This window comes from Micropterus salmoides, unplaced genomic scaffold (assembly GCF_014851395.1).
Source record: "Micropterus salmoides isolate LMB-PRFRI ecotype aquatic unplaced genomic scaffold, ASM1485139v1 Ms_hic_scaffold_4, whole genome shotgun sequence".
Lineage (NCBI taxonomy): Eukaryota > Metazoa > Chordata > Actinopteri > Centrarchiformes > Centrarchidae > Micropterus > Micropterus salmoides.
The window spans coordinates 23,120,015-23,628,648 of NW_024043372.1; the positions used below are offsets into that span (position 1 = coordinate 23,120,015).

General features: G+C 40.1%; 35 protein-coding genes and 3 long non-coding RNA genes across 58 annotated transcripts; 15 read left to right on the plus strand and 23 right to left on the minus strand.

The window, feature by feature from the left end:
* The first annotated feature begins 6,471 nt into the window (after positions 1–6,471).
* Positions 6,472–11,064, plus strand: si:ch211-157b11.8 (fibroleukin). Its single transcript, XM_038695528.1, has 6 exons — positions 6,472–7,050; positions 7,775–7,970; positions 8,327–8,404; positions 8,490–8,602; positions 8,742–9,004; positions 10,342–11,064. The coding sequence occupies exons 1-6, from the start codon at positions 6,772–6,774 to the stop codon at positions 10,682–10,684; spliced, it is 1,272 nt and encodes a 423-aa protein (XP_038551456.1). The 5' UTR covers positions 6,472–6,771; the 3' UTR covers positions 10,685–11,064.
* A 12,810-nt stretch (positions 11,065–23,874) lies between these two features.
* Positions 23,875–33,419, plus strand: gata2b (GATA binding protein 2b). The gene is made up of 6 exons (XM_038697800.1): positions 23,875–24,035; positions 24,279–24,702; positions 25,278–25,865; positions 27,340–27,485; positions 30,000–30,125; positions 31,563–33,419. The coding sequence occupies exons 2-6, from the start codon at positions 24,477–24,479 to the stop codon at positions 31,845–31,847; spliced, it is 1,371 nt and encodes a 456-aa protein (XP_038553728.1). The 5' UTR covers positions 23,875–24,035; positions 24,279–24,476; the 3' UTR covers positions 31,848–33,419.
* A 52,754-nt stretch (positions 33,420–86,173) lies between these two features.
* eefsec (eukaryotic elongation factor, selenocysteine-tRNA-specific) lies at positions 86,174–99,452 on the minus strand. 2 transcript variants are annotated; one of them, XM_038695647.1, is made up of 7 exons: positions 98,877–99,451; positions 96,824–97,031; positions 96,450–96,546; positions 95,269–95,433; positions 92,631–93,275; positions 91,002–91,158; positions 86,174–87,060 (listed from the first exon to the last, which is right to left on the minus strand). In XM_038695647.1, exons 1-7 carry the CDS (start codon positions 99,178–99,180, stop codon positions 86,879–86,881), a joined length of 1,758 nt encoding a protein of 585 aa, XP_038551575.1. In that variant the 5' UTR covers positions 99,181–99,451; the 3' UTR covers positions 86,174–86,878. The 2 variants fall into 2 exon arrangements, with proteins under 2 accessions (XP_038551575.1, XP_038551576.1); XM_038695648.1 differs by lacking the exon at positions 86,174–87,060 and adding an exon at positions 87,126–87,405 and having other exon boundaries at positions 98,877–99,452.
* A 520-nt stretch (positions 99,453–99,972) lies between these two features.
* ruvbl1 (RuvB-like AAA ATPase 1) lies at positions 99,973–109,600 on the plus strand. The gene is made up of 11 exons (XM_038695651.1): positions 99,973–100,113; positions 103,624–103,710; positions 103,824–103,956; positions 105,042–105,193; positions 105,618–105,707; positions 106,398–106,547; positions 106,663–106,726; positions 108,160–108,358; positions 108,458–108,560; positions 108,641–108,732; positions 109,421–109,600. Exons 1-11 carry the CDS (start codon positions 99,973–99,975, stop codon positions 109,578–109,580), a joined length of 1,371 nt encoding a protein of 456 aa, XP_038551579.1. The 3' UTR covers positions 109,581–109,600.
* Positions 109,601–109,829: 229 nt separating this feature from the next.
* Positions 109,830–111,345, minus strand: mustn1a (musculoskeletal, embryonic nuclear protein 1a). Its single transcript, XM_038695653.1, has 3 exons — positions 110,947–111,345; positions 110,711–110,840; positions 109,830–110,344 (listed from the first exon to the last, which is right to left on the minus strand). Exons 1-3 carry the CDS (start codon positions 111,043–111,045, stop codon positions 110,247–110,249), a joined length of 327 nt encoding a protein of 108 aa, XP_038551581.1. The 5' UTR covers positions 111,046–111,345; the 3' UTR covers positions 109,830–110,246.
* Positions 111,346–111,974: 629 nt separating this feature from the next.
* Positions 111,975–115,127, minus strand: rft1 (RFT1 homolog). Of its 2 annotated transcripts, XM_038695650.1 has the most exons (11): positions 115,072–115,090; positions 114,845–114,970; positions 114,639–114,724; positions 114,418–114,540; positions 114,034–114,325; positions 113,814–113,948; positions 113,467–113,727; positions 113,234–113,378; positions 113,036–113,141; positions 112,678–112,927; positions 111,975–112,525 (listed from the first exon to the last, which is right to left on the minus strand). In XM_038695650.1, exons 2-11 carry the CDS (start codon positions 114,905–114,907, stop codon positions 112,361–112,363), a joined length of 1,626 nt encoding a protein of 541 aa, XP_038551578.1. In that variant the 5' UTR covers positions 114,908–114,970; positions 115,072–115,090; the 3' UTR covers positions 111,975–112,360. The 2 variants fall into 2 exon arrangements, with proteins under 2 accessions (XP_038551578.1, XP_038551577.1); XM_038695649.1 differs by having other exon boundaries at positions 114,845–115,127.
* A 1,439-nt stretch (positions 115,128–116,566) lies between these two features.
* prkcda (protein kinase C, delta a) lies at positions 116,567–130,975 on the minus strand. The gene is made up of 18 exons (XM_038697119.1): positions 130,822–130,975; positions 127,668–127,840; positions 127,316–127,515; positions 127,166–127,232; positions 125,400–125,556; positions 124,876–124,907; positions 124,630–124,715; positions 123,948–124,077; positions 123,763–123,863; positions 122,521–122,617; positions 122,224–122,354; positions 121,745–121,918; positions 121,549–121,640; positions 119,345–119,407; positions 118,268–118,406; positions 117,983–118,171; positions 117,632–117,760; positions 116,567–117,523 (listed from the first exon to the last, which is right to left on the minus strand). Exons 2-18 carry the CDS (start codon positions 127,774–127,776, stop codon positions 117,365–117,367), a joined length of 2,055 nt encoding a protein of 684 aa, XP_038553047.1. The 5' UTR covers positions 127,777–127,840; positions 130,822–130,975; the 3' UTR covers positions 116,567–117,364.
* Positions 130,976–136,129: 5,154 nt separating this feature from the next.
* LOC119886374 (FYVE, RhoGEF and PH domain-containing protein 5-like) lies at positions 136,130–159,508 on the minus strand. Of its 3 annotated transcripts, none has more exons than XM_038697068.1 (21): positions 159,284–159,508; positions 155,713–158,251; positions 150,948–151,095; positions 150,358–150,416; positions 150,212–150,242; positions 148,276–148,427; positions 147,963–148,119; positions 145,362–145,452; positions 145,208–145,258; positions 144,695–144,753; positions 143,648–143,719; positions 143,360–143,428; positions 141,582–141,665; positions 141,277–141,356; positions 141,031–141,127; positions 140,721–140,858; positions 140,512–140,614; positions 138,836–138,972; positions 138,579–138,677; positions 138,212–138,366; positions 136,130–137,649 (listed from the first exon to the last, which is right to left on the minus strand). In XM_038697068.1, the coding sequence occupies exons 1-21, from the start codon at positions 159,291–159,293 to the stop codon at positions 137,613–137,615; spliced, it is 4,368 nt and encodes a 1,455-aa protein (XP_038552996.1). In that variant the 5' UTR covers positions 159,294–159,508; the 3' UTR covers positions 136,130–137,612. The 3 variants fall into 3 exon arrangements, with proteins under 3 accessions (XP_038552996.1, XP_038552994.1, XP_038552995.1); XM_038697066.1 differs by having other exon boundaries at positions 138,552–138,677; XM_038697067.1 differs by having other exon boundaries at positions 138,552–138,677; positions 145,362–145,449; positions 159,284–159,507.
* Positions 159,509–180,102: 20,594 nt separating this feature from the next.
* On the minus strand, positions 180,103–183,946 carry ccdc174 (coiled-coil domain containing 174). The gene is made up of 11 exons (XM_038697604.1): positions 183,806–183,946; positions 183,469–183,576; positions 183,270–183,370; positions 183,124–183,182; positions 182,875–183,022; positions 182,487–182,582; positions 182,256–182,392; positions 182,059–182,153; positions 181,524–181,671; positions 181,217–181,369; positions 180,103–180,861 (listed from the first exon to the last, which is right to left on the minus strand). Exons 1-11 carry the CDS (start codon positions 183,845–183,847, stop codon positions 180,275–180,277), a joined length of 1,674 nt encoding a protein of 557 aa, XP_038553532.1. The 5' UTR covers positions 183,848–183,946; the 3' UTR covers positions 180,103–180,274.
* Positions 183,947–185,848: 1,902 nt separating this feature from the next.
* ghrl (ghrelin/obestatin prepropeptide) lies at positions 185,849–187,127 on the plus strand. The gene is made up of 4 exons (XM_038697559.1): positions 185,849–186,172; positions 186,656–186,733; positions 186,822–186,933; positions 187,013–187,127. Exons 1-4 carry the CDS (start codon positions 186,059–186,061, stop codon positions 187,030–187,032), a joined length of 324 nt encoding a protein of 107 aa, XP_038553487.1. The 5' UTR covers positions 185,849–186,058; the 3' UTR covers positions 187,033–187,127.
* A 1,397-nt stretch (positions 187,128–188,524) lies between these two features.
* tatdn2 (TatD DNase domain containing 2) lies at positions 188,525–195,540 on the minus strand. The gene is made up of 7 exons (XM_038697560.1): positions 195,352–195,540; positions 193,082–193,379; positions 192,513–192,941; positions 191,232–192,221; positions 190,986–191,113; positions 190,424–190,607; positions 188,525–189,129 (listed from the first exon to the last, which is right to left on the minus strand). Exons 2-7 carry the CDS (start codon positions 193,367–193,369, stop codon positions 188,989–188,991), a joined length of 2,160 nt encoding a protein of 719 aa, XP_038553488.1. The 5' UTR covers positions 193,370–193,379; positions 195,352–195,540; the 3' UTR covers positions 188,525–188,988.
* A 4,917-nt stretch (positions 195,541–200,457) lies between these two features.
* On the minus strand, positions 200,458–204,132 carry vhl (von Hippel-Lindau tumor suppressor). The gene is made up of 3 exons (XM_038697344.1): positions 203,664–204,132; positions 203,154–203,276; positions 200,458–202,296 (listed from the first exon to the last, which is right to left on the minus strand). The coding sequence occupies exons 1-3, from the start codon at positions 203,848–203,850 to the stop codon at positions 202,103–202,105; spliced, it is 504 nt and encodes a 167-aa protein (XP_038553272.1). The 5' UTR covers positions 203,851–204,132; the 3' UTR covers positions 200,458–202,102.
* A 545-nt stretch (positions 204,133–204,677) lies between these two features.
* Positions 204,678–208,057, plus strand: LOC119886130 (vasopressin V2 receptor-like). Of its 2 annotated transcripts, XM_038696665.1 has the most exons (3): positions 204,678–206,219; positions 206,445–206,573; positions 206,779–208,054. In XM_038696665.1, exons 1-3 carry the CDS (start codon positions 205,376–205,378, stop codon positions 206,829–206,831), a joined length of 1,026 nt encoding a protein of 341 aa, XP_038552593.1. In that variant the 5' UTR covers positions 204,678–205,375; the 3' UTR covers positions 206,832–208,054. The 2 variants fall into 2 exon arrangements, with proteins under 2 accessions (XP_038552593.1, XP_038552592.1); XM_038696664.1 differs by having other exon boundaries at positions 206,445–208,057.
* A 2,274-nt stretch (positions 208,058–210,331) lies between these two features.
* Positions 210,332–226,373, minus strand: crbn (cereblon). The gene is made up of 11 exons (XM_038696663.1): positions 226,248–226,373; positions 225,884–225,996; positions 225,488–225,690; positions 224,741–224,890; positions 222,863–223,025; positions 220,986–221,048; positions 220,794–220,878; positions 220,544–220,659; positions 217,587–217,651; positions 215,782–215,913; positions 210,332–214,207 (listed from the first exon to the last, which is right to left on the minus strand). The coding sequence occupies exons 1-11, from the start codon at positions 226,318–226,320 to the stop codon at positions 214,024–214,026; spliced, it is 1,347 nt and encodes a 448-aa protein (XP_038552591.1). The 5' UTR covers positions 226,321–226,373; the 3' UTR covers positions 210,332–214,023.
* A 2,177-nt stretch (positions 226,374–228,550) lies between these two features.
* Positions 228,551–230,515, minus strand: LOC119886656. Its single transcript, XR_005441527.1, has 4 exons — positions 230,448–230,515; positions 230,322–230,348; positions 229,812–229,834; positions 228,551–228,875 (listed from the first exon to the last, which is right to left on the minus strand). It is a non-coding gene; the product is annotated as an uncharacterized LOC119886656 (long non-coding RNA).
* A 1,891-nt stretch (positions 230,516–232,406) lies between these two features.
* On the minus strand, positions 232,407–240,385 carry pa2g4a (proliferation-associated 2G4, a). Its single transcript, XM_038696979.1, has 13 exons — positions 240,219–240,385; positions 237,741–237,869; positions 237,338–237,443; positions 236,396–236,465; positions 236,207–236,299; positions 235,881–235,944; positions 235,598–235,676; positions 234,919–234,997; positions 234,690–234,823; positions 234,473–234,567; positions 234,240–234,367; positions 234,077–234,130; positions 232,407–233,907 (listed from the first exon to the last, which is right to left on the minus strand). Exons 1-13 carry the CDS (start codon positions 240,298–240,300, stop codon positions 233,845–233,847), a joined length of 1,176 nt encoding a protein of 391 aa, XP_038552907.1. The 5' UTR covers positions 240,301–240,385; the 3' UTR covers positions 232,407–233,844.
* A 6,214-nt stretch (positions 240,386–246,599) lies between these two features.
* On the minus strand, positions 246,600–267,373 carry erbb3a (erb-b2 receptor tyrosine kinase 3a). Its single transcript, XM_038697759.1, has 29 exons — positions 266,958–267,373; positions 259,449–259,606; positions 258,841–259,027; positions 258,342–258,467; positions 258,150–258,215; positions 257,349–257,467; positions 256,914–257,055; positions 256,670–256,783; positions 255,768–255,885; positions 255,545–255,618; positions 255,368–255,458; positions 255,156–255,173; positions 253,978–254,195; positions 253,757–253,889; positions 253,502–253,595; positions 253,200–253,354; positions 253,056–253,109; positions 252,811–252,952; positions 252,610–252,729; positions 252,417–252,515; positions 251,710–251,895; positions 251,438–251,593; positions 251,222–251,297; positions 250,939–251,085; positions 250,143–250,240; positions 249,818–250,012; positions 249,606–249,674; positions 249,182–249,443; positions 246,600–248,080 (listed from the first exon to the last, which is right to left on the minus strand). Exons 1-29 carry the CDS (start codon positions 267,043–267,045, stop codon positions 247,329–247,331), a joined length of 4,257 nt encoding a protein of 1,418 aa, XP_038553687.1. The 5' UTR covers positions 267,046–267,373; the 3' UTR covers positions 246,600–247,328.
* Positions 267,374–272,196: 4,823 nt separating this feature from the next.
* LOC119886812 (ADP-ribosylation factor 3) lies at positions 272,197–278,037 on the minus strand. 3 transcript variants are annotated; one of them, XM_038697765.1, is made up of 5 exons: positions 277,970–278,037; positions 276,228–276,471; positions 276,024–276,134; positions 275,807–275,931; positions 272,197–274,340 (listed from the first exon to the last, which is right to left on the minus strand). In XM_038697765.1, exons 2-5 carry the CDS (start codon positions 276,373–276,375, stop codon positions 274,179–274,181), a joined length of 546 nt encoding a protein of 181 aa, XP_038553693.1. In that variant the 5' UTR covers positions 276,376–276,471; positions 277,970–278,037; the 3' UTR covers positions 272,197–274,178. The 3 variants fall into 3 exon arrangements, with proteins under 3 accessions (XP_038553693.1, XP_038553694.1, XP_038553695.1); XM_038697766.1 differs by lacking the exon at positions 277,970–278,037 and adding an exon at positions 277,922–277,942; XM_038697767.1 differs by lacking the exons at positions 272,197–274,340; positions 275,807–275,931 and having other exon boundaries at positions 276,010–276,134.
* Positions 278,038–286,869: 8,832 nt separating this feature from the next.
* On the plus strand, positions 286,870–291,228 carry fkbp11 (FKBP prolyl isomerase 11). 2 transcript variants are annotated; one of them, XM_038697763.1, is made up of 6 exons: positions 286,870–286,995; positions 287,125–287,187; positions 289,426–289,513; positions 289,658–289,691; positions 289,874–289,944; positions 290,356–291,228. In XM_038697763.1, the coding sequence occupies exons 1-6, from the start codon at positions 286,870–286,872 to the stop codon at positions 290,562–290,564; spliced, it is 591 nt and encodes a 196-aa protein (XP_038553691.1). In that variant the 3' UTR covers positions 290,565–291,228. The 2 variants fall into 2 exon arrangements, with proteins under 2 accessions (XP_038553691.1, XP_038553692.1); XM_038697764.1 differs by lacking the exons at positions 286,870–286,995; positions 287,125–287,187 and adding an exon at positions 288,409–288,472.
* A 2,416-nt stretch (positions 291,229–293,644) lies between these two features.
* LOC119886813 (40S ribosomal protein S26) lies at positions 293,645–294,413 on the plus strand (the record flags this gene model as incomplete). The annotated part of the gene is made up of 3 exons (XM_038697768.1): positions 293,645–293,825; positions 293,907–294,037; positions 294,321–294,413. Coding segments are annotated over 3 exons (348 nt in total), but the record flags the coding sequence as incomplete, so codon positions are not given.
* Positions 294,414–297,350: 2,937 nt separating this feature from the next.
* LOC119886810 (zinc finger protein Eos-like) lies at positions 297,351–304,033 on the minus strand. Of its 2 annotated transcripts, none has more exons than XM_038697760.1 (8): positions 303,932–304,033; positions 302,744–302,801; positions 302,541–302,645; positions 302,061–302,315; positions 300,543–300,710; positions 300,307–300,456; positions 299,858–299,989; positions 297,351–299,147 (listed from the first exon to the last, which is right to left on the minus strand). In XM_038697760.1, exons 2-8 carry the CDS (start codon positions 302,781–302,783, stop codon positions 298,261–298,263), a joined length of 1,737 nt encoding a protein of 578 aa, XP_038553688.1. In that variant the 5' UTR covers positions 302,784–302,801; positions 303,932–304,033; the 3' UTR covers positions 297,351–298,260. The 2 variants fall into 2 exon arrangements, with proteins under 2 accessions (XP_038553688.1, XP_038553690.1); XM_038697762.1 differs by lacking the exon at positions 303,932–304,033 and having other exon boundaries at positions 297,351–298,886; positions 299,007–299,147; positions 302,744–303,904.
* Positions 304,034–307,067: 3,034 nt separating this feature from the next.
* On the plus strand, positions 307,068–313,402 carry rhebl1 (Ras homolog, mTORC1 binding like 1). The gene is made up of 8 exons (XM_038696992.1): positions 307,068–307,491; positions 308,967–309,038; positions 309,146–309,213; positions 309,467–309,549; positions 310,509–310,565; positions 310,663–310,710; positions 311,507–311,588; positions 311,670–313,402. The coding sequence occupies exons 1-8, from the start codon at positions 307,440–307,442 to the stop codon at positions 311,760–311,762; spliced, it is 555 nt and encodes a 184-aa protein (XP_038552920.1). The 5' UTR covers positions 307,068–307,439; the 3' UTR covers positions 311,763–313,402.
* Positions 313,403–313,624: 222 nt separating this feature from the next.
* Positions 313,625–321,474, plus strand: prkag1 (protein kinase, AMP-activated, gamma 1 non-catalytic subunit). The gene is made up of 13 exons (XM_038695897.1): positions 313,625–313,753; positions 314,868–314,934; positions 315,029–315,129; positions 315,210–315,291; positions 315,386–315,444; positions 315,645–315,690; positions 315,791–315,845; positions 316,385–316,511; positions 316,724–316,889; positions 316,997–317,034; positions 319,178–319,324; positions 319,593–319,692; positions 319,804–321,474. The coding sequence occupies exons 1-13, from the start codon at positions 313,745–313,747 to the stop codon at positions 319,806–319,808; spliced, it is 1,002 nt and encodes a 333-aa protein (XP_038551825.1). The 5' UTR covers positions 313,625–313,744; the 3' UTR covers positions 319,809–321,474.
* A 664-nt stretch (positions 321,475–322,138) lies between these two features.
* LOC119885701 (activin receptor type-1B-like) lies at positions 322,139–331,756 on the minus strand. Its single transcript, XM_038695896.1, has 9 exons — positions 331,576–331,756; positions 328,825–329,070; positions 327,400–327,666; positions 327,060–327,290; positions 326,723–326,890; positions 325,535–325,691; positions 325,281–325,405; positions 325,043–325,173; positions 322,139–324,607 (listed from the first exon to the last, which is right to left on the minus strand). Exons 1-9 carry the CDS (start codon positions 331,640–331,642, stop codon positions 324,482–324,484), a joined length of 1,518 nt encoding a protein of 505 aa, XP_038551824.1. The 5' UTR covers positions 331,643–331,756; the 3' UTR covers positions 322,139–324,481.
* ankrd33ab (ankyrin repeat domain 33Ab) lies at positions 331,744–337,697 on the minus strand. Its single transcript, XM_038696195.1, has 4 exons — positions 337,559–337,697; positions 337,095–337,235; positions 335,113–335,830; positions 331,744–331,774 (listed from the first exon to the last, which is right to left on the minus strand). Exons 1-4 carry the CDS (start codon positions 337,677–337,679, stop codon positions 331,744–331,746), a joined length of 1,011 nt encoding a protein of 336 aa, XP_038552123.1. The 5' UTR covers positions 337,680–337,697.
* arhgef25b (Rho guanine nucleotide exchange factor (GEF) 25b) lies at positions 337,624–365,796 on the plus strand. 5 transcript variants are annotated; one of them, XM_038697151.1, is made up of 19 exons: positions 337,624–337,703; positions 338,133–338,370; positions 341,445–341,561; positions 342,407–342,512; positions 354,375–354,697; positions 354,794–354,898; positions 358,814–358,941; positions 359,594–359,660; positions 359,871–359,974; positions 360,173–360,242; positions 361,074–361,163; positions 361,243–361,335; positions 361,482–361,532; positions 361,785–361,862; positions 361,953–362,144; positions 362,230–362,410; positions 362,498–362,697; positions 362,795–362,935; positions 364,947–365,796. In XM_038697151.1, exons 2-19 carry the CDS (start codon positions 338,215–338,217, stop codon positions 365,046–365,048), a joined length of 2,304 nt encoding a protein of 767 aa, XP_038553079.1. In that variant the 5' UTR covers positions 337,624–337,703; positions 338,133–338,214; the 3' UTR covers positions 365,049–365,796. The 5 variants fall into 5 exon arrangements, with proteins under 5 accessions (XP_038553079.1, XP_038553080.1, XP_038553084.1 ...); XM_038697152.1 differs by lacking the exon at positions 341,445–341,561 and having other exon boundaries at positions 338,133–338,364; XM_038697156.1 differs by lacking the exons at positions 337,624–337,703; positions 341,445–341,561 and adding an exon at positions 340,030–340,070 and having other exon boundaries at positions 338,342–338,873.
* Positions 365,797–367,909: 2,113 nt separating this feature from the next.
* b4galnt1b (beta-1,4-N-acetyl-galactosaminyl transferase 1b) lies at positions 367,910–387,189 on the minus strand. 3 transcript variants are annotated; one of them, XM_038696692.1, is made up of 13 exons: positions 386,807–387,189; positions 386,372–386,417; positions 385,145–385,246; positions 381,664–381,886; positions 381,383–381,559; positions 380,807–380,913; positions 380,437–380,474; positions 380,167–380,347; positions 378,582–378,674; positions 378,280–378,467; positions 378,056–378,196; positions 377,726–377,963; positions 367,910–369,140 (listed from the first exon to the last, which is right to left on the minus strand). In XM_038696692.1, exons 4-13 carry the CDS (start codon positions 381,876–381,878, stop codon positions 368,923–368,925), a joined length of 1,596 nt encoding a protein of 531 aa, XP_038552620.1. In that variant the 5' UTR covers positions 381,879–381,886; positions 385,145–385,246; positions 386,372–386,417; positions 386,807–387,189; the 3' UTR covers positions 367,910–368,922. The 3 variants fall into 3 exon arrangements, with proteins under 3 accessions (XP_038552620.1, XP_038552619.1, XP_038552618.1); XM_038696691.1 differs by having other exon boundaries at positions 386,319–386,417; XM_038696690.1 differs by lacking the exon at positions 386,372–386,417.
* LOC119886163 lies at positions 371,319–379,110 on the plus strand. Its single transcript, XR_005441456.1, has 3 exons — positions 371,319–371,453; positions 377,730–377,918; positions 378,059–379,110. It is a non-coding gene; the product is annotated as an uncharacterized LOC119886163 (long non-coding RNA).
* Positions 387,190–387,773: 584 nt separating the features above from the next.
* Positions 387,774–404,928, plus strand: os9 (OS9 endoplasmic reticulum lectin). The gene is made up of 15 exons (XM_038696689.1): positions 387,774–387,975; positions 388,395–388,577; positions 390,604–390,667; positions 390,750–390,826; positions 391,200–391,298; positions 391,467–391,668; positions 391,955–392,110; positions 392,235–392,350; positions 399,453–399,513; positions 399,655–399,737; positions 399,861–400,064; positions 400,216–400,417; positions 400,886–401,053; positions 402,175–402,284; positions 403,032–404,928. Exons 1-15 carry the CDS (start codon positions 387,808–387,810, stop codon positions 403,167–403,169), a joined length of 2,031 nt encoding a protein of 676 aa, XP_038552617.1. The 5' UTR covers positions 387,774–387,807; the 3' UTR covers positions 403,170–404,928.
* A 738-nt stretch (positions 404,929–405,666) lies between these two features.
* On the plus strand, positions 405,667–412,448 carry c1galt1b (core 1 synthase, glycoprotein-N-acetylgalactosamine 3-beta-galactosyltransferase, 1b). The gene is made up of 3 exons (XM_038696704.1): positions 405,667–406,598; positions 408,823–409,487; positions 409,783–412,448. The coding sequence occupies exons 1-3, from the start codon at positions 406,379–406,381 to the stop codon at positions 410,089–410,091; spliced, it is 1,194 nt and encodes a 397-aa protein (XP_038552632.1). The 5' UTR covers positions 405,667–406,378; the 3' UTR covers positions 410,092–412,448.
* A 44-nt stretch (positions 412,449–412,492) lies between these two features.
* tac3b (tachykinin precursor 3b) lies at positions 412,493–415,019 on the minus strand. Its single transcript, XM_038696713.1, has 5 exons — positions 414,848–415,019; positions 414,141–414,258; positions 413,877–413,921; positions 413,103–413,177; positions 412,493–412,695 (listed from the first exon to the last, which is right to left on the minus strand). Exons 1-4 carry the CDS (start codon positions 414,959–414,961, stop codon positions 413,122–413,124), a joined length of 333 nt encoding a protein of 110 aa, XP_038552641.1. The 5' UTR covers positions 414,962–415,019; the 3' UTR covers positions 412,493–412,695; positions 413,103–413,121.
* A 12,814-nt stretch (positions 415,020–427,833) lies between these two features.
* Positions 427,834–430,598, plus strand: apof (apolipoprotein F). The gene is made up of 2 exons (XM_038696699.1): positions 427,834–428,010; positions 428,505–430,598. The coding sequence occupies exon 2, from the start codon at positions 428,539–428,541 to the stop codon at positions 429,829–429,831; it is 1,293 nt and encodes a 430-aa protein (XP_038552627.1). The 5' UTR covers positions 427,834–428,010; positions 428,505–428,538; the 3' UTR covers positions 429,832–430,598.
* Positions 430,599–437,560: 6,962 nt separating this feature from the next.
* LOC119886164 lies at positions 437,561–440,538 on the minus strand. 2 transcript variants are annotated; one of them, XR_005441458.1, is made up of 3 exons: positions 440,041–440,538; positions 438,284–438,452; positions 437,561–438,199 (listed from the first exon to the last, which is right to left on the minus strand). It is a non-coding gene; the product is annotated as an uncharacterized LOC119886164 (long non-coding RNA). The 2 variants fall into 2 exon arrangements; XR_005441457.1 differs by having other exon boundaries at positions 437,561–438,196; positions 440,041–440,358.
* A 57-nt stretch (positions 440,539–440,595) lies between these two features.
* On the plus strand, positions 440,596–450,933 carry stat2 (signal transducer and activator of transcription 2). 5 transcript variants are annotated; one of them, XM_038696682.1, is made up of 24 exons: positions 440,596–440,835; positions 441,128–441,288; positions 441,426–441,570; positions 441,835–441,930; positions 442,476–442,568; positions 442,665–442,743; positions 442,900–442,979; positions 443,084–443,235; positions 443,454–443,612; positions 443,707–443,796; positions 444,159–444,218; positions 444,311–444,331; positions 444,447–444,540; positions 444,822–444,869; positions 445,006–445,089; positions 445,256–445,354; positions 445,472–445,607; positions 446,127–446,179; positions 446,587–446,672; positions 446,789–446,925; positions 447,033–447,227; positions 447,382–447,436; positions 447,644–447,735; positions 449,424–450,933. In XM_038696682.1, exons 2-24 carry the CDS (start codon positions 441,158–441,160, stop codon positions 449,651–449,653), a joined length of 2,415 nt encoding a protein of 804 aa, XP_038552610.1. In that variant the 5' UTR covers positions 440,596–440,835; positions 441,128–441,157; the 3' UTR covers positions 449,654–450,933. The 5 variants fall into 5 exon arrangements, with proteins under 5 accessions (XP_038552610.1, XP_038552611.1, XP_038552613.1 ...); XM_038696683.1 differs by having other exon boundaries at positions 441,157–441,288; XM_038696685.1 differs by lacking the exon at positions 447,644–447,735 and having other exon boundaries at positions 449,424–449,620.
* Positions 450,934–452,504: 1,571 nt separating this feature from the next.
* LOC119886153 (G-protein coupled receptor 84-like) lies at positions 452,505–455,318 on the minus strand. The gene is made up of 2 exons (XM_038696702.1): positions 455,164–455,318; positions 452,505–454,117 (listed from the first exon to the last, which is right to left on the minus strand). Exon 2 carries the CDS (start codon positions 454,107–454,109, stop codon positions 452,883–452,885), a length of 1,227 nt encoding a protein of 408 aa, XP_038552630.1. The 5' UTR covers positions 454,110–454,117; positions 455,164–455,318; the 3' UTR covers positions 452,505–452,882.
* A 1,734-nt stretch (positions 455,319–457,052) lies between these two features.
* On the minus strand, positions 457,053–460,273 carry LOC119886154 (G-protein coupled receptor 84-like). The gene is made up of 2 exons (XM_038696703.1): positions 460,179–460,273; positions 457,053–458,636 (listed from the first exon to the last, which is right to left on the minus strand). The coding sequence occupies exon 2, from the start codon at positions 458,480–458,482 to the stop codon at positions 457,256–457,258; it is 1,227 nt and encodes a 408-aa protein (XP_038552631.1). The 5' UTR covers positions 458,483–458,636; positions 460,179–460,273; the 3' UTR covers positions 457,053–457,255.
* Positions 460,274–460,592: 319 nt separating this feature from the next.
* LOC119886152 (zinc finger protein 385A-like) lies at positions 460,593–490,759 on the minus strand. Its single transcript, XM_038696701.1, has 8 exons — positions 490,320–490,759; positions 475,710–475,855; positions 472,077–472,187; positions 464,284–464,458; positions 463,472–463,792; positions 462,923–463,110; positions 462,740–462,826; positions 460,593–462,610 (listed from the first exon to the last, which is right to left on the minus strand). Exons 1-8 carry the CDS (start codon positions 490,327–490,329, stop codon positions 462,383–462,385), a joined length of 1,266 nt encoding a protein of 421 aa, XP_038552629.1. The 5' UTR covers positions 490,330–490,759; the 3' UTR covers positions 460,593–462,382.
* Positions 490,760–502,743: 11,984 nt separating this feature from the next.
* Positions 502,744–504,248, minus strand: LOC119886157 (neurogenic differentiation factor 4-like). Its single transcript, XM_038696706.1, has one exon. It carries the CDS (start codon positions 504,175–504,177, stop codon positions 503,167–503,169), a length of 1,011 nt encoding a protein of 336 aa, XP_038552634.1. The 5' UTR covers positions 504,178–504,248; the 3' UTR covers positions 502,744–503,166.
* Positions 504,249–508,634: the final 4,386 nt, after the last annotated feature.

A 508,634-nucleotide genomic window follows, 5' to 3' on the forward strand; every position in this document is an offset into this window, starting at 1 on the left:
TAAGCTGCGCATGTAGCCATGCATTTATACTTGTGTGTTGGTGTCAGCATTGTTCTGCAATTACACCGCCAAAACAGTAGTTAGCGGTAGCACTACAGCGTCAACTGTGTTGCCTTTTGCTGGCCGAACAAGCTAATTTCCTGTTTAGCTCTCCGCTAACTTGAATAGGGGTAAAATGATATACAGCACATGTGGCTCTGATAGACCTTTCAAATGGTATTGACCAAATGGTTCCAATTCTGATAGTAAACCTAGTCTGTGCGGGTTATGACGCTCAAATATATTGATCCAATGTGTTACAGCCGCTGGTTTGGCTGCTAGTAAAATTTATTTCAAAGCACAGAGCACTTCCTCTTGGCTCAGAGGCAATGCCAGGCTACCCAGCCGACCAATCACAGTTCTTGCGGTACATATTGCCGTGATGTGTAGTTACATTTTTGGGGAGGCGCACCTCAGGCTACAGCGGAGGGTACAGCCTAGGGTACGGAGCTACGATAAATGCATAAGTATAAATCAAGCTTTACAGAGGCTGAGATCCAGCTTGTTCATGCAAAAGACAGGGACTGTAACCAATCATATGTAGTGATACAATGCCAACTGGATCCGCCCACTTACAGCAAAAAAGATAAACAGCTCGCGAGCAATCATGTTAAAATTTTGTGAGCATCAGAGCAAGTACTTGTACTTCGGATTCTGCGCTCAAAGCATAGCTTTCTCCTCACGGGTTACAATAATGCTCCCACAAGCAGAGACGTGTGTCCCCTACATCCTGGCGCGGATCACATTTGCGCTCGAGCGGCTCTCATGTACAGTTTTTGGCAGTGATATGCCACCATAGCTTGCACTTGCTTGGACCACATTTTCTCATTTGGCTGGAAAATGCCTTCAAATTCAACCTCCCCTGTCCCTGTGCTCCCCTTTATTTTGTCATTGCAGTGTGCTCTTTAGCAGTCAGAGATCGATCATGATTTTTTCCTATACCAGACAGGTTTTCGGCATCCATACATCAGTAGGTTCATGATGGAGCCTCATCACCTCTCTGATTTCCCTCCTAATGTCTTGTGTGTGTGGATACTACAGCACCGATCTGAGGGGGCCATCTTACTTTAATCAGTCCCCCCACCAGTGATGCCCTTTCATCTTTATATGATCAACATAACATGTTAAAGATGTGATGTTTCAGTGTCATTAATTGTAGTGAATCATAGTCAAAATGGAGAGCAATGATTATTCACCACCAGGGGACAGTGTCAACTCATTTTGAATGAATGAACCAAATAAACTGGTTGTCCCAGACATTAGCACATAGTTTTGTTCTGCACCTCTGTAGAGCGATGTAGCACACTCTGGTGTTGACATTCTGCTGTGTAAAGGTATAAGACGGGTTAGTGATCTGCTTCTGTGATACATGAATGACCGACTTTGTCCTCTGAACACTAAAACACAGTGTTGCAGAAACATACATCCTTTACAACCTGTCTGCTGCAGACTGTTAGTCCATGAGATAAAATGTATTTTTGCTGTTGTGTGTGTGTTTGTGTGTGTGTGTGTGTGTGTGTGTGTGTGTGTGTGTGTGTAGTTGGTGGGAGGGGTAGGAGAGCTTTAATATCTTAAAAATGCATTTCTGACAGAGACAGTTCCGTCTAATGAAAACACATTTGGATTTAAATATATGAGAACACGGAGTAGATATCATAACTCTTTACAGAAAAACTTTATATTAATATATGTAACATTGTATTGATAGCAAGTGTGTGCTATTGATATAATAACCTCTTATTATGTGGCTATAGTATGATATGAAAGAAATAGAAATAATGCCACTTAAATATTACTGTAAACTCATAGCTGAGTACCACAAACACACTTTGCTGTAAATAAGTTGTTAAAGAAATGTGATTTCTGGTTAGTGAGAGACACACACTTTTCTGTCAACAGCCGAACTGTGTCACAACCTATATTAAGAAATCCTCTACCTTAATACATTTCCAACTCTTCAGATACAGCTTCATTAAAGTGAACTGAGTTGTATCACAATAGTCACATATGTTTTTTTTCCATGGTCTTACTGTGCATCATTTATTGGAGAATGTGTAACATTAATATCCTGTGCATTATATTTCTTACATTGGTATATTCACTTTATAAGAAATTCTGTTTTATTCTATTTTTGGGTACCTTTTTAACATCAAGCCAGAGATGACAGGTGAAAATTAATTAATGCAGGTAAAAGAAATATAAAATTGTTGATAGAGAAATTCTGAACTGTAGAGATCTTATTATTTTAACACAAGGGCGTCTTTTTTTGTTAAAAAGTGGTGGGGATAAAAGGGCCCATATTAGGGGCATGATGATGCACTTGGGTCACAAGACGTGACGATGCACGAGAACAAGACGAGAAGATTTTTAACACTATTTTGAAGAAATATGAAGAGCTGAAATATATGAGCAGGGGGGTCTTGGGGTCCTCTCCCAGAAAATTGGAGCATTAAACACTTAATTTCCTGCATTCTGGAGATATTTTCTGCCCAAATTTACGTTGGAAATGTCTTTAAATCTATAAAGGGAAACAAAAAATTCATCTGGCAGGGGACAAATAATAAATATAAAAATATAACAGAATATAATGCAATAATCAGCAGCTTGTTTTTTTTAAAAACTTTTTTTGGACAATGCACATTTGATTTTTCATATTCACATTCAATTGCATGTTTACTTATTAGGCAAATAAACATTTCTCAAAGCATTTTCATTTGTTAGTTAACATTTTTTACAAATTCTTTCAAAAGGTGATGGAGACAAAATCAACAATTTCAAAATGTGGTGGGGACATCCCCAGTGTAAATAATAATAATAATAATAATCTTTATTTGTAGAGCGCTTTTCAAAAACAAGTTACAAAGTGCTTTAACAAGTGTAAAGACAATAATACCCAAGAGACAATAATACAAAAACAATACAAGATAAAAGCATGAAAACATTGAAAAGACTAAAATAAACGTTTAAGATGAATATAAAATTAGTAAAATAGAATAAATAAAAGGGATAAAATAAAGTCAAATAAGATCGGGAAAGGCTCTCCTATCAAAGTATGTTTTAAGAAGGGACTTAAAAGAGTTCACTGACTCAGCTGACCTAATTTCCTCGGGCAGACTGTTCCAGAGCCTCGGGGCCCTGACAGCAAACGCTCTGTCCCCTTTAGTTTTCAGTCAAGACTCTGGAACAGACAACAGACCTCTGCCCGAGGATCTCAAGGTACGTGCTGGTGTGTATGGGACTAAAAGTTCAGAAATATAACAAGGCGAGAGGCCATGAAGAGCTTTAAAAGTGATCAATAGAATTTTAAAGTCAATTCTAAAACACACTGGGAGCCAGTGTAATGAAGCTAAAATAGGAGTAATGTGGTCATATTTCTTTATTCTGGTTAAAAGCCTGGCAGCTGAGTTTTGGACAGTCTGGAGTCGATCAATAGATTTTTGGGTTAAACAGGTGAAAAGGCTGTTGCAATAATCCAGGCGTGATGAGATGAAGGCGTGTAAAATGGTCTCGGTGTCCTTAAAAGTTAACATAGATCGAATTTTTGCTATATTTCTAAGTTGATAAAAAACACGATTGAACAAGCTTTGTGGTGTGCTGCTCGAAATTTAAATTACTATCAAACCAAACACCAAGGTTCTTTGCCACAGGCTTAATGTGATTTAATAGGGAACCAGCCATCTGCCATCTGCTGGGACCCAATGACCAGGATTTCTATTTTGTCTGAATTCAGTTGGAGGAAATTATTTGACATCCATTTTTTAACTTCACAAAGGCAGTTGTTAAGTGAACTCAGCATTCCAGGGTCTGTGGGTCTGAAGGGCAAGTATATTTGTGTGTCATCTGCATAAATATGAAAAGAAATGGCATGTCTATGGATAATATGTCCAAGGGGAAGCAGATACAAGGAAAACAAAATGGGTCCTAAGATCGACCCCTGAGGCACACCATATTTAACTGGACAGAACAAAGAGACATAGTTGTTTACAGACACGCAAAACTTCCTATTTGACAGGTAGGATGAAAACCATTCTAGGGCTGTACCAGAGATCCCCACCCAGTGCCTCAGTCTGTCTAACATGATGTTGTGATCAATGGTGTCAAAAGCAGCGCTAAGGTCCAGGAGTACCAGGACTGAGCACATGCCTTCATCAACAGACATTAAAAGGTCATTGGTGACTTTAAGCAGTGCAGTCTCAGTGCTGTGGTACTTCCTGAAACCAGATTGAAACTTTTCAAATATTTTGTTATTTTCCAGTACAGTGAGCAGCTGTTTGGACACAATTCTTTCTAGAATCTTTGCAATAAAAGGCAGTTTTGAAATTGGTCTAAAATTATGTGGGAGGGAGGGATCTAAACCAGGTTTCTTTAAAAGTGGGTTCACGCAAGCCGTTTTAAAATAATCAGGGACACAACCAGTAGATAGGGAGCTGTTGAAAACAGAGATCAAATGGGGCCCAACAGAATCCATTACTTTCAGTAAAAACTTTGTAGGTATTACATCAAGTGGGCTGGAGGACACTCTCATTTGTGATACTGTTTTTAAAAGCTCAGTCTAGTCGATGGGATAAAACTGGTTAAAACTCTCTTGTTGCTGGTGAGGAACCTCTGAGTAAGAGGCCGCGGGGGTAATAGAGGCTCTGATTGACACCACCTTATTGGTAAAATAAGATAAAAACAAGTCACAGTCATCATTACTTCCAGCTGAGGCACAAGGAGGGGTTGGGTTTACCAACTGATCCACAGTCTTAAACAGAAACCTGGGATTGTGTTTATGTGTAGTAATGAGTTCAGAAAAATAGTGTGTTCTCGCATCCTTAACCAAGTTATTGTAGTTAATTAATAAATCCTTCAGACTGAGGTAATGGACTTGGAGACTGGATTTTTTCCATCTGCGCTCTGCTTTCCTGCATTCCCTTTTTAGGCTGCAAATGCTGTCATTTATCCAGGGTTGCTTACTAGCATTAGACGTAGGCCTAACCTTTAGAGGAGCAGTAATATTTAGTGACGACAAGCAGATATGATTGAAGTGATTGACCAAATTGTTGGTGTTGGAATCAGACAGGTGTTGGCTTTGGCTCTGAAAGAATGCGCAAAACTTTGAAACACTTTGTTCATTAAAGATGCGAGAACACACGGAGCTTGGTGAGGCGGCATGAGTAACAGGCGAATCGCAGCTAAAAACAATACATCTGTGGTCAGATATGGTCATGTCCACTAATTCCACAGAGGAAATGCTGACACCCAGGGTAAAAACCAAGTCCAGTGTATGACCACGGTTATGGGTTTGCCCTTTGACATGTTGTTTGAAGTTAAAAGAAGTGGCCATATTTAAAAAGTCAGTTGCATTAAATGACACCTGTGTTTTACCATATTCTTAGCGTTCCATTGATTATATCTACAGAATACAGATACAGAATCTTTCAATAATTATGTACCAAGAGAAAATTATCAATGATTACTTCATGTACATAAAATAAGCATTAACATAAAATCAGGATTCACTGTCTTTTGAGTCTTCTTTAACAAATTCATTTAAACTCTCCTTAAGGCTCCTTAAAGAACACAGAGCTGCCATTGGCTCAGCAGTTTCACATTATGATTATTTTCCAGACAGACCGTAACAGATATCTCACCTTGATTTAGTTCTGCTCCATGTGTTTGTGCTCCTTGTTAGGGGGAGTGTGCCTCTGCAGAATCCTGATGACTGATGTTTACAGAGGAATTCCTGCCTTCTCGCTCCTATTGAATAGAGAGTCTTTATGGCCTCTTTGGAACTCAGTTTGTAAACACAAACACTGCGACACAAAAGGATGTGAGTGACAAAATGGCACACAGGAGGGAAGAGGCCACATACTTTGAGCATCTGCTGCATTTTCATCTCTACAAACATTTGCCACATATGCACGTTGATGGATAAGACTAAGAGGAGGTGGAAGTCTGTTCAGAATGAGTATGGGGTTCTTGAGAGGAACATACAGCATGTGAGACAGGTATGATCACAGAGGCAGGTGAAGAAACTCATCCACAGCATTAAAAAAGGACAATTAATCTATGGTTTAGACATGCTTTATGTTACATTGCACATGTGTTATGTGTTCAAGACAGAGCAGGATGTCTATTCACATTGCGTGTGTGTGTGTGTGTGTGTGTGTGTGTGTGTGTGTGTGTGTGTGTGTGTGTGTGTAAACATGCACCTCTATGTGTGCCTGTGTGGGAGTCTGAGAGAGAGAGAGAATGAGATGAGTTAAGGAGATGGACAGATTGTGTGTTTGTGTGTGTGTGTGTGTGTGTGTGTGTGTGTGTGTGTGTGTGTGTGTGTGTGTGTGTGTATCAGGGGGCGGGTGCATTAGTCCATGTCAGACAGCAAAGAGTGCCGCAGTTATCTAGGAATCTGAGCCAAAGCAACCTCACTAACAGAGAGAGTAGGAGAAAGAGGAGGTCCGGGAGATGAACTGAGGGGGGAAAAGGAAAGAAGAAGGGCATGAAAGAAGCACAAAGAGTAGGAAACAAGACAAACAAGAACAACAATAGAAGGATCTAAACAAAAAGGACAGGTCAGCAAACAACTTCCACCTGAAAAGGCTGTTACTGAGGTATAAAGTAAAGGGAAAGTTTGCTGAGAATCAACAACAACAAAGGGACAAACAACTTACAGCTACAAGAAGGAAGCTTTCCTCCCGGAGGAAAAATTGGACCACCTGCCAGAGTTAAAGAGAAAAGGTCAAGCTTGCCATGATTCTATTCGGCTCTCTTGGTTTGCTCCCTCTGCTGTCACTTTATGTGGCAGTACTGCAGACTTCAGATGCATCTCTGGCCTGCACACATCCTCCCTGCAGGGACAGTCTTGTGGCTGCACCTATCCAGCCTGGGACAGGAGCAGGAGTGGGTAGCGGGGCCTGTGATGGTCTAACTGGGACAACAGCCTGCAGGTTGGGGGTTTCACTTCCAGCCATCTCAGATGTTCCTCAGAGGGTGGAGCACAGGCACAATCTCCCCCAGGTTCAGCCTAAAGTAAGTGACATCACATGCAGTGTAGTGGGAGGTTGCGTGATGTACTTTTCCGAATGAGAAAATCTTAGAGAAATCTAAAAATGTTTTTCTAAGAAAAGCCAGACTGTGCAACTTTTAATCAGCCATGTAACAGTGACATGGTTCTGAAACAATGATAGACAAGTTGAAGCAGAGTCAACCCCAAGTCTATTCACGCACGTCTGACACTGAGACTGAGCAGTGTTCTTATCAGACACAGGCCAGCAGGTCCTTTCTCACAGGACAGTTGGCACACTAAACTTGGCACCACCTTACAGCCACTGAGCTATGACGGTCAGCAATCAAAGAAGGGATAAAATTAGGTCTGCTTTAAAAATGTCCTCATCATATGGTTGTGCTGAGCTCATGCAGCAACAGGTGTGTGAGGGACGTGGTTACAATGGCCAATGTAGTGTAAGAGACAGATTGAGCTTTACTGATGCAAAACTGAGCAGATTGAGCTTTACTGAAGCTGAGCTGTGAGATTTGTGTGTCGATTAACCTTTGAGATCTCCCAAACTTTAAGATGCATTATTATGCACATGCAAAGCATCATTTTATTTAGCACGATTTCACTCAACATTTGTTCAAATAAATTTCCTTAAAGAATAAAGAGGATTTGGCAGTGTTTCCTCATGATTAATTGCTGACTTAATGTGTAGCACAATGTCTTTTCAAGAAGTACCTTTGAGCGCTGTCTTTGCAGACTGGAGGTGTCAAAGAGCGTCTTGTTCAGCTGCAGCGCTGCATGCGCTCTCTCCAGGAAACAGGGGGGCCCAGGAGTCACGGGGGCCAGGAGAGCAACTCTCTAGGTGCCATCCTTGCACTAATGGCAGCTGTACTGACAGAGTGTGACCTCCACTGTCACAGCCAGGCCCTTGGGGCGATGGCCAAACGACTGGGTGGGTAGTACACATTTATATCCCCCAAACCTCTGCAACAAGCAGACAAATGCACGCGCACACACACACCCACATACAAAAGCCAGCGCAGTCACTCCCCCACTCATGGTAAACAGAACTTGAATAGGGCCTGCTAAGTGTCGGTCATAGGTGAGTGCATTGGAATTTAACTGCAATGAGAAGGATGAGAAAAACTTGGTGTACATGCACACACAGACACACATACTGTACAGCTCATGACAAGAAGAAGCTTTAATGAGTAAGCACATTAAACTGGAACCCCTGTAGAATACAAAGACAGAGCACAACAGTGCGATGTGTCTTACTGATAACCTAATCTTTCTCTGGGGTGACAGAGAGTGCAGCTGTGGGAAGAGAGGGGGAGAAAGACCTGCTGCTTTTCCTGAAGAGCATCACACAATATCCACCCACAGGTAAGAGCTTGAGGAGTGATCACATGATACAATTGTTGTTGATTAATAATAAGCTGAACAAAAATGTACTGTGTGTGGTTCTCAGTTGCTCCCTTGGAGAGGTTACATCCTCAGGATTGTGCAGAGATTTACAGGCTCGGCATCAAAGAGAACGGGATCTACACCATCCAACCTGACCTACACAGGCCGGCATTGGAGGTATTTAAGATTCACCACACTCGTAAAACACACAGACGGACCCCCCACCCTAGTCCTCTTCTTTTTTACAGATGCGTATGCTATCTGTGGATCACTAAAATCTAGGCGTTATAATATCAAAGTCTTTGTTTTGGCTCAGGCTAAATGTGACATGGAGACGGCGGGTGGTGGGTGGATGGTGATTCAGAATCGGCAGGACGGCTCACTGGACTTTAACAGGACATGGCAGGAATACCGGGAGGGCTTTGGCAGTCCGCAGGGAGAGCACTGGCTGGGGAACGCAGCGCTGTATGCCCTCACCTCCACTGGCCAACACCAGCTCCACATCGAGCTGGAGGACTGGTACCAGCAGAAGCGCCATGCTATCTACAACAACTTTAAAGTGGCCTCAGAGGCACAAAGGTGAAACACACTACAGGGTCACAAATACATACTTTCTGCAATAGCTATTTAATATTTTAAAGTGTTAAGTATCTTTCTCTAGACCAGTGTAACTTTTTATTTTCAACCAGCTTTGTATCAAATACAATGCCCACATTGTAATCATAAACAATGGTTAACTTCTCTCCATGGTGCTTGCACCCATAGCTCTCTGTTCATTTGCCGGCAAATGTATGAGCGTCTTGTTCAAACTACAGATTGTACTTCCGCATTTTACTCCTGCCTTCATGGACAGTCTGATCGAGAAAGGGGCGTCTCCTCGCCGCTTTAAAATCAAAACATTGGGTCCAAAATCACCTGGCTAAAACAACCATTGGAAGACCATGACAGAAGGCAATGTTCTTGTAGATATGAAAGAAAATGATGCCAGGGATAACTAGTGGTGCCGCTGCAGTAAATGTGTACCAATAGAAACAGAAGATCGCTGTGCGTTACACCAATGCTTTGGGCCACATGCGGACAGAGGAGGTCAACAGACTTGCCAACCCTACCGATTTTCACGGGAGATGCCCAGTTTTCATTGCCCTCTCTCAGTTTCCTCCCAGGATCGCAATTCTCCCCCATTTCTTCAGATTTTTGACAAATTCTGACACTTTCCCCCCCTTTTTCATTATCAAAACCTGTTCCTGGCAATGTAACTTTATAGCTTGCAAAAGGAGAGCAGCTCATGCCTCGTCCTCCTCAGTGAGTGAGAGATGGAGATAGAAATGGAGATTACTAAGAGAAAGAAATATTCAAGCAAATTTCAATGCCCTTGTGGACAGACTAACCAAGACAGTTTCGGTGCATTTAATTTTGTTAAGTTTGAATGAAGTGTGTTTTATGATACAAGGTAATTTGTTTGGTGAAAGAGAGAATTTTGATGAGGAAAATAAGTGTAGGAATATTTATTTGACATTTTGTTAGTTTACTTGTGTACTTGTGTATGAGCTTGTGTCACATTGCAAGTTCGCTGCTTGCACACATCTTCCAGCTGAAACTAGGCCTGAGCTATTGGATTATCACCTCTTTAGGTACAAAGTGGTATTTCGAGACAGCATGGAGTGGGGCTAACTGGTTAGCATGCTAACTTCAGCAGGTATTTCTGCAACACAATACATAGACATGTTTGACATGACGTCAGAGCTGTTAATTCTTCCCAGTCTGTTGATATTGGTAATTTTTGAATGTTTTAAACTCTTAAATTCTTACATATTGCACCTTTAACTCTCAAAATGTGCTCCATCGTGGTTGTAGTTTAATAGGGCTTGATTGACAGTGCAGCAAACAACGGCCATTACACTTTCTCTTTCCTCCAGGTATCGTCTGACAGCGCGGGAGTACTCTGGTGATGCAGGCAATGCATTGAGCTACAGCAAACGTTATAACCATGATGGCAGATCCTTCAGCACAGCAGACAGAGACCACGACCGTTATGCAGCTGGAAACTGTGGTCAGTACTATGGTGCAGGCTGGTGGTTTGATGCATGCCTGGCAGCTAACCTCAATGGACGGTATTACCGTGGGCGCTACAGTGGGGTGACCAACGGTATCTACTGGGGGACATGGTACATCCTGACAGACGGACGAACCGGAGAACGCTACTCTTTCAAGAGGGTGGAGATGAAGACAAGACCCAGGAACTTTATAGGAACATCCTAAAGATCATGATGACAGTTCTCACAGGAACATGTGCTAGACTACAACAATAATCATGTCAACCAGTTTTGCATTGGCTTTCTATGTGTTGGATGTTTAAGTCACTGTGTTGACATCACTCATAGTGCAGCTTTCATGTCACTTTTCAGCTACATACAAATGGCAGCTAATAGATTAAAGAAAAAAATTATGTCTAAACATTCACTTGCACATCATATTATAATATTCTTTTTTTAAGGGGCTTCTCTCTTGCAAATCCACATTTATACATTTACGCCTTAATAGTGAAACAAATGCATAGATATTGAAAATACTGCTTGTAAATGTTGTTTTAATAAATTTCCTGAATCTTTATCGTACATTAAAAATAACATTCTGTGGTACTTAAATTAATTACTAGGATGCCTGAGGAGGCATGAGTCTACATCTAACCATTGTTACATGTAAAGGATGATTTTATGGAAAATCAAATATTGCCAAACATTCACAAACAACATGATAAAGATGAAACTGATCTAACAAGAATGCATGTGTTCACCAAACCTGTCTAAACTCCGCAAACCATTAAAATACAAGATGTCTGCAGTTGCTTACATGTGATGTCATGAGAGAAAATAACCTAAGAGGTCATCTTTACCCTGCTAGAGGCTCTAACAGTTGGGTGATACACAACTGACACTTCATCACCACATCATTCATGCAACAGAGAGCTGATGTGGATTTTTAAAAACCATTTCTGTCTACCCACAGTTCTCGTGTATTAAATATAGAGCCAACCCCAAAGCTCACGGTTTGACACAAAACAGACAGAAGCCCAGTTTTGGAGAAGCATTTTTCTCACCTTTCCTTATTCATACTTTCCCAGGTCTGAGCCTGGCACACTGATGCTGACCGTTAGAAGCTTTACCCTGTCGTCATACCACAAAACCACCCTCTGCCCACTACTATCAAGTCAAACACACACAGAAACACACACAATCAGCCTCACCTGCTTTTTGGAGCTGGCGTCAGGCGGGCGGCTCTGGCTCTCTGGTTGTGCTTCACAAAGGCTTTTCTGGGAGTTTAGAGTTGGTGTGTGAGCTCTGTGTTTGGCCGTGCACATGTGACGCTTGTCTGTGTGTGTGTGTGTGTGTGGAGGTTGTGTGGGGATGGTCAGTGAGTGTATGCCTCACTGTGTGTGTAAATGGCTGCATCTATTTTAGCAGTGTTCACGATGAGCTGTCAGTCTCTCCGACAAGCAGGGTGTCTAATATTAACCAATGAAAGGGTTGAGGGCCTGAGAGGGTCAGCGGGTACTGATCCAAACACACAGACACACCGCGGGCAGACTACCGACCAGCCACGGTATTTCACACACGCTACTTATACACACACTGGGATATGCCTGCATTTATGTGCGCACTTTTACACACACGGGTGGCTCAGTGGTTCTCTCAGCAGATCAAGAGAAGGATGATGTGCTTGACTTCATTAAAACAAGTGCATGGTAGATTCAAAATGGCATCCACTGAAGATGGTTTGATCATGCCACCTTAATTACTGTTATGCAGCAACAAGCCGCTTTTCCCCTTTTCTGTATTTTACTCATCATGTTTGCACACACACACACACACACACACACACACACACACACACACACACACACACACACACACAGAGTTAACCATCAGTAATTAAGATCAATCACCCATAGAAGCCATTATACATATCAGCTTTCTCATTTTACTTTGTCTCTGTGTCTCTGTGTATGTGTTGTTGAGAAAACACTACAAGGTTGAAAGGTGAAAGGCACCATGTTCTGCCCCCTGGTGGCTCCGGAGAGTCAGAGAAAAGCTTTATTTTAGCTGAAGATAACTTGTAAAAATCTGTGTCTGTTTAGGTTCTAAATAAAGTTTCCATCTTAAATGTAAATAAAGTATTCTTAAAAGATGCTGGATAACAATGCACCTCTCAATTCTAAATCTCTCTCATGCAGCTCAGTTAAAAAAAAGATTATTATTGATATTAAAATAGATCACTTGTACCTACTGTGTCGTTTTCTACTAATTTTCACCTTCCTTTGTTTCTTTCATTCTTTCCCTCATGATCAATTCATCTCCCCAAAAAATTTGAATTCTTCAAACTCTGAGCTGCAGTTACTTTAAATATCAATGAGTCCCCTTGTCCTCTTCTTTTCTCCTCTCCTCTTCATCCATCAGTCTTGTTGACAAGGGAGGAACAGAGGCCCAGGGTTGTGTCACCACAGTATCCTGGCACAGTGTCTGGGGTGGGTGATAGTGGTGGTGCTGCAGAGTGTGCGGGGTACCGGCAGGCTCTGCCACCCCAGGGCCGGAAGCCCAGCCTGGGCAGCGGTTAGCCAGCACATCCCTCTGAGAAACACTGCGCTCCTCTGAGGGAAGTTCCCCTGTGACCTGTGTCATTCATTACTGTGAGCCACAAGACAACATCAGATTGAAAACAGAAGCCCAACTCATCTTTAAACTAGCTTGTTGACCCCCAATAGAGTATGCTGAAAGCACTCTATACTAATAAAGGGGCAAACATTCACAAGATGTCTTATTATTTGATGCACAAGTTGATTCATGATTGTCACAGAAACTTAAGAGATAATATGAACAAAGACCAAGTCCCCAATGTTTCTTTGTCAAATCATCTATTTATCCAGGTGATCCATCAATCCACTCAACTTTTATGATGATCAACTTTACTGATCATCCAGTAATCAGTAGATAGAGACCGTATCAGGGGTAAAGGCAGAGTCTGACTTCACTATAAACTTTACAATTTCACATTAGTAAAATGTCTGTCTCAGATTTAGTTCAGTCATATAAAAGGGCCTGCATAGACCAAAAAGAACCTGTATTTCTTACAGAGCAAGAACATCCAGCTTTTATAGATCAACTGGTGGAAGCCGAGCAGCTCTCCTCTCGACTACTTTTCTGGCTGCATAAGCAAATCAGTCTGTCACCGTTTAACACCAGGTGGCAATGTTGCTTAGTAAAAAGGAGGTTTGGAAAGTGATTTTGCCTCCATCTCACTGGCATTTTCACATGAGAAACTGCAACTCTCTCATAAACACAAAGAGGCTGGCACATTCTCTGCATAGAAAGTACAAAACAATAGATATTATGCTCTATATGAAAAAAAACAGTAAAAAAACTGGGTCAAACACAATATGTTTGTGTGAAAACTGAAGGGTGAGAGTCTAAATGATGTCATATGTATGTATGTATTAAAGCTATATATTGAAGTAAAGTGTGATTTATTTAAGTGGTTCTGATGTCTCATACTGATATGTGTGCCAGCCAACACGTACCATTGCATTTTGACTTACAAAATGTTAAAATACAGTTGATTATTTTAGGTTTGAAGTTCAAATCAAAAACTCTTTGCAGTGTATCTTTTCAACACTAGGGGCATCATAATTGAGGTTGGAGGTCAAAGGACAAATCCAGACTACAGTAGAGTTTGAGAAATGTAAAGACTTTGTATATAACTTCACAATACAGTTTCAATGTGAAATATGTAGGTTATTTCCTGTACAGGCTCCACATCTGTGTGTCTGAGGTAGAAAATGACTCAGTGATGTGACAGTGTGAAAGAGATGAAGGGGTGTGATGAACTTTGTGGCCTGCAGTGGAAGGAACCTTTCATTCTTTAAAACTGCTCTAATTGTGATAAGGGTGTGCATGTGGGCTGTCATGGGTGAGGAGGGGAGGAAGGCTCAGGGGGAGGAAGCAGGAGCAGGTGAAGTTTTCGAATTTGTGTGAGTGTAGTAGGCCGTTAGAGCCTCCCCCTCCCTGACCACAGGGCCACTGAGAGACAGTATGTGCTTGCTCTTAATACTGGTCCTGCAGAAAACCAGAGAAAGGCAGCGTTCCGTTTGAAACCGGAATTCACCAGAACAAGTGTATCCTGATGTGGTGAGGAGCTGGGGTGAGGAGGGAGGGGAGGACACAGAGGGCGCCATGTGGCAGGCCTCACTCCATCTCCCATCATTACTAGATCTGTGCAAGAAAGTGGAGGCAAAACGCTTTTTCAGGGAGGGTGAGAGACCCGAGAGGGTGTGCTGTGTGTGAAATAACACAGAGTAACTCCAATATTTATGTAAAGAACTGCTTGTTGTTTCCCTGATGCTGATATACTAATTTTCCCCACATGATTTGTAAATGCCGGCTGTCACACACTCACGTGACACTGCAGAGGCAAAGCTGGATTTTTGAATGATCAGTGCTTTGACACCGGGCTGATGAGAATCCAGTCAAAATAAAATAACAAGATTACGGCAATGTATTGTAGGCCCTCACTCATGACAGTGAACTACAAACCACATGTGCAGAAAGTGCAGGTGACATAAATAAATGTTTTTCTTTTCCAGTTATTCTAGCTGGCTTTTCCTTGAGCTGTATACACTGACTTGAGTCAAGATAACAAAAGTTTAAACCATCGTCTTTGCATATTTCACGTGCTACCATTTCAAATATGATCATTTTTTACACTTTTTAAAACAACACATATGTTGATTATCTAATTAAATCATTTATGTGTCATATAATAGTTCTAATGGTTTTGTTAAAAGCACGACAAAGTTTGATCGACTTTTGACTCCTGATGAGTTCTACTATAATAAGAGAGCGTCTACTCGATTTATTAGTTTAAAGATTCTTAAAATGAGCTATAATTAATATTTTATCACAAATGGATCAAATGCCTACTTGTTTGTTAAAGAGGTTGCTCATAATGATTAACCCACAGATAATTATCACCTGACTGCAGCTCCCTTCAGGTTTACAGCATCTTTCAGCTCAGCGTTTAGCTGTCCGGCCTGATTTGGTCAATCTCTCGCCACTCTCATCAGCCTTGTTTCAAGCAGGCAGCTGTTTTCAGAGAAAGAGCTCTAGATATCCACGGTACATTGGACACCAACACGACTCCAAATTAAAGCTTATGTTGCTCTGTGTCTGCCCGATGTAAATAGCCATAAATGTATTTATATAGTTGTCAAAAACTCAGTTATTGTAGGTTTAAGGTAAATCTTTTGTTCACTAAGAGGGAAGCCGATCAGGATGGTTTATCATACACACAGTGTCGGGGTTTATTTTCCATGTGTAAGTAAAAAAAAAAAGCTTTAATAGTGATTAAAATATTTTTGTGACTATTTTTTATATAAGAAAAATATACATGTTTGTTTCCAGGAATACTGACTAAAGCCTTGATGCCCAAGTCAATGTCTGGCACTAATGCTTTACATCAGTTTCCCTCTTTAGTCCTCCTTTGTATCAGAGTCTCTGGTGTTGACTGTTTCCATAATCCACCAAACTGTCACTCTGTTATTGGGAAGAGAGTGGAAAGGTGAAGAGATGGAGAATGCTGATCAGGCAGACTTCTTCTTCTCCTTTGATTTCAGATTTCTGAAATCAAAGGATTATCTAATCTGATAATGCCGACTGACACAAACACACACATGAAAGGAAACCACCGGGAGGTCAGAAGGAGCTCATTTCATAATCCACATGAAATACCAGGAAAACCTCTGAATAATTACTAAACCAACAAACATGCACATTGTGCTTGTCAGAAATTCTGAAACATGAACAGTGCGTGTGTGTGCATGTGCTAGGGAAGAAGTAAAAGTACAGAATAAAGGATGTGGTAAAGCAGTCTAATGGTCAGCTGTGTTTCTCTTCTTCTCTCCGTCACTTTCTCTCTTGCACCTGCAGAGAGTCATGGCATGACTTCAGTATCCTCACTGTGAACAGCAGCAAAGGGCAGAGTGAATTCCTCTAAATGCTTTGAGATTTTGAAAATGACTGAAGTTACATCCCTTTTCATACAGACGAGAGACAGACGCACACAGAGCAGTGGAAGAGATGGATCACATCTTGTTTATTCGCTGTCTTTCTGTGTGTGTGTGTGTGTGTGTGTGTGTGTGTGTGTGTGACAGGCAGGACGGGTTAGCTCTGGAGAATCAGCTTAAGCAAAGCGGCAGACATTTCTTCACAGAAGGAGGAGGAAAGTCAGGGGATTTATAGGCTTGCAATCATTGAGGATCAGACACAAAATGAGCAGAGAGGTGCACACAGAAACATAAAAACAATGCATGCACACACACAGTGAATGATGGGAGTCGGCTCCCGTCTGAGGGACGATTTTCCTGTGAAAAAAGAAAGTATGACAATGAACAAATTACACTTACACTTTTGCAATTACTTTTACTGATTAAATACACATATATATATAATATACAAAATTTCCATTAGCTACTACTAACTATTCCGGTTTTATTAGTAACAATTTATTAGACACTAGTACTTGATCTTAAGTTACTAGTAATTAATTGTAGATTATTGCCATTGATAACAATGGAGCTCTGCAGTTCAAATATCACACATCATAACTATTTCCATTTTACTAGTATCTATATTTTACATGCAAATGCTCCATATTTGTATAGTGCCTTTCTAGTCTTTTTCGACCACTCAAAGCGTTTTTACACTACCTCGCATTCACTATTCACACACATTCATACACTGAGCCTAAGTGCTCAAACAGAAACTAACATTCACACACATTCATACACTGGCGGAACAGCCAAACAGGGGCAATTAGGTTCAGTATCTTGCCCGCTCTACCTCCTGAGCCACAGCTGCCCTAATACTTGTACCTATTCATTAGTTACTAGTACTTATTCAAATAGTTAGCCTACTAGTAACTAATGGAATAGTCACTAGTAACAAAGAATTAAGTACTATTATCTAATAAATTGTTACTAGTAAAATGGGAAATGTTACTAGTAGCTAAAAATGAAGTACTAGTAGCTTTTAAATACCGACTAGTAAGTTTTAACGAATAAATGTTCAGAACAGTAAATAACTTTGCACCTCTATAACGAGAGACAGGTGAGTCAAAGGTAGCAAAGAAAAACTCCCGCGCACTGTCTAACTTGCAAAATGTGTGCAGGTGTTTTTCTTTGCTAAAGAATAAATGTTAAAATGGCTTGCCATATGATTCCATGAAGGCAGTCGTAGTTTCTATCACTACTGCACAGTCCGCATTACACACATTATTACACACCTGTGAACATGCACACTTGTGCTCACCAGCACACAGACAAGACTCCCGCAGGAACTGGATTCACGTAAAGACAAAATAAAGTCACAATGTCTGAAACTGATGAACACTCACGGGTTGAGAAAAAAAAGGTGTTTTGAATTCTACTATTCCCTGGACAGCTCCAGTGAAACCGAGTTTGATTGACAGGTTGTTCGTGACAAGGTGTTGTAAACTTTCACATCCTGCTGCTCTCTGGGCAGGAAGTTAAGCAGTGAACCTCTGACCTCTAATGACTTAGTAAAGATCCTTCTCAAGACTACACACAGTGAAGAATAAGAGATAAAGTAGGGACATTCAGAATATACTAGAGATACTGGACACAGTCTTTTAAACTTTAAGTGAGATGTGTGTAAACCAACTGTGACAGGACAGTATACTGAGTATCTAGTTCAGAAGAAAGTACTAATACTGTATAATTTAACCTTTCATAGTATGAAACAAGTTTATAATGAAGGGAAAGATGGAGTTATCGTTGTCGTTGAGTAAACATGGCATTTTTAATACAGTTGTGGACCAGTCTCTCCATCTAACCGGACTCAAAATAAATCCTAACAATTTTCGTGCAGTAAAGGTACTCAGACCTTTTACTTAAGTAAAAGTAGCAACACCACACAGTGTAGAAATACTTACTTACAAGTAAAAGTCATGCACTAAAAATATACCTAAGTAAAGTATAAAACTGTTAGCATCAAAATACACTTAAAGTACCAAAAGTAAAAGTATTCACCATGCAGAATGGCCCATTTCAGAATAATGTATATTATATTATTGGATTATAATTAGCTAAGCATTTCTTGTCGTTGCTCCATGTTGTCATCTTTACGATCAAAACTACTAGCATTTCAAACACAAACAACAACAGACGGCAGCCCAAGTAAACCAATCAGTACCTAAAGTATTCTATCCTGCTCATTAGGTGTTTTGATGATGGTGGTGGAGAGCGCAATGAATATATAGCCTCCAAGTCTCACATAATGGCAAGACGTAGACTTGCATAAATCAAAGATGGTTTATTTGCAGGCAAATCACCTTTATAGGTTATAGATGAAACCCTTCAGGATAAATAAAGTGAGGAGGCAGCTGCATCATCCATGTTAGTGATGGAGGATAAAGAGACCAACTGCTCTCCCCTAGGTGTCGCTGTCCGCCTGATTATTCCAACAGGCCACAGAGTCACAAAGTGTCTTTTCTAACCATTAGGGGTCCTCCTGAATGGGGCTAAAAGTTCCCAGAGTTTCCCTTTAAAAGCTTTTCACAAAGCTCCTGAAAGCAACTTTTACTGAGAGACTGAGAAAACTCCTATGCTAAGAGGAGGGGGCTGTCCCCTTTGACATCATGTTTCTAAGTGAATTTACTCATTATATTCAAAGTTAATGAAATAAAAAAACTAAATAATTGAAATGAATGATGAAATGAACTCAAATAAAAATGACAAGAAATCAAATTACATCTAAACAAAACAATTTAATATATTGAATATATTTTTTAAATTTACTAAAATCTTTAATCAAATTTAATTTTGATTAAAATAAAATAGAGTATCTTTTTGACTGAACAAATCTTTCTCCTTTGGTGGGGTAATTCTACATTTACTTTACAGGAAATCTGTGGATGGCCGTGAAATGTGTTTTATTTATTCAGTGTACGCTTTGAAGTGCAATAAGTTGTCAGACAAATGTTGTTTTGGTTTGTCCCACAGACAGCTGAGATATTTCAAGTTCATCAGCCATGCAAACTTGATTTGTTGGTAAGCTAAACATGCTTTTAAAAGTATATTTTTAAAACACTGATGCAATGAGGCACATTACTGACTGGGATTAGGTCTTAGCGATCAAGGATTCTAACTTCTCTCAGACTGAGGCGCTACTTTTAGAGCTAAAATGCCAAGTGAATTACTCTTAGACCAAAAAATTACAGTTTAGGAGTCTTTAAGTTAGGACTGACTGTGCCAGAGATGTTTTGTGAACATGGCCCCTGAACTATTAGTCTGCTACTTCAGATATTCTTAAATCTTTGGAAGGATTTAGCTACTGCAAATCCCTGCATGCCATTGATGAGGTCTTATATCATCTAATCTTTTTTGTCTCTTGAGTCAAGAGAAAGCACTGTTTGGATCACAGTGACTAAAAGAGGCGAAGGTACGATTTTAGATGCATAAGTGTACGAGAATATTATAATTATAGTGTACAGTGAAGGTTAACTGAAAGAAAGAAAAAAAGAAAATCAGTGTTCACCACAAACACGTTGAGAGAATATTAAAGGAAAATTCAGGGATGTTTGTTGTCTGCTGTGGGAGGTGGGCATCTATCAAAGCATGTCAGCAAAGGTCATCACACTGGTTATAGATAATGGGAAAAATGGGAAATGCTCTGTCACTATATAGGGGGAAGACGAAGGAGGAGGAGGAGGAGAGGAGCACTCCTGTTTGGCTTGACTTTATGTTTGACCTTTTCGGGAAGGAGAACTAATCCTTGAATATAATAGACTGTAAGATATGGAAAATGACTGTGTGGTTATCTCTGTTACCCTGGAGACCATCAGCAGCACCCAGGGCTGCTGCAGCTGCCAAGTTATTAAGCATCCAGTTTGTATATAATGGAAAAATACCTTTTCTGCCACAACTGGTCACTCCCCACACACTCATGCACAATGCTTTAACACTGTAATAAATAGGTTCCTCTTCATTCTTTGTGCCTAAAAGGACACTGATTTCATTTATTTTTTAAAAAGCGTGCAACTACAGCTTTTGTGTTGGAAAAAGGGGGATTTTATCAACAGTATGTTCATTTTATTCATAAAGTGTTTTTCATTTTTAATGTTTGTCTTTGTGTCTTAATTCAAGACAAACAGGAAACAATTGAACAGTTTTCTTTTCCTGTTTTCCTTCCTTGAAATTTGGTTTATAGATGATTGGAGGAAATTATTAAATTGTTTTGTCAAAAAAGAGATAGCCTTTTATAATAAGACTTTGGACAATGGCCTAATTAAATCAAGTTCACTGTTTAAAGAAACGCTTCAGGATTTCAAATAAATAACCACATAAAGTGCTGATTAACATCATGATAAAAAAAATAGAGTAAAATAAATAAATAAATAAAAACTCATGGAATCTAAGTTTCAAATATAAAGTAAATCTAACATGGCCTGTTTGTAACCAAACACTTTTAAACCCTTGTGTTAAAACCGCATGCTGGAGTTTTTTATTTGCTAAATTTCCAACACATGAAAACATTATTCAAATATATTTTTCTCCCTGTGTGGAAGCGGCTGCGTCTGTTTAACTCTTATCCAGTAAAATCCTACATGAAAGAAATAAGATACCACAACAAAGCACCGGAACCTCAGATGGCTCCCGCAGATAACCTAAAAAATAATGGAAAAGCGAGCTGTATTTATGCTGTCTAAATACACCGAATAAAGACTTTGCACATGCAGGACATTAAAGTTGTAAATAATAGCCAAAGCCATGCAGCCCCCTTCTTTTATCTATCTATCTATCATTTACACAGATCTGGTCCAGTAAATGATGCATTCCCTGCATTAGATGTATTTGTTGAGCGAGTTTGAAAAGGCGGCGATAATCTGGGAGGGAGAGATAAGAAATGCCATTTATTCCGCGGCACTTTGGAGCCTATTTCCCGGGCCGATCAGCCCCATTCTCCCCGACACCTCCAGCAGCTCGCTGATAACGATTAAGCTATTTATTATCTTCACAAAGAACAAAGATTAGCCAGCACCGATGAAAAATTACCCCGGGATGGGTTATAATCAGTGGGACCCAAGGATCTTACCAGCATTGGATTTCTCTTTCTCTCTTTTAATCTAAACACAGACACAGGCGAGCGCGCACACGTCAATGTAACGAGCTCTTAGAAAGAGAAAATAATTATTTTGATTCACTATGGCGACGTGAGTGTTAAAAACAAAAAATACAACTAAAGGTGGCCTACCACTAGGCTACTACTAGGTCTAATATTAATAATAACAATCGTACAAATAATAATTGGGCCTTTAATTAAGATTAATACTAAACGTCTGTATTAGCTACTTATCTACTGTCGTTTTTGCATAATATAGCGGACTACAGTGACATTTCATTTTATCTTTATTATGAGGTAAAACCACTTCCTTTCAATGGTAGGCCTATAATGAGATTCTCTGAGCTGAATCGAGCTGCGACCTCTTTCTCCGGGGCTCGTGTGAGAAAAAGAGCAGTTTAAAAAAAGGGGCGGATTGAATTAATGTCAAATCCTAAAATGGAAGTGGATGTTCTCCGCCGATAAGGTTTTATCGCCACGCCAGATCAAAAGGGCTCACACTCAAAGCATGTGTATTTCCACATTATCATGCTGATGAGCTCTAATACTGCCACACTTGTCCCTCCGGTATGTTCTGCTTTCTTCAATCCATACGGTGGATAGATTCATCTTAATGCTGCCTGAAAAGAATCGTCCTCTCTGGTTAAATAACGATAGCCTATATTCAGATCTTTAAATTTTTCTAAAGGTGCTCTTCATCGTGGACCTGTTAAGGGCAATAATTATTTTACAAAATGTTTAAACAACAAACAGATTGGAGGAAAGGATAGATAGATAGATAGATAGATAGATAGATAGATAGATAGATAGATAGATAGTAGGCTCAGATTTAATTTTTGTCTGTGTGTGGCCTCATGGATGTATTGTGTGTTTTTGCATTTAGCAAATTGTGGGCATCATTGCTGACCATCATATTAGGGTGACAGTAGGCCTATTAATAATTATTAATATTGCTAATCAGGATATAGCCTAGGTTTCGGCCATGTGAGTGATTTTGCCAAAATGCAACAAGATGGAGAACTGAACTGAATCAATCAGAACTTAATCACATTACTGGACCTGTTGGATTTCCAACTAAAAGGTTTCGCACGCACGTGGACAGCAAGCTCCTTCTTTTCATTTTGTCCAGACTGCTTTAGACTGAGAGATAACCGAGTCGCTTTGAGGCACCGCTTTTTCTGGACAGTTCACAGCGATGTGAACAAACGAAATTTCTAGGTGTGTTTCTGCAACAAAAAAAGAATTTCCTCAGTCTGGATATTTGAGATTACTAATCTCAATCTAATCTAATCTGTAGTCCACCTTGGCGATAGTTTGCCACGCATTGCTTGTGGTCTGTTCTTCAAAATCACAGCGGGGTCAGGAGGATGTACTTGATGTATTATTAATGCCACAGTGTAAATATCAGTTGCAGTGTCCTTCCTCGAGTTCATCCGCTGGAACTGCAGCAGACTCGGGGCAACCCCGGCTCTCTCTCTCTCTCTCTCTCTCTCTCTCTCTCTCTCTCGGTCGGTCCCTCTGTGTTAGAAAAGTTCATGTCCTGATTGTGTTGTTTTTTTCTTCACTAAGATGCACTGACGTCGGGAAACGGCGTCAAGCAGGCGGCAGTGTCGGGCTGCCGGGGCTGCACGCGCTCCCTCTCCAATTATAGTCTGTCAATCATGCGCGAGGCCGGCAGAGAGAGAGACAGAGTGTGTGTGTGTGTGTGTGTGTGAGAGAGAGAGAGGGAGAGAGAGAGAGAGAGAGAGCACACACACACACACACACACACACAAGTTTTCTAGGCATGACATTAACTGGAGAGTAAGAGGCACTGACTGTGCTGTTAATGTCGCTATACCAAAAAGAAGCAGTACACTAAAGGAGGTGGACATGTCGACATGCAGTTCTAGCTCTTCTTCTTCTACTGCTGTGTGACACTGAGATTTTTATTTAAAATCCAATGTTACCAGATATAATCACTATTCATCATTTGTCTGTGGCTGCCATGCTGTGTGTCCTCGTGAAGGAGTTCCATGCAATGTTTTGTTTCAGGGAATATTACACTGGACATGAAACACTGAATTCCATAAAGTACAACAAATTCATATAGGCCTGCCCCCCAAGCAGCCAGACTCTGTCTCTCCATGTGAATATTAGAGATTTTCTGGTCTGGGGAGCCGCCTCTGGGGTTTTGTAATGCTGCGGTGCAATTGGCTAAGTCAAAGCTTTAATGGAGACTCCGCCCATGAGCTTGACAAGCCTGGCCCCGCGCTGTCAGCTACAGTTATACGTGTTGCTCTAAGTCCCAGTGGACGGAGTTTACTCTGACAAACACCAGCCGAAAACTGAAGAGGACCTGCAGCAGCAAACAGGGACAGGGAACAGTTTTCCAAAGAGGCGTGAGCCGTTCCGACTCTGTGGATAAGATAACGCTGGCAAAGGTATGACATGTTTATGTTGTCACGTTGAGTAAAGCACATTATTGAGTGTTATTAGTGAAAAGGGCTCTGGGAGAGTGTAAGGGGAGTGATGTGGTAGTAGCCTATGATGGACGGGAGATGTTTTTTTATTTTAAAGTTGCATCTGGAGCCCTGCGTTTAGAGAACTGATGCTTACAAACAGGCACCAGGGTGCACAACACTCTTGCCTTTAAAATATTAACATCTGATGTTTGCTTGTTGCAGGTTTCCAGTGTCAAACTAGACTCGGTCTCCAGGACAAGTGAGGGATTTAAGTCATTGGAACGCAAACAACGCGTTATTCCTCTACTGTAAATGAAATCAGTGAAGATATTGTAAAGGAAAAATATTTTAGACTCGTCCCGCGCCCTCTTCCTGGATATTCCTTGGCTCTTTTAAGCGCGCTTACAAAAAGCCACAGAGATGGATGTGGCGGCTGATCAGCCCCGCTGGATGCATCACCATGCCGTGCTGAATGGACAACACCCGGACTCTCACCACCCCGGTCTGGGGCACAACTACATGGAGCCCACGGCGCAGCTCCTGCCTCCGGATGAGGTGGATGTTTTCTTTAATCACCTGGACTCACAAGGAAACCCGTACTACCACAACTCTGCCAGGGCCAGAGTGTCCTACAGCCAAGCGCACGGTAAGATGGAGCCACTGCAGAGCAACTTTAACCAACACATAGGCTACAGGCTACAGGACAGAAACTCAGAGTTGGCTTTACAAAAGTATTTTTCTTTTCTGAAAATAACTGCCTACATGATTTAGTTGCTGTTGCCTTATGATAGTATTCAGTTCCTTTTATCTAGCCTATTTTAACACAAACGTGCTGTTTTCTAATTAAAAGGAAAATATTTTATGGCCTTATGCGTATGAGTCTGATCTGAACTGGTTTGTTGCCTTACATTTAAATTTGATATAGCCTAAGACATTAACCCAAGTAAAACATACATTAAAATTAAAATGGTTAGAAAACTAACTAGCGCATTTGCAATCAGGAACTGGATATCTTTTAAATGCGTATTTTAGTTCAGGAACGGGTTGCACTTGTCTATTCTTGTGGATTGAGGCTACTTTGTTTAGCTGTTAAATTCAAGCCAATGTGTCCAGCGAATCAACAAGTCTCCGTTATAATTTGCATCGAAAACCTGTTCCACTAACTGCTGAATCAGCCTGTCAACATCTCAATAATAATTTTCTTTTTTTGTAATTTCACAGCTCGTCTGACCGGGACTCAGGTCTGCCGGCCTCATCTTATTCACAGCCCGGGGATTTCATGGCTCGACGGGGGGAAAGCAGCCCTGTCGGCTCATCACCACAACGCCTGGGCCGTCAGCCCCTTCAGCAAACCCAGCCTGCACCACCCAGGCTCCGCGTCCCCCGGCGGCCTCTCTGCCGTATACCCGTGCAGCAGCAACTCAAACACGGTCTCCGCGTCTTCGTTAACGCCGCCGTCCCACTCCAGCCCCCATCTTTACACTTTCCCCCCTACACCACCAAAGGACGTATCGCCAGACCCCGGGGCCGCGTCTCCCTCCGCCACTAGAATGGACGAGAAGGAATCTATCAAATACCAAGTGTCATTAGCGGAGGGGATGAAGATGGAGGGCTGCAGCCCGCTGAGGAGCAGCCTGGCCTCCATGAGCGCTCAGACCCCCTCGACGCACCATCCCATTCCGACGTACCCCACCTACTCCCTCCCGGCTGCACACGAGTACGGCAGCAGTTTGTTTCACCCAGGCAGCCTGCTGGGAGCATCATCCTGCTTCACCCCCAAGAACAAAGGCAAGACACGGTCCTGTACCGGTGAGTCCCCTGGAAATACACCAGAGACCTGCCCCCAAATAAAATAAAATATAAAAATAAATAAATATTCAGGCATATTTGCGCGTATGAAGGCTATATAACAATCTTAGGTTTGCTGTGTAGCGACTCAGTGCACTCTGTGGATGATATTTGCGTATCTGTGGTACCAAGATTAGTTTACTGACCTTATAGTGCAGCTTTGCTCGTTTTGCAGTATAATTATTAGACATAATAATTATAAGGGAACAACATTTACCAATAAAAACAAAAACCTTAATGAGAAATGTTTGTCAAGAAGAAAACTCTCCTGTAACATTAATCCATTTAATGTTAAAATTAAAACAGCATGTGAAAGACATTAAATATATTGTAAATGTAAACAGATTAATTTCTTTTGATTTATTCTGTATTTATTCTGTAGTATGTGCAAGCTTTGATTTGAGCATCACCAAGTTTCTTTATCATTTTGAAAATTGTATTAGAAATATAATATTTAATAGCCTAATGATGATTAAAAAAATAAAGAGGACAAAAATTAGATAAATGCTTTCAGAGGCCTAAGCCTGCACTCCACAGTCCTCCAACACAGAGTGACTTTGATAATCCTCTTTTGTTAACCATGACTCTGTAATTACGCCTGAGCTGGCTGCAGCAGCACAGTGAACTGGATCCAGCCCAGAGGTGTGAAAGGAAGATCCGCAGGCGCACAGAGCCAAAACCTCAGTATTTAGGCTATGAGTTGCTTCTCAGTTACATAAGACATTAATACATTGTCCTGATTGTTATTTGATTACAGAGCAGGAGACTCTCAGTTTAAGCCTGATTGTGTTTAGCCAGTTTATTAACAGGGATATAGTGCACGGTAACCTAACCTCACTTTGAATAACTTGTTTATTAAATAAGAGCTGGCACCTTAATAGGTTAAATTATTATTGCTTGGAGCTTGGAGCTTAAAAGGTTAAAGGGCATCGTTTGTGTTAAACTGATGTCTCAGAAATGTGCCAGAGGCTGACAGCACAGAGGGAATTATATTTACTTTTTGTACAGCAAATTGTTTGTTTTGTTTTTTGCTTATGCTAATGCACAAATATAATATGCCACTTTATATCCCAGTATATGCAGACACTGTTTCTTTCTATTTACTCTCAAACAAAGAGTCAATGGATATGAAATTAATAATAGAACGTGTACTTTAATCTAAAATGAAAGGTGTTGTTATAGCTTTATAGAAATAAAATCTGATGTGTCCTCACTTATGCATGTGCATGCACACATAATTAATTCAGAAAAGTACTGGTATATGTTACAAAACCCCCCATTCCTGTTAGAAAAGATGATAAAGTGTATTTCTTTGTAGTTTGATGACACAATCATCTTATTTAACAAAGTTCCTGAAAGCTGCATCAAAAAGTTGGAATTTGTATTCCAGCAATGAAATGTGATTTTAAAAATGCCACTGTGTGTTCTTCATCAGAGGGTCGCGAGTGTGTAAACTGTGGAGCCACCTCTACACCTCTGTGGAGACGTGACAGCACCGGACACTACCTGTGCAACGCCTGCGGGCTGTACCACAAGATGAATGGCCAGAACAGGCCGCTCATCAAACCCAAACGCAGACTGGTGAGTCCTATCAATGTGTAACAGAGAGGGGTAGTGAAGGTGTGTGTGTGTGTGTGTGGTGGCAGTAAATAAAACAAGTGGAGGGAGAGGCGGGAGGAGGTACAATCCCAGGAAAGTTATATTTTCCTAATCAGTTTCCAGGAATTGTGTTTCTGGCTCACCTCTTGCTCCTTCAGCTCAGGCTGTTAGCAGAGAGGGACTATCTGTGTGTTATGTTATCATTATTACTGCTACTTCTGATACTGTAACTGATAGCAGGGCCAGAACGCCATCCATCAAAACAACACGGGGCCCTGCTGACAGTTTATGGCTCATAATGCAGCTGGGTTTTTTTGTTGTTGTTTGTTTTTTTGTAATGTGTAGGGGAGGTGATTAAGTATGGGTTTGTTTTTATTTTGACATTTGGGCCGCAGAGCCCTGCTGTCCAGATAAAACCACATGTATCCAAAGGAGCTAATTTTTCAAATAAACTGAAGGATTAAGTGTTCATTTTGGGGTTGAGAAAAATGAGCCATTAAAAAGCAATTTGATTATGTGAAAAATGCACTGTCACAGGGCTGTTTTTATATAGCTCATGAGAAGCTGGTATTCATGAGATATGTGGTTTTCAAAGGGCAGCAAGTGTCTGTTTCAGAGTAAAGGGATACAGCAACTTTGGGGATGGTTAAAGTCAGAAATTTCCCATCATGACCTGCTTTAAACATCAGTGTTAGTGGAGTCAATATTTTAAAGGATGACATCTAACTTTAATTAAATACTTTAATGCAAAGCATCAAGTATGCTATAGGCTAGACGCTTTAATTTAACTCATTTTGACATTTTCAGGACTTCTGACTGCTAAAATAATAATTTACATAAAATAGTTATCCTTACTTTTTGATCATTCTCCTAATATTAACCACTATATTTGCAGCCTCACTGTATTCATGTAACCCTGTGCACCAGGAGGCAGCTATGAAATGATGACAACAGTGCAGAGTCAATAGAAACACAGCTTATTAAATAGCCTAATTAAAAGTTAACAAATTTTTTAAATTGTTTTATTTTGAAGTGACCCTGGAGGAATGCGACGGGACTAATTGGAAAAAAGCAATGAAGAAGTATTATTTAGACAAAAGTGTGTAACTTCGCACTCACTAAATTATTTAGACTAAGCGACAAAAGACATTATTTATTGCGATTATAATATTGAGTCAAACATAAAGACTAGTTCCAGATAAATGGCCTGTTTTACATGAGCAGTCTGTTGGCGCATGCGGGTTAATGGGAGACTACATCGCTAAGACAAACGGGTCTAAATCTATCCGATGCTGACCTGCGGACCACGTCTGCAAACAGCGGTCTGCTTCATACAAAATATACGAGCATTTATTTCAGCGTCTTTTCGCTTCATAATAGCACACGCAGCCATATATCAGGCCTGGTTTCCGTGTGGCTCGCCGGAGCTCGCAGGGCTCCCGAGCGTTTTGTGTTCAGTGGCAGCAGAAGCCTTCCAGTTGTTTCCTATCCGGATATCTGACCGGTCCAGATAAAGCAGCGGGACCAGCGCCTGTTTCCTCCCGCGGCCTCCTAACTATAGGCTCAGGCCTCATTTCACAGTGGTCAAGCTCTCCGCCCATGACAGAGAAAGTAGTAGGCTACAGCAAAGTGAACATAAAAGAAAAAGTGGGTTGGGAAAGTTGGAGGCTGACGGCTTTACAGGGCACCAAGCATGATCACGGTTGATTTTAACAGAAAAAAACCCCCAAAACACATAATGTTTTTTTTTAACGCAGTTATTGCATGTTTTGTCAGATAATACACTTATTAAAACATCTGGTGCAGCTGATTATATTAATTTCCTGTGGAAACAGAGGTAACATCGGTTGAGAAGAATCCATCAGGACTGACATGAGACTCTGGCTGACAGGGCTCCTCAATCATCATTTTAAACGTGTTAAGTATCGGGCTCTGTGCATTGAGCATGTGGAATAACAAATATACATTATCATTATCATCATAACCATCCCCCATGTGACATAATGTTATATATTTTCATTTGAAATATGCTGTCAAAACATTGAGCTAGCACAAACTGAATGTCAACAAATATGTCACCTAGAGTGGCAACAATTAGGCTAGTTTATTAATCCAGAAAATAAATCGCCAAAAGTTGTGCTAATCAATTATATACTGGTTCCAGCCTCTAAAATGTGAACCTTTGCTGGGTTTTCTTTGTCTTCTGTGATGGTATACTGAATATCACAGAGTTTTGGACTGTTGAGCTGACAAAACAAGACATTTGAAAATGTCACTGTCAGGGAACTTGTGATGGGCATTTTTCACATATTAATTGAGAAAATAATCGGTAGATTAATTGATAATGAAAATAATTGTTAGTTGTGGCCCTCATGAAACTGCAGAAAGTTCAACATTACATTGTATAAACTGATAGGCCTATGTATCCTTTTTCTTAAACTGACCCGTGCTGTGTCTGCTTGTGCTAATCAAAGCTTCATCTATATTTTTCCACAGTCTGCTGCCAGACGAGCAGGCACCTGTTGTGCTAACTGTCAGACGACCACCACCACGCTCTGGCGGCGCAACGCAAATGGAGATCCGGTGTGCAATGCCTGTGGCCTCTACTATAAACTGCATAACGTAAGTCTTTGACTGCTGATCGCCAAGTTGGGCCCATACAAAGCCAGCAGGGTCAAGTAGACGGGAAGTAGGCAGGCAGGTTACAGTGATTGTTGAGGGATAAGAGAGGCAGAAAAGAGAGAGAGGGAGAGAGGGTTGTTTTACTCTCAGACACTGTGTTTTCTTTCTTTGTGCTTTATTGTTTCCATGGTAGGCATAATCCCCTTGAGAGTCACAATGGTGGGACTGTTGTTGAGTGGGACGGCCATAAGACCAGTCTCCATATCAATAGCATTAAGACTGGAGGCATCAAAATAGATAATTGTAGCCTGTCCTCACCAGAAAAACAGCTGTATAGGTTGATTATGCAGCAGCTTATCATGACCCGTATTTACGTTTATTGTTAGGCTGCAACCTCTAGTGGCCGTATGACAGTAGCAAAGGAAGAAGTCAAGTGAAGAGTGACAAGGAGGCAGTTGGGGTGGAAGGATGGGTCAAACAAACATAGGACTTTCAATCAGGATACAGACGGTAGAGTCCTGTCAAGTAAAAGTTAACTAAAAGTTTAAGTTAAATAACGTTACATAGGTGACTTATGTCACGTGAGTTAAGTCACATGACTTACATTATTTATGTTACGTGATGTAATGTACTCACTTTAACACAAACGACGGTCATTTCCAAAACCTAAACAAGTAGTTTTGTTGCCTAAACCTCACCAAACTATGTCCATTTCACAATGTTAACCCTGTGTTTGACGTCAGGTGACGGGTGTTTGGGAACAATTGACAATCTACCTATTTTGTTGTTTAGGCATGAGGACATGTTGGGTAACTGGTAGGCCTATAGGATGTATAATTTTACATGATGAATTTGATAATGTTATATATTTATGAAAACCAATAATGGATTGATCCTACCAACAAATATTGTCTGTGTATCCAAAGCCTGACATAGCTCATTCCTCTGTGCCATAAATTTCCACTGTTGTCCAAAAACACACAATTCTGGTGCCAGAATTACGGATTGAACCAAATGTGTATTAATCTGCAGCTTAAAAAAGTCCCCAAAGAATGCGCTATTTACTCTTCTTTGAGTAGAGTTTGCTACAAACTACAGTGTCCAGCAGTTTTAGGAAATTACTTTGCATTTAAAAAAATTAAAATATATACTTGCACAAATTCTCAGTAGGAACCAATAGGCTTGGGTCTGAGTGCCACAGACAGGATGGGTAAGTAGGAAAGTACTGAGCAATGGATTAATGCATAGTTGGTTTGAGTCTCTTCATAATAACAAAAATATAGAACATTACCAGCTTTATCGTTTAAGGACTTCTCAAATTTAACAAAAGCACTCACATGTAAAAATGTATGGATGTTTCATAAAATTGACATGTTTGAACTTTCACTCCAAACTTTAGAGATCACAAATCACTCATCTCCTCCCTTTTCTACACAGGTGAACCGACCTATGACCATGAAAAAGGAAGGAATACAGACACGCAACCGAAAAATGTCCAACAAATCGAAAAAGAGCAAGCGGTGCAACGATAGCTACGAGGAGTTTTCCAAAAGTCTGAACGACAAGAGCTCGCCCTTCAGCGCAGCCTCTCTGGCCGGACACATGTCCATGGGCCACTTGCCACCTTTCAGCCATGCCGGACACATGCTTCCCACGCCCACCCCAATACACCCTTCTTTTGGGCACCCACACCACTCTAACATGGTGACGGCCATGGGATGAGAGGGTGAGGAGAGGGGTTAACATATAAGAACACTGGGGAACTTGGGATGGTTGTGTGCACGGGGATGAGGGTCTCACTAGAGGACTGTGTGTACAATGTTACAGACATGCATTTTGTGTGTCTTTGTCTTTGATTGTCTCTTGATTGATTATGCCAACGGTATGTTGGAGGAGCAATGTATCGTGGGAGGAAAGGACCTTTTTACTCCTTATCTATAGGTACATATTTTGATGGTGGAAGACAGAGAGAGATATTCTGCTTCCTGATGGCCAGGCACACATGTAAACACAAAAATGTCATTGCACCTCATAATTTTATCCCCACTGACGGCCTGACGGACTGCAGTGTGGTTCAGTACGTGCCGAACAGGTTCATAGTAACTGTGAATATTGTAAATGTGTGAGACCGTAGGGGACGTCCCAGACAGAGCTATCCCCTTCACAACATTAAATGAAAATATGCTGGATTTTTTTTTGCTTATGGACAATTTTAAAGGAATTTTCACAAAAGAAACAAGCAAACAAAAAAAAGTTTATGAATCCTAATTTGACACTGTTTATTAAAATAATTGTTATTATAATTATTATTGTTATTCAGATAATTTATTTTCATTGCCTTTTTTTCTTTTACTATATCACCTGTATCATAATATGGATATTGTTATCCCAGTTATGAATATATTTTTAGCTGAAGCGCTTTCTCTGAGCTGGTCAACATTTATACGCGTAAGAAATAAAGAAATCAAGTTTGTTATCCCATCTGCTCCTTCTGTTCAATATCCAGTATCTAATATTTAAGTATTCATAATAAGAACAGATATAGATATTCATGTGGTTATTTGCGCTGCTCTCTGGGATCCTGGGACACAGAACCACTTTGAACTTGAGAAACACAGGAGTGCATGTCTTACAGATACAGATGTCCGTCTTCATTAACTCACTATTAGACGTTTCATTAATTTAAAGCTACAATGTCAGTCACACCTATTTGTTTCTTTGTTATAATAACTGTATTAGGTTTATCTTCTGTGCATCGAATGATCTGTAGCTTTCTATGCATCCTTGTTTATCTCTGGAGTGACAGATTAAAGGAATAGTTCAACATTTTTGGAGACAAGCTAATGCGCTTCAGGTCTAGAAACAGGGGACAGCTAGCCTGTTTCTGTTACAAAATCCAACAACCTTTCACTTGTAACGTTCCACTAACTTCCTGGAATCCCAGAAGTTACTGTGCCAGGCCAAGAAGTGACTGAATAGAGTAACATATAAAACCCTATAAAACCATTTTTTGAATGGATTAAACAGACAAGCTTTAGAGGTATTGATGGGCAGAGTTTGTTATCACCTGACTAGAAAATTCTAGTCTTTGTGATAAGCTAAGCTAACCCCCTGATATGAGAGTGGTATTATTCTTTTCATCTAAATCTTTCAAATTTCAAATTTCTCAAAATGTCAAACTATTCCTTTAAATAATTTTTTGGGGGGTTATCAGCCACTGTACCTGCTCCACAGGTGGTGCTAATGTCACCATGTGAGGAACATCTTATAATAAAGATATTATGTATAGCACAACCTTCTGTTAGCCTCTGTATCATGACTTTTGATCAACACCATCCTGCCAGAGTCAGAGAAGCCATGCTTACTATTTCCTACCTGTCACAAATACTGAAAATCTGGTGGCCGTTACATATTGTTGATAATAAAGAAACTATATAAACCTAGCAGTGATGACTGAGAAAACTTATTTCCCTTCTGGAAATGATCCTACAAACTTAAACTTTACCAAAAAATTGTTTTTATTGTCTGACCAGGACAAGGTGGGGCTTTTGTAACACTCATCAGACCTCCTTGGCTGGATAATAAGCCATCCCTACGTTCTACCTTCAGCACAACCTTTGCACCAGTTATCAACAGTACAGTATCAGAGCATTCAAGGGACCCTTCTAACCCTTGTTGACATGAGCCACCACTTTCTAATGAACATGTTACTTCACTGAGCACTGAAGATTAGTACTGTTGACAGAAATTGAACAGGTTGAGCCATATGTTCCCACAATTACTTAACCAGTTGCATCTGCTCATTGGATAATACTCTTATGAAATTGGCCTTCTCTCTCATCAGCCTGGTACATGCACATGCACATGCACATGCACACTAGCCTTACAGTGATATAAGACATTTCCTTTTAAACAACCCTTTTATTATAGATAATGTACATTTTTCATCCATGTTGCATATGTTTTAGATTTTGAAATTTTGATTTTACTTCTTTACAGTTACTGAGTGTCAGTCATTGCTCTGCGTTATGAAAATGAACCTAAAAACTAGACTTGAAATATGTAATTAATCACAGTGAACATCACATCTGCTTTAGGGGTAAAAGAAATGTCATCATTGTGTTGTAGTGCTGTGCAAAGCCTTTTAAATCATGTCACATTTTAACTCCATTACCACACAAGAATAACTGTAACTCTGACACAAATAAAATACATTCACTGTGATATGTTACCTATCCAAAGCAGGTTTAAAGCCATGCAAAAGCGTGAAAAAGTGTTTCAGTCTCGTCTTGTGATACAGATTTGAGCTCCTTAGAAAGCAGAAGGCTGTCTCTGCCCCGAGGCTACAGCAGTGAGCCTCGAGATGCGTTAAGGGTCAACTCAAGTGCAGCAGCATGCAGCCTCCTCTCAAGACTTCCCTGACCTCTCACCCTGGAAGCACTTACTCTGTCATTCTTCCTGGCCCTCCCACACTGCACACAGACCCTTTTAAAATGTCACATCTTCACCAAAAATATGAGCGAAACAACGAGACTTTCCCCATAAAGAGGAGATAAAAAGCAGCCAAGTGGGAAGAGTAAAGTCTTTTCGACGTGAACCTCCCTGAGGACCTTTGTCGAGCAGGAGTTTTGGGACTGGGTGGACATCGTAAATCAGCTCACCAGTGAGATTTATAGCTCCCATCTTTGCACAAGTGCCCCCTCCGTAGACCATTTGTTTTTCTACCAAACTCAATTAATGGAATCAAAAACAAGGCCAGAAGTGACTTCAGATGAGTGAGTTAGCAGGGAGATGATGATAAAGGGGATGAAAGGGGAGAGAAGCAGAGTTTCATTCAATTCAGAGCCCTAAAATGATGAAGGGGGGTTAGGGTCTACCAAAAGTAGGAGAAAACAGCTCCTCCACATTGTGTCTGGATCCTCAGAGTCAGATAATGAAGTTAAGGTTGCATACGTCAAAAGAGCTTCTACTGAACTAACTGACCAGAAAAGAGCTTCTACTGAACTAATTGACCAGAAGTGGTGAACACCGGATTAAACACAAGTTAAGAAACTTACATTTAGCATATAGCATTATTTTGGATACTCTGGCAGGTCTAAGTTGTAGAAAACCTTTAACGTAGAAAATCAGATCCCTGAAAACATCCAAAATATATAGATCCTTGTTTGTCCACAACCCTGTTTGTCCACATCACACATGTAAAAGTGTTGCTATCTAAATATTTCCTTGATGGCTATGTAATAAAGGCCTCACTCTGTTAAGAGTGTGAAATAATACTAAATAAGTTTTAACAAACTGTTGTGTTAATCATGATTTTAAAACCAGTGACTGAGCCATGACAGAGGTTTTGGGAGGGCAGTGATGTGTAACTGAGTTTAGGCATTTATAAATTTTTACTGACACAGAGACAATGGCTGTGAAATACACCTGAGAGATAAGTTACAAACTAGCCACTGTCGAGCACAAAGGTGACCAATAGGAGAGTTTTAAGAAATTAGGTTTGATGATAAAGATGAAAAATTTTAGTTCAGTCTCCTACTGTAATCTTAAAAGAAGTGTAATATAGAGCACTGATGAAACAGTTAATTATACAATAATACTTGTATTAAATGCCTTCATTCACAGGGTTTCTTTACTGCTGCGGGTGGTCCAGGACCCCCAGGCCTCGCTCAGTTCAAACACTGTTTACTGTACCAGTACAGTATTGTGATGATCACTCAATCGCTTAGACTGTTGTCCCCAAAATCTTCTGCAAAAATGTAGTGACAAGTAGAACTGTCATTTCCATATTAAACTGAAGGGGCTCTTTGCATTTACGTGCAGCTAATTATACATTTCACAACTGTTAGTAAGTCTGTCAGACAATGTATACACACTGTAATATCCATCGCGAGCAGTCTGGGGTGCATGCTGGTATCATCAGCTGACTCAGTACTGGCAGGGTGCATGCTGACGTTTTGGATACTGTATGATATATCTGCAACTCGAAACCATTCACTGTAAACGTGAATAAAGAGAACAAACTTGCTGACTGGATGCACGGTGCCAAAAAGTCAAACTGGAAATGTAAATTGTTTTTGTGAGTCACTTCTACTTCAGGGAACATTGCACCGTCTAGATGACTGCGTGACCCTGAGTCCTAAAACAAAATTCACAGTCTCTACACACTTGTCACCTGGGCCACCAAGAGACAAATAAAACTGTAAAGCAGCCATTTAATTTCCAACCACATGGTCCCACGCTGCACCCTTGGAAGACCAGATGGATGGGACATGTGTCCAGTCTGCACCAGTGGGACTCAATCTAGTTACAGTGAGATCTGGGCCTGACACACTAAGGTGTTGTCTCTGCTGGGATCTCAAGAGGACTGAAACGGAATAAAAATGGAGGGCTATGCAGCAGAGTTTTAGTTTCCACCAGGGTACAGAGACTCTTACGAAACACCTTAATATACAATATCATAACTTAGAGAAATAATGCTTACAAGCAAAACACGAAAAAGAAAGGCTTACAGGAAACAGTTATATGATAAATTACAACAAAAGGGGTGATCTGGGTGCATGTATCCCCATGTCACAATGCTGGAGCAGGGATGCACACCACAGACACACACAGATGTGCACACTAACACACTCATAATGCACATACTGTACAGGCACACACACTGTGACTGTAGACCAGGCTCTCAAGAAAAGGTACAACATGCTGACACACAGCGCACTCTCTCAGAAAAGTGGGACACCCTCCAACCACCCGATCCACAACCACTGACAAGTCCCTTTCAAACTGCTTTTCTTCTCTTGTCTGAGGCAGACAAATTCATCCCTCTTGTCTCCAAACAATCACCTCTTTTCTTCTGCCGGTTGCACCAATGAAAGAAGGAGGGAGGGTCCAGGAGTGAGGGAGGAATACATCTGCCCCACAGAGCTACACTGTAGGCACTAGGCTAATGTCCTGTGTGTTAGGGCCCCTGGGACTGGGCGTCTGGGCCCCACTATCTTATGACAAAGTTGACAAAAAGCCCAGGGCTCAGCCCTCAGGAAATCTGAGAGGCGGGGTATCTAGGCCGGGAGGGCAGGACAGAGGGAAGGAGGGACAAAACATCTCAGGTACATTGCATTTACGCCGGCCCATGTATGTCTAATTGCCGGGGTTTGCTTGAAATGACATATATGACATGTCATGGGACCACGTTGGAAGGCAAACTTGTGTGAACCTTCTCCAAATGGCCACACTTGAAGGCGGGGCTAAAAGCCTGCTGCCAAAAGTCAACGTTCCATCCAAATCGAGTGTGAACTTTAACCAAATTTTCACAACACTGGTAAAAGAAAATGGGAATAAATGCACGTTTTCATCCACTATTCTTATGTCAATATTAGGAGGCTGCAAGGAGATAAACAGCTGGTGATGCTAATTCTCCCGTTGGGTGCCATTAAACCCCTGCAGAAGAAGATATATTGCATTTAACTTCATTGGACATTTAAGTCATGTGTGAAGATTTTTCACTGCAACAGTTTCCATTGCACTTTGTTACATTTTGCTTTTATCAATAGACCAACTTTCCCATCTTAGCCAAGCCTAAAAACTGTTTTGCAAAATTCTAAATTTAGTTTTTAATTTCAGGTGTTTCCACTTGAGTTTTTTTTGCACAAATTGAACAGCTGGAGTTTAACGCACTTGCAGAGAGGGGCAAAGTACAATGAACCAAACAAATGGAGATAACAGCGACCATTTTCAGACAGACTCTCCTCATAATCATTCATGGAGTTGCATTCTGCTAACATCCTGACACTTAGCAGCTAGAATGTTCACCACGTTCACCATTAGTTTTGCAGTTTTTTATCGGATCATAAATATCTCCAATAGTTCAAAGCTGAAACAAGTAGTCTATGAATCAATTAGTACATTGATAGAAAACTAAGCTGTAACAGTTTTGATAATTAATTGTTTAGGGTTAGGGTTTTTAAGCAAAACTTACCTCTCAATTATGAAGATTTTCTGATTTTCTTTTTCTTCTGTGATATAAAATTGGATTTTAGAATGTTGGTCAGACCAAACATACAATTAGAGGATATCACTTTGGGCTTTATTTATAATAGAAATTGTGATGGGCATCTGTTAACCATTTTACAGACCAAATGATTAATCAATTAACCAAGAAAATAATGTGCACATTACATTGTTACTTGTCGCCCTACAATTATTGTTGAGACATTTCACTAAAATACAAAATGGCAACCTTACGTCAGCACTAGAGGCAAAGTTAGGGGACCACCACAGTACAAGAGCTGTGTAAAATGGGTATTATTCTCAGATTGTCAATTTTGGGACGTTACAAAAAAACGTTGGACATCGTCCATCCAAATCCTGCATTTACAAAGTGTGTGGAAAGAGAGGGGGTTTCAGACAATGACTTCATTTTAAGACATAAATTCTGTATATCTGTCAGATGTGTTGGCTGAGTGGTAAATGTGTGCGGAACTTTGCCTCCTAAAATTTATTGGAGGAAGAGTTTTTTTACTGTATATATTTTTTTCCATTTTATGTATATGTTTTTTTGTTTCCCATACCAATAAAGCCCCATTGAAGTGAACTGAGTAATGTGACAATCTTGTGGATATCAGGATAAGGTACTGATCAGAACTTTGGCAGGCGGGTGTTCAGTCTTTTGCTTTGGGACACTTCAGCAGTGAGGAATCTGTGCGTCACTGCACACATGTAGACACACATACCAACAATGCACTCACTGTAGACTTTGCTAATCTCCCTCATTGTGTTTCATGTGTGTGTGAGGAGATGCAACAGATAGACAACAATATGACACTGGCACACACACATACACCTGAAGGCCTCTGGGCACCATGTTTTCCTCCATGGAACTGAAATGTTTAATTTAGCTGCTTCTTTACATCATCTTTCTCTTGTGCATACCCTTTCACTATTACTCACTATTTTACAGTTATCTTTCACTTTCACTCCAGTGCCACGTCTCACCAGTTGGCAGCATCCAACAGAAAGGTCTTCCTGTCAGCCCCAATTTCAGTTTAGTGCTTTGTACCTCGAACAAATCGCAGTGTCCTGTGATGGCTGTGAGCAGGAGTTCTTGAGAAAGTGGAGACAATCATTACAAGGGGTTTATGCTGGAGGCCAAGTGTCTCTGCTTTTAATGCTGCCTCTCAGCTGACCTTCCAGTGACCTGCACAGCAGAGGCCCATTCTTTGCCTGGGGACCAATTAATGTAGAGAACAAGACGAAAAGAGAAACATGTACTGAGTTGTTGTGGCGCAAAATAATAATACAACAGTCAGACATGATGAAAGAAGAAATGGAAGCTGTGACAGGAATAAAAGCGAGTTTGTAAAAAAAGGAAGAGTGTGTTGAGGCTTCCATCCATCCATCCATCGTCAACCGTTTATCCTGCGCACAGGGTCGCGGGGGTGTTGAGGCTTGTGTTTGTTTATTTAAGTGATCAGGTTGTCTTGGGCAGAGCTGAACAGCATTAGTGGTTACTGCTTTGAACCCAGCCACAGTGTACAGCTCATATGTTACAACTGACTGAAATGACTGCAGTCAAAACTGATAATGAGCTAAATATGCAAAATCGGACATGCATGCACCCACACACACACACATCCATGAAGCTTTGATTCCTCCTCATAAGACTTTGATCGCAAAAGTATCCTGATGTGACATGTGTGGTGCTGTCTCTTTCTTGTTCCTCACATCTCTCTTTCAGCTGACTTTTTTTTATTTTGAGCTGATTGCCTTTTTGACAAGCGCACCTCCTATCACCCTCCACCATCAAGCTGCTATTCATTTCCTCTCCAATTTTATTGCTTTTCTCTTCTTCTTTTTTTTTTTTTTTGTGGTTTGCCTCTTTAACCCTTCCACCACCCTGCTGAGCAGCGGTGTGTCTGACATGGATGGACTCATCTATCCCGCTCATTCTTTACACTTACATACAGAATTGTAAAAGTCCATAAAAAGAAGGTTTTTTCTTGCTGCACATTTTGTCCTCAAAAACATACAAGCGATCTCATATTGCTTCACCAGAACAACAAGGCTTTCTGTTGAAGAGGAGATGCCACCGCAAAAACAACTTTCACACACTTAGGTGGGGTCGGGGATGGAAATCGGGCCAAGAGAAACTGGAGACATGGATGTGAGTGCTGAGTGAAAAAGAGGCACTGAAAAAAGAAAAGAAAGTGACAGACATGGACCCGCCTCAACTGTAGCTTCTGCTGCTACTATTTGAACGAGCAGATCTCCCCCCTCCTCCTGCACTATTCCACCACATGCCTCTGTAACCATTTCCACACGGCTTCCAACAGCTTCTTCACACATCTTTAATTTCACTACTTTTGTTACGGTGACCACAACACCCTCTTGTATTGTATTTTATACAGCCCCAGTTAATGAGGCTGTTTTGTATCACTGCAGGCATCTGCAGCTGCTACAACTCAACGAGCCAGTAGACAATGTGTGTTTCCTAAACAATTTAACCCCATTAACTTGTCACTCGCTCATTTGTACGCCTACACACAAACACAAACACATAGACATAATGCAGGGGTTCATAACAATCCCTTTCTTGATAACTCATTTAGTTATTGGGACTTGTGGAGCACAGTGCAAACACAAAGAATAATTCAATTTGAGAAAACACATATCTCCTTTGTGCGCAGTAAAAATATTTGTGTCTTTGCTATTATCCATAGAACTGAAATAAAATTAGAGAGATAGATCTCAGCTACGGAAACATACAAATATGAAGAAGCTTCACCCTTTCCTCCTCAATCTATCAAGCTCACAGTGGAACTGAAGCATTTTCACATTCCTCTCCATTCAAGTCCTTCTTCGGGTCTGTTCTCCTGACCCGCTGATGAGCCAGTTAGATAGCATCCGAGGAGCCTCCCTCCAAGATGACCACCACACCATGACCAGAGACGGGTGGCGGTTAGGAGACTGGTTTTAGTACAATGTTTTCACTGTGTAGCGGGCAGACCTCGGCCATTGTGAGGGTCGCGGAGTCAATGTGGGCCTCTTACATCAGACTTTGACCTTTATAATTATAGACAATCACACGCACTACATCCAATGTCAAACACTAATAGAACAATATACCATTAAGAAATCTCTGTTGTATATACAGAGGCACTGTCGTGAATTTCAGCCACACATGTGAACACAAATATTCATTCTGAGATTTTCACACAGTCATCCTGCCTGTACCCAAGTGCACAGAGTGTAAGGAAATCCACCTGCCTCCTCTAAACGGGAGCTTTTGTCAAATAAACATAAACGTGATCAAACTGCTCACTTACACCTTCTTATTGTGCTTTTTATTGTTATTTAAGAAAATACTTCCTTCATGAACCATTGCCCTGGGCCACATATGAGGACAAAGCCGCTCAGATTGCTGTGACAACGCAGCCAAGGAGCTACAGTACAATCGCTGTGGATTGAGTGACGCTGTGAGTATTAGTCTGTGTTCAGAAACCTTACCCTACTCGCCTTCTCGGCTCATCTCTGCCTGTAAAAATCCACCTTGTACTGTGCCGTACTCCTGTTACAGCTGCATGACGATGAGTGCCTCGTATACCCTGTAAACCAGTGCTACTGTAATTGGACAACCTGAAATACAGAACACGTGTCCCCAAAACTATTCTCATGTAGTCGTATGTTTTTGGTGGTGTCCCCAGGAGTCAAAGGTAAATAATTACGGCGGAATGCTTACTGTAGTTCTGTAGTTGTGTCATGTCCTTCAGATACTGAATCTGCATTTCATCTTCTATTTAAGGATTATTGTACACTGTACAATATTTCTGAAAGGGCAAAATGAGGATTTTCCATTTAACTTTGATATATCAATCTCTTCTTCCTCATAAGAAAGTTTCCAATAAAACTTCAGTGACCGTCACATAATTGTTAGTAGCTTTTGAAACACCTACATTTGTACTTTGTACTTCAAAAGTGTGCAACACAAATAACGTCACTTACACTTAATAATATTTAAAGCATTTCTGACCATTGTATCAAGCTGTAACAACACAACACAACATCTGACATATTATCAACTGGCAAAGTTGACACAGCAAGCTTTTCATCACAAACAGTTGCTTATTTACACATCCAGCAAACAAAGAGCAACGTGAACATTTATTTGATGTTTCTGGTCACCTGAGGAATGCAAGTCTGATATTCACTCTCCTTTTTGGTCTGGTTTTGGTCCCCACAAAAATCTGGAGGGAAATATCTGGCTTGTTAGTTAGCTGTCTGCTGCTTGGTACTGGCAGGGTGAGAATGAAGCAAAACAATGAGCTGAAAGACACAACAACGTAAAGCTAAGAGGAACTGCAGAGTTGGGTGATAATTATTGTGGGTTCATCATTATGAATATAAAAATATTGATTAGCGCAGCTTTAATGGAAATGCCAGGATAATACATTTAGCTAACGCTTTTATCTAAAGCAACTTACAATTGCTATATATGTCAGAGGTCACACACCTCTGGAGCAACGAGGGGTTAAGTGTCTTGCTCAGGGACACAATGGTGGATGGGTCACAGTGGGGACTGAACCCGGGTCTCTCACACCAAAGGCATATTCAAATCCATTGAGCCACCGCCACCTTATTATTGCATTCTTTTCCACCCTTGACTTTAATTTACCTTGTGTGTTACTGTCAGGCCTACGACAATTGTTTACTTCTTAAGTTTTGACATTTACATGTTCATAAATCAAACATTTTCAAAATTTGTGTCGTGTTACATTACAATATTCTTTCTGTTATGGCAAAATCTTTGAGAACTTTATGAACGTGCGTGTCATGACATTATACCACGCATTCACCTTTCATTCTCCATTTTGGCCAGCCTTGTTTTTTTTTGCATGAGGACTCTATTGTGTGAGCAAGCAGCACACATACAGTATATAACATTCACAGACACACTCACCTACAGATGGCTGCAAGGCTGCGTGTGTGCGTGTGGGGGGGACGTGGTTCCGCGAATTTCTATAACAGGAAGCCGGGCTGGAGTCAGCCCACACACCAAGGATGCTGGGAGGCTGGAGGCCCTGGGCCCCAACCGTGGGAGAGACAGGAGAGGTAAGAGGAAGTCGGCTTCAGCTCGCTCAGCTAACCTTATATTAACTTACATCAGCGAGTCAGGCAAATAATTGCAATGCTGCAGAGGGCTTTTATTCCAGTTAGGTGAAAAGAATGAGTGACAGGACTGACAGAAGGCACACGTCTTCTATTTACACAAAACCCAGCTCCACCTTAGGCCACCTCATCTGTCTCTAACCCCTCTAATCCCTTAATGACAAACCAGTGAGAGAGAGAGTCAGCAGATAGGAGGAAAGAGAAAAGAGTGAAGACAGGGGTATGAAAAAAAACTGTTATGAAGAGTCCACGGTTATAAAAAAAAAAGTAGGCAGCAATCAGATATCAGGACAGATCGGGATGTGGAGGAACCATTAAATAAAGACTATGCATGAAGATGATTATAGAAAACTGCATGTCAAATATGGATTATTCTCCATATTGTTACAGCTGACCAGCATTCATCACACACTGCACTTGGAGACAAAGTAATCGTTTATTTGTGTGTGTGATATTTTTGTTGTTCTGCAAAATATGTGTGACTGTTTTTGAGTTGTGTGTGTGTGTATTCAGTATGTGTTGTTCAGATTAATACTCCATTGTGAATGGAAAGGGAGGGCAGCGGGGGATCATGTGACAAGAGTCAGACTGAACCCCGGCGCCTACACGCTTCTCAGGGGTCACATAAGGGTCGTCATGTGGCTACTGTGCCCACTGCCAAATATACAAACACACACACACACACACACACACACACAAAGCATGAGTGTACACAGAGACACAAAAGCACTTAAGCACATACAGTACACTAACAGTTAACAGACATACACAAACCAAGAAGACAAACGGGACAACAGAACAACCCATGGCTAATTTTCTTATGACTGTGAGAACATGATTTTTACACAAGACACATGTCCTTTTACATGTATCACATGTATTTTCCCCACTAGTCTTTATTCAATACAATTATTTTTAATAATTCCTCCCCTTACGGACAACGCATGTACACACTAATATGCACTTCCTTCTCTCTAATGTCTATGTCTTACTTCTATGCTCTCTCTCATCTTTTTTACAGGTCATGTAACTTGAGATTCCCATGTCCTGTCCTGTCCTGCATAGCATGCCAAGCCATTAGTGACATCAGCTCAGTCCAGACATGGGCACAAGGAGATCAGGGGAAGGGGACACTAGGGAAATGACAGAGAACAAGTAATACGGAAGAATTTTTTTTTTTTTTGCAGAGTAAAGAGAGACATTATTAAGAGAAAGAGAGAGCAGGAGAGAGGTGGTAGATCAGGTTTCAGTGTGTTTTCATGTTCTCTCCCTATTACAATAATGTGCCGGGGCCACTTAACTAATGCATAAAAGCACTGTGATACCCACAATAAACAGCATTACACAATGAATTAAGAGTATGAGAGGCAGAGAGAGCCACTGAAAAATGTGGACTGTACATACTTAACCCCCCCTTCCTCTCTCTAAACACACACAGTAAGATGACTAACTTCATTACCCTCCCCATTCCTCTTAGTGAGTGCAGCGAATTGAAACCTAATTACCACACCAGAGCCAAATTAAAAGCTTTTCCTCTCAATGGCTGCAATCCATCTCCTGACAAATGAACAGTGCCACTTCCACTGTGTTAATGCTCACTTTCTCCCTCCCTGCATTCAAACATCTTCATTCATGCCAGCACACTTCCTTTCAAACCACACTGAAGCAACAGCTTTGATACCAGCAGCACACTATCTCACTTATACTAATATCAATCACATTTTCGAGACATAATATTGGGAATAAAAACCAAATCTGCGAGGTCACGTTTGTTACCCCACAGACTTGGTGTTATCATTGGTAAAACTTCATCCCAACACCTCAATGACAGATTATATCCATTCATAAAGCAGCTGTCATGCTGATATTTTCCTTTTATCTCCCTACTTCTGTTTTCTTCTGTCTCTGTCGCTGCCCATCTCCTCTCCCGCATATATCTGGCACTCATACAGCTACTCAACTTTTTGTATAGACTGACAGCATCAATATAGAAGCAACTGAGCAATCCTGCAGATAAAAAAATTTGCAAAAATAGTTCTTATGCTTTTTATATTAGGACAAGTATCAAAAATGCAGAACTGTACAGATAAAGAAGTGTACATATCAAAACAACAAGCTTATCCCACTCTACTCTAAATCAGTGGTTCTCAAACTTTTTCTGCAGCAAAAGTGTTTTTCATTTTTAAATGTAAACAAAATATTCAGGTTAGCAATATAGCCCTGCTAGCATCAGAGATCAGAGATGACACTTTTGCTTGTTTATGTCATTAAATGCATCATATTCATGCAATTTTAAGTCTGCTCAACATCCACGCCCCCTGCAGTGGCTCTATGCCCCCCCAGTGGGTCCATCCCCCACTTTGAGAACCATTGCTTTAAACAATAATTGATATTTGATGTTTGGATCATCCTTCAATGTTATTATTTTTAACCATGCTAGCAGCTTGTTTGTGTTGGTCACTGACTTTTCCTTTGCGCGTGAAAGTGAAAACTTGAACTGTACAGCCTCAGCTGTACTTTGTGTTTAGTGCTAATTAGCAAATGGCATGCTATGTAAACACACTAAACAAAGATTGTGAACATGGTAACTATTATACCCGCTAAATTGAATCAGCGTGTTAGCGTTCACTGTGAGCATTGCTTATGCTAAAGGTACCACTCTACCAGTACAGCCTCACAGAGCCGCTAGCATGGCTGATGCTTACTCTCGATTTAAATTTATCTAGTCATACATTTAGTTATTTCATTAACTTTTTATTTTCCTTTTTCCTTAATACCTTCCCTCCCAGCAAAATATGACTTGGATTATAAGTACATTTGTTGATGACATCTGCTGCACGTATGAGTTTTGATCCCACTTGGTTTGAATACATTGGTTGACCATGCAGACAACACTGAGTGGAATTATTCCTCTTAAACTCTTTTAAAGTTTTTAAATGTAGCTGTTTTATCTTCTCTATTATTCATTTTCTTTCTGTTTTTATCCTTATGTGTTTTATCTTGTGTATTACATTTTTACTCTTTTGTATTTGTTCCTGTGTTAGAAAGTGTGTTGGGACCATTCTGCATGGTGATTTTGAACTGTAAATAAAATATGATATGATTATTGAGGAAAAAAAACTCAACTCAACTCGCACCCCCACTATGTCACCCAAAATCCACATGCAATTAATAACTGCCACAGTCATCAAATCGTCCATGAATGTCCATCACAGCAATCAAACTCACAGACAGAAGTGCATGAAAAGTATGTGCACACAGTCCACTGCCATTTCCAAAATAATCCTTTGAAAAGCACAAGATTATCTAAAAATGTAAAGAGGTGCAGGTTACTGTAAGACTTTAAAATGTGTCTGGGATGCCGTTTTACCATCTGTTCAGCTGTAATTGCACTTAGTAATTAATAATGGCATGTATCAGTTAGAGATCAGATGTTTTGGGTTGTGGGAGGGTATGCTTAATCCAATGATGTCTTATTTTAACAGATAGTGCAGGCTCCCAGACAGCAAGGTTATCAGACTGGCTCTCTACTCACTGCCACTTACTGGAGATGGCAGGAGATTGCGGCTCACAAATTCACTATTACCATTACATTCTGCTATCTTTTCTTGTCTCTGGTATTTGTACTTTTTACAGAGGGGATTTCTGGCTGACTTCTAGGAAATAGCCACCATCACCGATTATTCTGGGAACAAAGATGCAAAGCACGCTCCTCGCTGAACACATTCCAGTCAGTCAGTCACTTCTTATTGTGCTGCTCCAAACAAAGATGGTCAATGGAAAGCTGGTTTACAACGAGATTCCATCTGATTGATTTACAATGACCCAAACCTTTAAAATCAACCAATGCCAATACATGTAAAGTGTACTCTTTCTGTTAGATTGTGAATGCCCCATCCTAAAATGTATGGTTATCACATGGAGGGCAAAGTGCTCTTCATTTTAAAGTCTTTATCACTAGTCAATCATGGCAGAATGGGTTTGGATTGACGTCTGATCACTAGTGCTCAGTCTGCAGGTACTAATGGCATTATTTTCCTGCTGGTTCCATCTCTCTCTGTCCATCCTAATCCAGTTATACACAATGAAACAGACCCAGAGGGGCACAGCAGAGGACCCATCCAAAACACATTACTACACTTGCCCTCATCCATGTCACCAAAACCTGTTCTGTTTCTTAATGGCATGTGCTAAGTAGGCATTGTATTGTTTAAAAAAATAAAAACTGATTGTGCCATCCAACATTTTCTGCATAGCTTGTTGCTGATTGACACAGAATTATTATCTTCCACTGCCCGTGTGCATCACAATACTCCCCCTTCCTGCTGAATCCTGCATTCCTGTCTGTGCACTCCCCTGGGAGCTGCTTGTAACGGCACTTTGTAGCATCTGTCACATGGTGAATGAGTGATGGTGGCTGCATTTAAAATACTCCGACGACCTTAAACAGGCCCCAAGATAGTGTTTTGTTAACTTGTTGTACCACTAAATACAACAGACTCTTCATAACAACTTAGGTAACAACTCACTAACGAAAAGGAAGAAAGACACCAAACAGTGCCAAGCGAGAGACTACGTGAAGCCTCGGGAAAAAGCTGATAAATGGACCTTGAGTTGAGATTATTTTGTCAAATGTCTATTTTCAAGGTCGAGAATGAATTTTCAAGCTTAAAACCAGATGTGTTCACAGTCAGTGTTTCTCACCGAAACCTATTGTGTGAATCTTTGAGGTCTGACAAATGTTCGCATGGCAATTGAATAGAATATTTTGAAACCTGCATTATCCACATCCATATTAAAGGTATAGTTTGACATTTGGAAAATGCACTTATTAATGTTCTTGCAGCTGGTTAGCTTTGCATAAAGATTGGAAACGAAGAAACAGCTTGCCTGTCCAACGGTAATAAAATCTGACCTCTAAAGCGCACTAACGTGTTATATAAAGTGTTATCTAGTTTGTTAAATGCGTACAAAAATCAAAGTTTAGAAACTACACATCATGGTTTTTCAGAGAGTTATGTGCCAAAGTTTAAGGCAAGTTTCTAGCTTCATATTTACTGTATCAGTGTTTTCATCTAACTCCTGGCAAAAAAGCTTCATTGTGTTTTGATAACACACTGATATATTTTTGGCCACCAATCAGTAGTTTAGCTCAAATCTTAGGAATGAATTTTGGCCTGGGTTCACTGCTCAGCTGCTTCACCGTCATCTTTCAGCCATCACTCATCTTATTTTATTTTTCCTGAAGTTTTCCTGCAGTAACATATCAAAATGTATTCTATAAAACAAAAAAAACCTGTTGGCAGGATTGTGTATTGTGTCATCTTCATTGTGTCCTAACGTATGTGCCAGCTGAGCGTAACATCCAAACTAATAAGGGACCCCCTTTGTGAGATATTCCTCTATAGCGCCACTAGCGGTCAAAAGACGGACACTGCATACTCTGCTGTGCTGAGACAAACAACCTCCTCTCTGAGAGGATTGAAGAGATGGTGGAGGAGAGGATAGGTGATGAGAGATGAAAGGCAGTTATATTTCAGCTTTATGAGTTGGTACACGCGGGGAGATCAGACACCAGCAGAGGTCCAGGTCTTATATGGAAATGCAGTTATCATCTCCCCCTGCGCTGACTCACCAGCCCAAAACACCAAACTGCTCTCCCTCCAGCCTTCTATCTCCTCTCCTCACTGTAACCTTCTTTCACTTTGAGATGATCACTATGAGTAATCTCGTGCTTTCTTTTTTCATCATTCATTTCCATCTCTCCATCTCTTCATACACCTTGCTCCCCCACTGAGAACTGCACAGCTCCAGCTCCAACGCCCTTAAGCACTCCCGCTTTCACTGCAACAGCAAAGATGCCTGAGTCAGAGGCCAACCTCGGCCGTGCCGCTCACTGTAGAGCGGTAAACAGTAAACACTCAAAAGTGAGGGAAAAGTGCATAGAGGGTGTGTGAATTAGGTCTTTGTCCCTGGCTATAGACAGAGGTGTAAAAGGAGGAGGGATCAGCATGGCTTTGTCCTGGCAACATGATACAGCAAGCGCAGTAAAAAAGAAAGAGAAATTTATACCGTCTAGTATGTATGTGCCAAGGCCGTGACGGAGGATTTCATGACAGAAATCATTTCATTTGAAACTATCAGCAATTGTTTTTGAGGCTGTATAAGTGGAAGCAAAAGCACAATGAAGAGAGAGAAACTGTAGACTCTGGTTTTGTGTTTATCAAGAGAGCACCTCTGATCAGCTGTTGTTAAAAGCCCAGGTGGAGGGCTGAGGTTCCCCTTCATGAATGCCCACCAGAGACGCCTGACAGAGGAGCTTTCACACTGCAAAAAACATTTTACCCAGTGATTTTAATCACTTGAATTTAACGCCTGTTTACTCCCAAGAGTGACACAAATAAAACACTGAAACTGTTAACTCTTTTACCTAAATCATTTAATTAACTGCCATTATGGTTACAGTTTGCTTTTGTTTATTCCTTTGTTGATTACAGCATTTATGTTAAAGGAATTTGTAGACATGTCGACAAGTTCAGATTATTTGTGTTTAATGAACCAGTTGCATTACTGTTACATAACTTTGAACTAGATAAAAAATGTCTTAAGGTAAGGTGTTCAGATGACATGTGTATGTCTGTTCGACTAGCATCTGCTTTACTCTGTATTGCTATAGCCAGGGGCTCAATAGCTACATCAAAAGGGGGACAAAGTGCACCCATGTCCGGTACCTAAGTAGAGGGGAAAATAATTAGAAACAACTTTATTCACAACTGTGAACCAAAAAAGTTATGTGTTCAACAAAATATGTTCTTATCACTTAAAGAAATTAAAAAGTAGAAGACAAAAGAGAGGTTATAATAAACAGAAGTATATAACAAATTGTTTCTCATTTTGCTAAATGTTACACATTTAACCTTAATCTAAACCCCCACTTTCTGTTTATACTCTTTTGATCAGGCTTTGGTTTAGTTATTAAAAAAACAAATTAGACAGTTAAACACTTGAGTCAGCTCATAAGTGTGCACTATTTAATTTCTACTGATAAGCTGGTAAGCAGAAGCAGTGGATGGTGCAGTCATACCAAAAATATAATTGTTTATTTATCTAAATTGAGAAACCAAAAGCTGTGATTAAACAGACAAATTAAACATATGAATTTATTTCTTTAATAGTTAAAAAGAAATCAAATCTTGTGTTGTGGCTGCTGATGCTACAAACATTAATCATAGATTTTATTTTATTTTACTCTGCGATCCAGTTTGGCTGCATATTTTGTGCTTAAGAGTTGGGCTCATTTTTAACAGTGCACTTCACCTCGTCTCGGTTAACCACACACGATCTGGAACAAATCCTCACCGCACACACAACACTTAACACTTGACCTCTGACTCGGCGAGCAGTACCACACACTATGAGTCACAGGCTATTAGAGACGGATAGAAATGGTGAGAGGCAAAAGTGGAAAGGAGAGAAAGAATCAAGGCATGAGAGTACCGCATATGTCTTTCCACTTAATTCCTCTCACATTTAATCAGAGCTCTCTCTCCATTATCACACTATGGTAATTGACTGTGATTATGTGTCAAAGACTGTACCTGTCTTTGTTTTCTCCATTCACATGTGCAAACTGTGTGCACGTTACCATTTACAGACGTTCTGAATCAGATCATAAATTGGCATTAGTGCCTAAGAAGCCCCACTAGAGGAAACATGAAAGCCTCTTCCACTCTTCCTTGTGCTCTCATTCGGGCTCTGTCTTTGTCAAGTGATGACCCAACTCCATTCATAGAGCTGCGACCTCTCTGCTCTGCTCTCTGCGGTGCGACAGAGGAGTAACAAGTTTTCAATACAAATGAACTGAGAGGGGGGGGGGGGGGGGGGGGAGCAATTACAATCTCCTTTTAATCCCATGCAGTTCTAAAAGTCAAAGATTTAGCCCGTCTTTGCTCACCTCACCTCCTCAGTGTGTGTGTGTGTGTGTGTGTGCAGGTCCTTATCAGGATGTAGCGAACAGCGATCAGGTGTCTCTTTCACTGATCAGGATAACATGTCTAATTAATCCAATCTCTGGCTCTTGAATCTCCATTCAAACTATAGGTGAGAAAGATGAACCTTTGAAAAGCCCTGATTATTTTTTTTAAAAAGGGGACAAAACAGGTAGAATGATTCAGCTGGTGTGAGGCGGAGGTGGTGAACGAATGTGGGGAGCGACAGGAGTGGAAGGTGGTGGTGGTGGAGGGCAGGTCTGGATTAGTTTCTACCTATTCCCCACCTTCAGTCAGAGGAATTAGACAGGGGGGACGGGGAAGGAGGCTGATAGTTTTAACAGTCTGAAAGGAGCCCAGATAAGGAGCAGAGAGAGGCTGGGCGTGGAGGGGGTCGAGATGGGAGGGAGAAGTTAATTACCTGAGCAGAGGGCATGGAGGGAGAGGTGATTGGAATGAGGGAGAGAGAGATATCTCACATGGCTACCCCTCCAGAGTCCCTGATGCATACTGAAACAGATTTAAGGGGGAGGAGTGGGAAGAGGGGCTTGTTTAAGTGGCATCATGGTCCTTCCAAGACCACAGACGCCATTGGAATATTAAACAGGAATCAAAGGGAGACACTCATCTTTAGGCTATCTCCCACAGAGCCAAGGACCTGCAGCCCTGCAGCAAGAAAAAGCATGAAGGAATGTTTTAAGTAAAGGTTGTTAAGGCTTGCTGTGGGGCCCTAATGCAAAATAGATGCACCTGAATAGGCTTTTCCTATAACTAGAAATATATAAAATTTTTCTCACACACATATGTTATGGGCGTATGGACCTCTATATAAACAGTGTGATCCTGCAGTTGGAAGAACAAGAGAGCTTCACCAGACATAAAGTGGAATGCAGGGACGGCGAGAATTAAAGGATATGAGAGGAAAAAGGAAAAGCAGAGTCCCATTAATAGAGCGAACTTCAGAGCCAAATTACTGAGGCGCCACAAAGATAGTGATCAGAGCGAGGCCGTGCACCCTGGGTCTCTTAGCACTCAGTGCATTTACATCACCATCATTACCGTCCTTATCATTAACATCGTTCAAACCTACAGACAAAGCACATATAAAAGCCATAATGGAGTACATTAGTTCACGTTGTGAGAGGTGAGCTCTTGGTCATCTCGCAGAAAGGGGGAATACAAAAAAGTCAGCATTTTGGAGCCAGCAGTTCCCTTTTCTTCTTTCAAAGGAGGAAGTGGTAGAGCCGAGGCCTTCTACGATTGGTCCCTGCAGACCAGCCCCGCGGCTCATTCGCTGGCTGGACCGTAATTTTGTTAAGGGCACGGGTTGCTTCCTGTGCTGGCTAAACATATCTGTGTAAATGAGGTTTGGGATGCCTGAGGGGATCAGGATTGGGGGGGGGGGGGGGGTCCCAGTTATGGAGCCAATTGAACAGAGCACAACAGGGAGGCAGAAGGGAGGGGGGGTTAAGGAGGGAAGAAGGGGACGTGGAATGAGGAAGCAAGGCCCAGGTAATGGAGGTTAAATGAAGTGGAGATAGAGGGAGAAATACAGCTGCATCAAACTCGCTTTAGCTTTGATTAACAGGCCTGGTTTGAGTTACCGCTCTAACATTTTCAGACGTCAAACAAAGTTGACCCAGCAAGCTGAGAGCTGTGTTCTCGTTGACCTCCCGGGTCACTACCAGCCTAATGTCTCTTACAATGCAGAACAAAAACAAACATGGCTCGCAGTCCTCAACGGCTGAAACTGAAAGTGGTGTTACATGTCCTTTAGCATTTTTACTTCTCGTTCTTAAATGGAAATCCTCCATGCAGTGCTGCTCAGCTGCGGGTGGGAATAATCTCGGAATAATCGTTCTAACAGTTTAAGAGAGACAAAGGAAGACTCAGCCCTGAGCTGAGCAGCTGTTTTATGTTTGCTAATAAAGACTGATCAGATCACATGTGATGCTCAAGTCTGGATGGCAGGGGCAACGGTGCCCCATGGTCCATTACAAATGCAATTACTGACAAACAGTGACAGTTCAGCGGCCCAAGAGCCAGGTACCCTCCACTCCCCTGTCCCCTGAGGCCGACACACCCCTTTCTCCATCCCATCCGTCCCTCCCTGGGCTCCATTGAGTCCCTTGCAGGCCCATAATTGGATTGGTCAGCAGTTAACTGCATTACAGCCGAGCAGTCAGGCACTTGATATTTCCAAGTTGTTGGCAGTAATTTGCTCCTATTAGCAGCTTTTACTGAGAATAAGACTCACCGCGCAAACAATCAACTAAGTAGGGTTTCAGTGTCCAGTTTATGTGTTTGTGTGTATGCTCATGTGCATAAAAAGGGTGTTTGTTTCAGAGGGAGATCCAATTTGCGGAGTCAAATCTAATCAGAGGACACAGAGGTCTTACAGGACAGAGTGTGTTGAAGTGGGTGTCAGAGGGGCTTGGATGGCTCTGGTTACCCCAGAAGTGATGCAGTAATGGGACCGGGAGGCTGACGGCTGGTACACTGTACTGTAATCAGGCTGAGGAAGTAGAGGAGGATGTAGACATGGGATATCTGTGTGTGCAACTGTGTGTAGGAAAAATTTTAACCACAATGCAAATATGCTCAAATGGTTAAAGCAATATTTCATAGGTGAAATGAGGGGCTTATGTTCAAATTAAATATGACAAATGCATACAGAAATTGTTTAAGGAATATATATTTATAACATTCACTGATTTTTATTTTAATGACTAAAATTTATCTTTATTTTAGTTTAACCAGGCTGCCATAATCACAGGTTGTGTTATATGGCTCAGAAGTTGGTCAGCCTGTAAACTTTATGTCCAATTTAAACAGGAATCTAAAATTGGAAAAGCAGGTATAGTATTGCATAAAAGCAGAAATTGCGGAGAAACAAATTCTAACTTGAAACTATAATACTCAAAGTTACTAGAAAATATTAATGGCCAGCATAGTGAAAGATTGGGAAAATTGCTCACCAAAGACCATCTATGCTGAAGCTAATTTTGTTACTACAGCTGGAAAATTAAAAATATAGATGCTGTCTTTAAGAATGTTCTACCTTCATTAAAGCTTTTTACAGTAAAATAAATGATTCCCCTCCTTTGGAAGTTTGTTCATGTTTTATTTTCTTGCAAGTTTGAACCTATTCTTTTCTATTAAATTGATTTAATGGGTCTTTTTTTGACTCATAAAAATGGAAACAGATGACAACAAAGCGATTAATTCCAAATATAAAATACTCATCCCTTTTCTCATGACACATCTAAATCCTTACCGGAGCAACCACTTAATTTTAGAAGTCACTTAATTGGTTAAATGGAGATCACCTGTGTACTATTAATACAGCTGTATCTGGAGGGTGCCATTATCGAGGCAAAACCTTCACCAAAAAGAGAAAAAACAAATGCTCCAAGCAAAGGGAGGTTTACGAGTCAGGGGAGAGATTCAAGAACATTTCTGAGTAAGCTGTTCTTTGACATCAAAGGGACCTTTTCTGTTGATCAATGTCAAAATACCAACATTAAATCTTCTTTGATTGAACATTGTAAAACAATAAAACATCCACAACCTCCAAGGGCTTGAATCTTTTTTATAGGCACGGTATGTTGCATTTCATTCCTGTCATGTGTTGTTTGTGCTAAGCACCATGTTAACATGGTACTGAGATAATATAATCTGAATCTGATATCGCCAGGCCACCATGAAATCCTTAATTACATTTTCAATGGAAACAAAACAGCAGCAAAATGTATGGAGCCAGGACCACACAACATAAAGTAAGAAAACGTAAAAAGAAGTTTAAGAGGGGAATGGTTAACAGAGAGAGAGAGAATAAGAAAAATTACAATATATTTACTTGCACTTTCACATAGTGTAGGCATGTCTCTAGAAGTAGCCATCAGCTGTTAGAATACTGTGTATACTGGATCTTTTTCGCTGGATTGTCATAATTTGGCTTTATGCTTCATTTAGGAACATAAGGAACATAAAACTGAGAGCAGAAGCAGCTCCAGGTCTCTACAGGAAGCAATAATCTAACTGATGATAACAATCTGAGTGAAGGAAAGAGGGTGGATGGGGGATGAGGGAAGCTGACAGTAGAAGGGTTTTTTTCAGTTTTATCCAGCTCTACTTCAGGCAGGTTATTTCTCCACTTTAACCTGGAGAAATACCCGTCTAACTTCTCGCTGAGTTAGATTCAGTGAACCAGTGGTGGAAACGAGAGTTCTCTATGTGTGGATAGCGGCGTCCAAACCCAATCAATCAGACATAGGAAGAAAATTGCCAAGAGGAAAACATGAATAAATAAAAGGAAATGTCTGAACTCTTGTTCTCATATTTTCTCCAGTTTGTCTCCTCTGTTCACCATGTGCAGAGAGAAAAGAGGAGAGCGGCTTCCTGACATTCATTCTTCAGACACAGAATAAGGGGAAAGAGCTTGAAAGAGGTTGTAGTATGGAGGTAGAGAGACTGGTTGAGCGAGAGAAACAGACGGGTGGGGGGGTCTGGGTGTCTGTCTCTGAGGAGGACCTCTCCACCTGTCTGAGCCCACATTCCTGCACATTCCAGGGATCCCACAGACAAAGCGTGGTGAGAGGGCCAGGAACTGACCTTGGCTCTGCCTGTCAACAGCAGATCTCTGATAGAAACTGCAAGGGACCCACGTGTGCATGATACAAGAAGACACAAGAAAAACACACGTATTACCAGGCGAGTGTACATATACACACACACACACATTTATACAAAAACTACACACTACTGTTCCACTTTTGAATTTAATTAGATTTTTGGATCTTTTCTGAGGAGAATGACGAGATGTCACTTTTGTGCTTAAAGGAATAGTTTGACGTTTTGGCAAACGCGCTTATTCACTTATTCACTCAATTGCAGGGAGCAAGTTTTCTAAACATCAATACGGCTCTAATGTCTGTACAGTAGATACAAAGCTTCAGCCAGCGACTGCTTAGCTTAGCTTAGCATAAAGACTGAAAACAGGGGGACACAGCTAGCCTGGCTCTGTCAGAAGGTAAATAAGGTGTCCTTTTCACACTTCGGTTTTTGTACAGATTAAACACACAAGATGTAACTTGTTAATTAGAGAGATTTAGAGGTGCTGGTAGGCGTATTTCTTAGCCATGGACCGAACAAGACTGTTTTCCCCCTTTTCTATTCTTTAGGCTAAGCTAAGCTACATCCATCCATCCATCCATCGTCAACCGCTTATCCTGAGTAAAGGGTTGCGGGGGCTAAACTACATATTTACTGTAAAAACATGAGAGCAAATCAATTGTTTCATCTCTTTCTCTGCACGAAAATTTCAGAAAATGTCATACTAGTGCTTTAAAATATGAGTTCTGTGGCTGTATAAATTGATGATTGAGATTTCCAATCATTAAGCAAGACTGACAAATGGTCCTAGAGGTTCAATGTGAGCAAAAGAATTATATACAGTTTTCTTTAGTGCTGAGTCAATTTTGATAATCAGTGTTATCAGTGTGAATAATACAAAAATTATAATCAATTAATCATGTGTTATTTTATTAAGCAAAAATGACAAATATTTACTTTTTTACTAGCTTCTCAAATGTAAGGACTTGTTACTTTTTATTTGTGTTATATTATAGTTAACTCAATATTGCAAAAAAAGCAATTTGAAGATTGCTGGGCTCAGGGAATTTGTGAGGAGAACTATTTTGTGATGTTTTATAAACCAAACAAATAATAGATTTATTGAGAAAAGTAATCAGCAGTTTAAAAACATTGCAGCTCCAATATGTTTACAGTAACTAACCAGGGTGGGACCAGAGATGGTCATATCGTTACACAGAACAGAATATTCAAATCAGAAGAGCAGGAAACTAAAGCCACAACATCCTGCAGCTCCACACAGATGGAGAATATCCTGAGGCTGTCTATCATATTGCTGTCTGTCCACCTCAGTTTCATACCACTATGAGCCCTGAGCAGTGTAGCATTTCAGCTGTTAACAGAGCAGAGGGATAGCAGTGAGAGGTGGGGCCAGGAGTGTGGAGGGTGCATCAGCTTATGAATGGAGTTCATTCTCCCTCAGAGGACTTCAAACAGGCCTGCATCAATCAGCCAGGTGAAGCAACGGTGGCTGAGCCATGCCCGCCGCCCGTCAGCCCAGAGGTTTCAGATGCACCGAGCATGCCCTCTCACACGACAGACTGACTGACACTGACCAGCAGTGAGCCAACTGGACTGCAGTCACACGCAAACACAGCAGAGGCTCCAACACACACACACACACACACACACACACACACACACACACACCACCACCACCAAAAACCTTGGGTCCTGTCCTCTGGGACCTTGGCACCAAGCACTAGCTTGGAAGTGCCAAGGATGGCTCAATGTCAACTCCACTGCAAGGCGCACACACACAGACACACACAGACACACACACACACACACGAGACACAAATCTCTTGTCTCAACTTGTATGTTTTACCCAACCCTATTGCCATACGATTTGACATACGTTATGTTCAATGACAAAAAAAAAACTTGCTTTCTTCAATATTTGATCATGGCAAGTATGGTATGGTGGTATGTGGTTTGGTATTTAAAGGTCATAATTATGGCAAATAAGTTATGGTTTAGGCATTATTTGAGTATTTAAACACTTGGTCCAGGTTAGGCAAAGACTGCGGTTACACTTAACACAGAGCTGAGCCCTTCTTGCAGGTCTGTGATGGAAGTCAAACTTCTGCATGAATCACAGGTATGCTATACACCCATCCAACAAACCCTTACTTTCCACCTCACTCCATAAAGAGCACACTACTTCCAGTGTAAAGGGTAAGTTTTTCCTCCTAAAAATATCCTCCTATAGCAATTCTAGTAAAAGTGATGTGGAACAAAGTCCAGTCTTCAATCAGTGCAAATATACATTCTTAAATTCAGCTGAAATTTATATGAGGCAGTTTGAGAAAGACTAGTCAGGTGGGTATCTTTTAGGTTTGCGATTTCCTCTTTGTGCTCTCACGGTTAGTGTTTTCTTGCTTGGGGAACTTACATTAAAATCACTTTCAGAAGGGAATTTTTTCCTCTATGGCAGCAGGAACCATAATAGCGACCAATTACTGTTTCAGTGTACATATGGGCATGTCAGTATTGTTGTTGTAAAAAAAAAGGTGGACCTCTCCTTTAATGTTACCCACCATATCCTCCCTTCCTTCCCCTCCCTTCAGTGGTGCCTGCATGAGCGACGACAATCCTTTATCTCTGCTTCTCTTATCTGTGGGTGTTTTAACAAGCAGGAATCTTTATCCAGCCTTAAAAAATACAAGGAAAAAGGAGTAAGTATTTTCTTGTTATATTTTTTACTTCTTTTACTAGTAAGCTACATAAAGCAACAAACTTTCCTCAAAAGGCCCTAAAACCTCCACATCAGTTCAAAACAGTAAACACACCATAGTCAGAGCTTGACTATCTATCTATTTATCAATCTATCTATCCATCCATTCTTTTGTACCTCCCAACAGGTATCTGTGCTTCCTTCTTCCTATTATGGAAAACAATGCCACAACTTCCTTCGCCTGCAGGCTTTAACCAGTCAACAATAGATAATAGATCAAACAAACAAAGTGGACAGACAAACTACTGTACAGCTTCTCGAAGGTTGAACCGGCACCACGGCTGGGCCTCTCAGTGGGCTCGTCTTTGTGTTTGTGCTGCAATTATGCGCGCTCTCTCTTCTCCCCTTGTGACCCCTGGGCAAAGGTCAACATCCAAGACGTCCTTTCCAACATACACAATGGACCTCCATTCACAAGCCAGGAGAGGACAGAGAGGAGGAGGAGAAGAACGTTCTCTCAGACTTCAGACTCCCTATCACTGCATCTCGCCATCATTTCCCCTCATCTGTCTGAGCAGAGCGGGCTATGCAGACTCTGCCCACATCCTCCTACAGCTACAAGACCCCCTGTCTGCCTCCCTTCTCTCAAACAAACCCACCCAGCCCATATCCCCCTGCTCTAAAACACCATGTTGTATACTGTGTGTGAACTGGTGCCAAAGCACACTGGGAACAGACTACATCGCAAACCTGGTCGAAAAAACTCCACCATGTCTGCTTGCGTTGTAAAAACACACAATCTGTCTTTTTTCCTGAATAGCGTCTGATTCCAAAGCATCCATGTGTCACCTGCTGCCCTGTGTGAATTCAGCCTGATGCCACCATCACAGTCAGACTGGGGGTGAGGGAAGGGAGAGTGGACCCTCAGGGTCGAGTGAGAAGGAGGGGAGAGGAGGATGGCAGTGGAGGGTGGTGGTGGGTGTAAAGGGCTGGTGTTGATGTGTGGGCGGGGAGGCAGCGAGGATTTAAATGGAGATTGACGCCCAAGGGGTAACCTGGCAACAGGCAGGAGCTGCTGTCAGATTAGGATCTGAAAGAGAGAGATAACCACTTTGCTGCCCCCTGGACTGAGGAGAGCTGGAGGGCTGCAGTGTGTGTGTCTGTCTGTCTGTGTGTGTGTGCGTGTTTAACCAGCAGTGCCATGTAGCATGAGGCAGCTGCAGAGTTGTTTCTAAAGACCTGGTTAAAATGCCAGACAGCAAAGCACATCCATCCGTCACTGACTGCATCACTTCAACCTCTGAGACATAGTGTAAAGAGGACACACACAATATAAACACATGGAAATATCTAATTAGATTACTTAGTTAGAGCAAGAGTGTCTACTTCTGATATGTCACATACACAGTTTAACATGTAAGAACACAAACTTCAATTAATACAATCTCAGTCCAGAATTTGAATTTCAACGTAAACAAAAGACCACCAGCAGCCTGTATTTACATGACAATAGTCTGTCAGCATTGGTTTTATAACGTCCTAACAACAGAAAAGACAAACAGCAACCTTTTTACGTAATGTGAAAGTGCAAAGGTCATGCATGAAAAGCCTGTTGAAACCTGTTGAAAGAAAACAGTTTTTTGAATAGAGACAAGCCTCTGATATGAATAATATATGCAGTTGTGTAAATGATGAAAAGAATCAGACCTCGGGTATCATGTCTTTGGACCAACGCTGCTGGTAAAGCCATGCTATCTGTCGGTCCACCACTTTGGTCCTGACTGAAATATCTCAGCTATTAGATAGAAATCCAATAAATGTTATACAGACATTCATGGTCCCCAGAGGACAAATCCTACTGAATTTGGTATCCACTGACTCTTTCTCTACCACCACCGTTTGTGGTTTAACATATATAGGTTTTCTTTATAAATATAGCAACAATCATTGGATGGATTGCAATGAAAATTGGTTTAGACATTCATGTTCCCCTTAGGATGGATTATAATATTTTTTGTAATACCCTTTTCCTCTAGTGCCATAACCTAATTTAGGTAGTAGATGCTAGTCTTCGGTGGAAACTTTTTTTAACTAAAAAAGCAAATAAGATGGAAGACTGGTCCACAAGATAGACATATTGATTAATGAAGATTGACAAACTGATCAGACAGAGGATTGATGAATGCAACAAGCTGGCTCAAAACAAACTTGTATCTGATGTCCAATACATTAACTAGCTCTGTAAGTTAATCAATCGAGTGTGTGACTCTGTTTATCCTTTTAAAAGCAGAAATGTGGATCATCTTGATCCAGAGGACACACTGCATTGAAATAAACATAAATAATAACTGGATAAGCTATTAAGACAAGCTGAAATAGACACAACATTCATGGAGCATGACGGACCCACACATGCATATGCACAGCCCATAAAACACACACACACACTCCAAAACTGAGGACAGTTTCAAAGACACACACAGGCCCACTCGGGGCCGGCTGGCTGGCGGATTGAGAGGGATTTGTTGGACGGCACGCGACTGTGTCATGGCAGCGCCTCCACCTCCTGTCAGCTGTGTTTGTGCAGGGACGGGGTGGGGGCGGGGGTCTACAGAGGAGGACAGTCTCTGCATAAAAGAGCCAGAAAAAAAGAGCATGTAAATCTTCTTGACAAGGAAGAGGGCTGGGGAGAGAGAAAAGAGTGGGGCACGGGAGAAAGTTGAAACAATCACTTTTTCTATTATGCAGGTGTTTTTGTGTGTGCACGTGTGTAAAAGAGAGAGAGAGAAAAAACGCTGTGTGGAGGGTGAATGACACCGTCAGACTTAATGGCATTAAACAAATAAGCTGAGTTCAGATCTGCTTTCTCCTTTGGTTTAACTTTCTGATGATTTGCATTTGCTCTTTAGCGACTGCAAACGCTGAATATATTTGTGTGAGTATGTGTGTGACTGTCTGTGTGTAAAGCAGAGAGAAGACATACATCTTTTATGGACTCATTTCATTCAAGTAAGTTGTTTAGGTTTAAAGTTTTAAGGCCTTTGATCGTATAATGTGATGTTATATCATGATACAAACCACAGCTTAGCTTGATGACATTTACCTTTAATATGTAGCATATTTTGTCATGTAATAACTATTTGATAAAATGAGGCTGCCATAAAACCATCTTAGTTAAAAACACTCACATGAACCCAGAAAACTCAGAGCCATTTCTTCCATTACAGCCAAAAACCAGATGAAGACCAATAAACCAGCCGGGGATCCTCTGTACATCTAAATGAACAAGATTGTTTTATTGTGGAGCTATAAAACCTAATTTATATTTTGACAATAAACCTAATCCACCATTGCAGCAATGAGTGTGGCCCGAGAATCTTCAAAGTAAATTTAACGGTAGTGAGTTATTTCAGTGTGTGGCTGTGTGCCCTGTTGCCATGTAATGTTGTAACCCATCAAGCTTTCATTTACAAAGGTATATGTTAAAATGTGTATTCTACAACAGGACGTTCCATCCAGGCAATACAAGTAGTCAACAATGTGTTTGAGTCTAAAAAGACACAAACTTTTAATTGGATATGTTGCTAAATATAGTTTGAAATTATACTTTGTGCTTTGGGAGCAATACAAAAGCCTGCAGTTAAGGATGGATTATACCTGTGATAACAGTGAATAATGAACACTAGGTGGTATTATTGCTGTAATCAAACATACTGTGAAAAACGTACAGGTAAAGAAAACAGCTGTGCACATTTACTGGCACTGCAGCTGATTTGCCTGTAACAGATGTAGTTTTGACCACAGATAGATTTGCATTGATAAATGATAATAGATAACGCATCATCATATAGAAAATCTTTTGTTTCAACTTGAGTCTTTGTTTCTGCGTGCAGATAAATGAACACAAAAAACTATTTAATCAACTCAATGCAAAATATGATGTAAAATACAATTCATTTTAATAAAGTAAAACTGCTGCGCCTGCTCAGCGCCCAAAATTGAACAAGTGAAAGAAGAAAACAGAAAGGATTCAGCAAACAAAGTTGTCACAGTAAGTAATGAGTATAGCATTCAGTTGTTTGATTATCAATATTAAACATAAAGCAGGGATGGAATGAGAGAGCTGTAAAGATGAGGGGATAAAAGAAAGAGAGGTCTCTCTGGTTCTCATTTCCAGTCTGTGGACATTACCGCTTCATTAGCAGGCAGCATGTGCTAAATATTATTCTGACTCTGATGGCTATCACACTCCTATGTAATGAGATACAGGCCCTGTGAACACACACATTTTAGACGTTTTCTCTTCCCCTCCAACACCTCCTGACCCTCCTTTTACCTCTGAGCAAGTGTGTATGTTAATGTGTCTGTGTGAGGACATGAACATACAGTACACCCGTGAAGGCTGCAGTGCAAACACCAGAGAAACATAAGCGGAGGGAGAAGGAAAAAAGGAGTGAAAAAAGGGGAGAGAAGAAGAACAACACAGATTCCTAAACTCTAATCCATATCATAGGCTACTACTTGTCCCTCCCTGCGATACCCAGATCTCATTTCAGTTCCAGGACTTCAGGACCTCGCACTTCACTCTCATATCTCCCTCTGGCCGATTTAGGAGAATTATTCAAATGGAGAAACTTTGTCCGATAAAAACCCTCAGATGTTCTTTTAAGGACCTTTGAAGGTTGCAGATGGAAAAGGAATTCCTCTAGAGTCGCTCCCTCATTAAGAATGATAATTGAGATCTGGATGTGTTTGATATACACCATTAAACTAAAGGTCTGAGCTGGTTACTCAGGGACAGAATAGTCGAGATCAGAGCAAAGGGAAATTTTCCACAGTAAAAAAAAAAACCTCATGAGCATTTGAAATGATTTGTCATACAGTTCGGTTCAACATTTGCTACACACAAGAAGACAATTTAGGTTTGTAATATTTAATGAATTCTCTAAAAAATATGATTAAATGCAAATATCAAAACAGATGTGACCGGTCTGGTGTGTAATCACTTATTAGTGAATTAATTATAATGCACAGCTGTGTAATGTTTTGTAGCTGTGTAAAATTCACAAATAGGACTAAGGACACATTTAATTCTAATTAAGTCCTTAGAAACAGTCAAATAAACACAAGGACATTTCAGGCACTGCCTTTGTCAGTAAAGAAGAACGTTTCTGAGTGCTATGTGAATCATAAAGGGAATATGAAACTGCTGCTATGGTGGAAGAACTGTTCACCTAGTGTGGTAGCAATACCACACTATATAAATACTCTATTATTATTATAAAACAAAAGTACATACATATTGACAACAACATGTACTTCAGTAGATTCATTATACACAATTACCCCTGTCGCTGTAGTATTTTTATATTATTGAATCATTATTGTTGACACTGCTGTTGGAGGTGAAGCTAATTGTAACGCCTTTATGTACTTTTGTGGTAGTCAAAATCTGTTCATCTTATTTCATAAACTGATTTTATGTCAAATCAGACCTTAAAAAAGTAATAAAACCATAGCTGTGAAATAAATGTAGTGTACTGTTCAATAGTGCTTCTGAAATGTAGTGGACTAAAAGCATAACACAGCATAAAACAGAAATACTGCTTAAGTACAAGACATGAGTAAATGTATTTATTTACATCATGTACTTAGTTACTTTCCACCACTGCTGGCTGTATCTTAAAGGATTTCAAGAGACTTAATATAAAGGCAACGAGCAGAGCTTGTTCCTTCCTTTGTTTTGTTTTAGCTCAATATTACTTTTTACCAAGAGTACTTTTTTAAGTATTTACAGTATCTAAATTTTGTATGAAAAGAAACAAATTAGAACTAAAGCATTTATAGCACCTGAACTTTCAGAGAAGCATTTGGAGATTAAGAGTAGCAATGAATGCATCGATGATCCTCTGAAAATATTTAGCTGTCTTTCTTTTCCTCATTTACTTCTTCTGTTTATATTTTCTCTCTATTCAGAAAAGCACACACACACACCACACACACACACACACACACACACACACACACACACACACACACACACACACACACACTAATCAGTCATACCCATTCTTGATTACTACTACCCCCTAGAGGTATATATTTCAGGACAGGAATATCTTGAAGACAAAAAGGAGGAGCTGCTGAAGTTAATTTTAAGTGGTGACAAAGAACAATATTTCACAGAGAAGGGGAAGTAAACAACAAGTTGATTTCAAAAAACAGCTAAAATGGTTTCAGACCAGGAAAAAAATTGGTGGGTTGGGATTTACAGTGAAATGTGTGTTCTGTTTGGCTATAATACAATAAGGCTAATACATAAATCTAACCAATTCTGGCAAGACGGCAACTGGAAATGAAAGAATAAATTGAATTTAGTATACCTCATATCAGGTGTCTTACTTGGCCCCACCAAAAACCCAGTGACTGAATAAGAGTATAAATATAAAAAATTGGAAAAGTTAAATGTAACAATCTCAGCATGTATTACCAGTGGAGGAGGAAGTAATCAGATCCTTTTCTAAAGTAAAGTTCTGCAACATAAAAAGTAAATGTCCTGCAAGGAAAATGTCACTTGTTGTAGTGAGTTGTAGTGAGTAGTGAGCAGTTATAGTTTCTTGTGGTGGAGCTAATTTTAATTATAATTTTTATCTGAACGCATCATAATGTAAAAGCTCATCATATGTAAAATCTCTGTAAATTGACCAAAGCTGTCCATTTCCATCTGAAATGCAGAGAGAGAATGCAGAGGATAAAGTACAATGAAATGACTATATTGCTCTTTATTTAAATCCACATTCAGTTTATATCCTGAATGTCCGCTCATTAAATCACACGTTATATAACATTGAAAACGAGGTGGGACTGTGTACGGACGGAGAGGGCGAGGATCTGGTGGAAACAGGATGATGGTCAGGATATAGTATTATCAGTGTGTTGGTGCTGAACTTAGGTATCAGTGGGTTATCAGGCTATTTATGCAACATTGCAGTAAGGCGTTATGACCTCTCAATCAGAGCTCAGAGGGCTGATAAAAGCCAACCTGCAGGTGATGAGCTCCGGCCACAGAGCCACGCAAACCACAATGCAAATGCACACACACACACACACACACACACACACACGTATATACACACACTAGTGTAGCATAAGCATTTTTTCTACTGTGCATAGTACACATATAGCTGAAGTTTGTATTTAATATCTTAATATATCTAGGTCTCAGGCTGTTTGCCTTCTTCTTCAATCAAAAATGGTTAAAAAAAATATAAAAGTTGGTCCTATGAGAACATACTTCCATACTTACAGTAAAATACAGTACAAAATTAATTTGTTTTTACAATACTAAACATGCTAAGACACATTGTGAAATTATTGCTGTAAAAGCTTGAATTATTTCATTCATAATTAGTAATTGGGAAACTTAACAATTCCCAAGTTATAAAAGGTCACTTAATGTCATGTCTTGATGCCCTTAGCGTCAAATAGATGTGTAAGTGTTAGTAGCTAAATAAATAAAACACAGATTTTCTCTTTGAATTGAGATTTAATAAATGTTTAAACACTGTTGTATCTTTAAGGCAGTGTAGTGTCAAAACATAGCTCACGCTTAAATCATGACTTACATATCTCATACATTTTGCATGCCACAGCCTCACGCCAGTACAAACTTACAGCAAAGCATGTTTTCTTTGGAAAGCTTTGAGACTTTATATATACTGTATATTCAGTATCTCAAATATACCCCCACATACAATCCTGATTCACTGTTTGGTTGGTTGCTCATTATGTTAGTGTTCTCTTGACTAAGGACCTGATTTTCTTTTCAAGTATCTGAAGGGGTTGAAGGGTGACAACAGGGGGGAGGAGAACATTTGAAAGACCTTCAAAAAAATGAACGCTCGACCAGAAGGAGATCACAGACTGCAATTACAACAGCGTGCTGCAGTGATGGAGGTGATAACGTGCGCTCTGGGGCGAACAGAAAGCTGGCCCTCTGAACCTCGGCTCACCCCGTCTTCCTTCACCTCCAGCCCAAAGCAGCCGAGCAGAAGTCCTTGACTTCTTTCAAAGGGGTCTCCCAGAGGTCAGGCAAAGGTTGCGTACAGGAAGGCGCTGGGAAGTGCACGACGCAATCAGAACTTCACATCTTATAGTAAGCCCGCCTCAGTTTTTTGTGTTGTTTTTTTGATTTTTGTCTTTTCCATTTTAGTTGATTGTTCTGAATTTTTTGTGGCTGAGAAGTTTTGGCAGTGGTTTTCCACGTCAGCGTGTTCTGCACAGTGAGTCATCGATGTTAAAAAGAAAACTTTAATTGTGAGGACAACATCTGTTGCTTAAAAGTGCTGTCAACGTGGAGTAAAATCGAGCTGTTGCAGAACTATTTAAAACTCTTCTTTGGAAAATGTACAATGTGCTCACATTAAAAGGGCTCTAAATGTCTGTGTGTGTGTGTGTGTGTAAAAAGTTAAAAACACAAATTTAAAAAAGGATGAGAGGAAGCAGACGGTCCACTCTGCTGCTATGGCAACATCCTCTAGGGAGTGTTCTTGTAAACAAAGTTATGTTTATTTTCAGTGTTACTCATTGTGTGTATCCTTGAGGCCTGACAAACATGCTGAATGCATTTCCTTGCTCAAAGAACATTTGCAAAGACGATTTTTTGGAACTTCTACATTATTCACGTCCATGTTTACTAGCTAGCAGTCCTCTTCTACACTCCTTTGTTAGCGCCTTGCTACATCTCTTTACATGTTACCACCGCCAACTATCAATCAGCAGAATATCGTGAAACCGTCTATCCCTTGTATATGAAAAGGGTACCTTTAAATACTGCATCTCAACCTGTACATGAAAAAACATACTATAGGCTATATACCTTATGCCTACATGTGCACACACACATGCACTCAAACCCATGTGCACGCACTCACAATTCACCTCCCTCTCACCCCTCTTCCCTGGGTGGGAGTCCATTTCCGTCTCCTGATACATAAATAAATAAAGGGGTATATAGTGCCCCAGGACTGGGGTGGAAGAGACAGAGTGTTAAAGCAAGAGAGAGAAAGAAAAGAATAGTGGTGGACAGACGGTGGAGAAATCAAGAGGAGGAGGAGGAGGAGGTGGAGTGGGGGAGTTGTAATTGTTTCCCAGCTCGGGGAAGTTCAGTCCCGATGCGACCGGGCCGTGTCTCCCCGCGGAGCACACCTCCCCTCTCTCCCAGACACAAGAGGGAGGCCTCAATCAAACATATGAGCCACAGAATATGACCTGGCAAGTTCAGTAGAAAAGAGGGGAGGAGGAGAGGGTTAGTGTGAATTGCTTGAATTACACTCGGCCAAAAACATCATGTGTGGGGCTAAAAGTGGAGAGACTGACAGGCTGCGATTAATAACAACTCTATACACTGATTAAGACTGTTGTTACCACTGCCTATTTAACATTAAAGCTACACTATTACCATCATAGTACCAGTATCACAGCCAGTTATACATATTTGTGTGTGTGCTGGATGGAGTCTTCTAGAAATAGAGAGTCAGGGATTATGGAGGAATAAGGTTAATTGAGTTTGTTTAGTTTGGAGCCAATCTAATGACGGGTGAAAGAAATAAAGTTATGCCTACCGGGGGACTAAAGAAGAGACACAGAAAAAGTGAAAAAAAAGGGGAGATTTTGAATCAAATACATCTGTATTTGTCTTCTAGGGATCAAATATCCTTTTCCCTTTCCCTAATCTCATCCCTCACTTTCCTATGGAGGAGAATAATAGCTCAAAGCACCAAAAATAATTAAGCTTCCAAATTTATTCATCTAATTTAAAATGGCCGTCCGCAAAGAAGCATTGTACATGGTAGAAAGGGGGATTCCTTACGCTAATTCTTGCTTTAAGTGTTGTTTATTGTCACATCGCTCACAGTCATATCAGTGTGGGCAACAGAAGCAAACTTCACCTGCCAATCATAAGCAACCCGTCAGCTGAATTACTAATTATTAATTATCCATGACACAAGCTACATTTGTGGAATACAGTAACTGCATCCACGTCAACACAAAGGATGCATTAGAGTACATCTACAGTCTAATATGCACAAATGAGTCGAACTAAAATTAAAATTCATGTTAGTTAGGAATCAGTATATATAACCTTCATGTTTTGTTTGGACTTTATATTATTACTAGTATATTTATTTGGTGAAAATGATCCAAAACATGAAATTTAAATTATTTTTCTTCCTGTGTTGTGTCTCCAGGCAGCATGAATTTACTTTACTCCGTGTCCTGATACGAGTCACAGGGTAACAAACGGAGTGCTGGGGTTACAAGACCACTTGTTGCTGTGTTTTGACAGTCTGGTCCCACAACCGGACCCATGTTAGAGAGGTAACGCTAGCTAGACCCCCTTCTTTGTATGGTGCAGCACGAATGTAACACTGAGTGTGCAGGAGCTTGACAGCAGCATGCAGCAGGGGATGAAATAACATCCATGAAAAGTAACATCTAGTGGAATCAGTGCTGACAGTAGCAAGCTAGGCTAACTTATTACAGCACAATGGGTCAATCGGGTGGCTTAAATCTAGCTAACGGTACATAAAGCAGATCTGTAAAAGGGGGAAAAACTGCCTTGTGTCACTATTCACATGATGTGCTCCGGTCAGTAGTGCATCATAGACGTTGACAGTGGATCTCTGCCGATGCAAAGCTGACAATGAAATGTCAGTCACCCGCTGCCAAAAACGCCCACGTTAGCTTAGACACTGTTTCCAAAAAATAGGTCTGAAAAGAGTTTGAAATATACAATTCAAAATTCAGTTCAACCGGTCAGGCCAGTTCTGATAATGGAACAGCCAACACACTGAGATGCAAACATGTTGCATTTGCTTACATTTGCATGGGTCTTACTTTTGGACTGCGACATCCAGACCACATGAAGCCTCCATTGTTCATAACTGCTGCACTAAACACCTCAGGGCTGCCGTAAAAACACAAACTTCCCTTGGGCGTTTTCCACAGAACAGAATAGAAATAATCATGTGCAGTCTCACTTACCAATGAAAGGACTAACTTGATCACAGAGTGTTAAATCTCCAGTATGGAGCAACATTAGTGACAGCGTGCACCAGCCTTGTCAAAAACTGGGCCATACAAATAGTTTTTGTCCTGTGAGATTCTAGAAAATCTAGCGTAGCCGTCATCTCCAAATCTCCAGCATCAGTGGGATATTGGGGTTTGAATGTAATTACTCTATGACCACTTAGTTCAGGCTGTCACTGCTAAGGTCACATGAATAAGCCTCCACATTTGTCTCTAATCGAGCCACTAATCTGAAAGATCTAAGAGCCTGAATCAATCCTCCATTCTGCCTCTATTGATCTCATCTCCTCCGTCTACCAGTTTCACTCCGGCTTTTTCCGTCTCTGTCCTCCCCAGCATGCTCTTTGCAGTAATGGATACTGAAGATGTCAGGCAGATCTAGCATTTATTGCTTATTTAAAATGGCCTCTGACCCACACACAATACCCTCCACCACATCCCTGCAGACAGGCCTAAAAAAGAGAAAGCAGTGCGTCTCAGTGGGTGCAGTTAACATTAAGGGGCTGTCACTCTTATTGTTGCAGTATGCATGAAATGATCGAGCTTGGCTAATGGCTGCCTTATCTCTGCAGCAGGCTTAATAATGGCTGTTCAAAGCCTGCTTCTCCAGGTGGGAGTTATGACATTAAGCCTCAATATTACACTTAGACTAACCACAATAACCATATGGTCTGTGCTCAGAGCGAGATACTGAAAGTTTTTCAAAGCCTGGAGGCCTGGACCAATGGATCAAAGTCGGGAAACCTGATTGTAAATGTCTACATGTGTCCGCTCCTCCTGTGTTAGTAATTATGTGCATGCCTATTTATGTGTGTGTACAGTCAGTTTCGCTCACGTCGCTTCATACTTTGCCTGCAGTGTTTTCACAGGCAGCTGACGTGAGGGAAAATACCTTCCTTTTTGCAACTTGTTCTAATTAATCAAATTGTACACGTCCAAACTGCGGTGCTTCATTCATATTTATACAAAAAAAACATTTAAAAACCCTGTGGGAGGAAATCATCCGTGCCACACAGTAGGACAGTGAACCAAGTCTCAGGCCACAGAATCAGTAACGCAGTCCAAGCCTAAACCACAGGGCAGGGGATGCCAGGGATAAGAATTTATGTTAAAGAGTGTTTGAGCAGGAGAACAGGATGAACAGAGGAAGATAGAGAATGAACGTGGACGGATTACACTATTTTAAGTCTTTGATTCTCTCTTTTTACTTGTAAGCTTTTCTTTTTAAACATATTGTTTGAGCACTGATTGAGAGAGCCTCAGAAGTAGCAATTTCATTGCCAGTGACTGCTTCAGTGTAACTGTTGTGCACATGACAGTAAAGAACTTGAACTTGAACTGTATAATGGCAGAGAGCTCTGTTTGTTATTCAGAGCTGTGTCATCAGTAAGTAAACAGCATGGACTCCTCTTTCATCCTTCAATCCAACCTGGAGGAAGAGGACAGGAGCAGAAGCACAAAAAGCTGTGTGTGTGTGTGTGTGTGTGTGTGTGTGTTTGGTGGGGGAAACTGAACTTACATTGCATCCCCTCGGTAATATATTGTCTCTCAGCAATATAAACACTGGCATTAGAATACATGAACAGGGCAGACTAACTCTCAGCAGTGATTTAAGTCTGCTGCACACATGCACACACACATACATACACAGTATCGTGTGTATTGTAGTGTGCAAGATGAGTGATGGGGAATGTACAGGAATATAAAAATTACCAGACAACAAAGCTAAACAAGGATAAGCAGACAAATGTAGTTATTATTTACAGGCAAGAGGAAATATATACAGTGTTGTGATATGGTTAGTACTGTAGTGTGAAGTGTGCAGCTGGTGTAAATAATATATATAACTCTACTGTATGTACAGAGTTGGTTTATGTGTTTATGTTTATTGTAATTATCACTATCCAGTGGCTGCCATGTGTCTTTAAACAGCATGTAACCAACACACATACATAGTGCCTTTAGAATTAATCTGACCAAAGCAAGGGTTAGAAAGAAAACTAGGCTACATTTTACTACATAGTTGACAGAATCTAAAAAAAATAATGGTACATTGTTGAACATTTGAGTTTCATCATCTGATAATTAAGAATCAGCTCTGCACTATCAAAATAAAGTGCTGCTAAATAAGAAGGAGGAGGGAGAGTTGAGCAACGCCTCCACAGACAGAAGGCAAAAGATGAGAAAATGCGTGTGTGAAAACAGTTCAATAGGATGAAGAAGAAGGACAAGATTAGCAAAAGGAAGAAAATGAATGAGAGAACCAAGATGTGTCAGAACCAGTCAAAACCACATCCAGATGAGTGAGCCAGTCAGATAACCCTCTCCATGTGAAATGATCCTCTAAGTTCAAATCAACAGCACATTTTGTTAAACAGACACTTGGATTATGGAGATTAATACACAGAGGGAAGGGTGAGGCAGAGCGATCAGACCAGACAATGATCATCATGGTTGTGGTGAGAGTGGTTATTTACATGAACTCGGGGCAATCCAAATCGCTGCTGCAAAAACATACACTGCAAAACAAAAACATACAGTACTGCGGGGCTAAATATAAACGTGTCAACTTCTTGTCTCTGAAATGGTGGACGTGGGACATACTTCGGCGTTTCACTGCTGGTGTTCACAGAACAAAAGTTGCGTACAGTTTGTATTCATCACGTCAGCAACCTGAGATGGAGGTTTGTCAGATCCTTCAAGTGACAGTTCTCTCTTTTTCATACATTGTCACTACCTAATGTCTCTGATCATTTTAAAATCACAAACTCTATCAAATATATACAACAGCTGCAACTGACAGCTACTGATTATTTTCTATATTCTGTGTTGTCTCTTTTAGTTATGTCCAAAACCAAAAAACAGATCCCAAAGATATTGAATTTATAAAATATATAAAGAGAGAAAAAAGCTGAAAATCCACCCATTTGAAAACCTGAAACCAGACAATCTGTTTTTTATTAGATACATTATTACTGATGTTTAATAGATTCCAAACATAGTTGCGGATTGATTAATTAATTATATATCCCTTTGATTGACAAGTTGAGGGTGTGCAAAAGTAGTGTAGAAGCATGCTGATAAATGTGCAGTAAAACAAACTGTTTTCCCCAAACAGACAGGGAAAACGTCCTCTCTTTCTAGATATTCTGCAGCTATGAATGTAGAACAGATTAGTTTGTTGTGGGATGAGTTTGTTTTGGTGTTCCCGTGCTGCTCATCTGTATCTAAATGAGGCCTCCTCTCTTCATCGCCCCTCATCGTTGCTGTGTGATAGCTCACCTCCTTGCTGTCTGCATCGCAACTCACATCAAAGGTCTGCTCAGCGCACCAATCCTGGACCGGCCTCGTGCTGGCTGATAAAGCAACACCTCATCCGTAACTTCAACCACAGCCCTCAATCTTCCAACCTGCTTGAAACTAGCCTGGACTTGTGCGGATGGGGCTTATTTTCAAAAACACTGAAAAACAAAACAGCAGTAAAGTGCTGGAAGGTGGAAAACTACAGCAGAAAAGAGAAGGCCAGTGAAAGAGTGCACACTTAACGTTACTCCAGTGTCTGTCTGTGACAAGAAGAGATCCAGTTACATGCTTTAACTACTGTCTGGGCAAATCGGAAGCATTCAAGACACCCAACCCCCTCCCAGATATTGCTGATTAAATAACAAAGCCATGATAATCGAGCAGCATTCCCATTTATGAAATCTAACTCACAGGCTGGTCAACCACATGGTGCTGTCGGCCTGTCCACCCAAATCACTCCCAAACAGTCTGCCTGACTTCTGCACCCTATGCAAAATGCAGAAAAGGAAAAGGGGAAGGAGAAAAATAAATAAATCCTCAATTTTAATGGCTCATTTCCGTGGGACACTACCCTGAAGCCTCTGGCCTGACATTAGTAAAGAGACAACCCCTTCAACCCCAATCCTCTATTAAATCTTCCCATCCACACACACGCTGAGCATGCATAGGAGTCGGAAGTATGTCCAATCTGATTTTTCAGTTTTGTCCTCCTCTCCAGAGAGCAGCACGTGAAACTACCGGCCCAAACAAGCTGAATACAGTTATTTACATTGCTTGCTCGTGTTTGTTTGTTTGTTTGTTTGTTTTTTGGGGTAAATTAACTCTGAAAGTATACAAACTGAATTTTTTGAATCATACAGAAGAGATAAGAAGTAGCAGTGATGGTTCATTAGTAAAAGCAGTCATTCTGAACTTTAAATTTCAGTACAACTCAAACCCCAATTATACTGCAGGTGTACATTTTGCATGTTTGTTTGTTAACTGATCATAATTGAAGTTACAGATAAAAAAAATAGAAGAGCAAAGGAATGCGGAGGGGCAGCAGACTTTTGTTATTGCTGTGTTTACATATTTAGGAGAACATGTGAGGTGATTACATTCCATGGAGCATTTTTTAACATATCTGTGTCATTTTGTGGGAAAAGATAAGAAATGCAAAAAAAAAAAACATGATCCTGTTTTCTCCAAAACTTTAAGATAACTGGTGAAAAACGCTGAGGAGATTACTGTACTGAACAAACACCCCAGACAATTTGATAATGATTTGACAGATTGTGTGATGCATTTTTTGTTTGAAGTTTATCACTCAAAATATCTGCAGAAGATGACTTGGTTTGGAAACTGTTGCTGATGTTTAAATTCCACTGAGACATTGTTCATGTGATACTGGACTGTACAAACAAACCTGACTTGACATGACCTTTAAAAAAAACATAGTCATTATTAATTTACTTGAACACCACTATGTGTCATTAATAAGCAGTACATTTTAAATGGTTTATAACACACAAGAGGGTAGTTGAAAGCAGCGATAAGGACATTTTGATAGTGCTCATAAAAACAAATTATGAAGCATCCATAACTGTACATAAAATGTATTTATTGTATGTAATTGTATTTATTAATTAAATGATTATTTTTGATATTATGGTATTTATTCTTCACTCGGCGTGACAACTGAGCAAACACCATCTGCTGATGATAAAAATTTAACTACTATTTCCAATATCAATAACCTTCAAGTTCTACATCTCTTCATGAGTATTTAACACATTTATATACAGTTTTAAACCTGCCTGTGAATGATAAAATTACAGTGTTGCCCAATAATCAATCATCAGAAAAGTGGATAGGTACATATTTTAAAATGCAAAATGTGTGTGTTTCATATAACTTGTGTGTGCGTCCAGACTGAGCAGCATTGATACGTCATATAAAGATTTGATGGTTCAAGACGCAGATGTGGAATCAGATGAAGAAATAATAGAAGGGGATATTTCGTTCTGTGCTATCGGTCACTGTATCTGCCGTTCAGTGTCACCCATGAATGGCCTCTACTCCTCTGTTGTCTCCACACCGCCATGTGCCTCCTCGCAATGACGTTATGTACACACACCTGATGATTAATATGCAGCAATGAAGCAGTGAAAAGAGGGGCGAGGGGTAGAAGAGAAACATAGGGGAGAAAGGCCTGATGGCAATCTTTTCGAGACAGTAAACACTGCATGAATTAACCTAGCAGAGTGCTAACAACATGGGACGTGACCAGAAAACAAATGAGGAGAGGGAGAGAGGAGAAATAATATATAATAGTATATATACCAATTATATACTGTCCATAAACGCAGGACCAGAGACCATAGAGCTTTTGGGAGTGTGTATATGTTTGTCTAAAAATATCCTGCATTAGTTTAACTTCAGGTGATTCATTGCTAGTAGTATTTATATTACACAAGTCAGAGGTATATTACATTGTTTTACAGAATGCTTATGTACGCATGTGTGTATAAGTGTGTATAGTGTGTACTCAATGTCAATCAAGACAGTTTCTAATTAAGAGTTGCTGTGCAAGGTTAGTGATTGTTGCCAGGGAAGGAAATCACTATCAGCCTCCCATTTTCATATGAATGAGCTCTTTTAATTAGACTGAACAGCTAATGAGAGCCTATATCAAAATAATAGAATGTTTTACCAGCTATGTAAGAAGTGAACAAAAAAACCCCTCAGATGATGACATATAGGACGAAAAGGAGCTGAGGAGAGAAACAAAATGGAGTGAAAAGCAGGGAGATTAACCGCTTCTGAGCAGAAAACAGATATCTGTTGTCTTTGAACCTGTAATGTTATTTCTGCACTGACAGAAGTTCAAAGAATCCGGAGGCCGAGACTGAGTTAGACTTTGGTGCACAAAAGGAACAAGCAGGAGAATGAGGAAGAAGAAATGTCGACTTGCATGTTGTAAGTCTGGTAAGCGTGTGTGTGTGTGTCTGAGAGAGAAAGAAGCAGGAAGAGAGATCTCAGATGAAAAGCAGAAAAAAACCCCTCTCTTCCATTGTTGGAGTCTGTGTGTTTGCGTGCACGTGTGTTTGTGTGTGTGTGTATGGTTGTCAAGCGCGCATGCATACTGGTGTGCCTGCTATAATTTCTCCATTTGAAGGTTAATTAACGCTTGAAGTAAAAGCTACAGGACTGCAAATCAAAGACAGTAAACAGTCTTCCAGCTGCCTGGGGGGATTATTAGAAAAATAAATGAAAGCTGCATAAAACAATTAAAATATTTGAAATGTGAACTTTGAGAAGCAGTTTTCCCTCCGCTTTCCTTTGATAACACTAAAATGATCAAGGACAAGTGAAATAAACTTAGAGCAAAAGTGTGTGTGAGCACAACACTGTACAAAACCATACCCAATGTGGAAGCTGTCACTGCAATGCATTTATAGGAACCAAACAATGTATAGAGCATTAAAACAAAGGGTTTTGAGGGGTTTACATGCAGAACCCGTATATTTATCTCTGTAAAATACAGTAAATTTGTAAACTTAATTTCAAATAGCAAATTACAATATTATACTGTGCATAAACTGTGAGCTTCTCCCTCTGCTTCTGCCACTTAAATCCAAAAACAACAGATAATTGCAGCAGCCACTGGGCTAGCAACAAAAAAAAAAAAAATGAAAATGCAATTTAGGCTCCTTGAAAGAAGTAAAAGAAGAAAGTGAGTGTGCGTGATGTTAGTGGTTGGGAGGGCAGTATATATATTTGATTTGGGGCTGTGCCGTGTGCGTGTCAACACCCTCAATCTGGAAAACCAGAGGGATATGAGCTAATTAAGGAGGAAGACAACCAAAGGGGCAAAACAGAGAGGAGAAATCAAATTAAAGGCAGGGGGGATTAGTCAGAGAAGCAAAGTACTTTCTACTTTTTCTAGAGTTCAGCTAAAACATTTGGAAAGAGGACAAGATAAAGTGGGGTGGTGAAAAAGGAATAAAGAGTTAGAGAGACAGATGAAGAGGGCTTTTACTAGAACTGATCTGGAAGTTATTTCAGACCATGTTTGCATCAAATTAACCTCCCTGCTCTGTTTTTTATACGTTCCGTTTGTCTTACTGTCCATTTTACTTGTCATTTTCTCTGTCTTTTTCTGTCTTTCTGTCTCCTTTTAGTTCTCTCAGAGGAGCTGTCTCTGTCCCAGCCCCAGAGGTTGTATCTGATGGGCAGCGGGCCACTGTTTTCATAAACACAGTTTTTGGAGGGCTAGCATACATACATAAACAGCAGCACCACAGGCTGCAGTGTCAGATCTCCTCTAAACCTCCGTCACTCACTCTGCTCTTCTAAAAGCCCCATCAGGCAGTGTTTGGGCCAGCCTGACAGTGCTGGGCTTTCAGACAGGTCCCAGACAGAACCAGAGCCATGTTTGGGTCCCCCTGCAGACACTGAACCCCCCCGGCCCAGTCCGAACCCCACTGTCCCTGCCTGTCAGTCCAGGATTAACTCTGTATACACACTTGGCCATTACAGCACACACAGCGTAGACCTCAGGGCACAATAAATATTCTTTAATCTGATAACCTTGTGTTTGCTTAAAGCAGAAAGTTATTCAGAAGTTTTGGGGGTCTAAATGGTATGTTAGCATATTACTCTATGAACCTCTAGATCTGCAGTTTTTCTCTGATAATTAAATAACCTTTTGTGGTTTCCTAAAGCTGAGATCCTGAGGTTTTTCAGAGTGCTTTTGGTTTTCTATGCCACCAAAACATCTGCATGGCAGTGCAGCAGCTGTCCCATGAGGAAAACATCTTAAAAAATCTATCAAATAGCCAAGCCAATAACAATAGTAGCCCAGAAACTCAGTCCCTATTGAGGAACAGTCAATGTGGGATTTTCTCCTAATAAACACTATTTTAAAAATAATACTATTATCAATATATTTATTATCACATTAGTAAGGATGGACCCACAGATGATTTTCACTCAAGTTCCCCTCAGCTTTATGGAGCATTTCACTCCTTTTCAGCTTGGATTTTCCAGCCCTCAGCTTCACTGTTTTGGTTCATTTTCACAGCTACTGCTATATCAGTATTGTTTCAGCAGAAGCAGCAGTTTCAAACCCACTACACACTACCTGCTCAGCAAAAAAACAGTGTGGAGCATTTATAAAAAGCTAAAAAGCCAGATATTTAGTTGGTGGAGACCAAAACAGAGGTAAAAGAAGGCTCCAAATGAATGATAATGTTGCTCTGTGTCTGCTTGGTGTGCAAACAACTTTTTGCCTGCATGTTCTCCACACCAAGTCAAAAGGCAATAAAATGTAAGTGTTGCAGGTTTAAATTGTTTTAAAAGGTTGAAGGTAAAATTGTCTTAAATATAGGCAGCAGGATGTGGGATGCCCGTAATCGATTACTAAAATTTCTATCCATTAACAATAACTTTTACAACTACAGTACCGTACATAAGTGCAAATTTTAGGTAAATTTTATACTACTTTATACTTCAACTCTACTACATTTTGATGGGAAATATTGTACTTCTTACTTCAGTACATTTATTTTACAGTTACTTGTTACTTACTTACAATTTACATAACAAAACATTACATTTTAAAATATAAAGCACTGTTATAAACCAAACTACCCAACAGTATTTAAAGTAATTAAAATAACCTTCAGCAAAACCAGCTTCATCTGTAAAATGCTGCTTATGAATGCATTAATAATGATAATCTAATTGGAAAATAAAAGTTTTTAACTATACAAGTCACATGGAGAATTTTTCCACATTGAGTTCTTTTAGTTATATTTGAACACTTTGTTAATAATATGCATGTACTTTTAGTTAAGTAACCTTTTCAACAAAAGATTTCTACTTGTAATGGATTAATTTTACAGCATGGTACCACGACTTTTACTTAAGTAAATAAATACTTGCTCCACTGAACAATTGATAATGATAATATGTTGGCTATGTTTATTTCGAATATATGTAAAAACATCTGACAAGAAAATTAAATCAATAAACAAATCAAACTGATTAGAATAGCACAACAATAAATTAATTAACAATAGTTACAGCCAAAGACTTTTTAACTCTTGTCAATGTCCATTACATATTCAAAAAGGAGTGGGAAGAAAAAAAAAACATATTTAATCCCACCCCCTATCCAGTAATCGACCCGCTTTCCAAATATTTACACATCTACTTTGTTATACCCAAAAGCAATTCAAAATGTACATCAATTATTTAAACAAGAAAATAAAAAAATATAATAGGAAAGAATACAATGAAACTGAAGATAATTACTAGCCCCAGAAACACTTGTTAATTATTCACCCCCTTCTTCATCCCTGTAACCCTTGAAAACCATATCTTTATACATGATTTTAAACTGATTTATGTTCGGACATTGCTTTAGTTCCTCATTGAGACTGTTCCATGTCTTTACTCCAGAGCTGGAAATGCAAAAACATTTCCTGGTTGTCCGTATCCTATTTGTTTTGAAGTTGTGTTTCCCCCTTAAATTATAACCTCCCTCTCTCTCCCTAAATAATATTTGAATATTTCTCGGCAATAGGTTATTTTTGGCTTTAAATAGTATTTGGGCTGATTGATATTTCACAAGATCTGTGAATTTTTGGAGAACAGATAGTGAATGTAATGAACTTTTGTAGTTGTGTTCCCAAATCTCAGCACAGTAAATGAAATTTGGCAAAAACTAGTTAACAGTACAAAATGTGGAGTGATTTTTGCTGCAGAATCTGCTTTGCTTTATTTAATACTGCAATTGATATTGATAGTTTAGATTGTACATGATTAATGTGTGATTTCCAATTACATGCCATTGGCCATTTTAGTGATGAATTTGAACTCAAGTGCCTTAATTCACTACAGTTTCATGTTAGACACATTGAAATGATACTGTTTGAGTTACTCAAATAAATCAAATAAGTCCCTAAACATATTCAGAGGATTCAGAAACCTAATGTCACAGACTGTGTGACTCATATGGAGTGAGTTAGGACAGGACGATCGTGTTTGGTGACTAATCTAAACACAACAAACTACCTCTGGGTTGCAGTGGACCAAATGGACTCCCCAAGGCTCCTTGTAGACATTTCATTAGATTGTATAACAAGCATGAAAATCCAAGAATAGTTGACATGTCTTTGACATCTTTTACAAGGTTATCCAGAGTGGAAGTGACTTTTCACATGACCCTACACATCACATGACCCCACCAGCAGCAAATTTAGTTGAGCAGGACCCCCAGTTTTAAACACTTCTCCCTGCAGCTACTTCAGCAGTAACACAACACTCAAAAGGGAACAGCTTCAGGCCTTTCCTTTCATTACTATGTTGGTTTAATATAATTATTGGGAACATTTTTATGCCTGCACAGGACCCCAAACCAAAATCCAGTAGTTTAATAACAGTTACGTTGGAAAATAGTTGGGAAAAAACTATTTTTGATCCACTTAAATTATGTCAGTAGGTGATAAATAGCAGTGTGGCTTATAATATGTTGTCAGGGGATTTAATTTTATGCTTATTTTGCTTTTATATCGTTTTAGTCCTTATAGATCGTGATAATAAAATCCTGATTAAAGCCTGACTGACACCGATTTTTATATAAAACACAACAATACAACAAAACAACCTTTGAGAAATCTGATATTGACAAATTGACATATAGTTGTTTTTTGCCATAAATACATAACACAACCAAACACTTGATAAGGATTGCTTAAATTTGTTTTTTCAAAGAATTGTGACCAAGATAGCTATTATTTACTACTACTATTTTGAAAAATACATTTGTGAGTGCTCTCTGGTGTACAAACTTTGTAATGACGGCACTATGGTATCTACGATACCATAAGGATATTTTTGGCAATTTTGTACTGCAGTTACTTGTCATCCAGTACTAATATATCTGTAATCAGCTCATGTTGGCCAATTTATTGATTAGGAGCTCATTCTGAACTTATCTCGAACATGAAACCACATAATACATGGTATAATGTCTTTTTTAAAGTTATAGCATATGAGAACAGCATCATTTAAACATTTGGCTTCCTTTCTTTGCTGAAGTGCAGCAGTAGTTTGTTCAGCTGTATGGGATTAGAAACGTGAATTACTGACAGGATATTTACGTGATTAACATGTGTGCAAGGAAGATGAATAATGAAGGGAAGCTGTGGAAGATATGTCCTCCATCTTGTTGATCTTTTTTCCTGAATCATCTCAGCCTCTTTGCTGCTTTCGTTCGTCACCTCAATCTCTGAGTCACAACTGCAAGTTGAGATTGTGTTTGATATATCCCTGCCTCCCGCTCTCCTTTACAAGCGAAGGTGAGTGATAGGCAACGTGACATCGGCAGGCGCACAGAATACTGGCTGGCATTTTTCAAGGTGATGCTGCAGGTGACCTCTGACCTGGACGACTGGACTCTGCTGAGCTCAGCTGCAATGATCGACTGTTATTCTTCGGCCCTCAGCCTCTGCCTTTCACTGACCACCCCCTCTCACTGAGGTGATGAGAGGATGACAGCGGCAGTAAAAACAGACAATTATTTGTGTTGTGTGTGTTGTGTGTGTGTGTCAGGGTAAGCAGTATATCAATGCACTGCTTTATTGTGCCAGCACTCATTTGCATTTGTGTTTTTGCTGTCTGTGTAAATGAGACAGGAAAAGATACGCAAACAACTCAACGTGATGGGAGAACAATGGTGGTCTTAAGGGCAGTTTTGTCATGACGGCGTACTGCTTACCCTTTGCGACAATTTTGTGGACACATCAGCTAATGATCCTCTTTATTAATATGCAAAGGAAACAGAGTTTTTGGTTTCAGAAGCTGATTTTCCACTCTTTTCTGAAAACTACAGACTGCAAGTGTCTGGTCTGCACATCAATCCTAAATACGTTCTTTAAAAAATGTTGACTACCACCATCCTGAAATTAATTTCTGATTAAAAATGAAATCAACACATCTTATCACTAACTGAGACAGGTGATCCTGAATGGAGCACGACCATAAAGATGCTCACTGGCCTCTTCTTCTATTTTCATCATTTTATGATACCCAGTCCATTAGGTTCATTCTTTAACTCCTTTTCAGCCTATTTATGCAACTTGCATTAACAGTAGTTTAATCTGCTTGTTTAACTTGTTTAGGGTTTTGCGAGAGCTGACATTTTATGTACTCTATATACGCCCCATCACAAAAGCTGACAAAAAAGTCCATAAATCAAATGCTCTGACACCAAAATGAAAACAAAAAAAACAGTAACTGTCGATGTCCCAGGACTGTAATAAGCTGGTCCAAATGAAATGATTGGCAGTCCTACCGGTCTGTCTACATACCTACTCTGTGTTTTGGCAGAGTGGCTTTGGAAGGAGAATTTTTTTCAGTTGGATACTTTTAAAATCCAGCTGTCTTGCTGGTTTCTCCAACATTGCCTACCCCAGCTTTAAGGCAAGACACTCCAAGCAAAAACAAGTTCATCAACAACTGTTGTTTGTTGATGAACTTTTGATGATGATGATTTTGAGCTATTTTGTCTTCATGTCTTCTTTTAGACTAGTGGAAAGAAACAACATGTACTCATACCTAAATGACAAAATAGGTCTCCCACAAGACACGTGACGTAAGTCACATAAATCAGTAACGCTATTTAAGTTAAAACTCTACATTCAACTCAACATTTACTTGGATTCACATGGGACTCAAACACCGCTCTTCTGTATGAAAGTCCTGCATTTAACCCGCCCACCACCGTACATGGTCTTTATAATACGCCAGTTTCTCTTTTGAACTGTCATACGGCCAGAGGTTGCAGCCACATTAAACGTAAATATGGGTCGTAATAAGCTGCTTTAACAAACAACCTATATAGTTGTTTTTCTGGTGAGGACAGGCTTGAAAGAGAAAGCCCAAAATACACATTATGTGTTTATTTTACTACACTTTGTCTATTTGCATCTACATATTTCTGTTAAATTCACTGAATTATGTATTTCTGCAGGTTAACCTACCCAGCTTTCTATAGGAGTAAGATTAAGCACCACCTGGACTATCTTCTGTATTAAAATACTGCTTACAGCAATGCATCAATAATGAGTATTATAATTTAACGTAATTTAGCAGCAACTACTTGTTAAACAAACAAGTTTTGACTTATTTTTATTAATAAGTAAAACACAAAAAACAACCCTATAAGACCTCCACAGCTGATAGGGGGATGGGAGATAAGCGGCACCGGAAATGGAGACGTCGACTGAAAGAGGCTGCGGTGGTATTAATTAAACAATGCCCATTTTAATCATAGCTAATTATATTTGCAGGCGAGGGTTGAGAGGAGTGAGGGAGCTGAGGGTGATTCTATCTGTGTCCCTGTTCATCAGTACGGTGGAGCTGTCTCATACAGCTCCTGTCATCAAATAATCAGCAATAAACAACCTCTCTATCAGAGGAGAGGGATACTGTTAAAACAGCGATTATACAGAACAGGTTGGAAAAGACTAACACCAGAATAGATCTGTATCAACCACAGAGAAATGTGGGGAGAAAGGTGCTTCTGGAGCTGTTTTTGAGCAAAGAAAACACACCATCAGACAAAAAAGAAGAGAATATAATAGCCTGGAGTAAGCTAGGAATATATTTGAGCAAGAGAGCCTAACCACCTCCCCACTGGTTACATTGTTAATTAATGTGGCACCCATTTATCAGTCATATGACTGCTAATTAGTCTTTTCAATCTCCTCTGCCTTGAACCACATTTTAAACTCTTTGCCGTGTCAATACTCCAGCCACCATTCCCTTCCTTCTGTTTCTTACTCCTACACAGCGGCTTGTTATCTCTGCTCATCAATCCATCAATCCATAAACATTCAGGAGGTCAGACGATGACCCTCGACTCCTGGCTGACCTGGAGGTCGCTAGCATAAAAGGACAGGGATATTGGAGGGTAATAATCATGGCTGGTGTCTTATCTCCATGGAGTAAGAGGAGAGATTTAAAAGGAGAGAAATACAGGGAGTCCTACGGGAAATTGAATATTAGCACTGGGCCCCAGACACTGGTCAAAATGAACAGGAAGACAGAACAGTAGGTGTGATCACTCTCCCATGTCAGGTCTCTATCTCTTGGCCCTGCCATCGTAACAGAGTATGTGTGTGTGCGCGTGTGTGTGTGTGATGAGCTGAGGTGAGAACGCACTCCCAGCTGCAGTCCCATAACCTCCCTGTCTGTTACCTCCTGCCACAATCAGCTACAGCTCTAAAAGCGGATTATAAACCACCCAAACCTCCTCACCTAAGCTCGGGAGGGACTGTAGTGTGTCTCTCTCACACACACACATACACACACACACAACAGGATTAGCATGCATGTTAAAAGGTAGTGGGGGGAACCAGGGTGCACCCACACTCCAGCGTCTGTATTAATGAAATGCAAGAGGATCTTTATCAAGACAAGGAGGATGAAAATAATCATCTTCTGACAAGACGCACTGGCAAATTGATTTAGTGTTTACAATCATATTAGGGCATAATGCATTTTATCAATGACGTTGTAATGCAAGACAACAATCGCTTTCAGCTAATTTATATATTAGTGTACCTGCTTTTCTTTTGTTTAAAGATGGATAACATGCAGATAAAGATACAGATTAGATATTAGGTATGGATTTGACTAATTTTAACACTAGTATTTAGATTTTAAAAAAATACTCTCTCGTTCATCTCCACCTGACTATACTGCTGTGAGCGCACAAACGTGCGTCGTCATGGTCTGCCTGTGAAATGATGAGAAATTAAGGGCAATATTTAGGATCCTAAAAGATGATTTCCATTACGGTCTCATGATGAGACATCAGACCAGTAATGGAGAGAGAAAAGGGTTTCCAATAAAAACTATAATGGATGGAGAATGAAAGAGGGGGTGGAGCGAGGAGGAGAAGGAGAAATTAGAGAGACACAGGAGTAAAAAGCGACAGATTTTTTTTTTCTCCCGTCTGGTTTTCTATAAGAGGAACGAGAGGAGATAAGACTAAAAGGACTGTCACTCAGAGGAACAATCCTTCCAGTGTCCCCTCTTGCTCTTGCTGCTCCTCCCTCTCTCTCTCCAATTTCCACAGATTCCTGCTGAGATAGAGTCACTGTTCACAGGGACAGTTTGCTGACATCATCCGCTACATACTGAGTGTCCCACACTCTCACTTGCCACGCCACGCAACACTCCCGTGACAGGATGGACACACACATATTCACAAACACCCAGACAAACATCGTTTCCACCCTGTACAGCGCTCAGTGACTGGTAATTGCAGAGCATTATGCTCAGTAATTGCACCATCAATCATCTACAATATGAATGATCACTGTTAATATTTTTCCAATTAGTTCCTATTTGCTTTTTCATTGTTCACTCATTCAAACATTTTACATTGAAAGAGAAAGAATTTAAAACATATGCAGAATAAGGTCTGTGTGCAGACACTGTCCAAATTATCTAAATAATCCAGTATATGATTAATTTATAGCTTTTTCAATTAAAAAAGCTCATTTAAAACATCTTAAAACCATTAAAAATAATGAACATCAAAGTACTAAGTTAGCTAAAGATCCCTTTTCTAACTCTCTAAATCTTATGGCATGTATTGATAATGCTTTTGCAGACCGGTCTAATACGATTCAGTAAAAACTGTTACAGTAGGAGGTACACTTGTTATGGATCTCAGTTACAGCTGGGATTGTATATGTATCGAGTTGGTTCTGGACAGAGTGTGACACCGGGAAAATGTATGTAGGAAATTACAAGGAAAAATGTGGTCATTACGCTGTACAGTACGGATGGCAGCAGAACAAACCAACCACAGAGAACCGCAGGTTTGACAGACATTAAAGTTTACAGTTCAGTGTGTTTTAAGTGTGCAGGAATTGTAAACGAATATGTGGATACACTAGTGCACACATGCAGCAGTAGGTACTGCACATACAAACTGCAGCCAGCATGGCGACTGCTTCATATTGTGCTTATGTAAAAATGTTTTTATACATAATTATGGTTGAAATACTGAATTCTACAAATAGAGTTTGGGACACAACTATTTCATCCATTTTTATTAGATTGCTATTGCATGCAATGGGGGGCATTACCAAAGATTACACAGAAAATAGAGTTGCAGCATAGGTTTGTTTTATTTGTCTTTCTGGTCAGGATTCAATTCAACTCAAGCAATCTCTGGTATAACTGATATTCTGGGTAATATGTGGCTCTGCAAACTGCTATGAAAGTAAATTAAATGAAATAGAAAAATACTGAAATATGAATATCACTATCATCATCAATATCTGAAATCACACAGCAACAGCCACTTACTCCAAACCTGAAACATGATATGACCTTTATCCCAGCTAGAGAGCAAGACGCAGACAGTGACTACAGAGATCTGTGGAAATCTACAAGTTCAGTATTTCTATAACGCTAGCTAATGTGTTTACGCCAATTATGCTGAGCTGAATTAGAAACATACTGCAAGAAAGTTTGCTGCAAGTCAAAATAATTGATTCAGACTCATAAAAGGGGAACAAAAGCATAGATTTTTTTAAACTTAAAGAGCAGCTTCCTCGTGATAGAGCAAACTGGATTAAGTTCATCTCCATAAAGGGAGATAAAACAATCATTGTTCCACATGCTTTCAGCATTCCACAATCATTGCATTTCAGCAGACTCCATCCCCACAAAAAGAAGCTGATATAAGAAAGTCTTCATACTCCTGATATAGAGGCCACTATTCCCTCTACAAGGCCTCTGAAACTGCCCTCTGCCTGTCTGAAGCACTGTGACACAGGGTTAGGCTGAAGTGCCCGCAACAAATGTCAAGACTGAACCATCTTTTTATGGGGATCAAAGACGTACCGCTTGAAATGCAAGTGAATGCTAACAGGCTGAGAATCCGTTTTGGGCTCCTCTTCATTTGCAGGACCACCTTTGCTTCCACCCTTCCCTTTCTTCTTAGAGGTGGATGATAACAACTGCTTGGTTTCTGGGCAAAGACCCTCTGAAGAAAACACAAACAGGCATGTCATGTAAAAGGGTTGATTATTAAACATCACATAAACAAATCCCCTTATATAATAAATCTAGGTCACTACTAGCCTACACTAGGTGCAATACTTGGGTCAACTTAATCATCTAATTGGAGGTATATCTGATGCTTGACAGAGATAATGTCTCCCCAGTTATGTGTGTAGTAAGTGCTGTATCAGTGCTGGAGCACTGTGTGCTGACCTCGAGATCACCTGATGCTTTCTTCCTCCTGATGTAACTGATGAAAATGGGCCATGAGAACCAGGTCTGCGTTAGTCTGGCTCATCCTGAAACTCCAGGATTGTGTCTCCTCTATCTGCTTAGACACACACTCATCACTCTTCCTTCACTTAGGCCTAGTTCTAACACATAATGAGCTGTGCAATCATCACTCTTCCTTCACTTAGGCCTCGTTCCCAGCCATACTCAGCTGTTTCCCATGGACGGAGTTGCTATTCGATGCTCCTCATGCATGCACAACAAATTCTTCAATGCCACCACATCTACCCCCTTGTCATTCTGTGTGTTTCACAGATGAAAATTGGCTGCTTGTTTGCTGTTTTTTCACATAGAAGGTAAGAAATGTTCTGGGTTCATTGCTTTGCACGACGACTGTCTGACCTCACGTACAAAACGGCGCCAGCATTCTTCTTGTTATCGTTATGCCAGTGTGAGGGTTGTTATGGTTGCAGCGCAGCCAGAAATCTCTTTATGTTATCTATGATCAGCTTGAAACGCCCGTTTACCACCACAAAACACACTCACACACCCAAACTTTAATTATTTGTGTTCACATACAAGTGACACAAGTGTTCAGGAATTGCACTTTTACAAGTTAGTCCTCAAATAAATTTCTCTGTATTGGTGTGTAGAAAACATTTTTTAAAAACCATCTACATAGAAAATAGTGCACGGACTTAAAAGGAAAAGGTTATCACTGAAGCCCAAGAATCAAGATGGGTGCATGTGAAACATTGAGGATATGACTTGTGGCAAACTTATCAGACAGCGTCCAAAATTAATACCCCATAAGCACCAAATATGGGTATCAGTAGCATGTTGGCAGCAAATGCATTTTTGGAGGAGCAACACCAAGTTTAACCCACTGTTTTTTGTGCATAAGGCAGGTAAGAGTATGAATGATAATCTTGTTGTTCCCCTTAGTTTATTGACACACTCATTCAAGCTTCTTATAAATGTAGATTTGCTGCTTTTCTTTGTATGTTATAGTAAAATAAATATTTTAGGGGTTCGGACTGTCAAACAAAACAAGGAATTTGATGGTGTCACCCATTAGGCTTTAGAGCATTTTACGGACAAACAATTAACTGAATAATAGAAAAGAACAGATGGCAGATAAAAATAATCATTAGTTGCAGCCCTAGAAATAATGCAGGTATAAGCAGTAGGTATGAAACAACAGAAAAGCATTGACCAGTGAAGCCAGCATGAAAGCAGGTACTCGTCCACGTTTTCATTTGTTCTTTGTATGTGTCCGATATGTGAGAGACAATGAAAGAGAAAATATGTGGTGCAACAGGCAGTCTCACAATACTGACAAATAGCAACAAGTTATGTATTATCTATCAAATCAATGTCTTTATCAAGAGGAAGCACCTGTACAATTAAACTATTTCAGAGTTGCAACATACAACATGGACATTTGTGCCATCAGGCAAATGTACAGTTTGCAAAAAGCTTAAAAGGTGAGGAATGCAATTTTGGAGAAATCCAATTCCATGACAAATATCATGATATAAAGCGAACAACGACACAGCAAGTAATGTATGTAACGTTAGCTAGGTTGTGGGTTAGCAAACAGTCGCTACAATTGCTGGTGCGATGCTAACATGCAGAGAGGACGAGACGGTCCCAGTGCCAGCACACCAGCTCCAGACCGCAATACTCAAAACTCTCCTGCTACTATAGCAACAACAGCATATGTTGGTCAACTAGAAAGTAAGCTCAATGTCCATGGGCAAGTAATTTAACGCTACCTCACACAATAATGGCTGGAATAGTGTTGTGTGGCTACTTTGTTTGTTTCCCATTTACATTTATTCATTTAGCTGACGCTTTTATCCAAAGCGATTTACAATTGCTATACATGTCAGAGGTCGCACACCTAGGGGTTAAGTATCTTGCTCAGGGACACATTGGTAGATGGGTCACAGTGGGGAATTGAACCCCGGTCTCTCACACCAAAGGCATGTGTCTGTCATGTATCCATTGCGCCATCACCACCCTATTTACGGAGCCAGGGCTGTGTATTAGGGATTAAACGATTACCGGTTTAACAGTAAACTATGGTAAAATTCCCGATGGTTATTATTACCGTACACATTTTAATTACCATGATAACCGGGTACAGTTAACCGCACTATTATAAACTCACGGCAAACACTGTCTAGCGTCTCCCAGAAGCAGGCACGCCTGTGTAGAATGCAACGTGGGTTTTGTTTGGGTCAATGACAACATGGCGGAAGACAACGCTGCAGTGATTTTTCAGTCACTCTGAAGTCTGGTCGTATTTTAGTTTTTATGAGAGTGCTGAGGGAAACTTGACTGAAGAAAATGACCTTATAGTGAACGCAGGGTGAGTTAACTTTTAGCTTTGGTTTGTCTCTCTGACTTGCTAACGTGTAAACTGAAGCTCTCAGTATTGCTGCTCTTGTAAAACGCTACACATTGTTCTGTTGCTGTGTGCGTTGTGTGTCGGCATCTAGAAACGCTCCAGACTCCTCTGTATTTATGTCAGTTTTTGGGTTCATTGCAGTTACTATCACTGTCTTCTAAAGACTTATTTGTTTTCATGTAATTGTCCACAGGGTTACTGTGTTACCTATATAATATAAAATATAAAATCTTGATAATACACACTTAGATGATTTTCATATGTTTACAAAAGCTATTTGCTGTTATTTTATTGTTTATGCAAACAAAATGGCAATTGTATTTGTAGTTTTCAATATAAAATTTGTTGAAATGGTTTCAGTGTGTGTATCAGTACATTTTAATCTTTTTCAGCACATTTTTACAATACTGTGATAATACTGAGAGCTGTGATAGCTTTGGTCACTAATATCGTGATATGAAATTTTCATACCGCTTCATCCCTACTGTGTACAAACAGACCCTTAGGACATAATGATTTTGACAAAAAGATGTATATTGGATTAGAATCACAAACCCCACCTTTAACGGAGTTAAAATGACAGCATTAAAGGATGATTACACCTAAACCTAACATGACATCGATACTTGTGTATTGATAAAGTATTGTAGGAGACTGTACTCAGATATATTGCCATATGAATTGTTTGACCTACCCCTTAGTATCGGCAGAACAGTGCCATCTTTGCCCCACTGACCGCTGGGAGTCTCACACGAACACTACTGAATGTCTACATTATGTGCGCACGTGAAGGATGTGTGTGTCAGTATGTCTGAGACTTTTGAGTATGCAAGTGTGAGGCAGTGAAGAGGATGTAGGTGAGGTTCTCTTTCTAAATGTTTTTGTTTTCCCTTCCCTCCCGGTGTGGAGCATTGGGTTCGGAGCAACAGAAGGTAAAATAAACACAGCACAGACTTCCCCCGGAACACATGCGATCCCCAGAGGAATCCTGGGAATGTGGCTCAGGATGTCAGGCCTACCACTCTTACCGCATCCTGAAAACTGTCTGCAGAGCCCCAAAATCCGAGGAAAGATGGAGAAAGTGCTCTGGGTGTGTGTACTGATGAAGGAGGAGACGTGTCTACGGCGTCCAACATCAAACTAAGCAACACTATCAAAGGCCACAATGACTTTGATATGTGTGCCTCCATTAAGCAGCGTCAGTGGTCTGAGTACTGGTTGGCAGAGGTGATAATCTCTAAAAGAGATAACAACGCCTCACTTCAGGTAATCCTTACCTTGTATCCGAATCTTGAACTTCCCGCTCTGTCCGAACCCACCCTCGATAACGCCAGTCTCGCCTGTCGACAGTGTGACCTTCAACCCCACAAAGAGCTGAAGGTTGGTCTCCTTCTTGAACAGGCTGCGGCCAATCACAGTATAATCGTCAGTCACCTGAGCACGAGAGATTGAGAAAGAGCCTTTTGAGCTGCAGCACTTGTGACAGACATGAAAGCACTACAAGTGACAAACGTGATCAGAAACACTTGTTTAATGGTGTGCAAGCATGCGGTGTTATTATGACTGGGAACATTTTAGTTTGCTCTCCTGTTTCCTTCCTCTGATGTCTAAATCCTGTAGGTCGCCGTGATTTAACTGTGTCGTCATGGCACGGAGAGGAGCTGATCTTCGGCCCTCATCAACTGCACCACTCGCCGTCAGCCACATTCTTCGAGGCTCGCCGCCTGACTGTCTCGCACTCTCTCTTTCATCCTCCTGCACATTTTATGCTATATTTGTTTGTATTTCTTTCTTATCATCCATCACTAAGTCACTCTAACCCGCCACTAATCTGATAACAGGAGGGCACCGCTCTGTCTCCAACTCACCCCCCACCGCCAGCTCTTCCTCTCTCTTCTGCCTAACCCTTATTCATTCTTGAACATTTGACCCTGACGTCCCTCAAGCGTGACTGATGCGCTGATAAAAAAAAATGTAAAAAAGACAAATACATTTGCTGTACATGTCTGACAGAATGTATGAATTGTGACTGGACGAGGTTGTCATATCTCAACAATGCGAGTAATGTGTTCTTCTACAGAAAAGGAATTCTCAAGTCTTGAAACATAACTGCCTCTTTCTGGGAGAACGGCAAATGTAGAAACACATGACCATGGTCTGACCTCTCGCAAGTGCTGTTCTACTCATGAGTCAGTGACTGAAACTGTCAACGGCCTGAGGTGCGAACAGCAGGAAACTAGTTCATACACTTGACCCCTGACCTGAGCGTGACCCTGCACATGGCTGCACACAGACAGACACTGTAACTGTACAGCGCAGAATGTCAAGAGCTACAACATCTTCAGTTCGCCCACAGATGAAAATACAAACTGTGAGAAGTCGGTCTTGACTTTTTGAAAAATTGTTGTTGATTGGTATGAACTGGAGAGAGAGACGGCATGTGTGTGAGAGAGAGAGAGTGTGTGTGAGAGAGATATGCTGAGCCAGAGAGTAGTGAGGAAGTCGTGTAGGTATTCCTGTGCCACTCAGGTGTGTCCAAACAGTCCCCGCGTCTGACAGCTAGACAGGGCTAGTGGCGTCAGGCGGCCACCCACGCACATCTCTGTGTCACAGCACATGCCAAGGCATGCGTACCCACCCATGTCTCAAACACTGCTCACCAGGGCTGTGTATGCATGCTTGTTTGTGTGTCCGTGTCTGTTTGTGAATATACAATAGGGGCTCTGTCCGGGAGCCACGCTCGAGCGCCACCAGCAATGAGAAACATCCAAGAAGAATCGCAGGCAGGAGAGAAGAGTACAAGGTGATAGAGAGGGCAGATGGGAAAGGACAACTCTCAAGGCTAATCAGAGCAGATGACAGTCAGAGAAAGACCATTTTAAATAAACTGCTGAGCGTCCACTCACCCTTTCCACCTGTCCCTCCTTCTGTTTCGTCTTGTAGATGCACAGACGTGGCAGGTCAGTCTCAGCATAGTCTTTACCTTCAAACCCTTGTAGCAGACAGCCTTGGAAGGCCAACCGGCATGCATTGGCATGGATGTCTGTATCCAGCTTGGAACCAATCACCAGGCAGAGTGAGGGACATGTGACTGGCCGCTCAAACTCCAACAAGGCCCATTGCTCTGGGTCAGGGCCTGATCCCGCCTCTCCCTGACCGGTGATATATTCGTCCTGGTAGAAGTACTCCCTGTCGAAGGTGAAGGGTGTTTTCAGTGAGCAGGGCTGCGATGGAGGTGGCTTAGTGTCTGACAGGGGCTGTGAGGCACCCACAGGGGGCAGGCCAAAAAAGGTAACCCTCGCCATGACTGTCTCATGACCCACGGTGATGTGGAACTTGGCACGGGTGGCAAGAGAGCCCTTGAAGTAGCCTATCTTCCTCACAGAGATGACAGCTGCATAGAGGGTGCGCAGGGACCCTGGGGTGCACACTACTCCCCGCTCCAACAGCTTAGGGTCGAACTGCGTCACACACACACCCACACGATCCCCCTGCATGGCCTTGGACACTGGCTTCCGAAACATCTGCACCGACTTTATCTTCTTGGTCACCTGATACAATAAAGAACACAAATTTATAACATCAGTTATACCCAATTAATTTAAAAATAAAATAATTTAACATCAGTAGAACAGATTAGTAGAACGGAGTAGTACATAAACCCACAGTATGTTAAATTATTGGTGCTAAAACAACAAAGCTGACAATGATTCAACAAGCATGTTTAAATGGGTATTTTTTTTTTTTTTTTTTGCATTTTCAAATACTTCCTCAAGTCCAACTTTTATTTAAGATTCAAAACCTAAAAACTAAACACAGAATGCAGCATGAGATTAAATACAGAAAACACACACATCAGTTATTATCTTCACACTACAGGCATGTTTTGTAAATTTTTAAAGGAAAAGGCCCTATAGTGGTCTTAGGTTTTTAATGTCAATAAAATATGCACATATCTAAATAACAAGATCAATAATTATTCACAATTAGCAGATTAATCTTTTTTCTTTAAAAGATAATCATCTATGTTGATGATTATTATATTTAATTTGATAATTGCCATTAATGGGAAAAGCAATATTGTGTATATATATATATATCTCAGGGCTCGACAACGTAACGTCGGGACAGTTGAACTAGCAACTAAAAACCGGTAAAAACATTAATATTTAAAAAAAAAAAAATTTAACTCAACATCCTGCAGTTGTTTTGCAGCTCTTGGCGCGCACCGATGTCCAATCCAGAGTTGTAGTTACGTGAGGTTGTCAAATGTTATTTCTCTAATCTTAATCATGCGGCAACCTCTGGGTCAAAAGTGAAACCATGCAGACGGAACTTAAAGCTGCATTCTCTCCAACGGCCAGCAGGGGGCGAGTCCCATTAGAAATAATGGTAAAATGTTCAGAATCAGAAGGAGCTTTATTGCCAATTAGTGTTTTACACATACAAGGAATTTGCTGTGGTGATAAGGTGCTACACGTAGACAAACATACAGTCAACATAAATAAATAAATGTTGCTACTTCTCAGCTGATTTATTACCACAGTTAACACTTTTAAATGAGTTTATAGTCTCAGTCGCTAGTTTTAGTCTTCTTCAACACAACATGCTGTTCATTTAGTATATTATGGTCCTATTTAGGGGAAAATAGACGATAATACAGCATATACTTTTGGACGGATTACCTTGTGATTGACAGGTCGCTACCATGGCAACCTGTTCATCAGGATAGGGAGGACTGGTGTCTGCTGCTCTGTGTACATTTTTCCATAAATGGCTGTCAGCAGGAAAGCATGTCATGTTTGAGTCTGTTAGTATGTTTTGTTTTAAAAGTAAATTGTTTTGTTAACCTTTTCATTTTTTATAATTTTAACTGTGATTAGTTTTTTTTTTAGTTTTTTTTTATATCCAGGATGTATTTAATAAACGATTAAACACTTTTGGAAGGAGGGACAGTAAAAATTGTCTTCGGACCAGTAAGTTTCAAACCCAATGGCCTGGTGGGGCCAGTTGCAAAAAAGTTTAACATTGATCCCGAAGACACACACACCGAAGAGCATTATATGTGTTGTATGCGTCCATCTACCCATCTGTGATTGTGGGATCTAGCATACCAAAATGTTTCTGTGGAGGGTTTTTGTTGTCTATTGCCATACACTGACCAAATCAACAGAAGTGGCCCAGATCAACACTCCATAATAAAAGACATTCGTTGAAGTTCATTTAGCCATTTGCTGCCACCAAGAGGAGAATATGAAAACTGCAGACAAAACTGCTGAGCCTGGCTGAAAGTGCGCATCTGGTCTGAATTACCCAACTGCTGTGCTGCCAGTCCACCGCCCCAGTCGCCTCATCCTTCCCTCACATTAAACTGACACATCCTCTGAACCCGCTCGGCCATCCCACCCTCTGTCTGCCCACTTCCAGTTAACTTCTCAACTTCCGAAACTCTGTGGTCTCAGTGAAAGAATTTCCAGCACTATGGTATGTTGCTTGCTTGTAAATGTCAGAGTTTGGAATTCATGCCCACTTTTTAGAGCGTACCTTTAGTGCTGGGATTTCCACAGTGTCATTGATGGCCAACGACCCCTGCAGTATGGTTCCAGTCATGACTGTTCCCTGACCACGGATGGAGAAGCAATGGTCCACAGCCATCAGGAGGTCACCTTTAGGGTCTCTCTGAGGGAGGTACGCCTGTTTCTTCAAAAGCTGAGACAGACAAATGAGAGGGCAAAGACACCTTTATTTAAAAATAAAAGATAACTGCTGTCATAATGTTGCAAGGTCATATACACAAATTTGAAATCAGATAAAAGAGAGGGACAGGTTCTAAGTAGATCCATATTCAGCTAGTGCTAAGGCTTAAACACTGGATGCTTGTGTTATAAGTGCTGATCGGACCCTGACGTGTGCCTTATTCTGCGGTTTTTCACACTCCATACTGTGTCAGGTACCACCACAACTCTATTTATATGCTCATTATTTTCTCAGTTTGTTGTATTTGACAGAGCTTGACAAGACTACAGCCTGAAAAATCAACCAGGCCAATATTAGCTCATTGCAGACCTACTGGTAGCGGTGTATATGTCAGCTAATAACTAAGAAATTGCAGTACAGAAATTCCAAAGATATGTTGGAGGTAATTTCAGAAGCATCCACTTTGCTTCCATGGCATAGTTTGTCCATCAGAGAGCAGTGACAAATTTATTTTTCAACTGAGTCCATGTCTTTAATACAATTTAAAAAAATAATAATAATAATTTTAAGTTATCCATAACATCCGAAGGCCTCAAAATACAATATCGGTCAGGCCAAAGAGAACAGTTGACAACAGTGACTTAAATTTGTTTGAATCTTTTAAACAAATGCTTCTCCTTGATTATTTGAATCATTGCCTGCCATGAGATAAATCAATTTCAATGTCTGTAGCACATCTAATAAGTCATGTAAACAATTAACACCAAGTTCCTTTTTTGTTTGCCAGTAAGCAGTGTCAATTTTTAAGTACAAAACATACTGTGCTAAGCATATACTTTGACTGAACAAACAAAGGATTCCATTGTAAGTTTCAATTGTACGGTAAGTAAACACAGCAGAGGATTTGCTTTACTACCACTTTAACTATGTCAACTGAATAACGGCACTTGTTCATAAGTGAGATCTTATGCGTTCTTTTGAGCTAAATTAGTAACAATGGAGTGAACAAGTGTGTTTCCGGACTTTACCTCGATTAAGTCTGGCACTCCATGTGGTTCCTCTGTGTCAGGAGCCTCCGGGCCCCCAGGCTTCGCTGCCACAGCAATCACTGGACATTCCTTAAAGCTGGCCAACAGAAAAACAGTCATCTTACTTCATGCTTTGATGTTAAAAGAGATGATTAAAGCTATTTCAAATAAAAAACAAGTGGGCCTGACAGACAGACCTCTGGAATGCAGAGATGGAGACAGAATATGTAATGAGTGAGGAAGTTTGACAAGAGATTCAACACTGGGCCACTGGGAGAACACTGTATGCCCTAACCCACTTAGCTGTCTGGGCCCACATTTCACAGCCACCACCTCTACATATATCCTGATTAATTATTTTAACTGGATTAAACCTTGTGCTCTCCAGTGTTTTATGCAGTCTCTTGGTCATTTTCTCAATGGCACTCTGTCTCTTGTTGGGTGGCAGCAGGTCAGTTTTGTTCAGGACGACGACCATGCGGGGGCAGGTTAGCTCTCCTATCAGCAGACACTCTGCAGTCTGAGTCTGCACCCCTTTCACCACATCCACCACCAGCATCATCAGGTCAATGATCTGGGCACCTAGAGAAGGAAGAAAATAGAAACAATAATCAGATATTACAGACATGGGAGAAAAGCAGTAAGCTGAAGCAAAAGTAGTTTGCTGTTTGAGACATTCCAGCTTTCCTGTTGTGCATCTATAAAAAGATGTAAAAACTATGAGTAGAGACTATGAAGCCGACAACAGCAATACAAACAGGAACGGACACATATACCCAAAAATAGCAGTAGAACAAGAAGGGAAATTAGGGGAGGGGTGCACAAAGGCAAAGAGAGAGTAAAAGGCTAGAGGGTTGAAACTAGAGCTGCAGCTCACTTGGTTGTCTTTCCTTTCCCTCTTTTATTCCAGAATTTGGCAGTCTCTCTTTCCTGTGTTCCCCTCTTTTCTCTCCTTCTACTTGGCTCCCTCTCTTTCCTGTGCTCTACCCACTTGGGACGGGAGGGGAAGTTTAATACATACCCCGATTCCCATACTTTCCTTCCTCCCTAATCTACAGCATGTGCCACCCCACTGGCTCATAGGTTTCATTTAGTATGTATCTTACACGACACAACAGTACAACAGTATCCAGTGTTTGAGTGCCTCTAAACTGCTTTATTTCCAGGACCATTACTTTTAGGTCTGCTTGTGTCACACTCTTCTAAGCTTATAAAAAAAAAAATAAAGCGCAATTTCGGTTGACAAACGATAAGGACTAAAAAAGAAAGCAGGTAATAAAGCCAGTGTCCCTCTGAGCGAGTGTCCTCATTATGTGCTCCGAACAGACTGTAGTTATTTCTCCTCATACCCCCAACCAACCAAGTCAACAAAACATGATGAACCCTGCAGAGAAAATACGCCCTCTGCTGGAGAGGTCAAATAATGGTGAAGATGGAGTGTAAGCAACATCCCGCTGTGTAGAACAGAGAGTGGGACATATATAGTGTATCATTTCATGTTCTGTTGTGATGTGTTATTTAAACAGTGGTACTAATATCCCAATACATTCTCTTTTGATACAGTTATTGGTATATACAGTGACTCCAAGTAGTATCAGTGTTTGTGTTAATTGTGGGCATTGCATAGCAATTTCCAATTTTTATATTCATTTATTGTTGTGGAATTTTTTGTTAGATTTATTTTGCACTGAATGAAAAAGACTGAAGCTATATAATGTTAATATATAGTTTTATGCTGTCTACTTCAAGCACTTCAATATTGAACAGCATGAACATAGACTTTTTCTTTGTGCCTTCAGATTAAGAATCAGAGGCTCAACTGACTTTGTAAGCTGTTTTCCAGTTTATGGCTGGTTTATATTTGGATGATGGTGTACCTTTTATTAGTAACACCCCTGCTCTCTCTGCTATAAGGAGTAAGAATGCATTTTAAGAGATTTTATCTTCAGTTGTAAGTACACTCAGTTGGCAGATTGTTAGCTACACCTGTCTCAAATTCAACAGCCCTGCAGTAAATCCTACCTTTATCTAGGATATAATGTTCAGAATAGTGAGAGGTGTTTCTACTATTTAGTCAACCCTCATTGATGTAAATGGGGTGGACACCTCTCAGTATAACGCAATACAATTCAACACTCAAACTACAGCCTCCAAAATGACCACAAATGTGAATCCACAGCTTTCTAAAAACAGTTCTGAAATTAACATGATAACCTTCATAAAGGTCAAATATATTTCCGGGTTGTTTTGTTGGACTGCATGCGTGTACCTGGAAACAAGGTGCAGTTAGTGAGTTATATTTTCTGTCGACTCAGCTTGTGTAGTGGTCTACGTATCCTGACTGTAACCTCTATATATTTACCTTCCATGTACTGACATCGGAGTGAGATCTAGCACCAAAACGTCCAGAGAATTTAGAGAGCTCACCCCCAATGATAGTCCGAATAAGAGAGGCGTGTCCCGGACAGTCCACCAGGGTGAACTGCAGGCTGTCATACTGCTGCTGGCCTCCGCTGTCCCGCAGGTGATCGGGAAGATCCACCGTGAAGGAGGAGAAGCCGAGGTCCAGCGTGATGCCTCTCTCCCGGGACTGCGGGTTCTTGTCGAAGGCAGCCGTGGAGGCGGTGCTGCTCAGCGCCCTGGCAAGCGACGTCTTCCCGCTGTCGACATGTCCGAGCACCCCGACGTTGAAATTTAGCGTTTTTGTGTGACTGTCAGCAGACTCTGACATTTTGACCGCAGTCTGATGTAATGTTATTGGTATTTGTGCTTTTCCTTACTGTGAGCTGGACCTTGAACTCCAAAGGAAACATCAAACAGCGTTATGAACTTTCAGCAATCTTTTCGCTCGCTGGCACACCAGAAACCCATTCAACCACAAGCTGCTTTAATTAGTTTGGGGCTTAAAAATCATATATAATTAAAAACTAAAACTTTAACGTTACTTCAGCGTGTAAACAGCTTCCTCAGTGTCACTGCACACCATCCTCATGACAACATGCTAAAGCGGAACGTTTGTTTTCTTTTTTTAGCTAACAAAAGGAAAATCACCTACCCGACTGGCTCTTTCATTAAAACATAACCGGTAACCCATGAGGCAATTAAAGCCCTCTATTGTTTTAGTTCTGCATTAATTTCAAACTCTTATTCACATTTTACGCACATTTTTAAGTTTCTATCAGTTTCTACTACGACAAAGTAACTGAAACACAAACGGAAATGACGACTGTCATGGACTGGGCTTTGGTTGATGGAAATGATTGACAGTGACTTTAGCCAATGAACGTGTCGTATCATTCGACAAGTTCCAATTGTTTTTCTAGATAGTCCAAATGGGCGGTACTTCAGGGTATCACTTCCGTTGATTTTCCCTAGTAACCCACATGGAAACCGATTTCCCTGTGTTTTGAGTTTCGGCGCCGTTTGCGGCGGTGAAAAATAATCTGAGGCACAGGAGACATTTTCTTTACCGTAAACCTGCTTTGCCGTTTTTACATCTGATATCTGTGAAGTATAAGCAACTATGAAGATCGAGGAGGTAAAAAGCACAACGAAAACTCAGCGGATCGCCACTCACAGTCACGTCAAAGGACTCGGGCTAGACGAGGCCGGGAATGCTAAACAGTCAGCATGCGGTCTGGTGGGCCAGGAGGCTGCCAGGGAGGTAATGTTTATGTTTCACTAACGTTACCCCTTCGTTATTCTTGTATTGTTTGGAGCAATAACTTCAAGGTGATGGTTTCTTGCAAGGATAATTTCACTCCTTGCAGGCGGTAAGGTGCACCAAAAAGCTAACTGAATCCCGTTAGCTGTGTGGTGTCGCTGTTTCATACTCAGGTCAGAGGTGAGCTAAACGGAAAGTCCACCCAAAATATAGGTCACATTCATTTATATTCTTATGGGGTTTTTTTCAATATACTATACCCAGTTGATTCGTAACATTTTAGACGAGAGGGTAAATCTGTTGATGAATATAGAAACAAATCGATCTGCTTTATAGACAAACACCAACTGTGATTTTATTGAAATATGATATTTTCTCAGTCAAGTGGAGGACTTCCATGCATATCAAATGAATCAAGATTTAATCTCAAACGGTGTCCACAGTCTGTCACCAATCCAGTGAAAAAGACCAGCTTTAAAATTGTCAACAGATACAGACATCAAGTGGCCGGTTTCTCAAATCTATTTTAGACTGGTCTATAAGTGTTAACGTTAGACTAGTTTAAAATTTGCTCACAGACTAGTCTAATGCAAGTCAGACTGTTTCACAAAAATAGATTGACTAAGTTTAGACCCAAAAAATTAGACACCTTACCCCCAGGCTAACTTGGCTCTAAGATGCTATGTTACCTTGGTAACCATCAGTAGCAATCAGTTACATTACAAACAGCCAAAAAAGGGGAAAATGGCTCATGATTTGTGGTTTGCTACTGATATTATGGAGAGAGCTATGAGAAGGGAAAGAGTTTTTAGGGAAGGCAGTAACCTACTAGAAAAAAACAACAATGAGGACTTCAGCGGTAGGTTTTGTTTACCCAAGGAAGCTATCCTGAGTCTGACACATGAATTAACTGAAGTACTTAGCCCTGCCTCCTCCCGTTTTAGGATATTTCCTCTTCTGTATATCCCTTTTAAAGAAACCTGGTTTAGATCCCTCCCTCCCATAAAATTTTAGACCAATTTCAAAACTGCCTTTTATTGCAAAGATTCTAGAAAGAATTGTGTCCAAACAGCTGCTCACTGTACTGGAAAATAACAAAATATTTGAAAAGTTTCAATCTGGTTTCAGGAAGTACCACAGCACTGAGACTGCCCTGCTTAAAGTCACCAGTGACCTTTTAATGTCTGCTGATGAAGGCGTGTGCTCAGTCCTGGTACTCCTGGACCTTAGCGCTGCTTTTGACACCATTGATCACAACATCATGTTAGACAGACTGAGGCACTGGGTGGGGATCTCTGGTACAGCCCTAGAATGGTTTTCATCCTACCTGTCAAATAGGAAGTTTTGCGTGCCTGTAAACAACTATGTCTCTTCGTTCTGTCCAGTTAAATATGGTGTGCCTCATGGGTCGGTCTTAGGACCCATTTTGTTTTCCTTGTATCTGCTTCCCCTTGGACATATTATCCATAAACATGGCATTTCTTTTCATATTTATGCTGATGACAAACAAATATACTTGCCCTTCAGACCCACAGACCCTGGAATGCTGAGTTCACTTAACAACTGCCTTTGTGAAGTTAAAAAATGGATGTCAAATAATTTCCTCCAACTGAATTCAGACAAAATAGAAATCCTGGTCATTGGGTCCCAGCAGATGGCAGATGGCTGGTTCCCTATTAAATCACATTAAGCCTGTGGCAAAGAACCTTGGTGTTTGGTTTGATAGTAATTTAAATTTCGAGCAGCACACCACAAAGCTTGTTCAATCATGTTTTTTATCAACTTAGAAATATAGCAAAAATTCGATCTATGTTAACTTTTAAGGACACCGAGACCATTTTACACGCCTTCATCTCATCACGCCTGGATTATTGCAACAGCCTTTTCACCTGTTTAACCCAAAAATCTATTGATCGACTCCAGACTGTCCAGAACTCAGCTGCCAGGCTTTTAACCAGAACAAAGAAATATGACCACATTACTCCTATTTTAGCTTCATTACACTGGCTCCCAGTGTGTTTTAGAATTGACTTTAAAATTCTATTGATCACTTTTAAAGCTCTTCATGGCCTCTCACCTTGTTATATTTCTGAACTTTTAGTCCCATACACACCAGCACGTACCTTGAGATCCTCGGGCAGAGGTCTGTTGTCTGTTCCAGAGTCTCGACTGAAAACTAAAGGGGACAGAGCGTTTGCTGTCAGGGCCCCGAGGCTCTGGAACAGCCTGCCCGAGGAAATCAGGTCAGCTGAGTCAGTCCCTTCTTAAAACATACTTTTATAGGAGAGCCTTTCTCGATCTTATTTGACTTTATTTTATCCCTTTTATTCTATTTTACTAATATATATTTATCTTAAACGTGTATTTTAGTCTTTTCTTTATTTTGTATTGTTTTTGTATTATTGTTTTTTGGGTATTATTGTCTTTACACTTGTTAAAGCACTTTGTAACTTGTTTTTGAAAAGTGCTCTTCAAATAAAGATTATTATTATTATTATTATTATTATCTTTGATGCTCTGTTCAACGGTAGAGTTAACGCTGTTTACTGTTGTCGCAGTTTTTTCCCCCCAAATCAATCTTTTTGTTACCACACTCTCCACTAAATTTTCCAAGTAAAATGTCAATATAACTATTATACTGCTTCATTAATCACATGTTTTCCGCTGGGGTAAAGTGCACTGAGTGGTTGGAATGCGCCTACACAATCTGCCATTTTTGTTGTTTTGAAAAGTGTCTTATTTTACCCAGAAATCATTAAAGTGTAGTCCTACTTAAGATACTCATTCTTCAGTGCTTTGTGCAACGGTCTGATTTAGATGTCTATCTGAAATCTGAGTATCTACTATACCTAAGCCATAGTCAGATCTATCTTTGTGAAACCGGCCCAGGTCTTGACGTGCTGATTTCCAGGCTAAGGAGACACCTGACTGTTTGTAGGGATACTTGACTGTCTAAAGTCACCGGGGCAGTATTGCTGTCAGTTTGCCTGTTTCACAACTGCAAAGATTTTAGATGCAAGAGAGCAGATTTTTGTATTTGCACAATGCCAATATAGTAGCACACGTAGATATTGACCTGGGGTTAAAATGTACAATGGGTATATGGCAGAGATTGGAAATTGCTGGAGCTACAGCAGGTACTACTGCCATTGCTTGATTTCAGTATGTAAGTATAAACTTAGTGTGAAATGCACAACCTCAAGTGCACTGGTTCTCTTGAATTAACTTTAATGGCAAGGACAAAAATCACAGGCGTAACCTCGCAGTTTACATTTCTTGCAGTCATGGAGTATGACTCCAACCATGGCAAATGTGTTGACTAACGTGTTTTTACATTAGTCCAGCACACCTGGGGATATTTTAACTAAAAAACTTCAAAAACACCCACTTTAAAGTCAATTCTTACAACACAGAGCTCAACTCAGGGGTATTCGCGTTGCAGTTAAGTCTTGTGGGCACTGTATCATTGTATGTCTATATAATGGTACTATATATTTTTTCACTCTCCAGGCTTGTGGGATCATTGTCGAGCTGATCCGCTCAAAGAAGATGGCAGGAAGGGCAGTATTACTGGCAGGGCCACCTGGCACAGGGAAGGTAAGTGTGCAGTTTTCATTCACTAGCAGCAGTAAATCGTAATTCACTGTGGCTTCTGTTGTTCCTGCAAACTGTTGCTCTTAAATTCCCTTTCTTACCTCTCCTTCCATCAGACTGCCCTCGCCTTGGCTGTAGCACAGGAGTTGGGAAACAAGGTACCTTTTTGCCCCATGGTTGGCAGTGAGGTCTACTCATCTGAGATTAAAAAAACAGAAGTACTGATGGAGAATTTCAGAAGGGCCATTGGTGAGTGTCACTTAAATATTATTTGGCGCATTAGCCATTATACAATTCACTGTGAACGAGGTTGGTGTATGAGATAGCAGTTGTGAACATTTCATGATTGGTTACACACAAGTGCATTAAATATATAGTTTATTTTGTGTCCCTTCTTTATGGTTGCGTTTATATTACTGTATATTGTGTGCTGTGTGGCAGAAGGTGGTTACAAACTAAATTTCACTTTGCAGCCTGTTGTAATGTGGCAAATAAACGTACGGCTACTGGCAAACAGTTTATTGAAAACGAAAGTCACAACAAGAGTAAGAAAATGTTAAAATAAAGAAATGCAGATTTTAAAAGTCATGTAATTGCTCAGACTTTGGACTGGGATGCTCTACTGAAAAGTGTGTGTGTGTGTGTGTGTCTCAAAAAAAAGCTGTTTCAAAACCTCGCTAAATGAGAAAAATATCCCTTAGTGTAAAATGACCGTATATGTTCAACTCATTCCCTCAGTGAGGAGTCCTTGAGCAGAAAGGGCACGGTGTCCTGCACACACTGATCTCATGAGCTGAAAGGCAAAACAGCGGATTTGTGAGACTGGTGTTGAGAAGGAAGTAAGGCTGGAGAGGGGGAAGGGGTCTGCATGACTGCTGATGGTACCTGTCGCAGGGAAGGAAATGGAGCTTAGGTAGAGGGAGAGGTGGTCATCAGCACCTTTGCTCCTCCCCTAGAACAGGATCCACAGAGGGGTAGGGGGTTTCATTTTGAAGTTGTCATCACTCCATCAATAACCATGCCGTGACACACCTGTCTTAAGCATTGCTTTCTGACCCTCACCACAACGGATCAGCCACCTGTGTGCTGCTCATACTCAGTGCCACGGGCTGCATGAAAGAGAAACAAGAGTGTGGTCATGTTACACTAGATGATGCCCAGACATTTCATGTGCACAGGCACACATGAGCTCTATCTCTCTCTGTAATAAAATGTATTGTTTGGTAGACTGAAGGATGTGGCAGCTTGGTTCAGTCAGGATTATAAAGGCCTGATTGAGTTCTCACTCTGTACTGTGCGTGCGTGTGCATGACTGTGATGTCGCCCACATTCAGGACTGCGTATCAAAGAAACAAAGGAGGTGTATGAAGGGGAGGTGACAGAGCTGACCCCCTGTGAGACTGAGAATCCCATGGGTGGCTACGGGAAAACCATCAGCCACGTCATCATCGGTCTGAAGACGGGAAAAGGCACGAAGCAGCTCAAGGTCAGACTTAGATCTATAATCTTTCTTTCTTTTTTCAATCGTCTTTCATTTGAAATTCTCAAGGTACTTCACATTTGGTTAAAAACTTATATGGTTATATCTTTACACCTAGCAATAACCGGTATCCTGCATCCAGGTTTGGTCTAAGTCTGATTTGTTTTATCTGTTTCTGTTGCAAAACTCATACCTGAACATTGATAAGAAAACTACATTTTCTTCCTCCCCATGAGTATCCTGGCAAACTGTATTTTATTGTTTGTTACATTTTTTTAAATATCTTTTTAAAATGTCACTGAACAATTGTGGAGATGGCTTTATAATCAGATGTAATATCCCTTGGAAATTTCAAGTATAACGTGCTGTAATAACACTGATGAACAAGGTATAGCACAGTGTCTTATTTAAAAATCTCTTGTTTCCTTAGCTGGACCCCAGTATTTATGAGAGTCTTCAGAAAGAGCGTGTGGAAGTGGGAGATGTCATCTACATTGAAGCCAACAGTGGAGCTGTCAAGGTATTGCTATATTACTTTCATGTGTTACTCCTTCACATCTTAAAGTAGCAAGAGATGTGCATAATGCACTTATAATTCACTGAATTGCTTCACAAGCACACAAATGAAACATTTCAAATACAAATTGTAAGAAATATTTGGTTAAATCAAAGTTGGGTGTTTTCTGTCTTGCATGTCCTCTTCAGTCCTTCATGGTGGCATTTTTTCATCCCTTTCAGCTCTGCTGCATTTCTGCTGCACTCTGGAATGAGCCTCTCTCATTCCTGCAGCTCTTCATGCTCCCTCTTATCTCTACATCTCCCACAATACCTCTTTTCCAGCAGCGGGGCTTGTGGGCTGTGTTGACAGGCTGCGATGATGGCTCCTTTTAATCGGTGCAGGTGGGCCGGGGGGAGCATAGGCCGGCTCAAGTCAGAGGCCAAAGGAGGAGGGCTGGACGACACATTTGTTACTGTTGACAGCCGTATCATGACCTGCCCTCTGAAAGTCTTTCATCCCTCAGCCACATGCCCTCCTCTCTGATATGGGCTGGCGCTGGGTTCAGTCACACACCTGCTCTCCCTCCTCCCCTGTGCTGTCTTTTGTTTCACTGTTGGCCGGAGCAACATGAGACCTTAATTTTTGTTAAACGGTGGGTAGATTTTAAAATGTATTATATTAACACATTTTGGTGTTGCTGTGTCTTTGCAGAGACAAGGTCGCTGTGACACTTTTGCTACAGAGTTTGACCTGGAGGCTGAGGAGTATGTGCCGCTGCCCAAGGGGGATGTCCACAAAAAGAAGGAGATAGTTCAAGATGTCACACTGCACGACCTGGACATTGCAAATGCCAGACCCCAGGTATGTAACTGCAAATGTCCTGTAAGTTATAGCTGTTAATAGCTGTTGTTTACGTCCTCCAAAATAGAGTTAACCCCTATGTTTTTGAACATAATTGTTCATTATTGGATTGCAGGGAGGCCAGGACATTCTCTCCATGATGGGACAACTGATGAAACCCAAAAAGACAGAAATCACAGGTAGAGAAAACCTGAGAACTTCCCAGCTCACATCACCTGGGCCCTGTTTCAGAAAGCAGATTTAGTGAAAACTCTGAGTATGTTAAGCCCAAATGAGGGAAACTGGGTTTTTGGTTTCAGAGACCGAGATCAGATAAAGTCTAGATCAGTAACTTATGCTGTGAACCTAATCTTGAGAGGAGGTTTACTTCAACAAACACTGAGTTTATCTCTGACACCTCCCCTCCTGCGGAGCCTGAAGCGGCAGTCTGACATTTCCTCATTCATACTGTTGATATCAAAGCACATATTGGAACGCAATTACGTCTTTAGAAATATCGATATCACGGTTAGATAGGCTATTAGTTTTTTGAACATGACCGATTTTATGATCAATCTGTCATCGATGTATGGACAGAGAGTCATCTTTGGACATCATGGATTTATCCTCAGCACAGAATAAAATCCATAAGCTAGACTGTCCTTTATAACACAGTGACTCCGTGGATATTAAGGCAGCTGTCAGGTTGGCAACAGTTGCACAGAAACACTTACCGTGAGCCACATTGCTGCAGTAATCACTGTTTAAACTAATCTGTACAAAACTGATCAATGAACAGTAACCTTTCATTTTGTAGTCGCACTGATTGGAACATTCCTATCGTAGTTATCATACTGGAGATAATGTGACTATTTCTGAGTGAGGATGACTGTGGTGCAGCTGAAACAAATAAATGTAGTTTAAAAGTGAGTATTTCATTACTAGCTGCATAGTCGATGTGTTTTTATAGCATTTCATAAAATATGAAATGATTTTATTAATGTAAAATAGACATCTAAAGCACACAGTCAGTTTGAACCTTGATACATTTTCCACTGCAAAAAAAAACATTGATAAGCTAACCTACTGAGTCGGACTGTGGCTTTACAATCACAGGTTCATGAGTATGCTATAGCCTAAACTGTTCGACTAATATTTTCATCTTCAGTTAACCTATTGCCACTGGCATTTTATTCTGTTAGGTTACAGCTGAATAAATGGCCCTGTAGCCTATTTAAAATGAATGTAATGGGCAATATGAGAATTCCAGCACTTTATCTTAAGGAAATCCCAGTGTGGTAAATGATGAATGTGCAATGCTGTATAAAATGTACCTAATATTATTAACCTATTGATCCTTCCTCTACTATAGTGTCGGATGTCCATTGATGAAGGCTTTTTTTCATTCCCACGCACGCGCTTCTGTCAGGTTCAGCATACTCAGAGTTGACTGAACTTATTCTGATTGGCTTTTCTGAAACCGAAAACTGAGTTTCACATCTCAGGTTTAGTCAACTCAGAGCTCAGGGTTAAACTCAGTTTGTTAAACCTGGTTTCTGAAACGGGGACCAGCTGGCTTCACCACTATTTGACTTTTATTGTTTACCCATTCCCATTTTCTCTCCTATTTTAGATAAGCTGCGTGCTGAGATCAACAAGGTGGTGAACCGCTACATTGACCAAGGCGTAGCCGAGCTCGTTCCTGGTGTGCTGTTTGTGGACGAGGTGCACATGCTGGACATCGAATGCTTCACATACCTGCATCGGGCACTCGAGAGCACCATCGCCCCCATCGTTGTGTTCGCCTCCAACAGGGGAAACTGTTTAATTAGGTTGGAGTGAAACCCAATCCTCAAAATTCAACAGAAAAGAGTGTTTTTCTCGCTGTGATGTCAGAGTTGTAGTATTAACAGTCACTTGTCGCTCACCAGGGGGACAGAGGACATCAGCTCCCCACATGGGATTCCCCTGGACTTGCTGGACAGAGTCATGATAATCCGCACCATGTTGTACACGCCACAGGAGATGAAGCAGGTGAGTCTTGAGTGTTAAAGTGCCTGCATGTATGACGTATGCGTCTGTGCGCATATCGCTAATGACGGTGTGGTTCGTAGATCATCAAAATCCGCGCGCAGACTGAGGGGATCACTGTCAGCGAGGAAGCTCTTTCACACCTGGCAGAGATCGGCACCAAGACCACCCTCAGGTAAGGATATACACTGAGTCACTGAGTAGAGTGAAGACATGAGCAGCCTTATGTTGAGCGTCCACAGTGGTTCAGGTTTTCCATAGAAAGCTTTTTTAACATCTGAAACGATTATCACCCTGGCACGCTCTTCATAGCAACAGCTGATGAGGCTCATAGGTACCACAATATTTAGTAATATATTAATATATTAAATTCAACAAATCCCTGTGAATTCAGCACAACTTGCAATTTTGACCAATCACCGCCATTTCCTGCAAAACATTGTCATATGTCAGTCAGTTTGCTTTCGTGTTTACAAGACGCAGCAAACATGTGTGTTACCAACGTCTCACATTTGCCTGCAAAAATAACAGCAAAGGGCTGTGAAAAACAGGATTCAGATCTTCTTTACGAATGTTGAGGTCCGAGATGAGACAAATCACTGTGACACAGGCTGTTGCATCCCGGTCGATTGCAAGTGCTAAAAGAATCATGGTAATAAACCGTATAAACATAACCGTATATTATTGTTATACACAAGTAATATCGAGGTTGAAACTTAAGTTTCAAAAGAAAATGTTCAAAGTAGAAAAATACTTTTAGGACCTGCAACTCCTCTTACTCTCCTCTGTTTCATAAACTGGCATACACTGTAAATGTAGAGGATATATGTCAGTAAACTGAGTGGCTGTCATTTCCCTCTCAGGTACGCCGTACAGCTGCTGACACCAGCCAGCTTGCTGGGCCGTGTTCAGGGGAAAGAGTCCGTGGAGAGGGAGCAGGTAGAGGAGATCAACGAGCTGTTCTACGACGCCAAGTCCTCCGCCAAAATCCTCCAAGACCAGCATCACAAGTTCATGAAATAAAACTGGATTCACAACTCCCAGGGCTGGTGTTCTCAGCGCTGTCATTACCTGGTTGACTTGGTTCACTGACTCTCCATCCTTTTACCATGCTTTGTTTCTTTGCATTTTTCCATCTTTACTCCCTTCACCATGGCTCACTCTCTGCCCCATTTACTGTAGTAGTTTTGTTATAATACATTTTAAGTTTTATTCATTCAGTTTGTTGATTAAAATAATTTTTTGAATATAAAGGAAAACACAAATTGGCTCTTTTTGTTCTATTTTATAATTATGGATTTGTTTATTACATTTTTCCTGACATTTACTACATTACTGGCACTTACTACTGAGAAACACATGATGGATGAGACAATATTTGCATAATTCCAAGATATTTTTTCATTCATGTGTTCCTTCATTATTATACCTTCTCTCTAAAACTGGGGGTCAATACTTGTTTCAAAAACAGTAAAAACAAAATTCTCAAAAGTTAATAATCAGCTGTATATATGTGCAATCATGAAACATTAAACTGCAACAAGTGTGACTTACGAAGAACAAAAAGCTTAAAATAAAAAATAAAGGTTATCTTGAAACAAGATTTTTTTTAAACAGGCACATCTGGAAACTGATCTTGAAACCCCTAACACAGAACAGGTGTTCCAATAATGGTCAGAAGGTCTCCTGCTACTTCCTGATTGGTCGAGCTGAGCGCGTGTTCAAAACAGTCTCCGCTCCTGACCTCACTCCACTGAACACAGATGGAGCAGCTTTACCCATTTTCTCTGTGAAGGAAGAGAATCAACATTAATCAGAATATTTCAGTGTTAATGAGACACTAAGAAGGCTTATGTAACACTGTGGCTATGCTCTATATATAAACACACACACTTTATTCCACTGGGTGAGAGAAAACACTGTTTGACAGGAATCCCCCATCATTACAACCCTGCTTTTCTGTCTGTACATGGAGTGGAAACTTGAGCACCATGAGAACCGCCCCCCACACAAACTCACTGCCATAATGTGATCTTAGCTTAACCAGATCCAGAAAACAAGACCATTTCCTTTCAGTTTCATCTGTAAGACTAGTGTCAAATCATCAATTAATTTAGGCGTGTGTGTGTGTGTGTGTGTGTGTCCGTCCTCACCGCACTCCTCCATTACTTCTAATGTCTTGCTCTTTGCTGGCCCACTCGTACCCAGTTTGGACTTTGCTTCAGTCAGGTCTTCTTCTCTCACCTCAGGACGCTGCATTTGTTCATCTTCTTCCTGACCTGGCTGAAGAGCAGTAAAAAAAGAACAAGCACAACAACAAACACCTGTGATTTCTGGCTCTTCATGTCAGCAGACATTCGACAATATGAGAGAAAACCAGTGGTCTTACTTGAGACATGTTGGTTGAGCAGCTGAAGATATGCTGTAGGAAACTCTCCTCTCTGTCTGCTGTTTCTCTTTTTGTCTCCAGCCCAACACACACTCGCATATATATATACAACCTCGCAGTGATTCTCCAGTGGACAATAAATCTGTTCTTGAGACTAATAAATGACGCAATGAGTGTAAAGGCTCCTCCTCTTTTCTATCTCCCTGCCTCTGGTTTTTCTCATGTTCCCTGCTGTCCTTTCTGCTGCTTCATTAGGCGATGATGAGATCACTGCTACAACTTGTGGCATGACATTTCTCCAAATAAATCCAAGATGTGCAAGAATATGACAAATCTGAAGTCTGCGTGTCCTCCCCCTCTGTCCTGCAGCCAAACCACTTTCCGACACTGGTAATAAGCAACCCCAGCACACTGGACAAAGTTCAAAAGGTATGACTCATCAAACCTCCCAACAAACTTTATACCTTGCCTGACTCGCATATAATGATATATTTTACTTTTTTTTAAAGGAGCAGAGAGGAGAATAAGTATTGCTCTGCTTCAAAAGAATGCTGTTCCCACCCCTTCCTGCTCATTTTCCATAATTACATCATTATTCAGCCCTTAGGGACCCTAAATTCAGCGGGGATTAGTTCAGAGGAACAGATCAAACAAATAACTATAAATTGTTTCCAAGCAAGACGTCAAATGATCACTAGACTCAAACCTACTTAGCATAAAGTAAAATATGACAAACCCATCGAACCCTCTAGAAAGAGACATCTGTAGCAACTAAACTGTCACCAAACATTTTTAAGCTTTAAAAAATTTCCAGTGGAAATGGATTTGCTCCCTGCTTCTTTGCCTCGTCAAAAAAAGGTTTATGTGAACTAACATTTTATGAGGTGTGAGATAAGAAAAAGTTATTATTATTATTATAAGTCATGTCATGTTATCAAGTACAACTGTACATCCAGTGTCACTTAAAATAGGCTTAAGAACAGATCCTCCTGGTGAAAAGCTGACAACATTCAGACACACACAAAAGATCCTTTGGGCTGCTTACAGTTTATAAATTCACATTTCTTCATTACATTGATTATAACACACAACTGTGAATCAGGTTGCCTTTTTTACTGTGCATGACAATGTATTTCTGTAAGCAATGTCAACTGTTTTCTTAAAATACTTTCATTAAAAAAAACAAAAATTAGATCCCAAAACAGTAATGACGTGTTTGTTCACCCTTCTATGTGCCAACATAGGAACGCTCCTGTAAAAACATGCCAGCATTATATACACACACATTCACATACACACATATCAAGTCTATTTTAAAAAGATGTTCCCTCGTTGTTTTCACTAACTGTCAGTCAGTAGCTCCGGTTTGTAGCGAAACTTTGTTCCAGTCCAGCACACCCACTTCAGGTCTGATTCAAGTTTGTTTCTTTGTGTATCGGGGCAAGAGCTGAGTCTTCACAAACTGAATAAGCTGAGTCTCCGTGAGAAGAACAGCTACAAACACACAGAGCAGACACGCGGCACCTATGGCGATGTGGACCAACCTTAGCAACCAGCCGCTCTCGCAGCAGAACACACGCTGAAACCACAGAATAAAGAAGCTCAAGTTAGGGCCACTGACTCGTACAAGACTCAGTACAGACTATATGGGGGAAAAAATTTGCAATGTAATGGTTAAATATTTATAGATAAAAAGGAAATAATAAATGAAGTGACATGACTGTCTTGTACCTCAGACAGCACTGTGACAAAGGCACTGACAGCAAGGGCCAATAGTAGGAGCGGGGAAGGCAACAGGCCTCGCAGAGGTTTCCACTGACTGGACTGGAAGTAACGGTGTATGTAAAGCAGGCTGTGCAAAATGCGGAGGCCCATGTTAAGGCAGTTTGCCAGTATGAAGCCCACAGCGCCGGCCCACCATGTCAGCACGTATGACAGTAACAGGAAAGACACAGAGAGAGCCAGCATCACCAAGTTATACCTGAGGACAAAACACAAACACAAACACAAACACAGTGTTAACTGGCAGGTTACATGATTTGTAATAACTGAATGTACACATCTGTGTATACATTATCTGCATTCTTACTTGTCAACCTCTTCTTGGCTCATGGCAGCAAATACGAAGCACTCTGTTACACCATTTACAGCGAGCAGGAGAACATAGCAGCTGTAGCAGCGCAGCAAGGTGGGACCTTTAACAAAGGAACTAAGAATGAGCTGTGACAACCACAACAGAATCTGTCACAAATATCCAAAACAATCAGTGGGTTTGTAGCTCACTTACCTGCCCCACTGCTCAGTAGAGAGCCGCCATAAATGTCCAGAGCCAAGTGAGAGTAGGCGTACCCAAACACTGTGATGATCAGACCAATCACAAGCACCAGTTTCAGCAGACACTCCAGGACCTCTGCTGCAATGGCAACTTCTTCCTGTAGAAAAAACCCACAGCGATGAAGTAAAACCAACAGCAATTGCTTCCCAGACGTTCACAAAGACGTGTTTGTGTTTGTCTCACACCTGTTTCTGACTTTTGACATCACGTCCTCGTTCCACCACTTTGCCAAAGAAGATGTAGAAGCTCTCCTCGATGGGCAAGAAGATGAAGCGAGCCACCATGGAGCCCAGATTATTGACAATGTCATAAACTCCCTGGTCTCCGAAGCTGAGGACGTTCAAGAAGGTCATGACATAACGCTCACCCTCTGTCAGGATCTGCTTCAGGAAGGATTGCTTGAAGAAGCTCCATGTGAGCCGGGCCAGAGTCCAATCAACCAGAGGCTATAAACAGAACAGATGAAGATCTTGTAACTCATCAGTTTCATTTTGTGAAGATAGATCATAAATATATTGTCCTGCCCTACTACCTCTCCATCAGCTCTACAGGGCAAGAGATCTCCAACACGGTGCAGAGGAAAACTCTTCTTGGCTGCTTCTTTAGAGCCCAAGAAACGAATGAAGTAAACAGCATAGCACAGCACCAGGAATCCTGTGTACATCAACTAAGAAAAGCCTACATCTTAAACTCGTTACATACAGAGGAAGCAATTACATAAATAATGCAGAAGACTTAAGCTTATTTCTTACATGAGCTGCAGAGAAGATGTAAAGGCCCCATTCACGGGCAAACACCACCAGCACCACTGTGATGCTGCACTTAGCGATCATTGCTAAGCTCTCAGCGACAACCTTCAGTCGGACAAACATGTGAGCTTGAGCCAGGACCCAGAGGGGCTCAGCCAGGAGTTCCTGCACTCCTGACAAGGCAAACAACACCACAGCAGGGCCGTAGTAAGGGACGGTCTCGGTGTCCGGGACCTCCAGGAGCCATAGCCACACACACACCAGCAAGGCTGCCCATAACACACCCAGAGGCAACCTGAGAGGTAAGAAAGGCAAAGATAAGAACATCCGAGCAGAAAAGATGAAACGCACATCCCATACCTTATTCATTTTGTAAAACCAACTCACGTCAGCCATAGCAGGTTTATAACTTGTCTCCAGCTGTGGTTTTCCCCAGAAACCCCACTCAGGCAGGCTCTCCGGAAAGCTTCTCTGGATAAAAATACTAATGTGGAGTACAGTAGGGTGAGCCTGCATAATAAAGACACAGACACATAGAAAACTTACAGCAGCTGGTGCAGTGAAATGTGGTGGCACTGTTCTCCCATCTCAGCACCTGTCATCTTTACCTGACATTGACAACCCCAATCAGCTCTTTGGACACAAACCGCAGAGTGAATGCATTCAGCAAGAAGGTGAGGACACGGAACATCACCTGAAAAAACAGCAATACATGTTATTAAACGTTTAACAACAAAACACAATAATTACTGAACTTTAAAACGCTGGACTGATACAGTGTTAAGTTATAGCTCAACTGTGTGTGTTCATGCACCTGTAGCAAAACATTATAAGATGCTAGTGTTGACGCATTCCTCAGTGCGTCCCGTGAACTCATTTTGGACTTCCTCTGGATCGCTTTGTCAAACGTGAATTTAACAATCAAGCTATCCCCTGCTTTCTACGAAGGAAAATCATTAAATGCTGTGAAAACCGCCAGTGTGGCTGCCTGAAAACTGATAACACAAACGCCTAATTCCAAATGAAGAAGTGTGAGATTACATTTGTTGAACAGCGGTAGACCAGAGCCACACATCCATGGGTAGAAGAGGCAGTAGCAACACTTCCGTACACACAATACGAAAGCACGTTACGCGGTGACGTCACATCACGTTGTGCCCACCGTGGTGTCGCTAGAGGGCGTCACAATCCCTCTGATAGTCTATGGGCGGTGGCTGGCACATCAACAATGCGTATGTCCCTTTCATTGTAAATTCCCACATCAATGTAATGACCAAATATCCGTTACCAACATAATGACTATTTTGTAAATTGTACAATCACAAAATGAGCTCTGCTGAGAAAAAGCCCACGTATGAATTATTTTGTCCCACAGATCTCAAAATCCTTCCTTTCTTTTGGTTTTTTTGTCATTATGTATTTTTACAAAAAATAATGTCCTATAGTTACCTGAAAAACTGTCTATTACTTAATTTTACTCTCCTGAAATGTCATACCAATTAAAAGCATTTTTGCATCACTGTAAGAACATTTGGTTAATATGTATTTATTGTAAGTGTATTGGAGATGGAAAAGGTCCCTAAGCAGGCAACAAAGTATGTCCTGACCAAACAAGTACAAAACTATCTTCTGTTGATTTTATTGGCCCACCAAAGATTTATTTTATTAAAGTTATTTGATTTATGTATGCATCCACAAAACCTAGGGAATCCAAGAGATAACATGTTAAAGGCAAGGCAAGTTTATTTTAATAGCACATTTCAACAAGGCAATTCAAAGTGCTTTAGATAAAACATAAAAGCAACATAAGGGAATATAAAAAGACATTTAAAAACAACTAACAATAGTTAAATAGAAAATAAAAACAAGAAGAACAGGAGAGTAAATGTTATAGTGCAGTGTATGATATTAATCAACGGGCTCAAATATGATAAAGGGAAGTGGCAAACAAGTCTTCAGCTTTGATTTAAAAGAACGGCATTTCAGCAAACCTGCAGTTGAGAGTCCTGAGAGGACTGACTGCTTAATAACTTAACAGCAAATCATTCAGTGATTTATAAACCAACAGTAATATTTGACAGACAGGAAGCCAGTGTAAATACTTCAGAACTGCAGTCATTTGATCCACTTTTTTGGTGTTAGTGAGGTTTCAAGCAGCAGCGCTCTGAATGTTTCAGAGAGACCTGTGAAGACACCATATAGTTGTAGTCGAGTCAACTGAAGATAAATGCATGGACAAATTTTTCCAGAGTGAGAAGTTATTTCCAACATGGTCCCAAGATGTTAAAAACCAAGATAGACAGAACATATAAAAGTACACAACATCTTCAAAATACATTACTGCAAACAAATGCCAAAATTAACATACATATCGTAATACTAAAATACCACCTTCATTAGTTACCCGTCATCTGCATTATAGATAAGCCCTGATCTGACCAAACCCTCTAAAATGTCCTCGTTTTTGAGAACTTAATCTTTCATAGCACAAGGACAATGTAAACTCTACCAGCTTTAAAAATATCACACAATGCCAGGGAGTTGATGGTTTTTTAATCAGATGTATAAGATGGAGACAGTAAAAAAAGTACATCCTTAGTGAACCAATATACATGTCATAACAATTTACATATACCTCATCTATATACAGCATTTCAAGGATTTTTCACTCACTGTTTACAGTCCTGTACCTTTACTGAACTTTCTGCACCCGTGACTGCAACCACAAGTTCAACACAGCTGAGGCCAGCTGTTACTGTTTGCATTTGTTCTTTACATGGCACCGCTGAGTCAATCAGACAATCACAAATCCTTCTTTGTCAGCAAGACAATGATTTATCCAGTCAAAGGCAAGGATTCAGATGATTCAAAGACAAACAATATTCATTATTAATATATATTTAAAGATGGGAAGATTTTTGTTGATCTGACATTTCTATACATGCAGTCACTCATTCACACAATCTACATTTGCATTCTACAGTATAATTTATTCCTATAGGTTTCTTTCCCTTTTCAGTTTTTTTAAACCCCCAGTTTGGTTGAATTGAGTGTGGAACACAAAATGGCTGCAGTGACGTCAAGTGAAATGTAAAGATTTTCAACCTCATCTGGGCCTTCGCAATCTAGACAAATAAGCATGCACACAAACACAATAACATCAGTATATACAGTACAATGACCCATTTCTATGCTTATCATTTCTACACGTACCCAAGGAAAGAATAGTTTGTTCTTAACATAAGGTCACACAAATACTGACTGTTGCAATGTGACAGAAGAACTGTCCGGAAACAGTAGGGATGTAACCCATGTCTGACTGGCATTAGAACAGTCAGTTTTCTAAAAGGTGCTCCATGTTGGGATTGATGAATGAAAAGCCAGAGAACGCCGTCTGATCCATGGAATCGATGAAGTTCTTGTCGCTGTAGGAGAGGCGAGGCTTCTCGCTGAGGAACTCCCGATCAAAGTTGCTGCAGTCGTTGGGTGCTTTCTGTAATGGGTAACAAACGTATATCAGCAGCTTATAGATGTGTAAACATGGCAGATGAGCCATATTTCTTCATCATTTAATCCTCTGTGACTTGCGTGTGGGACATACCACTTTGGGTTTGAAGGGGGGTTCAATCTCTCTCCTCTCCAGGGCCTGCCAGTCAATGTTCTTGAAGAAGGGGTGTAAACGGATATTGCCCACAATTCCTAGCCTGCGAGTGGGGTCTCTCTCGAACAACTGCAGGGAAACAAAGTCAGTAAGGGAAAGTAAGGAATGTGTACCATTACATCTCATAAAACAGATAATTTTCAGCTGCATACATTTATGTTGTTTAATTTCATTTAAATAGATTTCATCAAACACAGAACTGTCGAATTCTCTCATCCGTGAAATAATCAAACATGAATATACCAGACTTTCCCTGAAGCAAATATTTTGTATAGAAGGTATGATACAGACCAGCTCAAGCAGGTCCTTGGCCTCCTTGTTGATCCAGCGAGGATAGTGGGGAGTATCCATGCGGATGGACTCAAACAACTCATCCTCATCATCTCCATGGAAAGGAGACTGACCAACCAGCATTTCATACAGCAGCACCCCAAATGACCACCAGTCAACAGAGAAGGAGTATTTCTGTCCCAGCAGGATCTGTGTTGTAATAAGATATTGTAAATTTGAGACACCCATTTGCATGATTAAAAAATTTCAGAACAAGACAGCATCTCTAAGTATTAAACACCATACCTCCGGGGCGATATAGTCAGGAGTGCCGCAGAAAGTTGTCGCACGATTCTCGCCAAACACGTTCTCCTTGCACATGCCAAAGTCGGCGATCTTTATGTGTCCCTCGTAATCCAGCATCACGTTGTCTAACTTAAGATCTCTGGAAACAAAGCAATCACGGAAGGATTGGAAATACACACAAGTGATTTTGAAGATAAGATTGTAGATTGTGAGTTTGAAATTGTAAGATTTAATCTGACGATTTTGTGTTAATCAGAATTATGTTAGAATGCCACTTAATGCTTGCTTGTTTTGAATTTACTTTTAGAGGATTAGGAAGTGATTAAAAAAGTGTGAGAACATTTTTTTTTTGCCAGCTGGACTGTGAAACCTCAAATGCCCTCGAACAAAACTCAAGCGAGAAAGAACCTTAAAACCCAGGACTTGCAAAATGTTTTTCAGAACCAAACAAGTGGGTTTGCATGTTTTGTGCATTGCTGTCACATTGCTACCACTTTGCACTTAAGAACACCTTAAGTTTTAATTTTTATTTCCATGCAGCCACTGGTTTTAGGTCATTTCACTATGATTTGAAAAATGCAAATCTTGCAGAGATCTGAAACTTGCCTGAAACAGCTAATCCATTCAGGTCCATCAAAGAAAAAAATCCACTGTTTATGTGTTAATTTACAAGACATTTTATAGAAGTTATATTATTCTTATTTCCCAATTGCAAGCAGTTACACTATTCCTGAGATTTTAGTCAAAATCCTTGTTTCATTGTTTTTCTTCTGCATTTGATTGTGTAGACTGCACCCACAGATACAGTTTCCTAAATACTCCCTGATCACAACAGCATTACAACACAATGAGTGTTAAAATGAGTGGGATTACCTAACCATGCAAGTTTTGGTCTCTGCAAGTTCTTTTTCACATCACACCTGCAACTAAACTGAAATCAACGTTCTTGTGGAAGATGGGAAAATAATACAAAATGGTCAGCTGATGTAAAGAAAATAGTATTTTACATTTCTGAACGAAAACATGATATATGACCAGTGTGGTACATCCACATGTAATACACAGTTTTGCTCTGACCTGTAGATGATCCCTTTGGAATGTAAGAACTGAAGACCACAAATGATCTCAGCAGAGTAGAACCTGGGAAGACAAACATGGCACAGACAGACAGATATCAGCTACTCATCTCTGGGGACAGCTACAGGTCTCACTACTGAGTTGGCAGCTGAACACCGGTGTCACTGCAGACTCATTTCAGTGTACAGCTGAATTATTGAGGAGGACATCTGTATGGAGCAGGAGACAGGTGAATAACACTCTCATAATGTGAAACCTGAGAGCGGCCATGGGCTGAAAGATTAGCCTATCTCTGACCTTCTTCTCTTGTCGTCTGTGTCAGGTGAAACGATTGGGTCTTGAGAGAAGAAAGAGTAGCCTCCGCTATTATCCAATAACTGGTCATTGATTATAAATGACTAACTGACAAGGACAGAATAGGCTGTCAGGTTTTTTCTGTTGAGCTTCTCTCACTGAACACTTTTTAAGCTAACACGTTAGAAAGTGTACACGCACATCTAAACCTGCTCTAGAAACAACACTAGAATCAAACACATAACGGAATGTAAAATGCAGTCTACATATAGTATGTGAAAGTAGGCGTAAGTAAGTTGGGCTCTGCTATGTGAAGAATGTTGAGATACTGGACTAGACTCTCTACACCACCACGTCAACAAATTAGCACTAGCCCCTGGGAGAACAGGGCCTTTGTTGCTGGTAAAGAGGTCACTGGAAACTCTGAAGTTCGTTTACTGCTTATGGAAACATTTTGCATAATCAAATCCAGGAGACCATTCAGTTCCACTGTGACAACTTGTGCAGCAACACGCAAGCTTATTTACTCTTTTATATTTTAACGTGTGTAAATAAACACACAGACGCTAAATATTAATGCACTGTGAGATAACGAAAACAGCCCACTCTCTTTTTTCTTCACTCACTGATGGTAAATTATCCATCCTGGCTGAATGCGGTTACTGAGTGAGGAGGATTTCAGCAGACGCCAACACAAGATAAGGTGTAGAGTGGAAAATTACTCCTGTCATCTCGTGGGGGGCCAGATTGAGCGACCGGTTTAACTACAGGAAATGTAACGGCAGAACTCATTTTAATGAAATTCTTTCATAATGTGAGACCTGCTATTTAAGCCTACATTAGTATGTTCAAAAAGAATACTAGTATATAAGAAATATATTAGTAAATGCATTCATAGTCTTGACATTCTTCAAAACAAATGTACAAATTATCTGTGAGATAACTGTTGTGATTTGGCGCTATATAAATAAAATTGAATTGAAATTGAAAAACATAACACTGCATGCACTGAAGTCTACAAATCCTACCTGGAATTAAACCAAACTAGCTTTGCTTCACCTTTAAGGTACATTTCTGCTCTGAGTTTGTATGTTTTTGCTCCCACGTTAGTGAACATAACATCCTAAAAGACCCTCACTCTTATCCTTATTTGTCAAAATAATGAACATTTGAATGTCTACAATTCCTCGACTGGGCAAAGGCCTTCTACTGAGGAAGTTTCTGTGATACAATTGAAAAAACTCCAGAAATGCCACTAATGGTCCTTTCTGTGTCCTATTTCAGAAGGGGAAATCAATAAACGTGTCACCATTAATCGGTGGGGGGGAAATCATAAAAGAAGGCACTTCCAGTTTTTTGTATATCATAATAACATAATCATTTTATTTTGTATTTATTGTATCCAAGCTTGGTTTGAGTGTCTAACAGCATCTGCGATTAAATGTTTTACTTCTACTTTCATCTATGTTTGTAAATGAGACTTGTTAAAACTTTAGTTGGCTTTCAGTGACTTCATAACACTCTCTTTTATCAGTGTGCCATTTTTTCTATTGTTTTTTCTACAGGCTTTCCCACTGAGAGGTGAGTAGAGAGGTGGGTGGTACTGCACCATACAAACAACACACAGCGGCTTACTCCTTACAAGGCCAGCTTGCAAGTGAGCAGCAGCTAGCGGATGACAGCCCAGAACCAGCCTATCAGGGTTCAGAATATCATGTAAAAGAAAAAAAAAACAAAAACATAATGGAGACAAAGAGAGTGACATAGGGAAAGTTAACACAGGCTCTTCTGCTTCAGCTCATTGATCCTGTGTGAGTCTGTACAGCTACAGGAGCACGACAGTAATGATGACAGGGAGTGTGTCTTACATCACGTCTGTGTGTTATGTCTGTGTGACAGGTGTGACTCACATGGTTCTGAAGAGGTCAAAGCGCCCTTTCTCCTGAATATGAAACATCAAGTCTCCTCCGTTCAGATACTCCATCACAAAGAACAGATGCTCCTGTTGACAAGCGGCACTTTCAGTATTGAGGACACAATTCCAACCACTGACGTAGAGTAGGAAAAGAAAGTGATCAAAACACCACTGAGGTGGAAAGGGACTACCTTGGTCTGGAAGGTGGAGTACAGGTGTGTGAGAAAGGGGTTATCCCAGGCTAAAGCCAAGACTCTCTTCTCTACCATAGTGCACTCCACATCGTCATCCATCAGCACTACATCTTTCTTCAGAGCCTTCACTGCAAAGTACTCTCCACGACCCTTCAGCTCTGCCAGGAGAACCTGACAAGTGAAGAGAAGAAGAAAAAAGAGAAGGGAAGAAGAAATTAGAAGTACGGAGAGGAGAAGAGGAATTAATATTGGTACTTTGTTGTGTTTTCTGTGTTAAGAGAAATCAGATTGAAATGTCAAGTTAAGTGTTAAATGTAAATATCCTGTCTACAACTCATTTATGTCATAATATCTATATGTAGCCTGAAGTTGCCAGTGTGTCCATGACATATAACAGGTGTTGACTGGAGGATGCTTACCCTCTCACTCACTCTTAGTCTCATAGTTTAATTCACACTGACATGGTTGCATTGTACCTTGCCAAAGCTGCCTTTTCCCAAGACCTTGTGGAAGATGAAGTTGTCCACGTTGATGCGGGTCAGATGGGTAATACGAGACTGAGGACGTGGGCTGGACCCCTCCCACAGTCTGCCATAGGCAGATCCATCTAATGGACAAGCAAATAACCACACATAGAAATGACTTTTTCATATAATTATTTTAAATAGTGAACACTGAGTATTACTAAGTATTATTATCAGTACTGTCCGTATACTGCTCAAATGAATGCGCGCAAATATAGTACATGCACATGTAGGAAAACACTCACTGACCATTGACTTCTAGTGCAGCAAGCTTGTTCACTTCATCGTAGATTCCAATATCCGGCAGATTAGGCATGTTTGGATCTGAACGGCGGGTCGACGATTTCTGATGGATGGGAAAATAAGGATGAAACAGTCAGCCAAATAGTTTCCCAGCAATCGTTACCCATCTAGCTGTGGTATAACCCAATGTGAACACATTTTGTCTGATTCTTCTCTTAAACAACGATTGTGTTCTATGACTGTCCCCTAAACTACAGACTATTGGATGCCTGTAAAAAGAGAACAAGAGAACTGGGGGATCCACAGGGTGCCAGTCCTTAAACGTTGAGGTCAGGTGTCAAATTCTCAACAATTCATCAACACACACTGAGGACCAGGAGTTTCACATTTAAGTGACACTCACATTCGTTAATAATCAATTTACTATCAAGGAATCATAATGTGTCAATAAACACAGCTAGAATAGGGGTCAGTCTAAGATCATGGTTGACAACAATAATACTTTGTTTTGTAAAAGCTTTCTTCGGATGTCACCTGTCACAAACTTCTGCCAAAGCTGCGTGCCACATGACAAGCGGTAATTTTAATACTTCAATAGTTAAAATTTTTTCATGATCTTTTAGCAGATCATATGAGGCAGACAAGTAGTTCTCTGGATGTTTTGGTGGTAGTTTAAAATATATTATCGGCTTTTTCCACTCAACATCACTTTATCAATAAGAAGGTGAAATTATTGTGATATTATCTTTGTTACAAGACAGTTCAGTAACACCCTTGGACTTGTACAACATCCAAATTAAGTAACATTTAATTGGGATGTTGTCCAAGTCCAAGCTCCCTTCAGACTCGCCTCCTAACAACTAACAACTCCTGAAAAGAACTCAACGCCATTTTTGTAATTATAAATGTGTATAAATGTTTGTGGAAAAACAAACTCTTATTACAAGTGTAAAAAATCTTATTTACTGGGGCAGGGCATTAAAATGTATCAAGTGCTTGTCTACAATGCTTTTTCTTAACTTCACCAAGTTACAATTTGATTTTTAAACCCACTTCAGTAAAGTATGGAGAAAAGATAATGTACTCAGATATCTGCAATGTCTGACAGAAAATAATTTAATTAGATAGTATGATACTTGAGTCAGCTTTGTCCTTCACTTTCTTAAGACGTAACTTCGACTATGCGTCAACTCTTGTAGGCACTTGATTTGACCTTGCATTGAAGGTCTTGTGTCTCCTTGAACTCACCTGGCTGACTTGTGTAAGCGCTTCAGCTAGAAGTTTCTGGTTGATACCACAAAGGTTGGCTACTTTATCTTGACACTTGTGATGGACATTCATGGCACAATCTACAAACAGAACAGAAAAAAACTCTGCTAAAGACAAAAGTACACTTACACCCGAACAATTAGTCAATCACAGCTGCATTGTACCTTCACACTTGAGGCCTTGTTTAACTAGACCCCACAGCAGACTTCCACAGTGGTCGCAGAAGGTGGGACTCATGTAGTTGTTGGTCTTGAAACGATGCGGCATGTCAATTTTAAAGCGCTCCTTCTGGAACTGCGGGGACAAAAGCGATTCATCATCTCCATGAAAAATCGGTGGCAAAGGAATCCTAATCAGTGGCCTGTGACACGTCACAGCTCTGCGCACCTCATCCTTTTCTTTTTGCCCTGTCTTCTGCTTCCATCTCTGAGCTTATACTGTCAGAAGTGACCACACTGCTGGATAAAAAGTTCATGTTTTTTCCCCAGGTGTGCCTCGCTGAGACCACACCCCATCTATTATTCACTTCATGGGTAAGTATACTTGATCATTTCCATGCAACCATTATCTAGGTCAGCTGGTCTTTGATCCTCTTTATCTACCAATATTGATGATCACTGAAAAGAGGATCTTACTGGATGTGGATCCTGACTGGTGTATTAAACTCTGACAGAGCAACACCTGCCAGTTCAATTGTATTACTCTCATTGTTCATACTGTTAAGGAAGGATACTTTACTACAACAGCAAAGACCAGAGTGAGAAATGCCCACAATAAACTGAAACTTTTGGACATATGGAGAACACTCACAGTACACGCTGTACTGAACAAATATGTGATACGTACCACGGTATCCCGACTGTTGGCAGCAGTACCGGTACATCTGCCGATGATTTTGTCTATGCATTTTTTGTGGATGGCTGCATTGCATTCTGATAAAAAAAGAAATTTGTATTCTTTGTACACTGGCCACAAAGTAATGCTTACAAAATGGCGTTCAAGTACACATTTTTTAATATATGCCATCTATGCAGCGGCCTGCTATTTCAAGTATTTCACAGCACAGGAGGTTTTAAACTGTTGTACACTTACGTCTGCATTTGTAGCCTTGCTTGTTGAGTCCCCTGTGGGAGACAAAGTGACAAAAATGGGTCAGTTTGTATTATGGTTGGATCATGTGAATGGTTTGCTGATTAATCACTTGTTAGTCTTAATGAACAGCTAGAGTACACCCATGCTGATTTGTGTATCAGGGTTTCCTTTTTCTACACACTTTGTCTCCAATGAGACCAAATTGGGCTTCAGAGTAGATCAGTGGAATTAGTAGCCATCAAAGGATGACAAAGATTATCACTGTCACAGATGTTACAACTTAAAAGGAAGGTTGTCCTTACTGGTTTTATCAATAACATCATAAGCAAACAGGTTGCTTAACTCATTTTGAGATAAATCAGCCAACACAAAGAGTTGCTGCCAAATATCAGGAAGTTCCTCAATACTGTTTTATCTAGCCATGTCCTTCTGCCTGTTTTATTTTATCTAATCGGTGGTTTATGAGTTCCCCTTTAGCTGCCTTGAAGGTTTGTTTATAGGCCTAAGGTGTCGGCCACACTGACCAGACAAATTCTCTGCACACGGAGCAGAAAGTGGGCTGTCTGAAGAACGTGGCGATGAACTCGTGGTTCTTTATGAAGTGGATCTTGGCCTGCTTGATGGCCCCTCGTCTACGGTTCAGGGTAGGAGCCTCTTCCTCCTTTACAGCCTGCTTACTCTCTTCCAGACAGATAGAGAAACACAGATAAGTCATCCCACAACAAATGGTCATTTTGTCACAAATGTAGTGATAATCTATGAAATGCTCGTGTGAATGATAACATCATTAACAAGGAAAAACATTGGCAAATAGCTGGGCAGCCTGTGTAACCAAACATGGTATTTAAGTACTTGATGAATGCTAAAGATAAGAGACAGTCTTCCCCATTTTCATACTATACACCCACTTTCCAACTCTACTCCTTGCTAGAGCCTTGCAAGCCATTCCAGAGTCTAGGCTGAAAACGAAAGGAGACAGGGCCTTTGCTGTCAGGGCCCCTACAATCTGGAACAATCCGCCATAGGAGATCATGCTAGCAGAGTCTGTTCCTTGTTTTATCTCACTTATTTTTTTGGTTTTATTATTACAGATCTAGGAGACGGACCTTGAAGAGAACATAGACACTAAAACGTGGGCACCAATTTGGCAGAAAATACATAGAATGCCAAACTTGCCAAATAACAAAATAATAAATTTTAAAGTTTATCAACATATAGCAATGAAAAGTGTTGCCACTGAAATAAGGAGAAAGACTTTTTCTTTCATATGATATGGAAATGCCCAAACTTCAAATATATTGGAAGAAAATTGTGTACGTTTTATCTAAGATTATTAAAGAGAATATCGAGATTGGATTTATGAGTGCAAAAAGTGTTAGCGCTATTAACTGGAAGATAATTAATAATACAATTATTAAGTTTAGAACAAATGTCTAATTCCTTATATACACCATAAAATGAAACTGGAATCAAATTATTGCTCAGATTTACAACATCATTACCGTGCCCTGACTAAGCAAATGTAAAGATTAACTTTACTATTTGTTCCTTCTTTTTATATAAGCCTTGAAGCAGGCTATTACTTAAATCAATCTAAGTATGTAGAAACCTGAAACGCAACTTTCAGTACAATACATACACAGGCACCAACGCTGAATACATGCTGTTAGTTTATATGTTTGGATGTGTGCAGATATGTGGAATGGTGTGAACATATCCATAACCATGCAAGTGTATCCTTTTGTGGAGGTTTGTGTGTGTGTGTGTGTGTGTGTGTGTGTGTGTACCCATAGGCATATTTTTTTATTTATTTAACCGTTATTTAACCAGGTAGGCCGATCTGTATGTTGTAATTGTATATGCATGATTTTTGTCTCTTTTCTGGTTTAGTGTGTGGGTCTAAGTTTGAAAAATACTGTGGAGGAGAATGAAATTATAAATAGTCAATTTGTTTTTGTTTCTATTTAAGCTCCAAATAAAAGGTTATGACTGGCGACCTGTCCAGCGTGTACCCCGCCTTTCGCCCGATGTAAGCTGAGATTGGCTCCAGCCCCCCGCGACCCTGTACGTGGGATAAGCGGCTGATGATGGATGGATGGATAAAAAGTTATTTTAAACCATTAATGGAATTTACAGAACACTTATTGTATCGCAATACCGTTACCGTAATCTTAAATGACATGGGTCATGATAGAAGAAAACAAAGCAACCATTCAATTATATAGATTACAAGGAAAAAAGGGCAGAGAAAAGAGGAAAGTAGAGAATGTTTCCATTTTATTTCCTATACCTGCATCCACTCCCTCCAGAAAATACTGCACAGCCATCATCACTTTCCCTGAAGGGTGGAGATCCACCTGAACACACAAACACAGTTAGACACACAGACATTTACTCACAGACAGCCTGAGAAATTGCTCACATGGACAGAGGACTGTACCCAGAACTCAGCGCGCCCGTTGGCTTTCTTGCAGCGCTCAGCAAGGACGGACACTCCAACAGTGACCTCAGCCAGAGGCTCCTCCGCTGTCTTCATCAGCAGTACCTCGAGCACACGGCCCTCATAGATGTGTGCATCAAAACTGGCCTTCCAAGCTGGATACATGGTGGGTTTGCGCTGAACCAGGGTCTTACCTCGTTCTAGGAAAAGGAAGATGTACGGAAAGAGAACAGACAAAAACATCTTTTCGTGTTTTCAAGCGCTGGAAGTTAGAAGGAAGTAAATGCTTTTTTACAGAGGTGACCACTTCTGTAAAAGACAGGGTAGTGTACACTATCAAAGAGTTTCTCACCAGTTGTCAAGGCCTCCTTCATCTTGATTGCACAGAAGGGAGCGTCGGCCAGAGGAGGCAGGACACCCAGGTCATAGGAGTTAAAGGCAATCCTCAAGAAAGGAGCCATGGTGATGAGTACCAAGGTACCCTTGTTCTCAGAGACAGACAATCACAGTGTTGGTGGCATTTACCTATAATGACACACACAGCTACAGTTCAATATCATATCCACTTATGATATGGCATACATAAACACAGCTTCACATTCTTGTGCAGCAATGCTCCTGGCTCACATTTAAGCATTAAGATAAATGCTACAGGTTAAACTACATAATCTTTATGTGCATTGTGAGACCAAACAATATCAGAAAAAGGAGAGAGGATAATACTCCTTTTAACATCTGAGAAATAAACTTCAAACACATTCCTGACACCTCCCTGTCAGACACCTGCACACAAAAACAGTAGACGGCTGTGTCAGCGAGGACAGAACAACTACTGTTGAACCACACGTTTTCACAGAAACAGTTTTTTGTCCCTGGTTCCAAATATGGTTCTTGGAATTAAAAGAAAAATAAAATAAAAATCATATGACATGTATTTTGTATTCCCGCGACCCTGTACGCAGGATAAGCAGTTGACGATGGATGGATGTATTTTGTATTTATTTCACATATATTTTTTATCACAATTGCTATATCTGACTTTTTTTGGGGGGGGAGTAGACTTGTGCTGGTAAATTGAAAACTTTGCTACATCATTTCGGGATCTTGTGATGGGCATGTTTTTAATAGAGATTTGATAGATCTAACAATTAAAATCAATATATTAAAAGATGATGAAAACTAGTTGCATCCCTTGTGCATTAGAGGTGAAATACATTCTGATAGTGACATGTTGGTGAGAGATCAATGCTGGGCAACAACTGCTGCATGCACGATTTGCTGCTTGCATAAGTTTACATGTACTACAGATGGAGCGACCACTTTTTCTATAACATCCTATGCACCACCGGTTTCTGTTTGTATGGTGCAAAAGGTGTCTCCCATCAACGTCATATTCTGGCCCGGCACTTTAGTCACACCCTTGCCCTCATACATGCCTAGACTGTTAATTCCACACCTCTACAAATACAACCACAGTGTCAAATGTGCTTGTATCATTTGCACATCTGCTACTGGTTTGGTTCCCTGTCACTGTGTTATCTTGACTGTTTAGTTTCTGAAAGGTAGCAGCTGCAACAGTGGAGGTGTTCGCCAATGCTACAAAGGCAGAGCGAGCCTCAGCATGTCACTAATCCAAATACAGGCATGCAGCGCACCACAGTAGGCCTGGCTGGTATTCACAATCCTAAACCTATAACCACCTACTCTAAGGCCAGAAAAGTAAGACACAGAAAAAAGGTACAGGGAAGAAAGAAGTGTGTGTGTGTGTGTGTGTGTGGGGGGGGGGGGGGGGGGGGATGATGATGAATGACCATGTTCATTCACTGACTTGCTGCTGTGAGCTGTGATGTCAATAGCAAGCACACTGTGTGACTGAGGGTGGTAGAGATTGATTACCTAGCAAACTGTTCATGTGCAGTTTCGATTTGTCCCCTCTGTGAAATTCCGTAGTTATGCCACATGTACCAGCATACTGTAACATTTTTTACATATGTTTCCTGATACCTGCATTAATGACTAACTCAAAAGTGTTTGTTACCAGAAGAAGCAAGAACTTTTACAAAGGCTACATTATGTTATTATATTATTACACCCAGAGAGTAATCACACTAAAAAAAAACTTTGTGTATGTTTGCTTGTATTTGAACACCATATCTTAAAATATAGGATAAGCACCTATAATACAGGTATTGGATGCCTGGTGTATAATACAGTTGTAGTAGTGGCATTAGTAGTCAAGCGTGAGTGCTGGAGACTGAACCCTATAGTAATATTACTATCAAGTTACTTGAAATAATAAAATAATAAGTGAAGATGGGGGCGGGGGCACCCTTCATCCACTGTGACAGGGAAAAAAAGAGTGAAGTAAAATACAGAAAAAGAGAGGGAGCTGCTATATATCTGGGTGTAAATGCACCCTGCCTGTCTGCCTTAAACTACAGTCTTTCTACTGGTGATGGGAACAAGTCCTCACAGGTCTCTGAGTCTTACACACACACACTCACACACACACGTTGTGAAATTGTAACAGCTATGAACATCAGGTAGGCCTAACTAGTTTTGAATCCTGCACACTATGTTCAAAGACTATACCATTGTACAAAACACTATGGTGGTCACAAAGAAACGTGTTGCTGCTGTTACAAATGAGGGCAGTTAAGAGAATCAGCATCGACCGAAGAATCTGTCAGAGCACCTGATTTTCTTTTTACAACATTTCGGTCTCCGATCAGGATGTGGTTGGTTGTCAGTTGACTGAACACAGATGTCACCACGCATGAGTCAGATAATAGTTTGCAACCAGATTAATTTTTTGTGACATATGCATGTAACTGTTATCGGTTTATTTCAAATAACACTCCCGTTTCTTTGCTGTTCAGACCTGCCCACATTCCTCCTCACGGTGTTACAACGCATTCCGTGACCCGTGAGATTCTGTGGCCCGGACTAGCGAACGGTGTTACTGCTGTTAAAGTGATCCCGTTGTATTTGGATAGTTTCACACGTTGTTGAGAGCTGTCTTAGCATAAAGTGATGTCCAGTTTGCAGAGTCGTAACACTTCACCAGTCAATGTTTAATCAAGCAGTCTTTTCCCCCAGGTCACAGATTCCGTCGCACCATTTCTGTTCTAATTGCCGTTAAAAAAAACGAAGCAACACTATTCTAAAAAAAAAAAAAAAGTTAGTCTTTATTATTTAAATCAGAACAGCTAGTTGGCTAAGTAATGTTAATGTAAGTAGGCTTACTATGTTTTTAATGGCTATAGAAAAGGCGTAGACAAAAGCGTAATGTTACCAACATTAAGGTACTGTAAAGGAGTAAGTAGCTAACGTTAACGTTAGCGGTCAAGGTTAAACGATTTAACGCAACATTGTTTCCCCACACATGAAAGAAGAAAAATAAGAAGAGGGGATCCGTATCTTTTGCTTTAGGTTGTTTTTTGTCTTTGCGCAACTTTCTTTAAACTCCAAACCTAAAAAACAATTTAAAAAAACCGCAGCCTCACCTCGTCTTGTAAACTCGGTGCTTGTTCTCCGCAGCACGACGGAAAGTTGCTTTTTCTCTTCTTCTCGTTTTGTAGCTCTGTGATTCAGTCGATTGAGGAAGTGTGGCGCGCGCGCTCCCTAGCATAGGCTGTCTCGGCGAGCTGTGACGTTTGCCTGCACACAGTAGGCTATACACACACAGCACACATACACAGTCCACAGACAATAGCATACACACACACACACACACACACAGCCCTATTTCTTTGAATAAATGTCCTGTCAGTTATTATAAAGCATTTTTCCACATGAGTCGGATTGTTCACTTGTCCCACACACACACACGCACCCACATTTCAGATACATTTTACTACGCCCCCCTGGATTAGAAACATAATGGTGTGGGTTCATCACTGCAGACCTGTTGATCACCTCAGCTAAAAAAAAAACTGCCCATGCAACTGTAGATAAAGATCTGCATTGGTGAAGGGTGCCCTAGAAATCTTTAGCAAGAAGAGATGCATCCCCCTGCTATAGTGTTTGTGTGGCAGGGGATGAGGTCACGTGGCTGGTATACCGTAGGCTGCGGGGGTAGTTTTGAGGTTTGAGCAAGGTTTTTGCTGGTGAGGAGGTGGCAATTTGGCTCCTGCAGCCAAATGATCTTTTCTTGTTCTAAACACAACACAAGGTCTCCAAAATCATCCTTCATTTATTTCTTGCCTGCATTCGCCGCTCACACACACACACACACACACACCTAAATATACAGGTAGCCCATGTGTGTGCAAATGAACAAGGGAAGCTGTTCTCATCTGATGACGCTAAAGAAATATTGGCGACCTAAATGAGGAAAAATGATAGGTATATTCCCGCAGAGTGACTCATAATTAAATGTTTAGGTGCAGTTTGAACTGTTTGAATTGTGCTGCCAAGTGAATGTAACGTGACACCTGCAAGGAGCAGGCTGAGGCACAGGTGTGTCAGTGTTCCCCTCTCTCCTCTGAGGCCTTACATAACAGACAGATTGTGACTCATGGTAGATACAGGAAGTCCACGGTGATGTGTGCGCTATAGTCTCCATTGCTCAGCTGCTCTTCTCTGATTCTGACAGATGTACATTCAAAGCTCAAGGAACCCTCTCCTTCTGTTCTCCCTGTAGCAAATGCACTCACATCCACACATACCCTGTGCCATGATCCATCTGCAGGATGAACAGGCTGTGAAACAGGCGGATGTTAAATTTAGCATACAGAGCTTAAAGAGACCCACATAGAAACGCTTTGTTTAGGGACACATACAGCTATATGGCACTGCTGGGTTAACAGTCAGGAGAAAATATGCAGTGGTGGAAAGTAACCAAGTACTGAAATAGCCCACCTACTTAGATTTTTGAGGTTCCATTTTATGCTACTTTATACTTGTACTCCACTCTACAAATTATGATTTTACATTAAAAAACTACATATGATGAGTTTATAAAATACAGTTTGTTAAAGATGAAACCAGTGCCAACTGTCCTGTCTCAGATCTCTGAGTTGTTGATGGGACATTTCTCCTGTAAACTTTACAGATGGTTTCATTTAAAAACTGTTCAAGCAAATAATAATAAGCAAATAACAAATCAAAGAGTGGATAAAAGTCCAAAATATTAATAGAAATTTGTGGATCAGATCTTTGTTTTTCCTTCTTTTTCCCCATGACTCCAGTTTTTTCCCCTGTGTGTTTTGTCTTTCTCTGTGTGTCTGTGTACTGTGGGCGTGGCAGTGACTCATTCTCCCACCTGGCTCTGGTTACCTGCTGATTACACACACCTGCCTCTCATCAGCTGATAGGGCCAGCAGTATATCTACCACGGTTCTTCAATCATTCCTTGCCTGATTATTCAGTCAGCTGCTGTGGCAGTAACTCTCAGGGTATCCTGTTTTTTTTTTTAGTAGCTACCCTGTTGTAGCCTTTATTATTTACCATGAAACTTCAATTACTATCCTGGGCTTTTATGTGTTACATAACTGAACTCACCCTGCCTATATTTGGGACAGGCGACTATATAGGACAGGCCTTTAATTCCTTTTCCATGCTGTTAAATCTGAATAAATAATACTTTGGTACTCATTGTTTCCATAAAATAAAATAAACAATTGAAATATGAAGTCTAAGCAGTTTAGAAGTAGCTCAAGCAGGCGACACAGTGGGCTTCAAGAGGTTTTATATATCCAAAGAATTTCTATAAAACCCAGACCATGTGTCTAATTAAAACCTTAGTTTATTTGTCAAAATGTGCAGCCACACCATGCCAGTAAAAGGGACAGGCGTCTAATTGGGACTAGGCTTTTAACTGAAGTTTTACGGTTATCCTGTTTCTCCTTGTACTTGTACCATGCTTACCTATCAGCCAGCTATGTCAAACCAACACCAGCCAACCACGCCATTCTCCTTCATTCATCCAGCCTGCTCCGCTCTCTCTCCGCCACTGCTCAGCACCCTCTGCTCTCTGCCTTCTCTAGCAACATCGCCACTATCTCCATCTCCATTCCCTGCTCCACTTTTTTAATTACTACATCACTACATTATTTTTATTGTCCTTGTACTGCCTGTGTCTGAGTCTGCTTCTGGGTCCAACATCTACAATCTGTAACAATTTCCCTTTCCAATTATCATTTCACAACCCCTTAGATTTAAATTGCCCCTCTGTAAAAGGGCCCGACTCCTATGTTGAGAGCGATTGGACTAAATTAACAAACTTTAGTGTATGAACTGTTAAACATAGCTCCACTGACTGCTACTTGCACATTGATTCATCAGTATTAATACTCTTATAATGTAAAATATAATTTACAGAACACGTACTTTTACTTTTAACACTGCACATTTTGATAATACTTTCACTTAAAATTTTAAATGAACTACTTCTAGTTTTAATGGAGTAATTATACATCGTGATGTATGACTTATTTTTACTTAAGTAAAAGATCTGAGTACTTCTTCCACCACTAAATATATAAATAGGTTGTGATTTTTGAGGGGCTCAATATTATAAGAAGTCCTAAGATAAATAGCAGTTGTCACGAGATGATTAAAATGATTCAATGACCCTAAAATAATTTAAGGAACTTTCATATTCAAGTACACTAGGCAGCAGCTGTGTCAGTATCTCTCTGACGATGATGCTACAGCACTACTGACCACAGTTTATATATATTTATATTTTTATGATACAGTGTTATTTTTAATCATAAGACTGTAGAAAATGTCCTGCAGTAAGAAAAAAAATGTCCTCTTAGAGAAATTATTTTTTGACATTTTGGTAAATACATTGATTCGCTTTCCTGCAGAGAGTAAGATGAGAAGATTGATACCACTCTCTTATCTATCTGTTAAATATGAGGCTACAGCGTAGCTTAGCATAAAGACAGGAAACAAGAGCAAATAGCTGCCTGCCTCTGTCCAAATGTCACAAAATCCATCTACCAGCAAATATAACGCTCATTAACAAACACGTTATATGGAGACATAACATGTTAATCAGTGAGCTTAGAAGTCTTGAAGAAGACTAGCTTTGTTGCAGTGTATACAGTGTTTATGCTAAGCTAAGCTACCTGGCTGTTGGCATTAGCTTCATATTGAACAGACAGAAATGAGAGTGGTGTCATTCTTATCATCTAAGTCTAAATCATAGCAGCAAAGCTATGAAGCACAATTCCCAAAACGTTCAACTATTTCTTTAAATATAAAAGAAATAGCACCTTGATATCTGAAGGGTTACAGCTCATGCCCACATGGGTGCAATCATTGCTGGTTCGATTCCACCTCGGGACCTTTGTTGCATGATGTACCCCCCTCCCTGTTTCTTGTCTGTCTCTACATGTCACTCTCTAATAAAGGCAAAATAGCACAACACCCTGACTATCTCTGCCTTGGCTCAAATACACCAGACAGATTTGATATCCCTCAGATGACAGCTGCCTGCCATGCTGACATGTGTTTACATCTCTCTCTGCAGATAGTTGCTGATGACAGAATTGTCACAAGAGAATAGAAAGCACAATACAGGCTCCATGTTTAGGCAAAATGGATAATAACTGTTCAGTCGGAGGTGCAGTGTGCTGAAGGCTGGGTGTTTTTCTTTGTTTGTCCTGTTGAGGGAGAGTGGGCTATTTAAAGCGTTAGGGGAGGTGGAATAGGTGTAACATTGACTTGGCAGTGTAGGCTGCAAAGAGTTTGCAAAGTGGGACATAAGAGTGCGTCCCTCTATTCTTCTACCCTCTCCACATCTTTTTTTCTCTCTATGAAGGGTGCCTAGAAAAACAAGACAAGGTGCAAACCCAGAAATGTCAAGCCAATGTCAAGTGGACATGTTAAATTTCTTAAGTCTTTTTATTTAGATCTCCAGCTATTATGTAATAGAAATCTTTCCTTTTCCCCTGAGGATCTGCTGCCCACACAACACTATGAAAGATGAGAAGGCATGCTGCTGTAACTCACGACATCAACACAAACACGGCATTGCCTTCTCAGACTAAAACAGAAAATGGCCAGGATGTTTGTCAGTGTGAACAGTTCACAGAACTCTGCCATCCGAGCATCGTAGGTAAAAAGGCCATAGATGATCAAGTCCAGCTCAAAAAATTATTTCAGCTGTTTAGGCACCAGTTGATAATGATTCCTGAGGCTGAGCACATTTAACAGAGCTGAATGCATCCGACCTTATTGAGTAGGCTGTGTGTGTGTGTGTGTGTGTGATTGATTATTTGCTTCTCTCCACATTGCTCCTGCCTGCAGCGATATGGAAGTAAGCCTGGATTATGACACTGTTGCTGCCCCGCTGTGAAGAAAAAAGGCTACCTTTTCGACCGTCAGCCCCACATAAAAGCTTTCATCACTTTTTTTTTTTTTTTTTATTAGTTAGCACATCCAAGATCATCCAGTTCAACCGGACATTCCAATTTTAGTCTTGTTTACTCTTCAACCAGCTCAAGTCAATAATTTCCTGTTTCTTGCTGCTTTGCTGTGACCACAAAAACATAAGCAGAAGTATGAAGGCTCTGTTTTACATATAGAATACTATACTTAGAAAAACGTTCCCTACAAATTTGAAAGGAGATAAGCTACAGAAGAGGGAGAAAACAGAATTGGGGCTAGAGAGGGTGATGAATGATCTGTCCTCTATATAGGACGAGGTGTCTGCAAGTTTTCAGGAGCCCCAGAAAGCAAACTTCTGCTTGATATTATTCTGGGTCAGGACGCCTCAGGGGGAGACAAAAAAGCAGAGCAGGCCTGGCCTTTCTTTGGCCGAACAGCACACTGGTCTACGTGTTACTCAGTCCCCTGTGTCTCCCCCAGCAGCTTGGTGTTTCATCAGAACGGGCCACACATGGGCTACATGTCGGTGCAGACATAAAGACGATACCACAAATGGAGTGCAAACCGTTATGCAAAGTGGCTAATGTCCATTTTTTTATGTATTTACTGAGCTCCATCAGCAAGGTCATAGTGACAGGAAGTCAATGACAGCCTGTGGTACTTTGATGTTTTGTCAACTTGCCATTAAGAGGACAGAAAGGGGAAAGAGAAAGCACACAGACCGTTTCCATCGTTATGGCCTCCTTTATGGTGTTAGCAAATTTAAACTTAATAAATCATGAAGTACAGTAAAAAGTCTAAGAGTATGCAGATCACTGAAATCAGTGATTTGTGGTTCATTCCAAACAAATGTGTGCACAACTGGATGTGAAGTCTTTATACAAATAAGAATTTACATTATACTTATTTTAGGGCTTTTAAAACAATAAAGCAACATACTTAGCAACATTTCCAATAAAAAAGCTTGTTATGTCAATTAAGGACATCAGTAGCTGAAGCTTTGGCCTCTATGATGAAGGTACACTCATGTTTCTTTTTCAGGTTCATTCCTTTTCTTATATCAGTGCAAAAAAAAGCATAGAAACTATTCATTCACTGGCAGGACCATCTCCAACAATACAGTACATGGCAAAGCTACAGACACTTCTATAAAATTACTCATTCTTTGATACAGCCTGTGCTTCAAAGTATTAGTCATAGAGATGCAGTTAATCCAGCAGAAGAACACATGTTGAAATGAAGTCATAACCAATTCATTTTTAACACTGAAGATCAGGTCATCCCAGATGTGGTTGGTTGAAAGGTTGAAATTTGTTGCTATATTTTTTCAGCCTCCATGGAAATGACTATTAAATGACCATCCAAAGAAGGTTAAAGTCAAGGGCAACTGGACTTGGTTGAAGATACTAGAAAGAAGATACTAGTATCTTCAACCAAGTCCAGTTGCCCTTGACTTTAACCTTCTTTAGATGGTCATTTAAACTTTCTTTGGATAACTATGACCTGGATGAATTGTAAATGAAAGATTTAAATGACTGTTTGTTTGATCAGCTATTGAAATGATTTACGTTGTTTTGATATATTTGATATGTTGGATCATTCTTTTCCAAAACACATCTACAATTTCCCCATGATTTGGAGGAATGTCTCTGATCAGCTGCTGTGAGAAATATAGGTCACGTCAATATAATGTTCTCTTTGGAGCTCTTGTGGCTCTCAGCATCACACCTGCTGTAACAGCAGGCAGAGGACACCAGAGGTTGACAAAGTAGGTAATCGTGTCCCCTCTCCAAGAACACAGTGTCTTCTTTTATTCGGTCCAGCCAGGAAAGTTACAACTTGCAGGCATAATCAAATGTTTTTTATTCCCTATATTCCCCTATTGGTCTGTTTGTAGCAGAAGAAAGGCAGCAGACTTCTTTTTTCGGCAACTCATCCAGAGTAGCTGATCCTATAAAACTGTAGCTTCCTCCATGGCATTTACCCACCTGTATAAGGAGAGGATTTCACATTAGGGAAAAAATGCATGAACTGCAGTTATGCTAAAAGAGTAATTTCAGCCTGCCTCACCTAAAAACTACAATTTATGTGCCAGACAGCAGGACATATAGCTACATTATTAACGGAGCTAATTTTATGATCCTGATTTAGAAAAAAACATAGCACTATGTCCTAGTGGAGTATGTTTTACTAACTTTCCTGTTTCTATAAATTCAGTCCACACATTGCTGCTGTTCAGAGAAAATGTTGAAACTACAAATTTGGTGTTGCTCATGTTTCCACTCCAGACATGGTCGCCATGGTGTGTCAAGGATAAAAATCCAATCCTGAGCCCCGAATGAGTAATCTGAAAGTTAAAAACTTAAAAACCTGTGAGTCATTCACATTGGCAAACATCGTGGTTTCAGCTTATGGTGAGTCTTTTTTAGCCTCCAACAGCAGGACAGACATCCATACTCCAATAATGGTCCTAATGTCAGCACAGTGTTTCAAAAGGACAGACTAATATCTACCTGAATTGCCAATCTCTAAACATCAAGTGCTGCTCACCTCTGAGCTGTGTAGTTGTCTGAAGCTTTAAAGGTGTAATACAAAGTGTTTTTGTGGTAAAGCTGGAAGATGTTGGCCTCCTCTTCTCCCTCCTGCTTGTCAGGTAGCTTCACTGTGAAACCCAGCAGAGGTAAACTCTCTGACGCTACTTTCTCCTGCAGACAGAAAAGCCCATCAGTGGAACAGAAAAAGATTTTAAGACACAGTGATCAACTTTGGGCGTTTCAGCACTTTTAGTCATTTTCAGACAGCTGATGGCTATAGACCTCACTGTGTAAGGTCTGTTCAAGTGTGAATTATGTGCTGTTCAGGTTAAAGGGGAGTGCTTGTTTCCCCTCACCTCTTGGGCTCGGTAGGTGTAAAGCACCTTGTCTTTTAGGAGGAACCACAGTCTCTTCCAGCTCCTCTTGCTCTTCTTGCTGCGCTGTAGACTGCCACTAATGGATCCTTCCTCTGACAATGTTACCTGCATAACACAGGAGCAGGGAGGGACTGATAACTAGCGATGTTCCTCACAAAACAAGGCATAGCTTTCATCCACATCAGCAACTACTCAGTAATCTGCACTGTGCAGCCAATGTGGCACTCTCTGCAGAGAGAGAAAGGCACATGTTGCAGGCGTACCTGGGTGAAGGAGGCAGTGCCTTTCCGATGTCTCCAGATGCTGGGAGGATGAATGTTTTGGAACATGGCAGAGAGAGGACGACTGGAGCGGTTTGGACGAGGGCTACTCTTACCTGACTGTGCAGACGCATCTCCCCCTGCATAAATGCAGAAATGTTGTTTAACCACAGCAGTGAGCAGGAGCAAGACTATAACACTCACACTAACTACTTAACGTGGCAGGTTCAGTGTGCAAGCTTGTCTGAACTATACACAAGGGCGTCACTTTGTGTTGAAAAGTGGTAGGGACATAGGGGCTAAGATTAATGTGATACTTTATTGTCACATACACATACATGTATGCGAAATTCATCCTCTGCATTTAAGCCATCCCTCTAGCGAGCAGTGGGCAGCCGCGGTACAGCGCCTAGGGACCAATTCCAGATCTTTACCAATGTCTGGTCAATAACACTGACAGAAGAACCTAACATGTTTTGATGGTGGGGGAAACCGGAGCACCCTGACAGAACCCACGAAGACACTGGGAACTCCACATGCAAACTCCACACAGAAAGGCCAGTGCAACCGGGGTTTGGGGGGACCTGCCCGGGAAATTTTGATCATTAAAAACTTCAATTCCTGCATTCTGGTAAAAGTTTCTGCACAATTTATAGTGGAAATGTTTTATTTATGTAAAAGGAAATTCAGGTAGCACATTAGCTCTCAGGCATTGCTTTTCAGATCTGTTTCTCTTGTAGATCAACACATAAGTTGCCATGATTTAGTCTTCCCTCCTCTTTTGTCATGTTCAAAGGGAGAGAACGGAAAACCTGGCCAAAAAGAAACTGTGTCAAGAAGTTGTTAAAGTTATTGATTGCTGCATGCAGGTCTTTGGGTAATTTTATAATCACTAGACTGTTGTTGTTTTTTTTAGCTTAAGTTACTTTTCTTGGACAATGCACATTTGTTTCTTGTTTCTTTTTTTTTGTTGCATGTTTTCTTAGTGTGCAAATAAACCTTTCATTTGTTATTAAACTACAGGCTATATTTAACAAATTATGCTTTAAAAAAAATGGTGGGGACAAAATCAGCCATTTCAAAAAGTGGTGGGGACATGTCCCCAGCGTCCACTGTGTAAATGACAGCTACAGTATGACTATATGGCAGCAGAGGCCACAACTTTCTTTGTTGAATTATAGTGAAGAAGAAACAATAGGAACTATAAAGTTGGACAAATCTGAATTCAAACTATTTCTTACAATTACAAAACTCAGTTTTGCCATTTTCTGTATATTACATGCATTTTACACAAACTGGAGTGTAATCTCACTACCCACGTGTGCAACACACTGATTTTATTTATGTATATTTTTGTGGGGGCTACTTTCAGACATTTTACATCCTCATCCTACACTCAATGTCCCTCAAAACTGTATCAGATAACTATCATGTTGCAAGTAATGGTAGCCCATGACTTCATTTTCCAAATGCACTTTTAATGACTGCATTTCATTTAAAATAAACAGATAGACTGATGCTGTGTGCACTGATAATGATTAGTTGTGTAGTTTATTAGTTAGGGGTAAACATATTGCTCCTACTGGTTACAAGAAGATTTGCAACACTAAAACGTTTGGGCTGATAGACAGTCAAATTGATTGGTGAATCCTTAAATATGTATCTAAGAGTTTTCTCACCTCTCTTCTTTAGCTCGTTGTAACAGTGATCACATACTTTGGCCATGCGGTCTTTCATGTATTTCAGTGGATATCTGTTCCTCGAACAGCTCCGACAAACAATCTGTGTCAAACAATAAGAAACAGTAAGTGGATTCACTAAACACTCTGATCAAAGGCAGGATATTAAAGTATAATAGAGAGCTGTGTTTTATTTGTGTGTGACTCACTCTTCCGCAGCCATGGCAGTGGTGTCTACGAAGAGTGAGGCTGAAATCTGAGGTGCAGTTCATGCACATCATCACTTGTGACACTGGAACAAGTGTAGGGGCCTTCTCTCCTAGAGACAGCCGCAGACGATCTCTGGCCTGGAGCAAACACACAGAAACAAAGAAAAACATAATTTATCACACTGCAGAGATCCACGACGATAACTTGTAATATCAGTATCAGTCTGGGTGAGGATAAGCATGACTGAACAAAAATCTTATTAAGTAATGACTTAATATAAATGAATACAGAGGAGCAGAGTTTGCTCACCTCTCCTGAGCAGCTGTTGAATGCTCCAGATCCCCTGGCATTTTCAGTCACAGTCCGGCTCAGAGAGTAAAACCAGTCCTCCCTTTCAATAAAGGAACTGCAAAAAATACACACAAAATCACTACACTATTACTGCCAAATTATCACCAAATATGAAAAACATCAGCTGCAGTAGTAAACATTTTGAATATTTTAGGTTTTAATCGCTGCCATTTTCCAAACAGGACACAGTGAAGTGTGACTGACCTTGCAGACAAAGTGATGGAGATGTCCGTTCCATCGATCCTCAGTGCATTTTGGACATTTTCTATGATGGGTTTACTGACCTGAGAAATCGGTAAATCACAAATCAAACACCAGACAGCGAGAGAAGTAAAGCACAAAAATTTTCATTAAAAAGCCATATATTATATTATTTAAATGGCTGATGTGTGTTGGGAAAGGAACTTCTAGATTTAGTTGCATATCAACTCCTGGGAGATTTAGATGGGAAAAATGCTAGAAATCAATATGATGTTATGACATTAGGCGATTTAATGAATGACTCTGACCTTCAACCCAGTGAGTGGCAGAGTATTCTTCAGTCTGTATTTCCCATCCTGCTGAGGGTAGGTGTACAGCAGCACATCATTCATCTAACAACAGACAGAAATAACAGTCATTACAGTAAAAACGCAGAACAGACAAGTAAATGCAGATCACTGGACATGTTAAAGGGAATAATATATATAATATATATCTCATTCACGTATGTGCAGCAACTCTCCAGTAGGTGGCACTAGAAGCTAATACAAAATACTTGACTTCTTTGAGTTCCACACACAAACACACACACACACACACACACACACACACAGCTCCCCCTAAACCACAGTGTCCACTCCATACAGTACAGATCTCTACTGGTTAATTTAGATGTCAAATGTACAAATAAATAAAATCTACTGAAGAGGACAGTTTCTCTGAGCTCACCTTAAATCTGAGTTCAAGAGGAGGCCTACAAGCATGAACTTGTGACATTACAACTAGCTTGGGAGCCAATCACAGTGAAGTATAAGACTTACAGTGTGATGTGCAACGTTAACCCTCCAGCACAAATACACTGAGAATGGACTTTTCAGTGATGTGAGAGAAATTCTGTGTATTAAACAGTTAAACCTTTTGAAAAATAAAAAAATATTTTCATAGTTATCAGCTTTATTAATTTTTCACTGACAGAGAAGCAGATGTAATTTAAGGAATTTTAAACTGGTTAACTGATCTTTTTTGTACAAAAAACAGAAACTAGGCAGAGTATTTATGTATGTCTAAAAATGTACTGTATGTCTGGGGGGAGCATCTACAAATTAAACATTTTTATGATCATACATAAATGAAATACTTCAGTAAATAGATTTCAAAGTTGATATAAAACTGGATCATTAACCTCTGTCCCTGTGTGTTTTAATACTTTTTGTAATAAGAGTGGCATCTCTCTGGCAGACTTGTTTTATCATCCGGTCTCAAACATTAATAATATCTGATAACACATGATCATAAACTGGCAGGATAAAAGTTACGCAGCTATGATTACCGACATTCCTCCAGAAGAGACATTTACGAGCTTTTTTAGTGTTGAGCCCAGACCACGAATCTTGAAAACACCACTGGAGGGAAAAGCAGTGCGCTTTGATGATGCTCTAGGGAAAATTTGCAAAGGCGTTTAATTTTCTAATCTCTCTTGATTATAACATTTCAGGGCTATCTCTATGTTGTGTTTTTTATAAACTTATCTAGTACAGTGTGTTCACTGCCTCTCTGAAATACTCTTTTTGAACTGTCTCTGTCAGGCCATAAATAAGGTTTTGTTAGTGTGGTTGTGATAGGTACTGAAAAATTATGGTTACTAATTTTACACTCCCAACTTTATCAATTAGATCCTTCTCCTTCCTTTACATCCTTCTCCCTGTTTACGTTAGCATCATCTTATCCATCTGAAACCGCTGTCTACATTAAAGGTGCACATCGGATTAATATTTAGCTGGCAGAATTAAAGTCATAATTGTTGAGGTCCTTCAGCTTATAAGGAGCTGGTTGACCTTCCCTGTGCTGTCAGTAAAGAACTGGCTCAGGAAGTCAGCATTCAGAAACATCCTGCCAGGAAACCCTGCTCTTTATAGCTCCGTCTGGACATAGAAACAGACCAGAAAATGCCTGCCTCTACATTTTACAGAGATGTCTTGAGAACTTACTGTAGTTACATAATGAAGCAAATTATTAAAATAAAACATAGTATGGACAAAGTACAACATAGTTAAGTTATATACTACAAAAAGGAAGCAGCGTTCACCAAAAACAGATGGCGGGGCTGGCGACTCTTCCTGCTGACCTTCATCAGGGTGCCTTCCTTCACAAAGACCTGATTAAAAAAGGCATATATGCATAAAATTAACAAGTCATCTGATCATGACACCACACAGACGGCGTCTGCAAAAATTAATGTTGTTTTTAAAATCAGGCCGGCTGGGGTTTCCCAGCTAAATAATTGTGTAAAGGGCAACACAGGGGTGGTGCAGGGCAGACAGGGCGGGCTTTGCAGGCAGAACAGACAGAAACAATGCTGTTATCAGACTCATACCCTGCCAGGCTGCAGCAGGTCCCGCAGGCCACGAACACTGTACTCTATGTTGACCAGACGCAACAAGTTCTTCTGAGATACAAAGGGAGACAAGAACAGAAAGACACGTCAAAATAAGAGAAACGGTGAAAGAGCATTGCCAGACGTTTGTAGACAGTTATCACCTGGATCAGTCGGGCATGTCATACTTTGTTCTCTTTAGAAAGAGCCAGACTGTTGAGAAATGTCATCATTTGGCATGTGACTCTACTAGAACTACTATACTGAGTCTACAGCCACGCTAGCAGCTCTTTGAGGCTGTGTTTAGAGACAGCAGTGCTTTGAACTTAAATGCTATGTCAGCTTAGCTAAAATACTGATGTTTAGCTGGTATAATCACAACTCAGTTCAGTGTGTTTGCATTTTCACATTTGTTAATTAGCACTGACAACAAAGCAGAGCTATGGCCGATATGGGAATAATGTCATTAGGTTTTTGGTCATAAATTAAAGTATTGGGAACATGAATGTGTGCACCACATTTATGGTAGTCCATCTAGTCATTGTTGAGACATTTAACTCAAAGCCACAAATATGTACCTCATGGTGTTGCTAAAGGAAAAGTCTGGGTATTACCAATGTCATTACAGGTTTAATGAATCTCATTTTGATAATTTGTTAGGTGAAAATGCTCTCATATTTCTTCCTCTGTGTACATTTAGTCAGAGCTGTACTGTGAAAAGTGACGCTACATTTACTCAGGAGGCAGTTAACTTTCCTCCTTGAATAATCTGTTTAGGACCTAAACCTAAACTAAGTGGATGACTGGGCAGGGAATATCTTATAGTTAGAAGGGGTCCGGTTTTCATTAATTTACAGAATTACCAAAGCAGATACTTTTGACGGACACAAGCAAATCCTGTTGGAATGACTAAATTGAGGGATTGTACAGACATGTGTTTTGATGTCTGTGTTCAGTACCGACCAACAATTAGGTTGAAAATAAGATGTGAAATTCATGTTTGTTTGTTGGGTTCAGTAGTTACACATGCATACACATAACACTTACCCCATGTTTTAAGCTGTCGTTTGCCTGATCTGCAATGTCAGACACTACCACCACAGCAGCTAAGATAAACAAGGACAGAAGAATCATGAAAGACACTACATGAAGTGAACACATTCACAATGAATATTCACAGCTGATGAGATGCTTCTTTTTTTTCTTGTGTAGAAAATCACCAAACATAAAACTCAAAATGAGTCAGGAGCCCGGACGTGTCTACAAGCCCAGACTGGGTTGGCTCCCTTATCTGAGATAAGAGATAGCGTAGCCTTCTCATGAATTACACATAACAGTCTTGACACAGAAGAGAGCTGATATGAGTGCCTGGTGGGTTACCACCACAAACAAAGAAAATCTAAATTGGCTCTCTCATGGCTGTCTCCATGCCAAATGTGTGCAAAGCATTTGCTTGTAAACACAGCCACAAACACAGGCCTGAAGGGTCTCCTGTGAGTAACAGAGCGCAGAGTGAGCAGCCTCTGTCCACACTGGGTGTGCTGTTTGTTTACAGTATACCTTGCGTGTCTTCATATTCCTTGGAGTCAGGGGAGAGGTTGTTCAGGTAATCTTTAGGAGGAATGAAAGAAAAATGAATGCAATGACCATGAGTGAAATGTTTTATATTCAGAAAAGATACGCTGCCCTAAATCTTGTCCTACGTGAGACTCACCAGTGAGGAGCATGCGGTACTGAGCCACACGCACAATGACCTGCAGGAGCTGATGTTTCAGAGACACTTTTTCCCCAGCTGGACTCTGCTGCTGGGACAGATACAACAGATACAGAGTCAACATTTTACTGTTTCATTGCTGCTCATCAGGGCCGGACTGTCATGTCAGATTAATGAAAAGGGTCAAGGGATCTCACGGAATGTGTTAACTTTGGCAAAGAAAATTAAACTTGTACTAAGAAGCAAATTATACAACAAAACTGGACCCTTGAGTAGGACCTCCAGTCATATTTTAAGTGAGAACAAGGGCCAATAACACAGACTGCTGGTCAGCACAGTATGTGCAAAGACCGCAATGCTGCACGCCTCTATGTATCAACACCCTCTTTCTCAAAAATCACTTTATTAATAATGAATAATTCTCTCTCTCTGACACACACTATTCGGTCAGCAGTTCCCTATTCAAAAACTCAAAATAATAACCTCAAAATCAATGAAACTCATAATGAGGAAAGGCAAACAGAGAAAAGAGTTTACTGCGCTGACATTGCTTAGGGTGCTCTTAAATCAGACAGAGAAAACTGCTCTGCAAAGACTTGCTGCCAAGTCTTCTCCTGTGTGGTCTATAAACTGGAAGGGAAAATATTGAAAACTCCTTTGTCTATAGCTGGATATGTACAGTGCCTTGCGAAAGTATTCGGCCCCCTTGAACTTTGACCTTTTGCCACATTGCAGGCTTAAAACAAAGATATAAAACTGTATTTTTTTGTGAAGAACCAACAACAAGTGGGACACAATCATGAAGTGGAATGAAATTTATTGGATATTTCAAACTTTTTTAACAAATAAAAAACTGAAAAATTGGGCGTGCAAAATTATTCAGCCCCCTTAAGTTAATACTTTGTAGCGCCACCTTTTGCTGCGATTACAGCTCTAAGTCGCTTGGGGTACGTCTCTATCAGTTTTGCACATAGAGAGACTGAAATTTTTGCCCATTCCTCCTTGCAAAACAGCTCGAGCTCAGTGAAGTTGGATGGAGAGCATTTGTGAACAGCAGTTTTCAGTTCTTTCCACAGATTCTCGATTGGATTCAGGTCTGGACTTTGACTTGGCCATTCTAACACCTGGATAGGTTTATTTGTGAACCATTCCAGTGTAGATTTTGCTTTATGTTTTGGATCATTGTCTTGTTGGAAGACAAGTCTCAGGTCTTTTGCAGACTCCATCAGGTTTTCTTCCAGAATGGTCCTGTATTTGGCTCCATCCATCTTCCCATCAATTTTAACCATCTTCCCTGTCCCTGCTGAAGAAAAGCAGGCCCAAACCATGATGCTGCCACCACCATGTTTGACAGTGGGGATGGTGTGTTCAGGGTGATGAGCTGTGTTGCCTTTACGCCAAACATAACGTTTTGCATTGTTGCCAAACAGTTTGATTTTGGTTTCATCTGACCAGAGCACCTTCTTCCACATGTTTGGTGTGTCTCCCAGGTGGCTTGTGGCAAACTTTAAACAAGACTTTTTATGGATATCTTTAAGAAATGAAAGAATGTTTATGTTTGAAGCCTGAAATGTGGCAAAAGGTCGAAAAGTTCAAGGGGGCCGAATACTTTCGCAAGGCACTGTAAATGTAAATTAAATAATGGACGGTGAATACATGCTGCAATCTCCATGTTGAACTGTTAAGCATACTATCATATATTTTTTTAACATGTTTTACATTTTCAACTTATCAATTTAAAAAGCTTCTCTGGCTTTAAAAAACACTGTCCTGTGTCTGTTCATTTAATTGAGGCTAATTATAACTCCTCACTAAAGTGCATTGTTTGGATATGTTATGCAGCTCAAAAAAAGCTTTTGGGAAATGAGACTTACATACATTTTAAGAGTCTGCTGTTTTTAAAGAGACGTTCAGTGTTTAATCGTCGTTCTGAGTGGCTCATCTCAAACGTATAAAATCTAAAAACATGGAGTATATTTTTCCTTTGGGTGTCATGAAAGGTTCTTTTAACAGCCAAGAAAACTTTGTTAAATTCCTACTTTTATTCACATAGCGGCCTTTTGTTTGAACCTTTTAAGGGTTTGCATCTTTTGATTTTAATCGCTCTCACACAGACACATGCTCACAGGCCCATATCACACACTTAGCCATGGCCATCTCTGCTACCTCTTTTCATGCTTGTCATTGCACACAAGACAGACACACACACCCACACACACAAACCCACACTGCACTGACATCTGCTGATAACAGATAATGTGCAGAGATAAGTGGGACTCTTGTTAACCATCAAATATGTGATGTTGAAACCAAAGTTTCACTGTTATTTTTACATCTGCCTCTGTCTTCACCACCTCAAAGTGTTTCCTATTCCAGTATAATTAAAGAAATTTATCACAGTTGTGTGCTTTCCCTTGAGCTCATGAGAGGGCATTTAATTCTCAGAAAGATCCATTCATTTCATGTTTTTTGTGTATAATTGTGATTTTAAATTATAATTTTGAGAAGGTTTTAAATGTAGATTTTTTTTTTTTATGGATTCCATTTTGTGTTGCATTATGCGTTTGATATTTAGAGTTAGAGAAGCGCCGTAGGTCTAACCTCAAACTGATGAACAATGGCTGCGAAGGCAGGTGAAGTTCGGCAGCTGTCCTCCAGCAGGCTCATGCTTCGGTCGTAGTGGCCGATATAAGTGGTAAAAACCAAGAACTCTGCTTTTCTGGACAGGAAGATGTCTGCAATCCTTTGGCTCTCCTCCCTGAATGGAGAAACAGAGGTGAGAGGATAGAGGAGAAGCAGCGTGCACCAGTCCTCAGGTTACATGTCAAGCTTTCTGAGCTGCATTGTGGAGGGTAATTCCTTTTTTAGTTATAGCATGTAGTATTAACAGCATTGGGCGGTATACGCGTCTCACCAGTGTCGGATTCGATTCTCCAGCTCGTTGAGGATTTTGCGGTGCAGGGTGTAAACATCGGGCAGTTCATTGAGAATCTCTCGAAGCCTCTCTTCATCCAACACAGAATCCCCTTCGTCCCCAACTGCTGCCCCAACAGCTTCCCGAAAGTCCTGGCACATGGGCAAGTGTGAAGAAACAATTACTTTTTTGTAGTATATGTTCAAAATCTCACTAAACTTACAATTTCACTGAAGTCTGCACTGTTTTTCCTCTTTTCTCCACTTCTTCTGCAAAAGTACAACAAGATAATATCTGACAGCAGGGAGTACATGAGCTATTAGATCAGGAAACCTCATCATAGATAAGAACACTAGAGCAGCTGTGATTTGGTCACTAGTTTAATCCCCACACCAGAGGGATAAATCTAGTTAGGGAAGTGAAAGGGAAGCACTTGTTCCTCCCTCTTTATCCCTGCTGAGGTGCCTTTGAGCCAGTGAAGCCGCTCAGAGGCCAACAGATCAGACTGTTTGTAGTGTGCAGCTTTTACGTGTGAATGTGAATGAATGTTGAGAAAATGTTGAGTATTCGTGCACACAGAACAGAAACACAACATTAACAGCATTTCATAAAAGTTCATATATAACGATGGAATTAAAGTAAATATAGTGTGCATCTGCTAAAAAAAAACATATATACATGACACATAACATGTCATTTTTGACAGGATTAGATTGCTCAAGACAGGCAAGTAGACAAAGATGTTTACATTTCTTTAATACATTAAATTACACTTCTTTAAAAAGAGATAAAATGTGTCACAATCCTGCCCTGAGCTTGTCTGTGTTATACTATTTTGGCCATGCCTTCTCGGTGTTTTGATTTTGGTTTCTCTGTGTCTGGGTTTCAGTCCTGTCTGTCTGTGGTCTTGTATCCAGTCTTCTGCTTGTTCTGTGTGGTGGTTCTGATCTGTCCCGTCCTGTATCTCGGTGTCTGCCTTAGTACTTTAGTTCTGTTCCTGTCCCTCACGTGTTAGTTTCCCACCACCATGCTTGGGTTCCGTCTGTTGGTTAGGTGTCATTTATGTTCTCTGCCAGTTTTATTAATCTGATTTTGTTCATTCTGCTTTAGTCTCTGTGTAGACTTTATTATTGCATTCATCCGCATCTGTAAGTTACTTCATATGTGTCGGGTCTTGTATCTTAGTTCCTAGGTTGTGTCTTTAGTTCTTAGTCCTGTGCCTTAGTTCATGTCTTAAGTGTTTACTCCTGGTCTGTGTACTTCTGTGTTTTGCCCATGTCTGTCCTGAGTTCTGTTCAAGTCTTAGCTTTGGTCTGTGTTGCTTGTTTAGTTGTGATCTGGATTAGTTTGTTATTTTCATTATTCTGATCTGTTTCTTTGTTTAGTGTTCAGTACTTGTGTGATGTCTGCTCACCTCCAGTAATCTGCCTGCCATCCAGTCACTCTGTTTTTCCCTTCTGTCTCTCTGCCTCGTTAACCCTGATCCCAGTCACCTGTGTTGCTCCCGCCCTGCTCATTAGTCCCTGTGTATAAATGTCTGGTGTTTCTGTTCATTCCCTGTCTGGCCATTGTTGCATGTCAGTCCTGTTGGATGCTGTGTTTCTACTTGTTGCTACCTTTTGGATGTACTAGTTCCTGTACTTGTGAGTTCTATTCATGCCTGTTTGTTGTGCTTGGGATAAATAAACCCCAGAACTCAACCTCAGCTCACAGTGTCTTGCATTTGGGCTCACTCCTGCTTTACGCACCCACCAACCGTGACAAAATGTATACTTGAGCTAAAGAACATTAATTCTTTAACATGTAAGTCTGCAACTACCCCTTCACAGAGCTCAGACAGCCTGTAGTAGCCTGTAGCCACTGAGAATATCTAGATATGTACATGAGAATTATATTGCAATTGCATATTTATAGAGAATAGAGATACATCACTTACTTCCTGGAGGAGCTTGAGGGCTTTCACGTGTCTGTGGTGAGAGAAATAAATATACAATTAAACAGGAAAGTGAAGGGAACCTGATTAGTTCAGACCGATAAGTGATGAGAGAGAGATGTTTGATATGGGAAATTAGTGTGACTTACAATCTCTCCGTATCCACAAGCTCTTTTGCGATGTAAAAGGCTCTGGATCGGCCATCAGGCTGTAAACAATCATGTTATTTACTTGTAATAAGCCCAGGGTTAGGAAGAGCTGAAGCATTTTGGCACCAGTTCAACAAATATAGCTGGCTCCCCTCTCCACATCGTCTCCAAGCGGCAATCAAATTCTAAATAATGAGGGTGGCGTTGTAGTAGCCCATTAACCTCCATTAACCCACATTAAAATCCTGGCTTGTGAGGGCAATTTTGCAATTGCCCAAGGTGAAAAACAGCTCACTTTGTTTTATTTTGTTCTGTTAGGTCGTCATTTCTACCTACCATTTGAGAAAAGGCAACAACACAAATAAAATCCCTTTTAAAAGGACAGCAGGTAGCAATCCTATGGTGAAAACAGTTGAAAATAGGAAAATAAGACTGAACGTTATCAGCTGATTAACAGATTTTACATTTTAAGTCTGAACTTTCACAATAGGAATCTAAAATTCCAAAACATGCATCCGCCACACAGCCACTACACAAACTTAACACACACTTGTCAGAACTAACCATAGACTGTACACAAAGGAACTAACCTGTCTGTCGTAATTGCTGCCTCCTTCTTCCTCCTCTGAGGTGCGTCCTTGGTCCTCCTCAGCCACCGTCTCTCTCCCGGCATCACCCTCTGAAAAAGTCTGCGGAGCGGCAGCCACCAAACAAACGTTGTAGGCTTCTGTATAGGCACTGGTGAGAAAGAAGGGGTACCATGGTGAAATAAACTATACATTTGCACAGGCTACAGTTAATGATATGGCACAGGCACAGGCACAGACACAGACACACACAGGCATCTTACATGCGCTGATACTTTTTGTTGTTTTTTTTTTAATTGACACTAAAAATGACACAGTAACTAAACAGGTAGCTAATTATAATAGCTGATGGCCAAGCAACAAACAACTCAACAATTTGAACAATTCACCACTGACTCCTGACAAACAAAGTCAAAATGGTTTCTTAAACTTAATATAATATCTGGTCTAGTCCAGTGGTTCCCACCCATTATTGCTCGTGACCCCCTAAAATGAAGGAATGCCGCCTAATCACAAGTTATGGCCTTGGCGGACAATACTGATGAGCGGCTCAACCACAGATACACATGTTATATCTGGGTTGGCTGGGCACACTAACTTCCTTGCATCTCCGATAGCTACGCGGCAACAGCTACCTGCTAAGAAATAGTTTGGTATATAGCCTAACCCCCATGAAACTTCTAACTTTTACACTTTGGCTTTTGTGCTAAATAAACAAAAGAGATAACATTAAGTGAGCTTAATGCTGCTGGCAGGCAGATTTTGATACCTTTGGATAGAGCCAGGCTAGCTGTTCCCTCCTGTTTATGCTAAGCTAAGCCTACAGGCTGCTGGCTATAGCTTCATATTTACTGTAGCCCCCCCCCCCCCCACACACACACACGCACACACACACACGATGTGATTCAGATCTTCTCATCTAATTCTGTGCCAGAAAGCAAAGAAATGTATTTCCCTAAAGTTACAGCCACTCCTTTAATGATGTTTAAGATCCCCAATATATATATATGTTATATAATATGTACTGTGTTCTGTCCTCAAATCTTCATTCACGTGAGAATAAATCAGATGAATTTAATTTAACCATCCAAGCCATCTTTATGGTCCTTTATGGTAGTCTACATTGAAATATCACTATAATAAACATATTCAACGTTAGAAGTGTGAATAGTTAAAACATTGCAGGTTTAGAAAAACCAATAAACTGATCTTGAAAGGCCTGCGGTGACAACTGTACCCAACCAGGGACGCATGTCGGTATTTTATGCTGTGAGATTCTCTTCTGCAGGAACCCAAATGAAAATGCTAATTTGCTGCGGCTCAGCGGGGAGTGTAAGCTATGCAAATAAAAACACGTTCTTAAGTTACAGTAGTGATGCAGTTGTCCTCTACATGACCAATTGCCTTGCCAATGTTCCTGCCGTGTTTTCAGCATTTAACCCCACTGAGATGCAAATCAGCTACATATGAACAACATATGTCAGCAGTTCAGATCTCTGCATCACACATATTAGAGCTGCATGGCCAATTACAGCATGCTGGATCAAACTTTGGATGAGATACCAGGGGGTGCTTGAACCACAAGCTACATGCACAGTTTCTTTATTCGGCTTTTATATCACTGCCTCTGTCACTGTAGTCCTGCTAAGGTGTGTGACGGCTCAGGGCGAAATCTATGGAGATAAATTACAGAAAGAGATAAATTACTTGTACATGTTCTTTTTCCCTCAGGTTCATTGGTGAGCCTATTTGTTCCAGTGATAGCTATGATGGGCAAAGACTCTGATGATTTCCAAACTATGATCTGCTAATATTGCCCCTTCAGGCTGCTTTAAAAGTAACAGCCTCAACCACTAACTCTGCTGTCGGCCGGGATATTGCTTTGCTGTGATTACAGGCGCTTTGTTCACTCAAAGTGAGAAAAATGATAACCACACCACTGTCTTTCTTTAGTACCAGCACAGAACGTTTAGGTTCATACACTGATGCGTTTAACTTTTGCAACTTCTGTGTTTTTTTGTGATGGAAAAGCAATATTATAAAAAAGATTTTAGATAAACTCAGCGCTAAATGTGGCATCCAGTGTTTTGTTGAACTTTGAAGTGCTAATTTGCATTAACAGTAGTATGAAGAAGCCATGGTTGCATGCTATGGTGTGCAAATGGTCAGTGACAAAACATGGTAGGAATGAAGTGCAACTTCAACAAAAGAAGAACATTCTTCAACTTTACAAATAAGTTTTGGCTCATTTGGCTCAATTGTTTTTAGCAGACATTAATAATTCAGAGGACCTGACATCACTGTCAGGTCCTCTCACAGTTAGGGCTGCAACTAATCATGATTTTCATTATCAATTATTCTCAGTCCATATTCATATCTATACTGTATGACTGTATCACTTACGTATGGCCTAACTTTATGGCCTAAATAAAAAAAATCATATAATTTTCCAACAGTGGATTATTGATGTTTACAAACAAAAATAAATTGTTTTAAAACTGTTACTAATCACTCTGTCTCGTCTCAGAGCGCAAGACTCCGGGAACATTAGATGACGTGTGTTTATATTGATGTTGCTTGGTGCTCAAGATGGACTCTGTTTCCCAAATGTGAGACTTTTATGCGAAGATGACAGCCGTATTATCATCTTGTTGCTTTTGTTTACATTCTACCCAGACGCAAATTCAAAAAATGCACTGCTGAATGTTCTGGGTGTATATGTGTATATATATGTTTATAAATAACCGTATATTGTTTTTTAAAAATATGTTATCATATTTTTATATACATTTACTTATAAGCCTATATTAAGTCCTGTGTGTTTAGCAGAAAGGGACTACAAACAACTACTTGTCAAACAACCTTATTGATAAATAAACTACTTTGATCCTTGATTTGAGAAAAAGACTTATAGGGGACCTTTGTGCTGTTGTTGTGACTGAAGCCACAGGATTGAGGCACCAGCAGAGTGAAGCAGTGGATAGAATGAAGATTGTAAATTTACTTGTAATTTTTTACCGTATGTGTATTGTAGCCATTTGAGTACTTAAGGAAATACAAAAGTTTAAGTTTTTATATCAAACCAAAGTTTTGTATTCCATTTCAAAAAAAAAATTTGTATTTTAGAGCCTGTACATTTTTTCTTGCACACATAACCACAATGGTAAACACGATGAGAGGCAAACACTGCAGTGAACAACTGCTGACTACAGAACATACTGAGATTGTATCTCAGCCCGTTGTTCCTGACTGGCTCGAGAAGAGCAATGACTCCAAAATGCTCGGACAATTAATCATCATGAGTGGCCCGTATGATATGGGCACAGCCTACAGGAATGCAGGGGGATGGGTTAATGTCAGCACAGCACGGCTGATCATACCAACAAATAACAACACAGCAGGGAGACAAGAGGCTCTACCTACAGCATCAACACAGGAGCCTGTTTCTGCTCCTAAAAAGATGATTTATGAATGAAACCGGCCTGTTTCACTTAGATCTAAAGAGACCACCACCACCTCCAGCGTTTCCTACCACCTACCATGCCCCAACAGCACACAGACACATCAAAGCTGGGGCTTAGTACGTCTCACTGCATAGCAAGAGGGTAGCTTCTGCACCGTCCTCCCTACAACTGATCACCACATCCGTGTCTGCTGTGTGATCACAGCATCAGGGGACTCAACATAATAAATAGATATAAATCTCCCTCCCCACGGGCATTATTAAACCATCACAGTGGCCAAGCAGCAATAAAAAAAGACTTGTGCTCAGTGTAAAACATGACAAAGATCACTAATATTATGTCCAGCACAATGTACATGAACAAACCCCAGCACACAGACACAAGTTTTAGCCACGCTAGTAGCATGGCTCTGGACGGCAATGTTGGCCGGTGTTCTGTCGTTTTATGCTACCTATCGGGATGTGCTACTTAGCGGTTCTGCGCATGCGTATGACCCACAAGCGTGGTCTGTTTCCACGTCCATAAATCTGTGCAACCTTGCTGTTGGGAATGCCGTCAAGAAAGTGGCTGATCAGTCAATATCTGTCAGTAATATAAAAGAACAACAACATTATTAGTCTATGAGAATACGCTACCCATGATATCTTAAATAAAGATGACATAATATAGTATTTCAACATGCTCCCCATCTCCTTACAGTACACATGGAGTGAGTAGTGGTGCGATATAAAATGATTCTGTAGTGGGAGCATTATTTGATAGGGGATATTAGTCTATCAGAATATGCTGCCCCTGAAATGATGTTATAATATAATCAAAAACCAGAAGATGTCATAATACTGTGAGAGTTATAACTTTATGGGATTGGAAAAAGGAACACATAAGGTAGCATTTTTCGATAGGGCAGAGAGACTTAATAGTCTCTACTGTCGATTTGCGCTACGGTAGCATTTTTCGACAAGGCAGCATAGATCGTCAGAACACCAGTCAGTCAGTAAACCAGACCCCCACTTTGAAAAACTTCAACAATTGGATGGATTGCCATAAAATTGTGTACAGGCGTTCATGGTCCTCAAAGGATGAATCCTACTGAATTTTGTAATCCTCTGACTTTTTCTATAGCACCATCATCAGGTAGAACAAATGTCTGCGCTACTTTAGTTGATGACCAAAAATCTGCAAAACTAATGACATTCTGCCTCAACTGCACTTTGAGTTTACAGCTAAATGCTACCACACTAAAATAAATACTAAACATAAGCATGTTGATAGCATGGCTGTAACTCATAGTCTTGATTGGATACCTTTCGGTTTCCTGTTCAGGTGGCTGAGTTTTACTCTTGAACCCAGGGAGGCTGCTCATGTCGACATAACCATCAGTCTCATTGGCAGAGGACAGCACCCGACTTGGACGGTCAAAGAAGTCTGTGAATGGTGCCTGGCGGACGGGCCTCCGCTGTGGGACCTGAAGGTTCTCATAATCCGAGCTGATGGCAGGAACATTCTCGTAGTCTGAGGTATCTGTGTTGGGAAAGGAAATGGAGCGAGGCTTGGTCAGGGGAAGAGGTGTGAAAGGCACTCGGGAGCGGTCCTCAAAGGACTCCACCCGGATGACGCTACGATTGAGAAAGGCCACAGAGCTCCCTTTTCTTTTGCCATCCTTGTAAAACAAGAAGGTGGAGGCCGGCTCAGGGGAAACATGAGGTTTACTCGCAGAGCGTGAGTTGAGCTGTGGAGAGCTACTTATGCTGTGTCTATCGAAATCCAGCAGTCTGCTGGGCGTGTGGTGTCTGGTCTCTGCTGAGGAGGACGGGTTGACATCCACCACAGGCTTGCTCTGTGTTTTCCGCCTAAATTTAAGCATCAGGAAACGCTTAATGGAGGATTTTTTTTTCCTGTTTTTCTCAGATGAGTCTCCTTCCATGAAAAGCGAGGGGGAACTCTTCGTGATGGGCCTCTTTGTGATGTAGGCCAGATTAAACGGAGGAGGAATGTCCACTACTGATGTTGGAGTGGACATGCCACTGGACGACAGAGGTGAGTCCCGGGAGAAGCTTCCAGATGAACAAATGGCACCTCCCTGTCTTGAGGATACTTCCCTGTAGCTGTAGACACCCAGAGACGTGTCCTGTCCCTCCATGGAGATAGAGCGGGGGTACAGGGACAAATAGTGGGGTTTGGCGTAGCTCTTGTGCAGCATTGAGCCTAACATGGGGCTGCTGCTCAGCGCAGGTTGTCCAAATCCACTCATGTAGGTCCTCTGAACGAAATGCACTCCCACCTCAGCCACATTATTATTAACGCGGTGTGACAGTGAGCGGGAGCGCATCTCTGTTGTCCTCTTATCAAAAGAGAAAACATTTTCATCCTCTGAGCTTTGCCTTGGCTCCTCATAGACATGCTCATCACTGATGTCCTGCTCCGTTTCAGTAGTGTCATCCATAAACGGCACTATGTGACCCTCCAGGTCTTCCTCATCTCTAAAGACATCAGAGTCACTCGGCGAAAGCAGCTGGCTTTCTGAGAGAGAGGATGTCAGCGAGGTGTCAGTGTCTGTTGGCACTAAGGGGGGTATCAGCCTGAACATTGACTGGCCGTCCGAATGATTCAGCAGGGCTTGCTCTGTCTGAGCTCTGGGTTCTTCAGTACTTTTCTGATATGTTTTTGCCTCGGTTCCATTACTGTTGTGGCTGCCGTACTCATGACTGTTACCAATCTCCACATAATCATCAGTGGACACACAGTCGTTTTGTCCATTTTCTGCTGTTTCTGCACATTTCCTGGCTGATATTTTCTGTGATGTGAGTGGACTCTCTGGGAGTCCACGACCTTTGTTATTCCTTGGCATCAGCTCTCTGTTAATGATGTCCTCTGAAGAGACGTAATAAGGCTCATGAGTTGGATCATCCCCTACGTCAATATGTGTCTTAGTTGTATCACAGAACTGTTTCTGGTCTGTGGGAATAAAGTCATAAAAACAAATGTTCTGTATGTTTCCACCCTTTTCCTTCATTTCATGGCCACATCTAAACTTCCGTTTGCTACATGTGATGCCACAATCAGGAGCAGATTCCTCTTCTCTCTCCTCCCCATCTTCTAGGAGAACTTGTGTGTCGGTGTCCTTCATGTTGTCATTGATGAGGAGACCCGGTTCGTCCGTGAGAGACTCAGTTAGATCATCTGCTGTGCAGTCACCTGTTCCATCCTGTCTCTCCTTCATGTGTTGATTTTCAGCTGAATAGCATCTTGCCTCCTCTTCAATGCTATTAACAGAGATGTCTCCCACTGAGAGGCCATCTGTGTCAGCCAGCGCCTCGCCTGCGTCACAACCCTCCATGTCCTCCGTCATGTCTGTGTCAATCATCTCCACCGCCTCCTCAGAGTCAGCCGTGAGTCCAGCATCACTGACCCAAAGTGTTTCCAGGGAGTCCACCTCCTCTGTTAGAGCACTGTCAGTTAACCTCCAGTCCTCATCCATTTTTTGAATCATGTCTTCTTCCTCTCCCTCCTCTGTAGCCTCACCGTCCTCTGCCACATTTTGTACATCTTTTTGTGGTAATTTGAGGATGTAGGCGTTAAACTGTTTCTCTGCTGGCAACCTGTCAGCAACCGCTTTGTTTAGACCATTCTCCATCTCATGCTCCTCATCAACCTCACCATCTGAAGTTAGCAAGCTGCCATTAATGCATTCTCCCTGGTTGCCATTAAGCTCTGGTGTGACTTTAGGTTTCGGAGCAATAGAGGGTTTGGGACCCCTGGCTGTAGACATGAGAGGGGATGGCAGCTTCAAGTTGGCGTGACAAACTAATCTTGGCTTTGGAGCAACAGAAGGCTTGGTGCAGTCTGCAAGCACAACAGGAAAAGGAAACTGTAAGATTATGTGCTTTAAAATAGCTTACAGGTCATTTGTATTGTGTCCCTGTGACCTAAAACTGCTCAAAGATTCTAGATATTATCATGTGCTCGCACTTTGACCATTTTATTACATGCTAAAGAACTAATCGGGCAAACTATTAAGTGTATGTCAGTGTGTTCCTCATACTTTTCAGAAAGAGCTACCTAAACTTAAAACTGGGCGCTAAAAGGATATAATAAGAGACTTGAAATTAGTAATGTTTGCTTTTACATCCTTGAGAAAGAGTAGGAAAAATATCTAAGGGATTTCCCTGACTTACTTCCTGTGATTCAAGTGAGAGAAACCCCTCTCAGGCTGCCTTTACTGCTTTCAGAAAGATACTCTATGCAGCAAAGGAGAGTGACAATAAAGCTATGTATGTAATTTATGCATATATTATATATTTAACTTGTGTTAAACATATGATCAAAGAAAATTAAGCTTTTCTTGAAAATAACAATGAACTCAAGAATGTCTAACTCCCCCTCCCCAAAAAACAGAAAAAGACAAATGCCTCTTTGAAAATATAGGCATTAGACCTTTGAATAACAGTAAGGCTGGATTCAGAAACGTTGAGTTTTTCACCAAAAGGAGCTCCGTTGAAATCTCTTTATTCTGTCAGAACAGGTATAAAGTGAATCATTTTACCAACAATACACTGCCCTCCGCTCTGAAATCAAGAAACACTGCGTTAGACACACTTTGGTTTGCTTCATGTCCTGTTGCCACCGCTGGGCACATGATCTATTCATAGGAATGCACCAAAAAAAAAGTAAAATAAAAAAAGAAATGGTGAAAACTAAAACTCTATTTTCTGTCTCTCCACCCAGCTCTACATGGTTTATACTCGCTTGCTCAAAATATACACAACATATCCAACACACAGTGAAATATAGGGTGAGCTCTGACAACCAGCGGTTCAAAACCACTCTCCTCCTATTTATCTCCTATTTATTGTTCTTTACAATAAATCTTCTCACCTGTGTTCATTTTGGCGAAGCGACCGTCTCCAGCATCTTGTCCACAAGAGCAGCTTCGATACACACGATGTTAAATAACACGTGTAAACGGAGCCAAACTCGGCTGAACTATCCAAGCAGAGTGTGAGTGAGTGAGGGAGTCCGTCTGAACACAGCTCCGTCTATATGCTTCTGAGGGAGAGACGCTGCTCAGCTGATCGTCTGTGCGTCCTACAGCGCGCAGGACGCGACTGGAAACCAAATGGAGAGAAAGCTCGATCCCTCAGTAGCAGCAGGTGCTGTAAAGTATTGAAAATGTTAACACCAGGTACACCCTGATTAGTATTTTAATACTAGTCATTACAGAAAAAAGGGGAAATGTCGAGGTAAGGGTCATATAGCTACATTAACCCGTCAATAAGAACTTTATCGATCACACACCAAACCAACCATACAAACAACTACCTTTTTTAAAATAATAGAAAATAATATAAATAGTGCTACCACTTTCTAATAAGGCACTAAATGCTTTATTACTGGAAGATAAGTCGTTTACTATATTGATTGGTCATAAGCCTTTAACAACAACTTGTGTGTTGCCAGGCTGTAAAAAAGTGTTGTGAAGAGTGTTGACCATCAACATTTATAATAACAGACTCGATGGATTAAAAGTATTTTATTAATACCTTATTAACAGTTGAACAGCAATGGCTCATTAGAAAGCAAGAAGCCTTGGAAGGAGCATTTACTAACGAATGAACAACATTTATAACTGCATTTTTAGCAACCAACTACCAGCCAATGGGATTTCACAACCTGGCAATCCCAAAGTTGTTCTTATTAATGGATGAAAACTAATCTATGAAGTAATTTATTTATTAACCATTAACAAAGCTATTAGTCACAACTTAGAAGTCTTTTTTTTCCACTTTAAGACACTAAACTCCCATTAAATAAAAGTTTCCCTTCATACTTTCCACAATTTCTTTTGTTCATTTGGTTAATTTTCAGAAGTTTAGATTAAGTTATAATTAGGTGAAAATAATGCATTTTCAGATCCCATTTGTTTATCATAAAGCCATACTTCTCAGTATTACTGATCCTGTCTCATTTAAAAAGTGCCTGAGATCTTGATCATTGATAAGCCAGCTTTGTGTCCCTGCACACCACCTTACTGTCTGATTGGTGTACAACAGGCTCTTTTCTACATAACAGGAAACTGCACTCCCTGTTTCCTGCACAGCCCAACTTCACATCCTTCGCAGCTTATGGACATCATGCTCACATTTAACGCCTCGGTGAATGAACTGTGACTCACTGGGGTGAAGTAAGAGAAAGCTATTTTTACTCTTGTGGTCAGCTGGTAACGATTTATTTTACTAAAAAAAATATATGTGCTTCACATCACAGATTCAGTAGCAGCAAACAGGAGCATACACATGGGGAGTGGCTCTGAGGTGGATCCAAACCCAACAAACAGCAACACATGAATCAATTTTCTATCTGGTGCCATTGGCTTTGGTAATTGGACTGACCTCACACCTAAACATTAACCCTTTCTCAGGCCATGAATCACGAGCGTGATTAGATGTAATCCCAGTGTTAGATACAGAATGTTGCAAATTGCTCTATAAGAGGCTAATCCAGACCAAACAGCACAGTCCCCCTGGGAAACTGAAGCTGTCTCAGGCTATGTTGAGGGGTCTGTACTACACAATCATGAATCTCTCCTTATATTCTCCTGCATCACACTTTAAGTTAAAAAAAAAAAAATCAATCCACAGCCAAACCTGAGACAACGCAAGAAACAAATTTTAACAGCAAGGTACAAGAATAATTCTTTTAATGTGCTGCTCTTGAGACTATAAACAGTACTGTCACTAACAGAGTGTTTGGCTCATTGAAAAACATTATGTGGCTGCACCTTTGACCACCTTTTTGTTGGTGCAATAATTGTGTTTTTATATTGAGTCAATAAATGGGAAGGGGCAGTGGTGCAGTCCGCAGCACGAAAGAATGATGACAGATCTTCTGACAAACATGGACAAAATGAAAACGTGTTTTGGGATAGAAATGGTTACGGTTTATGCGATGACTGATTGGCTTAAAATAAACTACAGAGCCCGTGTTCATCGTAATGAAGGAATATGTCACCTGGTGCAACCGTGTGGCTCATTGATAAAATATAAAATAAAATATTTTTTGGACAATAGCACATGGGACTGAGGGATAAGACCATTCTTTTGTTTACTAATACATGTTTGGATGAATGTGTTACTGGTTTTGGTCTTATTAATGGAATCTCCAGACTTAGCCTTTAATGTTTTGAGCATTTCCATTTAATACAAAAGTGTGAGCTGCTCCATACAACCTGCTTCACTACAGTGCAATGGATTGTGCCCTTCTTCATATCAAAATAAATGTGTGTATTTATCTACTGCGTTCAACACCTAATCAATACATTGTCTTTTATGTACATTATGTCGCTCTGTCTCATAAGGGTTGGGATGTAGGAGATTTAGGTCAAACACATATACAGCCATGATATATTGACTGTTTACAGTCAGTATTGAACAAGCTTGGTAGGCTTTCAGCAATTAAGAAAACTATTTGAGCCATGTGCAGTCTGAACCCTGTGGTCCATCTCTCTCTGTGTGTGTCTCCTGTTTGCGTCAGGCGAGGAAAGAGTGCGTGTCCTCCTCTCTCCTACTCTGAGGTGAAACAATAAGGCTGGGGCTTAAAAAAGGAACTCCATCTTGATATACTCCTTCCTGTGACTGTTTTCAAGTCTTTCAGCAAAACTACAGCACGGAGGGCGTAGTCCCCAAACTTAAAGGATAGTTCCAGTTATTTTCAACCTGGGCCCCATTGTCCTACTTTTTGACATCATCGCAGACTCGTTCTTGGTTTCCTTTCAATCACTTTATTTTTACTTGTATCATATCAGGTCCATAAACACAAGAAGTTCGGACTTCTTTTAGGACTCCCTGTGTATTTATTTAATCTTCACCTTAATGACTGATGTAAACTATTTAAAATTAGCTGCAAATAAAAACAAGTTTGGATGTTTTCTGTAATGCGGCTTAAAACATGTCAGTATTTCTTTTTATCAGTCGAGCATATTCAAATTACTTTTTCATAAAACTAAAGGACCCAATAGATGCATTATTTGGTGTTAAAACAATTTCTACTTTCATAAAATACATAAGCAAAAAGAAAACACAGGTGCACATTTGTGTATCCTTGGAAAGTATTGTTGACTTGTGTTGTCTTTGGCAACACTCAAAACTGTAAACTGTGAAGTATTTGAACCAATAGGACGCAGGAACAAACTGTCTAATTTTAGTTTCACATCATGACGAGGAAGAAAACACAGCTGGAGGGTTGTTTTTGTTCTTCTGTGAGAACTTTCTGACAAGCGTACAATGGGATAAGCTCCACAAAGGAAAGCAGTAAAAAATAAAAACGTATGATGAAAAGAAATTTGTGAGAAAATGTTTAATTTGTCCACATATCTATCGATCTATTATAATGTCATGGTTTGGAGACTTTTTTGTCTTAATGTGTTTTTATTTTTCTCAAACTTGTGTATAACAGCTTTTTAACTTGAACTAATAGCAAAGAGCTTTATTTGAATAATAATCATTAAAAGTACTTTAGCAATTTAGCATTGTACTCCTCCAGCTCACAATGGACAGTTTAAAAATGGATAAAAATTAATGAAGCAGATATCATCTTTTTTTTTTCCTGCATTCTTCTTGCTTCTCAAAACCTGGCGCTTCCATTACCCACAATGCATATTTATCAACAACAGTTCAGTTTGAGATCCTGGTGTGTTATGCTAGTAGTGGCTAATGTAGCCTTGAGTCGCTAGCCTCAAGCAGAGTGTATCATTCCAATTAGTCACAGAGGTGCTGCAATGTAGGCGTCCTTAACTGATATATGCCACAGGTATCGGCTGTGTAACGCACGGTCCAATTACAATGTCCAGATGTTTGTCTTTGCTTCTTCATTTATTGTTTGCAGATTTTTGAAAGTGTTTTTGAATCCAGGCAGCACATCAATCACACAGTGATTTTGAACTTCATCCAGAGTGGGATTAAACAGTTGACACAGAGGCAGGGAGGTTGATTTGCAAACTTTATCTAGTAGTTGGAATGAGGGTACCAATATGTATGTAGGTGTGTTTTTTATAGCATCAACAGTATAGAATTTCTGAATCATGGGTAAAACTATCAACAATAAATGACAAGCAAAAGGAACTAAGAGAAAGAGTCCTCTAGATTGCTCTAATATTCTCATCTTGCACATTAAAATATCCAATTTCACTTAACAGGTGGAAACAAACATTTATATTCTCTACTCTTCTCTTTGGACAATAGAATGTATGCATAAAGACACAGCGTTACTTTCACCACAAACCAAATCACTGCACAGTAGGTTATCTTAATAAACCATGAGGTCTAAGAACAAAATCAAGCGGATATAAAACATCACGTAAGGAAATGTTGGAGGGTTTTATTTGAAACCTATGGAGGGAATTCAGTGCAGCTTTGACTCACCAAATAAACAAAAGGACAATATGATTAAGAAATTTGTGCTTTAAGGAACTATTTAACTGAATATGAGGCAATAGTGTCTGCATTATATTTTAATCCTGATTAGCAATGCTTCATATGCTCATTCACATTGTCAGTAAACATATCTGTCTGTGCTGTGAGTATTAGTACACGATAGCATAATGCCTATTAAAACACTTGCTGAGATTAATTCATTTGACTTCCAGCTAATTAATCATTGTTGATTGAAGTGACAGCTATTAACAGAACACGAACAATACATCCATCAGGTTAGTTGTCATCGGAAGCAATAAATTTAATGACCATATTCATGTGAGAGTCTGATAAAGCAGATCACACATCTGCATAAAACCACACTGGATTAACCTGAAATGACCCTCTGTCATGAGTGTCATGTGTGTCCTCAATCATGTTTGTGTGCAGTAGACAAGCCAGGATAACTTTTTACAGTGATGGAAATGAAAGCAAATACAAGAATGTAAAATAAAAATAAAAAACAGCTCAGTAAAATCCTGTCCAGCAAACCTACAACAGAGATTAAACTGAGCTTTTAGGATTTCCAGCCCTGACAGAATAATGTCTACAAATTATTTCACCATATATCAGGAAGTCACCTGTTTTCTATCTTTAACAATACATTTATTTATCTGACTTTGTCACTTCCAGTAACAAGATGAACCTACTATTTCATCCTGATGTGGACTAAATTCCAAGTGTGTTTCTTCATGTATATGTAAATGCAATATGTGTAAATGTTCATTAATTAGATAATCATCTTTGTAAGGAATAGTTTTGGAAACACACTTATTTGCTTTACTGCTGAGGGTAAGATGAAAAGATTGATACCACTCTGTAGTATTTGTGCGGCTAATGTGAAGCTACACCTCGCAGCCAGTTAGCTTATCTTAGCATGAGGATGGAAAGAGGTAGCCTGGCTTGGCATCTAACACCATCACTCTTATTAGCCACTTTGATAGGGCTGCTCCCTAAAAGTTTTGATTCGAAGACCCCGAGTCAACTAACATTCCGTCAGTGAAATCAGTGCTCTTTTGTTTAAAACATGACTTACAGGTAAAACATGAGACTCATGTAGGCTGATGAAAGAAAAAAAAGGAACAAATATTCGAATTTGAATCTTCATATTGAACAGCCATATATTTGGACAGAGCCAGGATGTTTCCTGTCTTTGTGCTCAGCTAAGGTAACTGTCTGCTGGCTGTAGCTTCATATCTACCGTACAGTCATGACAGTGGTATTTATCTTCTTGTCTAACTCTCGAGTGTTAGAGTTTATTTTTGTTAAGTGTATTTCCAAAAATGTCAGATTATTCCTTTAATGTAAACATTAACACCTACAGTGTAAATTCCTTGAATCTTGTTTTTGTTAATGTTGGTGTTTGTGGCAGAGCTGCGGTGTGTTTAAAATCTGATGTTTACACTGGTTTGGCAAACAGGCATTTAAGTTTCATTAATAATGAAGAGAAATGCAGAGGGTATATATTCTGTGTTTTTTTTTTTTTTTTTTTTTTTAGAGGCAACATTAATCTTCTACTGAAGGACACATTGAGATGCAAGAAGCCCCTTAACAGCCCCTGGATCTATCAATCAATACTGGCCATGTGATACTGGAGCAAACAAGAGTGACATCGGTGCTGCCAAGAAACATTGCTCCCTTTAAAGCATCTAATCTAGGAAAAGTCACTGACAGTCACATTTCACTATTAAATTTAATTTAGTGATCTCATCTGACAACACTGAGCATATTTTAAACTCTTTTTTAATATCACTTTATCATTTTTCAAATATGACATACAGAAACCGTGATCAAGAACCATAAACACCCAAAACATTTTAAACTCTTACTTATATTAAGCCTTTCCTCTTCCTCACGTGTGGGTCACAAGACTCCCAAAATATAGTTTTACTCATTGGTGAAGATCTTGTACTCGCAATTTCCCGTTATAGCAAGTTGTAATTTGAAATAGGGATAAAACAAAAGATTCACTGATATTTAACATGTATAAGAGTTGGGTTACTCCAGAAAGTGACAGACGTATTGCTCCAGATTTGCTGAAGGGTTCCTTTAAAAAAACAAAAACAAAGATGTGTCAGTGAGCGCACACCACTTTAGTAGTTTGTTTTTTTAACTGGACCTGGTATGAATCAAACAACCAGTCAATCACAGTGACTTTCTTTAAACAAGGGTTATCTGGGATCTAAGTTTCTTGGTTCCTCCTTTCCAGAGCCATACAGAGAGGTAAATTACTAAATAAACAAATTTAAAGTATTGGGGGGGGGAAAAAAAACAAACATAGTAATTATTTCATAAACTCAGATCAGATTTGCTGTAACTGAAATCACGTTGACATTTGTAATAATCCTAATACCCAGTTAAATTATCCAATACAAATCCAGATCTCAAACAGAGCATTACTCAACAGTATGTCATGTTGCTCACTTCATCTTCACTTAACCCTTACCCTCTAGATATGTATCTTTTATATATATATAAAAAAAATTGTTTAGTACTATCTGGTTTTTAGCGGCCTGTAAAAGAACACCATTTCCCATAAGATCTCGACCACTACCGGTTAAACATGTTCATGTTCTCAAAAAATAAAAATAAAAAAAAAAAAGATCCAGTTTTCCCCAAATCAGTGAAGTTAAGTGAGCAAAGTTGTGTTTGTGTAAAGTAATCAGTGAGGCTCCACCCCAGAAACAAGAGTGGGAAAAGGATTTTGAAGAAGTCCAGTTGCCCTGGATTTTAACCCACCTTGGGTAACCTTGACCCAGATGACTGAGAATCTTCAAACATTTTGAGGAATACAAAGATATTGATTTTTCTGTATTATTTTGTATGTGTTATGTTGTTAAATAGGTGCACAATGTAACCTGGGATGTGATCTAACAGGGTTAAAAAGGCATTTCTCATTTAATCTGGACTTTAAACACCAATAAATGTGGCTACCTGTGTATTTTATTTTCTGTAGCCTGTTCAGTGATTTTTTGTTCAAGTGACTATGTCTGCTGCTTAACCCCCTCACACAGAACAACCAGTTTCTAGCTCCACTTATAAAAAAGGTAGGAGGTGGTGACATTGTCACATGATTTATATGAAATTACTTAGGGTAACATGTCACCTTGTCCATAACATTACACTCATGTAATGTGTTGTTATTTTAATTTTAAGAATTTTTTGAAATTGCAAACAGTGTGTGTAAAAGCTTCAGTAATTTTGTGAATCTGTGCTTTACGAAGAAGTTACTTTACTAAGTAACCACAATATGAAGCAGCCCCAGATCTGAAGTGTAAACACGAATGTCAAATGCTGCCTGTTGGACTATTTGGTGCATCTGTCAACCAAGGTAGGGAGCATGTTGGGTGTTTTCGAGCAGGCAAAGAGTGAGAGTGGACTGCCAATGAGTCCACAGTCCATTCCCTTCCTTTTTCCCCCTTTCACGCCAGCAGAATTTATGAGGCTATTACGAGCGTGCATGCAGTGTCAACAGTGCCCAGCTAATATCTTTATCCAGCACCGTGAGGAGCAGGGGGGCCTGTCAGACAACACAACCCCCACCCAGGAGACAAAATGCCCTCCCAGCTCACTGTTCAGCTGAACACACACACACACACACACACACACGTAAAAAACACTTAAGACATTTGACATGCATCAGCTGCTCAAACAGAATAGATGGCTTCTTTAAGGTAGCCAGCAACTTAAATAAGGAATTCAGCCCTCTCTTATAATGAAGAATTCTGTTCATTTAAGGAGGAAGATGAAACCTGGTCAAATGCCCAGAGTATTAAAATCAGTATAGTGCACATTGTAACACACCTACATATAGAAATACATTGAGGTACAGTGGATAGAAAAAGTCTACACACCCCTGTTAAAATGCCAGGTTCTTAAGATGTAAAACACTGAGACAAAGATAAATCATGTCAGAACTTTTTCCACCTTTAATGTGACCTATAATGTTTATAACAATTCAATAGAAAAACAAATTGAAATATTTGACGGGGGACAATAAAAACCTTACAATAACCTGGTTGTGTAAGTGTGCACACCCTTAGACTAATACTTTGTTGAAGCACCTTTTCATTTTATTACAGCAGTCATTCTTTTTGGGTAGGAGTCTATTAGCATGGCACATCTTGACGTGGCAATATTTGCCCACTCTTTGCAAAAGCACTCCAAATCTGTCAGATTGCGAGGACATTGCCTGTGCACAGCCTTCTTCAGATCACCCCACAGATGTTCAATTGGATTCAGGTCTGGGCTCTGGCTGGGCCATTCCAAAACATTAATCTTCTTCTGGTGAAGCCATGCTTTTGTGGATTTGGATGTGTGCTTTAGGTCGTTGTCGTGCTGAAAGGTGAACCTCCTCTTCATCTTCAGCTTTCTAACCGACGCCTGAAGGTTTTGTGCCAAAATTGCCTGGTATTTGGAAATGTTCATAATTCCCTCCACCCTGACTAAGGCCCCGGTTCCAGCTGAAGAAAAACAGCCCCAAAGCATCATGCTGCCACCACCATGCTTCACTGTGGGTATGCTGTTCCTTGGGTGATGTGCAGTGTTGTTTTTGCGCCAAACATACCTTTTGGAATTATGGCCAAAAAGTTTTACCTTGGTTTCATCAGACCATAACACATTTTCCCACATGCTTTTGGGGGACTTGATGTTTGTTTGTGCTTGGATGTTTTTCTTTGTAAGAAAAGGCTTCCGTCTTGCCACCCTACCCCATAGCCCATTCATATGAAGAATATAGGAGATAGTTGTCACATGTACCACACAGCTAGTACTTACCAGAAATTCCTGCAGTTCCTTTAATGTTGCTGTAGGTCTCTTGGAAGCCTCCCTGACCAGTTTTCTTTTCGTCTTTTCATCAATTTTGGAGGGACGTCCAGTTCTTGGTAAGGTCACAGTTGTGCCATATTTTCTCCACTTGATGATGACTGTGTTCCATGGAAATTCTTTTCTCCTGACTTATGTCTTTCAACAATGAGATCTCTCTGATGCTTTGAAAGCTCTCTGCGGACCATGACTTTTGCTCGGAGATGCAACTAAGAAAATATCAGGAAAATCCTACTAGAACAGCTGATCTTTATTTGTGATTGATCAGAGTCACTTTAAATGATGGCAGGTGTGTAATGACTTCTAGTTAACCTGAGTTTGAATGTGATTGGTTTATTCTGAACACAGCCACATCCCCAGTTATAAGAGGGTGGGCACACTTATGCAAACAGGTTATTTGAGGGTTTTTATTTGTAATTTTTCCCCCTCGAAGATTTCAGTTTGTTTTTCTATTGAATTGTTCACATTATAGGTCACATTCATGGTGGAAAAAAGGTTCTGACATGATTTATATCTGTCTCATTATTTTACATCATAAGAACCTGGCATTTTAACAGGGGTGTGTACACTTTTTCTATCCACTGTATACGCTAACTAATACTGGTGTCTTTTAGTACTAACCAAAATGTGTATGTAGCATAGAGCATTAAAAACTGTCAAATACTGAAAGCATCAAATATCTGAACAGATATCTAATCTTGTTTACTCTTTTGATCAGATATTTCCAGGTTTTAATCAAATTATTTGCCAATTGTAGGGCCCGATCAGACAAAATGTGAGGTGCACTGCCTTTTTTGAATCCTACATCTAAAAAGAAAAGGCAGTGGGGTGCTTTTATATACAATATATAACATACAGTACATATATACTGTATATATACATAGCTGGGAACAGGGAAACGGATACATGTGGGTACAATCTGCTGTCAATCGTTGGGCCTCACAGAAATTCCAACTAACAACATGGAGCCCATTTCCTTTCTGAGTAGCTGAGCATTTGTGCATTTGTTTGTGGTAGGTTATGTTTGTTTTAACGTCAATGCTATATTTTGCATTTAGGTTTAAACCTTACAATGATAATACTGGTGAATGTGAGCAAATGTTAGCTTAACACAAACCACAAATTGTATGCTACCAGTTAAGTAATAGTACAGTTTAAATGAATGAAAACATCTTCCCCGAAATCTCAAGTACCGCACTAATTTGCCTCCCGGCCAGCTGGTTTCCGTTCAAATCATGGTAACAGCAGTTGGTAAAATCATCTAGCTCTAGGTATCCAGCCACAGCCACCACTAGTTTGTCCATCACTACTGTCATCTGATTGAATAAAGGGGAAAAAAGGAAATGAAAAACACAAGGTGCTCCGAGCATCTTAAATGCAAGGCATCCACGGCGCATTAGATTCGTTATTTAAATAATCAGTCTGGGATTATTTTATAGAAATTGTTATTGTCAGCAAATCCAATGAAAAGACCAAAAAGAAAAATGCATTAGATCACTCATACTTTCTGACTTCCCTGTCCCGCCTGTGGCTATCAGCCTTATGCCTGTTGATTACAGAAAAGAATAAATCACAAATATATAGTTGTATTATTAGAAGGGCTGAATAATTCCCTAAAAGAGCTGGGCACTGCAGTTTTTAATAAACATTACTCAAACAGGAGTAAACTGTGTATTAGTTGGGGGCTATTTCTGGTGGGGAGTTATGCAGATTTTGTGATCTAGTGCATATTCACAGCACAAGGGATTGACTAAAAACTACAGTGTCCATGTTAATCGTAATAAAGAAACAGACAGCATGGTGGAAAGTAACTAAGTAGGCTACAGTTCCTCAAATACTGTACTCAAGTACAAATTTGAGGTACTTGTACTTTACTTTACTTGTATTTCCATTTTATGCAACTTTATACTTCTGCTTCACTACATTTCAGAGGAAAATATTGCACTTTATACTCCACTATATTTATCTGACAGCTGAAATTACTAATTATGTTTCATGTTAACATTTTATTTTTTAAAAGTGTTTAAAAGGGTTATAAAATTGCATTGTTAAAGATTAAACCAGTTTAAACATTTTAAAAGCAATGCCTGGCTAGGGCCTTTTGTCACATTTCAGATTTAGCAGTTCCTCCAAAGAGACATTTTTCCTCTAAAACTCACAGATGGTTTCATTTAAATAACTGTTGGATTTAACTTAACTTTTACTTAATTATAGGTTCTACATACTTCGTCAGGCAATGCAATAGTGTTACTCATTGACCCATTGTGCTTTTAATAGTTTTTGGACAACAATGGAGGTCTATGGCACAAAGGAATAAGGTAGGCTATATCAGGCTTCGGCTACACAGGGAATCCTTAATAGTTTCAATTCATTGTTGGTTTTGGTCTTTTCATGAGATTTATTGACAATAGGAACTATAGCATATTGACAATCTTATCCTTTAAAGGAGCTGTATGTGACATTCACCACCAAATAAATGTTGCACTAGAGAACTAGCATCTAAGTCCAAAACAACTGGGTGCTGCTGCCAACCAGACTCCTTGACCTTGCAGCTCATCATTAAAACTGGACAGAACAAAATAAAACTCACCAAAACCATCGTTGTTAGTCTTTCTACTGTTCCAACAATCACCAACTCTGGATTGGTCTAAATAAATTCTTAATTCACGACATTATATAAGAAAGGAAACAGCAGTTGTATCGCTCTTCTCTAAGGCAACAGCTTCACAGGTTTTTGGTTTTGTGTTCTTCCTGTTATGTTGTTGTGTCTCATTCTCATTTTGCCATTTCCATGTTTACTAGTTGTTGATTCACTTCCTGCCTCTGTGTTCTAGTTCTGCGTTCTCGTTTAGGTTTTGTCTGATAGTTATACATGCGTTCCATTTTATTCTGTTACCCATTCACACCAGTATTGGGAGTAAAGCGTTACAGAAGTAACGCAATTACAGTAATGTATTGCTTTTTGCTGTAACGCCGTAATATAACAAAAATGGTAATATTATACCCGTTACAATCTCATTAACACGCGTTACCCGATGTTAACTTGAAATTATGGTGTTTTGTTTTTTTAATAATTCAACAACACCATGAAACATTTCAGCACCAGAAAAACAAATCCAAGAGTGAAAGAGTAACGTTATTTCCTGTTACGGGAATCCGATGGTCGCAATTTTTGGCAGGGTGCAAACTACAGAGGATCTTGGCTCCACTTAACAAGACGGTAGCTCCCATGATGGATCATGCGTAAACAGATTTCTATATGCTGTGTTTGTGCTTTAACAAATTATTTTCATGATTAGAGGCTGCAGTCAGTTCATCCCGACTGATCCTTTTGGAGTGTCGTGAGATTCAAATAATCTAGTTTTGCTTCCCATTGTCCTAATTACTTGTGTCTCACCTGTTGACTCCTTCCCTGCCTGTTTGCCCCAGTATTTAAGCCCATGCACTAAGATGCATGTGCGGCCAGACCGGCTTCCAACACATACTGAGGGTTTGTGATGCCATTCTCTACTCAAGACGCCATCACTCTACTATATCTTTACATAGCAAATACTTTTTTGCTGCTATATTAATGCTCAGAATCTCGCAATATTTGAGAGTATAGGTTTATTTTGTTAAATGAAAAAAGGTATTGTATCAGGACCAAAACTCGGGTGTTGTACCAGCATCAGAGTTGAAAATCCTAAAATGATACCCAGCCCCAATGTTAACTATAAGTGGTCAACAGAGAGCAAAGGTGTTATTTACAACATCAATTCAGCCACCCCATGTTGTGAGCTGAACTGCAGCCAAATGTTGTCATTAAAGACTCCACAGGGCCGTTGTCCCTCTTTCTGTGATCCATCTGCTGCAGGGGAGACACTGCGGCAGGCCTGCCATCTAGCTCACTGGCACCAGTCTGTTTTACATGTGGCTGTTTGACACATCACAGCAGGAGTGGCATTATGGCCTGGTGGCAAGAGGGGCTCAATAGCTGTGGCAGCATTAGCTCTCACATTACGCGCACACCAACTCATTACAGCTCACCGTGGGGTGATGCTGACTGAGGGACGTGGGACTCCGTCTGAAGCGCATCGTCTCATACTGTGGAGGTGGTGATACACGCCAGTGGAAGACTATTCACTGATGGACCATTAAAGAAGCCTGCAACAGCAAAGCAGTGGTCTCTTTGAGCAGTGTGGGATGTTGAAGCAATAATGTGTTTTAATTGTCTGCCCTATGGGCACTCTCTGATTTGGAAGCATGTGGTCAAATAAGTCTGTCTGATTTTTTTGTGCATTGTTTTCTTTCTATTATGTGCAAATTTTATCCTCCAAATTATGAAAAATGTATTTCCAAAGACTGACTTTTAAGTTGGGATTTTAGACATTACATGATTATTTTCGATTAAGTTTTAGTGGTAGCAGCATGAGCTTTGCTCGCAATGTTTTACTGATTACTGTAATAATTGTAACAGAAAGTAACTGTAGTAAACAAAGGGAAGAAACAGGCTCAGAAATCCTTACTGGCATCCATCTTTATATTTCAGGTTCCCCCCTGCTTTTCAATTAGTTTATATCATGTGGCATTTCTATGAGGACTCTGACAACAGATAACAAGTTAAACTCCTGCAGCGCTCCACAGCTGAGATAAGCACACAGAAGAACAACTTGAATCCCAAAGTGAGAATCACATCATGTAGAAAGGAAATGAAAACAACCAGCTGTCCAGTTCAAGTGGTACAGTACAGATGGTGAAATTAATTTAGGTGGATAAACCTGCTTACGTATCAGGAATGAAATGTAATAAGGACTAAATGAATTAGATTTTCCACTTGTCTCTCTGTCAGTCATGTTGGACCTGACCAAAAGGCCCCCTGACTCCACTAAAAAAACTCATCTCAAAGTTACTTTACTACGTGTCTAGCAGTTCTCTATAAATACTCTCTTATGTGTCTTTCTTTTACCTGAATTTTGCATTTTTTAAAAATGTTTATATTATTTAAAAGTCAGAATCTCATGTTTTAAATTGTTAAAATTGAAATCAAAGTGCTGTTTTAAATGTCATTTTTTGATTATTTCCATACCTTCTATCCTGAACAAATTCTTATAACACGTCACATCCTGCTTTTGAGAAACCTGCCTGCTGTAATTTCTACTGAATACAAAAATAACTCTTTTGTGTTTGTGATCAGGGCTCGTAAATGTGCATGTAAGAAAAACTTGACCTGAAACGAACCAGTCTTCCTTTAAGACTGTATTATTTGTTCATTTTTTATAAACCTCTCATTATCGTGTAGTCATTTTCTAAATTTGTTTGTTGGCTCAATATGGTAGATTTTACTGATCGAGTCTTAATGGCCTATTATCTTTAATGGAGCCAGTAGTATTTCCGTTATCCCCTTCACTTGTTTTTATGTTAATGTCGGTAATTTAAAGAAGAATCCTTAACTGATCCTAAAAGCTCATAATCCTGCCTCTTGTCGGCTATTTTTGTCTCTTTTGTTGCAGTGTAAAACTGTACTGCTCTTTTGTTCCTCTTAATATAGAAAGATTCATCCAGCTCAGTGAACTAGTGGTTGTAGCATCTGCCCTGGGATTGACAATGTTTGAGTTTGATTCCCTCTCCCAGTTTGTGAGTTCAGTTCCCAGTTAGCTCATTGAAACCCTGCATCATAAAACTGCACAGAGAATTACAAACCTCTTGTAGACGAAAATCTGAGCTTGTACCGCATCTGGGCCTCATTGGAGTTCCGCCGGCGATAAACTGTGTGCAGATGCTGGGAAAGACCTGTGTGATGTTACACTAGCAAAGAGACTCCAGGAAGTTACTGCTCACAGCCGACAAATACTCAAGTGATCGATTTTACGTATTTTTGTTTTTGTACGTATTAAACAAACGAGATGTAACTTTTATAAAATATATAATTAGAGAGCTAAATGGTGCTGTTAGGTTGATTTTCATTTATCTTCAGACAGAGCTAGTTGTCTCCCTCTGTTTCCAGGCTTTATACTATACTAAGCTAACTGGGTGTAGCTTTATTTTTGACTAACAAATTGTGCGTTCCATTTGACATGCAAAGTCGAAATTTTCGAGTTCCAAGTCGGAAATTTCTACAGGAAGGCCCCTTTAAGTCGGATTTCCAACTCGGAAAGTCGGGAGAACCTCACCAACCGCAACCTCAAAATCCTAGCTGTAATATATTTTTTATTGCACTTCTGTCTTATTTGTGTATCATTAAATCAATCATACACACAGTCCTTTCCAGCTTATATCTGTCGACATGTTGCTACGGTTGAACAGTTGATTTTGGTAACAATGGTCAGAGGCATCAATCTTGGTTTTCCAACTTAAATCTGTTGTTCTACTGGAACACCGTCAACTCAGCTGTGGGTTTCATTCCCAGCTCCAATCTCCAACTTCCGAGGTAAATGCACCAATATATGGGAGTGGTGTCAATCTTCTCATCCACCTCTCTGCTAGAAAGCAAATATGTGTATTTTTTCCAAAATGTCAAAAATAAAACTGCATTTCATTTGAGTTACTTAAAAGACTCCACAAAGCCAAAATAACACTTGTAATTAAGGTTCAGTAATTATATCTGCGTATTATATGGATTTTTTGACTTGTTTATAGCCTTACTGTGGTACTAAATGTTTGAATGTTTCTATATTGTATTATACAAATAGTGAAATGTACTGTATGTATGTTACTTGAGGTGTTTTAGGCAGCATTGCTAGTATTTTATTTTAATCATTTTAATCCATTGCTGGTGTTTTATTTTTATCCTTTTTTTGTAACTGGTTATATGTTACCCTAAATAAAATTTTCAGCTTGTTAGTCCAGAGACTGTCTTTCAGTAATAATATCTGCCAGATTTAACATCTTTCTGCTGCTGCTCCTGTCCCTGGCTTTTAAATTTTTTGTTGGATGGAGCCGTCACAGATGAGGATCAATAGAGACACAACCTAAGGCAGATCCAGACTAATAACACAAAAACTCAGCACAAATCCTCTACACTACTCTAGTGTACATAAATATGAATATATCTTAATATCTACCAGGTCTGTGAGGGATGTATTTGATTTTACCATGTCTGAGATTTTATTTTGCTAGTAGAGGGGGTAAACATCCCAGCTTATTGTCCTGGCCATTCTTTGGTTGCCTTTTATCCCAGTAATACTGCATTAACAAGGGACATGCCCCTCCCTCCCCCCCTCTCTGGATCAAGGGCAAGCAGTGCCATAAAGATAACATTGATTGCCCGCACAGGTCTAGAGGACATAAGACAGGATTACTGAGGAACAAGTGTCAGACACCATCTTCACCTCATAACCTTTGTCATAACGGCTCCATTAGCTCCTGTGCTACAGTAGTTTTATAGCTGCACTGTAAGAAATGTCAACAGTAAACTGTGTGTAGGTGTCAATGCGTGACAGTACATCTTAACCATAAGTGCCTGCTGGTTAAACAGATACTACTATAAAATATCATACTAAACTAATTTATTACATTAAATCTGAAGCTTTTTCCACATGCTGAAGGTCATTTATTTTCTGTGAACAGCAGAGTGCCATTTTGCTCAGCCACAGCAGGATTAAACTGCCACAACTAAATGCAGAGATCATTTCTCAGTGCAGCTGGTCCCTGAGAGAAGGGCAGATCTGTCGATGAGACACGCCTTCCCGTCCCTAATAAGTGATTAGACTTATCAAAGTGGTGAGTCAGCAAGTCAAATTAAGCTGAGAAGATGCAAATTTGTCTAAGGTTGTGTTAGTTAGGCAATTTGTGCTGTGGTGGTTTTACACGAAGAAGCGTCAGGTCACACAGCCCCTGTTTGTTCTATAGTGTACAGCCATGCTAGCATCTCTGCAGCGCTTTGAGCTAAATGCTAACGTCACACTGCAAACATGCTCACAATGACAACACTAACATGCTGACAACCATGTTCACCATCTTAGTTTAGCATTAGCATTTAGCATAGCAAGATTCTTGCTTTGAGTTTGCACATCCGCAGCTGGTTGGCGCTGTTAGTTTGACTTTGCTTGTGACAGAATGTAACGTACATGTTTATGAATAGATTTGAAGTGACATAACATTTTAATTTTACTGCTTTTGATTAACTTTATGGTTAAAGGGAAAATAAGCACGAGAGATTAGTTTTACTGATGGTACGTTCCAGACATCTCGCAACTCGAAAATTTCTCCAACTAGAAAAAGTACAAAAGAATGCTGCTTAGAGTTCCTACAACTCAGAGCAAGTTCATCTACCCAGACACTTCATTAAAGTTGTCTGACACCACACTGGCAGCATCTATGGAAGTGCACACTGTAGTAAACCATCAACTAAAACCCCTATGACTAAAACACAACATAAAGTATATTTGTCTGTATTTACTTAAAATAACACATACTACCATACAGTAAAACCTGTTCTGCATTTAAATTGATGTCAACATTTGTCACCAGTGTTATTTTGTTGCCGGTTAAGGTAAATAATCTCTGAAAATCATCTTCTCTGCAAAAAATATGCTCCATCACTCTGTGTACATGTATGCATGTATGTGTATGTGTACCTGTATATCATATCCACCTTCAACATGTACATAATGAGAATAGTTTACTCTTGCATCCTTTGCACTCTGATTACTGCACTATTTGTCAATATGTCTATATTGTTTTGTTCATAGTGTGCATATTAGTGTTGTCTATTCTGTAGTTTGTGTCTGATTTTATTTTATTATTATTATATTATTATTTTATTATTGTATAAGTAAGCACATCGTGAGCAATGTACAGTCCTGAGTCAAATTCCTCGTATGTGTACACATACCTGGCAATAAAACTGATTCTGAAGTTATTCAAGAAAATGTTAGCAGATTAGACTGGAACACAGTTAACGAGTAACGTTAAGGTTATTTATGTCACTCTTTTCCATTAAAACGGCTCTTTTTAATTAACACCAAGGGCCCTGCTGAGGGTTCAACTGTGTTTACACTTGACAAAGAAACATCAGTTTGTCATGGCCAGCCATGCTTTTTGTTTATATTTGGCGTCATGTTCCTGTAACGCTGTGACGTCTGACCGATCGCAGCCATCGCAGCATGACAGTCTACATGCTAGCAGCTCTGTGAGGCAGTCGGTACTCAGGCACAGTGATGCTTTCAGCTAAATGCTAACGTCAGCAAGCTAACATGCTTTCACTGACAAAGCTGCTACAACAGCATGGTAATGTTTAGCAGGTATAATGTTAACTATATTCACCTTTTTAGTTTAGCCTGTGAGCATGCTATGTGTAGCTGAGGCTGATGGGAATGCCATCGGTTCTGCAGGTATTTGGTCATTGGAACAATTAAAAAATGACCAGATGGTGGCGCAAGAGGAAAATTAAGGGATTACCAAAGTTCACAATTAATCCTGTAGGGGAAATTAATGTCTGAACCAAATTGCATTTCAAAACTACAAATGTCACCTCATGGCAGCGCTACCTTTTTATATACAGTCTATGAGCACTACACGAAAAGTCACAGGATCACTAAAGTCATAAGAATTCATCCTCTGTGAACCATGAACACCCTGTACAAAAATTCATAGTGATCCATCTAATAGATGTTGTGATGTTTTTGTCTGGACCAAACTGGTGCTAAAAAAAACGCCTAACCACAATCAGAATGAGGCTGCAGCTATGTGCTCTTATTAGTGCTAAATTATTCTGTTGTAAACCTCATTAAACAGAACTTCTCTTTCTTGTTATGAGTATTGCAATGTGTACTGCATTATGTATGCCTGCAGAAACATATTTAAATCCCTAAATTACTCTGTGAGGTCTTGTCACTGTCTCAGCATCATCTCACCTCCTAGGCAGCAAATTTATTCAGGCAGCAAATTGGCTTCAACAATTCAGTCAAAAGTATAAGTTCACTAACAGACACGCTTACTGTATATATGAACACACACACTTACCAGTGGGACAGTGCTGAAGCTGTCAGTGTGTCTTTCCCATTCTGCTTGGACTAGTCTAACTTCAGGACGCAGGAACAAATAGGGGAAAAAACACAGTGATTAAGGTTACAGTGGGGTCAACAATCCACCACACCAGGAAGAGAACCGCCTCTTCTTAGAGGAGATACACCAAATTGACAAAGTGCCAGACTACCTATTTTCCTGCCTGAGAGAGGAAACAAGTGAGCCAGAAATCAAGCCAAATATCTAATTAAGAGGGCAATGGGGTGATCTGGTCTTTGATCTGTGGTCAAGCTGTTGTTCCAGCTCCTATTAATCAAACTACTGGCAACTATCAACTCCTCTGAATAGTTCCCCTCTTGTTTCCTGACATGTTTCAGGTCTCACATGGTTCCTGCTGTGACCGGTTCATTACAACCCCTTACATTATTCTAATGCCACTCTGATTACTGTGAGCCTGTGTGATGTAGGAACACAAATAATTCAAACTGCATAGAAAATATTCATCTCTTCCCTGGACTTGAGAACTGAAAGTGTTGAAGACTCACCAACCTGTATATACACAGGGACTGAAATTGGTACTGATGTATTGGAGGACAGAGGGAGGAGGTGATGCAGAATACCAGGATGTGTCCGGGCACCAGGGAGCAGCAACAAAGAGGTTCAGTTCAGGTTACTGACAGCTCTCAGCAGTACAGTAAAATCACTGAAAAAGACATATCTGAAACTAAATGCACTCACCCTCACAGCTTCACTTGCTGCCTTTTCCCAGCTGCCATCACTCAACACAGTTTGAGAAATAAAAGGCAATTTATATATGATTTTTACATTAGTTTAAAAAAAAAAAGTCTTTTTCTAACAGGTATAAATAGAATTACTTACATCTTTAGTGGCAACCTTTTATAGTGATCGCTATAAGCAGACGTATATAACCCAGATATAGTTATCATGCAGATTACCATCTAACTGATCATTTGTATATTTATTACATGAATATATAGTATTGAAACAGATGGCTTCGCTATTTACTGATTTTTATAAACTGCTTCTAACAAATTTCTAATTTCTGTGCTGTGTATAATTTAAAATCACTATACAGTACTTCAATAAAATATAGCTTACTGTAGTTCAAATTATAATTAGGTTATAGCCTAAAAACAGATCCCTGTAACCATGATCACTATCAGCGGTTTCCGCTGTCGTCTTGGAAAACAGTGATGGACACTTTTCACCCTTTTACAAAATTTTACAGACAACAATTAATCATATAATGGGGAAAATGATCAGCAGATTAATTGATTGTAGCACAATGATGTCCTTTATCAGTTGAGACAGATCACTGCTGTACACAACTTTTCAACATGAAGGCATACAGTACCATCTGGTGGATATTCTCATACTGAAACTCTGTCTCCTTATTTCGTGTCCTCTTGCCGCCATTAAACAAATGCTTTATGAGACAAAAAAAAAAAAAAAACGTCAGACCACTGTCCAGTTAAATTCTTGATATTTATTAAATGCTAAAACTCCAACGAGCTGAGACGTTGTGTTCTGTTGTTTCTATGATTTCCTCAACAGTATTTACACTCAACATTATGAACCAACTGCACAGCCAATGTGATCTTTTATTTGATCAAAAAGAGTTCCTGTAGAAGGACAGCATGTCGTCTAGACTCTGTGCAGGCTGGTGGGCCTGGCTGAGTTCTGCAGGCTGGGGGGGCTGAGACTGGCTCTGTGGCTGAGGGGGATATTGGTTCGGATACTGTGGAGGATACTGGGGTGGGTACTGGTTCGGGTACTGTGGGGGAAAGGGAGGAAACAGGTGAGGTGGTCCAGCAAACTGAGGAGGAGGAAACACGGGATAAAATGGAGGAGGTGGGTACTGGGGATTTAAAGGGGGAGCTGACACAGGAGCTGAGTCTGCTGGATGATCTGAAGGTGATGACTGCGATGAGGTCTGTGCTTGTAACGGAGGTGGAAGATTTTGTTGAGGTTGAGGAGGTGAAGGAGCAGTTTTAGGCTGAGATGGTGGTTCCTCCTGGCTCTCAGAGATTCCTCCTGGGCCTTTGGTCCACTTAAAGGACATCTTGGATTTATTCTCCTGAGTTTTATTCTTCCCTGTTTTTTGTCTCTTTCCCTCAGCAAAGTACGCAGAAGGAGGTGCAAATTCTGATTCTCGCTCTTCACGACGCCGAGTTTTCCACTCATTAAACATAAACTCTGGAAGTGAAAAGTAAAAAAGTGGTATTAAAGAAGTTGATTATTTGACAAAGTACAGAAGGAGTAACTCCAGTCTTGCCATAGGAACATGGAAAATTATCTGTGGTATACATACTTCAGTTTAAATTCTTGTTTCATCCATGAAACATTTCATTTTAGATATTCAAACATAGCTCCACAGTAAAATACCACAAAAAAGGGCAGTGAGAGATGAAGATCTATAGCTACAACTGTATAACCTATAACATGGTGACCTGCCAAAGAGAGTGAAGAGGCGGCACACACATGTATTGCAGAAATTATGCATGACACCTAAACAGTACTACAGCCTATAGTAGAGAATAACAAGGCTTACCTTTGCCTCTGTCCCATTCTCTGACATGAGGAACTCCTGGTTTGGTGTCCTTCCTTTCTTGGATCTCCACTTCCACTTTCTTCACTGTGCTGACCTCTGGGGAGTCCTCTGGCGGAGGCGAGGGTCCTATTAATTCAACTTCCCCCTCCTCTCCTAGGAAAAACAATTCACAACAATCCCCTCATTGAAATTCATGTGATTGTTGAGCTGCAAACAGGCTTTTTACACAAGCAGCTCCACTTATATAATATCAAACAGAGCAACAGCTCATAGCTGCATTTGATACGAGGTGGGTGTGGATTCTAACCTTCAGGCTCCTCCTCTTTCTGCTCGTCCTCAGTCCCATCCAACTTGGCCTTCTTCATCTTCCTCTGCCTCAACTTGGCCAGTCGGGCCTGCAGGATGGCCTGCCTCTTCTCCTTCAGTTGTTCCCTCTTAGTGCGCTGCTCTGTTGTCTGAAGGACAGGACAGATGTAAAGAGAAACATAGTCTGAGCAAAAACTAAAAAAGGACATTAATCATCATCATCATCCAAACTGGCTTTTATTCATCAAATATCACAGGTGCACAAGGACTTTAAGTGTGTAGCAGCATTGCCAAAGCTGTGAACAGTGGTGATGTACTCAGTGACACTCAAGACTTAACAAAGACGCATATGAACAACATATGTCCATCAGTCCAGCGCAGTGTGGTTGTATGTTTAATGTAGAAACATGTGAGAGTATGTTTGTTGTGTGGGGCTACTGGTTATAAAGGGAATCAATATTTTGAAATGCACACACTTATAAATATAATAAGTATTTCTGTGTTTATATCTGTCCATTAATGGATCAGCAGCTCACCTGGTCTCTGAGCATGTCCAGAGTTTCTCTCTGCTTTCTGCGCTGTTCTTCATCCTGAGAGAATGCAAAGTAACCCACGCCGAGCTCCCGAGCCTCTGAGACGAACAAACAGACCAAATGCTTTCTAGAGAACAAGATTTAAAAACCAAATCCTTTCATTTCAAATGTGTGCAGAAATGTTTTACAGTAACAATAACCTTGTCCCCTGATGTCCTCGTAGTGGAGAGGTCCAACGGGCCTCTTCATAGCCTCCTCTTCCTCCTTCTCCCACTCCTGCCTCTGAAGCTCTCGACGCATGTCCTCTGAGAGTAAGGTCTTGTCAGCTGAGGCTCTTCTACAGGAGAAGTCATATCCAACAGAGTTGTAGTTCTCAGCATGACACCAAGAAACCATCACATGCAATGAGTTCTTATTTGTTGAATATTTACCCCTTTCCTTTAAGCTCTTGGTCCATTTTCTTAAAATCTGGCAGGTCTTTCTTCATGCATCTCCGAGATCGGCCCAAAGCGTCCACATAATCCACCCTACAGAGAAACAGTGCAGTAGGAGAACCAGCAAGTTTTGTAATTGTTTAAAACCTCAGGCATTATTAGAACTATGTAAAGGATACATTTTCACATTTATTAATTGTACTGTCATTATTATAACTATAATTTTTTAGCAGTGGTGGTGGTATTAGTTAAAAATAGATCACTGGGAGTCGTCAGTGTTTTTTTTATTAGCTATATATTTAACGTATATACTTTACATACATATACAACCAACAAACCAAACTACCATTTCCAAACCCTTGAAAATGAATGAATCAGACGTTACCATTCCTCATCTGGATTTTGAGGAGGAAGGTTAGAAGACGAGCTGTCTCTGTCCTTATCGTCTTTTTCCATTTGTGCAAGCGTTCCTCTCTTTTTGTCGATAATCTTCTGGGTGAAGTCAACCAGGTACAGCCCCTCTGTCTCTTCATCTGACGTCAAGTTGATTACAAAGTAAATCCATTTAACATACAACTCAATATCAGGAAAATATAATTTACATATCAAATATCATTTATAATTGTACACCAACCTGGAAAGTCTCCTTTTGTCATTTGCTCATAGAGTTTGGCCTTCTCCTCCAACTTGCGTCTGTTAAAAGAGGATAAATGAGGAGTTATAGGTTTTGGTCACATTGTATTGTGACAATAAATTTCCTGTATGCTGCCTTGAACTCACCTTGATGTATCAATGCTGCTCTGCTCCTCAGCCAGCTGCTCTGCATCTTTCTCAGCTCTTGCTGAAACACCAGTATTTTGTTTGCTCCAAACATTAGGTTTCTACACAGGCGCGTGAATAAATGACATCCTGGTTAGTGATGTCAATCTGTAATCATACAAGCAGGTGAAAATAAGTCCCAAAATAACACATACTCTACCTTGACTTTGGATTTTGACGTGAATCCAGCACCAGCACTTTCTTGCCCAAGTTTTTCCTGTTTGAATTGTTCCTGCTTTCTGTACAGTTCAGCTTTAAGGTCCACTAGCTGTAAGAAAAAACCGGCAAAATAAGTACTGAACAAACTGTAAATGTTTAAAGCTGCTAATGTATAGCGGCTAAGTAAAACAACAGTTAACTGTATCTGCCAGCAATTTAGCATGACTACAAGGTAACATTAAGCTAACGATAGCTGCTATTATCCTTTCATTAAACGTCACACAGCCGCGCAGGTTATCAATAAAAAAAATGTAAAGCTGCTTCTTAACTCAACTCACCGATGAAGCAGTCACATTGAAGGGTTTCTTCTTTTTATCCATGTTTACTAATTGTTTTCTACGCCATAATATTCAAACCAATGTTATGTGCTAGCTGTACCGACGTCTTCGTCGGTGGTTCTCTTTCGTTGGAAAAATGTCGGCTTACCGCCCACTAGTGGCGGTTTTTGATGCAAAATATCTCAAACTCTCTCAATCTGCTCAGCTCTATTCGTGCCTTTCAGATAATAAAATAAAAAAATAAACTACACTTAACTGTTACTTAATTCACTCAATGTACAGAGAGAAGGGACGTGGGAAGAAGTGTGCTGCAAATAGCGACATAGTACCACTATAGTGTTTCCTGTAGTATTAGTATGTTTTTTCAAAACAATACTGAAGTTATACTATTTTGTATATTATTATATTGTTTTTTATATATTTTTTGGACGCTCTATAGAAAGTTACTATTGTACAATATACTATAATACTATAAATTTACTATAACGTCATCATAGTATTACTGTAGGAATGTTCTATAGTGTGTTCAAAAAACAACTACAGAAACACTACTACACTATAGTTATATATAGGAATACTACAAAGATCTACAGTAGATACATAGTATTACTAATGAAATATTATGGCTACTAGCTAATAAAATAGCACTACAGAAAAACTATAGTAATAGCTGGTGATACTATAGAACACTACAAACTTAGGCTACTATATAAAATTTTTATAGTATACAATAGTAATACTATGGTTCATTTTCATAAGGGTGGGGTTGTTGGTACACTTTTCATTGTGGTTTAATATTCTAACAAACGGCAAATGAAAGGTTATGGTGTCAGCTATAATTAAATAGGTTTATGTACACAAATGTTTCATAAAATTAGGTAATTCACATCATGTTGTGTGTTTGTGCACACAATTATTTTGTATTCCTTTAAAGGTCAACAAACATTTTGCTTTTTTAATGTAATTGTTTCAGTTTTTAATTAAGGGAATTGATTGGATTTTTTATATGTTGTGCTGTCAATGATGCTGAAATTGCAAATACTGCATTTAAGTTGAAGTCTGAATATATATTAATGCAAACCAACTTCTCTTCAATCCTCACTTTTCTATCAAGTTTTCATGACTTGGGTAATTTCTGTCTCATAAGCAAATTTGTCTTGAAAGTAACTATTAACTCAACTGAGGATTGCCTACAACATAGAAAAGGATTATGTGGTAGTTAAAAGGTTAAAAGGTTGTGCAATGTACCTGTCAACATCTTCATTCTAGGAGAAAACTGCAACACAAACCAAGCAAGATACAAAAAAGACTAACCAAATGTGGACACTTCCATAACAACTGACCTGCACTCATATAGTATGAATGAAGCTTGAGCATTTTGTACTAAAGGATTGTAAGAGGTTTTAAATATTAGATCATTACATCACAAATTCAGAACAATGATTTACAAAGGAGGGCTTTTATTTGCCATACTATCATGTGACAGTACTTAAAGAAAACCCTTGAATAAACATAACGTATATCCAAGTCACATGTGGATATGTTCCACAGAAAGACATCTCAAAAGGCAATTCATGCTATACTACTACTATTACTACTACTACTACTACTAATAATAATAATAATAATATGATAATGATAATGATAATGATAATAATTGTATAAGGAAGACTGGGTCAGTCAGAATGCCCTGCTGAAACAATACAATCTTATCAAATAATTATTTTGTATCACAGATGGTCAAATTCCTCAGTTTTATTCACTATTTGTAATTATTTTTATGTCTATTGCATGTGTCCTGGGAATAATAGGTCAATATTGATATGTTGATATAGTCGTACATAATAGGCTCAATCAGTCCCATTTATCTCTATGACATCGATATGGTTCCTCCATCACCCCCCTGCATAGATAAGATGATCAGCAGGCCTGCTGTCAGGTTACAACAGAGAAATGCCTATTTCGTTATCAATTTAAACATTTGAACAGTACAATGAAACCAAGACACGAAAGCACAAGCATTTGTTACTATTATCTTTAATGCAATTTTAAACCAAAATGAAAGAGGATGAAAGGTATATAATGAAGCCAGAGGATCTCTAACAAAGTCCTCCATTTCAGGGGAAAGATAACTAAGGTGGGAGTCAGCATCAGATTCAGATTAGCAGATCAATATTTTTAACCTTTACTAAGGCAGTTTGTTTCTTGATATTGACTGCAGTAGAGCAAGCACTTTTAGATTTTTATTCCACCATGTTTCTGAAAAGAAACACCTGTTTGCTGGTCTTTCTGTTTTGTTCTCTGACCTTGTGGTGCAAGTCAACCAATGCCGGTTCAAGCTTTCTCAGCCCTTCTCAAAAACCTCAGGTAAGGTGATTCCTATATGGTAGTCATTTAACGCATTTTAACCATAGACTGTATATAAAGATTTGAACCAATTCTTCAGCTCTTTCTTAAAATGCACAAATTGAAAACTCAGTTTCCTCTAGATGCTACTGCTCTGACTATGAAGTCACTTTCAACTTAATATAACTCCTCCTCAACAATGACCTGGCTGTGAGTTCATTTTGTTGTGTGACTAATAGTCTTGAAAAACCTTTTGTAATGCTGTCATATGCAATACCAAAACCCTGTATCAATATTTTACACTTAATCCTGGGTCTTTGTCTTCATCCTTAGCAGACAAACAAGCCCCATGTTCAATTTAAGATGTTAGTTATGTTGAAGACAGTCTATTGACTTTTCCCACACTTCACACTCTTTTGGATATTTGATAATTGGATCCTCTGTGTCATCTGAATGGCCGCTGAATTGGTTATATTCATGAGATTTTTTCTGGGTCCACCACAGAGCAGGGGGAAGCCGTCCAGAGCCGGCCGCCAAGTCATGGAGGAGCCTAATCAACCCACTGAGGACAATCACATCACAGTGAGTGGAAATAACACTCGTGGCTACAGCACAGCACCTAAAAAAGCATCCCTTTATCCCATTTATTGTCTTCCTCTTCTCTGAGTAGATAAGTGCCCCGTTTGAAATTGGCATCACTATGAGTGGAGAGGACTTTGAGGAGTACGGTGTCCTGCTGCAGGAGATCATTCAGCGTCTGCTGGGAAACACAGAGACAGCAGGTTGTACTGTATACTGTTGTAAAATAAACCTGCAATTACTTTTATGTAAATTTTAACATAATGTGTTGTCTTGTTTCAGAAAGACCAGCACAACCTTGAAGATCATGGACAAGATTTTCAAATTTTCTGTCCCAATGTCTTCTAATTTCAACTTCATTAGATAGTGATCATTAAAATGCTGAAAGCAATTAGCCTGCAGACATGCTGGTGTCATTTCTTTCAAAGCTTGATGCATTGTTGTAGCGTAGGGCTGTTAAAACACTGTTACCCAGACTGTGGCTAATTAAGTTTCAGACTGTACCACTAAAAGTTAGAGAATTGACTGTGTCCAAGTCATTACAACCTAAAACATGAAACTGTTCAGCAGGTGTGAAATTTAGCAAAATACTCTTTGCTCAAAATCTTTTTGGAGCTTTCAGCCACATAAAAGGGTATTCATCTGTAATTCAGTTGTAATTCAGTTGGTTCACCTGTCATCACATGACCTTATTATGGAGCTTAACTGCTGTAAATAAAGACGGTAAATTTAATATAATCTAGGAGATGAATGATTTAAATCCAAACCACTTTTCTCAAGGTAAATATCAGTGTGGAGTGAAACGTCTCATAGATATTCATTAGGTAGTGTTGTTTTTTAAATCTATTTTTAAAACCCTCTATGTCGCTCATATTCATACCTGTGTAATGATCTACTATTATTCAGCATAAATCACCCCATATATAACAGTACAGTATGTACTGTCCAACAAGACCCTATTTTTGTTTTCAGAGACCCACACATGCCTATAAAACTAAAAGCATCAATTAACCTTGTCTAATCTTTGACATGCATTAAATCTTTAATTAGGTGAAACAAGTGAGAATGGTTTCTAGGCTTTATTTTTGTGATAAACCTCTGTATTGCACTTGCATTTGAAAAAACATTAATAGTAAGGACCATCCCCTCTAATCCTAAATTAACTGCACCTTAAAATAAAAACTGTCCACAATAACAACCATCACAGGCCATGTTGTTTTATTCGTGGTGCAAACATCCAATGAACAAATCCCAGAAAAAGGTTGCAACACTTCCTGTTCAAATCTCAAGAATTAGGTCACACACAGTAAAAAAACACATCCTTTTTGATGGTTGCGTATGTCCTGTTCCAGCTTGTAGCTTTTAATAAGCACAGACACACAACGATGAACATAGTGTGCTCTGGCCCACGTTCTTTGAAACAAGGCTTTCATTAGAACCTGGACAAGTCAGGAAAGTATGCATTTTATCCCTCTCCATCTCGTCAAGAGACTTATCCACCCATCTACTATTAATCTTATCCTTGAGTGGCATACTCCAACCACCAGAAAATGCCACAAGTAGGGCAAGCTAAATCATTCTCAAGATAAAAAGCACTCAAGCCAAATGTGTGTGGCGGACACGGTGGTCTCAAGGCAAGCTAATGGACTAGTCTCATGACCACTTCCTTTCTTCAATAAGGAATCAGCTTTGCTCATCGCAAACATGTTGTATTACAGGCGATATTCTTTTTTGCTTCATGTGCAATTACATGAATTATCAGGTAATTCAACAAACCATACTAGTACAACAACATAGGCAGGATTCTTTTTTAATACGTCTCCACTGTAAAAACCAAACAAAACACCACAGTGGTTGGACAACAAAAACATTTAGACAAATTAGAACAAGGCAAGAGATCTCAAATTATGGCAACACAGCAAAAACAACACAACATATAAACAAAAATGCTTAGGAATTAATGATGAACGATGATAAAATATAATCAGCTCAACAATGATATACAGTTTCTATCAGACAAAAGTCACTGCTTTGTTTGTTTTTTTTTCTTTTCCTCTGAGTGACTTATTTGTGTGAATTTTATTAACATCAAGTCTTTCTGGCTGTTTAAAATGAGACTGCTCCTCCTTCTTTCTGACATCTCTACGTAGAAGAGTAATAAATCTAAAACAAAAAGATACATAAAATGTTCACCCAGCTCCAAAAATGCTGATTCTGTCTTGCTAGTTTTTCTCTTTTTAATCCATCATTTCTGAAGATCATATGCTGTAGAGCTGAGAGGTGTTGTTTCGGATGGTGGCGAGCACCGTGGTCATGTCTTCCCCCTTCAGAAGGCTCAGCTCCTGCAGAGTATGGATGCCCATTCCAGGATGTGAAAACCGGCAGACATCTTTTCTCACCTGTTGAAAGTGAGACACACTTATCGTATGTGTGTAGTCAAAATGTACTCCCTGTTTGTGTAAGTGCACCAGTATGGCAAGTCATTTTAACATTTACTCCTTAAAACTAGTTGCTATTTAAAAGCTACTAGTACTTATTTTATAGTTAGTAGTAACTATTCCACTCTTACTAGTAAGAATTAAAATGTTAGTATCAACAAGCCATTTAAAAAACATTTTCTAGGACGAATGAAAATGTTTCTAGTATCTTTTAGAATAGTTAGTAGTGACTAATGAATACATGTATCTAAATAATAGATACTAGTAAAATGGAAATGAATACATGATATCTGAACTGCAGAGCCCCATAGATTTCTAAGTAAAAAATTCCTAGTAACTAATGAAATAGTTACTAATAACTATTAATGAAGTACAAGTATCTAATCAATTGTTATTAGTAAAATGGGAATAGTTATTAGTTACTAATAAATAAGTACTAGTAGCTTTTAAATAGAGACTACTAAGTTTTAAGGAATAAATGTTAAGCTTGCCATAGTACCAGTGCTGTTATATTTGAATGCGCACCTCAAATCTAACAAAAAAGGGTTTTGTGCAAAGGTTTGACGAATATAGGTTTTTGAAAATCACTATCAATAGTTTTAGACCAAAGTGGACAATAATTGATATTTTGTACCAATTATCAATTTTAGTTTCTTTGTCCATTATTGGCATTGTGAACATTCTTCAGACAGCTAAAACCAGGACTAATACACAAGTCCTACATTTGGGCCTACCTGAGCAGTGTGTGTACAAGTTCAAATTTATTTACATAGCACATTTAAAATCCTAGTTGACAAAAGTGCTTTCCAAATTCAGGATACACAACAAATATACATCACAAAAGAGAGTAGAAAAGGTCCAAAATGTCAAAACTGAACTCTTTTAGCTGGGCAAGGACTAGAAAATTTCAGCAGTCCGAGCAGTTCTTATTTGAACAGATAAAATATTCCAAAGATCAGGAGCAGCCACTGAATAGGCTCTGTCACCTTAACTGGAAGGAGCAACTGATTGGATGACTTCAGTGCTTTGACAGGAGTGTGAACATGTAAAAGTTCTGATAAATAAGAAGGTGCCGACCCATTTAAAATCTTAAAAAATAAAAATATAAAAAACTAAAGTGGCGCCCATGTTAACAGGTAGCCGTCACGCACAGATAGAGGTAGGCAGTGTGGCCCAAGCATTAGTTGCAATGCCACCCCCCAACAAGGCCAAAATGGGTCTAACCAAAAAATGTACAGTTTTAATTTAAACGAACCTGTCTGGGCAGGAAATATGGAGCGTCTGTCTCCAACACAATGCGGTTGAGAGGGATCTGGCGGACAGCATCTCGGGCCTCGGTGGCCCTGGGGTAGGTGATCAGGGCTGTGAAGCCCACATACAGATTGGGGAACTCCGTCAGGAACGGCTCAATCACTGGATAACTGTTTGTGAAACAGTGCCTGGAAAACACACAAGTAATTAAGAAAGAAAATTCACAGATAAAAAGCATGCCAGTTTACACTTTGATGGTCTTTAATAATAATAATAATAATAATAATAATAATAATAATAATAATCCTCAAGATTCAAGTACAAATAAACTAATCTGCTAACACAAATGACCACAAGGATAAATTTATGAATGACTGCCATCAGCGCTAACAACGGTAACAAATACCTACATTCAAACATAGCATATAAATTGGGGTTTGATTTCATGAATAATTTATGGATTATAAACTTACAACCAGAACAGAGTTGCTAACTTTTTACATATTTTTCATGTTAATAATAAAAATGATGTAAAATCAGTCAGATGATTTCACACACACACACACCTGTGAATTTTGTATTCCCTAGGGACACACTTCTTCATGATTGGCAGCAGGTCATCATCTGCATCCCTACAGTGGATCACCAGAGGCTTTTGCATGGCCACGGCTAAACGCAGCTGGCGCTCAAACACCTTCGCAGAGAAGCACAGACACAAAACACGGCCCACAGCATTCATTTTTACGTTACAACATTATCCTTGTACACAGTCTATTTTTGACCACCTTAAACCACATCAGACCAGACCGTACCTCTTTTTGCCTGGAGGTGTCAGTGGAGTTTTTGTGGGAGTAGTCCAGGCCCATCTCACCAAATGCCACAGCTTTCGGATGCCGCATGGCCATCAGTATATTGCGTTCATGGACACTTGAGTAGTCTTTGGCAAAGTGTGGGTGGCACCCAAATGCCCCCCATACCATGTCTTCAGCCAGCAAACCTTCCCACAGGGCCTCCTTCATCATGATACCTGGGTTGCAGAAGTCAGCAATACAGCCTCTAAACTCTGGAGGAAAGCTGCTTTGGTACAGCCTACGGAAACTGCTGAATGTCTGACAGTAGCCAAGTTTTCCATAGAGCATGTCTAGATGGCAGTGTGTGTCTATGAAACCAACTGGATTGTCCAGATAAGGGTAACTGGTCCAAATAGGTTCTGCCCCCAAGGATAATCTTTTAGGAGCACCACCACGTGTAAAGGAGTAGGGGGGGTTACCCACGGAAGATCCAGCATCTGACCGCCTGCGGGTGGAGTTCAAGTAAGGGTTAATTTCTCCTCTATTTGAGTGTAGCGGAAGAGCAAAGGGATCCAATAAATGTGCCATAATGTTGGAGGAGTGCAAATTTAAGGTCTCAGCTCTGGATTCCTTTGAAGGGCCCGTGTTTGGTGGGTTGTGCTGCTTGAATGAGACAAAAACCGTCCTCTGTGACAGCGAGAAAGGCATCTGTACGTCCTCGGCCGCTGCCTGGACTGCCCCAGTCATTTCATTAGTGGATGAAAGGGTGAAAGAGGAAGCTGTAGCTCTCTGGGTATTCACTGAAGGACTTTGCCACTGTTGGCTGTCAGAAGAGCCTTTTCGATGAGTCGTGAAACAAGTCACGGAATCTGGGATATACTCCAGAGCAGGGAGGGGCGAGTCACAGTTGTCATCTTCTGATTCATTTTCTGTTTCAAATAACTTCTCTTGAGAAGTTGAGTCCAGAGCAACAAACCTCCTGGGTGAATCTTCTCCTTTTAACACAACACTCTGAGAAACAAAAAAAATTTATTAAAATGAATTCCAAAAAACACCGCTTTTGCTTTGAATTTTAATGGCAATGATGATTATTCTGCGGTCACAATATTGTCAAGGATGTCTATTTCCTGGCTTCTGTCTAAATATTAAGATTTGATTTTCAAGAAATTTAAAACATTAGCTAAATGAACAAAAAAATAAATAAAATCAGTAACAGCCCCAAAATTTACAGATTATATGCGACTAAAACATTTTAAATTATATATAAATTTGTGGTAGATTGCTGTGTGTCACTTGACTTACCCGTTCATCTGTTTTGGGCTTGGAGCTGTTGCGTTGGGCTTCTGTGTCCTCAAACACCTGAATGGGGGACCACTGATCTTCTGTGAGTGTGTCGGTGTCCTCAGATTTATTCTCAGGTTTGATCGGGGAACAGTAAATATTCACAACCGCTCTGTCAAGTGACGTTGGACTGGACACTTCAGTCTTCACTGGTGAAGACACAAATGGCAAAGGTGGGCTGTTAGCGTCAGTCCAGGGGATATTTGAAGGGCTGCACCTTGTCTTTGTGCTGTCAATAGCTGCAGTCAATGCCATCCTGTAGATAGCCTTTGATGCCTCCTCGGATGTCCTCGTTTTCTTTTTTGAGACGAACGAGTGAGACGGGGGTGGTGATACTTGCTGGCTCTCTGTGGATTCCAGCTCCTTGAAAGAGTTGTCCATAGGTTTTTCCTGATAATTACAGTGCAAAAGGAAAAAATAATTAAGTAAGTAATTCCTTTAAAATAACTTAATATAATGCATGAGGTAGCACTACTTTTGATAAAAACAATTCAGATGTGCCATTAAAAGATGGGTGCAGTAATATTTACCTTTGAAGTTGTGAAAAAGTTTTTCCTGGAAAGCTTCCTCAGCTTAACTTTGCCTACAGATGGCATTCTTTCACAGAGCACCTCTGCTTTTCTCTTGGGAGTGTCCAGACTCAGTGCTCCAAGGCAGACAGGTCCTGGAGAGTCACTGAGGAGCAAAGCGTTTGAATCTTCATTCGGTGACATATTCCAACGAGAGGGTGTGCCAGCATTTCCCCCCTGAGGACGTGCAGGTGAGGTGATTGCAGTCCGTAGCCACTTAAACTTCAACTTCTTTCTGCTGCTGTCCATGTCTGAGATCCTAATTCAATATATAGTTAGAAAAGGAATGAACAGATGTGTATGATCATGTAGTACATCGTGTGAGCAACAGGGTAAAAAACATTAAAGCATCACGGATTAAAAATAAATAAAATAAAAAGTCATTTGTACTACAAGAAGAGGAAATGCCCATCTTATGATCAATATAGTTAGTTGATGAAGACAAACAATGGCCACAATCATCGAATACTTTCCTATAGGCTAAGCCTGTCTAAATCTAAATTTGCAGCCATTTTATATTAAACATCAGCTAAAAACTAAAACTGACTTGGATTATTTACATCTCCTACAGGGAATCTGAAAGTACGTCATACCTTTTTTACATGTTGGGACAGGGGCTCAATCTTGTGAGGTACAAGTTCTGTTTACCTGTGAGCCTTCCAGTTGCTATGGTGGTTACCCGATTACCTTTTGTTTAGTTTGGCCACAAAATTGTTTAAAATCGGTAAAATCTTAACGAGAAGGGAAAAGAAAAACAAAAGGTACCCTACCAGGAGAAATTGAATGTCTCTGCCAAGGAATGGTATTTGGACAAACAAAAAACCATACATATGGTTTACAGACCCAGACGCACTACCTCCACTCCAAAGCCTGGACATTGTCAATTACCTTGTTTTTGGACTGAGTGCGTACACTTTTAAAAGTTAGAAATCACTAGAAGCTCATGAACAGTTTTGCAGTGGCTGGGTGCAAGACCTGCTCATCACAAGCCAGCAAACTGCGAGAGCACAGTCACATTCGCTAAGGTGAGATGGCACTCCTCTTTTTGGCCCAATTATTAAACCAAGCATAATGCAAAACTTTCAAAAACATTCAGCTGTTCATTTAATAGTTTGGATATGTCAAGTAAAAATTAATGGATTTATGATTATACAGGTTATTGCGTAAAAAGAAGGTAGCGTTATCCACAAATGTTATTCAACGCACCGTGACGTCAATTACCGTCTTGTGTCCTTTGTTAAAGCACTTTGTAACCATGTTAAGAAATGTGCTATTAAAATAAAGTTATTATTTTAAGTACTCAAATCATTCAGCTCCAAGGCTGAGCTACCAACTGGGTAATAAAGGTGACTGCTGCAGGGGCCCCATTTACCAGTTTGGTTTGTTGTTATTTAATGAGTTGCAATGCTGTATGAGCATATGGGAAAAAGCATCTTACTAAAGCACAACATCAAAATCTAGTTTTTCACATAGGTTTCTTACAAGTTGCATATGTAAAACTACCATACAGCAAACCTGGGACCAGGTAGTACCCCAAGGATAATAGACCCCAAGAAGAGTTGCTGTTGCCAAAGTAAGATTGGGGATGCAAATTTAAAATTATGTATAAAAATAAATTTTTTAAAAGTCCAGTGGCTCCTTTTTGCCCCAAGCAAGTTAATCTGGCCATGGTTGACTTACCTCCACTACCTCTAGCCATAAAAAAAGATATCAGTAGTTCAATTAACGGGCCAGACTTAACGTATACTTTATTCTTCAAGTTCAAAATGGCACACTTTTGAAATTACAGAAAAATGAAACATCATGGTGCAACACACAATAAGATATGTTCATTAATTCAGTTGCGGAAATGTTTGCAGACATTAAAAGTAAAGCCACAGTTAACCATGGTGCCGTGGTGTGGTACCACCATCTACAACAGCGTTTTGGTAATTTAACTTTGTGCTGCTGTCAATTAGTCGGTAGAAAAGAAGCTGGACTGCCATTGACGAGGTTTTGTTATTAATTAGTCTGTTAGCTAGCGCCGTCACTTTAGCCAATTAACGCTAACTTGTAAGAGCTAAGATGACTTATTTTCACTTGTTGATTCAAACTGCAACCCAAAAAAGTAGTTATGTTTTACTGTTATTTTTCATGACTTCACACTTATTTATTACAGACATGATTTAGCTATTTTTACTACTGCTAAATGTATTTATCTGGCTAGCTAATGTGTTGTGAAGTTAACGTACCTTCTCTCCGCGCCGTAGAGGAGGCTGCTGGTGTCACTTTATCCGCGCTGCTTCAGTCACCCAGCTGCTGCTAACAGCGTGTCCGAACAAACACGAAACATGCAAAGATTTCATAGGCATGTTTAATATTGGATTTATTTAAAAAGTTTGTTTAAATTAACCGCTAGATGGTGGTAAAGTTCTGCTTTCGACCGTTTGAACGCAACTAAGCGACCACATTAGTCTTATATCGCGAGATCAACTCCAACAACGAGATTTGGCTAATGAGGTGGTGGTGCATCTGCTGGGAGGACAAAGTAGATCAAATCATATGTACGGAACACAATTAAGATACAGTGGCAGAGTTTATGGGATAAAGGAAGACATTTATACAAGATACAGCAGAAAGTGGGGGAGGAAAAGTCATTGGGGAAGAGCAGGAGAGAACAGAGTCAATTTAGCAGAATTAGACTAGGTCACACAAAGTTAAATGCATCTCTGCACCTTATTGGAAAACATCCATCTGGAAATTATGAGACATGCAGTCAACTGGAAACTGTGGAACATGTGCTGTTTGTGTGCACTATATACTCAAATCAAAGACTGTCTTTAAGGAATGGACTGCAACATGAAGGAATTAAACAACTGGACATTACAACTAAACACAATCCCAGGTTTCTGTTTAAGACTGTAGATCAGCTGGTAAACCCAACCCCTCCTTGTGCCTCAGCTGGAAGTAATGATGACTGTGAATTGTTTTTATCTGATTTTACCAATAAGGTGGTGTCAATCAGAGCCTCTATTACCCCCGCGGCCTCTTACTCAGAGGTTCCTCACCAGCAACAAGAGAGTTTTAACCAGTTTTATCCCATCGACTTGTCTGAGCTTTTAAAAACAGTATCACAAATGAGAGTGTCCTCCAGCCCACTTGATGTAATACCTACAAAGTTTTTACTGAAAGTAATGGATTCTGTTGGGCCCCATTTGATCTCTATTTTCAAAAGCTCCCTATCTACTGGTTGTGTCCCTGATTATTTTAAAACGGCTTGCGTGAACCCACTTTTAAAGAAACCTGGTTTAGATCCCTCCCTCCCACATAATTTTAGACCAATTTCAAAACTGCCTTTTATTGCAAAGATTCTAGAAAGAATTGTGTCCAAACAGCTGCTCACTGTACTGGAAAATAACAAAATATTTAAAAAGTTTCAATCTGGTTTCAGGAAGTACCACAGCACTGAGACTGCCCTGCTTAAAGTCCCCAATGACGTTTTAATGTCTGCTGATGAAGGCATGTGCTCAGTCCTGGAACTCCTGGTACTGCCCTAGAATGGTTTTCATCCTAACTGTCAAATAGGAAGTTTTGCGTGTCTGTAAACAACTATGTCTCTTCGTTCTGTCCAGTTAAATATGGTGTGCCTCAGGGGTCGGTCTTAGGACCCATTTTGTTTTCCTTGTATCTGCTTCCACTTGGACATATTATCCATAAACATGGCATTTCTTTTCATATTTATGCTGATGACACACAAATATACTTGCCCGTCAAATCCACAGACCCTGGAATGTTCACTTAACAACTGCCTTTGTGAAGTTAAAAAATGGATGTCAAATAATTTCCTCCAACTGAACTAAGACAAAACAGAAATCCTGGTCATTGGGTCCCAGCAGATGGCAAAACAACAAGGCCTCTCGTCTTGTTATATTTCTGAACTTTTAGTCCCATACACACCAGCACGTACCTTGAGATCCTCGGGCAGAGGTCTGCTGTCTGTTCCAGAGTCTCGACTGAAAACTAAAGGCGACAGAGCGTTTACTGTCAGGGCCCGAGGCTCTGGAACAGCCTGCCCGAGGAAATCAGGTCGGCTGAGTCAGTGAACTCTCTTAAGTCCCTTCTTAAAACATACTTTTATAGGAGAGCCTTTCCCGATCTTATTTGACTTTATTTTATCCCTTTTATTTTATTGTATTTTACTAATTTTATATTTATCTTAAATGTGTATTTTAGTCTTTTCAATGTTTTCTTGCTTTTATCTTGTTTTGTTTTTGTATTATTGTCTCTTGGGTATTATTGTCTTTACACTTGTTAAAGCACTTTGTAACTTGTTTTTGAAAAATGCTCTACAAATAAAGATTATTATTATTATTATAACTATTTTCTCAAAAAAACTCCGGAAATATGGTGTTTAAACACATCTCATCTTTTCTACAACAAACTGGACTGAACACGAGGATTTAAGCATATGTAATTAGGGTACAGTAGGTGGCGATAATGCTCCATCTGGTTGCAAGTCGCCAGTAAAAAGAAAAAGAAGAAGAAGAAGAACTGCTGGGAGGCTGACGAAATTTACCCAGCATTAATGCTTGGTGGTCAACTCACTGGAGCAAAGTATGGATGTAGGCTGTAGCTGCTGAGCCATTCATTCCCGCAAATGTTCGGTGCGCAGAACAATGGACTTAAAACCCAGCAGTACAAGACAAATTTATTTATATGCCATGCATTCATTGAATACATATACACTTTAAAATAAATCAGATATTTTTATTTATTTATTTATGGTTATTTGGTAGGGACAAAAACATGTGTAATAGGAACTACAGAACACTAGTTGTGAGAGTAGCCTTCAAGTTTGTGGCTGAATCAACCAGGACTTGACATCTCTCTTAAAGGTGGTGAAGTCTGCAGCAATTTTCAAGTGTTTAGGTAGCGAGTTCCAAGACTTTGCTCCTTTTACAGAAAAGGCAAACAAGACAAACATTTAGAAGGCAGCAGAGAATATATGATTTAAATCCTGTTTTTAAAGGGGGTCAGAGGTGGGACAAGCATTGTAGCCTATTGGTATTTAATGCTGAACAGTGATATTCAGATTTTAATTTCCTTACTAGTTATGTACACACTAACAACATATAATACAAAGTGGTTGTAGTACCATATGACAAAATATTTTTTCCCCCCTTCTTGCTCAGAGTGGAGCGTCAGATAACAGCTTCCCTTGAAATGTTCATAGTTTCTTTTTTTAGTGAGCATACCATAGTTAGGTAATGTATTTTACACATTATACTAACCACATTATTGCAGTCACTACTTATTTTTAAATTCCCAAGTTTAATACTTCACATTAACAGTATTTCCACTGAAAGGAAAGTCAGTGTGTGGACACACTCTAAGGTGATATAAGATTAATTATACTTAATACCATATCAGTGAAATCATGTGGTTTTGGCTTAAATTTGGAAACAGGGTTAAAACAAATCTTAGTGACCGTTTTTGTTAGATTTTTGGTAATCCCAGGGAGGTCTTGTAGGCACCAAAGCTGTATCCTTTACCTGTGAGGAAGGAATGACGATGCATCAGTCTTCTGACCATTGTGTAAACCAATCATAATGTAAAGTAACTAAAATACAAGACACAACATTGTCCCTCTTACAAACGCTGCTTGTGATAGACATTGAGAAGTGTTTATATTCCTTTTATGAAATGATGCTGAATGATAATTCACAATATACCAACACAAAATGATATGTGCAGACTAGAAGGTCTGTGAAGGACAAATGAGGATTAGGATATGACCTGCTGTCCACAACAATGCACCAAAATCAGTCAGTAGGAAAGGGCAGAGGGATTTCTGTGATCTGTAACCTTCAAAATAGTGTACAGTGGCTGGGCAGCGGCATCAGCAATAAAGAAGATTAAGAGTATGGATCTCACTCCTCCCAGCCACATGTGCATGTTAATGTCACACCAAGCTGATATTTCTACTGTATAGGTGACACTTCGCTGCTGTCAGGGCTCAGATCAGTACTTACATGTTGAGGCCTGCTTTTCAATGAGCCAGTAGCAGAAGCCCCTCCTGGCACGGTCATGGAACACGTTGCTGTACTGGGGCATGTTTTGAGGTGAGGTTTTTGGTGTGTTTGGATGCCTGCCTAAAGAAAAACATATACATATACGGCAGGGAAACAAATAATAAAAAACGTTTAAAAAACTCCTGTTAATGTGGGACCTACTGTATCCTTGCACCATGGAGGGAACAGGATCATTAACTGCAGTTTCATCCCGAGTCAGAGGAGGTAACGGGCTGCTGCTGCTGGTACTGCGGCTTAGAGCACCTTTATGGGATTCATCCACTAGGATGTGTAATAAAGCCAAATTAGAGACACATTTTTCTTTGTAATGTGTAGAGAACATTACCCTCTCTCGACTGTACAAAGTGTTCTCCTTGTTGCCTCCCAACTTGATATTATATGTGAAGTAGGGTAATTTTCACAAACCTCTGTCTTTCAACAAGGCAGCTGGAACTGATGCAAAATAAACTGGAACCTAGGTGGGAATAACTGTGCATAGGATCACAAGAATACAAAGTAATTTATGTTTGTTATTGATCAGTGTTAGAGTGTCATAAGTTTATATATCAGTGTCTTAGTGGAAGAGGGGTTAGTTTCATTTCATCTTACCGTTGTTTTCATTTTGCTCCAGTGGTCTGTCCGGAGATGTGGAAACATGACTGGGTGACTCCTTGGCCAAAATGTCATGCTGGTGACGAAAATCGAAGGATCATGAATATTAGTTACTGTCTATTCCTTCAGTTCTACAAAGCCGCAGCACTGGATCCCAGCCTCAGAACAAATACTGTACGTGTGTGAGACACAGAAAGCTGCCGACAGCGGCCGAGTACTTACCTCTCTCGTCTGAAGCGACTCGAGTCCCATGTTTTTTTCTTTCCCTCTGCCTGCATGTTCCTGATATTACTGCACCCGGCTCACACACACACAAAGATGGGTTGTGTTACTTTGTCGCATAGCAACGCCTTTGGCAACAGCACCCATGCTGTGCTAAAATGGTGCTGGTTATAATTTCAGCACTTGACAGATCGGATTGAACGTCCTTGTGTCTGTCTGTGAGTTTATCCAGTCAGGCTTGTACAAGTGTTAAATATGTGAAGTTATTGAGCGTGTGTCAAGCTTGATCTATAACAGATGAAACTTTTCACCACACTTGCACAATTACAAATAATGACATTGCTTTAAAAAAAAATTTAAAAGCTGCTCAATTATATGTTATTAATAATTTTACTTTGTTTCAGACATTTTAAGTACATATGATAGATAAATCACCAAAAAGGAGAAAAAAAATAAGAAGATACTATTATTCTTTATTATTCAGATGATCAGAGTGAAATGCCACTTCTTTTACTTAGACAGCCTTGAGTATTAATTCCTAAATCATAATGCGTCAGTCACATTCATTAAATACACCCATAAACACAAACAACTATACAGTTGTAATTAATAGTATATTGTGTGTGGTCGCAACAGATACTGTTGGGTGTGTACTTTCTTTGTACTCAAAATGTTTTGTAATTAGAATATAACTTATATTTTCCTTACAAAATAAACAGAATACTTTCTCAATGTGAAACTGTAGCTGTATTTTGTGACCTCATGTTTTAGAGGCTGAGCAAATCATTAAAATAACAATACTCTTCATAGTAACATTCAACCAGTAGAAATATATCTTTTTTTATTATTTACTACACATATAAAAAATGGAAATATTTGTGACACAGTAGCAATATATGAATTTCCAACAGGGTTACGTGAGACAAAATAGGCAAAGAATTACAAAGTAGGCAAAAACAAAAGCATACGCTCCTCAGTCAGTGTTTCACAGCCTGATCTTTCCCTACAGGAAATCACATGCAAGACAAACTTTTAGAAGAGACTTTGCCCATTTATGGTGGTCGGTATATTTGGAAGTCCACATTTACCAGAATAGGACAACTTGGAAAATGTACCCATAACCACTCCATCTTTCTCCAGACTGAAAGTGCCAAAGTAAACGCTTGCTGATGATTGTTGAATAATTCAGCCTTAAACTGCTGAGCTGAACAGCTGGAATAACAATGACGGATGTTTTCTGATGGGAGATGTGCAGTAAACTGGATTAGTTAATATAACCTTATCTCAGGCACTCCCATTAAGAAAATTTAACATATATCTCTCAGAAATTTAAAGTGATCATTGGTATATACTTTTTATTTAGTGACCTTTATAAATTGTGATACTTAGGACACTGTATCCATGACAACAACATACTTGTAAGTTCAGTCTTAAGTTGATTATACACGGGGCAACTTTTTGAGCAATGTTGCTGGTCAATCTTGTTAGTGGCAAGTCCGACTATGTTTTGAACAGATAGCGGCGGTGCGGGGTGGGTGGCGGAGTGGTGGGGGAAGGGGATTACGGCAGTAATCTTTACTCATTACCATTGACGACAACGTTGCCTTGCACGATTGCTCTAAAAGTTGCTCTGTGTATCATCAGCTTTAATGATCGATTTGGATTTTTTTGAGGAAGTTTACCTTTGGCAGAACCTGGCTATATGGCAAAATAAAGTAAAGAAAAACAGAATCATATAAGCATCAAAGGCTAAAGTTACCTAATTTCTCTAGATGAAATCCTCAAATAACATTTTAGAGAAAAAAAAAACTATTTTCATTGAAGTTCACATAATATAAAATCTCCTCTTACTAAAAGGCAAAAGCAACATACAGTTTTTTTCTGCTGAGGGAGACATTTGCTAAAGCCATTGAGTGAATATAACTGAGGAAATGTGAGATATCTGGCATAGTCTGCTGCTCATTCACCCAAGAAAAAACTCACAACATTTTATCTAATATATATATATTTTTTTTCAGTTCTGGTTTCTTTGCTTTCTAGTAGTGCAGAATACAAAACTGCAGTCCTTAAGTTAGTGTTAACCATCCACTTTCATGCCTCATTCCTCCTGGCCTTGAATCCTCTGCAGGAGATGTTGTTCTACTCGCTGATTCATGCGATGCAGATCTTTCAACACACTGGGCTGATCTTCCAGCTCCTCATGGAGACACCGTGCTATTTCCAACCTCCTGTAGTCTTCTGGCCGTACCAGACACCTAATAACCTGAAGAGCGCGATCCTTGAGGCTGTACACTGTATAAACCAAACGAGCGTTTGTCAACTGTTGAGAAAATATTAAGCAGAGAACACTTTCCCAATAGTTTTGTAACACGCATTTTCATACGAATGGCAGGCTTGCAACCAAAATGAACAGCTGTGTTTGGTTTCAGTCACACACAATGCACATAGACTGAACAACACAAGTTACAGGCACCATCAACACTGCTACTGGACTTGCTTTATATTTATGTGTACTTAAAAAATCCAATCCACACATACACATAGATAATTGAAGAACTGTATTTTATATGAAACATTATTTTTTTGTGTTTGTCAAAAATAATATTTGATAATTGAAAATGCAGGCCTGTGTTACTGCTGTATTTACAAATATTTCTGATGAAAAAAAATGACTCCAAACGATTAATAATGTAGTCCTCGATTTAAAACATCTGTCACTCAAAACTTTAGAAAATTAGAAAATCGCAGTTTAGGGACTCCCAGTTAAAACCAACCAACCAACCAACAGCAAGATCTGTGGATGATCCTGTGTAACCTGTGTGCTACTGGGAAAGACTTCAGGAGGTTTCTTTATGTAATTGTGTGATGCTTTGAGCACCACAAGCCAAGCGCCATTCGCCTTTGTTGTATCGCAGTGTGGTAGAATCCTTAGGAAAAGAGATCTAGTACTATTTTTTAAAATTATTTGTCCCTTTAAACCATCAGAATGGAAACTGTTCACAGTGCTGTAATCAACAGTTGATCGACAGCCTTTCAAAACACACAAATATGATTTAAGCTGGAATTTACTCTTGGTTGTATGTCTGTGAGTAGCAATGAATTAAATTTGGTGAAAATGGCTAATATGTTGATCATTTGGCTAATCTTACCTGGTAAAGTGATATTAGCAAATGTAGCATTTCCACCCTCTGCTGGTTTAGGCAGAAACAGTTCTTTGCTGTTCACCCTCAGTGGCTCATCAGTCTCTGCGTCTCTGAACATCCATGGGTGTCCTGGGAAAACCACACACAAACAGAATGTATTACACTGTCCAAAAGTGATACCATTCCCCTTTGAACTAACACATGGTCTGGCTAAATTGTAAATCAGCACATCAAGACTAAATGCCATCAGTCGGTGACGATGACCAACTTTGTGGTTCATAATGTTCTTGTCTAAGATGCTTCTTAGTGCGGTAAAAATATTATAGAAATAACAAAACAGGCTTCTATTACATTTTGGCTGGGTTTTGTTTTGCCAAATACCAACAGTGTGCTGTCCTGAGATGGCCTCTCTTTATGTGAAACGTAGATCTAACGTGGGACAAAGTTGCAGCACGTGTTGTAAACCTTTTTTGTGCATACGTAAGTTAGCTTATGGTTTTGGAAATGCTACCTTACCGACGAAGGTGTTCATTTTTCGCCCCGTCCCAGGCTGTAAGTCATTGTACGCCTGAGGTTTCCCCAGGTAATCTATCCACAGTGGTCGTACGACACGGGGAGTTAGGTTACAAAACACCGCATTAATGGGTATTAAACTGTTCAGGGAGCGAACCAGGGGAAGAGACTGCTCTCCCTCTTGAGGCATTGGTGCTGGTTGCTAATTAGCACTAAGTTGTTAGCGCAGTTAGATTAGCCGTTTAGCTAGCAGCTAGCAGGCAGGATATCCATGCATGTATGTTGGCTGTTGTCGACACACGGGGATCGTCGTATCAATAAAAGCTTAATCACTTAATCGGTCGAAATAGATTACATCGTTTATAAAACGAACTACAAGCAACTGTATCAGTATAGCAGAGGGAGAACGGTCGCTTCGTCTCAAGCTAAACTATTTTGTTTACATTCACTCTTCCGGTTGAAAGTCCTGGGACGTCAACCTCTTCATTGGTCGACAGCCATGATGACGTCTCGGTCGTTGCGTTTCATCCGGGATGGGATGCGTGGCCTGGCCGTGTTCGGTTTCATCATGCATAGACTGTATACAACTAGAAAGTAAATACATCGTTATCTTAAAATAAATGAACACAGGAGCTCTAGTTATAGTGTGTAGCACTATAAGAGTTGGATGTCAGCAGTAGCATTTACAATATAATGTAAACTGCCCAACAGGATAAAATGTGTTCAAATGTATCTCCACTTCGACCAGCTACGGCTTTTAAATGCCAGTTACACGTTTATGCATCAGTAATACTCATCGAATATGCTACTAAAATGTGTAACAATAAGATACTGACAGTGCTCGTTCACTGCACAATGAAGGCTCATTTTACATGGATGCAGTAGGCTACTTGTAATTAAGTATTTTACACAGTGGCATGTAGGCCTAGTATTATTTAGGATTTAGGATTTTTTTTTGTATATATACACTGTTACTCAGCATATTAAAAGCCATTACACACAATTTTTCTTAGGCTATAATAATTATCTCGTAATCTCGAGAATTCCTGTAATAGTCCTATTAGGCTATTGTATCAAGCAACCCTGGTTGTATTTAAGGGTAGAAAGTCTTACTAAACTTGACAAAGCCACTGAAAAACAGTCACCTCAACGTCTATGTAGGCCGATTAGCCTATCTATTACAGCTCACACCTGTATAATAATTCCATGAGCACATATTTCACAGGCTTTATTTGTCCACCTGTAAAGAATAATAAAACTAATTTGCCAGGAAATCACAGTACTGAATGAATCTAAGCTCCACCCAATTTCATCGTGGCATAAAACACAGGGGCACAGCTGTAGAGACCTTCCCGAGAAAGACCACCCTCATCTCTGGAGATTATTCCCAACCTTAACACGGGCCACAACAGCAGAGCTTCAATTTACCGTCGGCACTATTTTAAATAATATATAAAGGTAGGTAGGAATTGCCTAGGCTATTTGCTATAAAATAGTTTAGACGTGCGGCCTCATTTAATAGAGAGAATGAAAAGTGTAAAGGGCTCAATATAACGGTGTTGGTTCTTGACATAGCTACAGTAGGCCTATGATACCAAAAGTTTTAGGGTATTTTTTAATGACGAGTTTAAATATAGGCTAACTAGTCTACTTGTTCTATTATTCCCCAACAGTCTTTTGTCCGTAAGTCTGAACTCTTTCACGACTCAAACGCAATGCGTCCTCTGAATGACAGTGACTTTGTGGATGCGGAGGACGTGGCGAGAGACGAGATTCTGGCCAAGGTAGAGATCGCGCTGCTCAGTGTCATCTTCGTCAGCGCCGCCATCCTCAACACAGCCCTGCTGCTCGTCCTCTGGAGACAACGCAAACAAATGTCCAGGATGCGCGTCTTCGTCTTCCACCTGTGCTTGGCGGATCTGGTGGTCGCTTTCTTCCAGGTGTGCCCGCAACTCATATGGGACATCACAGACCGATTCGTCGGACCAGACCTGGTGTGCCGCCTGGTGAAGTACCTGCAAGTTCTCGGCATGTTTTCATCGACTTACATGATCGTGGTGATGACAGTTGACAGATACCAGGCTGTCTGCAACCCGATGGTGAAGTTCCAGCGGAGACGCACAAGACTGAACGTCCCCGTGTGCGTCGCCTGGGGGTTTTCTCTGCTGGGCAGCTTGCCACAGGTTTTTATTTTCTCACAGGTCGAGGTCGCACCCGGTGTTTTTGACTGCTGGGCTATATTTATCCAACCATGGGGGCTGCAGACTTACATAACCTGGACCACGCTGGTCATTTTTGTTTTACCTGTTATTACAGTTGTTGTTTGTCAAGTGCGCATCTGCCGAGCCATCCAGACGAACCTGTACCAAAAGCTTCAACAGCAGGGCAGCGTGGGTCTCCCACTGCCATCCAGAGCCAGCGGTGTGGCCGGCATGTCCAAGGCCAGGGTGAAGACGCTGAAGATGACAGTGGTTATCGTGCTGGGTTATATTGTCTGCTGGGCTCCCTTCTTCACTGTCCAGCTCTGGTCCGCCTGGGACACAAATGCTCCGAAAGAAAGTAAGCCATTAAGTATGTCTAGCTGCTGCTCAGTTTGATTTTTATTATTTTATGGTGTATTTAATTTGTTTTTCTCTCTAAATATATGGAAGCAGTAATTACTTGGGTCTCGATGCGCTATCCGAGATGTGCGTATTTACGCACAAAAACCACAACATATTAAAAGGTGGTAAATGACACTTCTTTGCAAACACATGACGCTTTGTACTTCTCCTGTCATTCCAGCTGCGACTTTCACTATCCTGATGTTGCTGGCCAGTCTGAACAGCTGCGTGAACCCCTGCATTTACCTTCTTTTCAGCAGTCAGTTTCCCAAGAGGCTGGTGACATTCCTGTGCCAGAGGCACAGAAACGGTAAGGATTCAATGCATGACGAGGCGACGCTGGTCAGCACATTGTACATGAGCTTCAAAAATGTTTCAGAGTCCAAATGAGGGCAACGCGCTATAATCTGTAAACAGGGAAAGCCTGCATGGGAAGAAAGCGCGCCAAGCTGGTGCGCCTCGCGAAGCTGCCTCTGAGCTCTATCTGCATTTGAACGATTGTTTCTTCTGAACAGGGATTATGGAGATAAGACATACCTATCTGAGCCTGACGGAAAATATCTCATAGAAGCATTCATCAAAAGCAAACCTGAAATGGGTGGCCAGGAGTGAGAACTGCGCTCCAGATGTTGTTGGATGTTGACGATGGTGTTTTGTTGGGCTGTTGGGATACTAAATAATCTGTATGTGGTGGGGATCATGTTATCACATTGTTATGACAGCTTTGATGTGATAGAAAAACATTCCTTACAGTTAATAGAAGCTGGATTTAAACACTTTTGTCTTTTCAGATAGATTGAATAATTGAAGATACTGCTGTTAAGCATAATAACCTAAGAAATACATTTATGCTGTGGATCGGAAAAATGTTATTTTGTGGAATTTTTACCAAAATACCAGTAATTGTACTACAGCAGCCTATGTGAAATAATACCACAGTCCTTTGATTTGAGCTCAGAGACCTTAAGTGACAAGATATATAGCATACGCTGTAGCTTTATTTTCCAAAGAGACACCTGTATCACGAGTGAAACCAAGAACAACTGTGTTTTAATGAATATACCAGAGAAGAAATACAGTCACATTGTTAAAATCATGAAATAAAATATGTGCCTGCATCCAAAAAATCAAGTACTGCATTCAAATATTGTGAAATACATTGTCACTTCTATAAATGTTCTCTGTGGTGAATAACTGTTTTAAAATCACACATTGAGTGACTGTATTCGTAAAGTGTTGTTCAGGCTTAACGAACTATAGAAAGCAAGTGCAGAATAAAGTCATATTCTCACAACTGCTTTGTTTATTTTATTTGTATATAAATACATATTTGAAAATCCACTAATAACAAAGTTTAATATTCAAAGACACCTGAGGTAAATCTTTAGGATCAAATTGTAGACACTGTGAATGCATTTTTCCAGTGACATTACATTTGACAGTAACAAAGACCTGGTGTGTGTCATACATGGCTTGTGCATGATCAGCTGGTCAACACAGCAACTCAGGATGAAGGATTTTCACACTGAAGGAGCAGCATACCAAAGGCAGACACCGCCTGAAAGATATTACACATGCACAGAGTACACATGCTTGTATGTGTGTCTCACACTCATACAAGTCAGGATAAAGATGCTTTCATCAAGGTAAAATGATTCCTGATTAGGACTTTTGGTCGAACCTGAAAATTTGTCACTGTCCAAAATCTTTTTCAGCCCTCATTTTGGACAATTAGGAAACAAATGCTGTATCAACAGACCAGACTGACGACAGGCCATTAGTGTCTGTTGCCTGTGTGATATTGGGAATATGTGGAACAGTGGATCCCAACAGAGCAGTCATTATCTAAACTGTAGAAAGGTTTTTGTCAGCATCACTATGGCAGCTGTAACAGTGTCCATTTTGTCTGAGAATGTTAGTATGGCCAGAGACGTTTTATGGAGCCTATAGCCTATAAGGACTTTGGTATGTCTCAATACTTTGACCTATAATATCTGAAGTTTGTGGACAGCTTTGGCTCCACAGAATCCAGCAATTATCTATTCTCATTGTATTTGGTGTTATTTTGTCATTGTTGTTATGTGTCTCCTTTCGTGCTACTTAGGATTATTATAAACCAAATGAATAAATAAATATGTGAGGAATTCGGGTGGTTCTCTCTCCACAGGCAAGTCAGAGCTCCTGGTTGCTTTTAGCCCTGGAGAGGTAAAGATGGGTAAACCAGTAAAGAAACTGAGTTGCTCAAGGACACTTCAGCAGGGCAGATATTTTTCAACACACAATATCGTGCTGTTAGAGAGCAACACACTAACGCATTCAGAATCTTGCTTAAGCTCCCAAGATGGATAAGTGCAAGTCATATGTTTGTGACTAATGTTCCTACTCTCCATGCTGTATTGCAGAATTTCATGCATAAATTTATAAGTCAGCTGATAGATTTTTAAAAAATGTCATCACAATAGCTTTATCTGAGCCCAAACAAAGTGACACAAGGTGTTCCTCTTGCTTTTGGAAAAACTGGAACAAATGTCTGTATGTGTTTTAATTATAGTGGAATGTGAAATGTCATGATCTTGTTCAGAATTCTGTACTGCGTGTCTTTGTATTGTGTCTCTTTATTTTATTTTTATTTTACTGATATGGACCTATGTGTCTGAAATAAAAGTTGATTTAGTGAGTGACTGATAAGAACACCTCTGATTATAATGCACCCCAGTACAATACCACAACTAAGCTAACTATGACCTCAATAATAAAACTGAACATTATATAAAATAATATACATTGTATTGGATTGCATTGGACTACAGGTGTTCCTAATAAATTGGCCACTGAGTATTTGTACAGATTAATGTTGGGCCAACCTAAATGCCAAGTTCCTTCAAAATCTATTTCCAAATGTTCTCAGAATAATTGATGCTGTTTTGAAGGCAAACGGTGGTCCCACCAAATATTGATTTGATATAGATTTTTCTTCTGTTCCCTCACTGTTTACGGTCTTCAGCAACCTCATCTTGTAGTCTGGCTGTTTCTCACCCTCTTGTATTCCTTCTGTACAGCTGTTTCTGTTTCAGTTAATGATTGTGTTTCAACCTACATATTGACTTTATGATCATTAGCACCTGTTTGGTATAATTGTTTATTTCATACATCAGATATTCCTACAAAATCCCTGACTTTGTGCAAGTGTACCTAAAAGAACTAAAGCTGTTTTGAAGGTAAAGGACGGTCATACCAAAAATTGATTTGATTTAGATTTTTCTTCTGTCCACTTACTTTGTATTTTGTTAATTGATCAATATATTACCATGTCTATTTTTGACAGCATTTTTCTATAAACATACCGTACATTAATATATGTCCCTTTACAACTTTAAACAACTGGGACAGCTTTGATGTTAAGTTCATGTTGACTGCGTTCGGTGGCAAAGCAATCATACATCTCCGGTAATATCTCCACTCAGCCTCATTCACTCTCTGCTGTTTTCACTGTAAGAAGCCTGCAGGGATATTACTCAGGAAATGTATTCAATGGAAAAATTTACCTAAAGGAAATATTTCTAACATTAATTGGGAAAAGTGGATCATTTACATGAAAGTAATTTTAATGATGAAATAATTGGAAAATGATTATACATATGTGATTAGTTAAATGTTATACAGTATTTGTGCTTGTGTTGTTGTCTCCAAGTAAATACCCAATACAAATGTAAGTATAAATATAATTAATAATTTAATTAAAACAATTTCAATAACAGATTAATTGTTTATGTAATTTATCAAGCTAAAATCCCAAACACTGACTGGTTCCAGCTTATCAAGTGTGAAAATTTGCTGCTTTTTAATGGACTATACTTCAGATCAAAGAAAATTAGTAATTTGAAGACATCACTTTGGGTTTTGGGAACTTTCTGACATTTCTACACTAAACATAAATCTAAAAACAACTGCTTTTCACAGTAAGGTTGTTTGACAACCGGATCAAATGAACAGAATAATTGTGAGTGAATAACAGTTCAATAAAGAGCCTGTGCCACAAGCAACAGCAAAAACACATTACAAAACAAATTCATAGTCAAGAAACTTTACTAGATAGAAGCAGAGACACACAACAACTGCTAAAGCCACAAAACAAGTCAGGAGTATTTCAGATGTCAAGCTGAAGTGGTGAGATATGAGAAATCACATGCTGCATGTCTCAAACCCTGTCAACATCATTATTTTAAATGTTCTTCTCTGAGGGACCCTCATGTGGTCGACACGGCCCCTTACAGAGATTCATTAGACCCTCACTGTGCTGGCATACAAATAATCCTGTCCACATCTTGCAGATAAATGCATATTGATGAGTTGGTATACCATCTCATCAATATGTGAAGATTTACAAATTATAGGAGGACATCACATTACCGTTTACCTGCTTGTTAAAGCTCAATTCATCACCTCAACACACACACACACGTTTTCAGAATGTCAAATTGCCTCTTGACACACTGCATCGATTGCCCTGCTGAAACATGTAATTCAGCAGAGTCACAGGATAACTGCCTGTTTATTTTACTTTGTTGTACACTGGATGTCACAGAAAAACAAGTAAAGGCCTTCTTTTGAACCAGGCCATTGACTTTATTATATTTTATTGTTTGGGGGTGAATGAAAGGCTGACAGCCTGGCAAACACTGAATCAATGACATGAGACAAAATATAATCAAGAGGCATAACACTGGATTTTAGATTTTACATATTATTCTCACGGTGAAAACCTCTCATTTATGAAACATAAGATGGGATGATATGATATGAAACTATAGGAGGTCCAACAGACAATACTAAGTAAAATATTTCAAATGTGAATTTGATATACAGTCACATTTCTGAGGAAGTTCACATTTTCTGATTCTTTAAGGGAAACCTCACAAATTTGCAACATCAAGGTCTGTTTAAAGGTGTTGGTGGAGTACTACACTCTAGTGCTTATGTGGGAAAAAAAGTTGTATAAAGCTTTTTGTGCCACAAGAAGGCTGAGAAATTAAAATAAAATGATCTGAAGAAGAGCACTCACCAGGCCTCTGTAGCCCACTCGTCACCTCTGCTCGAGGCTAGCGGCTTGAGGCTACATTATCTGCTACTAGCATAACACATTCAAATGTCAGACTAAAATGTTACACGCAGGTTTTGACAAGGAAGAAGAATGAATGGAATAAAAACAATAACATCTCTGGTTCTGCCGCATCAATTTTTATACTTAAAAAAACAAAAAAACAAAAAAACTAGAGTCCGCTGATGTTATAGAAGTGCAATGTTAAATCAGTGGAATACTCTTTTATGGGAAACCCCCAAAAATATTAAGATAGAGAAATGAAAGGTTCATTCAACACATGAAACCACAAAGTCAAAGTATTTTCTCACTGAGTGTCGATACAACTCAGACCTGTACACCCATGACATCGTGCTTAGGCCATAAGAATAACACCTAAGATTTAAAGATATTTTTAATGTAAAGGTATAATAAAAGGTAAATATGAAGCTACCTAAGCAGCCAGTTAGCTTAGCTTAGCATAAAGAGCAGAAAAGAGTGAACATCTATCCTGGTTTTGTCCATTGAAAAAACAAACAAACAATCACAAACTTGAAAAGCTAATGCTAATGAAGAGGTTTGCTTGATCTTTCCAAAAACCAAAGAGAAAAAACTGGAAGGGAAAATGTTGTGGAGTCCCTGTCCAGGAAATAGCCAGGTGCAAAACCAATGTAAACAAATAAGATATAAGGTGTTGATTAGGGAGCTCCAGAGGTGCTGGTAGGCGGATTTTGTTACCTGCAGAAAAAGCCAGGCTAGCTGTTTCACCCCAGTTTCACGTCTTTACGCTAAGCTAAGCTAAGCTAATTACCTGCTGGTGGGAGCTTAAAGGACCAGCGTGTAGCATTTAGGGGCAGCTAGTGGTGAGGCTACAGATTCCAACCTACTGATAACCCTCCTGTTCCAAGCATGTAAGAGAACCTACACTGGCCGCTAAACCTACGAAAAATACCAAAGGCCCTCTCTAGAGCCAGACTCCGGTTTGTCCATTCTGGGCTACTGCAGAAACATGGTGGTACAACATGGTCTTCTCTGTGGAAGAGGACCTGCTCCCTCTGTAGATACAAAAGGCCTTCTTCTAAGGGAACAAAAACACAACAATTATTTTCAGGTGATTATACACTAATGAAAACATACTTCTGAATATTATCTTAAGTTTCTGCCAATATCCCTCTAAATCTTACACACTGGTCCTTTAATATTTATCCTGCAGACCTGAGAGTATTTCCCAAAATGTCAAACTATTCCTTAAAGAAAACATCCAAAAAGACTTCATTAGACAGAATAATACAGGTTCACATCTGAGATGATTTCTTATTGCGATCAAATACTTTGCTTACTGATGAAAAGATTATATCCTAAAAACTTTGTGTAACATGAAAAGAAATGAGAAATTATATTATTGATAAGAGTCACCAGTTATATTACACAACATGTTATAACTGCGTCTTATTTACAGTTAAATTTATACAAACGTGAGGCAGCCCCTTTTGCAACAAAATTGCAAGTAAAATCCTCAAAACTGTGAGACTTCAACCCAAAGAGAACCCTACAAATATCTAATCATCCCATCGCCATTTATAATCTTTGATTCATGTCTTCGGTTCATTGATTCATCAAACCTATCAAAAGACACCGAGCTGGGGCGTAGGCACAACATTTTAACATACCACACAACATGAAAACACTGAATGAAGAAGGGTGAACGCTCCTCTCGCTCTCTGTGTTAAATAAAAAAAACAGTCTGCTATTAGGCACCAGGACATTTCTAATTTTCACTTGTGCAACCAGAGACAACGTTTGTTTCTTGAAGCGCATTTTCTGACAATGAGCCTTTGTTGAAAGCAAAACAGACACTGATTATATCAAGCATATTACACATTATCGTTCTTGTCACCTCAGTTTTTTGTTTATTACATAACAAACTGGCCTGATAATAGATAGCACGTCTCCACACATGAATATGTTAAATTACTTTCCAATCTTCTTGCATAAAAAAAAATACATCCAATCTAAGATTCAAAATATCGCCAATATTGACAGATCTACACATACATGAGTGCACGTTCATTCAAACGGTTTCCTCCACTGAAGTGTGGCAGCTCAAATTACATCAGAAAAAATATCTGAGAAACCCACAAAGGATCTGAATGCTAAGTGAATTTATTTTAACTGGATGGTTTCACAGCAGATAAAGTGGCTAACTCAGCCTGCTCGCCCACAATATCTATCTCACCTGCACACTCTCCATCATACAGAGGAAAGGAGTTGAAGGGAAATTATGCATTAAGCATAGCTTTTGTGTTTGTGTGTGTCTGCAAACACCAAGCAATCAGCTGGACAGGGGTGCAGATCAGGGAGCTACATGCGAATTGTTACCACTTGTCATGGAATCAATCTGTTCAACACGTTATTCTCAATTTCTAATCACAGTGCGCCGAGTCGTCTCACTGCTGCCTCCACATTTCAAGAACCTTTAAGAACAATTACTTTGCTCTCAGAGTGCCATTTAAAGGCCGAATGACCTTTCTGCTAATATGATGGATTTGCTGCCAGGGGTGACAGGCGCTGTGTGATGCACTGATTACTAAAAGTAATCACAGCCAGAGAGTGCCTTAAGATCCAGGTGTGAGAGGTTTGCAGGGTTTTTTTTTTTTTAGCAAGGGGAAATGATGGTCCCACATCACAGGCAGAAGAGACGAGAGCCCTCTCTGCCCTCCTCCCCATCGCCCTGGGGGATACGGGGGAGCAAAGCTGAACGAGTCAGACCCCAGAAACGAGGTGGAGACAAGTCCTTCTTGGTGGCTGTGAACTTCCAACCCATGTGAGACCCGCAGTTCCGGCACTGAGCAATTGTCCAGGCGTACCTGACAGAAAAGGAAGAGGTTAAAGTTAAACTACTGGACAGAAGATATATCCAAAAAAGTCTTCTGTCAGTGTGTGTACTCTGGAGGTTTCCCTTGTTACACTTTTTTAAGGTGCATACTGAACCAGATGGGTTTCCAATAGGGCAGGGCTATATGGCCAAAAACGTTATCACAATAAAAACAAAATCATATCAGTCGATATCGGTAATTATGATAAATGTCAAATCATTATTTCTTTCAACTTTAAAGGCTGATTTTTGCTCCTGGGTGAAAGTTGAAGGAACCAGACAGTTTATTGTGGTTTTAAACTATTCGTTATGGTCAGAACATGACAAACCTTTAACAAACAGTGGATCATTTCACAAATCTGAGTTTTTCAACAAATGTGCATGAATAAATTTAAGTAAAATCTTTTTTTCAGTCCTTCATCCTCAACAAAATAAATATTTTAATAGCAAAGTGCTAATTCGTTTGTGATTCAAATTAATTATATCATTTGTTATATTTAAATTGAGGAAAATTATATCACTATAATTATAATCATTTTATTGCCCAGCTCTAGCTTCCAAACTAGTTGTGATGTCACAAAGTCATGTTTAACGTGCCCCTCAGCAGACGAATGCGAAAACAGCCTTCTTATGTGGTCAAACTCTGTACATACATCAATCTGCACAGTGAAGGTCAAATATTAAAGTAGGGCAGCAGTACGCAAAACACATTTTTGAGTGGAGGGGGAATTTAAAATGAAAGCTTTCTGTCTTTAAAGGGCTAAAACACAAGGTCAGATCGAGGTCGGATCACTTTTCACCCCAAACAAACGGCTCCTGAAATTATTTGTGACCGGGCCGAGACCACTTTCTCTAAAGGGTCTCGGTCGGGTGGTTTTGGTCAGCAACAGATTAGCAATGCACTAAGGGAAAATAAAGTCGATCCAGCCGGAGGTTTTAAAATGCCCTTCAGCTGCTGTCCTCCATGAAGGAGCAGCCTCACATGCCTGGAGTATTTAATACTAAAAACATAGATTTTCAGTGAAATATCCCTTCAAAGCAAGTATTTTCAATAATAACATGTAACCCATAACTCCCAGCTCATACTTGCACTTACAGTGTGTCATTCAGAACATTTACAGCATATTCAGAGAGCTTCCACTAGTGAGAGAATAGTAAACTTCACTTTTGAACAAAATTAAGTGCCATGTTATTAGACGAGCAGTCTGACTTAACACAGAGGGTCTCGAAGAGGTAAAACCTCCCTGCTGCTCTCTACCGAACCCTGGTGTCACACAAAGATCCCAGACCTCTGGAGAGCCCAATTGATATAAAACAAAGAAAGACTATTGATTATGACGCCACACAGTATGGGCAAATGCTTCTAATTCCAAGCAATGGATTATAGCTAGACCAAATATGGTATTAAAGCATGTTTAAGACCTCTGGTGCAATGATTCAGAGGTACATCTCACATTTATTTAAAAAGATACATTGATGAAGTCACAGTGGACTAAGTCACTCTGTGTGTGTTGTATTATCCAGTAGTGCCATGGAGGAGTGTGAGCTAAATGCCATGCTAGGTACCCTGGAAACCAGCTGTGCAGTGTGGACGGCCTGCCAACCAGATTGAGGTTGTTGGCTTTGTAGACAGTCAGGGTTTCATGGACGTAACCATGTGGGTTGACGTATGCAGCCATGGGACCATACAGAGACAGGCTGCAGGGAAAGGAGAGGCAGGTGGAATATGTCATTAGCAGTAATTTTGATTTCAATAAACTGTTCAGCCAAAAACAAAACATCCAAATGTTCTTTGGAAAGAAGATTAAAACAGCCAGAGACTGACTAGAGCTTCCATAAAAAGGTATAAATCCTGCCAAACTGCCTTAAACATGCCTAAATCGTACATTTAAATTCTGCAACCTCTCTGAACTTAGCTGTGAGTTCATCACAACTATGGGATTATTGTCCTATCTTTATTCAAGAGTATGGTCTTTCAATTTGACAGCATGACTCATTGACTTCACGTTCAGATGCCGTAATGCTTTCCCTCAAAACCCTGCCCTTGCACTCAAAGGCTTGCGCTTTGATTTGCTCTGCTTCTGCTCAAATTGCGTGCTTGCACTCAGATATATTGACTCAGAGGCCCTTCTTCTCCCACTGCTTCTGTGCATTCGTGAAACATTTGCTCTCAGATTTCTGCTCGGCTTTCAGATCTTTTTGTGCAACAATCCTGTCAAAATCCCCCAACCAATAGAATGCCAGGTGTAGCATTGAAATGATCCCTGCCTCGTAGTGGGCGGGTTTGCTTTACAGCTTAGAGGGTCCTATATGGGTGGGCTGCTAGACTCCTGCTTCTGTGTCATGAATGTCTCACAGAAGGGAGGCCAGCGTGGGTATTATAGTAAAAGACAAAGAATGGATGCTGGTATATATAATAAATGTACATTTATTCCAAAAGTCTATAAGAAAGAAATGGAAGTACATATAAAAAAAGTCTTGGTGGGCAAGAGCAGATGAACCCAGTTAAAGAGTAACCACCTGTACAGGACGCTCTAAGCAGTAAAGAAATGTGGAAGCTACGTATGTAGTTTTGTTAGTCAGAGGAAGTGTACTTTAAAGGATTAGCAACTTCTGAATGTCTAACTTCAAAAATCAGATTAAACACATAATCACGCACTCAGATTATCTGGATGTGCTCAGACAGATCTGTTAATGCACTTTTCATATAAACGTACAGTGAGGGTCTGGAGAGTTTCATTGGTGTTAGGGGATTTGTGTGTCAGTCTTTGGCACACAGATTAAACATCACACATCATAGACAGTTAGAGAATTACATTACATAACAGTGTGTGAGTGTTTGTGCAGGTTCATTATATAACTGCAGACTGAACACAACTTGAGCACAGACGGTCAGTATCGACTTCGACGTGTTAATAATTACAGCAATTACAGTGACAAAAGGTAAAACACACAAAAGGTACCATCGTCAGTTTAAATGAGGTTATTTTTACATTATCCCCAGCTACTACAGGGATGACTCAATAGTAAAATGCAGCCTGACATGTAATGTTTCTGTCTGTCAGTAAAATAAAAAGATATGCAGCCTATTAATAGCATTCACAGTGATATTTTTGATATCTGAACTGAATAAAATGACTCCCAGTGATGTAAAAAGGGTTATTAGTGCTGCTGGTTGGACTGTGTGCGGCTTTCAGACATTTTCAGCTTCTTGTTTTGGCTTCCTGCCAGACAGGTGAAGAAAGTGTAATATTCACATGATGAATTATCTCCCTTCAAACAAGACTCTTAACATGTGTTTTAACACACTGTGCTGAAAAGCATTTGTAATAACCCAACGGCAACATGCAAAAGCGCTGATGTGTCCTCACCTGAAGATCTCATTTTTGGTGGTGATTTCTGTGTCCTGGCACTGCTTACAGCAGAGTGACGTGCACTGAGGAGGACAGACAATAAAGTGTTAAAAAGATGATTACATTCTCATTACACTTTACACTCTCAATGCAACATATTCTCCTTGCGGAGGCCCATTGAAGGTGCTGTTAAAACCCACCCCATCCTTTATGCTTCCACAAGAGCCCACAGCTGGAGGACACGAGTTCAGGTCTTCAGTATGAACAGTAAGACACTTTAAGGAGGATTATTATCCTCAATCAGGCGGGAGAATAAAAGCAGATAATAGGCAGGCACACTGTAGAAGCACTTCACACATCCAGTGACAGCTTCGCTTTGTGGTGTTGTAAAAGTAGTACTACACGCTAAGAGCTTTGTGTGTGTGTGTGTGTGTGTGTTTTCAACTAAATGTCTGTGATAAGGTGTGCGACGCAGGAATAGCTCTAATTTATGTCATTATAACATTCAAATGCAAATGTTACGGAATTTCGTTGATCAATGAAAGCTATTGATAACTGCCAAAATGTTGTCATTAAGGGAAATCCATCATAGCGCACCAAAAAGAACCAATAAGAATAATTTTTCACCCACATTCAGATCACATGAGACCAAAATATCAAGTGTGTGATCCCAATTCAGTGTTTAGATTGTTAATGCATTTAGATGAAACCCCAAATAAATAATATGGTTGAATATTTTAACATACTAGCTAAGTTAAAAGGTTCAGTGTGTAATATTTAGGAGGATCTATTGACAGAAATGTAATACAACATCCTTAACTATGTTTTCAGTGGTGTACATAATGAACCGTTATGATTTTATTACCTTAAAGAGCCATTTCTATCTACATACACCGCGGGTCCTCTAACATGGACGTCACTATGTTGCGCCGCCATGTTTCCACACTAGCCCAAATGGACAAACTGCTCTACAGAGCGCGTTTCGTCACTACGTTTACTTAAGAAGAAGAAGAAGTAATGTTAGTAGCAGAAGTAGAAGTCAACTGGTTTGTTAGAAGTATGAAAAGAAATGAAATTTGAACAAATGGCTCACACGTTTTATTTAGCACAAGAGCTGACTGTAGCTTCTCCTGCTCGCTTGGAAAGGGAGGGGTACATTCATGTGGTGACGGAATAATCAAAATATTTTTTCCCTCCTTACATGTTTATAGCAAAAAGAGAAATAAAGTGTATGGGATTTGTGCAAAATCACATATTGCATATACATATTTTGCAAACATGTAATTTGTAATATGGTTATAACGGTTAGTTTGCTGTCCAAGTAGAGTGAACTAGATGTCTGCATGTTGTTTATACACTCTGATAATGCTAATCCAACACATCTTTGTAGTAGTGTCGATGTTGATTCCACATTCCGACTTAAGAGCACTAGAACACACCTGAAGTCGGAAGAACGACTTCACAATTCGGGATGTGGGATCATCCGAGGAGCACGTGAATGCACCGCGAGCTGCTGATTGCAATTCGCAACCCTCACCAATAGATGCCACTAAAACTTACACACTGAACCTTTAGATGAACAGTTATGGTCTCTACTTGTCTGACCATCACATATACATTACTAGGAATTACCTAGAACTGCATCAATATAGCACCACAATTAAAAACATTAAGAACAAGAAGGCAATCAAGACTAACTTTGTGTTTGACAAATTTCTTTTGGACAGTTGATATATTATTTTGAATCCACGTTACCTATTTTATTTATTTTGCTATGTCCTTCCTTTGTTATTATTTATGTATTTTCACTTCTTATACAGCTACCCCTGATTGTTGTTGTGTCTATAATTTGAATAAATATCTGAAGAAAAAAAACTAGGAATTTCCTGTCAGTATTGCCATGAGTGTAAATATTTGCAGAAAGCATCATTAGTCCCGAAAATATAGTCACATTATTAACAGAGGTATTTTACACAGCTCTATTTTGTCATTTCAGGGGGCTTGAAATACATTGACCATACTTGCAAATTTCAAGGTCCATGTATTAGTTTAGTTGTCATGCACAAGGTATTTTACCATCTTAAGCACAAAAGAGAGGAAGTCAACACACACAATACTGAATGCTGCAACATTTCTTTTGTCACGGTATTCATCGGGCATCCCGGCCCTGCCTTGTTGTCCAGTTGCATTTGTAGTTTAGTTGCTATGATGATGATGACTGGGAGTAGATGGTGCTAAAAATGGCATCTGTGGCAGAATACCCTACCCAATAAAGGAAGATATGTATAATTCCATCACCTATTGATATGGTGGTAGGACAATCTGTGTACGATTCGTTCTTTGATTATTTCGTTTCAGAACTGAATCGGAAAAAACAAAAAAACAGACATCGTTTTGGTTTTTCCGTTTTGGTTTTAAAACAGAAAAAACAAAAAACAACTTGTTTTTCCATTTGGTTTTGAAACGAAATAACCAAAGAACGAACCTTACACTGATTTAGGACAAATGCAAGTCTTGAATTGAAGCAGTGAGGTTTGCAGGGCGCTTTGCTCTCTTTATATTAAAATATGAAGCTGGGCAAGATAAAGTGAGGACTGCCAGTATTCACCGTATATACCTCTTACAGATTAAATGTGATAAACAGCTAATCTATACTGCATGTTTACTACAGATCTATTAAAATGCACTGTTACCAGTGATTAATTCAAGCTATCCTTGCTTAAGCTCAACTATCTCAAACACTTTTGATTGTGAAAGCCAACTCTGGACTGAAATACTGCAGCAACAACACATCTGTCATTCCCCGACACACATGGTTAAATAACCAAAGAACATCAGATGGATAAACAGACACAGTGTGCACAGTACAACACAAGTACGAATCACACCATGAGGGAAATGATGGCTGTGACTGCAGGGGCAGAGTAGAAAGGTGGTTTGGCAGGGATGAAGAGTTAGTGGTGTCTTTTCCTTACCCGGTCCATGATGTCCAGCTCACAGCGAAGTCTCTGGATGGCACTGCCGATCTTCAGCAGCTGGAGCCGCAAAGCGTCGTCTATGGGCAGACAGGCCGCCACTCTGTAGGAGAAGTCTGACAGAAACCAGGCAGGAGGGAAAGAGCAGGATGAAAGGAAGGAAGGCACAAAGAACACAAACAGAAGGATGTACGTGTGCATGTGTGTGCGCGCCTGCGATCCATCAGTAATACACTGAACAGAGGCTGACCTATGGCATTCGTAGGGAGAGAGTCATCCTTCAGATTCTCGTCCCATTCATGGAGCTGTTTCTTCACTCTGTTCATGAGCGACTCCTGTGAGGGGAAGCACAGGAAGCAGATTGGTTGGTTTACATTCGCTCCTATGTGATGTTTATGTATGGAGTAAATTTCAAATAATACACACGGGCCGCAGTACTCACAGAGTCGTAGAGTGCGTAGACCCAGGGTGGCCACGGCGTCATGCTGGCACACTGAAACTTCCTCTGTGAAGAACAACAGATGCACCATTAACAAATTCATCTGCATATAATGATTTGAGTATAATATTACTTTATTGTTCTCTTACTGTCTCATATTGCTATTACTGACTTGCACAACATGTATTTGGACATCCAAACAGTATAAACATGTATGACAATGCGCAACGTTGCATTTTGGAAGCACACTGTCCAAAACATTATTGTGTGTTGTAGCATTAGGATTTCCTTTAATTGCAACTAAGAGACAGTCCAAACCCATACTTTTGGCCATGTTGTGTAAAATAGATGTTATGACGTGGCATTAAGGCTGCAACTAATGACTATTTTCAATATTGATTAATCTGGTGATTATTTTCCAGATTTATCGATCATTTATTTGGTCTTTAATTGGTGAAGCATGCCCATCAACATTTCTCAAAGCCCTGTCGGGTGATGTAAACAAGGCCAGTTTTGACCGAACAACAGCCCAAAACCTAAAGATATTTAGTTCACTATATCACAGGATTAAGAAAAGCAGCAAATCGTCTGAATTGAGAAGCTCAAAGAAGGGAATGTTTGGCATTTTTTTCCTTGTAAATTCCCTTGAATGAATAATCAATTATTTAGTTTGCAAGTATGTCTGCGGTGTGTCCAAAACGAGCAGGAGTCAAATCGCATTCCCTCAACACTACAAATTTTATTGCCTGTCTTAAGAGCCATCATCACGATCATGCCCAGTGAATGTGGACATTTAGGAAAGCATTATATTTTATGTTTGCATCTGCCAGCGGACCATGATGTGGTGTCTAAGGTATTTGTATTTCTGGTAGGTTATGTCCTTATTTCATCATTTTAATTCTACTTCATTCTCCACCTTATTTTAGTGTTTACTCACTACTTGAATCTGCTCGCTTTCTCTTCACTTCTCGTTTCCCCCACACTCGCACACACCTACACTCTGGTCTCTCACTGCAAACACACCGGCTTGCCCCGCCTCTTTCTGTCTCTCTCTCCCTGTATGGGTCCCTGCTCTGCTCACTTCCGCCATCAGCAGTATGTTTTATAAAGTTGGCCCGTTTAATTAACTCACTCGTGATTCCATCTTCACAGAAGCAGGTGCGCCGCATGTGGATCGATACCAATGTGGTATTGAATGGCATCTGCACTGGTGTGTTCACGGTCGCTCCATGCTTGTAAAATTTCCACCCTGTCTGTATCTTGTAATGTAAAACCAACTAACATCTCTCTGTGTTTCTCTGCACAATGCTAAAATGGGTCACTGTATTTAAAGCTAGGGCAAGCTGTAGGCATTTATTTTGTAAATATTACACTGGAAACCTATTTTATTGTCTTCCAACTGCGCGTGTCACGTGACTATTTTGGTCCAGTCATGATTGAGTGATCAGGCCTGCAAATTAGACTAGTTTAATTAACACAAGATGGATAATAATAATAATAAATATAATAATAATAACAACAATGCCACCCCCCCCAAAAAAGAGGTTTGAAAGGGGAATAAAAGAGTGAGAATCGAACTTGTTGAAAATATTGGTATCACTAATTGGCCAAAATGAGTTGGAAAATATCAGCATGTCGGATATCGGCAAAAATTCAGTCCCTAATAATAATGCTAAAAAATCTGATTTTCCAGCTTTAATGTGAAGATGTGCTAATTTTCCTACTCTTACATTACAGTAAATTGAATATCTTTGAGTTTTAGACTGCTGGTCGGACTTTTTCCCCCAATTTTATAGACCAAACAAAACAATAAAATTTTTCTGATTCTAAAGTATGTAATAGCAAAAGACACATGTATATAATGTGTTTGCGTGTCTGACCTGTTGGTAGTTATTCCACCAGCACTGGGCTTGTTTGCAGGTCAGAGTCGGGGGTTTGGAGGAGGGGTGCATGTGGAGCCTGGAGAGGGGTGTGAGCTGCACGGCAGAGAGGGGATCTGGAAGGATTCGTTCTGGAAGGATCTGTACTTTGGCTTGTCTGATCCTGAGGAGAGAAAGAAAGTGAGACGATGACATGCGTCGTGGACAAAAATAAAACAGGCAAGGATTTGAAAGAGAGCAACAGAAGACGAGCAGATGAATAACAGATTAAACAAATGGTGTTCTGGCTGAATGTTACCAGGTTTATGACAGAATGTTTGTAAATCTGAGACGATCATAAAAAAGGTGTTGTCTGCACATTTTGTCCGTCAGCAGTAAGAAATATTCCACCACTCCTCACCCAAGATGAACTCAGTGAACTGTGGAGCTCAGACGTACAAACATTAACAAGGCCATAAAGAACCAGGGTTACGTTAAGGGTATAACCATCGCATTATGGAAAGAAACAATGTGGATGCAGAGCATGCAGAGGACTGACATACAGCCCCAAAATAACCAACAGACACACATGGTAATTGCCTTTCATATTTACTTTTGTGTACGATATTTGTAAGTGTGCTTTACATAGACAGTTCTTTTTTGTTTAGTAATGTTATTTGATTTAATATATTAATAATATAAAAATATTACTAATGTTGGCCTGTTTATCAATGGACACTGGCTTGAGAGACTTTAAAATGAATTAGAGATGTTGTTTTAAGCTTTTATGTCTTTTATTTTCTTGTCAAGAGACAGAAATCAAATAAATCTTCAAAAGTCATCCGTTTAATATGTGGCCATTACTTCATGGGACAAGTGTAGCTGCAGCACACATCACCTCAGTTGGCAGCAGATCCCATTTAAGTGAGCAATAACTTCATTGTATGCTTGCTGGAGTCACAGCAAGAGGTCAACAAGATTACGGCAACCAATTTATGTGAATTATACGACAGCAACTAGACAAAGATGGAAATAAGTCTTTATGAAGACTCAGTTTTATGGACAGCAAACCTCAATGATTTCCTGAACGGTGGGGGATGTAAGTAGACATGATCTATAGTATGACTACAAGAGTGAAACAGGCAGCTTTTCTCCATAATGCTTCCATTGTTTCCTGCACCTCCCAACAAGAGGAGGCACAGAGAATATGCTATGCATTTTCTTGTGATGATTAGAAACAAAGTAAATCCTCTTGAGAGTATTAGAGTAGCAGAAAAACTACATCACAGCCATAAATCTTGTAAAAAATCCTGAATGTGTATGTTTGACAGTAGTGACAGCTGCATACCATGAAGGGGACTGTGAATAGAGTTAGACTGCCCTCTAGCTGTGAACTATGAGAGCCCGACAGGAGTCATTTTGAGAAAAATGTCCTGAACATACTGTGTAATGGGGCTGCAAGTAATGGCTAGTCAAAAACTGATATCTGATGCGATGCTTCAAAGTTAGATTTCATTGCTTACATCAACTAAGAACACTTAAGGAATCTGAATATTTTCAATTTGTCATGCTCAAGATCAATGTGAATACAAATGAATGTAGAGGCTGTTCAGTGTAGATGAGGCTGCTCCACTGATCTGCAGTCCTAGTGCAGAGTGCTGCGGGTTTTCTATCTTATCAGGTAGTTAATACCAGAAAATTAAATGCATCTTATATTCCTGTTTGAGCCCGTCCCTGACTAGATGATTGCAATGAAAACCTGCAGGTCTCCGATTCCTCACTTACTCGTGAGGACCAGCATTTATGTCTTCATTCATAGAGTGCGGCTTTCATTCAAATGTGCACAGTGCATTTAGCCCTAACCTTTAGTTTAATGGTTTATGGGGAAATTCAACTTACCCGTCTGCTTGAGTTCTTATCTCATGGACTTTGAATCTCTGCCTTCCCACAGCTTTCACTTTGACAGTTTCAATGCCATATTCCTGCTCCTCTCGGTATGCATAGATTTCAGCTGTCGTCCCAAACTCCGCCTCCGGCTCACCTGCGTCACTGGCGAGACAGATATCAATTAAAACCATTCAAATTAAAACTCCAAAAATTATTTGAACGGGCAAAAGAATGGGAGCTTGAAGCAGCAAAGTCAGAGACATCCTGCCTTTTAGTCTCTCATTTGGGTCAAGCTCTAAGATCACTGGATCCTATGTTTCCCATAATGCAACTTGATTTAATATTTTTCTTAGAAACTCCATCCAAGCCTGGTTAATTCCCAGATCTTTGAAACTCCACGCCTCCAGTTTATAACACAGACTTTCTGTTACAGATTTGAAGTCCCCAAGCTCTAGCCAAGATAACCCTCATCATGATATCCTCAGGATTATTTTCTCAGAGATTAGAAAGATTTTCAAATGTCACAGAAAACATTACACAACCGTTTTAATAGATAGATCAGGGGTTTTCAAAGAGACTGTGGGCCTCCCCTCAGACAAATCTTGGGAAAAGGTGCCCCCCCCCCAGTTTAGTTTCGCTCAATGTGAATTGTGTTAATTATGTTATTTGATCTCATAGACACCCAATAATCGAGGCAAAATGACCTAATTTTCAATTGCTGTTTGATGTAACTTCAGACTACACAATGTACCTACATACCTGTGTGCGAGCACAGCAAAGGTGCGGTCTCTCTGGATGATGCTCCTCATCATGCTGACCTCCTGAGGCCTGAAGAGCTGCAGAGGCAGCGTCTGACCGGGCACCAGCATCACAGATGTGTGTGGCAGCACAGGGATGGTCTGACAGCTGTCGTCATCGTGGACCGTACGGCCGTGAAACTCCTCCATGTCTGAACCCAGGTACTGCCACACCACAGGGGTCAGTGTCAACACAGTGAGAAAACTAACTACACCGCTCTCACAGTCACAAAGACTGGAAAGGTAAAACTACATGTGTATGGCAAACTTGTAGAGAGCTATAATGACATTCATGCCAATAAAGCGGAATTGAATTGAATTGAATTATTATCTGGAGAAGGAAAGCTTGGGCACTCACAGCATGTGATGTGGGGAGACTGGGGTCAAAGTTGATGCTGTTGGGCTTCTCTGCCTCCTCACTGTCTCGGTCTTCAGTCTCCATGTCATCTTCCTCCTCCTCTTCCTCATTGTCTGTCAAGGCACAGCAAGCATAAAGGCTCACAGTTACGTCTTTTAGTGCAACCTTATCGTCTCAATAAGTCACTCTGGTGGTGGAAAATGAAAAGAAAGTGAAACAGAGGTTCATAAAATGTGCCAGTCAGGATGTGATCTCTGTCAGTGGCCTGTGGTGGAGAAATATTAGCTAGCTGTTAGCAGGACGGAGAGATGCACGCTGTTCCGGTGAAACACCGCGCAGACAGACAGGTGGGTTTAACTGTTACCTGGTAAGAGCTGTAACTGGTTCCCCATGTTGTCGTTAATGTTGTCTTCACCTCCACCTCTCTCGTCAGCCATATCCTTGTGTTTACAATACTAACTCTTCTTCTACGGCTTCTTCGGTGTGCAGCATCAAGGCGGACCCCGCGCGCCCCCTGGCGATGTATGTGGCGTACAACACAGAAGATAATCAATTTCATTTAGATAGTGTGAAGAAAATATATTCACGATACCGCGCATTTGAACCAGTGCTCAATTTATGACAAAACCCATGATCCCACTGAGACACCTGCTGCATTATGATGTTTGAATCTTTAAAGTAATGGAAGGTGGAAAGAAACAAAACACATTTAACCTGCTCTAATGTTGAGTTACTTGTGTTACTTCACTTGAGTGTTTCCATTTACCGGTATGTTACTTCTACTTTTTACTACTGGTGGATAGTAGCTAAGTACTTATTTATTTACTCAAGTACTGTAAGTACAAATTTGAGGTACCCCTACTTTACTTACTTTGAGTAATTTCTTTTCATGCCTCTTTCTGCTCCACCACATCTCAGAGGGAAATATTGTACATTTTACTTCACTACATTTATTTGACAGATTTAGTTACTTTACAAATTAAGTTTTTTACACACAAAACATATAAGGGGTTTATAAAATATGATGTTTTGTCATGAATTAAACTACCAAACAATTTATACATGTACAGCTGAAACAATGAGTCGGTTGACAGAAAATTAATTAGCATGTCGTCTTTCATTTAAAAACATTTCATGTTTCCAGCTTCTTAAATGTGGGGACTTGCTGCTTTTCCTTTAAATTATTTCATCAATTTGAATGTAGTGTTAATAACATTGAGGTGTGGACTGTTGGTTGGACAAAACAAGGCTTTATGAAGGTGTCACTTTGGGCTGTGGGTCTTTTTTTTTTTTTTTTTTTACAATTAATTGATTAATGGAGAAAATAGTCAGCAGATGAATTCATAAGGAAAATAATTATTAGTTGCAGTCCAATATAAATTAGCTCCTCCTCAACTACCACAGCAGTAAAATCCTGTTTAAACATGAATGCATGAGAAATAATAATCTCATGATATGATATGTAATACCACAACAACAACAGTCACAGGGGTCATTTTACTGCATTGAGTATTTTTACTTCTAATACTTTTACTTTAACATTTTCAATGCAGAATTTGAAGAAGAACTTGTAACAGAGTACTTTAACTTAAGGATCTGAATACTTCATCCACCACTGCTTTTTACTCCTCTACATTATCTGATAGCTACTACTTTGAGAACAAAAGGAGGATACATACTCTTATATACGTTGAGCTCATACACATACAGACCCAGAGACATTCTAGGAGATCAATCATGTTAGCGACCACTAAACATATACACTCAAATGTAGCAGTAGTTTGAGTTTTTGAGCAATGCTCAGAAGAATGTGAATGGATCCTTTCCCAGCTCGGTTGAACTTTATTTTTATCAAAAAACCCAAAAGGGTTTCATCTTGAATGTGCCCTTTTATTTCAGAGATGTATTCTCTAGTATACATTGTACCGTTTAATAAGAACATGGTGCTGAAATCTGCTTCAGAACAAAAACTGGTGCAACACCTGAGAAAGAAACTTCTCCAGGTTAGTTTTTCCTGGATGATTCTTTGAGGAAAACACCAACTTAAAGCAGTTGAATTTAATTAAATCTTTGTCCAATTTATGACCACTGTTTACTGTAATTATCCCTAAGCCATATGAATATGGAGTGCAGCTACTCTGTACATGCACGTTCAGCTTTAACAGCTTCTATGTACTTTGAATGGTGAATGTCACCTACACCTTTAGTTTCAAATCTCTTGCAGCCAATGGCTGACCACTTGTAATTATGTCGTTCTGCAAGTCATTTTTCCTTTCACCTGAATTTGCATAAGCAGTACTTTTCAGAAAAGCAGAGATTTGGTATTTGATGAATGGATATTGCTCCCTTCATATAGGGGAATTTACCAAAGCCATTAGGGCTGAAGACTGTACAATTATTGAAATATGGCAAAGTGACATCTCTCAAATTGCAAAAGCTGCATTGTAAGTTTGCGTTCGAGATTCCACAGCGAACAAATCTTGTTCCAGATTAACACATCTGGTACAAAACAATGTCACTTCATGGTTTAAGTGATGCAAGAATCATTCCCACTTAGTGAATCACATCACAAGATGTTTGACAAAATACCTGGTGTAATATTTAAAATCATGCAGCCCTACAGGACACCCACAGACTAATCATAACTGAAATAATTTAAGAAACATGTAAAATTTTAACAGTGTTCATTTATTGTTCAAAACACCACATGACTGTTGTTAAATGCATGCATCAAGGTCCATGAACAAAACAGCTGTAGTTCTGATGTTGTGAGATCCATCCAGCATCTTTGCCATCTTCCAGTCGGACAGTCACAACTGGCTCCATGAGACGCCGGGTCATCCGAAATCAGGGTTTAGGCCTCTGTTCCGACTGAGGCTCCACTTCAGCCACATGCGTCAGTCCATCTGGAGAAGCTCTGACGGGATCACAGCTGGCAGGGATGAGGGCTTACTTTGACCTCTGCCTCATCTTTCTCCTTTTACGCTTCAGCCTTTTGGGACAAACAAAAGCACAGCCGTCAGGAAAATGTGACGTTTCCTCCTCAATGCCAGTTTAATCTGCAATTAATGTTGTCAGCCGTCTTGAAACCTGCTTTTTGGCTCATCAGTCAAGGCTTCCCCATATAATCATTTTCTGAATGCAGATTTAATGTTTCACATTTTATTTCTAAATGTAACATTCGTATTTGGCATCAGACTTTGTCCTTATGCTGTCAAACTGCAAGATAACTTCAGGTAGCTTACAAAAAGACTAACTCAAGTGAAAAATGGTAGCGTTTCAAAGCCATGTGGAGCAAACATAAGGCCAACAATGACAACTTAAAACCAAATCTTATTAAGTTTTTAGCCGATTCACACGGACCCTTTGCTAATATTTAGAACATTGATCCATATTCTCTATACTGTAGAGTGTGTTTGATTTTATTACTGCATTATTATACAAGTAATACCATCATGAGCACTGTACAATCCAGAGTCAAATTCCTTGTATGTGTACACATTTTTCAATAAAGCCGATTCTGATAAGGTGTCTAAAGGCATGTACAGTATGTCTTGTCCTGCCTTTAGTACTACAGACTTCAGTAAATGATCGGTCAGCATTTAAGACAGACATGCCGACTTACTCCAGCATGAATATGAGTTTCCAGTGTTGTCGCCAAAGTTATCATGTATCACTGAACACCCTGCTGGCTGTAATAAATGAAAGCAATTTCAGATAATGATGCATACTGCTACAGGCGATTCTGATTCCAGGAGCAGTTAAGTGAAAGAGTACTGCTAGTACTTAACTGAAGTATATTGATAATGTACATGGAGACTTGAGCCGTTTTAGTATGTGTTCAAGTGTATTGAACAGTGTTTTAAAAATCAAAACGTTTCTGGCTGCTACGAATTTGTAGGAAGTAAAGTTGAACATTAAGTCTTACCTGCGCATACGCTTCTTCCTCCACTAGAAGACAAGAGACATTTATTAGTGTAACGTTAAAGTTAAGTGCATGCTAGTAACGTTATCCCCTCTTTGACTAACAGCACGTGCACTATGATGCACAGAAACAACCGCTGGGACTTGCACTGTAAACTACACGGGCACTGAAGACATTTAACAACAATGTTGGTAGTCCAACAGAACTGGACCTTAAGCCATCTACCTCAGATCAGAGGTTTAGCAACGCTAACATAATAGCATGCACCAAGGCGGGCCTTCGTGCACCAATAGCACTTGAACCACTTTACTCATCCTGTGATTTAACAGTTTATTTTACGCTATTAAGCAGTGTTAAAATGATTTCATGAGATACACAAGAGGACATAAACATTTAACAGTTAAGCAACCAGACAATGAAAACCAGTACAGGTGGTGTTACACGGATGCTAGCTGGAGCACTGATTGGAACAGGAAGAGGATATAAAATACTAAGATTGGCTGGTTAACTTACCTTGGCTCTCATCGTGTGGAGAAGTTTCTGTGAAAATTAAGCAAATCAAATTATTAGTGCCTGCGGATGATTTGTAAAACTTGACGATTAGTTTGGATTCCTTTAGCAGCGAAACGCTTCACATACCTCAAAGCGAGAAGAGCAACGGAAAGAGGATGTGACGAACAAAGAGGGCGGTACTTATAGCGGTGTTTGACGTCATGTTCAAGCGCGTTTCTTAGCTCACTGGGAAATGTAGTCAGGTCTGTGTCTTCAAAATCAGAAATACTTTATGGATTCCCGAGGGGGAATTTATTTCCTTACAGTTGCTCACGTAACAAGGGATTAAGAAATATAATTTAAAAAAACTAAATAATAATAATAATAATAATAATAATAGAAATAGGCATATAAAATTATTAAATATATGAAAATAAAATAGAAGTGTGTAGAATTATGTACAGTATACTACAGTGTGTGACAGAATTGTGATGACAAATAATAGTAATACAGTATCATATGGTAATAATGTTGATGATGATGTTGATGATGAGTCGGCCTACTGATGATGTTGAGAGCTGTAGAGGATTTAAATCCTTAAAGGTTCAGTTTGTAAGTTTTAGTGGCATCTAGTGGTGAGGATTGCGAATTGCAATCGGCGGTTCATGGTGCATTCACATGCACCTCGGATGTCCTATTTCCCGGGTTGTGAAGTTGTTCTTTGGACTTGCAGTATCGGGACAGTATTAGTCTTGTCTGCTCAAAGGTAATTTTATTTGGTTTAAAGTAAAATCTATCTTTTTAAATGATATACTACAGCTGAGCCCAGTTTTCAGGACCTTTAATGGAAACAAATAGATCAATGTTTAGTTTAAAGTAGACATTTCATTTTACAGTTATGTAGGCTATCTACCACCTAATTAGCCTACAGAAGGTAGTTAACCTATTGACTTTCAGTTATATGTTAATTTCCAAATCATAAAATAACACTCAAGTGAAATTACCATCATCTGACAACACAATGTCACCCCATGGTCCATTTGTAGCTATCGACATATTAGACAGTCCTAGAGCTGCTCAGAATCATGTAAAAAAGCAACTGAGGAACCTTAATCTGCTGATGAGGCTTCAAAAGCTCCAGTAGCCTACAGATACCAAACTGATGAGATGAGATTTATTATGTCACAAATGAAGATCTTGTCTTTTTTAATTGATCATAGAATAACTTCTATAACCTAACAATCGATTTATGCACAAAACTACCTTGATGCTAGGGAGAGGGCAATATAGTATATAATTTAAAGTTGTTATCGATTAGTACCAATATGGGCACTGCCGATATTTAGAGAGCAGGGCAGCCGATAGTCAATATATAATGCTGATATCAAAACAAAGAAGTCTATAATTCCATTATTCCATGCAGAATACAATCTAATATACAAGTTATTTTAGCCAGTAACATGTTGATTTAGATGCTGTTTTTATTAAGTAATGAAACAGAAAAACACACATTTTTTAAGGGAGACTGGGGTAAAGTTTGTTAGAAGTGTTGTCATTAAACTGCATTATTCTCCATGGTATAACACCACACCAGACCTTAATGGGTTTAGATTAGATCGCCTGTAATTTAGGATAATCTGTTAGCCTTGTCAGTGTAGGTTTCAGCCCATGCCGATTCTCTCAAAATGACAGAAATCTTCTCAATTAATCGGTTTATCGCTAAATTTATTGGAAAATCTGTCAAATAACCAGGCAGGAATATCAGTTTTAATTAAATACTACGAACATCAAGTTACTTAATTAAACATATATGCACAAATCAACATAGAAGTATCTGGTAATTAAGAAGTTTTGGTCATTGATTTCCAATGTTACCCACCACGACCTATCACACCAGATTTATTGAAGGGCTAGCAAAATCAGTTAACACATTTATACCACGTGGTAAATGTATCATGTTGTCATATTAATATAATTACTGCTCCTTCCACACACACCCGATACCTCCACTATTTCTACCCCTAAAACATTCACAGTTTATGCAGGCAGTCATGATTATTTCATTGCAGGCATTTCCAATACTGAACTTCAGAGAAAACAAAGAAATGTATGAAAATGTTTTTATTTCATTTGATGTAAAGTTCTGTTGCCCACTGACAGAGCTACAAAGAAGAATTTCACCATCATATTCAACTGTTGACAAATCTGACCAAACACTGTGCCAGGGCTGGACATGAAACTCTGACCTGAAAAGATCCCTTACTGGTCAATCTCCACCTAAGACACCCAGAAAACCTTTTTTAAAAGCTTGACTAGCTTCTAGTTTTCATGCTTCACAAGACTAATGAAGTAGTAAAAGCAAGTAACAGGTGTCACCAATAGAAAAGTTATTCAAAATTGGAACGTATAGATTTTTATTCAAGGGGGAACGGCAGTAAATGTAGCAGACTGATTGACTTTATGCTTGTGTACTTCAATATATTCCAGTCTTCTGCTCGGGTTATTACTTTAAAAATTATCTAGTGGTAAAACATTTTAGTTTCAGCCAAAATTGTGGTCAGGCCTTGATGATAGAAGAGTAACCATAAAGTCTCACTACATTAAATCTGACGTAAAGCCATCTATTTTATTACCCTCCCTGTAATTACAGTCATTCAGTGACATTTTTTTTAGTCACTTCATGAGTGAGACGAATTTTATTCTTTACTGCATGGCGTAGTTAAGAAAAAAATGTTTTGATTAAATGTTTTTAAATGCTAAAAAAGGTCTCAGCTCTTTAAATGCACTGGATGACTAAACTCATCGTCATCCCTTGCGACTCACGTGTAAGAGGAGACAAAGTGCTTGTAAACCTTCCAGTAAAATATCTAGATATTCCTTTTTACTATAAACAAGTTTAGATAAGTTGTTATAACTTCGCTGTCAAAGGAAAACAACATGTGACAAGTGGGTCAAACAATCCCATTTAAGCAATATGAGGATCCATGTTGGCCTCAGGTACACAACGCCTTAGAGAAAGAAACTGAGAATATGATCCAAGTTTCTGTTGGCATCATTCAATAATCCTTCACCCACAGCTGGATGTCAAAACTACAGTCTGAGCCACTCTCATTGATGCCCGCTGTAAGCTGTTTAACTTAAAAAGGAAAATTTCAGCTGCAGAATAACAAGCATGAAGTAGACCAAAAGGTTTTTATAAAGGTTTAAAAAACAAACAAAAAAAAAAACACAGGCACCAGTCACACAATTACCATTTAGCAACAAGCCTTTTCAAAGACAGAAATCTATTTCGAAATATTGTAGATTTCCTCCTCAAGTTGGGGAAGAAAGCACTCTTTCCATGGTACTTTCAATGAATGTAGTAAAGGGTTAAGAATCCATACAGGATCTTTAAATATTCAACTGATTCCAAAGTTCTTGTGAATTCTTCAATTTAATCGGTGAAATCAACTCTATTAAGTGTATAATAGACAGAGTTTGGGGCAATTTGTCTTGTTCTCTTCTTCTCTTTGGGGTCTTGCATGTGTAGAAAGGCAGTATTTATTTATTCTACGGCTTCTGTGTCCTCAGTCGGCTGTCCAGCTGCATTTTCTGCTGTCTTTGAGGCCTGTGGGGCATGAAAAGGAGAGGTACAGATCAGTAAACAAGGGTAACATTGAAGTTTGTATTATCTGCAGCTGGGAAGTGGCACAAAAGACCAAGTCTAGTTTTGGTCATGGCAGACACAAGAGCGCAGTGAGCTGTGGATAGTTGCCAGATTCCTCGTAAGAATTTACCTTCTTTTTCTTTTTCTTCTGTGTTTTACGGCTTGCAGAGCTCAGTAGTAAAGTCTAGAGGATGAGGAGATACATTTCGGTACGAAGTGAATAAGATGTTTAATGCAGCCAGTTTCTTTGTGAACTCTTTGTGAGCTTGGTGCAAGTGAATTCACAACCTTACCTTTAGCTCTGCATCCTGAACCTCATGCTCTGACTTGTAGAGCTCTGGATCGAAAGGTCCGTTGGTGATTCTGTGAGGCCCGTTGGCCATCAGCAGCACTGTGAACTTAAACTGAGCTACACACTCTCCTGAGAACAAAAAGGCACAGAAGAAACGGGGGTGGGGGGACAGTAAATACAAAGTGAAAGCTGTTAAAATACAACAAAACATGATAGAGAGGGGTAAACACTCACCCTCTTTCTCATGTAGCACACTGAAGGGCTGTAGCAATTCATGTTTGGCACACTCCACCACACCCAGACGGGCCTTGGCCTCGTCCTCGAATGCCCTGATGGAAAATGGATGGCGGTTAAGTCAAAGTATTTTCAACTTTCTGTCAGTCTATTTAAAATGTCAGCAGGTGGTGGACTAAGTATATTAGAAGCTACATGTAAAGTGCTGTGTTCAAACCTCAGAGTAAAGGGCATGGCATCAAAGCGGCGTTCCACTTCGCTGAAAAACGTACGGGAAGTTTTCATCTTCAAGCCGTACTGCTTACTGGGGTCCCTCTTATAAATGGTGGTCCTCAGACCTCCGTCTCTAGCCTAATTGGAAATGACAGAGAATTAAAAACGGTGAAAGCAAAAACTTTCAACAGCTATGGGTATTGAATTCAAGTTAGACATGAGAAGATACCCACCTTTCCTTCTCCTGTGCTAATCAAGACATCCACAGCATAGACCTCATGTACCTCAAATTCTGCCTTCTCGTGGTCCTTCCTGAAAATGAATGAACAGCAGCCAATGAGTGACATATTTTACACTCTGATCATAAAGCCACTCAAGACAGTTGAGGTACATCAGTTATTCTGGATAATCCACAGATCTCACCGAGTTGTTGTTAGAAGGTGGATTTCCTTTATATTGGGGCTGTGGCAGAGAACTCAAAACCTCACATCAAATTAAAACTTGCTGTGTCGCTACAAAATATGCACTTTTGTTATTTGGGTGACTGATCCTTAATGTGATCGAGTTTTTATTAAGGTTAAACACAAGAATCCTGCTCATGTATGTGTGAGAGTTGACAGCTGGTGTTTTATGCACAGTAACTAACTGTGTGACTTTCCAACATTATTCCTGTTCGAAATAATGCCAACAATGCCTTTGGCATCACGGGTCAAATTAGTCAGATGCCTGGAAAACATTTCTGAAGTTTATGGGCTGATGGTGAATTGAAAGAAAGTTACACGGAAGTAAAGAAAGCTGTCAGTGTTTGTATGGAAAAAATATAAACTACAATTCAAAACACCCACGGGACACTTCAGATTTCTCCTCCCTTTCTTCAAAATGTAAAAAAAAAAAGAAAAGGAGTAAATGTACCTTTGCTGGTCTGATGGGTTCTGAATGATGGTCTTCTCTCCATCTATGACATGCTGCTTTAGCTGGTGAGACAGCATGCCTTTAAAACACAGAGCCAGGCAGAAAAAAACAAAAACAATATTACAACAGCAAAACAGTCAACATCTTACTATTATGTCAACAAATCTGAAGAGATTCAAGGACATCTAAGAACAATCATCCAAATGTGAACACTTGTGGTTGCCATGAATGCCTTTTCCATGACACGGCACACTGAGGCACAAACCTTACATAAGATACTCACCCTCGATTGGTGTGCATTTGAACGACTGTGCAATCTTGTTCCAGGCCTCTGTCACTTGAGCGTTCTGAGACAGAGAAACATGCATTACTTTCACCAACAAAATGCATTTTTGCACTGACTAATCTGGTGCAGTAGGAGGGAAGAGCAGAACAACCTAGGAGACAAGATTCAAAAACACTGACACATGTAGCCTTTTTACTCTTAGAAATAATTTTAAATGGCCCATCTCTCAAATCTTTTCATGACCATAGCCAGCCACTGTTGTGAAAGGAATTCATTATTATGGCTAACATGACAGAAGACTGTGAGGAAGTGGCTACATGTACCTGGTTGCCAGGTTTAACAAGTCGAAGAGCTGCTTCTGCACACAGATGGGCCGCTTTGATTACATCGGCTTTCCGACCTGTGACGGGGTTCTCCTGCAGAAATAAGACACAGCTGACTTAAGGTGTGCTCTAACGAGGACACAAAACTGGGACTAAAGCTGTGTTTAACAAATAAATAAAAATTCTCACCTTACTGGCTCCCACCACGAAGCTGTGAGCAACATTAGCAATGAAGCCGTCAACATGAACGCCTAGATCTCTACACAAGGACACAAGAGGAAAAGAAGAGATGACAGTATGAAATGAAATGATGAAACTAATTATATTGATCATGTGTCAAAATTATTAAGTTTAACTGCCAGCCAGCTGTCAAGATTACTAATGTTGACACAGGAACTAATCAATCAAATCAACATGGGAAGGACAGAATACCAACTGTCCTCCATTTGGAAAATTAGACTAATGAAGTCTAAACAATAACAAATAAGGTCAGGCAAAAATAAAACTCATTATTCTGTTAAGGACATTAAACTGAAGATAAACTCCAAGGTCAATTTCTTTTTTGCTGCACATCAGCTGGAATACAGTGAAGGACTTATTGTGAATTCAAGAGAGCAACACTACAGACTGTAATAAATTGAACAGACATGCCCAGCCAGAGGATTAGGCTAGGAACGTGTGAAAAGTGACAAACATACAAACCTTGTGTGTGTAACCACATCACCATGGGCTATAACAAATGCGTTTAAAACACTGCACATCAACACGTAGCAAAGTAGACGTTACAAAAGGACGAGGACACACGTGGCAACACAACAACTAAGATGAGCTGACTTCCTTTTTCAAAGCATAACACTGCATTAGACACATTTTAGAATAAATAGGATTTATCAGATGGATGGCCATCAAAGCAGCTGTTCTAAAAATTTCCAACCTTACTTGTCGTTTGCCACACAGGACAGACAGGAAGACGACACCTTACTGATGAAGCAGACAGCCAAGAGCAAAGACAAAACCCTCACATACAAGCCAGGATATTACATGGAAAGAAAGGAGGACAACACACTGGGAGACTCAACACACACGGGGGGAGAACAGAGGGGTTACATTACTGCAGAGCGTGGTGCCTACATTTTGACCAGATCCCCATCTTTAAGTGTGATGTCGGGGTCACTCTTCAGGGGAGAGAAGTGGCAAACACAGTTATTGACTGAGACGCTGGTGGGGAAGGCAATGCCTAGAAAAGGGAAAAGAGAACCACCAAGTCTTCATTTGGAAATTATCCACAAGTTTAGCAAGAAAACCATACAAGCATGGACGGAGTGACACACGGGATCACCTAATAAACTTACACTGCCATTCTCTGCCACCATTATCAGTTGTTTTTAAATCCCTGCTGTTATTAAAGCTAATCAAGGTTGTGTGGACTCGCACAGGAACACACTACCAACAAATTTGCATTACTAGAGCTACACTCTTCTTGATGGACCCACCGCAGTTCACCAGAACAGACTCAGTATCAACTTTGCCTCACCTTTCTTCATTTCCTTTTCCTTCTTGAAGACCTTTCCAGTCTCAGCCATGATGTAGGCATCCCCCTTCTCACAGAGGCTGAGCACCGACACCCCGGGCTTGGCTGTTTCCACGACCAGACGAAGAGCCTCTGGTTGAGACAAACAGCAAACAATTAAGAAGAGTGATACAGGAACAAAGTTGAGCAAGCAGATACAAGAAAGTGGTATTGATACCGTGATATGAGACTAGATGTCATCCAAGATATTGTCTTGAAATGATGCACTGCAGTTCATGACGGGATGGCTACACATGATTAATGAGTTCAACACCATCAAGTGTTGAACTCACTTGAACTGACTCAAAAAATAGTGATTTTTTGACTCAAAGCACAGTAAGATTTTAAATGGGGTTGGGTACTATCATGACGTTTACCACAGAACAAAATATATTTTAAAACAACTGTACTGTTCATACTGCGATAACGCCATCTTTCATAGATCAGCAGGAAATACAGCAAATCAAGTGCTTTATAATATCAGTATAATATGTTCATATGATGTTGACATCAATGTAATATAGGCTAACTTGATTTATCAAGTATTTAATGTACTGATGTTGTGGCATAACAATTACATGGACTGTGAGACAGGGCTATATACACATCTCCCACTCCTAAATCAAATAAATAATTCCGTCAGTTTCAGTATTTTCATCAGGACAGCGGCGGCTGGCCAATAGAGGGCGCTAGGGCGCCGCCCTCCCTGGTGGTGGAAACTTTTTATATACAGTGCATGGGTGGAAAGTGTTTTGATTTTTCTTTTTAAAATAAACATTTTTTAAATAAACAGTAATTGCCCTTTAAGTATATGTGTGTTTAAAATGCACAATAATGTGCAATATATAAAATGTAAGCTAAATAATGATGTTCGGGTGTGAAATTAGCTTCCTGCTCATTCGCTGATCTCTTCTGGGGCGCAGGAGAGATCGCCCATGCAGCGCAGCCAATAGCTGACACAAGATATGCCCATAGCAACAAAAATTAAGCCAATCAGCGTCCTCGAATCTGACGCCTGAAGGGCGCTACAGGATCTGCCCAAGCACAGTCAGTCAGAGGTAGAGGGACACGTGACGTTGTTGACAAGATGAATGCGGAACTCAAAGACTGACACAGGCTTCCAGCCTCGGCTAACGTTAGCTGGATGCAATGATTTAAATGCCTTATTTAGCCATGATAGGCAGAGTTAACATCGGCCTTGCGCGACCACAATGAGACCGCGTCCTCTGACGACCCTGGCGTTTCAGTAGATCTTGTTGCCTCGCTGGACAGTGTGTTGGAGGAGCACCTTAAGACAGCTACTGTTTTGAAAGGCACCTCAAAGACTGTGCAAAACGAACTTTTGGACTGCAAGCTATCATTTCTTAAAGATTTCATTCTGAAGGAAGTAAAAGTGCAGAATATCTTGCTATTCAGGCAGATGAGACGACATTTCCACCCACTGCCAGCTGGTGCTTGTGCTACGGTACATCGACAAGGAGAACAACAGCAGTTGGCTACAGGGGTAAGCTGGATAGTTTATAGGCAGCTCTGAAGTGTTCAGATGTGGTTATTTCTAGTGGTGGACAGTAACTTCAGTAGGCCTACTGTACTGAAGTACAAATTAGAGGTATTTGTACTTTACATGAGTATTTTCTTTTCATGCCACTTTCTCTGTTTATGTTCACTGTTTTTGTATAGTAATATAATAATATAATATTGGCATTAAATCATTTCTGACTATTTCACAAAGCACTGGTATCCTGCAGTTTGTGTTAAATTGTATTGGGACGGGTACTGAAACTGACTGGATATGGCACAGCCCCACCTAAAATATTTTTCACTAGCCGCCACTGCATCAGGATATTCGACCAATAGCGCAGAAAAGTGAAACGACTGTGTCTGCAAGTGCACAAAGAAGACAGCGATAATATCATCTGAATAACTTAACATTCATGCTGTAAGGTTAGTCCTCATAGTATTCCTGTAGCAGACATATCAGCATGCCAGATATGTCAATTAACAGATTACCATCAAAAGTTAAGGAGAAACTAACACAAAGAGTTCATCCTGGTGATGTAAGGAGGAGAACAAGTAAGTTAAAGAGCCTTCATATCTGTGGCTGTCTGCTTATCTTTCAGCTCGTTGTCGTTTGCCCAACATGTTTAACTGACTGTACTGGGCAACAGGCTGAACTAGCTGGCCAGTTAGCATCCAGCCTCAGTTAGACAGACTGACAGCTCCCTACCGTAGAGCCAAGCGTCAACGTTGAGCGGCAGTAATAGCGGAGCTAGCATTTGCTAAAACTGAACTAGCTGCACCTGCTACCTAGCTAGCCAGCCAGTTAGCATGCTGGATATGTGAGCCTCGCATGTAACCACATGGCTGCTGCTGCAGCTGCAGGCCGAACGGAGCAGGTCATCTCACCCAGTTACCAACGGCTATTCGTTTAAATTTACTTACGGTTGGCGATGTCACCACCCATCTTGTACTTGGTGACGACCAGGTCCTCGGCTATGGTCTGCTCTTGCTCGTCGTCTGACATCTTGGCAGTGAAGTTTCGGTCACTAGTCGTCCCTGAACAGCGACAGTTCGCCTCTAACTGTAGCTGCTATCAACCAGCCTCCTCCTGCTAGCCTTCAAGCCCCTCCCACTTCACACTGACGCTAACGACGTCACAGGGCCCACAACCCGCCAAAATGCAGGGATGCATTACCTAGTGGCTGCAGTAAACTTCTCTATCAGTGTAAATGCTCCGTATTTGTATAGCGCCTTTCTAGTCTTTTCGACCACTCAGAGCGCTTTTACACTACATCTGCATTCACGCACATTTGATACACTGAGCCTAAGTGCTCAAACAGAAACTAACATTCACACTCATTTATACAAGGGGCAAATCGGGGTTCAGTGTCTTGCCCAAGGACACTTCGACACGCAACCAGGGGATTGAACCGCCGACCTTCCGATTAATGGCCAACCCGCTCTACCTCCTGAGCCACAGCCGCCCCAAGACGCCACTAATAATGACTAAAACAAAACAAAACAGAGGCTTCGAGACATTACTATTATTATTATTATTATAGTCGTCATTTTGTATTAGAGGACACACTTTTTTTATGTTTGTCTTCTGGCAATATTCAGGTAGGCCTACTCAGTGCTTTATTTGTAAATCAGGAGATCCTGAAACACACAGATGGTGCTGTTCCTGTGGGTTGGGGGAGAGAAAAAAAATCATAATATTACTATATCCCAGGACCTGAAGTGGGAGCCCAACACTGACACCATTATCAAGAAGGCCCAGCAGAGGACGTACTTCCTGCGTCAGCTCAGGAAGCTCAACCTGTCTAAGGAGCTGCTGATCCAGTTCTACACAGCCATCATCCCGTCTGTTCTCTGCACCTCCATCACTGTCTGGTTTGGATCTGCCACCAAAAAGGACAGAGACAGACTACAACGGACAGTCAGGTCTGCAGAAAAAATTATCGGTGCCAACCTGCCCTCCATTCAGGATTTATACATTTCCAGAGTCAGGAAACGGGCAGGAAACATCAGTGCAGATCCATCTCACCCCGGACACAACCTGTTCCAGCTCCTCCCCTCTGGTAGGCGCTACAGAGCACTGTACGCCAAAACCAACAGACTCAGGAACAGTTTATTCCCACAAGCCATCACTCTGATGAACAGCTGATTTCTGACTCACAGTGTCAGGAACAATTCCTGTGCAATAACCCAGTAACTCTGTTTCTAATTAGTCACCTGTTTACTGGTTTCCACTTATTATTTATTTATTCACCATTTTCTATTTCAGTGCTGTTCATACTATGTTCATATTATGTCATATTGTGTATACTGTATACCAATACACCTACCTCAGGTCATAAGGTAATAGGTCTTATTTATTTTTTCCAGCATCCTTTGCACTATGTTCCATCACACTGTGTACATGTGTACCTGTATATCATATCCACCTTCAACATGTACATAATGAGAATAATAGTTTACTCTTGCATCCTTTGCACTCTGATCAATGCACTATTTGTCAATATGTTTATATTGTTTTGTTCATAGTGTGTATGTTAGTGTTGTCTATACTGTAGTTTGTGTCTGATTTTATTTTATTATTATTATTGTGTTATGGTATTTTTGTACGAGTAAGCACATCATGAGCAATGTACAATCCTGAGTCGAATTCGTCGTATGTGTACACATACCTGGCAATAAAACTGATTCTGATTCTGATTAGCCATAGCATCCACAATAACACTCAGGAGGGGGTAGCACATAGAAACAGCTGTTTACGGTTTTCCCACTCTCTCTCTGACTGTCGCTTTTCTTCTGTCTGCAGCGGGTCTGCAGTGCTCGCAGTGGGCAGTACCAGTGCTCACCGGACTACCATTTTGATGCCTCGGTTTTGCCATTTTGGCTATCGCCATCTTGTTTTTTTTTTAACAGACATGACCGGATGTGAATTTGAAAATCCTACTGAGGCAAAGTACGGAAGCCCTAAGCGGCCATCGATTCATATCTTTATTTTACTAAATTTTCCCGTGATAACGGGATAATTATGTCATGATCTTGAGATAACGACTGTTGTTTTCTCATGATAACGGGATAATTTTCTCTTGATCTCGTGATAACAAACCATAGCTGAAAACAGGGGTCAGCAGGTGCGTTTCTTTACAGTGATTTCGTGGCATTTTACTGAGTCAGTAGTTGAGTTGCTAGAGCGCAGGACTTCGACCCTCGCCTTGAGATTTGACCCTCGTCTTCTGCAAAGTTTTTATTATTCTTTTATGTGTTTTTTTTTATTATTCTCTTCAACAAAGTTGTTATGAAGAGATTCAGGGGAATCCAATCACACATTTCCCGACCACTATTTCAAAGGTTCTGAAATAGCCATCAGGAAATGTGTTTAAATGGATTTTCCTGAATGAGAAGCGATGAATTTCCTCTGTCTGGGAATGATGGGGAAATGAAAAGTCCATAGGTTGATGAATGTGGACCAATCGCCGGGATGCGCACACTCGTGCTTAATTGTGAGCATGTGAATCAGTCATATTCATAACAACTTTGTTAAAGAGGAATGAATATTAAAAAGGAATACTCCATAAGGATTGAACTCACAATCATAAGACTGTGAGTCATGTACTTTACTAACTGAGCTGATCATTGACACAGAAACCTTCTTGAAATTACCATTAAGAAACGTTCTTGCCAACCCCTGTGTTAAACTACTGTTTTTTTATCTCGAGATCATGAGAAAACAACAGTCATTATCTCAAGATTACGAGATAATTATCCCGTTATCACGGGAAATTCCTCAGGCAGAGGTCTGCTGTCTGTTCCAGAGTCTCGACTGAAAACTAAAGGGGACAGAGCGTTTGCTGTCAGGGCCCCGAGGCTCTGGAACAGCCTGCCCGAGGAAATCAGGTCGGCTGAGTCAGTGAACTCTTTTAAGTCCCTTCTTAAAACATACTTTTATAGGAGAGCCTTTCCCGATCTTATTTGACTTTATTTTATCCCTTTTATTTTATTGTATTTTACTAATTTTATATTTATCTGTATTTTAGTCTTTTCAATGTTTTCATGCTTTTATCTTGTATTGTTTTTGTATTATTGTCTCTTGGGTATTATTGTCTTTACACTTGTTAAAGCACTTTGTAACTTGTTTTTGAAAAGTGCTCTACAAATAAAGATGATGATTATTATTATTATTATTATAAAATGGAGTAAGATAAAGATATGAATCGATGGCACTTACAGCTTCCGTAACAAAGGCATGACCTGCCCTACTCTGCCTCTGATTTGCTTAGCCAGTGTAGGCACCAGATGTGCTCGGGTGGTCAGATGTGCTTGGGGTCCTGCACCTGCCGGTGACATCACACTATGGCAGTGCCACTCGGACAAATTACATTGCACCCATTTACAGATGAAGGTATCAGATCTGCTCCGGGTCTCTATCTATCAATAGATATTTTTGCTTTGGCCATATGGCAATAAACACACACACACACACACACACACACACACACACACACACACAAGGTTAGCTTGATCTGCAGGTAACATTAGCGTCATAATGAACTGAATCGTGGCCTTCCTGCTCTAAGGGCTTTTACAGCTGATGGTCAGGTTGTGGCAAGTCCCATTTAATAATAATGCTGTATTTCATTCCATAAATTCTCCATAGTTGACACGAAGACCTGCGAAAACTATGCCCATAAACTCTCAGATGTACTGCCAATAACAATCTGCCACGTCATCATACCAAAGTACAGCCTATCATGATGTTACTGACAGGCACAGGTCCCCAAGCAGATCTGACCACCTGAGCACATCTGGTACCTACACCGGATGATGGTATTTCTCAAGTAGCCCTGAAAGAACAGGAAATTTTTGGTATTCTGCTGTCTTCTGCAAACTCTTATATAATCATTTATTCTAAGCCAATTATTGGCAGAGTAGGGCGGGTCATGCCTTTGCCATTGTAGGATTTGCAAATTCGTTGACCTGATGGGGCCATATCTGGGACGAGACGGTGGGGCTAACGTGCTTGGTTAGTAAGGTGCATCGATAATTCATGTTAAGCGTACAGAATGCAGTGGAAACGATTCATCTCTATCTAGTCTCTATACCCGGACGTTGCCATGTGGGTGTACAGACGTGATAGCACTCCACATAGGTGCACATCATTTAAAACAAGACAATGATTATCTAGTCTCTCAGTTAAGTTTTAGTTAACAACTCTGGACTAATGAAAGATTGAAAGCAATAGACAATAAACACTTTCCTAATTATATTCTGGTCTCAATTGCTAGTTTCAAGTCTTCTTTATTACAGCATGATGTTCCTTTTGTTCATCATGGTCCCATTTAGAGGAAAATAAATGTTAACGAAGGGTATGCTTGACAAGTTTTACCACAGTGGCCTGTCAATCAGGATAGAGGCGAATATCCACTGCACTGTGTAGGTTTAACTATTGTGAACTTGTTTTTGGATGCTGTCTGTGTCTGTGCATGTTTTCTAAGTATTTTGTTTTAAGCCTGCCAAAATAAGCATCCACATTACTTTCACAGTTAACATGAATTACAAATGCACCTTACTAACCCAGCCAGCTAGCAAAACCCTCTCATCTGAATATGGTCACTTCTGGTTCCAAAAAAACAAAAAAAACAAGATAGTGATGGCCAAAATGCCAAAACCAAGGCTTTGAAATGGTAGTCCACAAACCAAAGGACGACATAATGTATGACCGCTGCTTTTATTTGGTCTATGCTATTGATTAAATGTTGAATTTAAAAGTTGATTAGCTGAACATCCTGAGCAATATGGATAGGCTCTCAGTAAATACCCATCAGGCATTCAGCCAATGCATAGTAAAAATAGTATTTTATATTTGAAAATGTATAAAGGAGATCTGGGGGAACCAGTTTGAATGGGCCAGAGGCAGCGGATAAAATTAATTAAAGTATTGTTGGCTATAAATTAGAGGTTCTATGCATAAGCTTGTTAGTAAAGGAGATGCTGGATCATCAGCCAGGACAAGCACAGACTCAGTTGAGTTAATTCAAAAAATGTTGTTTGTTTATACCTCATTCTGCCCGCGAACCTGCAGGATAAGCGATTGAAGATGATGGATGGATGAATGGATACCACTTTCTGTTCTGTAGAAGTCTATTTATTCTTAAAACCGACAGATGGAGCAAACTGTCTTAAAGGAGGAGGATTTTAGTGGGAACACTGGGGTGCCAGGTGTGACTGTGTGGCAGTGACAAATGGTTTACATGGCTCATGGGTCAGGTAGAAGAGCCACTTAGCATAATTTTGCTTATAGGGCCCCAGAGAGGTCAGAACAGAGAATCCTTTTGGGATTGTACTGGATGAAGTGCGTTGCTCTTCATTGGAGGTGAAAAACCGAAACTAACTCATGAATAACCCACACAAATTTTAACTTCACCACCTCTGATAGAGCAGTGAAGTGCATCTCACAGGTGTAACTTCAATTGGAAATAAAAGAATGACAGAACAGATAACAACTAGTATTACAAATTTAATTAAGGAGTTTTCAGATCCAATCAAATAGGTGTCTGTCCCACTCTGGGTGGTCCTGGACGAATTAAGCCCTGCAGGTGCCCATATGAACATTTAAACTGGAAACAGGAATCATTCCTCCTGTCTGTATTGGCCAGATCCCCTCCTAATGCTGCTTCCAATGTAAGTGACAGGGGACAAAATCCACAACGTCTTGTACCATAAATGTATTCAAGTTGACTTATATGGGGCTTCAGAAGTGTGAGTTAGTCGTATCAAGTGGAGTCAGTCAGTCTTTCCACCTGTTAACCGCATTAGATGCAAAAAGGCTGTATTAGCCTAACAACCAGGGAAAGTGGGCAACCCTGTTTAATTTGACTAAGTACAAATTTGTTTGGGAATGCACCACTGAATCGCATTATCTTTATTGCATTCACAAGGTAAACATTCCCAATTATATTTGTGTTTAAATAAATTATCACAAACTAATGTAGAAATTGAAGTTAGTGTTCCGGCATTGTTGTACTGGTTTCTGGACTTGGTACGCATACAATATTTTGAATAATATGTATTAAGGTTTGTTTAGCCTCATAGACATGTTAAGAGAACAAAAACACAATTTTGTTATTTTGTAAGGTGAGTAAATTGTAGAAACATTTTCTGACCTTAAGAAAAAATTAACACAAGGTCTACTTACCAGCTTTTTAAGAACCTCTGAACTGTATCTCATAGTCTTCATAAGAGGAAAAAGTTCTGAGAAAAATCTCCATGACAACTGAACAAACTCTATCTACTTATGATGACCGAGAAATGTGACTGAAAGCTCTGGAAAGACATTTATTGATGGAAATTTACATTAAATTACACTATGACCAGCACAGGAACTGAAGCAAGGCCCAAGTGAGTTACCACTTCACCATATGTAAATCGACCAAACATTCAGATTTGTTATGGTCAAATTACTGAGGAACATAACCTACATATCACACACATGATCATATACTTTTGCAGTATATGATCATGTGTGATAGTTAAAATAAAAAGTTGGTGTTTCAAAATAACATAGAATAAAACATCTTTATTGACTAGAAAATGTACTTTATATATCATCATAAAAGGAGGTCTCGAAACAAAAAAGTCCAAACGCCAAACAAGTGCATTTTACAGAAGAGGATTAGGGCCACGTAAAAAAAGAAGTATCTGTGTTCTGAGCTCAATGTGGCCCTAATCCTCTTCCGTACATTTGTTCTCAAAAATATGCTTTGTTCATTTCAAAATTATAGCTTGTAATCTGTTCATTTCTGTTAGTTCTGTTTTCAACACTTAGTGTTAATATTTCTGGAAAAGCCCCAACTCATAGGCCTAAATACAAGACAGATGTCAGCCTGTAACAGACAACGAAGTTGTGAAAAGGTTAAAGATGTTGGGTTTTTGAAATTGTGTCATAGGCTACATTATTAAAACAGCTTTTTATTGCATTTCCTGTTTTGGGTCCTTCATGAATACGTCTCAGCGGGGAGTTCATGAGATTTAATATGTTCTTCATGTAGGCACTGCTTTAGGCTTCAGGGACATCCTGCTGTGCCAGTAGTCTGGATTGTCAAAAGATCTGTCAACAATGGCTGGTTCCCCAACCCCGACTCCAGCTCGCACTTTTACATAGGGTTCAAACCCAGAGCGATGTGCATCTGTGCCCCCTACTGCTCCCTCCTCTTGCCTCTGCATGTTCTGGTACTCCACTGCAAAGCAGTCCATGTCCTCATATTCATACGCCTCGCCCTCGTCCCGTCCCTGTACCTTCAGCTCTTTCCCTTCTTGAAGAGCTTGTCCTAGCTTCGGCTGTCTGTTTGTGTAATGATAGTTGGTGTCCTTCACATATTCATCCTCCTCCTTCTCCTCCTCCTCTCTGCCCATCCTTGCTGGTGTCAGAGGAGGAGGGGGAGGGTCATGTGCTGGAGGGCTTTCATCTTTTTCACCACCCCTGATGTCCATGTATTCATATTCAACTTCATTAGATCCCTGCTGCTCTGAATCAGAGTTTTGGGTGCTCCTTGCAGGACCTCCCCTGACCTCCACAGATAGCATGGTATCACCTGAGCATGCTGTCACTTGTGATGATACGGAGGTGGTGCGCTTCTTGTTCGGCCTTAACCAGTGGCTGCTGTGCCTGGATGAGACAGGTGTTACACACGTCTGCTTGTTCATATACTCATATTCTTCATCATCTGGGTCACCCAACAGGCTCGACGAATGAGACTTGCCCATCCTGGCTCGAGAGGAGAAAAGTAGGGTATCTGAAAAAAAAAAAAGACATAGTTGGAGGAAGGATGGCAGTGTTGTAGCTGTACAGCTTTTCAGTATAAGGGCACCTTTTTTTCTTGATGTTGTTTTTGACCTTTTGCCATCACATTTAATATAATATTGGGATGTTCATACACAACTTTGTGGCCTTTTTTGTAACACCATGACATATTTAAAGTTTTTAAAACAATTGTTAAATGTGATAATTATTTTTTAATATACCTTTTTCCCCTTTCTTATTTTCTTTCAAAGCAAAAATATAATATTGTAAGAACTAGAAATGTAACTTACACACTCTTGCAAGAAATTATTAAAAGGACTATTTTGACATATTGGGAAATCAAGCGTTTTTCTTTTCTTGTCTGGAGTTAGATGCGAAGATTGATACCACTCTCATGTTCTGTAATTATGAAGCTACCAGCTACCAGTTAGCTTAGCTTAGCACAAAGAGTGGAAATGGGGGGGAAACAACCAGCCTTGCTCTGTCCAAAAGTAATAAGCTCCACCTACCAGCACTTCTAAAGCTCACTAATTGTACAAAAACAGAAGTGTAAGAATGACATGTTGCTGTTTCACATGGGTTATGTGCAGGACTATGTCTTAGGCTGGACCCTTGATGTCCTGTAGTCTCCGCTAGTGACAATAATACTCCATGAAGTTACTGTGTAAGACCAAGAATTAGTTCGGCACATAACCCGTTGTTAAACCACAATGTGTCATTCTTACACTTTGTTTTTCTTATGAATCAAACATTTACATTTACATTTACTCATTTGGCAGACGCTTTTATCCAAAGCGACTTACATTTGAGAAAAAAAATACAAGCATCAACAAAACATGAAATACAGCACCCTACTGCATCAAACAAATTAGATACATGTTACTTAATGAGCCTTATAAAGTGCTGCTAGGTAGATTCTTTTTTTTTTTTACCTTTGAACAGGTATTATTTACAGAACAGAGTAAACATGAAAGTGTTATTGATCTGAAAAGAGCCTTAACCTGGAAGTGTTTCCTATTTTCCAGGAAAGGTTGTTAGGGTCATGTAATTTGACAATATTTCAATAGACAACATTTGTGAGTGATGCTCTCACCTCTCTCTGGGCTGTCTCCAGGAAGCACGTATCCATTCTGGTCCTCTTCCTCTATCTCTGGTGATGGAGTCTCTGGTGGCCCGCCAGACATGCTGTCCCTCTGCGACATGTAAGCACTGTCCTCACGATGACGTTGTCTTTTCAGGCTCCCTGCCAGAGAGAAGTCCTCACTCATCTCCAGCTCCACTGCTGGGCCGCATCCCTCTGAGCTCTCAGACACTGTGCGGGCTGAATTAAGTCGAGAGCGCGACTGCCACGTGGCCTGCACAAGACAAGTATTAATAAAATGACAAGGGTATGAATGTGCATTAGGGTGAGGTTATCTGATAATTATGCTCAGTTATACACATTGAATGTAAATAAAAAAATACGAAACAGTCTATATACAAAGTGGCTTAACACCACAAAAGCCTGTTTTAGCTACCTGTCCTGGGATATCAACACCTGGGGTCATAGGCAGGTATCCAGCCACACTTGATGAAGTAAGAACCACCTTTACAAGAAAAGACAGAAGTAAGATTTAGATCCAGGGTTGGCAGGACAGGCCTTTCCAGACATGTAAAAAAAATAATTAAAAAATTGACAAATTGAAGTGGTTGTAGGCCTATAGATATAGTGGTAGATAGATTGTCTTACTCTGTGAGTGTCCATCCTGGAGAGGCGACTGAGGCTCCTTGACTGAGAGAGGTAGTGGGGGGCTGGAGTTATACCCTCTACCATCCCCTCATCCACCTGGTCCACCAGATCTACGTCTAGGTCATCCAGGTCATCCAGGTCTGCACTCCGCTGGGCAAGCTCATCCGGAGCTGTGTCCTGTTGGCTGCAGTCCTCCTGGTGGACAGAGGTGAGACATGTATTAGCTTACTGCATGTTCGCTTTTATTGAAATAAACGGAATATTTCTGTCCACAATTTTAAAAAAGTGCTTTACAAATTGGGTTCAGACACACAGCCTTTCTTACTTTGATCACCAGGTAGCGAGGTGGGTCTCTGGCCATTCTGGTAAATTCATTTGCCAGCTCTTTGAATGTTGGACGGACATTCTCATCAATCATCCAACCTGGAAATTAAAAACAAGAGCCGTAGTTAGCCACCCAAATCTATGGAGTTGTTGATTCACAATAAAGAGCATCTGACTAACTGAAATGTAGTTAAATATAAACAAAACTAAGTGTACTGAGTGTACAGCTATGTTAGCAGAAGAGCTAACTGCTAAGTCACTACGCTACCATGTTCACAAACACCATGTTTACATGCTGATGCTTAGCAGGCATAATGTTTATACCATGTTCACTATCGTAGTTTAGTGTGTTAGCATGCTATAAACACAAAGAACAGTTGAGACTGCTGTCATTTTTGCTTGTATTTGGTCATAAACCAAAGAATGGACAAATGAAAAATATAATTATGTTTTTTGAATTTCATCCTGAGTGGGACATGTATGTTTGTACCAAATTTTGTGGCTATCAAACCAACAGTTGTCAAGACATTTCACTAAAAGTAGTCATGGTGGCACAAGGAGAAAAGTCAGGGGATCACCAAAGTACTTAATCGTCGGAACACCATGAAAATTTCATATCAGTGCATCCGAAAGTAATTAGGATAGTAATATATTTCAGTCTGGACCAAAGTGGTGAATCGAGCAACAGACCAACATTTCTATCCCTAGAGCCTAGCATGGCTAAAAATCATTATCACTGTACTACTGCTGCTATTTTCTAGGTCAGACCAGATGTAAAACAGGGATAGAAGACTTACACTTGACCATGACCATGTAAACATCAATGGTGCAAATTTGAGGCTGGGATAGACGCTCTCCCTTTTCCAGCAGGTCAGGAACTTCCTGTGGACGCATCGTGGTGTATGGCTCTGCCCCGTAAGACATCATCTCCCATACTGTCACACCTAAATGAAGGTGACAGATTTAGCGTGGTGTGAAACAGCACAACTGGTACTGCTGAAACATCGGCACCTCCACTGCAGTTTTCCTGAACACTCAATATAACCCAAACTGGGACTTGTAAGGTGGTTTAAAACTCACCATAACTCCAGACATCGCTCTGATGCGTGTATCTGCGAAACATGATGCTCTCTAAGGCCATCCATTTGATGGGCGCCTAAAAGACGTGAACAGAAAATGTCTCCGTTGAGTCCTTCAGTGAATGTGAGAAAACAGGAGCAACGTCTCACAGTGTGCAAAATACATTCATGTCAAAGGCTCTCGTAATGAACTTTGATCATTTTACTTGCTACGGACCTTGCCCTCATTGTAAAAGTACTTCTTGTCATCAGGGTAAAGCAGGTCTGCAATGCCGTAGTCTGTGATCTGGGCGGTGTAATTATTCTTCAGGAGCACATTTCTGGCGGCCAGGTTCCTGTGGACCACCCTGTTCTCCTCCAGGTAATACATACCCTGATGAGAAAGGACAACAATGCTTTTAAGTGCTTATAAATAGACTGAACAATGTGTAAATGTGTAAAAAGAAAGAAGTTTTTAAAAACACACAAACAAAAAGGTTGGCCCTTTACCTTTGCAATTTGAACACACCAGTTGAGCAGCCTCTGTGGGCTGAGTTTGTTCTTGCAGTTCTTGACGTGCTCCAGCAGGGAGCCCTGAGTGCTGAGCTGGGTGACGAGCTGCAGGCTGTCACCGGGACAGATACCCAGTGTCCTGACAATGTTAATGTGGTTCAAGCTTCCCATCTTCATCATGTGCTGCAGTAAACATTTAGGTTCAGTCATTAAGGATAAAAAAAAAAAGAAGTCAACCTGCATGTTTAAAAGTTCTTTTAAGTATCAAATATTCACTTCTTATAGGTTCTGAAATGTTGGATTGTTTCTTCACGCAGGAATGCAGCTGTTGTCAGGTTGGAAAATAATCATCATGTTGCCAATACATTTCTAAGTATGCTACTTCTATGGGGGCTGCAAAGCTATGAGGATGCAATAGTGCGCCAGGAAAGTCGTGAATTTAGCTATGCTGTGAAAATTAGTATTTCTGACATAATTCACATACAGATCAACAGCAGAGAAATGCTACAGGAGTGATTTGGGATGTTTCTTTAGATACGTTTTTGCATGACTCCGAGTTGCCAAAAGAATCCATTGCAACTTCTGTGAATCCAAGTTGACTCCGCAAAGTAGCAAGCTATAAACCCTTCAGAGCTATGTTCAGGCCAACCGTCAGTGAGTATTTAATATGCAGAAGATCCATTCCCTTAGGTCAAGTTTCTTACATCTGTCACCTCACGGAAGGTCTGCCATCCAGTGCGACCATGAATCGTCTTTATGGCCACAGGAAGCTTCACTGTATCACCCTCAGGAATCCAAATGCCCTGTAAGAAATAGAGACAAGTTCATAATTTGTTAAATGAATATCAAATGTGCAAGGAGGAGGACTGTGTAGACAACTGCCACAATCACCACTACCTTATGGACGGATCCAAAAACTCCGTTACCCAGGAGCTTTATCTTACGCAGCTCTGTGGGCTTCAGGAGCCGAGCGTGAACTTCAGTTCCTTTCTCTCCAGGATCCAGAGGCTCAAAACTCTTTAGGAGCACAGATTATTATGTTAAAACAAACTTAGCTGAAGCAAAACAGCATCGTGAAGACATCATACTCTGACTGACCTGTCCACTCTCTATGTATCTCCTCATAGCTCGCTTGCGGCGAATGGCGAGGCCTCGGCGGTACAGAACAGTCAGCACGAAGACAGAGAAAGAAACGAAAAGAAGGGCAATCACACCCAGTACGATGGCTGTGGTCGCTTGTCTAATGACAGATGGAAAAAAGGAAGATATGTCACGTTGTCAGCACTGCTGAATCAAAATGTCTAAAATATTTAAAACATGTCAGATTTAGAGGAGCGACTTACCCTGAAATGTACCGGGATGACCCCTCACAGTCTCTAATTCCTGGACCGTAGCACCTAAACACGAAAAACAGAAAAGAGATACATTTGAAATAAACACAGACATACGATTGAATACACGCTCAGAGGGCTCTACTCATTCTTTACCCTTGGGTACAGTTGATGTGACACGGTTCACAGTGGCCTTGCTTGTTGGCGTATTTAAAGATAATTTCGTCCCCTCCCATCACACCCTCAGGACACGAGGAGACACAGTGTGGACCGTCCTGCAGGCTGGCACACGCTACACACTGATCTGCTCCCTGAGAAGGAGGATGGACGGTTTAGTTGAAAGACAAAAGCAAAGCAAAGAGAAAGAAATGGTTCAAAGTCAAATGGAGTATAATTATATCTACTGTAATGCCATTAGGTGGCAGCAACACACCCAAAGAAAAAAGAGAAAATCCTACCGGGCCTGTGCATGTCTCCTTCCCTGCCTGCACCTTACACTCAGGGTGACAGGGCATACACTCCCCTGATGAAGCAGCAAACTCCCTCCTCTCCCTGCATTCAGGGAAAGAGTTATTCACTTTCAAAATCTTTCAACAGACTGCAGATAAGATTGAAACACTCTGGAGGGCAACGCCACAGCAAACATTACTCACACAAAGGCAAACACTGTGAATGTTATTATTCATATTTTTAGTTGTTTTATGAAGACTGACCCGGTTAAGAACATGCAGTCTGGCACGCACGTTCCTCCCCTGCTGTATTTCTTACAGGACAGACACTGGTTTGGCCCCGGACCCCAGCAGCCATCAGAGGAGCAAAGGGGGTCGCAAACATGGCCCTCTTTAACTACAGACACACAAAAGAAAATAACTTATTGTATCGTCATCAACTCTGACAAGGGAGCTGGTTAAAAATGATCGTCAGCCTCACTCACCACACTGATCTCTTGGTCTGTTCTCCTTGACGACAGGGGTCTGGCGTCGCTGCGGGCGGGAGCTGCTGCTGCTCAAGATCCGTGTCCAGTTGACAGTGTCATGGTAGCAGAGCTTCTTGTTTCCTGTGATGTAAATGCCGCCGTCGCTTATTTGTCGCAGGGAACGTAACCCCAGGGATGTCAAAGAGGAGATCTTCATCACCAGAAGGGAGTAGCCCCTGAAATAGCAGCCAGTGAATAGATGTGTGAGAAATGAATTCTTGCCAATATTTCTATGGAAGTAAAGAAAGGCTTAATAATTTGTAGTATTAATAGTATTTTGCTTTGAAAACCATTTGTGAGGTTTGAATTCTTTCGAAATTCACAGAAGGTGATTTCAAGTTTTTTCTAATTCAACATATTAAGTATAATTTTTCAAAGGTTCACAAATTCAGATTAGAAATACAAATTTCAGATATTCAAGTTGCTCAGATTCAGTTGGTCATTTTCAGATTCAAGTATCCAGGTGCTCATCTGAACTTCTATTAGATCACATCAGTGACTCAGTGACAGAATACAAACTAATCTAATAAAGGTTTGATTTTAATCAGAATCTGTTGCATAAGTAGGTAGCCTGAGTGTTTAAGTTCAAATTTATCATTAACAATACTGAATTTCACCAATTCAACTTGATCATCAAAGATTTTTTTGACTTAAATTAAATTCAGTGGAGGCTTATATTTCTTGTCTGAATTGGGGAACATTATACCTCTCATTGCATTGCTTGTGATTAAGTACTAGAGATTTCAAAGAGGAATACAAACCAGACAAATTAATGTAAATTGTTTTCATTGTAAAATATTTCAATGCTACAGTATGAACAGAGGTATTTCAATTTCAACATTACTTAAGTAGTCAGTAGTGCTTCAATTTCACAATCAGGTTGCTTGTTCAGTTGCTTGTAAGATCATCTTGACCTTTCATTGCTTCCATAAAATACAACCAGAATACCCATCAAAAATCACAAAAACATGCGAGAAAGCAATGTGAACTCATTAAAGAGCTGTGCCCACCACCAACTCAATCACACAACCCCAGTCCTGAAAATAATAATATCTAAACCAAGAAAAAGGATGTCAGACTGAGATGTCAAACATGAAGAGGCAGATGCAGGTGGGCATGTGAAATATTTACTGTACCTTCTAGAGCTCACTCCTCTAAATGGGGTAAAAAATGACATATAACATGGGGGAAAAAGAGATACAAGACACAAAAACACACAATGAGATTCATACCAGTGAACATTTAGTCTGAAATGCAGATGCAACAACATGATAGTCACGTGACCTTAGTTGATTAGAGAAACAAAAACAAAGTTGTAACAAAGAGGGGGGAAAAAACAACTTCTCACTTGTAAAGTGTTCTGCCCTGAATTGTTTGGAGGTTGGAGAAGACTGACAGGTCTGACATGTTTTTTGGCCATGACTGGATACTGAGGATGTCTAAAATTGGAGACATGGTGTTTCAGAGGCCTTAACCAGACTGCAAATACTGTGATGTGGTATTGAAAACAAACAAACACACACACCTGTTATCTCCCTCACAGTGTTGAAGATTTTCAGTTTTTCTGGATCGAGGGCTGGAACACCATTGTACTCGTCACTTTGAACAGTGCAAGAAGAGGAAAATATAAAGGCCTAATGCAAAAATCGTCCATAAAGCACAGATATAAATACTTGTTAACATACTAAATACGATAAAAGCTCTGTTGTATTCTGTAAAAGTGAATGTAATGACTATTATGAGTTTACCCTTTGATCCCAGTCACCAGGAAATGCAGACTGCCCTGGATTGTTGTGCAGTTTATGAAACTGTCGATGTTTAGAGCATCGACAGTCTGTCTGGTTGGACTTCCTGTGCCGTGGCAAGCTGAGTGGAAGGTGAAGAACAGGGGGAAGTAAAAGGTTAAAAACATGTTAAGTCAGTTAATCAACAGTCAGCGGTGGAAAGTACATGAATAAATTGAATAAACTGTACTTAAGTTCCATTTTATGCTACTTTATTCAACTACTTTTTATAGGGGTTATTTCCTCCAATATGTTTTTTTTTTTACAGCTATAGTTACTTTGCAGTTCTATTAGGCAGCTTACACATTAATGCATGAGAAATAACATGATTGATAACTTTTTAACCGTACTTCTGTGCTTTAATGAAGTGACATTTTGAATGAAGAACTTTTACTTGCAACAGAATATTTTTCTGTTGTGGTTTTACAACTTTTTCTCCAGTAAAAGATAGTTCTTCAACCACTGTTGACCATAGTGGGAGGCGGTCAACTTATCTCAACTCTCATTTGCATAAAACAACTGTCTTAAATGAATTGTGAAGCAGTACTTAAAACTGGGGTAGGTAATGCTGGAGAAACCAGCATGAGGCAGCTAGATTTTGAAAGTATACAACTGAAAAATCCCACCACTTCCTTTAGAGCCACTCCCCCAAAACAAATTTTATGCACAGTGAGTGCACGGGCAGAGTGCGCACAGGTAGAGAGGCAGGTAGAGCAGACAGTCATTTCAGTCCTGTGATAGCCACAGTGAATTTTTATTTTTGTGTTAGAGAATTTGATTAATTGATTCCTCTTATGATGTAAAGAGAATTTCAACAAATATAACAGAAAATGCTTCTGAAGATTGACTACCACAGCTTTAAATACCTTTTGGACAGAGGCCTCCACAGGGTTCACATCTTTTCATGCCATTTTTCTCCACCTCCATTTTATCAGAAGGGCAACTGCTCACACATGAACTGCCATCCACCAGAAAGTTTGCTGTAAAAAAAATAAAAACAACATAGAAACGGCTCAGATAAATGACTTAAACAACCCTAACCCCCCCACCGGCAATAAACGCTGAGTTTGTATAAACATGTGGGTTTAAGGCAGCTTGTGGGGGACTCACTGGGACATTGGGCCACGCAGATGGAGCCATACTGGTACTTGGCATTGGGGTTGGGCTCCAGTTTGAATGTGTGCTTGTTGTAGATGAGGGTCTGGGGACACAGAGGCACGCAGGAGCCAGAGTTGTTGAAGTTCCTGCAAGCCTGTAAAAAGCAACATACAGACCAGTAAGCAACACAGCTTATAGATTAGTTTTGTGTATTTAATTCTATGATAGACCTTTTTTTACAGCGGACATGTTGACTTGTCATGGCAGTTAAAGCCCAGGTGTTGGTAATAGCATTACACAGTGTGGCACAACACCTGGATCCTGAAACTGAAGCAGCTAAATGGAATTTGGCCATCATTAATTTTGAAATTTACACCTGGGCTTTAACTACTGCGACGTGTGAAAATGCCCTCTGTGTTAAAAGGTATTTGGAAGCAGGAGACTCACAAAACAGTCTGTGTCCAGGGGTCCAGTGCAGCCTCCAGCACACTCAATGTGACAACACTCGCTCGGGCTGCTGCCAAAGCATCGGCCGTTACACTGAGGGGCACACACGGTCTTTGTCACTGAAAGAAGGATAAGAGAAATTTGGTAATCCATGGCAGGTTCCCAAACATTTTTAACTCAAAGAAGCCCTTCAGTGATTTTTCTCATACAACATCCAAACAGTTTTACCTTTTTCAACTAAAAATGACACCATGGGGTTATGTTGTACGAATGTATTTTAAATGACATAACAAATCAAACAATTGATGCACAATATGTGACACATTTTAATGTCATGTTATTTATGTGGATTTGAGAATAAATACTTAGGGTTGAGGGTTAAGGTTGAGGGTTGAGATGTAGGCTATCAGCATTTCTTTCAGCTCTATACACAGAGCAAATCTTGCCATTGCTTGCTCTGACAGTGGATGTTTCTGACTGCTGCGTGCTTGTGAAACTCATCTGCCAGACAGCAACTGAATATTTAGCAGGGTTTGATAATTTGGTCATTTCAGCGTTCATTTCTTATTTCTTCTGTTTTGATGTTTGATAAGTTAACATAAAATGTAGTTACATGTAAATGTTGTTTTATGTGGTGAAACATTATTGAAGATGGAAAAAAAAATAGATTAGATAAAAAATAAATAAATAGAAAAATAGAATCCACAAATCAAAAACAAAGCACCCTTGTTAGCGTGGGAACCAGCGCGTTGCAGAAGTGAGTTGATGAATGGGAAATAAAGGGAAGCTGATGTTACTCACAGATCTGGCACGTGTCATTTCCCGGACCCCAACATGGAAGCTCTCCACATGCTTTGTTACAAGGCTCTAAGATAGAATTTTATCAATGTATCAGTAGATGCATTTTTACACTGTAAAGCAGATTTTTAAGTCTGGCATTAAAATAGAAGGTAAATGAGAATCACATGTGTAATTATCATTCTTTCCACTCACTTTCAGGCCCATTGCCCTCGACCATAATATGAGTCGTTCCGTCCTTCACTATGTCTAGCCAGTTCACCTGTGGAGCATAGCTCAGGTACTTGTTCTGGATGATCTTGACTCCTCCCTGTAGTATCTCTGTGTGCGGCACACATGCATTTAAAAGGGGAAACACAATTAGAAAAAGCAAGCCCAAACAGGCCCATGACTCATCTTATGAAAATCTTCCATTCACGCTTTACTACAGTACATACGAACTCAGTATAACGTGCTGGAGCTCATATTACACTGGCGGTTGAGCTGTTGAGCACATGAGACATTCCAGGGACTTCACATCACTGTGACTACACACACCACTGGTCGCTGAGGACCAGTACTCTGAAGGTGTGGCTGTACTGTGTGGGTGTGGGAGCTCCAACAGTAACAGAGTGTCACATCCAGCAAGAGCTCTTATCTGCACCACTCCAGCCTCCCACATTTAAACACACTAACTGAGTGATTTCCTGTGTACCTGTAAGGTGTGTCAGGCCCAGTTCTTGTAGGCCATAATGTCCGTCCTTCTGGTAGTTGAGCATCACAGCCAAAGCGTACTGGTCCTCATATAGTGTGGTGCCTCTGATGACGCGCAGGTGGTCCAGAGGCAAGCGGCTGAACTCGTTGACGGCAAACAGGATGTAGCCTGTCACCTCTCTGATAGACTGCAGGGTTAAAAGATTTATGAGAAAGAGAAATTAAAGGAAATTTATCTGCTTTTGTTTGTGGCGATGGCTAACAGTGATGTTATCAGTCACAACCTGGCGGTAGAGAGACATGTTTTGCTTATGAAGTTAGTCACCGTGTCTGTAGTGCAGTGATTCACTGATGGGGGACATAAATGAGCTCATTGTGCATTTGAGACAGAAACATTATTCACTATAGACAGTGAGAGACAGCTTGTTTGTGGCTTTTGGTGAAACCTCAGATGTGGGATTGTTCCTGGCATCAGGTTGATCCACGTCCTTGTCTAGACTGGTTACCATGCAGTTCTTCTCTGTGACATACTGCAGTTCTGCCAGTGCTTTTAATCTGCTCTCAATACACCTGTTGGTGTGATGCATCCACGTCTGTTCAAAGCCTTACCTGCAGGAAGGAGAAGTCTCTATTGTGATCCATCATGGTAATCTCAAGGTTGCCCATCACAATCTCACAGCCAGTGTACATCTCCTTCATCAGGTTGTACTGGAGCTCTGAATTTCCCGTCGTGCTCAGTACATTCTGGGTGCCGGAACAGACGACCACTGGAAAAGTAAAGAATGAAGTCTTGTTAAAGGGTGTCTTTAATGTTGGTATTTTAAGATTGTTGTATGTTGTGTATGATAGGTACACAGATTTAAAGGAATAAGACTGATTATAGTCTGAATTTGTCTTACACAAATGCCATGACCAAAAACAAGTGTTGGATGTGTAGCCAAAAACCTGGTTTAGCTTATGCCTCCACTGTTCTAAAAAAAATATTATAAACATGAGCCACACTGTTACACAGTCCCTTCATTACAATGAACATGGGCACTGCAGTTTTTGTTATATTGTCCTGCTGCTGTAATTACTCACTACCACACCAAGTGTATTACTCCGCAGCTGAACATAGTCCCCAACAAATACACGATTTACTCCTGTATGAGTAAAGTTTGTTAAAAACCACCTGCACAGCTCATTCGGGAAATTATTTAGACTTTTTCTAATAATATGAGACCATGGTTTTGCTCCAGAAGTAAGAAAACCTCATTCAAAATTTCACTGACATTTGTAAATACACTAAAATCCAGCCTTGGATTTTTATGTTCTACAGAGAAAGAGCCCTGACATATGCAGAGAGCCACACGAGATATGTTTCGATAGGATGGTACTTTTTTGCAAATGAAATTTCGTTTATTAAATTTTCATGTTTTTAGCTGCCTTTTATGGACGCTATTTCCCATAAGCCCTAGACCATCGCGGGTTGAAGTCTCAGCTCGACAAAAGAGGAGTTCATGAGCGACTCGAGGGTCTGTAATAACAGCGGGACAGTAACAGAGAGAAGTTTTTAGACAGATTACAACTAGAAAGAGAGCGGTGGTGAGTTTTGTGGATATGGACCAAACCAAGTTATGATAACATGCCACACTGCCTCACTGGTACATTTTCATGGGACCTGTATTTTTCTGTGTTCACAAATATGATGACAATATGATTCTTAATAGCAACTGCTGCAGTGGATGCAGATTTTCTTATGGACAGTAAACCCCAGCAACACGCTTCATTTTTTCAGAAAGGCAGATGAAATGCTGAATAAGAGGTTGCATGGAGTTACAGCGGCTAGGGGCACAGAGGCCAGCCTGGCTCTCCATATTTGGGACCCACTTGTCCCTCAGTATGAATCAGTGGCCTTGGGTCAGACTGTGGAAGTTAAGAAAAAAGAGATAGACTAACACATGGTTGGTTTTAATCTTTTCATGGGATTTGTCGTCAATAGGAAAAATACAGAATAACGCCAGCTTTATCCTTTAACAAGCATTCTTTCACTCATTGCATTTTCACAGAATTTCCTTTTACAGTTTTGTGTATCACAAGTCAGTTATCAGCAGTATATATCTGCATCTATGCATTGGGGGTAAGAAAGGCATATAGGACAACAAAAGTTTTTAAAAAACATTCACTGATGTTCACGCACTGGTTTCACAATACAAATAATACTTTGCATTTTCTATTAAATAATTAATGAGGGAACATCATAAGCCTCAGAAAGGGTGTTTCGTGCCACTTAATGCAAGCCACTGTGTTCTGCTCACACAATATCAATGAATGTACTGTAACAGCGTGAAACAAGCTGAGGATTGTACACAGGGCATGTCCTTCTCTGAGACAAACATACAAGGCCTTGTTTATGGTCTGTGGGAGTTTAGCCATTCTGCGTCACTTGAAGGCTGCTTTGCTATTCAAATGTCAGACAGGAGAGAAGCAGCAGGGAGAAAATGAAAGAAAGGGAAGGACAGAGGATTAAACCATGATTATTGACCTCAATGTCGCCTAGGAATCAAAACTTTGCACAAAAACACGATATTTTAAATCATGTTGAGCTTCAAACTTCTAGGCAGCACATTGGTGAAGGGTCTGCTTCAACTTGATAATGATCTCACACACAAAGCAAGATCTATAAAGATATGGTTTCCCCCAGTTTGGTGTGGAAAAGCTTGACTGACCTGCACCCATCCAACACCTCTGGGATGAATAGGAAACCTGACTGCAAGTCAGGCCTTATCACCCAACATCAGTCCCCAACCTCACTACTAACTTGTGGTATTGTGGCTGAATGGGAGCAAAATCACTGCAACCAGTCTCCAAAATCTTGTGGACAGCCTTCCTAGAAAAGTGAAGGCTTTTATAGCAGCTCATCAATCCCCAGTGTTCAATAATTATATGCATGTAACGTTTGAACATCCATGTACTTTAGGCCATGAAGTGCCATCTGCAATTTCAAAGACATTACTCACTTTACCCATGTCCTTTTAGCGAGCCATGTGGATACTTTTGGTTATATTTATCAATATTTTGTGACATCTGCCTTTAACATTTCTGCCTCTACAGCAGAGGTGAATGAAGTTTCATTTGTAGTGGTCACAGCATTGGGAAATTAAATAAAAAGACATTAACAAAAACAGAAATAGTGTGAACAGATTTCATTCAGGGACTATTTCTTCTTTAGACTATAGTTCCAAGGAGTAATTAGGAACCTGTTTCTGGAAAGACATGTTGCTGTTGATTTTTTAAAATATCTAATTCTCCTCTATGTTATTGGGGTGGTGACAGAAATCTCAAAGATGAATGCCTCAATGTCCCAGTGAATACAACAACAACTATTTGCTTGGCCACTAGAGGTAATAGTGAACTGACCCTTTAAACTCAGTCCATGCATGATCATGACCCAGTCAACTGTGACTGTTTGTTTACTATTTTGTGGAAAAGAAATCTCTACCACGTACTTGTTATTGATTTTGTTGGAGTTGTGTTAAACCACGCTCACACCCAGGTCACACACATGAATGATGAAGTATGTTCAAAACACATTCCATCTACTGACATCAGATTCAAAATGGAGCCCAGCAGAACAACAGGATCAACAAGGGCATAAAAACGCTAATGATTATTAACCTCAGTCAAAGCACAGTGAGAGAGAGAGAGAGAGAGAGAGAGAGAGAGAGAACGTCCATAAAGCCAGTGAAATTTTCAATCTGTTGAGCAACACAAACACAATTCACACTCAGTGTCATCAGAGTGGAAGCCAGAGGCTCAGAGGAGGATATGTGTAAAGGTTTTGATGTCTTCAAGCCAAAACTGTCTGCATGGCCAGTGGGAAGTGGAGAATATGTTTTTATTGTGATTTGGGTGAACTGACCCTTTAATGGTTATCGCTATTGATTTTACACACCATTTCATTCATCAGGGAGATGACTACTCAGCCTGTGGAAACAGTTGTATAATGCCTGCTGTGGCTTTGGAGAAAGTTTCTTGAAGTCTGAGAAAATAACCCTAATGATGTCACCAGTTCATGGCGTTTGAAAGACCTGAGCATTTACCAGGCGGACAGGGTCTAATGGTGCATTCACGCAATGTCAGAAGAATGGGAAGAGAAAGAAAACCTCCAGCTATTCTGAGCTTTCATGCATTATTCCCAGATGGCTGCCAATCACACAGGATCAATATGCTAAATTAGCTATTTCAACATTTGTAGGGGTAGATGCAAGCACACACTGTATAGCTCCCTTTTAATTAGGTCAATCAACTGTATCCACGTTAAATGAATATTTCAACATTTTGAGGAAAAGAACTGTGTAGCAAAGGGCAAGAAAAGTCACCCTACCCGAATATGAACACAGGTCTACAGGGTACCAAATATAATAAGAGCCATTGTCATTGGTATGACAGTCTGAGCGCATTCTCAACTGCAGTGACAGTACTCCATCACACTGCCTTCCCCTTTGGGAAGCGCACCCATGAGCTTTACGCACACAGGCATCCCTCACAGATCTGCCAACCGTACTTCTTACTGTTCACACACTGGGCCCACCTCAGATGACGTCACAGCAAGCCATCCCACTTCTGACAACATAAGCATCTTTGACCAGAACACATGTTTAGTACCCTGTAGACCCGTGTTCGAATATGAAGATAAAGCCAAAGCCTGTTAGCTTAGTGCAAAGACTGGAAACGGGGAAACAGTTAGCCTAGCTCTGTCTGAGGGTAATTGAATCTTTCTACTAGCACCTTTAACGCCTACTAATTAACACCTTATATATTTATCGGTTTTACGGTGGGTTATGAGTCTGACTCTTTCTTTTCTCTGAGCAGTTTCCAGGCAATCAGTGAAGACTCCTGGATGTTGCTGCTCCCGGCCAAAATGGTAAACTAATCCTTTAATATGATGCAACTGTCAGGAATTTTGGCTGATTAAAAGCCATTCAATTAAAATTATGTCAATTTTATTAGCTGTCCAAGGGTGAAGCTTTTTATCTACCCCACCTTTGTCAAGCCCTAAAGTGCTATCAGTGGATGACTTGAGCTGTTGACTCTACACAGTTTGAATTGCCTGTTGGGAAATACTTCGAACATCTGCGCTCAAACCTTCAAGGACTTTCCACACGTTTCGGTATGTACAGTACGCATGTAGGACAAACACAACCCACTCTAAAGGGAGACAAACCGGTGTACATGCAATACAGTATGTGACAAAATGGCATGCAGCCATTCAGCTGTGGAAGCTGGAAATCTCAACAGGCTGAGTGGGTTCTCTCTGTCAATGGAGGACTTTCAGTGTTGGCAGATGGATGATGGAGAAAAAAAGGAATGGGGTGGAGGGTTTAGAGTCAATACACATTAACACACACACATGCACACAATGGTTCTATTTTGAAAGAGTGCAGTGTGAAGTGTCGTAGTGCATCAAGATGTGCAGCCAAACCTCTATGTGTCTGCACTGACACTTTACTGTCTGTGTGTCTCCTCACTCTTTACTAACACTGCACTTTGTCTATATATCCCATCGCTAACTATCATATACTGCACATGAACTGAAAGCAAAATGGTGTCATTGTCCTTGGCACACAAACCTAAAGCGTAACCTAACACATGACGAAAACACAACACGGATCAGGTTCCGCTGTTTTTTTTTTTCATTTGTCTGTTACCAAGGTTTCAATACTCGAAAAGAAGAGAGGGAGGGAAAGAAAAGAAAAGAGGGAGGAGGAGATAAACAAGCTCAATAAAGCGAATGAGACTATGACTGAGGTAAACAGAAACTTGGCACAGGATGGCCAAAGATTACTGCATACCTGACAAGTGAGTGCACACACACACGCACACACACACACACACACACACAAAGACAGACACCTGAACACATTAACTATTTCATTTCATGGTGCATTCACTGGTTCACAGCCAGAGGTTGTGTACAAATAAACTGGAAGATTGATCTGTGTTTCTACTGTGCAGGACCGCTGCTTCAGACTTTACAAACAGACTGAGGCCGATGCGGAGAGTTGCCTAACGTTATGCTTTGGCAACAGGAGTGACAGCATATTTGCTTTTTGACACATCTGTTATTTGGATGTCACACCAGCAAAAAGTACAGAGACAATTTAAAGTGACACCATGAACTGTTGTTTAATTGAAAGATATGATAAACTTTCAAATGATATATCAAATAAATGATATGATCAAACTTTACACTGACTAGCTGGGCCCCTCAGATACATCACATATTTAACATTTGAGAGATTAAACTGACGTATGCACTATTTTGTCATGATGATGATATTTGTGGAATTAATATTCACTTAAAAACTCACAACGGCTGTATTTGAAAATGCAGGTGCTACAAGTTGGCAAATACCAGTGTTTGTGTAACGTGTCCCTCTTTTGCTTCATACAAATATGCAAAAAGCATTTTTTCTTAATAATCAAACCTGTGCTTCTTGCAGAAAAGTGCAGCAAGGTCCTAAAACGTCAGTTGGTTTTAAAAGAAACCCTGAACACACAACACAACTATATTGTTCTATTTTCACTGGCCAGTTAACCTCATTTATTACAATTGATTTGTGCTTACAAAGGTCGATGTCCAGGTCCAACTTTCTGGTTCAACGTAACAACAACAACCTCTTTCATAACTGCGTGGTTACTGCATAACAACAACTGTCTTAAAGACCACAAACAGATACTGTTTTGACATAAAAATATACTTCTGAAATTCTTGAAATGTCATTAGTTTAAACATTTCCAAGGATTTGACCAGCAGAAGTAACTCTGACCAAAACAATTGTTTCAAACCCAAGGTTAGCATCAGTACTCCTCTTCAATGTAAAGAATGTCTGTGTAATGTAACATTAAGTGCACACCCAGTTATCATGGTTTAGTATGTAACATGAGCATCAGCATGCCTAAAAGATTATCATGTTTACATTGTTTTTTCTCAAATTCTTAGAGCCACTTGATTCACATGCAGCAAGGGGGCAGCAACAAGTGCACGAGGTCAAAGTTTCTGGGATTTAAAGTTTTGCACTTTTTTACTTCACTACATTTATTTGAGTCATCCTTGAAAGAGGTGAAATAATCAGTTGATCAATCGATCAGTCCATCAACAGAAAATTCACCAGCAACTGTTTTGAAAATCGGTTTATCATTTTTCAAGCAAACACGCAAAACGTTGCCAAGTTCCAGCTTCGCAATTGTGAGGGTTTGTCGCTTTTCTTGTGATAGTAGATGGAATATCTTTGCATTTTGGACTGATTTAAAATGACGAATTTGGCTCTGGGAAAATATGATTGGCTTTTTTCACTATTTTCAAACTAAACGACCAAACAATGAATCTATTAATCTATAAAACTGGCAGATTATAATATAAATACTCATTAGTTGCAAACTTAGTTACTTTGAAGATTAGGATTTTTCACATTTCTTGATTCACCAGGACAAGCAGTTAAAATTTGCATCACTTCAACCAGCTACAACATTAAAATGCTGCTTTACACATAGACGATAATCCTATAACATATCTAGGCAATATAATAACTGTGATAGGGGCCATTGTGCTACCCACCAGAAACATTTAGTTGCTAAAATTGATGTACTTTTATTACTCTGTAACTATTTGTAACATTGTGGTGTTGCTGCTGGTCTCCCATCACTGAGTACAGTGAGAAAATGGAGCATAAGAGTTAAGTTTTCCAGTGTAAAGGACAGGTCTGTTGGGCGGACTGTGGTTGTCAGTCAACAGGCGGTGAAAGGTTGGGCTCCTCTGTCGCAAACCTTGAAACAATTGAGACAAACATGATAAAGCACACACAGAGTCGTGGGAGAGGTGCGGGTGACTCACAGCAAACAAGTTTTACGTGTGCGGAACAGGTTCTGGTGTCTGGGGTTTGTAAGGTGGGACAGGTGTTTCCTACATCATCGCAGTGAGCAGCTCTAATCCAGGTGTTCAGAGGGATTTGTAAAAAGTACACCGCAAATGTTGCTGGATGTTCTGGGTTACTCGAGTTTAACAAGCGATGGGTCGGCAGAAAAGTTGATCGCGCGCGCGCGCGCGTGTGTTTGTGTGTGTGTCTTTGAGCCCACCTCCTTGTGTCTGCGCGCCGCAGAGTTGAAGAGCACACAGCAGCAGGACGCAAAGCACCTGCTGCACCTTCCTCATGAAGGGGGCCATCCTCTCTCAAATGTCGAAGCTGGTGACGTTTCAAACAAACATGGGCATCATATCAGTAAGACGAAATTGGTCCTGTTCTCGTCAAAAATCGTCCTCGGTCGTTTCGATCCGAGAGAGTCCATTTAGAAGAAGTGGTTACGTTAATCCAGAGTGTCCGGCGCTTAAAATTCCTTTCCTTCGCTTTTCTTCTAGTTGTCAAATGAAGGAGTAAATCCGCCCTGTAGTAGAAACCTGTTTGTGTTTGTCATTTATCTGAGCCGCAACTTTACAGGCTTCCAGCTCCGGTCTGTGTGAGAGGAATCACTACAGCTCAGTGATTGGAGCGCGGGGCAGAGCCAATCAACGGCAGGAGCGCCTGTTTATCTGGCACTGATTTATGTGGGAGGGCCCTGCCTGCGGCCTTAGCACTACACAGAACACGGAATTGCTTTTAAAACCTGGAAACCCGATGGGAACCTTGAACACGCCTCGAACGGTGCATTAGCACCTGCTGTAAGTTTCCTTTTGTCACACACATATGGGAAAATATGAAGATGATTCTTGTCATGAAAAACATGGATGGATGCATTCAGTAGTTTGGATGTGGGAGGCTTTGGGTGTTTTGAATTTGCAAAACAAAAGTTAGCCTACAAAGTGCTTCACAATAAAATCATTATATTAAACAGACAGGACAAGAGCCAAGAGCAATAAAAGAGTTTACAAACAGAAACGAAATTTTAAAAACCATCGGTTAAGAAAAGGTGAAGGAATATACAGTCCCCTCCAAAAGTATTGAAACGGTAAGGCAAATTACTTTGTTTTTGTTGTTCACTGAAGACATTTGGGTTGAAGATCAAAAGATGAGTATGAGACAAGAGTTCAGAATTTCAGCTTTTATTTCCTGGAATTCAAATCTAGATTTGTTAAACAACTCAGGACATATCACTGTTTGTTTGAACCCACCCATTTTTCAAGTGAGCAAAACTATTGGAACATGTGACTGACAGATTTTTCCTTTTGCCCAGGTTTTGCGTTTTAGGTTGATTGTCCAAACATAAATAGCTCTGCATGACTAGTCTAAGTTTTCATCCTTGGTTCAAACCTATAAAGGCTGTATTTCCTGTTAAAGAGGATAAATCAACATGAAGACCAGAGAGCTGTCTATGGGAGAAAAGCAAGCCAATGTCAAGCTGAGAAAAGAAGAAAAATTGACCATTGGACAAACATTGTGCGTAGCAAGCACAACAATTTGGAATGTCCTGAAAAAGAGAGAAACTACTGGTGTACTGAGCAACAGATGTCGAATAGGTCGGCCAAGGACAACAGAAGTAGTTGATGACAGAAATATCGTGAGAGCTGTGAAGAAAACACCCAGAACATCTGTAAGTGACATCACCAACGACCTCCACAGTGCAGGGGTGAAGGTATCACAATCCACTGTTGGAAGAAGAATCAGAGAGCAGAAATATAGAGGCCACACCACAAGATGCAAACCACTCATCAGCAGGAAGACTCGTAAGGCCTAATAACTCGTAAGGTAATCTTATGGACTGATGAGATGAAGATTAATCTCTACCAAAGTGATGGAAAAGCCAAAGTGTGGAGAAAGAAAGCAACTGCTTATGATCCGAAGCATACAAGCTCATCTGTGAAGCATGGTGGAGGTAATGTCATGGTTTGGGCGTGCATGGCTGCTTCTGGAACATGCTCATTAATATTTATTGACAATGTAACTGATGATGGTAGCAGCAGAATGAATTCAGAAGTGTACAGAAACATTTTGTCTGCCAATTTACAGAGAAATGCATTGAAACTAATTGGGAGGAAGTTTATCATGCAGCAGGACAATGACCCAAAGCACACTGCCAACAAAACAACGGACTTCATCAGGGGGAAAAAGTGGAAGGTTTTAGACTGGCCAAGTCAATCACCTGACCTTAACCCAACAGAGCATACATTTCACCTCCTTAAGAGGAGACTGAAGGGAGAAACACCTCGAAACACACAAGAACTGAAAGAACTGTGGTAAAAGCCTGGAATAGCATCACAAATTAAGAATGCAACAGTTTGGTAATGTCGATGGATCGCAGGCTTGAGGCAGTTATTGTAAGATAGGGTTATGCCACCAAATATTAAATGTTATTCACTTTAAAATTATTTGTTCCATTACTTTTGCTCACCTAAGAATGCTGGGGTCTAATACAAACGGTGATATGTCCTGAGTTGTTTAACATGTCTAGATGTGAATACCAGGAAATAAAAGCTGAAATTCTGAACTCTTGTCTCATGAACTCATCTTTTGATCTTCAACCCAAACGTCTTCAGTGAACAACAAAAACAAAGTAATTTGCCTTACCGTTCCAATACTTTTGGAGGGAACTGTAAGTGATATAATTTGAAGGGGGTGATAAACTGTTGCAAAGTGCAGGCGCAAAACCAGCCAATGCCTGGTGTGACTTCATTTTTAGTCGAGATCTGGGAAGAAGAAAATAATTTAAGTACATGATAAAATGTACAAAAGTACAGGAAGGGGAATTATTGTCATGCTGCAAAGTGTGCACAGGTTGTATGCATTCCTACAAAATTGTAGCCTACTTAAAGCAGCAATTCACTAAACAACCACCAGTCATTGAGTCCGTTTACACTATACAGTCAACAAGTCCCAAACCCTTTAACCACAGAGAGATGGAGCATTTTGCCTTTATCTGAAGGTTTGATGGCTAAGAACGATGGGAAATGTGGAGAGAGAGCAGCTGGGATGACAGTAGCAGTAAAGGTCCCACTTTCACTCTCAATGGCATCTTTGGCTCCACGGGATGATCTGACAAAGAGGCATTTGCGTATCATGTACTTGTGTGAAAATACATAAATCAGACAGCCATAAACCCTAGTATAACTAAAAAGCTAAAACATGTGCACTCTTTTGCTAATGTGAGTTAGGCGCCTTGCAGCAGAGTTCCCCCCTCATTCTGCATTTGTCATAGATTAATGAATACATGTCCCTCTAACTGTTGGAACTTGGAAGTTGTGGAAGTTGTTGTGAATATGCAAATATTCACAACAATTTCTAAAGCTATTCAGGTCTCCACAAGCACTTGTTTTTTCATTTTGCCATTTTGGACCATGGATCTTAGTTTTCAGTATGCCTTTCAATTAACTGGTCATATGAAACTTTTCCCTCCCTTGTGGTTCCTTGATGTTTAAGTGGTTTTATCATAACGGACAGAACAGGTGAGTCACTTCCTCTTTCCCCCTCATAACCTTAAAACACAACTCTCAACAAAGAATGGACCATTTTACTCCCCTGAAAAAAATCATATCTCCTCTAATACTGTCTACTAAATAGCCATGAAAATCTGTTCTATTCCTGCTTCTCTGTATGAGTCATTCTGTCACACCTGATCCTAAGGAACATTTCTTAAATTTGTTAACAATCCGGCTTTGACCCCTCCAGTCCTTCACACTGGTGGCCTGCATATTTGTAAGATTATTTCATTGCTGCATCATTTTACTGCTGTACTTTGCACTTTATGTAAAAGTTGTGCATTAGCTAATTGCTGGATGCGTGACTGCTAAACATCTCTTCCAGTGTGCAGCAGGAAGTGCTCTTCTTGAAACCAGACTAATGTCTGGTTTGGCAAGAACATCTTATCTCTTGTCATCTTGTCATGTTTGTCACTTAAACCTCAAGCAAACATCATCTGCCTGTAAGAGTGGGCGAGCCAGCTTAACTGCTGTGTAGAAACAGGCTCTGCCTGCAGCTCCTGTCAGTCTGTCACAAACTTGCTGTTTTTCTATCTATCTTAATTACATGGAATTATACATCTGCCAGAAAAAAAATAGTCTCCAGTTCACCAGAAAGCTGCTTCGTTTCCAGTCAGAGTCTGTCTGAAATGTCAGAGGGGCGTTAGGGTTAGAAACAAATGGTTAATATTTCACCACTACAAGGAAGTGATTTCCAAAAGTATTTCTTTCCTTTTTGTTGTCACAGAAAATAAGCTGCCGAGAAACAAGGAAAGATAAAAAGATTGTAACATCACAAATGGCTGTGGCAGAAGAACAGCAGCCGAGTTTTGTATTCCCAATAACAAAGTAGCACAAGCCAGAGTTAACACACACACACACACACACACACACACTGCGTCTTTCAACATCAGAACTTATCAGGAATCTGTTGTTATGACAAACATGTTTGTCCTTACTTACATGAGGAAAGTCTATTTGACCCATATGTAATCAGCTGTACTCAAAACATGTGTGTTGAAGAAACAAACTGCTCTTTAATGAAGATTTCAGTATAACTGATTGCCAAAATTCAACAAACTCTGCAAGCTACAAAATATTATACAGTTTTGTGGTACAATTTATAAAAATGGACAAAAATTGCACCAGATATATAAGATATATATGGCCACAGCCAAAATTTTTAGAATTACTGAGTGAGCTCTCAAGTCCAATCAGCCTTCATGTTCAAATAATTTTGGAGAGACCTGGCAAACTCTGGTATATAGGCCTATACACACATACACATTTGTTTTGTGAGAGGTAGAGCTGTGTAAAAAAGAAATGTTAAAATCAATCACTATAAAAAGTGCAGATAAAAGTCACTGTATTATTATATATGGATATTATTACTGTTTATTTCATGTCTTTCAGCTTGGATCTGATACCACAAACAGAGAAAATGTGCCATTTTTTGTAGCAGACTTCAGAAACAACATCAGTTCAAAATCATCTTTATAATGCAGCAATGCTCACAAAATTAGAAAAGTCATGAAGTCCAGTTGCCCTTGACTTTAACCTTCATTGGATAACTATGACCTGGATGACTGAGAATCTTCACAGACATCATGAAGTAAGGTTATAAAACAATGTTAAGTGTGTTTTTTAGATGTTAAAGAGGGTCTGTGGTCTCCAGGACAGAAAATTTTGAATTAAAGAAGCCCCAAAATGTAACTTATAAAATGTAGACGCAGCTCTTCATGCCTCAGACCACATTGATTGAACAGATACAGTTGCTAAAGAATGACCTCTTCTGGTCGAAGCTGGTCACAGCAAAATCTTCTCTACTTTTTCTTTCATTTGTTGATTGTAAGCACGGCTATAAAATAGAGTGCTTGAAGATGTAAGTATGAAATCCATCAGTAAAACTCACTCACAGTTGATGAGACATGTCATAAAGAAAATGGGTTTATTTGTAACACAGAAGGATTTTGTTTGTTGTCTTACATCACATACAGATGTTTCCAAGCGTGCAGCATTGAAACATGGTCTTCACCGTTTTGAAGACCGTCTACTTGTGTAACTATAACGGTACAGAATGAATGACCAAGGGTTTGTTTGCACGGATTATCATTGTTTAACAGACACAGTCTACATCAAAGTTTCTTTACACCCCAAAGAAAACCAAAGAACTCTACAACCACATGGAAGTATACTGGCAAACACAAGGACAAAACTTTTGCATGAACTGTGGTGCAAAACCTGCCTTTTGAGGGAATAGACCCAATACATCTGGAAATCATTCTTTATAGATAAATATATGTGACTCAAAATCAGAACCAAACAAGCTGAGAGGAAATCAATTCAAAGTCATCACTAAATATAAGGCCACAAAACCCAAACGATCAAACTCATGATTTAACATGGGAAAGATATGAACAATGCACTTACAACTTGCTGGAGTGAATTTACAGTATTTTCCACGAGTAGTAGTACCCATGTATGGCACAGAGAAATAGTTTTATTGACAGTAAGTATGTGGATTCTGCTGGTATCAGTGATGATGCAGTTACTCTGTTCAGAAGTGAGTCGTGGATGTGCTGATGAATGAATTGATCTGCTTACCCTGCTTCCTTTCACATAATTATGTCGACGCACCACTGGAATATGCTTGTCAAATAAATATCATCACAGCCATATATAGATTCATCAACAATATTCACATTCAGCAACACAGAGTTATCAACAGAGTCATACACCCAAACCCCAATATGCAACTCTGACACAAAAACACACAAAAGCGAGAGCAACCTGATGCAGTTTGAGTACTCATATGTACACACCTGAAGGCAGCAGCTGTGCAGGTTAACCTATATACTGCTTTCACTTTAAAAGACCATAAAGCTGATTATACTGAATTTAGCGCATGTTGACGACTACATGCAGAAACCATTTCTGTTAGTTTCTACGTCCTACTGTAAACATCACCAGAACACGATGAGGGCAGTTAGAGAAAACCTACAAACAGCGTCAACGTCCATGCAGTTTGTAACAATGTGAGCAAGATCTACCAGGATGCATGCAGACCAGGCTGCCGAGAACGTGTTGTGCGTTTTAAAATATTTAAAAAGGGCGGCTTGGGCGCTTCAGGTTGCCACATGGGGGGGGTGGGGGGGTGGGGGGGGTAGTAGAAACACGCCACAGATATCAAAAAGATTTCCAAAATGAGGCAGTAAGAGGACGTGTGACAGAGGAAACTCCAGTCCTTTTGAGTTGTTCAGGATTAATAGCAACTGGGCTGCTCGCACAAACACACACACACACACACACACACATACACTTTATCTGAGTATCAAAGTGCCTCAGCATTGCTCACAAATTAAAAGGGAGAGCAAACCATTAAAGTGAATTATAGTGACATGAATCGGCTAGCTGTGATTGTTCTCAAACATGGCCGCGGGAAAGAAAAACTAAACAAAACAGGAAGTGCAACTGACACAGAACAGTTCTTTGCATGGACGAATGACAGTTAAAAGATGTACATCAACAAAAAGTCCCACTTGACTCGTTGCTGAGTCAGTGGAGTCACACATGACTTGGTACAGCACCTATAGACTAACATACAGTACATTGCACCTAAGGACAAGAGGTGGACACAGGAAAGTGTCTGCTGTGATTGCTTACGGTTAGGGTGCATTTGTGCGTGTGTGTGTGTGTGTGTGTGATTGGTTAAATATGAAGTACATAACAATCTGTTTTCAATAAGCATTGAAAACTATTAGAACCTCAACAGACAGAAAATTCAAGCCTAAAGTCTCCCCAAACCCAGAATCATGCTTTTCACCTATCAATCAAAACCCTTGTACCTAACTTGCAAAACAAATCAAAAGTTGGTCGGGTGTGGGTGCTGGCGGCTTTTTCCAGTTTTCTCCTTATTTCTTGTTCTTGAGTTGATTGGCCAGCCAATCAAGACCCTCATAGAGGCCGTCGCCGCTGGTGGCGCATGTGGCCTGGATGTACCAGTTGCGGTGACGCAGGGAGTGTAAGCCCAACTTGTCTGTGATCTCTGCAGCATTCATGGCGTTTGGTAAGTCCTGTCAAAGAGGAGAGAGTTCAGTGAGGAGAAAGTAAGTCAAGGAAAGACCCTAAAGACCGGATAGCTGATGTCTTCTTGTGTTGTTGGGGTTAAATATGTATGCATGCATTTACTGTAGACTGTGTACTTCAATTTAAATCTTTTTTACAGGAAATGTGCCAAAAAACATCTGGTTCCAGCTTTTCATTGTGAAGATATGCTGCTTTTCTTCGTCATATATGATTGCAAATTAAAAAATCTTTGGATTTTTGATTGTTGTTCACACAAAACAAGCAGTTTGAAGTCATCACCTTAGCCTCTGTGAAATTATGGAGGACATTTTCAGCTATTTTCTGACATTTTATAGACCAACACTAAACAACAATTACTTAATCGAGAAAATAATCTGCAGATTAATTAATAATGACTGCAGCCATAGTAATGTGCATGCAATTATACGTTCTAAAATTAAATGGTAAACTTTAAAGGAATAGTTCTACATTTTGAGAAATACGTTCGCTTTCTTAATGAAAGATAGATGATAAGATTCATGTCACTCCTGTCTGTTCAGTGAATGTAAAGCTACAGCCAGCAGACGGGTAGCTTAGCTTGATAGCTTAGCTTCATATTTAAGGGACAGAAAGGAGACTGGTATCAATCTAACTTTCGGCATAAAAGCAAATAAGCATATTTCCCTAAATGATGCACTCTAGTAAGTGATCATCAAAAGCAAACAACTCATTAACAACAGAAAGGAAGTGTATGTCGAGATGATATTAATACTTATGTACCAAATTAGTAAAATCCTCAGTGAAATTGCAAAGCATCAGTTTGTTTAGGAATGAATTATGTTGGAAAGGCTGAAAACTACATTTTTATATTTAGGATTTTTTTTTACAATTTAGAAATACTTGCCACATTTTTTTGCAGTAGGAAAGGGAGAGTAAGTTACTCTGCAGAAGGATTGTTGATATTTGAACTCAAATGCTAAACAAATACACCGCGAGCCTGGGCTGTATACGAAAACTGGATTTTGTTTTCAGAGCACACACAAAAAGGAGAGCTAGCAAACTATTATTATAGGAATTATTTGCTGAATTATACAAAAAGTGTTTTGGATTACATTCACTTACTATCCCTTTAAGAGCTAAAATAAATAGTCAATTGATTAATTCTTCTTGACCCAAGATAGTTGTAGCCTTGATGAGCTGAGGCTTTCTTCTCTGTCTCCACTGTGTCAAATTGTAAATGTAATGAAACTACAATGAAAATGCTGTAAAAGAGAGTTTTTATCAGTAACAGTTAATATCATCTTTGAATTTCGATCACAATTAATTAGTTTTGAAAGTAGAAGTTTATCTCAACGATACTAAGATGTGGGGTCATGTGTGTTGATCCTCCGCTACAACCCCCTGTTATGTATTAATATATATGTACTGTGCATGTGTGTGTGTGTGTGTATGCAGAACTGTTATGGTTTCTTGCCTGTTTATTGGCAAACACAAGGAGGACTGCATCTCTCAGTTCATCCTCAGCCAGCATCCTCATCAGCTCCTCTCTTGCTTCGTTCACACGCTCTCTGTCATTACTGTCCACCACAAAGATTAGACCTGGAAACAGTGAGAGGAACAAACAAAAGAAGAGTGTGTCTCTTAAGAGTGTCTATTTAGGCCGGTGTTACCCTTTGATTAGCTCTGCTCACCCTGCGTGTTTTGAAAGTAGTGTCTCCAGAGGGGGCGGATCTTGTCCTGCCCACCCACATCCCACACAGTGAAGCTGATGTTCTTGTATTCCACCGTCTCCACGTTAAACCCTGAAAACAAGGGCGAGTTCATACAAAACGTAAGGCAAACATGGGGGGCATGACAGTACTTTACAACAAATGCTATTTTGACTATGCACGCACCAATTGTTGGGATTGTGGTGACTATTTCCCCCAGTTTCAGCTTGTAGAGGATTGTTGTTTTTCCTGCAGCATCGAGCCCCACCATCAAGATCCTCATCTCCTTCTTCCCTATGAGGCTCTTCAGCAAATTCCCAAAAATGTTCCCCATGATTCAGATGCAGTTCTTAAACTTCAGTGTGCGGCTACAATCCTGATTCTAGGTGCCTTTCTGCAGAGTTGCCAATGAGTAGACAATGAAGTAGGGCTGAAATGAAACGGGACAAATAACCATTTAGTAATTCTCATATGCTGTCTGTAAAGCGTTAGCTAAATTACAATGAATGGAATGCTCCAGGTCACCTTCCTAAAAAAAACACACACACTACCATGATGTAAAATCTCACCTCTACATGCACACACCGAAACAGGTGCAAGCTATGTTAATCTCCCACAGTCATCATTAAAGAGAGGGTGAAGGAGATGTATGTCTGTCCCATGACTCCAGGCTGCAGCACAATCTGTTCAGACCCTTCTCGCTGGTTTTTTTTTTCTCCCTCCTTCAAATGTTAGCCTGCAACGTCCGCCAAGCCCTCAGAGCACATGCAAAATGCCCTACATTACCAGGCCTGGCTTGAACCCCACCACAAAGCCACCTGGACTTAAACAGAAGAACATATTTCCCCTGTAGTTCAGATAATAATAAATAATAAATAAATAATAAAATAAGCGCACCCCCACCCCACCCTCCCCTTCCATAGCCAATGAGCACTGCTGCTGCAGAGGATGTATTTTAGTTGTGAGAACTGTCTGTCTGATTTAAACTGTGGTGGCAGACTGCCAAAGACAAATTTTAATTTCATGTGAATTTAATGGACAATAAAGTTTTCTTATCTTATCTTGCAGCCTAGCTGTACATGTAGGTGGCAATTATTCAAAAATATTGTAAAAGGCCAAAAACCTTTTGCGAATATAGTTGTCAACAAACACAATTCAATACTCTCTCAAAGTGGAACTGCGCACTAAGAAATCAAAGCTCGAAAGTCCGCTTTCTGTGCTTTCAATCACACATTACTAGCCTGATGATCAGATCAATTAGCCATTTGATTTCATTCACTCAGAGGTCTGGAACCAGGCTAGTATCTTACGGTCTACAAAGAAAAGAAGTCGTCAGTAGCTGCAGCCCTGTCCATGGTGCTGAAGAGGATCAACACACTTTCACCGCCTGCCTGACACCAGCTCCTCTCCCCTCACAGATGGGTTTACAGGTTTAAAAATCAGCTCTTAAAATGGTGATTTATCTTGGAGCAGGGCCTCGAGCCCGATCACGTTATTTCAGCTCCGGGTTGACTCAGGTTACGTTAGCCAGGGATGCTACGGTAGGTTACGGTACAGCTATCCTGCCGCTGACATCGGCCCCGCACATCTCTGCGCATCAGCTGAAGAGTCACACTTAATTTCAGATACCAAGCGTGATCACTTCCCCATTATCTTATCTGTTACAACCTCATTTATCGGTCTAGTTTAGCTTTAAACGCTGAACCGTCAGCCAGCGGTCCCGTGCCGTCCCGATCCACCCCATTCATCCATCCGCGCGTCACCTCAGCGGGCGTCCTGCTGCCAGCGAGCCGCTGGCCGCTGCTTCAGCACGGACAACACTGAGGCTATACAGCCCCACAGTACAGACAACAAACACTGCATCACTGCTGGGAACTAACCTACGTGTGTATTATCGGGGTGACGGTGATGCCAGTATCCCCACTTACCTTTGGTGAGTAGTCCTCTACTAAATGTCTCACGGTATTTTCCGGGATACAACGCAGCAGTACATCAGATCTCGCGAGATTAGATGTCAAAACGAAAATTCAGTTGACAGTCGCTTTGTAAGGACGTTTGAACAACCAGGTTTATATATTTCGTGTAGCCTATGTCAGTTTTTGAAACATCGGTACCTCAGTTGCGAAAATACATAATTATATTATAGGCCTACGCTAAACAGGCATAAAGTAAAATGAGCTCAGCACAGGTAGCCTAAGTGACTTTGGTCTCCCTTGTTTTACCTATTGTTATCCCATGATTTGATTTCATGTAGGCTATGTGTCTACATCCAAGACTCAAATACTCCTGCAGGGTTTAATTTTCCTGAAAAGTTATGGACAAATCTAAACACAAATAGCTGGTTTTGGGGACGTGAATATGTTAACAGCTTCCATTTACCATTTTGCCCCTTACACCCATCATCTACCAACACAGATCTAATAAATTAGACCTTCCCTCTGGACTGGCCGTGTACAGACTTTGATTGCCATTGCCCTTACTAGCTAGCTTTATTGGATGGGAAAAAATTACACTTTTTTCATTCTTATTGATACATTGGTAATTTGCAGCAAAGCTCAGCTCACCTACAATCTGAGCAGAAGCCTAATCAACCAGAATAAGTGAAAACATCTGTGTGGGCGTGCAGGGTAAATAAATCTTTTGTTTACACAGCAAATATTGTTAAAGCTTGGCTCAGATACCATAGCACAATGCTTATCAATGATGTTAGAAAGTTAAAACTATTTGAATTAATAGGCCTACCTAGGCCTTTTTTTTTTTTTTTTTTTTTACATTTAAACTACATTTTAGTCCAGACATCTCCCAACCTTTACCATCTAAAGAGCTTCTGTTGACCAGAAAGAATGAAAAATACCTGTTTGGAGCCACCCAAAAATATTTTAGCCTCTTAATGCAGGTACCACAGCCTATTAGTCAAAGCTTATCAATGTTACTGTTATAAACACTGCTCAAAAAAATAAAGGGAACACTAAAATAACACATCCTAGATCTGAATGAATGAAATAATCTCATTAAATACTCCTTTCTTTACATAGTTGAATGTGCGGACAACAAAATCACACAAAAATTATCAATGGAAATCAAATTTATCAGCCCGTGGAGGTCTGGATTTGGAGTCACACTTAAAATCAATGTTTAAAACCACACTACAGGCCGATCCAACTTTGATATAATGTTCGTAAAAAGAGTCAAAATGAGGCTCAGTAGTGTGTGTGGCCTTCACGTGCCTGTATGACCTCCCTACAACACCTGGACATGCTTCTGATGAAGTGGCGGATGGTCTCCTGAGGGATCTCCTCCCAGACCTGGACTAAAGCATCCACCAACTCCTGGTCTGTGGTGCAACGTGGCGTTGGTGGATGGAGCGGGACATGATGTCCCAGATGTGCTCAATTGGATTCAGGTCTGGGGAACGGGCCGGCCAGTCCATAGCATCAATGCCTTCCTCTTGCAGGAACTGCTTGCACTATCCAGCCACATGAGGTCTAGCATTGTCTTGCACTAGGAGGAACCCAGGGCCAACCGCACCAGCATATGGTCTCACAAGGGGTCTGAGGATCTCATCTCGGTACCTAATGGCAGTCAGGCTACCTCTGGCAAGCACATGGAGGTGCCCCCCAAAGAAATGCCACCACACACCATTACTGACCCACCGCCAAACCGGTCATGCTGGAGGATGTTGCAGGCAGCAGAACGTTCTCCACGGCGTCTCCAGACTCTGTCACGTCTGTCACATGTGCTCAGTGTGAACGTGCTTTCACCTGTGAAGAGCACTGGGCGCCAGTGGCGAATTGCCAATCTTGGTGTTCTGTGGCAAATGCCAAACGTCCTGCACGGTGTTGGGCTGTAAGCACAACCCCCACCTGTGGACGTCGGGCCCTCATACCACCCTCATGGAGTCTGTTTCTGACCGTTTGAGCAGACACATGCACATTTGTGGCCTGCTGGAGGTCATTTTGCAGGGCTCTGGCAGTGCTCCTCCTGCTCCTCCTTGCACAAAGGTGGAGGTAGCGGTGCTGGGTTGATGCCCTCCTACGGCCTCCTCCACGTCTCCTGATGTACTGGCCTGTCTCCTGGTAGCGCCTCCATGCTCTGGACACTATGCTGACAGACACAGCAAACCTTCTTGCCACAGCTCGCATTGATGTGCCATCCTGCATGAGCTGCACTACCTGAGCCACTTGTGTGGGTTGTAGACTCCGTCTCATGCTACCACTAGAGTGAAAGCACCGCCAGCATTCAAAATGACCAAAACATCAGCCAGGAAGCATAGGAACTGAGAAGTGGTCTGTGGTCACCACCTGCAGAACCACTCCTTTATTGGGGGTGTCTTGCTAATTGCCTATAATTTCCACCTGTTGTCTATTCCATTTGCACAACAGCATGTGAAATTGATTGTCAATCAGTGTTGCTTCCTAAGTGGACAGTTTGATTTCACAGGAGTGTGATTGACTTGGAGTTACATTGTGTTGTTTAAGTGTTCCCTTTATTTTTTTGAGCAGTGTATAATACAGTAGGTCTAAATGACCATTCATTCACATGTTTTACCACAAGGTGGCTGCTATTTATGATTAATTACATAACTTTGCATTTCCAATACAATGTTTTGGTGCATTTATTAAAGTATAGACATGCCACAAAAACATTTGGCATACCAATCTATCCACACACTATTAAATTCTGTCGCACGCCTCTGGAGCAACTAGGAGTTAAGTGTCTTGCTCAGGAACACATTGGTGGATGTGTTACAGTGGGGAGTTGAACCTGGGTCTCTCACACCAAAGGCATGCATGTTATCCACTGCACCATCACCATCCCCTAGAGTAACAACCAGGGCCAGATTAACAGTTTAGTGTACAAAAAACATGTTTGGGTCCCTACAGGCCTTTTTTTCACTGCAGACATTTTGACATGTCACTGCAGGAAAACTGCATGTGGAACTACTGGCATAAATGGCTGCATGCCATTTAGGTTTAACAGTCGTGGGACTTGCTGTAATGGTGCATGCAGGTTTATTGGCATAACACATTCACTGGGACACTTAATGGAAATGAGCCATGATTGTTGTGATTAGTTACAGCTCTGTTTTTCAGTTATGTCTGTGCACTGTGCATCCTGTTGTGTTCAGCACCCATCAGGTACACTGCAGACCGCACATGGCAACAGGAACAAGTGTTCCTGTTCTGGGAATACTTTCCCGCCCCAGATCTGCTGTGTGCCAGTTAGTTTGTGATGATTTGATTTAACATAAATGTATTTTAAAATATGCACCATGTAAGCATATTATCAACTAAAATAACAAATACTTTCAGATTAGATTTGGTTACCCGTGCCCCTCTACAAGACAGGGCCTTGAGGTTAGGTAAACATGTAGGACCTGTCCTCACCATTTAAGCATAATACAGGTTTGCAATTAATAAAATAAAAACAAATTAATTCCCACAGAGTGTACCTGTGGCCCCTGATGGTCCGAGACTTTAGGGCAGTTGCTTTTCTGGCCTATTTGGTCATCATGAACATGCTGGTGTGCCTTAGTCATTACAGCTTCTATAGCCTATATAGTTCTTCAAATAATTTTATATATACAGTGAGGAAAATAAGTATTTGAACACCCTGGTATTTTGCAAGTTCTCCCATTTAGAAATCAGGGAGGGGTCTGAAATTGTCATTGTAGGTGCATGTCCACTGTGAGAGACATAATCTAAAAAATTATTTGTAAGTATTTGAACACCTGAGAAAATCAATGTTAATGTTAATTACAGAGGTCAAACGTTTTTCTGTAGTTTTTCACCAGGTTTGCACACACTGCAGGAGCGATTTTGGCCCACTCCTCCACACAGATCTTCTCTAAATCAGTCAGGTTTCTGGGCTGTCGCTGAGAAACACAGAGTTTGAGCTCCCTCCAAAGATTCTCTATTGGGTTTAGGTCTGGAGACTGGCTAGGCCACGCCAGAACCTTGATATGCTTCTTACAGAGCCACTCCTTGGTTATCCTGGCTGTGTGCTTCGGGTCATTGTCATGTTGGAAGACCCGGCCTCGACCCATCTTCAATGCTCTAACTAAGGGAAGGAGGTTGTTCCCCAAAATCTCGCAATACATGGCCCCGGTCATCCTCTCCTTAATACAGTGCAGTCGCCCTGTCCCATGTGCAGAAAAACACCCCCAAAGCATGATGCTACCACCCCCATGCTTCACAGTAGGGATGGTGTTCTTGGGATGGTACTCATCATTCTTCTTCCTCCAAACACGGTTAGTGGAATTATGACCAAAAAGTTCTATTTTGGTCTCATCTGAGACCGGTGTTAAAATACTTATTTGCAGCTATATCATACAAAAAAATAGTTAAAAAATCATACATTGTGATTTCTGGATTTTTTTTTTTTGATTATGTCTCTCACAGTGGACATGCACCTACGATGACAATTTCAGACCCCTCCATGATTTCTAAGTGGGAGAACTTGCAAAATAGCAGGGTGTTCAAATACTTATTTTCCTCACTGTATGTATTAAAATGATTGCCCATGACATTACATGTAACAATGTGGATCATAGTATGTTTAAAAGTACATTTGATTGATCACTGCAAACCAGCTCAGGAGGTTTTCCAAGAGATAAACAACAGCTACAGGCTTGCTTCACCAAATCTGAATGTGTTGTATGCTAATTAGCATCAAGTTCAGTGTTGATGTGTTAATTGGAAATTAACTGTACTTACAAGACTAAGAATTTTTAAGTTGTAATAAATCGAATTGCCACTGAGTCTGACATCCTGTAATATAAAGTTATATAAAGTTCCTGTTATACATGTGAAGTTGTTGAGTTTTCAGGAAATGGTGAATTGGTCTTCAGTATTGCATAACACTTGTGCAATATTTTCATCTACAGATGGGGAACAAAGCAAAGTTTCTAAATTGAGGTACTTGAAAGGATCATGCAAGCATTAGTATGAAATAAATGGTCGAGAGCATTTCAATGTGACACAGTCTTGATTTTTGATGTTGCTATGTAAAATTATCATAATAATCAATATAATTACATGTTTTGACAGACTGTTACCACAGAAAATGTAATACCTTTTGGTTACCTACATGAATCTTAAAACCTACATGCATTTTGATACAGTATTTGAATGTGGCATAGGGTCAAATCGGATATTTAAAAAAGGAATATTGTGGTTTTACCAGCATAAGGTCCCAAATCTACTTCTGTGAACTGAGGGAGGAAGGTTTTATCTTTAGTTTGCACTCAAAGATGAGTCATTCATTTCTATTTCAGCGCAATGCTTCTACACATTGTGACATACAAGGTTGTTCACAGAGGTTCTGCATGTGGCTCGATGTGAATAAGTAGCACAGTGCTCGAGCCTGCAAGCAGCGTTCCATGACACTTAGTACATTTATCATTGAGCAGCCTAGGTTTGTTTCAGTTAGCACCATATAACAAAGCTTCACTCCTAGCTCCAAATCCTTTGTCTAATATAAGCATGTGGGACAAATAATGTAATCTGTGCCAGTGACACTTCTATTGTAAACTTCTATTGTAAACAGAGGACTCGGGACAGTTTTTAATTGACTGTAGTTGTATGGGTCATTGTTGCAAATAAAGCTAGGAGACGTGTAAGTGATTTATGGATGACACAGCTGACAAGGTGAAATGAACTGGGTCCTCAGGCAAAAACGACTTCTTTAGTACAACAGCTTGGGGACTTGCAGACACCCTGTTTATCAATTTGGCATGTATGACTCTGAGTTTGAGATTTTAGAGGTTGAGAGAGGCAGGGTGACAGAATTGTCACGTTGCGTCTGACAATATTGTACAGGAATAAAAGAAAGAGTACACTCCCCATTTATGCCATTGTACATTTTTCTTTCTTTCTCTTGAAGCTGTCATACCTTTTCAGAGACTCCTATACAACAGTTTTTTTCTCTTCTTCTGATTCTGTGGTTTCACAGAAACAAATGAATGACCATTAAATGTGTTAAGAGTTTGCAATGTACATGTGCATACAAATCAGGAGTTCATGTGAATATATATGTTTTCATATTTCTAAACTTGCTTGATGGTTAAGTGAATGACCCATGTTTTAGGTAAGCTACATTCACACTCAGGCTGGACACCAGCTGCATCCGGTGAAGCACCAGTGTGCAAAGAGTCATGATGCATTTATAGTGAAACACAGTTCCAAACACTGGTTGAGATTAAATTGTTTTGTTATGTGACTCAGATTTGAAGTATAACTACACCTCTGTAAAAAAAAACACACTGGAAACTAATTAACCATTTAAAGGCACATAGAGGCCAACAAAGTTTCTGGCAGGGCAGCCTATATGGCACTGCATCACGTTTTCTCCACTGGATGGGCACCTTAGAGGGCTCTTCATCATGTTTTATTTATCATCCAAGATGGCACTTTTTGCTGCGTTTCTTTTTCCAACCACTGATCACAACTGTGCTTCATACTTGACTCGCTGACATTTAATGAACCTGTTAACAAGCCACAGAGGGTTTCTGCCTGACAGGATCAAAATAACAAAAATCATACACAAATAAGTGATAAAAGTGAGTCATAGGTGAAGAAAATCAGTTCAACATCACAGTTTTCCGAACACTTACTAATTAAAACAAATCTATAAGAATCATAACGAGTATGCTAATGAATACACTATTAATCAACTTTGTATGTGACAACACAATGTTTGTTTTGTTTTACACTTTTATAGCAGATTTTAGTTTTAGTTTTGTATTGTACAAAATTAGTTGTTATAGGATTTTAAAGGCCCTGAAAACAAATTTTCTTAATCAGATTCTTAACTCTTACTCTGAATAATGTGGTCCTATAAGAACACAAAACTGCTTTGGTTAACTTATTGTATTGGCCTTGGTTTTCAGTGAGCTCCTTTGGGAAAAGGTGATGTAATGGATTGCTGCGCACCAATCAGAGTTTAGCAACATTTTAATCTAAATTTGATAACCAAATAGTTGTGTTGTGTTGTTGTTTTTTCTTTGCTTATGCTGCCTGAGACAGCTGAAGTAGATCTGAGTGTAGTTTTGAGTGTTAAACTCTTGATAAATAATAACTAATAATGTTTTTGAACTCAGACTTACTGTTGCATATTTATCCCGACATATTTAATTTTACAGATAAATACTATTTTGAAAACAAGTTCTCATGAGCTTTAAAGCAGCAGTCGGTAACAACTGTACATACAATGCAAAACCTTGCGTGTCTCTCTCTGCAGCTCGTATCACTCTGCTAAGCCCCTCCCACCAAATCCACAAGCAGGTGCTAGTTGCTGTTATGAAACCTCATCCTGCTTAGGTCTCACTTTCCATGACAGTGAGCGAGAGCGTCGCCAAGATCCCGGTGCCTCTCTCCACGCATCGTCTTCTCAAAGACGCCCCTCCAACGCTTCATGGCCCAGGGCAGAGCGCCCCAGGCTTCAGAGGCACCTGCAACAATGTCTAACAGTGGGATGGGAGGCTAGTACACCACTTTCCCCCCCTTTATTCCCCACTGTTTGTCATCATGCGTCTTTGCCACTTGTTGATACGAGCGGCATGGCATTGAACGTAATGAGCCCGAAGCTCTGCGTGGAACCGGGACGTGTTCACACATTTATTTTGTAATATACGCTGTTGTTGGCAGGAGGGATGGGCAATTCTTTTGTTGCTGGTGGTTGTTCCTCCGACATTCGCTGCTTTCACACAGAAATCCCGCAATAAACATGAATTTCCGCCTATGCTGCATTGGCTCGTTCATACTAATCCAACATTTGCGGCATAATCCTGCCACCATGTGCGCTTTCACATAGCGATCCGGCTTTCCGGAACCACAGGTGTAGAAAAAGGCCGTTATGTCTTATACAACACCGGCATGCCGACTGTGGCTTTTCACACAGACATTGTCCCAGCTCTGTTATTGCCCACGTTCCCGGCTCAGAGGCAGATCAAATTTGACCCCCCTCTTCTGGCTCCGTACCTTTCATACAGCGCAGCGAGACAGTATTGCTGCAATTGTCCCGGAAAATAAGGCAGCGTTAAAACTACTATTGTGTTTGCAAAACTTCTGAAGCCGCCTTGAAGAAATTAAGCTTGACTGAGAGCATGCACGAGGAGAGGGGCTGCACAGCCTCTGCTGGAGCAGTGACTGACATTGCATTAGAGACTCTTCCTGGCTCTGATTGGTTGTTTTGTTCAGGGCATGGAGAAATATTGCAATTGGCATTAGATTTTTTCAGATTGTCTGTCTCATGTGCTACTATCAAGATATAGTGACAGTTTAAGCAAATATGACAAAAAGTTTTTATTATAAAAGTTACCTACTGCAGCTTTAATATATTTTTGTATATATGTAATATATTTGATATCACTTCCGGGCTGCCTTCTAGCTATCATCTTTACATTTCTGCAGGAGGAGCAGCGGGCTACTGAGGGACTAGCAGCGACGTGGCGTCTGCAGCAGGCTTTTTAGCAGGGGATGTCTTCTCTTGAGGTCTCTCTTGCATGGAGCAGCAGATCCGGGCAGTGGCTGCACAGCACCGCCCCCCAGCGCCACTGCAGAGCGCCGCTTCCGCTTCTCACCCGCGGCAGCCTGATGGGATGCTGGCGGAATGTTTGAGGCGGGCTCTTCAGGGAGACCCAGGTGTTGGGACAACGTCCACGGGCCGCTAGTCCTTATCGCTCCAGTGTTACAACACATCAGCATTACTCGTTGCTGAGCCATTTTGGACACACTGGTCGACGGGGCCGACTGTGCAGCTCGGCTCTCTCTCTCTCTCTCTCTCTCTCTCTGCGGTGTGTAGAAGAAGCCTACACGGAAGTTACCGGATGGCAGCTTTTTCCCACAAGTTCACAATGAAAACCAGCGTTTTTCTGCTCCTGCTCGCAGCTTTCACCTGTGGACTCGTGCAGGGAGACGGAAATGCAGCCGAGGAGCTGCAGGTGGAGACATTGGTGAGTGGGACACATGTAGCTATTACAATGTAACACAGTCCACACTGCAGAAACACAGCGGCTCTAACGCAGTAACACTCACAGGCAAATAAATGCAATGGTGTTAACTATTCACTCTTCTGATCCAAGGTGAAACCCGAAACTTGCTCTGTACTTTCCGCAATGGGAGACACGCTGAAAATCCACTACACGGTAAGACAGATAAAGGATTTCTTCATTGCCAACTTCCAGATAAAACTGATGAAACAATCCAGTCCGCTATGTGTGCATTTTACAACAATGTGTATAAATCCTGTCCAGCTGCTGACGAATGCAGTTGTTGTCTATGTGGCACCGCCTGCATGAACCATGTGGACACCGCTTTGCATTTACACACTGTCACTGAAGATGAATAACAAACAGCTGATAGAAATGGCTCTCTGATTGAACACGACTCTCCTGTGGTTTGGTGTCTATCAGTGTGCTTTATTTGGTTTTATCTCGTGCGCGAGAAGATCGCCTTTGCTTTAACTATTGTGTGACGGTGGGGCGGTGCAACACGTCAGCAATAACAGCGCTGGCACTCTGACCAGTTCATCCATGCATTGTACTGGAGGCTCGTGGTTTTCAGCTCTCACACTTGTTGATATTGGGGGAATTTTTTACGACATGAATTTAAGCAGCATGGCACAGCAACCAAATGCGCAATGTCCGTTAGTTTAGTTAGTCCAAATGTGTGCCTCTGATGTGTTGCTAGTACATCACAGAGCTAAGCATCTGATATAAAAATATTTACATGTCAATCTAAACCCCCCAAAGGTGGTTTAACAACACAAATCACTAAGTGGCCTAATAAAACTGCTTATTTAATTAGAAATAACCCAAATATAACTGGAAATGACCTAGATCTTGATCACTCATATTAGTCACCTAAACATACTTTATATTTGTCCTGCCATGGATGCTTAAACTGTCTGTGCATTTCTAATAATATATTGGATAACTGATTGACCTCTCCAATGCACCTGGCCCTAATAAGGCATCACATAATAGCCCAATTCATTAGGCTCAGTGCTTTCTAATTGATAATTTACTCTTAATGATTTGGCTCTTTGTTGAAATAAATGACTCAGGCAAGGCAAAGGATTACTGCTTAATGAAAGACTGTCTCATATAAATTAGATAACTGAATGTTCCTTTGAGCACCAGTGGTCACATTATCAAACGACAGCAATAAAGAGTTGAAGAATAAAAGATCTGGCATCAACAGACTGCATGATTGCTAGCAGCAACTGTAAGACAAATACACAGTGATGTTTGCTGTAAGTGTTTAATTGTCAAGATCCAAGCTGTGCTATGGAAGCCCTGAGAGACAAGTTAGGGGAAAAAAATGATTTAAATTGATTTCCCTCCTTTGTTTATGACTTAAAACAGGTGAAAAAAGTGTTCTAAATAGGACTGAAAGCATTCACGTTTGTATGTCAAGTTTTTCTGCCAGGTAAGTTTTAATTTCTCCATGCACTTAAACACAAGGGACATACAGTATATTGTGTGTGTTAGCAAGTTATGTAACATAACTGTCATGTCTATCTATTGGCTAGAAATGTATTTTAATCCACGCATCACCTGGGAAAAAACATGCATGCTTTTAGTACTATTTAGAACATGGGGGGTAGTGGTACATTTCAGCCTCCTGTGGCCGAAATATTTTTCACAATAAAAAAATAAATAAAACTAACTTATCACCTGTTCTTAACTCATAAACACAGGCGACAAAACAATTTAGATTAGATGTAGAAAATGGATAACCAGAATGTCTTTGCCTCTCAGGGCTTCCGTACTGTTCTTATTACATCTATGTATATAATTTCCAATGTTAGCAAGTTTCATAAATATCTCACAATTTACTTTTACCTAGTCCATACTTTTGCTTTACTTATTTTCTAACTTTATAGCAATCGTGGGACAATTTGGGATATACACTTATTTAGATCCTTGCAGAGAGAGGAATGAGAAGATATATCCAACTCTAATAGCTGCATGTTATATATGAAGCAGGAACCAGTAGCCAGTTAGTTTAGCACAATGACTGGAAACAGGGGGAAACAAAATGCACTTACCATTACTTTTAAAACTCAATTTACATCTAACGTCTTGTTTGTTTAATTCATACAAAAAAATCTGTAGAGTAGCTTTAGAACCAGGCTGGCTGTTTCCTCATGGTTGCGGTCTTTGTTCTAAGCTAAGCTAACCAGCTGCACATTTATTTTACTTTACAATTTATAAAACTTTCTTTACATGTTGTGTCCACCAGAATATTTTCATGCTTTAAAATAAGTCAAACCCACCTCTGCACAAATGACTCATAAATCAAAAAATTCAAACAAATTAAACTGTGAAAACTCTCACTGTTTTTCTTTCATGTCACCATCTCCTGCCTCCATTGTCCAGGGTAAACTGATGGATGGAAAGGTGATCGACTCATCACTATCCATGGACCCTCTTGTTGTCGAGCTGGGGAAGAGGACAGTCATTGCCGGTAAATTAACAGTAAATCCCTTTTGTGTTGCTCAGTCAGTGATACTTTGATCTGCTTACATTTGAGAGATAACTGCAGCCTGTTGCATGCCAGGGAATGTGCTCGCTTTGCTGATTGTCTTTCTCTGTGTGATTTTCTTATCAGGTCTGGAACAAAGCTTGGTTGGTGTGTGTGAAGGGTAAGCAAAAAGGTCCATTGGGAAAAAAGAGCCTAGCAATAGATTTACTTTTCAGCAGCTGCATGCAGTCGTGAATCAAATGAATTAATAATGAAAATACCAAAGTTAATAGTTTTGTGATGAAGGTCTTGAGAAATGCTTCCACAGCAAATGTGTTTAGTGTTTCTCTTTCTCTCTTTCAGGCAAAAAATCAAAGCCACTATTCCATCTCACCTTGCATACGGAAAAAAAGGTTACCCTCCCACGATTCCAGGTACTGAGCACTGAACCATGTTTGCACTTCACTTCACGACTTCACAACTATGATCCCACACATTAGCACAGTCCCACTGAGCATATAAGCATAAGAGTGGTGCAGTTCTGTATTAATTAGTTAGCAACAGGGCAGTATACAGTATGTCGGAATGACCAACAGTGCCCATGTTTATCGTAATGAAGGAACGTGTCACCTAGTGCATGGGATATTTTTATTATGTATATCACCGCTCTCCTTTAAATATACAGTATATGTTAGTGACTGTTTTTCTTTTTTAGATGTTATATAATACTATTTATTTTATCTTATAGTTTACATACTCATTTATTTATATATGCATACAAATTAAATGAAACACCCGATCAACACCTGATACGACAAAACATTGAACATGAACTTATGCCCTAGGTGATGCTGCTCTTGAGTTTGAGGTGGAGGTGGTTTCTCTGACGCAGCAGACGCCGTGGCAGAAAATGGTCAACGACGTGTTCCCCCTCGTGTGTTTGGCCCTGGTGCCCACTCTGCTCGGCTTGGTGGGACTTTACCTCTACAAAAAGGCCAGTGCTGAGAAGCCTAGCAAAAAGAAGGCGAAGGATAAGAAGAGCAAGAAGAAATAAGGACAAAGCACACAACTATTTAAATAAAATTTTGTAATTGTATTTTGTGTTCTCCAAGTTTATTTAGTATTAAGAGATGCTTTTAATATGGTTATTAGCATCTGGAATTAAGGTATTTTCAAAAGTACAGCAGTTATTAGAGTTTAATGTATGTGTTATACTATTAACAGCTTCAGTAACTATGATGTTTGCACTGTCTGTAGGTCCCAGGTTAGTGATAGTAAGTGAGACAGTGAGATTTCACGAGCAGGTATCCAGAGACAACAGCAGCGCCAGAACATTTTGATAATAAATAGCTGTATTTATATAGCTTTTATCCAAAGCGCTTTACAACTTGCCGCTTGTTCTCATTCTCACACACTCATACTCACACACTGATGGTAGTGACAATTTAGGGTTCAGTATCTTGCCCATTTCAACATGTGGGTAAGGGGAGAAGGAGATCAAATCACAACCAGACTCTACCTCCTGAACCTCAGATAGTCTTGCCGCAACTGCAATAGATAAATAAATCAACATGTCACTAAAAGCAGAGATTAGACTGTGACTATGTTACAAGTACAATATAAGCAACAGTTGTGCTGTAGCATAAAGGAAATTACAACTTAATCTTGTTAAACCACCCTGTGTTGTAAAATGCTAATAAATCTACCTTGTAACAGAATTACAGAACTACAAAGTGTCTTTGCTCCTTTACATGGTAGCTCTATTACAAAAAAATCCTACAATGAGAACACATCTTTTTAACAGACACCACAAGCAGTCAAAAAATTGGTAAAACAATATTAGTAAACACCAACAGGACATTGTGTTAAAGTGCAAGTACGGTTTACTGTTAGAACAGCTTGCAAAACGGTGCACTTACATTTTCTTGGAGTATTTTGTATGTGAATGTATTTAATAGAAGCTTGTGCCAAGACATGTTTGTTTATAACCAGGTAAAGGGTAGACCAATAAGAAAGAGCACCACTGAGTGATAGCTTTATGTAGAAAAACACGACGAAGGTAATTACCTAAAATGTTGATGTGTTACTAAGAGATATTCTTTGGAGATGATGGGAGCATCATCTGAGGGATTAAATACTATTTACTACGAATACTAACTAAATAAACTGCCTCCCCTCGTATAGCTTACTGCTTACAGCTTATTCTAAAATGTTACATCTGCTTATCTGCATCTCCTTTTATTGCACCTCTGTTCCAAAATGCTTCACCTACCGCTGGCTCCACAGTGCATCTCTTCCAGTATTGTATTTATCAGACAAGTTATCCCATTTACCGTATATCACATAGATGACTTCCAGTATTTTTTAAGGCATGTCATTGAATTTTCCAGGCAGCCTTTGATTCTCACAATGTATAAACATTTTGAACTCTTAAAGCTGTATTCAGTGAGGTTATTCATTGAAGTAATGTCTGTTTAATTTTCTCAAAGTTTCCTCAAAATTATTATTGTGTGGAAATGCAGTGCAGACTTCTGTGATCAGTCTATACTTGCAACTACATTACCACAAAGTTTAATTCCCTTTCAACAAGTTGTCTGACTCAAGTCTGCAAATTATTTTTAATACCTTGCAGTTAAACTTAATGGCTATCTCAAAGGTAAGACAAATACAAAGATAAATCAGAAACATTACAGCATGATCTGGAGAATGACTGACTGTAATGTAACATTGAAATAATTTGTAATAATTCAGCTGTAAAATAATGTAAAACACTAATATTGTCACCTTTTCATACTTTTGTAAGCCAAGCATTTACAGCAGCCTAAAATTCAAGCCATTGATGAAAAAGTGAAAAACATGAGGCCAATAAAACAAGTCGTTTGATTAATTTCAGTCACACTGAGGTCTAAACATCTTTTTGAATGTATTGTTTTGCCAGACAATATCTTACATGAAGAACATAGGTAGGCTTGTTTTACTATACGGCGCTGCTCGAAGGCCCCGCCTTCCTGATACGGTTTATTGCAGAAATCGAGAACTCCACTCACTCGGGTGACGCTTAAATGAAAAACCTTGAGTACATTGATATCCCTCCGCGAATAAAACATCATTAATGTTATTTTCCTGATTTTTTTATTTAATTTGTTTTCGTTCAAACTGCGAACAGACACACATCATTTGTTTAAAAAAAATAAAATAAAACAAGACATGGCCGAGTTGTGTTTTTGATACAAATATTTCGAGGGCGGAGCGGATGGCACTACTTCTCAGGGTACAACCTCTTCCGGTCCTCTTTCCAGCTTCCCGTGCAACATGGTGAGTGTGTTTCAGTGTCGGTCGTCTGGCGAAAACGGAATAAATTGGCATTTTATTCGAAAATACACACACGATTGACTATCTTTAGGTATTTTAATCACATAGCTAAGTCACAATGTGGTACATTTTCATTAACTATCACTCAGTGTAATTAAAAAATGATTCTGGGCCTGATGCTAGCTGTTAGCATGCTAACCGTTTTGTGCATGTGTTCCCGTGAACTAGCAAAGAATGCTACTGTTAATGCGCGGAGAAACAGCGAAGCAGTCTGTATTCAATATATATCGTAGTTTCTCATGTGTATTAATGCGTCAGGTTAATCATACGGTTAAATGTAAAATTATATACGTAGTGACACATGAGTCAGTGGTGCAATGGCAGCAGTTTCGAGACACCGCATCCATTAACGTTACATCCACTAAATAAACCGCAACTTGGCAGCATTGAGTTACTATATAAAGTTGGGGACTAACGTTAGCGTTATTATTCAGGTATTCATACTCTAAAATGTAAATTAAATGCCAAATCAGTGTAACTGAAATAGACTATGAAACAATTTAAGTGATTTGCCAGTATTGCAGACTGCTGGTGTAAGGGCTGTGTATTACAAATGTAAAAACACTAACCTTTTTAGTTTAACAAGTTCTCAAATGCTAAATATCAACACAAATGAACCATACAATAACGTCTTAATTAGATGAAAAACAGTTTGATACACAACACTGACTACTGTTAAAACACTGCTGTGTACCAAAGATCGAGGTAAATTTCTCAAACCTAGTTGTCAGTCTCTTCTTAACTGTGTCATCTTCTGTTTGACAGACCAAGAAGAGGAGGAATAACGGTCGCGCTAAGAAGGGCCGTGGGCATGTGCAGCCCATCCGCTGCACCAACTGTGCCCGTTGTGTCCCCAAGGACAAAGCCATCAAGAAGTTTGTCATCAGGAACATAGTGGAGGCGGCGGCCGTGAGAGACATCACAGAGGCCAGTGTCTTTGACCGTAAGTATATTTCATCATCAGTCTTTTGTGTATTGATCCTGGTGACTTGTCCTCATCTGTACCACTGTGTTCACTCCGCAGCTTATGTTCTGCCCAAGCTCTATGTGAAGCTGCACTACTGTGTCAGCTGTGCTATCCACAGTAAGGTGGTGAGGAACCGCTCCTGTGAGGCCAGGAAAGACCGCACCCCACCGCCAAGATTCAGGCCCGCTGTGAGTACCTTCTACAGCACTTTACGGTCACATCTGTTTAGTGAAGCTCAACTATATAATAGACCTGTGGATCATTTGACAAGTAGTAGCAGGAAAATTTTTACTAACATTCATGATGGTATTGCACCTTTTTTAGGATGAGTCAATAAGTAGGGTGTTGGAACTAGCAAACCTGAATGCAGGACAACCAATTATGTTATTTGTGACACCTGTTCGAAATCACATTGTCACAGTGAGAAGGGTCGGTATCAGATATTAATCCAAGTGTTGTTGTTTTTTACAGGCCGGTGCACCAAGAGCTCCTCCAAAACCCATGTAAAGCAGAATCTGAAGATGCTGTACACTTGAAGAATAAACTAAAAATTCTTTACAAAAACCTGAATGTGTGATGTTATTAACCGTGTGTGGTGTAGCTGTAGAGAAGAAAGGCCTGTCAAGTATTTTTTTTTATTTGGAATAGACTTTCTTACAGTACAAAACTTACAGTAGTTTAAGATCAAATTACGCAAATGCATAATTACATATGATACATTTAAAAAGGCTCTGCAGTTATTTAAAGCGATATCAGACCATTTACAGGAGTGGGGAGGTTAACAAAGATGGTAAAACTGAAGGGAACAGACAGTGCAACAAGGAAAACATTTGAACAAAATACCACAAAACAAGTCTCTCTTCTGAAGTTTATAGCTGTCTTGGTCTGGGATTACAGTTTACTTTTGAGAAAATGGAAAGGTGGCCAGAGTGTAAATTGAGGCGCAAACAGCATTGGTACCACATGCATCAGGTTTAGAAGCACATTACTGTCTAGTGTTGCACATGAATTTAAAAAAAATACATGCAAACTCAACATGTGGAAAAAGGGACACATTTTCTCTTGCATGGTAAAATGTGCTCGTTCTTTCATGCAGAATTAGAATTGATCAAATATGAATTCTGCAGTAGATTTGAAGTCATGAGGGATTGGGGACCCACGCTTCTTTACTTTTGTACAATACTTGACAGACTTGGGGGCTCCTAGCAATCTGGCCAAGGTCACTGTTTTTAGCCGTATTAGGTATACAGTTGTTTGTAAATAACATTTTCAAACCAAATAGTACACTTCAAATGTAACAATTTTAACTGAGAGGGGTGGGAGGAAACGATGCAGAAAAGACCTTAAGCCAAAGGCACAATAGTTAAGTCTAATACACAGGAATCACACCTGGGCCTTTGTGCAGACACAAGTTGTTGTCTAAATCCAAATATGCACAGTGAAGAAGAGTGTAACGTATTGATTGGTCAAAGCATTTTTTTTGCTCGCATATGATCATTTCAGTAATTTACAAAGACAACTTTGGTGTTGAATCATTTGAAGTCGCACTGTCCGTATTTTCTTGATTAGGTTACAGGAAAGTACATTTCAAGATTCGGTGACAGACGTTCAATTTAAAACAAACTTGTCAATTCTAAACAGTCAATTCTTATATTAAGGCAAGACAATTTGATTATTAAATGCAACTTCAACTTTGGGAGAGAAAATTTGAACCACCTATTTTAGTTTGTTTCATTACGGCTGAGAAGAGATCACCAAAGAGCATTATAAACCTCATTCAGCAATGTGCACCAAAGCAAACTTTCTCACCATCTGTCAAAACAAATGTAGCTCCACTTGTTACAATTCTTTAAACAAAAGTAAATTTGAGGTAAACATCTACAACTTTTATTTTGAAAGGGGAAAACCCCCAAAAAGATTCTTCTGCAAAACTAAGTGGAGAGAACTCCTGGAGAAAAAAGAGAGACCATTTTAACATCTACAAGGTTTGCCTGACAGAGCAACGAAAAGAGAAATATTACCTTGCAGCTTCGTCCTAATTCATACTGTATGTACAAATATATTCATTTACTTTAATTTTGCCACTGCAACAGGGAAAAGTGCTTAACAGTAGGAAATAAGTGGTTCTTTGGCTCAGCCATGGGGGAACTATTGTTTGGTGCTACAGAGAACTACGCTCATGGTGATCTAAAAATTATATGAAAAGTACTTTTTTTATTCCTCTTCATAAAAACAATATTTCAGAGCTTCTGCACATCTAGACCACTACTTAAAATGTGAGGTTCAGTACAAGATCGAGTTCAGTATAAGACAGAACCAAGGAACCATTCACAACACTTATGACCGTGGTTTCTGTTTAGCCTGCAAAAGACTTCTAAGAACCAACATGTCTTGATGCTGAGGAAATTTACAAACTTATATGAAATAATGTCAAAATACTTTTTTTTTTCTGCACTGCACACAAAAGTTAATGGGCTCAGCTGATGATTTTTACTATATTCAGTATTTGTCCAGACTTTTTGGATATAAGCGGATCTGTGAAAATTCAGTCTTTCCCAAATTACTTTTATGGCTATTCTAATGTAGCACACAGAGATATACACCTTCTACAACGCCGTCTTGATTTTTGTGCCCATTTCTGTAATCTAGACTTCATCAGCCCGCAGGACAGTTCAACTTCTTGTGCTTAAACTGTGTAAAGTCGTAATGAGGAGTGACTACATTAACTATCACTGGAAACAGAATCAAGAGCTGGCAGTTTCCTTTCCACTGACACATTTCTCTTGACATACATTTCTTCACACAGACAGGATCATTTCATCATCACAGATCACAACTGACAAAACCCATTTTGAAATAAACACCTGTGTCACTTTCCCATCACACCAGCGTCTGGGCAACTCTGTGGACTGAAATATGTTCAAAGAAAATTCAAATAAAACATCTTTTTTTGGATGTAAGCTGTGAGGACAGTAGTAAACTGCCACTCCACAATGCACTCATTCATGTTAGATCAATTTGTGCCAAATGCCATGCACATTTAGTCTTTGAGAAATTAGCAGAATTGGTTCTTTGAATAGGATGAAAGAAAGATTGTGCAAAGCTGTAAGCCAGAGACTTTACAGTGTCTGGAAAGCTACTTGAATAAGTAAATTATTTTGTAGTTCATGATGTCTAAAATCACCCACAATGATCTGTTTCAAGATATGACAGTTGGTAGTTCATGTCCTTCATTCTGGTCAACAAGGTGTGATCAGGGTGAAGAAAGGCACAATACAATGAAATTTAACACCAAAATAATTTTTAAATATAGCATAAATAGAATATGTGTTGGTTTGTTTGCAGTTTGATGTCGTTATGAAAGGGAACATGTTAAGGACTTGGTAAGACCCTAACCTCTTCAGTAATCCAAGACTGTGGCAGTGATATTCATACTCATACTTTCCTAGTGAGAAAAAACAATTGTTTTTCCTCACATTTTGAGAGAAATGTGCAGGTCATTAATGTATTCCATAAAATAGTTTAATATAATCATAGTATTCTGGCAGGTATCAGTGCAACAAAAGCAGTCATAGAAAAGAAAAACAAATATTTCATACGCTACCCCACACAGCATTCGCACAAAGGCCTTCATTTTCAACTTTACTTATTCAATTTACTTCCAAAAAACACAGGGTCACTCATGCACACACTCACACACACACTCTCAGATCTGTCCACACCACCCTCATTAAAAACAAAAGTGCATTTCTAATTCACGGACAACCCTTCAGAAACATCTACGACTTGGACCTGGTTTTTGAGTTTGGTCTTCACTTATTCCCATTATAAAAAGCAATCTGTTATATAGAATCAACCCCAATTTGGAAAAAACTTTGCAGAACATTTGTTAGGTAATAATTTCACCGAATAAATGCAACACGGCATTACAACCTCTACAGATTCTATTGTAGGTGATCCTATGAACTTCTTATTGACACTTTTTTTTATTATATATACTATTAGTTACATCTGTTAAAGTGCACAAGAAGGGAACGTTTTCAGGTTAGGGACAAATGTCAGATTTTTTCCCATAATTTGTGCATCAAGTTTGAATCCTCAATTTTGGAGCAAGGCACATCTACAGATGACAAAGTGCATTTGCTCTTCATCTACTTTAGAATACATTTAATTAAAATGAATTTGAATTCATTGTTCAAAGTGCACTGAAAATAATAAGGACCACTATTATAATTTAAGAAATACACACAGGAACTTGCCATTCATGCACATGTTAACTGTACCAGTACCGGTTTGAAATATTAATATCAGCTTCAGGTCATTTGTGTCTCGTGTGCAGACCAAACCCAGCCAGGTCCTTGTCTTAGTATAACAATAGCTCCAGGTGAAGCAGGTTGTCCACCCTTTCTCCTCAGTCAAGGATGTGCTCCCCGCGGACGATGTGTGAAGAAAATTCATAGCGGTCTTGGCTGCGGTGGCCACAGATGTTGCACTCAAAAGGCTGGCGAAAACCGTGGCAGCCCATGTGGATGGTAAACATGACATGGTCCAGGAAAAGCACGCGGCAGTGCTCACAACGAAAAGAGCGCACAGCTCGCCCCTCCCCGTCTACAACCCGAAATGCCTCCCTAGAGGTGGAAGAGGGCGCAGTAGGTGAGCTGGGAGTTGGCGCGAGGGCAGGAGGTGGGAGGGCTGAGTGGCCTCCATCCTCTCTTTCCACCTCCCTGTCTTTGGCGTGGCTGGGACTGTGACGGTCCCGGCTCCTGTGGTGTGCAATGGGAGGAGGCGCTGGATGATGGTTGTTGGAGAGGAGAAGATGATGGCCGTTGTTACTGTGCAGGGTTGGAGTCAGGGCCGTACTGTTGCACGGCTCGTCTGGCATGCTCTCTGTGTCCGTGGAGTCCTGGCAACCATTGCTAGGGGAGGGTGCGTGACTTCGACCCGCAGGCAGGTCTTCGTGACCCTCTGCTGCCTCCCTCCCCCCTACACCCGCAGCGCCCAGCCCAGCTCCAATCCCTGTACAATCCAGCCTCGGGCCTAGAGCGAGGGAAGTGTGAATGGAGCTGTGGATCGGCCTGAGTTCTGATAAACATGAAGAGTGAGTGGTGGGAAGGTGTGTAGGCCTCAGTGTGTCTGATACCCGTCCTCCTCCATTACCTGCTACACCGGCGTATTCTCCTCCCAGACCAGTAAAGTGCGGGGTTTCAAGGTTCCCTGCGTGCATCTCCCTCTCTTTATCCAAACCAGTGCTTAGCTCATAAGGTGCATCTGAAAGGTTGAGGCGTATGTGCTTCTGTCCTGCAAAAAAGATAGATGATCTTATGATACTGTACTATGGAAGTCTGTGGAAGACGTTAAAACTGCATTTTCAAAACAAAACAAAAAATTGTATAGATGGGCAAGCCACATTGTTTAAATTAATTTTAGATGCCATATTGAGGTTGGAAGTTATATATCATAGGTGTCCTGAGCCTATTTCCACTGTTGTCAATTATCATCCCAATGAGTTCCTGATTCACTTTGACATTTGGTTTGAATCTACAGGAAATCATACAGCTTGAATACATAAAAGTGTGAAAGCCGGTGGTCACATCACTAGGATTTAAAAAATCTGTACTATTGTATAGAGCTGCAACAATTATTTGATAAATTTATTAGCAGTCAACTATTAAATTAATTGCCAACTTTTTAAAGTTGGCAATTAATCCAATTCCAGCTACTCAAATGTGAATATTTTCTGGTTTCTTTGCTCCTCTATGACAGTAAACTGAATTTATTTTGTTTGTGGACAAAAGAGGACCTTTGAGGACGTCATCTTGGGCTTTGGGATGCACTGATCGACATCTTTCCCAGTTTTCTCAATAATTAATCGAGAAAATAATCAACTTAATCGATAATGAAAATACTTGTTAGTTGCAGCCCTACTATTATATGATGTACCCAATTCAAGCGATTACTGCTGCTTTCACCGTGTCCTCAACCTGTCCACACTGAGACCAAATGCTCACCTACAAATTTTTGTGGTGTGGATCTCTTGCGTTTGGTGATGCTGTTGGCGAGCCGATCGATAAATGCCATCTTGTCTGAGGAGGGTTGCAGTAGAGAGTCAGGTATAAACTCTAGCTCTCTCATCTCCTCTCCTGCACAGAGTACAAACAAACTGTAATGTTATTTTTGGGCGGTTCTAATTACCTAGACAGCATTTATCCCAAATGTTTAGGTTGCCTGCTGGTTTTCATTAGAATCTAAACCAACATTTGGATAAAAAAAAAAAATAAGTGAGGGGTTGTGTGCGTTACCTTGGTAAGGAAGTAGACTACATCTCTACATTAGATGCTACTACAATCCATTTTGAAATTGACATTTACAACACCGTTGTCATTTAGGTTACTGTCCTATCTGAGAAAATGATCTTTACTTCTGCCATACCATCTCCATGAATGCCATAAAACCGTACCTTGATTCTGTGCACTGGATGGCTGCTGTGACTCCAGACTCTGTAAGTAGCTGTGGCAGCGCTCACGGTGCTCCTCCAGGGTGCTCTGCTGCTTGTAACTGCGGCCACAATAACTGCACTTATACGGCTTCCCTACAGTTGGAGAAGAGACTGGGGACAAAGTGGGAATTGCTTTTGTCACTATACACTCTCATAAGACAAAAAAAAAACGTTTATCAGGCTTGAATCTGTCCTACCAGCATGAGTGCGAAGGTGACCAGTAAGTGCGTCTCGTCTTCGACAGGCATAGCTGCAGAAGGGACATTTAAAGGGCTTCTCCCCTGAGTGGAGCTTGATGTGGCGGAGCAGGTTACCCTTTTGAGTGAAGGAGGCGCCACACTGATTACATTGGAATGGTCGCTCACCTGGGGATAGATCAAACCTGTCAACCCAACTTATTTAACTACATCTATAGTCTTTGGCACATTGGGCCTCAATTCCTCTTAAAAACAGATTTGTTCATGAGTGGGACAGACGAGTGATTTAATTTCACCAATGTTCTGGTAAGACTCAAGTATGAGCAAAATTCACCCAGTAGTTATCATGTACAGAATTTCTTTAAAAGGGGATTCAAAATCTGAAATCTGAATGAATTTAGAGTTTATATATGTTTGCAAACATAACTCAAATAAATGTATGTTAGACTAAATTAATATTGTGTTCATGGCTTGCCAATTTACAATTTTCTTTTTTTAAATTATTTTATGATGTTTATTGGCATATTTCAGCATAATATCCTCCTCCTACCAATCCTCTGTTTCACCCAGCAGTGTAACATCACCTTCTGTGTACTATTTAAGACCACCTCTCATAGTAGTCATGGACTGCTTTGCTTTCTAACTTCAGGTGAACCACTTCCTCTTCATTTCTGTGTTACATGCCAAGCAGACTGTTTTTGTTTTGTTTTCCTCCTGCTTTCTTCCTTCCCCACTAGTTTCTCTTTAGGTCCTGAATGGGTGATTGGCTTGCACTTGTGCAGCTTGGCCAAGCTGCACATTGGCCAATGGAGGTTGAAGCTGGCCAACCAGGATGAAGCATGGGAAATAAAAGGAGCACCCCAGAAGAGTTTGCGCACTCTCACCCATGCAATCACCATTGTTTTATAGCAGCAGTGTACCACAGCTCTGTGTTAATTGTCTGACCATTTTATTTTGTGGAATAAACTTTCATTTGACTCCTCTGTTATGCAATTTTTAAAAATCTTTTTGTCTGCTAATTTCTGACTGCAGGGCTTGAGGCTCTGCAGTGTGAAAGTCTTCTTCTCACTCTACCCACAAATGTAGCAGAAGAGGTAGCCTTATAATGTCAGGGGGTGTCAATTATGCTTATCATGAAATCTCATGAATTCACACCTCTTCATGAACTGGTGTCGTTCATCAGGCTGAGCGATTTAAGTTAGTTTAGTAGAGAGGTTTTGGTGAATTTGACTTGAAACACGGACTAACAAGCCTCACAGAAAAAAAAATAAGAGAGGTTTAGGATAAGAATACGAAGATGTTCTTACACCCAGATTCATCTGCAGATTCAACTGCAAGTACACCGGGGCATTCAAAAATAGTATCCATCATCAGATTATCTTATTTCTGCCATTCAGTCTTGATTACTAAACAATATTTTTAAGTAAACAATGGCATACAACAAATGGGTGCAGATAAAGATGTATGAGACATTATCATAATGTCCGATTATATGCCAAACCCAAGACTGGCAGTCACCTGTATGGCTGCGTTTATGCACCATGAGAACATTAGGCCCAATGCAGATCATTCCACAGATGTCACACTTGAGCTTTCCGTTTGGCATTCTGGTGGCTCCAGTTGGTATGGTTTCAGGATTGGTGGTCTCCCTGTAGTCTCCAACAGCCTCAGATCCCTGCTCTGGACCTCCTTCCTCTACTCGCTCCCCTCTTTCATCTTCAGTACTGCGACCTGGGTCTTCATCGCTGTACAGCTCCACTTTAATGGAGTTGGCTATAAAGGCACAAGAGCAAACATAAAGAAGGCTTTCAATTAGATAATGTACCTTTACACAACATTTGGAAACATGCGACAGATCACAGATTATATATTACTGTGATATGTCCTATTATATCATCTGGAAGTAATAAACTGGCTTATGAAATAATTAGGTTTTTGGGATTTGATTATCCATCATACAGTCCGTTTTGTGGGATTCACACTTGTTTTCTCACTAACCACTGAGGGAGCGACTAGGAGAGGTCTCCTTGCTGTTTGGGGTGCTCACTGTTGGACCTCCAAGGGCCCCAGAAAAATCTCTTTCCATTGAAGAGTCTCCACTAGCTGCGACCAAAAAAGGACACAAAAGCAAGATATGTCATTTGAACAACATGCCAACATCTGAAGGAAAGTTAATCTGTGATGAAATAAATCTACCCTACCTGATATGTAAGACCGGCCATTGCAGTCATCAACATCCATACTAGTTCAAGCTAAATACTGAAATGACAGTTATGACGAGGTCGGGATCAAACCGAATTATCTCACACATCCACTCACTCAACCGTGTGACATGCAACCTCTACAATTCAACCCCTCATTAATATAACAGGAAATCATACAGAAGTTAGGCAGAGGTCCAATTTGACATCACATTTTGATTTGAAAACCCCGGATGCACGTCAATGAAATTGGTATTACATAATTGGTATTACATAAGACCTAATTCACTTATGATCACTTATCAGACACTTTCAATAACTAAAAAATAACAAATACACTAAACGCTAGCGTGAATGTCCGATATCTACCGATCACAAAGACAATACATTCTGAACTGCACCAGTATTTAACTGTAACATTAGCTCCTAGCGCTAACAATACATGTCTTGAAGATTAGCTGATGTAGGCTGATTATTCGTATCAGAATAAGTTAACTAGCTGCTAATTTAGCGCCAACTCTAAGCTTAGCAGCCACAGATCAGCTGATTGAGTTACAATTAGGTTGACCCATGACAACATTGGTAAAGTAAGATAACGTTAAACTAATATAACGACAAGCTCATCTGAGACAAACTAGTCTGTAATACAAATAGCTTTTACTTTTACATAACGGTGGCGTTGGTGTAACGTTAACCCAAGTTTACGGGTCGGCCTTGGTGGCTAACGTTGGCTAACTGCATGTGATGGAAATTACCGTTAGCTAAACTCAACACTAACGTTACGATCATTTTTCATTCTCGGCAGCTTACTAAAGAGCATGGAGCAAAGTTACAGCTCATTAATATAGGCGATGACGCGAGGTAGATACCGCTGACTTGTGACATTACTTGGCTGAATAACGCTAAATTGAGCATTTAAGTCTCTATGTCGTCTTGTTTAACGCTAGCATAACAAACCAACGTTAGCATGAACTACATTAGCTAGCTAGCGATCAATGTTTCCTAAACGGTTGCTATGGTACCCACCGCCTCCCAAATGATATCGCTAGCCAGCTAGTGGTTAGCTCGCTAGTTAGCTTTCGCTCCCTGAAGCCTCGCATAGGACTTTTACAACACAACACGGTGGGGGTATTCAACTATAAGAGTACTTTTAAAGTTGTCCTGTTCTCGCAGTAACAGCTGCATTACCTGTCCCTGTCAGGGCCGTTTCAGTGAGGTGTTTCTGAATTTTCATCTGCCTGTTTATGACGGCAGCATCTCCCGGCAGCATTTACCTCCACCTCCAAACTGTTTCCGGTTACATCCTAAATGTGTCCATAGTCTATACTGCTGTCAAACACCACCAGCAGTTAGCAGGTCTACACTGGAATCTGCATACAAAACTGTCAATTAACATCAACATTTGTTAATTTATTCAGCACGTAAAACATTACTGACAATAGATTTAGTAGCTGTAGTTTTGATTTAAGATTTGTGCATTTGTCTCCTTACACTTAATAAGTTATTCTGCAGGTCTCCAACTTGTTGACTAAGTTTATATTGAACCACACCTTATTTTTGTGATGCTTCACTGCCTGAACTCTGAACAGTGCACATCATTGTCTCAAAAGGGGGGAAACGTGTTGCCTTTTAGTATGCAGTATGCTGGGATCCAGGAGGTGCCAAAACAGTCTTTGCATAACACCAAGAGGAACTCAACAGCCATCCTTACCTGTCCCATCCAGAGTGTGTAAAGAACAATTGTTTCTGTGACTTTGTTTTGTCTTCAGAATACCTGACTGTGTTCAGTTAAAAGTTTCCTAGCTTGGTATCCAATACAATACCAGAGTTTCAGTACCAAATGTAAAATAAACCAAAATTGTATATTTTTTGAAACCACAAACCACAGAAATTAATAATTTTTTAACAAACTCCTTCCAACAAACTTTGCAAACTTATTAGTTACGTCAGGCAATATCTAATCAAAGAACAAATTTTAATAGGCTACTTTTAATCTGTATCCTCAAAAAGTATTGAAGTTCCATCACAAATCTCAGAACAATACAAGTGTTAGAATAAATGTATGCTCACTGTTGCCTTTTTAAGAAACATGTCCACCACATTCAATGTAGCCATATATGTTCCAAGAAAGAGCTATATTGTGTTCAGTTATTAAGGTAAAGTATGAAGGGTCAGACTCGGAGGATCAGGTGAAGTTTAGAGTGGGGATAAAACCATTAGTATTTAGTCTAAGCTATATAGGCTACTATTTATTTCATAATTCTGATGCTGCTCAAAAATGGTTTTCTTTTAACAAACCTCTACTGAATAAGAAGAAGTCTTATAGATAGTTGTTTGGCACTAAATCTATTTTTTGCTTTTAACCAGTAATTGGTCAATATGAATTGACCACTCGAGAAACAGTACGAATTTAAATATTTGGGTCACTGGCGTGATTCTCAACTTTCTTTTAAACCCCAAATTGACTCAGTGACAAAGTAAATAAATGACAGCCTGAGATTGTATAGTTCTATCAGCTTTTTCACCCTACAGGTTAGGAAAAAAAGGATTTCACAGTTGATATTACCAATACAAGATTATGCAGAATACCTCAGAAACAAATGTTCATCCTCTTAATATAGTTTACAATAGTTGATGATGTAGATTTGTTTTGAGGTGTCCTTACCTAAACCTAGAAGATTTTTTAATGCATTTTCTTTAACTTTTCATATTACTTAAAACAAAGTTTAATTCCATATAGGATGTCATATAGTCTAGGCACACTGTGGATCCTTTTTTCTTTGTTCCTAAAATTTATAAGGAAAAAAATTAAATCTACATCTGATTGAAACAACCTGTCCAGTTCACATAGATATTTTACTTCCTTTTATGTCCTTAAGGCATCTGTTTTTACCTATCTTCAAACAACCTGCTCTTGTTTGTAATTATACTTGAGATATATAAATAAATAATGTAGGCTATCTCCAATATGTACGTGCATACATATAGCTTTGTTTGGGCAGTGTTGGGGAATAACTAGTTACATGTAATTTAGTCACCTAATTAAATTACAACATAAATGTAACTGTAATCTGCTACAGTTACTGGGTAAAATGTGTAATTAAAGTTACTTGTGAAAATGTTCATCAGAATCAGAATCAGAATCAGGTTTATTGCCAGGTACATTTTCACATACGAGGAATTTGCTTTGGTATGAATTGGTGCTTACAGTACACATAACATAAACAGTAATATAAATATATAAAAAGTAAGGAGAACATATAGAACATACACAAGCATACAAAAAATATAAAAAGATACAATAATACTATAATACAATGTTGACAAGTATGTGCAAAAGTTGGCAACATGAGCATAAAGCACAGTTGAGCCATGTTGTAAAGTGTGGGGTCAGGAGAGTGTATGAGTGTGTGCGTGTCCACAAACAGGATCCTGGCATAGGTTCCTGGGGAGTCCAGGCGCTGGAGGATGTAATGAAGGGCCATGTTTACTGCATCATCTTCAGACCTGTTGGCTCTGTAGGCGAACTGCAGGGGGTCCAGGAGTGGGTCTGTGATGGATTTCAGGTGGGACAACACAAGGCGCTCAAAGGACTTCATAACCACAGATGTCAGGGCGACGGGTCTGTAGTCGTTTAGTCCAGTGGTCCTTGGTTTTTTGGGGACATTGGGAGTTACATCTGAATATTTTCTGTAAAAAGCTAGGCTATATGTTTTTCATGTGCACAATGTCTTTTTTGCCATTTCCAGCTGTTTAGTAAAGCTTGATGCTATTCTGATGCTTTTGATTGGTTTTTATGTATAAATTTGCAGCTCCACCAGTCTGCCAAAAAAGTGCCTCTCAAGCTGTCTTTTGAAAATGGTTAACACTTGAAAACATTCATTAGAAATTTAGAAAAGTAATAAAAAAGATATAATTAAATGTAATACGTTACATACATTAATAAAGCAATTGAAATAGTTACACAACTATTACATTTTAAATAGGGTAACTTGTAATCGGTAACCTATTACATTTCCAAAGTAACTTTCCCAACACTATGTATGTGTATGTGTACATTTACTGTATTGTTTGAACTGTATTCTCTGTATATATGGATAAGTTGCTTGAGATGAACTCTCAAGCAACTTATCCTTTTAATAAATGTTAATAGGTCTGAAAACCTCTGACATATACATATATATACTGAAACAAAGGAACCCACACCTGTTGACATTAAGGACATTTTCACTGTGAGTCCGCTGGGAGCTGGGACGCACAAAGAGTGACCTCTACTGTACAAATTGGCCAGATTGTAGGTCCACGCCGCTCCGACGTGTTCTCCGGTTTTACGACGGTGTGCTTACACAATGACAGTTTCCGTCACTTTGACTTGCAAACTGTAATCGCGTTGAACAAGCGTTTTCACCGTTTCCAGTTTCCGTTAAAACGACAATTTCATCATTTCAAACTATCGATCGATATCGATTACTTTAGCAGATACAGAAAGAGACACATTTTGGGAAAAGTACAAGTTGTACTTAAACTCTGAACTTCCAATTCGAGGCCCAGGAGAGAGCTCGAGCGGCGGCGGCTCCGAAAAGTTTGTTGTTGTCACGTGATGTGAGACGAATGTGGCGATAAAAGTTTGTTTAGATAGTAAAACTAGGTGGCGTACTACATTATCAGAATCCAGTTGAACACCGTTTTCACTACAATGCCTCAACCAAAACATCGAAAGATTGCTGTTATAGGTTACAGGTCTGTAGGTGAGTAAAGCACACGAGCTAATGTTATTGAGCTAGCTGGCTAACAGGCTAATGTCCTGGCTTTGTTTTCCCTTCCGACTGAACAGCAACGCTAGATTACCTTTGTCCATGTTTCTTTTTGTTCACATGCGTTTGCTGAGCAGTTGGTTACTAAACTACATTAAAAACAACAGCTTGCTTTAGGTCTGTAGCCGTCTGTTGTAGTTGTAACGTGTTCTGTGTAAACAGTTAGCCGGTGAGATCCTGGTACCGAGCCAAGTGGTGAGTGGCGAAACTTTAGGCTAGCGTGGCACACACACAAAGTATGTAACAGTTACTGTGCACAATTTAAGGAACTCAGCCTGGAACAATATTCTACCTCCTACCAAGTTCACACCAGTCATATTTATTTATAATAACATGTCTGTGTGGCCGGTTCTACATCAAATTATATGACAAATCAGGTTCTGAGGTCCAGTTTGGTCTTTCAGCTACAGCGCTGAAGGATTTTGAAATAATATCTTATTGCGATTAATTTGACTGATATTGCAATTGCGAAATTGGAGGGAATGGTCGTTTTTACACAATTATTCTAATTTTCATTGAAAAACATATTAAAATTAGTCATGGTGTGATTTTTGCAATGATCTGCACCAAACGTACACCAAATGTTTTCCTAAGTCTGTAGACTATGATGTGTAGGCCAGGACGTCTCTGCAGCAGGACAATATTTAATTTAAAATGTTTTTTTGACACACAAATAACCTTTAACAAATAATGCACCACCTTGCTGTAGGCCATATTGCAATTTTGATACAGTTTTGATTAATTGTTCAGCCCTATATTAAAAACTTTAAGCTGTATTACCACTGCAAACGTTTTTGTCATATTTTATCACATAATTCTGATAGCAGCAATTATCAAAAATGGTGCCATCATAGCATTTAGATAATGTAACATCTTAATAGTTGTGAAGAAGACAATAACCCCACTGATACACATCGGATCACAATTTCTGATAACTGTGGCAGCAGAAACTGTAGTGTTGATCAGAAAGAAGGGCACCATCACTTCACCTGTCAATATATGTCTGTTAATTGATCCTCTACTACCAGAGTCTGACAGGTCAAGTGTGTGGTCTAAACACCACAGAGGCACCATCTTTGGTTATAGCTATCAAAATAAAGTATTTTATTTTGTATTATAAAAACATTTACCATGGCAATGTAGCTGAAATTTCTGATCAGGTCATATAATTTAATGGCTCACAGAATTTGGTGTAACACTTGTAACTGATAATATAAATATTTTTGTCCTGTATAGGTTATTCTGTAAAGGGTTAAAACCATCACTAAGCCATAATGCTGACACAGGTTTTATGTGTGTCGCATGTATGTATTGTAATATAGGTTTTTGTTGTAAAGAAAGAGTAGAAAGAAAGAGATGTTTTAAAATGGCAGTAAAACAAACATGCCGTGTTTCTTTGCCCTGCTCAGGGAAGTCATCTCTTACAATACAGTTTGTGGAAGGACAGTTTGTCGACTCCTATGACCCCACCATCGAAAACAGTAGGTGTCTTTGTATTGTTTGTAAGATATTGCAGCAAAGAAAGTCACAATGGAATTGGCTTAATGTAAAGAAATGTTTTGTAAAACTAGTTCATCCCTCTCCCTAGCCTTTAACAAAATGGTCAGCATGAATGGTCAAGACTTCAATCTTCAGCTGGTTGATACAGCTGGACAAGTAAGTTGTTCATGTACCACTATATCTGACACGAGCACTAAACTCTATGTTTTAAATATTCTGATCTGTTAAAAACCAATTATTTAACTTTAGGCATTTCTGATTTTATGATATACTCGGCTGTCAGACAAGTTGTGTGCCAGTTTTTTTTTTTTGACGCTTAAGTCTTGTTTCTGATTCTTTTTAAAAATGTGTTTTGTGTTTGGTAGCAGTCATATCCTATGAGATTATAAAACCTCTCCTCTGTCTGTAGGATGAGTACTCAATTTTTCACCAATCCCACTCAATGGACATCCATGGGTATGTCCTTGTCTATTCAGTGACTTCCATGAAAAGGTGAGTGTTTTCTTATGTTTGAATTATGAGGCATACACTGTCAAGTCTTCAGGCACGATATGAGGTAGACCAGGGGTTTTCAAAGTGTGATGCGGGCCTCCCTAGTGGGGCTCCAAACAGTTTCAGGGGAAGCTCTGTGAATGGAAGTGAAACAATATTACATTACTTATTGCATTAGTTATCAAAAGGAGATCACATACAATAGCCTACATGTGTGAGAGTTGAGAGATACAGTAGTTTTTGGGAACTGTTTTCCCTCCATCAGAGCCAGAAAGGCCTTAGGACAGACCTTTTTTAAAACTATTTGATGTAGTCAGAAGTTATGTCAAACAGCAATATTAGGCTATTTTGGTTCAAATGTTGAGTGTCTGTGAGATCAAATAATATAATTATGATCCCATAGGCATCCAGGAATTGAGCGAAACTTACCAAGTAAACTAAAGATGTGGGCGCCGTTTCCCAAGCTTTGTCTGAGGGGAGGCCCGCGGTCTCAGACTTTGAAAACTCCTGAGGTAGACAACACTATATGTGTCTTACAATTGATGTTAGTATTGTGTTTGAACATATACAGACTTCACCGTTCATAATCCATTATTCCTAAACCACAAAGATTTGTAATGGTTAAACCCACTGTTATATACAACCCAAGCCTAATATGAAGTCCTCAAATATCTTGTTTTGTCCTCAACCCAAATAGTTCACTGTCACAGAGGACTAAAGAAACCAGAAAATATTCACATTTAAGTAGCTGGAATCTTGAAATTTGACTTTTTTTTTTCTTGTAAAAAAATTATTTAAACGATGATCAAAATAGTTAGTGATTAATTTAATAATTGATAAGTCGTTGCAGCTCTAATTAGGTTCTTTGGATTGACAGTGTATAATAAGTTATTACTAAGTAACATATCAGTTGATAAAGATCAGTATTTAAATGTACTTTGATGTCTGTCTCTGTTCAGTTTTGAAGTTGTGCAGGTCCTACATGACAAGCTTCTAGACATGGTTGGGAAGATTCAGTAAGTTTAGTTTGATCTTATAAAATTCAATGCTTCTAAAAATGTCTTTTGTGGTTTTTCCAAGTGACTTTTTTCAACTAGGATATTGTCTTTTTAGGGTACCAACTGTCCTTGTAGGGAACAAAAAAGATCTACACATGGAAAGGTAATCAAGATTATTATAATAATATAAACCGCAAATGTTTCTGTCAGATAAAAATAACACTGATAATGCTATTAGACTTTTTGGTCCTAAACTATGCAATAACACTCAATTTAATTCAACATTAAATACATTTTAAATGGCAAGCATTTGTTGTTTTGGAAGTAAAAGGGTAAGTCTGGGGATATTCTGTATTTTTCTTAGTGTCAACAAATGAAAATGGCAAAACCAACAATGAGTTGATCCTATTAAATAAGTACTGTATAGCCAAAGCCAGATATAGTGTATTCCTCTGTGAATTAGACCTCCATTGTTGTCCAAAAACTAAAAAAAAAAATGTCACTGAGTTACGCTGTTGCACTAATTGACATGTTCTTCACTATGATGGTCATGTGCACTGCACAATGTCGTGTTGCCATTCATAGTCACTGAAGCACCGTATATGCGGCTACAACTAGTCCCTGACAAATGCCTTGCCATTTAACATTTGCTAAAAGTTACAGTGCCCATCTGTTTCTTCTGAAATGATTGAGCTTTCAAGAAAAAAATAAATGTGTGTTTTTGTGGCCTGTTGTTTTTTTTTTTGTTTTGTTTTGGGTTTTTTTTAAAGATGAACATCTTTAGTAGGAGCATATGGGTTTGGGGCCGAAGTCTTCTAATTTTTTGACAACGGAAAAATATAAAATTGCCTGCCTTATCCTTAAAGAAAAGTACCACATATTCTCTCTCTGTCAACCTTTCTGTCACCACCCACTCAAACATTTCTGTTTTCAGTGAAGTTTCCATTTCATTTTTCCAGGGTTATCAAGCCAGAGGAGGGGAAAAAACTTGCTGATTCCTGGGGTGCTGCATTCATGGAGTCCTCAGCCAAGGAGAATGAGGTATCGATATCTCCTCGGTGCAGTCCACACATTATGTCTGACACAGATTCACACAATGATGACCATATTCTTGCAATGCAGACTGCTGTGGAGGTTTTCAAGCGGATCATTTTGGAGATGGAGAAAGCTGATGGAAATGCACCCCCAGAGGAGAAGAAGTGCGCTGTGATGTAAAAAAGTGTATCCAGGACATCAATGAGCTCATTTGCTGAAGACAGGAGGCACAACTTCACCAGCTTGCCAACCGTGACCTCGCCACCACCAAGACACTGCAGTGGAACTTTTCTGCTCCACTGTGATAACAGATTGATTTACCTAGCAAAGCAACTGCTCAGACAGTTGATAAACTATCCCACTATTTGTAACCACAGGGAGAAGTTTCTAAGAGCAAGATTAATCTTTGTTTTAGACAAAGGAACACCGTCAGTGAACACTTTCTTAAAATACTGAAATGCAATCTATGACTGGGCAAAATATTTACTTTGAGTTCAACTAAATGCTCAGAAAACAAAACATTGCCAAACATATTGGTCCCAATTTTTTTGATAAACGTATTATGGTAATAACTACTTGTAAATCAGATGTTTGAGACATCATTCGTTATTGTGTCGTAACTCTTGGAGTATGTACAGTGAGGACTTGTTAATAACCTTTTTAAAGGACTGGTATTATTTCAGCAGGTCTTTCTTTGACAGTGATGGAGAGTCACAGTACACATTGCTTTAAATGTGGTGTTTAAATGTCAGTATTTCTCACAAATGGTGGATATCCTTGAACTCCCAGGGATGAGAAGAAGAAATTTCACTGGGGTTTCACAGCTCTACTTACTGTAATTTTTATTAACTCCTCTTCAGGTACCTTTTACCAATGAACTCTTGAACTGTTCACAATGGAGGGAATCTATTTGTATATGTAACAACTCATGTTTTCTTTGGCTAAGCAGATGAGTCCTCTTCCATTGTTTCAACAGTTTAATTTCTTCTTATTGACTGTAATAAAGATGTTATGGACAGCCCTCAGAAATTTAGTATAGATATTCACCAGTTATGGCCTTTTTATTACATTATAAATAGAATCTTAGAAATTGGTTTAATACTATGGTTATATCATGGGTGGTGCAGGTTTACTCTAACTTCAGTATCCTAAGTAGAGTACATGGTTATAAGTGTGTTATAATTATGAACATTGTTGAGTTTCAGTTTTTAATTTTTTTTTATTTTAACATTGAATAAGACTATTTAATTGGCTTAAGGCCACAGAGTTAGCTTAGTAATTTTTGAGCTCATGGTTTTGATTTGATTGTTCATGCAGGCTTGAAGCCCAGATGGCATGCAGTCCATTTAATTCATATTGTGTACTTGCATGATCACTGTCAAATGCTTGAGATCCTTAATGGCTTATCTTAGATCTTGTAACTTTACAAAGACATGACACAATGTGGACCCCCCCACCACCACCACACACACACACAGACAAAATCCTCATGTTGTACCTATAGTGGGTAGTTTGGTAGTAAAATGGGTAGTTTTTATCAAGTGCTTTGCTGAGTATGTAGTTGATTGATGGGTGATTGATGATGGTTAAAGATAAGCGGTGATGCTGTGTCTTGTGCCTTACAGTTCAAACTCCCTCATCTGCTTCCCTTCATGACTCATGGTGCTCTTAAAGTTTTTTTTCTCTCCTTCTGTTGACTTGATACCATGGCGCAGGTGGTGTTGTGCACCTGAATACCAATACCCCCTCGCGGGTCAATGTTAATTCAGAAATCTTGCTGTAAACAGTTTTGTATATAAATAAATCTGTTACTCATTTGATGTGTCATTCTGCTGATTTTGGCTGCATTATTTGGGTAGCTATAAGTAGCAAAAAGCATGGGCGCCTAATAGAGTATATTACTGCACAGCAGTGCATAGGTTGATGTACTACAGTAACTGGTCATCTTTCAATACGGTAACTTCACTTGCACTTTAAATTACTGTATACACGGACCGTATTATGAAGGCTCAACACTTACGGTCTGCTTCAGAGCTGATATTGTGTTGCGGTAACATTACATGTATTACGATAACGGTTGCATAGCCATTATGCGGCTCATTAGGAGTTGGAGCGGAAGATCCTGCAGAACCGCTACAGGAAGGTGATACTGCGAATGGAATATGGAGTGTGTAAGTCATCGAGCTAACTTTAGCTTGTATAGACCATAGCTTTCTAACAAAACCCCTCCACATGGCTAAGTTGAATTAGTTTGGATTGACGGTAGCAGCTAACCAGCTAACTCTGGGCAGAGTAACGTTAGGAGACAAGCTCACTTGTTTGTTAATAACGGAAGTTAACGAACCGTCATGAGGGAATATTTGACGAATGCGACGATGGTTTCAGCCCCACTACCAGTGTCCCACCACTAATAATATTGTCTCAAAAGGGTAACTAGTGTAACTAAAAGCAAGAGATGAAATGTAAAGTCACCTCGACTGGCTCCTTAAAGTCAACACACTGTGACGCTACTGCTAGCTTAATGCTAATGCTTCGCTAACGTTACTGTTAACTTGTGGTTTTCAGGAGTAGTTATTCAGTTTGTCCATAACCTTAACAGCTGTCAGTTTGCCAAACAGGCTTTGTTCAATTGTAGCAATAATAAGTCAGTGTCAAATTAATCATTTGCAACAGCAGATTACAACTATAACATTATTATTATTATTATTATTATTTATTTTTTACAACGTTTACTCAAGTCAACACTTAAGGTGTTTAGCTGAGTTAAAGCTCTGTGGTGTTTAATGTTGACTAGCTGACTACAATATTACTGTATATAACAGTTAGTTACAGTTAACGTTAGCTACATCCGTAATTGAAGTCATGATAAACGAAGCAGAGCGTGTTTTGTATGTAATAAATGCCAGTCCTTGGTAATAATGCAGTGCATCTGACACCTTGAAGAACACACATTTGCTACCCACGACACAAATATAATATTAAATCCGCCTTCAGCATGCATGCATAGCTAACACATTCTTAACACGAAATATACCAGTTATCATTATAACAATATCATACATGAACTTAACCATGTCAAGGGTTATACCTAACCGCTAATCCTGAACATTTTAAACCATTATACTTGTAGCATCCTTGGTGGGCCAGTCAGTGCTTCTGTCCATAACCCTGATGGCATGGGAATTATTTAGCCATGTCATGCAGATACTTGTAAAACAAACATTTACTTGTTTTGGTCAAGGTCATCTCCACAAATTGATTGATCTTTGTCTTTTTTTTTTTCAGATGCCAGTACCTATTGATGATCTTGAGGCCAAAAAGGACCCAGTCATAGATGGCCCAGTCATAGATGGTAAAAGACTAATCATGAAACCAAACTGAGAAACTGTCTTTTAAAAACCGCAAAACAGTGTCCTCAATAGTCTCGCTCTCTCTCATTCCTCCAGACCCAGAGCACAATGTATACACCAGGTTTATGAAGTCCCACCGGTGTTATGACCTTGTACCTACCAGCTCCAAATTGGTTGTTTTTGATACATCACTTCAGGTAAAATAAAAGCTTTAAATCAAAATAAGTTTATCTTTAATTAGCTAATTTACAATGAAACATTTGGTATGATTTTACAGGTCAAGAAGGCCTTTTTTGCTCTAGTTTCTAATGGGGTAAGAGCAGCGCCTCTGTGGGACAGCAAGAGGCAGTGCTTTGTTGGTAAGGGTAATTTAAAATTACTTGTTTTTTGTAAGTTTTTGTAAGACAAAATTAATTAAAGAACTGACTTGATGCTCCACGTGCATCTCCACAGGTATGCTAACCATCACAGACTTTATTAACATCCTTCATCGCTACTACAAATCTCCCCTGGTAAGATGGTGGACACCAAATGATTACAGTTCTTGAATTGTAAGATTAGATGTAACATATTTAATCTCACAACCGAACTGCAGGATTATTTTGTCATAGGTAGTGTTTTAACTAATACGTTGCTCAATGTGCCCTTGCTCTTTTGCCCTTTGTATAAAGAGCTTCCTTTTAAACCGTTTCTTCTCTATGTAATCGTTCAGGTTCAGATATATGAGTTGGAAGAACACAAAATTGAAACATGGAGAGGTGAGAATATGTAATGAATATGCTAAGTATTTAATGTAATTTACTCTGGTGATCTAGAAGTATCTTAAACTACATTGTTTGTTCTTGTTTATTATAACAGAGCTGTACCTTCAGGACTCTTTCAAACCCTTGGTTTGCATATCTCCCAATGCAAGGTGAGTTTTTTTTTATTTTTATGATTGCTTGTCTTGTCAGTACTACTTCCAGGCATTGCATTGTGTTGTTGGTGTTAAATGTCACTTTGAATGAATATCCAGATGTTGAATGCTGGGACATACAACTTGGGGGCATCTTATGGTTTAGCCTGTGGCAGGACAAGTTGGCCTATTCCCAACAGATGTCACTGAGGAAGTACAAATATGTATTAACATTTCAGGAATGCCATCTGAAACGCTTTTCTGTGCTTTATTCTTTTGACCAGAGTCTCTGTAAGTAGAGCTAGACATCAAACCGCTGTGGATACAAGCTGGATGGATACAAGCAGCTTTTCTACAATTTCGTGATTGATAGAAACATATTTATATGTTGTCAAAATAAATTTGCTGGGAGTTTTTTTTGTACCCACAAAATTTATTGCATTAGTGCTTCACTTAACTTGCAAATTGTTTAAATTTTTACTCAGCTTTCTTGTTTCATAATATGCTTTGTCCAAAATAACTTGATTAAACTGTCTCTTAACTTCTCTGCGTCACAGTTTGTATGATGCCGTATCATCTCTGCTGAAGAACAAGATCCACAGATTGCCTGTAATTGACCCTCTGACTGGAAACACGCTCTATATTCTCACACACAAGAGGATCCTCAAGTTCCTGAAGCTTTTTGTAAGCCCCCTTTTTGACATCTTTCATCACTAAATTATCTGCAAATGTTTTTTCATGGTTTGAGTCTGACAGCAACACAGCGGATGTTAAGTACAGTGTAAAGACTTTTAGCTTAAGTTAAGGAAACAGTTTAGTCTGAAACTGTTTAACAAAGACATCCATTGCCCTACCGTGTTAATCACATGTGCACAATCTCTTGTCATTGTTTTCAGATCTCAGAGATGCCAAAACCCTCGTTCTTGAGACAAACCTTAGAGGAACTGAACATCGGGACATTCCAGAACATAGCAGTGGTCCGCACAGACACACCACTGTACACGGCGCTTGGTATTTTTGTTGAGCAGCGAGTGTCAGCGCTCCCTGTTGTGGACGACAAAGGTATGTTGGCTGGTTGAAATGACATCCTTGTTGATTCTGCATTGATGACAAGAGACCTCTTGAATTTAGTTTTTTTGTGTGCTGATTATGCCGCCTCTCTCTTGCAGGTCGAGTTGTGGACATATACTCAAAATTTGATGTTATTGTAAGTTGTTGTCTGTCAGTGTCTCCACACTGGATTTTTTTGTGCTTATGAGGAAAGAGTAGGGTTACAACTAAAAAAAACTTTTAAGGTGCCCCCTATAACCAAGAGGACACATACAGTCCAAAAATGTTTAGTTTACAATCAGATGTGACAAAGAAAAACCTCAAATTATCACATTTGAGAAGCTTTAATGAGCAAATGTTTGCTTGAAAAATGAGAAAAAGAAAAAAACATGAACCAAACTGAAAAGTTGAGATTTTATTTTCTGTTGATGGATAAATTGATTGTTGTATCATTGCAGCTGAAATATTAGTATGGGTGGCGCAGTGTTGCAAATCATTGTGCAGGACTGCTTTCAGGCAATTTTTTTAACATACAGTAATTTTGTTCTAATGTGATAGATTAGCACAACTTGTTAGGTATTCAATTCAGTGAATTAGCCAAAGCAGATATTCTCATGTGATTTTTTTAATCTACATATCTCTTTAAGTCTTAATTTATATACATCTCTCTGAATTGTATTACCATATACCGTATATCAATTTTAGTATGTAGTGTGATAGAGGATGTATCCACATTACCTGCCTTACCTGAGTAGGGCTGGGTATCAAGTTAAATACTTCTTAGGCACCGACCGAATTGCCTCAATACTATCCGAGTATCAAAACACGTCTTGTCTTTCGGTACCAAATTTCGATACCTTGTTAACGTTAATGAGCCAATAAGCATGCAGCATGCTTGAGGTGCTCAAATGTAAACGTGATTGTAATTGGCTGTGGTGATGTAAACACTAGTTCACGCCGATTACGCACAGAGACGTGGTTTTAAAAGTCAAAAGTGTGGCTACATTGCACCAGGCTTGATGCAACAGCGTGCAATGCAATATTTGCGACGTAAGATAATTGCTGCCAAGAGTGGCGACAAGACAATCCTGGTGAAGCCCGTGACTGTTCATGGAATAAACTTAAGAGCAGAAAGTTGCTCCGTCTTTGACTTCAACAAGACAGGACAGGTGTCGTGCCGAAAAGTGATCGTCTGCCGAAAAGTGATTGCCGTCTGCTGGAGCTGTATTGCCCAGTCTCTTCAATCACTTTCTGGCAAGTGAAATAGCCTACTGCATTTTATGGGTTGTATTGGCCATTTAAAGGTATTTGAAGAGGTAAAAAGTACTAGATGAGCTATAATCTGTCAAATATTCTTCAAATTCTTCTGAATGAAATCAACTAATTTCAGGGCAGAAATAACCTTTCAGTCAAGAAAGAGTGGATTGGTTGGTAGGCCTACACAGCAAGTAAAATAATGTAGTCATAAGGATAATTGCAAAATTGTCTTCATTTTATATCTAAGTTGGTAGTAAGTCATGTTAATTAGGCTACAGCCCGTTTTCCAAATGTAAACAAAGATATTACACATAGGCCTACCAAACATCACTTTTCGGCACGACAGACACCTGTGCAGTCATCGCCTCAGCGCTCTACTGCCACCGAGCTTGCTTCAACATGCCCTTCATACGAGCAGTGTTGGGCAGTAACGTTACTAGTTTAACTACATTTCTCACTAACTCCTTGGTAGCGTCGCTGTTTTCCGAATCTAATCAAATCAAATCAAAGCTCCTTTATTGACCAAGTAGTGCACACCCACGCTACATTTCCCCAAGCATTTCTGAAGGATCAGTAATAACGCAGCACAAGTAACGCCACCCCCGCACACGGACCTGTATGTGCAGCCGGCGGAAGCGCTTCCGTGTGATGGTGACGTCACGTGCCGATCCTTGGGCTGATGTCTGCGACTCCGCTGCCTTGGAATAAAGACACGCGCGATTGAGTTTACTTTCTATTGTGATAGTTGTTACCTCATCCTCTAGTGAGGAGGAAACTGATATTTAGTGGCAGAAACTTGTTTCCATGAGATGAGATGAGATGTAAGATTTCTCTCTCTCTTTCTCTCAGGCCGATTGCCATGAATGTTTAGGTTGTTTAGGTTGCAATGTTGCCAGAGCACAAATTCACATAAACAATAAAAAATATATAATTAATAAACAATGAAATTACATTATAAAAACAAACAAAAAAAGGAATAAAAACTTTTTTTTTTTTTTGCAAGCAAGAAAACATTTGTAATCTGAATGCCCGTGTTTATACAGAACCTTGCAGCAGAGAAGACGTACAACAACCTGGATGTGACAGTAACGAAAGCCTTGCAGCACCGCTCTCAGTACTTTGAAGGTGTGCTGACCTGCAACAGGCACGAGACCCTGGAGGCCATCATAAATAGACTGGTGGAGGCCGAGGTGAGAATCGGATGTCATTGTGTCTCCCAAGTAGCCATCTGTAGTGGCCGTTTTGGCCACAAGCAGCTTTTTGACAATTTTGCGCTGGTAACTTAATGAAATCAAGAAGTCAGTGATGCTCTGTGTGTGTGTGTGTGTGTGTGTGTGTGTGTGTGTGTGTGGGTGTGTATAGTTACAGTATCATGGATTTCTGTACACATTCTTCTGGTAGAAAAACTATTTTGCAGAGCTAAAAGTAACACTGATGGTCCTCCTGTGTGTCCCTCAGGTGCACAGGCTTGTGGTGGTGGACGAGCAGGATGTCGTGAAGGGAATCGTCTCCCTCTCAGATATACTCCAGGCACTAGTGCTTACTGATGGAGAAGAGGGTAAGCACAGATATTTTGAGCTTACACATATAGGAAGTACTGTATTCACACATCTTCTAAATATGTTCATGGGAAACTTTTAAGTGACGGATTTGATTTTTCTGCCCACAGCTTGAAGAAGCACCTCAAAGCAGGAAAGGCTACACAGTTTTAAGAGGATGTCAGAGCAAAAGGAGAAAGAGAACATTATGACTTATATTGAAGTATCATATATCCCTGGAACCAGCTTTCCTGTATTCACACACAAAGACGTCTCCCTCTCTGCATAAATATCAAGTTTTAGCAACCCAGCCGTATAAAGTTATATTAGGACAGGACATACAGAAGCTCCCGTAAATCGAGCCAAATTCCAAGCCACAAGCGAGATGTTAAAGCACAAGAAAACTCTGAAGAGGAACCGTAGCCTCTCAGGATGACCAGACGTCATTCCCACCTCTGTGGTGCTAATCTACGTAGTAGAGGACCATTAATTATGACTTTGATTACAAATGTATTCCCGATTATATAAATTAAGTAATCCGTTACCAGCTAAAGGAAAACTGATTTAGCTGTATTGCATTTTGTTGCCAGTATTTAATTTCTATAATAAGGCTGAAATCTAGATGCACATAAAACCAATGAAATACTGTTTGACTTTGTCAGATCAACATTCGGGTGTGTGTTGTTCTGGCACGTAATGAATGACATTTGACTGAGCCCTGTTCTTTGTACTTGTAAGTAGTATAATGTTATCAGATCACCATTCAGCTAGTTTGATTATTGAAATGCAGGTGGAGGGTTAATTTGCAGTATTTATCTGTATGTATGTGCCATTCATACAGCACATACAGTATATACATACAAAAACTACAAGCTACCTTTGTGTGGGGAAAAAAAAAAGATGTAGCATAGTTTATCACTCAAACACTAGACCTGGGCAGATATGTTTGAAAAATGATTTCCCAGGTGTAAAATTAACAAAGAGTTCAGCTTCAGGAACTGTTAAAAAAATTGATCTAGGTACATTTTAAACTAGTTTCAATTGACAGAAATTTGACAGTAACAGTTGAGTTATGTAAATTTGTCAACAATGAAATGAAGATGCGAGAGCTACCAGTGTGTGAAGAATCCAAGGGCTCAAGTTTTAATCTGTTGTGTAGCCAGACCGCAAAGTAGCAAACCCGGAAGAGCACTTTAGACTTCCATGACAACCTCATTGTTGAAGTCTACAACAGCACGGAGGAATCTGCTGTTTAGAGACGACCATTCATTGTGCTGTATTCTGTTTAAATGCACAAGCTCTGGATATTTATGGATTTTTTGTTTTGCTATTTTGTCTGCGTTCTCCTGTATAACAAAATGTTTAATAGATTGTACATTAAACTTAGAGAAACTTTTCTCTGCCTGTTTTTTACCCACATTTTGGGTTTTTGGCATTGTTAGCGTCAAAAGGGATTTGGTTTTTGCTTCAATGCTGCAAAATCAAAAACAAATTCACAGTTCACGTAAAAAGTAATGGTCAAGTTAACAATTAATGATTTAAATCGTTTTGGTGTGTTATGTTGATGTCAGTTATAGTCAGTGAAGACATGTCAAAAGTCTGGCAGGTTTATCAACTGTTTTCCATTCATTGTGTTTAGGGAACTTTATCAAAATCACTAAAAGCCAGCATTTACATGTCATATTTCCTGTTTTGGTATTTATGAAATTGAATGTGTACAACTGTATGTAAATGCACAGTTTTTGTACTAATCTGCATTAATATAATTTAAACGATGAGCAATAAAGGTTCTTTGAGTTTGTTTTGAAGTGCATTATTCTTAAATGCATACCTCTTGTACAACACATTGAACTTTTGTCTAAAGGTGTAACTGGGTAGTGATTTACACTGCAACATTAACTTTAGCAACTCATTAAACCTGCATTAACAGATTATTTTTGGCCATCTGGCCGTAGCAGAGACAAGCTGTAAACAACACTGACATGTAACAGATGTGTGTTAACACATCCAACATGTACAGAGCAACATTAGGATTCATTTGAAGTGTTGTTTGTTTCCATAAGATGAATGCAAGTCCAATATTCGCTCTCTTTTTGGTCTCTGTCAACTCCAGAAACATCCCACTTGCAGATGCTGTATGCTCCACTGTATTCGCCAGCTAGCTAGTAACTTTGTCTGCCGTTTCTGTTAGTGCAAAGTGAGTTTTTAGAGCATTTTCTCCTTAAACTGCTGCCGGTGGTGGCTAAAAACAACATTATGAAAGTGGTGACAGTGAACCAAAACAGTATTGTTGAGGGCCAGGTCAACAAATGAGCTTAAGGAGGATCAAACGCTCTGTCTAGCAGAGGGGAGCTGCAAAGTCTCATGATAATTATCTATGAGTTAATCACCACAAGTGGTGACTACAACTACATAAGTAGTTCACTTCATAAAATATGGAAGAAAGTAAAACATATAGACACCACATAGGAAAACAACTGCATTTATTACTCTATATTAGAAGTTACATGACTGAAGTCCTGAAGGGGATTTTACACAGATGTAGTTATCTTCTTGCCATGAATGGACAGAGACTTGGGAGTTATGACAACCTGTTGAATAATACCTAATTTCTTAGACTCCATAGGGATACTTGGAGCAAGGTATAAAAACCTTTAATACACTACGCATTGTATACATTGTATGGCAGATTTGACAAACATACCCCTTTAATGTATAAACATGGTTGACACATAACAGTAGAGCTCCCAAGTCTTTCCAGCCAAAAAGCAACATTATTAAGTGCAGTCTATTTGTTCTTACAAACATCTTGTCAGACGTATACCTTATAGACAATACCGTGCAGTGAGTAAAATAAAAAAGTATTGGTCAAACACATCTGTGAGACAGCATTGAGACACTTCAGTAGCATTTTGTTTCAACATTTCTTCTCCCAAAGAAAAGTACAGCAACTGGTTGGCATGATTTGTATAAACATTCTCGTTTTCAGTGGTGTGATCTTAAATAAACACTAGAGGCCATGACCAGAAATGATTCTGAGAATAATTTGGTTTTAATGTTGTGAGGTCAGTAGTAGTGCACATGTGGCCTTTCAGGCTTTCATAGGGACTCACAGCGTACAAATATAAATAACATGGGAAATACTATAAACAAACAGTACCTGTTAATAAATGCTTCCAGCTACAAGACAAAAGTGCACCGATTTCCTGAAAACATAACAAAATGTAGACAGTGACTTGTGACAACGTTAGAAGGCTTGAAGGAAACAATGAATACAATTTGCACACTGAGGAGGTATTGTACGATGGACAAAAGGAGCTGTGAAACATTGGTTAAAAATCAAATACTGCTCTGCAGTAGTAGAGGGCTATTGGAGAAATTCAGCATAAGTAGTGTGTCTGACACTTGTAGTAAAGTTACTTCAGAGGTCAGAAAGTAGATTTGTACATAACTGTTTACAAACAGCAAGACCGAAGTTTTCAAATTTTCTTCCCACCAACCAAAACCCCGGTATAAAAGATTCAACCATCTAAAATATGACCTAAGCATCAACATGAAATCAAATGTAATTGTCATATATACACAACTATCACCTTAAAAAGCTAGTTTATGTGCAGTAGTTATAAACGGCCAGGAGCAATGCACCCAAAAAAACTAAAAAACATTTGACATGTTTTGAAAATATATTTAAAAATGAACATAAAAACAAACTGTTATTCAGATTCCTGGAGTTAGTGTTTTTCAAATGGATTAAAAATGTGCCTTGTACTGAAGCTACAGTGTACAATAGTCCTTCCTGCTGCAAAGGGCGAAGGTTTATCTGAATATATACCAGCTTCTCTGAGGGACTGGAGCAACGTTCACTCTCGTGCGTCGACTGCATTCACGCAGGAATACTACCATTTAAATATTCTACATGTACATGCTACATGTGTCCCAGGCTGGAATTAGGGAGTGTGTCAGCTAAGAAGTTGTCACTGGCAGCTGTTGCTTTACTACACATTTAACAATAATTCCTAAATGTGTATTTTGCTTAAGATGCTTCTAATCAGACAAAAAAAGTGTTGATTGATAAGCATAAGGAAAACCTGAGGATTTGGGAGAGCTTACTGCTTTATACATGCTTACATGGTAATCAGCAGGCAACTAGAGTACAAGGCTGTAGCAGAAACAGATGAATTATTCTCATTGAAGGACTTCTATGCAGTTTGGGGTGTGACTGTGTGCCTGTAGGTGGCACAGAGAACCCTGCACAATAACCCATAGAGTATAAACAACACAATCTGGTCATTTAAAAACAGAAAAAGTAAAAGTAAGTTAAAAACACTCTTAACCCTCCCAGCATGCCCACCTTTCAGCGACAAAAATAGTGAATGCTGTGTGTTAACTATTAAGCAACTGTGATCAAAGAGACTTGTGGAAATATCAGCGACTGACTTTCAAAATGGTAACTAGTTAATTACATATCCTGTTATTGATTGCATACAAGTACACAGGAAATCCAAGGATCCTTGTTAGTGCGGAGTGTAGAGAGGAACAAAAAGGTTCAGGTAGGGCAGCAGGAGCTAAGGACAAGACAGGAAAGGTGTTCTTGGTAGTTTGGCTGGGTAAGCGAGGTAGGGTTTGTCAAAAATCAAGTGGTTTCAAAACTGGCAGGAGTGTCCGTAGAGTAATATTTTACAAAGTGCGACTCATATTCTCTTTCTCTGTGCACTCTTTGTAGAAGGCCTCGGCCCGTTCCACTCAGTGTCCTATGGTCTGGAGTCGGGGCCTGCTCAGTGCTCTATCTCAGCGATCTGCTTGCTTAGCTCAGACCTTAATGTCCTCTTGAATGCTGAGCTGGGACAGGGTCTTTTTGATGCGCAGGGCCGTCAAGCGGGCAGCTCCATTAGAATACCAACACTCCCTCATAATTTTGCCCATAACCCGCAAGGCCTGGAAGCAGATAAAGGATTAAGAGCTTACAATATAGTATACATGATTATGAGGATACAAATGTAGTCAATGTGTAATGTATATCTGACTCTAGTTGTTAATAAGCCTGCATCTGACAGGTGCATCCCTCATGGCACAGGGAAACTGTTAATGGAAGAGGGTCTCTGAACAGTGTGACAAATATTTACCAGTTTGAATAATAATTAACCATACTATAATAATTTTACCCTATGGGAGTAATCTGATAACCTCTTTGACTTCTGTTTAGTTATTTCACACTGCTCCTAAATCTCAGCAATTAACTTGATGACTGTCATGTTACCATTACGAGTCAACAATAAGACCCATGTTGTAATAAATTGGAATTACTGTTCCACCCTAGGTTCAGATCTTCAAAAACATTACCACACTTTTTGTTATAATCAATTTTTATACCTCATAGCTCTGCCACCAATTTGGGATGTTGGGTCGTAGCTTTTGGTCACACACCAACTTTCTCATCTCCTCTATTGAAGGGTCAGAAGGGACCAGATCATAGTAGGGCAGCTGGTACTCTTCGTGGATACCTGATAACACAGAACAACGCTGAGGTTAAGATCAGTGCTGTGCTCTCAGTTGTTAACACTGATAAAACAAACACAGGTTGAGTATCCAGAGTAAAAACAAAACAGACCTCCACTATTACAGCGGCGTGCAATCTCCCAGTAGACCAGTCCCAAAGCGTAGATATCAGCACATTTAAACGAGTCGAAGTGTCTCATGTTGATTGTCTCATCCAGAACCTCTGGAGCCATGTACCTGTGAGACGTAAAAACAATCCCAGTTTGTAATGATGCACAGAATTAAAGGATATTCTGGGAAAGGTATCAAAAGATATCTGTGAGAAAGGGTGGCCAAAAAGCTGCAGGCGTGCATCTCGAAACAGACCTCTTGGTGCCCACCCTTTGATTGGGCGCAATGTCGATAGTGTCTGTGGCAGAGTCATGGCGGACAGCCAAGCCCAGGTCAGCGATGGCACAGGTGCAGTTCTTCTTCACGAGGATGTTCTTGGACTTCAGGTCTCTGTGGGCGATGCCTGGCTTTCCTACCAAAACATAAACGCACACGACAGACACTTGTGAATTCTTACCTCTAATTATTTTATTTTTTTAAGAAGTCAACATCAACACTGAACTGTTTTATGTTGTTATACTAGAAACAACAACACGTTATGCAATTTTTTGGCCATCAGTCTGGTTGATAAAAATAGAAAACACTCCCCCACTTGTGCAACAAAATGTCCTCAACTGCACTTTAAATTTCCATTAATTAGTTAAGCAGAAGATTCAGCAGTGAACTGCTTTCAAAGACATACAGGAGATAATGGATGCAAGTTTTCATCCGGTGGTAATTATTACCTATTTTAATGTTTAGCAGTAAATAATGTCTGACGCTAGACTATACATGCACTGTACATGACCATCACAACAGTTGAACATTATGATAACAGATGACTTAGACATGCGAGTAGAGCTGCAATGATTAATCATTTAGTTGTCAACTATTAAATTAATCAACTGTTAATTGGTTTATCGATTTGAGTGAAGAATGTCCAAAATTCTCTGATTCCAGTTTGTTAAATGTGATTTTCTGGTTTCTCGACTCCTATATGACAGTAAACTGGATATCTTTGGATTGTGGACAAAACAAGAAATCTGAGGACGTCGTCTTGGCCTGATCGACATTTTTTAGACCAAACAACTAATCGAGAGAAAATAATCAACTGATTAATCAACTTAAACTAATTATTAGTTGCAGCCCTGCATGAGAGCAATAAAACAATTTCAACAATTCAGACACCCCTTCAATAATAAAATGTTTTCAAGAACAGAACATTATGGAGAATGTTAACTACATAATAAAGTTTTTGTGGGTAACATCTACATACTGTTGTGACATATTCAGCATGAACAGATGAGAAAGTGATGTGGGGAGCAGACTTGACTTTGAAAAGACCTTCTGTAACTTATACTACTATCTTCCAGGTGGGAGCGGCACCGTCATATTTAGTAAAAGGTTGAAGCCATGAAAAAAGGAGAATGCTTAAATACAAACGCACATTTATACCAACACTACCTTGTGTTCCAAGAATCTCCATGTGCAGATGTGCAAGGCCGCTGGCAGCCGATAGTGCCAGTTTGATCATTCCTTCAGTAGTGACAGAGTAGCGGTTCAGGTAGTCAAACAGAGAGCCATGCTCATGGTAGTCTGACACCAACCACAGCTGGGTCCATGTGCCATTGTCTGGGCAAGAGGCAGAAACAGAGATACCATAGAAATGATAAGTTTACTTGAGAATGGTGAATTATTACACAACAAATACAGACATCAATAACCTGTAAATAGGCTGTAAATTATCCATCCAGTCTTTGCCTGGAAAACAGAGTATGTTGTGTTGTCACAGGTTGTGCACCTTTGTTGTCAGCAGCTATAAAGCCCAGGATGTTTTCATGGCGGAGCATGATGGTCTGATAGATTTCAGCCTCACGGAACCAGGAGCGCTCCTCTCTGGATGAGAAGATCTTCACCGCCACGTCACCGCCCCTCCAACGTCCTCGCCACACCTCGCCGAAACGCCCTTTCCCAATAATCTCCTGGAGGACAATGGTTCTGGCCACGGTCCGCTGGACAAACAGAGGCAGACCTGCTCCAAAAAGATGAGAATCACTCATTAACAGTGGTCTGATACACATTTTAATCTAAAAAAAAACAGTGTAAACCGCAACATGAGTGGTATCATTCTGAGGACTGACCAGAGCCTGAACCAGAAGTGGACAGATCGTATATGAGGTCCTGCAGGGTCCTGTCTTTGGCCAGATAGAGGTGGTCACAGGAGGGGTCCTCCACCTCTAGCCTTTGCCTGTGGCTGTAGGCCCTCCGGTGGTACTGATACAGGAACATACCCACCAGCAGCAGCAGACACAGCAAGAATAGCGGCCCTGCAGTCACAGCGACTAGTTCTACGAGCCCCCATGTCCCACCTGGGCCGTAGCCTTCCCCCAGTCCTGACTGAGTCGTAACTGAAAAGAAAATAGCAGGGAATTTAAATGCAACATCTTTCACTCAGCACACACATAAGACTGACTCTATTCACTTATATGTACTGCTTCATGTCCTTGAGGAATGACAGTGTAAAGCTTTTGGCTAAGCAGACAATTAGAAATCTCAAAGTCTGACCCTTGTATTAACTTGTCTTGATTATTCCCAGTTATTTAATAAAGAACTGCTCAATTCTCTACACTCAAAGGCTTTTACTTTGAAAAACAATGTACAAGGAGTGTTGAAATTACATTAACAGCATCCTAATATGGTTAAAGGTCTGCTTATTCGCTCTCTCTCAACCACTCTCGTATTTTTCAGAAGTGCTTTGTCTTTGTGATGCTCTTGTTGAGTTTTGGGTGTCTCCTCAACTCCAATTTTATTTACTGGGTCCTTGAAGTTATTTGTGTTTCAAAGCCCTATAACTGGTTCTAACATAAATGATCCTGGTGCCATAATCATTCCAAGGTCACCGAACGTGCACACTGTGCAAGGAAGAAATTTGTAGTCTTTTACACCTATTTTTCATGTTAAAATGTCAGCAACATTGTTTATACCAGGCTTCTAAAGTGCTGCTTTGCGGTTAAAAGCTTCATATGAACTACTTATGTTTTTTTGTTCATGCTGGGGATAGATACTGTCCACAATATTGTGTCGCAATAGTTCCCCACTTCCCATCTCACATATTTTAGGACACTGTACAATACACCAAAGGAAACACTTATCTTCTCAGTAACCTTGAGTCACAAACATGTGTAGGAAACTCTTAACAGGTGCTGGGATACTTTAGATAACATCACAGACCATTTATGAATGCATGTTCTTACTACAGCACTCATTCATTTTCAGGGGTTAAGTTAAGAAGCCCCTCCTCAGACCTACTAATTGAACAGCAGTGTACGCAGGACAATTTATTGCATGCACTTTCCTGGGGTTTGCTCACTCACTGTGTGTTAGGAGCAGGTGTAAGGTGTTCTCCAGGTAAGGACATACTTTTTTGTATAATGCATTTCCTGCAAGACGTGTGACAGATTTATATTTGTGTTTTTATCATACAAGAATGAAAAATACTCGGTGATAGCAACAATAAGTGTAACTGATCATACTGTACATGCTGTGCGATACTTCACAGTTCTCACCTGAGGGTACTTGGAGGTCAATGCTGTTGCAGTAGTCAGTGTAGCAGCAGTGGATGTTGAGCAGGCCCTCTGCACTGCGGCAGTAGAACGGCTGTCCGGGGGGAACGAGATTTTCCCGTGTGATGCAGGTACGGATGTGCTGCTCTTGGCCATCTATGAAGGAAGTGGAGGCCATGCAGGCTCCGTCAGTCTCACACTGGGACCCAGTCTTCTCGCACTGGGCAGTGGTACAGTTACACAGCAGAGCTGCAGAGATGGAGGGGGCAGCAGAAGCAACAGTGTGAAATATAAGCATTTGCTCAGTTAAAAATACTGAACTTTGGTCTACCAGCACTGCAATGATGAATACTGAATATTGTTATAAGGTTGTGAATGTATTGTTACAAAGCATCACCAGTCAACAGCTTATTCTCATTTTAGCTGTACAGGAACATACAGTACACATCATGTGCAGTAGAGGGCAGTAACAGCCAGCAGTAACAGTGTACATAACATCATCATAAGCATAAGAGGACAATAACGAGTAATACTTTATCAGCGATGAACTGATGAAATTTTCCGATGAATGATGTCTTGCATAGATAAACTAGAGATGTTATGACAGAGAGATTGGGGGGGAGGCACACTGGTGAGATCAGGAAGTAGAGGAAGTGTTTGAGATGGGGTTGGGTGTGTAAGGGTGGCAGGGGTTTGGGAGGATGGGTGGAGAGTTTATGTGAGGGGAATGTAGGAGTAGAGATGAAATGATCAGCCTTGACTGTCATTTGACTAACATGAGACCAAGACTTCCTCTGTGAAATTCGGTAATGTTATTAAGACACAGATGTGATGTGACATTCCAGTAATTCAGAAATCCCTCAGTGGATTTGCTGTAGAAAAATGACTAGCCAGAGCCTTTGTGCTGGATGCGTTTGTTACAAAACCAGCACTGAACATGCAGCTGAACTTCAGTGTAATTTTTGTCGAACAGGGGAAATTTAGAGTTAATGCGTTACGACATCTTTTGTGCCGCTGACTCACACAATGCAAACACCTACTTGGCAGATGCTTGTTGTCAAATGCGAGAAACAAAGCAACCAGACAGGAAATAAGGAAGATAGCTGGTGACTAACCCTAAAATGAGACTGACACTTCATACTTTCCATGGCTATAAATTTCACGACTCAAAACATTTCAGTGATTTAAATACATCGCAATGTAAAATAATTTTTCTTCTACAAAGGACACAACAGCTCATGTTCCCACTGGAATTCAGCTGCTTGAACACTGGTTCATCTTTGATCTTGTTTTTCAGTTTTCAACCTGAACACAACCGGAGTGAGATGCAATATTTTATGACATGTCTCACACCCCAAGCAACAACTATATGTTCCATGAAGTCAATGAAGGGGACAGAATTAACATGTCTCAGTGTGCACAATACAGTGCACTGTGTGTGGGTGCAAAGAAATGTGCTGTATCGGCAAGATGTCTCTCTAGCACATTTCACAGGTTGCAAAGACAGAAGAAAGAAAAGGGAATGGTTTCTGTTCATCACTTTGTCCTAGACGTTGGGGATTTTTTAAAAGACAAAAATGTGTCAACCATTCATACTGGGACAACTATTCTTTTAATATCTCTGTTTCAAATTAATCAGCCACTATTTTGAAAATCCTTTCAATCATTCTTCAAGCAGAAACACCAAATATTCTCTCATTGCAGCTCCTCAAATGTGCTTCACTGAAAACTGAATGTCTTTAGGGTTTTAGACTGTGGAACACATTTTTCACTACAGTCAGACAATTTATAGGGAAAAAAAATCATCAAATCATTTAAGAAGATAATTTGCTCTAAATAATTGTTAGTTGCTCTCCTAGACTTATTTATGGTAATACTGGAAGATTACAATACTACAAGATTTTTTAATCAATGTGATGTTTCTTACAGACATTCCCATCTGCTTTTTTTAAAATCTATAAATGTGTTTCATTGAATTTCTAGGAAATCTGAATGACTAAAAGGCTGTTATACAACCCACTCTTGCACTGCCCTATATATTATTAACCTGTCAAAAACTTAAGACACTAAGGGGAACACATCAGACACCCCAGCCTCCAACTCATGATAAACTGTAAAATAATCTACTGCAAGATAACTTGGTGTAATACACAATATAGAAACATTGTAAAAAGAGTTGCATCTCCATATCCAGTCATGCTGTAGACATGAGATTACTAATGTCTGCATACAGGTCATTTGAGCACATCCATTGTTATTACATTAACATTTGAACTCTGAAATCTTGACACATATTAATGTCCTCAAGACATCATTATCTAGTTAACTGGTTTCATGTACGGAGTCTCTGGACAACATCACTGTGAGGAAAAGAGGCAATGCAACGCTCACAAAATACTATATTACTACAAAGAGCTGTCCAGCTCCAAAGCTAAGTTAAGCAACATAGCTGTGTTTATCACTCACTGAGCTGACAGCTACCTAAACACGCCATTTCAGACTAGCCTAACTAGCTCGATAGCTAACAGAAAGACGGTGAGATATCGTGTTCGGCACATTTACATGGCCATTTAAATAAGACCCTGGTCAATACAAATAAAGGCTGACATGGTTTCCTATCTGTGGGTCGATTCAATCGTTCGGCTACGCTAGCTAAGCTAGCTAACGTAAGCTAGCAGCTAACGCCACTGTCGTTCGCATTGATGATGGCAGCTGTACTGAGCTTATGGACAAAACAAACAGTACTTCACTTACCCTCACAGGTTCTGTACAGGACCGCCTGAACAACCACGACAACTAACGAAATCCGAAGGTTAGCCATGATCAATAAATTCCCGGTTCATCGCATTAACACATTTAGCTAAGGTTAGATGTGGCGAGGCGTGATGACAGCTAACCAGGCTGTCAGTGCTCAGTGTAACGTTACAGTTTACTAACATGCTCCACCAGCAGGCTGCAGCACAGACACAGTGGAGAGAGAGAGAGAGAGAAAGAAAGAAAGAGAGAGAGAGAGAATCTATCTATCTGTTAAAGGTCAACATCATGATGATATAATATAATAATGGATATGAGAGACAGAGAGCTTTGAGAGACATGCGACTGAAATGCAGACCAATACTTTTGTAAGCACCAGGTCCTAGCTAACGTTACATCTCCACTTCATTGGCCTCTCGTTGCTGATCAGCCCCACATTATTAGAGGAAAGGAAGAAAGGCTGCTTCTGCAAATATTTTGTTGTATTTATTGTATTTTGTCAGTGCTTTTCTCTCTTAACACCTCCAGCTTTGCAAACATGCCAGCTACACACACTGCTCTCTGTCAGCTGATTGTTATCTTCAGTCTTCCCTGCCTTCAGCCTTTGTATGTGTAACTTTCAGTAAACCCTTATTAATTACACTGGTGGCCCCGAACTTAACTGCAGTCAGCATCCTGTTGCAAGGCTCGTACTCTGTAGGCAGAAGTTACTTCCAAAATGTAATACATTATAGATTACTGGTTACTGTCATTTGAGAGTAATTAGTTATATTACAATATTATAGTCTCTGAATTTTAATGCTTTACACTACTTTTGCATTATCTCCGAGTTACTTTCACTGCTATTCAATGGGCACATTATTCTGATAGTAAGATGTGCTGCATAGGTGGGTTGTAGTGATGTTCACAGTTATATCTGTGGATCTTGTGGGTCTTTGTCATAAAAATTTACCTTCTGATTAATAGCCGGGGGTGGGGGTGAAATGGGATGAATCATCCCCATTAAGAAAGACGCTGTAAGCATTTAGGCACGAGGTAGAGCAGCATAACGTCATTGATGATTTGAATCTCCCAACACTCTGACAGGATCGGTCAGGATGAAAAGCAGCCTATCTAATCATGAAAGTAATTCGTTAAAGAAAACACATAGGCTACTGAAATCTATTTACACTTGATCCAACAAGGGAGCTACTGTATTGTTAAGAGGAGCCAGGCACCCCCATAGTTTGGACCCTGCCAACAGTCTCGACCATTGGATTCCTGCTACAGGAAATAATGTTACTCTTTTACTCCTGAATTAGTTTTTCTCGGGATTGGTGAATTAGGGCTGTCCCCGACTAACATTGACTTACATAGTCGAATCAGAATCGTCAAGTCCTGCCTATAGTTGACTAGAATCGTGTGTTTTTGTGCGCGGCAATTGCGGGGGTGGGGGAATTACACTACGCTAAACTGACGCTTTTTGAAGACCCTTTTCTCTCTCTCTCTCTCTCTCTCTCTCTCGCCTGTCATTCACCGGTCTTGCTGTTACATCTGCATTCATGTTACAGTTACTCGCGGGTCTATTTCAAGTAGCACGCTATTTAAAAATTATAAAATATTCTTTGTGTGGTTCATCAACTGTAATAAATTATCTGAAAGTCCCGCAAGGTGCGGACAACTCTGCACAACACTAGTGAAGCTGGGGTTCCGTCTCTTCAGCAAGTGTTCCTCCACTGCCACTGCACGCATACACGCTACGCCTACGCAATTTTAGATTTATTCATGTACTTTAAAAACATTAATTAAAAGTTTTTTTCTTTTTACATTGTTATTAACAGCATTAAATATTGCAGTGTATATTGTAATAGGCTGTATTTTAACTTATTGGGAGAAAACTGGTAGATCTATGTAAAATCAGACGTTGAGCACCCCCATATCACCAAAATGGCATGATCCTTGTTTCGCTGCGACTGTGAGATTGACAGTCGAATCAGGCTCTGCCCATCGAAGCATCCAATCTTCGATTATTTGGGGTCAGCCCTATTATGAATTATAATAAAAACCCCACCTCTTAATGTTGGGTTAAAATGCGTTGTAATGTGCATTACTGAGATTGTAAGGGGTATAAAATTGCTTCTTTTTTTTTTTTTGTAATGCGTTATATTACTGCATTACAGAAAAAAGCAATACATTACTGTAATTGCGTTACTTTTGTAAAGCATTACTCCCAACACTGTCTGTAGGCATGAGCGAGCATCATAATATGCTGGAAATTAATGAATGCTGGAAAATAAATTACAAAAATATTTAGAACAATGTGTAATGTTCCTATATTTTATTTGGACCATTGGCTCTATGACACTGACCAGCTTGCCGTTTGTAAATCACCCTCTCAACCAATGCCACGAAGCAGTTAATGCCAGACCCACGCCGCCACTGCCTTGCATGGCTCTTAGCTAGTTAGAAATCAATCATTAGTTATATGCAGGCAGCCTGCTACAGAAATGCACTTATGAACATCGGAAAAGGAAGCTTAGGAACTGGATTAAGTACAGCAGACCTTGAGACGGTCGCTGCCCACGGCATCTTTTGACCCAGCCAGACCAGCTGGACTTAACGTCACCATAAGCAGAGTGAAGAGAGGAAGGAAGAGAGGAAGTTAGCCTGCCAGCTTAAGTGATTGAATGAAAACTTTAACTATCCTATATTTATTTGTAATTTCAAGCTAATTTAATCCATTCACTCACAAAGTTAATAAAAGCAGGAGATATATCAGTTTATTGGCAATATCAGATAGTGGCAATAAAACTTAGAACTGAGCTAGAGGATTAAACAGATCCTTCATTGTGAGGCATGTTAACTACATACTGTTCAGTATTTACAATTGATTTTGGCTAGCTGTTTACAAAAATAACTTATTCAAAGCATAAAAAAATATAATAACACAAATGAGCTATATAGCTATGTGTGTCTATATTTACATATTGCATAGGACATGAGTATGGAGGTCTTTATGCTAATGATGAGGTAGGCATACATGCTTCTGAAACATTGGTTTTGTGCATTGTACCATAATAATTAAAATTAGTCTTATTTTAGTCTACAAATTTTGAAGATATTCATTGAAAACTAACTTATATCCTGAATATATTTAATATTTGTCTCAACTTTTAGACATCAGAGACTAAAAGCTTCGGACCCCTGCCAAAGAGTCTTTACAGGGCTCCTTTGAGATCCTCTGTTACAGTATTTTGTTTTGGAACTAAAAAAACAATCTCTGCGCTATTTTCCCTTTAGATTTTAGGTTCAATATTTGCTGAATTTTTCTGAGATATTTGGTTTAAAAATTTCAAGCCCTGAGTGGAACTCATTTTTAAAACGCATCTTGTTCTTAGAAGGGATGATTCGTAGAGCATAACTCTTCTTTTTTGAAACTCTTAGTTTTTGGCCTTCTTGTTGTGTTTTTCTTTTCTTTTCTCCTTTTTCTCTGTCTTTTCTTTCTCAGCTTTCTTCTTTTCCTTCTTTTTCTCATCCTTCATCTCCTTGTATTTCCACTTGGGTGGTTCCAAGAAGCCCCTTTCCTTCTTCTTCTTCTTTTCTTTCTTTGGTGTTGCCTCTGAAGGCCTGCTGACGTTGATTTTGGGGATGCAGCCCGAGGGGAATACGCTGTTCTTTCTCGCCATACTGCGGGAAATAAATGTAGTCGCAACTTTGGCGGAAGCCAATGAGAGGATGCTGCCTCGTCGCTCAGTGTCGGCACAGCACGTTGTAGAGATGGACTCTGCAGAGTAGATTGTGGGAATGATGTGTGAAACTGAGCCGTTGCTATGGCACACTGAGCTCTCTTCTAATTCCTTCTCTGGGTGATTCTTCACCAGCTCTTGCACAGCCTGGCGTCTCTTCCCAACCTCAGGAGGGCTTGTAGGGCACAGTGGGTGGCATCCAGTCGAAATAAGGGGACTGTGGACACTGGTGGTCATGCGCACCATGTGGTCCAAGCACCCGTTATCCTGGGGGTCACGAGGAAGTCTGAACCCGAATGTATTTTTGAGGTGCTGGGTGATTTTTCCCGTGGCACTTTTCTCAGCTGTGGCCTTGGCTACTCTCGCTTTAAGCTCAGGCCACTCAGGGACATAACTCTCACAGAACTGCTCAGCTTTTGGTCGCATATTGAGGCGTCGGAGACGATAGAGAGTCTCATAGCGACCTGTTTTCAGTGCCCAGTCCCGAGCGCATTTTCCTCTTGTGGTGTCTACTGCATGAATGTCAGCTCCTGAAAATAAAAATTAGAGCAAAGGAAAAGTAAGGGTTCATTTTAATTATGAAATGAATGAAGCATTCATTCTCTTTTAGGCCGGCACGCCTTTTCCATGGCTGAAATTTTGGCTTGTCATTGTAAGAAAAGCACAGGTGTTGTTAATCACATTAACGATGGCTCTATTCCAGTTTACAGGTAAATGTCCCAGTAGGCCAGACCAGTGAGCCAGCATGCACAAGCACAGGTACCTGTAATTGAAAAGCCTCATTTAGGCTACTTGCCATTAACAATGATTAATTACACTTGTGTGTTTTCCCACTGTAACATGGTAACATTTGTTGGACAAAACAAGCTAAGTGAAGACATTACTGTGGGCTCAGTGAGATTGTGAAGTTGCCATTTTTCAGTGCTTTTTAACATTTCACAGACTAAAGTTATGTTAAAAAATGTTAAACAGTAAATTATGACAAGCAGAGAGTTTAAGAAACATGTGCAGTCTACAAATAGCTCTGCAAGTGGCTAATCTACAACCAGCCTAGAAGACTCATCAGTCAGAGATTACAGGAGGCTGTGTTTAGATGCGAAAACGTCCTCAGAATGATCCCTTAAACCGGTCTGACGTCACATGCACGTTCATTCGTGAACAGAGTTAGCTGGCTTCAAATATGGACAGATAAACTGTGGGCTCAGCTACTCTCACCACCGGTGCTGTTCATTTAGAGCTGTGAGGGTTAATGAGCTAATGTTCAGGGTTTCAAAAAAGACCTAATAATGTCATACTACAGCAGCTCCTGAGTTGTGAGTGCAACACTGTGAAAAGCCAAAGGTTTTTTAAGTGGTGGATTTAGAAGCTACAAAGAATAGTAATTGTAAAACTTTGGCCTTTGAATGCCTGGAGTCCTGGCAAGAAAACTATACTATCAGTCACCTGAGCATTTTTTATATGTAAATGCATGTTGTTACTTAGTAAAAGGTTTGACAAGTGACTGAGTGGTTCATATTGGCAAATTAGAAATCTATTTATTGGCTTTATATTCAAATCAAAATGAATATGCAGTATAAAATTACCTCTTTAAGTATGATGTTTAATCGGTGAATAGCATGTAGATGTATTTGTATGATGTCAGGAAGATCCTAATATGTTATGCAATAAATTGATCAAAATGAATCACAAACTAAAATAGTTTTCCAAGTCTCGAAAGACAATAAATTGGAAATTGTCATGAATAAGTGAATTTTGTGCCATAAAGATCACAGGTGTGCCCGTGCGCTTACGTACCAGCCATAACAAGGGCAGCCACGACGTCATTGCGGCCGGTCATAGCAGCTTTGATGAGGGCCGTGAAACCTCGACAATCCTTTATTTCAGGGTCTGTACCAGGATAGTAATTTAGGAGGAACATGACTGTGTTGACGTGTCCTGGAGATGAAAAAATCAGGAATCAGAGATCAGATCAACACGTGTGTCAGAAAATGTGCTAACGTCTGAAAATTGGTTCTGCTGCTCACAAAAGTCTCAGTTCAGATGAAGATATTTGTTGGGACTGCATCATGGTCAGATTAAAACTTTAAAGCCTGACAGTTTTAAGTCTATATAAGTCACATAATGCTATGTATGATATTTAGTACTAACTAACTACACTACAGCTCATTCATTTGTGTTGTACTTTACTGGTTTATCATCTGATCTTGACCTATGTCTTGTTTTGTTTTGTCAATGTTTGGTGTATAGGTACGACTTACCTGCTTGGGATGCAATCATCAGAGCGGTGTTGCCTTCATTGTCCTGGTGATTTATGTCTATAAAGGGACAGTTGTGGAGCCCATATACAATGTCCACGAAACCTTTGAAGCAAGCCACCATCAAGCCATTCTGTTGGTAATAACGGTAAGGATCAGTGACAGCGGGGGTGTTTTAGACCAGTGGATCTCATACTTTTTCATTTCAAAGACCCCTACATTGACATAAATTAGACCACGAGCCCCATCTAAAAAGATTTTGTTTAAGGATTGCACATCTGATAGGATTTTGGATTTTAGATATTTTATTACAGAAAGTGAATGAAATCCATGACCAAAATAGTCATACGTTCTGTCATTGGTTTACTTATGGATGGAATTCCAGGGGGTCTGCTGGGGACCTCTCAACAACCTCTGGAGGTTCACAGACTCTACTTTGAGAACCACTGTTTTAGACATTTTAGCAGGCTGGAGCTATGATTTACAGCTTCTGAATTATTAGCATTATGAATGAGACCCTCACCCAGCCATTGATGTCCAGCTCCATGACTTCCTCTTTTGTGACCCCTCTATCCAGAATCTTCCGCAGAGAGACGGGTTCATTACGAGCGCATGCTTGATACAGTGTTGATGCTGCACGCCCGTTTGCTATCTCCGGCATGTGCTGTGGAAGCACCGAGTCGTCAGAGAGAATGCTGTCTGAATCGGACTCGCTCTCCAACAGAGACATGCCGTCCTCATCAGGGCCTGAGCCCAGGTGGGGGTCCTCCGATGCGGTGGCCATCTTCCAACAGCAAAACAGGCGAGATGTTAGTGTATCCTTTGGCTACATCTACAAGAAAATCAAAAATAGAAAGTAGTCTTGCAGAAACTGCTGGATGTTGTCTATAGAAACAAAGGTGCTATCAGGTATGCTCTGGAGATGGAAACCCAGAAAGGATGAATCTTTCCTCCCTGGAAAGCTCTCCATCATTACACATAAAGTTAAAATCAGCTTCTCATTGTAGGCATGAAGTAGTTGGTCAATCACAACATGCTGGTATATAATGTGTAAGGCTTCAGGCACGGAAAGATCAAAGGTTTGCTTATTGTCAGATTGACATAGGATAACATGAGTCTGTCAGTCAGGGATTATGTGTGTGTTATTTGTGTGTCATGGAGTGGGTGTGGCTGTATGAGCTCAGTCTTCCTTTGCTGTTGAGTAACTGGATCAGCATCTAAAAGCCCTGCTGAAGACACAGGCTAAATGAGGAACAACCCACCTCAGAATAACCTCAGTCACATGTGACCCTGGTCAACTCATGTTGTGTACTACCTGGTACTTGTATAATTTTTTAATTGGCTAAACTAAAGAGAGTTTCTTGGAGTTCCATGTCATTTTTCTTGTCTTTATGTCTGTGTTTTGTTTTGGAAAATAAGTAGACTTCTACTCCTTTCTGAAGCCAACTTAACTGTTGGCTACTGTTCTGTAATGTAGTGTGTGTGTAATCACATGCAAATGTTTTGATAGTAATTTAAATTTCGAGCAGCACACCACAAAGCTTGTTCAATCGTGTTTTTTATCAACTTAGAAATATAGCAAAAATTTTAGCTTCATTACACTGGCTCCCAGTGTGTTTTAGACCTGACTTTAAAATTTTATTGATCACTTTTAAAGCTCTTCATGGCCTCTCGCCTTGTTATATTTCTGACCTTTTAGTCCCATACACACCAGCACGTACCTTGAGATCCTCGGGCAGAGGTCTGTACCAGAGTCTCGACTGAAAATTAAAGGGGACAGAGCGTTTGCTGTCAGGGCCCCGAGGCTCTGGAACAGCCTGCCTGAGGAAATCAGGTCGGCTGAGTCAGTGAACTCTTTTAAGTCCCTTCTTAAAACATACTTTTATAGGAGAGCCTTTCCCGATCTTATTTGACTTTATTTTAATCCCTTTAATTTCATTCTATTTTACTTCTTTTATATTTATCTTAAATGTGTATTTTAGTCTTTTCAATGTTTTCTTGCTTTTATCTTGTATTGATTTTTGTATTATTGTCTTTTGGGTATTATTGTCTTTACACTTGTTAAAGCACTTTGTAACTTGTTTTTGAAAAGTGCTCTACAAATTAAGATTATTATTATTATTATTATTATTATTATTATTACAAATGTTTACACGTGTACTTGAGTTTTCCTGACACTGCGGAATCATTCAGCAACAGAGCTGTGAGTTAGGAATATTCAAAACGTCAGTCATTTTTAGTCACTGAGCTACAGCATCTACCACCCTCCATCATTACAGAATGTAAATTCTACTCTGATCAAACTATCTGGCACTAACATATGAACATAACATAAATGTATATACACTCACCACAAACGGTAATCTATCACTGTAAATGTAGATGTTTCCATGTGTCGGTCCGTGTGTGTCACACCTCTGTGACTTCTTGTGGACGACTTCTGATTTCCTCCAACACTCCTACTGTGTTTTCAGAGCAGAGAGGTCACAGTTTCTTCCTGGGCCTGTAAATAGAGGTACGTTACCCATTTCCATCCCACATATTGTCGTCATGACATAAAACTCAGAGGAGGAGTCTTCGTAGAGTCTTTAGAGTGCTTAGCTCATCCCACTTACAACAGCTTATGGAGGGGATTACTCACTGCTTTGGTCATTTTCATCTTTCAACTCATCACCGGTGTTATCCATACAACCTGGTATGGATACAATTTTTAAAAACTGGTTAAACTAAAGAAAGTTCCTTGAAGAACCATGACATTTTCCCTTTCTTTTTGTCTGTATTTAAAGTTTTTAGCAAAATCCGTTGATTCCCCATCTTTTAACTTTCTGATAAACTGTCTCGGGTACATATAACCCACAACCAGATGGCATAAATAAGGATGAGACACCTTTCATTAAAAAGTTATGAGAACATAATCAGAACATGCAAATGAAAAACTGAAAGAAGCTGGCAATCACATATCAACCACAACCACACCTTGTCTTATGCCAAATATGCATTTATGCAAAAATCTCGTATAAAAACATCAAAACCACATGTAGTACTTTTTATGCCTTCAACAAATAAGTAATTAATCCAGTTGTAAATGCATAAAATGTTAACTGTAAGCTTAAGCCAGAGGAATCTAATTAATTGTTAAATCTGGCTAGCAGACAATCAAATCCAATCAGAGGTGACCAACGTGCTCTGAACAGACGGGACAGATTCCAGACTCAAGAGTCAAAACAGCTACAAATGTCATTTCAGAGAGCCAAGGCTGAGTCATGATGTTTCACAGATTTACCACAGGATGGGGATCTCTCACACACTTCACAGGTTCCCATCTCAGACCTCAGCCTTTACTCTTTGTTCATAATAGAGTGAAGCTGATGAGAAGTTATATCCTTAATATCAGGAATCTGAAATTCACCTGCGTTCTATGAAGTGAGGATTTAAACATATTTTTGGTTACACTGGTGGACTTGCAGTAGGCTAGTGAAAGTAGTCATTGAATGAAACTATAAAAAAGGAAATCATAAAGGCAGTATGATCTACTCAATGGTAATAATAAAACACTTTTTTTGAAGCTATTGTGAGTTAGTTGAAACTCCTGCTTTGGGAATGGTCACAGACTGAAATTAGCCTATGGGACCTGTCAGACGTGGCTGGACCTGTCTGGACAGATTGACCCCCCTCTTGTCCAGATGGGCCTGAGGAAAGATCCCACAGCTGTCCTCATCTGGTCACAGGGGGAAAAAAACCTGGTGCAAAGCATAAATTGTCGGCTTCTGTTAGACGTAAGGCTAGGACGGCAGGGACCTTTTTTCTGAAGCCTTTCAACTTGTTTTATGTCTTTGAATTAAATCAAAATCAAAGGATCAGGTGTGGAGGCTTAATTTAAGACATTAAGGTGAAGCAAAAGGACGCCACTGTAGGACAAACTCAAGGGGAACAGAAGAGCAAAATGAAGACTTTAGCAAAAGTGCAAGGGAGGACTGAACAACTTCTGGGATACATGGTTGATAAAGTGAGTGTCTTTGCTCCACAAGACCAACATCATTCTTTTGAGGTAATGGAAATAAAAAAAAACCTTGACGCATGTGTTAACTTGGGTTAATCTTAATTATTATGTACACAAATGTTGAAGTTGTCAAGAATATTATGTACGTGCGGAGACTGTATTTTTTTACCTTGCTTAAGCCAAATCCCTCTATGCAGTTGAATAATGTGTAGATTTTGAATGCAATATTAACATGATTCTTCAAAGTAAAACTGGAATGCTGCTCATCCTGTAATCTGAGCATTATCATATTCATTTGTCCTAAAAGTAGGGTTGAGTTTAAGTGTAATTGGCCATTTGCTAAGAACGTTTGCTGCTATTTATGTAACTGTACTTTATAATTTTGATGTACAAACAACAAGGTGCAGAACTCTTCTCCAATATACCCTCTAAATTCTTTCATCTATCTAACCTTCACCAAGGGGATCTATTTTGATAGATTTGTTTAAATAGCAGTAACCAGAAAATATCAAGTCAACTTTTAAGATGACCATTTTATCTTCAGACAGCGTCAGACTTCTTTGGCCTATGTCCTGTACTCTCCCAATCAATTTAGCCCTCTCAGAGAAATTCCTCAGATAAGATAAGAAGCCCCTTAAGCAGAAACAAAATTGGAAAAAGAGAGGTGGTGGTATAATTAGCTCAATCACTTTTTCTGCTCTCTCAGGGCCTACCTACCCCTAAATCTGTCACACATGTAGATTAAAATACAAATACAGCTGCAAATAAATGCATTTGATAGAGTGGAAATGTTGTTTCTAATTTTATTGAACTTATTTTCTTTTTAATTTCACCCACATGTTGTGTGTAAGGTTTCAGAAGCCAACCGGGAAAAACTGTTGCCCGATGAAAAAGATCAGGACATGCGGACACAGTTCAAGTGGACCAGAAAGTCCAGTGTGGCTGAAGGATGCAGAGGTAACTCAGTGGGTTAATATGCTTTGCTCATGTCTTCAGTGAATATAGAGAAATACTGTAGTGCTGCTGTGTGCATCTCTTATGTCACCTGGCAGAAAGGAAAAGCAGCGTTCACATCAGAGATAGACTGAAAGTGTTTCACTTTGCACACAAAACATCGTGGTTTAAAATTTTAAAATACCAAAAGCAGCACTAAATACAAAAACACACATTACCTTATCCAGATGATTAAATATTGGCTAATTAGATGTGTGCACGCCCAGATACACATGTACGCACGTACAATAATCCTTCGATGCGGAGAGATCAGCGCTTTTCAGCTCACAGGGATCATCAGGTCAGCAGAGTTTTTAAAAGCTTAACTCCGTGGCCAAAAGAACAAGAGCATTTTGATATTTGTATAGCTGTAATCTCTCCTCGATGGATTGAGATTCCAGGGTCGTGTTGGTCAACCTGTGATGTGAATGCGTGATTATCTGTCTGGGTGTGTGTACCTGAGTGAGACTGTGTGTCTCATATCGAAAAACAACAGCTGTATAAGAGACAAATTCTTCTCCCTCTTGGTTGTTCTTCTTCCTCACTGACTTTGTCAATGCTTGGGTTCGTATGAGTTTATGCATAAATCTCCTTGAATCACACTACCGGCTGCCACGAGCCTGGACAGCTGTGTTCGGAAGATCATCTAGTCATGAATGCTTAATCTTGGCTTTGAGATTAAATTGGTCTGCCTCCATCCTGTCGGCTCAGTTTGCTGTGTGTCGGGTCTTTCCACATGTTGGTTTTTCCACAGCAGTGGAAAGGCTTTGGTTTTGTAATGACAAAGGAAAGCAGGCAATTGTCTTATAGATTAGAGAATTAGGTTCTTTACCAGTTTTAATAAACATACATGATATATCATCTTTGTTGTTCAGATTAGATTCATTCTGGTGACAGTTTGCATATATTAGGCTGATGGTTGGTGGCAAGCTCAACTAAAGTGATTTTTCTTTCTTAAAATGATCTCGCATATAGAACAAGCAATAAAGAAAGATAAAAAACAAACAAACAAACAAACCCATCTTTGTGTAACAGATACTGTATTTTATCTGCTCTCCTACCCTGTTTATCATCATATCATGACCCCATAAATCTATCCTGTGACTCCTTGGGGGAGTCCTGATCCTCAGGTTGGAAACCACAGACTTGAATTTGGGTGCTTGTTTTGTGTCTTCATCTTGTTGTATGTTAGTGGCTCTTTTCATCATTTAAACTTGCCATATTTTATCTTTATCTTTATTTTATTGCTCTAGCTTGCCGTATGGTTGAAGAGAATATGGACAGATGAGAGTCCACGTTTGAGGCTGTGGTAAAGCACAGGTGCTTTGAGCGGAATGCTAACAGCAGCTAACATGCTCACAATGACAACGCTAACATGCTGATGTTTAGCTGGTATAATGTTTACCATGTTAGATTAGCATGTTAGCCATTTAACATTTTCTAATTAGCACTAAACCAAAAGATACAGCTAAGGTTGAGGGGATAAGGGGTTGGGAGTCATTAGTTTTGCAGGTATTTTGTAAATTCGTAAAAAGTATTGGACACATTTATTTTTACATTTTGACCTGAGTGTTGGGCTAGATGAAAAGTCAAGGGTATCACCTAAGTTATTACAGTTCATCCTGAGGGATACATGGATTTGTAAACCACATTTCATGGAAATCCATCCAGTAGTTGTTGAGACATTTCACTCAAAACCACAAATATCAACCTCATGTTTGTGCTGAGGGAAAAGTCAGGGAATCGCCAAAGTCATAGGGATTAATCCTCTATGATGAATCATATGCCAGTCCAACTGATAGCAGTTGATATTTCAGTTTGGACCCAAGTGTCCACCAACCACCTACATACACTGCCATCCATAGAGCCATGCCACTAAACACTGACTGCAAAATTACCCTGTTGAAAGATTTGCTTATTTCGTGGAAAAGTCATGCGTACAAAAGGTTCACAGAGCAAACACCGAGAAGAGGAGCTGGTGAAGGAGGTGTGAAGAGAGAGCAGGAAAGGGGAGGGTGGAGAAATAAAAGGAGGTGGGACTAGGAATCAGATGCTAGCGAAACAGTGCAGAATGTTAGCTAAAACCCCCATCACAGCCCCTCCCATTCCCTGCCCCTTCTGTCGCTCCGTCACTTTTGGTTCCTCTCATAATCTTTGCCCACTATCTGACCACACAGAGGCTGCAGAGTAGAGAGGAGCACTGTCTCTCTGGTTTTTCTCCTGCTGCTCCTCATATCATGGGAGAGGGGCAGCTTTTTTTCATCCCTGGGGTTTCTACTCAGATTTGGACTATGGAGCTCTCTGTACACTTTTCCTCTCATCTCCTCTGGGTTTTACCACAGGAATAGTTTGTGTGTGTGTATGTGTGTGTGTGTGTGCTTATGTGTGTGTGCATCCAGCATGATGTCTGCCTCTTATAGACTTGAGTCTAGCAACAGGAGTGGATCACCATGAGAGGGGGTCACCACCAGCGAGGGTGTGGGTGTCAGCACCTGTTCAGAAAACTGCTCAGCAAATGTGGCTGCTGCTTTGTTCAAGTTAGAGGTACGTAGACGCTCTGCTCTTCAGGATTTTCACTGCAGCTGTTCTGACTGTAGAGTAGTTGTAGTTGTGCAGTTACAATGTTGTTTGATGCACCACAACCTAACTGTTGCTACTGTACTACTACTATTGAGTGGTGGTTTCACCATCATGGGCTACAACTGTCGACCCTGGTGTTGGTGTCAGATGAGAATTTCCCCTGGATTAGGCATACAAAAGTGTCTGCAAACTTTGCACTGTATGCTGATCATTAATTCTGTGTGACAATACAACAGTGACTATTCCTTTAAATGGGAACTCTGTCTGACTCCACGAAATACCAAGAAAGACTTTCAGAAAGTCTGCTCCAAGATAACAGTCGAAGTATCGTTTGTGGATTTGCAGAAGACAGTTTAATTCATATCGTTTTTCAGGATTCATCTAAATCAGCAGTCTGTGTTTAGAAGTATGTGATACATGTACAAGAACAGCCAGTGATTCATGTCCTAAACAGACTATAAGCCATGCAGTGAAAGAGTCACATCTGGATCTCTGCAGTGTCTCTGAATATGCTGCTGATAAGTGCATGAGTCACTGTCCCAACATTCCCTATTGACCCCCATCACACACTTTTCTTTTCTGTGGAAAAAAAGAAACGAGATTTATGAGGCACAGAAGAGAACAACTTCTTTATGATCTCTACCTGCATCACTGACTATAATTAGATACTGAGATGAAAACATTTGCTTACCTCAGTATCAACTTTTCTGGGGGTGTTTCTGCTGATAATGTTAATTATTTATTCTGCTTAGTTCGACATTATGAGAAAAGAGACATTAAATCAATATAAAATGTCCAGGACTTTCATTGTGGTCCTTGATGAAGACAAGAGCGGTGGCGTCTTTCAAGTAGTGCTAGCTAGCTGATCTAGTAGTCATTAGCTTGCCTACTAAGTAACCAATCACTGATTGATGGTAAGTTTTTTTTCTTATATTACTAATTGATTGGATATCAAAAGAAATAAATAAAGATTAATATTTATTTTTAAACTCTATTTTATTTATTTGATTAACAACATTATTTATTTATGTATTCAGTTATATTTTTGACTAGTATGACTTTTTATAGTCCGTCAATTTTGGGCCTCCCGGCACGAGAGTTTGTGTATTCGTGCAACACAAACTTTACACACTATGAGTACAACAGTACAATAAAGATGTCTCTCTTTTATCTTTTTGTTCCTGCGGAGGGCTTATTCTTTTTTTCATATCAGATGCATTATTGTCTGCTGTTCTATGTGTATGTATGGCAGCATATAAAAACAGAAAGTGATATTCTTAATCTGAACTCCTAATACTGTGACCCTGCTTTAAAGCAAAGGCAGCTGTACGCATGCACACACACACACACACAAATTCGAACATGCACATACATAGACATGCAAACACATCCCATTACTGCCCCGACCCTTAAATCCTCTGTTGTTCCAGTTGCTCGGGGAATGATTACAGAACAGCTCTTCTCTGAGCTGCGCTGCTCTGACAGACCCTGCAAATAGAAGTGTGAAATGTAAAAAATGAAAACAGCCTTGTGTTGAGATGCCTTGCTTTCTCACCTTTTGCCCAGTGCTGTTCTTTTCTTTGAGATTTCCTGTGTGATGTGATGTCAGTATTACTGTTATACAAGGCGTTTTCTTGCCCCCTGACTCTAAAAATACCTTTTTTCTCTATTTGTGAGTCTGTGGATGAGTTTGCTTTGTTTATATAGAAAGCCTAGCAGTCAGGATAGCACAGGCTCTCTGTCTTTCATCTCTTTGTTTCTTATTTCATACATTTTCTATTCTGTGGTTGCTGGGAAGACAAGCCTTTGCTGAACAGCCTGCTGTTCTTATGTGGTTTTGGGGCTCTCTCCTTAGTTTTTGTTGCTTCCTGATCTCACTTCTTATAACTCCTTCATTCTGTGATCGCTCTCATTGAGTGTTTCATTTCCTTTGGCACAATGTCCAAAAGCTATTTATAAAGGCCCAAACACTTCCAGATAAAGGGTGTTTGGGCAACTTGCTTGGAAATCTACTTAAAAGTCCTGCCAACAATCTCACTGTCTCATTACATATACATCACTCTGCCTCCTAAACTGCCATGACTAATAGTCCATTAGCCCACCATTGTGTGAGGTCATCACTGCCAGTATGTGAAGAAGTAAACATGATGGCTAACAAGCCCAACAGTGTTTACTACCACAGAACACCTGCATAGATAGAAGCCTAACTGTAGGCTCAGACGCTTTGCGCTTTTGCATTTGGGTTGTTGTGTGTTTAGCTGGAATATTGTTGTTGAATTTGAACTGAATTTGCATTAAAGCAACAATTAAGACATGTTCCTCTGTCCCTACAGGACAATGTCTCCAGCAGACTCTGAGAACTCACTCTCCTCTTAGGCAACGCAAGTTTATTTGTTACATGCTTTATAAACATCAAACAGGAAATATAGGATAGAAACAATTTTAAGACTGAAAAGAAAAAACAGAGAAACAAATACAAAATAGTCCAAGATGTAAGTGCAACGTGCATAATGATGTTATTATTATAGTGATGAACCCGTTGATGGTTTTATGGCCCACAACTTTACTGTTACTATACAATATTGTCTCCAGCAGGGTTAGTTGACTGTTTTCAGCAAAAAGGTTTAAAAATACCTACTGTACTCTCGCTGTCTAGCACTAAAAGGCAGACAGATAAAGTGATTAGCTGGTGAAAGTAGTGGAGCATTTATTTGCTGAAGAGCCATTTATTTTTCTCAGGAGCTGGTAGAAACCAAAAACAGATCTAAAGATGATTGAATATTTGACTTACATTTGCCAAATATCCAGAATTACAACTTTATATGAATGCAATGTTGCTCTTTGTCTGTTTGCTGTGTAAAAAGGCAAATTTTTGCAAATGCACTTTATTAGGTGGTAATTCTGTAAGTGAATGTTGTTTTCACAACTTTTTGCACTAAACCGTCAGTCAAAGGCAGTGGAAAACATAAACTTTCATTTAGAGGTAACCAAAGTCAGGGAAAGTCTTGTCCTAGTCTGGTCAGTATGTGGTGCAGAGTACTGTAACTAAATGGTGCTTCTTTATGTTTAGTTTGGACTCGGGTGTGTTGAGTTCAATACTCTTCAGTATGTCTGCTCATTGTCGTCCTACTCACTAAACTCAAGCCTGAACTCTGACCTTAACCAGATCTTCAGTGGGGAGAGATGGAGTAGACCGTGATGGTTTCTGAGTGGCAAACAAAAACTATGAGGGGAGTCCACACTATACGAGTGAGAGCCCACATCAGCAGTCGTCTGCTCCGTGGGAAAAAGGAAGTGGTGGCGTGAGCAGTAGACGTCCTGCTACACTGTAAAAACTGTAACTGGGTCAGCTGTCAGCATGCAGGATGTTATCACATGTGATATGAAGGGATATTAACCATAATCATTCTTGTCATAGTTTACTAGCAACTATGACCTAGTTGACCTAATAATAGTTTAGGTCACAGACGCTAAGAGCAGAAAGACTGAGCAAACCAGAGGCATGACACTTATTATATATTATATTGATATCTGTACACGTATTTCCACATAAATGAACCATTCTCCAGTGGATACCAGGTAGCCTTAGAGGTAATAGTTAGCAGCAGCAAAATCAGTCGGAAGCAGCAATGTTTTAAAGTGGAAGGCTGGTTGGAGGTGCATTTTGATTACAAGGCAGTGCAGGCCAATGACTGACAGGATAACAAGCTGTTAGTAGCAGCATTTGAATGTATCGGGTAGGATAGATTAGGACTAACTAACCTTAAGCCACATTCTGCATTTGTACAAACCTTTTTCCCGAGGCTTTTTAAAGTGACACCATATGTAATGTCACATTTCATACCTACATGTTCAAAAGTCTTCTCTCATGTGCAGGAATGAAACCACTCATTAGTTTAATGTGAAGCAAAGAAGATGGCACATTTACATGTGTGTGTGTGTGTGTGCGTGTGCGTGTGCACTTTTAATTCTTTTAATCTGTCACTCTCCCGGATTGATAAACTGTGCTTCAACCATGTTTAGGAGTCAGTGAATGCAGACTACATGAAAGTGGCTGATTTGTAGTCTTTGGGATGACAGCGGGGTGGAGTAATAGCCTTGGCAGTTTTCCAAAACGATGTGAAGACGGCCGTTTTAGCCCAAAATGACTGGATTTGATTGTAATAATGATGATTTCATTCATCGGCACGCACAGAATATGAATCACCAACAGTAATCACCTCCTATATACAGACAAATACAGGCCTGGCACGTACCATCATGCTTACACATGTCATCATGCTGTTCGAAGCTGCGCTCCGACAGCATCTCAATAATTCCTGCTGTTGCTGACCATGACCATTTATGGGGTTTAGTGGGGGAAGATGTAGTTAACTGTCTCCCAACCATCTGCTCTGAAAGAGAGAGTGAGACAGAGAGAGAAAGAGAGAGACATCCATGATGTAAAGTAGGTCATGGAAGCGGCACTCTCTCTCCCATCAGAGCCACCTAAGCACAAATACAGTATATATTCTTCATCTCAGTTAATTATTAATACACTGTGGCTATAGTGATTCTATAGATTCTATATTGATTCTATAGGGCTTTAGAGATGGTACCAATTACACACAATATCACATATCGCATTATATTGTCCGTCCATGACTACTGCTACCAAGTTTTACTCAAACAGTCAAACTGCCACTTAGGGATGCACAGATCAATACTGCAGTATCGATAGTTCAATACTCACTTGGTATCAATTCCTTTAAAGAAATAGCAATAATAACAAAAATTATATGAACACAGAAGTTGGGTGTCTGCATCACTTCCAAACAAGTTCAGAACTTTTGTATAATGCTTGTGACAATAATTAGCCCTGACATATTTAGCTGACCCGTGTCACATGATTGTAGTAACCTATGTGACATGAGAAACAAGCGTGCAGCCTTTGTCTGTCCAAAGAAGCATTGAGAAAACAAAACAAAAAACAGCATCATGCAGCTGCACATAGTCGCACCTACTGCATTAAAAAGTGTGAGAGAAAGGCAGAAAGGAAACATAGCGTGATGTCACTACTTTTTACCTCTTGATTACAATACAGATAGATTCAGTATTAGTGACAAGAAAGTGCCACATAGTTCAAATCATGGTCTGTTTAAGAAGATGAGGAAGTGCACATGTGCATGTTTTATGTTGTTGGTACTTAAATTTATTTCATTTATATTTATAATTAACAGAGAACATAAATGTTTTAAACTTTCATTTAGAGGTAGCCAAAGTTAGGGAAATTCCCATATCTTCTGGAAGTCTGGTCAGTCTCTGTGGTACTGTAACTAAATGGTGCTTCTTCATGTGAAACTGGTGTATTGAGTTCAATACTCTTCAGTATGTGTATTCATTGTCATCCTACTCACTAAACTCTGACCTGAACCATAACCATTCATTGAGGGGAGATGGAGTAGACACACGTTTTATGTTGTTGGTACTTAAATTTATTTTATTTACATTTATAATTATTTTGACTATTATTTAATCACAGTATTTCTGTAGTATTTTTAACATTTATTAGCACAAACATTTTATTAAATTGTACTTATGTTTGCTTTTGTAATAATATTGCTTTTGTGTAATGTGTATGTATATATAAATGGGCATTGTTGGACAGAAATTAAACTGGATTGTTTTAACAGAAACAGTAAAATACATCTCTCCACATGTCTAGGACAGGTGACAGGTGTGTCATGTTTAGCCACAGTGTTGTGTGATTTGCTGGCAGAGCCGCCAGAGCCTCATGGCAACAGACAGGCTTACTATCAGAGAGCCTGACCCTTTGCTAATGTTTTGGTCCCATTTTCTGCCATCTCTTTCCATCTGGGTAGGTGTGTTGTCTGAGAGAATCAAACCTCATCCAACTTTAATCCAGCCATGAATCTGTAAAATAATTTGTGTTCACCTTCATGATCACCTACATGACTGACAATCTACTTGAATCTGCTGCAGTGATATGTGAAAATGGTCACATAAAATTATTTTCCTAAAATCAAAGTTAGACCTAACAAACTTCCAATTAACATTCACTATTCGCTATTTTCATGAGAAGAAAGTTTATAAGAAGAATATGTTTGTGTAATGTGGATGTCCTTAAAGGCTGCATGCAAGGATGCATTCACAGCATGCGTGCTTGTAGCCACTGCTGACACTCCCTGCAGTCCGGATGGTGGTCCAGCTGTTGCTCTGTGGGAAAATGACACATTACATAAGTGTCTCAAATAAACATGACTAGCTGAGTCGCTCATTTCAGCGGTGGTTTGGACGTCACAATGACCATTATGCACCATTAAGGGTCACTTCATAGAAAATGCTGATGTATTTGTAGAAACACCTGCAGTGGGTGCACTTGTTCCAACAGATGGTAAAAGGTTGTTAGTGGTCCTGTATGACCTGACCTTGATAGATAGAGAGATAGATAGATAGATAGATATCTCTCTCTCTCCACTGTGTCTGTGCTGCAGCCTGCTGGTGGAGCATGTTAGTAAACTGTAACGTTACACCATCAGTTTGATGGTTCCCATTTTTAAAAAGGGCGACCGGGCGGTGTGTGCTCCAGTTGTTGGGTTGTCACACTGCTCAGCCTCCCTGGAAAAGTTTATTCCAGGGGGCTGGAAAGCAGGCTCTGACTGATTGTCAAACTTCAGATTCAGAAGGGGCAATGCTGGTTCCATCCTGGTCGTGGAAAGGGGACAGACTCTTTACCCTTAGGGTGGGGGTGGGGGTGGGGGTTTGCCCAGGCTTATGACCACGTCCCCTGTGGAGCCCTGTGGAGGGTGCTGCAAGAGCATGTGGTACTGGGACCATTGCTACGAGCCATCCGGTGCTTATATTAGTGGGGTGAAAGCTGTTTCTATGTAGCTGTGTATCTTGGCAGGAAGTTAAAGACATTTTCAGTGGGTGTTTGGCTCCCCCAGGGTGGTCCGTTGTCACAGATTCTGCTTGTGATTTTCATAGATAGGATCTGAAGGCGCAACAGGAGGCCAGGGGAGCGTCCGGTTTGGGGACCTCAGAATCACTCCTCTGCTTTTTGCAGATGATGTGGTTCTGTTGGGTTTATCAGACCGTGATCATCAGCACAGACTGGGAGAGTTTGCAATCAAATGTGAAGCAGTTGGGGTGAGAGTCAGCGCCTTCAGAAAATGAAGGATTAGGAGTGAGTTGCCACCGCAAGTGAAGGGGTTCAAATATCTCAGGGTCTTGTTCTTGATTGAGGGTTTAATGGAGCTTGACATCTAAAAGTAGACTTTTCCTCTAGCACCATCATCAAAACGAGTCCAATCCTATTGTTGATGACTTAATACCTGCAAAACTTATGACATTCACATGCTAACACGCTAAACTAAGATAGTGAACATGGTAAACATGATACCTGCCTAACATGTTACCATGCTAAAATTAGCTTTAAGCCACTAGTATGGCTGTAGACTCTTGTTTCCCAATGAAAAAATGTCTTCTCTTCATTAATTATTTGATTGCTTATATATTTTTCAATTTCGCAATTTTCTGGATTACTACCTGCCTAAACTGAGCAAACAGTCACAATATCACACTGACTCAAACCTCTGCCAAGAAAAAACAGACACAGATAACACAAGAACACACACTCCCCGACCCTTCCCTCTTAATCATCCCATTATAGAAATGAGTTTGTGTTGTTTGATCCATGAGTGGAGTACCAGGCGATGAATTAGTTTAATTACAGTCTTATTTGAACCAGTCTACTTTACATGTCTAGATTGTTTTGTAGGAGACTGAACTTTTGTCTGACAGTCAGCTCAATGTACCAGCATATTAACATGATAAATATACAGCACATGACTTTGAATAAAATCATCACCAATGTCATAAACAGTGAACTTAATATTTGCCAGTCCCCACGAAATAAAAGCAAAGCTGAAGTGGAGCGGAAAGAAAAACACATTATTTAGTATTTTAGTGTCAATATGGTGTGTTGTTTAATAGCAGTATCAGGCCTTTTTGGCAAACGGCTGACCCAGATTTCCACTGGCTTCTTGAAAGCTTGTTATTGTGATTACAGCTTACATAAATGTGCTGACAGGGAATAGTGGCTTCTGGGAAGAGTCCAAAACGACAAAATGGGGCTCCTGAAAGATTCCACTTTGCTACGATCAGCAGAACAGAGTGAAATGTTAATGTTAGGGTGCTTGATTAAAACAGCGTGGTTGAGGATTAGGTACCAGTTTCCATAGTCATGAGGCTTAAAGCTGGAAACAAGATCCAGCTGTGGCGTAAAAGGGTGTCAGCTCCAGAGTTTGTCCAGCCTGAGTTGTAGAAAGAATGAGGGCAGCTCAGTGCAGACATGATGGGTTCAGTTGTGACTGAGTTTCAGTCACATAATCTACTGAGGACAGGAAAAAAAAAATTCAGATTGTATCCTTTAAATGCATCATTAAGTACCTAAATTATATTTTATGTTTTAATCAGGTACTCATATTCATTTATCAACAAAGAAAGTAACAAAAGAACAGGTTTACATTTGAACCTACAAGTACAATTATGAGGTAGTTATATTTATTTTTTACATTTCATGCTTCATCACTACATTTCAAAGAGACATTTTTCACTATATTTACTTGACCACTATAGCTACATATGCTGGTAATTTTATAGTCAAATTATATTTTTTTGTAAAAATAGTATTTGTCTTATTGATCTCCATCTCTTCATTAGATTCAGGCCATTGTTGTATGTTGTATTTCTGACCAGAGCTCCGCTGTGCTCAGCTGATGAAATTGCTAATAATGTCTGAGTCAATACATTAAAAAAAATTCAAAACATACAAAAAAGCCTTCCATGTTCAGTTATGATTTTTTTAACTGCCTCTATACTGCAGCATTGTTTCTTACACAGCTTAGTAAAAGAGCTGCAAATACAAATCAAATCAAACAAATCAGTTTTCCTTTTTAGACAATGTAGTACAATTACATACAGTCAAGCTGCAGTATATAATTTCCTCTTAAATTAGTTCTCACAAAGAGTCCTTCCTCTGATCTGTTCTTGTGTTTATAATGATTTAGCACCGGTAGCTACAGTAGCTGCAGCTACTAAACTTACAGTTAGGGCTTAACACAGGAAATTGAACAACATTTTTGTGCAGAAATCTGTCTGCAGCATCTGACCTGAGAGGATGTACCCCACAATTAGCTGCTGTACGTTAACCCAATCCTTTGCCCTCTTTCTCTCTCTCTGCAGCAGAGTCTTACTCTGTGGCGGGCAGTGACGGCAGTATCCCCCCATCAGTGGTCTCTGTGCCCCACCAGGCCTCAGGCAGCTCCAGCCCCTGCTCACACTCCTCGTCTGGAGGATCACGGCACCCTGTCAGCGCCCTCAAGAAATGGCTCACCAATCCCGTCCGCAAGCTGAGCTCTGATGCCAGAGGAGGAGCGGGAAAGGTCGAGAAGCAGATGAACAGTTCAGACGAGAGGCAGCCGCCTTCGTTCCTTTCCCGCAATGAAACTCAGCCAAGGCCTCTGGACCTGCACAACACCTACACCATCCTCACCTCTGGAGATACAGTGAGACTTAAAGACAGGCACACGGACTTCATTTATCCCTCCTAAACATGTTTTTATACTGTTTTTTGTAATGGTTGTTGTGTTTGTGTTGTACAGGTGTGGAAAGACGGTCTGTTGAGTCCAGCAACTCCTTCACCTACACAGCCATCCTGTCAGGGCTACTTATCTGACCTCCTGCAAGGCAGAGACACACAGAGTCTAGTAATGTATCTATTCTATTCTATTTTTCTATTCTGTCCTATGTCATTCTATTCTATTTTATCTTTTTCTATTCTATGGGTGCGTCCCGATCGCCTAGTAGTTCCCTGCTAAGTGGACTGCACAGGGTATTCAGCCATTTTAAGTAAGATTCCAATCCGTAGGAAGCAACACATGCTCACTTCAAAGGGAACTGTTAACTGTGTAGGGAAGAACTGAACAACAGTTCATCAGTTTGCCGGAAGTTGACAAGTGAGATTATCCATCAGCCTTTGTGCATCATAGGAGACAATGGAGAAAACTAACAATGGAGCAGACAACAAGGATGTGACGGCCATATTGGTGACGTTGCAGGAAGGACTGTTTATGCACACTGTGGATCAGAACGCACCCTATTTGTTTGTTGTATTGTGTGTTAAATTATATACAATTGTTTTCTATACAATTACAAAATATTCTAGTCAATGTTGATCTACTCTGTTCTACTCTATTATGAATATTATAATCATATTACAAGTTACCAACGAATAGTAGTGGCTACTAACAGCGAAGAAACTGCATGACTCAACAAAAGCCAAAGAAAGCCAAACAAAATTAAGATATAACAAGAACTAAAGAACTAGAAAACTGAATTATATGAAAAAAGAATTGATCAAATCTTGTAGACAGTTGTGGTGTGCAAAAAGTTGGTGAAGATATAAAACATTAGTTATTACTGCAATGATATGAAATTACACATTGTATAAAATATTAACTACAGTAGTTGACCAGGCAGAGTAGTTGTGTAAACACAAATGAACCATGAATAATGCACACTATACAAGTGCTCTCACCACTGAGTTCTTAACTCCCCTCACAGTTATTGTAATTATTTAAATGAAGCCTCTCTCATCATCAAACCTTTTGGGAATGCAGGTCTCATGAGTTAATGATGTATAAATGATTGACACACATACACTTAGCTCACACTGAAACTATGAATTATAAACATTCACATGTCCTTCTACATCCTGCTCAGCTGCATTAGCATGTGAAAGGATTCTTATTAGCACATGTCTTTTGACTTCCACCAATTGTGCCAAATTAATTTTTCACATTTTGCTCAATATCTTGTGAGCGTGCACACACAAACACATACTACTTTCTGGTAACCCTACTGTACTGAGTACTCTTTGAAAGTTCCTGTGGAGTGGAATCAATCCTGTGGACTTTTCTAGAAAGCATCTGGAAATAATCAACTAGCCAAACAGTCTATAACAGGCTGAAACAGGTTCAGGGTTGCTGGGTGAGGAGTGCACTCACGACACCCAAGCGGCCCAACAATAAAGATCAAATTAGTCAAAAGGAACTCCAGGGCCGCCGGCTGTACGTGAACATAAATACTGGTGTTGGCTGTTGGACTGGTAAGGGAACAGGCTTACGGCATGAACCTGTCGCTCTTGGTCTCCTTTCTTTCTTGCCGTGTCAAGCTGGTCAGGACTGGCGGTCCTTGATTAGCAGTTTCTTTTAGACACTGAAGATGCGGACAAAGCTTTGTAGTATCTCCCGTCACATGGGCAATCACTTCCAACTGCTCAGGGGTCTCTCTCTTTGTAGCAGCGCTGATACACCTGAGTCAGCCCACCTATCAACAGCCCGTAGCTTAAACCATAAAAATACAAAGGATGTCGCTACAGTACGCCAAAATTAGAAGAAGAAGGCAAGGTGAGAAACAGTCTTGTTAGAAAGTTCTCTAGTAGTCGAGTTACACAAGCTTAGATAGAGATAAGAAGAATTTTTAAAGGGTTGAATAAAAAATAATTACACCCAAAAAATACATTGTCCTGCTTGATGAATAACTGTCCTGTTTCTCAGTCTAATGGACTATATTATTCCAGAGACACCTGCACCTTTATGTTTACTTTGGCTCCTCAACCCTTTTTTATTTTTTTCCTGCCCAGGTCAGAGTAAACAAAAGGCCTGATCATCTGTTTACAGTGTGATATTTTGTGTTGGCTTTTTCCCCTTCATGCTGAGAGTTAGTCAAGAATATTGATACCACTGTCATTCCTTTATGGTGAATATAAAACTACACCTATTTGCCAGTTAGCTTACAGCTTAAAAACTGGAAACAGCTGTCTACAAGCACCTCAGAAGCTCACTAATTAACATGTTACATCTTAAATCTTCTTGTTTAATCTGAGCGAAAAAACGTATAAAAATGAAAATTCACTATTTAACGAATTACGTGAGGGACGGAGTCCCAGACTTAACCCTCTGTAAAAATGCAAATTGTATTTTTTACATGTCGTGTGTTTAACCTCCTTTAACCTCCTTTTCAGAGGAGCTAATGGATTTGTAGCTGTACAGTAAGAGAGGAGGAAACATTTAGTGTAACAAGCAAGCTAATCTCTGCAGTTTAAATGGCTGCTGACTGGTGGATCAGAACCAGAGTGGAGACGGAGTTTGCATCAGCCTCAGATGTTTTTCATAGGTAGGATGTCTGCTCAGTGATGAGAGCGGTCGGCTCAAAGAGAGCGAGAGCAATAAAATACTGACCCTGGGGGGGAAAAAGAAGAAAATAAACAGAAGTGCATATTTTACCTACAATATGACTCAACAGAAGGATTATTGTCTAGTGCACTGGGGCAGAGAACAAAATGTGGTGAGGCCACAGTATGTCAAGAGGATTACAGTCAAATTCACATTAGATTATACTGCTTTTAGCTGAGGAGTGACATGCCATGGTCAGTTACCCCAACCTTTTTTATCTGACCTGAATTGTGCAAATGTTGCACATTACTCACCTTCATCTGTCAGGCCTGATTCTAATTTTCCAAATTTCTCTGCCCAACAGTCTCTTCAGTGGCAAGGAGAGACATTAAAAAGTGATTATTACTCTCAGGTTACATGGGATTTGGTGGTGGCATGACTTTCCAAAAGGGGTCCAAGGAATTGCTCTAATGAAGGATTAGGACTGATTCATCTTGTTGTTTTTCTACAGATGTGCTGGCTGGGTAGGGGAAGCTCCAGATGAAGCTTAATGATTTGAGTTTGTGTGGTTGATGCCCAACTCAAACTGCGTTTGGAAGTAGTACTCAAATTCTTTACCTAAGTACAAGTACCAATACAACAACTGAAGGATACTCCAAATCCTGCATTTAAACTACTTAAGTACAAGTACAGAAGTACCAGCCAAATGTAGTTAAAGTATCAAAAGTATAAACATAATACAGAGAAATGGGCCCCTGTGACATTATTAGATTATTTATTCTCATGCATCAATGTGTAAGAAGCATTTTAGTATTGTAGCTGGTTGTGGTCAGTCCCGTGGTTCCCAACCTAGGGGTTGGACCCCTCCATAGGGTCACAAGATAAACCTGAGGGGTTGTGAGGTAAATGCTAAATGACTGCATTTAAGACAAGATAATCCTTAATTATTACATTTGGGTGTTTCAGCAGCACAAGGGCAGAAATAAGTACACAAAAATAGAGAAACTTAAAAAATTAAATAACCAAAATTATATAAAATAAAATAAGAAAAGAGCAATTAAACTCAAAACTCAATGCAATAACGTCTAAAACAAAGTTACATAGTGGTGTGAGTACATGACTCTCATTCATCCATTCTCACATGCCGATGGCGGCGAAGTGCTGGACCATAAGGACACCTAGCCAGCCTTGTGATTAGTGGACAACACACTTTAGCACTAAAGCCACAGCTGCCACACTGTGATGATTACTGGGAGAGTAAAAAATGCTCTGCTACACATATTTGTATTCATATTTCTCACTTTTCGGTGTTCTTTGCTTTTTTTGGGAAATAATGAATATAATTACCTCTTTACCTCAAAATAAAAACCAAGATGTAAAATCTTTAGATGTAATATGTTACACTGATGTTACCAAAAGCTGTACTGTCTTGTTTGTGTGTTTTAGAGTCAAAAATCCAGCATCAACACTCTCCAGTGGGAAGACGGCTGCACTGTGACTGATGACTCAGCCAGCCAGTGGTCTGCTACAGTGGACAGCGAAGAGGAGAGAAACATTGCCTTAGAGAAAAGCATGTAGGTGTTGACCTCTGCATTTTGGGAAATACAATTATTCGCTTTCTTAAACTGTTAGATGAGAAGATTGACCACTTTAATGTCTGTACCATATATATGAAGCTACAGCCATCAGATGGTTAACTTAGCTTAGCATAAAGACTAGGAACAGGGGGGAAAGCTTGCCTGGCCCTGTGCAAAGGTAACAAAATCGGTTCAGCACCTCTGAAGGTCACTGTGGATTTTCGAGGGGTTATGTGGCTGGGAAAAGCGACATCCTGTCTTGTCACTGTGACATTGCCATGCAACCAGCAGAGACTCCAGGAAGTCACTGCACTCGGCAAATTGTCCTTTTTACACTTCAGTTTTTGTACAGATTCAACAAACAAGATATAATGTATTCATTAGTGAGCTTTAGGTGCTGGAAGGCAGATTTTGTTACCTCTGCACAGAGCCAGTTCCACCTGTTTCAGGTCTTTATACTAAGCTAAACATCTCCTGGCTGTACTGTCATATTCAGCTTGTCATACCTTCTCATATAGCTAAAAATATTTCGCAAAATGTCAAACTTCCTTTAACATGTATATACATTTCTGATTTACATTCTGCCAAAATGTAAACGTTTATTTATATTTTTGAATTTGCTCTTTCAAAATGTCTCTCTCTCTCTTAGATATGTGCTGACTGAGCTGATAGAGACAGAAAGGCTGTATGTGGAAGATCTTGGACTCATAGTTCAGGTGTGTCTCTCCTCCAGCCTTTAAATAATATGCTTATGACATTTATACAAGACATGACTAAGATTCCTTCATCTGCAACATATATGTCTTAAACTGAAAGAGACATTTTTATTTTCCATCTGGAAACCTCTGATGTGGTTATTAATGCGCGAGTGTGTGTGTGTGTGTGTGTGTGTGTGTGTGTGCGTGCGTGCGTGCGTGCGTGCTTAGGGCTACATGACCACCATGGCCAATCAGGGAATTCCAGAGGACATGAAAGGGAAGGACAGGATTGTGTTTGGAAACATCCACCAGATCTACGACTGGCATAAGGAGTGAGTCAGTGACGTCTCATCTGTCTTTTCCCCCATCATCATCCCCCCAAACATTTTTTTCTGAGCTCCTCATGTTTCATGGTGGTTCAGTTTGTGTCATGTTCCCAGCGGCTGTTTGTTTCCTGCCTCTGTGTGTGTGTGTGTGTGTTTGGCTGCATGACTGTTCCTGCCTGACCTTCTCCGCTTCGTGTCACACAGTTATTTCCTGGGAGAGCTGGAGAAATGTGTGGTTGAACCAGACAGCCTGGCCCACCTCTTCATCAAACACGTGAGTCTACAGATCAGTGAGTAACTGTGAATGAGATGTTTCTTTTTCCATATCTCTGCGTGTTTCCAGTTTGGCTGAAGGTTGCAGCTGTCTCACAGATCAGAACTCTGACTATGTGTAAGGCCTTGGTCTGCTGCCCTTCCAGATGTGTTCTCATCTTGCAGATTAGTTGTCTGCAGGTGCAGAATAAACACTCCTGTAATCATGTTTGACTAAAAAGCTCTCAAAGCCGGTAATCATTGTTAAAGATGCTCCTCAGAGACCACGCTGTGTGTGAAAATGAGCTGGAATTACAGATCTCAGAGCCCTACAAAAGTTGTTCACCCCTACCTTGAAGTTTTTCATGTGTAGTTTTACACTAAACTCTAACAGCTGAATTGAAAGACACTGATTCATAGTTTAAATATAGTAAAACATGAAAAATTAATTCTTTTTATTGGCTTGGTTCGTATCAGTATCTGTATGTAGTCTTGTTACAGCAGAAGAATAAACTACTGGAGAAAAAGGGGGGGAAATACTTTGACTTGTGCGGCTTTTCCAGCTCAGCTTCTCTATCCACTTCACTCAGTGTAGTACAGCATGCCTAATTAAGCCACGGCAAATCAAACCATTCTTTCTCAGCCACTGGAACTATTTAATGAGGCGAAGGTCCTGCTCTGATTTAACAAAAGACTCGAGGGGAAGGGCAACACAACTAAACTGAAAGTCGGAGGAGCTCAGAAGGTTAATTCTTTGTCTGGCCATTCTTCAACACTATCCCTCACACACAGTTTATTTGGAATAATTGTCACCTGACCTCCCTCTCTCTCTCTTAAATTGTTACATTTCCAGGAACGGCGTCTTCACATGTATGTGGTTTACTGTCAGAACAAACCCAAATCAGAGCACATTGTCTCTGAGTACATTGAGACCTACTTTGAGGTGAGTTTATAACAGCTTATACACTGGAGCTCCTTAAAGACTTTATACTTATAACGCTCTGTTTTTTGTCACCTGACAGGATCTCAGGCAGCAGTTGGGTCACAGGCTGCAGCTCAACGATCTGCTCATCAAACCCGTTCAGAGGATCATGAAGTATCAGCTACTGCTGAAGGTTTGCTGTTCAACATGACTATGTATCTGCAAGCATGGCACTGTAACATACTATTATTACTTTTACATTGTTTGAATTACAACATAAGTATGAAATATGATCGCATTATTTTTCTCAATAAACCTCTCTCTGACTGGCAACCCCAGGACTTCCTGAAGTACTACAGGAAAGCAGGAAGGGATGTTGAGGAGCTGCAGGTACGAGCTTGTTACTGAATGTGGAAACTGGTGTTCCTAATATTTTGTCCACCTTTATTGTATCAATGAGGGTAGGCCTCTCTGTATGACACAATACAGTTCAACACCACAAACTGCAGCCTCCAAAACTGTTGGATCAACCTCTCTAAAACAAAAAGTGAATATAACGGGCGACTGCGTGTAGTATTCTGAGTCTGTATATCATAAAATTTTGTCTTCACTGATTTTCATCCATCCAATTTCTCCCAACAGAGTGCGGTGGAGGTGATGTGTTTTGTGCCAAAACGCTGTAATGATATGATGAATGTGGGCAGGCTCCAAGGTTTTGAGGTGAGATATTGATTTTTTTGTTTTCTGTCTGTCATCACTCATTTAGGTGACTTAACGACCTATGACAATGTGACGAACATACTGTTTCAGGGGAAAATCACAGCTCAGGGGAAGCTGCTCCAGCAGGATACCTTCTCTGTCAGTGAGCAGGAAAGTGGCCTCCTGTCCAAAGCCAAGGAGAGGCGGGTCTTCCTGTTTGAGCAGCTCGTCATCTTCAGTGAGCCAATCGATAAGAAAAAAGGTTTCTCTTTGCCAGGGTACACTTTTAAAAACAGCATCAAGGTGCGAGTAACACAGTATTCCAAAACACATTTCAAACATCTTTGGTTTAGTGTTTAGTGGTTAACAAGTCTCCTGTGCGCTTCAGGTCAGCTGTTTGGGCGTGGAGGAGCACTCTGACGAAGATCCATGCTGTCTGGTCTTGACATCCCGCGGGACTGACGGCAGTGTGACGCGCTTCATCATGCAGGCGTCGTCTCCAGAAATACAGCACGCTTGGCTCAGTGATGTGATCCAGATCCTAGAGACTCAGAGAAACTTCCTTAATGGTAATAGAGCTCAGTGTTCAATAAAGCCAACAGGTTTAAGAGTTTGGTGTGTTTGAGTAATGTGACATCTCTTCCTTACCACTGTAGCCCTTCAGTCTCCAATTGAGTACCAACGCCGGGAAAGCAAGTCAAACAGCTTGGGCAGGAATATGGAGTCTAGATCTGTGTGTGGTCAACGACCTCACTCCTCAGCATCCATGGACCGACGTCAGCGACCCTGTCTGCTGTCTTACAACAACTCCCTGCCCTCTCTGCATCCAGCACAACACTGCCCGGCTGTGAAGGCAGTGAGTGAACAGCAACGCTTCCTTTCACATTCGTGTACATTCATACATTTATCTCCCTCTGACCTCCCCTTTCTTTGATTTCTCTTTCTCTGTCAAGGTTTCTAATCCTTGTGCTGTGATACCTGGTGCAGCTGACTCTCCACTCTCCCCCTTCCATCAACTCAGTCTGTGCACAGAGGTGAGACATGCCTGTGGGACGTCCAATTGCCTGCCACCCTGCAGCCAGCACAGCATGCAGGTACATCAGTCTTCCTTAACACAGCAGTGAAATGTGTATTCAAATGGCTATTTATAACTTTAAATGCTGTGAGCACTACAAACAAGACTACAATACTATACTAACAATACTACAATAGGGGTATGATCAAAAATATGTTTTTTATATAAATGAACATAAAAACAGCTGAGAATCTTGTTTTTGCTGACTTTGAATGGTTAAACTTCTCACCTTGCTGTACCGATGTATAAGTGTACTCCTAGGTGTGGTCAGTACACTCTAACATATCTGTTGTTGCCAGAAGTGTACACTGATCATACTTCTGCCCACACAAACTTAAAACTTTCCACCGGAAAGGGTAGTGACATGCTGCTTTTCAGCCTGGTATCACAATACGTTACTCTTAAAACATGTTCTATTAAAAGTAATGGAGTCAACGAAGGTTGATGTGTTCATTTGTGCTTCATGCGCTAGTCAAGTCAAATGAATTTTATATAAAGTAGAGCCACACATTTGCCTCCATTGTGTAACCAATAGCAATGCATCATTTTAAGCTTTTTTTCTGTACATGTTTTGTAAAACAAAGTACACAAAATCTGCACAGGAACTATAAGTAACTACAACCATAAAGTACTGTCAGGACCTGGAAACAAAACAGCACTTGAGTAAATGTAATGTAAGTCGTCACTTTCTCTCTCCTCTGGGCTAATTAAATGTTGCAGCTGCAGCAGCTTTATCATGGCCATAACAACCATGTGTTTATCGTGCACAATAAAGATGAATTCACTGTTTTTAAAATTGGATACATTAAGTTGGCAGAGCTCTTATCTCTACATCAGCAGGCTAAGGCCGTTTGTTGTCATGATCTCTAATGATGAGGGGAAATGACTCTCTGGTTGCTTTTGTCAAATATCCTGTTGTTGTTTCTGTGTGGAGTTACAAATCTGGTTGACCTAATCTGTAGCCAGTGTCATTCAGTCAACCAGTTTGTGGAAAAACCATTGACCTTCTGTTTTATCTTATTCACTCAGACTTCCGCGTAGAGGAGGAAATGGTTTGATCCCAGTCCTCTTACTAGACTTCCCAATCTGGCTTGTCCACAACATTGCTCTCGTCCTCTTGTCCTGCCTCTTTGTGTTTTCGGATCAGCAGTGTTTCCATCCTGCGTTAGGTGCAGGAGTTCAGACAGGTTTCCTATGTTTCTAAAAAATTTCAATGTTGCATATTCCTCAGGGAGAAACCTTTGTCAGACTTTTACAGCTCCATAATCTTAGCTCCATAAAAGTAATATCCAGAGACAGTTAGTTTTAATCATAACTATTACCTATAACTATATACTTTTATGTTAACAACTGACTTAGCTGTTTTAAGCTCTAAAAACCCTAATGTACATTACCTGCTCAGCACCAAACGGCAGACACACACAATAAACGATTAGCTGTTGAACATAGTGGGGCAATAAACAGGTGAAAAGCCAGAAACAGAGCTTAAAGAGAGAGAGTTGAGATACTGTTGCTCCATAACAGCTGCAAATGTTTGCTAACATGTTAGGTGTAATAACTTTGTGATTATACACCTTGGTCTGCTTCCCCCAAGTGGCCAAACAAAAAAATCAATGAATGCAGATTTAAAATGTTAACAGCCTAAGTTTGTATCAAATCCTTCAATCAAAGTGTGTAGTCAAGATTGTTGATATTTATGTTAAGGTGATGTAATTAACATGAATTTATTTCATTTTTATCTCATTATTTTGTCCTCTGGCTGTTTAGAAATGTTATCTGTTACTGGCTATTGTATTTCAAATGTGTTTTGTTAATTCTCAAAGTAACATTTCATTTACATTTAGGCCCCCCAAACAGAATGATTATGCAATGAACTTGTCTTTGAAAATGACAAGATGTTGTGTGTCATTAACAAAATCTCCAACTGTTCAGAAACACTCCTAATATAAAGTAAGAAAGTTCTTTCTACTTTTTGAAGTTCCACATTTAAACCTCACTCTTACAAAATAAACCTCTTTTCCCCCTTTCAGGTTCTGACTGCCAGTTTCCAGGCGACCACATTAAATGACGGTGGGAGTTGTTCAGCGTATCGACCAAACAACCTGGATCAGCTCACAGAGAGCGAGCAGTAATAACCTGCGCGGACAAATGAACTCACTTTACCCCTCTGGAGTAAAAACGCCTCGACTGAGTCAGAGTGCTCTGTCAGCATTGTTTGTTTCCCTTGTACAGAAATCATCAAGGTCTCAGTGTTTCTGTCTTCACACATTATCCTAAATTTCCTTCACATAACATTATGATTTAGGCTTATCTGGATTTGATCTCGGTTTAATAATTTGTGTGTAGATGTGTGTATACTCTGCATGTACACACATCTACAGATGGTGATGACAAATTAGTTTAAAAAATATGTGTTTGAAGCACCACAGAGACTGTACTTTATATTGTATATGTATACATTTCTTACTTTTTCCATTGAAAATTCCTTAATGGATATTTTTTTAATGCGTAATATTTTCATAAGGGACCAATTCCATTTAATCCCCCTGAGAACTGGGATCTCAAATCCCTTTACATAGTCATACTCTGTAGATGTCCGTACATTCCCTGCATGTTAGCAAATAGCTGTGTTTTCCCTTCGGTGGGCTATTTTAACCCTGCCATTGTTACAGTGTTATCTGAACTAAACACATTTGAAAACTCACATAGAGCACACATCAGAAAGAGGAAAAAGGGAACAATGATAAAACAGAGATCTTCATCTTTCACTGTCCTATTGAATGGAAATAATCTCATGTGGGATCATGTGGGATCATATCAATGCATCTCTTTCACATGTGGTGTCCTGATATACACAGAATTAAAGAGAAATGCTGTTCAGATATGTGTCATGGTTGTTTTTCTAAAAGCACTTACTCACATGTTAGCTAGTCATAGACAGAAGTTTAAGCCTGCAGATTTTTTTCTGTAATTTAATGTCCCTGCTATGGGTCAATTTTCAGACATCACGTGTCAGCGGCCACGTTTGCACCCACCTCACTTTAACTGTTTTTCTGCTTTAAAATGTTTGTTTATTTACAGAAAACCATATTTTTTAAAAATCCCATTAAATCTTATCTTTGCAGGAGATCAAGTTCAAAACAGAGAACCTGTTGGTATCCACCGCCCTCTAGTGGAGCGATTGAAGACCCTCATGATTGTGTCTGAATTGAATCACATTGTCAATTTGAATGTGACGTTATTTTCAAATTTTATATGATGATTATTTACATTTAGACTACAGACAGATTTAATGTGATTACCACAAAATATTTTTAAACTAGGGGAAAGCAAACACCTACCTTGCCCAAACAGGGCACGATTTCCTACATCTGGCTGCTGTTGTACATTACAACTAGCAGAAAGTTCCTGTTTGTATCATGATACATGCTTTTTTAAAAGGTCTGCAGCACTTTAAGACTCGAGGTGAAAGACTTCTTGGAACCCCTTTAACTCTCTGTTACAAACAGAACAGCATGTGCTTGTTTGTGCCAACAACCATCTGACTGTGTGACACAGTATGTCCCAAATGCTCATTCATTTACACTGTGTATTTGTGCAAGTGATGTTGGGGACTCGCACTATGTATTTACACCTCCTCTTGTATAACATGCCAGCTCTCTAAAACACTTAATGTGTTGCCCTCTGTGAAAAGCTTGTAAATATGCTGTAAATTCACATTGTCTTAAGTTATCATATCCTTTAACCTAAGTTACACTCCTGCCTCACAACTTCAACGTTAGTCAAAATACTGTAATATAGTGAACCAATATGAAAGATTATATGTGCCCAAGATGTATGTGAAGAATCTCCGTCATCCAGGTCATAGTTACCCAATGAAGCTTAAAGTCCAGGGCAACTGGACTTGGTTGAAGATATTGGAAGACGTTTCGTCCCTCATCCAAGTAGGGTGTTTGCTAGGATCGTCGATACCGGGAAAACGACCCCACTGAGGTTAAATAGCGGAGTTTCCCTTCCAGTCAGTCAGAACTGAAGAAGTACCTTGGATGAGGGACGAAACGTCTTCCAGTATCTTCAACTAAGTCCAGTTGCCCTTGACTTTAACCTTCGTTGGATGTGCCCAAGACTGCAGGTGCCAACTATTGCATTTGACAAGAAGAAAACAGGCACTAAATTCTTCTTATATCACATAGAAATCATAGAATATGAACTGAGTTCTGTGGGTAAAGATGTCACAGTCCAACATTTATAAGAGCATTGATTATAAACAATTTTGACCTTTGCTTAATTTTTGTTATATATTAAATGCCTTACAGCTTTGGAGATGGACAGGGATGCCTTGAAGGACATTGACTATAATGTAGACTGAACCTGTGACTTTGTGTTTTTACTCTGCAACCCCCAACGTTTAGCACATATTTTTTGTAAATAAAAGACACGTGTTTCCACAGACATTTTAATATGTCAACATTTAAAATTAATTTTAAAATGCTTATAACACCGTAACCAGACGATTCACACCAGTGATTTTTGGATGAAGCAGGCAAGTTAAAATAGTTAAATAATTAATATTGTGTTAACACAATAAATATCACGTTTTCAGCTCACACACACACACACACACACACACACCTTCTCACTGAAGAAGTTTCATTCTGACCCCTCTACAGAGCTAACAAAATAGTTTCAAAATATTCCTGTGGGAATTGTTAAAAAGTAAACTGAATCATTAGGGAAAAAATAGTGACACAAAGGCGCCATCTAAAGGTCATGGCATAAAAGAACAGGATCATCACTTCAGGCATGAGTGCCTCACAGTCTTGAAGGAGCCCTTGGTGTAGAAACAGGATTTGTCTCACTACTCCTTAGTCCTCACATGCTCTGACTTCTTTGTGTTTTAATTTATCATCAAAGCCCCATTACTCCTCTCTCAGTGTGCCTGTTTTTTCTTTTCTTTTTTCTTCTCTTATCATGAGGGTAAATAAACATGCACTTTGGTTCACTCATCTTTTATTTTAGGCAGCATGTAAAGACGCAATCACTTTCATCGTTGTTCATCAGCGTGCACTGGACAGAAACGATGTTTGAGAGTGACAGACCGCAGAAGACAAAAACAAGGATGCTCCTAGGTCACGTAACACACAGGCGTGCCCCCCCCCCCACCCCTCAAAGTTTCACATCCTTGGACAAGATTAATCATCCACAAATGACACACAGGATTCTGAGTAAAGGGGTTTCAAAACCATAACACAAACAAATGAAAACACCTCAAAGCCAGCAGCAAAACCTTTGGCACGACCAGTCACAGAGAACAGGTACCACAGGTGAAAAAGTTTTGAGTGCGTTCTTCATGTGGCATTGGTAAAAAGGACACCTATGCTCTGTATCTACAGGATTGGTACTTTCTGGTAAGTGTCCGTCCGTCCTCGCTAACAGAGAGCCCTTGTTCTCTGGCTCTCTGATGTCACTATTGCTTTTCCAAGCTCAGTCTTTTTAGATAGTGCAAATTGAAGGAGGACATGACATGACCATGTACTCTCATGTCAGCATAGAACGACAATGAAGTGACTCAGACTGTTTAGATGCTACCTGTTGGGTTTGCGCCCAAAGCTCGGTCTCTGTGTTAGAACAACTGAAGGATGTAAAGCCAGATAAGATTTGACAAACACAAAGCCTTGAATTAATCAAGATTATGCTGCGATTTAACAAGACGGTATGTTTGTTACCGCAGCTGGATATCTACTGGTTCCACAACAGAAGAGAGCTTAACTTTCACATCTGGCCTCTAGAGATTTACTGCGTATGAGGACTTTTCACCACAGAGCCCTGCACTGACTGTATAAACATGCTAATCCGCCCTAATGGCACATTTTCTCTATGGTGAAACCACAAGAAACACAAACCATAGTGTTTGTCTGAAATCTTATCTGATGGGACACGGTGGAGGAGAACTTCTTTGGCAACTCAGTAAGAGCAGAGGAACCCTCAGGACAAAGAGGACAGGAACTAATTATGAGTCAAACACTGGAATCGGTTTTTGAAGAACAGGAGGCCATTTTTCGTGTGTGTGGCGTCAGAGGAGGCCGGTGGGTAACGATACTTGGCGTAAGTCTTGTCGCTCTCTGATTGGCTGACCCAGGGAAGTTTGATTTTGGTTGCATGATTGACAATGACATCATCACAAGAGCCCACGTGCAGAGATCCCAGGCCATCGATGAAAAACTCTGCAAAGCAAAAACAAGGTAATTCAGTCAAATACATTGAAAATGTCAACTAATTTTAAATCATAGTCTAATCGAATTAACTTCTTACACCCTAAAAACTTTAGTCTTGTGGAATTTTCCAAAGATACCAGATATGCCATATATATAGGAAAATAAAATATTAGATAAAGATGTACAAGACATATAACATATTTCCATTTAATGAAATCGTGCAGCCATAAAAATATGAAAACAGGATGAAATGAGAGGATTTTAAGATGTGAGTGTGGATTTGATGAGACTAAACTGAAAATGAAATTAAATTGAATGCGGGCATTTAGTTTAATTATAGCAGAGCATTGATTCTGAGATGTTGGCATGGGCTGATTAGAAAATTTCACAGTACAAAAGCAATAATTATCTTGGTATATGATACTATCTTAATAACTAACTGAGATATGAATGTTTAAGACATAAATTATTAAAACACATGATGGTTGGTGATTGTGCAGTTGTGATATAAAACTCAACTGAAATGTAGCAGTTCATTTTACATTTCTTTTACTTATTGAAAAGCTGAAAAACAATACATTTTGCCTAAAGCAAAGTGACAATGAATACACAGAGCAACTCAGGATGCTGCCAGAACTACGCATCTGAACATTTGCATAAAACAAAAAGATAAAATCTCAAACCAATTTAGCAATAATAAAAACTCAGGCAGCAAAAACAGCATCACACCACTTCTCAAACTCAAAAAACTATAAATCCAGTGATCTGGTGTGACCAGAGGACACTTGACCTATTGAATGTAGAGCGAAACTTGTTCTACATTCTAAGCAAAACCACACATCAAAGTTTTTTAGTTAAGCTGAGTCTAATGATTTTTCTTCAGTACCTTTTTCAGATACTACTACTTACTGCAGAGCATTCTTTTGATGGAAAAAGTTATTTATCTCTCGCTGACTCTCAATGTTAAAGTAAAAATTAAGTGTTTCTCAACACTGCATATAACTAAGTCTAACTGGGACTTGAGATTACAGGTAAACACTAAATAAATGACAAACTCGCATATAAGCAAAGATGTCAGTTTACATGACAAATTAGCTGGATTTTTTTTATGTGTCTTTGATGGAAACCATGGTCCCAAAATAAATTCACAGAGGAATTTGGGGAGCTGCTAACAGCCAGAAATATTCACAACAAAAGAAAAATGTGTTTACTGTTAATTTATTCTGCAGTGGCTTGAACATCCTGTGCAGTTTGACTAAAATCCAAGTAAGTAGCAACACAACAGTGTAGAAATACTACTTAAACAAACATATCGGTATCAAAATAGACTTAAGGTACAAAACGTACTCATTATGCAGAATGGCCAGTTTCAGAATAATGTGTATTATGTTATTGGATTATAATTATTGATGCATTAATGTGGTCAAGTATAAAGTAGTATAAAATGGAAATACTCAAGTAAAGTAAAATAGGTGAATTAAAAACTAGAATTATTTGTAATTTTTCTCTACCTTATCAGTCTAACTGTCTCCCTAACAAGGACAGTTACATGTGAGAAATAACTGAGCTAGAAATAACTGTGGTGTTTCCACCGTGGTCTAAAGACCTGCGAAGATTAGGCAAATTAATCAGCTGACTTAGACTGTAGGCCTGGCTGTACACAGCGATGCACAGGCATCATTAGTTGTAACCACGATCCATGAGCAACATTTATAAATGAACATCAGATTTGACTGGAATATAATGAAGAACTATAGGCTTAGCTTGACCATTAAAGCAGCTTTTTTTGTGGGAGCTATAATGAGGAGACACGCGATAAAGTTCGTTACACATTTAATAACAAACTGGATAAAACCATAAAGTTCTTAAAATAACTCCAGCACAGAGAAAGCACCACAAAAATAAAACATTTACAGCTAACAAGAGCTGCAGATTAGCTGGCAGCACATGTCTGTGTCCGCCTGCGTCGGAGGAACGGGATGTTTAACGAGCTTTACCTGGAGCGAGTTCAGCGCAGACAAAACGTAGCGAAACGGTGGTCCCCTGAACACCCTGTTGTGTACGCAAGCGCACTGCATTTTCCTGGCTTTTTAACGCCGTTGTGTTTACAAACGTTTCGCAGCTGATTGGGTAACATTTGAGACACGCCCACCAAACGGGAGAAAACATACCTCGAAGCCCGTTGCAGAACGTTGCGCAACGAGGTTTAGTCCGAGAACACACATAGACTGGGTAGGAGAGGATTGGACGTCGAGAGAGCCGGAAGGCGCGGAGGTTTGGAGCTACGCGGAGAGAGTGAACTAACGGTGGCCGGAAAACATAGTAGGAGCGAACTTTGTTGGCGGATCTGCATAAACTGTACTGTGAATGTAACATCATGTCAAATAGTTCAGATGGGGATGAGATGGAGTGAATGATGTCCAGATCTGTGAGATTGAAAAGGACACATGAGAGATTGAATCAGACACAAAGCCAGATTCCAGCACACACACAGAATGGTTGCGAGCATAAATGTAAAGTTGACGATTATACTTTGATAGTGAAAAAAGGTTTCATGTCACACCATCAATGTTGCGTACCAGTTGAAAAAGAAAAGCAGCAGGAAAACTTCTTGATATGAAAGATATCAAAGCAGATCAAATACATGCGTTGTTGAAAATGGAAATGCACAAACTGAGGGTTAGGACGCTTATAATGGTTCTTAACATACTACAGTGGAACGCAAGAAGTCTTATAGCTAATGGTCAAGAATTCAAAAAGTACATTCATGAATTAGATGTTGTTCCAGATGCAATATGTGTACATGAAACTTGGTTACGAGACAGACTAGATTATGTGATACCAGGGTTTAGCTCTATAAGGTACGATAGACCTAACAACCAAACTGGTGGAGGGTGCATCACCTTTATCAAAGATGGGTTGGCCTACAGGGAATCCCCAAGCTCAGAAGATTTAGAATGTATAATAGTTGAAATATATAGCCCAAGGAAAGAGGGAAATATTAAATTGATTAATTTCTATAACCCATGCAAAAACTTAGATATCAGTGAACTTAATGAAATGGCAGGGACTGTATACAGGAAAGAAATATGGTGTGGGGACTTCAATGCACACAACAGCTTATGGGGCAGCAATCACACAGATAATAATGGGGACATAATTGAAGAAATGATGGAAGAAAGATTACTGGTCTGCATTAATAATGGACAGGGAACACGAATGGATGTGAATAGGGGTAAAACATCATGTTTAGATATTACACTGGTATCAGATAATTTGGTAAACGCATGTGAATGGTTTGTTATGAATAATTCTACCATAGGAAGTGACCATTTTGCAGTTCTCACTATTATCAACACAAATGTATGTTTCCAAGAAGGAAGTACAATTAACAGATGGTGCTTTGAGAAAGCGGACTGGGAAAAATTTAGGTTATGTTGTACGAAGTCAGCAAACCTTGTGACGTTAGAAGGTGATGTAGAGGAATGCACAAAGCAAATTACAGAACACATTATAAATGCAGCACATTTAAGTATTCAAAAAAGAACAACAAAGGGCAGGAAGAAAGTGATCCCCTGGTGGAATGAGGAGTGTAGCAGAGCTGTAAAAGAACGAAACAAAGCTTTAAAACATTAAAGAAGAATTTATCACAAGAGAGTGTTTTGGATTTTCAAAGGAAAAGGGCAGTGGCACGTAGGACAATTAAGTTAACCAAAAAAAAAAATTGGAGAGAGTTTTGTTCCACCATAGGCAGAGGTGTAGAGTTAGGGGATATATGGTCTATGTTTAAAAGAATGAGTGGGAAAAAGAAAGCGATTAAAATCCCAGCTTTGATAGATGGAGGAAAGACGGTGGTGTCAGACAAAGAAAAGACAGAGATGTTGGGTAGTGCTTTTGCTGCTGTGTATAGTGGTGATCACCTTATGGATATTCATAAGCAACAGAAAGACCTGGCACTCAGAGAAAATAAGGACGTGAAGCTGAAGAGGGAGGATGGTACAACTTTAGATGCAGATTTTACAATAACAGAACTCAATATAGCTTTGCTTGGCACAGGATATACAGCCCCAGGACAAGACCAGTTATGTTATGCCATATTCCATCAGCTGCCAGTAGAGTCAATTAAGCTAGTGTTAAGACTGTTCAATAAAATATGGAAGGATGGAATAATACCGAGAAGTTGGAAAAGTGCAGTTATACTACCGTTTAGCAAACCTGGTAAAGACCCAACCAATCCTGGTAATTATAGACCCATAGCTCTGACATCACACTTATGCAAATGGATGGAGAGGATAATAGTTCGTAGGTTATCACATGTATGGATACAACATACAACAGAGAGAGGACTACTGAGTAATATACAAAATGGATTTTGGAAATGCTCTCGTTAGAGTAAGTAATGAGGTAGAAAAGGCACTGAAAATGAAAGAGCTGATGATAATAGTGTATTTTGACATTGAGAAGGCATATGATACTATGTGGAGGGAAGGACTACTTATTAAAACTAAATAGAATGGGGTTTGAAGGAAGTATTTATAACTGGATACTAGACTTTTTAACAGATAGGAAAATTAGAGTAAAGGTTGGATCAGAAATTTCTACAGAGTTTAAGGTAAATAATGGCATTCCCCAGGGGAGCGCAATTAGCCCTATATTATTCAACATTATGATTAATGATATATTTTCAGATTTAGATGGACACATCAAATGAGCGTTATATGCAGATGATGGGGCCATATGGATGAGAGGAAGAAATGAGACATATGTGTTAGAGAACATTAGGAAAGCAATAGGGAAAGTAGAGAAGTGGTCATTCAAGTGGGGATTTAAAATATCAACAAGCAAATCCTGTTATATGGTGTTCACAAACAAGCGAAAGTGTCATGTAGAAAAGCTTTTTCTATATCAGCAGCCAATGGAAAAAGTAAATGAATTAAAGTATTTGGGATTGTGGTTTGATAGTAAGTACACATGGAAAACACATAAAGCAATTGGAAACTAAATGCAAACAAGTTATTAGAGTGGTGGCGGGATGCGACTGGGGTGCAGATAAACAGTCACTAATTGACATATATAGAGCATGCATGAGGTCATCAATAGATTATGGTTGCATAGTATATGATGCAGCGGCAAAAACAACCTTGTAAAAAATTACAGAGCCTAACGGATATGCATTGGAGCCATTAAGACAACTCCCATTAACACAATACTCATAGAAGCTGGAGAGACACCACTGGAGTTAAGAAGAGAGAAACTAGCGCTAGCATATTGGGCCAGATTGAAAGAAAGTGTGAAAGAAAACCCTGCAAAGGAGATAAAGGATTGTTGGGAATATTTCAAGTTTCAGGGGCATGGGTTTGGATGGACGGGGGAAAAGAGAGCCAGGGAATACGGAATGGAAGTATTAGATTTCACCACACCCAGTCCAGTCAGTAACATTCAACCTTGGCTCTATCCAGACGTAAAAACAGATTTTAGTATACTGGAAAAGAAAAGAGGATGGGGAATAGAGGAAGTGGGAATACGGACAAGCAGCTATCTCAGAAACAGTTTCCATAATTATCTAAAAATCTATACAGATGGATCTAAAAACAAACAGGAATGTGTGGGAATTGGAATACATATACCAGAATTCAAAATAAATATCTCAAAATGATTATCAGGTAGGCTATCCGTATATACAGCAGAAATAGTGGCAGTCATTATAGCATTACAGTGGGTTGAAGAGGTCAGACCTGATAGGGTGATATTAAGCAGACTACTTAGCAGTTATTAAAAGCATTCAGTCAGTGACATCTGGCAGAGAAGACCTACTGATAGAAATGTTTCACAGCTTACTAAGATTACATCGGGGAGGGATAGATGTTCAGTTTTGCTGGGTGCCAGCTCATGAGGGAGTAAATGGAAATGAGATTGCAGACAAACTAGCAAAAGAGGCATTACAAAAGGAAATAACAGTTCAAATACCGCTAGGAAAAGGAGAAGGAAAAACAGCCATTAAGACGAAAGGTACTGAAATATGGCAGAAATGGTTGGAAGAAGACAGGAAAGGAAGGAGTTACTATAAAATACAAAAGTCTGTCAGTAATAAAAATTATAGCGAAAGGACCAGGCGGGAGGAAATTATAATGACAAAACTAAGAGTAGATCACACAGGACTGAATGGCACCTTGTTTTTATTGGGGAAAAGGAATAGTGAAAAGTGTGAAAACTGTGGGGTTAAAGAAAATGTTGAACATATCATTTTGCACTGCATATTGTTTGAGTTGGAAAGACAGATATTTCAAGATAGAGTTCAGGAAGCAGGGCGGGACTGGAATCTGATGGGGGTATTGGGAACAGAAGGAGAAGAAAATGAGAATCACCAGGAAGGCATTATTTAAATTTCTTAAAGACACTGGGAGAATATGAGAACACCTTATTGAGGTTGATAGCTGAGTGATATGATGTTACACACTCCAATACAGTAGGTGACGGTATGCACTTAAAAGTTGTTTGCAATCCGCCATTAACTAAGAAGAAGAACGTTGCGCAACGTTGCAAGCAAACATGTCGTTCAATCCGAAAATATTGCAATCCGGTGCAAAACGTTTTGAGATTGAACTCGCCCCTGCTGTAATCAGCTGGTCCGCTTGTTTTGGAGAGGAGGAGACCGATTTCGTCTCCTTGTAGAAACTTCCTGACTGATGAAAACTCTAAACAACAACTTCTGACCCAGTATTTAGCTTAACTCCATCAGCTGCTCACTGTAAACACACCGCTGAACGCTGGCTGCTGTTTCCCCAGCTATAAATTTAATGCCGACATATGATCTCAGGCGGACATCCGCGAGACATGTGTGGATAACAAACTGGATAAAACCACCACGTTCTTAAAATAACTCCAGCACAGATAAAACAACGCAAAAATAAAATTGCGACAGTTTGGAAGGTTATTAAAACATTTCCAGTGACAAGAGCTGCAGATCAGCTGCAGGACTCACGTCTGTGTGGCCTGAGCGTCGGAGGAACGTGAGCTTTATTACCTGCTGTAATCAGCTGTTCAGCTGATTTTGAAGAGGAGGAGACCGACTTCAGCTCTGTGTAGAAACTTCCTGACTAATGAAAACTTAAAAACAACAACTCTGGACCCAGTAGTAACTCCATCAGCTGTTCTCTGAACACACCCAGGCAGGCTGCTATTTAGGCTACATTTAATGCCAACGATTGGTCTCAGGCTGGAAAAACTTATCCATGCATTTATCTTCAGTCGACTCGACTACTGTAACGGTGTCTTTACAGGGCTCCCTAAGAAATCCATCAGACAGCTGCAGCTGATTCAGAACGCTGCTGCTCGAGTCCTCACTAAGACCAAAAAGGTGGATCACATCACTCCTGTTCTGAGGTCTTTACATTGGCTTCCTGTATGTCAAAGAATTGATTTCAAACTCCTGCTGTTAGTTTATAAAGCACTAAATGGTTTAGGGCCAAAATACATTTCTGATCTTACGCTTCGTTACGAACCATCCAGACCTCTCAGGTCGTCTGGGGCAGGTTTGCTTTCTGTCCCCAGAGTCAAATCGAAACAAGGAGAAGCAGCGTTCAGTTATTATGCTCCGTAAATCTGGAACAAACTCCCAGATAACTGCAGGTCTGCTGAAACTCAGTTATTTTAAATTAAGACTGAAGACTTTTCTTTTTACCATAGCTTTTAATTAAATATTTAAGATTTTTGTTTTTACCACTGCCTTTAATTGGTAGATTGATAACTTACACTGCACTGTAACTTTTACTGTCCTGTTTTCTTTTTCTTTGTTTTTTTTAGAGCATGTAATTGAGTGAAAAGATAATGAGAGCGAGATTGAACAGAGTGAAGTAAGTGTTCTTAAATCTCGTGCCTGAGTGATTATCAGGAACCTCTGTCCACCTGTAAACGCGCAGGTGGGTCCAAAGTATCACTGGATCAAAGTGGCCTGCGGACAGACATGTCCTGGTTTCTCTGTAGTGTCCGAGGGTTTTTGGAGTTTCAGTGGACCCGAAGATTGCTATGGACCCGAGTACAGACTAGCTAGAGAGAGTAGATTAAGTCTACTTCTCTGTTTATTCTCTTTTCAAAATAATTGTAACTCAATTATTTGCTCAACCCCTCAGCCTGTTTTTATTTTCCATTTAACTCTTTTACCCTGATTGTACACTGCACTGTAACATTTATTATATTTTAATGTGTATTTTTCAATTTCCCTATGTTGCTTTTAAACTTTTTCATATTTCCCTGTTGCTTTTATGTTTTATGTAAAGCACTTTGAATTACCTTGTTGTTGAAATGTGCTATACAAATAAACTTGCCTTGCCTTTGCTCAAAGTACCAGTATGGAGAAATACTCCGAAATGCTGTATAGAATTAGTATGTACAGTAGTGGAATTGGGACACAGCTATTTATTTTTTCCTGCTCTGATAAATGTATGTGGCATTATAAAAATGTATATCTTGTGATGAGAATAATGTTAGAACAACAGTTTTTATATTACATTGTATATAAGCCATATCACTGGTAACATCTTTACAATATGCTCGATATGAAAATAATTCTGTCGGAGGTGTTTCACTGTACTCACCCAGGTGAGCTACCCTGGCGAGACGCGGGTCAAAGCCGACCTGCTGGACTTTGTCGGTGCGAGCCAAGAAGAAGTTAATGACCCCGTCAGTCACAACACAGTTGGGGAAGCCTTGGATGATGTGATGAAATCCTCTCCTCATGTGTAAACAGTCACCATTCTCCTCCCCTGGCTCAATGGAGATGGTCTGTCTGTAGGTGGCAGTATAACCTGTGGCCTCCCGCACTGCACCACCCACCTGGACACACACACACACACACACACAGACATCTCAGCAAGAACATCAGGCTGCCACAGTCACTGAAAACAGTTTATTCCTCTGTCCCTCACCAGATCCAGAGTGGTTCTCTCTAAAACATCCACAAGTCTCTCCAGCTTGGTGTTGGCTGTGAAGATGAAGTCGTCGTCTACCCACAGCACGTACTTTGTGGTCACCTGAGAGACGGCCAGGTTTCGTCCAGCAAACCAACCCTATGACAAAAGACAGAGCTCCAATACCAAAGAGCAGACATGTGAAATTAAAAGAGTTTAGCGTGTGTCTCGCACTTCCCTACCTTTCCAAAAGGCATGATGTAATGTTCGATGTGAGGCCCGGAGATGGTTTGGGGATTTTCACTGTCATCAGCGATTACTATGGTGACAGTGGGGTAGTATCGTCTCACACTGTCGATAAGATCTTGAAGCTTGTCATAGCGCAGGAAAGTCTTCGTGGCTATGGTAACAAGGGCACTGACATTGTACTCTGCAAAGAAAGAATATCAATTTAGCGTTTTAGGTGATATTTCACAAATAGCAGGCACATTGTTCAACAATGGCATGATTTTTGACTTAGACACTATTGATGTTGTGTTTTTACCTCCTTTGGATCCTGTGTTATACAGTTTGGGTGTTACACCGTGACGAATCTTGATACTGAAGATGGCTTGATGCCCCTCTGTCTCAAACTGCACTAAAATATACAACAAAAAGATACTTTTAATGAATTTGACCGGTGTAATAAGATCTTACTGTGGCTCATCCTCCCCTGTTGTTAATATGCTGATATACTAATATATTAATAATGATTAACACCTGCTAAAAGCTTGACAGACAATTCAGAGAGGTACATTTGGTCTTTGGTTTTTGCCTGTCCTCAGGCTTTGTCCCTGTTCACCACTTTTCTGTATTGAAGCAAAAAGAACAAGTCATTTACCTCTCCCACTGAATATTCAAAGTCAACCTAAAAAAACAGTATGTATTATTAGGCTGCCCCCTGATAAGATGCCCAGCTGTTTGACAAATAAATAGTGTCTAAACCTTTGCAAATATTTACTCATGCCTGGATTATAACATCAGTGTCATTACCAACAGCAGGTGCGAATCCATTAAAAGAAAAAAAAAACCAAATTGAATTATAGTATCTCACAAAAGTGAGTACACCCCTCACATTTTTGTAAACATTTGATTATATCTTTTCATGTGACAACACTGAAGAAATGACATTTTGCTACAATGTAAAGTAGTGAGCGAACAGCTTGTATAACAGTGTAAACTAGCTGTCCCCTCAAGATAACACATCACACAGCCATTAATGTCTAAACCGCTGGCAACAAAAGTGAAAGCCCACTAACAGCCACATCTTTCCTCCTGTTTCCAGTCTTCATGCAAAGCTAACCTAACCTGCTGCTGGCATAAAAGCGGTAATGATTTACTCCAACTTTCTCCCGAGTGTCCTCCATTACTTAAAAAAAAATAAGAATAGGAAAGTCCAGAGGGCAGATTACAGTACATTTATCTGATACTTTTATCCAAAGCGACTTACAATTGCTATTAATGTCAGAGGTCGCACAACTCTGGAGCAACTAGGGGTTAAGTGTCTTGTTCAGGGACACATCGGTGGATGGGTCACAGTGGGGGACTGATCCTGGGTCTCTCACACCAAAGGCATGTGCCTTATCCATTACGCCATGTGGTGTCCGAACAATAATGCTGCGATGATGTGTTGAGAGGAAACCCGCTCGACACTGTTCTTGATCATAAAAGTTTATTAAATCAAAGAGTTCAGCATCAATTACAAGCTCTGCAGCAGCTTGGAGAGTGGCCCAGCCCGATGACCACTCTGTCTCTCTGTACATCAAACATAGCTTATATAGGATATGTTTAGGTATCTGTTAGGTACCATAGAAGGGTTTAAGTCTGCAAAGTAAAAGGTCAAACCCATAGAAGGGTACAGTACTATCTTGAGGTAACAAAACAAGGGGTTAGAGGTCAAATTCTATAGAAGGGTTCAGTCCCTACATAACCACCAATCACTGCTCTCCCCGTAGAAGGTCACTGACCCTCTGTCTTGCTGCTACAGTGCTATTTTGAACTGTTATGAGTCAAATGCATAAGTATTGGATACTACAGCCATCACCAGCAGATGAGACAAAGCAAATGGTGATGTTGGTTTGAGGCCTCACCTGTGTCTGCTGTGCTCGGGTGGAACAGTGTGTTTGTGTAGGTGACAAACTGCAACTGTCGGTTCAGGTTCGGCAGAAGGCTGCTAGACAGAGTCATGTGCATCTCGCCATCCCCTTTGATTTTCACCCCATCTACCTCTGCCGCCACATTCAGCGTTCCCAGCGTGGCAGTGATGTTTATCTGCAGAGCAATGGAAAGAAAAGCAGTTGGGATAAAAGGACAGCAAATATCTAAAAAATGTCAAATTAAAGACATACTGAAGTACTTACTGAATAGTGGTCTCTGGGAAGTTCATGTACGGCCAAGCCTGAAAGCATATGGAAACAACTGACAGACTTAGTCACTACAGCCATTAGGACATTTTTAATCCACTTCCTGCCAGCATTTTTTTTTAAAGCTTTGTGCAAATCACATATTAAGGTAATGCAGATTAGTGAAATCCAGTGTGCTTTCTGAACATGAGACTGTAGAGGTCACATAAGAACCAGCTCTTGGTTGGTGTTTGATAAATTAGCTTTTCAATAGGTAGCTTGATGGTTTAATAGCTGTAGAAGTGGCACCACACCCTCCAGATTTAACAATCTAATTTAACATGTAAGACTTGTTTAAATGTGTGTCCTGCTCTGTGTAAAGTCTTACCTGGGATGATGATTGTTTTAAGGGGTCGTACCTCCACCCCCTGTGTTGGATACTGTAAGGGATTGTTAGCCTCTGCAATGATGAGAACATCTGCAGGCGTCTGTGACCTGAGGGGAAGAAGTCACAAGCATAGACAGGAAGAGAATAAGTGGACAAATACGCTTCATATCCAGTGAGTGTGTTTGGCTCTTTGAAAACATAAACTGACTGACACAAGAGAATTCAAAAGCAGCTATTAATAAAATACCATGCCACCGTATGATTTTGCTGGGGGAACAATCTTTTAGAAAAAACGTTTCAATGTTAAAAGTATCAAGGAAGTTGGTATAAGGAGAAAAGAACATCAATAATGGATTTTTCCTTTTTGATCTCCTGCTGTGCTGTTCTGGGTCAGTTAAAGATGTAATAATAAAGTACAAAACTAGGAGGTTAAGAGGTACAGTATTTGAGACAGTTGATATGAGGGCATCATTTTCTCCATGTCACAGAGAGAGAGAGAGAGAGAGAGAGAGAGAGAGAGAGAGAGAGAGAGAGAGAGAGAGAGAACTGACATTCCATCGTTAGCCTGCTGCTTACCTCTTCTGGAAACTCTTGTACTCTTTGGCCCGTCTCCTCTTCATTTCCTCCAGCTCAGACGCCTCAAAGGCAGTGTGCAGCGGGTGAGCTGACACCCGTGGGAATAGAAGTTGGGCGAAGGGCAGGTTCACTCCTCCACTCTCACCCTCACATACGCATCCATTTCGTGCCAACAAGCTGGACGGATTATCAGAGACATGTGTATGTGAGGAAGCGGAGCTCTGTTCTGCTGAGATGGAATAAATTAAGTTGTTTAAAAAAAAAAAAAAAAAAACACATACCTTGCCACACTGTCCCTCACATGAAAGGGGATGTTGCCTAATCCGTGGTCTGGTTCTGGGAGCCTCTCCTCCAGGTGCCTCTCTACTATAGTCGCTGGTCGCTGCCACACATCCACTGTGGTGTAAACCCGAGTTGGCCATGAATGGAGGAGGGCCAGTACCAGCACCACAGACACCAGGATGGCGAGCAGCACCGTCTTTCTCAGGGAGCGCATCCTCAAACCTGACACAGACATGTTTGTTAAAAAGCTTTCTGGTTGCTGTAATTATTCCACCTGTCCATACTTAGACGTCCCTTCCTAACAAGACTCCAGTAGTAATAGCGGTAGAAAATCCACAGTCGCATTTTAACGTTCTGCTGATCAAGCTTCATCAGTCTCAGTTAGCCAAATTAAGGGGATATCTTTCAAACTAAAGTCTTGTAAGTAGGACATGTTCTGTGTTAATATCCCTCAACTTTAGCTCATCACATTAACATGGTTCTTTTTGTAATTCTCTATTGTGAGGGAATATCCAGTGATAATTTGTTTTTGTGATCCTGCTGTTGTTTTATGTATCCACATGCACTGCTCAAAAAATGTGACAAAAGGGACAACGGGTGCACTGGAGAGGTCACAGCAAGACAACCCTCAAAAAGAGAATGGTTTTGCAGGTAGTGGCCACAGACAACTGCTCTCCCCTTATCCTTCCTGACCGTTCTCACTCTAGTTTTACGTTGTTTTTTAGTTTTGTGTCCTTGTCACTACTGGTAGCATGAGGCGGTACCCACAGCCCATTCAGGTTGCTCAGGTAGTCCAGCACCTCCAGGATGACAAATCCATACATGTCATTGGTTTGCTGTATCTTTCTAGTGCCTAGTGCCTTCCTAGTCTTCTGACCACTCAAACGCTGTTACAGTTTCATGCACAGCAGCCATCGGGGGCCATTCGGGGTTCAGTATCTTGCCCAAGGAAACTTCGACATGGAGCCTGGACAGGATCGTAGAAGGGCATCAACCCAGAAGTAGGACCGGTATCTGCTTTTTTGTGTGATGAGGAACAGGAGATGCATTCTAGATTTTGTAGGGCTCTGGAGCACTGCCAACCAACTTCCTCTAGAGCCCACCACCATGCAGCTTGATTGGCATTCGCTGTGGGGAGGCATATCCTTGGAGGGACGCACAGACCTCCATTTGCTAGCCAATACGGTACCCCGGACTGCTGTTTTTGTAGGTACAGGGATGAAATCCTGAACGCCATGATCAGACCTCATGCTGGTGCAGTGGTCCTGGTGCAGGACTATACCCGGCTTCGTGTGGCCAGAGTGTGTAGGCAGTTCCCAGATGACAGTGATGCCATTGACTGATCCTCACATTCCTCAGACCTGAATCCAATAGAGAACCTCAGAGACGTTGTGTATTTGTGCCTGTGATGCCGCCAAGTAGTGCCACAGACTATCCAGGGGCTCACTGATGCCCTGATTCAGGTTTGGGAGAAGATCCACCAGGACACCATCAGCCATCTCATCAGGAGCATGCCCAGATACTGTCAGGAGTGCATACAGGCACTACTGAGTCACATTATGAGTTGCTGTGATGAAAGTCACACAAGTTTGATCAGCCTGTGATTACATTTTTTTTACTTTGATTTTCAGTATGATTTTGAATCCAGCCCTCAATCGGTTGGTGATTTTGGTTTCCATTGACCAATGTCACTTAATATTGTTCTCAATGAATTATACAAGGTACAGTAAAGATTTTCAACTTTGACCTACTTCATTCATTGAGATATGATGTGTGATTTAAGTGTTCCCTTAATTGTATTTATTTCATTTTATTGTTTATTTGTCAGGGACAATGCAGAAGAGATACATTGTAATAGGTTACAATAACTTGGACAAATGTGTTGCATATAGGGTTACTAGCTGAAGCTAATTTGCAACCACTGTCCCTGGTTAGGCTACACACATCACCATTACCAAGAAAACAGAAACAAACAAACAACAACAACAACAACAAAAAACAAAAACACACCAGTCAGGAACAAATAAGCACATTATAAATATGTACATACATATATATCTGTGTGTGTCTATTTCTCTATCCGTACGTACATGTCCATTTATAAGTGCGTCTGCACAAGTGCATGATTAGTGACCACAGATTTGGTTTCGTTGCTGCCAGTGTTTCACCTTTTCATTAAATGTTTTCAGATTAGTTTGTGTTTTTTTCAGTTGGTAAATGTATCCCTTTTTACAGAGAAAGATGATTGACCAAAACTGGTTTTGTGCTGTGCAAACTTGCAGTTGCCATTTGCAGATCCCCTAGGGGTGATTCTATTAGTATTTGTTTTTGTCACATATGGACAAAGTACAGCTGGAGCAAGGTTATTACACACATATGTGCACACGCGCTGGAGGGGAGTTTAACCATCTTTCTGTGTGGAGGAGGTTAAGGAGAAAAACACATGAGGGAAGTATGAGATGTTATGCGGTACGAAGGATAAGAGAAGAACAATGTGGCTTAAGACAAGAAAATAATATTACAAAGAGTACAATCTAGGCTAGATCTATATGAAAAGTGCCCTGAGATAACTTCTGTTATGTTTTTACATTGTAAAAATAAATGCTAAATTAAACTGAAAAATGTCATGAGCAAGTAAAGAAAGTTCGAATAACAACTTGTGTGCAATAATGTGCTTCCTGTTGTTATGCTATGTTTATTAGTTGTAAAGTGCTATAAGAGCTAAGGCTACACTGCTTCTCCTTGATGTAATGCTGATAATAGCAAGCATTAAAAGATCTGCTAAGAAGTAATATTGTGTCATCCGGTACTTGAGTACCAACTAGTAGCCTTGGCTGAACTTAAAAATGATTCATCACTGTGGATTTTCTCCCCCATCCCACGCACGGACATACGGACATTCATGAAAAAAATCTATCCTGTAAATCACCGTCATTTAGAGCATTTTTCAGATTCCCTGTGGTTATATTTACTGTGGGTGTCAGTTAGCTCAGTATGTGTAAAACTTGTGCACTTACCATCTGGAAGTTGTTATTTCCTCTTTTTTTTTCTTTTTCTTCTATCATCTCCTCTCTTTGTGTCTACTACATCTACTAAAAGCAGATGTTTTTCTTTTTAGTAACAGGCCAGTACACAATGAGCTCTTTCTGCTCCCTTCTATGAATAAGAAGTCTATTTCCGCTCTGAAAGCTTTTGAGATATTACTGATATGTGTGTGTGTGATGCTCCCTCCATTCGTGGTCAAAATTGCATTGTGCACATATTCGCTGTATCTGTGCACATGTACATGTATGTATTTGTAGATACTCTCCCTCTGGAATTGCTGGTTGCTGTTTGCGGCAATGAATTACTGCAAACACTTCAAATAAATGTTAAAACAAATGTCATTTGTATATGGTTTGTCTCTTAATTAATTCCTTTATATCTCTTTTCTTAATTTCTAGCCCGTGCATATGTGTTTAAAAAGGAAAAAAAATATACCAAACTGCCTCTATCCAGTCAGTGAAAGGTTATCCTCTGTAGGCACCTGCATCTCCAGAAACCATGTAGATAGTCACTGAAATGAGAGAGCGCCTTCTTCATCTGGTAACAAAGAGAAATAAGCTAAATTAATCATAAAATACAGGACAAAAAAACACTATAACATCACAGACTTGTTTCCAAAGAAGTATAAATTGGATACAAAACTGCATAAAGCAATTGCATCATCACATATAAACACAGTCAAGCGTCGATATTGTGCTTCATCAGCTGCATGCCTACAGTGCCCAGGGGAAATCCTTCAGGGTTGGGGGGTGACCAATTTAGGGTAGAAAAATAATCAATACACTGTAGGGGAGAGATAGATAGGATCAGCACCGAGCAGCCAATCTGTTCTTGACATGTGCACTTAAATCATCTCTCACAGGAAATTGTGTCAAAGCACTCCACATGATGTAGGATAAACAGAGTATGCATTAGATACATGTATGTTTAATTTTCCAAACTCACAAGTAAGATAAACTACTTCTTGAGAATAGATTTTGAGTACCCTTGACTGTCAATAATGGAAGACTGTACAATACTTGCTTTACAATCAGACCTTTCGGATTCTCTTGTCTAGATAAGCTATATGACACAGTAGACTCTCAGAGCATGAAATAACAACATGGTATGTATGGTACGTCATATGTAAAACAATACAAAATTCAGTCAGACTGTCTACAAAGTGCATATTGGTTAAAACGTATAAGATAACACTGAGTTCAGCTCAGGCCATGATTTGCAAACAAAAGCAGTGATGAAGGAATACCTAAAGGAGTATCATTTTAAATAACTGTGAAAAACACAACAATTTCTTTTCACATTAAGTGAGATTTGTGTCTTGTTAACCTTGGTAAGTCAACCCCACAGTTTTATAGTGGCATTACCCAGCCCCATAGCCTTACGGATTAAAGTGTGCATCTTTAATGATAATTAGCTGTGATGGGGTAACCATCCTTAAACGTAACCGGGCCGTTCAAGAGAGAGTCATGAAGAATTGTCCATAGGCCAATCAGAATAAAACTGCTGCATGCTTTATTAGTTGCGATGCTGATTTTAATTAACCAAAAAACGAGCCAGTGAGGAAGTAAGGAGCGCCGGGGACATGTTACAGACATAGTGGGTCCCTTACGAAGTGCGCGTGACGGATCTGTTGCCTCATCCAGATTCTGGACAATAAATCACCTCAGGTTGATTCTGCATCAGCTACTCTTCCATACTACCCAGCATCCTTAAAGATAAGAAAAGTACCAAAGTAATGCAATCGTCCAGAACATGGTCGCAGACATACATTTTAGGCTACTATCTCAGACAGGCCTACTAGCCTACCTTGTCGTGAATAAGACAGAAGGGAAAAAATCATGCACACAAAGCTTTATGAGACTACCGATTACATTCCTTAAATGCTAAAAAAAAAAAATCCTTCAAACAAAGCTTTTTCAGGCATTTATCGAAAATTGCTTGGCTCCAAAACGTGCCACGCATTTCTTTTCTTCTCGTGTTTTGTCCGGTAGAGAAACCGTCAGACATTAAGAGCTGGAAATACCGACAAAAAATTACGTAGTGGAGACGTACAGGCCTATTACTATTATTACAAGTCAAACAATATAGGGCGCTCACCTCAGTTTAAGACGCACGATGTAGCCTAGGCTGTTTCACCTCCAGCCAGCACGGAGGTCGCCCTTCTTAATGAATTTGTTCCCCAGTGGTCTTGCTAGTGGGATTAGATGTGGTACAACAGAGCAGCCAGGAGACAAATAAAGCGGTAGAGCTGCAGGCTGTGGACGGACGCTCCCCCTGCAGCAGCAGCAGCACAGCGGAGAGCGCACCGCACCTCAGCACAACACTCAGCGGTCAATCAGCGGAGCAGCAGCATCATGGAGCCCCGACATGCGACTGCAAAATATACAATTAAACTATATAGGTGAACTACAGCACGATATCTTAACATTCATGCATTATTGATTTGCAGCAAGTTGACCTGCTCATGAACATAACTGAACCATAATATGTGCATGTGTAGCCTAGATGGGTGGGTGTGGACGTCTGCGCTGCGTGTGTGTGTGAGTGCGTTTAAAAGGGAAAATGTTTTTTTGACAATCTGCCTTATTTCCATACTGGTTATGTTATGCAAATAATTCATTTTGACATAAAACGCCACACAATAGAGGTTCACCCTTCAGCATTGTGTGCTTATTGGTCACCAGCTGCAGAAGTTTATAATTATACGTGCGGACTTTATAAATCTTAGAAAACAGTAAGCCTAGTCTGGTGTAACCTAATAATAAAAATAATCCACATGATAGCAATTTGGCCAAATTGGCTCGTGACACGCCTCATCTATCAGGCGCCTGGTTTCTTTGCATTTATGTGAGTTCATTTTACGTCTAGACAAACGTTGACAGCTCACATGTGCGTTGTTTCAATTTTTAAGGTCACAAATGTAGACACGCCGTGTATTCACTCTGTGCCGGTGTTGTAAACTAACACACCCCAGAGGTGGAACCCCTGTTGACAGACACAAGAATTAGCCAATGACAGAGCAGCACCTCCCCCGTCGACCAATCAGCTTCTACCATGTCAGGCGTTCTGTGTTTTGCTGCTGTCAGACAAATGTGTGTATGATGAGAGAGTCAATCATGGCTGCTGCCTTCGTACGGTGGCTAAAAAGGTTGTACGTTTTCTTGTTAATATGTCCCCTTTGTGTCCCAGCCTTTTTGAATTTAGAGGAGCTGAATGAGATGAAATATGGGATTCAAATACTTCCCGATCCCGTCATTCTGGGGAAGGTGAGTGAGAGTGTTTTCGGGAAGCTAACGGTTAGCTTGCTTGCTAATGTTAGAAGATAGGCTACTGTTTAGCAAGCGTCAAATATCTTCATCTTAATGTTACTAACGCGAATAATGAATAACGTGTGTGTTAGTTAGGTGAGAAACCTCACATTTAAAATGGACAGTTTGCTTGCAAGTTACACGAAGAAGCGTTCATTTTGAAGTTATTTTCAAGTGACCTACGCAGCAACCATCGTAGACAGTTGCCACAACACAACCTCAACTTCCTCACTTCCACTTAAGTAACTGGTTGCAAAGTCTTCAACAATCGCAAAACGAGGTAGTGAATAGGCTTTAAACATTGAAGTACTGTACTAATGTATGACATTGCCACACTTGAAAACACTGCAGTTGTCATGACAGTGTTTCTCCTTTAGACCAAGACAGAGGAGGTTATGATGGTGTCCAGTAAGTACAAGCAGCTGTATGAGTGTCGACTTCCAGCCCAGGCTGTCCGGTTTCATCAGGATCCTGCCTCTGAGCCTGACTCACAGGGGTACACTGGGCCTGAGATCCCAGACCTGCTCAGTCCGATGCACAATGCCCAGTGTCTAGTGAAGGTAAGTTCTCAACTGCTTATCTGTGTGATCCAACAGTCAAATGCTGAGGCTGTTTAGAAACAGATTACAGCTGTAACAACCAGCTGCAAACTATCACACTGACCACCGCTACAATGTATTGTCAAGAAAATTAATCCATTTTTCCATCGTTTGCCCCAAAAACACACTCAGAAAATACTGGAACTTGGCCACACGAGCCATATTTCAGACTATGTATATAGACAAATATACTGTAATTCTCCACCTGCAAACAGGAGATCAGATTATATGAAAAAACACTCCAAACTTAAATACTGTATATACATTTACTTAAGTCAACTTTGCAGTGCTCATAAAAAGCACGAGAAGTACAGCGAGACAGATAATTTGCACATGCCATACAGTTCAGACAGGGTTTTCAGGTCCATACACGAGAAATGACACCAATGAGCAAACAGATATAATCAAATATAAGTATGGAAGTGAAATGGGATCACAAGTCTGAGATGTGTTTTGATGTGTTGACAGCAATCTTTCACAACTGGATCTACAGTAGACACAGTCCTGATATATACATGAAGTGTGAATGAACTGGGCTCTGAAACCATTTGACATTTATAAAGGTGGTCTTTCCAGTATAGGCACCATCCTGTAACTCAAGACACTCAGTAGCTTCACTGTGCTGCACCTTGAGAAGATGTTAAAGCAGGAAATGGTTACTTGTAACACTTTCCCCAAACAGATTATGATATATCCAAAATATACAACATCAATGATTCACTTTCAGCTACACTAGAAAGTGGAGTTACAATGCAAACCGTTCCAATATTCTGCCAGTATAACTTGATGGAAAAGACATTGTAATGCTGGTTTATGTTTTCACTATCTGCTGCTGCTTAACTTTTTCTGCATCTTCCTCATATTGTAGCGCAGTCAAAAAAAAGGTTATGAGAGTGGTTTGCTAAATGTGTTGCATGACCTAGTGCCCAATAACATAGTTCATCTCCTCAGTATCTCCTCATAAGATACTTGTGTGTGGTTGCACTTTTGTTGCCATACCAGTATACTGTGGCTGTAAGGGATACTAAAATAATTCCTTTGAGTTTTTAGTCCTGTAAACGATAATGAAATGAGAAACACAATGAGTTAAAATATGGACTGGCGACCTGTCCAGGGTGTACCCCACCTTTCTCCTGATGTAAGCTGGGATTGGCTCCAGCCCCCCGCTGTACGCAGGATAAGCGGTTGGATGGAAGGTATACAGTATCCTGCGAGTATTTTATAGCAAAGGTGGGCAAACTCACCTGAAACAAAGACCGCCTCTACTATAAAATACTCGCAGGATACTGTATACCTACCATCTATCCATCCATCATTCACCCTGGACAGGTCGCCAGTCCATCGCAGGATACTCTATACCATGAAACCATAAAAAAAAATACACTTTTAAGAAATAAAAAATTTATCTTCATGGAAAAAGAGCAGAGGTTTTGTTTCACACAGCAAAATGCCACATATATTTACATTTATTCATTTAGCTGACACTTTTATAAAAAAGGGACTTACAATTGTTATGCATGTCAGAGGTCGCACGCCTCTGGAGCAACTAGGGGTTAAGTGTCTTGCTCAGGGACACAATGGTGGAAGTCTCACAGTGGGAATCGAAACCCAGCTCTCCCACACCAAAGGCAAGCATCTTATCTATGCGCCATCACCACCCCATATTGAACAAGTGTGGCTGTTGTTCAGGGAAGCTACACTGGTCATGAGAAGAAATGCATCAAGATCAACTCTGCTGAATAATTTGCTAAAGAAAACAGTGTAAGGAACGAAATGCAGCCTGTATTTTATTTTACTTTTAACACACATGATAATGAAATTATTTCCCATTTGACACACACACACTCTTGTTAAATAAGTAGTTTAAGTGTGTGGAATAAGAATAGGAAGATTCATCATTATTGTTGATGACATTAAGCAAGCACCGTAAATGAAGTGTGTGTCAGTTACAGCGTATTGAAACGTTTGCTGTCTGTGTTTCCCGCAGACGAAGGACTGGTGGACATATGAGTTCTGCCATGGACAGTACATCAGACAGTACCATCTTGAAGGTAAGAGCTTACCGCTGCATTTTTCATGATGATCCTTTTGACAGATGAGCCGTCTTTGACGATGATGATCTTCTCTCCTCAGACACAGAGATCAAAGGGGACATTCTCTTCCTTGGTTATTATGAATCTGAATTTGATTGGAGCAATGAAACAGCAAAGGTAGTGTTGCCTCAACTTTTGTGGTAGTAGTTGTTTTTGGTGGCTTAGATTTCTGTTTTACATTCAAGAAAGACAAAAACGGGAATTGCGTGGTTGTATAATATGAGCTGAACCTTTGTAGTTGTATGTGACGGTGGATACTTTTAATGGTTGATTGCATAGTTTTACAACCTGCTGGTGCAACCCAATCCTGTTCTTCAAAGAGTGTGTCTGGTGATTGACCTGCTTCAGTAATGGTGACTTATCTGTGAATCATCAGAAGCGCACAAACATCAGAAACCATGTTCAACTTTTGGCTGATGTACCGAGCATCATTGCTCCTATAATATTACAAATCCGTTTTGTTGAAACATCTTTTCTGTTTAATTAACAGGCCTCAAAACAGCACAGGCTGAAGCGCTACCACAGTCAGACCTATGTAAATGGCTCTAAGTGTGACCTAAATGGAAATCCCAGAGAGACTGAAGTCCGGGTGAGACATTTGCATTCGGGATATATTTGTTTTTCACCTGCTGTTTTTCTTGTTTTGGTTTCTGTTTTGCTGTTCCAAACAGGGATATGAAGTCAGTGGAAATGTGCACATTTTACCAAATGACCCCCCTATACACACCTAGACTATTTTACTCTTTATTGTTTCCAGTTTGTGTGTGAAGAAGGCTCGGGTGACTACATTGCTCGAGTGGATGAGCCTCAGTCGTGCCGATATGTGCTGACAGTTCACACCAGTCGCACCTGCCAGCATCCATTCTTGCGGCCACCATCCACTGCCAAGCCGCAGGGTATCGTGTGCCAGCCAGCACTAAGTGCCCAACAGTACATGGATTACGTCAAGACTCAAGTCTGTGAGTTAACATAAATGAAGGTCACTGATGCAGCATTTGGAGAGAATTGCTTGAATGTAATAATTCCCTGCTGAAGTAGGATACTGGAGCCCAACATAATGTGGGAAAGGAGTATTTAAATATGCGATTGTGATATGAAGATAAATGCAGTAAATATAAAAATGCACGACTTTTTGACATTTAACATTGAATTGGTGTTATTTATTTTAAATCTTCCATTGTCCAATTTATAACATAAAGAAATATATGACTCTCTTTCCCTCCCTCTTTTTTTGTCTGTTCCCAGCGGACACAAAGCGTAAAGTGGAGCAGATATCCGAGGAGCTGAGGAGTCTTGACGAGATGTTGGCTGGTAATGAAGATGCAGATGGAGCAGTGGAAGTGACAGCAGAAGAGACGTCACCCGCACCCAGTGATGACCCAAACCAGTCAGACAGAAAAGGTGAATATTTATTTTCCACTTAAGAGGCAAAGTGCTAAACATAAATATCCACTGGGTTTTTTATTTCCATCATGCCAGATGTAAACTTGTGTGACATGAGTGTGCCTTTTTTATTTTGAAATAGATGCTGTCGATGTATCTGGGGATGCCGGGTCAGAGGAGGCAGAAGATTCTGAATTCTGGGAGGGAGTTACAAAGCCAAGAAGTTCAAAAACAACTGCGTCTCAACAGGAGGATCAGGTAAAGAAATATGTCTTGGAAACGTTCAGTAAATGATGCTTCTCTGCAGCCTAGCGATTAGTGAAAGGCTGATTTCCCATTTTATGACAGTATTTACTACGCAATGTTCAAGTTCCAAACTGAAAGAGGTGTGTTGTGAAAGGTTTAGTGTGTAAATTTTTGTGTGACATGTAGTGTTGAGGATGATGTCTTCTCTTGTGCTAAATAATATGTGTGGTCCTCCATTTGTCCAAATTTCTCTTCTTTTCTTACTGCTAACAAGCGAGACGACTTCTTTATTTTCTTCTTCATTTGATTTAGTGTAGTGACGAAATGTGCTCTGTAGAGCAGTTTGTCCGTTTGGGCTACTGTAGAAATAGGGCAGCGCAACATGGCGTTTTCTGTGTAAGGAGAACCGCGGTGCATGTGGATAGAAATGACTCATTCTAAGGTAATAAAAACATAACAGTTCATTATGTAAGGTCTTTATACACCACAAAAAACATAGTATATGTATATTATATTGCATTTCTATCAAAAGATCCTCTTAAATATTACACACTGGACCTTTACACACCTGGGGTCTCATTTCTAAAACTGTACGTAGAAAAGACCCCTGAAGGTTGCGTACGTACAAAACACAGGAAGTGCGTACACACAAAACTATTCAGATTTATAAAACAGTGCGCACACACGTCCTACGCCGATTTCCCTTTAAAAATCACAATAGACTTGAAATGTGGCGTATGTGAGCGATCTCCTCGTCTGACCCTTTAAACAGCTATAGTTGCCTATAAATGGTCACTGCAATTAATCATTAATTAATACGTGCTGACTGCATGAAGAAAATGACAACAAATTCTGACAGGAAAGCTACAAAACAAAATTTAACCCAGTGTGACGCTGACCATGAAGCATGGTGTTTGGTGGGTAGAACACACACTTGTGCACCGGAGGAAAGGGAGCACCGGAGCTCCACCCCATTGTAACCGATCTGCAGGAGGGGGGCACACCTTTTGAGTAGTGATGTCGCTGGCTGGAGGGGGACACACAAGACGGGATGACCCAGAATCTGGATTCCCCCGTTTGAAAAGAGAGTAAACCAAATGCATTTCTTTTGTGTTTAAACATTTATTTAGGCTACACAAACCGCACTCACTTAACAAGGCTGCCGATGAGTTAAAAGAATCAGGACTTGTTTTATGTGACATAAGCTGAAAGATTTAATTAAAATAATGTTATATTTTCCATGGGTAATTATTGCAAGCAGCGCTTCACATCCACATGCTGGCGCTCAGCGTTTGGCTCGATAAGGCAACGAACATGTGATAACAATATATGAAACTAGGCACACGGTTTTGCTCCACTGGCGCATTGAAAACAATCAATCAGTTTAAATGTAATTTATCCTCCTGTTCACCTTTATATAAGGGAATAAATTGCACTACATGCAAGTAAATTATTTAATGATTACCGATTGTAGAACATATTTGAGGAAGAGTGTCACCCCTATACAACTTACCACTAACACACAACATATGGTACACGTCAGAATTGGCTACAACACACCGGACCCAATTGTTACTCTATAATTACATAACAATTCAACACCATACAAACAATGGAGCCAATAAAATATCCATCATGCACATGTATGTTTTGTGTGCTTTGAGTTCATAATGTCCATGTGTATATATACATACAGTGGGTACGGAAAGTATTCAGACCCCTTTAAATTTTTCACTCTTTGTTTCATTGCAGCCATTTTCCAAAAATCAAAAAAGTTCATTTTATTTCTCAGTAATGTACACTCAGCACCCCATCTTGACAGAAAAAAACAGAAATGTAGAAATTTTTGCAAATTTATTAAAAAAGACAAACTGAAATATCACATGGTCATAAGTATTCAGACCCTTTGCCGTGACACTCATATTTAACTCAGGTGCTGTCTATTTCTTCTGATCATCCTTGAGATGGTTCTACACCTTCATTTGAGTCCAGCTGTGTTTGATTATACTGATTGGACTTGATTAGGAAAGCCACACACCTGTCTATATAAGACCTTACAGCTCACAGTGCATGTCAGAGCAAATGAGAATCATGAGGTCAAAGGAACTGCCTGAAGAGCTCAGAGACAGAATTGTGGCAAGGCACAGATCTGGCCAAGGTTACAAAAAATTTCTGCTGCACTTAAGGTTCCTAAGAGCACAGTGGCCTCCATAATCCTCAAATGGAAGACGTTTGGGACGACCAGAACCCTTCCTAGAGCTGGCCGTCCGGCCAAACTGAGCTATCGGGGGAGAAGAGCCTTGGTGAGAGAGGTAAAGAAGAACCCAAAGGTCACTGTGGCTGAGCTCCAGAGATGCAGTCGGGAGATGGGAGAAAGTTGTAGTAAGTCAACCATCACTGCAGCAATCCACCAGTCAGGGCTTTATGGCAGAGTGGCCCGACGGAAGCCTCTCCTCAGTGCAAGACACACGAAAGCCTGCATGGAGTTTGCTAAAAAAACACCTGAAGGACTCCAAGATGGTGATAAATAAGATCCTCTGGTCTGATGAGACCAAGATAGAACTTTTTGGCCTTAATTCTAAGCTGTATGTGTGGAGAAAACCAGGCACTGCTCATCACCTGTCCAATACAGTCTCAACAGTGAAGCATGGTGGTGGCAGCATCATGCTGGGGGGGTGTTTTTCAGCTGCAGGGACAGGACGACTGGTTGCAATCGAGGGAAAGATGAATGCGGCCAAGTACAGGGATATCCTGGACGAAAACCTTTTCCAGAGTGCTCTGGACCTCAGACTGGGCCGAAGGTTTACCTTCCAACAAGACAATGACCCTAAGCACACCGCTAAAATAACGAAGGAGTGGCTTCACAACAACTCCGTGGCTGTTCTTGAATGGCCCAGCCAGAGCCCTGACTTAAACCCAATTGAGCATCTCTGGAGAGACCTGAAAATGGCTGTCCACCAACGTTTACCATCCAACCTGACAGAACTGGAGAGGATCTGCAAGGAGGAATGGCAGAGGATACCCAAATCCAGATGTGAAAAACTTGTTGCATCTTTCCCAAAACGACTCATGGCTGTATTAGATCAAAAGGGTGCTTCTACTAAATACTGAGCAAAGGGTCTGAATACTTATGACCATGTGATATTTCAGTTTTTCTTTTTTAATAAATTTGCAAAAATTTCTACATTTCTGTTTTTTTCTGTCAAGATGGGGTGCTGAGTGTACATTACTGAGAAATAAAATGAACTTTTTTGATTTTTGGAAAATGGCTGCAATGAAACAAAGAGTGAAAAATTTAAAGGGGTCTGAATACTTTCCGTACCCACTGTATGTCCAATACTTCAGTCTTTATCTAGCTTCTTGCAGAAGACAAATCTTTGTGACTGGTCTCTCCAGAATATTGCATTTGGTCTGGACTTTAACAGACCGCACAAGTCCTGGTGAGTCAGGAAAGGTCTGCAGTACCTTCTCTAACAACCAGGTTCCGCGAGTGGCAGTAGAGTCCACTACAATGACTATGTCTCCAGTGACGAAGCTTCTCTTGTCCTTGGACCACCGTTGTTGTTCCTGTAACAGAGGTAAGTACTCCCAAATCCATCTGTGCCAGAAGAGATCCGATAAGAACTGAACTTGCTTCCAACGTTGTTTCATGTACAAGTCACTCTTCTCAAAAAGCCCAGGTGGTTTTCTGACCATGCGAATGATTTGTTCCCGTGTTCTGCCATGATGTGATGCAGCAGGAGTGTTGAAGCTCCATTTCACTCCTGACTGAAGTAATGCATTTAGAATTTTTTGGTGATTAAGAGCCTCTCTCAGCTCGCATTCTGTTCCTACAAAGTTAGTTCCGTTGTCTGATCTGATGTGCGATACCTGGCCTCTTCTGGATATAAATCATGGATGCAAGATGCATTGATGCAATCTGCCATCTTTTGTTCACCCAGCTTTCCTCTAAAACGTCTACAAATGACACAGGACGAGAGAATCTTTCTAGCAGCAGCATTCGCGCTGGTGATCCAATACTGCTGACAAAGTCTACAAAGCAGATGATTTCTTCCACAATGTCCTAACTACTCATGAATGTGGCAAAGAATGAGAGTGGAGATATGCTGGTCTTTAGCCAAAATGATTGGATGTTTCATGCCTTCAGGCATTGCTGCTTTACTGAGCCGTCCACCCCCTCACAAGAGCCCTTTTTTCAACACTGGATCAAGTTTGTAAATGTGGCTGCTTTTCTTGACTCCAGATGTTCCCCCTTTCAAAACAGTTATTTCATCATTCAACTTGTCCAGTTGACAGTATCGAATGATTGCACTTTCGCCGGTTTCAAGATCTTCATGGGACGTGGTTTGACCAGCCAGTGTGGTTCTGAATCTTTGCATCTCTTTTTCCACTTTGTTCTTTTGTTAAGTTATGTCAAGTCCACTGCTGGACACAGAAGCTTGTATTTCTTTTCTCTTCTGACTCAACAGCTTTCTCACCTGTAGAAAGCAAGTGACTGAGGTCTTTAGCCTTTTCCATGAAGAGAAATAAGTTATGGTTTGTTGCATTCTGTGGATCAGTGTTGACAGTGTTTGTTGCATTTAGGGCATCTTTAGTAACTACAGCATTAACTGTAGCCTCTCATTTGACCTCTGAGTCATCACTGCAGATAGAGACAGAATCCACAATGTTAACAGGCCATTCCCCTTCATTTTTGAGAAGAAAATCTGGGCCACGGATCCATCAGCTGCTTTTGTGAAGGTACTCAATTTTCACCCCACGTGAAGCCTCAGCAGGATTCTGCTTTGTATCGACGGACCTCCATTGTAAGACAGCAGTCGCTTCTCTTATTGTAGAGATCCTATTTGCCACAAAGGTGTGAAAATGCTTTGTTTCATTCCTAAGGTACTTTAGCACAGTTGTGCTGTCACTCCAAAAGGTTGACTTTTCCAACTCTAGCTGCAGTTCTGTTTTCAACATCCTATCAACTCGAACTGCAAGTACAGCAGCTGTTAGTTCCATCCTTGGGATTGTCACTTTATTTAATGGAGCAACTCTTGCTTTGGCAAGAAGAATTTTCTTGTCATCTTGTCAGTGGTCTTTCCTGAACTGCCATTTTGAACCTGAAGGTGATAGTTTCTGCACACCATTGCAGTCCAAGTGTTCTCTCGACAGGAAGATTCTCTGTCGAGATCCAGTTATTTCACTTCCTGCTCTTTTTTTCTACATCAATAGATTCCAACTCTGACCTGCTGTTGCTAATCCATTTCACCAGCTGAAACCCCCTCAGCTGGTGTACAGTTGTCATCCACGTAGAAATTGTGCTTGATTGGCTGGAAACTTTGCCCCGTTGTCCTCAGCAGTTTTTCTTAGGGCGAAACTGGCGCAGCTGGGTGATGATATTGCACCGAATAGATGAACAGTCATTCTATATTCAGTGAGATGTTGTGCTAGTTCACCAGTTGGCCACCACAGGAAGCGAAGAAAATCTACATCCTGTTTTGTCACTTTGACTTGATACATAGCCTGGATATCAGCCATCACTGCTACAGCTTCTTGACGAAACCTTGTCAGAACTCCAAGCAATGAATTCGTCAACTCAGGTCCCTGAGATAACTGACTATTGAGCGACATTCCCTTGAAGCTTGCGCCACAGTCAAATACTACCCTCAAGGTTCATGACGGTTGTTTGGCATGGTAATATTTTCCTCCCTGAAAGGTAATCTCATGCAGTAATGGTGATTGTTGAGTTCAGCTGACCTGTTCATGATTTCCATAAACTTGATCTTCTCATTTCTGTCTTTTCCTCTGTTGATTTCTCATTAAAGTCGTGGTTGTATTGCTTCACCAGCAGTTCCTCTATGTTGGCAATAGATATTCGGTTGACTGTAATGGTAGGATAGCTGCTCCCAGTCTCATTGCCTCCTCTCAGTGGTCCATTGATAACCCATCCTAATTTCTGACAGCATAGGGTCCTCCGTCCGCAGATTACCTATGTAAATTGAGCTTGTAAGAATGCAAAAAATAATAAACACAATACCAACGGAAGGACATGACAAAATCCATCACGAAAAAATACAAACATGCACGCATGTACAGTTGAAAAACTGTGTGGCTTCCCCAGATCGTAATTCCCCCTCGCTTCCTCATATAGCCTCTGTGTCCCTGCCTATGCCTCCTGGTGTGCAGGTGGAAGAGTGTCACCCCTATACAACTTACCACTAACAGACAACATATAGCACACATCAGAATTGGCTACAACATTAGGCCTATTTATTTCACAGTTTCATCCTTCTGCCATGTGAGTTACCGTTTCTCATTTCTCCAGTTTATGTGTGTACGCATGCCTCAAGAGTTTGCGTGGAAGGCCGCACATTCTCTGGTACAAGTTTGTTTAATAGATCACAACCTTTGCTTGGGAAATGAGGCCCCCGGGCTACTGCTGTCATGTCCACAGTGTCAAAATACTGATTTGTTTTTGTGGAGAACCTTTGTAATATTTGTGCATTCTCTTAAAGGTGCAGTAAGCGATTATGGAGTATTCCAACACCATGACAAAAATCATGATATAGCGCAAACAACGACACAGCAAGTAATGTAATTAACTTTAGCTAAGTTGTTAGCTAACATGCAGTGAGGACGAGACGGTCCCAGAGCCAGCAAACCAGCTCCAAACAGTGATATTCACAACTCTCCTGCTACTATAGCTAACATCACAACAACAGCATGTCTTGGCAATATAGAAAGTAAGCTTAATGTCTGTGGGCTGACCTCATGGCTGGAATAGTGTTGTGTGCTCGTTCCGAGCCACTTTGTTTCCTGTTTACAGAGCCATGACTGTGTACAAATACTGGATTTTCTTTCATTGCACACACAAAACAAAAGATGTATTTTGGATTAGAATCGCTTACTCCATCTTTAATCTCCTATTAATCAGGCTAAACTGACACATTGTTGATAAATTTTATTCCTAGTTCATTGTTGTATATATTCACCAAAAGTGTGGTTTCAGTCATTTCTGATTTTTAGATGTAGAGATGATTTCCAGCCACTAGAGGATGTTGGTTGACATGTTCCCTCCTAACTTTACAACTCTCACCTGATTTTTTTTTTTTTTTTTTTTTTCCACGTACAGGCAGCAGACGATGGCTTTAACTCTCTTTCAGACAATGAAGTCATAGATGATGGTGATGAAGGTATTGCAATTTTCTCACTCACACACTTTTTGTTCAGTTACGTTGTCTGATTTGCAAACTGAACAACTATAGTTGTTAATGGTCATTTGTTGTTCAGTGTTGGACGTGTAGCAATGTCTCTCTTCAAATATTTGTTTTCAGTTGAAAAATTCAACTTTAAAATTATCACTGACCCAGCAGACCTGATGAAATTTGTCCAACATCTCAAAGAGAGTAACAGGAAGGTCAGTACTTTCCAAGATTACTATGATACCTTCTCTTGGAAGTAGTCTCTTGGATTGTATTCCTTTTCTTTGCAGTGTTCCAGTATTCCAATTCAGTGCTGATTTTTGTTTGTTTGTTTTTAGAAAGCACAAAACCAAGCCAAAAGCCTAGGAGAGAAACCAACAAGTGACAGGGTAACGGAGAAGCTCAGAGAAGAAGAGAAAGAGGAAGATGAAGGCCTGCTACAGGAGTTTGAGGATGAGATGTCCGACCTTTCGGTGCCCTCGGATAAGATTGAAGAGATAAAGGAGGAAATGCAGAAGGAGTTTGACAACATCATAAATGAGGTCCCGGGCTTGAGACAATATTTAATTTTAACATAAAGATTGATGTAAAGACATGATATATGTTAAAATGTAATGTTAGGCACATCCAACACAATGAAATCTTAATGTAACGTTAATGCTTTGACGTGATTGGCTTCTCTCCGTGTTGTAGGCCCAGCAGGAATTGGAGACAGAAGGTCTGAAAGGGGAGTTTGATCGCACTCAAGCAACACAGACACTGGAGACAACACTGGACAAGCTGCTTGACCATTTGGAGGAGAAAGACGTCCAGGACCCCGAGCAGCAAACAGCGGGAGTTCAAAGAGCCAGCGACCCAACAAGAGGCAGCCCCAGCCTGGCACCAAAGCAGCCAGGTAACCAGGCAGTCTGCCCCCACCCCTCCACTCCCACATGGTCATGTTGATATCTGGACACTCGGTGTCTGCCTCCATCATCCTCATATTCCATCCGTATGTACAGTCAATGTTTGTTGCGACATCTTTCACTCCAGAGTGAGACGCACACACGGAGCTAGTTTGATGCAAAAATCTACCAGGGGTTTGTGTTGTCAGATTGATATTCTGAATTCTTTTGGTTAGTTAGTGGCCTTTCCTCTGCTGCCATTGACGTATCTGTGGGTGATTCTTAGTAATTAAATAAAAATTGAAATAACTGAAATCAAATCACAGTAATTGAAGTCTGTGGAAGTGCGCAAATGTAATGCTTACAAGATTTTTATAAGATTTCACATTCTTGGCTCTTGCCTCCTTCATCCTGTGGCCCTGCTGATGGGTTCTGAGGTGAACTGTGTTGTTTGTCCCTCTTTTGTCTCGTCACCCCAGACCAAGCGGCTGACGACCATGTTAAGATCAAAATTACTAAGTATAAGACGGGCAGCAGCCCTGATGGGGAGGTCAAAGTTCAGGAGATGGGCGAAGGAGACCCCCAGTGGCAGCACATAAAGGACGTGGTTAAAGAACAGCTAGAGAAAGCAGGACTGAAGGCAGAAGGTATGAGGGGGGAGTGCCCGAACCACTCACGGCCTTTTCTCTCTTCCATCTGTTATCTTGAGCATATAGTAGTTCTGTGCTTCTCTTCTCATCTGTGTCAAAAAAGCATACAACTGTCAGATTTAGGTTTTTCCAAGGTTCAGCTGTTAAAAGGACAGAACAGTTGAACACGTCTTTACCGAAGACCACAAAACTGTTTGGCTAAAATGAATAGCCGGACATATGACCAGGGACTCATTAAATTAGATAATGGTTATCGATTATTAATATTTTCATTAACAGAATTGCAAATTAAGAGAAAGGAAAGGTGTGTAATCCATCTGTGTTCTTTCTTTCTTCATCCACTGCTGTTTGTACCATTCTTCATCATGATCGTTTATTGTTTTCACATGTGGTACAGCTTTCTTAGACTACATCTACACTACTATGTTTTTGTTTAAGAACGGAGTATTAAAATGTCGAAGATCTCCGTACATACCAGCGTTTTAGCATTGATCTCCATCTTTATTAAAACGACTGAAAACGCACATCTAACGACCTTTCACGTACACTGGGCTTGTGCATGCCGGTGTAAACAGGAAGCAGATGGTCCACTCTGCAGTAGCAGAAGATTTAGCGAAAGAAGAAAGTAACAGACAAAGAACCACACCAGAGATTTTTTTTGCATGGACCGACAACGAGGTGGAACTGCTACTAAAAGTAACACGGGAGTACAAAGTGACTGTGGTGGCAAAGAACAGATTGGGATTCATCCCAAAGCAAAAACGGCAACATGCACAGTATAAGTGTTATTTGCACAGTACAAAATATTTTAATAAAAACAAAACAAAAACCCAATCAGGAAGTTTCTGCGTCATCTCTTTTAAAGTGCTTCGTTTTCGCCTGTACACACTAAAACGCTACACTGGAGTTTTAAACCGAAAACGGGGTCAGCAGGGTTTTCAGACTTCTCTGTTTTACACATTCGGAATCACCGTCTTAGTATGGACAGGAGGTGCAAACATAGCAAAAGGTCTGCGTTTTAAAACGAAAACGTGGTAGTGTGGATGTAGCCTTACTCTCAGCCACTTGAAAGTACACGTGTTTAACTGGAAAGCCTTTTCCCTTCTTTTTCTTTTTAGGTAAAATTGAAGTGAAGATTTTGACGCGGAAAAATGCAGAGGAGGCGGGTGATCAGTGGCTGACTGAGGAAGATACAAAGTCCTTCAGGGAGCTTCTCATAAATCTCCTGGTAATTTAAGAACAACTGATGGTGACCTTTTAAATGAGTTTGTGCCTTTATGGGCCATTATACTGTGTTTGCCAACAGCTGTAGAGTTTGCTTAGTGAATAATATCAGCCTTTGTGAGAACAGAGACAGCTGTTGTGTATTTGTCTAAGGAAAGAACAAAATGTATGTTGATTCTGGACCATTTGTAAACTTAAAGCCAGTAATTTGACATTTTGGGAAACATGTTTATTCGCTTTCTGGCGGAGAGTTAGAAGAGAACATTGATACTGCTCTGATGTTTGTCTGTTAAATACAAAGCTACAGCAGTTTAACAACAGATAAGAGCGTGATATAAATCTTATAATGTAAATGAGGAGAAATCTATTTTGGCTCAGATTACACATTGCATAGAAACCACTAGTTGTCTCATCATGCTGTGCTTTAGAAAACCAGTCTGCAATATTGGAGCAAGTAATGACCAGTGGGTGTCAAGTTTGCTAGGAGAGGTGCGCAGGGTTTCTTGCAGCGTTTAATTGTAGAGTTGAGCTACCTTGACTAGACATATTAATGCACTTTTTATTAGAAAACATTAACCTGCAAAGACAGGGAGCAGAGCACATTGAATAATGAGTAAGAGAGTAAAGAGTTTAATGAGCTTTTTCTTAACTAACTTTAAAAAAAGGGGGGAACAAACAGCAAATCATATAAACATAAAATCAGAAATGTTGTGGTTTTATTAACGCCCCCCCCCCCCTCCCCATCTTACAGACTGGAGGCACAGAAGAGGTTTACAAAGAGCAAAAGAGGCAGCAGGAGTTGGAGAACAACTATAGGTTTGTGTGGGGAGAGTCCCAGGAGGAGTCCCAGTCATCCAGCACCTCGGACTCAGACGATGTGGACATATAAGGTCATTCAGTACATTCAGTGTATCTTTTGTGACGGTAAACTCCTGTGGAGACCAGCAGAGAGGAGGACTCTGACGTGCAGCCGCAAATGGGGGAAAACAAAGAAGAAGAAAGGAGCCCATATGATTCAGTTACTGCTATTAAACCTGGCAGATGATATCAGCTCACCTGTTTGCATATTCAGAAAATGTGTCTGTGTGTCATGAATAGGCAGTGTGTATCTATAGTAGGCACCAGTTACATGTTGCATGATGAAAACTGCAACATCTCAGCTGTATATGTGCAGCTGAATAAAGTTATGCATTTTCCCCTTTTTGTGGGATTCAGTTTTGATAGATGGCTATAAAATGCCGAGTGATTTACAATATGTACCTTTGTAGAAGTATTTCAGTGAATTTCACTGAATATTTGCATCTAGTTCTGAAGTTGTCAGCAGCACACTGTGTCCACTTACTTCGTCTCATGTTGCCATTGACAAAGAAGTCATTACCTTTAAGTGACATGGGGCCATGTCTCACCAAAGTAGATGCTAAATTTACTGTTTACTGAAAAGATTGTGTGGATATGAAAAACAAATGACAAATACTCGAAGGTTCACATTTCAATTCCCACTTGTCTTTGAAACTTTCTGACAGGCTGCGTTTGGTGATAATCAGTAAACACAGCTGTAGATTACACAAGTGTTTGTACACATGCTGTGGCACTATATTTTTAGGAAAAGGTTCCGTAAAATCAGAATTTTAACATTGTTTCACAAAAATGTGAGGCTTCCCTTGGGTTGTCATGTGCTGTTTAAGTGTTTTTCTTTTTGAAAACCTTTGAGTGTGGGAAGATAAATCTCGTAAAGTGTGTGCTTTGTTTTTGTTTCTGACGAGAACTTCCCTATATTTGATTTACCTTAATTTAGCAAAGGAAAATAAAGAAAGATACAGTGTCCTTCAGATTCAGTGTACCAGAATAGTGAATCAACACAAAACCTTTTCTATGGATCCTTAAGACGTGTGCTTAAAAGGGCTGAATTTGTAAAGTTTGTGAATTATTGTGGCTACTTGGAACTCAAGATGTACATAATTATCGCATAAAAATGTTTTTGAATTGATTTGTTGTATATTAGTACAAATTAAGTGGAATTTAAGTTACCTGAGTAAATGTGTTTGTGCAATCTGGCAAGGAAACTTCTTTTCACTGTGAAACAGTACAGTCGCACGGACTTTTTCCAGACAGACAAGTGAGGCATTTGTTCATAAAGAAGCCAGTGTCCAGAGGCTCAAGATCAAACCGGCAGAGCAGAAAAACGCAAAGGGCATTGTGGGTGTGTTTCTTTACTTTGCCAACTGAAATTTAATTTGTCTTCTCAAAGAATTAAGATGGTTCCACCCTTAATGGTCTTACCTGATCTGAGGCCTGTATCATAAAGTCCCATTCATCAGCTAGCCCGCTGTCTTTAGGCTTAATCAGCCTGGATCACAAAGCTAGGTGTGCCATAACACTGGTTTCTCTGCAGTAATCCTTTTGATCCTCACATTTCACCTGTGCAGATTATTTGTTAACAGTGGCAATTACAGTATAGAGGCAGAAAATACAAGATATTTAAATTACTGTGTATTTGAATTGGGCTATATAACTGTATTAGGAACACCATTTTGGCTTTATACTATATATTTGACAAAGGTTCATCCCTGCTGCCTTGTAAATATGTCTTTCAGCACCACTCTATTTGTTCTTTTGAAATAAAACAAACACAATAGGAGTGCTGTGAACACCATCCTTCCATTATTTTTCAATGTTCTAATAATAAACTTTGTGTTGTCTCCTGTGTTAGATAAACATACTGCCTGCCCTCGTGCCTTCAGCGCCACAGTCATTTGTTCACTAATTATGATGATAATAATTGATTGACGGCTGAAAATGCTACATAAACAATGAAACACCTGATTTTAGCTGTGATATTAACGGTAAATTACTGGCCGTCAGTCAGCAGGGTATGTTGATATGCATGTTTTCCTTCATTTAATATTTGCAAGCATGTCGATCATTAATAGCCAGTTTGTGCAATAGTTTTAAGTTGAAAGCTGGGCGGAAGTTACTGATATGAGTAGGAGTTTAAGCCATTTTGACGCAGATGTTTTGTCATACTTCTATGTGATTGTATTTTGAGAGCTGTAACAAGGAACTGTGCGTGTCCTAAGACCGTCAGATATGTGAAATTAGAGGATCAGCTGCATGAAAAAGAGTGTAACTTTGATTGACAGCGGCAGTGAATGATTTAAGTGGGCACAGACAAACCACACTGCAGTTTCTGTATGTGTGCCACAGTCTTGTGTTTTAGGTCACATTTAGGATTAATTTACACATATTAAAATATGTGAACCTTACTAAAAATAATCAAAAACTGTGGGTGAAAAAAAGTTTAATAATCTGCTGCAACACCTGTATATTTCTCTGCAGGAGGACACATGTCTGTGTACAGTGCGCTTTTCATTTGAAATACTTGGCCGGAAATAGCTGCTTTTCCTGCACGGAGAGCGTAGTCACAAGTTAGACGCAGTTTACGCATCTTTGTGGATCGATTTCATATTGGTGTTTTAGTCAGTACGTTATTGAAGTACTGGGTTTGTCCGAGTCAGCAGTCGTGTGAGTCTGTAACGTTTCCGTTAGCTGTGTGTTGACACGGACGGCAGGACGGATCCCTGAAGTTAGCAGGGCGATCAGATAACGGATTAGCCAGTTAGCTCACGCCAGTTGTCTCAACACTCAGGCCAGGAGCCAACGATTGAAGCCAGACATTATACTGTTGCTGTTTTTCTGTCCCGGTAATAATTTGGTTTGCGTTTCTCGGTCGCTTTTGGTCAGGAGACCTGTTAGTACCGTGTTAGTGTGGCTAGCCGAGCTAAGTTATCGTTTGGAGAACAGAAAAACGCTACGCCGTGGTCAAAACTGTATCAGCTTTAGTTTTTCCGAGTTCGTGCCCCCAGTTATGATGAAGTAGCTGCGGAATGATGCTGCTGCTCTGTCTGCAATGCTGCTGGCGAGAAAACCACACCTTAAACAGGGAATGACACTGAACCAACACTTGTCACTTCGCCTTTAGCCACACAGCCAGGGGACAGCCCAAAACTTGGGCCCTTGTGTGTCCATGCTGTCGGTCTCAGTCTCTTACTCAGCACCTGCCCAGTTGAGCGACAGTGACAGCGAGCCTCCTGGTCCAGCATGAAGTCCCTCGGCTCCAGAGTCTCCTTTTATTTGGGTTTCGTTGTGGGAACCTTCACACTGTACGTGTTTCTGCGGCAGGTGTGGTTTGAGAGGACTTTGTCAGCACAGCAGGCCACCAGCCTCGTCAAAATCCATGACACAATACAACAGGACGACGGGACAAAATGGAAGAAGGAGAGGTCTGCTCTTTTCAACCTGAGGCACCCTAATCATACAGGTAACGGTACGGCGTATTAGTTAGGGTGACCAGACGTTTTCCGGGTACAGTCCCCGGTTTTGCTGTCTCCAGCATCTGGAGTTGTCCGCGTTTTTACTGTGTGTTAATCATACACTGGATAAGGTGTTAACAGACTTGAAATCAAATTTTACGTAGCCAAAAGATTGGACAGCAGAGCAACTATTTATCATCTTATTGTGACAGATTATAACTCACCTAGTACTTTTTACCTCTTCAAATACCTTTACCTGACCAAAACGACACCTAAAATGCAGTATTGTACTTGCAAGAAAGTGATTGCAGCCTCCACCTATTGACTAAAATGTAGTTTCTGCTTCAAAATAACTTGATGTCATTCAGAAGAGTTATATTTGACAGATTATAAAAACCGAAATTGTCCCCCTTTTTTATTTCATATACAATAACATTATATTTTAGAATGACATACCTTATTATTAGTGTGTCTAAAATATGTCAAGGCATTATAAAGTATCCCGTCCTCTAACCAGGGTTGTGTAATATGTAGTTTAGCAGGTTATTCACATCCCTTACTGAATCACTAGATCAAGTTTCAGTTTTCTTGTAACTTAACTCTTGTGTGCATAATTGGGCATTGTATGCTTGTCTCAGACACTGTCCGGTTTTATATGTGTGTGGTCTGATACTGATACAAAACTCAATACTTGTAGTCTAACTTTATTGTGAAGTCTCACCGTGAAGTTGTTCTTTTTACCCAACTTTTTATCCAATAGTCTCTTTGCACACAGACTGTGTCCCCTCTTCATGCTCCTTGGAAATAGTTGAAGTTATGTACTGTATGTTGTACTCAGTGGTGAAATGTAACTAAAGTACATTTACTCAAGTCCTGTACTTAAGTAGAAATTTGAGCTACTTGTACTTTACTTGAATATTTCCATTTTATGCTACTTTATACTTTACCACATCTCAGGGGCAAATTTGTACTTTTTAATCCACTACATTTGTCTGACAGCTTTAATAACCAGTTACTTTTTAGATTACAATTTTTCATATCTTTCCTGTCCAGTGAAAACCACATATCTCCAAATGTGGTGATTTTAATAAATAAACTGGAGGACGAAGCATTTCTCTTAAGGTTTGAGAAAATTATCCCACTTCTTAATCTGAATAAACAATTTAAACCGACCTTAGATCAGCTGGAAAAAGGGCTGTTTTTCTAAGTTCATGGAAAGTTGTCTTTTTAGAGGTACATGGTTCTCACGGGACAGTGACGCTACAAATATATGATGATCTTAGACTTTGATGCATTGCTGTTGAAACTATTGAGCAGGATATGAAGTAGTTAAAATTGGCACAGTCCTATACATCTTCTGCAAGAACTACCTGTCGGACAACAAACCGCAGACAAAGGATCTCTACAGGAAGTCATTCCTGTTAAACTCACCCATGCTTGAATGCCACATACCCTATGTGTGTTTTGTGAATGTTGTGTATTACACTGCAATTTTCCATCAGGGATGAATAAACTATCTATCTAGGACTTTTACCTGTAGTGGAGTGTTTTCTCAGTGTGATATTACTACTAGATCTGAATTTAAATGAAACTGCTTCCTCTACAAGTACTGTGATAACAAGTGTACAGCAGTTTCATTTCTAACTGTCTGGTTGACTGAAATCCAAAGCTGATTTGCTTTAGATATATTAAGATTCCGTTTCACTCAGAGTTCACGGCTCAACATTATTTTGACTGACAGAATTTGAGAAAATCTAGAGTAGTTATTTCAAGTATTAAGATCTAGAAATGACTGACAAGATGTCCTGTAAATACTGTACTTATATGGGGAACACAAAAGATATACACGTTAAAAGTATTTTATTTATTATTTTATTAACTTTAGATTTAGATGAAGCGTGCTTTCACTTTGATGATTTTGGATCATGACCAGTTGTGCCGTATCCAATTTTAAAATCAAGTGCTCATCATCAGCGCCTTAAGTACAGTGCACTTAAGTGTTGCAGTCGGCTTAAATGTCATGTAAACAATAAACCTTGTTTCAATAATTGGAGTGTGGGGTTAGAGAAACCTTAAATCCCCAGGAAAGTTTCTCCTGGAGAACGTTGATTTCTCCACCATGTGTACGGGTAACCAGGTTTTTCTTCAGTTTGAAATGGAAATGAGCACTTTTTTCTTTATGGAGAGATTACAGTGTAAAATGTGGTGTCCATCTGTATATCTCCTTATCAGGTGAGGACGGCCACATGGCTGATGAACTGTACAGAAAGGTGCGTATTCTTTGCTGGGTGATGACTGGACCCAACAACCTGGAGAAGAAGGCTCGCCATGTGAAGTCTACATGGAGTCGCCACTGCAATGTCGTGGTCTTCATGAGCTCTGAGGAGGACCCCGACTTCCCCACGGTGGGCTTAGGTACAAAGGAGGGTCGAGACCAGCTGTACTGGAAAACGATACGGGCCTTCCATTATGCCTATGAGCATCATGCCCATGAGGCCGATTGGTTCCTCAAGGCAGATGATGACACCTACGTTATAGTAGACAACCTGCGGTGGGTTCTTGCTAACCACACTCCCGAAGAGCCAATTTACTTTGGCCGAAGATTCAAACCCTACACCAAGCAGGGCTACATGAGCGGTGGTGCGGGCTATGTGTTGAGCAAAGAGGCTCTGCGGCGATTTGTAGAAGGATTTAATAACAAACTGTGCACTCACACTACCTCTGTGGAGGACCTGGCAATGGGCCAGTGCATGGAGAAAGTTGGGGTGCTGGCAGGGGACTCCAGAGACAGCATCCACAGGGAGACATTTCACCCATTTGTCCCTGAGCAGCACCTCACTGCCAAGTTCCCCAAGAGCTTCTGGTATTGGAGTTACTGCTACTACCCCATCTCAGAGGCAAGTCCAGCAAACAATAAAATCTCTGACGTGGGCTTAGTATGACCAACCTCAGCAATGTTAATATTTGAACAGATGTGTCAGTGTTGTTAGCTTTATTGTGAAACTGGCGGAGCCACAGTGATATCAAAAGCTAAACAGGAGTGACTTGTTATTCATATTCATTGTTATGTTTAGGTGTACACATGTATTACCTTCTGACATGCATGCAAATGAAGTTTGTTTTGCGCACAGAAAATATCTCGCTTTGACGTCTGTGTGATGTTGCCTAACCACACACTTTGTTTTTCCTCAGGGGCCAAACTGCTGCTCGGACGTGTCTGTGTCTTTCCACTATGTAGATGCTTCACACATGTATTTATTGGAGTACTACACATATCACTTGCGTGCCTTTGGCTACAGATACCGTTACCAGCCCCCTGGTCCATTAGGCTACAATATGGAGCAGTTGGGTTCCCAGGATGCCGCAAAAGGAAAAAAAGAGCTGGCTTCTCAGGAGAAACGGCACGCAGAGGGGGATGATCTGTCCAGAACTGACAAGAAACAGGATGCAGATCCCCCTCCTGCAGCTGGAAAAGACCCTCCTGCTCCAGTGGGCAAATAACAGCAGGACTCTGTGGGTGTGTGGAGAGGGCTGATCATTAGGTCAGGTAGAGTGATGAGTGTTTTGCTTATTCATTCTGATAATCTTGGCTCATATTTCTACAAAAGTAGAAAAACTGTCCACTTTGATTTGAAATGTCTGAGAGGAGGATTCGCTGTCTGAAGGAGTGCTACTGATGTGAACTGTGACAGCAAGACTGTTTTTTGGAGGTGATTTGTGACTTTCCCCACCCTGTTTTTCAGGTTTGTTTTACAATCGAGTGTCTTCTTGGGAATAGCTTTCTGTAAGCTGCTTTTGTTTGAATGATGATCAAATGAGAAGGAGGACAGCATATTAGTGAGTTAAATTTGACTTTGCCAGAGTTATGTTCTTTTCTTGACTATTGCTATAATAACACACACTACAGCGAAGTGCTTCTTGACTTGCTGGAGTTGTCTGACTTGATTTCGCACATAATGATGCCTTTGAAGCTAATGAGACCCAGCTGATCAAACCAGCATCTGATTCCTTCTGCATTCAAAAAAACTCCACCCTGCCTATAAGTGAAATGGACCACTGCGCAGTTTACTTCCTCCCAAACTTGTATCGGGCTGCTTTCGAAAGCATTTTCACAGTGCTGGCAAGTGTAATCGGACATCCAGGTTTACATAGCTTTTTATTCAGTTGTATGCTGTGCTCACTCTTAAAAGATTCATTTTACACAAAGAGTATTTTATTTGGCTCGTGTAGTATATTCTGAAGTTTTCATTATGTTATTAAAATGACTAGGGCTAACAGTCAAAAAACAGAAAAATAATCAATTTATAATCACATAGGACTCAGAAAAACAGCTGTTTTCTGTCAGTTACTGTGATAGTGCAACAAAAGTATTTTGCCCCACAGAGGGTTGCAGCCTTGATCGAGCGATACTACCTACCTTCCCAAAAGTTGACCCCTTAAAAGAAAAACCCAAAATACACACTTTTCATAGGAAAAGCACAGTTTATATGTGTTCATATTTCTTTCTGCCTAATAGAGGTACATGGATGTGACCATGGTGCTTTAAATGAAAAGTCCAAAAGACAACATTTTTACAGTCCAGCCAAAGAGTGAAGACAGACTATACACAGACATTATTTGTGTTCTTCTGGGTTGTTTACCACAAATATTCAGGATGTTAATCTCTTCATTTGATAAAGCATTCCTCTTTGAATTGATTAACTCCCTTTAAACTTGACAGGGAAGTAGACCGTTTAAGGTCTTTCTTTCTTATTTGAAATGAGTTGCATTATACGCCCAACCACCCATGGCATAAACTTACCTACCTGTTCTGAAACTGACAATAGGCACCACGCCCTGCGGCTTCCCCCAGTGAACCCATTAGCTTGTGCCTTGTAAAGTGAGATTGTATGAGCAGTCAGCAGCACACATGACTTTGCACTGTGGCATAAACACAGAGAGTAATGCTTTCAGATGGAGTATTATTTTATTGAATCCTTACAGTGTAATGAGCATGGTCCTGTGGGCAAGCCAGCGGACAACTTGTATTTTGAATAAGCAAGATTTCTTTCTTTTTTTTTTTCTGTTTCTGTAATTTTTTAAATTCTGTTCAGGCCAGACCTTTTATTTTATAGTTAGTACATTGTGTACATTTAAAAGTATTCATTCCTTTATTATGTTGTAACCAAATAAACAATTAATTTTGTGGACAATACGGTTTTTGCCAAATACAGAAAATGGCTCCATGATTCAGGCATTTCAATTTATGTGAAAATTGCATGCACTTTTGAGTGTTATAGTTGATTTTCTTTTTAATCACTTAAACCTTTTATTCTCCTTTCAGGTTACAACTATATGAGTTGACTAAAGTCCATTAAAAATGCCTTTTTGTAAATGTTTATTCTCAAGTGTTTCCTTCTGTACATGAGCACAGAGCATGTTCAGTTTTTTTGTATTAAAAGTCCATGTTAAATCATATCAGCATGTTTTTCATGACGGTTTTATTTAAAGTGAATCACTTCTTTGTTTTCAAGTGAATTAACAGTCTACCACAGGACTGCCATGCAGACGGTTGATATCAGTGGATCAAAGACCCGAGGCCCCAAACACTCCACTGATAACTGCCACATATGGGTTCTGATGTCAGTGATGCAACACATCAAGTACTCGACAATCTGCTCTAACATTCAAATTGTATGAAAGGGAAAGGTGTACAGTACTGTATTTATATTTGAAAAGAATTCATGTTGGTATTGACGTCCAGAGTCCATAGGCTTTGGTGTGCAAATGAGTTTGTGTGAGCACACGTGATCAGTGTGCAGGATTATTTTCATTGAATGGTACTTTAATCACCATAAATAAATGCATATTTTATTGTACATATGTTTTATTTTACATTTGTATACATTATATACTACATTGTTATGTCTGAACATTTTCCAGTGACGGTAGAAAAGCATTCATGTGTGGTTAATATGGCCTTTTCACTTTTCTGGGTTAAATAACTTTAATATGTTTTCCTCTGTGGATGCCATAGCTGTGAGGATTTATCAGCACTGTGGGAGAGACAGAAGGCGTGTTGAGGTTGTGGAGGTGTGACAGCTCCACTACGGAAAGCGTTGAAACCTGAGTGGAGAGAGCAAGGTTTAGAAAAGATTAAGCAACAAAGATTTTTATTCCCTTTCTAATTGTAAATGGATTTAATTAAATTTTATTTATATACCGCCAATTCATAACAAAAGCAGACAAAACAATATCCACACAGAAATAGAAACAGTAGTTTAACAGTAAGTACGACGGGGTATTAGGGCCACATTCAGGGGGAAAAAAATTGAGGATGAAGATGTTTTATTTATTTTTCATTGCGAGAATAAAGTCCTAATGATGAGAATAAAGTTTTAACTTTTTTTAGCAATATTCATGACACTAATAAGACTAGTAATTATAATCAACCTGTGTTGAGCAGGAACATGGAGGCAGCAGATGACTCTCAGCTCCAGAGCCAGAAACACCTGCAGGTCAGTGTCTCTTACCTCTGCCTCCCGTGATTGATTAGTTGGCCTCTTTTTCTCTGTTGAAATACTCCTTGGCACATGGACACACTATTCCTGTTGCATACAAAGAAACAAGTTCTGACTTACCTTCAACTCTGCAGGTATGCAGCTAGCTACAGTGCATCCGGAAAGCATTCACAGCGCTTCACTTTTTCTTTGTTGTGTTACAGCCTGATTCCCAAATGGATGAAATTCATTTCCTCAAAATTCTACAAACAATATCCCATAATTACAATGTGAAAGAAGTTTGTTTGAAATCTTTGAACATTTAATAAAAATAGGCTATAAAACGAAGTAAGCACAACACGCCTACAAGTATTTTTTTTAACTCTAAAATGTCCTGCTATTACACATCTTGGTTACAATTATGTAATAACTACATATGGTATAGGGGAAAAATGTCAGCCGATATTGTTATCCTTCAATTTAACACTCAAATATCATTAGTGGCATTGACCTCAAGTGGTCAAGTAGGTCTACTGGTCAGGCTGTAATCATGTGAATCACAAATCTGCACATAATATTGCCCAAATATATGAATGTAACCTGAAGCTAAACTTGCATGCTGAGAAAAACTGGGAGTTTTTATTTCTGGTACTGAAAAGAAGAAAACACAGTAGGCCATGCACTAATATCTTCATATCTGACCTACACATAGCCACACAATACACTGTGAAATAGTGTGAAATGAAGCAGTAAAATATTGTATGACTTATTGAAGAAATTGCTATCAGTGCTGCTAAAGTCGCTCACTTGTTCTCCGTCCCAGCAGAGCAGTGAAGATGTGATCCATGTCTCCTGCATGCAATGAACAGAGTATGTATTACATTGCTATAAAGCTACAGAGTTTATTACAGAAAAACTGCTGGATAGTGGTTTGTCATTTAATTTGACTTTTTCTTGACTTTGGGGTGTTTCTGTAACCTGCAAAAAGAGTTTGATGAGTTCCACTGTCAGTGAAAGTACTGTACAAGGTGTTTCCTGCAAAAAACAAACAAACAAAAAAACATAACTCACTCTTAGCATGAGCAGCACTTCTCCTTCCCATTAGACTCACAAAGCTGTCATAGTCGATGTCATCAAATCTCTTGTGCAGCTGTGCAGCTCCATTAACACAGCACTCTGGCTTGTTGGCCTGTTAAAAAATTATTATTCCTTTCAGCTAGCTTCTGTTATGGCAGAAAATTGTGTCCTCTTACGTTTAATCTTTTATGTATGTTCTTTTACTATTATTATTATTATGTATTGTGTTTTATCCTCAACCTTTCCTCTCCTACACTTCTTCCATGTTAGTCTGTCCACATTTACTAGGGTTTAGGTCAGAGCTGTGAGATTGTTTTGGTGCTTTTCCTCTCTTGTTGTTCCTCTCCTGGAATGTTCATTCAAGGCCGAGAGAGGATCTCTGTTCGCCAAAACATAGAGACCTAGACTGTGTAAATGATGCATCTCTTTGCTCGGGGCCAGATGTTAGTGACTGTCTTAGGAGACAGAACCTCTGGCCCAGCTGATTTGTGTTGTAGTACTTCTCTGTTTATGCTCTTTTGTTAAATAAATTCTTCAAAGACAACAGTTTGTTGTAACTCAATTATTTGCTCAGCCCCTCACCAGGAATATAATTTCCATGACAGCTTCCACCCGTAAAAATATTAAGCTGCAGTGGCCTGGAGGATCTGGCCATAACTCTCCTGACTTTGTAAATATCATATAAATGTAGGTAGTCTTACCTGTGCTGGCAATTTGTAGGTGTCTTCCTCACACCAAGACCTCACAGGAAATAAGACTAGGATGGCCAAAGCGATCAGTGAAGTAATAGCGCAGCAGTTTGGAGTTCTCTCCATCACTCTGAAATGTAAGTCCGTCGGTCAGATGAACGCAAAACCTGCACATAACTCCCATCTCTGCTGTTTCAGGCGGTGAGCTTTTGGACCCTGGGGTAAAGGTGGTTTTTTTTATGTGCGTTTTCTTTCCTAGTGTCCTACACAGTCTTTCCTCAACACACAAATGTATTTTGTAACCAATTTCAACTAAACATTGACTTTTTCACTACAGTCACATTTTCAGATGTTTAAGCAAAAATTGTCATAGTTTAAACTTTTTGATTCTGGGATAGCATAGGCTACATACTGTCAGATGTTTTGGTGTGACACCTATACATTCTGAGTTTTCAGCAATTTCAAGTTTTGCATCCTCTTTTCAGCTCTTCAGCTTAAAAAAAAACACTACGTCAGCTCACAGATGTCTCATCTCTCCCACAAAGTAATTATCTTTAATGACAGGCTTTAAAACATTTGTACTATGTACTTCAAAGCTAAGGGAGTGCCGCTCAATCCTTCTCTTTACTTCCACGTTAAGTGAGACCTGAAATTTACAGTTTAAACACAGAGAAATCTTCACTTTTTAAACACCTATTTACACATATGCGCACCTACACACATATTTTACATATTAACATAATCAGTAAAGCCTTCTGTCGCTTGTGGAGAAAAAAAAGGTGTTTAATTTTATCAGCAACACTCAAGGTGCTCCTCCTACCAGCTCTGCTATGGGAAAATGTTTAACTAAGCCGTGAGTAAACAGGATTTCAGTGTTCAGTTTTATAAACCTTATAATCTCCATTGTGTGCAGTACAAACTTACGTAAGCTTTTATGAACTATAAGGTGTCCATGTTAAGTGTTTTAAAGCCTCCATTCACTCCCATTGCATCAGTAACTGAACCAGCACATTAAGTACAGTTTTCACGTGATAAATGTAATCCATTCAATCAACATGACAGCCCGCCGTAATCACAGCCTCTTCTACAACAAATGTTTCTCTGGTTGTTTTTCAATGTACGTTAATTAAATCACTAATGACTGTCTTGAAAGATACATCACAATGGCTTATGCAACAAATGTGGTGTTAACTGTGGTGAACTGCATCTGTGACAGTTAATTGGCCTAAAATGCCCCTTTTCTATGGAACTGGATTTCAGCTAATTTGGTGGCATATAAATTCATGTATGAATGACATGACATGTTAGTTCACCTTTAGTTAAGCATGTGTTTGGTATCCTTATTATAAGGTATTAAGTGTAATTTAAAAGAACTGATTTTGCTCTAAGGCAATAAGTCAAATAGAAACGATGTTGAATTTGTCACCTTCCAGTTAATTCATTCCAACTCAATGACTAAACCAAAAAGCTATTTTAGTCAATTCACAGCAGGTTAGTTAAACATGCAAAATGTGTAATTTGTCTGCAAGCATGCATAAAATTCTGAACAATTATGTTTGTAAAAATAAGTGAATGATGAGTACATATTTATTTAGGGTTAAACTGAGCAGTTCCTCTGGAAATCAAAAACTGCTTAACTAAAACTTCTCAGGATTTTAGTACCAAATTACATAGCTCTCCAGCCGACAGGACACAACAAATTGTAGGGAAATTACATCTTGGAAATAGTGGATCTGTAAAATAATAACAAAAAAAACAATAAAATGGCTTAAAATTAATCACAGGATTATCATACTGTCATGGCAACAGGCAATGAAACCTGAGTACAGTATTATAAAGACAATTGTCATTGGTCAGTAGTGATGCAGACAGTAATGGATTTATAGGCATTATGAACATGACGATTCAGCACTGTAACGCAGCACAGTGGTGTTTTGTATTTTGTAGTGAGAAACCAACCCTGTCAATCAGCCAATTCATTAATTCATCCAACAAACCATACATGTGACAAAATTAAAATAATAGCATTTTGTTAGAAAATAGGCTGGTACATCTTTACTTCTTCTAAATGAACAGAGTAACCTATCATAATGTCATCAGGCTCCTCTATCACAACAATCTATGTGTGCTGAAAAGAACATCAACGACTTACCTGTTAAGATGATTCAGACCGTTTGCTTTGTCTTAAAGGAGCTCAATGCGAACTCAAAATACGTCTTTGCGCTCAGAAGCCTCTCCGTCTCAATTATTATAGTCCTTGAGCTCATTTGTAATCCAATTAGAGCTCCACCCGCCACCCAAGCCCCCATCCAACCCATTCACATAAACACACACACACACACACACACACACACACACACACACAGCGTTTCTAGCATCTTTCTCATCAGACTCAACATTAGATTTTTTGATGTAATTATAATAGGCTAACATAGGAAAATAAAAAAAGTCACATGCATCACCCATGGTTATTTAATAGAATAACATTAGATAAAAACAATTCAATGCAGTATGTACTAATTCATTATTGATTACGTCAAAAGGCCCGTTCCTACTAACTTACAGTGCCTTTGCCACATTTTAGGCTTCAAACATAAAGATATAAAACTTATTATCGCCTATTTTTATTAAATGTTCAAAGATTTCAAACAAACTTCTTTCACATTGTAATTATGGGATATTGTTTGTAGAATTTGAGGAAATGAATTTCATCCATTTGGGAATCAGGCTGTAACACAACAAAGTGTGGAAAAAGTGAAGCGCTGTGAATGCTTTCCGGATGCACTGTAGCTAGCTGCATACCTGCAGAGTTGAAGGTAAGTCAGAACTTGTTTCTTTGTATGCAACAGGAATAGTGTGTCCATGTGCCAAGGAGTATTTCAACAGAGAAAGAGAGGCCAACTAATCAATCACGGGAGGCAGAGGTAAGAGACACTGACCTGCAGGTGTTTCTGGCTCTGGAGCTGTGAGTCATCTGCTGCCTCCATGTTCCTGCTCAACACAGGCGGCTACAATTATAATTACTAGTCTTTTTTTTGTGAAGAATCAACAACAAGTGGGACACAATTATGAAGTGGAACGAAATTTATTGGATATTTCAAACCTTTTTAACAAATAAAAAACTGAAAAATTGGGCGTGCAAAATTATTCAGCACCTTTACTTTCAGTGCAGCAAACTCTCTCCAGAAGTTCAGTGAGGATCTCTGAATGATCCAATGTTGACCTAAATGACTAATGATGATAAATAGAATCCACCTGTGTGAAATCAAGTCTCCATATAAATGCACCTGCTCTGTGATTGTCTCAGAGGTCCGTTTAAAGCGCAGAGAGAATCATGAAGAACAAGGAACACACCAGGCAGGTCCGAGATACTGTTGTGGAGAAGTTTAAAGCCGGATTTGGATACAAAAAGATTTCCCAAGCTTTAAACATCCCAAGGAGCACTGTGCAAGAGATAATATTGAAATGGAAGGAGTATCAGACCACTGCAAATCTACGAAGACCCGGCCGTCCCTCTAAACTTTCAGCTCATACAAGGAGAAGACTGATCAGAGATGCAGCCAAGAGGCCCATGATCACTCTGGATGAACTGCAGAGATCTACAGCTGAGGTGGGAGACTCTGTCCATAGGACAACAATCAGTCGTATACTGCACAAATCTGCCCTTTATGGAAGAGTGGCAAGAAGAAAGCCATTTCTTAAAGATATCCATAAATAGTCTCGTTTAAAGTTTGCCACAAGCCACCTGGGAGACACACCAAACATGTGGAAGAAGGTGCTCTGGTCAGATGAAACCAAAATCAAACTTTTTGGCAACAATGCAAAACGTTATGTTTGGCGTAAAGGCAACACAGCTCATCACCCTGAACACACCATCCCCACTGTCAAACATGGTGGTGGCAGCATCATGGTTTGGGCCTGCTTTTCTTCAGCAGGGACAGGGAAGATGGTTAAAATTGATGGGAAGATGGATGGAGCCAAATACAGGATCATTCTGGAAGAAAACCTGATGGAGTCTGCAAAAGACCTGAGACTTGTCTTCCAACAAGACAATGATCCAAAACATAAAGCAAAATCTACACTGGAATGGTTCACAAATAAACATATCCAGGTGTTAGAATGGCCAAGTCAAAGTCCTGACCTGAATCCAATCGAGAATCTGTGGAAAGAACTGAAAATTGCTGTTCAAAAACGTTCTCCATCCAACCTCACTGAGCTCGAGCTGTTTTGCAAGGAGGAATGGGCAAAAATTTCAGTCTCTCGATGTGCAAAACTGAGAGAGACGTACCCCAAGTGACTTACAGCTGTAATCGCAGCAAAAGGTGGCGCTACAAAGTATTAACTTAAGGGGGCTGAATAATTTTGTTTTTTATTTGTTAAAGTTTGAAATATCCAATAGATTTCGTTCCACTTCATGATTGTGTCCCACTTGTTGTTGGTTCTTCACAAAAAATTACAGTTTTATATCTATGTTTTAAGCCTGCAATGTGGCAAAAGGTCGAAAAGTTCAAGGGGGCCGAATACTTTCGCAAGGCACTGTAGCAGGGAAAGACTCTGTACCGGTTGACCCAATGAGTCTAAAAAGTGGAAACCATCTCACTTTACAAAGTTGCCAATCCAGTTCATTTACTGTTCACTACACTCAGCTATGTCTGTCTGCGGCTTTTTAAGAGCCACATAAGGCAAACCATCTCTGTTTCACACAACATTGCTACCAGTTATACTGCATTCATATAAGATGGAAGCATTACAGGTTCTAATATAGGCCTGTCTATCATACATTATATATGTATTTTGGTAATTATAACTGAAAACAATAAAAACATGAACTCTAGGGTGTGTGTGTCCCAGGAGGAACTGAATGTATAATGTGCCTGTGTGAGCAGCGTACGCCCTGTAAACGGATATTGCTGTTCTGTCTACACTGTCATTGACTGGAGTGTAAGAGCAGAGAGCCAAATCACTCCCACACTCTCTGAATCAATGACCACTCAAATGACAAGCGGAAGCCTTCTGACTGACCCTTTCCTTCCACAGACCAAAAGTTTGATTACACCCATCTGGGATTTATAAGCTCCCAGCTGAAATCATTGTAACAACAACGACAGTGTAAACCCTTTCAGTGTTCATGACAGTAACTAGCAGGTGATATTTTCTTTTTTGAAACTTGTTTTTGGTGGCTCACAAGTTTTTGTTTGTAAAGATTTATCCCTTAAATCTGTTCTCCCTCATTTATCATATAAACCCTATCTTTAATTGTCTTTAGAATTAATAAGAAATCCTGTTTTACTGTACACACATTTAAAAGATTATTGAGACAATTAATTTCAGATTGCCTGATTGGCTTAAAGTTTTGTATTTAATCGAGAAACTACATATCCTCTGTGGCTGAAGTGTTGTTTAGGAGCAGCTTCCAGCTGGCCAATTGAGATATTCTGTGAGACAGGATTTAGCATTAGATTGAGTATTACCATGTTGTAATACTTTGACTTCACTGCGTTTGAGAGAGAAATGTTTGACTTTCTAGATTTATCTTACAGCTGCAGTTACTTTGCAGAATAAAATGATAAGTGAAAAGCATGTAATATGTACATACGTAACTTTTGATGCTCTGTACATTTAAACTCACCAGATGACAGCTACAACATTAAAGGAATGGTTTTACATTCTTGGAAATACGCTTATTCTCTTTCTAGTTAGACGATCAGATCGATACCACTCTCTTGTTGCAGGTTGGGCTTTTCACCTCAGCCCCTCGAAGGCAGAAAGGAATTTAAATTTAGTTCCTGCTTTGCACAAATGCAGGAACATCCCTTTACAAAAAATTAGATACGAAGGAAGTAAAGGTCTATGACATTATTCACTATCGGTTAATCACAATTCAAATCAAGAACTAACAGTGAGAATCAATCACAGTTAATTAACACCTCTGGATGGTTGCATTTCTCTTGCTGACAGACATCTTATGCTGTGATTTCACAATAACAGGAACCATCGGGCTATAATGTGAATCCCTTTATGTAAAAGATAAGTGAACATATTCATGCTCATAAGAGGCATTTCGCCTTCTGACTGCTTAGACTTACAAACTAGTGGAGTCACCACCGTCAGTATGTGGTTTGTCCTGTTCAATACATTCATTTTGTGGGTTGAAATTACCGTTGCAACCACTTCCTTAGAAGCTGTTTTTTTTAATCACTTTTAAAGACTTCTTGTCCATGTTAGCTTAAAAATTGAGATTGTAACCCAGTTTACTATAAAGTAAATCCAAGTTGTGGCAGCTTTATAAGGGCAGCTGCAAGTATGTGCTAAAAATAAATATAAAATGTATGCAATTAGGAACACAGCACAAGATATGATGGACATGATAATTGCACTGGGAGTGTCAGCATCATGAATTACAATAGTGACTCACATGATATGGGTATACTCTGAAGACATAAACCCTAAGGGTTAATCACACCACTGATTGTTCTGATTGAACAGACTCTGGGGATAATTCCTTTCTATCAACTACTGTCACTTCTACTCCCTACAGCAATGACTGCAGTTCTCCTATAAACCACTATACTTACCAGCCAGATTGTTAATTTGTTGAAACCCAGCGGGCGTCTGTCTCATATCCAGGCTGCCTGAATAAAACAGGTGAGAATACAGAGCATGTTGGGGCTATTTCACTTCCTGATAGTGAGAGTAGGTAAAACACAATCATCATAAAATTTGTAGATGACACCTCAGTGATTGGACTAAACAAGAGTGATGAGAGGGTCTATAGAGGCTATGCGCTCTCTAAATGTCAATAAGACAAAGGAAATCCTTGCAGACTTCAGAAAGATCAGGGGAACTCACAGTCCTGTTTCCATCACCAATTTCGACAGGTGACCCATCACAGGTCATTCATATCAGGGTTTTTGAGCCGGCCCTTGACAAAAGCCCTAAACATCATAAAGGACACCAGCCACCCTGCTCATGCTCTGTTTTCACTCCTCCTATCCAATAACGTTACCGGAGCGTCAGATCACACAGTTACGGTTTCAGACAGAACGGACCCAAACGCAACACTCTCGTATTTTAACTGATTTATTGAGGGAAACAGAGATGATGCAGCTTCCTCAAGGGCTTGAGTGAGGAAGTGGCACCAGGTTAGAAGCAACGACGCTCAAGCCGCGATTGTGTGGAGAACCGGGGTTGAAATACTGGCAGGGATGGAGTTGATTGCCGGCAGGTGTGGCAGGCAGAGGAGGTGGCTGATGAGTTGCAGGTGTGGATCGTCAGCTGGGCTCAGGAGCAGAGAGAGAGAGGGAGAACACAAGCAAGGGGAGCAGAGGAGGCACACACAGGCAGGCCAAAACACAAGGGAAAAACAGAATCACAAGAAAAAAGGAGGAATAAACAGGACACTCGCCGTCAGCCTGGCTGCCACCACAACACACACACCACCCGACTCAGTAACATCTTCTTTCCACAGGCAGTTAGGTTGCTGAAGAGCTGGCGCACCACACATGCACTTCACACTTTTGAAAAAAATATTTAGCCTATTGCTGTTGTGTGTTTTTGTCCTCTGTGGGGTACATGGTACTGAGGGCTCAATTTCATGCACCATGCATGAAGCCTGTCTGAGTCATAATGTACTGTAAGGAGTACACTAGTACTTTCTAGTGATGTCAAACAAAGGGAATTGTGGCCAGCAGAACAAATGTTCTATCTTGTCTGTTGAAATTGGTGGGAATCAGAGCAAGCAGCTTCTATGGCCCTAAGAGAGGCAAATGATCAAATTCATACAAATATCATGTTTTTATTGTTGATATTGCTTTTGGTTTTTATATATGAAACCTCAACTACATTATTACTAAGGTTTCTTAAAATTGAATATGAAGTTTCTATGATGCAATATGTTTTATAGTGGCTTTGTATTGTTTTAAATGAGAAAACTGTAACAGAAATGGATAACAAATGAGTTCTTATCAATACCAAATTCATGGTATTCTAATATATTTTTTGCATCGAATGAGACCTGATGTGGGCGGTGCGGTGGTGCAGTTGTTAGCACTGTCGCCTTGCAGCAAGAAGGTCGTGGGTTCAAAACCCCGGTTGCCCCGGCCTCTCTGTGGGGAATTTGCATGTTCTCCACGTGGGTTCTCTCCGGGTCCTCCGGCCTCTTCCCATTATCCACAGACATGCAGGCTAGGTTAATTGGTGTCTCTGAAATTGTCCTCAGGTGTGACTGGTTGTCTGTTTATGTGTGTAAAACATAAATTAGGCTAAATATATTTTTGAGAAAAAAAATCTTTGATGTGTTTCTTACATCTCAGTTACTGGAATTATGTAAAAGAAATCAAAATTTTTTTCTTCTGGGTTATTGTGTAATGTATTTTATATTGTTTATTGCACTCCACATGTTTTGTAAGTGTATAATATTATTGTGTCTGTTTGGTGTATAATTAAGGCAGGGTAAGACAGAGCTCAAGAATTTCATCATATTCTTATACACATGAATACACTTTTCATTTGTTTGTTTGAGTCAGGTCTGGCTATGTGATGAATGTAAGTTCGCTATGGATGTATCTGGTTCTTTAGCTGCTAAATATGCCACTGTAGGCTATTCTGAGTGGTCAGACAGAAACAGATAGTTGTCCCCAAATGCAGACACTACAAGGCTGGATCTGAACACTGGCAAGGGAATCCAAAAAGACACGTAATCCGAATCTTGCAGAATAATCCAAAAACATACAGAACAAGCAGGGATCAACATCGATGATTACAAAATACACAAGGACGAATGTAACATAATAAAACAAAGAACACAGACAAGACTGAACCACAGACAAAGCATCCAGACAAAGAATGAAAACACAGAGGCAGGGAGTGATAAACACATGAGGAAATGGTAAAATGAGAAAGAAACAGGAAAGTAACACCAAAATCGAAAACCATGACACCAACTAGTTGCTAACTTTGTCTGTCTGTCATTTGGCACTAAGCAGGTAGAGTAAAGTTGTTTGTCATAGTTATTTTTGTCTTCAAACCAAAACAATGAGATGAAAGATTCTAAAACTGGAGCTGAGATGATAATTATCTGCATTTAATCCTTTGAAAATAACCTTCTGAACAAAGCAATGAATATTCTTAATTTTATTTTTAGTAAATAAGTTGCATAGAACAACACATATTTTCCCCACTTTGGCTCACATGATTTATTTCTCTTCCATTTCTGTTTTCCCTCCACTGTTCCTTTCTCTGCTCATGTTTGTACTGCAATAAATAGTTCGATTTAATAATTACTTTTCAGTTACATTCATGGTTCAAATTAGGGGGGGGGGGTTGAGGGGGTCTGACCCCCCCCAAAAGTGTCAAAAACAACAGTTCAGGGGGGTCTTTCTTACCTGTAATTGTAAATATTACAATATATTTCCCATACTCATGCCTTTTATTTAAGTCTTGCTTTGTCTGCATCACTCGCAGCGCAGCTGCTCCAGTCAGTGCGTCACACGCTGGTGGAGACGCTGCAGGTGAATGTCAGTAGTTCACTATCTAGCAGCTTTAATACACTTATCTTTCCAACCTTCAGAGTTTCGTTATTAGCATTTCTTTTACTTAAAATGAGCTATCTGATGTTAGCTAGCTGAGAGCCCACTCTGCCATTTCATTATAACTATGTATTTTCATATTTTATGTACTTGTCACCTGACACTGGTGCTTAGGCATGAGCAGTGAAATTGGGGATTAGTTAGAGATACATTTTTACATCCATAGAGTTTTTTTTTTTTGTGAGTCCTTTCACATTAAACATGGCATTTGTTTTAACTCTGGAATTCCCAAAAATTCCCAATTCAGACAGTGTATGACTACTGCTTTATTGGACGCAGATTACATCATTCACAGTCAACATGAGCAAGAGGAAAGGAGACATTTGTTACAAAAGAGTAAGTTGAAACTTTAATCATGATGATAATGAGAAGAATTAGGAACCAGAGATAATAATACAGACCGTATTTTATGATAGTGTCTTTGGTTCTGGTTCAGCATTGTATGGGTCTAGTTTGAGCGGTCATGATGGTCTGCTGTTGTGTCTGACAGGCTGGCAGTTTTGCTCTAGAATACTTGGTGACCTCTAACTACAAAAGTTGTCGTGTGGTATGGGGCACCTATCAACTGGTGTAATGAATTTGATTTATCATCATCTACAGACTGCAGACATTAGTTAAATAAGCAAGGATATTGTAATCTTTGTAAGATTTTAATTCGCTGAAGCCCGTGCCTACGCTGGACTGGGTTTCCTTTTTTTACCTGGAAAAAAAGTTGACCCCCCTGGTTGTTACTGTATAACTCACACCCTGGTTACATTTATTTAATAATAATAATAATAAGTTTTATTTATAATGCACTTTACATTTCAGGGAAATCTCAAAGTGCTTCTATTTATTTCCCAAACAGAACACACATTTTTTTCTTTAAATAGGCATATGTGTTCATTTCTGGTCCATCCACACCCACATTTGGGCATATTTTATCCAGTGATCCAAAAGTCAGCCACACATTAAAGCATAATAAGAATGGGAAATGAATAAGAATCAGTAAGAGCCAGTGGTTGCAGCCAGGTATACAAACACATTCATCATTAAAAAGTTAAAATGCTGAGATGTGCAACACCTGCTGCTGGTCACCATCTGAGCAGCATTTCTTCTTTCCTTCTAATGTACGTATGTATGTAAGAATTTCTACACCACCTGCCACATGATCAGTCTTCAGCCTAAATATCGTTAATTTATACATTTAAAAGAAAAAACAATGACACAGGATCAGTGTTTGTTAACTGAGATGGTTGAGGAGTAATTTGGTTTACCAGACTTTAAATTATCTAGCGTATTTGGAAAAAAAAACTACTCAAACTTTATTTTACGCAATTTGACATAATAATTATTCGTTATTATAGATGATGTCTGTGATGTTTTATCTGTGGTAGATGCAGAGCAAACTGGATGAATGATGCAGGAGTTTTCAGTACTCGCAAAGGGATGCTATCAATTAGTGTTGTCTGTGGTAACACATCACCCCCTAGTGTGTCTCAGCCACACAAACACATACTACAAAATACTTCTGGTCTGTAGGTTTTTAACTGAATGGTTTACCAAAACACATCTCTCTTGCTCCATTATGAACCTCTCAGGTCATCTGGGACAGGTCCTGTACTGTCCCCTGAGTCAAAACTAAACATTTGGAACGAGGCTATACACAGGCTATACTGTAATATTTATTCAGTTTGATCTTGTTTTTATTTTACTCTTTAAGTCTTTTTATTTTGTGTAATATATCCTTTATATCTTGTCTTATATCTTTATATAATGTCTTTATGTCAAATATTACACTTTGAATTGTTTTGTTGTTAAGCAATTAAACTTAAACAGAGAAAAAAAATACAAGAATGGCAGCAGGACAAGATATCAGCCAGACAAATATTTCTCTGTAGATGATCCTACAGATTAAATCCTGGTTGATATGATGATTAATGGGTGATATGACTCTAGTATGCATTTGAGAGAATCGCATGTTAAAAATAAAGGAGCACAACATCAAAGTGTTGGGTGCTTACTCGTTGTAGGACACTGCTCTCCTAAAATGTTTTATTACTGGTCATACATATCACAGTGAGGGTCACCTTCAGAGACCACTGTTTACAAAGCATCCTGATTATGAAGGGGGAAAAAAACTCAAAGGTGTGAATGAGCCTTGATTCTCTGTGTAGAAACGAGGGGAAATCTCTGGAGTACTCTCACTGTTAAAATGTTATCTAATATAATATGTAACACTGAGAAGAATGCGCATTGTGCTTTTCAAAACTCTTTAATTCAGGCTTAATTTAAAGTTGAAATGACAATTTTATCTAAAAATATATAAACATTGTCAAGGGTGCAACAGTGTATTTTTCCATGGAGCCCATATGTCATAAATTAAAATCTAAAGACAAACTGGTCAAGTTGTAGTTGTTGCTCTATGACAAATATTCAGAACAAAATCTGCTCTCGTTTTATCTAGATGCAAATATTTCACCCTATACCTCCCTTCCTCTCGCTTCCTTTCTACCCTCTCTATATTTTGCTCTTTTACACACACACACACACACACACACACACACACACACACACACACACACACACACACACACACACACACTTTCAGACATGTCAATCATCATAGTTTGTCTCAGGTCATCATTGCTATCCAATAACAACCACATATCTCCAATTCGGGGGATTTAGTATTAAACTGAAACCATAAGACAGAAGTGTTCATAACTGTTCACCTTTTTGAGCTACATAACCATTTAAAAACCCATTGGAGTATCTGAAAAAGGCATAGATCTGAAAACAGGACTGTTTTTTCTTAGCTTAGGTTGACGTTTTGGAGATACATGGTTTTCAGAGGACAGCGACAGCATGCTCCAGGGCAGAGTCAAGCTATTCTGAGAGCTCTGACAGCCAAAGAGATGGACAACCATTTCTATAGTGAATAGGGCTTCAGAGAATAAAATAAGTCCTTTCCTGAATGAAGTTAGTACAGGGAAGATATTTGTTAAGATGCAAAAACACATGGACAGTGAACAGGTTTGCTGTAACAAAAATACATACATACATTATGCATACATATATACATTATGATATGGAGTCTTACTCTCCATATTTATAATCCTATATTTGTGGATGAGTTCAGTCTTTACCTCGGATACCCCTGTTTTCCTCACTTGTCTTGGCTGTGTAAGAGATTAATTTGCTCACGGCATGAGGGGAGATTTCTTTCAAGTATTTGGGTCAAAAACAAAACCTACCGGCTGAGAGAGAGTGAGAAGAGGGGAGAAGGGGTGGAGGGGGGATGAGAGGACAGCAGGGCAGACAAACAAAACTGCTTTAGAACACATGGACTTTCCCCACGTGAATCAATATTCAGGCCCTGATCTCCCTGTTGAGCAAGGGGGACAAAGAGAAGAGGGAGCTGAAAGACAGATGAGACAGAGGGAGGGCTGTGGGATGTCATGTGTAAAGAAGGAGATTCTCATTGGAGGCAAAGAGAAAGAAGATTGTTATGCATGTTTTGAGATAAAAAGGACAACAGAAAAGCAGCCCACATGCTGAAGCCATCTTGGTCGCTGTGCTACACTCTGGACTCCAGATATATTTCAGGTAAGTGCTGCCACAGGATCAGAAGATGCAATGAAAAAACAATTCTATTTTTTTAGTACTCTACTCTAGTCAGTGTAGGAAAAAGAACATGCATACATGTTTCAGGTCAGTGTGGAGGCTCTGTATCGAGATGCGTTGCTATTTCTTGCATTGCTAAAATATGCTGAAATTATTCTTTTTTTGTTTATTTGTAATGTGAGCCGATGTTTTCTTCTGCGATATTTCACAGCTGCTTTCCTGTAATGTGAAAACGTTCACATTTGTAGTATGTCATAGAGGGACAAACTGTATTCTTGCTCATTTTAAAATTTGGGGCCTTGATTTGCAGGCAAACTGGATGTCTTATCTACTATCTTAGTAAAAACAGGTGCAGGACTAATTTTAGAATGATGCCACATTAAATAAATGAAACTTGTTTTCAAAGAAAATGGAGTAGGTACAATGACAATTAATTTGTTATGTTGGCTTGTTTTTCTTTGTACTGATTAATGCAGTGGCTTTGGGGAAAAAAGCTCTAACAAGGGTGGAATGATGTCCTCTGTGATGAAGTGGCTGATTGTGATCCACCTCCTGCTGAGTGAACAGGCTCTGTGCAGGGTCCCACCTCCTCTGGCACTGAGGAATACTCTGCTTTCAGGAGCTGACTTCCATGAAGAGGTAGAGGAGAAAGCCAAACTGGATCATCAGTCTCACTTAGGATCCCAACTCCAGCTTGGTCCCCCATCGCCACAAAAACCTGGTCTTGTATCAGTGGTTGTGGAAAAGGAGGAGAGATCTGCCAAACATATAATATCAGTCCTCAGCGCGAAGCTTCGGGGGCAGATTCAAGATCATCTCCGCATTCAGGGGAATGTCAGCTGTGAGGAGCTGCTGTCTGCCAGCACCGTGGATGACCCATCATCCTCTATGTTCCCTCAGGAGCTGTTGGGTCTTTCTTTAGTGCCTGTGTTGGTGGTGGCAGGCTGCCCACAGGAGGCACAGACCCTGGTGCTCAGGCTGTACGACCTGCTGGGAATGGTGGATACAGAGGAGCTCCTGATGGAGGTGGAGGGTCTGATAGAGAGGAGGATGAGCAAGTCCGCATCTACGCCAGCACCAGGGAGGGATCAAGCAGGGCGCCACATAGAGGCTGTGATGTTTAACATCCAGCAGCTCGCCACTGTGAGAGAAGGTACATCTAAACAGGAAGAGCACTGTGAGGGTTGGACAAGGGTGAATGGAACCACACTGGTAGGAAAAGCTGTGGAAGGAGCCACAGGCAATTTAGAGGAGGCTGCGAGCACCTGTGAGAGACTGGGAGTCCTGTGTGCTGGTGTGACCAGCAGTGGACCTGGGAGGTACCAGGCAGTATTTAAAAAAGGCAGTCGAATCATGCCCTCTGAATCCACAGAGTCTGAATGTTGGATCCGCCAGTGCAGCGCAGAGGAGGATGTTTCGATCCCTGCTGCACCAGGTGGACGGATGAAGCGAAGCCCCCAGAGGAGCTGTATCAACAAAAGCGAGGAGCGCGTGTACAACGTGGTGGAATGGATCCCTGCGGTCAGCACCCTCTACAACCTTGGCACAGCTGTGTATTACGCCTCAGTCAACTGCTCTGAAACAGCCAAGGAGAGAGCCATCCTGAGTGCTGTTGACCTCGGCACAGACGCTCTCATGGTCGCCACAGGGGGGACTGTCGGGGTGGCAGGCTACGCCCTGGGTGCAGGGGTGAAGACCGGTGTGAAAGCTGGCGTCAGGTATCTGCTCAACTCCATGAAGCATGAAGACGACGTGCTGGTGAACCAGTTCAGCTGGGAGGAGGGCGTCATAACTGTCCAGTAGACTGAAGGATCAATAAATCAACCTGTGAAGCTTTAGCAATAAATATCGTTAGTTTATACATTTAAAAGAAAAAACAATGACACAGGATCAGTGTTTGTTAACTGAGATGGTTGAGGAGCAATTTGGTTTACCAGACTTTAAATGATCTAGCGTATTTGGAAACAAGATTACACATCATTTGTATTACTCAGTGGATTATCAGTCATATTTCAAAAACTTTAAAAACTACACAAACTTTATTTTACGCAATTTGACACAATAATTATTCGTTATTGTAGATGATGTCCGTGATTTTCAATTAAATTTCAAGTCTTTAAAGTATATTTTTTGAGACACACTAATTTAGTTAGAGTAAAATGTTAATTACCTTACACATTTATTGTAAACAGTCTTAGTAATATATAAAGATAGTCATCAAGTAAGCCTTTTTGCTATTTAGAAAAATACCTCGCTTGTGTATAATGGATAAAATAGTTGAACCATTTATCATATGAAGCAGCAGCTTTTAAAGAACTGGTCTCAGGAAATTAAACCTTCAATTCCTCAAGACTTTGATTTTGCCCTACACCCAGTGTCTTTTCCTCTGTTCACCGTCCTTCAACACTCTTTTCTTCCCTCTCATCAAAACATTTTGTCAGGTCAGAGTCATATTCTCACCTATGGTGTTATTGCAGGGACAATAGGCAGATAACAAAATGTTGTTGTTTTAAATGTTTTTGTCATTAAATGTCAATAAATTGTATATTAAATCTGTTTGCATCCCGTGACTGTCAGTGTGGTAGTTTAGCACACATGCATATTGCTTGTTCATATTGCTGGTAAATGAAACTGTGGAAGACTATGCACATCGCAAGAAAATATTTAATGTACACTACACTTTATTTTTTATCTAGTATATAGTCACGGTGTGCAGACTTTACAGGTTCCTTATATAGGCTATATTTACATTTTAAGTTATGGCTTCAATGCACTACTTCTACATAAAAGAGAATAGTGTAAAAAGAGACAATAGTGTAAAGCATGTTTCTTTATGTACATTTTTAAATGAAGTGACAAAAAAAGGCTACAGAAAGGCTACCTTTACATCGAACAAATAATTACCGGCAATATTTATCATTCTAGGATCATTGTTAAACTGATTTCATGACTTTTTAAAAAGCAGTTTCCTTTATTTTAGCTGAATGTTTCAACTAAATCTTAAGACTATGGCTTTGACTCATGTCTTTGAGAGTTCAAGAATCTTTACTACACTGGATAGCTGGAGGCTAATACGGGTGGCAAGGTAATAATGACTTTATTTGTATAGCACTTTTCAAAACCAAGTTACCAAGCGCTGTACAGTGAAACAAACATGATCCATACTTCAAAATGTAAATGAAAATGAAATTAAAAATCAACAATAAAATCAGCATTAAAAAAAATAAAACATACAATAACAGCAATAATATAATATATATAAAAACGCCAAACGATAAAAGAGAGTTTTGAGAAGAGATTTAAAAGAGGCCACTGAGTTTGCCTGCCTGAGATCTCTGGGCAGGGAGTTCCACAGCTGAGGGGCCCGAACAGCAAAGGCTCGGTCACCTTTAGTGACTTTGGAAACACTAGTAGAGCCCTGCCAGAGGATCTCAGCCATCGGTCCGGCTTGTAGGGAGTTATCAAATCAGAGATGTAGGCAGGAGCCTGTCCGTTCAGGGCTTTAAAAACAAGTAGTAAAATCTTAAAATCAATTAAAAAACTCACAGGTGACCAGTGAAGGGCGGCGAGGATTGGTTGGATGTGGTCACTCCTCGTAGTGCGAGTTAAAAGCCTGGCTGCAGCATTTTGAATGTAATCTATGAATATTTCCCTTACTTATAACAGAGTACAGAGCATTGCAGTAGTCGAGTCTTGAGGAAATAAAATTAGATTAGGTAGCTTAAAGCAACATTATATAGTAATTTTATCATTAACTAACAACTTCAAAATCATTTTGATGGGACTCTCACTTATAATAAGGTGAATGGCATTCAAAAGTAAGAGAGAGTGACGAACAAGAGTAAATCTGACTGCCTTTTACTCATTGGCATGAGCTAAAATTGCTGAAAGGATGCAAGACAGATGCTGAGCTGGTCTTCTTTCTGTTGGACTAGTCAGTAATAACTTTTCAGCTGGCATGTTGTGCCTTGTTTTGTTGCGTTTGCTTGATGTTTGGCTGTGTTAGCAAAGTTTCACAGACAAAGGTTTAGCTTTAAAGCTAAAGCTAGCTTTAAATCTCAAGTTTATGTTAGCAAATTTACTAGATTACTGACTCGACATTTGTAACGTTACTGTGCACATGCATTGGTTTCTGTCAAGCTTTGTGGGATAGTTTACCATCCAAGTTTTAGGCAACATTATGCTGCTGCTGCAGGTGGAGACGTCCGTGACTTCACGGATTACGTCAGCTAAGGGGTAGAAGCAAAGAGAAAGAAGAAGACGTTGACGGAGCTTTAAAATATATTTAACGGCCCTGCTTGAAATAAAAGGCTTGCAGGCAGACACCAAATTCTTTCATTGGACACAGTTGGACAAGCAAGCAATATGCTATGTGTTGTCACACTTGATGCATCTTTAAAGCGGTCCTTAATTACGACAGCTGTGAATTAAGCAGTAGGGGTGCCAAATCGCACCAAATCTTACTTGATGTTGCTTTAATGTGCATAGAGAGATTTAGTTTAAGAAGGACATTGAAGGTCCCACATCTACTTGCTGATTTTAAAATAAACAATGAACTTAAAGAAAAAGAACCATATAGCCTATCTGCAGGAATGTTAATAAAAAACAGACAATGTCTGCCTGTTCACCCCTGCTCCAGTCCTCACCCTCCTTTCCAAACAGTGCTGCATGCATTCTTCCTCACCATGCAAAACAACAGTTCACCACATCAGTTAGGAGCATTTACATTTATGATAAGAGCTGTTGAAGTTACTAATTGTCACATGTAACTACAAACATGCTCTTTAAGTGCAAACAATTTGAGGTGAACCACAGTGTGGGGTACACGCTGACGTTTATTACAATTAAGAGACCTCTCTGTTGAATTTTCATGCTCCCTCTGTTCCTATGTAGTTTTCCTCCTATAGTCAAAAGACATGTAAGTTAAGTGAACTCAATGTGCTTGTTTGTCTGTGTATGTGTGTTGGCCCTGTGACAGACTGGTGACCTGCCCCAGTACCCAGTACAAGATAACCACAAATGGATGATATGTGTTTTATCATGTTTATAATGTGCAATATATATAATAATAATTATGTCTCTTTTGATTCTGAGTAGTCTCTGTACACATATTTACCGAACAGATAAATTTGCACACGTCACATTAGCTCTCTGAAAGCAGTGGAAATAGACAAGGAACAAGCTGGGTCTTAACATAAGCCCAGTACAGCACACACATCCTGCTTCATTGTAATAGAAAAAGGGATTTGATCATGTTAGAAGAGCTACACTAGTTTAATATGTAATTAATAACATTAAAATTTAGAATGTTAAAATTTAAATATGTCTGTTTTTCTAGAAGGAAAATAACCAGTTTTAAACCTTTTATCAGGTTTAACCATTTATCCACAGATATAATGTTTGTTTTTGAAGTTATCAATGGAAGGTCGGACACAATTTTTTCTGACCTGCGGTAAGCTGACTGAGCAGCAAACAACAAAACTACTGGGAAATTGATTAATTAAAAAATGAAGTGAAGGTGAGTGAAGGTGGTTGGTTGAAGGGAAAATTCTTCCATTGACAGTGTGTGCTTAAGCAAAGATTGCCTTTCAGCTCTAGCCCCAGCAGCGTTGCTCTGTAGTGTAGGCAGCATATGTATTTATTTATATGCTGTGTAGCCGACACTTCAACTAAACCCAAGCCAGAGGGTCAGGACAATTTCCATAAACCTGGACCGATCACTGCACCAGTGCATTAAACATGTCTCTCTATGGAAGACAATGGGCTGTAGCTGTAGCTACCATTGAGGACTCTGGGGTCCTCTGCATTATTTTTAAAAATGTGGAGGTTTTAACCACCTGACAACGAGTTTACATTCTACAAATACACACAAATTACGTTTGGTTGAATTATGATATTTTGTAAATTACTTTTAAACCGCCTTTAGGTCAACACAAAGGGATCAAATTTACAGGGAATAGCATTGCATAACTATGTATAAAGGGAATGTGAATTAAACTTTCTCTGAAATATAATATATGGCTATACATACATATACATAATTTATGGTTCGAACAAAAATGTTGGGGAGTGAATTTAAATCAGGGCCTTTGATTTTATTCAACCTTTTTTCCCAGCCCCATGAGTTTCTGCATGGCAAAATTTAAACTAATTTCTGTAGGTGTCTATGACATCTACTGGTGATAGTGGGAATTGGAGATAGGATAAAACAAATGCTGCTGTAATGTCCACAAAGGTCTGGGTGTACCAGCTGAGTGGAGAAAAATCTACCTCTATTGGTCATTATCAGGGCTGAACAACTAAAAATAAAATAAAATATTATATTAAAAAAAGTGTTATATCCAAATTGCAGGAGCTGCAGTTCATTGATAAAGGTAAAATGTGTCACAACATACCATTCAAGTCTACAAATAATATTCTCCAGATGTAAGGAAACATGTTTAGTAACAAAACCACAGTAAAATCACTTCATCATCATTTACATTTTTTTTTATGAAATGCAAAAATGCAATGTTAGTCAAAATAATATGATGTGATATGCACATATAGTTCAGCCCTATTTTTCGAATAAACACTTTGCTCTATCTTGTGAGAGAGCTAGAGATCAGGGCTAAATGATGTGTAATAAATAATAATTTGCTGTTATTTTGACTGATATTATGATATGAGTCAAAATTTTAGTGGGAATGTAATTTTTTAATGAAAAAATATAAAAATTATGACGATTTTGGTGGGGTCTGTACAAAAAGAGCATGTACCCTTACATCTGGAGAATATCATTTGTAGGCTGGGTATCTCTGTTGCGCCACAATTCCTCCTTCTGTTCTTAGTTGCTTCAGCTGCTCTATAGCACCTTCCAGAGGGCAATTTAATAAATTTATGAGTACAGAATCAGACGCAATTTGTCTAGCTTTTTGTTTCACCTGGGTTTTATATACATCCCAATTGTTTCTGCTCTTTCCCAATAATCTTAACAGCTACATTTGTAATTCTGCACAATCTGTTTTTGTCCTTCGCCCTCAGGTGTCCATACCATGTGCATATATTAAAAGTTAGAATGCTTTCAATGAGACTTCGATAAACACTCTGTAGGATATTTTTGCTTATGTTGTAGGAGTCCAATTTCCGGATCAGATATAGATGCTGTATTGCTTTTTTAAAAACGTTCTGTGTGTTGGCTGTGAAAATTAATTTACAATCAAAAATTGTTACTAGATATTTAAACTCCTCAACTTTCTCAGCATTCTTATTGTTAATCAAAACAAGGACCAGCATTGTGGTGTCTCATGATAGCTAGCTCTTTAGTCTTGTTTTCATTAATAAAGAGGGCACTGTGCTCACACCTCTTAGTGAGCTCTTTAATATGTTTGAGATATGTTGACTGCTTGGCTGTGTCTCCCATGCACTACTACACTTCACTCTCTGTGGCTAGATTGTAAGGAACTTTAACCCACTGTATAATGTGGCTTTTGGTGTTTATATCCCAAAGTTGCTTGATCAGAATACATTTCTACAATTAAAAGCTGAGCTAAAATCTATAAATAAAATAGTATAAATCTTAGACTGCTGTAGATGTACAATATTCATCAGTGTCAAAGTTGCGTCTCCAGTACCTCTGCCCTTCTTATATGCAAACTGAAGTTGATCAAACCATTCACTGAGAGATGTTGAAATATGATTGACTCTGAACCTTTCCATACATTTACATAATGCTTATCAATGCGACTGGTCTAAAATCATTGAGCTCTGTGCTTCTTAGGGATAGGAATAACATTGAAGAATTTCCATATTTTGGGAACAGAATTTTCAATTAATAAAAGCTGGAATAATTTTGTGAAGACTGTTGTGAGCTGAAACCTACACAATTTGAACACCCTGCTCACCATCTAGTCCAGTCAGATTTAATTTTGGCCAGACTTACTGCTAACTTCTGACTCCGTCAGTACAATTGTGGACTGATCATTGGTGTTACTGAATATGTCAGAGCCAATATGTTACAACCAGAACACTGTTGGTTATCAAATCTGGAATAAAACTGATTCAGTTCATTAGCAAATGATACCCCTTTAATCAACAATGTTTTTTTCCCCCTCTCTACCCCACATAAAATTGAGTCCTTCCCAGGATATTACCAGAAAAAAAAGCAGAGTCTCTACCCTTTCTTTGTATTTAACCTTATTTGTATTTGTACTTACCTTACCATATACATACATTGCTCAAACAAATTAAGGGAACACTTATTCATCACAGTATAACATCAAATCAATTAAACTTAAGAGATATCAATCCGTCCAGTTAGGAACAAAAGAGATTGTGAATCAGTGTCAATTGTTCCAGTGCAAATAAAAGTGACAACAGGTGCACTAGAGAGGAAACAGCAAGACAACGCCCAAAAAGGGAAATGTTCTGCAGGAGGTGGCCACAGACAACTGCTCTCCTTCCTGACTGACAATTCTCTAGTTTTGTGTTTTGGTATTGTTCTTGTCACTACTGTTAGCATGAGGCAGTACCTTCAGGTTGTACAGGTAGTCCAGCTACTCCAGGATGACACATCCATACATGCCGTCACAAGAAGGTTTGCTGTGTCTCCCAGCACAATCTCAAGAGCATGGAGGAGATACAAGGAGACAGGCTGTTACATGAGGAGAGCTGGACAGGGTCATAGAAGGGCATCAACCCAGCAGCAGGACCGGCATCTGCTCCTTTGCGCGAGGAGGAACAGGAGGATTAGCAGAGCCCTACAAAATGACCTCCAGCGGGCTACTGGTATGCATGTTTGTGACCAAACTGTCAGAAACAGACTCCATGACGGTGGCATGAGCGTACAAAGCCCTCTAGTGGGATCTGTGCTCACAGCCCAGCACCGTGCAGCTTGATTGGAATTCACCAGAGAACACCTGAACTAGCAGGTCTGCCATTGGCGCCCAGTTTCTCTTAACAGATGGTAGCAGGTTCACACTGAGCACATGTGACGGAAGTGAAAGACTCTGGAGACGCCGTAGTAAACGTTATGCTGCCTGTAACATCATCCAGCATGACCGTTTTGGTGGTGGGTCAGTGATGGTCTGGCGGCACAGACCTCCACATGATAGCCAACGGTACCCTGACTGCTGCTAGGTACCAGGATGAAATCCTTAGAGCCATGGTCAGACTTTAACTGCTGCAGCCTGTGATTTACATTTTCTTTTGGGTGTGATTTTGAATCCTGCCCTCAATTAGTTGGTGATTTTGTTTTACATTGATGTCATTTTGTTCTCAACAAATTACACAATGTACAGTAAAGATTTGGAACTTTTAAATATTGTGATGTGTGTGATTTAAGTGTTCCCTTAGTTATTTTGAGTAGTATATATAGCCACTTCGGTACATTATGTTTGGGATTAGGGTTTAAATTGCATCTGTATTTATATTAAATAAAGTATTAGTAATAGAATATAACTTTAGTTATATTCACCTAGGGGTACCCCTCTTAAACAAGAGAAAATTGATAGCCAGTTACCCAATTCAGTCTCATGAAATATAACCTACTTAACTATCAATTTGGAATCTGATAAATAATTAACTATAACCTAAGTTACCATTAATAGCAAGTCAGTGTAAGCATTTGGAGTTCTACACAGAAGTGGGATTTCTCCCACTTGGTACAGTAAAATGTTACAAATTGTGCCAGTAACAGTAGACGAAACTGGGAAGCAGATGCCATGACAATGAACTAACCTATTAAGGAATTAGTTTGGTAAAAAGGTCAAAGTGCATAGCAATTTAGCTGTGTTAATTTGTTGTATTAGAGTGGATTTTAGAGTGGGATTTCTCCAAGTTGGTGCAGTAAAATTATAACCAAAGTTTTGCCAGTTATAGAGGAAGACATTACGAAGCAGATACCATGACACAAGAGAAACGGAGCAAATCAACCAAGAATACATTGGTGCAGCACCTCAAAAGAACAATGGACTAAAGAGGACGACAGATTTGGGCTGGACCTGTCAGAGTTTTCAGGCAGAGGGGACTCAAACGCAGATCAGAGTTTAGACAGTTTTTTCAGGGGAGTGTAAGCGGGAAGACGGAGGTTCAGGACAGAGGCTCCCTCCCAGGTTCGGGGTAGGAGGGAAATCTGGGAGCGGGAAGCGTCCTGGCTGCGGGCGGCACCGAGAGCTTACTGGCTGGTAGTCTGCTGAGAAAGAGAGAAACAACAGTTAGACAGAAACAGACAATAACCACGATGATTCTAAGATTGACTGTGGCTGACACGACATACGTGTGGAGATTCAACGATCCAGCAAGGACTGGATGTCTGAGCCTCCTATTTAGGCAGTGGCTGATTGTGGGACACAGAGCAGGTGTGCTGATTGTGGATGGGTTTCAGGTGAGTGCAGAGCCCGCAGCAGACACGCCCCCAGCTCCCCGAACAAGCTCACAGCCGGGGCCTCGTGACAGGACCCAACAAAAACAAAACAATAAACCAAATACATTTTTAAAGCAAATCTTTGTGTTTGACACATTCTTTTTAAGCTATGTTGCTATGGATATACTGAATATTGCTATACTCTTTAAAGTCACTGTATTGTTAGGGTTCATGGACAAAAACATTAAGCTTTTAAAATTCTATATAACATGCATGCAAAAGATGGCGATATAAAGTCTTGCCTATACTGTGATTTCCTTCTCACACTATCACTGAATTCACCATTAACAACTCACATGAGTTTATGATGTTGTATGGTATTATTTTAATCAAGAGACAGTAGACAGTACCTTTTCTTTGTTATTGTGTTTTGATTAGGAGATATGAGGCAAATTACATAATTTGGTTATGATTGTGATGTGGTTATGATAATTTGGTAAAATGGAATGGAATAACAAATGGAATAGTGAACATCATCTTCGCATATCACCTTGACTAAAGGTTTCACAAATTTGAAAGTGGGTTTCAGAGAGCATTTAAGGTTTACCTAAAATGTCTAACACGCTTTCTCAACAAGAGGTGCAAAAACAGCTAATTGGTCTTTCAGCAATCTAAGTTAAGTTTCTCTTAAGCTGCGAATCGGACGCTAACTCAACATTGTGCATAATTACTGAAGTACAATTTTATGCCTCTGCGTGGATGTTTTGGGTTGTCCATCTGTCTCATTCTCGCAATGCAATATCTTAGGAACACCTTGAGGGAATTTCTTACAATTTGGCACAAACTCAAAGTCACTGTGACCTCACAACACACATTTTTGGTTAAAACTCAAGAACTGATGACAATATTTCACAGTTGGTCAATTAGGTGGTGACACTAATCAGCGTATTGGAGTGCACCATGCTAATCGTGATCCTGTGAGTGAGCGAGTTTCCCCTACAGCTCGTAAAGAGGCTTCCATCTAAAAATGCCAGGAGGAAACAAAAGCACCACATGTTGTGGAGCTATAAGAATCCATCTTTAATAATCATCAAGTGATAATCCTTCATTTATCTGTTCAATAATGTATATTTGTTGGAATCATACATGTGTATCATCAATATTATATTAACTTCCTCTTAGCCAAAACATACACTTTATACTTTTTATTCAATACCTTCCAAATATTCACTACACTTATTACATGAGTCTGGACAGACATGAATGTAAACTGTAACTTGACTGGTTGGCGGTGGCATACAACTGTAATTCTAGCACTTAACATTACCTGAGTACAAAAATAATGTAATAGCCTTTTATACTTAATTATCTGCCACTTATAGTTACTACCCTGCTGGAAAAACCAGTATGGACCAGCATAATTCCCATGCTGGTCTATGCTGGTCTATGCTGGTTTTTCCAGCAGGGTAGATACTTTGTGATTTTACACACACATGTTAACTTAAACATAAAATATAATGCATAGATTAAATTATAAAGTTGTTATTCTGACTTACACTAGACACGGGGGTTTTCAATGTGACTGCGGGCATGCCCTCAGACAAAGCTTCAATTCCTGGATACCCATGGGATCATTATTATGTTAATTGATACAATAGATAAACACTCACCATTTGAGCCAAGATAGCATAATATTGCTGTTTCACGTAACTTCAGACTGCACCAAATACATTCAAATTAAGGTCTGTCCTAAGGCATTTTTTACTTTCTGACTGATAAAGTGGGAGGAACTGTTCCCCAAAACTACTCTGAACTCTCTCTTTAACCAAATCACATTAGACTATAGATTGTTTCACTTCCATTCACTGAGCCTCCCCTGAAACCGTCTGAAGCCCTACTGGGGACCTTGAAAACCTCTGGACTAGACTATTAAAGACACACAAATTGTTTGGCCGCTTCATTGCTTTCACATCGTCATTTCTCGGTAAACGTTCAGCTGGGGCCGTAAGTTTCTATTTTGCTCACCACTTCCCTCACTACAGATTGACGTGAACGTGTACCAACAGCGTGTGCTGTTTTGTGTCCGGGTCCACCAGTGAGCTGTTAGATTTGATCTCACGAGGAAACTGTGCGACGTAACGCGGACATTTCGGCTCTTAACTGCTTTCACGGCAGTTGTGTCAGAGCCAACATGGAGCCCGAGGTAACCCTGTGAAGAATGCTTGGGAGGGATAAATAGACAACCAATTAAACAACGAATGGAGCAGAAACGACAAAGGAAATAACATTCACACGCCTGAACTCTGTTAGAAGCTGTTTTGTTTTACCGACCAAACCGCAGCTTAAGTTACAGCTAAGTTAGCTAGCAACGAGGGAAACAAGAGCTAGCTATGTTCCTGTCTTAAATGACCAGTTAGCTAACTTACTGAAGACAAAGTGGACTCAGACTGACAACATAAAACAAGGTGAGTAACTAAATGTGTGTGTGAGCTAACTAACACACAAATATGTCACACTCGGTCTTAACTTCCTTGCTTGTGAAAACATAAGAATATGCAGTCATTAGTAGTCCCAGGTCATCACCTAACTAACATTAAGTGTTTGCACTTTGCTCCCTCGGCTACTGATTACAGACTTTTATGAACCCGCACACATACATTTAATGGCGCTACCTTTTAGTGCAATAGGTTAGGTTAGGGCATGTAACGTTAGTCATACTGTACACACACGCATTAACTGTGGTTTACTGTTTGTAAGCTCGTTGGCGTTTCCCTGATCAACCTTAGGATGGCCCAGTGGGACAGGCTGAGGCAGCTGTCTGCTGCGTACAGACAGCAGCTACATGAGCTCTACGACAGGGATGCTTTGCCTATGGATGTTCGCCACTACTTGTCAACCTGGATAGAGAAGCAGGAGTGGTAAGGCAGCACTTTCTCCTTTGCCCCATATATTCATTAATTACTTCAAACTGGGTAACTCACTTTAGTCCTTCAAGGATTTCATTTAGTTACCCTGTAAAATACTCTGCTTGTATGGTTTGTTTTTGTTCCTTCAGGCAACGAGCAGCACGGGACCATGACTTGGCCATGGTGCTTTTCCAGGTCATGTTGGAGAATCTGGATATCCAACACAGCCGCTTTGTCCAGGAGGAGTCATTTTTAATGCAGCACAACATCAGACGTTATAAACAAAATTTTCAGGTTGGTGTGGATTAGATTTGTGGAAAACAAAAGCAGTGGGTGACATCTTTATTTTATATTGGAAATATCCACTCTCAATATGTGGGCCATAATAGTTCTGATCTGCTCCCTTTACATTGTTTAGCAGTGTTTCCTCTACCTTCCTATAAGTATGTTCTGCTTGTAAATTAAGCCTAGGTAGGAATTCAGTCTTTGGAGAGCCTAAAGATAATTAACTTAATTAACTTTGACTCTGATATTAATCTGACCTCTCTTCCCTGACAGAGGTACCTGGATGACCCGTGTGCCTTGGCAAGCACAATCCTGTGGTTTTTGGAAAAAGAGAAGGAAATCCTGCAGAGTGCTGAACTTGCTGAGCAGGTTTGGGCAACATTTTAATTACCTCTGGAAATGTCACGATAATAGATGGGACACACCCTGCTGCTCATAAAACATTTTAATGAAAACAGCATGCAGATGAAAACAAATACACACATATTGCTATAGAAAAGGGCAGTTGGTGTATGGCAACTTGTTATTTTATCATATGGCCACTTCATACATTGCCATGTTTTCTGGCTGATTTTGGTGAGCTTTATCTCTGCAGTGCTGTAACTTAATTCATAACTTTTGAATGTATAAAACCAAAACAAGGACATGTTTGAGGTTTCTAGTGTGAATTTCCATTATACAATTTTGTCTGTTTTCAGTTGTTCTGAGAAATGTATTTGCAGTCACATGTACTGAATATTAACTCCAGGACTGTGTGGGCTAAAAGGCAAACATTTTCCACCAAGCTGTGATTCTATTTTAATTGCCACCTTTACTCACCCATATTCACTCTCTGCATCAGTATTACACTGTATCACATGTAATAGATTCTTTATCTCTATACCTCCTCTCCCTACTCCCTTGCTTTGTTTCAGGTCCAGCTTCTGCATGTAGAGCAGGAAGCTATGGAGATAAGTAGCCAGCAGGACCTTGAACGTAAAATCGCTGGCCTCCGGAATGAAGTGCAGGTGCAGATTATGTTGCTTTATGCCATTGTATTGTGCTATGTAGATGATATACAATACAGTTCATTCATTCTTCTTCTCTGTATTTTTGGTATACAGTGCATGGAACACACAGTGTTGTGTCTGGAGGAGCAGCAAGACGAGTTTGATTTTAAATACCAAACTCACAAGATGGAAGGTAAGCAGATTTAAAAGTTCTGGTTATATTTGCATGCTCTGATAATGTTCTCATAGGATGAGTAAAACAGTGACATGAATCACAGCTACATGTTCTCTTTCTCTTTGGTCTCTATTACATGGAAACTGTTATGCCACCATGGAAACTGTTATGCAGCTGTGGTTGATGAGACTGTGAGAAAAGATCAAATGAGAGTTCTTCAGCTACTTGTCAACAGACTGAATGAATTTAGAAAGGTATGGAGTTTTTCATGTTCTTAAATAACATGTCTTTAGTCTATTTATTTTAATATATACTGTATATTTATTTATTTGTTTGTCTTACACAATCACCTTCTTAGAGCACACTGGCCGACCTAAATAAGCTCCTGAAGAGGACTGAGGACGTGATCGACACATTGGTCAAGAAGGAGCTGGTGGAGTGGCAGAGGAGGCAGCAGAAAGCCTGCATTGGTGCTCCAGACAACGTTTGTGTGGATCAGCTTGAGAAGTGGTATGTTCATCTTCACCTGCTCCACATCAGTTTTAATCTTTGGTGTTTACTGTAATAGTTTGATCAATGATCCCTCTGTAAATGAATTGCTAGGCTGGAGAAAACTGTGATGCCATTATTTCAATTTCATAAAACATGTCTTATAGCTGAAATTTCTGACTTCACCATCTGCTATTTGCGTTTCTCATCAGTTTTGCTCCTTTCCTCTTGTTTTCTAGGTTCACCAGTGTGGCAGTGTGTCTGTTCCAGGTGCGGGAGTTTCTTGGCAAGCTGGAGGAGCTCGTCGGAAAAGTGTCCTATGACAACGACCCGGTGAAGGCCCAAAAACCCGTACTGCAGAATAGAGCAGACACTCTTCTGAAAGCCTTACTGAAGAGGTCTCTCTTTTAGGACACACTTTCTTAACTTTCTTGCTCTCTTATGATTTTCCTGAGAGGTTTCCTGACATTACTGTTTTACTGTTTCTTGAAGTTCATTTGTAGTTGAGACTCAGCCATCCATGCCTCAGGGGAAAGGACCCCTGGTGCTTCGCACAAACGTCCAGTTCTCTGTCAAGACCAGGTAAGTGTGCCACTCAAGGCAATCACTACAATGCTATGTATTTATTTAAAAACACTTTTAATACATGTATGTAGCACATTTTCAAGGTACACTCTGAACAGCGCGTTCATTGTGATATGCTAATCAGTAGCAGTTTTTAACTATATATAAAGCAATTAGTATGATAGGTGGGCATGTCGGAAGACAGAGAAGAAGCTACCAGGATGTAGTGGATTGTAGTTTCCCACATAAACAGTACAGCAGTGCTGAACTGAAATGAGGATAGTTAGGAGAACAGTATTTTCCTGTTTTCCACATTTTCCTATTTAGTATCATTATTTTTCCAAAGTTCTGAAATCTTACACCTGACTTTATATTTTCAGACTTCTCGTTAAGTTTCCTGAGCTGAACCACTCCATGAAAGTGAATGTGTCCATGGACAAGTGAGTTTTCTCATTCTTAACTTCAAACAATCACGGGTCCTGTTTTGTTGCCCTTGTGGTCACTGCTCTGTTTTTCTCGCCCTTGAAATTAGGGATGCTCCTCAGATCAAAGGGTGAGTTTTCTAAAATATGTTTCAGCTTCCATTTCAAGTGGTATTTCCAGAAGAACTGTTTTGAGCTTTCACATTTGAAGTGAATTTTTTCTTACTAAATCCCGTATGTTTGTAGATATCGGCGTTTTAATGTTCTGGGGACCAAAACCAAGGCCTTGAACATGGCAGAGAGCCAGAGTGGAGGCATGGTGGCAGACTTCAGACATCTGGTGAGTGATAATTATTTGAAAAAAAAGAGAAGTTCTTACATGACAAAGGAATCTCTAAACAACAATTAAATATAAAGCCTTTTATACAATTCTGACAGTTATTCAAAAGTAAAATCATGTCATATACTCTTTGTTGATGTTGTCAAGTACACATATAAAGAAGTCCCTGGCAGCTAAACTGAAGCGATTAAAAGATGAAAACTTAAAACAACAATAATCAGTCTTTAATCTCAGGTGGTAATATTTTTGTTTGACTTTTTTTGTGTACTATTTGTCTGTAGACTCTGAAGGAGCAGAAGTGTGGAGGTGGTGGCAAAGGAGTCAGTGATGTGAGTTTACTTTGGAAGCCCAAAGTTGTGCTGTCTTTACAGTTTAACAGTAATTCTTAATTAAAGAAGATGTGTGACAACCAAATACTGATGTGTGTGTGTGTGTGTGTGTGTGTGTGTGTTTTGGTGTTGACAGATTTCTCTCAGTGTTACAGAGGAGCTGCACATCATCTACTTCCACACTGTATTTGAGTTGAAGGGCCTGTCGGTTGAATTGCTGGTAGAGCATCTTCTGCTTCTTTTCTTGCTATGTGGCTGGCTTTAAAAAATATCATTAACCTACATGTGTTCTGTATAAATATTACGCCTTATATTGCTTTGCTTATTGTTTTGATTATGGAAATATGCCAAATAAAAAGTTGTTTTTTCCCTGGCACCCAACCTAGGCTTCTTCCCTCCCGGTGGTCATCATCTCCAACTCCAGCCAGCAGCAGAGCGCCTGGGCGTCTGTCCTCTGGTTCAACATGCTCAGTCAGGACACCAAGGTGAGAGATCCTAATACGTAATGCGCGTTATGTAGCATTTTGCAGTTTAGTTGTGCTATTTGAAGGAATTAGAAATGAATTTTTTATATATTTGTTAATGTGCATCTGTTTCTCCAGGACGTCATGTTCTTTGCCAACTCTCCTGCAGCCCCTTGGCCACAGTTTGGAGAGATGTTGAGCTGGCAGTTTCTCTCTGCCACTAAACGTGGCCTGAATGATGCTCAGCTGGATATGATTGCACACAGACTCTTTGGTAAAGTTCTGCTTCAGTTGCTTGTCTTTGCTTATTTTTGTGCTTGTTTTGTCTATGAATTGGGCTGAATTAAATTATCTATGAGTCAAACATCATATCGAGAAAAAAACCTTAGTCTGATTTTGATGCAAGTTACTAAAATGCATTTAGCATTTTAAGAGTGATTGGCTTTACATTGGGCGGCACGGTGGTGCAGTAGTTACCACTGTCGCATCACAGCAAGAAGGTTGTGGGTTTCCCGGCCTTTCTGTGTGAAGTTTGCATGTTCTCCCCGTGTCTGTGTGGGTTCTCTCCGGGTGCACCATCCAAAGACATGCAGGCTAGGTTGATTGGTGACCCTAAATTGGTAGGGTGTGAGTGTGATGTCAGCTGGGATTGGCTCAAAAAAGAGTGTTCACAGTGATTTGTCAGATCATGATAAGAATTGCACACTTTAATTCAGCATCCTTCATGTGTGTTTTATTATAGATGAGTATATAAAGAGTTGCATAATGCATCATTTATTTTCTGTCCCACCAGGAACGAGGCAGAACTATGACACCAGCAAAGTAGCTTGGTCAAAATTTTGCAAGGTAAGAATACTGAATCCTGTGTGGGTTGAAGGATTATCTTTAACCCTGATCACTCAACTCAAAATATCTCAACTTTGGTGATCTCCTGGCATAATATGCATGTCAGCTACCTAACATGGTAAACTAAGGTATTGTGCTAAACATTCGCATTTTAATCATTGTGACCTTGTCAGCCAAGCCGACAGCCACTTCTCTTTCAACCCCTACCATTTTTGCAAATATAATTCACTGTTTAGGATCAAAAACAAAATGAACCTCATCTTTTATCCATCTTACTATTTTGGTTTTCTTTACAATGAGCATTTCAACCTCACAGAGCTGCCATGACTGTAGATTCTTAGTCTTGTTTGTTTATAATTTATGAATATACCCTGTACTTATCACCTTTTCTACCCATTTTGTTACAGGAAAATACACCTGACACTTTCTATGTGTGGTTTGATGGCATTTTGGTGATGGTGAAAACATACCTTGAAGACCTGTGGAGGGATGGGTATGTTTTTCTCAACATAGTCTAATTTGGGTTTAACACATTTAGCCCACGCCTTTAATTCCTGGGAAACGGGCGAAGTCTCTTGCTTTATGTAAGACTTTTTATCTGCCCTGTAGCCACATCATGGGTTTTGTGAGCAAAGGCAAAGAGAAGGCCCTCCTGAAGAAAAAACAGAGAGGCACATTCTTGTTGCGATTCAGTGAAAGTGTCATTGGAGGAATCACCTTCTCTTGGGTGGAAACCACCATGACTGGTGAGATTTTTTTATTCCATAATGATTCAGTAAAATACTTTCAAATTGTTGCATTACAGACACAAATACAAACAAGCTACTATCTGTAAACTCACTGTCTATTTTAGGTGAGCCTGACGTGAAGACAGTCCAACCTTTCACCAAAGTTGACCTTTCCCAGATCCCCTTCCATGAAATCATCAGGAATTTCCAGATCTTAGAAGCAGAAAATATCCCAGAAAACCCTCTACTTTACCTTTATCCCAACACTCCTAAAGATGAGGCTTTCGGAAAATACTACTCTGAGAAGACTGGAAGTAAGGGTATAAAATGATACTTTCTGCTTACCACATTTTTGGAAAAGAAATCTGTACAACAAAACAAACTTGCAGTGGTCATGGGTAAAATTACACTACGTTGATAGGGTTGGAGATGAATATGACTCATTAAATCACATCTAAATTCATTGTCTTTCAGATGACAATCCTTACATAAAATACATCAAAACGAAGCTGGTGTTTGTTTCAAAGGAGTAAGTATATTATTAATTTTTCTCCAGGCTGGTCCAAAGTATCTTGCTTGTTTGAATTAACACAGAACTGTGTTTTATATTCTAAATGTGTTTTTTAAACAGGAACAACAAAATGAACTTGCTTCATCTAAGAAGTAGTGTACCCACGCCCTTTTTCTTATGTCATGAGCAACTGGTTGTAATGACTGTTTGTCATTGGTCATGTAGGAACACACTGGAGGCTAGGTCACCCATGTCCTCTGACATGGCACAGGGTGAAGGCATGGAGCCAATGAATGGCCTGTGTGGAGAGGCAGCTGGTGAGTCATGGCTCTCCTTGCTGTCCCATCCAGCTGAAAAGCCAGCCCAAATCTGATCCGTGTTGCCCTCTTCTGGCCTTGTGGTGTAGGAATTTAATGGGGAAGATGCTGTCTAGGTAGATGTCAGGCGACAGCTATGAAATTATTCAGATTCTTACTCGCATCCTGTAGGGCTGTTGGCTGCTTCTACTGCATGCACATGCTCTGTAGTCTGCTCTACTGAACATAAAATCTTACAGGTGTGGAGGTTATTGCTTTGACAGGGTTCCCGCGGCTCCTTAAATTTTTTTAAAAGGTCTTAAATTGAAGTCGGGGAAATGAAGGTCTTAAATTTACCGCAAATTTGCTGTAGGTATTAAATTTGCCGATGGTGCGTTTAAGGCTGGTGAGAAAACTGTCACCCACAGTCGACTAAAACGCCTAATTAGCGTGTATTTGTATGTTTGGTTGTTTTTTTTTTTTTTTTTTTTTTTTTAGTAATTGAATTGATGTTACGTTAACGTTAGCTGCAGACCTTGACGTCTGGTGTCATATTATCGACAGTTGTGGCTGCAAGATTGGGAGACACAAGTTAAAGTGGTTGGAGGAAGATCCGGTCGTTCTGTCAACAATGCATTTGCATCCATGTGGTCATGGTGTCCCAGACCACCTCCAGAGGTCGTTTTGCTGATTGGATCACATCTGTCCTCAATGGGTCTCGGGTGCATTTACACATGTACTTTCATGTGGTCAAGTGCTACCTGATCACAATCAGATCACCCAAAATACATTTTAATGCCAGTTGTAAACAGCCTCTATGTTCCTCGATTTGTAATATGCAAAGTCATTCACCTGTGGTGAAAATAAAAATGCCAAATATGGCATTGCGTCGTACATTGAGATCAAACGCTCGTCTCTTTTCTATCAAAGAAATTGTTTCAAGATTTGAGGTCTTAAATTTATATTTGTTGAGGTCTTAAAAAGTATTAAATTCCACTTTTAAAATGGTGCAAGAACCCTGTTTGAGCAAACCTGTTTTTATTTATTTACTTTTATAGCGTTTTGATTCTACCTTCTGATGCTTGAATACTTTTGCTTGGTGCATGTACTAAAATCAATTAAAGGACACTGTAAAACGTCATATAGCCATAGTCCAACAGTAATGATCAACGGTTACGCGGCTATATTAATAATTTCATTGCTATTATTGCTGGGAGTAATTGTCTTGGGGTCTCCTCTGGTCATCTACCAACTGCTAAGAATCAAGAAATAGTTGTTTACATGTTAATTACAGAGCAAGGTTATTTGTTTCCCTGTCTTTAAGCTAAGCTAACCGACTGCTCGCTGTAGCCTTATATATAATGGACAGACATGAGAGTGGAATCAATGTTATTATGAACTTTCAGACAGAAAGTGAATACGTGTACATGTATTTTCCAAAATGTTACACCATTCCTTTAATGACGAAAAAGAAAGAACGGTATGAGTGCTGTACTTAAACTTATATTTCAGTAAGTGTTTTTAATTAAGCTATTTAACAAGTTAAGCAAACTGAAAAATACACACCCTGAACATAAAGTGTTTGAAATGTGGCATACCACATTACATTTTTTGTCACTTTCTTTTCCTCATCGAAAGCAATACCAGAAATAAACACCGCCACGACTGCAGAAACAGTAACTTTCTCTTGTCGCTTTCTCTGCTTTCAGAACCAAACGGGAATCCTCATCCTTTAAATTCGCCTTTGGAAACATATGACCCTGATCCCATGCTGTCTGCCCCTGTTGGAGCCGTGGACGAAGATTTACTGATGTATCTCAACAACCCCAACCTCTTTCTTGACTCTGACGTCTTGCAAGATGAGTCGGTGCTGCCTGATTTCAGTCTTCAAGGGTTTAACTGCCTGCCCCCACAATCCTGCGGAAGTATTTTCCAATAAGCCCCAGTTGTGTAAATTTAACCAATGCACTGTATCATTCAGCGAGAGCTTTACTTTTAGCCAGGGATGAACCGATCTGATACTGATATTGGATATCAGCTTGATACTGACTCAAATAGCTGGATTGGATATCGGTATGACAAGGGGGCCCATCTATTCAATTAAATTATGTGCATACTATGCGATGCATCTGCTGTGCACTGGTAGACCCAAATGTTTTGCTAGGAGAGCTAATACAGCATTTTGTTTCAGAAAGTTAGGAAGCAATGTTTAAGTCATTCATGATGTTGCCGTACACATAAAATAATTATTCTTAGTCTCTTCCTCACAGTGAGGAATACAGATTATTAATTTTAGACTGGTGTCTGATACCTAAAGCTCATGTATTGGTATCGGGACTGAAAAAGTCAGATCGGTGCATTCCTACTTTTAGATACTTGCATTACAATATCCATGTCACAAATTTGTAGCATGCATAGCAAAAGCAGTATTAACATGGTAGTTTGCTTTGAATACTGTTTTAATTTGCAATACCTGACACCCCTCTGATAATCCTGACAGTCAATATTTTAAACAGCTTTTTCAGTCAGAATTTGAGAGCTTGTGTGCACTTTTATTGTGTTGTGCTGTTGTTGAAAATAATTCACTGAGACTGAAACAGATTTTGCTGGAGACCCCTTGGAACCTCCTCAAGGACCCCTGAGGGGTTATTTTCTCCATAAAATGATCTATTTTCACCCAAATCATTGAATGAAGTTGTTGTTTGTGTACAGTAATCAGTGAGGCCCAGAAACAGTCCGAGGTACCATGCTGTTGCTAACTAGCTAATGTTAACTCTGGGCCGCTAAAAGTTTGAAAAGATTGATTGATGAATAGATGTGATAATGTTACTGGTTGAAAATTGGTTGGCTTACATACACACATGTGCTATTTGGTTTTACAGAAGAAAACATGGTTGGATTTGGAAGAGTACATAGAAATTGATTTCATTTTTAGGCTATGTTGTTAAATAGGTGCACATTATTGCTGGGGATGCGATCTAAAGGGGGTAAAAGGCATTTTTATTTCATCTACACTTGAAGTTTCTTTTTCATTAGAGTACATTGCGTAGACTGCACATAATTTATTGTTTCAATGTTTGTTTTGATGTTGCCACTTAAAGCTTGTTTAAACTACTGAAACATGTTTATGTCCCTTTAAGTTATATGCTTTTATATTAACCTGCTCTTTTAAATCAAAATGAAACGTTCTCACCAATAAAAGGGAAATGGAGATCATGATTGTATGTTTGCTCTGTTGATAACTGAATGTTGTGAATGAACAAATATGAGAGGTTGTTGTTGTTGATGGTGCAGTGGATAAGATGCATGCCTTTGGTGTGAGAGACCCGGGTTAAATTCCCCATTGTGACCCATCTACCGATGTGTCCCTGAGCAAGGCACTTAACCCCTAGTTGCTCCAGGGGCGTGCTACCTCTGACATGTATAGCAATTGTAAGTCGCTTTGGATAAAAGCGTCAGCTAAATGAATAAATGTAATGTCATGAGTCTATGATCACACTAGCCAATTTATGACGCAGATTTACTGCAAACTGTAATGCCAAACTTTTGAAAATTGTATGTTTAAACTGCATACAATTATTACAACTGTATACTACAGAGATTTCATGTTCTGCAATAATTTACTGCTGCTACTGTATTGCACATTATGGTTAGGGGTGCTGTATGCAGCAGTTTTTGGCAAACAATGCTAGCTTCCCGCCCAGGCAGCGACAAGTAGCTAGCAAACTAACATTAAAGAATCAGACATTTTTCACCAGAATTACGTTAGTGGAGAACAAGAGCTCTGCATACTACCTGGTTGTCAGAAACACAACTCCAAATGTTGCTCTGTGCCATTTTGGTTGTGTCAGGTTGAAGGTATTTTTTGCTAATGTGTCAGTTAAGCTACGTAAATGTTAGCTTAACGTTGGTGTGGTGGTAAATTACCTGTAGTTATACCGGTACATTAAATGTTTTTAGGTTTTTACCCATAGTGGCTACATTTCAATCAGAGCAGCGTTAAAGAGGCCATGTGCAGTTTTCAGTGGCCACTAGTGGTGAGGTTTATGATTGCAACCACTACCCACAACCAAGTTCATGCGCGTGCTCATGCGTGCGCTCGAACTAATGAGCAAGCCCAAACAGAGACGGCACAGTGGAGAAAGCATCACACAAAATGCTGGAAACTCAGGTAAACTGGAGATGTTTTCTGGGTAAACTCCCGGTGCAAGGTCACAATAATATTTTTATAAACTTGATGTTGAACTAATCCATGCTCTTTGCGAGATAATGTTACATTGGCTGCATGAATGTTATAGCTGGTGGCATAGTGTGTTGTCTTTTTTGCATGTAGCAGCTGTAATCTTGGTGGTTGCACACCGAAAGGTAAAAGTTATAACTGACTGAACTAGTGCACAACTAATAATTAAGTATTTTGGCCTTAAGGGTTCCTTGTGTTAGTCCTTTTTAAGATAAATCTCATACTAACAGATGGTAGAGTGTGAGTATACATGAGTATAACTATAATTTACCCTCAATAAATGAATGCCTTGACACAACTCAAACATGCACACTCCACCCACATATGAAAGGCCAGCTCACGTGAACCCTTTTAATTGTCATGCACTGTCAGCATGTAAGAGGCAGTACAGAGTTGAGACACGGGTTAGACTCATAAGTTCCTGAATTACTGAAATACTGCATGTTGTGTTAGATAGGAACATTCTGTGCTGATTTTGTAACATTAGTGGTTTCTCATATCATGTAACAGACTAAAAGACCTAAAAGAGGTCGTTCTGAATGCAACTGTGGATTATGTATTACAAAATAGACTTTATTACATACATAACATAACACATAACATATGTAATACATACTGTAAAAGCAGGTAACAAAAGAGTAAGACATGGAGGTTGTGAAAGAAATAGAGCAGCTTGAAATGTTGGTGATAAAACATAAATGTTTTTTTGTCAAATTCAATCTGTGCTTCTGTTACCATATGAGCTCTAAGATCCTGTCTAGCTTCTTCCCCTCTTTCGCCTATTTAATCACACAGGAAATCTACGTAAAAGTTAATAGTGGCTGACATACGGTGCACTGTGTCTATCTTGTATTTCTTGAGAATAATATCATACTGGGTTTATATCAGGAGAAACATTTTTAAATATGAGTTTCAGGAAATTAGGATCTCAGAGAGCCCGCCACCGGGTCCAGAGGCTGATGAATGGTGCAGCGGCCCTGGTGAGCAGCACGTGGTAGGCCTGTCGAAACTGTCGGTTCATGACAGCATAGAGCACGGGGTTGATACAGCTGTTGAGCCAGGTGAGGTTTGCGCAGAACATGTGCAGTACCTGTGGGGCGCGGTTATTTTTGTCTGCTATGTTGAGCAATATGAACGGGACAAAGCAGAACACAAAACACAGAAAAACTGTGAAGCACATGCGTGTCACACGTCTAAATTCACCATCATCTCCTGAAGTCGCTGATTTGGAAGAGGATGCTGCAGTGGTGGGAGCAGTTCTGGTTACAGGTGGAGTAGGGATGATTTCAGGGGGAGGCTTGTTGGCTGCTGATGTATTTGAGGCCTTGGCAGAGCTCTTGTCACAGGTGATCTCATCCTTCTTTTGTTCTAGGTCCACCTGGCTGCTCATCTCACAGCTGTGTGTGTTGGCCGTGCCACTCTCTACACCACTGTCATCAGTCCCTTGTGCTGAAGAAGAAGGTGGTTTCGTCCTGGATGATCGTCGGCTGAACCTGTAGCGGAGAAGCGCCTGTGAGGCGATCTGGACACGCCTGTAAATGAGGAGGTAGAATACACCAACGCAGCCCAGACCGATAAAAAAGTAGAAAAAGAGGAGGATGGTGGTGTAGGGGCGACCCCTGGTCCGATGGAAGCTGCATGTGCACACCTGTGGCACGAACACATAAGCAGGCCATATCGGGCCAAAGCTGGCCAGGCCTAGTGCCCACGCTGAGATCAGGAGTAAAATGAGACCACGGTCTGAGAAGACACGCTCAAACACAGCCCTTTTTGCAACCAGGAGATATCTGCCCACTGCCACCAGGCAGAGGGTGATAATGGAGACAGAGTTGGAGAGGAAGAGGAGCAGGCCGAAGATGCTGCACCAGAGCTGACCACTGCGCCATCTGAGGTGTAGATAGGAGTCAACCGAGATGGGCTGCAGTATGGTGCAGTACAGCAGATCAGCTACCGCCAGGTTGACGATGAGCACATTGAAGCGAGTCCTCAGACGTGGGTCTAAGGCGAAGGCTATAATGGTCATCAGGTTTCCCACCGTACCAGTGACGGTCACAGCACATCCCCACAGCACAGCGAAGTACCGGTAGACCACAACTGAAGGACTGTAGCAGGAGAAGAGGTCATCCTCTGTTTGGTTTGTGTGGTTCATCAGCATTCTGTCGACTAAAAGGAACCAGAACATAGGTTTACTTCTTTGTCATGTGCTCACGTAAAGTCAAATTCAAACAGAAACTTTTGCAGTGTCAACAGTGCCACAGGTGAAAAGGAAATTGACAGGTGCTCTAGATAGTTCACCACTTCCTTTTGAACAATGTCTTCTGTCTGACAGAAACCTTTGTTTGTGGTCCTCAGTTGTATTCATTGTTTCACTGTATTTTTATAAGTAAGTATTTTTTTCTCCCAATTTTAGGATTTTCATTTACAGATAATGTGTACAACTGCTGTGGCTCTAGTAACCTGACATATAGTATCTCACAAAAGTGAGTACACCCCTCACATTTCAGTAAACATTTGATTATATCTTTTCATGTGCCTTTTCATGTGGTGATGGTGCAGTGGATAAGGCACATGCCTTTGGTTTGAGAGACCTGGGTTCAATTTTGTATAACAGTGTAAATTTGCTGTCCCCTAAAATAACACATCACACAGCCATTAATGTCTAAACAACAAAAAGCAACAAAAGTGAGTACACCCCTAAGTGAAAATGTATAAGCTCATACAAGCTGTACACTCACTACTTTACATTGTAGCAAAGTGTCATTTCTTCAGTGTTGTCACATGAAAAGATATAATCAAATGTTTACAGAAATGTGAGGGGTGTACTCACTTTTGTGAGATACTGTACATTGTCGGGCAAGCATAAATAATTCCTCAATATTAGTCATTATAAATAAGGAATGAATACAACAGAAAACAGGTTTTATGTACAGTCTGTAACAATAACTCAAAAATCCTGAAATCATTTGACATTCATATTAAGTCTTTTCATCTCCGTTATAAAAAATTCATGTAACTGAGGAGAATACTGCACATAGATTATGAGTCTGAATTAGTGAAACATAGTGTACAATAAAGTTAGAATTTAACATAGATAGAAAATATATGCTGAAAAAACCTCCAAGGGATTTTTATTCATTTTTATTTAAAAATGTATTGGTAAGGCAAATAAAAGCCCCCTATTTTAAAACAAATATTTGTGAATTTCTCACCTTAAACCTGAAGATTTCTGCCAGTCAACTGTTGACTTGTAGCTGTGTCTTTCTCTGTAGTGATCTGGTCGGCTTCCTGTTGGTATTACATTTGTGTCCTCTGTCTTGCGTTAATATCCTCTGCATGAAGAAATGGTATGAAGTAGGGCTTTTCCAGTTCGTGTCTAAATTCAGGAAGAGAGATCTTGCGCATTTCCTTCAGAACATTTTTAAAAATATTACAAATGGAATAACCCAATGTGGAAATGTATTCAATTACTGAAATAATTTTGGTCTGTTTGTAATGTCGACATACTGCATGTGTAAACAGAACAGAACGTGACCTCAGTGGATGAAATATTTTGATCATTACTGTGTTAAACATTATCCAATATTGGAGTATGTGTACAACTAAAACATTTTGTGATATGTTGTTTTCAGTAGAAAACAAATATGTATATAGAAATATCATGAAATAAATAAAAAATATCAATATATACATACATTCACCAATCAACATTGGTTACACAAATCCAGTTTAATAATTTTGTATGTAATTTTGCTTTTGTGTAACAATAAGGAAGCTTCATAATTAACCTCATCACAAACTATAAGATAAATCAGGATATTCTCAGTTTAGTTCAGAGGATCAACCATCTTGGGTTATTTGCCTGCTTGTAGTATGGGACAGTGTGCCGGATGTGGTTCGTATAGTAAAAAGATGCACATAATGCAGATACCTGCTGCTGCTATGGTCATACAATCATTCAATACGTTATCCGGCTGTGCTGTTGAAACTAATCAATTAAGACACTGAAATCTTTCTGTTCAACTGTGCAATGTGGTGCAGATGAGAAAAGAAAGTGTGGATAATCATTGATAGCTGCAAAGTGCTCAAGTGGCAATTACGTCTTCACTCTAACAGTTTTGATTAATCAGTGATGGGCACAAGAGGCCAAATGCGGCAAGACACAATGTCATTTTGACTTTTTTTTTTTGTTGTTGAACATATATATCCTGTTTCTGTTTTATCTGAGTAAATATTGACCATTACATACAGGCCCAAGTGTGAAAATCTAGACACACAGTGGAGCTGCATGTGAGCAAAGGCAGAGCAAGTAATGAAATTGCCAGTGACGTATTCCCTTGTAGATCACAAAAACAGGGCTAAAGTGTTGCTAAAATGCAGCTACTGTGTCTAACCTAATAGACACGTGTTTGTTGCCAGTGATGATTTTCATGTTTACTGAAGCAGAAATTAACAACATATTAAAAACATCAAAAAAGAGGCGTATAGTTTAGAGTCAGATACAGAGTCATGCGTTGCAGTTCGGAGGATTGACAAAGTCCATGCTTGATAGAAACTTATTTATTAGTTACTTTCAAACAATCTGCAAAGTCCATGTGATGATGGGCAAGTAATTAAGTGATACACCCACTCATACCATGAAGTTAACCTGCCGTTCTCACCACTGGGTTGCAGTAATGTCCCTGCTGTAGTTTCTCAAGCTGCAAATGCATAATGGTTCATGTTGTGTGAAATTGCTTTTGTGCACATGACATGTTTGAATATTGCCTTGATATTTATTATCATTAGTCATGTAACACATTACATCAGAGTGAATATCATAACATTAATATGTGTTAACCTCACTAGTGTAAAACTGTTTTTTTTTTTGTATTTGCTGTGAGTCAGCTACCTCCATTTACAGTATTTGACCATACAACCAACCATGAACTTTGTCCAGTAACACATACTTTGGTACTTCATATGTTGTACTTCCGCATATCCACAAGACACTTACATAAACTAAGCTCATACTCACAGTTTAAAATGTTTTTAATTCCTCAAATTAATCTTGATGCCATTTTTATATGTGGTTTATGACTCCCCCCCCCCCCCCCCCCCCCCCCCCCCCACACACACACACACACACACACTCACACACACTCACACACTTTCTTCTGCTTTTTCTCCATCCTTCCTCATTTCTACTTTTTAAATGAATCACCAAGACAAACAACTCAAGACTTAATAGTGGCTGAATGCAAGTTGCGCTACATTATTTCATCAGAATATCACTGTCATTATATGAATAGAAACACCAATTTACTAGGTCCAGAGGCTGGTGAATAGCGTGGCAGCCCTGGTGAAAAGAACGTGGTAGGCCTGTTGAAACTGTCGGTTCATGACAGCATACAGCACGGGGTTGATACAGCTGTTGAGCCAGGTGAGGTTTGCACAGAACATGTGCAGTACCTGTGGGGCACGATTATTTTTGTCGACTATGTTGAGCAATATGAACGGGACAAAGCAGAACACAAAACACAGAAAAACTGTGAAGCACATGCGTGTCACATGCTTTATTTCCTTATCATCTCCTGAGGCTGGGGTGTGGGACGAGGATGCTGCAGTGGTGGGAGCAGATGTGGGGGAAGGTGGTGTAGGGACGATTTCAGGAGGAGACTTGTTTGCTGATGTATTTAAGGCCTTGGCAGTAACCGGGGTAGACTGGGGGAATTTTTCACAAATTATCTCATCTGTATGTTGTGCTGGGTCCACCTGGCTGCTCATCTCACAGCTGTGTGTGTTGGCTGTGCCACTTTCTACACCACTGTCATCAGTCCCTTGTGCTGAAGAAGAAGGTGGTTTCTTCCTGGATGATCGTCGGCTGAACCTGTAGCGGAGCAGCGCCTGTGAGGCGATCTGGACACGCCTGTAAATGAGGAGGTAGAATACACCAACGCAGCCCAGACCGATAAAAAAGTAGAAAAAGAGGAGGATGGTGGTGTAGGGGCGACCCCTGATCCGGTGGATGCTGCATGTGCACACCTGTGGCACGAACACATAAGCAGGCCATATCGGGCCAAAGCTGGCCAGGCCTAGTGCCCACGCTGAGATCAGGAGTAAAATGAGACCACGGTCTGAGAAGACACGCTCAAACACAGCCCTTTTTGCAACCAGGAGATATCTGCCCACTGCCACCAGGCAGAGGGTGATAATGGAGACAGAGTTGGAGAGGAAGAGGAGCAGGCCGAAGATGCTGCACCAGAGCTGACCACTGCGCCATCTGAGGTGTAGATAGGAGTCAACCGAGATGGGCTGCAGTATGGTGCAGTACAGCAGATCAGCTACCGCCAGGTTGACGATGAGCACATTGAAGCGAGTCCTCAGACGTGGGTCTAAGGCGAAGGCTATAATGGTCATCAGGTTTCCCACCGTACCAGTGACGGTCACAGCACATCCCCACAGCACAGCGAAGTACCGGTAGACCACAACTGAAGGACTGTAGCAGGAGAAGAGGTCATCCTCTGTTTGGTTTGTGTGGTTCATCAGCATTCTGTCGACTAAAAGGAACCAGAACGTAGCTTAACAGATTTCAGACAGCGAGAGGTTGCCCGCCACCATCTCAAATGTTTTAATGTTTTCCAGCCATGCTGCCGAGTTTGCCAGCAGTGCAGTTTCAAAGAAAGAAGCAAACACAGGCACAACACTGAAAGAAACAATGCAGGAGGTTATTTTACTAGTATTTGAGTTCCCTGAATTATACACCTCATCTTTGTCACTGAACAAACATCTTAAAGGAGAACTCTTGGGCAATTTTTAAGTTAATCTTGATCGTTATACCTTTGTGAGTACTGTCTATAGAAAAAAAAACTAACCGGATTGGTTCTTGCAAGACGGAGCTGTCTGTCCAACATGAACAGGGCCCTTATATGACAACAAGATGCGTTTAGCAACTTAGCCATTGTTTAAATTCACCTAAATAGTGTTTTAGACGGCTAGTTGTAGTCTCGCGCTGAAGTCCTGTGGGAACTTAGTTGTTGCCGGAAAAAGGTAAATAGCAGTGTGCAGGTGGGAGGGACGTAGTGTGAAGAGTGAAGATAGGAGTTGCTCACAAGTGAAGAAGAAATGGTTGGCGTTTGTGCCGTTACGAATTGTGGCAACAGAATGCGAAAATACAAGAACTTAAATTTTCATCGTCTTCCTTTCCATGACCTCGAGATTCTGCAGTTGTGGCTAGTTGTACTTCAACTTGATGTGCAAACTCCCATACAAGTACTACACGCTAAAGATTACCGCATTTGCAGCGAACACTTTGACAAGGATGACTACACAGACACAACACAGCAGGGCTGGTTGAAGAAAAATGCCATTCCGTGGACGAACAGGGGTGCAACCACTGTGGAGGTAATGTAAACTTTATTTATCCTTCCATTTAGGCACACAAAGCGTGAGGAGAGATGTGCAGTAATACCTTTACCTTACCTTTACCTTTCTCCGGCAACAACTGAGTTCCCTCAGGACTTCAGCGCGAGACTACAACTAGCCGTCTAAAACACTATTTAGGTGAATTTAAACAATGGGTAAGTTGCTAAACACATCTTGTTGTCATGTAAGGGCCCTGTTCATGTTGGACAGACATTTTAATTGCATTTTGTGTCTGTTAAGAGGCACAAAGACACTCTTTATGTATATGCCCACATAACTGCCGTTTTAGCTGAGTGGGAGCTCTGGGCATTAGCTGCAGCAGCTCCGTCTTGCAAGCACCAATCCGGTTAGTTTTTTTTTCTGTAGACAGTACTCACAAAGGTATAACGATCAAGATTAACTTAAAAATTTCCCGGAGTTCTCCTTTAATGAAGAAAAAATGTTTTGGAGCAACATGAGCTTCTTCTTTATCATCACCTGATTTAGCTGTACAGTGAAGATATTAATTAACTAAAGTGAAAGACTGCAGCCATGTCTATCTTTCTCTAAACTTAATAAAATATATATGCTTTTATTAGCAGGTACTGCTGATCACAAATTAAATCATGTCTGAATCTTTTCATTTATTCATTGATTAATCGTTTAGTCTAAGTCTAATGTCTAATTGTTGAAAATTGTGAAAAATGTCCATGACAAGTACCTAGAGGCCAGGGTGACCTCTTTAAATTGCTTGTTTTGGCTCACAGTTCAAAACCCAAACAATGGCATAATTTCGTTGTCTTAAAGACACGTTAAGAAAAATGTGCAGGGTTCGGTTTCTCACCTTATAGTTGATGTCTTCTGCCAGTATTTTATGTTTATGTGTAGCCTGTGGCATTCTCTGCAGTCTTGTCTTCTGAATGTCATGCTTCCTGTTAGCAGGTCTTTTTATGTGCATCCTTTTTTTTTAAAAGTAAAGTTTCATTTTCACAGTTTGCACACTGCAGTGCAACTCAGTCAACTTCTTGAACTTGATCACCAATGTGTTTGTATTGGCCTGTCATATATGTCTGTTAATAATTTATTACTATACTTGACTGTCTGTTAAAACCTTAAGTGATTTAAAATATTTAAAACTTTCAAATTGCGCACACTATGTACTCACATGATCACATTACTAAACTGGAGTACAACCAATTGCATTTCTGATTTATTGGTATTGTCATATGTCATTACATTTTTAAAAATTGAAAAGAAAATTCACCAATCAACATTGCTTACAACCATAGACTCAGTTTAATGATTTTATATAGAATTTTGTTTTAATTCAACAATTAGGAAGACCCAACATGTACCTTTTCTCATTTTTTAATAATCCACATTTACAATAATGTTTCAACACACATTTCCTAAATAACAATTCATATATTTGTAGACATTTTCTTTTTATTGCAGTTAACATGAAAAGTTAGCAGGAGTGCTTAAAGTATTGCTACAGTTTCTGTTTCCTAAAGCTTCCCTCTAATGTTTCATGAGCCATCATGAGAGTTTTCACTGGGATAGTTTAGGGTCATGTAGGGTTGGAGCACACAAGGCAGAGCAGACAAACAAAACATTTTTTTATCCCACTACAGGCCTATAATACTTCCAAAAAATGGTGTGATGGTTTTTTTTGCATACAACTACTCATCTGTATATGTGGTCCTTTTCTCTTCCTCAGTAACATAATGCTGGTGTCTTTCATCCCACTGTTTTTCACACTCCTTGTATGGCATTGTGGTGAAAATGTGGTCTGTAATAATGTGCACATAATACAAATACCTGCTACTAAAGTCACAAATCAGCCATTGTCCTGCTGTGCTCACAGTGTTAGAGCTATTCCATGAAGACACTGAAACCTTTCTGTTTTGCTCAGTGAGGTGCAGCTAAAAAAAAGGATACATTGTCATTTAAAACCTATTTAAGCCATTCACATGTAGACTTTTCACCGCAGACTTTGACTGATGTGCTTTGCGGTTATGCACGTGGTTGTGGCCATTCAGGAAGTACCAGGGGAATCATCAGGGGACCTAAGAAACTATCTTAGCATGGGTTTCTCTTTCTATTCTTATTTTTTCCAACCTTACTGCATTTTACAAAGACTGTAGAACACTGATAGCTGCATAGTGCACAAGTAGCAATTACTTCTTCAAAACAACCCCACCTCTGCCAAACCATGAATGTGGTTGATGTGCACACTAATACAGTTTTAAAAAGTGAAGTAATTTCTTCCCTTCTACTTTTCCTCTTTAATTTCCTTTATCTGTCCCACAGAGGTAAATATAGACCATATAGGCCAGATGTAGACGTGTAAAATGTAGACATACAGTACAGAGAAATGTTTACCAGTAACTGCAGAAGGAATTTGGGAATCCTTGGTACCTTTTCTCTTAATAGGCTACAAAAACCAATACATTACAGTGGCACAATCCACTATACTGTGAGAGCTACAGCGTGATACCACTTAACATCAGAGGAAACTACTATATCTAACCCATCGGGCATGTTTTTGATAACATTAATGCTTTGGATATGTAATGAACCCTTGCAGAGGTGAATATTAAAAACATAAGAGAGGTAGGGTTTGGAGTCAGATACAGTGGATCATATGTTAGATGAAGATAATTAGTCATCAGTTGAAGATTGGAGGATGCTCTCAAATAAGTCCATGCTTGATAAAAACTGTGTTTGTTTGTTAATAATTTCCTCTTCAAACTATCTGTACAGTCTACTTGATGATTGGCAGATAGTTGAATGATGAAGGGAAACTGGGGAGGATGGAAACATACAGTGTCTTTGAAATCTCTGGTTCTCCTCTGTTAACATAACAGTAGTGGTCTGCAACCACAGTACGCACCATGAAGAGTCATATTTATGCTCACTGTTTTTATTATGACGAAACAACAGCTGGAGCCGCACCAGCTAGTTTGGCTCTTGATGGCACATGGTTGCAGCCCTCCACCTCACAGTGTGCTTCTTCCTGATTCGTCCACATTCTCTCGCATTCTCTCAGTAAGGGGTGAAGAGGATCGGCCCATGCGTGGTGCGAATGGGACCTGGGGCGGGCCTCAGGAGGCTGAGGTGTGTTCCCTGTAGGAGGTGGTGATGGGGATGAGGGTGGGAGGTCGGGCCAGGAGGACGTAGTGCCAGCTGACCAGAGGAGGCTGCCGCCGCCATCGCCGCAGCGACAGCAAGAGGACTTGGTAAAAGTCCGGCCCCCAGAGTTTTTGGAATTTCCTTTGAAAAAGAGAGTAAGTAAATGTGACAGGTATTGAAGTACTGAGTTGTCCTAAAACCTAAAACATTTTTGTGGGGGAGAATTGAGAAATATGGATTATAACCATGAAAGACAATCTGAGTCTCTACCATAAAGTCTGTGCGCTTCTTGTGCCGGCTGAGAAGTGGATTAGGTTTCCCTGCAACTCCATCCCGATGCCTCCGGCTGGATATATGCTAAGACATAAAGTGAGAAAGGACAGAAATTGCATATTGAGATGGCATGGAAACGACTTCACTCAGGGTTTTGGGATCTTGGTGTGGGTTTCTCACCTGTTTTAGCTGCAGCTCTGAGTTTACTCTGACGTTGCAGATCTCACAGTGGAAGGTGCGTTCCTGAGTGTTGGGGTCAGAGGACAGCTCCCCTCCTTGCTCTGGACTGGGTTTAGGACCCAGACGTGGGTATGCTTTAATGGGTCCCAGTCCACTCCTAGCCTCCAGAATGGTTTTGTGTTTGGTACCTGGAAACAATAAAAAGGTTTAATCTGTGGTGGTAATCGAGGCCATGTTTCAGTGTAGTGCAAAATACATGTGTGTGGTAGGCTGTGTCTTTTTTTTATCACCACCCATCTACACCCAGTCAAACCAAGCAGTTTTTACCCTGCTATTGTTACCACTGAGTGGCACCAATGCACCTGCTTTAGTTTTTCAAATTTAAAATGCAGCAATAAGTGCAGAATTGCAGCCATGCCCCGGGGTGTCTGAAGTTGCTTCTAAGAGTGTATTGCATAATGCTGTTGTTTGTAGAGTTTTATTTTTCTCAAGATCTGGTGTGATGTACTTAGGAATATGTGCACTCTGACAAAGCTGTGTTGGAGTTACCTTTGTTGTGTGCCTCCAGTTGTGAGAGGGAATTAACAGCTACTTTGCACAGGGAGCAGTAGAGAAGCTTCTTGGCTTTCTCTTCCTCTGACTCTCCTGAAGAAGGGCTGGGTGCTGGGGACGGGGTATCGGGAAGACCAGCTGCTGCTGGATCCACAGGGGGGTTACCAAGGGCCGCGGAGGGGGACGGAGAGGATGGCAAAGGCGTGCTGACAGAAGGCAAGAGGGGACATGCTGCGTCTGCTGAGCTCAGTGTGGGTGTTCGGAGGTGGCTAGGGGTCAAAGGTGACTTGATAGAGTTGGGACAGGATTGGGTGTCATCTGTAAACAGCACAAAGTTTGAATAAGTTGTGGAAAGTCAACCATACAATAAACCCTTCAACACTGATGATCATGACATAAAAGTATGAAAATAGCACTGGTGCTGTGCTTGAAACTCTGCCTCTTTGAGGTGGAACACACAGCTGTGCCGGTCCATCTGCACCTGCCAGCAGGTCTGACCACCAGTGTGCCGACACCTTAGCTAGATGAAGCTTAGTGACTGACTACTCTACTTACACACCCTTAATGTGTTGTTTTTTCTATTGTCATGGTTCAATATTAAACTATAAAATCTCAATTCTTTGGATCTGTGTCCATCAAAAAGATTTACACAGGTTGTTAGAATAATGTTTAAATTAATTTCTTGGTAAACACTGTGACTCTGGTTAGTCAGAGTCACAGTGAGTCACTTAACACAAAAGCAGTGTTGTGCATCTTTGTCATTTTGTGAGTGTGTGTGTGTTACATCTTATGACACAGGTGATGCTTACCCTGCTTGTTAGGATTAGGCTCTGGGCTAGATGGAGAGGGGCCTCGTGGGGTGGGCGAAGCAGTAGGTGGAGGGTGCTGCTTGTCACCATCTTGGAAACGAGCTGTCTTGGATGTCTCGATCCCCTTCACCCTCCGAGCATGGCGGTTCCCCTTATAGTGGGCCTCTGCCTGGCTCTGGCAGAAGAACAAGACATTGTAATAAATTATTGATTTGAGTGGCCACGGCTGGATTCTTATTTCCATTTTTGACAGAACATTTCAATTTGTTCAATATGTTATCTTTATTCCCTTTTTTCTTGTTCACACCCACAAGCTTCAGTCAGAAAGCCAGTGAAGTGCCATGTGCAGACGATTTATCTGAGCAGATTCCAGTGTCCAATGAACTGTGTGCACTAGTGCCACTTGTAGCACTAGCATCAGAAATGTGATTTTTTAAATGTATTTTTTATTTCTTTTATAGGACAGAGAGACAGGAAAATTTGGGAGAGACATAAAGGGGGTGCATAGGGCCACAGGAGATTTTTTCTGTTGGCAATTAGCTTTATATTTCTGGTTAGTTGTAAAGTCATAAGCATTTAAATTTAGTAGCTAAAGATGGGCATGTCAGATGTCCTTTATCAAGCAAATGCAAAAAAAACTTCAACATATTCAAATGAGCTCTATGATCAATAGAAAGCTTAAGTACCTCCCTTCTGCTTCGCCCCATGGGATCTTATAAAAGATAATTTTGTCCGTCAAGAAAGTCACAGTTTGGTTTTGTGTGAAACTTGCAAAAAGATCTTCACTTAAGCTTCTTATTATATTATCTCTGCTTTGCTGTTGTAGAGATTTAATTACTAGCTGAGACCAGAAAATCTCAAATTTCCGGACTAGTGTCAGTGAAAAGGAGGGTTTGGACTGGGCACTGAAAGAGTAATGCTTTCACTCCGAAGGGAACTGAGTCGTGCCCAAATTTTACTGCCTGCCCTAAATCCACTCCCCTTTACATGAACAGTATACCTGTAATGTTACCACTCTAGTAATAATATGGATATTATAATGCAATAATTACTAACTAATTCTGGAATAGATCCTGGCACCCTGAGTTCTCAGTGCATTACAGAAAATAGAAAATGTTGAGCTGAGGGTTTGCAAGCCTGATGTGCTGACGAGGCTGTCGGGGACGATTAGCCTCTAGAATATTCTCCACTTCCTTCACTACTGGTGTTATCACTGAACTGGCCTGTTGAGCTGATGATCACTATTGAGTGGGTGGGATTATCTGAGTTTTATTTTAAGTTCAAATTTATTTGTCCCTGAAGGGCGACTGGTTTTGCAGCATAAAGTGCAACATAAAAAGGAAACATGAAATCACAGACTTAGCAGTACTGCATCGATGAGCAAGCCTCATCATCAGAACAGCAATAAGAACAATACAATGATGACTATCCTGCCATCCCCCTACATAAAGTATGAACAGCATAGCGTTACAATCAAAATATATCAACAAGATTGTCTAGTGACAGCAAAATTAGCATAAACATCATCCTACAAGTAGGGCTACATACTCATGATGTGCAAGCTGCCTCATTTTCTCTGCAGTGAGGAGGGAAATGGCTTTAAGGGACAATGAGAATCTGTTTGTCTTGACTGAGGGGAATGGGTAGGGATTAAAACTCCTCGTGAAGAGGGTAATCAGCAATCAGACAGGATGGAATTTGCACTCTTCATCACCTGACTGTTATACACAGGGTTCTACGTTAATGTTTTCGTTGTTGTTTTTGTTTATGTTGTTTTTTCATCAGCAGTAACGTTAATTATATAAACTCAATAAAATTTCACTGGAAATAAAGAGTGAAGTCTGTGTTCCTCCTAAACTTCAGTCACCGTCAGTATCAGTCCTTTTGTACTGTCCTCCTACTCCTCCCAGCAGCTAAGTTTACAAGAATTTGCCAAATTTAAAGATACGTTATAAACGTGACAAACAGTTGGACTACATACATACACACAGACAGCTTTCGTTTGTGACAATTGCTATTAGCCAAACTGTGCTGTGCTTGTGTAAATCACAGCTGTAGACTGCGAGATTACAGACAGAGCAGATTAAAATGTCTTTCTATATGTTTATGCTTGCTGAACATTTGTATTGATTTGTATTAATGTCCACCACGGCCTCTCTGATCTACTGTCTGCTGACTTCAATGCGTGTGTGTGTGTGTGTGTGTGTGTGTGTGTGTGTGGAGGAGCTCAGCCCCATCACAGAGAGTATTGGAGAGGCTGCAGAGTGATAATAAATTACACTAAAAGGATGTGTTAAACTCTTCTTTTTTTTTTACCACTAACCCGATCAGTCAAAAGAGTTGCTAGATTTACTTGCCCCGTGCAACTGAACAATCCTTATTGTACAGCCCCGATACAGAACAGACAGGCATCAAAAATGGGCATATCAAAAAATATAGCAAATCAAGAAGAGTTTGTGTCCACAGGTGTGTGTTTGCCTGCTTGTCCTTGTGTGATTGCATACAAGAGGATCAGTTTAAACTCAAGATATGGAAACAACAATGAAGAGTGGACATATCAGGGAGGCCTTAGTACAGGTGAAGAATTGGGTTTTTAGTTTATCAGAGTTAACGTTAAGGCAATGGGAGACGAGCGTTAAAGTTAAAATCCTTAAGATTTTCATTAAATCCACCCATATTTCTGACACTATTTCAGGGCTCTAAGCTAACCTTTTCCCCAATGAGCACAGTGAAAAATGTTCAAGTAACACAGAATTTATTAACAAACAATTTGTTTAAACAAATGTACACTACTTGTGTGTGCTTCTTCTCCTTGTGTGCAATTATGATGTTAAAAAGCAGTGGAGGACTATAAAAGTGAAGACCCTGATATCTGGACAATTACCAAAGTTTACTGTTGACTCAATAAGGTTCCTCTAAGACAAACTGAACATTTCCTACTGCTTCACATTAAAAGCATTCAACTGGCGAAACATAGGTAGGCTTTTATTATGAAGCAGACACAGGAAACACAATGTATTTTCCAAGCTTAGGGCTGACAGTGATCAAAAATGCATCCACAAAAATAGACGCTTTCTGCAATATCTGCACATGGAAACTACAATATGATTATAGTTTATACGCCAACTCCGTTCTCCTGCATGAAAGTCTGTCATGCTACACACTATACCCCATCCCTACCTTCATGCCCTTGCTTTCTGCCTCATTACACAGCTCTTGCACTGACATACAGTCAACATTGGCATGGGATGTAAATTGTGAGATTGGGCTTGGAAATCAATGTTACCCTCAAGGATAAACATGTGCATGTCAGCATCAAATGAAATCAAAGGAAAGAGTGAGGTGTTAGGGCACAAATATAGTTTGAGAAAGCTCGTCGCTAATACAGTAATACAAGATTGTGTGTGTGACTCTATGCACAAGCAGAGGCTTCCTGGGATTAGATATGTCAATGACAAGGCTGAGGGAGCCACATAAGGCCAATGACAGGTACATGTCGGGGGCTCTGCAGTGTGGGATGCTTCACTGAGGCAAATAGACCACTGGGACGTGTCCGGGATGCCTCTGTAAGCCTGAGGTATTAACTGCCAATGATAGTTACCCATATAGCCCTCATCCTGATTGGTGATGACAGAAAGGCAGATATAGCTCTGCCTGTGTAACCCAACCCCTCTGGCTGCTGCTATCCAAAGCCCTGCAATCAGACAAGAAGATGAAGCCCTACAAGTTCACCAACAAATGACAGCAGAGAGCTTGAAAGGCAGAAATTCTCAATGCACCCTCTTCTTCTTCTTTGCAGTTCACACTTTGTGCTGCTGTTCTTATTTTCCCCTCCCTTTGTGCAACTCGTAATTGTTCTTTTTCTGTTTGGGCTTTGATACTTTCACTCGCCATGTGACCTTCAGTGTCAGGTCTTACGGAATCAATAAAGGTGCGCCATCAATCAAGCATAAAAAGCTTGACAGCCTTGGTGGTGGGGGTGGGATGAGCAGAGACAATATGATGTAAAAGAGATTAAGGTGTCCGATCTTTGGAGTAAACAGGAAAAGTGAATAATTATAAAATATAAATGATTTTGGCATAGTAGGTGAAATGGACTGAGAGAACCTACGAAAGACCCTATAGAAAGGGGGATTAAGATGAACGAGGGAGCAGAGATTGGATTTAAGAGGGAGAAAATGAGAGCAACTGAATGTCCCTGAAATCCTTTTTCTCTCCAAGCAGGATGTGCTTTGATGTTTTATCTATAAAGCGACAAAGGCACAGAAAGCACAGAGAGCTAGCAGCCAAATCTACTGTACGCGGCACTGGCAGCAGCAACAGGAAGAGGGGGTGGGAAGAAGCTGGAGAGGTGGAGAGAAGGAGAGGGGACAGATGATACAGTATACCCCACAGACACAGACGGAGAAATATGAAAACTGACAAGGAAAATGGTGAGCAAACAAACTTGCCGAGCAGACAGGAGACACAACTGAAACAGGATTTGCTATGGGCCTGAAAAGGACAAGAAGAGAGAGAAAGAAAGACAGAGAGGTGTCCAGAATGGTACTGCAGTGGTGACGATGTCTAATGCAGCACGGTGTGACGTCAGCCTTGCAGCAGAGCTGAGCTAAACACTGGCAGGCTAATCTGTCCTCTGTGGCCTGAAATGAATTGCAATGTTACAATTACAACATGTGTGGCTACAGTGTAGTAGCAGTGAGAAGCACCTGCTTCTGAGTGGCCACTATCAATCAATATGCCTCTTTCACTTTGTGTAAGTACTTGAGAACTCCCATTTAACACCAACCTCCTTCATGACATAGATATGAAAGAAACTGCTGGTATTATTAATGTACTTCGGTGCCGTATGACCCGAAGAAGACTTGATGAAAATTAATGAAGAAATAAAAAAAGAGTGTTTGCGTCTGCCTTTGAACTGCAGCACAGCCAGCTTGAGAAAGCCAAGTACTGTGCTGTAAGCAGAGTATTCCTTCATTATTAAAGAATGTCCACCGCGCTTTAAGCTCTGAGTCTCTCAGGTTACTGAGGAAAATGCTGTAGAGCTGCAGCAGAGCAGATGCGACTCACGAGTTAAAAAGCAGGCAGGACAAACAGGTGGCTCAGCATTAGAGTGCTCAAAGCATAACACAGACGTGACCCCCGTTAGAGACACATGCACAGGCACATGCATTTTCATCCACTCACATTCATATTTACACACACACAGTATGTAAATATGAACATGCTGTAGTAAATAAAAGCGACCCCCGCTCATGCTCTGTGTCCCACGCTCATGTAGACCATGTGAGAACATGCAGGTCTGAGTAGCGGAGATATAATTAAGCCGCCCCTCACAGAGAGAACAGGGCAGTGTTACACAAGTTTCAGATGACTCCCTCCCTGCCTGTGTCCTTTACACACCACTGCATTTAGAGTACAAGTATTTAGCGCTTCATCACCGGAATGCAATTATATTTTTAGATAGGCTTGTATGTTTGATTTTTACTCATGTTTAGGTTAGAGGTTACAGTGTGGTTCATCAACTCAGGATTTCTTGATCTTTAAAAGCCCTTTCAATATTGTTCAATACACATCACTCAAATTCAAGATGTTAAATTGCACTGCTTCACTAATTCCACTCAGGAAATTTTTTCACTGCTAAGAGTGAGGGGACCTAGTGAGCTGTATTCCTAGGCAGTGGGCTCAGAAATGTTATGGCCCACCATCCAAAGGAAATTTGCTATCTAATTTCTTATTTGTCCATTCAAAGAAAGACTCATCAAAATATTTCCACTGCAGACATGTACCTAAAACACATACACACTGTAAAAGGCCAAGTACTAGACTCTTAACACATCAATCATGCCATCCAGTAGCTAGGTTTTGGATGTCCACATTATGAGTTATTTGCTTTTCGACTTTAGCTAACACTACAAACACTTTAATGGGAACACTCAAATCATTCCTCTAAAGTTTCATCACTTCAGGCCTCCTTTATTTCAGTCCCTCTGCCTTATGCTGGCGTGGAGCCAAGTGTCAAGAGTGAAATGCAGAAAATGTGCTTGATCAGCTTTAAGGTAAGGACAAGCTGGTGTTAGCTGTTCACCCTCACACGTCTCCATTAAAACCTCATCAGAGTGGACTTTTAAAAACAAACTCATTATACTTAGAGGCTCGCTATCAACAGCTAAAATATGTTTTCCAAGCTTGACACACGGTTCAGCCCAACAAATCTCTACACACAAACTAAAAAAAAAGGTTCTACAAACTTTCTGAAACTTGCTTGCTGTCTTTTTATTTGATACACAACCTTCTCCCAAGACTTTGATACCAGAGTGCAGCAGGTCATCAAAAATTATACTGGACTGGTCATAAAACAGGTTAAGCAAGAAGGGTTTTCTCTTCCTAATATGAACCTACAGGCTAAAATTGGAGCTGAGAAACTGTGAACCAAGTTCTCACCTGCTCCAGCTGTACAGTCAGTAACTACCTAACATTGGATGCAGCCAGTTAACTTTTTGGGTCATGATTTAACATGTCTAAAGTGTATGTTCAGAGCCTCTGGGACAGTTTGAAAGGACCCACTATAAAACGAAATACATTATTCTGAGGGTCACAAAACCCCAGAACCTACTCTTTTAATTACCAGAATTTGATCCATTCTATCTAATAACATTTGGAAAGAGGCATATGATAAATCATTTTATCCCATTCATGTTTGCAGGGAGCCAACAGGAAGACTCTGGCTTGGCTGGACTTTAGTGCACATGAGGAAGCCCAGGGAGGCTGTTACAGCAAATGTGCACAGTGGGCAACTTTCATAGGAATGAATGGGGCGCCATCTGCCGCATCCAGGTCTCAATATTACATCCATGCCTCTGGCAGATTTTATAAGCTATATCTAGCTAGCTAATGAAGCATACGTTAGCTCCATGAATTGGTAGCAAAAGCTGCTCTGGGTGACTTTTTAGTGTTTCCTGCTGACTCCATTTAAAACTAGAATCTTGTAAAAGATGCATGATATTGTGCAAAAACAAAGAAGCTAAACTTACATGTAAAAGAAATTGAAATAGAGAAAGAGCATTGTTATTTTATTGTGGTGTGGAGCTGGTTAGTCTTAGTAATAGGCTACTATGATAAGGATAAATGTATCGGACTGTTTGTTATTTCATGCTAACACGGTTGGCTATTTAGCTTACATATTTTGTTCGTATATTCAAATATGTTTTTAGTTTTCATAAGTCTGTTAGAATGAGAACTGATGTTTTTAGCAAATGTAATACTATCTTGAGTAAAGAGATTTGTTGGGATTGCTTATTTGTTCTTCCCAAAATAAAAGAGCATGACAGAATTGCTATTAGCCTAAACTCTCCTAACATCCAGGAGCAGCTTTCACAAAGTTGGGAAATATGCATAGTGGATTTGCGAGTTGTGACCTACCTTTTTTTAAGCAACCTCTAACCCCACAAACGTAATAGTTAATGATGTGCTTGGTTACTGCTGTCTGTCAGTAGTAAGCTAGTTAGATGGACATGCCACTATTTGCAGCTAACGAGTGATCAATAACCCATTTCTTTAATTTTTGCTTTTGTGTTTTTGGAACTGGCTTTAAAAGAGACTCCACCCTCCAAGCCCTATAATGCCAAGTATCCTTCATACTACTGCACCGTGCACACCACTTAGCAGAGCTGCCAAGCAATGATTGGACAATTACTGTTCGGGGGAGGGCTTACTGAACAGTCAATTGGTAGGATATTGTCCATAAAAGCAAACCCTTTATTTTGAACTATTATTATTAATATTATTCATACCTCTGAGTTGAAGCGTATTTGACAGACATTGCAGGATATGATTGGCCGCTTTGTCTTCACCATTGGTGGCCCGAAGGTGTGTGTCATCACAGCCTTCTGGACAGGGTCCATCTGAGGAGAGATAACACATCAAAGATTCAGCGACACAGGAGGAACTCAGAGGGCAGGTTTTCTGTGTTTCTCCTATCAAGAGTCCAGTGAATGTGGATGAAAGAGAAAAATGTTGAATAAAGTGCAGGTGAATGACAGGGGGGGTGAAAGCTGGGAGATAAAAAAGAGTGGAGAAGAGTGAATTGAAGGGGGAGCAGGGATTGATGTGGGCAGGAGGGTATGTTTTCTCAGCAGCAGCTGCTGCTGCTGTCTGTGCTTGAGTTCTTGGGTGCCGTTCAAAGTTTTAATTCATGCTGGGGTTAGAAGGGCCTAATTACACACTCTCTATCTCCAAAAATGTGTACTTTGTTTGTGTGCTACAAAATCTCTTCTTTTCAAAACATCAAACCAGATTATTACACCAAACAATATGTTTTCCATGAAGTACCTTGATAAGAGGATCGGCTATATCTTATCTAACGTATTTAGATAAGAATCAGCCTTACCATAGAGGCATTAGGTGCTTGTGGCAAGAAAAGCAATCGAATTCATCTTCAGGGAAATTGAATTTCACATTTTAAAACACTGAGTAATAAAAATACAGAAAAATTTTGAAATTGTGAACAATTAAATTAACGAAATGGAATATAAGTCGTTGAAAAATGTGTTGTTGGTAATTAAAAAACAAAATGATGATTGTATTTCTAACATTTAAGGATTGACTGAAATTTGAGTACATTTACAATAAACAGCAGGTAGTTTTTATTTAAAAGAGGTCTAATTTTCATTGTCGTGAAGAGGTATAATTACTGCAATTACAAACATGCAACTCAATTTCTATCTTAGGTGAATCACATAAAGGGATAAAAACATTTCATTAACACGATGAAGAAACATGTATCAGAAAACAGTAATTAAACTCTAATGTAGTTAATGTAATTAAAATAAACTGACAATAAAATATAAATAAATATATAAAATAAATAAACAATGGGATCAAAGACTTATGGAAAAACCAGAGCGTGTCAATGTCAAAGTTATGGACGTATCATAAATATCTTAAATTAATGCCAAAATGAAAACAGTGGCCTAAAATTACCAACCAAGCGTGTCATTCTCAGACCAAGCACAGATATCTACCACGTCATACTCTTATGAAATGTTTACTACCTCGTTTTTAGGCGACTCGAATGGACTCGTGTGAGCTCTCTGACCTGCTGGCAGGGTTCAACAACCACAGCGCTGGGTGTTGCCCTCATTAAGCAGCCAAAAGTACACTGTGGTTTTACTCAGCCTCTCATCTCCTGCTCAGACTGTGAATGTACGCTGCCAAATGAAAGACTATGTACACTCTCAAGTTCCAGGCACTGGGGGAAATTGTATCATTGGTCTGAAAATTTAAACTCTGTTTGAATGCATTGTTAGACATATTTATAGACTATAGCCTATAGTTTTTTTGTGCTACTGTCTCTTATCTCGTGTCTCCAATTCACCTCTCTCTTGTTTTGCCTTTCTCATGTGGAGACCTGTAACACCTTTAAACTTGTTTGTTTACATCTGTACATTTGTCTCTGTGCTAACATTGTGTATATGGGTGTAAAGGCATGACAACTGTGTGTGTCTCTATCTGAAAGCTTTATTGTCGATGTGTGTGTACAACATTGTAGATAAAAACAAAAAATCCTGTCTCACTCTCTCTCTTATTGGTGGCTGTTGTTCAGCATGTTGATCTCCCATCACTTTGTGTCTTTCACCACCTGTTCTTGTCTCTTTCCATACATGTGTCCCTACTGTTATAACCTCATTAATCCATTAGTCTCCTCTTTCACTCTCTCCCCCCTCAAACAGTGGAGCTTTTGTTGCATGAGAATTTTATCATATGTGTCATATGCACATCTGAATTTATAGTTCACTGACAGCATTCTTCTTAAATAGCCTAATACACCGTAAGGTCCAAGATCATCCCACAGTTTTGCATTTGTTTCACATTTTGGAAGTTACAATCCTTACAATTTCATTTGGCGACACCAGCTGTTAAAGGTGGTGAGAACAAATGTGTTTCAGTGGTTCAGGCACCTTATTGCCCGCTGGAGGCAGTAAACACATCTTGAGAAACTACTCTGTCAGAGATGCAACAGAGGAGCAGCAGCTCATTTATCTGTTTACAGCACACTGTGGATTGAGAGGAGTCATCGCTTCAGGTTGTTTAATAAAGAAGACTAAAGACGACAATTATTCAGGTTTCAGACCTCTAAATCTGGTGTTGTTCTCTTTGACGGCTATTCGCCCAGGAACATCTCAGCCTGTGCAATGTGAAGGATGGATGGACAATGAAAATTACTTTATAGAGAGGCAATTACAGAGTACAAACACACTGAATGGAAAAAATGTATCAGAATTTCAGAAGGCTGTGATATGATGAAAATCCCTTTCTAACTTTAAAATAATATTTCCTACCCAAACTGAGTAACTGAGAGGCTAATCTTAAACTTAATCCTTAAAGAAATACAAATTACAAATCAACAGAGTGACAGAAGCTTAATCTCTCCCTCTGCACACACCAGCTTCACTGTGCAGCTTATATCTCACTGCAAGAAGGCGAGATCTACAGAATACGCCCGACAATCTCAAGAGTTTGGAAATTACCTGTAATCCTCGTGAGTCAGGCCTGATACCAGCTCTCTAGATAACTCCCAGAGCTCCATGCTCCACAAAAGTTTCTGTCCAAACTGGAACAAACTGTGTTTGAAACAATAAACACAGCAATCAAGTGTTTTTTGTCAGTTTGCCCTTGTCTTTGTCCTTTCAGTCTCTGCAGCTTCTCAAGACGAGCAGACTGATCAGGCTCTGAATAAAGACTCACACCGAGCTGCAGCCTACTGTCACTGGAGGACAGCAGTGTTGCGGACTTGACTTTACTGTGTGGACAGAGAGTGATTTGGATTTAGGTGCTCTGGCATTAGTGGACACACTCAATGTCCTCACTGAAGCAGGATGAATCATTAACCTGAGGAAGGGTCATTTTGCCTGGATGCATGAATATGAGCTCGGTAATGTGTGTGTGTGTGTGTGTGTGTGTGTGTGTGTGTGTGCGTGTGCGTGTGTGTGTGTGCGTGTGGGATGGGGGGGTGCACGTGCATCCCTGTTTGTCGCCACGCTGACCTTCACATGAAACCCAATCTGGAAATGAGAAGGAGCCATAGAAAATACTGAGTATAGAGAACACAGCCTGTGCCTCTCATACAATTGATTAGCTGTAACTCGTTTTATTGCAGTAAAACACTCGCCTGGGCATTTTCTCAATTATGCTGAAACTCACTGCTGAATAAAAAGCAAACAGCTGTCACCTTATCGTCTTAGATTATACAGTATAAATCCTCAGCTCTTTATTGCTTGTCTTTACTCAGGAGGAAACGCTCCAAACCCACAGCTGAATTCCAGCTGTCTTCTCCTAAGTGATACAAGATGATAAGAAATCCCAGACACCATGTGTGCACACATGTGGATTCATGCTCGTGTGCAGGTACGTCTGTGAGCACTCACTGTGTTAAAGTTGTGGAAGAGGCCGATGCTGGCCGGGTGAGGCGACTCCAGGGGGAACTGAAGGAAGGGCTTCATATCCAGTGGGGCTTGGATGACAGGTGGGCTCCTGAGGAAGGCAGGGACCGGCCCAGGTCGGTTTACACTTCCTGGGGTTGATGCACAAAACAGGAACATTGGACATCAAGGATAATGTAGAGAATCACATGCTGCAATCAGTGCACAAGGTTTGTTTAATGACAAGATGAATACAACTAGCTGCATCTGAATAGTTAAGACATTTTGGGAAATAAGCTTTCGTGCTGAGATGCTGATGAGAAGATTGATACAGCTCTTGTGTACATATGAAGCTTCTGCCGGCAGCTGGTTAGCTTAGCTAAGTCTGGAAACAGCTAGCCCGACTCTGTCCAAAGATAACAACATCTGCCTGCCAGCACCACTACAGCAGGGATTTGCTTACTCCGACCTGAAAATGTGACCCACGTGAATCATGCAGATACATAAAAAATATTTTAGGATGGAGGATTTGAGGACATCTATAGGCTGAAGAGTGTGATATGCACGATTATGTTTGTTTACGTTCAGCTCGAACCCAACCTTCCGATTTTAAAAGGACTGCGGTGAAGGAGACTGGCGCCATCTTGGTTTGGCAGAATTATGTGTGAGTTGACTAAGTGAGCATGCACATTTATTTGCCGTGCTGTGCTTGTACTAACTTAAGTTAACCCCTAGCTAATGAAACAGGTGTCCTCGGTTTGTCTGACTATTTGTGTGACTATCTGTTTTGTGCAAGGCAGAAAAACCTAAATGTTAAAATTTAAATGTTTCAATTGCAAAGATATAGCTATAGCTAAAAGTTAGTTAAAATTGAACTACATTGTTATCTGTATCTAAAGCACTTATGGGTTGGTTAATGCCAGTAAATAGTTGGCACTATTCGGTGCCACCAACTACTTTAAAGTAAAATTTACCCTTAGCTAAACCACGCCCCCCTTAGTTACTGTTGCTAAGTCCTACAGATTTTTTTCTCAGCACTGCCACTGTTTATTACTGCACTCCCTGGAGAAATATTTTCTAATTTTTGGAAAAAGCAATCTCAGAGAGAAGCAGACAGTTTTGCAGTTGCATTATACATTTGAAGGTTTAATTCAGGCTGTCAAACTGATGTGAAAAAATAAAGACAGAAGCTAAAACCTACCGATCACAGAGTAAAAGTGACCCACCGTATTATCTGACTATTGAGAAACAGGACAACGATATTGAGGATCAACATTGTTCCTGTACAGCTGGGTAATGTTAGGTCTTTGTACACTTTTACATCATTAAAAGCAGAACAGTAGGGCTTTATAACATTACATTCAGTAGTAAGTTAGCTAGTGTTAGCTAACTAACATTACATTAGGTTTGTTTTAGGTTTTAGAAAGGGAATAAATCGTACTTCTCCTTTCAACCTCTCTGCGTAGCGACTGTAACTATTACAAGTGCCCCAGGAACCATCTCTTGAAAAAATACGGGAAAAGAAAGCTAGAAAACGACGCCTTTCGCATACCAGTCAATGGAGCGCAACCATGAAAGTGTCGGACCTCAGTTAGAGTGAGTCCTATACTGCACTGTGATTGGCCAGCTGCGTATTCAGGGTGTGGCTTAGCAAAGCGTCAATTGTACATTCTCTGAAACAGTGGAAAGCCCACTTCTTGCTTACTGTGCTGTGCTTACGCAGCTGTTAGCCGCCAGCTAACAACACAGGGAAAAAAGTATGAGCAGGTTTTGATGCTTTGTTTTAAAGATACTTTATTTTTCACATACACATACATGTCGCAAGATTCATCCTCTGCATTTAACCCATCCCTGGGAGCATTATTGTATGATTATTGTATAATTGTCTGGCAATAATCATACAATAATGAGTCTAAAATAAAAAAATAAAAAAACGCAATTTCTCTTATTTACAAGATGTGCCACAATAGGGTGACCAGATGTCCCTGTTTTTAACTGTGTGTTAGTCATAGACTGTATAACGTGTTAACAGACCTGAAATCAGATTTTACATGGCCAGAAACTGATTCTTGTCCGCGGGAGCGCACGCAGCATGTAATGGTATAGCCCAATCTCTTATAAATAATAATAAATAAACATCACTTTATGTCCGTGGTAATAGCAAAGGTTTGTCTTTTAACAGAATAATCACATTTGTTGCCAAATAAGGGTTTGCAGTCTGTAACGTAACCAGGCATGACATTTCCGTGATTATAGGCAATAAGCCTGTTGTTGCTGATGAAACGTGTTTGGTAGGCCTCTGTCTAATATCCTTGTTTATATTTGAAAAACTGAATGCAGGCTAGCCTATAATTAACATGACTTATTGCTGAGTTATATATAAAATAAAGACATGATCTCTTTTGCAATTATCCTTATTAGCCTACTCTACATTATCTAACTTGCTGTGTACCGACCAATCCAGTCCTTTTTTACCTGTTGAAATACCTTTGAATGGCCAATACAACCTATATAATGCAGTATTTCACTTGCCAGAAAGTGATTGCAGCCTCTACTTGTTAACCGAAAGGTAGTTTCTGCCCTGAAATGACTTCATTATATTCATGAGGGTTATATTTGATAGATTATAACTCACCTAGTACTTTTTACCTCTTAAAATACCTTTAAATGGCCAAAACAATACATAAAATGCAGTATTCTACTTGCCAGAAAGGGATTGCAGCCTCTAGGCTACTTATTGACTGAAAGCTAGTTTCTGCCTCAAAATGACTTGATTTCATTTGGAAGAGTTATATTTGACAGATTATAAAACCAAAAATGTCCCCGGTTTTCATTTCAGAAATCTGGTCACCTTATGCCACAATCAACAACATAATTCACAGAAAAGCTTGTGCAAGCAGCGGCCAGTTTATACTTAACATCACGAAAAACCCACCACTGCGTTTTCTGGTCAGCCACTGTACAGTGCCTGGGAACCAGATTGAAATGCAGTGTCTGGTCAAATGACTCTGACTGGAGAACATACCTAACCTCTGTACACCCCGAGGAAACCCATGCAAACTCCACAGAGAAAGGCTGGGACGACCGAGGTTCAAACCCGGGACCTTCTTGCTGTGAGGCCACAGCACTAGGTGCACTAGGCCACCATGTTGTCCGTGTTTCCGTATGTCTTAGTTACTTTCTATAGTCAGGGCCGAATTGTTTTTCTGTCCACTGTTCTCGATCAGCACTACAGGGCAGAGCTCTCTGTATTTTCCTGTTTTTTGTTGAGCACATAATCACTAATTAATTCATTAAATCTTGTTTGTCTAATCCATACAAAAATGGGGGACTTCTTCTTGGCCAGGAGTAGTAACAGTGCAGTCCAGCACACCAGCCTCCTTAAAACCATGTGCTGTTTGTGTGCTTTGTGGTTTTTGAATGGATTAAACAAATGAGAAATAAAATGTTAATGAATAGGCTGTATAGGTGCTAGTAGGTTATTTTTTTTTACCTTTGAACAGAGCCAGGCTAGCTGTTTTACCCCAATTCCAGTCTTTGTGCTAAACTAAGCTGAGCAGCTCCTGGTTATAGCCTCATAAGTACTGTTACAGACAGACATGAGAGTGGTATTGATCTTCTCATCTAACTCTCGGCAAGAATGCAAATAATAATATTTCCCAAAATGTTAACGTATTTCTCTAAAGCTAAGGATCATATCAGATTGAGTACCAGCTGTCCTTCTCTATATAACAAAAACATCTAATACTCCCCCTTCTCATCTTCTGCGTCATTTCCCCACATTGAGCCCCACTACCCACCACCTTTCCTCTCTCTGCTTCTCTTGCTCACTTTTCTCTCAGTAGTAGCTCAGAAGAGGTGAATGTCTGCACTTGGAGTCTTCTGTGATGGGCAGGAGGCTAAGCTCCTTAAGCCTCGCAGCTGGGGTGCTGCAGATATCCGCCTTTTCTCCATTTCTCCCTCTGTTTCTCTCTCACCAACCACAGTTTTCTATCTCCATTTCATGGTCCCTTATGCTGTCTGTCTGCCTCTGTAGCCCTCATCTGTTCTTCTCCTCACTCCAGCACCAGTCCTTCTAGCTGTGTTGTTCCTCCTCATGCTCTTTCTGTTTTGCTCTGTCCTTTCCACTTCTGCTTCCCGTAGTTATTCTTCTCTTTAATGTAGCAGCAGGGTGCTTCAGGCCCAATCTGGCTATGCAGAGAGAATTTGTATAATCTTTTCTCCTGAGATTATATGCAATCATCCTCCTTTATTGCCACAGCTTTGTGATGACTACTTAACAATTTTGTTACATTTGAAAGGAAAAACTGGTCACTTGTCACAACGAGGGGGGAAAAAGCCTATTTTGGTAACAGCAGAGGAGGCTCCTTTCACTGACAGCAGGGGAGACGTAAAGAATGTGCTGTCAGGATCAGAAATAGATGGAGGGGAAAGTCTCTCCTTCTGGCATTCCTCTTTGGAGCGTTTCAGTCCTTGGGAGGCAGTGGCAGCTGAAGCTCAGCTGCAGCTACTGTAATTTGCGCTTTCGCATATGCAGCATCAGAAGGAAGTGAAATAAGATATAAAACTAGAGGTCATGATTTAAATGTCCTTCAGACATGCCATGAATCCCACAGCTCACATGGCAGCCATTATCACCTCTAGAAAAACCAGCAACATCGAAGTTTGTACAGAATTAAAGAATTACCAGCGGTAATAACACACCTTAGTTCACACCAACATACGAACTTGTAGGAATGAGTGAACGCTCCACACCAGATATCATGATGGACTGAGTATAAGCAATAGCAAGATAAAAATAGGTTTTAATTAAAAGCAATCTGTGAATATTCTTAAATGATAAGGATGGTGATATTCTTTATTTTTGTTGTTTCGTGGAATTTGAAGACAATGAATTCCATGAAAATACCCAAGCTAACAACGTGTTAGTCCATCTTTTAATACTTTCTGACTTCTCCAGCCTGGCTGTTGCTCTCCACCCTGAACCCATTAGTTCCTCCTGAAGATGTAAATCTTTAAAAATATGTTTAATTAAATTTAAATAAAGGCTATATTATTTCGCAGAAACAGCAGGACACCATAGTTTGTAGAAAACATTAGTCAAGCAGGAGTAAATAGTGCATTTGTTGGGGGCTGTTTTCAGCTATGGATTAATAAACTATAGTGAATAAACAGGATGATGTTGACTCAAAAAAACCCAGAGGGCCCATGTTTATAGCAGTAAAAGTATGTTTCATTCACTGCAACAGAGGTGTTTTTTAAATTTTTGGAGAACAATGTAGCTCTGTGGCAGAGAAATTCAGGCTTTAGCACATATGATTAATTCATTAATAATTTTAGTCTTTTTGTGAGATTTGTTGAAGAAAAATACAGAGAATTACCGATCTTTTAAATTCAAGGTACATTTTGTGAATTATTTCTTATATCTGGTTACTGTGTCAAAAACAAAAACAGAAATTTCTTAGAGGCAATTAAACTTGTGGTTAACAAAGCATATAGAGGGACAATAATGTTTCAGCTTTATGGATTGGCTCAGAGGTGTCATCAGTGTGTTTGCTCTTTGGTTAGTGAAGAGTATTCCTCACGCTTCTGGTAAATCCACAGCTCACCTGTAAAGGTCAAGGCATGTCTGCTGTTGTACATATTTATATATATATATATACATGCACATACATATATATATGAGTGATGTATTTCACGTTTCCACACTTTGTTTTCAGGGTCATATTCGGCACTATCCCACAACAGCTCGATGCGGTGTGAGTTTAGCAGCAGCATCCCCTGACCTATCCTTCTCCAGAGTGATTTACAATGACATCAGATAAGTGAACGCCATGACTCTTCAACAGCGACTGTGCAGGGAGGGGTTGCATTGATTGGACACATTCTGAGGAGCGTTAAAGTGTTAAAGTGCTGCCAAACTCTATAAATCCAAGTCTCAACGTCTATTGACGCTTCTCTTCAGTAAAATGAACAGACAGCGGCGTCTCACCCAGCCCCTCATCTTACTGCCTTTTTTTTTATAATGCAAATGTTTGGGCGAGAAAAAGATCAATGCCTGTGTAATAGCTTATTGAATTTTTGTGTAGATTGTGAGAGAGAGGTAGTTGGACAGAAATGAAGAGACGTGGGGGGGGGGGGGACAGACAACCAGAGACAGAATCTTATTGTCGCAGTGGATTTCACAAACCCTGCATGTGCACGCACAGGCATGCGCACACCAATATGCTGTGACTAAGGCCTCTTAAATTGGCAATTCATTTAGCCAATTTAGGTTTAATGATCTCAGAGGTAATGTCAATGTCAGTGACGTCGCTGGAGTCTCTCTGTATTCCCTGCCTGCCTCCATCTTTGTGCCTCCATGATTGGACCAGGAGCGAAGGGGACAGGAGACTGGACGACATGCTGTCTAACAGAATGAAGTCTGATGAGAGGCAGAAGCACTGCAGGGTCCCACCAAAAAGACGGGAGAAAAAAAGGAAAGAAATGCAGCCACCTTTAGTACCAGGCTCCATAGCTTCACACTCAAGTGGACTGGCTCAGCACATGATGCCACACACCTCACATCTGCATCTAAATGGGCTGCTGTGCACAGAAGACTCTGAAATGAGCTTCTCTGTCCCCCCCCCCCTGTTTTGTGACAGGAATGCTGAGCTGCCACACTTTGTTATTAGGAGACATTATAACCAGCTCTTATCCAAAATAAATGCTTTAACTGATGTGTTGCATCAGCTCACTCCCATGTGTTTTAAATGCAATGCAACTGAGGGTCTAACCTTTGAAGAGACATGAAGAGTGCTAACTTTGTCCTGATTGCAGGGGAAAGATGGCTCTGTCTTAGTGTCGCACACTGCTACTGTGAAGGACTGAGCATGAAATCCAATTTACTGCAGCTCAGCTTACCCTCAAGTCAAAGGCAGCTATTTCAACCTAAGCGGGAGGGGGGCAGGCGACAATGCATACACATTCACACACAAACCTTTGTAGTCTCTCTAAAAGGAGTAACTTACAGGCTCAACACTGATTAATGTTGTGTTTGTCTGTGTGAGATCTGGACAGTGAGGAAAGGACACGGTGAAGAGGAGAGCTGAGTGCTGGTGAAGGAGAACACAGTTGATTTCAGCCTGCACTTTGTTTTAATGATAGATGCTCTGCGCCCCAGTGGCCAGGCTTAAATGCCACCTCCCGGAGAACTCACAGAAGTCCTCTTTCACTGGAAATATGTGTGTGTGTGTGTGTGTGTATGTGTGTGTGTTTTTATGCAGTGCTCTTGAGATCAGCTTCTGCAGCCCAACTCTCTCATTTCATGCAGTATTTGTGATTAATGAAGACTTTTGTTTTCCCCTACAGATTTTGCACTGCTACCATCATCATTATGCAATGACACATTCCTTTGTTGGGACTTTTCCCTGCCAACAATTTCCCATGAAAAATTCTGTCTGTGTTTCCATAGTGTCTGATTGTGAAATATCATAAAGAGGTGAAAACTCCCTGATTGGCAAGGAACTGGAGGTGACTAAGAGGAGCTTGGTAGGAAATAATGCCAACGAGGCTGAATGGATGGAGTCGATTGAGCGAGGAAAAGAGGTCTGGACGAGGAGGGGAGATGAGGTGGAAAGAGAAGGAAAGCATCGAGGAGGGGGAGGGAGCCGCATGTTTTGAGGTGAGTCCAAGGTGACAAGAGGAGGTAAAGAGCCATGTTAACCTGCAGGTTAATGTTCAGAAGACGTGCCATCTGCTAACCGAAGAAAGAACTACAGCATATGACATATTGTACTGTACATGTGTTAAAAATCTCACGGTTACATCGTCAAAGTGGTGAAAGCGGTCCTGTCGGTACAGTTGCTTGTAAGGGTTAACCTTTGGCTGTCACATGCAAAGTGTCATATGCACATGAACAATTTTGGGTTATTTTGTTGTTAACTTGTTTTTGGCATCCACACAAATCCTGAGTTGGTAATATGGGTCATGTATGGGCAATTTTGTTTGTGTTGCTGTCAGTTTGTTTGGTTGCGAGCAAGGTTGCAGAATTTTATTACATGCACTATTCTGTGTTTGCATCATATGAGACAGGAGTTAAAGAGGTCATATTATGTTCCTTTTCGGGATCATAACTTTATTTAGTGGTAGAGGTTTACATCGTTTAATTTTCATGCTCCGTTTTAAGGCTTGTGCAGACTACAAGACTTTCAGCATTGGTCGATGGCAGTGCGGTTCAGACAACACAACTTGCCCTCTTGTGATGGGAGTCTTGAAGTCGTTGCGTTCACACTACATGACTGATCGGTGACAGGGGGTCACACACTACACCAGCTGCGACCCACTCTGTCACCCAATGCTGGTCTCCAAACCAGGTTTTGTCATGAACAATGTTGGGCAAGTTACTCAGAAATTGTAATATATTACTAGTTACTTATTACTCCATAAAAAGTAATTTTATTACTTTACTTATTACTGGGTGATGAAAGTAACTAGGTACGTTACTAGTTAAGTTACTATATTACTTTCCACAGAATGACAGCGTTGGACAGGTTTGTGCGGGGGTGTTAACGAGAGAGGGAGAGAGAGAGAGAGAGAGAGAGAGAGAGAGCTAGGAGGTGCTGCACGAATATATGCTCCTCAATACAGCTCCTTAATTATTTTTTTTTTAAATATCCCTAGTAAAAATTTGGAAAATCAATATGTGGCGGTCGATGTTGATAATTATCCAAATTATAGGCTAATTATGGGAAACACTGCTTTTCCTACCACCCCCCTTCATCCCCAAACAAAGTCTCTCCCGACTTTTTTACTAACATCATATCCATAACAGCAGCAAGGAGTGTGGTTTTTACAAAGCATATAGCCTAGGCCTAACATTTCTTAACGCCACCGGCTGAAACAAAAAAATTAAAGCAAGTAAATCCCGACTTTTAAACACGGTTTTACTGCACATGTAGCCTATTTATAAGAGCAGTATTCAGCAGTTACAAAACGTTATGGTAAGTACCACTCTCTCCCTACGAGTCCAAGCATCAGTGATTGCCGGAGTTTCTTTCAGTAAGTTTCACGTCGCTGTGCTGCTTCAGCAGATGGTTCAATAAATCAGATGTAGAATTGTTCGCGGTTGAAAGCTTTTTGTTGGTCGCACTGAGTTTACACTAGACAACAATGACACAATAATGGCAGCAGCTACTTACAGCTGTGGACAGAACGCCTCTCCCTCTCGCTCTCCTTTCTTCCTTTAGTATTTGGCTATCAGCGGACATGAACAACAAAGTCAGGTCGAGCTGAGTTGTCGCACAGTCGTGGATCGTTAAGGATGGCGCGTTCAGTAACGAGTAGGCTAACGCAGCGTTACTTGCCTCAGTAACTAGTAATGGTATTACCGTTTTAGAAAAGTAATTAGTTACACTACTTAGTTACTGAAAAAAGTAATGCTATTACTGTAACGCGTTACTGCCCAACACTGGTCATGAAAACACACAAAAGTGAAACGGGAAAAGATGCGAACCTACACACAAAACAGCTGTTGTTTGTTATTATAAAGATACCAATTATAAAGACAAAGAGTATGGGTGAAAGAATGGATTAGCACACGCAGGTAGCAGGGATTGTCTGAGCTACATAGAGCTGGAGGTAAGTAAAAAGTGTTCTGTAGTGAAAAAGTAGCTGCCTGCTGTCATTGGCTGGATGTCGAGTCGGCCGACTCCTCCAGATATTTGGCATGTTAGATATCTGGCTGGCATCGGCGATGTGTCAGCAATGTGTCGGGGAGCTATTTTGATGCGTCGTTGAGTAGTTCATAACAACTGGTGACCACAGATCAATCACTGATTTACCACAGATCACAGCCCGACGGTCGCCAAGCTCTCCAACTGGCAAATCGGGCTTAGTGTGAACTAGGCTTTAGCAACGGAGTGAAGCATCTCACTTCTGTTTGATCTTTATTGGGAGTTGCACAAGTGCACTAGCAAGTTAAGGAATACTAGCCAATCAGAAGCAGAGTAAGGCGGTCCCGACAAGCCAGTAAACACAGCTGCGGTTCAGCCATATTTGTTCCTGAACCAGCTTCGCAACCTAGACTGGACCAAGAGTTTTAGAGTGGGGAGTTATTCATTTGTAACAAATGATCAAATGATCACTCATACGTAACATTTTAACTGTCGCTACATCACAATAACAACTTTATGTCTACTGATGGGTATGTAACGTTATTTTAATTTCATATTTAGGCGGGCCACACTAGCCTAGACGAGCATTAAGACAGGTGTTACAAAGTGACTCAGATAGGTTACAAAAGTAAAGGCTGGACAACAACTGAGCTGTTTCCAGGCAGTTCAGGAGCAGTGTTTTCTGTGGGAGATGGTAACTCCCTTTGGTGTGGGCTTTTTTGTACTTTACTTACTTACAAACTTATTACATACACAATGAAGATAAACGGAAAGGGAAAGGAATGGGAAAAAGCCAAAAAGCACAATATGACCTCTTTAAGTAGTTTTTTTGCCTTGAGTTATCCAAGTGAATTTGACTGTTGTCTGTTTTTATTTGTACCAAACAGCCAATGTGACACTTGTACAGACATTAGTAGTAGCTAGCAACTTGACCTATACGACCCTATGTGTGCGCATGTTTGTGTTCATCTCCTCATCTCTAAAAAAGACAAGTGTTTCTGCTAGTAAAATGTGTCAGGAAGCTGTAGAAGGCAAGCTCTGCCCCGAACAACATCACTCTTACAGCTGTGTGTTTCTTAAATATCCAGAACAGAGCCGGTGAGTAAAATATGATCATAACCAATAGACAAACATAGAAAGGTTAACACCTAGGTTGATAAATACGGGAATTTCCCTGGTAGACGGTAAAGATTTCATTTTAGCCGTATATTTATGAAGCATAGTTATATCGATATAATCCATCTGTGCCAGTGAGTTCTGGGCAGTTGCGTGAATGTTAAAATGCTGAATGCTGGGGAGCTTTTGTTTCATAAAGGGGCTTGTGTATATCTGCCTATCTGTATTTGTCCTCTCAGGCTTCAGCTCTTTTGGAGGTGTTGGAACATCCTGAACCTGGCTGCCAACTTCCTCTTTCATCACACAGCAGTCATGGTGTGGCATAGTTTGAGGTGAACAGAGAGCACTGCCGCATGAAACCACGCAGAGCAAAGAAAGGCACATTAGGAGATCCACCATGTCAACATGACCTGCAGCCCAGCCCCACATTATTATTCTGTTTGTCAAACCATTTACACACCTGCTGGGAGCTGGAAGAACACCCTACTGCAGATACAGACTGACAGAAACCTGAGCATGTAAAGTACACAAGCAAACACACAAAGCCACATGTGCAAAAAGGGTGAACACACGTACACGACAATGGCATCAAACGTAAAGAAGCCAGGTGCAACTCCTTATCATTTTATACAATAGAGAACACACAAAGGCAATGAATGCTTGGTCTTCGATAAACAGAAAACTCTAAATAGAACAAAATGAGGATGTATGCAGCTGAACTACATATAGCATTTTTCCCGCAGAAGCAAAAATTACAGGCTATATTTTGGGAACTGATTGGAGTCTGAAGAGCAGAGTGTGGTTTAATGCTATAGCTTGGTCTTGAAGCAACACGCAAGGATTACGCAGGGTACGAGTCGGGCTGGTGGCTCAGCTTGGTCATATCTTCAGGACAATAACCAACAAACAACAAAGAGATTTTATGATCAACCTGTGAGCCCTTTTGCCCCTTGATCGTGTACATGACAGAAGTGTTATGTGCTGCAGGTTCCAAGGCCCTCTACTTTTAAGTCCTCCAAATTAAATGACAAATATGTTTTTTGTCAATTCCAACACAACATACATGAACAATTTCTGATCTGACACCCAGATCAGCAGGACATCATAATTTGCCTCCCATTCATGGTCCCCAGAGAACACATCCTAATTCTCTGGAGATCCCCTGATGTTTTATCTAGCGAGATCTGAGATTTTTGGTTTTAAGGGAAATATCTCCAAGGAATATGGGATGGATTGCCATGAAATATTGGACAGATTTAATAAACCCAGAGGATAAACCCTAATAACCTTTTCTCTTGCGCAATCAGCAGGTCAAAGTTTTCATTTATATTGCAAAATATCCATGACTTTGGTGATCCCCTGATTTTTGGTGTAGCGCCACCATTGCTTGACTTTTGTAGTTTTGAGGAAAACCCCAAGTTCCTCCATAAGAGGTTTTGGGTTGCTAATAAAAGTCAAGCAATGTTTTCCTTTACTTTTACAGATTTTAATTCTCATAGTCGCTTGAGAGCCTTGTTAGAAAAACCTTTAACATGTTGTTTTATGCATTTGGAAAACAACACATGCTTGTTCTTGAGAGGATAGGCAGTACATGGTATATGCTGTAACTATAAGGCTTCAGAGTTATTTGACCTTCTCCTCAATCTTTGCTTATCAGTGCAGTTCCAGACTTCTCAGATGAATGAAATATATGTCAATTTGTCAAACATACTGAGTGACAGGCACATTTCTCCATTTTAAATGTCACTACGCTTCATCCCTCACTGCATTGCCTCAATACAAAGGTCATGTTGTTCATCAGGGACAACAAGCACCTGTGATTGTTTTGAAGGACACTGATGAGTGGGATCTTGTGTGTGTGTGTGTGTGTGTGTGTGTGTTATGGCTGTATGCACACCCAGACGGACACACATTTATGGATTACTTCATACTGCTTGAGTGAACAGTGATGCAAGCCACAAACCTTTTTTCATAGTGCTGAGTGAGGTCTTTGCGTCAGACTAGAAGAAGCCTTGGCCCATTTTTAAATAAATAACGACTTCAAACCTCTGGGTCTGAAATATTCATCATAAAAATCACACAGAGTTACTAAACTGCATTCCACACTGCTCTGCATTGAGGGTGCCAGCTTTAGCACAGTTCTTTCATACTCCACTGCAGATTGTGTTGATGTGTTTGAATGTTGCCTTTCATTAAAAGAAGTACAGCATTTAGATGGCGGTGACGGTGAATAGAGAGACACTAAAAACTAATACAGTATATAAAACCCCATCACCCCATGTTGGTGTGATCCTGTGTCAGTGTGTTTAGTGTCTAATGCACAAAGAGTTAAAGATTCAGCTCTGGGGAGGGATTACCACAAGCTCAAACTCACACTCAGATCACAGGGAGACTTGATCAGGGGTAAAATCAAGCAAACAAAAATGAAGTAGTCAAATATTTAGTCAACACACATGCACTTGGAACAAGGTCATTGTAGTTCATCAAATTTAAGACCAGATGTAAGGATTAGTACAGATAAGCTGTCACGATACAATGTTGAAACTGAAAATGTGAAAATAACATGGTAACATCAAGTCTACAACTTCATAAAACATTGATAAAAATCTGCATTTTAGTCTCATAATATATATCCAGGACAGGATGTGCATCTTATGAGGCTAATTCTGCAACAATGTCCCTATTATGCATTTCATTTAATAAAGCTGAGCAAATTGAACAGCTCTTTCTGTATTTTTTTGCTGTGAAAAACAAAATAATTAAACTGACCGTGCAATGCTTTTTACAAAACATAATTGAAACTTAATCTGCATATATATAAAAACACATCAATTTTAATCTCAAATCAAGTCAAAGTACATTTTGTTGCATCATTTATTTTATTATATTTTAAATATTTTAACAGGTTTGGTACAGAGCTTTTGATCCTATTAAAGCTTTTTAGGGAAGGTCCACGGTATAAGCATATGGTTTTTTGACTTTTTTGTAGTTCTTTAAATGCTATTTTGTGTATGTGCAAATCCACAGACAGTCATGTGTGTATATGTGCGTGTCTCTCATGCCAGTGTCAGAGCCAGGTGTGAAAAGTGAGTGAATAACAGCAGGGAAGTAGACTGGTAAGTAAAGACTTGCTAGTAAAGCCTGTTACAGGCCTTGGACAAAATTCACAAATTGAGACTGAGAGGTGTCTGATTTCCTGATTCTGTTTCATAAAGAAGCTTGTTGATAAGGCAGGGGATTGTATTGATGCATGACATGGAGACTTGTATCCTGTCAATGGTGAGTGTGCACACACTTACACACAGAAACTGAGATGACTGATCAAATAATGCACCAAGTTAGATTGAACTATAATTGAATGTGATGACTTTTCGGGTGGAACGTTGACTAGATAAAAAATATGGCACTTAATCTTATCTTTCTCCATCTTTGGCTATGTTCTGTCCTGTGTGCATGCACGTGTGTGTGTGGGTGAGGGGTTGCAGAGTGAGACAGCCAGAAATTGTCAATGGGATACTCCTGTCTTTGTCTTTTCTTGTTTTGGAGTGAAAGCGAAATAAGAATAATTGTGATAACTGTGGGATTCGTGAACACATAGATGATTTGCTATCCATCCTGTACAGATTTGTCCAAAGAGGGCAACCCTTCCCTCACGTGCTGGTCTTTTTCTAATCATCATGACTACATGACAAAGTAAAATCATCAAGACGCATCAAAGTTGGAGACAGTGGCACATGCAGCCAAAACTTTGTGCCAGAGATGAGTGGAAGATGAATGTTAAGTGTAGAAAGCAAATCAATCGGATCAATAGGAGCAAAGAGAGGAAAGCTTTCTGATGTTGTCTTACCCAAGATCATCCTGTATCCTTCCACTGTCAACTTCTCTTTCCCACGTTTTCTTCTCGCTTGACTCTTCTCTCCCTTGATCAGCTACTGATGTGACTCAAACCTTAAGCGCCCACCTATCTGCCTCTCAAAACTCAATGTGGAAAAGACATCCGACATCACAGCCTTCACTTTGTATCCCTACGCTGCGTCTCTTCTGTTCCGCTTGTCCACATGTGATGCTTTTCCTTCAGATCTCGACACACGTCTCTTGTTCAGCCAGAACAAGGAGGAGCACAGCAGTAGCCCTGACTGTAACACAACATGCACTCAATCTACTGCAAAGGAAGCCTGTAATTTATTCACTGTTATATATTCACTTCAGCAGGAGGAACACCAGAGAATACAGCTGAGATGGAGCCCTGCCTCACTAGAGGAACCTCTGCACCACAGCATGCGTGTCTCTCCCTTCCTCACTCGCTCGCTCTCTCTCTCTCTCATATTTTGGGGTTGGGTATAACCTAAAGGCACCTTGCATTCCTGAGCCACGATTGGCTGGAGGCTCAGCCAATGAGAGCAGTCGGTGCTGAGTGTTTTCTCGGGGTGTTTGAATCAGGAGGCAGAGTGATAATGCTGCTGTCGATTCTGCTCTCCCTTTCCCTTTGTCTCCCTTTTCTGCTGTTTACTATTGACGATTTTCTCCCTCTCCTTGTCTCACTTCATACTCGGTCTCGTTCTTCACTCTGGTGGCATCTGAAACATGTCTTGAGCACCTTAATGTCCGCCCTCACAACACCCTCCCCCTCTATGATGTTAGATATCTGCTCTGGTCTCCCTTTCTACCTGTCGGCTGGAGAGTTGGGTGTTTACACAAAGAGCAGTGGTACATTTTGAAAATGCTGACCAAGTTCACGCTGTAGTTGCCATTCCAGACAACAGCGTGAACAGAACAAAAAGAAAAGCAGAAACAGAGGGGCGACAGAGACTGACAGCGCGAGAGACTCGATGAAGCGTTGGAGGGAGGGGAGGAGAGATTGAGGTTAACGCAGACTGACTGGGGATGAAAGAGTAAGGTGAGGAAATGTGGAAGATGTGTTGGAACAGCAGGATGGAGGAGGACGCTGACAGCTGTGTGACAGGCAGAGTGCTGAATGAGCTCAAAAACTGAGCTTACTGCACGCATGTCTGTATCAACATTTACCAGAATTATGTGTTTAAAAGGGGAACGCAGCGCTTATGTGTATTCAAGACTTCATGAAACTCTTTCCCACATGATCAGGGGGCACTGTCACATGACCTCCAGCTTTAGGCAATATGAAGTGATGTGTTCTACATAATTTAATTTAAAACACATGAAATCAGGTAATGTTGTGTGTGTGTGTTTAAGCTTGTGCTAACCCAGGACAGGGTTTTTGTGCGTGTATATGTGTGTGTGTGTGTGTGTGTGTGTGTGTGTGTGTGTGTGTGAGTGTGTGTGTGTGTGTGTGTGAGATAGGGTTTCCTCATTAGTGGAGGCAGGCTGAATAATGCAGATAGGTGTATTGTTGTGGCCAATGGGCCAGGTGCTAATGTGGCTGTCTGAGGGTGGAGGGTCAGACACAGCATGACTTTAATGGATGTCACCATGGGAAACTGAAACCTGACCACTGGACTCGGGTGACACACCATCCTGCATGTGTGTGTGTGTGTGTGTGTTAGTGTCTCTTGCATCCCGTATGGTAAAGCATTAAGTTCCTCACTTATTAAAACACTTGCTGGTTCTCAGGGTCGAAAGACGTTATTTCCACGCTGATAGAATGCAGTACACATAATAGCATGCTCTCTGGTGAACCATGTTTTGCACAGTAAATACAGGGCATGTACAGCAAAGGTGGCGTTACATTCCTCTTGTCATGCAAAAATATACTTTTCTTTTGCATGAAAAAATATCCACAAAATATATAGATGTAATGATTCAAGTTTGTATCAGGGTTGTAAGCCGCATGCAGTGCAGGCGGTAGGCCTATGTGTGTGTGTGTGTGTGTGTGTGTGTGTGTGTGTGTATGTGCGTGATTATGTGCATGTGACATCAAATATCCTATCATTCCCTCATACCGCCCAGGGAGGCCATAACTGTGTCGACAGGCTTGTTGAGCTCTAATTTTAGCCTGTGATTGTTAGCGGTGAGTCCTGTGGAGTCCCGCCAACGTTTAATGAAATCTTCATTGGATGTGTTACACCAATGAAACGGCCTTAAGCACATGATAAACCAGCCACTTACGGGTTAAAGTGTTCAAACAGACAAAGATGACGAGATGAAAGCATCTTGCGAAACATTCAAGTTTTCTCACATAACTCATTCATTTTCTTTCCTGCGTGCAGAATTAATTTTTAATTTATGCACGAGAAACCCTGTTGACTGCTTACAATATTATAATTCAGTGTTGTTACTGATTTTGCTGTTTGTGCCTTGTGGTTTTCCTCTGGTGGCAGTGGAGACTCAGAGCAGAGCGCCTGCTTACTGCACCTCAAAGGTTAAAGGTGTTGCTAGAATGGAGACTGGGAATGACTGGCTTGAACCATACATAAATACACACCCTGAACTTAGCACATGTATCTGTACAAGGCAGAGGTTAGTAATTCAGCGGCACATATACTGTGCATAACTGCGTGCTGTGTTGGGGAATGGGTTCAACTAGTCATGGTTTAGTACACTAAAACTGTTTATTTAAAACAAATTTTTTCTTCCTGCGTAGTTGAAAATATCAATTGTCAGTTTGTAATGACAAAATACACTTTGAAAAAATAAAGAAATGTATACACATATATATATATATACATAGATGATAGATGGAAGGAAGTATAGGTGTAAATAAGGATAAGAAGATCCTTAAAAAATCCTTAAAGTTATAAAACAATTTATCTTCAGAAAAGCAGTTTTGAGAATTGATTGTGAAAGTTCATTCTTGACCTTGGAAATGGTACTATGACGAGAGAAAAAAAAATCTTCACTTAAGGTCCGCTTGCTAGGTTTGGACCACATCAGAAAAAGGCATTTCAATCACCCCCTATATACCTCTAATCCTGTGACCGGATCTCTGTACTTAGATCACATAATCATCACAACAACTGAGTCAATGCCATCTACTGAAGAAGACCATGAGAGTGTTTTAAAGCTCCAGAAAAAGCTAGTAAGTGGATCTTAAATTCAGATTTTTACGGTTTCCACATGTTAGCAGGGAGTGATTTAACAATATTAATGTTTTCTGAAAGGCACTGATGATGGCTTTTAAATTCCTTCACAAATTTCAGTGTGATTAATCCGCTTAATTTGCTTTGCAGCCGCATTTCAACATAGGTACATAACCTGATGAAGTTTCAGTGTGCCTTAGTCAAAGAACCTGATACTAATCAACATGCAAAAAACACAAACGTGTCCTTTTTCTATTATGAAAGTTTAAGCTGGACCATCATTTGAATCTTGCAGTACAAGGAGTACCTGCATGTTGGAATCACAGCTCCCTTTAATGGCTTTAATGTTATTAACAACGTCTGGAGGAATGCCATGAAGTGTACAGACAGTGCCCTCTTTATTTAAGCCTAAGTTCATTCTCTTTCTATCTTACCTGCCCCCTTCACCGATCATTCCTTCCCTGCATCATACCTATGATGTATGTGAAAGGTCGGAGGTCAGACCATGTCTAAGTGCAAACTCTTGTCTGACACTGATGTTTGTTAGAGGCTGCCCCAACTTTCATCAAAGAGGGAAACCTTCAAAGCCTCGTGTAAGACTGTCACTCGCTCTTTATTTCTGCTCAGAATATTGCAATAATGAGGGGATCCTGGCTTATTCACCCCTCAGTTCATTTTCGCATGATCAAAGGAGGAATGCAAAGAGATGTGGGTGGTTTTGCATTGCTCAGTAGTAGGTGATGATCTTACCTGAGCACCACATTGGTCGCCTCTGTTCTTCAAGAGACTCGAAGTGATCCAGATCCTTCGTCCAGTAGAGAGTCCAAAGGTCAGTGTGTCAGCCAGCATAAAGTAATAAAGTCAGAGGTCCTCTTAGAGTGGAATAAATAAAAGTGTGCTCACGTTACTGTGAAGAGATAAATAAAGTAGCACTGAGCGACATGAGCGCAGACCTCGCACCATTCAGCTGGAGAGTGGAGAGGGAAGTGCTCGGCACAGGCAGCCACATGCCCACTGTGAGGCTGCATCAAACAGCAGGCGGCTTGATGTTCAGCTCCTTCATCTTCCCCACGGTCTCTTTCTCTCTCTTTATCGTGCACTTTTTTTCCAGATCCCTTTTAATCCCTTTCTGTGTTTCTCTGTATTGTCTGTGTGTTTTCCCTTCATGCCGTCACCTCTTTCCTGGAAGTGAAGGAAACAAGTGCATGAGATTCCAGAGGCTAATTCTGCTTCTTAGGACGGGGGAACCTAATATGTGAGGACAACTGTGGAAGGAGGGAGATACAGGCAGAGAGAGAGAGAGAGTGTGTGTGTGAGGAAAAGGAGGGGCAGGACAGAGAGGAGGGGTCCCAGCAACGGATGGCAGATCATGGAAACAAGGATTGGAGTGTGTGTGTTGTTGTTGAGGAGGAGGAGGGTGGCAAGTCGTTGAAACTTGAGATGAAGAAAATGTTGACATGGTGAAGCAAAGGGAAATATGATTGGCGGATGAAACAGATGGCTTGCAGGAACATATGTTGCATCTTTTTTTTGGTTTGATTCGTAACAAGGGTTCCCACACAAATGGCTCTGCCCAACAGGTTTCTTTCTCAGATATGTTAAACAGTCTGTGGCTCTGATCAATAATAGACAAAAGTGCCTTAGTCACACAACTATTTAAACCACTCATTATATATCTGAGAAGAAAAATCACATGCACCTTTCTGATGTATGCACATTTGTGAGTTGATTGAAACCTGAATTACTTGTCAATCTTTCTGCTGGGTCATCATGTATACACTTTGGTCTTGGTCTTTCTTTTGGTGTTTTTATTCTGCAAAAATGTCAGAATGAGAAGAATTGTGTTTTTATACAAATTTTTGTGGTGAAAGAGGTTACAGCAAAATGGGGTTACATTATTACAAAAATATAACCTATGCCTAACCCAAGTAACACAACTTGAGTTACAAAGGTGCTCTAGAAATTCAACAATGCAAAACCACATTAGACACTAGGTTTGGACAATACTAATTTTTGGTTTTGGTTTATTGACAACATTCTAATTCATCATCATTCATTTTACTATCTTTATTTATGGCAGTATGGGGTTTTTGTTTGATTTTTGTGATGAATAATGATATTTAATTAGCTTGATATACCAGGAAACATACATTTCTGGTAATTTTATCCATGAACTGGTTCTCAAATGATTTCCCAGAAACTTTACTTATAACAGCATATACAGTACATCAGTATCGCAATCTTAAAGCTGCATTAGCCACTTGGGCCAAAAATGTGTATTAGCAAACAAATAGTTGTTAGACATCCAGAGGACACTGGGCAACATTATCATTCATTTAGTTTCCAATATTTACTCTCTCTTAGCTCTGTTTTTGGTCTCAACCATCTCTGGGGAAGGGAAATATCTGTCTTTTTAGCCGCTAAATGCTTCACTTAGTTCACCAGCTAGTCGCTCACTTTGACTGTCTGCTGTTTGGTTCCTGGGTAGTTTGTTTATGGTTGTTTATTGTAGCTTTTTCACTAAAAACGACCTTCTTGAGAGCAGTGGGAGCCAACTGACATGTTGCAAAACCAAAACAATGAGTTAAAAGACACTAAAACAGTCCATATAGCTGCAGAGTTGGGTGATAATTACCTGCTGATTTGTCACTACGAGTGAAAGGCGGTGCAGCTTTAAATTACATACATGGAGGATATTATATTGCCCACTGTAATAGATAGTTACATTTTCCTTTTTTGGTTGCTTCTAATAAGATGCTTCCTCAAGGCCACCATACATCCCTCCATACATTAACCAAGTGATCAAACATGTGAACAACAAATTTAGGAAACTCTTTAATCTGGTTACAGTAATTGGAGTATAGTGTGATTGACTGAACTCTTGTTATCCACTCAAGCAGCTGTCTGAGGATGACGGCCTCCTGGAGCTGTTGCTTTATTTCAGTCACATTCCACAGTGCAAAGCATCCAACATCAGGAGGCCACACCAAGCCCAAAACACACTCAGCCTCTCAGTCACAGCTCAATATGTCATCCAACAAAGCACCAAAAGTGAAGCGCTGGAATAGCTGGGATGATGAACTTAAATGTAGATGGCTGTGAGATGAACACAGTCACACAAAATTTACAAACATGATACAGTTGGACTCCTGTGCGCTAGCATGTCCATGCCAGTTAAAGTGTAAATTCAGATTGGATATCATAAATGTGCTTGCAAGTGTCGTTTCAGAGAGGCAGAGGAGTATTAGGTGGAGGAGCAGGAGGCGAGGCCTGAGGTGAGATTGACGCATGGCGCAATGTCGAGTAAATGTCAGTCTAATTCTGATATGCTGAAAGGCCTGTGAAGAAGTCAGCGCTACTCTGCCTCATGCATTACAACCCACCTACAGAATATGAGGAATAAACGTGGGGTTAAGTACAGTCTATCAAAGCTATATGAACAATTTAATGGCATTAAATGTGGGAAGTGCTCTTGTGCAAATGAGATAGGCTGTTTAGAAAAACTAGGTGTTTAATGCTAGCAGTAAAAGCAGTTATGACACCGTACCGTCAGGCTTGGCAGGGTCCCACCATGACACCTCTGAGGAAGAGATGCCCATGTAAACTCGTAGTTTAATTTAAGACAGACACCTTCAGCTTTATTTCATTTGCATAATATGGAAACACACACACACACACACACACACCTTCTGGCAACATGCCACATAGGGGGTAAGGTTAAGGGACAGTAAACTGGAGCAGTAAGCATATTTCACCAGAGGGTACAGTTACACACACACACACACACACACACACACACTGATTCCTCACCTTCTCCCTCTCAGGGTCGCTCCTCTCTCTCTAAAGAATGCTCACCATTACATCCGGCAGAGTAATGCAGGACTTTGTGTTCCTCTGTTTCTCTGATCTATTTATGGATCGTAAGTTTTTACATACTTCTCCAGGCTAAATGTATTTTTTTAGCTAACTGGCTTATTAGTTAATCAAGTCTTTATTGCCTATTTATGAAAGGGTTGTAACCTCACATAAAAATTAACCACACACCTGCTCTCTCGGTTGCGAGGAACAGCCACTGTTCTATGCAAGCGGGATCCATCTGTTCTGTAAAGTGAGGCCAATGCGGAAGTGCCTTAAACCTGCATTTTTTCTATTGGCCAGCAGGGGGCAGCTTCATTGGTTGCAAAAAGTCTGATTGCATTAGACTTAGTGACAAAATTACCCTACTTCTCACTTGATTTATTAGCTTATTAAACAATTTCCTGATGAGGTTTTGTCTCAGTCGTTAGTTTCAAGTCTTCTTCAATACAACATGATGTTTATTTTGTAAATTAGGGTCCCATTTAGAGGGAAATAGATGTTAAAGCAGCACCATTGAAAAAACTGTTTAGGAGTCGGCTGTTAATTTTTTCCGGTTAGAAGATTTAGTTTTTAGCCCGTTTTTCGCTAGTCCAAATTAATATACCAGTTGTGTGAATTACGGATGCACCTTGCAAGCTAGCTAGTGCCACCCTCCAAATATTGTAACGTCCTTTTAATAAAAATCAAGATGGCAAAGGCCAAAATGCGAAACTCGAGACTTCAAAACAGTAGTCCACAAACTAACGAGTGATGTCATGGTGACAACATGCACTTCTTTTATACTGTCTATGTTCCTGTGTGAAGAAATCTGGTCGGATTTTACGCATGTGCGCTCCCGAGACTCTTGCCTACTGATTCCGAACTGTACACACATTGACAAAACTGCAGCTAACGAAATGTAGTCAGCTCACACCAAAACAAGGCACAACACAGACTCCAACACAAACTCCATATAAGGATATAAAAACAACAAAAAAGTTTTATTTGCTGAAGCCCATCAGGCCAAACAAGAATCAGATCATCGTCAGGCAAATATCTTGTGATTTTGTTTTAGTTGGCTAATGCCGACCAGTTGCTAAAGTTTTCTGTTTAATGTTAGTGTTAACGTTATAGTTTTAACAGCTAATGCTATCCATATTACTATTCTGTGAACCACTGATATTATGTCAATCTGCTGTGTTTGCTTCGTAACGTTAAATTTAGATTCATTGTTGTTTTACTGATAGGTACACAGCTTCATGACCCACATAATATACAATAATGCAACATAACACGGGACAACAATACACAGTGGAAGACCCATTCACTACAGTAAAGTTACTTACTGTGGACTAACTGTTATACTTAAAGGTGGCAACAATCTCACTTATAATGTTCAGTCTAGCTCACCAACTGTTTCGTTATCATCCATTAAATTATTGCTATGCTGACATTGCTGAGTGAAAGATACACGTTGGCTAAATGCAGTCAGTGTAGCGTTATCATGAAACGAGTATGGATTTGTTCAAATTCAAGCTGAAAAAAAATATGACTTTAACATTGCAGGGGGAGCTAACCTAAGTTTCCAGCAGTTTGTGAGATGCTGTCTTTTGTTACAGTTAGTCTCTGTTTTGGCTGATGCAGAGTGCTCGAGCACACGTAATCTGAAACCTCACCACTGGATGCTGCGGAAGACTACACTTGGCCCCTTTAAATAAAAAAGGGAATATGTCACTGTGCAAACACACCTTTAAAAGTAAAAGTCCTGCATTCTAAATCATATTCAAATAAAAGTACAGTTAAATGTACTTGAAGTACTTTAAATAAACAGAACGCTGCCTGTCAGAGTTGTAGTATGAGACATAAGATATTATTAAATCATTAAATACTGATGGGTAAACATCGTTTTGATGCAGCAGGACAAGCACTTCAAATGTATGCAAGTACAGAACTAGCATTGCTCATCTATTTTTTTTCTCTTTACATTTTCTATTGGAAAATGGATATTGTGAATTTGATGCCTTCGATTTAACACTTTCTTCTTTAAAATGTTGTAGTTTATCCTAGATTTAGCATAAAGACTCATCTACATCACACACATTTGTCTTACTATCAATTTAGGCATTGTCACACAAAATCAAAGGAACATTTATCAAACAATAACATTCAACCCAAATAAGAGTTGTGTTGCTGCCAGTTGTGTTGTTTTTCTACAATGTTTCTGCCTCCTTTTGCCAGCTGTGTGAGGCAGCACTCCTGAAGAGCACTGTCTGTTTTTGTTCTTTGTGTTTTTCCTCCTAAAGGATAAAAGCGCTGGCCACATCCCTCTTCCCTATTAGCCCTTGCTCTTCAGTGCCGCCTTTGAAGATTTAATCAGTCAGATTTCCTGGATTAATCCTTTTTCATGTCCTTTCACGGTAAATTATTACAGAGTTTGATACGATCGCTGGCTGGATAGAGAGGACGGCATGCAGATTTCTGATAGAGCCGAGTCCCCAGGTACCTTCATTAGCCTGATTATTCTCATCCAAACACACTCCACCAACAAGTTTACATGTAAATAGGTTAATTCTATTCCCACTCCTCACTCGCTGTGTCAGCACGCTGTTGAGATAACAGATGAGATCTCACCAAATGTTATCTATTAATTCAGTCTCTACCTTGTGCAAAATTACTGTCAAATATAGAATTTGCACACTACAGAGGCTGAGAGGGGTTTTCCAGCAGATTCTGTTTAACAGACGACTGAATTTCACCCATTCATCAGCTGCAGAAAAGCCCAGCAGTGAAGGATCATGTCTTTCCAATACAGTAGTTCCAGAAAACCCCAGTCTGACTAAACAGTTACAGCAGGTTGTCTGATGGCGACACCTAGTGGCCAAATTATCCAAACACCATCAAATCATCCATTTGATGTTTTAAGTTCAGCAAATAACTTTCACCACTTGGTGGCAGTGCAATTCTCCTCTCCTCATTTTTTAGATTCAGTACTGAGAAATGCATCCCATGGCACTCGTAATGCAATCCTCACTCCTCATGGGCTTATACAGTGCAGGATACTACATTTTCATAAAATTTGAATTAAGATACTTTCATTGGTGCCTGCGTTCAGCACCATCAGATGCTTTTTTGTCGACTAAGTGCACAGTAGTTGCATGCTGTTGTGCAGCAGAGGAGATGAGGAGCTGCTGCCCTGACTGCCCCTCTCCCCTCAGGATTAGTGAGTTAATGCAACCATTTAGACAGTGAGCTCAGATCAGCTGCTTAATACTGTTTTATCCCAAATAACACAAGCATGCACGCACAATATGTGTACTTCCACAAACACATACCATACTGCACATGCATAAACTTACATATAGCTACTAAATCCAACTCACACACTTTATTATATATTATATTGTCGACTTGCAAATAATTATCAGGCAATAGAAAACTGCGCTCAGACTAATTTAATGTGAAATGTAAAAAAAACCTGAGTAATGCTTCATTTTATGGGTTCATAATTACTTTATAATTTTCTAATACTTTTCAAGAACATTTACCAGAAAGCAACTATATATATATATATATGTAGGAATTACATAAAATGTGAACATTTGGAAAGTGGAAAGAAATATGGAAAGAACTCCCTATAAGCTGAATTGTATGCATGGCTGTAAGCAAATTTCACATTATTGCACGCCCAGCTGATCTGTGCACTGACTTAAAAAAAATTGGTTACACTTGCAATCAAGTATGTGCAATTGTAAGACGTTGGTCTATCAACTGTCTATCATCTATCATGTGGATAAATAAGGAATATCCAATATATCCAGGGTCAGATGTCTGAGGATAGTCTGGGCCTTCAGAGAGATGCCCAATTTTTGTTATTCATCCTGCCTCTTCAAAGTTAGTCTCTGGTTCCCCTGGTTAGTAATGCAAATGCACTACACACACACACAAACACACATACGCATGCACGCACACACACATACGCATGCACGCACACGCACACACACACACACACACACAGGCTTATACTAATCCTTGCAAAAACAAAGTGATATATTTCTCCCAGCGCAGGTCAAGCGTGGGATGTTCATCAGCATGTTTATCAGGATTACGAGCATTTCATGCATAATATAACCTCTAACATCATACTTACCAAATGCTCACTGTTCTAAATGGAAAGATGTAGTGAACATTGTACAGAAATACACAGGAAGATAAGTTGACCAGCAACAAGATGATCCAACTGATTCTTTCAGACCATTCCCACCAATGAGCCATGACCCAGTGTGACCTTGTGACCCCCTCTAACTGACCTCTCAGTGGGTGGCCTTCAGACTGACCAGCCTGGAACATGAATCAACAGAAGTGGCTGCTCTTAGATCAGATCTTTGTTATTTTATTTAATTGTTTCCTCCTCCTTTGAGAGTACATTTCCAGGACGATATTTTTCTGCTCAGTCAATTGCTCTTTTTATTAGAATTTTCTCTTTTCCACTTGTTGTCATTCAATGTCTATTCTCACATTTTCATTCTCAGATTTACGCCTGCTCCACCATAAAAAAGGATTTAAAGGCCAAGTCACGCCAACACTATAAATTTTGATTTAGGTATTATGTTCCTGAATGTCTGTGTGTGTATATAAAAGGTAAAAAGTATAAATGTGCTGTGTACGTGTATATTACAAATATGAGTGTTAAATTGTTGTCTGAGGGAATGTCACGACAGGATTTTGCTGTCCAAGTGTCAATGAGGAAGAAAGTCTGCATGACCGGGCAGCAATGTTAATCATAAATCTTTATCTTGCAGTCCTGCCTCGCACATCCGTCGCTTTCATTTAATGACGTCGGAAGGATTAGTGCAGCTAAACCACCGAGATCTGGAGAGAAAAATGAGAAACAAAGTAGGGAGAAAACAGGATACCTTGCTGATGATGGCACTGCTGAGTCTATCTATCTATCTATCTATGTCTGTCAACACAGAATCCATGGACTGACTGAATTTTTAATATTTTAATAACATCACATTTTTGAAGACAAACAAAAATGAAAAAGGCTAAGACAAATTACATGGTATCCAATGCAAAATTTGTTGGAAACTAGATATTCATTTTCAGAACGTTAACCTGAGAATGGCATTTTGGCTTCTTCATCTTGATCCCTCGCTCCATCACTCCCTCCCTATATATTTTCTTCCAGTTTTAAAATCAAAACATCTTCCCTCCGTAGACAACACTTTCCAAAGACCAGCTACATCGTGCTGGGACCTACCTCTGAATGTTTTGAGTGCAAAACATAAAATACTGTCATAAATAACAAAGAAAAGTTGACACAAAAGAAATGTAAGAGATAAACTATCAGTCTAAGTAACAAACAAAAGAGGCATTGACCAAAAATATATACAAAAGGAAAACCAGACACACACCTGCACATCAGAACAAAGTCCACGTATGCTGTATTAAATTAGAGAATAAATAGAAATACTTTTAATTTATGTAGATTATCTGATATTACCAAAGCTAAATTAGAAGTGCTTGTATCACAGTAACAGGACATCTGGTAAAAATGGCCAAAGCAACATTTTCTGTTAGGACCCTTGAGGTCATTTGGTAATCTTTCTTCTTTTTTTTTTAAAGAAAATGTATTAGTTTTACTCAAGTATGTTCTAATGTTAACAATGTTCAGCGGTGCTAGACTAAGTGCACCACACATGTAAACAAACCATTTTTATTCTACAGTTTCTCTACTACCAGACTCATCCTTGAGTCTTAGTCCATGAGACATCAATGTCAGTCAGTGTTCATGAAGGATCAAGGAGCAAAGACGAGTCAGTCAGGTTCGATTGATGGCAGAATTGACCCTCCTGATCTGTCTTAGTCTCTGTAGACGGAGGTTATCTGTCGGGGGGGCATGTGGGGTGGATGGTAGGAGTCATATGGTCCCTCTAAGTGTACGTCATAGCCGGTCTGAGTCTGATACAAGCCCTGGTCCACAGGGGTGGGGGAGAAGTGGTGTGGGGGTGGGTAGTGGGGTGAAGGCTCCTGTTTGGGCACCAGGTTACTGCTGATGCTCAGAGGTGGTGTAGGGGGGCCATCATATGGAGGGGTCCCCACACCGCCAGCGTTATATTCATTAGGTGAGTGATTCTGGTACACTCCTCCTTTCATCGCCCTCAGGTGAAGCAGGTGAGCAGAGTCAAAAGTGCCGTAAGGCGGACTTGGCAGGCCTGGAGAGGAGTAGCTCACTATGCCACCGAGAGAAGTTGGTGCTGCCCGAACTCTGTGCATGTCATCAGGCCTCATCCCACCACCAGGAGAAGGCCCCAGCTGCAAGCAGCCAGCCACCAGGTTGGTGGTGGGCTGTGAGAGGCCCTTACACAGCGTCTCCATGAAAGCCCTGCTCTCTGTGGAGAGGCCCCCCTCCAGGGCCTCAGACAGAGCGCAGATGTAGTTGCGGGCCAGCCGTAATGTCTCGATCTTGGACAGTTTCTGTGTTTTGGAGTGACAGGGCATGATGTTGCGCAAGTTCTCCAGTGCATCGTTTAGACCGTGCATACGTGAGCGCTCCCTGGCGTTGGCCTTTACACGCCTCGCACGGAATCGCTCCTGCCGGCCCTTGGTCATCCTCTTTTTCTTGGGCCCTCGTCGTTTGGACTCGTTTTCATCACCCTGTCCCTCCTCCTCCTCCTCCTCCTCTTCCTCCCCGTCTTCCTCAGCATCCTCACTCCCCATCTCTCTGTCCTGTTGGCTCACTCCACCTGCTCTGTAGCGGTGCGATGAGACGGACACGTCTCCATCAGGTGAGCTCATGTCTCCATCCATCCACTGCAGAGGGCTGACAACCTCCTCTCCCTCGCCTTGTCTCACATATGGCTTAATCATCATAGTACTCTAGAAAAAAGAAAACAAATTTGTCAAACATGTGTGCTGTGGTGCTGACACGCTTACAATCCTAATACTGTAGAAACTTTCTCACATTTCAGAAAAACTAGAAAACGTTTTAATAACGTCCACCACAGCGACTCAGATTGCTTTTATCATTTGAGAGAATCCTTTATGTTTCTGTTCTGTCTTTTCAGTATTATGTAATCTATGTATTTCATATTCGCTCGTTACATTATCATATATTTCACTAGAGGTCAACTTGGCTTCACAGTGTTTTGGGGACCCACAAAACCCATTCTTATTGAGGGTCAAAATCTTTATTGCATTATTATACTCTTATACTGACTAGCAGGATCATCAGCATTATGTTGGTTTTATTGCAAAGAAAAACTTTGTTTCATTCATCACTTAGGCTAAAATCACAGCATAAGAGAAAGAAAGTTTTTACTCAAGCACTGCATAGTATTTGTACTCAACTTTAGTATTTCTGTTTTATGCTGCTACACTACTTATCAGAGGGAGCTATTGTGCTTTTTACTCCCCTACCAGTGACTTTGCATATTCTTTAAATACAAAATGATGACTTTAAAAAATAAAATGTGATGTATTGTTATACAACACATTAAACTACCAACACCACCTCAACCAGCTAAAACATAATCACGATGCGTTATGATATTACATCCATGTCAAGGCATCTGTCATAATAGTTCAATATATTAATACTTTTGGAGCATTGTTACATGGTGGTATTGCAGGTTGTTCTTGTATAAATATAAATAAAGGATCTGAATACTGCTGAAGAACACCTGACAGCATTTGTTTAGACTCAAAAACTTCTTTATAGTGGGAATTTTAGGTAATATATTTCAGTATTTTAAGACTGAATGTGTTTAGATTTGATTAGTTTTAGGCCAATAAAAATAAAAGAGGATTGTTTTTCCACCAGTTTATTCCTCACAGTGTGAAGACCACTTAGGCTTTCTGCAGCTTATGCAATTAAAATTGACAGAAAATACGATTGATAATTCAATTTATTCATTAATGGTCTTTTACAGTCCTTCTTTTTGAAACTTGTTCATATTTTTCTGGATGTTGAGGGGTGCATTAGAGGGGCTCATGACCTTGGTATTTCAAAACTCCTGGTTGTAAAGGAAACACCTGGAGGCAGAGAATGTCAAAATTTCATCCACCAATAATATAATAATGATAATAACCTAGTAAGTATTTTGTAAACCGTGACTGTCAGCAAAACGGGCCGGACAGTTTCAGCACCGGACAGTTCCCCCTGTCGCGCGCTCCTCTGCCACAGGTGTTGGTGACTGATAGACCGACACAATAACGCGCGGGGAAGAGCGCATCCCCTAGACGATAACCTTTGTGCTAAGTGATGACTATTTGAATTTTCATATGCATTATCTATTTTTATTCCTTCTCTCCCCCCCACTCGGGGTAATCCCGGTCCGTTTGTGAACTGGTAGGCTAATGCCCCGGCGAGATAAAGTCACCGACAGGACTTCAATCTGGGGCAGCGCAGGATTTGCTCCGTGGATGAAGCGGCCACCATGGGATTAAAAGAAAGATCGACATCCCCAGATCAGCAGACGACTCAGATTGAATTGAAATCAGACTTTTCCAAACGCAGAAGTATTAGTGTCTATAGTCAATTGCGTGCTTGAGCAGCTATTTGATCAATGTTGACTGAAGCATGTAGAAATATGATTGATTGATAATATATAGGCTACAGATTTTTACACGAGACTATTGCCCGTTGACTATAGGTGTTTTAGCTAGAGACCAAAGCTGCAAGGCTGTGCCAAATGCAGCTTCTTCGTCAAAAACTAACAAACAAAAAACGTATAGGCTAAATAGCGATTGATCTGGATCAGAACTATGATCTGTTTGCCTGATTAACACATACACGCACGCGCGCACACTCTCACACACACACACACACACACACACACACACACACAAATCAGCCTTATAAAGTCCTTCAGGTTACAGAGCCTAAATAACTTTTTAAAACTTTTTTGTAACATACCCAAGCTGATGTGTCCCGGGACCTGCTCAGGAAGTTTGGCAGATGATGTGTTTCTTTTCTCCGCGGATCGCAGTTTTGCTCTCTCTCTCTCTCTCTCTCTCTCTCTCTTTCTCTCTCTACGTCCGCTGTCCAACAGTGGTGAAGTTCGGTGCAGAGCTGTCCCACAGAGTCTTAGCGTGCGTCACCCTGCGGGGGCTCTGGGTTTTAACCTCGACGTTTGAAGCTCCTCCTACTCCATCTCCTCCTCCCATCCAATTCCTGTTGACGCGTTTGAGCTCGCGCGTGGCCGGCCCGTGTCTCGACCCGCTGCAGCTCCGTGTGTGTGTGTGTGTGTGTGTGTGTGGAGGGTCAGAGAGATGTGCATAAGCTCACTGAAATACTCCAGACAAACAGGAGAGGCCCGGGCCTTTGTTGCTGCGTGAGGGCGGCCGCCAAATCTGCAGTATGTTTGCATTGAACGGAGGAGAGACGCGCTCAGTCGGCTGAGCCTAACTGTATGTGACAGCTTGAAGTTGCGTGTGAGCAGGTGTTTGCGCCATATCGCCCTCTTTTCAGCCATCCATCTCTCCGCACTGCGGAGACAGACTGTTGAACAAGTTAATTTCACCCAAGAGGCAACTCTGACCAGACGGGCGATTGGTAGTCATCTTTGGGACTCATTGCATGGCCTCCTCTCCCTGCAGTATGTGGGTCCATGCCTTTTAGATTTACAGCAGCTTAAATCATTATAACCCGTATTAAATGTTCAAAAATGACATGCTTGTCAGTATTTGTGAGTGGTGGACGAAGTACTCACATCCTTTAAGTAACATTTGAAATACCACACTGTAAAAACATTAGTAGAAGTTATGCACTCAAAATTTTACTTAAGTAAAAGCACTATTATCAAAAATGTATCAAAAGTAAAAGCACCCATTGTATTTTGCCTGCATCCATACTGATGTATTATTGTGGATTATGCATTAACATGTAAGTAGCATTTAAGAGTTGCAGCTGGTCAAGGTCTTTGCAGCTTTATACACTGCTGCATTATATTACACTGATCTTTAAGAATGGAAAATCTGCAAAGTAACACGACACATAGAAAAATAAAAATGCTAATAGAGTGATACCATAGAAGAACCATTTTTGGCTCTGCAAAGAACCTTTCAGAATACGGCTCTTTTTATGCTAAAGCCATTATATACCATGTAACATTGTCTGACTCATGATGCAAAGTATAAATATCGATGCAGCAGAACAAGAGTACTTATTCTTGTTCTTTGTCAAACAGTTCGGTGGGATATTGTGGTGTGTTATGAAGCTAGCAGCTAATGTAGCCTCGAGTTACTAGCTTCAAGCAGAGATGAGCAGCAGGCTACAGAGATCTGGTAAACTCACCTCTTTCTAGCTCCACACCTCCAGATTTCTTTTTGTTCAAACTTGTAGTCTTCAGGAATTTTCTCAAGATACCAAATATTGTTTTCCTGTGATAACAGGATAATTTTCTTCTGGTCTCGAGATAACAAAACTGTAGTTTAACACAGGGGTCGGCAGGAAAGTTTCTTAATGGTAATTTTGGTATAGATTTTCAGTGTCACTGGTTAGCTCAGTTTCTTAGAGCCCAGGACTCATAGCCTGAGGGTTGTGTGTTTGATAATAAACAATTTTCCCCCCTTTTTTATGGTTTTCATATTCCTCTTCAACAAAGTTCTTAAGAGGAGACTGTTTCACTTGCTCACAATAAAGCACACGCTGGCAATTGGTCCACATCCATCAACCTATGGACTTTTCATTTCCCCATCATTCCCAGGAAGAGGAAATTCCTGCGTTTTTCATTCAGGGGAATCAGTTTAACATTACACATTTCCTGATGGCTATTTTGGAACCTTTGAAATAGCTGTTGGGAATGTGTGATTGGATTCCCCTGAATCTCCTCGTAACAACTTTGCTTAAGAGGATAATAAAAAACACACAAAAGAAGAGCAAAAAAGATGTAGTGAGGTACAGCTATTTACATGTCCTGTGCTCTACCAACTGAGCTAACCAGTCACATTGACAAGTACTATTAAATAATCGTAAAGAAACACACCCACCCCTGTATTCAGCTACAGTCAAATCATCCCATTATCAGGGGAAAACAACATTTGTTATCTCAAGATCTCAAGATAATCATCCTGTTATAACGGAAAACGGAGTAAAAAAAGTATTTGAATGGATGGCCGCTTAGGGCTACCGTACCAACCAATGCTGACTAGAGTGACATAACAAAAGTTGACATGTCAATAGCTAACTTGATCATTAAACCAAACTTTAAACATGCACTTGTTCTTCAAATCATAAACTGCAACACTACAAACTAATTACACATTCACAAATTTTAATTTTGTTTATGCTGACCAAGGACGAAGGAAATGAGTGTCTGGACTTTTGG

Coding starts and splice junctions, on each gene's coding strand:
- si:ch211-157b11.8 (XM_038695528.1), top strand. CDS start 6,772: ATGATTCTATTCGGCTCTCTTGGTTTGCTCCCTCTGCTGTCACTTTAT. Junction 7,051..7,774: donor TCCCCCAGGTTCAGCCTAAA/GTAAGTGACATC, acceptor CTGTCTTTGCAG/ACTGGAGGTGTCAAAGAGCG. Junction 8,603..8,741: donor TACACAGGCCGGCATTGGAG/GTATTTAAGATT, acceptor GTTTTGGCTCAG/GCTAAATGTGACATGGAGAC.
- gata2b (XM_038697800.1), top strand. CDS start 24,477: ATGGATGTGGCGGCTGATCAGCCCCGCTGGATGCATCACCATGCCGTG. Junction 24,703..25,277: donor GTCCTACAGCCAAGCGCACG/GTAAGATGGAGC, acceptor GTAATTTCACAG/CTCGTCTGACCGGGACTCAG. Junction 27,486..29,999: donor TCAAACCCAAACGCAGACTG/GTGAGTCCTATC, acceptor ATTTTTCCACAG/TCTGCTGCCAGACGAGCAGG.
- eefsec (XM_038695647.1), bottom strand. CDS start 99,180: ATGTCAGAGTCTGCTGACAGTCACACAAAAACGCTAAATTTCAACGTC. Junction 97,032..98,876: donor TATTCGGACTATCATTGGGG/GTGAGCTCTCTA, acceptor TTCCTTCTCTAG/GTGCCCAGATCATTGACCTG. Junction 93,276..95,268: donor TGGAAATCCCAGCACTAAAG/GTACGCTCTAAA, acceptor TTATTGTATCAG/GTGACCAAGAAGATAAAGTC.
- ruvbl1 (XM_038695651.1), top strand. CDS start 99,973: ATGAAGATCGAGGAGGTAAAAAGCACAACGAAAACTCAGCGGATCGCC. Junction 105,708..106,397: donor CCAACAGTGGAGCTGTCAAG/GTATTGCTATAT, acceptor GTGTCTTTGCAG/AGACAAGGTCGCTGTGACAC. Junction 108,359..108,457: donor AGGGGAAACTGTTTAATTAG/GTTGGAGTGAAA, acceptor GTCGCTCACCAG/GGGGACAGAGGACATCAGCT.
- mustn1a (XM_038695653.1), bottom strand. CDS start 111,045: ATGCGAGTGTGTGTTGGGCTGGAGACAAAAAGAGAAACAGCAGACAGA. Junction 110,841..110,946: donor GCTCAACCAACATGTCTCAA/GTAAGACCACTG, acceptor ACTGCTCTTCAG/CCAGGTCAGGAAGAAGATGA. Junction 110,345..110,710: donor AGAAGTAATGGAGGAGTGCG/GTGAGGACGGAC, acceptor CTTCCTTCACAG/AGAAAATGGGTAAAGCTGCT.
- rft1 (XM_038695649.1), bottom strand. CDS start 114,907: ATGAGTTCACGGGACGCACTGAGGAATGCGTCAACACTAGCATCTTAT. Junction 113,728..113,813: donor CCTGTAGAGCTGATGGAGAG/GTAGTAGGGCAG, acceptor TTCTGTTTATAG/CCTCTGGTTGATTGGACTCT. Junction 112,526..112,677: donor TTGTCACAGTGCTGTCTGAG/GTACAAGACAGT, acceptor CTGTGGTTTCAG/CGTGTGTTCTGCTGCGAGAG.
- prkcda (XM_038697119.1), bottom strand. CDS start 127,776: ATGGCTCCTTTCTTGAGGATTGCCTTTAACTCCTATGACCTGGGTGTC. Junction 124,078..124,629: donor CCAACAGTCGGGATACCGTG/GTACGTATCACA, acceptor TTGTCCCCGCAG/TTCCAGAAGGAGCGCTTTAA. Junction 118,172..118,267: donor CTGACTATATCGCCCCGGAG/GTATGGTGTTTA, acceptor ATTACAACACAG/ATCCTGCTGGGACAGAAATA.
- LOC119886374 (XM_038697066.1), bottom strand. Junction 148,120..148,275: donor GAGAATCGAATCCGACACTG/GTGAGACGCGTA, acceptor TTCTCCATTCAG/GGAGGAGAGCCAAAGGATTG. Junction 138,678..138,835: donor GCACTGCCTCCTTCACCCAG/GTACGCCTGCAA, acceptor TGTGTTATGCAG/GTAACATTGTCAGAGGAAGG.
- ccdc174 (XM_038697604.1), bottom strand. CDS start 183,847: ATGGATAAAAAGAAGAAACCCTTCAATGTGACTGCTTCATCG. Junction 183,577..183,805: donor TCAATGTGACTGCTTCATCG/GTGAGTTGAGTT, acceptor TTTTTCTTACAG/CTAGTGGACCTTAAAGCTGA. Junction 181,370..181,523: donor GAAAGAGGAGGAGCCTGAAG/GTTAGAATCCAC, acceptor TGTTTTTCCTAG/GAGAGGAGGGGGAAGTTGAA.
- ghrl (XM_038697559.1), top strand. CDS start 186,059: ATGTTTCTGAAAAGAAACACCTGTTTGCTGGTCTTTCTGTTTTGTTCT. Junction 186,173..186,655: donor GCCCTTCTCAAAAACCTCAG/GTAAGGTGATTC, acceptor GGTCCACCACAG/AGCAGGGGGAAGCCGTCCAG. Junction 186,934..187,012: donor GGGAAACACAGAGACAGCAG/GTTGTACTGTAT, acceptor GTCTTGTTTCAG/AAAGACCAGCACAACCTTGA.
- tatdn2 (XM_038697560.1), bottom strand. CDS start 193,369: ATGGACAGCAGCAGAAAGAAGTTGAAGTTTAAGTGGCTACGGACTGCA. Junction 192,222..192,512: donor AGCCCAAAACAGATGAACGG/GTAAGTCAAGTG, acceptor TTTGTTTCTCAG/AGTGTTGTGTTAAAAGGAGA. Junction 189,130..190,423: donor CATATTTCCTGCCCAGACAG/GTTCGTTTAAAT, acceptor CACTTTCAACAG/GTGAGAAAAGATGTCTGCCG.
- vhl (XM_038697344.1), bottom strand. CDS start 203,850: ATGCCTCAAGAGGGAGAGCAGTCTCTTCCCCTGGTTCGCTCCCTGAAC. Junction 203,277..203,663: donor AAAAATGAACACCTTCGTCG/GTAAGGTAGCAT, acceptor TGGTTTTCCCAG/GACACCCATGGATGTTCAGA. Junction 202,297..203,153: donor TGCTAATATCACTTTACCAG/GTAAGATTAGCC, acceptor TGGTTTATACAG/TGTACAGCCTCAAGGATCGC.
- LOC119886130 (XM_038696664.1), top strand. CDS start 205,376: ATGCGTCCTCTGAATGACAGTGACTTTGTGGATGCGGAGGACGTGGCG. Junction 206,220..206,444: donor CACAAATGCTCCGAAAGAAA/GTAAGCCATTAA, acceptor CTGTCATTCCAG/CTGCGACTTTCACTATCCTG.
- crbn (XM_038696663.1), bottom strand. CDS start 226,320: ATGGCTGACGAGAGAGGTGGAGGTGAAGACAACATTAACGACAACATG. Junction 220,879..220,985: donor TCTACGCACTCTACGACTCT/GTGAGTACTGCG, acceptor TTCCCCTCACAG/GAGTCGCTCATGAACAGAGT. Junction 220,660..220,793: donor TCTCCCTACGAATGCCATAG/GTCAGCCTCTGT, acceptor GGTTTCTGTCAG/ACTTCTCCTACAGAGTGGCG.
- pa2g4a (XM_038696979.1), bottom strand. CDS start 240,300: ATGTCAGACGACGAGCAAGAGCAGACCATAGCCGAGGACCTGGTCGTC. Junction 236,466..237,337: donor GATGGGGATCTGGTCAAAAT/GTAGGCACCACG, acceptor GTCCTTGTGTAG/AGATCTAGGCGTTCATGTTG. Junction 236,300..236,395: donor TCGTGGTGGGAGCCAGTAAG/GTGAGAATTTTT, acceptor TTATTTCTGCAG/GAGAACCCCGTCACAGGTCG.
- erbb3a (XM_038697759.1), bottom strand. CDS start 267,045: ATGGCCCCCTTCATGAGGAAGGTGCAGCAGGTGCTTTGCGTCCTGCTG. Junction 256,784..256,913: donor CTGCGTGGCCCAATGTCCCA/GTGAGTCCCCCA, acceptor TTTTTTTTACAG/CAAACTTTCTGGTGGATGGC. Junction 250,013..250,142: donor CTCGCTACCTGGTGATCAAA/GTAAGAAAGGCT, acceptor TCTGTCCACCAG/GAGGACTGCAGCCAACAGGA.
- LOC119886812 (XM_038697765.1), bottom strand. CDS start 276,375: ATGGGGAACATTTTTGGGAATTTGCTGAAGAGCCTCATAGGGAAGAAG. Junction 276,135..276,227: donor CACCACAATCCCAACAATTG/GTGCGTGCATAG, acceptor CCTTGTTTTCAG/GGTTTAACGTGGAGACGGTG. Junction 275,932..276,023: donor CTACTTTCAAAACACGCAGG/GTGAGCAGAGCT, acceptor CACTGTTTCCAG/GTCTAATCTTTGTGGTGGAC.
- fkbp11 (XM_038697763.1), top strand. CDS start 286,870: ATGGCAGCTTTTTCCCACAAGTTCACAATGAAAACCAGCGTTTTTCTG. Junction 287,188..289,425: donor CGCTGAAAATCCACTACACG/GTAAGACAGATA, acceptor TCCATTGTCCAG/GGTAAACTGATGGATGGAAA. Junction 289,945..290,355: donor TTACCCTCCCACGATTCCAG/GTACTGAGCACT, acceptor CTTATGCCCTAG/GTGATGCTGCTCTTGAGTTT.
- LOC119886810 (XM_038697760.1), bottom strand. CDS start 302,783: ATGGATGTTGATGACTGCAATGGCCGGTCTTACATATCAG. Junction 302,646..302,743: donor TGGCCGGTCTTACATATCAG/GTAGGGTAGATT, acceptor TTTTGGTCGCAG/CTAGTGGAGACTCTTCAATG. Junction 302,316..302,540: donor TCCTAGTCGCTCCCTCAGTG/GTTAGTGAGAAA, acceptor GTGCCTTTATAG/CCAACTCCATTAAAGTGGAG.
- rhebl1 (XM_038696992.1), top strand. CDS start 307,440: ATGCCTCAACCAAAACATCGAAAGATTGCTGTTATAGGTTACAGGTCT. Junction 309,039..309,145: donor TGACCCCACCATCGAAAACA/GTAGGTGTCTTT, acceptor CCCTCTCCCTAG/CCTTTAACAAAATGGTCAGC. Junction 310,711..311,506: donor AAAGATCTACACATGGAAAG/GTAATCAAGATT, acceptor TCATTTTTCCAG/GGTTATCAAGCCAGAGGAGG.
- prkag1 (XM_038695897.1), top strand. Junction 316,512..316,723: donor TCAAGTTCCTGAAGCTTTTT/GTAAGCCCCCTT, acceptor CATTGTTTTCAG/ATCTCAGAGATGCCAAAACC. Junction 319,325..319,592: donor ATAGACTGGTGGAGGCCGAG/GTGAGAATCGGA, acceptor TGTGTCCCTCAG/GTGCACAGGCTTGTGGTGGT.
- LOC119885701 (XM_038695896.1), bottom strand. CDS start 331,642: ATGGCTAACCTTCGGATTTCGTTAGTTGTCGTGGTTGTTCAGGCGGTC. Junction 326,891..327,059: donor TATAGCTGCTGACAACAAAG/GTGCACAACCTG, acceptor CCTCTTGCCCAG/ACAATGGCACATGGACCCAG. Junction 325,174..325,280: donor ACGCCGCTGTAATAGTGGAG/GTCTGTTTTGTT, acceptor CTGTGTTATCAG/GTATCCACGAAGAGTACCAG.
- ankrd33ab (XM_038696195.1), bottom strand. CDS start 337,679: ATGGTGGCTTGCTTCAAAGGTTTCGTGGACATTGTATATGGGCTCCAC. Junction 335,831..337,094: donor GGCTGCCCTTGTTATGGCTG/GTACGTAAGCGC, acceptor TTTTATTTTCAG/GAGCTGACATTCATGCAGTA. Junction 331,775..335,112: donor GGCTTCTTGGAACCACCCAA/GTGGAAATACAA, acceptor TCTGTGCTGCAG/CCTGCTGGTGGAGCATGTTA.
- arhgef25b (XM_038697151.1), top strand. CDS start 338,215: ATGTGCTGTGGAAGCACCGAGTCGTCAGAGAGAATGCTGTCTGAATCG. Junction 359,661..359,870: donor ATCTTGGACTCATAGTTCAG/GTGTGTCTCTCC, acceptor GTGCGTGCTTAG/GGCTACATGACCACCATGGC. Junction 361,336..361,481: donor AGTATCAGCTACTGCTGAAG/GTTTGCTGTTCA, acceptor TGGCAACCCCAG/GACTTCCTGAAGTACTACAG.
- b4galnt1b (XM_038696690.1), bottom strand. CDS start 381,878: ATGCGCTCCCTGAGAAAGACGGTGCTGCTCGCCATCCTGGTGTCTGTG. Junction 380,475..380,806: donor TAAAACAATCATCATCCCAG/GTAAGACTTTAC, acceptor ATATGCTTTCAG/GCTTGGCCGTACATGAACTT. Junction 378,197..378,279: donor ACATCATGCCTTTTGGAAAG/GTAGGGAAGTGC, acceptor CTTTTGTCATAG/GGTTGGTTTGCTGGACGAAA.
- os9 (XM_038696689.1), top strand. CDS start 387,808: ATGATGAGAGAGTCAATCATGGCTGCTGCCTTCGTACGGTGGCTAAAA. Junction 390,668..390,749: donor CAGACAGTACCATCTTGAAG/GTAAGAGCTTAC, acceptor TTCTCTCCTCAG/ACACAGAGATCAAAGGGGAC. Junction 392,111..392,234: donor AAACCAGTCAGACAGAAAAG/GTGAATATTTAT, acceptor ATTTTGAAATAG/ATGCTGTCGATGTATCTGGG.
- c1galt1b (XM_038696704.1), top strand. CDS start 406,379: ATGAAGTCCCTCGGCTCCAGAGTCTCCTTTTATTTGGGTTTCGTTGTG. Junction 406,599..408,822: donor GAGGCACCCTAATCATACAG/GTAACGGTACGG, acceptor TCTCCTTATCAG/GTGAGGACGGCCACATGGCT. Junction 409,488..409,782: donor GCTACTACCCCATCTCAGAG/GCAAGTCCAGCA, acceptor GTTTTTCCTCAG/GGGCCAAACTGCTGCTCGGA.
- tac3b (XM_038696713.1), bottom strand. CDS start 414,961: ATGGAGAGAACTCCAAACTGCTGCGCTATTACTTCACTGATCGCTTTG. Junction 413,922..414,140: donor AAGTGCTGCTCATGCTAAGA/GTGAGTTATGTT, acceptor CATTGCATGCAG/GAGACATGGATCACATCTTC. Junction 413,178..413,876: donor TCTGCTGGGACGGAGAACAA/GTGAGCGACTTT, acceptor TGTATGCAACAG/GAATAGTGTGTCCATGTGCC.
- apof (XM_038696699.1), top strand. CDS start 428,539: ATGATGTCCTCTGTGATGAAGTGGCTGATTGTGATCCACCTCCTGCTG.
- stat2 (XM_038696682.1), top strand. CDS start 441,158: ATGGCCCAGTGGGACAGGCTGAGGCAGCTGTCTGCTGCGTACAGACAG. Junction 441,289..441,425: donor TGGATAGAGAAGCAGGAGTG/GTAAGGCAGCAC, acceptor TTGTTCCTTCAG/GCAACGAGCAGCACGGGACC. Junction 442,980..443,083: donor GACTGAATGAATTTAGAAAG/GTATGGAGTTTT, acceptor TCACCTTCTTAG/AGCACACTGGCCGACCTAAA.
- LOC119886153 (XM_038696702.1), bottom strand. CDS start 454,109: ATGCTGATGAACCACACAAACCAAACAGAGGATGACCTCTTCTCCTGC.
- LOC119886154 (XM_038696703.1), bottom strand. CDS start 458,482: ATGCTGATGAACCACACAAACCAAACAGAGGATGACCTCTTCTCCTGC.
- LOC119886152 (XM_038696701.1), bottom strand. Junction 472,188..475,709: donor TCTTCCACAACTTTAACACA/GTGAGTGCTCAC, acceptor ATCTCTCCTCAG/ATGGACCCTGTCCAGAAGGC. Junction 464,459..472,076: donor AAATACGCTTCAACTCAGAG/GTATGAATAATA, acceptor TTCTTCTGCCAG/AGCCAGGCAGAGGCCCACTA.
- LOC119886157 (XM_038696706.1), bottom strand. CDS start 504,177: ATGATGATTAAGCCATATGTGAGACAAGGCGAGGGAGAGGAGGTTGTC.